The sequence below is a fragment of the Homo sapiens genome, chromosome 1 (assembly GCF_000001405.40).
Source record: "Homo sapiens chromosome 1, GRCh38.p14 Primary Assembly".
In the NCBI taxonomy this organism is placed as follows: domain Eukaryota; kingdom Metazoa; phylum Chordata; class Mammalia; order Primates; family Hominidae; genus Homo; species Homo sapiens.
In genome coordinates this window covers 40,107,084-40,593,278 of record NC_000001.11, presented here as the reverse complement: position 1 = coordinate 40,593,278, position 486,195 = coordinate 40,107,084, and the positions used below count along the sequence as shown (strand labels likewise).

Genomic DNA, 486,195 nt, shown 5'->3' with positions numbered 1-486,195 from the left:
AAGGGCCAGCCAGTGGTGTTACACAGCAATCGTTTATTGAACGGTTCTGCTCCTCAAGGAGTGTATTAGTCAGAGTTCTCTAGAGGGACAGAACTAATAGCGTAGATGTATATATGAAAGGGACTTTATTAAGGACAATTGCCTCACACGATCACAAAGTGAAGTCCCACAAAATGAAGTCCCACAATAGACCATCTGCAAGTTGAGGAGCAAGGAAGCCACTAGTGGCTCAGTCCAAGTCCCAAAACCTCAAAATTAGGGAAGCCGAGAGTGCAGCCTTCAGTCTGTGGCTGAAGGCCTAAATGTCCCTGGCAAACCACTGGTGTAAGTCCAAGAGTCCAAAAGCTGAAGAACTTGGAGTCTGATGTTCGAGGGCAGGAAGCATCCAGCATGGGAGAAAGATGAAGGCCAGAAGACTCAGCAAGTCAGCTTCTTCCATCTTCTTCTGCCTGCTCTTTTCTAGCCTCACTGGCAGCCAATTGGATGGTGCCAAGACTCACAATGTGGGTGGGTCTTCCTGAGGGTGGGTCTTCCTCTCCCAGTCCACTGATTCAAATGTTAATCTCTTCTGCAACACTAGAAACACCCAGAAACAATACTTTGCATCCTTCAATCCAATCAAGCTGACACTTATTAGTAACCATCACAAGGAGCAAGGCTAACTCACAAGCAGTGCACCCAGAACCAGCAACCTATGGACTTTTGGCAATTCTGTTTATACCTACTTATACCTACTTTCAATTACACACAAATTCAGGGGTGGGTTAATGCAAATTGAGGGGTGCGTTATTTAGAACTTTCTAGGAAACAGGTACTAACTTTTGGGTCATTGCCATAGCATTTGTAAACTGTCGTGGCACTGGTGGGAATGTCTTATGCTAATGAGTAACGAGGACAGCTAGGGATGGCTTTTGTCTCCATCTGCTGGTTTCAGTGGTTTCTTCACTTTATCCTGTCGGCCAGATCCTGTTTTGCTCATCAGGGTTGTGACCAGAAAACAAGTCCTGCCAGTCTCCTGCCTCACTTTTATATGCAGACATATTAATGAAAAAAAAAAAAAACTAAAAGAGCAAGCAAATTAAAACTTGCCAGCTGGCAGGCAGAGGAAGACAGCGTCTGGCTGATCAAGTGGGAACAGGCAATATTCGCAATCCTTTCCTTACTTCAAGTGAGTTCTGTGAATTGTCTCTTAAATTTGGAACCCTAATTGGTGCCTAAAATATCTTTGTAAGAGATTCCACTCTGTGGCAGCAAGCACTGAAATGAACACTTAAAATAATAATAGCAACAGCGACGAGAAGAATGGCTAATATTTATGTGCTTGCTATAAGGTAGGGGCTATGTTTGGGACTTGCCATCATTTATCAGATAATATTCCTTTTAGTAGCCAGCCCCATGAGGGAAACGTGGAGACCCTCTTCTGCTCTCCCATCCCATCTTTCTTTCTTTTTTTTTTTTTTTTTTTTGTGACAGTCTCACTCTGTCGCCCAGGCTGGAGTGCAGTGGTGCGATCTCGGCTTACTGCAAGCTCTGCCTCCCGGGTTCACACCATTCTCCTGCCTCAGCCTCCCGAGCAGCTGGGACTACAGGTGCCCACCACCACACCCGGCTAATTTTTTGTATTTTTAGTAGAGATGGGGTTTCACCGTGTTAGCCAGGATGGTCTCGATCTCCTGACCTCGTGATCCGCCCTCCTAGGCCTCCCAAAGTGCTGGGATTATAGACGTGAGCCACCATGCCCGGCCCCATCCCATCTTTCAAAGGCTGTCCAGGGGTACAGGGTTGAGGAAGGGTTCGGTTTTTCCCTCTTGTTTTAAAAGGTGTCTGCATGCTGTCAGAGGGGGATATCAACAATACTGGAAAGAAGGTGAAGTTGAGGAAATCCTTCAAGGTAAACAGGGTGGGATCCTGAGCACAGATTGAGTCAGCAAGGACTTATTATTTTTTTTTTTTTTCTGAGACGGAGTCTCGCTGTGTCGCCCAGGCTGGAGTGCAGTGGTGCAATCTTGGCTCACTGAAACCTCCGCCTCCCGGGTTCAAGCAATTCTCCTGCCTCAGCCTCCCAAGTAACTGGGAATACAGACACATGCCACCATACCCGGCTAATTTTTGTATTTTTAGTAGAGATGGGGTTTCCCCATGTTGGCCAGGCTGGTCTCGAACTCCTGACCTCAAGTGATCTGCCCACCTCGACCTCCCAAAGTGCTGGGATTACAGGTGTGAGCCACCGCACCTGGCCTGCAAGGACATTTTTAATGGGCAGAGGAAAGAAACAATATTAGTACAGATGCAGGCACAGAGGTAGATGTGGTGGGAGGAAGAAGGGAGCTTCCTGGCTTTCCTTTGTGGTTTTCTTATTCTCTCAATAAAATATGAGGCAAAGTTATGAAAAGAGTGGGGTAAGCTGCAGCTGGTTTACAGAAAGGGGGAGAAAATTGTCATAATTGCTAACAACGACTGATTGAGTGCTTTTTTTTCTTTTTTGAGGTGGAGTCTCCCTCTGTCACCCAGGCTAGAATGCCGTGGCACGATATCGGCTCACTGCAACCTCTGCCTCCCGGGTTCAAGCAATTCTCCTGCCGCAGCCTCCCGAGTAGCTGGGATTACAGACACCCACCACATCTGGCTAATTTTTGTATTTTTAGTATAGACAGGGTTTCACCATGTTGGTCAGGCTGGTCTCAAACTCCTGACCTTAGGTGATCTGCCCACCTCTGCCTCCCAAAGTGCTGGGATTACAGGCGTGAGCCACTGCGCCCAGCCTGATTGAGTGCTTCTTAGGCATGAGGTAACACTGTGTTGGTGTTAACTCATTTGATCCTCACAACGTGTAAATTAAACAACATTTTGAGCTCATTCTTCAGATAAAGAAGTGAGGGGGCTGGGCGCGGTGGCTCACGCCCATAATTCCAGCACTTTGGGGGGCCGAGGCAGGCGGATCACGAGGTCAGGAGTTTGAGACCAGCCTGACCAACATGGTGAAACCCCGTCTCTACTAAAATACAAAAAAATTAGCCGGTGTGGTGGTGCGCGCCTGTAATCCCAGCTACTCAGGAGGCTGAGGCAGGAGAATCGCTTGAACCTGGGAGGCAGAGGTTGCAGTGAGCCGAGATCACGCCACTGCACTCCAGCCTGGGCAACAGATCAAGACTCCATCTCAAAAAAAAAAAAAAAAGAAATAAATAAATAAAAGAAAGAAGTGAGGCAGAGAGAAGTTAAATAACTTGTCTGAGGTTATCCAGCTACTAAGCGGGCAGAGAGATGACTTGAATCTAGACTCTGAAATGTCAGATACCAAGGCCTGGTCTTTCAAATTGTCTTGGAAAGCAGGCAGCAGGCTAATTAATGAAATGTGGAATTCTTGGGTGGTTTCAGTACTCTCTAAGGTGAGAGGCCAGGCTCAGTGACTCATGCCTGTAACACCAGCACTTTGGGAGGCCAAGGTGAGATGATTGCTTGAGGCTGGGAGTTTGAGACCAGCCGAGGCAACATAGTGAGATCTTGTCTCTACAAAATAATTTTAAAAGTAGCTGGGCATGGTGGCACTTGCCTGTAGTCCCAGATACACAGGAGGCTGAGGCGGGAGGATTGCTTGAGCCCAGGAATCTGAGGCTGCAGTGAGCTATGATCATGCCACTGCATTTCAGGCTGGGTGACAGAGCAAGACCCTGTCTCAAAAAAAAAAAAAGAAAAAAGAAAAAAAAGAATTATTATGATTGAGGATATCGGTGAAATCACTTAGAGCATAATTCCCTCCATTCATCTTCTATGAGAAATTGGAGCTCAGAGTTAATGGAAGGGCATTCAGTAACAGGATCAAGTATGAATGGCCTAGAAAATTAGGCAGAGGCTTACGACTTAAAGTGGTGAATAAGGAGACACTTAAGGTTTCTACCAGGTATAGTATAAACAAAATAGGCCGGGTGCGGTGGCTCATGCCTGTAATCCCAGCACTTTGGGAGGCCGAGGTGGGCAGATCATGAGGTCAAGAGATCGAGACCATCCCAGCCAACATGGTGAAACCCCGTCTGTACTAAAAATACAAAAATTAGCTGGGTGTGGTGGTGCGTGCCTGTAGTCCCAGTACATGGGAGGCTGAGGCAGGAGAACTGCTTGAATCCAGGAGGCAGAGGTTGCAGGGAGCCGAGATTGTGCCACCGCACTCTGGCCTGGCGACAGAGCGAGACTCCGTCTCAAAAAAAAGAAGAAAACATAGTATTCATTTAAGTGGACACCAGAGTTTTTAGGAGAGAATGTTATCAAGATGAAAAGGCCAGCTTTATTCCAAAGGTTCTGAATAGCACAGAAACAATAAACATGAGTTTTATTTATTTATTTGTTTTTGAGACAGGTTCTCAAAAACTCTTATTAAAATTTCAAAATGGTCTGAGTGACAGATGTGGTATTTGCCAACCTTGGCTAAATCACACAGAGGACGGGCATTTCCAGTCTACACAGACGAGCACATGGTGAAGGAATGAACAGGCCAGCCTTTATGCTTTATGCAACAGATTGCCTGGCACAGGATGGGCACTCAGTGAGTGTTTCTTAAATGTGCAAATGGCTTTCAATGAAGGAATATTTACTAAATATATCCATCCAATTAGACTGTTAAGGACAATTCATGGTTGGTTTTAGGTCAATTTGAATTGGTAAGTGAAGCTCTGGAAATTTTTTTAGTTGACAGATAAAATTGTATGTAATTATTGAGTAGCTCTAGAAATGTTAAGAGCAAGTGAGTAATTGACTCTAAGGACTTTCAGGTTGGAAGGTTGCAATTCATTTAACTAGAACAAAATGAATAAATCAACCAAAGCTTGGTTCTGCATCACACATATATAGAGGTGCTAAAAAATTATATTCAGAACTGGTGGAAAGGGTGAACGAAAGACTGGGAGAGAGTACCAGCTACCTGGTACCACCACAACTATCTTCTATGTGCCATTTTCCTCTACTTATACTATAAAAATGTATTTAGTGCTTATTTATTTTTGCGTCCACTGAGAGTCTTTGAAATAAACCAGGGTACTTCTTCATGTTTGGATGAAGGAACTTGGAATCAAAATTCTGGATGGTGAAGAGACTAAAATACAAAAAGCTCAGTAAGGATCACCGGGAGCTACACCCTTAAAGTCTGTCTGGGAATAGGATGACCCTAGCCTGAGAGATGTTGCTCATTTCCAATGCTGAAGATCAGTGTGCAGGCAAAGGGCAGATGAGAAATAGATCAAAAGTAAAATCTTAGTCACTTAAGGATGACATTTCTAAGATTCAGGGAACAGGGACCGTGGGAGAGGAGAGAAACAAATCCTTAAGTGAAGCTTAGCCCTCCAGGACTTAGGCATTAATTTTACATAGTTTAACATGCCCAAGATTTTTTAAAAATAACAAAAGTGATGATTTCCTATTTAAGAGGACATTTTAAGTTGGGAGAAAGGCTTCATAAAGACATTGCTTGAGCTGCTTCTGGGTGAATTTGCCAAGTATATTTTGGTGTTCCAGATGGCCCTGGTCAGCTGGAGGAATCAGAGGAAGGAAAGGAGAACGGTTCATTCGAATCCTGCATAACCCACTGTGATATTGTGATGTAATGAAAAGTATATATTTGGTCTCTGCCTCCAGTTCTGAGATGAGCTCCTAATGCTATTGTAGATTGAGGGACTAGGAGAATCTTAGTGTCTGACCCAGAGGTCTTAAATCCCTTGGAATTTCCTGGGTGGTAGGAGCATCTTTTGTTCTAATGAGGTGCCTCTTAGTGGGCTCCTGGACAGCCTTGGGATGGGGGCTAGTTGTTAGGGAATTAATCATGAAGGTTGGAACTTTCAGTCCCACCCCTGGACCTCCAAAAAGGGGAGACAGGTTGAAGGCTGAGTTGATCACCAATGGCCAGTGATGGGCGAATGGTCATGCCTACATAATAAAGCCTCCATAAAAACCCCAAAGGACAAGGTTCATGGAGCTTCTGGATTGCTGAACACGTGGAGGTGATGGGAGGGCGGTACACCTGGAGAGGGCTTGGAAGCTCTGTGCCTCTTCCATATACTCAGGAAGTGTGGAGCTTCCATGCTCTCTCAGATGTGCCACCCTCCCATCACCTTCATGTGCATCTTGCCCTATGCCACTTTCCCATCTGGCTGTTCATCTGTATCCTTTGTGAAATCCTTCAGAATAAATGGATAAATATAGGTAAAGTGTTTCCCTGAGTTCTGTGAGCCACTCTAGCAAATTAATCAAACCAGAGGTGGGGATCGTGGGATCCCTGATGTATAGCCAGTTGGTCAGAAGTACAGGTACAACCTACTGCCTTCAACTGGTACCTGAAGTTGGGGGCAGTGTTGGACTGAGCCCTTAACTTGTGGGATCTGATGCTAACTCCAGGTAGATAGTATTAGAATTCAGTTAAATTGTAAGACACCCAGTGAGTGTTCAATGGGAAATTTTCCAGTGGAGAGTGTCCAATGGAGGAAAATCCCTCCACATCTGGTGTCAGGAGTGTTGTTGTCTTGGCTGTGTAAGAGAAGAAAAAGTGTTTATCTCTTCTACCTACCCATATGGACTGATCAATAGTTGCTCAATAGTACATTCTTTAAACGAAGGCTTATTTGTTGGGATGCAGCGGACCCTCCAAAAAAGCAACCCCTCTCTATCCCCACCTCTAAATTTCCCTCCCTTCTTCCTAGGCAAGTGTGCCAGCAAAACACTTAATGAGAAGACTGCTCCTGACCATGGCTTGTTCACTGAAGGGCTCCCACCTCTTAGTTGTTTGCTGGTTTAAGGGAAGCCAAGGCATAGAATGTCTTAAAGTGTTATCAAAACAGATAGACACAACGTAGCCCTGCTCCTGACAACTGCTCAATCTTTTTCATCTCTTTGTTGCTCCCTAGCCTGTTTTCAGAAGCAGACACCTGCTCCTTATTGAACTTTACTGAATGTCTTTGCAAAAGTATCAGAGTCCCACCTTAAGGTTTCCATACAGAAGCTGGGAGTGGGTGCTTGATGCTACTAGTTCATTCCTTCCTATGGTACCATGTCAAAAATTAGGGGCTATATATTTATTTATTTTTTGTGATGGAGTTTCCCTCTGTCACCCAGGCTGGAGTGCAGTGATGCCTTCTTAGCTCACTGCAACCTCCCCCTCCCGGGTTCAAGCGATTCTCCTGCCTCAGCCTCCCATGTAGCTGGAGTTACAGGCACCCACCACGCCCGGCTAATTTTTGTAATTTTAGTAGAGATGGGGTTTCGCCATGTTGGCCAGGCTGGTCTCGAACTCCTGACCTCAGGTGATCCAGCCGCCTCGGCCTCCCAAAGTGCTGGGATTACAGGCATGAGCCACCACGCCCGGCCAGGGGCTTACTTATTCCAGGACCAACAGCTTCTTACTTAATAGAGCAAAGTGTTCCAGTACCAGAAACATTTTTCAGTGAGGAATTGCTGACAGGTGCAAAATTATTTTTATATTCTTTAAACAGGACTTGTGGAACCTATTCATCATCCCGAGGCAGGGTGATGAGAGGCTGCTTTAACAACTCAGCTTGTCATTGCCTGGCCATTAGCACAAGTGGAAGCCCCTTTCTTATCTGGTTCCTTTACTTCTCTTAATGGCTACCCAGGAAACTGTTAAGCATCAGTAATTTCACGAGATGTTCAAGGCCCCATCTTAATCTCCCTGACCAAGATTCTGAACAAGCCAGCCTCTAGGAAGCAAGGTCCATTTAGTAAGGTGTATAAAGGAGCAGTTCCTATACCAGGAACTTACATGCTTACTCAGGCCTCCTCAGAAATGCTGAATCGCAGCCTCCTCGGGTGGAACCCAAGATAACTATATCGTTAACAAGCTGTAGAGTGGATTCTGAAGCCCAGCTGCATTTGGGAACCACTGACATAGATTCAGATTAAGGTATAAATTGCATGTTTATGCCATTCAATAGGACGATTTGCAGTAAAAAGGCTGATGCCAGAGTCAGCGTGAATTATTTCAGTAACAGGTTGAATGTATCCCGGTGTTTCTTTCTTTCCATTTTTTTTTTTTTTCAGATGGAGTCTCACTCTGTCGCGCAGCCTGGAGTGAGTGCAGTGGCATGATCTCGGCTCACTAAAACCTCTGCCTCCCAGGTTCAAGCAATTCTTCCCCCTCAGACTCCCGAGTAGCTGGATGTGTGCACCAACACACCCGGCTAATTTTTGTATTTTTAGCTATCTTGGCCAGGCTGGTCTCAAGCTCCTGGCCTCAGGTAATCCGCACACCTTGGCCTCCTAAAGTGCTGGGATTACAGGCGTGAACCACCACGCCCGGCCTATCCTGGTGTTTCTAATATAATCATCATTGCACTAAGGATAATTTAACTATTATCCCACTCTAATATTTGAACTTCTCAATCCATTTCTTATTTTTCAGATATAATAGACTCATACCAGATTCCCCTTATTAAGCTGATGCTGTTTGAAGCTGAATTGTGGCTGCTTGACTCCATTAGTTTTCATTTGTGGCCATCACCTGTCTTATCCTGGGTGCTGTCAGCCATTTGTTAATATTCCCTTGGGCTGGTTGTTGTGTGTTTCAAGTCTCCTGAATTTTACTTCCTGATTTCTATCAATTTGTTGGTAAAAATGTCAATATCCAGTAGATTCAGGACACTAGCAAAAGTGCCACTTAAGATTTTGTTTTTCTTGACCTCATCCAAACATCTCATAGAATAATTCTCCAGCTTTTGCATGCATAAAAATCACCTGCAATGGGAAAAAGAGCTTAAAAACTTTTTTTTTTTTTTTTGGACAGGGGTTGATATGGCTTGGCCCTGTGTCCCCACCCAAATCTCACCTTGAATTGTAATCCCCATAATCTCCATGTGTCAAGGGCAGGACCAGATGGAGGTAATTGGATCATGGGGGCGGTTTCCCTCATGCTATTCTCGTGATAGTGAGTGAGTCTCACGAGATATGGTGGTTTTATAAGTGTCTGGCATTTCCCCTGTTTGCATTCACTCCGTTCTGCCACCCTGTGAAGAAGGTGTTTGCTTCTCCTTTGCCTTTCACCATGGTTGTAAGTTTCCTGAGGACTACCCAGCAATGCGAAACTGTGAGTCAATTAAACCTCTTTCATTTATAAATTACCCAGTCTCAGGCAGTTCTTTATAGCAGCATGAGAACGGACTAATACAGGGGTCTCACTCTGTTGCTCAGGCTTGTCTCAAACTCCTGGTCTTAAGCAATCCTCCTGCCTCAGCCTCCCAAGTTGCTGAGATTATAAGTATGAGCCACTGCGCCCAGCTCTGGGGGAGGAGCTTTTATAAATGCAAACCCTTGGTCTCTGTACCCACTGAGTGATTAAGTAGATATGGGATGAGGCTCAGGAATCTGTATTTTCAAGTACCCCCAGATAATTACGTACACTAAAGTTTTTGTGTATAAAATACTAAAGTAGTACTATTTACACTTTAGTACACACTTTGAGTACTTCTGATACAGGTGGTCTGTAAACCACAATTTGAGAGATGAATATACCCTTGTAAAAGATGCTAAAGTGGAAAGTTTCACACATCTCAAATAAGACAAGATTTCACACAATTGCATAGAACATCATTACCCAGGAAAAATAGCACTGTGGCCTTATCTCCATGGTCACTTGCATTCTTGGCAAAATCTCCTACCACTGGGTGAGTCATGTTATGAAACCAACTCTCCCTGAGGTTTTGATTTTGTTTCTGTTTGGTCTCATTATGGCTCCAGAATGTTTTATAAGAGATCAGTCTTTTTTTTTTTTTTTTTTTTTTTTTTTTTGAGATGGAGTCTCACTCTGTCACCCAGGCTAGAGTGCAATGACACAATCTCGGCTCACTGCAGCCTCCCGGGTTCAAGCAATTCTCCTGCCTGGGCCTCCGAGTAGCTGGGATTATGGGCACCTGCCACCATGCCCGGGTAATTTTTTGTATTTTTAGTAGAGACAGGGTTTCACCATGTTGGCCAGGCTGGTCTTGAACTGACCTCAGGTGATCCGCCCACCTCGGCCTCCCAAAGTGCTGGAATTACAGCCCTGCCCGGCCAAGAGATCAGTCTCTTCAACTCTCTTCCTTGCTTCCTTACAAACAGAACCTTATGGTAACCCCTTAAAACATTTTGTAACATTGAAACACTTGGCAAGTAATATTTTCATTTAGATTTAATTTAGGCTATTGGTATTGTTTATTTCCTATGTATAATTTTGTTGAGTTTTAAGATACTGGGTAAACTTCCTCACCCCAACCCCAAGTTTAATTGTCACATTTATAGTAGGCATCTATTCTGCAGCTTTATAACTTGAATGTATTTGAATGTTTTGACAGTCCTTATTATCACATTGATTCTCTTCTGCCTAGATTCTACTAAAGGTGAACATTTCCCTTCTGACTGAAGTTTGTATTACACTCATTAATAGCAATTTTCTTTAGTGTGGATTCTCTGGTGAATGTGAACTTCTGAGGCTTGAGAGAAGCCCGTACTGAACTCATCACATTTATGGGGTCTCTCTCCCCTATGCACTTGCTCATCAGTGCCAAGTTTTGCACTCTGAGAAAAATTCTCACCGCTCTTAGAAATGATAATGATGTGCTTTCTCTCCTGAATGGAGGGAGGGTACTACAAAGGAGAAGAGAGGAGCACCTGGTGAAGCTCTCACTACGTTCATCACACAGGTAGGGTTGCTCTCCCATACGGTTCCTGAGTCCCATGTGGATCTCCAACTGTACAATAACCCTGACCACATTCCCTTCACTTCAAAGGTTTTCCTCCTGCACAGGTGCTTTCATAATTGGAAAAATTTTTGTACCAGCTGATACCCACAATTCATGCATCATATTTATAAGCCCCCTCTATTGTGTGCACTCCAAGAGGAATTGGGCCAAAGCTTTTAACACATTCTTCACATATACAAGGTTCTCTTCTGTCCGATTGTCTCATGATCTCAAAGGAAATACCTTAGCTGAAGGCCTACCACAAACATTGGCAGGGTTTCTCTCCTTGTGGAATGTCTGAATTTGGTGATAGTTGGTAAGGGGTTCAGCTATATCTGAGTCATTCATCTATATATAATTTCTCTGTGAGTTATGGTATATCCTTGCACATTTGAGTGATTACAAAAAAATTTTCTGGCTGGGTGCGGTGGCTTATGCCTGTAATCCCAGCACTTTGGGAGGCTGAGGTGGGCAGATCATGAGATCAAGAAGATCGAGACCATCCTGTCCAACCAACATAGTGAAACCCTGTCTATACTAAAAATACAAAAATTAGCTGGGCATAGTGGCACATGCCGGTAGTCCCAGCTACTCGGAAGGCTGAGGCAGGAGAATTGCTTGAACCCAGGAGGCGGAGGTTGCAGTGAGCCGAGATCACGCCACTGAACTCCAGCCTGGTGACAGAGCGAGACTCCATCTCAAAAAAAAATAAAAATAAAAATCCATAGTTATTACAAAATTAGGACTTCTGTTCTATGTTTCTTTGGTTCCCGTTTGTGACAAATTGTGATTTCTGGTTATAAATATTCGTAACCCTAAGTACAGAGTTGGATTAGGTTTCTGAGCTATTAGCTCAGCGTTCCCCAACCTTTTGAGTACCAGGGACCAGTTTCATAGAAGACAATTTTTCCATGGACAGGGGCGAGGAGGGGGAAGGATTTCGGAATGAAACTGTTCCACTTCAGATCATCAGGCATTAGTTAGATTCTCATAAGGAGCACACAGCCTAGATCCCTTGCGTGCACAGTTCACAATAGGGTTTGCGCTGCTATGAGAATCTAATGCTGCCGCTGATCTGACAGAAGGCGGACGGAGCTCAGGTGGTAATGCTTGCCACCCACCGCTCACCTTTTGCTGTGTGTCTAGGTTCCTAACAGGCCACAGACTGGTACCTGTGGCTGGGGGACTGGGAACCCCTGCATTAGGTAATGGAGAGTGTTGCTCTATAAAGCCAGGCAACAGTTGACTTTGGAGCTTCTCTAAGCAATATTTTCTGGGAGAAGGTCTCTCACTCCCACATTTTACTCTTCTTTCAATATTGTTCTGGATCCCAAAGTAACCTTTGCTGCCTGAAGAATGTATTTCGGCCTTCACTCACATAGGACTTTTTTAAAAACTCACCACCATACTAACAAGGAATCATAGAATTTTATATAAGGCCCTGGCTGGGCAGATTTCTCCGTTTCTCAAGCTGTATCCTCTTGATTTTCTGTATTTTTTTAGTATCATCCCCTCAAAGATTAACCTTACCATTCTTGCTCCTGCAGGTTCCCCTTCCCATGTATGATGAGAGAAAGATCTTATCTGTGTTCCTGGAATCCTCCCCTTCAGGAGTCATAATGTAGTTGTGAATCTGAGTTATCTGACTGTCACCTTTTCCTATATTTGGCAGCAAGAAAGTTTTCTGTAAAGAATAATTCTTTTTTTTTTTTTTTTTTTTGAGATGAAGTCTCACTCTTGTCCCCCAGGTGGAGTGCGATGGCCTCCCGGGTTCAAGCGATTCTCCTGCCTCAGCCCCCCGAGTAGCTGGGATTACAGGCGCCTGCCACCATGCCCGGCTAATTTGTGTATTTTTAGCAGAGAGGGGGTTTCACCATGTCGGCCAGGCTGGTCTAGAACTCCTGACCTCACGTGATCCACCCACCTCAGCCTCCCAAAATGCTGGGATTACGGGCATGAGCCACCGCACCCGGCCTAAATTCTTTTATTTGAAGATTTCCTACATAGTTTTCATTCCAGCCTTCTATAAGAATCAATGAGGGCAAGTAAAGGTTATTTTTGCTTTTCTCCCACAGAGTTCAGTATTTGAGAATAGGAAGACAAAGACAGGCTTGTGTTTAAAGTCTTTTTTTTGAGACAGGGTCTCACTCTGTTGCCCAGGCTGGAGCGTAGTGGCGCGATCTCGGCTCACTGCAACCTCCACCTCCCAGCTTCAAATGACCCTCTTGCCTCAGCCTCCCAAGTAGCTGGGATTACACGTATCTGCCACCACACCCAGCTAGTTTTCGTATTTTTGGTAGAGACGGGGTTTCACCATGTTGGCCAGGCTGATCTCAAACTCCTGATCTCACGTGATCCACCTGCCTTGGCCTCCCAAAGTGCTGGGATTACACATGTGAGCCACCGCACCTGGCCCCTATGTTTGAATTCTGACACCATCAATTTTTTACAGTATGCCACGGGACGTGCTGTGAAATCTCTCTATAATTGAGTCTTCTCTTTCAGTAAAACAGGAATAGCAACCTCTTTCCATGACATAGGGCTATAATGAAGATGATGTGTGACTGTGATGACAAAATGTACTTGTACAATGTCCAGTACATAGGAAACACTAGTAATACTAATTTCCCTTTTGTGTTCTTTTTGAGACAGAGTCTTGCTCTGTTGCCCAGGCTGGAGTGCAGTGGCATGGCCGCAGCTCACTGCAACCTCTGCCTCCCAGATTCAAGAGATTCTCCAGCCTCAGCCTCCTGAGTAGCTGGGATTACAGGCAGCTGCCACTAAGCCTGGCTAATTTTTGTATTTTTAGTAGAGACGGGGTTTCACCATGTTGGCCAGGCTGGTCTCAAACTTCTGACCTCAGCCTTCTCAAAGTGCTGGGATTATAGGCATGAGCTACCATGCCCAGCCTATATAAAACATTTGATTAAAAAATATATTAGCAATTTCATGGGCCAATGTGAGGCATAGTGACATATTGACAAAGATCTAGAATGGGTAGAGAAGAGGTATTTACAAATTTGTTTATTGCCCAGTCACTGCACATAAAGATTCTTTGTAGCATCCAGATACCATCTCTTTTTCTTCAGGTTCAGGAACCATCTGTTTGTGCTTTTTATTGTCAAATGCACTGTTCCTGGCTGATTTCTATGCAAATTCTCTCCCTTATCCCTTAACCCTGGCAACCACTGATCTGTTCTCTATTCCTATATTTTTGCCTTTTCCAGAATGTCATATTGAGGCAGGAAAATAGGGTCTGCAGGCAGGGAACATAAGGCCAATTCACACTTCAGCTATGACAGGAAATATCCTCTTTATAGAGCGTATGCAGAGTAAATGACTTTGTAACTTTATTTCATCCTCTTCATTTACATAGGGCATACACCAAGTAACCAATGGAATCCTCTAGAGGGTATCTAAACTCCCTAAAAGTCTTTTTTTTTTTTTAATTATTATACTTTAAGTTCTAGGGTACATGTACACAACATGCAGGTTTGTCACATATGTATACATGTGCCATGTTGGTTTGCTGCACCCATCAACTTGTCATTTACATTAAGTATTTCTCCTAATGCTATCCCTTCCCCAGCCCCCACCCCCAAACAGGCCCTGGTGTGTGATGTTTCCCGCCCTGTGTCCAAGTGATCTCATTGTTCAATTCCCACCTATGAGTGAGAACATGCAGTGTTTGGTTTTCTATCCTTGTGATAGTTTGCTGAGAATGATGGTTTCTAGCTTCATCCATGTCCCTGCAAAGGACATGAACTCATCCTTTTTTATGACTGCACAGTATTCCATGGTGTATATGTGCCACATTTTCTTAATCCAGTCTATCATCCATGGACATTTGAGTTGGTTCCAAGTCTTTGCTATTGTGAATAGTACCACAATAAACATACGTGTGCATGTGTCTTTATAGTAGCATTATTTATAATCCTTTGGGTATATACCCAGAAATGGGATCGTTGAGTCAAATGGTATTTCTGGTTCTAGATCTTTGAGGAATCACCACACTGTCTTCCACAATGGTTGAACTAGTTTACACTCCCACCAACGGTGTAAAAGCATTCCTATTTCTCCACATCCTCCCCAGCATCTGTTGTTTCCTGACTTTTTAATGGATCACCATTCTAACTGGCATGAGATGGTATCTCATTGTGATTTTGATTTGCATTTCTCTGATGACCAGTGATGATGAGCATTTTTTCATGTGTCTGTTGGCTGCATAAATGTCTTCTTTTGAGAAGTGTCTGTTCATATCCTTTGCCCACTTTTTGCTGGGGTTGTTTTTTTCTTGTAAATTTGTTTAAGTTCTTTGTAGATTCTGGATATTAACCCTTTGTCAGATGGGTAGATTGCAAAAATTTTCTCCCATTCTGTAGGTTGCCTGTTCACTCTGATGGTAGTTTCTTTTGCTGTGCAGAAGCTCTTTAGTTTAATTAGATCCCACTTGTCTATTTTGGCTTTTGTTGCCATTGCTTTTGGTGTTTTAGTCATGAAGTCTTTGCCCATGCCTATGTCCTGAATGGTATTGCCTAGGTTTTCTTCTAGGGTTTTTATGGTTTTAGGTGTTACATTTAAGTCTTTAATCCATCTTGAATTAATTTTTGTATGAAGTGTAAGGAAGGGATCCAGTTTCGTCTTTCTACATATGGCTAGCCAGGTTTCCAAGCACCATTTATTAAATAGGGAATCCTTTCCCTATTTCTTGTTTTTGTCAGGTTTGTCAAAGATCAGATGGTTGTAGATGTGTGGTGTTATTTTTGAGGCCTCTGTTCTGTTCTATTGGTCTATATATCTGTTTTGGTACCAGTACCATGCTGTTTTGGTTACTGTAGCCTTGTCGTATAGTTTGAAGTCAGGTAGCGTGATGCTTCCAGGTTTGTTCTTTTTGCTTAGGATTGTCTTGGCTATGCAGGCTCTTTTTTTAGTTCCATATGAACTTTAAAGTAGTTTTTTCCAATTCTGTGAGGAAAGTGATTGGTAGCTTGATGGGGATGGCATTGAATCTATAAATTACCTTGGACAGTATGGCCATTTTCACAATATTGATTCTTCCTATCCATGAGCATGGAATGTTCTTCCATTTGTTTGTGTCCTCTTTTATTTCACTGAGCAGTGGTTTGTAGTTCTCCTTGAAGAGGTCCTTCACATCCCTTGTAAGTTGGATTCCTAGGTATTTTATTCTCTTTGTAGCAATTGTAAATGGGTAAACTCCCCCAAATTCTTAACGGGGCCCTTGAGCCCCTATGCTCGGGCCATTCCCACACTATGGAGTGTACTTTCATTTTCAATAAATTTCTGCTTCTGTTGCTTCATTCTTACCTTGCTTTGTTTGTGTGTTTTGCGCAATTCTTTGCTCAAGACACCAAGAACTTGGACACCCTCTGCCAGTAACAATATAAATGGAATCACACATTATGTGTGTGAGATGAGTTTGGAGATTGGGTTCTTTCACTTAGTATTTTAGATTTATCCATGTTGTTGCATTTATTAATAATTAAGTCCTTTTCACTGCTGGGTAGTAACTTTAATGGATATACCACAATTTTTTTATTCATTCACTCACTGAAGGACATTTGAGTTGGTTCCAGCATTGGATGATTATGAATAATGCTGCTAGAAACATTTGTATACAGGTTTTTGTTGGATATAAGTTCTTATTTTTATTTTTATTTTATTTTACTGTAAGTTCTGGGATACATGTGCAGAATATGCAGGTTTGTTACATAGGTATACATGTGCCACGGTGGTTTGCTGCACCTATCAACCCATCACCTAGGTTTTAAGCCCCGTATGCTTTAGGTATTTGTCTTAATGCTCTCTCTCCCCTTGCCCCCACCCCTTGACAGTCCCCAGTGATGTGTGCCCCTGTGTCCATGTGTTCTCATTTTCCATTCCCTAGAATGAATACCTAGAAGTGAGATTGCTGGGTAACATGATATATGTTCAACTTTTTAAGAAAGTGCCAAACTGTTTTCCAGAGTGGCTGTGACATTTTGCATTCCCACCAGCAATGTATGAGAATTCCTGTTGCTTTGAACCCTTGCTAACACTTGGTATTGTCAGTATTTTCAAATTTTAGCTAATCTCAAAAGGGCACATGGTAGGAGGCTTCTGACATGGCTCCCATGGTATTCATGCCTCCAGGTAATTGTACCCTTGGATAATTTCCTCGTCTTGAGTTTGGGCCGAACCTAATACCTTGGTTCTAATGAATAGAAGAAGAAATACTAACAATATTAATTTCCCTTTCACTTTCTTAAATGGAAATTAATATGGCAACAGTGATGAGGTGTTGCTTCTGGGATCACATTACAAAAGACTGTGGCTTCTGTCTTGCTGGACTTCTCTTGCTGGCTCCTCTTGCGTGCTTGATCTGATGGGAAGGGTCAACCCTGGCAAGGGACTGAAGGCCATCTCCAACCAACAGTGGAGGAACTCCACTGTTCCTTAGCGAGGAACTGAGGCCCTCAGTCCAACAGCCCTCAAGTAACTGAATCCTGTGAATAATCATGCTTGGAAGAAGATCCTTTCCCTCCAGCCTCCCAGCCTTCATTGGCGTTCACAGCCCCAACCAATAACTTGATTGGAGCCTTGTGAGGGACTCTAAGGCAGAGAACCCAATTAAGCTGTTCCTGGATCCTTGACCCACAGAAACTGAGATAAACATCATGTTGTTTTAGCCACTAAGTTTTGGGGTAATTTGTTACACAGCAATAAATATCAAGCAGACGTGTAATAATGTTTCATTTTGTTTTAAATTTGCATTTCTCTAATAACTAATGATGTTGAGCATCTTTTGAGATGTTTATTTGCTATCTGTATATATTCTCTGGTGAACATCCATTCATATTGTTTCTTTCTTTTAAAAATTGGATCATGTGTTTCCTTATTGTCAAGTTTTGCAAGGTTATTTATTTATTTTTCAGAGAACAGGTTCTGGCACTGTCTTCCAAGCTGGAGTGCAGTGGCATGATCATAGCTCACTGCAGCCTGAAACTCCTGGTCTCAAGCAATCCTCTCCCTGCATTCTCCTAAGGCACTGGGATTATAGTCATGAGTCACTAAGCCCAGCCTGACAGGGTTTTTAAACAGATATATTCTAAATATATGGTATATTAATCTGTTCTTGTACTGCTATAAAGAAATACCATAAACTGGGTAATTTATAAAGAAAGGGAGGCTGAGGCAGGTGGATCACAAGGTTAGGAGTTCAAGACCAACCTGACCAACATGGTGAAACCCCGTCTCTACTAAAAATACAAAAATTAGCCAGGCGTGGTGGTATGCGCCTGTAATCCCAGCTACTCAGGAGGCTGAGGCAGGAGAATCGCTTGAACCTGGGATGTGGAGGTTTCAGTGAGCCGAGATCACGCCACTGCACTCCAGCCTGAGCAAGAGTGAGATTCCATCTCAAAAAAAAAAAAAAAAAAGGAAAAAAGAAAAGAGGTTTAATTGGCTCAGGTTCCACAGGCTGTACAGGAAGCATGACTCTGGAGGCCTCAGGAAATTTACAATCATAGCAGAAGGCAAAGGGGAAGCAGGCACCTCTTGTGAGCAGGAGGAAGAGAGTGAAAGGGGAGGTACTATACACTTTTCAACAACCAGATCTTGTGATAATTCACTCACTATCATGAGAACAGCAAGGGGAAATCTGCCCCTATGATCCAATCACCTCCCACCAGGCCCCTCCTCTAACACTGGGGATTACAATTTGACATGAGATTTGGGCGGAGACAGAAATCCAAACCATATCATATGGCTTTGTATGATGTGTCATACAACTGTTTTCCTCTCAATTGTCTTTTTATTCTCTTAACAATGTCCTTCACTGATAAAATGCTTTAAATTTTGATGAAATCCAATTTATCAATTTTTTGTTTCATGGATTGTGCTTTTGATATTATATGTTACAGCTCTTTGGCACACACTTGTAGTCCCAGCTTCTCAGGAGGCTGAGATGGGAGGATTGCTTGAACCCAGGAGTTTGAAGGGAGCTTGGGCAACATAGTGAGATGCTCTCAAAAAAAAAAAATATTTGCTTAATTAAAGCTTATAAAGATTTTCTCCTATTTTTTTTCTAAGAGTTTTATAATAATTTTATGTTTTACATTCAGGTCTCTGATTTTTTTTTTTTTTTTTTTTTTTTTTTTTTTTTTTTTTGAGCTGGAGTCTCGTTCTGTCACCCAGCCTGGAGTGCAGTGGCACGATCTTGGCTCACTGCAACCTCCGCCTCTGGGGTTCAAGTGATTCTCTTGCCTCAGCCTCCCTAGTAGCTGGGATTACAGGCATGTGTCACCACACCTGGCTAATTGTTGTATTTTTAGTAGAGACGGGGTTTCACCATGTTGGCCAGGCTGGTCTGGAACTCCTGACCTCAGGTGATCTGCCCACCTCCGCCTCCCAAAGTGCTGGGATTACAGGCATGAGCCCCCACACTGGGCCTCTGGTCTTTTTTTTTTTTTTTAATTGCTGTATTAGAATGTAATTCACATGCCATGCAAGTCACTCATTTAAAATGTAAAGTAAATTTTTTTGGTTTTTGGTTTTTTTTTGAGATGGAGTCTCGCTCTGTTGCCCAGGCTGGAGTGCAGTGGTGAGATCTTGGCTCATTGCAACCCCCGCCTCTCGGGTTCAAGCAATTCTCCTGTCTCAGCCTCCCAAGTAACTGGGATTATAGGCGCCCACCACCACACCAGGCTAATTTTTATATTTTTAGTAGAGACAGGGTTTCACCATGTTGGTCAGGCTAGTCTTGAATTCCTGACCTCAGGTGATCCACCCACCTTGACCTCCCAAAGTGCTGGGATTACAGGCGTGAGCCACCACACCCAGCCTCAATGTTTTTTAGTATATTCACAGGATCGTATAACCATCACTACAAACTAATTTTAGAACATTATCATTCACCCCAAAAGAAACTTCATACCCATTACCAATCAATCCTCTTCCCTACTTCCCACCCTTAGTCCTAAACCACTAACCACTAACCCACCCTGTCTCCGTAAATTTGCCTATTCTGGGCATTTTATGTAAATGGAAGTATACAATATGTGTTCTTCTGTGACTTCTTTCACTTTGCATGTTTTCAAGATTCATCCATGTTGTAGCAGATATCAGTACTTGATTTCTTTTTATAGCTTCATAATATTCCATTGTGTGTATATACCATGTTTTATTGATCCACTCATCAGTTGACGAACATTTCGGTTGTTTCAACTTTTTAGCTGATATGAACACTGCTGCTATGAACATTTGTGTACAGGTTTTTGTGTGGGTGTACGTTTGCATTTCTCTTGAGTATGCTTAGGAGTGGAGTTGCTGGGCCATTTGGAAACTTTCCGTGTAACTTTTTGAGGATGTGTTAAATCGCATAGTTTTGTTATGATCCATTTTGAGTTAATGTTTATATAAGTGTACATTACATTGATTTTCTTTCTTTTATTCTTTTTCTTTTTCTTTTTCTTTCTTTCTTTTTTTTTTTTTTTTTGAGACAAAGTCTTGCTCTGTCGCCCAGGCTGGTATCCAGTGGCTTGATCTCAACTCACTGCAACTTCCATCTCCCAGGTTCCAGCTGAAGGGGTGGGTTGCCCCTCCACACCTGTGGGTGTTTCTCGTTAGGTGGAACGAGAGACTTGGAAAAGAAAAAGACACAGAGACAAAGCATAGAGAAAGAAATAAGGGGGCCCAGGGGACCAGCGTTCAGCATATGGAGGATCCTGCCAGCCTCTGAGTTCCCTTAGTATTTATTGATCATTCTTGGGTGTTTCTCGGAGAGGGGGATGTGGCAGGGTCATAGGATAATAGTGGAGAGAAGGTCAGCAGATAAACATGTGAACAAAGGTCTCTGCATCATAGACAAGGTAAAGAATTAAGTGCTGTGCTTTAGATATGCATACACATAAACATCTCAATGCCTTAAAGAGCAGTATTGCTGCCCGCATGTCCCACCTCCAGCCCTAAGGCGGTTTTCCCCTATCTCAGTAGATGGAACATACAATCGGGTTTTATACCGTGACATTCCATTGCCCAGGGACGGGCAGGAGACAGATGCCTTCCTCTTGTCTCAATTGCAAAGAGGCGTTCCTTCCTCTTATACTAATCCTCCTCAACACAGACCCTTTACGGGGGTGCGGGCTAGGGGACGGTCAGGTCTTTCCCTTCCCACGAGGCCATATTTCAGACTATCACATGGGGAGAAACCTTGGACAATACCTGGCTTTCCTAGGCAGAGGTTCCTGCGGCCTTCCGCAGTGTTTGTGCCCCTGGGTACTTGAGATTAGGGAGTGGTGATGACTCTTAATGAGCATGTTGCCTTCAAGCTTCTGTTTAACAAAGCACATCTTGCACAGCCCTTAATCCATTTAACCCTGAGTGGACACAGCACATGTTTCAGAGAGCACGGGGTTGGGGGCAAGGTTACAGATTAACAGCATCTCAAGGCAGAAGAATTTTTCTTAGTACAGAACAAAATGGAGTCTCCCATGTCTACTTCTTTCTACACAGACACAGTAACAATCTGATTTCTCTTTCTTTTCCCCACACCGGCGATTCTCCTGCTTCAGCCTCCCAAGTAGCTGGGACTACAGGTGCGTACCACCACGCCTGGCTAATTTTTTGTATTTTTAGTAGAGACGGGGTTTCACCACGTTGGCCAGGCTGGTCTTGAACTCCTCATGTCAATTAATCCACCCGCCTTGGCCTCCCAAAGTGCTGCAATCACACCCAGTGATTTTCAAGTACTGACCCAGCCTTGTATTACTGGGATAAAATTCATTTGGTTGTGACGTGTCATGTTATATATTGCTAAATTTGATTTGCTAAGATTTTGCTGAAGAATTTTTGCACTTATGTTCATGAAGGTTATTGATCTGTAGCTTTCTTTTCTCATGATGTCTTTATCTAGTTTTGTTCTTTTTCTTTTCTTTCTTTTTCTTTTTTTTTTTTTTTTTTGAGATGGAGTTTTGCTCTTGTTGCCCAGGCTGGAGTGCAGTGGCAAGATCTCAGCTCACCGCAACTTCTGCCTCCTGTGTTCAAGCAATTCTCCTGCCTCAGCCTCTTGAGTAGCTAGGATTACAGGCACCCGCCACTGCACCTGGCTAATTTTTTGTATTTTCAGTAGAGGCGGGGTTTCACCATGTTAGCCAGGCTGGTCTCGAACTCCTGACCTCAGGTGATCCCCCCCCACCTCAGCCTCCCAAAGTGCTGGGATTACAGGTGTAAGCCACCATGCCTGGTGTCTTTGTCTAGTTTTGATACAAGTGTAATGCTGGTTTCATAAAATGAGCTACAAAGTGTTGCCTCTATCTTCTGGAAGAGATTGTGAAGAATTGCTGCTATTTCTTCTTCAAATGTTTGGAAGAATTCACCAGTGAAATCATTTGACCTCAAGTTTTCCTTTTTGGAAGCTATGAATTAGATCTTTTAATAGATTCAGGACTATTCACTTTATTTCTCCTTGAATGAGTTCTGATAATTTGTGTCTTTCAAGGAATTGGTCCATTTTATCTAAGTTGTTGTATATGTGTGCACAGAGTTGTCCCTAGGATTCTCTATTATCCTTTTACTGTCTGTAAAAAGGGAAAGTAGTGATGTCCCCTCTTTCATTGTTTATGTCATTGTTTATGTCAGCAATTTGTGTCTTCTCTGTCTTTCTTGTTAAAGAATCAGTGTTTAATTTATTTTCTCTATTTTTCTGATTTCAATTTCATTGATTTCTGCTCTAAACTTTTTAAAAAATTTTTATTTATTTATTTTTTGAGACGGAGTCTCACTCTTTAGCCCAAGTTGGAGTGCAGTGCCGTGATCTTGGCTCACTGCAACCTCTGCTCCCGGGACTCAAGCGATTCTTGTGCCTCAGCCTCCTGAGTAGCTGGGACTACAGGCGCGCACCACCACGCCCGGCCAAATTTTTGGACAGGGTTTCACCATGTTGCCCAGGGTGGTCTCGAACTCCTGAGCTCAGGTGATCCGCCCACCTCGGCCTCCCAAAGTGCTGGGATTAGAGGTGTGAGCCACTGTACCCGGCTAAACTTTATTCTTTCATTCTGCTTGCTTTATTTTTGCTTTTCTTTTTCTAGTTTATTTAGGTGGATTATACTCCATTTTGGAGACCAAATAACCATAATACCAAATCCTGACTAAAATAGCACACACAAATTTAAAAAAGAAAAAAAAAAAAACAAAAACAGACAAATCTATAGGTGTAAAACTTACAAATAAAGTATTTTATTTAAAAAATCACATAAATAGTTAATAAGGCATTTTGGGAGACCAAGGCAGGCAGATTATGAGGTCAGAAGATCGAGACCATCCTAGCTAACACAGTGAAACCCCATCTCTACTAAAAATACAAAAAATTAGCCGGGCATGGTAGCAGGTGCCTGTAGTCCCAGCTACACGGGAGGCTGAGGCAGGAGAATCTCTTGAACCCGGGAGGCAGAGGTTGCAGTGAGCTGAGATCAGTGCCACTGCACTCGGTGACAGAGCAAGACTCTGTCTCAAAAAAAAAAAAAGTTAATATGGAAAAACAATATTTTAATATCAATAAATACTGAAAACCCACTGGCTCTCATTTAGCACAATTTAAAAAACAGGGTCCAGCCATGGTGGCTCATATCTGTAATCCCAGCACTTTGGGAGGCCAAGGTGGGCAGACCACCTGAGGTCAGGAGTTCAAGACCAGCCTGGCCAACATGGTGAAAACTTGTCTCTACTAAGAATACAAAAATTAGCTGGGCATGGTGGCGCACGCCTGTAATCCCACCTACTCGGGAGGCTGAGGCCGGACAGTTGCTTGAGCCTGGGAGGTGGAGGTTGCAGTGAGCCAAGATTACGCCACTGCACTTCAGCCTGGGCGACAGAGTAAGACTCCGTCTCAAAAACAAACAAACAAACAAACAAACAAACAAAACAAACCAGGGTCCTTGTAGCCTTCTCTGCTATGGGAGGCTACAATCTGTAACCAGAAGAGGGCCCTCAGCAGAACCTGACTCTGGCGAGGTTCTGATCCCTACCTTCTAGCCTCTGGAACTGTGAGAAATACATTTCTGTTGTTTATATTTAAAAAATGGGTAATGTGTTCCAGTTATTCAACAATCAAAACTATATTTAAAAGTGAAAAAGAAGTACAGGAAAGCCTCACTCTTACCCTTGCTTCCCCAGACAACTTTTAAATATAGTTTTGATTATTAAATGACTTTATTAGTTCCTATTTAGGCTTCCAGTGTGACACTATGCAAATATAAGCAAATATGGATATAATTCTCATTCTCCCTTACACAAAATACTCTGTGTACATATTTAATATATTTATATATACATACATACATACATTGTTCTTTATCTTGCATTTTTTCATTTAATAACATATCTTGGAGATATTTCCATTTCAATGAGGAAATTTTGCTTACTCTTCATTGGAGCTGCATACTATTCCACTATGTGGATATCTAGTTTACTAAGCCAGTCCTCTATTGACATACATTTGTGTTGTTTTCCATTTTTTACTAATGGAGACAATGCCGAATGTTTTCAAAGCACATGTGCAAGTGTATCTGTGGGATAAACTCCCAGAAATGGGGTGTTTGTCTTGGAAGGCAAGTGTATCTACAGTTTTGGTAGATGCTGTCAAATTGCTCTCCAAAGGAATTATTCTATTTTGTGCCTGCCCACAGCAGTCTGAGAATGCCTGTTTTTCCACAGCCTCACTAACAATGGGTTTTAAAACTTTTCAATTTCTGTAATCCCAGCACTTTGGGGGGCCGAGGCAGGCAGATCATGATCAGGAGATCAACAGTATCCTGACTAACATGGTGAAACCCTGTCTTTATTAAAAATACAAAAAATTTGCCAGGTATGGTGGCATGCATCTGTAGTCCCAGCTACTCAGGAGGCTGAGGCAGGAGAATCACTTGAACCCAGGAGGTCGAGGTTGCAATGAGCCGAAATCGTGCCACTGCACTCAAGCCTGGGTAACAGCGAGACTCCATCTCAAAAAACAAACAAACAAACAAACAAACAAAACAAACAGACAAAAAAAAACCTTTTCAATTTTTTGCTAACCTGATAGGTAGGAAATGGTGTCTCAGTATGGTTTTGATTTTCATTTCTCATATAATGAGAAAGGTAGAACACCTTTCCAAAAATTTAAGGATCATTTGTATCTCTCTCTGACAAGTCTCTTCATATTTTCCATGCTTTTTCTTCTTGATTTCTAAGAGCTCTTGATAAATAAGGCAATGGATCCCTTTGTCTGTAATATGAATTGCAAATATTTTCAACAGTTTGTAATATTTTACTCCATTTGTATTCTTCCTCTGGGAGCTGGTAAAGGGGAAAACCTCTCTTTTTTAAAGCCCTCCCTCTAGGTTTTTCTTTCCCATTCAATATTTATTCATACATTAATTTATTTGAGGAATTCAATAGAATATGGTTGAAAGCAGTGATTGGAAAAAAAAACCATTTCATAATCTTATATGCGCCATTGAGCTGACACTCTACAATAAACCAGTTACACTTACTTTTGCTTACTTTTGCTATTTGCCAAGCAATAGTATTGGGAAACATTCAAGATGGCTTGCAAAATCCTGAAAAGCATAAAATAGAAAATAAAAACCACTCATTGATACTATTAATATATTAGTGTCTTTCCAGGTTTTTCTTATATGTATGTATCTTTAACATCCTGCTATAACTTATGTACATTTACCTGTCATTAAAAATAATCCAAAAATATAATTTTTCTTGCTAGAGAATAATGAATCATATATAAATATTATAATTTACAGAAAAACATTTCTGTTATTGTAATGTAAAATTTTTCCTTTTTTAAAAAATACTAAAAATAACATGGTAATATATACCTTTTATACATCATTCATCTGATTATTTCCTTAATGTAGTTCTTAGATGTAAAATTTCTAAGTCAAATGGCAGAAACATTTTAAAGGCTTTTGATATATGTTGCCAAACTGTGTTCTGGACAGGATGCTGCCAAAGTATTCAGGGAAAATTTAATTCAGTGAAATGCATTTATTAGAAAATAAGAATAAATAAGCTCTAACTCAAGAAACTAGAAAAATAATTATAAACTTAAAAGAAGTTTATAGAAGAAGGCCAGGTGCAGTGACTCACATCTGTAATCCCAGAGGTCCAGGAGGCCAAGATGTGAGGATCACTTGAGGCCAGGAGATCAAGACCAGCCTAGGCAACATAGCAAGACCCTATCTCCAACAAAAAAATTTAAAAATTAGCCAGGAGTGGTGGTGTGCGCCTGTAGTCCTAGCTACTTTGTAGGCTGAGATGGGAGGATCCCTTGAGCTCAGTAGTTCAAGGTTACAGTGAGCTATGATCATGCCACTGCACTCCTGCCTAGGTGACAGGGAAAGAGCCTGTCTCTCTAAAAACTAAACAAACAAAAACACCCCAAAACAAACAAAAACACCCTAAAATAAGTAGAAGGATTTAGTAAAGATTTTAAAAATTAATAAAATAGAAAATAGCACCAAGAAAGAAGCATAATGTGTCCTGATTAGGAAAAACATAAAAAACTCATGCTTAGATACATTTAGTGAAATGGCAGGACATTTTTCTGCCTCTGAGGATTTTGCTAAACCTCTTTAAAGATAAAGAGATAATCTTGGCTGGGCGCAGTGGCTCATGCCTATAATCCCAGCACTTTGGGAGGCTGAGGCGGGCAGATCACTTGAGGTCAGGAGTTCGAAACCAGCCTGGCCAACATGGTGAAACCCTGTCTCTACTAAAAATACAAAACAGTTAGCTGGGCGTGGTGGTGCGCGCCTGTAATCCCAGCTACTTGGGAGGCTGAGGCAGGAGAATCGCTTGAACCCGGGAGGTGGTGGTTGTAGTGAGCCGAGATCACGCCATTGCACTCCAGTCTGGGTGACAAGAGCGAAACTCCATCTCAAAAAAGAAAGTAGAGTTCCCATATACCCTGCCCCCATACATGCATACCTCCCTCACTGTCAACTTCCTGTACCAGAATGGTACATTTGTTACAACTGCTGAATCTACACCCACACATCACTCAACATCCATAGTTAACACTAGGCTTCATTCTTGGTGTTGCACATTCTGTGGGCTTTGACAAATGTATAATGACATGTCTCCACCATCTTAGTATCATAAAGAATATTTCCCTGCCCTAACAATCTGTGCTTTCCCTACTCATCCTCCCTCCCCGCTAAACACTGGAAACCACTGATATTTTTACTTTCTCCATAGTTTTGCCTTTTCCAGACTGTCATATACCTGAAATCATACAGCACATGTAGCCTTTTAGTTTGGCTTCTTTCACTTAGTAATATGCATTTAAAGTTCCTCCATGTCTTTTCATGGCTTGATAGCTCATTTCTTTTTAGCGCTGAATAATATTCCTTTTTTTTTTTTTTTTTTTTGAGATGGAGTCTCACTCTTGTTGCCCAGGCTGGAGTGCACTGGCATGATCTCCACTCACTGCAACCTCTGCCTCCTGGGTTCAAGCAATTCTTCTGCCTCAGCCTCCCGAGTAGCTGGGACTACAGGCATGCACCACCATGCCTGGATAATTTTTGTATTTGTAGCAGAGACAGGGTTTCACCATGTTGGCCAGGCTGGCCTCAAACTTCTGACCTCAGGTGATCTGCCCGCCTTGGCCTCCCAAAGTGCTGGGATTACCAGCATAAACCACCACGCCCAGCTAATATTTCATTTTTTAAGAGAATACACTTAGTGAAATTCCATCCTACATTTTATTTTTAAGCATCTGTATTTTCTAAAATTTCTGTAGAATAAATATATTTTCAAATCTAATTTTTATAATTTGGTTTACATGTAAGATGATGTTACCAATTCAGACCTCATTCAAATGTCGCCAGTTTTTTTTTTTTTATACTTTAAGTTTTAGGGTACATGTGCACAACGTGCAGGTTAGTTACATACGTATACATGTGCCATGTTGGTGTGCTGCACCCATTAACTCGTCGTGTAACATTAGGTATATCTCCTAATGCTATCTCTCCCCCTTCTCCCCACCCCACAACAGGCCCCGGTGTGTGATGTTCCCCTTCTGGTGTCCATGTGTTCTCATTGTTCAATTCCCACCTATGAGTGAGAACATGCGGTGTTTGGTTTTTTGTCCTTGCGATAGTCTGCTGAGAATGATGGTTTCCAGCTTCATCCATGTCCCTACAAAGGACAGGAACTCATCATTTTTTATGGCTGCATAATATTCCATGGTGTATATGTGCCACATTTTCTTAATCCAGTCTATCATTGTTGGACATTTGGGTTGGTTCCAAGTCTTTGCTATTGTGAATAGTGCCGCAATAAACATATGTGTGCATATGTCTTTGTAAATGTCGCCAGTTTTATATGCACTAATTTGTGTGTGTATTTAGTTCTGTGCAATTTTATTACCTGTGTAGAATTGTGTAACAAAATAAGGAACTATTCTATCGTAAGGATTCTTTGTGCTACCCTTTTTACAGCCAGACCCATCTCACTTCCCACTTCCTCTCTCCAGTCCCTGGCAACCAATAATCTGTTCTGCATCTTGATAATTTTGTCATTTCAGGAATGTTATAGAAATTAAATCACACAGTATGTAACTTTTTGAGATTACCTTTCTTTACTTAGCATAATTCCCTTCAAATCTATCCAAATTGTTGTGTGAATCAATAGTTCATTCTTTTTATGCTGTGTAGAATTCCAAAGCATGGATATACTCCAGTTTGTGTATTCGCTAACTGAAGAGCATTGATTTGAGAAGGTTTTGATTTGACTGAGTGTTTTACACAATCGCAGTGACTGCCACATGTAAAACAGGCTGGGATGTGGAGAGTAGGAGGCTCTTCAAAATGAGAGAAAGGGAGGGGGAGACAGAGAGGCACAGTGGGTTAATTAGGGTAACAACAGTGGAAGTGGTGAGGAGTGGTTGGATTCTGAATGTACTTTGATAGTAGAGCTGACAGATTTGCTGACGGATTGATCTGGTGGTGAGAGAGAAAGAAAAATGGGGTGGCTCCAAGGTTTTTGGCCTAGGCAACTTGAAGGATGCAGTTTCCACTTTATTGTGAGAAAGAGAAGATAGAGGGAGAACAAGTTGGGAGAGAAAGGGGGCAAATCAAAAGACAGTGAGATAGTATTTTCCCCACTCTTCAGGTAGGTGAAGAATAAAAAGATTAGGAGTTGTGAGAGTGTGGAGAACGGGGATTCCCATGACAAGAATAGAAATTAATTCAAACTTCTCAGGGGGCAAATTTATAGTAGATATATAAATCTCTGATCCATCAATTCCTCTTCCAGAGATTTATCCTATAGAAATACTGGAACAAATACTCAAAAATATAAGTACAAGGATATTTATTTCAGGAAAGAAGGAAGAAAGGACAGAAAGAAGAGAGAAAGAAAGGAAGGAAGGAAAGAAAAAGAAAGAAGAAAAGAAAACAAATAGGGATGTAGAAACTTGGAGGGTTTTTTTTCAGGGGGTGGTGGGGGTCTTGCTCTGTCACCCAGGTCCAGTGCAGTGGCATAATTATAGCTTACTGAAACCTCAAACTCCTGGGCTCAAGCAATCCTCCCACCACAGCCTCCCAAGTAGCTGAGACTACAGGTATGTGCCAACACACCCAGCTAATTTTTAATTTTTTTGTAGAGACAGGGTCTAGGCTCCTAGGCTCAAGAAATCCTCCTGCCCTGGCCTCCTAAAGTGCTGGGATTACAGGAGTGAGCCACCACATCTGGCCCTGAAACTTGAGTTTTTACTTAGATAGAAGCATTTTATTTCTTCAGTCACGATTTGGAAATTCTGATATTTGAATCTCAAGCCCTAGCTTTGTTAAACACTTAAGAGTCCACAGCTTTTTACAACCAAGGAAAACAGAATTCTCCAAAGAGTAGTTGTCCTCACCCACTATGACCAGGTTGCCATAGATCTCCAGCATCACTTCTCTGTAAAGGCCCTTTGTGCATAGTCTAGTTGCCCCCATTCCTCTTTGGTGAAGTCCATGGCCACATCCTTGAATGTAACAGGTTCCTAAAACACCAATGAACAGGAATTCCTCTTCGGTGAGCAAGCATCTACAGCAATGCATGTGGTACACAGGGTCCACCTGGCAACACTGGGGGCGGTAGATAACCTCAGAGTTCGCCTCAAGCCATAAGAATAATTAAAAGAACAATTTAAAAAATGTAGAAAGATACATGTGTCATATGCAGAGGCTCACTAACCTTAATAATCTGAAGAGCTCTTAAACATCAGTCAGAAAAAGATAAAATGCTCTGGTTAAAAAATGGACGAATGGACAATGACCTGATAATTCCTAGAAGAAAAACAAATGGCCAATAAACAGACAAAAACATATGCTGCCTCACAAATCATCAAGGAAATGGACACTCAGGCTGGGCGCCGTGGCTCATGCCTGTAATCCCAGCAGTTTGGGAGGTCGTGGCGGGTGGATCACCTGAGGTCAGGAGTTCGAGACCAGCCTGATCAACATGGAGAAACCCCGCCTCTACTAAAAATACAAAATTAGCCGGGCATGGTGGCACATGCTTGTAATCCCAGCTACTCGGGAGGCTGAGGCAGGAGAATTGCTTGAAGGCGGGAGGCAGAGGTTGCAGTGAGCCAAGATCGCGCCATTGCACTCCAGCCTGGGCGACAAGAGCAATACTCCATCTCAAAAAAAAAAAAGAAAAAGAAATGTACATTCAGATAACAATGAGACATTATTTCTCTCAACCCATTGGGCAAAGATTAAGACTTATAATATTCATTAGTGAGGGTATGAGGAAACAGATACCCTCATATGCCGTTGGAAGGAGTATCAATTGTTATAAACTTTTTTTGGGGAGCAATTTGGCAATATTTATTAAACATCTTTTGACCCAGCAATTCCAATTTCAGAAATTCATCTTCATTAAGATAACTAATGACTTCCTTGCCACTAAATCCAATGGAAAGTTTTCAATCCTTTTTATACTTGATTTCTTGACATTATTTGGCCCTGTTGACTACACAGTCTTCCTCAAAACTCTTTCCTCTCATAGTAACCTGGTTTCCTCTCATAGTAACCTGGTTTTTCTCTTACCTCTCTGATCACTCTCAATCTCCTTTACTCATCAATGTTGGGGTTCCCCAGGTTGGAACCTAAGCCCTCTTCTTACTCTACTTACTCCTCCTATGTGATGTCATCTATTCGTATAGCTTCAAATGCCATTTGAATGCTGACAACTCAAATGTACACTTGCAGCTGAGACCTCAAGCCAGACAGTTACAGACCCAAGTACGTGCCAGATGAATATCCAGTTTGAAACACAGTGCCTGACTTAGAATAGGTAATCAATAAATATCTACCCAATGAAACAAACACCTACTTGGATGTCTCAAAGGCATCTAAATTAACATGCTAAATTCCAACTTTATCTCCTGCTTTTCTTTCATGTTTAGGAAATGATCAGGAAATTGAGTTCAGGAAATCATACCTCCAACCACCAAAATGTTTAAGTCAGAAAAATATGAGTCATCCTTGATTTCTTTTTCTCCCTCCTCCCTCACATCTGCTCCATCACTAAATCTAAATATCTCTTTGCTGGGTGTGGTGGCTGACGCCTGTAATCCCAACACCATGAGAGGCCCAAGTGGGAAGATCATTTGAGCCCAGGAGTTCAAGACCAGCCTGGGCAATATAGGGAGACTCCATCTTTACCAAAAAGAAAAAAAATAAGGCCAGGCGTGGTGGCTCATGCCTGTAATCCCAGCACTTTGGGAGGCCGAGGCAAGCAGATCACCTGAGGACGGGAGTTCGAGACCAGCCTGACCAACATGGAGAAACCCCATCTCTACTAGAAATACAAAATTATCTGGCTGTGGTGGTGTATGCCAGCTACTTGGGAGGCTGAGGCAGGAGAATCACTTGAACCCAGGAGGCGGAGGTTGCAGTGAGCTGAGATTGCGCCATTGCACTCCAGCCTGTGCAACAAGAGTGAAAAATCCATCTCAAAAGAAAAAGAAAGAAAAAAAAATAGCTGGGTGTGGTGGCATGCACCTGTAGTCCCAACTACTCAAGAGGCCGAGATAGGAAGATCACTTGAGCCCAGGAGGACGAGGCTGCAGTGAGCCATGATTGCACCACTGTGTTCCAGCCTGGGTGACAGAGAGAGACCTTGTCGCTAAATAAATAAATAAATAAGTATCTCTGCTGCCACCACTTTTTTCTGAGCCACTGTGATCTCTCACCTCTCCTCCTAGTTGGTCTATATACCATGTTGCCTTTCTGCAATATAATCTCCTCTTTTTATGCCCATTTCTTAAATATTTGTGTTCCTCAAGGTTCTTCTCTGTTTCTTTTTCTTCTCTTCTTACGTATCAACCAAGTCCATGGCTTTAATGACCAATCTATGGTGACAACTCATAAATTTGTACCTTTACCCGGGATCTCTCTCAGACCTTGATATCTACTACCTACCATCTAGACTTCTTTAATTGGATGTCCCACAGGCACTTCAAATTTTTTTTTATTTACAATTGTTTTATTTGTGTTCCTCATGCTACAACACAACCTTAAAAGTCAGCCAAGTATATAACATTAATATGCCTCCTCAAAACATCAACTTAGATAACCCATAGCCAGAGCTTCTAAACTTCTACAATGCAACTTCAACATTCAAAAGAGCACAATATGCTTCAAATCCCATCTCAATGCAAATTTAAGAAAAGCAAAGCAAATTGTATTATCAGACTACGAAAACTCAGTACGATTCTGTAATTTAACATACTACTTCTCAACTCTCTAAATTTGTTTCTCAACACTGGGGAGAGTTTTTAAAGATATCAGTGCCTGAATTCTACTCCAAGCCAATCAAATCAGAATCTCTCTGGGGCATTTTTTTGTTAAAGCTTCCCCAGCAACTCTAATGTCAGCGAGAGTTGGGAATCACTGCTTAACAGAACCTCTTATGAAGCAAAAACATAAAGAAAAATAAGCCGGGCACAGTGGCTCACGCCTGTAATCCCAGCACTTTGGGAGGCCAAGGCGGGCAGATCACCTGAGGTCAGGAGTTTGAGACCAGCCTGGCCAACATGGTGAAACCCCATCTCTATTAAAAATATAAGTATTAGCTGGGTGTGGTGGCACGTGCCTGTAATCTCAGCTACTCGGGAGGCTGAGGCAGGAGAATCGCTTGAACCAAGGAGGCAGAGGTTGCGGTGAGCCCAGATCGTGCCACTTTACTCTAGCCTAGGTGACAGAGCGAGCCTCCATCTCAAAAAAAAAAAAAAAAAAAAAAAAAAAAAAAGATAAAGCACAGGAAGTAAGTATAGGGACATGGGGAATAAGTTAAAAATCAAAAGGACTCACTCATTGCTTTCCAACATCTTTTTCTTCTTGACCTTTTGAAACGTCCAAAAATTCGTAATATTACAATCTGTGTCATGATAATAAAACAGTTAAGAAAAAAACATAAAATGAAGGCCTACAAAGATCTTTGTTATTCATCTAGAATTATTTGGTATAACAGTATTTTCTAATGGAGGAAGACTATTGGATTTCAGGCATAAAACAATGCAGAAAAAATCTCAAGGCATCACAGGGAGAGGGAGATAACTTCTGACTCTGGTTTCCTGTGTTTCAGGCCAGGAAGAGCAAGGGGAGAAAAAGATTTGTCCATGGGAACAAGTACTCATGCTCTAAAGGACAATTTCATTTGAACCCACTAATTTCCTTTTCATGAAAAATTTCAAAGATAAAGCAACATAAAATATGAGGACAAAGAAAAGGGAGACGGTCTTCAAGGAGAATTTGTGCCTTTAAGTTTTTACTGGTACCTCAGTCCTTCAGCCTGGAGCTACTCAAAGATGAATCATGAAAAAGAAAAAAACTGTATTTCAAACAGGTTCAGTGGTGTATGTGTGTGCTACAGCAAAAGCTGGTTGTAGCAAAGTTTCATTTCAAACTGTATGATTTGGGCTGCGCAAGGTGGCTCATGCCTGTAATCCCAGCACTTTGGGAGGCCAAGGTGGGCTGATCACCCTGAGGTCAGGAGAGACCAGCCTGGCCAACATGTTGAAACCCCATCTCTACTAAAAATACAAAAATTAGCCAGGTGTGGTGGCACGGGCCTGTAATCTCAGCTACTCAGGAGGTTGAGGCAGGAGAATCGCTTGAACCCAGGAGGCAGAGGTTGCAGTGAGCCGAGATCGTACCACTGCACTCCAGCCTGGGTGACAGAGTGAGCCCACCGCTGCACTGTGGGAACCCCTCTCTGGGCTGGCCTAGGCTGGAGCCGGCTTCCTCGGCTTGTGGGGAGGTGTGGACAGAGAGGCGCGGGCGGGAACCGGGGCTGCGTGCCGCGCTGGCAGGCCAGCGCGAGTTCCGGGTGGGCGTGGGCTCTGCGGGCCCCACACTCCAAGCGGCCGGCTGGGCGCCGCTGGCCCCAGGCAGTGCGGGGCTTAGCACCCAGGCCAGCAGCTGCGGAGGTCCCCCAGCAGTGCTGACCCGCCAGCGCTGAGCTCGAATTCTCGCTGGGCCTCAGCTGCCTCCCCGCGGGGCAGGGCTGGGGACCTGCAGCCCGCCATGCCCGAGCCTCCCCCCCGCAGTGGGCTCCTGCACGGCCGGAGCATCCCCGATGAGCGCCACCGTCTGCTCTGCTGTGCCTGGTCCCATCCACCACCCAGGGGCTGAGGAGTGCGGGCACAGGGCACGGGACTGGCGGGCGGATCCACTAGGTGAAGCCAGTTGGGCTCCTGAGTCTAGTGGGGACTTGGAGAACTTTTATGTCTAGCTGGAGGGCTGTATACACACCAATCAGCACCCTGTGTCTAGCTTAAGGTTTGTAAATGCACCAAACAGTGCTTTGTGTCTAGCTAATCTAGTGGGGACTTGGAGAACCTTTATGTCTAGCTAAAGGATTGCAAATACACCAATCAGCACTCTGTGTGTAGCTTAAGGTTTGTAAATGCACCAATCAGCACTCTGTATCTAGCTAATCTGGTGGGGACTTGGAGAACCTTTATGTCCAGCTAAGGGATTGTAAATACACCACTCAGCACTCTGAGTCTAGCTCAAGGTTTGTAAACACACCAATCAGCACTCTGAGTCTAGCTCAAGGTATGTAAACACACCAATCAGCACCCTGTATCTAGCTCAAGGTTTGTAAACGCACCAATCAGTGCCCTGTGTCTAGCTAATCTGGTGGGGACTTGGAGAACCTTTATGTCTAGCTAAGGGATTGTAAATACACCAGTCAGCACTCTGTGTCTAGCTCAAGGTTTGTAAACACACCAATCAGCACCCTGTGTCTAGCTTAAGGTTTGTAAATGCACCAATCAGTGCTCTGTGTCTAGCTAATCTGGTGGGGACTTGGAGAACCTTTATGTCTAGCTAAGGAATTGTAAATACACCAATCAGCACTCTGTGTCTAGCTCAAGGTTTGTAAACACACCAGTCAGCACCCTGTGTCTAGCTCAAGGTTTGTAAACACACCAATCAGTGCTCTGTGTCTAGCTAATCTAGTGGGAACTTGGAGAACTTTTGTGTCTAGCTCAGGGATTGTAAATGCATCAATCAGCTCTCTGTAAAACAGACCAATCAAAACAGACCCTGTCAAAATGGACCAATCAGCTCTCTGTAAAACAGACCAATCAGCTCTCTATAAAATGGACCAATCAGCAGGATGTGGGTGGGGCCAGATAAGGGAATAAAAGCAGGCTGCCAGAGCCAGCAGTGGCAGCTCACTGGCATTCCATTCCACCTTGTGGATGCTTTGTTCTTTTGCTGTTTGCAATAAATCTTGCTGCTGCACACTCTTTGGCTCCACAGTGCCTTTATGAGCTGTAACACTCACCACGAAGGTCTGCTGCTTCTCTCCTGAGGTTAGCGAGACGCCGACTCCAACAGGAGGAATGAACAACTCCGGACGCGCTGCCTTAAGAGCTGTCACACTCACTGTGAAGGTCTGCAGCTTCACTCTTGAAGCCTGTGAGACCATGAACCCATCAGAAAAAAGAAACTCCGAACGTGTTTGAACATCAGAAGGAACAAACTCCGGACACACCATCTTTAACACTCATCGCGAGGGTCTGCGGCTTCATTCTTAAAGTCAGTGAGACCAAGAACCCATCAATTCCGGACACAGCTGGAGTGCAATAGCGCGGTCTCAGCTCACTGCAATCTCCATCTCCTAGGTTCAAGCAATTCTCCTGCCTCAGCCTCCTGAGTAGCTGGTTATAGGCATGCACCACCATGCCTGCTAAGTTTGTAGTTTTAGCAGACACAGGGTTTCTCCATGTTGGTCAGGCTGGTCTTGAACTTCTGATCTCAGGTGATCCACCTGCCTCTATCTCCCAAAGTGCTGGGATTACAGGCATGAGCCACCACACCCGGCCACATGCATTAATTTTTAAAGACAATAACCATATGTGTTGCTTAGGAGTTTGGGATCCGTTTTCGTTTTTTTTTTTTTTTTTTTTTTTTTTTGTTCTGGAGGCAGGGTCTCGCGCTTTGTGGCCCAGACTGGAGTGCAGTGGTGTGATCATGGCTCACTGTAGTCTCAACCTCCTGGGCTCAAGCAATCCTCCTACCTCAGCCTCCTGAGTAGCTGGGACCACAGGTGCATACCACCATGCCCAGCTGATTTTTTTTGTTTTTTGTAGAGACAGGGTCTCCCCGTGTTGCCCAGGCTGGTCTCGAACTCCTGGGCTCAGACAGTCCTCCAGCCTCAGCCTCCCAAAATGCTGAGATTACAGGCATGAACCACCGCGCCTGGCCCAAAACCTTTCTAATAAATTTTACTGACAGTCTTTTGATCCTCATTTTCACAAAATGTAAAGTTTTCATTTGATCCAGAAGATATCATTCGTATTTTCAAGGCAATTTGTAGATGCTTGGACCATCTTATAGACTAACAAGTGCAAACTTAGCTGCATTCACACCTCAATAGAGCAGCTGAGCATTAAAATACCCTTCATAAGAACTGGTAGTTTTGCCAATAAGTAGGCAGGTGTTTTATCAACTGAAATTGTTTTATAGGATTACTTAAAAGCCAGTACTTTCCTTCCCGGTTATTGCGCTATAAAACATATGAATAAGGATGTGCTAGATCTTTGAGTATGGTTATTTGTATTTATTATGGTTCTAAGAAGAAAAAGTAAGTTGCATTGTGAGATGTCACAGAGTAAAATTCACTGTCTTTTGTAAAGCTTTGAAATAATTTACTAGTGGTTTTTCAGTCTTGAAATTCACGCATCAGCATAATGAATGTTTAGTCTGTAATAATTGTAACCCTTGTTTTTTAAAACTATATTATATGTTACTTAAAGGCAGATTTAAAACATATATTCTAGGCTGGACACGGTGCCTCACACCTGTAATCCCAACACCTTGGGAGGCTGAAGTGGGCGGATCACAAGGTCAGGAGTTTGAGACTAGCCTGGCCAACATGGTGAAACCCTGTCTCTACTAAAAATACGAAAATTAGCGAGGCGTGGTGGCACGCACCTGTAATCCCAGCTACTCAGGAGGCTGAGGCAGGAGAATCTCTGGAATCTGGGAGGCGGAGGTGCAGTGAGCCAAGATTGCACCACTGCACTCCAACCTGAGCGACAGAGCGAGACTCTGTCTCAAAAAAACAAACAAACAAACAAAAAAACATAAATTCTGAATAGCTATCCACTCTCTCAATCTTGTACCTGAATCATCACAAACCCATTCATTGCAGTACAGTGAATTAATGCAAAATTACTAAATCTAGAGACATAGCAACTTAAGAACCAAAGCTGATCAGAGTAAATTCCCAGTAATTAGATATGTTCACATAGTAGCAATCATTTTCAATCCTTAATTAAGACAAGTTTTTGGGAACTGGTTGTGAAAATGAACGTATTTAAGTTGGTCTCCAAAATACAGAGACTTTTAGCATTTTGACTTAGTTTGAATATAGGGAGCTTGACAATATTTTGCTAAGGAGTTTGCTTTACAAATTTACTCAGGTACACACATAAAATTGGCTTTGTTCTTAGTTAATAATGAATAACCATACCAGTTACATTGTTATTTTGTAAAATTTATTTCTAAATAGAATAGAAACTTCTTACTGTTTAAATGCTTAAAACCATAGTTTTTAATGCCCAACCCTAGAGTTTATTTTAGCTATGAGAAAAGAAGCAAGATCAAGTGCATGTATGACTATACCACCTCAGACCATACTGAAAAATCATCTGCAGTGTTAAAATACCTCATATCTATAATGATCCTACATTGAATAATACAGACACACGTAAATTAGTTGCTGATATAAATGAAACCTCTAAGCCTACGATCTACTTGATTTTACATATAGAAAGTATGATCTCTGGTTCTTCTCCATATTCTTCTCTTCTAGAATGTGTGTGCAGTATAGTTGTATTATCTATTCACTTGGCTAAAGATTTTCTCTGACTGCTGCATATTCTTTTTATATAATAATTGCATCAGCAACTGTAAGCCTCTTATCTTGCCCAATAGTTTGACAGCTTGTATTTCTAGGCTAGAATACTTAAATTATGACTTTTTTCCTAGGCTGTGGATGGTTGTTATCATCACCATTCATCCATGGAAAGGAAATTTGGGCCGGACGCGGTGGCTCACGGCTGTAATCCCAGCACTTTGGGAGGCCAAGGAGGCGGATCACCTGAGGTCAGGAGTTCAAGACCAGCCTTGCCAACATGGTGAAACCTCGTCTCTACTAAAAATACAAAAACTAGTCGGGCATGGTAGCAGGCCCCTGTAATCCCAGCTAGTCGGGAGACTGAGGCAGGAGAATTGCTTGAACCCAGGAGACGGAGGTTGCAGTGAGCCAAGACCACGGCATTGCACTCCAGCCTGGGCAACAAGAGTAAAACTCCATCTCAAAAAAAAGAAAAATAAAATAAAATTTGATGTAAACAACAAACATTTCGGCCGGGTGCAGCGGCTCACACCTGCAATCCCAACACTTTGGAAGGCTGAGGTGGGTGGGTCACCTGAGGTCAGGAGTTCGAGACCAGCCTGGCCAACATGGGGAAACCCCGTCTCTACTAAAAATACAAAAATTAGCCAGGCATGGTAGCGCATGCCTGTAATCCCAGCTACTCGGGAGGCTGAGGCAGGAGAATCACTTGAACCTGGGAGGCAGAGGTTGCAGTGAGTTGAGATGGCGCCATTGCACTCCAGGCTGGGCGACAAGAGTGAAACTTTATCTCAAAAAAAAAAAAAAAAAAGGAAAAAGAAAACAACAAACATTTCAAGTACACCTCCCACCACTGCAAAGGGAATAACATTTCATTTGCTCTCTCTCTCTCTCTCTATATATATATAAAATTTTTATTTTCTGATAAGAAAAGTGCTAAGGCCAGGCACAGTGGTTCACACTTGTAATCCTGGCATTTTGGAAGGCTGAGGTGGGCAGATCCCTTGAGCCCAGGAGTTCGAGACTAGCCTGGGCAACATGGTGAAACCCCCTCTCTACCAAAAAATACAAAAATTAACTGGGCATGGTGGTGTGTGCCTGTAGTCCCAGCTACTCAGCAGACTGAAGTGGGAGGATCACCTGAGCCCAGGGAGGTCCAGCCTGCAGTGAGCCCTATTTGCACCTCTGCTCTCCAGCTGCAGTGAGCCCTATTTGCACCTCTGCTCTCCAGCTGCAGTGAGCCCTATTTGCACCTCTGCTCTCCAGCCTAGGCAATAGAGTGAGACCCTGTCTCAAAAAAAAAAAAAAAAAAAAAGTAAATATTATATATAATTAGAGAAGATGTAGAAAAAGTACAAAATACATAATCACATCACCCAAAAGTTACTACTATTTACATTTTGGAACACATATGTATATAAAACTTTTTTAAATTGGGATATTCTCTGTAACTTTTTAAATATTTTTCAATTAAAATATCATGAACATTTCCCTTATTAGGGAAGAAGAGTCACCAAGCCCTAACTAGTTTTTATTTGCCTTTCAATCATAGCACGTATGTTGATGCAAAGACCTATTCATTCCCCCATCCTAAATTCCTTTAGAATATAATGCTAATTAATTTTCTTCCAGAAGTCTCTGCGAAGTATCATGATTAATTTTTCTCAACTAAATATAGGAGTTCCCTAGTTACATGCTGCTTGACCTCCTGTAGGTTTACTCCTACATATGTAGCTACGGCAGTGAAACAGGATGAGTTATATTTATAAATCTATTTACCTGCAGAAATGCCTCTTTTCCTGTACTAAATGCTTAAAGTAATACAGAACACAGCTGCTTTCTTTCTTCAGTATCTTGTTAATCAGGATTAAATATATCTATATGCACAAGTACATACACACACACCCCGTTTGTGGTTTGCATGGGGAAGAAAACATATTACAATGCTCTCAGCTGAGCCAGAGGCAGTAGAAGACTACGTGACTGTCCCTGACTTCTTTTATCTAAAAGGAGGTTCGAGAATGCTCAGTAACAACTGCCACATCTATTGACTGGCACCAGGAAATGGTCAGAAATGAAGTTCATAGAAATGAACTTCATACTAGATAATAAATCATATTATTTCACTTACAATCAGCAATTATGCAAATGGTGGTTTTTAGGATTTGAAGAGACAAGGTGTTTACCAGAGACTCTTTTTTTTTTTTTTTTTTTTTTTGAGATGGAGTCTCACTCTGTCCCCCAGGCTGGAATGCAGTGGCATGATATCGGCCCACTGCAACTTCCATCTTCCAGGTTCCAGCAATTCTCCTGCCTCAGCCTCCTGAGTAGCTGGGACTACAGGCACCCACCATCACGCCCGGCTAATTTTTGTATTTTTAGTAGAGACGGGGTTTCACCATGTTGGCCAGGCTGGTCTCAAATTCTTGACCTCAGGTGAGCCACCACACCTGGCCAGAAACTTTTAATAGACACAATTTTGGGAGCATTTTAAAAAATTGTGGTAAAATGTAAATAAGATTTAAGATTTTAACCATTTTTAAGTGTATCATTCACTGGCACTAAGTACAGTCATGATGTTGTACAACCATTATCATAATAGATAAAATTTTGTATAAAGTACATGACATATTTCAAACCTATAGTTATATAAATTTTGAAGCAATGCAGATATTTCTATAATTTGTATAAAAAAATCGGGGCAGTGCATACATGTAATTATAGTCCATCTGAAGCCTCATATTCAATTCCTCACAATTTCCTAAGCTTTATACTCTACATTAAAATTGTCTACTTATAACTCAAAATTTTCTGTAATCTTTTCAATAAAATCAGTAATATCACTTACGAAAACAAGAAATAACGAGTGTTGGCAAGGATGTGGAGAAATTGGAACCCTTGAACGCTAAGGTGGGAATGTAAAATGGTCAAGCTGCTATGGAAAACAATATGAAGGCTTCTCAAATAATTAAAAATAGAGCTACCATAAGATGCAGCAATCCCACTTCTGGGTATTTATCCAAAAGAATTGAAAACAGGATCCCAAAGGGATAGTTGCTGTCCCGTGTTCATAGTAGCATTATTCACAATAGCCAAGAATTGCAAACAACCTAAATGTCCATCAATGGTTGAATAAAGACAATGTGGGATATAAATACAATGGAATAATTCAGCCTTAAAAAAGAAGGAAATTCTGTCATAAGCTACAATGTGAATGATCCTTAAGAATTAGGGTAAGTCAGCTGGACAGGGTGGCTCACACTTACAATCCCAGAACCTCAGGAGGCCGAGGCAGGAGGATCACTTGAAGCCAGGAGTTTGAGACCAGCCTGGGCAACAAAACAAGACCCAGTCTGTACCAAAAACAAAACAAAACAAAACAAAACTTTTTTAAGCCAGGCATAGTGACATGCAGCTATGATTCCAGCTACTCAAGAAGCTGAGGAGGGAGGATTACTTGAGCCCAGGAGTTCAAGCTGCAGTGAGCTGTGATCGCGCCACTGCACTCCAACCTGGGTGACACAGTGAGACCCCGTCTCAAAAAAAAAAAAAAAAAATAGGCCAAGTGAAATAAACCAGTCATGAAAGGACAAATACTGCATGATTCCACTTATATGTATTATCTAAAGTAGTCAAACTTACAGAATCAGTTAAGTAAAATGGTGGTTGCCAGGAGCTGGAGGGGTTAGAAATGGGGAATTGTTCAATGGGTACTCAGTTTCAGTCATACAAGATGAAAAAGTTCTAGAGATCTGCTCTACAATGAAGTGCATCTAGTAAACAATAGTGTACTGTACATTTAACATTTTGATAGGGTACACTTCATTTTTTTTTTTTTTTTTAACACTTACAGTTTCTGGTTTCAGGTCTGGACAACAAAACAAAAGGTCAAAATATCTCTTCCATCTCATTACCACCTACCCTATAGATGATAATTGTCATTCCCATTCTGGACAACAAAACAAAACAGAATCCTGCATTTGCCTTGCCCCTGAGCTTTAAGAAAATACTGCTAAAATAGGGGTCTGGAAAACTGACAATAATTGAAAACAAGTAGCTTTTTTTTTTTTCAGACAATCTTGCTCTGTCACCCAGGCTGGAGTGCAGTGGCGCAAATATGGCTCACTGCAGCCTCGACCTCCCAGGCTCAAGCAATCCTCTCACCTCAGTCGCCCCCTATCCTCCTGGGGGGACTAGAGGTGTGCACAAAGCTGGCTCATTTTTTTCCCCTTTATAGAGATGGGGGTCTCACTATGTTGCCCAGGGTTGTCTCAAACTCCAGGGCTCAAGTGATCCTCCCGCCTCGGCCTCCCTAAGTACCACTATCACAGGCATGAACTATTATGCCCCATCACATAGCTTTTTTAAAGTTAGAAACAATACTTTCCAACCTGTGAAAGATGGTGAAATAGATACAAAGTTATAATGATGACAAAAGAATTTTTAAAAGATTTTTAACAAGGATGCGGGGTGAACTCTGAGAATCGGGTAAGCCATCTCAGAAGAATGAATGAGGAGGGTAATCAGAACAAGGAGATAAAGGCATGATGGGGAAATGAGAGGAGGTGAATTGGTTTGGAGTTCGATCAGAGTCAAGGTTCACAATTTCCAAATATTAAATTGTCCTGTTAGGATTTTCCTTAGTCTCCTTCATACACTGGTCTTTCCCCTCTTACTTATCTTGCACACAACCACCAAGCAAATTGTCAGCCACTAACTCCCTCTTATTATAGGCACCTTCTCATAGCCTCAGCCTCTGACTCCATCCAAAGTACAGCTAAGGCATATTTGCAGAAAATTATCCCACTCGATTTCTAGGTAGAATTCATTTGTATGGGAGCAAACAAAATTATGAAACCAGATACATCCTGATATATTACAATTTAAATGTCCTGGCTATATTTTATTTCCGGTAAGCTGGAGCAGACTATTGCACACTTCTTGCCACCTTGACCTACATAGCTGCTCTTTCAGGGGCATCTCATACCATGCAGCAACAGTGGAGCCTCCTGCCCCCTATCTCTCTTCCTTTATCTGTGTAGTTTGGAGTTTCTCAGATGAGGGTTACAGGCCGGGGAAGGAGAGAGAATGGAAATGGTAAGCACTACATAGGCTGAAGTGAGGACTTCATGTAGGAAATGACAGAAAACTCCTGAGCTGAAAAAAGGCAAGTACTGCGACTATAAATACCAAGATTTTCCTGTGTGGATGGCATACTGATTTTGAAGACAACTCCATGAAAAGAAGGTTCCAGAAATTTTGGAATGACCTCATAAGTGAAATTAGCATATAGCCTCCTAAAATAACTTAGAAAGACAAGATTTAATTTAGGTCTTTAAAGTCCCAGTATGCTTATTCAAAAAAGCACTATCGTTTATGGTTATTACCCAACACTACTCTTTCAAAAAATGGCTAATGAAAGAAAACAATGCAACATAATTGTAACTGAGCTTAAACTTAAAAGGCTTGATTTCTGAATTTAGGTTCAAGTCTAAGTTTTGTCACCACTCAAGAAAGACATATAAGTTTTTTGGCATTACCAAGGAATACTGTGGACAGCAAGAAAACTTTAAATAATGGCTAATTAATCCTTGAAGGGAATATGTAGAACTTACAAAATGTCATATTCCAAAGTTGCTAAGCAGAAAAACTTGCTCTTTTCTAACAAGTTTTCATCTTCATTAATGATGCCTATGCTGTTCATACGGAAAATTCCAGGCATCTTCGGGGCTAAACATGTTTTGACTTCTCAAAAAAAAAAAAAAAAAAAAATCCCTGTAATCCCAGTGCTTTGGGAGGCTGAAGGGGGATGAGAGGCAGGGGGATCACTAGAGGCCAGGAGTTCAAGACCAGCCTAGGCAACATAGTGAGACACCTTCTCTACAAAAAATAAAAAATTAGCCAGGTGTGGTGGCTTGCACCTGTCGTCTTCGCTACTTAAGAGGCTGAGGTAGGAGGAATGCTTAAACCCAGGAGTTCAAGGTTACGGTGAGCTATGATTGTGCCATTGCACTCAAGACTCAGGAACAGGGTGAGACCTTGTCTCTATAAAACAACAAAAGGCCAGGCATGGTGGCTCACGCCTGTAATCCCAGCACTTTGGGAGGCCGAGGTGGGCAGATCACGAGGTCAGGAGATCGAGACCATCCTGGCTAACATGGTGAAACCCCATCTCTACTAAAAATACAAAAACAGGCCGGGCATGGTGGCTCACGCCTGTAATCCCAGCACTTTGGGAGACTGAGGCAGGAGGATCACGAGGTCAAGAGATCGAGACCATCCTGGCTAACGTGGTGAAACCCCGTCTCTACTAAAAATACAAAAAAAAAAAAAAAAAAATTAGCCAGGCCTGGTGGCAGGCGCCTGTAGTTCCAGATATTCGGGAGGCTGAGGCAGGAGAATGGCGTGCACCCAGGAGGCGGAGCTTGCAGTAAGCCAAGATTGCGCCACTGCACTCCAGCCTGGGTGACAGAGTGAGACTCCGCCTCAAACAAACAAACAAAACAACAAAATCCCCAAAACTCTCTCCCCAAAAGTTGCAAAGTATCATGAGACCCTACTTAATTAAAATAAAATACAGATGATGCCCCAGTTAAATGCCACTTAAGCTGGCCGGACGCAGTGGCTCACGCCTATAATCCCAGCACTTCGGGAGGCCGAGGTGGGCAGATCACGAAGTCAGGAGTTCGAGACCATCCTGGCCAACATAGCAAAACCCTGTCTCTACTAAAAATACAAAAATTAGCCAGGTGTGGTGGCATGCGCCTGTAGTCCCAGCCACTCAGGAGGCTGAAGCAGGAGAATCGCTTGAACCCAGGCAACAGAGGTTGCAGTGAGCCGAGATCACACCACTGCACTCCAGCCTGCGGGGAAGAGTGAGACTCTGTCTCAAAAAAAAAGAAAAACAAAAAACACAAAACCACTTAAGCTATCCTTACAGCTTACGTAGATATATCAATGAAAAAGCAAAACAGAAATATTTGAAGTGCAAATTATTTATTTACATATTTAAATAATTCTTTTCCTCAACTGAATACTTACTGTAATACAGAATACAAGTGCCTTTCTCTCCTCAATTAGTGTCTTGTTTTTTGTTCTGGTATTTACATACATAGGAAAATATCTTTATATTAATTTTAATAAGAAGTCTTCACTTGTATAATTAAAGGAGACTCAGATTCAGAAACACTGTCATGCCCATTAAAAGTGCCAGCAAATGGATGAAAATATCACTGAAATTCATATGACATATTAAAACACATTTTCTCACTTGATTAATTATGTATGTTGAGACTGGAAGAAAAAATGTTATTTACTGCAGAAACTGTTAATAGGCATACTTTAATATAATGTATAAGCATATATTTTAAACTCACACTTGCATAATTATTTTATTATAAAAATTAAAAGTCAGGAATGGCAAATGTAGTTTTCACTGGTTCTTTGATTTTTTAAGTTATGCTTACTTTCCAAGCTTTATGCTCTATTATTTATAGTTGTTTTCTGTCATATTTTCTGTAAAAAGTTTATTATCACTTCCAGAACATGATTGGCATTGGTTGTTTTTTATGGGAATCTACTCTTCCAAATTCATTTAAATTGTAGACTTCTCACCATGAATTCTTTAGTATTTAATAAGATTTAGCAAATATTTAATAAGGCCTTCTCATATTCATAAAGTGAATATTATGTATGAATTTTCTGATGTACAATAAGATTTGACTTCTGGGAAAATGCTTTCCCACATCTGTTACATTCATAGGGCTTCTCTCCTGTATGAGTTATCTGATGTCTGAGGAGATGGGACTTCTTGATGAAGGCTTTGCCACATTCAATACAACTGTAAGGTTTCTCTCCTGTATGAATTCTTTGGTGTGTAACAAGCACGGATGTGTTGCCAAAAGCTTTGCCACATATGATACACTGGTAGGGTTTCTCTCCTGTATGAAATCTGGAATGTTTATAAAGGGATGAACTATACCTGAAGGTTTTCCCACATTCCTTACATTCAAATGACTTCTCAAGTGTATGAGATTTCACGTGTTGATTAAATGAGGAGTTCCAAGTGAATGTTTTCCCACATTGACTGCACTCATAAGGCTTCTCTCCAGTGTGAAGTCTCTGGTGGACCACGAGTTGGGCTTTATGCATAAACGCCTTCCCACAATCATTGCACACAAAGGGTCTCTCTCCATTATGAATTTTCTGATGAGTTGCAAGGTGTGCCTTCCTGCTATAGGCTTTTCCACAGTCATTGCATTCAAAAGGTTTTTTCCTTGTATGATTTTTTTCATGTCTAATGAAATGAAACTTCTTTTTGAAGGCTTTCCCGCATTCACTGCATTCATAAGCGTTTTCTACAGTATAACTTCTATTATATTTAAGTAAGTCTAAATTAGGTGGCAAACACTTCTCAAACGATTTATATGATTTTTTTCTCATTGGATTAAGACTTGTGCTCATATTATAATGGTGGATTCTCTCCATAGTCAGAATTTTATTGAATGTGAGCAAAACTGACTTCAAAAAATTGTCTTTGCTTTCCCGATGCTTCCCTGGTTCATCAACAAGTGGGTAGTCAGATTCTAAAAAGGAGTACAACAAAACATTCCTAGTTACTTTTTCCCATCAACATGCTATAGAGAAAAACGTCTATAATTTCAAATACAGTATCTCATTCTGAAAGAAATCTTATATTTGCCTCACTCCTCCTGAGCTTTAAGAATAAAACTGCTGAAGAGGGAATGGGAGCAGATGCCTTAACTTGTGACCTGTGGAAAGACAGTAAATTAGGCACAAGGTAGAGTGAGGGTACGAAGGAAGTCAAAAGGCTGCTCAACGAGGGTGCAGGGTTAGCTCATAAAATGAAGAAGACCCATTGTGGAGATCTGATTAATGGATAGGACAACCAAACACACAGGAGATAGGCCAGGCATGGCGGCTCACGCCTGTAACCCCAGCACTTTGGCAGGCCGAGGCGGGCAGATCATGAGGTCAAGAGATCAAGACTATCCTGGCCAACATGGTGAAACCTGGTCTCTACTAAAAATGCAAAAATTAGCCGGGTGTGGTGGCACATGCCTGTAGTCCCAGCTACTCAGGAGGCTGTGGCAGGAGAATTGCTTGAACCTGGGAGGTGGAGGTTGTGGTGAGCCGAGATCACGCCATTGTACTCCAGCCTGGTGATGGAGCGAGACTCCATCTCCAAAAAAAAAAAAAAAAAAAAAAAAAGAAAAGGAGACAAAGGCAAAGGGATTAAGGGAAAATATCAGAGAACAGACTAGGTTTGGAGGAGGTGGTAACAGGCAGAGTTATATAAATCACTACATAATTAATTTCTAGACAACATTGGTAGGATAATTCCCTATTTCTCTCACTTGTGCCTTTTTCCTCTTAATCATTCTGCACAGTATCAGTTTCCTTTAGAAACATTCTCAAATCTCCAGTCCTCTAACCCCAAGCAAACCACAGCTGAAGCATGTCTGTAGTCATGGCTCCAGCTCTACTGAGAGCTAGAATTCATTTGTACCTGTACTTGTAAGCCCAGGAACACAAATGTCCAGCAAGTCATCCAAGCGTAAGTCATCCTTAGCTTGGGATAATAACAGCAAACAGATTCTGTCTATTTGCTATTATTTTTTTATTCTGGCTGAGTTTCTATATATGAAAAATACCTGTCATACTTCTATTTGGCAAATACTCTTTTTACATCCTCTTTCAATCTAACAAACCAGTCTTCAGCAAGCTGCTTTGCTCTTGAATTCACATTTTTTCACTATCCTCAAAACACTATAAATCCCAAATCTGTTCCCATCAAAAAAAAATTGGGGAGAGGGGGTCATAATTCCCCACGCTTAAGTTTTCCTCCATGTGGAGTGTTAGTACAATACTCCAAGCCTCTTTCTCTATGCCTTATTCTCTGCGGAGCTAGACTGAGTAGTGGGCTACAGCCATTGGTACACATTTCTTTATAGAGTGGTTCTGACTCTGGGGATTTGGTTCCTTTCTTCTTTCCGCTCTATTTCAACCGATGGGAAGCAGCATCTTGCATTACCTCTACCAACAATAATCCACTGAAAAATTCAACATAATCAGCCTGGCAAACAAAATTATGCAAGATATGAATTCACTCATGGGAAGCATGCATTTCACTAGTCCTCAACAAATACCTTCTACTCCATGGATTCTAGATTCCTAAATTCAATCTTTTGCTCATGTTCGTTGTCCACCTTCATTTGCACCCCCCCTTATCTCCTCTCGTCCTATCTAGAACTTAGATACTCTTTAGGGAGGAACCACTGTTCCATGACCTCAAAAAAAAGACTTCTCCAAATTTTGCATACTTTAAACTTTAAGCTCCATTTTCTATGAATTTCTAAGATAGTCACTGCTGCTGTCTGTCATTTTGACAGTTAATTAGAACAAAACTGCAATGTTAATGTGCATTGAAGAAATGTTTCATACTCGTTTGTTGAATTTTAAAATACTTTATTTTTGGGCCAGGCACGGTGGCTCACACCTGTAATCCCAGCACTTTGGGAGGCCAAGGCGGGTGGCTCACAAGGTCAAGAGATCAAGACCATCCTGGCCAACATGGTGAAACCGTGTCTCTACTAAAAATACAAAAATTAGCCAGGCATGGTGGCGGGCGCCTGTAGTTCCAGCTCTTCGGGAGGCTGAGGTAGGAGAATCACTTGAACCCGAGCTGAGATTGCGCCACTGCACTCCAGCCTGGCGACAGAGCGAGACTCTGTCTCAAAAAAAGACAAACAAACAACAACAAGAAAACAAAACTTTTACTTTTTATTTATATATTGTTTTCCTAACCACTAAACCACCAGGGAAAATATTTTAATATGAACATGTTTTGCTGTTCCAACTACCTTTCATAAGTTAGAAAATGGTAATGAGATTTTTGCTTCCTTTGAACCTTTTCAGGTAACATTTTTAAAAGCCTTGTTGAATGGAAGAATAAGAAACATCTCCCACATTGCTATGACAGGGATACTGAAAAAAAAGAAAAATAAAAAAAGAAACATCCCCCACAATGTCTGGCTCTATAACAATAAATTAATAAAATATTCATTGGATACCATGATGTGCTCTGCATAAAACAGGTCATTCTCTTCAGGCACTATCATAAAAAAAAAAAGAAAAAGAAAACAGGCCTTAAAAGCCACATGCATTAAAAAAATATATCCAAGACAGTATATGTAAATTTTTCATGACAGAGTCATAATAGAATTGGCTTGGGAGTTCAAAGAAAGTGAAGATTAATTTAGACTGGAGTTACAATGAAAGAGGAAAAGCTGAAATCAGACTTAAGAAAATGCTGGTTTTAGGAACAGACCAGAATCAGAAGGATTGATGCAGAGAAGAAAACGGTATATAAGCTGGGCGAGGTGGCTCACGCCTGTAATCCCAGCACTTTGGGAGGCCAAGGCGGGAGGATCATGAGGTCAGGAGACCGAGACCATCCTGGCTAACGTGGTGAAACCCCGTCTCTACTAAAAGTACCAAAAATTAGCTGGGTGTGGTGGTGGGCACCTGTAGTCCCAGCTACTCGGGAGGCTGAGGCAGGAGAATGGCGTGAACCCGGGAGGCGGAGCTTGCAGTGAGCCCAGATCTCGCAACTGCACTCCAGCCTGGGCAACAGAGCAAGACTCTGTCTCGAAAAAAAAAAAAAAAGAAAACTGTATATAGTGGACATTAAAAAGGCCAATTTCCATGGAATAAAAAAAAGATGGATAATTCTGGGTAAGTAAAATGGGACCATGTTATAGAGGACATTAAAAGCCATTTAAATATCACAACACAGGTTATAAAGGGGATAATTTACATTTTTCAGGAGAGCAACAACAGAAATAGAATAATTTGGATAAATCTTGTAGAAATATCTAATGTAAACTAGAAAATAGAATGTAATTTGTAAAACAGTAACATAAACAGTCTAGATACAATATCAGTAATTAAAATTCAGCTGAGGACTGTGGCATGTGCCTGTGGTCCCAGCTGCTTGGGAAGCTGAGGCAGGAGACTTGCTTGAGGCCAGGAGTTCAAGGCTGCAGTGAGCTATGATGGCATCACTGCACTCCAGCCTGGGTGATGGAGTAAGACCCTGTCTCTAAAAAAAAAGTCATTTGGTTTATGTCAACAGAAGTTGGGGTCCCAGGGAATCTGAAATATATTTAATTGGTGTCAATCATTTGAAAGATATGTCAATCATTTGAAAGAGTTCTTTTGTGAACTCTGCAGAAAGGGAAAATTTAATTTTGAATCAGTCTTGAATAAACTAATCGCTGAAATCATAGGCCATAAGTTAGTATCATATTTAAGGAGAAACTATTGACAGGAAAAAAATCAAATTGCTTAATGCAGTGGTTTTGAGACTGCAAAGCAGGGGGCCATTCATTATTATTTATTGTGATATAAAGCTAAGGGTGACAATTGAAGAAATAAAAAAATTAGTTACCATGAAGGCCAGGTAGAGTAAAATTATGGGAATGAAAAGTTGGTGAGGCAAAGATGCTAGAGTTGGCATAAAACAAGTAACTTTAGTTTTCAGAGTGATGAGGCTTCTGAGGGAGTTATTGTAGAGAGAAGTCAAGAAGATGGAAGAGAAGGCCTGAGCAAAAGGTGAATAAGCAGTAAGAAAGGGTGAGAACAGATTAGTAAGACAACAAAAAGCTGGAGGGGAATTTCAAAAAGTTATCAATATTACCAAGTGAAACAGAAAGTTGCGCTACAAGACATATCCCAAATTATCAGGGAGAAGAAAGATGCAAGATGGGATTTATGATGCAAGAAAAGGAATAAGTTAAAGAAAAAACAAAAGGAAAATAAAATAGAACATGATGTACCTAAAAGTTTTGAAAAAAATAATTAGCATATACTGAACATTTACTATCTGCCAACTATTTGAAGTGTTTTGCATGTATTACCTCATATAATCTTTACAGGAAACCTGAGGTAAGGATTAATGTTCCTATTTTATAAATAAAGAAAATTATGCTACAAAATAATCTGCTTAAGGTTAGACAGTGATTGGTAGAGTAACGCCTCAAATTCAGATAATTTAACTTCATTATAAGGACTACGTATATAGAAAAAGATCGATGTTGAGAAGGGAAGAATAATGAGGGTTTTAGGAATTAAGAGAACATAAACAAAGCAAGGACCTAGATGAAACAGGCAGTGTGAGAAGCCTGAGGAGACAGGAGAGGGACAACCCTCCATACAACAGCTGAGCAAAGAGAAAGGGCACGTGTGGGGAGAATGAGGGTGAAGGCAGCTTTTGGGGAGCTGGCTGATGATGTTATGTTAAAGGTGTGTGGCTTTTAAGAGGTGCTTCTAAGAGTATTTCAGAACTTCCTGTCCCTCACTGACCAATGGGGATCTCAACTCCACACAGCCCCATCTGAATTTCTCTCACTCACCTGGAGAGCTCTCGTGTGGATTCGCTCCCTCCACCATCCATGGCTCTTGTCCTTGCTCTACCTTGAGGATCACTTTTGTTTTGGTAATTGGACATCCTGTTGGTGGGAAAACAGCATAGAAGTGGGGCCAAAGTGCTAGGCAAACAACCAGCTCACAACTTGGGTTACCTCCTTGAGTCTCAGGATTTTTAAAGGATAACAAGCAGCCTTTAAAACAGAACAGACCCAGGCTGGGCGCGGTGGCTCACGCCTGTAATCCGAACACTTTGGAAGGCTGAGGCGGGCGGATCATGAGGTCAGGAGATCGAGACCATCCTGGCTAACACAGTGAGACCCTGTCTCTGCTAAAAATACAAAAAATTAGCCGGGCGTGGTAGCAGGCACCTGTAGTCTCAGCTACTCGGGAGGCTGAGGCAGGAGAATGACGTGAACCTGGGAGGTGAAGCCGAGATTGCACCACTGCACTTCAGCCTGGGTGACAGAGCGAGACTCCTTCCCCCCTCCAAAAAAAAAAAAAACAGAACAGACCCTTCTCCTCCATCTGGGAAGGAGAAGAATAAGCAGACTACGTGAAGCTCAGAGGGGACTCAGAATCTTTGACAACTAAAATGTAGGGCCCAGCTGATTAATGCTTCAGAATGCTCACAGTTTTCATACGATTTTTTTTTTTTTTTTTTTTTGAGATAGGGTCTCACTCTGTCACCCAGGCTGGAATGCAGTGGTACACCTAGGCTCAAGCGATCCTTCCACCTCAGCCTCCCAAGTAGCTGGGACAACAGGCATGTACCACCACACCTAGCTAAATTTTGTTGAGACAGTCTCACAACGTTGCTCAGGCTGGTCTTGAAATCCTGGGCTCAAGCAATTCTCCTGCCTCCCAAAGTGCTGGGATTATAAGCATGAGCGACCACAATTGGCAAACGTTCCCAAGTCTTAAAAAATGAGCACTATTAGTATACACTGAATTACACTGAAAAGTTACCACTCATTGTCCTTACCCACTGAGATGAGGTTTCTATAGTTCTCCAACATCACATCCCAATACAGGGTTCTCTCAGCACAATCAAGCAGCTGCCACTCCTCTGCAGTGAAATCCACAGCCACATCCTGGAATGTCACTGATTCCTGTAACAGCACATTTATCTTCAAACTAAAGTGTGTATCACTAGCGAACTTGCAAGAGAATCAAGGCAGCTCCTTAATATCATATCATGTTCACTGTTGAGTTTGTAGAAAATCAGTTATAATGATTACATGCTTGATTCGGAAATATGCTTTGTGATAGTAAGAAAAATCTTATTAAACATATCCAACTGGTGCCAGAACAGTTCAACAGGGGAAAAAAAAGTCTTTTCAACAAATGGTACTGAGACCACTAGACATCCACATGCAAAAGTATGACACTGAACTCCCCATCCATTTTACATCATATAAGAAAATGAACTAAAATGGACCAGAGAGCTAAAAGTAAGAAACAAAGCTATCAAACAGTTAGAAGAAAACAGAAAAAAAGTTTTTTGTGACCTTGGATTAGGCAGTGATTTGTGAAATATGACAGAAAAAGTGGAAGTGACAAAATAAAAAATAAATAGGAATTCATCAAAATTAAAACTTCTGTGCTCCATAGGACACTGCCAAGAATGTGAAAAGAAAATCCACAGAATGGGAGAAAATATTTGCAAATCATATATCTGATAAGAGGCTTGTATCTAGAATATATAAGTAACTCTTAAAATTCAACAATAGGGGGAGGGGAGAAAAAAATCAACAATAAACAGACAACACAATTTAAAAATGGGCAAAGGATTTAGAGACATTTCTCCAAAGATATATCTATATATCTATATATAGATATAGACATAGATATATGTATGTATCTATGTATCTGTGTTGGTATGTGTATAGTAAATAAGCCCATGAAAAGATGCTCAACATTAGGGTCTGAAACTGAAGCAAGAAAGAAAAAAAAATAAAAAGAAAAAAGATTCTCAAAATCATTAATTATTAGTCATTAGTGAAATGCAAATCGAAACCATAATGAGACAGCATTTCACTTCTATGAGGACAGTTAAAATCAAACGCAGACAATGACCTGTGTTGGCAAGGATGTGGAGAAACCGAAACTCTTGTACGTTACTCAACTCCTGTACACTGGGATTGCAAAATGGTGCAGCAACGACGTTTTTTCTTTTTTCTTTTCTTTTATTTGATATAGGGTCTTGCTGTGTCACCCAGGCTGGAATGGAGTGGAGTGGTGCAATCAGGGGTCATTGTAGCACCCAACTCCTGGACTCAAGCGATCTTCCTACCTCAGCCTCTCAAGTAGCTGGGCCTACAGGCACATGCCACCACACCCAGGCAATTAAAAAAATATTTTTTGGAGGCCAGGTGCAGTGGCTCATGCCTGTAATCCCAACACTTTGGGAGGCCGAGGCAGGTGGATCACGAAGTCAGGAGATCGAGACCATCCTGGCTAACATGGTGAAACTCCGTCTCTACTAAAAATACAAAAAATCAGCCGGGTGTGGTGGCATGCGCCTGTAGTCTCAGCTACTCAGGAGGCTGAGGCAGGAGAATTGCTTGAACCCGAGAGGCGGAGGTTGCAGTGAGCCGAGATTGCGCCACTGCACTCCAGCCTGGGTGACAGAGTAAGACTCTGTCTCAAAAAAATATATATACATATATTTTTAGAGATGGGGTCTCACTACATTGCCCAGACTGCTCTTGTACTCCTGGCTTCAAGTGATCTTCCTGCTTCAGCCTCCCAAAGGCTGGGATTACAGGCATGAGCTACCTGTAATCCATAGTTCCATACGCAGTTCCATGTAACTATGGAAAAGAGTTTAGCAGTTCCTCCGAGTGTTTGTTTGTTTGTTTGTTTGTTTTTTGAGATGGAGTCTCACTCTGTCACCCACGCTGGAGTGCAGTGGGGCCTCCCGGGTTCAAGCAATTCTCCTGCCTCAGCCTCCTGAGTAACTGGGATTATAGGTGCACATCACTGATTTTTGTATTTTTAGTAGAAACGGGGTTCTACCACATTGGCCAGGCTGCTCTCAAACTCCTGACCTCAAGTGATCCACCCGCCTCAGCCTCCCAAAGTGCTGGGATTACAGGCATGAGCCACTGCACCCAGCCTTCTCCAAGTGTTAAACATAGAGTAACCATATAACCCAGCAATCCCCTCCTAGGTATATACCCACGAGAATTCAAGACATTTGTCCACACAAAAACCCACAGACAAATGTTCATAGTAAGAGTTATTCATAGTCAAAAAAGTGGAATAATCTGGTGTCCATGAACTGATAAATGGATAAAGAAAATGTGGTATATCCATATGATGGAATATTATTTGGCAATAAAAGAGGAATCAAGCACTGGTACATCTACAACATGGATGAACCTTGAAAATACTGTATGGGGCCAGGTGTCATGCCTCTCACCTGTAATCCCAGCACTTTGGGAGGCTGAGGTAGGCAGATCACTTGAGCCCAGGAGTTTGAGACCAGCCTGGACAACATACCAAGACTCAGTCTCTACAAAAATAAAAAAAAATTAGCTGGGTATGGTGGCATGGACCTGTAGTCCCAGCTACTTGGGAGACTGAGGTGGGAGAACTGTTTGAGGCTGGGAGGTTGAAGCTACAACACAGTGAGACCCTGCCTCAAAAAAATAAATAAATAAAAAAGAAAAATAGGAAACTATTGTATTGGGTGAAAGAAGCCAGTCATGAAAGATTACATATTTCATGGTTCCATTTGTATGAAATGTTCAGAAGAGAAAAGCCATAGAAAGAGAAAGTAGATTAGTGCTAGGGAAAGGGAGGAATGAGTAGTGACTGCTAATTAGGGTATGGAATTGCTTTTAGGGTGATGAAAATGTTCTGAAATTAGATAGTGGTGATGGCTGTACAACTCTGTGAATACACTAAAAAACCACTGAATTGTATACAATTGTTATTTTTTTTTTTTGAGACGGAGTCTTGCTCTGTCGCCCAGGCTGGAGTGCAGTAGTGTGATCTTGGCTCACTGTGGCCTCTGTCTCTCAGGTTCAAGTGATTCTCATGCCTCAGCCTCCTGAGTAGCTGGGACTACAGGTATGCACCACCACACCTGGCTAATTTTTTTTGTACTTTTAGTAGAGACGGAGTTTCACCATGTTGGCCAGGATAGTCTCTAACTCCTGACCTCAAGTGATCCGCCCACCTTGGCCTCCCAAAGTGATGGGATTACAGGTATGAGCCACTGCACCTGGCTGACTGTATATACTTTAATTGGGTCACTTTTGTGGTATGATAATTATATTTCAATAAAGCTATTTAAAAATATCACTTACATATTCTTATTTGTTCACTTATAAAATATTTAATGAGGCTCTACCAACCCTATACTGGAGATATCAAAAGAAATAAAATTATTACTCCTCTCAGGGATCTTACACTCTATTAGACTCTACAAAGTAAACGTAAGTGCCATAAGATGTTACTGAGACTGTCTCACACCAGTTAGAATGGCAATCATTAAAAAGTCAGGAAACAACAGGTGCTGGAGAGGATGTGGAGAAATGGGAACACTTTTACACTGTTGGTGGGACTGTAAACTAGTTCAAACATTGTGGAAGTCAGTGTGGCGATTCCTCAAGGATCTAGAATTAGAAATACCATTTGACCCAGCCATCCCATTACTGGGTATATACCCAAAGGAATAAAAATCATGCTGCTATAAAGACACATGCACACGTATGTTTATTGCGGCATTATTCACAATAGCAAAGACTTGGAACCAACCCAAATGTCCAACAATGATAGACTGGATTAAGAAAATGTGGCACATATACACCATGGAATACTATGCAGCCATAAAAAATGATGAGTTCATGTCCTTTGTAGGGACATGGATGAAATTGGAAATCATCATTCTCAGTAAACTATCGCAAGAACAAAAAACCAAACACTGCATATTCTCACTCATAGGTGGGAAATGAACAATGAGAACACATGGACACAGGAAGGGGAACATCACACTCTGGGGCCTGTTGTGGGGTGGGGGGAGGGGGGAGGGATAGCATTGGGAGATATACCTAATGCTAGATGACGAGTTAGTGGGTGTAGCGCACCAGCATGGCACATGTATACATATGTAACTAACCTGCACATTGTGCACATGTACCCTAAAACTTAAAGTATAAAAAAAAAAAAAAAGATGTTACTGAGACTGTAAGGTTTACATGCCAGATGCATGTAAGCATAATAAAATAGGAACACATGGATACTTTTACATGATAAAATATGTCCTTTTTTTTTTCTTTTTTTTTTTTTTGTGAGACGGAGTCTCGCTCTGTCACCCAGCCTGGAGTGCAGTGGTGCGATCTCGGCTCACTGCAAGCTCCACCTCCCGGGTTCATGCCATTCTCCTGCCTCAGCCTACTGAGTAGCTGGGACTACAGGCGCCCGCCACCATGCCCGGCTAATTTTTTTGTATTTTTAGTAGAGACGGGGTTTCACCATGTTAGCCAGGATGGTCTCGATCTCCTGACCTCGTGATCTGCCCGCCTCAGCCTCCCAAAGTGCTGGGATTACAGGCGTGAGCCACTGCACCCGGCTAAAATATGTCCTTTTAACCATAATTCCAAAATCATGTTTAATGGATAAATGTTAAAAGCACCGAAATTAAAGACAAGTAGTTACATATCTACCACAAAAGAGATAGTTAAGACCATTGTCAGCAGGGATTAGGAAACTGTAACCCATGGACTGGCCTCCTGTTTTTGTAAACAGAATGTTATTGAAACATAGTCACACTCATTCATTTACTTCAGCTTCAAGGACAGAGTTGAGTAGTTGCCACAGAGGCTGTATGACCTTCAAATCTAAAATATTTACTATCTCACCCTTTATGAAAAAGTTAGGACTAGGAAGGGTTTATTCCAGGAATGTATAGATAGTTCAGTACTGGGAAATGCACTGAAAATTCTCTAAACTGGTATATTAAGGGTGGCAAGATATATTATATTACTGACAGCTATTTTAAAAAAGGGTATGAGGCCAAAAGTCCCTAGTTATTAAAATAATCTTTGCAAGTTAAAAATCCTTAACTTGATTAAAAACAAAATAAAAAAAAAACAACTATCTACTAGAATACAAGAGGAAACGGTGAAACACTGGGAGCACTCCCATTAAAATTAGGACAAAAAAGACTTCTGGCTAGCAATTACAGTTAATCCCTGAACAACACAGGTTTGAACTGCCTGGTTCCACTTATACTCAGATTTTTTTGCAATGAATATAGTTGGCCCTTGGTTGGCAGGTTCTGCATCTACAACCAAATGCAGATAAAAAAAAATACAGTATTCTTGCCATGCAAAACCCATGAATATGGATGGCCAACTTTTCCTATCCTTAAGTTCCACAGGGCCAACTGTACTGTGGGACTTCATTATGTTCAGATTTGGGGATCTGCAGGAGTTCTGCAACCAGTCTCCCATGGATACCACAGGATGGCTGTTTATTCAAAACTGCAGTGACTAGAAGTCCTGGCCATTGCAATGAGACAAGGAAAATATGGGGGAAGGTATAAATATTGGGCAGGAAGAGATAAAACTCCATTTGGAATGTATGATTGTCTACCTAAGAAATAGAAGAATCAACTAAAGAACTCTTAGATCTAACAAGAGTTCTGTACATTGGCTGGATATAAATTCAACATAGAGAAATCCATCTTTTCTTTTCTTCAGAGACAGGGTCACCCAGGCTAGAGTGCAGTGCTGTGACCATAGCTAGCTATAGCCTTGATCTTCTAGGCTCAACAGATCCTCCTGCCCTAGCCTACCTAGTAGCTGGAACTACAGGTGTGTGCCATCATGCCATGCTAATTAATTTTTTTTTTCTAGAGATGGGGTCTTGCTATATTGCCCAGGCTGGTCTTGAACTCCTGGCCTCAAGCAATCCTCCCACCTTAGCCTCCCAAAGTGCTGGGAATATAGGCATGAACCACCATGCCCAGCCAAGAGAAGTCCATATTTTTCTATTTACCAAAATAGCCAATTAGAAGAGATAATGAAAAAAAGGCCTACCTCATTCTCAATAGCAACTAAAACCATATGTAAGAATAAATATAAGAAATGTACAGGAATTACAATAAGAAACTTATAAAACCTATAAAATTATAATAAAAGGGCCGGGTGCGGTGGCTCATGCCTATAATCCCAGCACTTTGGGAGGCTGAGATGGGTGGATCACCTGAGGTCAGGAGTTCGAGACCAGCCTGACCAACATGGTGAAACCCTGTCTCTACTAAAAATACAAAAATTAGCCGGGCGTGGTGGCGGGCACCTGTAATCCCACCTACTCAGGAAGCTGAGGCAGGAGAATCACTTGAACTCAGGAGATGGAGGTTGCAGTAAGCCAAGATTGTGCCACTGCACTCCAGCCTGGGTAACAGAGTGAAACTCTGTCTCAAAAAAAAAAAAAAAAAAAAAATTATAATAAAAGACCTATAAGAAAACCTGAATAAATAGGACTCATTGAAAAGTCATGAATTCTCTCCAAATTAACCTATTAAGTTTAATGCAATCCTAATAAGAATATCTGGCCGGGCGCAGTGGTTCACAACTGTAATCCTACCAGCACTTTGGAAGGCTGAGGCAGGCAGATCACTTGAGGTCAGGAATTCGAGACCAGCCTGGTCAACAAGGTGAAACCCCGTCTCTACTAAAAACACAAAAATTAGCTGGGCGTGGTGGCACATGCCTGTAATCCAAGCTACTTGGGAGGTTGAGGCAGGAGAATCGCTTGAACCTGGGAGGTAGAGGTTGCAGTGAGCTGAGATCACGCCATTGTACTCCAGCCTAGGCAACAGAGCAAGACTGTCTCAAAAAAAAAAAAAAAAAAAAGAATACCTAACATACTGCTTTATGAACCTTGACAATATTTGTTATTTTGATGACCTTAAAATTCATGTAGAAGAGTAAATGCTCAGGATAGCTAGAGACTGGAAAAGGTACAAGATTTACTTATGGATCCAGGTGGGCATTAAAAAGGCCACATACCTGGACTTATAAATTGAGTTCATTTAGTGCTGCTTGGCACTATGTTCTTACTCTAGGGAATACTCTAAGAAAGTCATAGGAAACCTGATGCTGTATTTATCGCAGGCTGCTGCTGTGAATGTTATTTCTAATGTTATCTATGTGAAAACTCATTAGAAAAGATTTTCTTCAAAGAACTGTGTCAGGAAAAACTTTACTTACAAGGAGAATAATTTTGCTTTATCTTCACAGCAATGCCAATACTTTTTAACTGGCTGGTTATCCATTTACTATGATTTCCAGGAAGACTGAGTACACATTTGCAGCTCAAATTTGTTCCAACCATCTGCAAACCCTATGACTTGAATATCAACTTACCAATCTTCTAAATTTCCTTTTAGACTTGATCTTTTATTTGGTTTACATTTTTCCTGACCATACATTTCCTTTTTATCATATGGATTTTTGGGAGATTTAAACAACTGGATGAATAGATGGATACCTTACCTGGAAGCTGATCATTTTCTGCAGCTCTTACACAGAAATCTATGAAAGTAGAAATGGGGAAGAGAATAGAAAGACCTGAGATACCAGGACTGCATGCAAAGTAGAACCCTGCTCTATCAGACCATAAGTACCCACACTGCAGCCTCAGAAAATGCCACCTAGTGGGGGAGAATGACATTTCTAGCAAGACAGAAAAGTCCATGTTCCATAAGCACAGATCTCTACTTGTGATTGTTAGGAATATATGGAGCTTAGATAAGGATGTTATATGTTTCTGTCCTACTGATCTAGCACCAAGTGGTTCCTCTTGAAACAGTTATTTTTTTTCCTCCCAGAAATTTATCCTGAAGAAATAATGAATGAGTTGACTCACTTAAAAGCTTGGTCTCTGAAGCTCCGTAAGTCTAAAAATGATTCCTTCCTGTGATTCTCTGGTTTCTACTCTGACGCTGGGATAAGAGATTGCAAATTAGGTTGGGCTTTCTTGAGAAGGCTGGATTCAGGGACCCAGGAACACTTTTTTTTATTTTTTTTTTGTTAAGCTGGATCCTTCAGTTTAAACTCCAAATGTTTCTCTCTGTAGAAACTCGCCATCTCCTATGAGCTTAGAACTGCTGGGGCTCTAGAAAGGGTATAATGGGCAAACCGGGGACTCACATCTTCATTTACACAGTCTGCACTGGAAGATCTGCAGATACACCAAGAGACTCTACAAAATGACTACAAATCGAAATTTACTCAGCATTCATTGCTCAAACATTTCAGGAGAATAAACCCAACTCTGTTTTATGCAGGAATGCTATACTGTAAAAAAAAAAAAAAAGAAATTTGGAGAAAATGTATCTGAGTTTGAATCTCAGTTCTTCCACTTACTAAGCTGTGTGAGTCCAGGCAAGTAATTTCACCTTTCAGCTTCAGTTAACTCATATGCAAAATGGTAATAGCATTTACTTCAAATGATTGCTGAGAATACCCTTCTAATCCATAGCAGTTTCTCAAGAATGCTTTCTTCCTGGATCCCTTGAAATAGCTTACAGTTTCCACTGGATCCCTTGACACGGCTTAAAATTGTCGCAGGCTCCAGTCGGGCCAACTATGCTCTTGGAACCAGGAAAGGTACAGTTAGATGAACAGACTCCTACATAGTGACCTTGACCTACAAGAGCAGGAATGCAAATTGAGCCTCTCCCAGTCCCACCAGAGCCCTGGACATCTACCCAGTGCCAGTCGGAGCCCAACTCTTGCTTTCTCTCAGCTACTCGAGTTGAACAGGACCCACATATCCAAACCTGAAGTCACTGCGCTTGGAGACTAAAGTTTTATCTTCGGTAGGGTAAACCTAGAAGCCAGTCCCCGCCTTTCTCTTACGTCCTCCGAGTCCAGCAAAGCCATACCTGCCACCCTTTCACTGCCTCGCTCGCAGCTCCGGCTCCAAGCCTGGGATCAGTCACAGCGTCGTCCAGAGACAGGGGAGCAACACCCGCCCGCACTTCCCGCGGCGCTGATTTGAAGATTGAATACCGGCTACCGTCCTACTACGCGTGTGCGGAAGTAACTGTCCACCTAGAGTTCCTGGACTCCTCCCGGGTGTAGGCCATCCGTCGGAGACCACATTTCCCATAAGGCCAGTGGAGCTCGTTTCCGGAAGACGTCAGACGCTGCTTCCTCTTGGGGGGTGGTGCGGAGATTCCCGGGTTGGTATCTCTATTGCTAGCCTGAGAGCCACGCTTTTTAAGTCGTTTTCATTTAAAAGGATACACAGCATTTTTAAATACTGGAAAGTAAAATCGGCGGTATGCTAAAAACAATTTGCTCTTACTCAGCAGGGTTTCTTCTAGCAATGCACCAGGTTAAGTCGGAGAGGTGAAGAGGATCCAACAAAGAAGACTGAGAAGGAATAATCCATGAAGTAGATGGAAAAGTAGGAGAGTTTAGATCTGCAAAACCAAGGGAAGGAAGTGTTTCAAGAAGGGAGTGACCCATTGTCTCAAATGTTGCTCATAGGTCAAGTAAAATGAGAATTAAGAATGGGCCACTGTAGCAATGGTCACCAGTGATGTTGAAACGCCATTTTGGCAGTGGTGGAAGTTTGATAAAGTCTGATGAAAATTTGATAGGAGTTGGAGGGAAGGATGGGAGGAGAGGAAATGGAGAAAGCAAATATACGCAATACTTTTAAGAAGTTTTGTTTTTAAGGTGAGCAGAAAAATAAGGCTATCATGGGATAGGGATTTTGTTAATCTTTTGTTGTTGCGTTTTTCCACGTTCTAATTTTTTTTTTTTTTTTAATTCAAAGATGGGGCTGAGTGTGGTGGCTTATGCCTGTAATCCTAACATTTCAGGAGGCCAAAGTGGGAGGATTGGTTGAGCCCAGGAGTCTGAAACTGCCTAGGCAACATAGTGAGACCCTCATCTCTACAAAAAATAAAAAACTAGCCTGGCATGGCACCCGCCTGAAGTCCCAACTACTTGAGAGGCTGAGATGGGAGGATCGCTTGAGCCCAGACAGTAGAGACTGCAGTGAGCCGTGATCCCGCCACTGCACTGCAGCATGGGCGACAGAGCTAGTCTCTGTCTCAAAAAAATAAAATAAAAAAGATGGAAGAAATTATAGTAAGTTTATGTACTAATTAAAAGGATCTAGGCTGGGCGCAGTGGCTCACGCCTGTAATCCCAGCACTTTGGGAAGCTTAGGTGGGCAGATCACCTGAGGTCAGGAGTTGGAGACCAGCCTGGCCAACGTGGTGAAACCCCGTCTCTACTAAAAATACAAAAATTAGCCGGGCGTGGTGGCAGACGCCTGTAAACCCAGCTACCTGGGAGGCTGAGGCGGGAGAATCACTTGAACCCGGGAGGCAGAGGTTGCAGTGAGCCGAGATCACACCACTGCACTCCAGCCTGGGCGACAGAGCGAGGCTCTGTCTCAAATAAATGAATTAGTTAATAAAATAAAACAAAAGATCCAGTAGAGGCGGGAAATACACAATTCAGGATAGACAGGCTAGTTACTCGGAGGAATGTCCTTGAGAAGAGAAGGGATGGAATCCAGTACACAATCACAGGGATCATTCTAAGTAAGAGTATGGATAATTCATCTCCATTGAAATAAAAGGGGAGGCAGAGTTTATAAGTACAGATCCAAACAGGTGGACAAATATGGTGGTAGGAGAAAGAGGATGCCCTGTTCTGAGTGCTTCTATTTTCCCAGTGAAATAGGAAGCTGAAATGAAGATAGGGGGAAAGTATTTTAGACTTGACAGAAAAGATGAATACCGTATTATGATGATTTTGAAACATGATTTTTTCATATTTTAACATCTGTGAAATTGCTGTCTTACAAGTGATGGCATTCCATAGTTTAATCAGGAGCATTGTTTTTTATTAGTATATAAAATAATAATACAACTTATAATCAATGGCATCTGAGATTCGATAAAGTATGATTTATGAATGTGAGCAAGTGAATAGATTAAGGAAATGTAGTACTATTGCCTGGCACCATTAAGAACTGGCTTGATATTAGTAGCCATTATCGCTTCTCAGCCTTTTGGCTAAGATCAAGTGATATTAGTACCCACTGACTTTACTAGCATTTTCTATGCAATAAACACATCTCTCTCTCTCTGCCTCCCCTCCCGTCCCCTCCCCTCCCCTCTCCTCTCCTCTCTCTCAACAGAAAGGACATATATTAAAGACATGGGTAGTAGAATAAATTCATTACATCTTAATATCTAAAGTATTTTGGACCAAATTACTTATGTATTTTTATTAGAAACAGTATGTATTTTGTGCAACCCAAAAATTAGGCATTTAATTTTACAAAACATTTCATTATGGTAATTTTAAACTATGCAATAGTAGAAAGAATAGTGGTGAACTTCCATGTATCCATCCCCCAACTCCAATAATTATCAACTCAGGGCCAATTCTGTTTCATCTCTACCCCCAACCCCATTGCATAGTATTTTGAAGCAAATCCCAGAGCATATAATTTCACCAATAAAAATAAAGACTTAAAAAACCATATTATTATCACATCTAAAATATTAACAATATTTCCTTAACATCATCAAACATTGAGTCATTGTTCAAATTATCAATTTTCTCATAATTGCAATTTCTTTTAGAGTTTTTAAAAAATTAAGTACAAACGTTGGGCACAGTGGCTCATGCCTGTAACCACATCACTTTGGGAGGCTGAAGAAGAGGGAGGATTGCTTGAGGCCAAGAGTTTGAGGCTGCAGTCAGCTATGATCATACCACAACTTTAGAGGTTGTAAAAAAGGGACACTCTAATTCTATCATTCCTTTGTCATTTAGCAGCTGGATTATTCCTATAAAGAGGAACTTCATATCATGTACTATGTAGTTATTCAGGTATACAGTTCACATAGGAATGTCAGGAAAAAAATTTATTTACCAGTTTTCAACTTAACATCCCAATTATCTCTTAAACATGACCAATTTTTGAGCATCATTATGAACTCATAGATTTAAACATGTTTGATGTGCTTCAATCTATTGCTATTGTTATCCCTACTGATATTCAAACTGTCACATCTTTGGCCATTGGGAGCCTCTTTAAGTTGGCTCTTGAGAGTCCTCTTCTTTTGGAATGATCCTATTAGTCTTCAATAGCTTGTTATCTATATGACAAGGTGCTTCAGGTTTCTCTTGTTCATTTCCTGACCCAGACCTTAAATCAGCCATTTCTCCAAGGAACCTGGCTCTTTTTAATGGGAGATGGTATTTCAAGACCTTGATCAGGCATCTGGTGGTGTTCACTGCTCCTGGGTTGGTTAGACATTGACTTTGAAGTTTTGAATTTCTGACATACTAGTGGCTAACAGTGTGGGCTGCAGAGATAGACTGCCTGGATTTGAATCAGTGCACTACCTCTTATTAGGTATGCAACACTGGGCCAGTTTATAAATTTATCTGTGCCTCAGATTCCTCAAATGTAAAATGAGAACAATAACAGTACCTAAATTTGTAGGACCCTGGTGAGGTTTGTAAAAATTGATATATAATAACTGTACATATTTATGGGGTACATAGTGATATTTTGACATATAGTGTATATATATAGTGCATGTGTATACATAGGCATAGTGTATATGTATAATGTATAGTGTTCAGATCAGGGTAATTAACATATACTTCATCTCAAATATTTATCATCTCTTTGTGTTGGGAATATTCAATACCTTCCTTCTAGCTATCTGAAACTATATTATTGTTATAGTCATCCTATAGTGGTATAGAACATGAGAATTTATTCCTGCTATCTAGCTGTAATTTTCTATCCTTTAACAAATATCTTCCTATCCCCTCCTTCCCCAAACTCGTCCTACCCTTTAGTATCCTCTTCTCTCCTTTTTACTTCTATAAGATCAAGTTTTTAAAGCTTCTGCATGTGAGAACATGCGTTGTTTAACCTTCTTTTCTTGGCTTATTTCACATAACATAATGTTCCCCAGTTACATATGTGTTGCTGAGAATGACAGGATTTGATTTGACTTGATTTTTTTTATTATACTTTAAGTTCTAGGGTACATGTGCACAACTTGCAGGTTTGTTACATATGTATACATGTGCCATGTTGGTGTGCTGCACCCATTAACTTGTCATTTACATTAAGTATTTCTCCTAATGTTATCCTTCCCCCTTCCCCCCACTCCATAACAGGTCCCAGTGTGTGATGTTCCCCACCCTGTGTCTAGGTGATCTCATTGTTCAATTCCCACCTGTGAGTGAGAACATGCAGTGTTTGGTTTTCTGTCCTTGTGATAGTTTGCTCAGAATGATGGTTTCCAGCCTCATCCATGTCCCTACAAAGGACATGAACTCATCCTTTTTTATGGCTGCAAAGTATTCCATAGTGTATATGTGCCACATTTTCTTAATCCAGTCTATCATTGATGGACATTTGGGTTGGTTCCAAGTCTTTGCTATTGTGAATAGTGCCACAATAAACATACGTGTGCATGTGTCTTTAGAGCAGCATGATTTATAATCCTTTAGGTATATGCCCAGTAATGGGATGGCTGGGTCAAATGGTATTTCTAGTTCTAGATCCTTGAGGAATCACCACACTGTCTCCCACAATGGTTGAACTAGTTTACAGTCCCACCAACAGTGTAAAAACGTTCCTATTTCTCCACAGCCTCTCCAGCACCTGTTGTTTCCTGACTTTTTAATGATCGCCATTCTAACTGGTGCAAGATAGTATCTCATTGTGGTTTTGATTTGCATTTCTCTGATGGCCAGTGATGATGAGCATTTTTTCATGTGTCTGTTGGCTGCATAAATGTCTTCTTTTGAGAAGTGTGTGTTCATATCCTTTGCCCACTTTTTGATGGGGTTATTTGATTTTTTCTTGTAAATTTGTTTAAGTTCTTTGTAGATTCTGGATATTAGCCCTTTGTCAGATGGGTAGATTGTAAAAATTTTCTCCCATTCTGTAGGTTGCCTGCTCACTGCAACCTCTGCCTCATCGGTTCAAGCGATTCTCCTGGCTCAGCCTCCCGAGTAGCTGGGACTACAGGTGTGTGCCACCACGCCCAGCTAATTTTTGTATTTTTAGTAGAGACAGGGTTTCACCATGTTGGCCAGGATAGTCTCAATCTCTTGACCTTGTTATCCGCCCACCTCGGTCTCCCAAAGTGCTGGGATTACAGGCACGAGCTACTGCACCTGGCTGATTTTATTCTTTTTTTCTGGCTAAATAGTATTCCATTGTCCATATATGCCACATTTTCTTCATCCATTCATCTATTGTTAGACACCTAGGTTGATTCCATATCTTGGCTATTGTGAATAGTGATGCAATAAATATGGGGATGCAGATATCTCTTTGATATGCTTATTTCCTTTTATTTGGATAAATGCCCCAGTAGGATTGCTGGATCACATAATTCTATTTGTAGTTTTTAAAGGAAACGCCATAGTGTTCTCCGCAGTGTCTGTACTAATTTGCATTCCCACCAACAGTGTAAGAGTTCCGTTTTGTCCACATCCTAAAGGGCATTTCTTATTTTTTTCTCTTTTTGATAATAGCCATCCTGAGGTGAGATGATACTTCATTGTGGTTTTGATTTGCATTTCCCTGATGATTAAGTGATGTTGAACATTTTTCATATATTTTTTGGCCATTTGTATGTCTTCTTTTGAGAAATGTCCAGATCATTTTCCCACTTTTAATTGCATTGTTCATTTTTTTGCTGTTGAGACATTTGAGTTCCTTGTATATTCTGGATATGAATTCCTTGTTGAATGAATGGTTTGCAAATATTTTATCCCATTCTGCAGGTTGTCTTTTCGTTCTGTTGTTCCCTTTGCTGCACGGAAGCTTTTTAGTTTGGTATAATACCATTTGTTTATTTTTTGCTTTTGTTGTCTGTGCTTCTGAGGTCTTATTCATAAAATATTTCCCTAGACCAATAGTCTGAAACATTTCCTCTATGTTTTATTCTAGTAGTTTTATAGTTTCAGGTCTTATATTTAGGTCTTTAATCCATTTTGAGTTGATTTTTTTTTTTTTTTTTTTGAGACGGAGTCTGGCTCTGTTGCCCAGGCTGGAGTGCAGTGGTGTGATCTCGGCTCACTGCAAGCTCCGCCTCCTGGGTTCATGCCATTTTCCTGCCAAACAGCCTCCCGAGTAGCTGAGACTACAGGCGCCAGCCACCATGCCCAGCTAATTTTTTGTATTTTTAGTAGAGATGGGGTTTCACCGTGTTAGCCAGGATGGTCTCAGTCTCCTGACCTCGTGATCTGCCCACCTCTGCCTCCCAAAGTGCTGGGATTACAGGCGTGAGCCACCGCGCCTGGCCTTGAGTTGATTTTTTTATAGGGTGAAAGATGAGAGTCTAGTTTCATTCTTCGACATATTGATATCATTTTCTCAGCAGCATTTGTTGAAGAGACTGCTCTGTCCCCAAAAAGTGTTCTTGGCACATTTGCCAAAAATTAGTTGGCTGTAGATATGTGATTAATTCCTGGTTTCTCTATTCTGTTGCATTGATTTATGTGTCTGTTTTTATGCCAGTACAAGGCTGTTTTGGTTACTACAGCTTTGTACTATATTGTGAAGTTAGGTAGTGTGATTCTTCTGGCTTTGTTCTTTCTGCTCAGGATTGCTTTGGCTATTTGGGGTCTTGTGTGGCTCCCTACAAATTTTAAGACATTTTTCTATTTCTGTGAAGGATGTCATTGATATTCTGATAGGGATTGCACTGAATCTGTAGATTGCCTTAGGTAGTATGGTCATTTTACAATATTAATTCTGACCCACGAGCATGTAATGTCTTTCCATTCATTTGAATCCTCTTCAATTTATTTCATCAGTATTTTGTAGTTTTCCTCATGATGTCTTTCACCTCCTCAGTTAAATTTATTCCTCGATATTTAAAAATTTTGGGTAGCAATTTAAATGGGATTTCCTTCTTGACTTCCTTTTTGCCTAGTTTTTTGTTCAAATATAGAAATGCTACTAATTGTTGTATTTCTATTCCTAGTTTGTTGACCGTTTTATTTATTATGGAAGGGGGCTAAATTTTGTCAAAGACTTTTCCGGCATCAATTGACATGATTGCATGCTTTCCTCCCTTCATTTGTTAATATGGTGTATTATATTAATTGAGTTTCCAATATTAAACCACCCTTGCATCCCAGGAATAAATCCCACTTGATCATGGTGTATATTCCTTTAATGTGCTGCTGAATTTGATTCGCTAGTAGTTTGTTGAGGATTTTTGCATCAATATTCGTAAGAGATATTGGTCTGTTGTTTTTTCCTGTAGTGTTTTTGTCTGGCTTTGATGTCAGGTTAAGGCTGGCCTCATAGGATGAGTTAGAAAGTGTTACCTTATCTTGGCCGGGTGCTGTGGCTCACGCCTGTAATCCTAGCACTTTGGGAAGCCGAGGCAGGTGGATCACGAGGTCAGGAGATTGAGACCATCCTGGCTAACACGGTGAAACACCGTAGCTACTAAAAAAATAAAAAAATTAGCCGGGCATGGTGGTGGGCACCTGTAGTCCCAGCTACTCCGGAGGCTGAGGCAGGAGAATGGCATGAACCCAGAGCCTGCAGTGAGCCAAGATCACACCACTGCACTCCAGCCTGGGTGGCAGAGCGAAGACTCCGTTTCAAAAAAAAAAAAAAAAAAGTGTTACCTTATCTTCAATTTTTTGCAAAAGTTTGAGAACTGGAATTGCTTTTTCTTTAAATGCTTGGTAGAATTAACTAGTGAAGCCATCAGGTCTTGGGCTTTTGTCAGAGACTTTTGATTTCTGACTCAATCTCATTATTAGTTAATAGTACAGGACAATTCTCTCGGTGGCCTTCGAGCAACCTAGTTCTCTCCTGTTTCTCACTCATTCTTATTTCTTAAGAATAAGTGTATAGGCAAGGCAAGGTGGCTCACGCCTGTAATCCCAACACTTTAGGAGGCCAAGGCAGGTGGATCACCTGAGGTCAGGAGTTCAAGACCAGCCTGGCCAGCATGGAGAAACCCCATCTCTACAAAAATACAAAAATTAGCCGGGCATAATGGCGGGTGCCTATAATACCAGCTACTTGGGAGGCTGAGGTGAGAGAATCACCTGAACCCAGGAGGCAGAGGTTGCAGTGAGCCCAGATCGTGCCATTGCACTCCAGCCTAGGTGACAGAGTGAGACTCCATCTCGGGGGGAAAAAAAAAAGATTAACTGTAGAATATACTGGGAATGCAACATTCCAAGATAAAGGAGATGGGTAGAAAAGCCCAGGCTCTCTTCCTGTCCCCCATAGAAACAGGATGCCCTTTAACATTTTAGCCCACTCTGTCATGTTGTTCCCATGGTTCCCATGGTATAAAACCCAGAGGGGCCAGGCACGGTGGCTCATGCCTGTAATCCCAGCACTTTGGGAGGCCCAGGTGGGCAGATCACTTGAGGTTTGGAGTTCGAGACCAGCCTGACCAACATGGTGAAACCCCGTCTCTACTAAAAATACAAAAATTAGCCAGGTGTCATGGCGGGTACTTGTAATCCCAGGTGCTCGGGAGGCTGAGGCATGAGAATCACTTGAACCCGGGAGGCAGAGGTTGCAGTGACCCGAGATTGCGCCACCAGACTTCAGCCTGGGAGACAGAGCGAGACCATGTCTCAAAAATAAATAAATAAATAAATAATAAAACCCGGGGAGATGGGCAGCTTTCTGGGGTCTCTCAGGTGCAGTGCACATGGGCACATGACACACAGGCCTCCATCCACCCCGGGTAGCTTTCCTGAGTGTTTCAGATGGCTTGTCCTGAATCCTAGTCTTCTGTTGTCCCTTGAGGTCTAACTGTAAGTAACAAATTCACTGCATTTAACTTGCTTTGTGTGTATTCCATCTAACCAGACTTGTGAAAGTAAACAATGTGCAATGAAATGGCTTTGACCAGATTTCCATTTCTTCATGATTTAGTCCTAGTCTTAGTATGTTTATGTTGCTAGTATTTTGTCCATTTCATTTAGTTTATCCAATTTGTTGGCATACACTTATGTAAGTGTTTGGTTAAAGAACAACTTTTTGTTTCATTGATTTTCTCTATTGTTTTTCTATTCATTATTTTATCTCTGCTCTCATCTTCATGATTTCCTTCCTTCTGATAACTTTGGGTTGAGTATTTATTTATTTGAGAGATGGGGTCTCGCTCTGTTGCTTACGTGGAGTGCAGTGGCATGATCATAGCTCACTGCCTGCAACTCCTGGGCTCAAGGGATTCTCCTGCCTCAGCCACCTGAGTAGCTGGGACTGTAGGCCTAAGCCACCATGCCTGGTTAATTTTTCAATTTTTTGTAGAGACAAGGTCTTTCTTGGTTGCCCAGGTGAGTTTTGAAATACTGGCTTCAAGTGATGCTCCTACCTTCACAATCTCAAAGTGGTAGGATTACAGGCATGAGCCACTGCGCCTGGCCTTGTTCTTTTTCTAGTTCCGTAAGTTGTAAAGTTAAGTTGTTGATTTTTTTTTTTTTTAAGGCGGGTCTCACTCTGTCGCCCAGGTGCTAGAGTGCAGTGGCATAATCATAGCTCACTATAGCCTCAAACTTCTGGGCTCAAGCAATCCTCCCCCTCAACCTCCCTAGTAGCTAGGACTAGAGGTGCCCACCATCACACCTATCTAATTTTTAAATTTTTGTACAGACAGGGTCTCACTATGTTTCCCAGGCTAGTTGTGAACTACTGGCCTCAAGTGATCCTCCTACTTTGGCCTCCTAAAGTTCTGGGATTATAGCCATGAGCCACTATGCTCAGCCTTGCAATTTCTTAAAATAAGACAACAATGAAGATTGCCCCATTGATTGACTCTTCCTTTCACAAAGATTTCTCAGGCTGGGCACAGTGGCTCACACCTGTTATCTCAGCACTTTGGGAGGCCGAGGCGGGTGGATCACCTGAGGTCAGGAGTTCGAGACATGCCTGGCCAACATGGTGAAACCCCATCTTTACTAAAAATACAAAATTAGCTGGGCGTGGTGACACGTGCCTGTAATCCCAGCTGCTCAGGAGGCTGAGGCAGAAGAATCGCTTGAACTGGGGAGGCAGAGGTTGCAGTGAGCTGGGACTGCACTCCAGCCTGGGCAACAGGAGCAAAACTCTGTCCCAAAAAAAAAAAAATTTCTCTGTAGCATGCAATATGCAGTGCCATTTGATAGCACTTTACCCCCGTGGAACTTTTTACAAAATTTGAGTTGGTCTTCTCAAAACTTGCCAGTGCTTTATCAACTCAGTTTATGTAATATTGTAAATCCTTTGTTGCCATTTCAACAATATTCACAGCATCTTCACCAGGAGCAGATTGCATCTCAAGAAACCATTTTATTTGCTCGTCCATAAGAAGCAACTCCTTATCTGTTCAAGTTTTATCATGAGACTACAGCAATTCAGTCACATCTTCAGGCTCCACTTTTAATTCTAGTTGTCTTGGTTGGAGGTTAAAATATCAACATTCTTTTTTTAAGAATATTGTTTTTTAGTTAATTCTACCAAACATTTAAAGAAGAAGCAATACCAGTTCTCAAACTTTTGCAAAAAATTGAAGGTAAGGTAACACTTTTTTTTTTTTGAGACAGAGTCTTGCTCTGTTGCCCAGGCTGGAGTGCAGTGGTGCGATCTCGGCTCACTGTAAGCTCCGCTTGCCAGGTTCACGCCATTCTCCTGCCTCAGCCTCCCGATTAGCTGGGACTACAGGCACCTGCTACCACGCTCGGCTAACTTTTTGTATTTTTAGTAGAGATGGGGTTTCACCATGTTAGCCAGGATGGTCTTGATCTCCTGACCTCGTGATCCACCCACCTCGGCCTCCCAAAGTGCTGGGATTACAGGCGTGAGCCACCAAATATCAACATTCTTAATGGCATCTAAAATGGCGACTCCTTTTCAGCAGGTTTTCAATTTACTTTGCCCAAATCCATCAGAGGAATCTCTATCTATGGCAGCTACAGCCTTATGAAATATATTTCTTAAATAACAACACTTGAAATTCAAAATGACTCCTTGATCCATGGGCTGGAGTGGATGTTGTGTTAGAAGGCATGAAAACAATAATCTCCTTATATGTCTCCGTCAGAACTCTTGGATGAACAGGTATACTATCAATGAGCAGTAACAGTATGAAAGGAATCTTTTTTTCTGAGCAGTAGGTCTCAACAGTGGGCTTAAAATAGTCATCCATGCTGTAAACAGATGTGCTGTCATCCAGTGTATTAGTCAGGGTTCTCTACAGGGACAGAACAGGATAGATGTATATATGAAGGGGGGTTTATTAAGGAGTATTGACTCACACGATCAAAAGGTAAAGTCCCAAGATAGGCCATCTGCAAGCTGAGGAGTAAGGAAGCCAGTCTGAGTCCCAAAACCTCAGAACCACCACGCCCCCCTAATTTTTGCATTTTTAGTAGAGACATGGTTTAGCCATGTTGGCCAGGCTGGTCTTGAACTCCTGACCTCAAGCAACCCACCCACCTTGGCCTCCCAAAGCACTGGGATTACAGGAGTGAGCCACCATGCTCCGCCAAAAACTAGACATTTTAATCTAATGTGGTAACTCTGGATATCAGATTTTCCCCATTCCTCAGAGTTTCTATTTCTTTCATTGTTTAGGCTGTGTCTGTCCCAAGAATCAGCATGAAATATAAACTTTTCTACTCAATCCTTTTCTAATCCTGCACCTCCCCTCAGCGTACATGGTGATTTTATAGTTTCCCCATATATGCAGATGCTTTTGAATGTCCTAGTCTTCAATGTCTTGCTCCCAAAAGGGGTTAAAAGAGAAAAATGAAGGAGGAAAAAATCAAGCTGTGTGCAAACTGCTCCAGAAATATGTGCACAGCTGTCGCCATAGGACTGAGGGGTGAGGAACTGGTAGTTACTACCGTCCTAAGAGTTGAAATTGACCAAAATTAACTACAATTTATCATCTTCCCCTGGAAGTTGCAAAATTTCAACAGACTCCAGATTCCAAAATAGTTGCATCAGATAGATTCTGCCAATGCAGCTGCTGTCTAGGCTGGGAGACAGATTTCTGGTGCTTTCTATGCTGCCATTTTCTCCAAATCCTCTCTCCATTCTCTCTTTTTTTTTGCAGTCATAGAATTTAGTTTTGGTCAGGGCATATGCTTACTGAGAATAAAAACTACACATCCCAACCTTTCTTGCAGCTAGCTATGACGAGGTGGCCAAGTTTTGGCCAGTGGGCTGTAAGTGAAAGTAGTAGTACACATTTTAAAAGTGTCTGTAAAAGGGTGCCTTTCTACTATTCCAACTTTATGCTGAATGTGTAACGGGTGACTGGATTTTGCGCAGCCGTTTTGGACTATGAAGAAGATACATGTTTATGTCAGAGAAACAAGAGGGAAGGAATCTGGGCTCTTGACATCACCGGGTGCCACACCAGTCCTGAACTAACTATAGTTAGGCTTCTTTTTAAGTGAGAAATACATTTCTGTTTTGTTTAACCACTATTGTTTTGGTGATTTCTATTATAAACAATTGATCCTAATCCCAATTAAGGTATTCAACTCATTTGCTGGCCCAGAAAGCAATTTTTTAAAAATCAAGAAATAGCTTTGTTGTGACATCTTTTTTTTTATCCACTCACTAAACAAACGTCCAACAGGGCTGTAATCTGGAGTTTAGACATGTTAGGCAGAATTCATAAGGGAGAGATGACATTATTAGACATGCGAAGGCTGAATCAGGAAGGTATCTTGTTATAGAAAACAGCATCAGTGATTGTCTTAGTCATTCGAGATGCTATAACAAAATACCACAAACTGAGCGGCTTATAAACAACAAAAATTTATTTCTCATAGTTTTGGAGGCGCCTTCTCACTGTGTCCTCACATGATGGAAAGACTGAAGAGCTCCCTTGGAACTCTTTTATAAGGGCACCAATCCCATTCATGGGAGCTGTCCCTGCATTACCTAATCACCTCCCAAAGGCCCACCTCTTAATACTACCATACTGAGGGTTTGGATTTTAACATACTAATTTGAGGGGGCACAAACATTCATAAGCAGTGATCCTGGGGTGGTCCCAAGTAAAGATGTCTCAACTTATGAGAAACCCTAAGGTTATAACCAGAAGATGTTAACTTAAAATAAGGATTTGAAATCTCAAGGAATTACTGAATTCTCAATAATGTCAGTATCTGAAAACAAATTTTTTTTTTTTTTTTGATATGGAGTCTTGCTCTGTCGCCTAGGCTGGAGTGCAGTGGTGCCATCTCGGCTCACTGCAAGCTCCACCTCCCAGGTTCACGCCATTCTCCTGCCTCAGCCTCCCGAGCAGCTGGGTCTACAGACGCCTCAACCTCGCCCGGCTAATTTTTTGTATTTTTAGTAGAGTTGGGGTTTCACCGTGTTAGCCAGGATGGTCTCAATCTCCTGACCTGGTGATCCGCCCGCCTCGGCCTCCCAAAGTGCTGGGATTACAGGCGTGAGCCACCGCGCCCGGCAAATTTTTTTTTTTTTTTTTAGACAGAGTTTTACTCTGTCGCCCAGGCTGGAGTGCAGTGGTGTGATCTCGGCTCACTGCAACCTCTGCCTTCTGGGTTCAAGCGATTCTCCTGCCTCAGCCTCCCGAGTAGCTTGGATTACAAGTGTGTACCACCATACCCAGCTAATTTTTGTGTTTTTAGTAGAGATAGGGTTTCACCATGTTGGCCAGGCTGGTCTTCAACTCCTGACCTCAGGTGATTCGCCCACCTCAGCCTCCCAAAGTGCTGCGATTACAGGTGAGCCACCACGCCCAGCCCTTTTTCCTGTTCTTAAAACTTCTAGTATAACTAAGATGATGCTATAGAACTTGAGCAAGTTCTTTTCTTGAAGACTATTAGCTTAATACCATTTATCCCATAGGTCCAGTGAATTTAGGTTCATTTAACTCTAAACTTACTAGGGCCTATAATAACATACAGTCCAGGATGTTCAACAAGAAAACTTTAATAGCATAATGATTGAGAGCATAAGCACTGCCGTCAGACATATCTAGCCTGGAGTCTACCACTTTCAAACAGTGGAACCCTGGAAACTTTTTTTTTTTTTTGCAGTTGCATGATCATAGCTCACTGTAACCTTGAATTCTTGGGTTCAAGTGATCCTCCTGCCTCAGCCTGCCAAGTAGCTAGGACTACAGGGATGCACCACCATGCCTGGCTTTTTTTTTTTTTTGAGATGGGGTCTTGCTATGTTGCCCAGGCTGGTCTTGAACTCCTGTCCTCAAGTGATCTTCCTACCTTCCCCTCCCAAAGTACTAAGATTACAGGTGTGAGCTACCACACCCAGCTGAGAAAATTATATAACCCTTCTAGGCCTCAGTTCCCTCACTGGAGATAATGGATACAGATTTAATTATAATGTGCTTAGCACAGTGCCTGGCCATAAGAGTCACTCAGTGAAGAGTCATCATAAGATTCCAGGGTCCATAAGAAGAGTATGTGAAGAAGGGCCTCCAGAGACAACCTACCTTATCTCCTACAGATGTCCAGGATTTACCAGCTCATGTATAACATGGAATCATACTAACAACATTCACCATGTTCTGTTGGCTCTTAATGTTCCAGTTAATACAGAAACTCTACCCCTGCCAATTGCCCTCCCCATGCATTGACTTCTGCAAATTCTCCAGTAGTGTCACAAGCAAGTCCTTATCTTCCAGGTGACGTCCGTATCATCCTTCCTCTAGCTGCTTTGATGATGTTTGTAGTTAAGAGCTCCACTGCCTTCTAAGATGGCTTGGGATTCCTCTCCACTACCTTTACATTTTCCTTTAAATGTTATTTTTCACCTTATAAAAAGGGTATCATGCTGTATGTAATTTTCAGGACTTTTTTCACCAAATGTTGTGCTGCTAATATTCATGCATATTGTTTTATGTCACTGTAGCTCATTTGTTTTGGCTACTGTACATTTTCCACTCTTCTGCTGATGGGCACCTGGGTAGCTTCTAGGCTTCTGCTATTGTGAAAGTGCTACAAAGTATATTCATGTTCACATTTTCTATTGCACATGTAGGTTTCTTCCAGCATATACCCAGGAGTGCTACTGCTGGATTGCAATATGTGAATGTTACATGTTACTTCATGTATTATTTTTCTTTTTTTTTTTTTTTTAAGACAGAGTCTCACTCTGTTGCCCAGGCTGGAGTGCAGTGGCATGATCTCAGCTCACTGTAACCTCTGCCTCTCAGGTTCAAGCTATTCTCCTCTCTCAGCCTCCCAAGTAGCTGGGACTACAGGCGCACGCCACCACCCCAGGCTAATTTTTGTATTTTTAGTAGAGACGGGCTTTCACCGTATTGGTCAGGTTGCTCTTGAACTCCTGAGCTCAGGTGATCCACCCATCTCAGCTTCCCAAAGTGCTGGGATTACAGGCATGTGCCACCGCACCCAGCCATGTATTATGTTTTTCGTATCTAATATTTATGACTTCCTGTTTCTACTTCATCTTCCCTTGTCTCTTTGAGAATATTTATTGTTTATGTTTTGGTCTGCTCATTCTGATTCCAAAATATGTTTATGTATATATTTAAAGGCTTGGAATAACACGTACACAACTATATATGGTGGTCATCTTTGAAGGACTGCAGTTATGAAAAAACCATCAGTTCAACTGTCCTGGACAGCATTTCATTTTATTATGTAACTGTAGAAAGCCTTGATCAAGATAAAAATAGGGATGACTTATCAGAAACTGAAGAATTTTCTTAGGAAAGCAAAGTTTACTGAAGGATACCTTCATTCCAGCCATGATGAGCATCTGTCTTCTCAGGCAATCATGATGAAGCTCCAGGGACAGTATAACCCATCTCTCCCACTCATCCCTGAGCCTTGGTCCTGGACTGAATGTGGTTAGAGGTTGTGGAAATAAAAAAAAGAACCAAAATAAGAACACTCTCCATAAAAGCCAAGCTCAGAGACTGGTCCTCTTTTGCTTAGGTACAACAGGAGCAGGAAGGATCAACATTCTTGAAAGCATACCTTCTATTCATTTGGCTTTTTTGACTTGGGGCGCCAGTGTAGAGCTGAGCACTCCACTGCCCTTTCTCCACTCACAAATGTCTGCATAGGTACACGTCCGGCACTTCCAAGCCTCCTCCACGTCAACTCCCTGGGGCTCTCGGTGGCCCATCCAGTAGGCCATATAATGCTGCACCTTGGCTCTCACCTCCTTCTCTTTGAAGGCTACAATCTCAGTACCCAGCACAGTGGCAGTCTCTTGGTGGATATACTCAATCTTCAAGATATCAATAACTGGGAGGTCTGACAGTGTTAGAGACAAGAAGACAAGTTCCATGAGGTCACCCAAAGACTTCACAGAGAAGCCTCCCTGCTGGGCATGCCTCAGCACTGATGGCCCCAGTGGCTTTTCTAGACACAACTTTGTGTGGTGGATTAGGCTAGCAGGGGTCACTTTTCCTTGTACCATGGCATCAAAGATATATTTGTATAGGCTGACTTGAAAACAGTCTTTCTTCTTCTGAGCTTCCAGAGGGAGCATAGGGCGCCTGCGTGTCTTGAGTTCCGCCAGCTCCAGTTCCCCCTTGGCTGTATAGTGCAGCTCATCAATCACTCCAACAAGAAGTACACCCTCCCCTTCCCCAAACACTGGAAACTCTCTGATGTGCCCTTCTGACTGCAGGGTAGGAATCAGCAAAAGTATGTTCAGAAACTTAATTGCCCAAGCATCTTCTTTAGTGGTGACTGGGACAGTCACAAGATCATGAAGTTCTAGTTCTCTAGCTAGGTGTATGCTGGCACCAGTGTCCAACACAGCTGCCTTCTCAGGTGCCAAGAAACCAGGAAGCTCCTTCCCATATGCTGTTTGCAGTTCACACCAGTTCTGAGTAGCCAGGTCAGTGACATATAAATATTTAAGGTGGAATCTCTCCATGGGTGATAATATATCCAATCCTCTTTTCCAGTTTTGTAAGCTTATGGGTTTGTCATCCTTCCCAAGGGATTCAGAAGATGGGCCAGGCATGTTAACTAAAGCCTTTGACTCTTGGGCATCTTCTAGGTCCAGAAACTCCAGGAACTCTGAGTCACTCAAGTCTGAGAACCCTGAGGCTTCTGCTGACACTGTCTCCTCTTCTCTTGTCTCTGCCATGGTACAGCTCTGGATTGGGCTAGAAGGGCCCTGCATAACATGTTAAAGAAATGCATTGTTCAAATAAAAACGTTCTCAAAAGCACTTTCAAATTTCAGTGAGATAAAAACAAAATTATGACAAATTATTTATTTACATTCTTTTAAAAAGCCAGTTTATTTATGACCAATTAGTAATGCCTTGAGTTATAGTCCAGGTATGTATTGCTATAGGGCTCCTTATATATATCCATATATATCTCTTGGCAGAATTTTTTTTTTTTTTTGAGACGGAGTCTCGCTCTTTCACCCAGGCTGGAGTGCAGTTGCGCGATCTCGGCTCACTGCAAGCTCTGCCTCCCGGGTTCATGCCATTCTCCTGCCTCAGCCTCCCGAGTAGCTGGGACTACAGGCGCCCGCCACCACGCCTGGCTAATTTTTTGTATTTTTAGTAGAGACGGGCTTTCACTGTGTTAGCCAGGATGGTCTCGATCTCCTGACCTCATGATCCACCCACTTTAGCCTCCCAAAGTGCTGGGATTACAGGCATGAGCCACTGCAGAATTTTTTAAGTGGAAAAATAGTTTTATTCCTGGATCTTCCACTAACATACTGTGTGTGACTTTAAGCAAATCACCTTTCTTGGCCTCAGTTTCTTCAGATTTAAAAAGAGCTTTGAGGCGGGGCGGGTGGCTCACACCTGTAATCGCAGCACTTTGGGAGGCTGAGGTGGGCAGATCACTTGAGGTCAGGAGTTCAAGACCAGCCTGGCTAACATGGTGAAACCCCATCTCTACTAAAAATACAAAAATTAGCCAGGTATGGTGGCACACACCTGTATTCCCAGCTACTCAGGAGGCTGAGGCAGCAGAATTGCTTGAACAGGGAGATGGAAGTTGCAGTGAGCCGAGACTGCACCACTGCACTCCAGCCTGGGTGACAGAGCAAGACTCTGTCTCAAGAAAAAGAAAAAAAAAAAAAAAGGAGATTTGAGGTTTGCCTTTTCTGCTTCAAAATTCTATTGACTTGAAAGAGTATTTCATTATTTTAAGTGAATATACATCTTTGTAAATGTAGGAACAATGTTTGAGAAGTTTACCATGGGCCACTTTCTACAATTTCCTTTATACAAAGTCCTTGACGAGCAAAATGAATCTCAACTACAAACTGTTCCTTGAGAAAAAGGAGCTCTGCAATAACTGTTTTTAAATGCAGTTCAAGGAACCTAGTATGGCAAAATTCAAAGATCAACTATATATAGATACAAATAAATATAGTCTAACACAAATTAATGCATGAAATAATAAGAGGATGTTACAGCGACACATGGAAATTAGTAGCTTGACTTCATAAATTATCCTCTTAATATTATAGAAATTGGTGTCTGTCACTAAACTGGAGTTTCCCATTAAGTTTATTTTCTCCCTCCACAAGAAACTAGCTTATAATGGGAAAAAAATCTGCCTATTACAGCATTATTAAAAACTCAAAATTTACTGCTATAATAGAGAATATTTATTGTGCGGTTATTTTTTGTGTGCCAGACACTGAGCCACGTGTTTTACATCCAATATCTCACTACCCTACTGTGGGATGGGGATGGGTACTGTACTCCTTTTTTCTTTCAACTTTTTACTATAAAGATTTTCAAGGCCGGGTACAGTGGCTAAAGCCTGTAATCTCGGCACTTTGGGAGGCCGAGGCAGGTGGATCACCTGGGGTCGGGAGTTTGAGACCAGCCTGGCCAGCATGGTGAAACTAAAAATACACCTCATGGTGAAACTAAAAATACAAAAAATTAGCCGGGTGTGGTGGCGGGCACCTGTAATCCTAGCTACTCGGGAGGCTGAGGCAGGAAAATCGCTTGAACCTAGGAAGTGGAGGTTGCAGTGAGCTGAGATAACACCACTGCACTCCAGCCTGGGTGACAGAGTGAAGACTCCATCTCAAAAGAAAAAGAAAATTTTCAAACATACAGAGAAGTAGAAAGAATAAAACAACAAACACCCATGTCCACACCATGTAGATGAACAACTGTTGACATTTTGCTGTATTTACTTCTTGTGTGTGTACTTTTTTGTTTTGGCTGAACTATTTTAAAGTAAATTACAGATAGCATAAAACTTTAAAATCTAAATGTTTCAGCATAATTTCCAAATGGCATTCTTCTTCATAACCACAATACTGTCTTCCAAATGACATTCTCCTCATAACTACATTATCACATCTGACAAAATTAGTAATTCCTTAACATTCCAGTTCATATATAAATTTCCCCAACTGTCCTCAAAATGTCCTAGATAGCTTTTCTTTAATCCAGGAAACAAAGACCACACATTATGTTTGATTGTTTTGTCTTTCAAGTATTTTTTAATCTTAAGAAACTGGGCGGCCAAGCGCAGTGGTTCACGCCTGTAATCCCAGCACTTTGGGAGGCCAAGGCGGGCGGATCATGAGGTCAGGAGATCGAGACCATCCTGACTAACACGGTGAAACCTGTCTCTACTAAAAGTACAAAAAATTAGCCGGGCTTGGTGGTGGGTGCCTGTAGTCCGAGCTACTTGGGAGGCTGAGGCAGGAGAATGGCGTGAACCCAGGAGGCGGAGCGTGCAGTGAGCTGAGATCCCACCACTGTGCTCCAGCCTGGGCAACAGAGCGAGACTCCGTCTCAAAAAAAAAAAAGAAAAAAGAAAAAAGAAACTAGGCAAATTATCTTATGAAGATACTCTTTTTAAGCCTTCCTTCTAACCCCACATATCTAACCTGCATAGAGAGTAAGCAAAACAAGATACAACCAGTCCATTAGTGTTTGACTTTGAGTGCCAGGAAAATAAATAATTTGACATAGAATTTTAGCTGATAGAGATAGCTATGAACCAAATGTCCCCTTCTTGCTATTCTAATAAGCAGTGAAATAAGGTGAATGCACCAACTCCTATGTCAAAGCGTAAGAAGTGATGCCCTGAAAACGTCATTAATATCAGTTGTGGTTGTGTTTAACTGATTTTTAAATAGTCTAAATGTCACTAATGAAAGAAAACATAGATAGCTAGAAGAAAAGTTATCTGCAATGAATAAAAATAATACAATAGTAAGACTTTTGCTTATAGAGTATCCTACAACATTATTGCTTTACAGGATATTTCAATAGTAACAAAATACAGAAGCTGTGCATTTACACAAGTGTTATAAACTGTCAATGTGCTTTAAATAATTTCAAGAAACTTTATTTCAACTATGAAGTCTCTGAAAATTGGAAAGAATATTTACCCTTCACCAAGAAACTAAAGTTAAAGGGCATTTATTTTTTCTTTTCTTTTATTTTATTTTTTGAGACAGAGTCTCACTCTTTCACCCAGGCTGGAGTGCAGTGGCGGGATCTCAGCTCACTGCAAGCTCTGCCTCCCGGGTTCACGCCATTCTCCTGCCTCAGCCTCCCGAGTAGCTGGGACTACAGGCACCCGCCACCGCGCCCAGCTAATTTTTGTATTTTTTAGTAGAGACGGGGTTTCATCGTGTTAGCCAGGATGGTCTCGATCTCCTGACCTCGTGATGCACCCGCCTCGGCCTCCCAAAGTGCTGTGATTACAGGCGTGAGCCACCGCACCCAGCCCTAAAGGGCATTTATAACACATATGCTATGAGGTATTTGTGAGGGTGAGGGGGAACTCCAAGTCCAAATCAATAACCTTAAAATATTTTATTTCAAATATCTAGACCTGGCTGTCCAATATGGTAGCCATTAGTAGCCACTAGCCATATGTGGCTACTTAAATTTAATTAAAATAAAATAAAATTCACATCTCAGTTGCACTAGCCATATATTAAGTGCTCAGTAGCTACATCTGGCTGGTGGATACAGATAAGGCACAGATACAGAACATTCCCTGATCACAGAAAGCTCTACTGAACAGCATAGAGTTAGACTATTTCCTGTGTACACATTAACTCCCCAAAGAGAGAGGAAGCTCCTGAAATGTATGGAGTTCCTACTTGTTTTACATACAACATTGAGAACAGGTAGTTCTAAACAGGGAAGTGAAATGTCTTTTGGAGAAGATACAAAGCAGGGCATTCTCTGTGAAAGTATTCATCTATAAGAATAAAACAGTACACTAGGGATGGATGACTGATGCTCAGATGTGTCTGGGACTTTCCTACGCAGAAAAGAATCCAGAAGAGAGCATAATGCAGTGCATTGTGTCCCAAATTGTAGTTTGTATGTCTGACACGAGACGATTTTACATAGCACATGGACCAACATTTTTAGATACACCTTAGAATAACTATACTGTTATTGGAGCAGCCATCAAATGGCTAATTTCACAGATATTGTTTCTTAGGACAAGTTTGATTTTTATAAAAAAAAAAAGTAAGTAAAAACATAGAATAATACAGGTAGTACACAGGTATGGCAAAATTGTTAGGTAGTAAGTGAATGGGATGCTGGGAAACAGCATAATGCCAAGAGTCTGGGAGTCCTACAGATATGGATTCTAAACCTAATCCTGAGTAGTTCGGTAGCATTTAGTAGTATGCTACTTGCCTTTTGAGTAAGCTTGGACAAGGTTCTAGTTTTCCTGAAGTTACTGACACATTTTTAAAATACCTACTAACCCTACTGAGATATCCGACCATTGAGTGATAACATATAGTACGCATATTAGCACTCGATGAAGATAGATCTCCTTCTTTTTCCCCAAGGAAGAGATGAGAGAGTGTATCGATTCCCCCTGACAAAGGAGATGAAACTTTAGAAGAGAAACTCCTATTCACCTGTGACTTCGTTGATCTTCCTCCTCATAGGGAAGGCCAGAATGCTGAAATGACAAGGCTAGGGAAGAGAAAGAAGTTCTGAAAGACCAGGTCTGCATTAAAGAACCTAAATTAGCAACTTAGGTCCTTGCTATGGTAGAACCGGAACTTCTGGTCCTTTCTTACCTGACCATTCCCTCACGTTGGGTGTTTTCTCCTCTCACATTGACACTGCACAGACTGTTACCCACCCCAGATCCTAGGTTACATAACGCTCGCCTCTCTCCTGGGGCAAACTCTCTCCATGATTTCTTCGTTCCCCCGTACTCTAGATGCAATGACTTGATCCAATCCCTGCTCCCTGAAAGTAAAAGGGTCAGACATAACCAAGATCCCCAAGGAGCTCCGAGATCAGTTCCCTCTTCCAGCTCCATTCTCAACCCAGCAGCTCAAGCAAGAGACCTTATGACAGCGGCTCTTTCTCTCAGATGGGTTACTGCCTTCTGCAGAATTGCCGATGGCAACATCCTGACTTGTTCAGTGCGGCCCGGACTTGTGGGCTCCGCGGGCGTTTGCCTTCAGGGAAGATCTTTCCTCTGGCCCTAAAGCACTGTCTCCCAGGGAGTGCCATGCATGCCCTAAAGTGTACTGAGCACTTCCTACAGTTCTGGCAGAGCCAGGAATAAGAACAGGGAGCCGTCCACCTCGGGAAGGAGTCCCGGCCAACAGCACTGTGTTCCGAGGGCGAAGGTCCAGAACGGGAACCCGGCCTGTGAGGGGAGACGAGACGAGCCGCTTCCCGGGAGCCGCGCCCACCAAGGGAGGGAGACGCGGCGATCGCAGGGACAGAACCCTAAGCTCCGAAACGCAGCCTCCCAGCCCATTCTCCGGCCTTCCCCTAACCTCTGATACTCCTCCGAACCTCGGACTCCACCTGGTTTCGCCGCGGCCTCGGAGCTGCTCCCGGACGCTCCCGGCGAGGAGACTGAGGAAGCCGGGCAGAGCGCGCTGCCGGAGCGGACTACACAGTCGGCCCGCCACTCGCAAAAAAGCCGCCCAGAGCCCAGTCCCAGAGTGCCCCGCGGCTGCCCACGGACCGCCTTCCCAGAGGCCCTCGCGGCGCCGCCTACCTCGCGAGGCTGCGGCTGGGGCAGAAATCCGTCTCTGTGAGCGGAGGAGGGTGTGCTTATGCGAGAGCAGGTTTTGGGAGCTCACTAAAGCAGGTCAGTCCCTCTGTTTGCGCCGTTGTCTGTGGGTCGTTTAATTCCGGGCGCAGCTGATCTGTAACTTCCCTCACTGGCGAGGTCTCCCAGTTACCACCGGGACAATCCGAGCAAGGTCTGGGCCCCTCGCTGCCCCCGGTGAAGTGCCGCGTCTCCGCTTGGCCATCCGTGGATTCAGCATCCCCACCTTAGCACCTCCCGCCGGCTTTTCCATTGAGAGCAAAACCACGAACTCACTTTTGAGAGATGCTGGCGCTCCCCTCATCAATATTTCTTTTTTTTTTTCTGTTTGCTTACTTTTAACTAACCTTTTATTGATAAATATAACACAATTTTATTCTGAAATATAAACCAAAGATAAGTATAATTATGAACAGCCAAGTCATTAGAGCGAAAAAAGAATAGTGTCAGGTTCTTCACAGATACACTTCCTGAGAAAACCACTAGCCCGACTTTTATAACACTTTGCTTTTCTTATTTATATTTATTTATTTATTTATTTTACCAAAAGCAGATACTTGACTCTTTGCTTTTCTTTACGGTTTATCACGCATACTTGAAAACTGGATTTATGACAAAGGTGGCATCATACAGCCATGGAGAAAAGATGGTCTATTCAGTGAAGGTTCTATGACAATATGAAGGCCGGGCACGGTGGCTCACGCCTGTAATCCCAGCACTTTGGGAGGCTGAGGTGGGCGGATCACGAGGTTAAGAGATCGAGACCATCCTGGCCAACATGGTGAAACCCTGTCTCTACTAAAAAGTACAAAAATTAGCTGGGTGTGGTGGCACACACCTGTAGTCCCAGCTATTCAGGAGGCTGAAGCAGGAGAATCGCTTGAACCGGGAGGCGGAGGTTGCAGTGAGCGGAGATCACACCACTGCACTTCAGCCTGGGCAACAGAGGGAGACTCCGTCTCAAAAAAAAAAACAAAACAGAAAACAGGACCTCTATCTCTCATTTCATCACAAAAATCAATTGTAGCTGGATTAAGACCTAAATGTGAAATCCTAAACTATAAAGTCTTCAGAATATAATATAGGAAAATATCTTTGGACTTCAGAATAGGTAAATATTTTAAAACAAAAATAGAAAAACATTAAATTGGCCAGGCATGGTGGCTCATGCCTGTAATACCAACACTTTGGGAGGCCCAGGTAGGCGGATCACTTGAGGTCAGGAGTTGAGACCAGCCTGGCCAACATAGTGAAACCCCGTTTCTAGTAAAAATACAAAAAATTAGCCAAGTGTGGTGGCAGGTGCCTGTAATCTCAGCTACTTGGGAGGCTGAGGCAGGAGAATCACTTGAACCTGGGAGGCGGAGTTTGCAGTGAGCCGACAACAGGCCACTGCACTCCAGCCTGGGTGATAAAGTGAGACTCTGTCTCAAAAAAAAAAAGGAAAAAAAGAAAGAGAAAAAAGGAAAGAAAAAGAAAGAAAGAGAAAGAAAGAAAAGAAAAGAAAGAAAGAGAAACATTAAATTAAGACAACTACAGGCTGAGTGCAGTGGCTCACACACCTGTAATCCTAGAACTCTGGGAGGCCGAAGTGGGTGGATCCCTTGAGCTCAGTTCAGAAACCAGCTGGGGTAACATGGTGAAAACACGTCTCTACAAAAAATACAAAAATTAGCTGGGGGTGGTGATACGTGCCTGTAGTCCCAGCTACTCTGGTGCGTCAGTTGGGAAAATTTTGAAGTGACTTGTGTTTTAGATAATATTATCAATCAATTATAGGTCTCCTGAGTGTCATAATGATTTTGTGGTTATGTAGGAAAATGTTCTTTTTCTTAGAAATATGTAAGTTGAGGCCAGGTACGGTGGCTCTCGCCTGTAATCCTAGCACTTTGGGAGGCCGAGGCGGGCGGATCACCTGAAGTCAGGAGTTCAAGACCAGCCTGGCCAACATGGTGAAACCCTGTCTCTACTAAAATACAAAAATTAGCCGGGCATGATGGCAGGTGCCTGTAATCCTAGCTACTCGGGAGGCTGAGATGGGAGAATCGCTTGAAACCGGGAGATGGTGGTTGCAGTGAGCCGAGATCATGCCACTGCACTCCAGCCTGGGTGGCTGACTGAGACTCTTGTCTCAAAAAAAAAAAAAAAAAAAAATGGAATTTAAGTGTATTAAATAGTCTGTTCTCATGCTGCTAATAAAGACATACCTGAGATTGGGTAATTTATAAAGGAAAGAGATTTAATTGACTCACGGCTCCACATGGCGGGGGAGGCCTCACAATCATGGAGGAAGGTGAAGGAGGAGCAAAGTCACCTCTTACATGGTGGCAGGCAAGAGAGAACATGTGCAGGGGAACACACCTTTATAAAACCATCAGGTCAGCTGGGTGTGGTGCCTTATGCCCGTAATCCCAGCACTTTGGGAGGCCATGGCTGGTGGATCACCTAAGGTCAGGAGTTCAAGACCAGCCTGGCCAACATGGTGAAACCCTATCTCTACTAAAAATACAAAAAATTAGCCAAGCATGGTGGCAGACGCCTGTAATCCCAGCTATTCGGGAGGCTGAGGCAGGAGAATCACTTGAACCTGGGAGGCGGAGGTTGTGGTGAGCTGAGATCGCGCCACTGCACTCCAGCCTGGGCAACAAGAGTGAAATTCCATCTCAAAAACAAAAACGAAACAAAACAAAACCATCAGATCTTGTGAGACTTATTCACTATCACGAGAACAGCATGGGAAAGACCTGCCCCCACGATTCAATTACCTCCTACCAGGTACCTCTTCCATGATATGTGGGAATTATGGGAGCTACACTTCAAGATGAGATTTGGGTTGGGAGACAACCAAACCATATCATTGAGGAAATGCTTTTTAATCCATTGAGATATGAGAAGGCATTTCTGGATTGAGGCTACAAAAACTTTCTGCCTCTTCCCCAACATAACCTTTCTTACTTGAGATGTAAACTGAATGCCAGGAAAACCCCTCCCCAACCCCTTCACACATGGACCACTCCTCAAATGGGGTTTGAGGGGCAATGACACTGGGTAGAGTGAAGCAGAAGAGATTTAGAAACAGTCATGGAATTTGTGGGGAAAATAAATATCAAAAACATAGTACCATATATTCCCCAAAACTTTCAGCCTAAAGACTGTGGGTCTCAAAACTGAGAAAAGAATGCCCTTTTCCCCAAAAGGCTATCCTAGGAAGTCTGAGTCCTTAAGGCCCACCTGTATGCAAAAGTCACTGATTTGGTTCTTCCATCTCCAGGTCTGTAACCATCAAAATACTGTTAGACACAAATGGCCCATTTTCCTCTGTGTCCATTCTTCCCTCCTTGGTGTTTTGGAGCACAGGACTGTACCCCTAACATTGTACTGACTACAGTCTACCATATATCGGAGTAAGTCTTTATGTGATTACTCCCAGAGCTGCACTGTCCAATACAGTAGCCACTAGTCATATGTGGCTCTTGAACACTTGAAATGTGGCTAGTCCAAAATGAAATGTGCTATAATTATAACATTTACAAGCACTTTGAAGCTGAGTACAAAAAAAAGGTTAAATAACTCACTAATAATGTTTACATTGATTAAATGTTGAGATGATAATGTTTTGGATATATTGGTGATATGGTTTGGCTCTGTGTTTTCCACCCAAATCTCACCTTGAATTTTAATAATCCCCATGTGTCATGGGAGGGACCCAGTGGTAGGCAATTGAATCATGGGGACGAGTTTTTCCTGTGCTGTTCCCGTGATAGTGAATAAGTCTCACAATATCTGATGGTTTTATAAAGGGGAGTTCCCCTACACAAGCTTCTTGCCTGCTGCCATGTAAGACATGCCTGCTCTTCCTTCGCCTCCCGCCATGATTGTGAGGCCTCTCCAGCCATGTGCAATGGTGAGGCCATTAAACCTCTTTCCTTTATAAATTACCCAGTCTTGGGTATGTCTTTATTAGCAGCATGAGAACAGACTAATAAAACTGAGTTAAATAAAACATCTTAAAATTAAGCTGGGTGTGGTGGCTCATGCCTGTAATTCCAGCACTATGGGAGGCCAAGGTGGGTGAATCACCTGAGGTCAGGATTTCAAGACCAGCCTGGCCAACATGGCAAAACCCCATCTCTACTACAAATACAGAAATTAGCCAGGCATAGTGGCATGTGCCTGTAGTCCCAGCTACTCAGGAGGCTGAGGCATGAGAATCTCTTGAACCCAGGAGGCAGAGGTTGCAGTGAACCAAGACTGCACTACTGCACTCCAGCCTGGGCAACAGAGTGACTCTGTCTTTAAAAAAAAATTAATTTTACTTGCTGTTTTTTGTTGTATTAATGTAGCTGCTAGAAAATTTAAAATTACATATGTTTGCATTTGTGTTGTGGCTTACATTATATTTCTGTTGTACAGTGCTGCTCTGGAGTATCAGAGCCTTAAAGGAAGAGAATTTATCTTGCTCAAATTGTGTTCCTCACAGGTATAGGGGCAATAATCGGCATACTCTTTACATGCTCAAGAGAACTCCATTGACAATATTCAGTATTTGAGAATCTTCTATTCCTTATATGAGAATCAGCCTCTCTCTTGAGTCAAACTCCAATTTCTGGCAATTGAAAGGGGCATTTTTAGTCGGAGAAAGCAGGAGGAGGTAGCCCTAGGCCAGGAAGTTGTGGGGGGTGAGAATGAGCTAAGGATGAACGACTGGGGCATGCTTCTGCTAAAAGAAGGCAGCTTCGGATATGGTACATTATGAACCCTTGAGTCAAGGGGTTTTCTCTTTCCATTTCTTGGATCTGTTTCTCCTGTGTTTGCTCCATATCCGGCAGCCTCCCTCCTCTTCCACTGCTAGTAGCTTCCAGGACCATGAAAGCCTTTCAGATTTGTGTCCATTGTGGGAAAAAAGGAAGTCTGTTTCCCTAATAGCTGAAACATAAGTTCAGAAATTGTTCCTGATTGGTAAACTGGGGTTAAACTCTATGCCTGTCTTAGCCAGAGTCTTCTAGAAAACAGAGCCTGAGGCAAGGATTAGAGTCCTTTTTTTTTTTTTTTTTTTTTAATTTGGAAGGTGTTAAGCACGTGGTAGCAAGGATAAGAAAAGAAAAGAGGGACGTGGAGCAAGTAACAATGTAAAGCAAATTGAAGTGGTAAGTTATTGCACTGGGCTATTGCCTCATGTTGAGACGTGGTTCTCCCAAACTGATTTCACAGTAATTTTATAAAATTTAAACCCCACGTTGTCACTTTCTGGTCTCAAATCCTATAGGATAAGGCTTATCTCTTTATTTAGTCAATCCAGCCAAGAATTCAAGGGCTCATCCAAGAAAGGTATAAATTTTGTGAGGTGTATCACATGTCATTTCCTTGTATGATGCAAACTAAATCTGGGAGGATGAGTAGGAGCTAACTAAATAAAGAAGTTGGGCTGGGCACGGTGGCTCACACCTGTAATCCCAGCACTTTGGGAGGCCAAGGAAGGAGGATCACCTGAGGTTGAGTTTGAGACCAGCCTGGCCAACATGGCGAAACCCAGTCTCTACTAAAAATAAAAAAATTAGCCAGGCACGGTGGCAGCACCTGTAATCTCAGCTACTCGGGAGGTTGAGACAGTAGAATCGCTTGAACCCAGGAGGCAGAGGTTGCAGTGAGCCGAGATGGTGCTACTGCACTCCAGCCTGGGTGACAGAGTGAGACTCCGTCTCAAAAAAAAGAAAAAAAAAGAAAAAAGAAAAAAAAGAGAAGTTGGACAGAAGAGGAAATTGCACCATTGAGGACCAGAAACCATGAAATAGCATGGAATATTTAGGGAACCATAAGATCTTTATAGCTGAAGCAAAATATGCTTGGGTGGAAATTTGGGAGCCACTTCTAGACAAATAGGAGATGCTCTATACCAAGTGGTCTGTACTAAGAAATTTACCTTTTTTTTTTTTTCTTAGACAGGGTCTTGCTGTGTCACCCAGGCTGCAGTACAGTGGTGCAATCTTGGCTCACTGCAGCCTCTGCCTCCTGGGCTCAAGCAGTCCTCCCACCTCAGCCTCCCTCGTAGCTGGGACTAGAGGCATGCACCACCATGCCCAGCTAATTGAAAAAAAAAATTTTTTTTTTTTGAGACGAAATCTTGCTCTGTCCCCTAGGCTGGAGTGCAGTGGCACGATCTCAGCTCACTGCAACCTCCACCTCTCGGTTAAAGCGATTCTCCTGCCTCAGCCTCCTGAGTAGCTGGGATTACAGGCATGCGCCAGTACGCCTAGCTACTTTTTATATTTTTAGTAGAGATGGGGTTTCACCATGTTGGCCAGGCTGGTCTCAAACTCCTGACCTCAGGTGATCCACCTGCCTCAGCCTCCCACAGTGCTGGGATTATAGGCATGAGCCACCACACCTGGCCTAATTTTTAAATTTTCGTAGAGAGAAGTTCTCACTATATTGCTCAGGCTTACCTTTATCTTAAAGTAATGAGAAATCATTGAGGGATTTTAAGCAATGATGTGGTTTGATTAGACATATGTTTTAGAATGATTACTCTAGAAGCAGTGGGGAGGCTAGAGAGATTAATCCAAACTACAAATAGAAACACCAGTTTGGTATCTTTTAAGCAGTTAGAAAGTGCTAAGAACCTGATTAACACATTGGTAATGGGAATGGAGAGAAAAAGATAGACTGAGGAGAATATACAGGACTTGGTGACTGATCGGGGGAGGTAATGGATGAGAGGAAGAAGTTTAAGCTGGAGAATTGGGTAGAGGTAGTACCACTTCCTGGATTACGGAATACAGATTTTATTGAAAAGATGATGAGTTGAGTTTTGGACATATTGACTTTGAGGTGACTATGGGATATCCAAGTGGAGATATCCAGCTGGACGTTGAATACAATGATCTGGAGCTCAGGAGAGATTTCTAAGATAGAGATACAGAGTAAGAAGTGTTGGGGCTGGGCGTGATGGCTCATGCCTGTAATCCCAGCACTTTGGGAAGCTGAGGTGGGAGGATCACTTGAGGCCAGGAGTTTGACACTAGCCTGGGCAACAAAGTGAGCCCCTATATCTACAGAAAATGTTAAAAATTAGCTGGGCATGGTGATGTGAAGCTATAGTCTTAACTACTTGGGAGGCTGAGGTGGGAGGATCGTTTGAACCCAGTTCAAGGCTGCAGTGAGCTATGATTGGGCCACTGCACTCCAGTCTAGGTAACAGAGCAATGCCCAGTCTTTAAAATAAAAAATACAAATAAAATTAGCGTTTAAAAAAGAAGTGTTGGGATGTCAATAAAATAAATCAGACAGGCCAGGTGCAGTGGCTCACAGCTGTAATCCCAGCACTTTGGGAGGCCGAGGTGGGCAGATCACTTGAGGTCAGGAGTTTGAAACTGGCCTGGTCACCATGGTGAAACCCCATCTCTACTATAAAATACAAAAAAATTAGCCAGACATGGTGGTGCATGCCTGTAATCCCAGCTACTCGGGAGGCTGAGGCATGAGAATTGCTAGAACCTGGGAGGCAGAGGTTGCAGTGAGCCGAGATCACGCCACTTGCACTCCAGTTTAGGGGACAGAGCGACACTTAAAAAAAATCAGACAAAATGTCTAGCTAGACAAGAGACTATGCCTACTGACACCCCTAGAGAAAGACATTTCTGTGATCAGCAAAGGGAGGGATTAGTGCCTATGAGGTAAACAGAATAAACAAACAGGCACCGATAACAAGCCAAGTCAGTGGGTAGGCTCTGAAGCATAACATAAGGCTCCCTGGAGCAGTAGTAAACCTAAGAAGTAAACGTCTTAAAAATGGCAAAGTGTGGCTATATTCGGCCAATTAAAAGCAGGTATATGGAAAGCTACGATGAAAAATTTGGAATAAATGTGCTAAAAAATGTGTCTCAGTTATAGGATATGAGTAATTGAAGATGGTTATTCTCCATTTATGGGTTTAGATTAGGTGAGTTCCTAAACCTTTCTCAGTGCTAAAATCCTGATCCCATGAGCTGGCATTGAAGAATGGTTAAGATTTGGAACTCTATAAACACTAAACCCTTCCTCTGGGAACTGCTCTCCTGCCCTTCCAGCCACTACTCCATCCATATGGTTCCCATAAAAGCTGACATCTCTGCCTACAGTTGATTTAAGGGTTGGCACCTGACCTAGCTGGGCCAATAAGAATCCTTACCCTAAGAATTTTGCACTGGAAATGAGAAAGAGAAGACAGCTTTTGTCTGGGTGATGGAAACTGAATATATGTAAAATATGGAACTGACAGTAACCATGACTTGCAGTCAGGTGTTTAAAAAGGCAGGGCCAGAATGAAGACAGAAACAGAGGTGAAAAATGGAGAGGAAAAAACGATTTGGGTTTCCCAAAGTCCTTCAAGACCTGGTCCTAGTCCACTGTTAGCATGTATCACAGCCCCTGAATTCCATGAGATACCCCAATATCCTTCTAATAACATCATCCTTCTTTGAGGCTTCAAGTAGCCCCAGTTGATTTCTAGTTATTTGCAACCTAAAGAATCCTAACATACTGACTTTGGTCAGAGCGCATATGGGAAGGAGAAAAGTAAATGGAAGTTGAAGCTATAAGGTAGGACTACACCTAATGATGATCTTAAGTGCCAGGCTTTGGATTGTAACTGAAGTAGCGGCTGTGGGGAGGGACCTGACGGGAAATCCATTAACACAGAATCACTAAAACTTTCATAGAATGTTATCAGATTGAAAAATAAAATGTTCAAAATCACTGGCCAGGCGCGGCGGCTCACACCTGTAATCCCAGCACTTCGGGAGGCTGAGGCGGGCAGATCACCAGGTCAGGAGATCAAGACCATCTTGGCTAACACGGTGAAACCCCGTCTCTACTAAAAATACAAAAAACTAGCTGGGCGTGGTGGCGGGCACCTGTGGTCCCAGCTACTCGGGAGGCTGAGGCAGGAGAATGGCGTGAACCCAGGAGGCGGAGCTTGCAGTGAGCCGAGACCGCGCCACTGCACTCCAGCCTGGGCGACAGAGAGAGACTCCGTCTCAAAAACAAACAAACAAAAAAAACAAAATCACTGTGGTGCTGGCTTTGCTATTTAGCTTTCACCACATCATAAGCAATTTTAATTAATGCTCATTCATTTTTATTAGAAAGTTGTGTCTCCTGCTGTCTCCTTCCATGTGTTAACTATAACTCACTAACACAAGCATCCTGTAAAATGCTATGTATGTTCAGACTATCAGTCATGGTAGACCCTGCCATCCTAAATACCTTGCCTCAATCATCAGTCCTCTTCCATTCCAATCAGGAGGATTGCAGCCAAGATTATATTCACAGCAATGAGTCCTTTTAAAGAGACCGATCCTTTTATCTTTTATAATCTAAAAGAACCCGTTTCCTTAAAAAGACTCTCATCCATCAAATAGTTCCAGCCTCATAAGTCAGAGACTGAAGCAGTTGGTGGAAAGGTGTCTCCTCGAGCTGAGACTTTGGTGAACTTGGCTACCAATCAAGAAGATGCAGATTCCTCTCTGGCTCCAGGTTTGGGAAGTGGTCACTGTTTCTAGGGGGTGCAGCTCAGCTGGTCCTTCTAGGCCATGTTATTGAAACAAGCTGATGCCCCTCAGATGGCAGACAGGTCTGTTGATCCAGGTGTAGGAGATGCTTCAGCATCAGATATGGCTCCTACAGTTACATATCTTGCCGGTGGGAAAATAAATACGTCCAAACCTCTATGAAGGTCCATTTGCCAATATCCATAATAAAAACACATATACTCTCGGCCGGGTGCAGGGGCTCACACCTGTAATCCCAGTACTTTGGGAGGCTGGGGCAGGTGGATTGTTGGAGGCCAGGAGTTCAAGACCAGCCTGGCCAACATGACAAAACCTTGTCTCTACTAAAATACAAAAGTTAGCTGGGCATGGTGGCACATGCCTGTAATCTCAGCTACTCAGGAGGCTGAGGCAGGAGAACCACTTGAGCCCAAGAGGCAGAGGTTGCAGTGAGCCGAGATTGTGCCATTGCACTCCAGCCTGGGAGACTATGTTTCAAAAAAAAAAAAAAAAACAAAACCAAAAAACAAACAAAAAACCCCCCACACATACTCTCTAACATAGAAATTCCAGTTCTAGGAATTTACCCTACATACTTACATGTGTGTGAAACAAAAATGTGTAAGACTATTCACTGAACACTGTATAAACAAAAGACTGAAACAAAATCCATCCATAGTGAAGTGTTAGAGTACATTTATACCATGGAATACTATGCAGCTATAGAAAAGAATAAGTAGGCACTTTATATAGTGAAGAGGAATGACATCTATGATATATTGTTTGGTTTTTGTTTTTGAGACAGGGTCTCACTCTGTTGCTCAGGCTGGAGTGCAGTTGGTATGATCATGGTTCACTGCAGCCTCAATCTCCCAGGCTCAAGCAAACCTCCACCTCAGCCTCCCAAGTAGCTGGGACCACAGGTGAGTGCCACCATCACACCTAGCTAATCTTTAATTTTTTTTCTAGAGACAGAGTATCACTATATCGCGCAAGCTGGTCTCAAACTCCTGGGCTCAAGCAGTCCTTCTGTCTTGGACTCCCAAAGTGCTGGGATTACAGGCATGAGCCAAGGCAACCGGCCTATATTATCATGTAATAAAAGTAACATGCAGGCTGCGCGCAGTGGCTCACGCCTGTAATCCCAGCACTTTGGGAGGCCGAGGTGGGTGGATCACCTGAGGTCAGGAGTTTGAGACCAGCTTGGCCAACATGGTGAAACCCCATCTCTACTAAAAATACAAATATCAGCTGGGTGTGATGGTACGCACCTGTAATCCCAGCTACTCAGGAGGCTCAGGTAGGAGAATCGCTTGAACCTGGAAGGTGGAGGTTGCAGTGATCCGAGATTGCGCCACTGCACTCCAGCCTGGGTGACAGAGTGAGACTCTGTCTCAGAAAGAACATGCAGATGTGTTTGTATAGGAGGTGGCCATTTCTGCTTAAAAAGACAAAGGAGGCCAGGCGTGGTTAACTCAACACCTGTAATCCTAGCACTTTGGGAGGCCGAGGTGGGCGGATTGCCTGAGGTCAGGAGTTCAAGACCAGTCTGGCCAGCATGGTGACACCCCGTCTCTACTAAAAATACAAAAATTAGCTAGGCATGGTGGTGGGTGCCTATAATCCCAGCTACTCGGGAAGCTGAGGAAGGAGAATTACTTGAACTCTGGAGGCGGAGGCTGCAGTGAGCTGAGATCCCGCCACCACACTCCAGCCTGGACAATAGAGTGAGACTCCGTCTCAAAACAAACACAAACAACAACAAAAAGACAAAGGAAAACCGTATATTTGTATTCTCTTGGATATAAATTTTAAAAAGCTGAATGGATGCACAAAAAATTATTAAAAATGGTTGCCTCTATATAGAAATCTATGGTGGGAAATACAGGAAGGCGGCTTTTCACTGCATATAATTGTTTCCACTTTCTGGACTTTACACCATGTGAAAGCTTTCCCCATTAAAAAATACATTATTTTATTCTTTTTTGTAGAGACGCCTGGGATTACAGGCGTGAGCCACTGCGCGCAGCCTGCATGTTACTTTTATTACATGATAATATAGGCCGGTTGCCTTGGCTCATGCCTGTAATCCCAGCACTTTGGGAGTCCAAGACAGAAGGACTGCTTGAGCCCAGGAGTTTGAGACCAGCTTGCGCGATATAGTGATACTCTGTCTCTAGAAAAAAAATTAAAGATTAGCTAGGTGTGATGGTGGCACTCACCTGTGGTCCCAGCTACTTGGGAGGCTGAGGTGGAGGTTTGCTTGAGCCTGGGAGATTGAGGCTGCAGTGAACCATGATCATACCAACTGCACTCCAGCCTGAGCAACAGAGTGAGACCCTGTCTCAAAAACAAAAACCAAACAATATATCATAGATGTCATTCCTCTTCACTATATAAAGTGCCTACTTATTCTTTTCTATAGCTGCCCACCTGAAATGCAGTGGTGATCACAGCTCATTGCAACCTTGAACTCCTGGGCTCAGGTGATCCTTCTGCTTCAGCCTTCTGCACAGCTAGGACTACAGGCGCATGCTACCATGCCTGGCTAATTTTTTAAAAACTTTTTTGCAGAGATGGGTCTTGCTATGTTGTCCAGGCTGGTCTTGACTTCTGGCAAGTGATCCTCCTTCCTTGACCTCCCAATTACAGGCACAAGCCACTATGCCTGGCCAAAAAAATAAAATTTTAATTTAAAAAATACGGTTGGTGATATTTTAAGCTATAGTTCCCAAATGCTGGTCTGCAAATCATGAATACCCATGAAGAATAATTTATTAATCCACCATGAAATCAGAAAAAAACTGTTATGAATTTTTCATAATGCTGAATTCATTTAATTTTAAGGACCAGATTTTAATCTTAAGTACTTTTTAGAGGTGTTAGTAGTCAATACCTGTCAATGTAATGTTTATTTACAATGGGAAAAATTAAAAGTTGGCATCATTACATCAATTCCTCATATCTGAGTCCTGAAATTTTAAAGCACTCTAAATCACCAATTTACACTTGGCTTTTGTTCTCAAGTCAAATATCTGTTTTTACACCTTATTTCGGAAGGCGTTCCTCCTGTGTATTTCATGATGTCGACTAAGTGAAGAGTTATAGCTGAAGGCTTTTCCACATTCGTTACATTCGTAAGGTTTTTCTCCAGTGTGATGTCTCTGATGTTTTTTAAAGGATGAATCATGCCTATAGGCTTTTCCACAGCGGTTGCATTCATATGCTTTCACTCCTGTATGAACAGTTTTATGGTTGCTAAGGTGTATCCTCTGCCTAAAGGCTTTTCCACATTCTTTACATTTGTAGGGTCTCTCCCCAGTATGGATTCTCTGGTGATGTGTTAGATACGCTCTATGACTAAAGGTTTTACAACATGCAGTGCATGCATAGGGCTTCTCCCCGGTATGAATTCTTATATGTTCACTAAGGTGTCTAATCTGTCTAAAGGTTTTCCCACATTCATTGCAAGTAAAAGGTTTCTCTCCAGAATGAGTCCTCAAATGTTGAACCAAGCTAATGTTCTGGCTGAAAGCTTTCTGACATTTATCACATACATAGGGTTTCTCCCCAGTGTGAGTTCTATGATGCTGATTAAGTGATGAGCGATGTCTGAAGGCTTTCCCACATTCCTCACATTCAAAGGGTTTCTCACCAGTATGGATTCTCTGGTGTGTACTGAGGGATGCACTTTGACTAAAGGCCCTTCCACATTCCTTACATCTGAAAGGTTTCTCACCAGTATGAATTCTCATATGTTCAGTAAGGTGAATAGGTTGTTTGAAGATTTTTTCACATATATTACATTCATAGGTTTTTGTTCTTATGTAACTTGTTGGATGATTAATCAAATCTAATTTGTATGTGTTCCGCTTTGTAGGTGTATCATATTTATGGTGCCTCTGTTCAATAATAACATTTGAATGCACAATGATATTTTCCCCAAATTTGTTAGTTTCTTGGACTCTCTTCTTATGGGTCAAGATGGCTTGTCTCACATCTCTCATACAAGTTTCCTGGTGCCTTTCTAAGACATCATCATATGTGGAGACTTTTCTCAACGTGGAATAAATTATATCATCCCTCATGAAACTTTCCATCATAATGCCATGATATAAGCGCTCCTGTGAAATGGTACTCTTTGCAGTTGACTCAATGGTTTCTATTTTACTCTTCAAGTCTGAAAGAAATGAAAAAAAGCTTTAAAAACCAATTACTGTAGTGGTTATGGAACAGAGATTTAGACAACAATATGGATAAGTGCATGAGATTTTGACTATATTTAAATATGATTATGCTGCTTGGAGAGGTAATGGGAAAGGAAATTAAGAAACAGTGAACAGGTTAAAAGTGTCATTTTATATATATATATATATTTGATATATATTTATATATATATAATGTATATTTTATATACCAAATATTTATAAATATATAAATATAAATAAATATATATTTTATATATAATGTATATTTTATATATAAAATATTTATAAATATATCAAATATTTATAAATATCATATAAATATTTGGGCCGGGCGCGGTGGCTCACGCCTGTAATCCCAGCACTTTGGGAGGCCGAGGCGGGCGGATCACGAGGTCAGGAGATCGAGACCATCCCGGCTAAAACGGTGAAACCCCGTCTCTACTAAAAATACAAAAAATTAGCCGGGCGTAGTGGCGGGCGCCTGTAGTCCCAGCTACTCGGGAGGCTGAGGCAGGAGAATGGCGTGAACCCGGGAGGCGGAGCTTGCAGTGAGCCGAGATCCCGCCACTGCACTCCAGCCTGGGCGACAGAGCGAGACTCCGTCTCAAAAAAAAAAAAAAAAAAAAAAAAAAAAAATTTTGAATCTTTTAGTCCTGCTCTAATAATACTAAGTAATAAAATTTCAGAGCTATGACTTAAGAATATAAGTATTTTTAATTGACAACTACTTTTGGAAAACAATCTCAGAAAGATAAAAGGAAGATGTTTCCCTCCCCACTCTGGCAGCAGCAGGAGACATTCGTTCAGAAAATACAGTTTGAACTAAGAATACACACAAGAACATTATGCTGTCTTTTATTGAAACTTGTGTGTGTGTATATATATATATTTCTCTTTCTATAGTTATTAATATGTTCATGGAAGTATTACTTATACAAAGGAGACTTGTAAGAAACCCAGATTGCTATGCTGTTACTGCTGCTAGGTTCTAGGAAAATACCCTTTAACCTTTAAGATTTTTACTTGATAAATTTGTTGCACCATTACTAATATTTCAACTGACAGGTCTTTATGTATTCCTGAAAGGTTTAATTTCTTATAAGATTTTTTTTAGCCAACACAGATGGATCATTAGCAATTCAAAATGTCAAATTCTAAATGACAACAGGCAATAATAATGTCTAATAATATCTATGCTCTGCAGGTCCCTGATTCTGGTCTTGAATAGCGGAGGAGGAAAAGAAGATGATGGGGGAAAAGAAAAGAAGCCATTTATGCATCCCTCCCTAATTCAGTATCCGAGCATGAGGGAGTGTCAAGCTAGTGGGGAAGAAGAGAGGGTTTAGTTTTGAATGAAGTTGGGAGTTTTTATTATTGCACTGAACTAAATAGGCATTTTACTAAAGTCAAGACTGTTCTTGTTATTTAAAGGAACGGGATCATCAATGGAACTCTTTGAGATTTCATCCAGAGGCTGGGAAAGAACATTCATGGTAGCTTTTATTATTATTTTCATTATTGTAAGTTGAGGAAGAGAAAACCCAGGAAAATATACAAAGAGTGATTGGAATTAATAAGAGTAAAACAAGGTGGCTGTATAAAAGGTCAATATTCAAAATCAATTTTGTTATTACTTACTAGCAACATAATTTTTTTTTTTTTTTTTTGAGACAGAGTTTCACTCTTGTTGCCCAGGCTGGAGTGCAACGGCGTGATCTTGGCTCACTGCAACCTCCACCTCCCGGGTTCAAGCGATTCTCCTGCCTCAGCCTCCCGAGTAGCTGGGATTACAGGCATGCACCGCCACACCTGGCTAATTTTGTATTTTTAGTACAGATGGAGTTTCACCATGTTGGTCAGGCTGGTCTCGAACTCCTGACCTCAGGTGATCTGCCCGCCTCAGCATCCCAAAATGCTGGGATTATAGGCATGAGCCACCGCACCTGGCCAGCAACATAATCTTTCTTTAAAAATATACCTGTTCACGACTGAGGCTCAGGGAAAAGAAAAGGAAAAAAAATACCATCTACAGTAGCAACAAAATATAAGATTTTCAGAATCAATCTAACAAAAAATGTACAATATGTACAGGAGAAAATCCTGAAATGTTACTGAAAAAAATTAGGAAATATCAATAAATGGAGTGCTATATCATATTCCTGGAAGGATTCAATAGCATAACAATGTTAACTCCCCCAAAATTGATCTAGAAATTCAATTCTATTCCAATCAAAATGCCAGCAGAGTATTTGTGGGTGTGATTTGATGCTCTGATTATATAATTCAAATAGAACAACAAGGATCCAAGAATAACCAGAACAACTTTAAAGAACAAGGTGGGTGAACTACCTCTACCACATATTAAGTCTCATTATGAGATACAGTTTTTAAGACAGCCTGGCATTAGAGTAAGGACAGAAAAACAAAAGAATAAAACAACATAAAGAGAGAAACACGACAGAAAAAGAATATACAAAACAGAAACAGACCCAAACATATAAAGAAACTTGACAGGTGACAGAGCAGCATTAACTATTCCTGGACTGATTATCCATGTGGAAAAAGTTAATCAGATTTCCACCTCATACATACAAATTTATTTATATAAAATAAATTCCAGATGAATTAAACCTAAATGTGGAAAGCAAAACTTTGAAAATACAGGAATATGTAAAAACATATATGTATGATCCACATATATGATAAAATGGAGGATAGCAGGGCACAGCAGCATGCACCTGTAGTCCTGCCTCAGCCTCTTTAGTAGGTGAGGTAGCTGAGGCAGAAGAATCACTTGAGCCCAGGAATTCGAGGCCAGCTTGGGCAACATAGCAAGACCCAGTCTCTAAAAACAATTTAAAAAGTTTACAAAAAAGAATAATAAGGCATAAAAGGGTTTCTTAAAAAGCACAAACAATAAAGAAAATCCTGATAAATTCAGTAACATTAAATTTAGAAACTCACGTCTAACAAAAGACACTAATTTTGAAAAGTCAAAGATGGGCCACTGACCTAGAGTAAACATTTGCAAAACATAAAGCTATCAAGGATTATTATCTAGAATGAATATATGTATAATTATACTAGAATGAATATATATATATATACACACACACACACACACACACATACACACACACATTTTTTTCTACCAATCAATAAGAAAAAAAGATTATAGAAACATTGGCAAGGGATATAAACAGGTAATTAACAGAAGAGCCTGGCATTAGAGTAAGGACAGAAGAAGAGATGGATGGATGGTCAATGAACATGAGAAATATACTTCCTTTCACTGGTAATCAGGAAAATGAAAGAAACAAGATACCATAACCCAGTGAATTTACAAAAATCTTAAAGTTTGACAATAACAAATGTTGACAAAGATGCTGAGTTATGGAAACTCTCAAACCCTGTTAATGGGAGAATAACCTGGTGTAACTGCTTTGAAGAGCAAATTGGTAATACCTAGCAAAATGAAAGTGCATATATTCTACAACCCAACAATTTTGCTTCTACCAGCTATCTTAGAGAAACACTTGCATTATGTATACAAGAAGTTATGTACACAAAGGTTTGCTGTAGCATCTTTGTAACTCCCAAATTTGGAAACAATGTAAATGTCTATCAACAGGAAAATGAATAAGAACATTGTGGTTTATTAACTCAATGGATTGAATGAACTAGAATAACATACTGAGGAATATCACCAGTGTTGAATGAGAAAAGCAAAAGGAAGAAGTATATATACCATTTATTTAAAGAAAGAGAACATGCAAAACAATGCTATATATTGTTTAGTATGTATACACTGATATATAGACTGCTTTTACTACATTATACATGTAATAAAAGCACGAAGACATGGGAATAATATTTCAATGCAGAGTGCTTATTTCAAAAGGTGTAAGGGGGACAGTGGAGCTTCAACTGTGTTTCATTTCTTAGTCTAGGTGGAAGCTACACAGAAATGTGTTATAATGTTTTCTATGCCTTTCTGAGTGTCTAAAATATTTCAGAATAAAAAGCAAAGTTTGAGGAGATTGTTAGGGACCCCGACATTTGGTTGAGAAGGAATCCTTTGGTAATTTCTCTTACAGGAGTTTTCATAAGTAGCTGTTACAAAAAAGATACATAAGTTAAAAAGAGAATGAGAATCGAAGCTGGAATTGTAAAATGAACATTGGCAAGAAGTAAAAATGGAGTGCAGGAAAATTAAAGATTTGTAGAATGCAATGGGAGTCTTGGAAAGAGATTGGTTTTCTGTGAAAATACCACATACATTTGACTGCTTAGAGAAAGCTTTAGATTGGCAGCCCTTAGGATACTGGAGAAAGGGAAAATCCAGCTCAACCTTAATGAGGACAAGACTGCTCTTTCCTCCAACTCCAGGGGACTTTTGCAAGGGCTCAGTGAAGGAAAGGGGTAAGGAAGGGACGGGTGATATTAGTTTAGTGGAGGCTCTGTCCAGTGGTCTGAGCCCTCCCCACAGCCGAGGCTTTGAGCACTCTGACCTACATATTAAAATTCCATCTGCCTTGGTGATTTGGTTTGAATATTTATCCCCTCCAAATCTCATGTTGAAATGTGATCCCCAGTGTTGCAGGTGGGGCCTGGTGGGAAGTGTTGGGTCATGGGGGTGGATCACTCATGAATGAGTGTCCTCCCCATGGTAATGAGTTCTCACTCTGAGTTCACATGAGATCTGGTTGTTTAAAAAGCCTGGCACCAGCCTGGCGCAGTGGCTCACACCTGAAATCCCAGCACCTTGGAAGGCCGAGGTGGGCAGATCACAAGGTCGAGATCAAGACCATCCTGGCCAACATGGTGAAACCCTGTCTCTACTAAAAATACAAAAATTAGCTGAGCGTGGTGGCGCATAACTGTAGTCCCAGCTACTCGGGAGGCTGAGGCAGGAGAATCGCTTGAACTCCAGAGGCGGAGGTTGCAGTGAGCCAAGATTGCGCCACTGCACTCCAGCCTGGCGACAGTGCGAGACTCTGTCTCAAAAAAAAAAAAAAAAAAAAAAGAAAAAGAAAAAGAGCCTGGCACCTCCTCCTTCACTCTCATGCTCCAGCTCCCACCATGTGATATGCCTTTCACCATGATTGTAAGTTTCCTGAGGCCCTCACCAGGAGCAGATGCCAGTGCCATGCTTCCTGTACAGCCTGCAGAATCATTAGCCAATTAAACTTCTTTTCTTTATAAATTATGAAGTTTCAGGTATTCCTTTATAGCAACACAAAAACAGACTAACACACTTGGTCTCACCTGAACTGGGATCTCCTGGGCCTTCTTTCTCTGCCATCCATGGCTCTTCTCCTTTCTCTAACTGGGATATCACACTAGGTTTGGAAAGTTGATATCCTGCTTATGTAGTAAAAAAAACAGTGTGAATGTTTATGCTGATGTCTAAGAACCATCCTCAGAATTTTGAGTCTTCTGGTATTCAGGGTCTCCACAAGTGGAAAGGGGTGGGTCTTTCTATCCTAACTATGTGTAGTAAAGTTGTTCCCCAAGAAAGTCAAATTGGATATGCCCTCACTTGGTTTTCAAAGGGAATAAGACATCTTTAATACAGAACCCAAATCAAGCCTCAAGGAATCTACACATCAATAATTTAAAATAATGACTCTCCTGTAATGGGTGGGTTTCTGGATGCATGGATAGCCAAGTCTTACCCACTGACACCAAGTTGCTGTAGTTCTCCAGCATCACCTCTCGGTATAGATTCTGGTGAGCAGGAGCCAGCTGCCCCCACTCTTCCTGGGTGAAGTCAATAGATATGTCCTTGAAAGTCAACAATTCCTAGAACATCAAATACATTCATTTTTAGCCGGAGACCACCTCTGTTAAGTTCCAAGGAGTTCTGACAGTATTCTAAATTCTGAGAGATTCTAAACTTACTTTTATCAGGAGCCTTCTCTGGATCTGTTTGGAGATCCTCTGATCTCCAAATCTGATCAACAAAACTGTCTGGAACTGTAGTCTGTCTGGATCTCTAATCTGGAGATTACTATAAATAATGTAATATATAGAAAGACAGATGGTGATACATACCTTAGAAAAAAATTAAGCAGGATAAGAGACATTGGGAGAACCACAGTGAGGGTAGGATGATCTTTTATGTAAAGTGGTTGGGGAAGACTCTCTAAAAGGGTGATGTTTGACCGGAGACATAAATTCAGTAAAGGGAAGAACCACATGGAAATCTGAGAGAAGAGCATCCTGGGCAGGTGCAAAGGACCTAAGGTGACAGTGTCCTTGGCTTGAGGAACAGGAAAGTGAACAGCATGGCTGGAGGTAGGCTGGTTGATGAGAGAGTGGAAAGAAATGAAATCAAGAGAGGTGGAGATGAGGAACAGGGTGGGATAGGGGTTCCCCCACCACCTCACGCACTTATTGTCACAAAGACCTGTGCATTCTTACTGAACTTGAATTCTGAGGCCCTGCTGGAGTTTAATGCAAAAATGAACAAAACTGTCTGGAACTGTAGTCTAATCCCTTCCTAAGCTCAAATGCCAAAAAGATAAAAAGAAAAGCCCTCAGCAATTGTGGCATGGGCTAATCAGAAGTATACTCAATCAAATTAAAGCTGCATGATAGCCAGAGCTCAGCCACAGCTCTAGGAGGAGCCCCTCACCTTAACCACCAGAGAGACGAAAGGGTTTGGAAATAGAACAAATCAAAACACATGAATAAACTATGTGTGTGTGTGTGTGTGTATACATACAAAACACACACATGTATGTATGTATATACACATGCACTCCTGCCTTGGCCCCTCAAAGTGTTCGCATTACAGGCATGAGACACCGTGCCCGGCTTAGAGATCACTTTTTTTTTTTTTTTTTTGAGACAGAGTCTCACCCTGTTGTCCAGGCTGGAGTGCAGTGGTGCGAGCTCAGCTCACTGCCACCTCCCGGGTTCAAGTGATTCTCCTGCCTCAGCCTCCCAGGTAGCTGGTATTACAGGCGCACGCCACCACGCCCAGCTAATTTTTGTATTTTTAGTAGAGACCGGGTTTCACCATGTTGGTCAGACTGGTCTCGAACTCCTGGCCTCAGGTGATTCGCCCACCTCAGCCTCCTGAAGTGCTGGGATTACAGGCGTGAGCCACCGCGCCCGGCCTGAGAGATCACTTTTTACTGTGATATGCAATTTACCGGAGAGATGAAGTGCTAATGCAGAGATGCTTAGCATCACACTGAATTTTAAGTAAATACTTGAAACACCTGAGCGCACTACAATAGCCACAGGAGATAGCTATAAAATTATCATACTAATACACTAGGTGTACTATAGTTTATTTTATGCAGTAGTGATTTAATACTGCATCTTTACATTTGTTTACATTTCTCTCAACTGAGAATGGCACCATGAATAGTCTGTGCACATAAGCTTTGAAAATTTTTAACTTTTTATAATAGATACGTGTATCTCTTATGGTAGTAAATGATAAAATAGACTAGTACCTACATATATTTTATGTATTCATAACATACCTAACTTTTTCTTAATTTTTTTGATACTCCTAGGCTACATGGTCCATCTGCAAGTTTTTTCAAATTGTCACAAATCTCCAAAAAATGTTTCAATATATTTATTGAAAAAAGTCTATATAGAAGTGGACCTGCACAGTTCAAACCTGCGCTGCTCAAGAATCAACTGTAGGCCGGGCGCAGTGGCTCATGCCTGTAATCCCAGCACTTTGGGAGGCTGATGCGGGCGGATCATGAGGTCAAGATATCAAGACCATCCTGGCCAACATGGTGAAACCCTGTCTCTACTAAAAATACAAAAATTAGCTGGGCATGGTGGTGCATGCCTGTAGTCCCAGCTACTCGGAAGGCTGAGGCAGAAGAATCACTTGAACCCGGGAGGCGGAGGTTGCAGTGAGCCGAGATCTCGCCACTGCACTCCAGCCTGGTGACAGAGCAAGACTCCATCTTAAAAAAAAAAAAAAAAAATCAACTGTAAATGAAAATTCTACAAGTGAAAAAGACAATATCTAAAAATTCATTGGATGGGCTTAAAGTAGATTAGACCATGATGAGATAAGATCAGTGAAACTTAAGATGGGTCAATAAATATTATTCAAACTAGAGTACCAAGAGAAAAAAATCTGTGGGATAATATCAAGTGGTCTATTATACATGTAATTAGAATCTCAGGGCTAGGTGGGATGGCTCCTGCCTGTAATCCTAGCACTTTGGAAGGCCAAGGCAGGAGGACTGCTTGAGCTCAAGAGTTTGAGACCAGCCTAGGCAACATAGGAAGACCCTGTCTCTACAAAAAAAAATACAAAAATTAGCCAGGCATGGTGGCGCACACTTGTAGCCCCAGCTGCTCAGGAGGCTGAGGCAGGAGGATCACTTAAGCCTGAGAGGTAGTGGTGGGAGGGAGGGAGGGAGGGAGGAAGAAAGGAGGGAGGGAGGGATGGAGGGAGGGAGGAAGGGAAGGAAGGAAGGAAGGGAGGGAGGGAGGAAAGGAGGGAGGAAGGGAGGAAGGGAAGCAGGGAGGGAGAAAGAGCAATCTCAGAAGAGGGAATAGGTAGAAAAAATATTTGAAAAATAATGGCTGAAGATTTTCCAAACTAATAGGAAAAAAAATCAACCCACAGATCCAAGAAGCTCAGCAAACCCCAAAAAGGATAAACTCAAAAATCACAGCAAGGCACAGTGGCTCATGCCTGTAATCCCAGCACTTTGGGAGGCTATGGTGGCAGATCACTTGAGGTCAGGAGTTTGAGACCAGCCTGGCCAACATGGTGAAACCCCATCTCTACTAAAAATACACAAAATAAAAAATAAAATAAAATAAAATAAGGCGGGTGTGGTAGTTTACATCTGTTATCCTAGCTACTTGAGAGGCTGATGTGAGAGGATTGCTTGAACCCAGGAGGTGGAGGTTGCAGTGGGCCAAGATCATGCCACTGCACTCCTGCCTGGGTGACAGAGCAAGACTCCGTCTCAAAAAACAACAACAACAACAACAAATCACACCTATGCACATCAGATAAAAGTTGATATAAAACAGATACATCACATAAAAAGAATAACACCTGCCTTCTCATCACAGATAATACAATCTAAAAGATAATGGAACATTTTTAAACTACTTAAAGAAAAAGCAGTCAACCTAGAATTCTTTATCCAATAAGATCCTCAAATAGGAAGATAATATAAAGAAATGTTTAGATCAATAAAAGTGAGAATTTGTCACCAGAACACCCACATTATAAGAAATGCTAAACAAAGTTCTTTAAGCTGAAGGGAAATGATGCAAGATAGAAACCTGGAATGAAAGGGAAAAAGGAAGAGTGCCTAAATGGATAAATATGAGGGCAAATAAGAAAGACATGTTTTTTTCCATTTTCATAATTTGTTATAAGACAGTTTACTATTAAAAGCAAAATTAAGAACAATATACTGTGGTGTTTTTACATGTAAAACAAAATGTATATTGACAACACACTAAGAGTGGGAAGGAGTATATGAAAATATAACGTAAGTCTTTCATATGATATGTGAAGCCATAAAACATTAATTCAAAGTAACTGTGGAATGTTACTTTTGTAACATGTGTAATGTTAAATACATTTGTAACATTCCACAGTTACTTTGAATTAATATTATATGGCCTCACATATAATATGATTGTTTTTAGTGGTTGTTAGGGCAACCACTAAAAATAAAGAACTGGCCAGACTCAGTGGTTCACGCCTGTAATCCCAGCACTTTGGGAGGCCAAGGTGGGTGGATCACCTGAGGTCAGGATTTCGAGACCAGCCCGGCCACCATGGCAAAACCCAGTCTCTACTAAAAATACAAAAATTAGCCAGGCATGGTGGTGGGAGCCTGTAATCCCAGCTACTCGAGAGGCTGAGGCAGGAGAATCGCTTGAACCTGGAAGGCAGAGGTTGCAGTGAGCCGAGATCATGCCACTGCACTCCAGCCTGGGCAACAAGAGTGAAACTCCATATCAAAAAAAAAAAAAAAAAAAAAAAAAAGCAGGCCAGGCGCAGTGGCTCATGCCTGTAATCTCAGCCCTTTGGGAGGGAGAGGCGGGCGGATCACGAGGTCAGGAGATCAAGACCATCCTGGCTAACACAGTAAAACCTCGTCTCTGCTAAAAATACAAAAAAAAAATTAGCCGGGTGTGGTGGCACGCGCCTGTAGTCCCAGCTACTCAGGAGGCTAAGGCAGAATTGCTTGAACCCAGGACGTAGAGGTTGCAATGAGCCAAGATTGCACCACTGCACTCCAGCCTGGGCAACAGAGCAAGACTCTGTCTCAATTAAAAAAAAAAAATCAAAGAACTGTAGCTTAAAAGTCATTAGAGGACATCAAATGGAATACTGGAAAAATGATTCAATGCAAAAGAAGGCAGAAAAAGGCTGGGCACGGTGGCTCACACCTGTAATCCCAGCACTTTCGGAGGCTGAGGTGGGCAGGTAACTTGAGGTTAAGAGCTTGAGACCAGCCTAGCCAACATGGTGAAACCCCATCTCTACTAAAAATACAAAATTAGCCAGGTGTGGTGGCAGGCACCTGTAATCTCAGCTACTCGGGAGGCTGAGGCTGGAGAATCGCTTGAACCCAGGAGGTGGAGGTTGTAGTGAGCTGAGATCGCACCACTGCAGTCCAGCCTGGGTGACAGAGGGAGACTCTGTCTTTAAAAAACAAAACCAAACAAAAAGAAGGCAGGAAAAGAGAAACAAATAAACAAAGGCTAGATAGGACAAATAGCAAACAAAAGTATACACTTAGACCCAACCATACTGATTGTTTTATTTATTTTATTTATTTATTTTTTTTGAGACGGAGTTTTGCTCTTGTTGCCCAGGCTAGAGTGCAATGGCGCAATCTCGGCTCATGCAACCTCCGCCTCCCGGGTTCAAGTGATTCTCCTGCCTCAGCCGCCAGAGTAGCTGGGATTACAGGCACACACCACCACGTCCAGCTAATATTGTATTTGTAGTAGAGACGGGGTTTCTCGATGTTGGACAGGCTGGTCTTGAACTCCTGACCTCAGGTGATCTTTCTGCCTCTGGCTCCCAAAGTGCTGGGACCACAGGCATGAGCCACCATGCCCGGCCACTTAAGCTTTTTACAATCTCAGTGTCCTCAAATAAGAAGGTCAAATGCTAATATCTGCCATCTAGGATTGGAATATATTGCAGCTTTATTTCTAGTAATATGGAAGAAGTAACGATAATAGTCTGAAGAGTTATCGCTACATTCTACTTATCTGGAATTTTTCACTTCCTACATTTATCATAAACTGATGGGTTTAAAGGATTAAATTTTTTTAAACTGAAGTACAATTTACATACAGGAAAATACACTAAGAAAGTGTACAGTTTGGGCTGGGTGCAGTGGCTCGTCTGTAATCCCAGCACTTTGGGAGGCCGAGGCAGAAGGATTGTTTGAGCTGAAGAGTTTGAGACCAGTTGGACAACATAGTAAGACCCTATTTTTTCTGTCATTTTTTTAATTGGCAAAGTATGGTGGCATGTTCCTGTAGTCCTAGCTACTTGGGAGGCTTAGGCAGGAGAACTGCTTGAGCCCAAGAGTTTGAGGTTGCAATGAGTTATGATTGTACCACTGCACTGCAGCCTGAGCTACAAAGTGAGACTCAGTCTCTAAAAAAAAAAAAAAAAAAAATTAAAAAAGGTGTATGGTTTGATTTTGACATATGTAACATAATGTAATCAAGATAGAGAACATTTCCACCATCTCAGAACGTTCCTTCATGCCCCTTTTTAAACGGTATTCCACTCCACCCCCAGTTGATCCACCAGTTTATTCCACCCCACCCGCAGATCTCATTTAAAAATGAGATCTCTATTTTTAAAAAGAATATATGTTCTGTAGTTGTTAGACGTAGTGTTCCGTAAGTGTTAATTAGGTTAAATTGGTTGATAGTGTTGTTCAAATCTTCTGTATCCTTGATGAGTTTTTGTCTACTGGTTACATCAATTACTGAGAAAGAAGTGTTAAAGTTTCTAATTACTGTGATTTTGTCTATATCTCTCTTTAGTTCTGTCAATTTTGCTTTATTTTGAAGTTCTGTCATCACATGTATAAACACTTAGAATTGTTGACCCTCTTATTATTATGAAATGTCCCTTTTTGCCTAGGAATACTCCTTTTCCAGAAGTCCACTTTGCGTGATATAATATATGCCTCCAATGTTCTTTTAATTATTGTTTGTACGGTATAGCTTTTTTCATCTTTTTACTTTAAACTTGAAACTGTCTCAAAAAAAAACAAAAGCTAAAGTAATTGCCCCAGATCACTGAGCAACTAGACAAATGTTATACCATCTAATTTCAGCACTCCAGTTCATTTCACTTCAAACCCTTCTGTCCTCCAATAAGATCTCCTCTTTTAAGTCTTTCTTTCACATTTATTCTACAATTTTCCTTCCATTTCATCTCTGTTTCCGATAGGCAGTACTGACTATCCCATTTGTGACATGCTGTTGTAGCTGCTCTCAGTGGCTACTCTAGCTTTTCTGGCCAGCCCGTCTGATGTGTGCACTGTGTGGCCTATTTCTTTTCTACTCACTTCTCCTTTGGTTCTGGTTTGACCTCTGTTTTCAATATTACACTAAGGGTCACCTCTCAAAGTTCACAGTAATTCATGTACATCACTAAGAAAGAACCTTCTTACACATTTTGATTTTGAGTATTTCATTGAGATTTCTCTTAGATCTCATGTGGTATCGGTTGGTTTTTAGGGGCTAGAATTATATCTCTCATTTCACTTTCTTTATAGAAAGTAGCATCATACTAGATTCAGATGTTGGTGAGAAACAAGAGTGACATGGAGGGAGACCCCTATAAGTAGGGGAATTGCCACCACTGGAGCCCAATTTTCTGTAAAAGGACAACTTGCATTGAGCTCCTTAGGTTGAATTTGTTAGTCTTAATACCCTACCTCACCACCACTCCCACCTCTGCAAAAAAGACAGGTTATATACCCTAAAAACAGGAGAAGCAATGTCAAGAAAATGAGATGAATCCCTACTCACCTGGGATTCTGCTGTCGGGAGTCCAGGGGTCACTTCATCCTCTAAACTTTCTCTCTGGGTCTTTACGTCCTCAGCATCCTGAGACAGCAGAGCTGGGGAAGGAAAAGAGCCATGAGCTTTGCATCTCCCCAAATCTCCCAAATAAAGAAATTGCCTGCAGACCCACTCAATGTGGCTCCTCCCCCAAAAAGGTTCACAAAGAGGGACACTGAGAGTGACTCAAGAGCAGCCTGAAGCCTCCTTAGTGAGGAGGACCTGCTGCAAGTCGCTTTGGGCATTAATGTTTCCCAGTGATCAAAAACTATGTATGAGAGAACAAAGTATTTAAATGGAGAATCCTTTAAATCCCACTCCCCCCTCCAAAAAACTCTACCAATGGTCAATACTGGTCCAAAAGCACAGCTCTAACAGGCCACTCCTTTGTTCAAAAATCCTCAAAGGTTCCCCACTGACAAGAAGGAAAAATCCAAACACTTCACCATGGACTTCAAGGCACTCTACAATCTGCCCAAAGCATATTTTCTCAACAATGGGTACTGCTACTTTATACCTGGGACACACCCACCCACCCACCACATTATTAGTCTTTCAGACTAAAGATTCTCAGTCAGACTAAAGATGCCCCATTTTCTTCAAGGCACCCACTTTTGTATCCTTTCCCCAAATCTACACAAAAAACCTAAGACATTCTTCAAGGCCCAAATCAATGCTACCTGCTCTGTGAAAATTTCTTAAATACATACAACCAGGCCGGGCGCAGTGGCTCATGCCTGTAATCTCAGAACTTTGGGAGGCCGAGGCAGGTGGATCACGAGGTCAGGAGTTCGAGACCAGCCTGGCCATTATGGTGAAACCCCAGCTCTACTAAAAATATAAAAACTGTAACAACGTAAAAGCTAATTAAGGTCACAAACTTCGATGAAACCCTTGAAGTCCAAATCTTCTTGATATTGTGAATTGTACTCCTTCCAGTTTAGTTTCTTCTGGACTTTCCTTAACTGACTACCTTTTAATTTTAATTTAAATTTGCACACATTATGATTAAAATTGGGCCTCTACTGTGATGATTCCTATTTCCTCTCATGTTTGAAAGTACAAACTAACATTCAAATAAACATTAGCATCAAGTAGTGCAGACATTTGTATGCATTTCCTTGATTCAATTTGTTGTGACCTTACCAGTTTTGAAGTGGAATTGCACCATTTTGTAGATAAAGGAAACTAAGTATATTGCTGCACTTTTAAGTTTTCAAAACAGTGTTTGAAAATTGCATGGTTTTTTTTTTTTAACTCAGTTTAAAAAGACTAAAATGTTCTTTCAAAAGAGGCATCTAACTGTGTTCCTAATTCTGTATATGGGCTTAGGTTTTGTAACCAATAAAAAAAAAACTGCTATCAAATATGTAAAAAGCAATGCAAAAATTAGCCAGGCGTGGTGGCAGGCACCTGTAGTCCCAGCTGCTCAGGAGGCTGAGGCAGGAGAATCGCTTGAACCTGGGAGGCAGGAGTTGCAGTGAGCTGAGATTGCACCACTGCACTCCAGCCTGGGCGACACAGCGAGACTCCATCACCAAAAAAAAAAAAAAATCACAACCAGAACAAAGTTTTCCGTCGCTTGTGTTCCAAAATAACTTTTCTTAGGCTGCTTTCTATTATTTTGATTGAGGTGTATGCCTATCTCAATCCATTGGTAATCAGAATTAGAGATAATTATTCATTTTTCCATCTTTTAAGATGTTTAGCCAAAGTCCCTGCCTGACACAGCTAGAACAATAAATACTGGCTGAGTGTAAAGCATTAAAGGTATGAATTAAAACACCACATGAGACACATGACTTCCTCCATCCTTCTATTTACTCCTAACCAGACCACTAAATAAGGTGTGATTGTTGGGCATCTCTCCCACAGTTCAAGGTAACATGAGAGTAATCTGGCATGTCATTCCTGCCTCTCAGCAGATGAAAAGAAAAAACTGATACTTGTGATAAATATTGGGTTGGGGCTAAAATGACTGGAACCTGTGCAGGAAAACCCTTAGAGGACTTAAGGAGGGCAGAAATCTTAGACCTGTCTGTGAATCACATTCCCACACTCAGGCACCACTGGTGGGGAACACCTTGTATTCTGTCTTCCTGCTACATGTAGTATTTGAAGATGGGAGATGAGAGCAGCTGCAAGCACGTGTCACAAGGAGTCCATGCTGGACCCCAAGATTTTCCCTCACAGCTGTCCCCTTCCCAAAAACCACAAGAATGAACCCCCAGAGACCTTCTCTCCCTCCTTCTCTCCACTTCAATGAAGTGTGTACCTATCTTTTCACACACAAATGAGATCCCCTTCTTCCCCCTCCATCAGTCCATTCTCACCTTCTCCTTCAAACATTTTAGTCACATCCTCCCACAGGGGCGCCCCCTCCACGGCCTTCTTTGGATGTTGCAGCTTCACCCAGGTGCTGGCCTCGGTAGGCAGGGTGATCAGGAGCTGCTGTGGCATGATGCCTGCCTTACTGGACTTGTCCACTTCTGGTGAGGAAATTGCCAGAAGCTCTTGATGAGACGCTTCACAGTTGTGGGGTGTTGCTCAGATTCCAATCACCTGCCCTCAGGACTCTGGTGTGTCCCTGCAGCACCAGGACCTGGGGGTTCCTAGAGACTGATGTGACTTTAACAATTCTGGAAAACAAACTCCCCTTTAAATCAAGCACTTTCTTTGGGAGGCAGCCAGTTAGTTAGGTTTGAGTTCATGTCTCCATACTCTTTAGAGGAGCAAAAGGGAAGGGAAGAGGGATCCAGAAGCACTTGTCTCCAGAACTCCAGAATCTGCAGAAATATATTTAAAACTGCAAAATACCCAAAAGAAAAATATCCATGCAGGAATAAATATAATACATGTTCCTGGACGTGGCTCTATCTCCAGTTCTATACATACATACACAAACATGCAAAGATGTACAAACATGCACAGACCATGCCTCATCTTCCCTCCTTGTAAGCTGCATGCATCTTCTGCCTGGACACAGACGGGGTTTAAGAGGGCAGGCTTTGAAATCAGACAGCCTGGCTTAGAAACCTGACACTTGCACTTAAAAGCTCTATGACACTTCAACTCTCAGCTTCAGTTTCTTAATCTATAAAATGGAGATAATAATTGTATTCTATAGAGTTGTAATGTTGGTTGAGACAATGCTAGGCATACAGTAAACCCTTAATGAACATTGTTATAAACCTGTTATCATATTGCTGAATCATAGTATTAATTTTTAAAGTTATTTTTAGAAACCATTAAATCTGAATTTAAAGTTCAAAATATCTCAACTGACAGAATAATGACATAGCTGCATTTTGGCATGAACAAGCAGTGACAGCCACGTCACCACCCACGCAGATGCCCAGCAGCTGGCAAGTTCCTTGGAACCACACTGGGAAGATGCATCTTGGTTTCAGAAATGTTAAAATTGGGGAAGAGGGTATGTCTTCAAATGGTGTAAATTTAGTATAATGAGGACTACTGCAGAATAGTAATAGGCAAATTTGGAAACAACTCAAATCCATCATCTCAACCAAACCCTAGAATCTGAGCAGGTGCTTTGACCGTGACCAGGTCCAAAGTATACGGCACTCCAAGAACAGTCGGAGCTACGTGGGAAGGGAGCTGGCCCAACTTTTTGAAGTTTGTTGGAGAAGGATGGGTATGTGACTTATAGGCGTGTGTGTGTGTGTGTGTGTGTGTGTGACTATATGCAGAGACAGGAGCTGCGTGTGTTCTAGGAATTGGAGCTTGTGAGAAATATCCCACCCCTGAATACATAAAAAGTCTTGTTACCAAAGTGCACGAATTTTCGAATCTTACTCGGGAAACAGTTAATGGCTGAGAAGCTTCATATCGAAGATGCCCCACCCTCACAGTGCTCCCAGACATGCCACCCTCGGACTCAAAGACTGCACACAGACTCCTACTCACCACATCGGCCTTGGACCCAGGTAGGACCAGAGACGGGGGCGTGGGAGTGCTCACTCTTGAGGTTTTCAGCGGTAAAGAGTGTCTCTTTAGAGACGGACTGAGTGGTAACAGATATTGTTCCCTCCCGGCCTTTTATAGACAGACCACATCTCCACTCAACGCAATCATTCTCCAAGAAGCGTCCAGCGTTGAGGTCGGCTTCCTTCGGAAGCCCGGAGGACCCTCGGCCTCCGGAGTGGACGAGGGTCTGCTCCACATTCCCATCAAGGGCCCGCCCAGGCGGGTGGGCTTTCCCAGCAGCGCCCCCAGGAGCGAGGCTTTGAGGGCCGGAATGGGAGGGATGCCCTGAGCCGGCGTCTTGCAGACCCCGGGGAGGATACACCTCCCTGGCTGCCGCTTTAACACGGGGCTGGCGGCTGCAGCCAAGCCCACCCAGCCTGGCCTCTTAGGCCGCAGCCGGGTGTCTCGCCTGGCCTCTGCCTCCGGCCGCGCCCTCCCGGCCGCTTGCACCGCCGGCCGCTCTCGCTGCAGCCCTGGCGGTCCCGGGGCCCACCCCACGCGGTCCCGCTGCAGCTGCCACAACCCGCGCGTCTTCCGGCGGGTTGTGAGCCCCGGCCGCCGGCTCCGCCCACAGGGGGCTGCCACGGAGCCCGCCCTCTCCCGGGAAGCAGCGCGCGCCCTCGAACCCGGAAGCTGGAAGCCGCCCGAGCGCGCCCCCGAGGGCCGTCCGGAACCGTGGGTAGCGGCCACCCACCCACGCCGCCCCCCGTTTCCTCACAGCGGTCCTTGGGAGACCTCCTTCAGCCTTTCCGGTGAAGCGCCTTCCCTGTCATTCATTCATTCACTCATTCATTCATTCATTCATTCAGTTATCTATTCTGAGTGTGTAAGATCTACCCCCACATTCTTATTGGCCCTGCGTATACAGCAGTTAACAAAACGCAGTTCCTGCTTTCTTGGAACTTAATTACATTGAAATTAATTGACAATAACAAATAGAAAAATAAATAGATAATACCCCAGGCGATTGTGAGGACCATGAAGAAAAGGAAAGCAGGGTGGGGAGATGATGGGCTAGGATATTTGTATCAACCCACTGTAGAAAACAACAATAAAATTTAAAAATAAAATTCTGGAATACGTGTGTGTGTGTGTGTGTGTGTATGTGTATATATATATACATATATATATAATATATAAATTTGTTTTTGAGACGGAGTTTCGCTCTTGTTGCCCAAGCTGGAGTGCAGTGGCGCGATGTTGGCTCACCGCAACCTCTGCCTCCCGGGTTCAAGTGATTCTCCTGCCTCAGCCTCCAGAGTAGCTGGGATTACAGGCACGCATCACCATGCCTGTAATTTTGTATTTTTAGTAGAGATGGGGTTTCTCCATGCCTGAGCGACAAGAGCAAAACTCCATCTCAAAAAAAAAAAAAAAAGAAGAAGAAGAAGAAGACCCTCCTTACAATAACTGGGACCCCAAAGGGCAACAGCCTCAGGGTGAGGATGAATTGAAAATGGAACAGCTTAAAAGGAATTTACAGACTGCATCAAATTGCCTGTCTCAGACATTATCTTGGTTTAAGACTGTCTCTGACTATGGTGTCACCAGATGCTTGGCAAAAGCAAATAGGTGGAGGAAAGCCTTATAATTGTAGGGCCGACATTTTTCCTACACATAAGTTTTCATAGACAATGTCAAATACAGAATTAAAGATAACCAGGTACACAAAGAAACTAGATTCTTAGTGAGAACCAGCAGAAACACAAACATTGGAAATAGACCTGCAGAAACAACTGCTTTTAGAATTATTTGATGCAAACCGCAAAATAATATTTTCTTGGGCTGGACACAGTGGTTTATGTCTATAATCCCAGCACTTTGGGAGGCCAAGGCAGGTGGATTGCTTGAGCTCGGGAGTTCAAGACCAGCCTGGGCAACATGGCAAAACCCTGTCTCTACAAAATATCAAAAATTAGCCAGGTATGGTGGCACAGCCCTGAAGTCCCAGCTCTTCAAGAGGCTGAGATGGGAGGATCGCTTGAGCCCAGCAGGTTGATGCTGCAGTAAGTCACGATCATACCACTGCCCTTCAGCCTGGGTGACAGAGCAAGACCCTGGCTTAAAACATATGTATATTTTCTTGCTTACCTATTAGAGTTTTTAGGAAAAAAAGTAAAATAAAATCATATTTTCTTTGCCTGAAGAAATAAAAAAGATAACTTGGACAATTTTGGCAGGTACCTAAAAACTATACAAAGTGATAGAGCAGATTTAAAAAAAGAAGTAAATAGACTTCTCTTCTATGATTGAGAAATACAGTAACTAAATTAAGAACTCAGTTAATGGCAGATTAGACACTGCTGAATGTAGAATAAATTGAAAGGAAGGTAGGTCACAAGAAATTATCTAGAATAAAGCATTGAGAAACAAAAAATGTACCCTACAGAAGACAGAGTAAGAGAGATAGAGAATACAGTAAGAGGATCGAACTAAGTTTAACGAGAGATAAAGCTAGGGCAGAGACAGTATTTGAAGAAATAAGGGCTGAATATTTTTAGTACCTATGAAAGGAACCAGGTCACAGATATAAGATGCCATATAACTCTCTAGTGGGATAAATAAAAGAAACCCTTTTATTTATCTAGTCAAAGAAATCTACACCTAGTAGAAGAAATCCACGCATTATAGTAAAACTACAAATTGTTATAGAACCAAACTGGGGTCCACTTGCCTGGTGCAGTAAAAACAGAACAAAGTAAAAAACATGACTAAATCTAAATGAACATAAATAATAGACTAAAAATCTCAATAATCCACAATAATCCATGAGGTTTAAAAAATAGATATAGCATATTGAGTATATGTATGTGTGTGTGTGTGTGTGTGTGTGTGTGTGTGTGTATTTTTTTTTTTTTTTGAGACAGATTCTCTCTCTGTTGCCCAGGATGGAGTGCAGTGGTGCCATCTCAGCTCACTGCAACCTCCGCCTCCTGTGTTCAAGCGATTCTCATGCCTCAGCCTCCTGAGTAGCTGAAATTACAGGTGAGTGACACCATGCCCAGCTAATTTTTGTGTTTTTAGTAGAGAAGGGTTTTGTCATGTTGGCCAGGCTGGTCTCAGACTCCTGGTCTCAAGTGATCTGCCTGCCTTGGGCTCCCAAAGTGCTGGGATTACAGGTGTGAGCCACTAGGCCCAGCCATTTTTTGGCTGGAATTTTTATACGTATTTTTAGCTGGAAGGGCATATTACTGAATATGAAGACCAAATATAAAATTATAGTAACTAAGACAATGAGGTAGCTATTGGTGTAAGAATAGATCAACTGAGCAATGAAGGGAATAGAGTCCAGATGCAGACATACACATAGACCACCACCTTGCATATGACAGGGGTGGGGAAAGGAAGGTGTTTTTAATACATTGGTGCTGGATCAATTGGATATTCATATTAACTCCTGGTTTACAACATATACAAAAATATTCCAAATGGATTGCAGATCTAAATATAAAATAATAAAACTTTTTAGAAGAAAATCAGAGAATGTTTTTACAACCTTAATATAGGCACAGATTTATTACATGCTATAGAAAGTACTAAACATAAAGAAAAAATGATACATTAACATAGATTAAAATTAAGAACTAGATTTTTCAGATACTGCTAGTGAGACTATACATTGGTACATACAACTGTTTTGGAAAAGTATTTGGCAGTATCTACTGAAGCTGAATAATATGACCCAGCAATCCTGCCCCTGGGTATATACTCAACAGAAATGCATAAATATGTTCCCTAAAAGACATATACTAGAATGTTCATAGCAGCCTGTCAGCAGTAGAATGGGTAAATAAATATCGGTATATTCACATAATCAAGTATACACAGCAATGAAAATAAACAACTACACACAATATTAATGAAGCTCACAAACATAGTTTTGAGCAGAAGAAGCCTGACATAGAAGAATACACACAGTGTGATTCCATTATTTAAAAGTACAAAAGCAGGTGAAATTAATCTATGGTGTTAGAAGTAACCCTTTTTAGGGTAGTGACTGGAAGTTGGGGGGCTCCGGTGGCTTCTGGAATGCTATAATTTCTGTTCTTAATCCACGAGGTGGTTACACAGGTATGTTTAATTTTGAAGATTCATCAAGATAGTTCTCTCTATATATATATGTGTAATTTTCTGTATTAATATTGTAATTTAATAAAGTTTTTAAAGAACGTATGTTGTATCTTTCAGAACTAAAAGAACAGAAGCAGAGCATGCAACTTCAGATTAGCAAAGAGGGGGAAAAGCATAATAAAATATAATCCATCCAAAAGTGAATATCTATAAGAAGTGGGGAGCTATTTTATAGAGGGTAATCAAGGAACATCCCTCTGATAAGATGCAATTTGAACAGAGACCTAAAAGAAGTCAGGAAGTGGACCCTATTGATACCTGGAGAAAGCAAGCATCTTAGCAGAAGAAAAAGTCCCCGAGGTGAAAGCATGTGTGGGCATATGCATGGACTGGCAAGGAATCCAGGATGGCTTGAGGCAAACCATGGTATGAACTTGGATCTATTCTGAGAGAAATGGGAAGCCTTTGAAGACTTTAGAACTGAGAAACAGCATAATCTGATTTATGTTTTAATACAGTCATTTGGCTGCTATCTGGAGGATAATAAACTGTGGGGGATGCAAGTGTTCAGGAAGCCAAGTGAGAGAATGGTGAATTGGACTAAGTGGTAGCAGTGGAGATGATGAGAAAAGATATATTTTGAAGATTCAACTCACAGAATTTTCTGATGGGTTGAATGAAGAGCGTTAAAGAAAGAGGAGTCAAGGATGATTCTGGGAATTTCTGCTTGGGCAACTGAGTGTTCCCATTTACTGAGGCAGGAAATATAGGGCATAGAGCAGGTTCAGAAATGGACCTATTAAATTTGAGATGCCTAATACATATCCAAGAATGAAGTATGCACTAGGAGTCTCAAGTGCAGACAGAATTTGGGGCTGGAAATATAAATTTGAGTCTTAGCAACATACATACTTGGAGTTGAGGGTGTTTGCAAAATCATGACCAAAAGCTGGGTAGGGAAAGGAGCACGTGATTGGGAAAGGTCGGTGAAGAGATGATATGGCATTGAAGGGGTGGCCTGCCCCTCTACACCTGTGGGTATTTCTAGTCAGGTGGGATGAGAGAATGAGAAAAGAAATAAGACAGAGACAAAGTATAGAGAAACAACAGTGGGCCCAGGGGACCGGCGCTCAGTATACCAAGGAACTGCACCGGCACCGGTCTCTGAGTTCCCTCAGTTTTTATTGATTATTATCTTCATTATTTCAGCAAAAAGGAATGTAGTAGGAGGGCAGGGTGATAATAAGGAGAAGGTCAGCAACAAACATGTGAGCAATAGAATCTATGTCATAATTAAGTTCAAGGGAAGGTACTATGACTGGACGTGCACGTAAGCCAGATTTATGTTTCTCTCCACCCAAACATCTCAGTGGAGTAAAGAAAAACAAGGCAGCATTGCTGTAAACATGTCTTGCCTCCCACCACAGGACGGTTTTTCTCTCATCTCAGAATTGAACAAATGTACAATCGGGTTTTATACCGAGACATTCAGTTCCCAGGGGCAGGTAGGAGACAGTGGCCTTCCTCTATCTCAACTGCAAGAGGCTTTCCTCTTTTACTAATCCACCTCAGCACAGACTCTTTATGGGTGTTGGGCTGGGGGACAGTCAGGTCTTTCTCATCCCACGAGGCCATAGTTCAGACTATCACATGGGGAGAAACCTTGGACAATACCCCGCTTTCAAGGGCAGAGGTCCCTGCGGCTTTCCGCAGTGCATTGTGCCCCTGGTTTATTGAGACTAGAGAATGGCAATGACTTTTACCAAGTATACTGCTCGTAAACATCTTGTTAACAAGGCACGTCCTACACAGCCCTGGATCCCTTAAACCTTGATTTCATACAACACATGTTTTTGTGAACTCCAGGTTGGGTCAAAGTGGCTGGGGCAAAGCTACAAATTAACATCTCAGCAAAGCAATTGTGCAAAGTACAGGTCTTTTTCAAAATGGAGTCTCTTATGTCTTTCCTTTCTACATAGACACAGTAACAGTCTGATCTCTCTTTCTTTTCCCTACAGGCATTAGCACACGTGAGTTTGAAAAAATTTTCATAACTGGGTACTAATATGTGTCTGCTGGAAAGAAATACTCCAAATTTTTTATTGTGATGAAAACCACATACCATAAAATTTACCATCGTAATCATTTTTTTTTTCTTTTTGAGATGGAGTCTTGCTCTTGTTGCCCAGGTTGGAGTGCAGTGGAGCGATCTCGGTTCACTGAAACTTCTGCCTCCCAGATTCAAGCAATTGTCCTGCCTCAGCCTCCTGAGTAGCTGGGATTACAGGCACCCACCACCACGCCTGGCTAATTTTTTTTGTACTTTTAGTAGAGACAGGGTTTCGCCATGTTGGCCAGGCTGGTCTTGAACTCCTGACCTCAGTTGATGCACTCCCCTAGGCCTCCCAAAGTGTTGGGATTACAGGTGTGAGCCACTGTGCCTGGCCCATCTTAATCATTTTTAAGTGTACAGTTTAGTAGTGTTCAGTGTATTCACATTATTGTGAAACATCTCTAGAATTTCATCTTGCAAATATGAAGCTCTATACCCATTAAACAACAATTCTTCTTTTTCCTTTTCCCTCAGCCACCATTCTACTTTCTGTCTCTACTAGTGTGACTACCCTAGATACCTCATATAAGTAGAATCATACAGTATTTGTCTTTTTGCCTCAAAGTTTTAACATTGCTAACATCTAGGTTCTGTCATGTTTGTTTTCTTTACCTATCTCTGTGCTTTCATAAACGAGCATTTACTTTTTTATAACAAGTAAAAAACACAAAATACAACATTAGCTTTTATTTTTGAGTCGTTGAATATGGCTGGTATAATAAACCTGTTGTGTAGTGCCTATTACAAATGCCTCTTTACAAATGGAAAAATAAGACTAAGAAAAATTAAGTAATTTGACTAAGATCACAAAGGTAGGGTGTGATCAAGCTGGGATTTGAATGTAATTTTTAACGATTCTTGAGCTCAAGCTCTTTATCACTCTGCTATGAATGCTTAAGATCTGGGAACAATTTAATATTGAGTGAAAAACAATTCCATCCCACTTTGTAGGGATGATGTAGTTCTGAATAAGGTCATATATGTAGATGTATATAGAGTGTGTTGACATACACAATCAATTAAGAAGGGATGACATAAAATGCAGGGTCTTTGGATAATTGATTAGAAATTTGCAAAGCAGAAATGTTTAGGCTGGGTGAGGTGGCTCACGCCTGTAATCCCAGCACTTTGGGAGGCTGAGGTGGGCAGATCACCAGAGGTCAGGAGTTCGAGACCAGCCTGGCCAACATGGTGAAACCCCGTCCCTACTAAAAATACAAAAATTATCCAGGTGTAATAGTGGGTGCCTGTAATCCCAGCTACTTGGGAGGCTGAAGCATGAGAATTGTTTGAGCCCGAGAGGCAGACGTTGCGGTGAGCCGAGATCACGCCGTTGCACTCCAGCCTAGGTGACAAGAGCGAAACTCCGTCTCAAAATAAGGAAAGAAAAGAAATGTTTAGATCTTTAATTGCATTGGATGTAAAAACACTAACTCAAAATGTAGGAAATAACCTTATCAGTTATGCTAACATCCAGAAAAGTCAGAAAAATATTCTAAGAAAATAAAACACAAAGATACTCTAGAATTTGAAAACGAAAAAAAAAATTCTGTATGAAGTGATAAGTAAAATATTTTTAAATGTAAAAATGGAATGACACACACAAATAAAACTGGAAGGAAATTAAAATAAGTGTCTATCTTAGGAGTGTTTTTACATGAATCCCAGATACTAGGTATTAATTATCTCACTTCATGAGTCTAAAAATGGAGTCTATTTTCTGCCCTCCTGGTTGGAAGCACTTGCTCTCTAGATCCTTTGACTGCCTCTTTTTCATGTTTACTCCCTTGTCTTGATAGAGCACATCCTCCTCCAGCTTGCTAAGAAAGGGTGCAGAGAAGGCAAATTTTGACACCTGGCATATCAAATGTTTTTATTTTGCCCTCACATTTGATTGGTAGTTGGCTGGGCATAGAACCCTAGGCTGAAAGTCATTTTTCTCAAGAAATCTTTTTTTTTTTTTTTTTTTTAAGACACAGGGTTTCACTCTGTTGCCCAGGCTAGAGTGCAGTGGTGTGACCATGGTTCACTGCAGCCTCAAATGCCTGGGATCAAGCCATCCTCCTGCCTCAGCTTCCAGAGCAGCTAGGAGGACAGGCACATGCAACCACACCCAGCCAATTTTCCTATTTTTTGTAGAGATAGGGTCTCAATGTGTTTTCCCAGGCTGGTCTCAAACTCCTGGCCTCAAGTGATCTTCCTGCCTCAGCCTCCCAGTGTTGGGATTACAGGCGTGAGTTGCTGTGCCCTGCCCATTTTCTCAACATTTTGAAGACATTGCTCAATTATTGCTGTGAGAAGTCTAAAGTTTTTTCTGCTTCCCGTAAAGGCAAATGACCTATCATCTTGCCCCAGGAGGCTTTAGGGTGTTTTCTTTTGCTCTGTGTATTTAATTCTTCATCATTATGTTCCTTGATGTGGGTTCTTTTGAAAAGCAGATTGCCTGGATTCAAATCCCAGATCTGCCATTTACTACCTGGGTGTCCTTACCTGCTTAACTTCTATATGTCTCTATCTCCTCATCTGTGAAATGGGAATAATATTAGCATTCACTTCAGAAGATTTTGAGAATTAAATTAGTTGAAATGTATAAAGCACTTATAACAGTGTCTGGCACATTGTAAATCAATGATAAATGTTAGCTACTGGTAATGAGTGTGCTGGGCAGACAGATGACCCTTTTAATCTGAATATTTGTGTCCTTTGATTCTGAAAAACTGTCTTGTGTATATGTATGAATTTCCTACCATTCATTTTCTCTTCTCTTTATGGAGACTGGAAGCTTGGTCTTTACGTGCAGGCTGTTTAGGCCATCGATATGGTTTGGCTCTGTGTCCCCACCCAAATCTCATCTCAATTTGTAATCCCCATGAGTCAAGGGAGAAAGGTGATTGGATCACGGGGTAATTTCCCCCATGGTGTTCTTGTGATAGTAAGTTCTCACGAGATCTGATGGTTTTATGTGTTCGGAAGTTCCTCCTTCACTTTTCTCTCTCCTGCCACTTCGTGAAGGATTTGCTTCTCCTTCTCCTTCTGCCGTGATTGTAAGTTTCCTGAGACCTCTCCAGCCATGTGGGACTGTGAGTCAATTAAACCTCTTTCCTTTATAAATTACCCAGTCTTTGGTATTTCTTTATAGCAGTGTGAAAGTGGACTAATACAGTAAATTGACCTCTATGTTTCACTGAAGTATCCACAAATGTCAGTACCTTTTCTTTGGAGCCATCCAGTTTCTTTTTCTTCTTTCTTTCCTTTCTTTCTCTCTTTCTCTTTTTCTCTTTCCTTCTTTCTTTTTTTCTTTCTCTTTCTTCTCTCTTTTTCTTTCTTTCTTTTTTTTTTTGAGATGGAGTCTCACTCTGTCACCTAGGTTGGAGTGCAGTAGAGCAATCTTGGTTCACTGCAACCTCTGCCTTCCAGGCTCAAGCGATCCTCCCCCCTCGGCCTCCTGAGTAGCTGGGACCACAGGTGCATGCCACCATGCCTGGCTAAATTTTCGTATTTTTGGTAGAGATGGGATTTTACCATGTTGCTCACGCTGGTCTTGAACTTCTGAGCTCAGGAGATCTACCAGCTTTGGCCTCCCAAAGTGCTAGGATTACAGGCATGAGCCACCACGCCCAGCCTGCCAACTAGTTTCCCCAGAGGATTCCTCCAATCTCCTGCTGGGGTTGGACGGAAGATGGTTGAAGGGATGAAAACTTGGTTTTCATTAGAAAAGAGTGCTGAGGGCCCCACAGTTCAATATGCAGCCTTACATTAGTCCCCATTTCAGCCATATTTTTACCCCAGTCTCTACTGTCTGGTGTCCCTGATTCTAGAACAACTCTGGAATCAAGGACACCAAAGTCAATCCACAAATCACTAACATGACATGAAATTTTTACTGGCACATAGTGAAGTGAGAAAAGTAAGGACAAATTTGGGAATTTGTCATAAAGCTGATATAATATACAGGGCTGCTCCTGGCCGGACATGGTGGCTCATGTCTGTAATCCCAGCACATTGGGAGACCGGTCCTTCACCAGAGAATAAACCTCTAGTCTCCTTTGGGATGAGGAAAGGGTAATGGGATGAAGAAAGGCATGAGGGAGGAATGTGTGCGTAACAGCCAGCTGTATGGGTAGGTGAGGGGGTCTAAGGATCTGACATTAGAATTTCAATGAATCCCCATTTTCAGCCCTCTTTCTTCCATAATGCCCACTGTCTCCAAGGCCTCTGTCTTCCCAGGAACATCCTTGTGCCAGTATACTTTTCTGCAGGCTCTGCTAAGTCAGTCACCACTCTTCTATTTTCTCACCACCAAAAACTTGACATCTCATGTCTGCTTCTATATTCTCCTCTATTGTCTTTTATACCCTCCAGTTTGCTTATGCACTCAGGTTCATGAAATAAAGATAAACTCATGTTGTTAATCAGCCACATTTAAATGCATTTTAAACAAATTAGGCTGGGCACAGTGGCTCATGCTTGTAATTCCAGCACTTTTGGAGGCTGAGGCAGGTGATTGCCTGAGCTCAGGAGTTTGAGACCAGCCTGGGAAACATGGCAAAACCCCGTCCTACAAAAAATACAAAAATTAGCCAGGTGTGGTGGTATGTGCCTGTAGTCTCAGCTACTCAGGGGGTTGAGGTGGGAGGATCGCTTGAGCCCAGAAAGTTGAGGCCGCAGTGAGCCATGATCATGACGCTGCACTCCAGCCTGAGCAACATAGTGAGACTTTGTCTCAACAAACAAACAAAAACAACCAAACCAAATTAACACAGAAATACCCTTTTATCTTAAAGTATATCAGCTATGATTCTCAAAGGTATACGATTCTCAAATATTGGTCCACTTGCACAGAAAAGAAAAAGGAAACAAAAAATATTTCCTCACATATAAAATGTAGGTAGGAAAGTATATGGATTACATTTCTTTACTTGCATCATGGATACATAGTTCAATTCAGTTCAAATCAAAACCATTCAATACATATTTACTGAGTCCCTTCTGCGTGTCAGGCACTGTTTTAGGCACTTGTGATATATCAGTGAAAAAAACAAAGGCCCCTGCCCACATGGAGCTTACATTATAGCCAGGGGAAACAACAGTAAACAATAAACACAAATATGTGAAGTATCTAGGGTGATAGGTGATATGAAAAACATAGAGCAGGTGAAAGGGGTATGGGATTTCTCGATCTGGAAGGTAGACAGCTGCAGTATTAAATAGTATGGACAGGATAGGCTTCAGTAAGAAGGCAACAATTGAGCAAAGATGAGAAGGTAAGGGTATAGGGCATCTGCAACAGCTAGTGAAACGGCCCAAAGGTTAGAACAAGGCTGGAGTTCGGGAGAGGTCTGGGCTGGAGATGTGAATCTGGCAGCTGTTAAACAGAGACGGTATTTTAAGCCAAAGACTGTATGAGATCACTGAGGCAGGAACTACAGAGAAAAGTCATAGTCATGTCTTTCAGGGAAATAAGCAATTGGAGAAATTCAAATTCTTGGGAAATCTAAGACCATAGAAACATGGTAGAACAATTTTAAGAAACAGTGTATACCTCACTCTTTTTCTGCCCATCAGTCATACAGGACTTAAGAGTTAGAGGCCAGCTTTTTTTTTAAGTAAATGTAGTAATATGAAAAATTCTAGAGATACTGGTATATATTCTGGATTTATAGCTTTACTTTAGATAATTCACACTTATAATACTCACGTGATTGAAACTGTTCTATCTCCATATAAAACAAAGAAGTTGAACTTGACTTACTTCCAATTATGTCTGTAAGGATGGAGTATCTATTTCATTAAGTACAGTGAAGCATTAGGAGCCAATTCCTCTGCTTTCTCTCCGTATTTCCCTGCCTGAGTATGGCTCCTTCAGTCACCTTTCTCTGGTCCTCTTTGGTGGGCCTCTTGATGTGTTGTTCTAGGGGCTATCTTAAGAGACACTTCCACTTGATACAAAGCATATTTCAAATCTAATGTTGTATGCTTGGCAAAGGAAAAGGTAAATAAAGTTATCTGAAAGGTTTCTCCCCAGAATGAAGTCTCAATATATCTCTCTTCAAAAAGGCATCATTATGTTTTAAGGAATTGTGGTTAATTTTTGTAGGTATAATAATGGCATTGTGGTTATGTTTTCAAAGAGTGCTCGTTTTTTAGAGATACATCTCAAAATATTTATGGATTAACCATAATAAAAAACCGATCATTATAGAGGGAAGTCTGCATAAATATCTCCAAAAATAATTCCTAGGCTCCAAGACAGCATTACAAATGTAGCGTTTAAAGAATTATTGCAACAAAAATACTAAAGGAATTGCTAAGGAAATAATTTATGGCATATACACACACTAATCTGATACTAAATGATAGTCTGTTGTCATTTCTAATCATTTTACATACTCTATGGGGGGAGGAGTGAAAAATGACAGCCCTTGAGCCAAACGAAACCTAACAGCTGTTTTTTAAATGCAGTTTATGGGAACCACTATTGCACACATTCATCAGTGGGTCTCAACCAGGGACAATTTTGGCCTCTAGGTACACCTGGCCATGTCTGGAGACATTTTTGACTGTCACAACTGGGGGAGGGGCAGCTATCAGCATTGAATGCTGGCATCTTGTGGGTAGAAGCCAAGGATTCCCCTAAACATCCCAGGATGCACTGGGCAGCTTCCTATAGCAAAGTATTATCCGGTCCAAAATATTGGTAGTGCCAAGGTTCAGATACTGTAGTTTATATATTGTCTCTGGCTGTTTTGTACTAAAATGGGGAAGTTGAATAGGTGTGACAGGGACCACATGGCCCACAACACCTAACGTATTTACTATCTGGCCCTTTACAGAAAGTTTGCCAATTCTTGCTCTATATAAAACCATAAAATATAAATAAGCATCTCGTGTACAGTAAGTTATCTATCAATGCTAGAAAACTCCCTTTAACATTTTTTCTTCTAGAAATGAGAAGCAACATTTTAATTTCTACCTCTTCTAGCCATATAAAGGGCTAGAGTAAAAGGCTGTACTATATTTTATTCTGATTTATTAAAGGGATACTTAAAAGAGTGTTTCTCAAAAGTTAATCCACAGATCACTAACACGCCATGAAATTTCACTGGCACATAGTGAACTGGGAAAAGTAAAGATAAATGTGGGAGTCTGTCATAAAGCTGACGTAATATAACAGGCTGTTCCTGGCCAGACACGGTGGCTCATGTCTGTAATCGCAGCATACTGGGAGACTGAGGTGGGAGAACTGCTTGGAGCCAGGAGTTTGAGACCAGTCCAGCAACATAGTGAGACTGTCTCTACAATAATAATAATGATAATAATAATAATAATAATAATAATAATAATAAATTAGCCAGACATGGTGGTGCACATCTGTAGGCCCAGCTACTTGGGAAGCTGAGGCAGGAAGACTGCTTGAGCCCAGGAGTTTGAGGCTGCAGTGAACTATGACATCACTGCACTCCAGCCTGGGCAAGAGTGAAACTGTTTTTTAAAAAAGGGTCTGGGTCGGGGGTGGGGGAGGGGCAGGCACGGTGGCTCACACCTGTAATCCCAGCACTTTGGGAGGCCGAGATGGGCGGATCACCTGAATGGTTCGAGACCAGCCTGGCCACCATGGTGAAACCCTGTCTCTACTAAAAATACAAAAATTAGCTGGGTGTGGTGGCAGGCACCTGTAATCCCAGTTACTCAGGAGGCTAAGGCAGGAGAATTGCTTGAGCCTGGGAGGTGGAGGTTGCTGTGAGCTGAGATCACGCCACTGCACTCCAGCTCAGGTGACAGAGCGACTCCATCTCAAAAAACAAAAAAAAAAAAAAATGGAGGGGGGAACTGTTCCTACATTTAAAAATATTAAAATGTCCTTTCTTTTCTGAAACAATGCTGATAATAGGTGTTGTGTTTTTAATATGGCAAAATTAAGAGTTGGGAACATTGTGCCAAACCATTTTTTTTTAATGTTCGTTTTTGGAAATCCAAAAACAAATGGATTTTTGAGGGATCAGGGAACCACTGATTTAGAATCTTGTGCTCCAACATAGATTCTTTGATGTTTAGTATATTTCACACAACATTGCTGAAGGTATTTCTTAAATGTGTTTTGCAGTGTCTAATAAGGGATGAACTACAGCTGAAGGCTTTTCCACACTCATTACAATCATAAGGTTTTTCTCCAGTATGAATTCTCTGATGTTTAGCAAAGGATGAATCATGCCTAAAGGCTTTCCCACAATGACTGCATTCATAAGGTTTTACTCCAGTATGGACTCTCTGATGGATAGAAAGATGTATTCTCTGGCTAAAGGCTTTCCCACATTCCTTACATTTATATGGTCTTTCTCCAGTATGAGTTCTCTGGTGTTGAGTTAGGTATGTACTATGGCTGAAGGTTTTACTACATACATTACAAATATAGGGTTTCACACCAGTATGAATAATCTCATGTTGCCTAAGGTGTCTAATCTGGAAAAACGCTTTTCCACAGTCTTTGCATGTAAAAGGTTTCTCTCTAACATGAGTTCTCAAATGCTGGATCAGTCCAATGCTCTGGCTGAAGGCTTTCTCACATACCCTACATTCATAGGGCTTTTCCCCGGTATGAATTCTAACATGTTGAGTAAGCGATGAAGGATGTCTGAAGGTTTTCCCACACTCCTTACATTCATAGGGTTTCTCACCAGTATGAATTCTCTGATGCGGAATAAGAGATGAACTTTGGCTAAAGGCTTTTCCACATTCCTTACATCTGAAAGGTTTCTCCCCGGTATGAATTCTCATGTGTTCAGTAAGGTGAATAAGCTGTTTGAAGATTTTTTCACAAATATTACACTCAAAGGTTTTCATTTTTGTATAACTCCTTGAATGATTAACTAAATCTATGTTGTATCTGCTTCTCTTTCCAGGTGTGTCATATTTACGATCTCTTTTTCTTGGAAGACCTATTGGTCCTGGCATAACTTCTGACTTCACATTAATTCTTTTCTCAAATCTATTAGACTCTTGGCCTCTCTCCTGAGTGAATGTTTTCTTGCACATCAGGGGGATTTGCCCCTTACCCATTCTTTGGTTCTCTTGTTGGCTTTCTAGCTTATTACATTTGGAGATTCTTCCCAAGGTGGAATACATGCTGCTTCCTTTTGTAAATCTTTCCATCATTAGGCCACAATGTAGTTCTTCCCACGAAATATCATTCTGTAAGGCTGACTCTTTGGTTTTTGTTTTGCTCTTCAAGTCTGAAAGAAATAATAAAAAAAAAGATCCATATTCCTTGCACTTTAAAAAATTAATTGCCACGGTGAGAATGGAAGGACAAAATATATATACTAGGTACAGGAGTTCTGGATCATCCTCAAATGTGATTCTGCCGTCTAGAGAGCTGATATGGATGCAAGTGAAGAAGTAGAGAAAAGAAGCTGTCAGAAGTATGTAAGGTGGACCAGGTGCGGTGGCTCATGCCTATCATCCCAGCATTTTAGGAGGCTGAGGCAGGAGGATTGCTTGAGCCCAGGAGTTCGAGACCAGCCTGGGCAACATAAAGGGACCCTGTCTCTACAAAACCAAAACAAACAAACAAACAAACAAACAAACAAAAAAACCAGGCATGGTGGTGTGTGCCTGTAGTCCCAGCTACTTAGGAGGCTGAGTTGGGAGGATCACTTCACATCTCAGCCCGTAATCACGCCACTGCACTCCAGCCTAGGCAACAGAGCAAGCCTCTGCCTCAAAGAAAAAAGTAAGTAAAATGATTTTTAAGAAATTAGGAGGAGCTCATCCATGTGAACTGCAAGAGGATATAAACTAATAAGACAATAAGAGCAAATATCAGAAGATAATATCAAGGAAGATAGAATTTTTTTTTGACAGGGTCTCTCACTCTGTCACCCAGACTGGAGTGCAGTGGCATGATCACGGCTCACTGCAGCCTCAACCTACTGGGCTCAAGCAATCCTCCCAACTCAGTCCCCCAAGTAGCTAGAACTTCAGGCACATGCCACCATACCTGGCTAATTTTTGTATTTTTTGTAGAGATGGGGTTTCACCATGTTGCCCAGGCTGGTCTCAAACTTCTGAGCTCAAGCAATCCACCTGCCTCGGCCTCCCAAAGTGCTAGGATTACAGGTGTAAGCCACCATGCCTGGGTGTAAGATAGGATTCTAACATCATATCATCTCAAGCCCATATTTCTCTGACAAAATTTTCTTTATTTCCAAAAAAAAAGTATTTTAAAAGTTATCTCAAATACTTTTAAACACTAAAATAAAACACTGAATAATGTAGGAATGCACTGACTTTTAACAAAGGATAGCATCTCCCTAACTGGGATAAAATTCCCTCCAGTCGCTGAGGATTCTGAAATGTCTCCATTCATACATTTCCCACCAAAATGTATATGTGAATGTATGCATTTGTACATATATGGTCTTAAATATACATCTGTTAAAAAAAAAAGATCATGGTATACATATCTACATCTGTTTTAAGTCTATATCTTTTTTTTTTTTTTTTTTGTGATGGGGTCTTGCTGTGTCACCCAGGCTGGAGTGGAGTGGGGCGATCTTGACTCACTGCAACCTCCGCCTCCCAGATTCAAGCAATTCTCCTGCCTCAGCCTCCTGAGTAGCGAGGATTACAGGTATGCGCCACCACACCTGGCTTTTTTTTTTTTTTTTTTTTGAGACAAAGTCTCACTCTGTTGCTAAGCTGGCATGCAGTGGCACAATCTCTGCTCACTGCAACCTCCACCTCCTGGGTTCACATGATTCTCCTGCCTCAGCCTCCCAAGTAGCTGGGACTACAAGCATGCGCCACCATGCCCAGCTACTTTTTGTATTTTTAGTAAAGATGGGATTTCACCATGTTGGCCAGGATGGTCTCGATCTCTTTACCTTATGATCCGCCCGCCTCGGCCTCCCAAAGTGCTGGGATTACAGGCTTAAGCCACTGCGCCCAGCTGCTAATTTTTGTATTTTTAGTAGAAATGGGGTTTTGCTATGTTGGCCAGGCTGGTCTTGAACTCCTGACCTCAAGTGATCTGCCCGCCTCGGCCTCCAAAAGTGCTGAGATTATAGGCGTGAGCCACCACACTTGGCCTTAAGTCTATATCTTTAAGGGCCTCTTTTTATATCTGTACATTAAGTTTTATCTCATTCTTTATTTAACAAAAATTTAAATTATTATTATATTTTAGAGATGGGATCATGCTATGTTGCTCTGGCTGGTTTCCAACTCCTCGACTCAAATAATTCTCCTGCCTCAGCCTTCTGAGTTGCTGGGAAGACAGTGTAAGCCACCCAGCTAGGCTATCTTATTTTTTCTACAACTGCATTGCATTCTACTGCATGGACATAACATAATTTGACTTGTCCCTACTGAAAAATATTTCACTTGTCTCCAATTTTTCATTGTTATAAAATTACACCATAGTACATCATTATACACAAATGCTTGTATATTCCTGTCAGTATTTCATTGGCTTTACTAGGGAAATTGATGGGTTGTGGATGTGTGTACACTCAGCAAATATGGGTGCCTTTCCCTGCATACTCACTGGATTTGATCAATCTTCATAATTTTTGCCAATATAAGAGGTAGAAAATGGCTTCTCAATTTGTGATAAAATGTTGATTACTCTGTAAAATCTTTAAGGATACAGAATATATATTTTATGCATTGTATACCTGGCATAACATTTTTGGATGAAGGGGTTTCTCTGATATTTACCCTTACTATTCCTATCCATCCATTTTGGGCTCTGCCAACCTAAAGCACCAATACTTCCTGTTCACAAAAAAATCTTATTCCTTAGTATTTCTAACCTCACTTATAAAAAGTGCTCAGAAATAGCTTAATAAATTTTGGAGTCAGCTTAAAAAGCAAGCAGAGATGTTTAGATTACTGATTACAGGGACTAGGGAGATGTTTAGTTTTTCTTTTTAAGGTAAAAACAAGATAAATGTCGTATTTCAAGTGGTCAAATCTGGCAGTAACATTCAAGAAGATTCAGAAAAAGAAAATAAGACATCAGCAAATGCAACTAGAAAGTTGAGTAACTCAGGCATAAAATGATGGAAATGTGCCTTAGTGTTGCCTCAACACAGATGAACAGTAGAAATGGATCTAACAAGTAATATTAAGGAAGAAGCTGTGGGGAACCAGGGAAAAACAGAGTAGAAAACATGCTTAATGTTCTTGCTGATACCATGATTTCTAGAGACTGAAAGAACAGGGGAGGTTAGGATGAGAAACTTGTTTAGATGAGATGGCTTCTGTTTTTGGATGTACTGGGTTTGAAGTACAGAGCTTCTATGTGGAGATGTCATAAATGCCAGAGATACATAAGAATAGGGTTCATATGGATGTATAAAACAAAGATGAAAATATGGAGAATATGGGCAGGGAAGGAATATTTGAAACCATCACAAAACATCTGTGGGAGTTTGTACAGAAATGGAGCAACAGTGTAAAAAAGACAGAGGTTCCTCAGAAATTGTGGCAGAGTCTGCTGGTTATTCCCTAAACTCTGTTCACCCCGATTTTGGACATACGAATAGATGATATTTCCCAATCTCCCTTGAATTAGATTGAGTGAAGTCACAAAGGTCTCTCCTGTTAAGAGAATGAAAGTGAAAGTGATGTGAACCACCTTAGACTGGCCCATAAAAACCTCCCAAATGAACTCCTTTGCTTATTCTATCCTAACTCCTCACTTATTCTATGCTGTCTAAATGCAGATGATGAGGAAACCCTAGTGGATAGAGGAGCCACAAGGCAGAAGAATCTTTCTGAATCACCAGATGAAGAGGAACTGTCCAGCGACCTAAACAATTTCTCCAGGGCCCAGTGCAGTGGCTCATGCCTGTAATCCTAGCACTTTAGGAGGCCAAGGTAGGCAGATCACTTGAGGCCAAGAGTTCGAGACCAGCCTGGCCAACATAGCGAAACCCCGTCTCTACTAAAAATACAAAAATGATTAGCTGGGCACAGTGGCTCACACCTGTAACCCCAGCTACTTGGGAGGCTGAGGTAGGAGAATTGCTTGAATCCAGGAGGTGGAGGTTGCAGTAAGCCGAGACTGCACCACGGCACTCCAGCCTGGGTGACACAGCAAGACTCTGTCTCAAAAAAGAAAAAAAAAAAAAAACAATTTCTCCAGATCAGTGTATGATCAAGGCATAAGTTCATATTCTGTCTGAGATAACTTACAGCTCAAAATCTGTTGTGAAATTTTGGAGTCGATTTATTACAGTAGTTTAGCCTATCCTGACCTAGGCAGAAATCATGTATCTGCATTAAAAAAGACACTGATGAGAAACACTGAAAAAGCAATGAGAGAAATAGAGGAGACAAAAATTATTAAACTAGTTGATAGAGGAAAGGATATTAAGGTGGCGAGGTCTACATGTGTAATCTAATGCAGTCGTGTAAAATAGTGCCATAAGAACACACAAACTGTGGTGTCAGAATGACTAGAATTAAGATATTGAGTCCACCAAGTAGTAGCTAACTGCCCTGTATACATTTCTTAATCAGCCTCCTTTTCCTCATGTGTAAGACAGAGCTAATGTGGGACTTACAGAGAACCCAGCTATCATTCACAGAGAACCCAGGTAAATACCTGTCATTATTACTGTACTTAAATGTTAAAGAAGACTGTTAAAAGCCACTGGATCTGCTAAGAACGAATTCTGTGGTTGATTTCTCAAAGAGCCATAAATTTTCTGGCATGAAAAGTTAAATTACACAAGTTAAAATGAGAGAGTTGCAACTGAAACTGTGATCACAAAATAAGGATTAGAAAAATATTGAAAATGAAATCATTGAGAGACAGTGAAACCGATGGTAAAATGACATGACAGTCCAGTGAAGTGGACTGTGTTTAATGAGGAGAGACCTGTGTAAATCTAAATGTACATGGGAAAGAAACTATGATCAGAGCAAGGTTTAGAATATTGGAGAAAGAGGTAAAAATCATGAAGCTCAGATCAAAAGAAATGATGAAGAAGGTTAACTCTGATGAGAAAGGCATCTCTTTTCCTCTGACTCCAGAGAGACTAATGAGAAGATGGAAGTGTGGGAAAAGGGTGACAGAGATAACAGAATCAACTTTCTTGAATGTACCATCCACATGGCCTCAGTCTTCCCCACAACTTGGAGAAGGCCTTGAGGGGAATTCTCTGGCTAACATCACAAAGGCCCCACCTGCCTTGCACTTACCTGAACTTGGAACTCCTGAAATATCTCTCTCCATCAGCCATGGTTCTTCTCCTTTCTCCAACTGGGAAATCACGCCAGGTTTGGAAAGCTGACATCCTGCTTATGGGGAAGAAAAGACTGTATATGCTGAGGTCACAGAGCCATCCCAAGAATTTAAATATGGTTCTTTGGTATTCGGGCCTTCTAAAGAAAGCAGAGTAGAGTAGAAAGAACAGAGCAGAAAAGAGCATAGCAATCCTGACTGGGTGTTCAGAAGGAAACACAAAACCTCTAATACAGAACCGAAAGCCCAAACAAAGCACTTAATTTAGAAACAAAGGTTTTCATCCAATAGGTACGTTCTATTTTCAAGAGGAGCCCATCCTTACCCACTGAGACCAGGTTCCCATAGTTCTCCAGCATCACCTCCCGGTACAGATTCCGGTGAGCAGGGGCCAGCTGCCCCCACTCCTCCTGAGTGAAGTCCACAGATACGTCCTTGAAGGTTAACAGTTCCTAGAACATCAAATACGTTCCTTTTCAGCCAGACTTTGGGAAGTTGTTCTGACTTTTGTCTAGATGCTAAGAGATTCTAGTCAAGTTTTCCTGGATACTGTCTTGCTAATCATTTAATTTATTCTAATGATTATAGATTACATAAAATGGAGGTTATAAAACAATGCATAAAACATGTAAGTTACCTCTGCAACTTACAATCTGGCTGAAGTGAAAATGTTCATGAAATATTAAAGAAGGTCACAGTACAGTGTACAGTAATTTTGATTAAAGACAATAAAGTTCAGGAGTATTTGGGAAAGTGGGGAGTTCAGAAGGGGCTAAGGCCACAAGAGAAGACAGGGACTTTTGTTGGGCTGAAAGAATTGGTTAAAATAGGAATACTTTAGCATGGGTAAAATAACGTTTACCTAGGTTTTTCTGTTAATAATAAAAGTATGAGAGAACAGCACATTTTTGGAGGGAGCATGAATTCTGCCTAGTAATGAAGACGTCTGGACAGAGATAGACATTCTGGGGTAAGAAGTATAAGTGTCTATTATGTATGATCTACAAAAAATAACCGTTTGACAATTATTTTTTAAAAATACTCCATTAGAGAAATGCAAATCAAAACCACGATGAGATACGATCTCATGCCATTTAGAATGGTGATCATTAAAAAGTCAGGGAACAACAGATGCTGGGGAGACTGTGGAGAAACAGGAATGCTGTTACACTGTTGGTGGGAGTGTAAATTAGTTCAACCATTGTGGAAGAGAGTCTGGCGATTCCTCATGGATCTAGAACCAGCAATACCATTTGACCCAGCAATCCCACTACTGGGTATATACCCAAAGGATTATAAATCATTCTATTATAAAGACACAGGCACACGTATGTTTACTGCAGCACTGTTCACAATAGCAAAGACTTGGAACCAACCCAAATGCCCATCAATGATAGACTGGATAAAGAAAATGTGGCATATATACACCATGGAATACTATGCAGCCATAAAAAGGGATGAGTTCATGTCCTTTGCAGGGACATGGATGAAGCTGGAAACCATCATTCTCAGCAAACTAACACAGGAACAGAAAACAAAACACCGGATGTTCTCACTCATAAGTGGGAGTTGTACAGTGAGATCACACGGACACAGGGAGGGGAACATCACACACCAGGGCCTGTCAGGGGATGGGGGCTAGGGGAGGGATAGCATTAGGAGAAATATCTAATGTAGATGACGGGTTGATGGGTGCAGCAAACCACCATGGCACATGTATACCTATGTAACAAACCCGCACATTCTGCACATGTATCCCAGAACTTCAAGTATAATTAAAAACAAACAAACAAACAAAAAACAAACAAACAAAAACCTCCCAAAAGCTAAGAGAATTCAGAAGCTGGAAGGCTGAAATAACAACAAATCCCCTAAGTATAGAGAATATTTTAATGTTTCGTATTGTAAATAATTCTGAAATGCCCTTCAGGCCTATTAGGCTGATGTTAGCATCCACATTTAACCTATGAGAAAGCTGAATTTGAGAAAAGTTGAAGACATAGGATTAAACCCTATGATTTAAACACATGATTAAACCATGTGATTTTGGGAGCCAAGATCACTCTAAACTCTTCTGTTCTCTAATAATACCCTCTTATGTTTCTCTGACTACTCTCTAATTTTCTTGAGTTTCCCTATGCCTCTGGGGTTTGGTAGTGCAGAGCTTTGCCAATGCTATCAGTTTTCTGACTACTTCATTTAGGACACACGGCACACTGTTAAACTGCTATTAGAAGTTTTCCTTCCTTTTCTGCTTAGCCTATTTAGCTCATGTTCTTCATGACCTGCCAGTATCTTCTCTACTCATTTCTCTTTTCAGTTACAGTTCTGCTCTAGGACTTGACCAAAAATCCTCACTTAAAGGTCATCAATGAAGTGTATACATCTCCAAGAATATCAGAAACTGATTCTGTTGACTTTTAAATGTTGCTTAAAATGACTCATATTTGTCTTTCTCCCAGATGATATGTGAATTTCATGGGCTAGGACTACATTACATTACTTCTTCTCCTCTCTATTTCCTTTTCTCTCTCACACACACATGCGGCCTCAGCACAATGTATTTGTTGGATAAATGGCTAGAGGTTTGCAAAAACAAGAGGTTTCCTGTGGAGGGTTACTACTGGTGGGGAGATTACCTGTGAAATCAACTGATGTGGCCTGGTTTTCTGAGGAAGAACAGGCTAAGAAAAGCCAATCGGCTGGGCGTGGTGGCTCATGCCTGTAATCCCAGCATTTTGGGAGGCCGAGGTGGGTGGATCACCAGGTCAGGAGATTGAGACCATCTGCCTAACACGGTGAAACCCCGTCTCTACTAAAAATACAAAAAATTAGCCAGGTGTGGTGGTGGGCACCTGTAGTCCCAGCTACTCGGGAGGCTGAGGCAGGAGAATGGCGTGAACCCAGGAGACGGAGCTTGCAGTGAGCCGAGATTGCGCTACTGCACTCCAGCCTGGGTGACAGAGTGAGACTCCGTCTCAAAAAATAATGAAAAAAAGAAAAAAAAAGAAAAGCCAATCCAGGAAGTTGAGTCAAAGAAAATCAAACTCCTGCGCTCTTAAAATCTGAGAAACAATGTCAAGAAAGTGACCAGAAACTCCAACCCACCTGGGATTCTGCTGTCAGGGATCCAAGGGTCACTCTACTCTCTAAACTTTCGCCCTGGGTCTCATCAGCATCCTGAGACAGCAGAGCTGGGGAAGGAAAAGAGCCATGAGGTTTGCATCTCCCCAAATCACCCAAACAGAGAAACTGCCTACAGACCCACTCATTGTGGCTTCTCCCCAAAAACGTTCACAAACAGGGACATTTAGACGGACTCAAGAGCAGCTCAAAGCCTCCTTAATAAGGAGGACCTGCTGCAAGCTGCTTTCACCATTAATATTTCCCAATGGTCTTAGTAATCTCTCAGGCCAATCTTTTGTTCAAAAATCCTCAAAGGTTTCCCCACTGACATGAAAGAAAAATGCAAACACTTCAATATAGATTTCTTTTTTGTTATTTTTTAATTATTATTATGATTTTGAGACAGAGTATTGCTCTGTCACCCAGGTTGGAGGGCAGTGGCATAATCTTGGTTCACTGCAACTTCCACCTCCCAGGTTCAAGAGATTCTCGTGCCTCAGCCTCCCGAGTAGCTGGGATTACAGGCGTGTGACACCACGCCCAACTAATCAACATAGATTTCAAGATCCTCCACAACCAGTCCATGGCTTCTCCAAGTATTATCTCCTCTAAACATTATCCTTCATCCACTGGACACACCTACCCACACAATCCTGGTACCATTCTTTGAATACATGTGGATAGTACCCCACCCAAATCCTATTTGGTGAAAAACTGCGATACCCTTCAGGCCCAGTTCAAGTAAAGTTTTCCCAGACACCCTTAATGAGAAGAAAGTTTATTCTCTCCTATGCTTCCCAAAAGCTTGGTTTTTATATCTATTCTAGTATCTATCTCAGGTTGCTTTTTATAATTAATTATCTCTCTCAGTTGAGTATTAATGAGGGTATGGATAGAAACTGTACCTTGCTCATTTTTCTCCATCTGCTAAAGTGCTACACATAACACACTGCCAGCTTTCTAGAATTTAAGTAACACTGGCTGAATTGAGGTATTAAAAATATGCACTACAGGCCAGGCCCGGTGGCTCAAGCCTGTAATCCCAGCACTTTGGGAGGCTGAGGTGGGTGGATCACGAGGTCAGGAGTTGGAGACCAGCCTGGCCAAGATAGTAAAACACCGTCTCTACTAAAAATACAAAAATTAGCTGGGCGTGGTGGCAGGCGCCTGTAATCCCAGCTACTTGGGAGGCTGAGGCAGGAGAATCACTTGAACCCGGGAGGCAGAGGTTGCAATAAGCCAAGATCGAGCCATTGAACTCCGGCTTGGGTGACAGGAAAAAAAAAAAAAAAAAACCACTAGGAATTAAGGCACATGAATAACTGTCTTTGTATTTTATTCCAACTTTTTATCATGAATATTGAACATCTATACATCCACATCTAGATTCAACAATTGTTAATATTTACCATATTTGCTTTACCTATCTACATTTTTTCTGAAGCACTTCAAAGTCGTCTGCATCATAATACTTTATCCCTAAATATTTCAAATAAGGATCTTCTCTTGTACAACCACAGTACTATTTATTAAATCTATGAAAATTAACAATAATTCCATAGTATCATCTAAATATTCAGTCCATATTCAGATTTCCTCAACTGTTTCCTCAACTTTTATTCTGGATTTTTTCCAAACCAGGAGTTAATCAAGGCTCACACATTCAAAGTGGTTGTTACCTCTAGTCTCTTTTACTCTAGAATAAGTACTTCCCCTTTCTTCATGATGTTGTCTTTTTAAGATACAAGAACAGTCTGACTGTATCCTCAATGTGAGGTTTATCTCATTTCTCCATCCCCTGTATTTTCTGTAAACCAGCAGTTCAGTCTTTAAACTTAATTTAGGATCATGTTCAACATTTTTGGTAGGAATACCTTGTAGGTGGTACCAGGTGCTTTATATTACAGTATCTGCAAAGTATAAAATGCCCGGCTATCCCATTACTGAGACATTTGATTAAAACTGTGACCACCACACCTCACTATTGGAAAATTATGTTCATTCCTTGCCATTTAGTAAGTAATTTGAGGGGATAATACTTTGATATCATGTGAGTATCTGTTCCCCATTAACCTTTCAATTATTTTATTTACGGTAAAAGATTCTATCATTCTTTCTACATTTATTTATTTATTTATTTATTTTTGAGACAAGGTCTTGCTCTGTCACCCAGCCTGGAGTGCAGTGGCGCCATCTCAGCTCACTGAAACCTCCCCTTTCCTAGTTCAAGCGATTCTCGTGCCTCAACCTCCCGAGTAGCTGGGATTACAGGCATGTGCCACCACGCCCAGCTAATTTTTGTATTTTTAGCAGAGATGGGGTTTCATCATGTTGGCCAGGCTGGTCTCAAACTGCTGACCTCAAACTCCTGGTCTCAAGCAATCCGCCCACCTTGGCTTCCCAAATTGCTGGGATTACAGGCATGAGCCACCACACCTGGCCTCTTTCTACCTTCATTATTGGCACGCATTTTCTGTAAAAAGCTTTCCCTCACCAACTGAAGAGGATCTAAAAGGCAAGGTAAATGCACATTCATTCCCATAATAACCTATTTTTCAAAGTAAGGAATCAGTGTATTAATTACCTCCAATGTTTGCAAATGAATTCCCCCCCCCCCACGTCTTTCTCTATTTTAAGTGTCAAGGTGATCATGTGGAATTTTACTTATTCAAGGTGTTACCATCAGTTTGGATACTTAAGCTTTCCCAAATCTGTCGAGTGAGAGACCCTTAAACCTGGCCTCTTTTGACACATATCCATAGTCTTTAAGCTCTTCCTTGCTTTCTAGCACAAGTTACTCCAGGCTCACCTGGTACTTCCCCTGCTGCTTCTCTTTCTGACCTAGCCACCAAGTTCCTGTGTGACCCTGGGCAGGCCTCCCATTTGATTTACATTTCCCCACTGTTAGAATAAGAAAAATCAGGTTAAGTCCATCCTGCCCCACATGGCCATGGGAAAGATGAAAATAAATAATATACATAACCATGACACTGAAATACTGGTCCTAGGCTGAAAAGACCACCACTACTTAGGAAAACCCCAGACTAGGAGCCACAATCAACAACTCCGGAAACCCTCCACCCACTCGTCTCCCTAAGAGATGCTTCCACTCAAGTGACTCATTCCTTCTCACACTAGAGGGGACTGCTTTTCCTCCCTCCCACCCATCAGTTTATTCTTACCTTCTGCTTTAAACATCTTAGTCACATCCTCCCACAGGGCCACCCGCTCCGTGGCCGCCTTTGGATGACGCAACTTCACCCAGGTGCTGGCCTCGGTGGGCAGGGTGATCAGGAGCTGCTGCAGCATGACGGCGTCCGCACTCCTTTCTGAGGACCCTCTGTCTTAGCCCATAGGGCTTGTCCACCTCTGATGAGGAAATTGCTGGAAGCTCTGACAGGAGGCTTCCCAATTGTACCGATCTCCTTAATCGCCGACTCCTACTCCTCAATGTCCTCTCTCAGGAACCCAGGGAACATACAGTATCAAAATCCGAGATCTGGACTTGTGTCTATCATCGGCTCTCAGGGCGTATCTCCCAACTTGAGCTCCATCTGTCTCCTTGGCCAGCAGCTGGAGGCGCCAAGTATTTACTCTCAGCAGCCCCTGCAGATGCTGAGCAGAAGACATTAGAATCAGCAAAGGACTAAGGAGGCTCAGTCATAGGGCAGAACGCTAGAACATATATGGATCACTGTAAAATGTTTCCAAAAGATACACGGAGACGGTGGGCAGACACAGCCCACAAAATTCAAAGCACCGCGCACATGTCAGGAAGCACAAAGAGACGAATACAACCCAATTCTTTGTTTGGGGCAGTAATTATGTGTAAAGTAGCCGGGGATTTGGAATCCCAGCTCTTTCACTAGTCGGCTGTAGCAAACCGCGAAACCGCTAGACCCCGCCTCCTCCTCCCCAAATGAGAGGCTAAGTCCTCCCCACAAAGCAAAACGCCCCCGGCCCTAGCCTCCCAGCCTTTGTCTGAGCACGACTCCGGGGCTGCGGAGAGCACCGCGCGCGACAGGGTGGCCGCGGGCGGAACTCGCGCTTCCCGGCTCGCCCAGCTCCCCAAGCCCGGGACAGCCACCCGCTCACCCTCTCCCCGCTGGGCCGGCACGCCCCCGCCTTCCCACCGCTGCAGCCGGGTTCCGGCACTGCGCGGCCAAGCTCCCACGTAGCGCTGCGGCGGGCAGTCGGGGCCCAGTGCGCCTGCGCAGCGGCTGGCTAGAGCATGGTTCCCAGCGTCCTCCCGGGGAGCCGCTCCGCCAGCGCAGACGCCCCCACCGGTGCGCGCCGGGTTGGCTGCGTTCAGGGGCTCCCAGTATCCGATCCCTGCGAGCATCATCAGCCTGGCTCCTGCGGGAGGAGATGGAGCCTGCGTTCTTGGGCCCCAGACTCTGATGAAGAACAACCATCTTTCCTCCGCTGGGAAAATGCACGTGAACGTTAGGGTGAGCCTTTGAAACCCGTGACAAAAGGGAGCCATCGGCATCACGTTTTTTGGTGAAACGACACTGGTGTAAAATAATCCATAGCACTTTCCCTAAATATTATGTACATGCCAGTTATTTATTCTCAGCAGACAGTTGAATGGATTCCGGTATATTGTTAAAAGAATACCACAACAGTTTTCTCTTCTAGTATTCAATAAAAGTTCTCATGTTTATTGCTTACCTTGTATTTCTGAAATGCCAGAAAATACACAAAAACAAAAAAATTATTGCCTGTAATTTCAGCAAGCAGCGGTAACCTTGCTAACAGTTGGTGTACAACCTTTCCTGCACACACACAACGTATTTCATGCATTGTTATATATTTTCCACAAAAGCGATTATACTGTAATGCTGTTTTATTGCTGAGTTTTCTCCCTCCAACAAAATTTGAGTACATCACTCCAAATACATTTCTACATCAACAGTTTACAAAAACAACAAATGAGGAAATAGAATACAATTATAGTACTTGCTAGCTGTTATGAACCGAATGTTTGGATTCCCCAAAATTTATCTTGAAGCCCTAACCTCCATTGTATTTGGAGAGTATTTAGAGATAAGGCCTTTATGGAAGTAATTAAGGTTAGAATATAGTCCTAGTCAGAAACGAACCCAACTCGACCTTACTTGGGGCTTCTAGTCTCCACACTGAGAAAATAAATTTCCGGTTTTTTGTTTGTTTGTTTGTTTGTTTTTTTGAGATGGAGTCTCGCACTGTCCGCAGGGCTGGACTGCAGTGGCGTGACCTCGGTTCACTGCAACCTTCGCCTCCTGGCTTAAAGCGATTCTCCTGCCTCAGCCTCCCAAGTGGCTAGGATTACAGGCGCCCGCCACGACGCCCAGCTAATTTTTTGTATTTTTAGTACAGACGGGGTTCCACTATGTTGGCCAGGCTGGTCTCAAACTCCTGACCTCGGTGTCTGCCCGCCTCGGCCTCCCAAAGTGCTGGGATTACAGGCATGAGCCACTGCGCCCGGCCAGATATCCGTGGTTTAAGCCACCCAGTCAATGGTATTTTGTTACAGCAGCCCAAGCTGATGAATACACTAGCATATAATAGTTACAGAATATGAGGCTCTGTCCTAAGTGCCTTTCATATTTTAACTTATTTTGTCATCACAGAAACCACTGGAAGTAAGTACTATTATTATTCCCACTTTACAGATAAGAAAACTGAGATTTAGAGAAGTTGAATAACTTGCCAAGATCATGTGGCTTACAAGTGGTGAACACAGGCAGTCTATGTTCCTATCTGCTACTCAACAAAAATACAGCATGAAATACAATAAAATGTTAATGGTAGAATCTAAGTAGTGGTATAGGGATGCCGTAATGTAAAATTCTTTCAATTTTTCTGTATATGTATATGTTTTCATAATAAAATATCAGAAAAATACAGCTAAGAATAAACAAGAATTATGCAGGAAATTATAAATAAAACTCCAAATTTTTTGTTTAAATGGTGAGAATAGTGATACAACACATTCACGAGTTGAAATAGAACATTCTAAGTATGTCACTCTTCCTCCAGTTCACATAAACTGTGATGCATCCCAATCAAAATTTCAACTTTTTCGGCCGGACATGGTGGCTCACACCTGTAATCCCAGCACTTTAGGAGGCCAAGGCGGGTGGATCACCTGAGCTCAGGAGTTCGAGACCAGCGTGGTCAACATGGCGAAACCTCATCTCTACTAAAAATACAAAAATTAGTTGGGTGTGGTGGTGTGTGTCTGTAATCCCAGCTACTCAGGAGGCTGAGGCAAAAGAATCGCTTGAACCCAAGAGGTGGAGGTTGTAGGGAGCCAAGATCATGCCACTGCATTCCAGCCTGGGTGACAGAGCAAGACTCCATCTCAAAAAAAAAAAGAAAATCAACTTTTCTTTTTACTAAACTAAATGATTCTAAAGTTTAGCTAGTATGGCAAGTGTTCCAGAATGGCCAATAATGTTTTCCAACAATAATGAAGGCAGACTTGCCCTACCAGATATTACCTTGTATTATGGAGGCAAAATAATCAAAATAAAACTAGTGCCAAAATATACTCGGAAATCAGTGAGATGAAATTGGAAACTCAGAAACAGACTTGACACTTTATTTAAATTTAGTATATTGTAAAGCTGGCGTTTCAAAGCAGCTGGGTAATGATGGATTATTCAACAAATATCATTAGGACAACTAGTTAGCCATTTGGGGAACAGTATGAGTCTTCACTGGCTGACAACAAAATACCATAGACTGGGTGGCTTAACCAACAGAAATTAATTTTCTTATAGTTCTGGAGGCTGGGAAGTCCAAGATCAAGGGGTGAGCAAGGTAGGTTTCCTTCTGAGGCCTTTTCTCTTGGCTTGTAGGCAGCCACCATCTCCTTGTATGCTCACAAGACCTCTTCTTGTGTGCTTGAGGAGAGTGAGCTCTCTGATGTCTCTTCTTTTAAGAACACTAATCCTAACAGATCAGGGCCCCACCCCTGTGACCTCATTTAAACTTATTACTTCTATAAAGGCCTCATCTCCAAATACAGTCACTTTAGGGGTTAGGGCTTCGACATACTCGTTTGTGGCAGAATACAAACACTCAGCCCATAGCAAGAACAAATCAAGTTGGGTTCCTGCTGTACATGTTACACATCGTATAATTTCAAGAAAGTAAAGTTTTGTTTTCTTTTTCACTTTTTAATTTTTTTAATTACCCCGTATCCTAGTCAAAGTAAACTTTTGTTTTAAAGTAAAAGCACAACTGTTAACGTGTTCACATAAAGGTGATTCTAGCCATAGTTTTGGGATAAGAAACTATTCTATACATAGGTTTGTGATTAAGGCCCTATTATTTGCAAGTAACTAGCTCACCAGAATTGCTTTCTAAGTTAAAATGATTATTATTATTGTTGTTGTTGGAAGGATTCTGGAGTCTTCAGGAATTCGAGGAAGAACTGGTTAGCCTAGTCTGTGAAAGTTTACGAACCAGCGGATTTCTGAGCACCACAAAGCAAATGCCCAGAGAGATGCCCTCTAAACCACCACCCTTAACATGATTCAGCTCTGGCAACTTTCAGTTGTGTTACTCAGTTCAAAATTCCAAATTTTGGCAGGATCATTTGATCATTTGGCTTTGACCAGGGGCCACGGAGTGTCATGGTAGAAAGACTTGGCTTCTGGGCACCCACCCCATGAACAGTTAGCAGTTCCCAACGAAGGGGAAATGTTTCAGACTAAGGAAAAAGATGAATGCTCCTGAATTTATTCAATAACAGAAGTAGAACTTTAATACTAAACCATGATTTTTCAAGTACAAAAAAGAAAAGTATAGATTAATTTATGACTGTAAGTACAAATATTCTAAATAAAATATTGACAAATAGAACTAGTGATTAATTTTTAAAAATATATATGACCAACCAAGTTTTTCCCAGGAATATAAGGGTGTTCCAATACCAGGAAGCACATTAACATAACCTATAACATCAAATTCAAGAGGAAAAACTATATGATCATGTCAATAGTCAGTGAAAAAGACTTTAATAAACTTTAGCAGTCATTTCTGGTACATCATTATCTGCTTAACAAGTAAAGAGCATTTACTGTTAGCCAACTATTGTTCTAATTCATGTACTAAAAACTCTAAGTAAAATAGGAATAGAAGGAGATTACTTGGTATAGACTGAATGTTTCATCCCCACAAAATTCATATGTTAAATCCTAACTCCCAATGTGATGGTATTTGGAGGTGAGGTCTTTGGGAGGTGATTAGGTCATGAAGGTGGATCCTTCATGAGTGGGATTGCTACCCTTATGTTGGAAGTAAAGCTCGAAGTTGCGAAGAAAATGAGCACTTAAACAAAAGATTTCTTAGCAAGGCAAAATTTACTTCTGTAGAAGGGTGCTGTTCGCAGGTTTGGTCACCATGAGAGCACACTGAACAAAGGAGGGAAGGGGTTTTTATTCCTAATGCGGCTTGTCCCTGTCACTGTGTCCTGCCTCCATTGGCTGGAGTTGGACCGCACAATCTAAGCTGAACCCAACTGGCTAATTCGGAATGTGGTTACACTGGTGAGAAGGGCAGTTTTGGCAGGAAGAGCCATTGCAACGGGAGGGGTAATTTACAGAGTGGGTAGCAGATGTGGTCTCTGTAGACAAGGACTGGTGAGAAAGTTGTTTACTGAAACTAACATAGGGAGGCACAAAGGATAAGGAAGTTGGTTTGGCCTTGGAAGTAGGCAACAAAGAACGGGACGCTGAACAAGCCAAACCTTTGAAGAGGAACTTCTTTTGTATCTGACACCTTATAAAAGAGGCCCCAGAGAGCTCCCTGTCCCTTCCTTCTACCATATAAGGACACATCCAGAAGATGGCCTCTGGGAACCACCTGCTCAAACCTTGATCTTAGAATTCCCAGACTTCAGAACTGTGAGAAATAAATTTCTGTTGTTTATAAGCCACTCAGTCTATGGTCTTCTGTAATAGCAGTCCAAACAGACTAAGACATTACTTCTAAGAAAGACTATTTACAAAAATAAAAAATGTAAATGGTACCCTAAATAGTGTAACAATAAAACAATTTCAAATAAAATCAGAAACTTGCCATCATATTAGTTTGTAACATTGTCTTAGAGTATTTGTCAAATAAAATAAGAAAACTAGCACAAATATTGGAAAAGAAGAGGTAGAGCTATATCTTTTTGCTGATGACATGATACCATATCTAGAAAAAGTCTGTAACAAAAACTGCTAGAATTAATAGGAGAATTGATGTGAGATAGTTGCCTCATAAGAAATACACACAAAATAAATATTTTCCTTGCTTTAGAAATGAGCATGTAGAAATTAGTAGGGCTGGGCATGGTGTCTCACGCCTGTAATCCCAACACTCTGGGAGGCTGAGTTGTGTGGATCATGAGGTCAGGAGTTCGAGACCAGACTGGCCAATATAATGAAACCCCATCTCTACTAAAAATACAGAAAATTAGCCGGGCGTGGTGATGGACACCTGTAATCCTAGCTACTCAGGAGAATGAGGTAGGAGAATTGCTTGAACCCAGGAGGCAGTGGTTGCTGCAAGCCGAGATTGCACCATGGCACTCCAGCCCAGGCAACAGTGTGAGACTCTGTCTCAAAAAAAAAACAAAAAAAAGAAATGAGCACCTAGAATAGAATGGAAGTGGGATATATTCCATCCTCAGAAGGAGTAATTCTACCTATAAAATATTTAGAACAAATTTAATAATAAGAAAATAAAGGTGAAGAAAATACAAATAAAAATCATTAAAAGGCATAAAACAAGATTTGTGTAAATGAAAATGTATATCATTCATAGAGGAGATTTGCTATCATAACAATGTCAGATAATATAAAATGATTATAATTCTGATTAGAGTCCCAGCAGGGTTTTGTTTTGATTTTGGAACTAGATTTTAAAATCTTAAAATTTATGCAAGAATAAAGGTCCAATACGACACAAGAAAAGTCAAGAAAAGAACGGTGATGGGGGACTTGGCTTACCAGATAGCACAACACACTAAAAAGTCACTTTCTCTGTCCATTTTGTACTGCTATAATAGAATATCTGAGACTTGGTAATTTATAACAAACAGAGATTTATTTCTTACAGTTCTGGAGTCTAGGAAGTCTGAGATCGCGGGGCCCATATCAGGCAAGGGCCTTCTTGCTGTGTCATCCATGACAGATGGCAGACGTGCAAGAGAGCTGGAGAGAGCAGGAGACTCAACCCAAGACCTCAAGCTCTTTTATAAGGCATTAATCCATGCATGAGGGCAAAGCCCTCATGACATACATACCTCCCATTAGGACCTACTTCCCAACACGGTTGCCCTGGGGATGAAGTTTCCAACGCCTGCTTTCTGGGGGACATATTCAAACCATTGCAGTCGCCATAGCCATATGATTATGATTCTGGCATGAAGAATGACAAAGAAACCAATGAAACAGACTAGAGAATCCAAAACTGATTCTAGTACATATGAGAATTTATTAAATGACAAAGATGGAGGCTCAATTCAGTAGGAAATGGATGAATTGCTTAATAAGCGAAGCCTACGGAATTCTAGTATTTATCAATCTAGAAGAAAATAAAGTTTTGACATGGGTCCTCATCTTAAACCATATTCAGAAATAATTCCAGCTAGGTTAAACTCTAAAATATAAAATATAAAAATAGATCAAAATCCTGAAAATCTAGTGGGAGAGATGCTTTTAACCAAATCTACAGACCTAGTCAATGTACTTGACTATTTAAAAATTAAAAATCTTTATAGGCAAAAGATGTCTTAAAGTCAATATACAGATGACACACCTAAAAAAAAATCCGTAATGCAGATGACAGACAAAATCAGTATTTAATTGTCTTTAAAACATCATTTAATTTGAGAAACATCATTATTTTATGTACTACTAAAAAAGAAAAATGCTAGGCTGGGCACAGTGAGTGGCTCATGTCTGGGTGACAGAGTGAGACCTTGTCTCAAAAAAAAAAAAAAAAAATTAGGCCGGGTGCAGTAGATCACGCCTGTAATCCCAGCACTTTGGGAGGCTGAGGCAGGTGGATCATGAGGCCAGGAGTTCAAGACCAGCCTGGCCAATATGGTGAAACCCCATCTCTACTAAAACTACAAAAATTAGCGGTTGCAGTGGCAGGTGCTTGTAATCCCAGCTACTTGGGAGGCTAAGGCAGTAGAATTGCTTGAACCCAGGCAGCAGAGGTTGCAGTGAGCCGAGATTGCGCCACTGCACTCCAGCCTGGGCAACAGAGTGAGACTCCATCTCAAAATAAATAAATAAATAGTAAATTTTAAAAATGCTACTGTTTAATTAACGCACAATGTTTTCTTACAATTTAAGAGTTTTACACTTAACAAAAGAGCTATTTGGGATATTTTGGGTGTAAATTTTATCACATCTCATGCTGCTCTGCTTCTGTGCCATTTAATGTACATGATCTTTTTTTTAATTGTAATGTCAAAGCACCCTGTAACTTTTTTTTTTTGTTTTGAGACAGAATCTTGCTCTGTCACCCAGGCTGGAGTGCAGTGGTGCAATCACGGCTCTCTTAAGTCTCAAACTCCCAGGCTGTAGCAATCCTCCCAGCTCAGCCTCCCGAGTAACTAGGACTATAGGCACATGCCACCAAGCCTGGCTAATTTTTTTATTTTCTGTGGAGACAGAGTCTCACTGTGTTGGCCAGGCTGGTATCAAATTCCTGGGCTCAAGTGATCCTCCCTCCTCAGCCTCCCAAAGTGCTGGGATTATAGGTGTGCCCAGCCAAAAAATATGTACCTTTTTTTTTTTTTTAAGACAGGGCCTCACTGTCACCCAGGCTGGAGTGCAGTGGTGCAAACTAAGCTCACTGCAACCTCCACCTTCCGGGCTCAAGCGATCCTCCCACTTCAGCTTCCCAAGTAGCTAGGACCACAGGTGTGTGCTACGACACCCAGCTAAAAAAAAATCTCAATACAGTACTTTTATTCAGATAAAAAGTTATCTGAATATAGTACTTTTGACAAAGCAATCCCACTCCTAAAAATGCGTCCCTTGGAAACAAAAGCATTGTTTCAAAGGACAGTTGTACGAAGGTGATTATTACAGAACTGCTTCTTCTAGCAGAAAATAGGAAATTAAATGTCCACCCGTAAGGGATTTGCTGAATAAATGATACAGCCACACCAAGGACTTAAAAAGGCCTTTTGAAAGAATCCATTAGCACTATGCCATCACTTGGCAGGATTTCCATAAGATCTTTTCCAAGTGAGAAAATCAAATTGTCAAAAAATTTGTTAGATTAAATCATATGGACTTCCTAATATTCGATCAATTTTAACATACAAAAGGGGTTGGGCGAGGTGGCTCAGGCCTGTAATCCCAGCACTTTGGGAGGCCAAGGTTGGCATATCTCTTGAGGTCAGGAGTTTGAGACCAGCCTTGCCAACATGGTGAAACCCCATCTACTGAAAATACAAAAGTTAGCCGGGCGTGGTGGCAGGTGCCTGTAATCCCAGTTACTCGGGAGGCTGAGGCAGGAGAATCGTTCGAACCCAGGAGGCAGAGGTTGCAGTGAGCCCGGATCGTGCCACTGCACTCTAGCCTGGGTGACAGAGGGAGATTGTCTCAAAAAAAAAAAAACAAAAGGGACAACTTCATGTGATTCAGCCAATAATTACCCCCACAAATATGTCTGGTTGTTATTTGTGTGTGTGTAGTGTGGATTATCTGAATACAGAGGCAAATACAAACTAGAGTGTTAACATGCACAAATTTAAAAAAAAAAACATTATCTGAAATCAGATTATTTTCTCATAACACTGACTTTAACAAGGGATTTATGCCAAATGATGTTGGCTGCATCATAATGAAGCTCTGGATTCCCTTTTTAATTTTAGTAAATGTATTCAAAAGAGAACAATTTGTCTACTGGACATAGGAAACCATTACATGACATAAAAAAATAAATCCAATAAGTTCAACTTGTAAATAAAATAATGAAAAGAAGTATTAATAAATCCAATCAATTTACAAAAGCATGTATCTGAAAATAAGTTTCTCATTGGGAAGAATAAAACTTTATCAGTTTAAGGCCGGGTGTGGTGGCTCACGCCTGTAATCCCAGCACTTTGGGAGGCCGAGGAGGGCGGATCACTTGAGGTCAGGAGTTCAAGACCAGCCTGACCAACATGGTGAAACCCTGTCTCTACTAAAAATACAAAAAAATTAGCCAGGCATGTTGGCGCATGCCTGTAATCGTAGCTATTCCGGAGGCTGAGCTGGGAGGCAGAAGTTGCCGTGAGCCAAGATCACACTCCACACTCCAGCTTGTACGACAGAGCGAGACTCCATCTCAAAACAAAACAAAATCTTTATCAGTTTAAAAGGGGGAGAGATAGTTGGTTTATTATCAGTTATTAAAAAAAAAGGCCTTATTAAAAAAAAAAAAAGATGGGCTTAAGCTGAGGTGAGAGGATCACTTGAGCCCAAGAGTTTGAGACCAGCCTGGGCAACATTGGGAGACTCCATCTTAAAAAAGTAATAATAATAAACAAGGCTGGGTGAGGTGACTCACACCTGTAATCCCAGCACTTTGGGAGGCCAAGGCGGGCAGATCACCTGAGGTCGGGAGTTCAAGACCAGCCTGATCAATATGGAGAAACCCCATCTCTACTAAAAATACAAAATTAGCCAGGTGTGGTGGCGTATGCCTGTAATCGCAGCTACTCAGGAGGCTGAGGCAGGAGAATTGCTTGAACCAGGGAGGCAGAGGTTGCGGTGAGCCGAGATTGCGCCATTGCACTCCAGCCTGAGCAACAAGAGCAAAACTTCGTCTCAAAAAATTTAAATTCAATTAAGTTTAAAAAATAAACAAAATTATCCAGGAATGGTGGCGCATGCCTGTAGCCCCAGCTACTTAGAAGGCTGAGGTGGGAGGATCACCTGAGCCCAGGAGGCCTAGGCTGCAGTGAGTCAAGACTGACTGCGCCACTGCACTCTAGCCTGGGCTAGACCCTGTCTCAAAAAAAAAAAAAAAAAAAAAGATGAGCTTCTATGTTTCTATTTTTCACCACTGGAAACCTAATTTATAAGTATGCATAGTGTGTGTAGAGGCAACAAACTTAACTGTATTATCTGATGGAATTATAAACTAATCAAAATTATGAGAAATTTTTGTTTAATAAACTGTATTTCAATAGGACATCTAATACAATATCTAGAATCTGTTCTTCAAAATGTGTCAAGTTATTTGGTCATGTCTCCAAAGGTAGTGAGGAAAGAGCTCCTTATCTACTCGTCTCTGCCATTGGATTCTGAAAACCCCAATGAAGACTTTTTTTTTTGAGATGGAGTCTTGCCCTGTCGCCAGGCTGGAGTGCAGTGGCTCAATCTTGGCTCACTGCAACCTCCGCCTCCCAGGTTCAAGTGAGTCTCCTGCCTCAGCCTCCTGAGTAGCTGGGACTACAGGCGTGCGCCACCACACCCAGCTAATTTTTGTATTTTTAGTAGAGACAGGGTTTCACCATGTTGGCCAGGATGGTCTCGATCTGTTGACTTCATGATCCACCCACCTCGGCCTCCCAAAGTGTTGGAATTACAGGCGTGAGCCACCACGCCCAGCCCAATGAAGACATTTTATCAAGTCATTTAAGTGTCTCTTCATCATCTTCAAAAATACAGTTTCAGGGAGTTAATAACCATATCATTTCAGTTCAGATGAGTTAATAATCATATCATTCAAGCAAAAGGAACCTGACTCACCATTATAAAGAGGCATGCCCCACAACTCCAGTTACACAACACGGTAATTTAAGGCACTTGATCTCTCAAGTGGAAAACTGGTTTAAACCTTGCCTTGCAGGACTGAATTGAGATTGTTCACGTGATATAGCCAGTGCCAGTTAGGCATGCGCTGTTACAAAGGGTATGTAATCCGGAAAGATGAAGATGTTTTAGCATCTTGAAGAGATAAATAGGGATTCTTCTGAGGGAAAACCAATGAGCTTCTGAACAAAACGAGAAGCTGCTTGAAATCACTGCCCATCTCTTCATAGAACTGAGAAGCAGAGAATTCAGTGACCCACTCTTATATGATTGGCAATTTTAACAGCTTTGTTAGGTATTTGTCTTAAACCTTCATGCCCAGGTTCTTCCTGTGCATAATCAGTAAACTTTATTCAAATCACCACCACTGTTCACGTTTCCATTACAATCTCCAGCCTTATCCTTTAGAAATACCATTTTCATCACTGATTCATGATAGAATCAAAAGGAAATTAACATTATCAATACTGACAGTGAGGTCCAGTTCCAATTTGCAATTATATATCCTCCTACATATTTTCCATAACTAATGATTGTCAACTTCCAGCAGAAGAATGCTGAAAACAATGCAGGAGGGATTCACACTAGCACTCGGCATCATCTATACTTCCATACTTCTGAGCATGTATCATGGAAGGTTTAGTTAGAGTAGCCAATGCTGTTTCTGCCCTGTGCATATCCTTGAGACCTTCCAGTGCCTCCAGCAAATGCCGGAGGCCAGTATCTGCATCTCTCTGCCAGGAGCTGGGCTGCCCCAAATATCTGAGAATTATTACTGACCATGCCACCATAGTCCCACCAACAGCCCTCAACCAATGACATTTGGTAGTTGGTATGAGAATGCCTGGTCTGCTCACCACTAGGTGGCATAATTCTGAATATTGTATTTTGCAGATTCCCAGTTTCACTGAGATTAAGCTCCAGTCTCCTGCGATGGTAGCTAACTTCAAAGTGTATCCTTTATTGGTTATCTTCCTTTTCCTATCTCATTTCCCCCTCTCCCTATTGGTATTTCCTGTGTTTCCTAAATAAACTATTTGCACTGCAATCCTTGTCTTAGGGTCTGCTTCTGAGATAACATAAACCAGGCAGTCACTGAATGCATGAACAATAAGCCTGTAAGTTATGGAGTTCTTGTAAGGTGAGTTATCATGTCTTACCAGCCTACACTACCCTCATCCCAAGGAATGACATCCTTGAAATTTCATCTTTAATGTGCCAGTTACATTTCTCTCAGTACACATTAAAAATGAATAAACAGATAATTCATCAAGGTATACATTTATAATTTGTATACTTTCCTATATGTAGAATACACTTCGATTACACAGTTAAAGACATAAATACACAATAATTGAAATCATCTTTCAGAGTCACAGTCACCTCTGGTTCTGAGTTTCTGCTTCCAGTGAGTTCATTCAGTTATAGATCATCTTGCCACCCCTACTTTATCTAGAATTTTGCTGGAATCCTTTCTCTTCAAAGAACAACCTTCACTAACACATGAGGGTAAACAGAAAGTGATCGTTCTTCTCTTGTCCTCCTCTCTGGAACAATCCTCCAGGATCTTGGGTCACTTTTCAGCTACTGGTTTCACTCAGAATGGGTACTCAAAGCTAATACCCCTTCTCTCTCCTGGGAGACAAGGGGACAGATCAAAGCCACACTCATCTTTCTTGCCTTAAGCTCCCACAAAATTAATAAACCAGACTGCAGTTTTTATGCTAATTTTAGGAGAGAATCAGGGAAATTCAGAATTAAAGCTGTAGTTAACTTGGACTTTCCTAAAGAGAAAGTACCCAACGATGTAGGGCTTCACAAGGATGACAGTCCCCACCCTCATCCCACAGGTGCCCTTTTCTTTGAGAGACTTACAGTCTACAATTCCCTTCCCTGGAAAACTGAATTCCTTGTCAAAAGAAGGGCCTCCTCCCCTGGCCTTTATTCCTCCCTGTCTCTGTCTTAAATTCTATTTAAAGGGAGTAGTTGGAACATATGCATTTAGCTCCCTCATAAAAAATCATTACTGTAGAAAAAGGGATTTAAAGCCAGAGGCATGAACCCACAGGGACACATTGAGTGGAAGAGAAGAAAAATAACAAAAACTTTTGGAAACTGGAAAACAAATAGATGAATGGTGATGGACTTATGAGTCCTGAAAAGGCTGAATCCTAAGTGGGCAGAGGGGAAGGCCAAGAGGAACCCAACTTCCCTTGCAGAATCCTGAAAAGCAGAGAAATAGGTTGCCTGGAGTACCCTCTAAAAAGGCGGAGTGAAAGCAACGCTAAAAATAGAATACAGGCCAGGCGCGGTGGCTCATGCCTGTAATCCTAGCACTTTGGGAGGCTGAGGCGGGCAGATTGCCTGAGCTCAGGAGTTTGAGACCAGCCTGGGCAACATGGCAAAACCCCATCTCTACTAAAAACACAAAAAACGGCTGGGCGCAGTGGCTCACGCCTGTAATCCCAGCACTTTGGGAGGCCGAGGCGGGTGGATCACAAGGTCAGGAGATCGAGACCATCCTGGCTAACATGGTAAAACCCCATCTCTACTAAAAACACACAAAAAATTAGCCGGGCGTGGTGGCGGGCGCCTGTAGTCCCAGCTACTCGGGAGGCTGAGGCAGGAGAATCGCTTGAACCCAGGAGGTGGAGGCTGCAGTGAGCCGAGATCGCGCCACTGCACTCCAGCCTGGGCGACAGAGGGACACTCTGTCTCCAAATAAATGAATAAACAAAATAAAATAAAATAAAAATTGAATGCCGGTGGCAAATCTGCTGAAGAAGCAGTTATATTCCCAGCGTCCCTCCACTACTCTGTAGGTGACTGTTGTTCTTTTACGTCCGCAGAAGACTGAACCAGTAGTTTCAGGAGAGGATAACACAGAGGAATCTCTGAACAGCAGGACACCAGGCACAGCTGAAGACAGGTTACTATGCTGAAAATGGTGGATGGGATGGGGTGAGGATAAATGAAAATTTACACACTTAAGACTCCCAACCTCCTTTTCAGAACTCCCACCCAGATCTACACTCTCTGGGCAGCAAATTTGAAGAAACGTCTCCAGTGACTCCAGGTGGCCTAAGAGAAAAGACCTAAGCACACTGACACTGGGGTTTCCCCAGGAACGCACAGATCACCACCCAATTCATATGGGCAGCTCTGGTCGCAGGGTACCAAGAGTGTCATGATCTGCAGTTCAATCTCCCCAGGGCCAGATGGAAAACTAGTTACTCGCCAAAAAAGGCATCATTTCAAAAACCATAGTTGCCTCCTTTGTGATTCTTTCTTTGGGGCTTGTAAGAGTCTCTACAGCGTCCAGATCTGCAACTGACCTACTGAATCATAAGGGCTGGGGCAGAGCTGCCTGTTGCCTAAACAAGAAGAGACTTCCATCATTCTGTGCTCCACTTGAAGTAGGCAAGTTGTCCAAAAAATTGTTTGAGTCAACACACTCGAATATGACACATGTACTTCACACACAAAAAAGACTCACCACGTACTGTACTTCTTTTTTAATAGAAAGGGATAAAAAGTTCAGCAACTTGTCCCTCACTTTAAAGGGGTTATCTTAACATGCCTAAAATTAGTCATTGATGTGACAGGACTCCTTATAGATTATGATATGTTATAGTTTGCCCATTACTTCCTGCTTAAAATAATAATCATTTATTATCTCTCCCAGTTTCCATGAGTCAGGAATTAGACAGGGTACAGTGCAGACAGCTTGTCTTTGCTCCGTGATGTTGGAAGCCTAGCTGGAAGACTCGAAGGCAAAGAGCTGGAATAATCTGAAAGCTTACTCATTACCATCTTGGCCTTACTAGAGCTGTTGGCCAGAACACCCACACATGACCTCTCCATGTGGTCTGGGCTCTCTTAGAATCTGGTGGCTGGGTTCAAAGGCAAGAGTCAGGCTGGGCGCGATGGCTCACACTATAATTCCAGCACTTTGGGAGGCCGAGGTGAGTGGATCACCTGAGGTCAGGAGTTTGAGACCAGCCTGGTGAAACCTCATCTCTGCTAAAAAAAAAAAAAAAAAAAAAAAAAATCAGCTGGGTGTGGTGGCAGGCGCCTGTAATTCCAGCTACTTAGGAGGCTGAGGCAGGAGAATGGCTTGAACCCGGGAAGCAGAGGTTGCAGTGAGCTGAGATTGTGCCATTGCACTTCAGCCTGGGCGACAAGAGTGGAACTCTGTCTCAGAAAAAAAAAAAAAAAGGCAAGAGTCCTGGGCCAGAGAGGCAGGAAGAAGCCATACTGCCCTTTTATAGCCTAGCCTCAGAAGTCATGCAGTGTCATAGTTGCTGCATTCTATTGACCAAGGCAGTTACAAAGGTCCACTCATGCTCAAGGGGAGAGAAAATAGACTCCACGTTTCAGTGGAAGAATGCCAATGTCACATCATGAGTATGAAGGATGGGACATATATTGATGTGGCCATCTATGGAAAATACCATATACCACAGTGAGACAACCAAAGCCTCCATAGACTAAATTATGGCATAGATCCAAGAGCTGACATATTCCCCAGATGGGATGGAAATCACACTGCTTTTCTACCAAGTGGAAGCAAACTGCTTCTGATATTTTTATCAGGATAGACTGTTCCCCACCCAAACTGTCATGTTAATAGCTGTATATCAGGTGTCCCACACTATCCTGATTTGATTCAATAGGAAATGACTTCTGTAACAGCAATGGCAATGGGTATCTTCTCTTCATGAAGTTAAGGATAATTTACTGTTATTCTCCCAAACCCACCCATCTTCTGCACCAGCTAGACTGACAAGTTAAAAGGCCATGGGATAGCAATCACCACTATCTGTGAAGTCTTTTAATCCCTGCAATTCCCCTAGAGATACAGTACCAGATCCATTTATTGTTTTGATGTGGAAGAGCTCCAGGAGCTTCCTCATCTCCATTGCTTTCTTTTTTTTTTTTTTTTCTTTCTATCAACTATAGAAGACTCAATGAATCCGTTCCTTTCTTAACAGGCTTTACTTCACAGGTGAGCAAGCCAGTGTGGGGATTCTATCACGTGCTAAGAACATCTTTTCCAACTGATGCTCTGGAACTTGGGGAACTATGTTAGGAGAGGTTTAAGTTTCCACTGGACCAATGGTGCGGCTGACTTAGGTAAAAACTCCATCATGGCCAGGTGCAGAGGCTAATACCTGTAATCCCAGCACTTTGGGAGGCCAAGGCAGGTGGGTCACCTAAGGTCAGGGGTTCGAGACCAACCTGACCAACATGGCAAAACCTGGTCTCTACTAAAACTACAAAAATTAGCCAGGCGTGGTGGCGCACACTTGTAATCCTAGCTACTGGGGAGGTTGAGGCAGGAGAATCACTTGAACCTGGGAGGCAGAGACTGCAGTGAGCCAAGAATGCACCACTGCACTCTAGCTTGGGCGATGGTGCGAGACTCCGTCTCAAAACAAACAAACAGACGGATAAAACAAAACAAAACTCCATCATTACCTGGTCCCCATATGAACTCTGAGAAGTGGACAATGACATTGTGGGTATCTGGGAATTAGTAATAACTAACAGCTAGTATCCACTTGTTGCCCAAGTGTTTGTGTAGTTTCCCTAGTGTACAGTTATCCAGACAAAATGGTAATACACATTTATCCATAAAATGGTAATGATACACATTCTGTACTGGCAGCACTTTTACAAGCTCCTTCCTCAGGATACATGGCCTCTCCATTATTGAATAGGCTCTGAATCTGTAAACTAGCTTAAGTCTAGCAAGAGAATCCAGAGCTGCATTTCTGTCTTGATATCTGCCTCCAAACCTGGAGAAATTTTTGGCTATACAGATCAAGTAGGGCTTCAGTGATCTGCCATTTATCTAGGACCCTATCTCCAATTAACCACCTGCAAAGATCTTGGTATCCATTTTGAATACCATAAATTGCATGGGGGGTCATCGTTAAAGGCTACTGCTGGAATCATTACAATTACACTGAAAATAGGAAATACGTGGGCATGGGCATGTAGTCCCACACCTGTAGTCCCAGCTACTTGGGAGACTGAGGCAGGAGGATCCCTTAAGCCTCAGGAGTTTGAGGGTGCAGTGAGTTACTGCACTTCAGTCTGGGTGACAGACTGAGACAGAGTGAGACTCTGTCTCAAAAAAAAAGAGACAAGGAAATACACTTCACCAACATTTTATGAACTACTAAGTCATGTTGTAATGCTCCCAGTACTCTTGTGAATAAAGTATGCTTCAAGACTTTGGTAAAGGGAATGTCTTCAGGATCCTGCCAGGCAGGGATGGGTTGGGAAAAGGGATAACATATTTGGTAATTTGTTCCAGAATTCTTCTTAAATTCCTTTCTCCACATTACACAAAGGCATTTCTGTCATCTCAGCTTTTAGAATAGATAGGCCAATATTATGTTCAGCTTTCCCTATGAAAAACATGCCCAGCTGCTAAACATAGGACATGAAATCCAAAATCTGTGGTAGGTGCATTCGTATCAATAAATACAGCCAGACCTTAAATGACACCTTTCTCTTCTCGATTGAACACTCAGTATTTTCATAAGAATTCCTCATGTTTTTTCTGATGACTGCATAAGTCTCCTCCTCTGTGTGCTTCCTGTTTGCTTCCTAGTGTGATATGATGTACCCAAAATAAACTGATACATTCTTGAGAAAAATATTTAACTTCAACCTAATCAAGTTTCTAGACCTAACTTCCAGCTTCTAGGAAGATTAAAAACATAGAACTGTCTACCAACTAATTGGCTTGAGCCCTTCAAAAAGTCATTCTCACGAGAAAAAAAAAAAAAGTGAGAGGCACTGTTCCAAACTAAAGGAAACCAAATAGACATAATAACCAAATGCAATGCATAAAGCTAGACTGTATCTTGGTTTAAAAAGAAAAGCATCAAAAGACTTTCTTGGGATAAATGGCAAAATTGAAAATGGACAGATTTTAGGTGATATAAAATTTAAGGGTGCAGGCTGGGTGCGGTGGCTCATGCCTGTAATCCCAGCACTTTGGAAGGCTGAGGTGGGTGGATTGCTTGAGGTCAGGAGTTTGAGACCAGCCTGGCCAACATGGTGAAACCTGGTCTCTACTAAAAATACAAAAATTAGCCAGGCGTGGTGGCGGAAGCCTGTAGTACCAGCTACTCAGGAGGCTGAGGCAGGAGAATTGCTTGAACCCGGGAGGCAGAGGTTGTAAGAACTGAGATTGCCCCACTGCACTTCCAGCCTGGGCCACAGAGCAAGACTCTGTCTCAAAAAAAAAAAAAAAATGTTTTTTAATCTTCCTAGAAGCTGGAAGTTACATCTAGAAACTTGATTAGGTTGAGGTTAAATATTTTTGTTAAGAATGTCTCAGTTTATTTTGGGTATAACATATCACACTAGGAAGCAAAGAGGAAGCACACAGAGGAGGAGACTTACACAGTCATCGAAAAAAACATGAGGAATTCTTAGGAAAATATTGAGTGTTCAATCAAGAAGGGAAAGATGTCATTTAAGGTCTGGTGGTATTTACTGATATGAATGCACCTACCACAGATTTTGGATTTAATGTCCTATGTTTAGCCACCGCGCCTGGCAAACTGTAGTTTGATCATTCCCATTGCTGTGTAGTATTCTATTGTAGGAATATACTATAATCTATGCATTTTCCTGCTGATGGGCATTTGGATTGTTTCCAGTTTGGAGCTATTATGAATGCTTCCAGAACATTCTTGTGCATATCTTTTAATGCTCAAGTACATATATTTCCATTTGGTATATACCTATGAGTAGAATTGTTGGGTCATAGGTTTGTCTATCTAGCAAATGATACTATTAAACCATTCTCCAAGTAGTCATGTCAATTTACACTCCTACTAGTTTCTGTTGCTCCACATTCTTGTCAACACTTAGAATGATCTTTTATTTTAGCCATTCTGGTAGGTATTTCATGATGTCTCCTGTTTTGTTTTGTTTTGTTTTGTTTTGTTTTAATTTCCCCAACTACTAATGAGATTCAGCATTTCTTCAATGTTAGTCATTCTTCAAAGTTAGTCTTCATAGTTAGTCTGCTTGAAGTGCTTATTCTGGTCTCCGTTGCATATTTTTCTAATATGTCTTTTTCTTATTTTGCTGGCATTCTTCATATATTCTGGATACAATGCCTTTATCATATGCATTTCAAATATCTTATCTTACTCTGTGGCAAGCCTTTCTGCTCTCTTAATGGAATCATAAATAGTTCTTAATTTTAATCTAATCAACTTTATCAATCTTTCCTTTATGATTAGTGCTTTTTAACTCCTAAGGCTTCTCCACATGGACATGAAGATATTCTCTACTATTATCTTTTAGGAGCTTAATTTTTTTAAGTTTCACACTAGATCTTCAATCTATGTAGAATTTATTTATTTATGTATTTTATTGATTTATTGAGATGGAGTCTCGCTGTCTTGCCCAGGCTGGAGTGCAGTGGCATGATCTCAGCTCACTGCAACCTCTGCTTCCTGGGTACAAACGATCCTTTTGCCTCAGCTTCCTGAGTAGCCAGGATAACAGGCACGTGCTACCACGCCTGGCTAATTTTTGTATTTTTAGTAGAGACATGGTTTCACCATGTTGGCCAGGCTGGTCTCTAATTCCTGGCTTCAAGTGATCCACCTTCCTTGGACTCCCAGAGTGCTGCGATTACAGGCGTGAGCCACTGTGCCCGGCCTAGAATTCATTTACTGTTATGGTATGAGGTAGGGGTCAACTTTCACTTTTTCTCTAACGTCCCAGTGTCCGTTCTTTAAAAGACTACCCTTAATCCACTGCATTGCATTGCCACCTTCATAAATCAATATGTGCCTGGGGCTGTTTCCAGCTCCTGTGTTCTATTCCAGCGGTTTATATGTCTATCCTGCACTGATTCCACACTGTCTTAATTACTGTAGTTGCATAAGAAATCTTAAAATCTGGTAGTGTAATCCCTTCAAATTTATTTATTTATTTATTTATTTATTTATTTTGAGATGGAGTTTCACTCTTGTTGCCCAGGCTGGAGTGCAATGGCAACATCTTGGCTCACCACAACCTCCATCTCCCAGGTTCAAGCCATTCTCCTGCCTCAGCCTCCCGAGTAGCTGGGATTACAGGCATGTGCCACCACGCCCAGCTAATTTTGTATTTTTAGTAGAGATGGGGTTTCTCCATGTTGGTCAGCCTGGTCTTGAACTCCTGACCTCAGGTGAACCACCCGCCTCAGCCTCCCAAAGTGCTGGGATTACAGGTGTGAGCCACCATGCCTGGCCCAAATTTTTTCTTTCTTTTTCCAAGATTGTCATGGCTAGTCTGGGTCCTTTGTATTTCCATATACGTTTTGTAATCAGCTTTTTTTCTTTTTTTTTTTTTTTTTTGAGACAGAGTCTTGTTCTGTTGCCCAGGCTGGAGTGCAGTGGCACTATCTCAGCTCACTGCAACCTCCGCCTCCCGGGTTCACGCAATTCTCCTGCCTCAGGCGCCTGAGTAGCTGGGATTACATGCACACACCACCACACCCGGCTAATTTTTTGTATTTTTGGTAGAGACAGGGTTTCAGTATGTTGGCCAGACTGGTCTCGAACTCCTGACCTCGTGATCTGCCTGCCTTGGCCTCCCAAAGTGCTGGGATTACAGATGTGAGCCACTGCACCCAGCAAGGAATCAGCTTTTCAATTTCCACACACACATACGAACATACACACACACACACACACGAACATACACACACACACACACACACACACACAAATTGGTGGAGAATTTTCACACACTGATGATGGATTCTTTTTCCATGAAGTTCTATAAATTTGTACTTTGAGGCTTTAAGAATGTATACTGGTTTAGAATGGTAATATTTTCCTTGTGAAATGAACCTTTTATTATAACATATAGTTCTGTCCTCTTTCTATTACAGGGTGAGTACCCCTTATCCAAAATGCTTGGAACCAGAGTGTTTCAGATTTTGGATTTTTTCACATTTAGGAATATTTATATAAACATAATGAGATATCTTGGGAACAGGACCCAAGTCTAAATATAAAATTCATTTATTTCATATACACCCTATACTAATAGACTGAAGGTAATTTTATACAATGTTTTAAATAATTTTGTGCATGAAACAAAGTTTTGATTGTGACCCCATCACATGAGGTCAGTTGTGGTATTTTTCACTTGTGGTGTCGTGTCAGTGCTGATATTTTGAGCATTTCGGATTTTGCATTTTCAGGCTAAGATGCTCAACCTGTAATGCTTTTTGTCTGAAAGTCTATTTTGAAAATATAAATATAAATGATATAAAGGATCCCCATTTACTTTTGGTTAGCATTTGCCTGATCTTCCTTGTTCCATTCTTATATTTTAAACATTTCCTATTCTTGTATTTTTAGTACTTCAGGAATGACTCAAAGAGACCTTCACTAAAGAAACTTCCAAAGGATATACTTCAGGTGAAGGAAAGTGATCTTAAAGAAAAGTCTGAGATGCCAGAAGGAATGGATTTTATTCTATTCTATTTTATTTTATTTTATTTGAGATAGGGTCTCACTCTGTCACTCAGGTCGGAATGCAGTGGGGAGATCTTGGCTCACTGCAGCCTCGACCTCTGGGCTCAAGCAATCCTCCCACCTTAGCCTCCCAAGGAGCTGGGACCACAGGCACATGCTACCACACTCAGCTAATTTTCTGTAGAGAACAGTTTTCGCCACGATGCCCAGGCTGGTCTCAAACTCCTAAGACTCAAGTGATCGGCCTGCCTCAGCCCCCCCAAAGTGCTGGGATTACAGATGTGAACCACTGCACCCTGCTAGGAATGGATTTTGTTTCATTTTATTTTATTATTGTATTTTATTTGGAGACAGAGTCTCACTCTGTCACCCAGGCTGGAGTGCAGTGGCGAGATCTTGGCTCACTGCAACCTCTGCTTCCCAGGTTCAAGTGATTCTCCTGCCTCAGCCTCCCGAGTAACTGGGACTACAGGCACACGCCACCCCGTCCAGCTAATTTTTGTGTTTTTTTATGAGACAGAGTCTCAAAAAAATTTTTGTGTCTCAAAAAAAAAAAAAAAGTAAAAAGAAAAGCCGATTCCAAAATGTGTATGGAAATACAAAGGACCTAGACTAGCCATGACAATCTTGGAAACCCAACAGGGTTTCACCATGTTGGCCAGCATGGTCTGGATCTCTCGACCTCATGATCTGCCTGCCTCTGCCTCCCAAAGTGCTGGGATTACAGGTTTGAGCCACCGTGCCCAGCCTTCTTTTTTTCACCAGGCCGGAGTGCAGTGGGGTGATATCAGCTCACTGCAACCTCCGCCTCCCAGGTTCAAGCGATTCTCCTGCCTCAGCATCCTGAGTAGCTGGGACTACAGGAGCGCACCATCGCGCCCAGCTAATTTTCATAATTTTTGTAGAGATGGGGTTTCACCATGTTGGACATAGCCAGGATGTTCTCAATCTCTTGACCTTGTGATCTGCCTGCCTCGGCCTCCCAAAGTGCTGGGATTACAGACCCGACCTTTTTTATGTGTTTACATTTATTTATTTATTTATGAAGTAGTTTCGCTCTTGTTGCCCAGGCTGGAGTGCAATGGCGTGATCTTGGCTCACTGCAACCTCCGTCTCCCGGGTTCCAGCAATTCTCCTGTCTCAGCCTCCCGAGTAGCTGGGACTACAGGTACCTGCCACCACACCTGGCTAATTTTTGTATTTTTAGTAGAGACGGGGTTTCACCATCTTGGCCAGGATGATCTCAAACCTCTGACTTCATGATCCACCCGCCTCGGTCTCCCAAAATGCTGGGATTACAGGCGTGACCACCACACACGGCAATCTGACAATGTCAGTAATCCAACTCTATTTATTCCATCTACATTGTATTTTTTGTATTTAGACTTGTTTCAATCATATGACTTTTCAGTTAAGTTTGGTCCACTTTTCTGAGCTTTTTTTTTTTTAAAACAAATAAATTCTTAACCCTGCCTTTTTCTTGGGGGATAGGAGGATGGTTGATATTTTTGCTTATTTGCATTTTCTTATTCTAATTTTTTCCTCTTTATTGATTTGGAATTTACATACTCTATTTCTATTCTTTTTTTTTTTTAATTTTTATTTATTTATTTATTTTTTGAGACGGAGTCTCGCTGTCTCCCAGGCTGGAGTGCAGTGGTGTGATCTCGGCTCACTGCAAGCTCCGCCTCCTGGGTTCACGCCATTCTCCTGCCTCAGCCTCCCGAATAGCTAGAACTGCAGGTGCCCGGCTAATTTTTTGTATTCTTAGTAGAGACGTGTTTCACCGTGTTAGCCAGGATCTTCTCGATCTCCTGACCTCATGATCTGCCCGCCTCGGCCTCCCAAAGTGCTGGGATTACAGGAGTGAGCCACCGCGCCCGGCTCTATTTCTATTCTTAAGGGTAACCCTTAAATCTTACCAGGTATATTTAATTTTACAGAGCCTGTTTCTCTACTTTACAACTGCTTCAATTCACCCTTCAACTCGCTATAATCTGGTTTCTGGCGCTACCACTCCAACTGAAGTTTACAGTTTCCAAATGCTAAATTCAGTAGTCCTTTTACCAATCCTTATCTCACTAGATTTTCCTGCTGATTTGATGTTTGCGATCATCCCTTTTTCTAGATATTATAGTTCCTAGGGTTCCTTGACATTGTACTTTCCTAGAGTTTTGTTTTGTTTTGCATAACTTTCTGACTATTCCTCCTCATCCCCGTTCCATCTCCTCTCCTTCTTGGGCCTTTCCTCCTTAGCTTCTATTAAAAATAAATATTTCCCCACAAATTGTCCCAGCCCACTGCTGTTATTTTACAAACCCACCCTATGTGATTCCTATCCATCTCCTATGGTATCAATTACCACCCCATGGGCTAACTCACAAATTAATTTCTCCAGCCTGACCTCTTCCTTGAACTTCAGACTCTTAAATCCAATTTCCAGCTGGTCAACCAGACCTGGATATAACACAGGCAATCCAATTTCAACAAGCCTAAAACCAAACTCCTAATTATCTACTTCTTCCCTCCTAGAGAGAAAAGCCAGCTTCTCTTCCTTCTGTAAATTCTTTGACATAATCTAGAAACATGGGAGATTTGACTGCTTCCTCTCTCTCCATCCCACATCTTGTCCAATACTGACACCTCCCAACTCTACCTCCTAAAGCACCTTGTCTAGCCCTCGGCCCACAGTCCGCATTCGGCCCAGGATGGCTTTGAATGAGGACCAACACAAATTCGTAAAACATTATGAGGGCCAGGGGTGGTGGCTCACACCTGTAATCCTAGCACCTTGGGAGGCTGAAGTGGGCGGATTACCTGAGCTCAGGAGTTCAAGATCAGCCTGGGCAACACGGTGAAACCCCGTCTCTACTAAAATACAAAAGAAATTAGCTGGGTGTGGCGGCATGCACCTGTAGTCTCAGCTACTCGGGAGGCTGAGGCAGAATTGCTTGAACCCAGGAGGCAGAGGTTGCAGTGAGCCAAGAGCCAGCCTGGGTGACAGAGTGAGACTCCATCTCTACAAAACAGGCAAACAAAACAAACAACAAAAAAATTACGATTTTTTTTTTTTAGCTCATCAGATATCACATTTTATCAGTATTTTATGTGTGGCCCAAGACAGTTCTTCTTCCAATGTGGCCCAGGGAAGCCAAAAGATAGGACACTCCTGTCCTAAAGTATTCTTCTGGTTGCTTTTCCCACAAATAGTATTCTATGGTTATTAGATATACCAGAAAAATTGACTCCGTGGTAAAATAAGTGTTGGTAAGTGCTAGAAAACTATGAAAAAAGTCTACTACAGGACTTTTCAAAGAGATTACTATGTAGATATTATATTCTAGATATGAGGTGATATAACAGTCTTTTCCATGCTTAGTTTAGCATTTCTGTGGAACACCTTTTAGCATCTCACATGCCTCATGATCAATCACTAACTGCTATTCTAAGCCCCTCCATTCTCCCCTACCCCTGCCACCACGGCCCTAGGTCAGCTCTTCCCATCTCTGGTTCCCTAGCTCTGGTCTTGCTTCCTCAAACGTGCTGTTCACAGTGATGCAAGAGTGAGCTACCTAAAACGCAAACCTACCAAGTCTCTCCACCACTCATACTTCAGGCTAAACTCCTTCATAGGGTGTGGAAAGGCCCCTGACCTGGTCCAGCTCCACCTCTCCCACAGCACACCACACTCCCATCATACCCTAGACATACGTTTGTGCCTCCCAAAATGTTCCATGCTCTTGTAGGTTTCTGTATCTTTATTCACATAACACTATTTGTCTGGAATATTCTTCTCCACACCAATTCACTGGTTAACTGTTACTTCTCCCTTTAAGGCTCAGCTCAAGTGCCACTCTCTTCAGGAAGTTTTCCTGACTGGGCTAAGTCCCCCCTCACCTCAGCTCCCATAATCCACCTGCATAGGAAATTACAGGCCGGACACAGTGGCTCATGCCTGTAATCCCAGCACTATGGGGGGACGATGTGGGAGGATCACTTGAGCCCAGGAGCTTGAGACCAGCTTAGGCAACATAGGGAGACCCTGTCTCTCCAAAAAAAATTAGCCCAGTGTGGTGGTGCACGCCTTTGGCCCCAGCTACTTGGGGAGGCTGAAGTTGGAGGATAGCTTAAGCCCAGGAGGTCAAGGCTGCAGTGAGCCATGATCACACCACTGCACTCCAGCTTGGGCGACAGAGCGAGACCCTGTCTCAAAAACAAAACGAAAAAAAGAAATTATAAATTTGCTGCCCCATGAGACCATGAGCTTCTTAAAAGCAGAAACTATCTCAGATTCATCTATTTATCCTTCCCAAACTCTAAATGCTGATGGGTTCCAAGACTCAGTTCTCTTCTATTTTCTCAAGTGACTTCAACCGGTCTCATAGCTTTACATAACACCCGTACCCTCATGATTCCCAAACTGATGCCCCCAAACTATTTCCAACTCTTTCCAGATCTCTACGGACTGGCTGCTTATTTAGGTCTCAGTCCAAATGTAACCTTCTCCTGACCACTCCATCCAAATGGCCCCGTGCCCACTCTCTCCCCTTGTCTTATACTGTCTGAATTAAATCTATTTGTTTATTATGCATTTCTCCTACCACACTATCCTATGAGATTGGACAGTTTTTATTCACTGCTTTGTCTCTAGAGCCTAAAACATTCTTTGGCACATTACTGACACTTATTAAATGTTTGTCAAATGAGCTACTGCCTAACACAGATCTGGCACGTAATACCTGCTAATATCTGAGTGCTTAGTAAGTGCCCAGTAGTGTGCTAAATATACCACAGGAACTGCTTCTTACTATCCTAAGTATTACCATTGTCCCCATTTTACCTGGACACAGGAGTTCAGTAATTTGCTCAGGTCCCAGCGTAGGAAGGGATAGGAACACTGGCAGCCTGACCCAGAGCCAACTTTCCTAGTCACTGTGCTGTCCTCCCACTTACATCTTTAAGGACTCAAAGGGTGTACTCAAAGGAAAGAAGGGAGGAAGGGTCCAAGGATCACATTTGTTGAGAGCAGAAAAGGAGTCAAAGGGAGCAGGAAATGCACTAAAGATGGTCTTCGGCCTTTTGTATTTCGTACTGCCCCCAGGATTGAGTGTCCTAATTCCTGACACTGATACGGAAGGTCCAGTTCTGATAGCTCAGAGAGGGGTGAGTTACCTTTACCAGCCAAAGCTACTGCTCTCTTGGCAGAGAGGAATTTCAACTCACTACTTAATTGCCATGGTATAGGGAAAGAACAAGGGGCTGGAAATCCAGACACTTGGAGGCTACTGCCGGTTCTGCCCAGGGTTCTCTAGTGGACATTTGCCAACCATGTCCTTTCTCCGTGTCTCAGTTTCTCCACCTGTGGGGGGAAAGCATGCCGCTCTGATGCTCTGTGACTCTAGAAGGTGCTGATCTCTGGAGTTCTCTCAGCTCACAGCTCTAGATGCCAGTGGAGAGAGGCCCCCTTTCTGACTGCTGGAGCCTGGGCCTCACCCTTGGGTATGAGAAGTACAGAATTTTCTAAAATACAGGAAGTGAAACAATTGCCTTTGGAAAACAGAAAACCTAAGTGTAACGCACCCTCCTCCAAGAGTGACGCACAGTAATGGCCAAGCAAACAGTCCTTCCCTGCAATATTTATTAAGGAATTTACACATACACAGGAGAAAGGCAGCCAGGAACTGTGGTTCCCACACATGAAATCTTTTAAGCAAAGTTTTCTTGTCTGAATTTTCAAGTGGGGTGAACAATGACTGAGAGGAAAGCTGTCCCGGCCCTCTGCCTCGTACACCTGGGAACGGTGGGGAAACAGAGCACCCTGGATACACAGGCATGAAAGAGTGATCAGCAGACCGGGAGAAGGGAAGGGAGAAAGGGAGTTATCAATGACATGGCGTTTTTTAAACCATAAGAAAAACACAACAGTTTTAGGCTGCTGATAAATTAATTCCTCTCTGTTGTAAACCTAAAACTAAACAAAAACAAAAATACCCAGAGCAGATGGGGAGAGGGTGGGAGGCGGAACACACACTCATACACACACACACACTCACGCACACACACAAGCAGTACACGTTAAGCTCTGCATTCCCACTATAGGGGTTGGTCCTCCAGCCACGGAGCCAGATCCTACTGAAGGCAGGGGGGAGGCGGGAAGGGATGTGTGTCTGTGTGTGGGATCTTCATAAAGTCTTTGGTGCTAATAAAGGCTGACTGAAGCAGCAAGTCCTGAAGCCCCAGATCCAGAAAGCAACTCAGGGCGAAGAGAGTAGTATTTTTGCTCATCCTCATAGGAGGGGGCTTGCCTCACCCCAGGGCTAGGGTCAAACTGACCCAGGACCCAGGGAGTATTTAATTTGATTTCAGTACTTGCTTCATTCCCATAAATCATGAGAACATGATGCTTTTCAAATTTAAACACTTAGAAACAGCTTATTAACACATATAGAAGGACCTCTAAGCTTTCCCCTGTTTGCCTAATATACAACACCCACAGACCCTTCTGAGAGTCTGACAGGAGCTTTAACCTTGAGGGAAGGGACTCAAAGGTGTGCACACTTCTCCCACAGTTTAAGTGCCTTCTGCCAACAACTTCTAAGGTGCTGGTGCCAGGAGAGGACTGGGGAGGACGTTGGGATGGCTATGGGGCATGTACAACATAAAGCAACAGAGAGGTCTTCATGTTTGGGAAGTGGCTGGGCAGGATGCCAAACCCCAAATGACTTATTGAGCAATTTCTAAACCAAACAGAGAGGTAGGAAAAGAGGATGGGGGTCAGGGGTGGAGGCTGTGGAAAGGGGAGAGCGAGGGCTGAAGAGAATGGCAGCCATACAGGTGTTTTGTTTTTATTTCCACATCTGAGGACTGAGAGTCTGATTTGCTGCCTGTCCATTTCCGCCACTCATTGACTGTCCATAGTTCATCATGCCATTGGCTCCATAGAAGTTCATCCCAGCCATCTGCTGGGTCATCTGAAAGGGAGAGAGGAGACTTTCAGACCAGGCTGTGGGCATTCCGCCAATTAGTGCAAAAGGCAGGGTGAGAGTCCCTTTCTCTGCCAGGATGGGGAGAATGAGACAAAGGGAAACTCTGTTATGGACAGTAAACCCTGGACCTTAGCAGTCAGATCATTTCAAGGCCACGTACGTGAATGACCTTTTGGGAGTGCAATGCTGACGGAGACTAAAGCTCAGGGAGGGAAAGAAGGCATCCTGGCATCTGGATCTAGTCGACAGAAAATCAGCATGAGTTCCTCTCTTTTTCCTTTCCAGTCCCTCATCCTAAATAGAAGGGGCCTATTGTTAACTTGCCTGGCCAATCCTAAAAGCTGAAAGGAAAGCCCCCTCCCCAGTGCTCCCGCCTCATCTTCAGCACAGCTATTACTGTCAGTGTCAGGGAAAGCGCTTGAGCAGGCTTGCTCGTTTGCACAAGGGGGAAAAAAAGGAACTGGACTGTTCAGAATGAACAAAGGCGGTGGCGGGGCGGGGGCGGGGGAAGACTAATGTGTCTTCAGTGTATAAGAAGGGAAGGAGCTGGGAGAAAACAGTCAGTGGAATAAGGCCTGGGGCAGGATGGGGCGGGGGTCCTTCATGAATCTGATGGAAAGACTGGCCCCTAGCAGTGAACAGAAAAATACTTTATGGAGAAAAATGCCTTGAATTTCCTAAGCCTAGTAAATTTTCTATATAAGTTATTTTTCTTTAGGAGAAACTATTATTTTCTTGTACCAACTTTTAAAGTAAATTTCAAACTGACATAAAAGTTGAAACAATAGTACAATAAAACCCATGTATCTTCTTCCTTAAATTCACCAACTGTTAACATTTGCCATATTTTCTCTCCCTCCCTATAAAAAAACTTACATTTTTTTGATGAGTATCAAAAGTTGCAGATTAAAAAAAAAAAAAAGCTGCAGCTATCACGACATTTCATTCCTAAGTCAGGAGGCACCTCATAAGAATGAACACTTTAACAGAACCACAAAACAATGAACACGCTCAAGAATTTTAACATTAACACCATATTCTAATGTACATGGCATTTCATTTTCAGATCTCTGTAGTCTCCTTTAAGCTAGACCAGTTTCCCTAACACTTCCTTCCATTTCTTCCTGACACTGACATTTTTAAGAACCCAGGACAGTTATTTTGTAGCATACCCCTCAATTTGGATTCATCTCATGTTTTCTCATAATTGGATCGAGGTTCAATATTTTTGGCAAGATTCTATGGAGGTGACACATGTCTTTCTTAGTACAAAATATCAGGAAGCATATGACATTACTTTGTTCCTCTGTCAGTAATTTTATGTTTGATCACTTGGCTGAGGTAGTGACTATATTTCTTTCATTATAATTAATAAATAATCTGAAGGGCATTTCTTTGCAAATGTGTCAATCCTTTGCTCTTTTTACAACTACTGTCATTCTTCTGTAAAGAAGGCTTTTCCTCCCTCCATTCCACACCTGGTTTTTAAAAAATATCACCGTGGACTCATGGTTTTGTTTTGTTTTTTCCATTCAGTGTGTCATAATCCATTACTGTTGTTACTCTTTTTGATGTTCAAATTGTCTCACATTTGGCCAGTCAGAGCCACTGGAAGTTGGCTCATGCGTCCCTCTGACATATTCCCATCAGACTTATAGCATTCCATTACTTATATAAATAAAAACGAAACAATGAAAATAAGTGAATTAAAATCTCCACTATGAAAGCTAGAAAATAACAAAGTAAACCCATAGAAAGCCTACGGAAATTGAGGTAGAAAACGGAAAAATGTAGCACCAATAAATCGAAATCCTGGTTCTTTGAAAAAAATTAATGAGACTGCTAGGCATAACTTTTGATAAATTTGAAAACCTTGGCGAAATGGAAAATCTAGGTAAATACAGTTTTCCAAAATTGACTTCCATAGAAGAAACAGAGAAAAGTATCAAAGATTTGCTACAAAAAAAGCAATAGTGCCCACAAACTTCACATGGGAATTCCACAAAACCTTCAAAGACCAGAGCTACATAAATTATTCTGGACCACAGAGAAACAAAAACATAAAAGTACTTCTTATAAATAAGTATAACCCTGATAAAGATAGCTATACATGCACATGTGCAGTACACATGCACCATACCACCTCTCTGGGGTTCCTTTGCCTGTCTCTTGGTTTTCACATTAAATCACTTTGTATTTCTTTGTACCTAGTGCAAAACTAGTGTTGCTTTGTTAGCCAATTTGAACATCATTTTCTTTTGATAGAAGAGTTGCCTACTGGTATGACTGGTATGTTTGGTCTCAACTCCATCATATTAGATTTTTACTGTGTTTATTGTATTTGCTGCACTTTGTAGTCTGTTTTTAAAAATTCTCAGCTGGGCGCAGTGGCTCATGCCTGTAATCCCAGCACTTTGGGAGGCCAAGGTGGGTGGATCACCTGAGGTCAGGAGTTTGAGACTAGCCTGGCCAACATGGTGAAACCCCGTCTCTACTAAAAAATACAAAAAAAATTAACCGGGTGTGGTGGCGGGTGCCTGTAATCCCAGCTACTCGGGAGGCTGACGCAGAAGAATCACTTGAACCCAGGAGGCGGAGGTTGCAGTGAGCCGAGATTGTGCCACTGCATTCCAGCCTGGGTGACAGAGTGAGACTTTGTCTCAAAAAAAAAAAAAAAAAAGAAAGGAAGAAAATTATCTTGGTATTCAGAACATTTCACGTGTTTGTTCTAGTGATTACCTTCATAGTAATACTTTTTAGCAATGTCCTTGGTCTCCTTTTTCCTTATTCAAGCTTCCGTGATTTGGTTTGTCAGCTTATTGCATCCTTCGATTTCTACTTCTTTCCCATACAATATTTATTATTCAACTTTTCTCCCTCCTCCTTCATTTTCAGTTGTATTTGTTTGTCAGAATATAATGTATATTCTGCAACGCTTGTCACCACCTTTGTTTTAGTCTTAGATTCTCAATTAAACATTCAATTCTCACCATCAGTTCTTTTGCCAAAAATGAAAATGACCCCAGTCATCTCTTAGGTGGATGAAGCTTATCTTCTGTTAGATTCCCCAGGAAAGTCTTGTAAGTGTGATATTCTCTGAGTTCTTGCATATTTATTTTTTACAGCCTTGATACCTGAAGGATAGCTTGGCTGGCTTGGTTGTAAAATACTTGTTGTGTCTTGCATACACTTGAGTGTCTTTAAAATACTACTCTCCTTGTTATTCTTTTTGTATTTTGCTGCTAGGAAGTCTGATGTCAACCTGGGTATTTTTTGTTTGTTCTAAGTAACAGATTTTTGTGGGTAGGAGGTATGGAAAAGGTTGGACCCCTAAACATTTTGAATGTTCTTTAAAGTCTGTAGATTTGCTGGGATATGTTTTAAAGTTGACTGTTCTGGGTCAATTTTCCCAGACACACAGTGGGCTCTTTCCATATTATATCCAAGTCTTTTATTTCTAGAATGTTTTCTGGTGTTAAACACATTAATACTGTCCCATATTTTATTTATTTTGTCTTTATTTCTTTGGGCATCTCCAAATATATGTAAGTTTTCTTTGCCTAACTTCCATATTAATTTCCATCTAATTCTTTTTACTACTTTCTATATTTAGTTTTCATTCTCTTAGCTGTTTCATGCCTTTCCTCAATGCCGAATATATTTTCAGCTCAATCTATTGTTCTTTAGCTAACTTGTAATTGAGTCTTTATACGAAAATTTTGGCTTTTTCTTCAATTTCTTTTCTGAGTTTAGTAAACTTTCATTTCACAGCATGCAGTTTTTTATCCATTTTGGCTTTAAGTTTTTGAATTTCTGATTTAAGGTGTTTTGTCTTATCTGCAAATGTTTAAGGACATTTAATTCAGATTGGTAGATTGTGTAACAATTTTCTTCTGCTTCATGACTGTTTTTTGAGGGAGAATATTCATTACGTGAAATGTTTTGATTTTCATTTTCTATTTTCTTCCTGTAGTAGTTGTGTACAAATGTCAGCTTCCATGTTTGGTTCATTTTTGTAAGGTCTTATTTTTTCTCAATCAGCAATAATAGGTGTGAAGGTTTGGGGAGGCTTACTAAATTTCTTAGATTAAGAGCACCATCTTTTATTAGTGAAGTGGTTATTTTGGAAGAGGGAAGAAGGTGTATATTTGATTTTGTGATTCTCATTCCCATTTCTCGTGTCTTTCTTTCCTTCACCACCAGTCCTCTAAAGGGTACCTCCTCCTTTTAGGCCATGCCCATCTCCCCGAGAAGCAATGCTTTCCCAAGGTTACTACCTATACTCCTATATATCTGAAGTCTCTTATTTTTGATCCTCCAAGTAAACAGAGTTCTAATCTACCACATCTCAGACCTGTTCTCAGTATGTCTTTGATGAGGGTAGGTCCTTCTCCTTCTGGGGGGTTACTTTATCTGTGGTATTATTGCTAGGCCCCTGCTCCATCTTCTCTTTTTACAGTCTCCTCTGTGATGCTGGCTCCGCTGGATTTGGTGTTTATATGCCCATTGCCATGCCATTTGAACCTTGCAGTATTCTGTCTACCAAATGAGATTGTTGTGAGAATATCTGCATTCATTGTTTGTACAGGGTTTCTTTGTGTGTTTGTTTTTGCTTTTGAGAATGTGTGGAGAGATTCAGATTTAGGCAGTTGGGCTTATTCTACAGGAGCCCAGAACTCCTCAGAAAGTCTGACTTTAGACAGACCTTCTAGGAAAAAAAAAAAAAAAAAAAGCAAACCTAACAATGTCTCTTACATTATCTCATCTACATGGAAAGGATTCAAAGGATAGTGGAGAGGTACAAACCGAGAAAAACTTGAGGAAGGCTCAAAACTCTTGCTGCAAGTAAAATGGGGTAGCTTACCTGAGTAAGGTTCCATTGCAGCTGCTGAGCTGGCTGGACCCCATACACAGTCTGGGGCATAGCTGCCATGCCTGCCATGTAGCCAGCCTGCTGGGTGGTCATCATTCCATTCGGCACACCCATCATTGATGCCTGCATGCCACCCATATAGCCTGCAGGCATGGCCATGGGGGCAACCATCCCAGAAGCTCCTGGCTGAGCAACCATGCCTACTGGTGGAGGCATCATGCTCCCCATTATGCTGTTAGGAGGTGTAACCCCGGGGAAGCTGGGGTAGGCTGTGGGATATGCCATCTGAGCGGGAGCCATGAACATTGCTGCCAAGAAAACACACATACAGGTTGGTTAAAGAGGGAAAAACATAAAGTCAGCCCGAACTCTCCCTGGCTAACCCTTTCCAGCTGGAATTTCTCAGGATTACTCTACTCACAATGCTCTTTACACAGCAAAGTAGTTAGAGTCCCTACGAGGCCTGCTATAGCTTACCAATGGGCTGCTGACCGAGCCATTTTCCCTTTAGGGTCCAGATCCAGACCTTGAGCTAGACTTCACCGAATTGTGACCCCAGACTCCACAGAAGTATGACTCTGAGTTACATTAATTTCCATCTGCTGATACGTTGGTCATGTTCAGGTTTGTTTGGTGTATGACATCCTGGCCCCCAAAGCAACTGTCCTCTGTCACAATAAATAATTCCTGCATGGAAGCCCTCATGTCTCTACCTGGCACATGGCCATGACACCCATGAAATCTACCTTGAGTAGGCATTTGAGGCGTCTGGGATCCATACAGTGAAAGAATGGAGTCTTTAGAGAGCTGTTTCTTGCCTATTTCTTCTGATTTGCTCCCTGGCTCCGGAAACAGGTTCAGATTTTCAGGAACAGAGCCGGCACTCCCTGCAGTTGGCATGGAACCTACAACCTTAGGGCAAAGAGGGCGGGGGGAGAATTGAAATGGTTCTCATGGGGGTCTCTTTAAGGGTCTCCCTTCCCTCTCTGCTGCTCCTAACATCTGCAATAAGAATTCATGGCTCAAGTTAATAGCTTCCTAACATTTTTACCATTCAACTATCTGAACACACCTGATAATTAAGCTCTGTTACAATTCTTTCCTTTCACCAAAACATGTGATTTGGTAGGAACAAACAAACAAAACAACCCACAAATGATGCAGCAGAGGGAACTGAGTTTAGACCCCAGTGTAGCCATTTACTAGTATAACCACAGGCTAGTCACATAACTTTTACAAACTAATGTCTCCACATCTGTAAAATTTCCACTTTGCAGGTTTGTGGTGAAGGAGTGAAATTATTAATGAAATATACAAAATGATATACAAAAACCACCTCACACTGTGCCTGAGACATAGCAGGCGTTTCACGAATGGTAGCCATTAAAGGTTTCAAGTCTTTCCTACCTACAATTTTCTGGCAGTAACTCAGGCCGAGGAGCTAGCCTCAAGTATCAGCCTTCACAGTATCACACACTTTCCAGAGAAGCAACTCAAATGGCCCACCCTTTTTGAGCAGGAGAAAAAAAGGCATGAACAGCAATCTTAGACTGTGACAGAAATGACACAATGTTAAGGGAAGAATGAAGAATCAAGAAAACCAAAGTCCAACTCCACCAAGGAAGCATGACGTGGTTCCATGATTAAGATATCAAAATCACCCATTTCAGAATGTTCTTTAATCCTGAGGAGCCCACAAGACTCACCTTTCTGGAACCGGAAGAAGAAGGGGATGGAACAGAGGCCAACAGATCTAAATCCTTCTCTAGGGTATTGCTGGTCTTACTATTTGCAATGGAGCAGGCCACAGGAGCATCTAGAAAGAGAGATCGAAGTTAAGATGCAGCACTGCTTATTAAGCCCATGCCTTCCTTCTATTCTAGACAAAAAGCAAAGGTGGCCCATAAGCTCATGGACCTAGAAATCTAGACTTCTGGAACCATCTAGCATGGACGGGGCTTCTCAAAAGAGGCTTCACCCCACATTCCCAGAGTGCTCTGGGGAAGCCTGTAGCCCAGCTATCAGGCACAGGGCAGCAGACGCCCAGGCCTGAAGGGTATTTCAGCACCACAGTGGGGGGCTGGCTGGCTCCCTTCTGGCTATTTGAAGGGCAAGGTATGGAGGAGGGTTCATTTTCAGAGAGCAAGGAAAGGTACAGAAATTAGAAGCCTAAGTAGCCAATAACCTCAATCAGCAGAAGCGGATGGAAACAAAGTGCAACCATCAGTGCTGTGAAAGGCAGACAACAGGCTTTCTTTCTGAAAGGGCAGAATCACTAGTTCAGGATTTCAAAGGTTTGGAGAAAAATGACCACAGGCCATCTCAGAAACAGGTTGCATCTGAAAAATGAAAGGAATGGGGGCAGGGAGTGGAGTACAGGGAATTGACATGAGGCTCAAAGGTGCTGTTTAGCAAAACTGCTAACATTTATGGAGGGCTCAGTATGTGCCAGGCATGGGGCTAAGAGCTTTAGAGGCATTATCTCATTTAATCCTTCCAACAACACCTTTGAAGTAGAGACTCATTCTCACTGCACGGATTATGAAAGCAACATTCAGAGGTTAAGTAAACTACCCATGGTCACACAGACAGTAAGTAACACAGAGCGACACTGGCTCCAAAGGCCATGCTCTTAACCACTACACCACACTGTCGCTCTGAAAAGTGTCACAGTAAACACTTCCTTAGAGCAACTGCTCAGATGTAAAACAGATCAGGAAGAATGTGAGAGAACAGTCTTGGCAATGAAGACAAAACTGGAGAACCCCATCTCTACCTATCTTCCAGGGTCACTGAGAATTTATCAAAATTTGTAAGAACATGGAAGCTGAAAAGTCCAACTCTTACCAAGGCCCAACAAATCCATGACAGGCGCTGTGGATTTCGGGGAGCTTTTCCGAGGTAGCTGTGGGTCTTCTTTTTTCTGTGGCTAAGGTGAAAATATGTTATAGCAAGAAATAAGCAGGTGGTTTTGAACTCTTTTCCCATCTCCACTGTAAAGCCACGGTGTTCTTGTGGGTAGGGCTGCTGTTATTCAAAGAGAGTTACCAAAGAAACAAAACTCAGGAAGTATTAGGTGAAAGAATCAAGTCAGGAGGCAGAAGTGCATAAACCAAACCTAAAATGAAAAACAAAGATATCGCCTGTGATTGTCTGGTGTCCTAAAGAGACAGATCTTTCTGAAACCAAGACAACCACAGAACAGGGGATCCAACAGAAGCAGCAGTTTTTGGTCCCAGGAAAAGCCAAGAATAAAGGTAGGTATCTGATGGTACAAGAGCCAAGAGCCAACAAATCTCCCAGTGGTTAGAAAACCTTTTACTTTAACACCAAAAGGGAGGTTGGTTTAAAGATTACCTAATTCACTCTGCCAGTATCACTAGTGATTGTGTCCACAGACAATGTGATTCAGAACGATGATAAAAGACTCTTCCTTAAGCAATAGTAAGTAAAGTCCTCTCTCCCAAGATTCCAAGTTTTTATGTTAGAGATTCTACTACTACAGCCACAATATGTCCTGTGGAAAAAGAAGGGTGTCTGTTTCAACATGACAAAGCAAGAACATAAGAAGGGATCACTTAAAATGGACTAATATGGCCTCACTTCTGGACTGTTCTTCATTGAAATCAGAAAATGGGATACAGAAGGTCTAACAAGAGAAGGACTAATGTGGAAATAGCATCTGCTCAGATGGTGTCCCTCAGCCTTGGCATTCTGGCTTGGAATGTGCCTCTTGCTTAGATGGAACAGATGCATTTCCTGAGTTCTCATCTGGCCCCAAAGCGAAGCCCTTACAGAGCAGATTTAGGCAGCAACTGGTAACGAGAGAGCAGAAATGATAGCAGGCAGTCCAATCCAGATGCAGAACCCTTTAGCCCCAGCTGTGATGGTGCAATGGTACTCACCACGAGACCTCCTACTTTCCCTTTCACAAATATACACATACCTGAGGCTGTCCATACAGTGCAAATACTTCCCAACTTACCATTTTCACCTTCTCAAAAACAACAGGTTCCAATTTTTTTTCTGGAACTGGTTCGCTCCCTCTTTTCCACTTGTCATCTTTTTCTTTCTATAATGATTTAACAAGACAAAGAACACAGGGCCCAAGGTGACTAATAGTTGGATAAATCATAATTCCAAGTGTCCGAAAAGGACACCTCCAATCCCTATTGATTCTGACGTAAGTGTCTGACAAGCTTGGGGGGCGGTGTCTTGGTGTGGAGCATGAGAGTTGACCTCTTCCACATTGGCCTCAATGCTGTACGAGGCGTCTTCCAAACACCTTAGGCGCCCGCCCTCCTAACCCACTCATGACTGTTGACATTTGCAGTCGAGGCTATGTACAGACGCTAAAACATTTTACCAGTATGCTGCCCACCTGTGCCCCAAATTTAATTTGCCCATGCTTTGAGAGGTCTCCCCTCATATCAGTATACTAGTGAATAAGTTCATCTTACTCAGCTTATGTCCTTTGTGATATCATAAATTCAATCATAGGTCCTCTCAATATTCATTTTTTTAACAGTCAGAAAATAAACCTTAATTTCAAGTTTACAGATTAGAAGAACAAAAATTAAGTTTTAAAATCAAATAAACATCTAAATGTAAAACAAAACCACAAAGTAACCTTAAGAATACAGAGTATAGCATACATATGAAAAACATGTTTGGTCTTGCCAGTGATAAAAAATGCAATTTAAAATGCACTTTATGCAGGGAGAAAGATCTTTCTATAATGGTGGGAGGGATGAAGTGAAACCAGTACTCTTATACAATGCTGAGAAGAGAGAGTAAAATGGTACAAATTCTGGAAAGTATATTGGCAAAACTAGGAAGAGACAAATGTTGAAATCCTTTGACCTAGATGATACCATATCTTGTAATGTATCTTACGAAAATAGTCCAAAATATGAAAAAGGTTAAATGCACCAAGTTCACCCCAGAATTATTTATGCTAAAAAAAATTAAATAACATTTATGCCACAGAAGGGAAATGGTAAATAAATTATTACTTTCAGTGATTTAGCTACTCACTGAAAGATGATGCAACAATTAAAAATTATAAACACTATATAAGCAACACAGAAATATATGTTAAGTGGAATGAAGGCACGAGAAGTCTACATAACTGTATTATAATTATGCCTCCAAAAAGAAACTATTTAGAAAAAAAGGGGAACACACCAAGAAGATAATTATTAGCAAAGATAGTGAGAGTATGTATGGATATTTCACTTTAATTTTCATTTTCTCTAAAATAATTTTATAATCAATACATGCAGCTGTTTTTCTCATACAAAGTGTATGTCTTTAACACGACATTTCATTTAAGTTAAAAATGTTTTATCTGTCCATTATAAAAAGAATAGTTTTTAACAAAGCCAGTTTCTTTTCATTTGATATTAAACGTCTTCACTTAGCAAATACTAATTATTGGCATAAAAATCTTCACAAAATATGAAAAAAATCTAAGTACATTAAATAACAAATTCTGAAATAGCTTTTTGGTAAATGGGAGGTTATTTCCTTCCTAAGAGAAACATCCGGTAACCGGGCTTGCTTTCATGGGTACAGTATACCAGCAATGAAATCATGAATACCCTGAGGGCAGAGCTGCTGTTTCCACAATAGCTGTGTACAAATAGCAACTCTACTCCTTCGTCATCTGAATTATCTCAGATACCCTTTTCTGACCTCATCTGAGTTCATATCTTTAGGCACAATGAACAGAGCTGGGCAGACAGACCACAGTTTTCTACAAATAAAACGAAATGTGTATGCTTGGGTTCTAAACTGTTTTTGATGATGCCATGCAAGCTGTAGCTGCACACTGGGTTCTTTCTTGGCACAGATATGATATTGACAAGTCCCTTTTCTGGATAACTGCAAGGTAAGAGTCCTTCATACACAGTTGAGAAGGAATCATTTTTACCTAACTATATGTATTACACTTACTTGCCTGTGTTGAAATTCACCTACCAGTTAATGCCCCTTTCACACAGCTTCATAAGATCAGCCTGAAGTGGATTCCAATTAGCTTAACTTTTAATTACCCAGAAGGGCTTGGAGCTCAGTGCAAACAGTGATTTCACTGGCTATTATATCATTATTACATAACTAGAATAGATGATAGATAGGTAGGACCTGCGCTGGAAGTGGAGAATCCCTTACTCTCAATACTTCTGTGACTAGATAAATAGCCAATTATTCCTAAGAGAATTTTCTGTAGAATCTTGTCAAAGGTTATTTAAAGGTATAAATAGTCATATCTATTGGTTCTCCATTAGCTGTCATTAGTTAGGCATATTTTCCTCTTTCAGAAATCATGCTGTCTGTCCCCCTGTGTGTTATATTTGTCCTAGTTATCATATACTGTATTGCAGATTCTAAACATGCCTAGGATGGAATGTGTTCTTGGCAACTGGTAGCCAGTCTCCCTCTGAAACCCTTCTCAGAAACAAGGGTCCCATTGGCAATCAGTCCAACACACTGGTTATCAGCAGGTAATGCTGGAAATATACATTGGTCAAACTGAAGGAAACTCTGGTGATTTAATTACACCTACTTTTGTTGATTTCATTTACAGGAAAAAAGTATATATGTGTGTATATATCTATGTAGATAGATATAGCTGTAGTACATATACACATATACTGTTTTATTTGATCTAGTATATGCAACATGTCCATCCCAAGAAATAATTCAAAACTGGGAATCATCACTAACACCTTCTAACTACAGATTAAGGCAAGAATTCACCGATAGGCAGAAGTTTGTTTCTGCCTCATGGTCTTGACTCAGTAACTGGCACTTTTTACTTTTGCTTAAAAATTTATATTGAGACAGGGTCAAACTCCGTTGCCTAGACTGGAATGAAGTGGTGCAATCACAGCTCACTGCAGCCTCAACCTCCCTGGCTCACGTAATCCTCCGACCTCAGCCTCCCAAGTAGCTGGTTATTACAGGCATGTATACCACCATGCCTGGCTAATTTTTAAATTTTTTGTAGAGATGGGGGTCTTTCTTTGTTGCCCAGGCTGGTCTTAAACTTCTAGGTTCAAGTGATCCTCCCACCTCAGCCTCCCAAAGTGATGGGATTAGGGGATGAGCCACCACACCTGGTCTACTTTTGCATTTTTTAAAAGATGGTTTTGGAGTGTTTTGGTAGCAGTTCTTCAACGTGTTCTCTGGCCTGATTTAATAAGCACATTACTTATTGTGGACAAAACTTGAAAGATGTATAACCAACCCTAAAGGCATTGATGTCCAGACTTCGGTCCATGTATTTCTTCTTCTCATATTTGTCTCGAATAAATCCTTCAACAGCTCTGCAAAAAGCTTATTAAGGATGAATCCAACAAGCCTCTCAAACAGCAAGAAGATAAAAGATCAATTGTGTTCCACGGAGCATTGTTCTCCTCCTTCCCTCTTGCCTGGTTTCCCCACATGGCTCCTGCCTCTTCATATGCAATTTCTCTGACCAAAACCTTAAAATGCCTCTTTCACAGTTAAAGCAGGGAATCATTACTTCCTATGCTTTCCCTTCAGCGTGATGATAGCAGCAAGTGGAATTAACCTTCAAACTGACATTAGAGGCTGTATGTGGCTGTTCTAGAATATAGGTAAAGCAGTCAAATGTCTATTTTAAAGCACTTAGGTCAATAGGCCTCAAACAAAGGCACGTAAGTGCCCCTTAAAAACATAAACTCTTGTGCCCCACTGCCAAATTCTGACCAGTGGGTCTTCTGCAAGGCCCCAAATCTGCATTTAACAGGTTCCACCTGAACCCATTAAAAAAAAAAGAACCTTAACAAGATGATCTACAAACTACATTTTGAGAAGCACTGCCTTTAAGGGATTTGGTTTTGTGTCCTAGGTGCTATGCTCTGTTGAACAGATGGTGGAAGAAAGTTATTGGTTATTGACAAACTGGTAAACAACAGTTAATTCTTTCACCCAAGACATAAAAAGATGATAAAAATGAATGGCAATTTTGCTGACTGCCAGGGTTAACAGAGCACAATGAACTACTCTTTTTAATCAAACAATAGTTTCAGAGATCCAAAATAAACTAGTGGAGATGTAACTTTATAGAAGAATTCACAGTGAAATCACTGCAGTCTTAATTCCAGAGTGAGTCTTCTTCAAGTGACACCGTATGACAATTCCGACATTCACAAATACATGTGCTTTTTGTGCACCTTGATTGCAGGACAGAGGACAAGCAAGGACACTGACTAATCCACATAGAGATGACCCAGTCACATTACAGGACTGGAGTCTTGTCTGACTCTCCCCAAGCATCAAAATACCACTCAGCCTTCTAAGTTGCTCCAGAAAAGATACGGGTCTATCTGAGGTCGCCGAAAGGTCTCAGGAAGATAGGCTTCATAAAGTCGGTTTGCCTTTCCATTTCCCATCTCTTGCATGCACTGTGACCAAAGAGAATGTAGAAACATGGAACGTCAGATCAAGAAAGAACTGAAAAACTTCTCACCCAATTCCACTACTGTACAATTGAAGAACCAACCTAGAGAGTGTCAGAACCAACATTTAAACTTGTGTATTCTGATTTCCAATTCATGATTCCCTCTACCTTACTAGGATTTCCCAATCATTTGCCCCAAGCTGTCTTTCCCCCACTCCATAGGTTCCTTTTACTGAAATATTTGTGTACCAAGATACATTCAATTCAGTAATAAATCAAGATCTCATTTGAAACTCTTAGATACACAGCTACCAATTAAAATGTCTACTTGGCAGGCAATGATCAGTGTTATCATTCTGAGTTTATACTATTAATCAATTCCAATAAATGTGTTTCCCATTAGGCTTTTAAGTAGACTCCTTAACACTTGTGAGGGATAAATCCCAAGAGCTTTTTAAATCTCCAAATTCCCGACTATCTCCATGGCATATAATTTCCTTCATAAAACAGAGTGAAGTGTAACTGAAAAATGTAACTCACCTTTTTAGACCTTTAATACATCTATAAATACAATCTAAAGCAATTTCTAAAGCCATTTTCTGGTTAAGCGTAACCTCTGATTTCCATTACCAACTTTAGCAACTGGATTTGGGGGGCGGGGGGCTTCCCTTTTACTCCCAAGAAAGAAAAAATTGAAATTAAAGCGTTTCAATGTAGGAAGAGAATAAAAAATAATGAAGCTATATCAAGGTACAGCTCTTAGGCCAGCCAGACTCATTAACTTAGGAGTCTCACTCCAAGCCCACCAAGCTAACAGCATGCAAGATTCATGTATGCATTCCAGCTGTTACAGCTTTTTAAAGATGATAACAATAAATCTAATATACACATTGTCCTATTTAATATACTTTTAAGGTTAATTATGTTTAAATTTATTTAAAATTTTTGAAATTTTAAATGTTATCTAATTCCACATTTGTATGTGTCTAAAAATATCAGAAATGATGAGTTTACAAAAATGGATACATTTTAATATTATGTACCATTAAAATATTTTCTCTGTCTTAAAAAAAAGATTCATGTATGCATTTTAGTAATAAAATTTTCCCATAAGTCTATGATTTGGAGGTTTTTTTAAAAAGTGAATTTTTATTTATTTATTTTTTTGAGACAGGGTCTCACTCTATTGCTCAGGCTAGAGTGCAATGGCATGATCATGACTAACCGCAGCTTCAACTTCTGGGCTCAAGCAATCCTCCCACCTCAGCTTCCCAAACTGCTGGGATTACAGGTACGTACCACCAGGCCCAGCTAATTTTTTAATTCTTTATTTTGTAGAGACAGGTGTCTCACTCTGTTGCCCAGGCTGGTCTTGAACTCCTAGACTCAAGAGATCCACCCACCTCGGCCTTACAAAGTGCTGGGATTACAGGCATGAGCCACCGTGCCCGACCAAAAGTGAATATTTGAAACTATAAATTTTAGACCTGCAAATGCTAAGAGTCTTAGAAAATCACCCAAAGATCCCTCTTAATACTTTCGTGGGCCCATGGAATCCTAGACCGTAGACTATTTCTGTTTTTAAGGAGGTAAAATATAGGTAGAATAACTTGTATCTTAAATAGAAAGAATAAAAATTTCTGTTAGGGTACAAGAATCTGATGTTAAGTGTTTAACAACTAAATTTTCCTTTATCTTCACCTTTGTGCCAGGTTTGACTGAAATTCATCTGGAATTCCTTTTACATAGATATATGGAAGCAGCTGACTCACTCTTGGGCTAAGTACCTGAATCTGTTCTTGAGTCCACTGGTCGAGGTTAACTGACTTTACCCTGGATATGTGCACCCCCAGATTCCTGTGGATTCCAGCACATCGAATGCAGATGAACACACCAATGTTCCAAGAGGCCCATCGCGGCCCTGTGAAAGTCAGGAACAGGGCAATAAAGTACAAATTACAACATTCAAGGCCTAAACTACAATATTAGATTATCAGACATTTCTGCTAGAACATAAGTGAAATAATTTTTACCATAACCACCTGTTTATTGACTCTGCTCATTCCTCCATGTGTCAGCTTTTCTTTAGTTTAAATTTAAGTGTACAATACAGTGGTTTTTAATATATTCACACAGTTGTGCAATGATTACTACTATCTAATTCCAGAACATTTTCATTAGTCCAAAAGAAATCACAAACCCATTAGCAGGCACTACCCATTTTCTCCCAGCTCTTCCTCCCAGCCCCTGGCAACTATGAATCTACTTTTTATCTCTATGGATTGCCAATTCTGGGCATTTAATATAAAAAGAATTATATAATAAGTGGGCATTTGTGCATGGTACAATTTTTTTACAGTGTCTGCTAATATGAGTGTTGAAACGCAGATGTTATAAGACTGTTACTTATATTAAGAAAAATCCCAGGAGTGCAAAGCCATGTCATATTCTATTTGGCCGAGCACCTTACATAAACAGTCCTCTCCCAAGAGACGTTTTAGTGGTGATGGGCCTGTATTCACCACTTTTTAGTGGTGGCCTGTATTCGGTTTTCCTACCAGGAAAAAAGATAGATATGGCATGCTTGTCCATGGCTCAACCTGTAATTGAAACTGTGTTTATCTTCCCCCCAACCCCAGGCCTATAAAATATGCATTCGCATTAACTTAATAGGATCTTTTCCCCTTAGGCTGATGTTCCTACTTTACTCAACTACTGAAGTATCTTGTTTCAAGATTGCCAAATAATAAAGATGCTTATAGCAACAAAAAAGAAATCTCAAATATGAATTTTAATTCAAAACTGTTACAGAATCTCCCATCCCCTGCCAGTGTTACTCATCCTAATAATCACTCTGAAAAATTATCATACTCCTCTTCATAATTTTTACCCAGGAAAGAAAAATGACTTATATGAAACCTGCCAAAAACTTACTAAAAAATCAGAAATACTTCCTTCTCCATTATCCCACTTGGCAGAAATTTACCACATAAAATAAGTGTGATATAAAAATTAGAGGATGCAATAAAGAGGTGAAAAGACACTGATTTTCTACAGAGATAAACAGGGCCTACGCTTGGAACGACAACGAGCACAAGACTTCAGTTCTTTAGGACACAGACAATTATTTGGTTAGCTAGCAGGTTTTTAATTTTTTAATTTTTATTTTTAGAGGCAGTCTCGCTGTCACCCGGACAGGGAGTGCTGTGGCACGATCATAGCTCACTGCAGCCTCGTCTTCCTGGGCTCAAGCGATCCTCCTGCCTCAGCCTCTGGAGTAGCTGGGACTATAGGCGTGTGCCACCCTGCCTGGCTAATATTTTTATTTACTGTAGAGACTAGGTCTCACTATGTTGCCCAGGCTGGTCTTGAACTCCTGTCCTCAAACAATTCTCCCACTTTGGCCTCCCGAAGTGCTGGGATTACAGGTGTGAGCCATTGTGCCTGGCCAGCCTGAAGGTTTTGACAGCAGTTTTAATGAAGGAATGCTAGAATTGTGTGGCAGAAAATTAGTTTTAGAAATTTGAATTCATGATTATTACAAATAAGAATGTAATTTTTTGACAAAGATATCACTTATTTACTATCGCAAATACTGCAACAGAAGGCTCACATTCTCCTTATTACCACCAGGTGGTGCTCTCCGCCTGAAATTTTATCCCAATACCTTATTGCTATCACAAGCTCCGATTTACCTTCTAAAAAGATATTTAGTCCCTTCACATTCCTAGATGGATTTACATAGTTGGTCCGCCATGTATCTAATAAACACAAAAATGATTCGCACACTTGTTTCATGTGGGAGAGTGTCACGTCAAACACAAAATGAAAACCCTAAACTGATGTAAATGGGGTTTCTTAACATGTGGTATATCCATTTTAGGTTACAGTTTTCATAAAGGAACTCCAATAAGATCTAAGTTATATAAGATTTAAAATGGCACCAAGTTAATATTTCATGTTTCTTAAAGCACTTTTCCTTTGCTCTAGATTCCAGAGTCTAGAACTCATAAGACAAGTTAAGATGTATTTGTTTGCTAACAAAGTCAGAAGCCAAACACATTCATTAAAAATTAAAAGTCAGCTGTGAAATGTTACACTGTTTGCTTCCTGGCCTTAAGATGGGAAAAGGCAATTCCCAATCATCTAAGCCACTGTCACAGCTCCCACTCCAGCGTACTTAAAGTCTTTTTGCTTCTGAGGAATGCAAGGCTAAGACTTGGAGCCTTGGGGTGACTCTGAAGCCACTGACAAGGCCTCAGTACAGAAATACAGGCAACTGTATTTTCATGAAAAGCCAAAGAACAGCCTCTTCTCCCCACCAAATCCCTACCTGACATCCCTTGTGAAACCTTTTCCCAGTGAATATAGTGATAGTTATATCCCAGATACTCAATCTCTTTTAGTTTTGAGCCACTAGATTTATTAGTGAATAACTACATGTTCCATAAAATATTCTGAAATTAGAGAAAAGAAAAATAAAAGAGACAAATGTTACTTATATGGCTGAAAACATGGGGAAATGGTGTAGTTACTTTTATTTCATTTTATTCTTTACAGACAGGGTCTCTCACTCTGTTGCCCAGGCTGGAATGCAGAGGCAAGATCATGGTTCACTGTAACCTCAAACTCCTCGCCTCAAGCGATTCTCCCACCTCAGCCTCCCATGTAGCTGGGACTACAGGCATGCAACACCATGCCCAGCTAATTTTTTAATTTTTTTAAAGACAAGGTCTCCCTATGTTGCTTAGGCTGGTTGTGAACTCCTGGCCTCAAGGAATCCTCTCGCCTCAGCCTCCCAAAGCACTGGGATTACAGGTGGGAGCAACCACACTCTGCCAGTTGTAGGACTTAGGTTTGAGCACAGCTCCTTCAGTGATTACCTGTGTGACCTTCTGAGAGATACTTACATTTCCTGAGCCTTAGTTTCCTCATCTATAAAACGTGTACAATAGCATTCACCTCACAGTGCCCTAGAACACAGAGGGACAATAACTGAGGACTATATATAAGGATGTGGTATAGAATAAGGTTTCCAGAACCCACTTCCCATCCATCTTCCTGATAAGGGCCAGTTAACTCATTCATATATGTAATATATACCAACACTCTATGCAACACCACGGAGTGCTTCTTTTTATTTTATTTTTTTGAGACAGAGTCTCGCTCTGTCGTCCAGGCTGGAGTGCAGCGGCGTGATTTTGGCTCACTGCAACCTCCGTCTCCTAGGTGCAAGCAACTCTCGTGCCTCAGCTTCCCGAGTAGCTGGGACTATAGGCGCGTGCTACCACACCCCACTAATTTTTGTATTTTAGTAGAGACGGGGTTTCGCCTTGTTGGCCAGGCTGGTCTCAAACTCCAGACCTCTGGTGATGTACCCGCCTTGGCCTCTCAAAGGCCTGGGATTACAGGCGTGAGCCACCGCGCTCAGCCAGAGTGCTTCTTTTTTAAAAAGGAATATGAGTTCTGGTCCTAAAATATCAGAACCAAAATGAACTGAATACAGAGAGAAGAAATTTACCCTAGACCCAATTTCAAAGTCTTCTAGGCAACATGAAAATTTAAGCAGCTTCCTTTATTTCTCTTAAAATATTTCTTGAAAATGCACTTTTTAAACCCTCACCTGTTCCCTTTCTCTGCTACACACCCCCACCCTGCCCTTGTGCTTGCATATGCCCCCACTACACAGGCAAAGAAAGAAGGCCCAAGGCTGTCAACCTAAGTGGTGGGTACTTGGATTCCACAGTACCTGGTATTGCTGCTATAAGGCCAGCCTACTTTAATCTGGTAAACTTGCAAAAATGCAAGTGAAACCAATTGTTTCACTTAACATAATGACCTCCAATTCCATCCATGTTGCTGCAAATGTTAGTGAGTTAAAAAATAGTGGATCTCATGAAGAGAGAGTAAATCGGTGTTCTAGAAGCCAGGAAGGGTAGGCGGATGGAGGAAGAAATGAGGTTGATTAATGGGTACAAAAATACAGTTAGTCAGCCTGGCCAACACGGTGAAACCCCATCTCTACTAAAAATACAAAAAATTAGCCAGGCATGGTGGCACGTGCCTGTAATCCCAGCTACTGGGGAGGCTGAGGCAGGAGAATTGCTTGAATCCAGGAGTCAGAGGTTGCAATGAGCCGAGATCACACCACTGCACTCCAGCCTAGATGACAGCGAGACCTTGTCTCAAAAAAAAAACAAAAATACAAAAATACAGTTAGAAGAAATAAGATCTAGTGTTCAATAAATCAGTACAGTGACTATAGTAAATAATAATCTACCATATATCTCAAAATAGGTAGAAGAGAATAATTCAAATATTCCCAGCATAAAGAAAAGATAAATGTCTAAGGTGACGGATATAGCATTATCATGATTTGGTTATTACACATTATGTGAATGTATCAAAATATCACTTGTACCCTGAAAACATGTACATCTATTATGTATCAATAAAAAGAGATAAACCAATTGTTTAATACACATTGGTCATGGCAATCAAGGAAAAAAATATAAAAGATGCCATTTTGAAATTTAAAATGAAAAGAAATGCTGAGAGGCAATATGCCAAACAATTTTGAAAGCAAAGAGGATAGACAAGTGATGTAAACTGGTAGTGATCGGCACAACACAAGAACAAGGTCACACATAAGTGCACATATTCAACAGGAGCCTAAGAGCAGGCGTGGGCAGCATCAAGCAATACTAAAACTAACATAGAATCACTCTGCAATAAGGGATCAGGGAAAATGAAAAAAGTAGATGGAGATGGATTTGGTTGATCAGTCAAGAAATCAACTGTCCTAAGTACCAGTTCAGTATCGGAAAAATCTGGGTTTACACGGACCTGTTGCATGTATTTTGACAAGTTTCTCTAGGGCTTATGTCTCCATTTGTAAAATGAAAAGCATATACGTAATATCCAACTTATATTCAACATCTGGACAGCTTCTACATACGGAGTAACTACTGCTGCAAATTCCTCTTGCTGCTGAAACTTCCCCCACCACCAAAGCTGCCAGGATTAGAGGGGCTCTGGGATTGACAACTCAGCAGACAGAAAAGGGGAACTAGCGTGATGGAGGACTTCAAGCTACTACTAATATTATAATAATTATATCATTGAGTTCTAATCTATGGAGTTCCAAACAAATAAATATTGAGGAGGAAAAAACATTGATAAATTGATGGCTACCTATATTTAGACCTGCTGGCATAACGGACCTGTCAAAAAGTTCAACGGGCAGGCTACGCGAAGGGAGAGAACTTTCCCATCTTCCATCCAAATCCTGTGGAATCTATCTTGGAAACTTTTCCAGAATCTATCCATTTCTACCTAGACCTCATGTCTCACCTATAAGCATTCGTTCTTTTTTGTGTGTGTTTGTTTGTTTTGAGACGGAATCTCGCTCTGTCACCCAGGCTGGAGTGCAGTGGCGCGATCTCGGCTCACTGCAAGTTCCGCCTCCCGAGTTCACGCCATTCTCCTGCCTCAGCCTCCCGAGTAGCTGAGACTACAGGCGCCCGCGATCACGCCCGGCTAATTTTGTTTTTGTATTTTTAGTAGAGACGGGGTTTCACCTTGGTAGCCAGGATGGTCTCGATCTCCTGACCTAGTGATCCGCCCTTCTCGGCCTCCCAGAGTGCTGGGATTACAGGTGTGAGCCACCGCGCCCAACCAGCATTGGTTCTCTTAACATTATTTATTGTGTACCTATGTGCCAAGCAATTTGCCTGCTAAGTACTGGGGATACAAAGGCAGAGAAAATAAGGATGAGATTCCTCAATTCAAAAAGCTCACAGACTAACAAGCAATTAGTCTCCAGAATCCCACCACCAGAATAATCTTTCTAAAACACAAATCTGTACAGATCACACCTCTAAATATAAACCTTCCATGTAGTCTCATACACAAAGGTAAATATGTAAATTGGTGCACATTTTCTGAATAGCATATTCCAAACTAAGCTCTCAATCTCTTGCTACAAAATCTCTTCCTTTTTTCTTCATCTTAGTCAACTACACCTCCATCCATTCCATTGCGTCAGTCAGAAAATTATGCATCATGAAACCTCTCTCCTTCAGCCCCCACATCACCAAGACAAAAATATCTGTCAAATCAGTATCTCTTCTCTCCATCTGTATCACTATTTCTGTAATCTAAAGCCACCAGACTCTTTCGGACCACTGCAATAACCTCCTAATAGCTCTCTCTCCACTTTTACATTCTCTTCTCCCTTGAGCCCAAACCAAAACCATTCTCCACCAAACAGCCAACTTGAGCTCTTAAAGAAGCAAAGCCACATTGTGCTGCTTAAAATTCTTCTATTACTATTGGATTAAATAACAAAATCCTTAACATAGTTTCCAAGGTCTTAAAGGTCTAGCCCATGCCTCCTTCCGCAGCCTCTCAATTCCTATGGTAGCAGCCTTCTTTCATTTCCTCAAGGGACCAACATGTTCCTTCCTCAGGGCTTGCTGGACTTTGTACATGCTGCTCCTGCTGCCTAAAAAAACTCTTTCCCTAACTGCCAAATGCCACTTGCAGCCTGGCCAACTCCTATACATCACAAGGGTCTCAGCTGAAATGTTTCTTCCTCAAAGGAGTCTTTCCTTGGCTCCCCAGTCTAAACCCGACTGTAACATCTCTTCTACCCTTTCTTTTGGTTTTTACCTTACAGAAAATTTCAAACAAACGAAAGCAGAGCATAATTAACCATGAGCTTCAGCAATTATCAACTCCTAGCCAATTTTGTTTCAGCTATACTCCCACCCACTGCCCCTCAACTCCAACCTGGATTATTCTGAAGCAAATCCTAAATATCATACCATTTCATCTGTATATACTTCAGCATATATCTCTAAAAGATAAGGACTTTTTTTTTAAAGGTTATGAACTTTCATTTACCCTTTACTCTTTTTTTCACTCTTTCTTTTCTTTTCTTTTTTTTTTTTTGAGACAGGGTCTTACTCTCTCACCCAGGCTGGAGTGCAGTGGTGCGATCATAGCTCACAGCAGCCTTGGGCTGTCAGGCTCAGGCAATCCTCCCACCTCAGTCTCCCAAGTAGCTGGGACTAGATGCATGAGCCACCACGCTCAGCTGAATTTTTTATTTTTGTAAAGATGGGTCATTGAGTGGTGTTAAGAGTCAGGAAAAAAAAAAAAGAGAAAGAAAGAAAAGAAAAAAAAAAGAAATGGGCCAGGCACGGTGGCTCACGCCTGTAATCCCAACACTTTGGGAGGCAGAGGTGGACAGATGACCTGAGGTCAGGAGTTTGAGACAAGCCTGGCCAACATGGTGAAACCCCATCTCTACTAAAAATACAAAAAAAAAAAAAAAAAAAAATAGCCACACGTAGTGGCACATGCCTGTAGTCCCAGCTACTTGGGAGGCTAAGGCAGGAGAATCACGTGAGCCCAGGAGGCGGAGGTTGCAGTGGGCCGAGATCCCACCACTGCACTCCAGCCTGGGCAACAGAGCAAGGCTCTGTCTGAAAAAAATAAAAATAAAAATAAATCAATGAAATAAAAAAGAGACAGGGTCTCACTATGTTGCTCAGGCTGGTCTTGAACTCCTGGCCTCAAGTGATTTTCCTACTTTGGCCTCCCAAAGCACTGAGATTACAGGAGTGAGCCACTGTGCCTGGCCACCCTTTACTTTTTCTAAATCATACCATATTTTGTTACTATCTAATTATTTGATTGTTTAAGATGTCTTTCCCGCTTAACTATGTGTGCCACAAGAGCTGTCACCAGACCTGTAACATTCACTATCATATACTCACGGCATAGCATGGTTCCTTGAACATAGCAGGGAAGCAACATTTGCTTAAAGATTAATTAAAACTAAGTATTCTAGGTGCAGTGGCACATGTCTGTAGTCCCAGCTATTCAGGAGGCTGAGGTTGGAGGATCACTTGAGCCCAGGAGTTTGAGGCCAGCCTGGGCAACATATTGACACCCTATCTCAAAAAAACAAAAGAACTAAGTAAATCCTTTGACCCCACTTGTAAGAATTCATCAGGGAAAAAACAGGTCAAGTACACAAAGAAATACGTTAAGAATGTTCATTATTACATCTTTATGAAAATTAGAAACATTAATAGGTTACATTAAGGAATTATGGTATCACCATTTAACGGGGAAAAATTTTGGAGCCTCTATTTCATATAAAAGTATCTCCATGATATAGTAATTTTAAAAATCCAGTATTAAAAGAGTACACATGAAACAATTCCATTTTTTTTAAAATATGAATAAATGAGCTCGGTGTGGTGATATGCCTCTGTAGTCCTAGCTACTTGGGAGGCTGAGCGGGAGTACTGCTTGAGCCCAAGGATTCAAAGGCTGCAATGAGCTATGATTGCACCATGGCACTTCATCCTAGGGAACAGAGTGAGACCTTGTCAAAAAATAAATAAATAAATAAATGTACGCGTATGCACAGAAAAAAAATCTAGAAGACTATATGTAAATTATTACTATATCGGGATAATGGGATAATGAAACATCTATTTTCTTCTCTATATATCCTCTCTGAATTGTTTGCAATGAGCTTTCTATTAATTTTGCAATGGGAAAAACCAGTACAGATATCGTAAAAACAAAACAACGTAAGCATCCAGGGCTCCTTACTGGCTGCAGGGTAAGTTGAAACTCCTTAACATAATATATAAAGTCTGTTGAGAGCCTTGTACTTTACACATGCTGAGGAAGTCATAATTGTGAAATATGCAGCACACTCAAATCTCTTTGACTACACCATTCTTTCTACCTGGAATGGCTTTCTCCCTCATTCCCTGCTTGACAAACTTAAAAATCCAGTTCATCTGTGATGCCCTCCAATGGAATAAACCCTAACTTTCTCTATTGCTAATAGCCCAGGGTATGCTTTGTTCTTCTAATACTTAATATCTTGTTCGAGTTGCTTACAGGTCTCTCTTGTCCTAAATAGACTATGAGCTCTGGAAGGCAATGACCATGTTCCTTCATCATTTATCACAAACACTTGACACAATGCTAGCAAACAGAAGATGGTACACAATAAATGTGTGTTAAATGAATTCGTCAATAAGCAACATAAATGTATATATTTTTCCTGTTTTGCAAAATGAAGGGAGAAGTTTTCAAATGCCTTAAAGGATAGCTGTAACACAGAAAACGGATTAGGTTACTTTGGAAAGGCTTCAAAAGCAGAACTGGCACCAAGGAGTAGAAGTTGATTTTAGCACACTCTAGAGAAAAATTTTCTAACAATTAAGGTTGTGTAAAAACCAATGCAGCATATCCAGAAATTGTAAAATCTCAGTTAGTGCAGTGTTCAAACAGAGGTTTGGTAATCAGTTCTCAGGGATGGTAGAGAAATGATCCCCATGTGGTGAATTGGGTGAACAATGAGCCCTACAGTTCTTTCTACTACTACAGTCCTACTACTACAGTAGATGATTTGCAGTAATTTTTAGGTCCCTTCCTGCTTACCGTTCAATGGTTCTGAAAACGTAAAATGAAACAAACAATCTATGAAGATGTTAGGTCTTGAGGAACCTAAAACACGGAATCAAATTTGGTTCATGGAGCCTATACCAGGCACTGAAAACTGGTTAAATGCAACATACATATAAGGAAAAACCTAAATCAACAAACTCAGATTTTATAAGAGATTAATTCTACGTGACATAACTTGTCATTAACTCTGACCCAAAATTTGGAAGTCAAAGTAAAAAAAGCAGCAGTATTTGTTTTAAGAACAAATCTAGTGCCAGTTACCTCAGTTCCACTCATTATATCCCTCCATTCTCTGATTCACTGAAAAGGAAGAATACACAGAAACACCAGTGGGATCTTGGAAAAATTGTGTAGGGCTGCTGAGAGGTATGTTTACCTCTATGTTTTCATCCACACAAAAGAGAGTTCATCAAGTTCCTTATTCCAAAATAACAATAAACAGTAACTTTGAACTTCTGTAAGTACAAACATTTTAAGGAACCATGAGACCAAAATAAAGGCTTATGCAATCAACCTCTGCTTTCAGAACACTTGCAAGACAAGTCCCTTTCCATCTGGGCCATCTTGCAAGAATGTTGTTTCCGTTTGTCAAAAAGAAACACTGTCCACATTTGTACTGTTGAAAAAAGAGCATAAGTTAAGCTTAAAAATGTCTGAGACAAAGAAAATTAAAACATGTCTGAGACTGGTTAGAGAATAAAGGTAAATCCTACACCAAGAAATTTAAAATTAGAAAATCAGAGGTGGAAAGGACTTTAGAAATCCTCTTAGGTCCAGCCTCTCACTGAATGCACCCTCCTTCTAGGGGTGATCACCTGGCTTGTCCAATGCTGAGTCAGTTACGTACCATTTCAAAAGGTAGTTGGTTTGTCTATTAGACGGCACCCACTATTAGAGAGGCCTTCCTTATACGGAGTCCCATTAATCTCTCTTCCTACCATTTTGATATCCTGGTGCTGCTTTTTACTCCCCCCATACTTATATAATATATCAAAGTATGAAAGATAAAGATGGAGGTTTGGAGATTCTAGCAGAAGAAAGCAGCCACTTATATACTCAACCAAAATACAAGCCCGCTGAACCAATTTAATCCAGGAGCTCAATGATAGAACAGACATAGCAATTAGACAGACTGCTGTGATTACCAATGGAGATGAAGCAAAGCAACATTATCTTCCTACCAGGTAACCGGAAAAAGGAGGTTAAGGGAGGTAGAACACTGCTAAGTACTCACTAATGAAATGATTAGTCAATCTATGTCTAAAACTAATTCAGCAGTTAACTTAAAATGGCTTTTCTCAAAAAACATTAAAGCCTGTAACACAAAGAAATCAACAGGAAAGCAGACTGAGGTCTACTAGGAGAAAGGAAGGAGGCATTCTTCATCTTTCTCATGTTATTTAACTGGCCCTTCTTATCTACACAGCTAAAGATACGAATTATCTAAATTACAGCACTAATTTCCTGTGTGACTTTAGACAAGTCAATATACCTTAACCAGATTATCTCAAACATATCTCTTCTAAAAGATAGTAACTGTATCTCAAAAATTCATTAAACTACTCTGGAAAGGTAAATTTGGCTCCACATTAATCTTACTGCCCTGTTTTATTATTATTATTATTATTATTTTGTAGAGGTGAGGTCTTGCTATGTTGCCCAGGCTGGTTTTGAACTCTTGGGCTCAAGTGATCTTCCCACCTTGGCCTCCCAAAGTACTGGGATTACAGGCATGAGCCACTGGGCCTGGCCATTGGTTTATTATTAACAGGTAGGGACTTACTGTGACTCTTCCTTGTTGTCTCTCCCAGCAGTGGAAGGTAACTAGTGTATACTTAGGTGATGTTTCTGGGAATAAAGAACTATCAATCAGTCATCCTGTATCATTATTATCAATTCAATTCCCCAGGTGACTTCAGGAGGGAAAGAATGAGATCCTAGTTTGGACTTTGTTGGCTTTGAAAAGGACATTCTGCCAACATATGTCCTGATAATGTCATCACCCCATTCAAAGCTATGTCACTGGACCCCCCACCATCAACTGAACTCCAAACTTCTAAGTATGGCTTAAATTCTCCTGTGATCTGGGTCTTTAATTCTCATTACTCCTCTTCTCACTTCTATACACCAAGAGTGACATCACTTCCTCTTAAAACTGTGTATATAGATGCCACTTGTCATGTTCCTGACTCACAGAGGAATCTGAGAGAGTGAATACTACCCACAGAGACGCACAGGCCTTTTTCTGATTTGGGGATGGGATACAGACAGAGGGACTCTTGGGTGTGGTGAGTCTCTGTTCCAACTAGAGGACCTCCTGACTGCCACAAAAATCAATGTACACATATATCAAAACACCACATTGTATACTGTAAACATATACAATTTTCATTGTCAATTACATCGTCGTAAAAAAGAATTCTTTCCAGTTGGTCCTGGGAAAGCTATGCAGTGCTCTTGGTGGTAGTGTCTGAGAGCTGAGACAAGGCCCAAGTCTTTGGGGGTTTCCCTAGGAGATTCTGGTATGTGCTGCTATGATTGTTTTTATAGTAAAGAGCCAACATATTTTAAGGAGGGAGAAAGAGCTAGCCAAGAGATTTTCTGCCAGTATTGAAGAACCTTGTAAAGTCAGTGAGATGAGACTGATTGCATAAGCCAATGAAGCCCCCAGTTGCTTCCGTTAGAGGCCAGTCCCTTGATGCTACAAACACTGAATAAGATAAAACTTAAAAATCTGAACAGGTCCACCTCTTCCTTTGAGGACAATAGACTTCTTCAAAAAAGAGCAAAAGTGGATCCCCGTAAGTTTTCATTTCATGGAGTGAACTGATGATGGCTAACCTTCAAGACATGGTTACTTGAAGATTCATCAAAATCCTTCCAATCCCTAGTGATTGGCGCCCCAAACACCTAAACACACCGCATAAGAGGAGAACAACTTCTGAGGGAAATGGTAGATGGTGTGATTGAAACACTTATCTTAAGAAAGCTTAGAACTGTCCTCCCAAGAAACCATAGGATGGAAGCAAAGAGTTCTGGAACTAAAGGAAAAAATTCTTGAAAACAAGCATATGAATGAACTCAGTTGCAAATGATAAAGAGAGCCAGCTAAAAATCTATGACTGAAACTCCTGGAGAAGATAGATTTCCTTGCTCTCTTTAGAGCCAATTACATGGATAATGGCAACTTGGAATTGGAAAAAAGGGTGAATCAGAAAATGGAGACCATTTAGATTATTGTCAGAAGTTAATTTGAAGAAACTCATTGATTCTGTTCACGCAAATACTCCTTAAAAAGGTTAGAAGTGGCCGGGCGCGGTGCCTCACGCCTTAATCCCAGCACTTTGGGATGCTAAGGCCGGTGGATCACCTGAGGTCAGGGGTTCAAGACCAGCCTGGCCAACATGCTGAAACCCCATCTCTACTAAAAATACAAAAATTAGCCAGGCATTGTGGCTCACGCCTGTAATACTAACTATTCAGGAGGCTGAGGCAGGGGAATCGCTTGAACCTGGGAGGTGGAGGTTGCAGTGAGCCAAGATTGAGCCACTGTACTCCAGCCTGGGCGACAGAGCAAGACTCTGTCACAAAAAAAAAAAAAAAAAAAAAAGTTAGAAGAACTACTTACACTTTGTTGATCAACTTACAGTCTCTCACAAATAGCTTTACAGGGCCTATTTCCTCTATTTGCAAAACATCTTTTTGTGCAAATCTTGCTCTGCCCACTTTCCCCATGAAGCCTTTTCTCCTTCCTATTCCAACTCCCACGGCGCTCTGCTGCCTCTCCTGCTGCACTCACTCATTTGTGGTTGTTCTGTTGTTGGGTTTTTTGTTTGTTCTTCTAAGATAGGGTTTGTTGCTTTGTTGCCCAAGCTAGAGTGCAGTGCAGCCTCAATCTCCTATGCTCAAGCAATCCTCCCACCTCAGCTTCTTGAGTAGCTGGGACTACAGGCATGTGCTACCACGCCTGGCCAGCTTTTATTTTTGAGAGCTCCTTTAGGTAACAACAACAATAAAATTATACTAATTTAGTATACTTTTTTTTTTTTTGAGATGGATTCACGCTCTGTCACCCAGGCTGGAGTGCAGTGGTGTGATCTTGGCTCACTGCAACCTCCGCCTCCCGGGTTCAAGCTATTCCCCTGCCTCAGCTTCCCGAATACCTGGGACTACAGGTGCATGCCACCACGCCTGGCTAATTTTTTGTGTCTTTAGTAGAGACAGCGGGGTTTCACCATGTTAGTCAGGATGGTCTCGATCTCCTGACCTAGTGATGCACCTGCCTCGGCCTCCCAACGTGCTGCGATTACAGGCATGAGCCACTGAGCCCGGCCTAATTTAGTATACTTTTTAAAAACCTAGTATGACTATTTTGCTTATGTGGATTTAAGTTTTAGATTGCTTATTACAGAAAATCACAGAAAGGTAATTTAAATACCCTAAATAGAAAGTCAAGGAAAAGGGTGTCCTTAATGCTCCTTGTCTCCTGGTTAGCCTATGATATTTCAGCTCCAGCCAATTTCCTTTACACAAAGACCCTGCTTAAAGCATTTATGAATAAGCTGGAAGAGTGGTGGATGAGACATGGCTTCTCTGAATAGGGGAGGGAGGACACAAAAAATAGCTGCTTTCATTGAGGGCAGGAAAGAGATTATTTCATTAGGAGCCAAACAGTGAGACTATCTCAGTACAAACAATTGTTTGGCTTGAAGACTCCATGTGGGTAATTACTCCAGCAAAGGCTCAGCTGGAATGGAACACGGAGCCTGCCAGGACCTAAGGATAGGGACTGACACAGGCTTAAGTGTCTGAATCATGGCTTTGGAATCCCAGAGCATCCCAGCAAAGATGCTCACAGAACACACTCTACCCCAATCAGCGAGAAGCACCATTCTGCACCCGACCAAGTGCAGAATGTGAATTTAAAACAGATGAGAAAATCTGGGGGTACTGGGAGCAAATTCAAAGTTATTAAACCTAAACTGATATTTTATAGCAAATGTAGCAAGTCCAAAGATTAGATTTCTTGGGCAATCTAATGCATTTCAATCACCACTTCAATGGCTAACAATAGGCTGGGTGGAGTTGGTGTGCAGGGAGGGACTGCTGAGCTAATAGCTGGGCAAATCATTTCAAAGTCAGCCAGGTGGACCTGATATTTCAAAACTTGATACTATAATTAAACCAATTTCCTAGTGACCTCACTTCAGGTAATATAAGCAAACTTGGTTCTCAAGTTACTGTCTTCATCTCCTGGGGACATTCAGTTCTTTACATTTTTAGGTTACTTCAGTTTAACTTCCTCTTTGCAACAACCAGTATCTACTCATATATTTAAAAACAAAAACAAAACAAAACAAAACAAAAAACTAAAGCTGCAAAGTGAGCCTGCCCACTGCGGGAGGGAAAGGGCCTATGTTTAGAAGAAGCTACTAAAAAGGGTGATATGGTCATTGTCCAATGAGATTGCTCTTCATCCTCCATCCCTAGGATAGATTCCTCACCCCACCACTTTGACGAGGAATTTTTTTCCCCTAGGAAGCTGAAGGGATAACTATCATAATACTAGATTCTGGATGCACAAGACCCAGTCCCGATCCATAACTCACAATCCCAGGGCCTTCCTAGGTTGCTATCTGATAGCCTTTGTGAGTGAATGCTTTCATACATTTCAATCATTACCCTGACCAAGGCTAATAGCAGGCTGGTGGGTGTAGGCGTGTAGGGACTGCTGCGCTAACAGCTGGGCAATCATTTCAAAGTTGGCCAGGTGGACTCAACATTTGAAAACTTGACATGGTCATTAAAGTCCCTCATAATCAAGCGTCGGCATTCATCTGTGTATAGTATACACTTAATGCATGCTTACTGATTAAACAGGTAATAAGCAATAGTGGAATAACATGAAAACTGATATTAAAAACAGCCCATATTCAAATAGTCCCATCTTTGTTCCTCTAGACCAATGGCTCCCAACAGAAACGATTTCCCCTCAAGGGGCAATGCTGATGTCTAGAGACATTTTTGGTTGTCACAACGGGCAGAGGGGTAGGGAAGAGCTACTGGCATCTAGTGGGCAGAGGACAGGAATGCTGGCTCCTAAACATTCTAAAATGCCCTGGACAGTGCCCACAACAAGGAATCACCCAAAATGTCAATAGTCTGAGGTTGAGAAATCCTGCTCTAGAGGAACCATTTTTAAGCCATTTAGTTTGAAGTGAGACATAAGAATATGTCAATTTTGTGGAAAAGCCTCTCTTGTTCTGTAACAAACAGATACACGTTTAGAGTACAAAATTCTAAAATTGTAACAAACCTTAGGAATGATCTAGTCTAAGCACAGTTGGAGAAACTAAGGCCTAGAGAGGTCAAGTCATTTGCCCAAGTTCACAGAAGAAAGGATCAGCTGGACTGAAATTAGAATCACCTTTACACACCCAAATGTGTGTTATACATAGTAAATGCTCAATAATGGTCACTAAATTGATATCTTGTTCTTTAGGTATTCTTTTTTTTATTATTACAACATACAATTCACTCTCTGCTGCTGGGAATCTGAGACTGATTGTGAAGATTTCTTCCCATCCACACTCCCCTTCCTCAAAAAGAAGCCCAGAAGGGAAAAACAGTGTAACCTACTAGAGCTCAAGACTGAGTGGCCAGGCAGAAGATGTTTTTCAATTGTTTCCAGGGAAGCTCATGTCTTTCACCCAGGCAGAGGCTCTACATAAAACCTTCTAAGTGAGCAAATGAGCCCTTGTGCAAGACCATGGACATGTGAATTTCTCTTCGCAACTCAGCACAGCAGCTTTCCTAACACATTGGAGAAGTCCCAACCAATGGCAAACAGATGGAAAATCAGTGCCAGTTTCACTGAATCACAACCACATCCAAACAAGCTAGAAAGCTTTCAGTTCTAAACAAACAGCAGAATCAAAATGAATTCTGGGATCAAAGTACAGATGGTTGGTTAGTCCAGTGGTGTGCAGAATATCAGTCATCAAAACAGCCCTGGCTTAAGGGAGGAGAGCAAAAGATGGAGATTTGCCCTTTGAAAAAGAAAACATTCACCACGATGTTTCAAAACCCAGGCGTTTCAGAATAGAACACAATGAGGTCAAAATATATGGCATAAGGGGGTGGGGCAAAGATACCAGCCATGTGAGTACAAAGATCCTGCAAAGGGAACATTAGGCAGATGAACTCAGGGCAGGTCTGGGGGTGGGCGGGGGAGGGGAGTGGGTGGAGGTGGGGGCATCACAATTTCAAAAGAGCCCAAGTAAGATTCTTTAAACGAACCTGTTCCAGTGGGCACAAGGAGTTTCTAAAACTGCTGCAAGGTTATTAAATTCTACAGCACCTGAGAACCACGTCTAAATATTTACTCCCATCCCACAAAAGGGCTAAAGGACTGCTATTTCAGCCTCCTGTTTCACACTTCATGCTACATTTTTCCCCAGGATGATGTGTCACACCAAAACCTCCTACTGAGAGGGCAGAGGATTCGCTTCATGTCTAGCTCCAGCTTCCAAAGCAGCACAGGTGGCAGAAGCACAGAAATGAAATGGCACAAAGAAGCAATTACCACAAAGCAACCATGAGATTCACCTGCTCAGCTTCCTGGTGTCACAGATCTTCAGCTATCTGGGCTAACAGTATGAGGAAGACTATCAAAAAACAAAACAAAGCATATGACCTGAACACACATTAACAGAATAATGCTGCTCATAATAGGGACATAGACACTATGTGCCAGACACCGTGCATTAAGTATGCAGATAGACATGAAAACACAGTCCCTGTCCTCATCTCCAGTCTGAGGGCCCTTCTTCAAAAAAAAAATAATAATGCAGTAGCTGTTACCTCCTTTCTACTAATGTAGGACCTCTAATCCACCTCCTTAGAGGACTAAGTTTAAGTGAATGAGGACTGTATGAACAACATAAGATGCTAGTCAATGGCGCAAGGGTATTTCCGCACATCAGGTATATAATGTTGTGTCCGGAATTGGTGGGTTCTTGGTTTCACTGACTTCAAGAATGAAGCCGTGGACCCTCGCAGTGAGTGTTACAGTTCTTAAAGGCGGCGTGTCCGGAGTTTGTTCCTTCTGATGTTCGGATGTGTTCGGAGTTTCTTCCTTCTGGTGGGGTTCGTGGTCTCGCTGGCTCAGGAGTGAAGCTGTGGACCCTCGCGGTGAGTGTTAAAGCTCTTAAGGCAGCGCGTCTGGAATTGTTCGTTCCTCCCGGTGGGTTCGTGGTCTCGCTGGCTTCAGGAGTGAAGCTGCAGACCTTCGCGGTGAGTGTTGCAGCTCATAAAGGCAGTGTGGACCCAAAGAGTGAGTAGCAGTAAGATTTATTGCAAAGAGCAAAAGAACAAAGTTTCCACACTGTGGAAGAGGACCCGAACAGGCTGCCACTGCTGGCTCGGGCAGCCTGCTTTTATTCTCTTATCTGGCCCCATCCAATCACATCCTGCTGATTGGTAGAGCGGAGCGGTCTGTTTTGACAGGGTGCTGATTGGTGCGTTTACAATCCCTGAGCTAGACACAAAGGTTCTCCACATCCCCACCAGATTAGCTAGATACAGAGTGTGGACACAAAGGTTCTCCAAATCCCCACCAAGAGTAGCTAGATACAGAGTGTCCACACAAAGGTTCTCCAAGTCCCCACCAGAGTAGCTAGATACAGAGTGTCGATTGGTGCATTCACAAACCCTGAGCTAGACACAGGGTGCTGATTGGTGTGTTTACAAACCTTGAGCTAGATACAGAGTGCCGACTGGTGTATTTACAATCCCTGAGCTAGACATAAAGGTTCTCCAAGGCCCCACCAGACTCAGGAGCCCAGCTGGCTTCATCCAGTGGATCTCGCACTGGGGCTGCAGGTGGAGCTGCCCGCCAGTCCCGCGCTGTGCGCCCACACACCTCAGCCCTTGGGTGGTTGATGGGACCGGGTGCCGTGGAGCAGGGGGCGGTCTCGTTGGGGAGGCTCAGGCTGCACAGGAGCCCACAGAGGTGGGGGGAGGCTCAGGCATGGCGGGCTGCAGGTCCCGAGCCCTGCCCCGTGGGAAGGCAGCTAAGGCCCGGTGAGAAATCCAGCGCAGCGCCGGTGGGCCGGCACTGCTGGGGGACCCAGCACACCCTCTGCAGCCGCTGGCCCAGGTGCTAAGCCCCTCATTGCCCAGGGCCAGCAGGGCTGGCCGGCTGCTCCAAGTGCGGGGCCCGCCAAGCCCATGCCCACCCGGAACTCCAGCTGGCCCACAAGTGCGGCACACAGCCCCGGTTCCCGGAGCTGGCTCCCTCCACACCTCCCCGCAAGCCGAGGGAGCCAGCTCCGGCCTCGGCCAGCCCAGGAAGGGGCTCCCACAGTGCAGCAGTGGGCTGAAGGGCTCCTCAAGTGCGGCCAGAGTGGGTGCCAAGGCCGAGGAGGCACCGAGAGCGAGCGAGGGCTGTGAGGGCTGCCAGCACGCTGTCACCTCTCAATGTGAAAGTGCCGGCCCATCTTGCTGTGGTATGACCCATAAAGCTGTTCCTTATGTCCCTTATGTTCCTTAGGTCCCTTATGGGGAAACCAGGGTTCTCCCGAATTCCCCATTCCTTGCCTCAGCAGACATCTACTGCAATGAAGCAGTTCAGAATGATAATGCCCATAGCAAAGCCATCTCTACGTGGGCTCAACCCAGAGAATCCCCTTGGTAACTTTTTAAATTAGAGGGCCCACTTGACTACTCAAATCTGAACACATAAATAACCCATCACTCTAACAACAACACAAAAATTTATACTTCCTTATTTGTATTGTTAAAAAATTGAAAATTCAAATATTAACAATTGGGCAAGAGATAATAATGACATATTCCAATGCTGGGATACAATAAAGGTATTTACACGTTTTTAATGTCATGAAATAAGCTTATAATAAATGTTAAGCAAAAAAGAATGATATAAAATCATTATGGTATAAGCTCAAGTAAATGGGTGATAAGAATTATGAAAAATAAGGCCGGGCATGGTGGTTGATGCCTGTAATCCTGGCACTCCGGCAGGCCGAGGCAGGCAGATGATGTGAGCTCAGGAGTTCGAGACTAGCCTGGGCAACATGGCAAAACCCTGTCTGTACTAAAAATACAAAAATTAGCTGGACGTGGTGGTGTGCACCTGTAGTCCCAGCTACTATGAAGGCTGAGACAGAAGAACTGCTTAAGCCTGATAGAGGCTGCAGTGAGCTGAGATCGTGCCACTGTACTCCAGCTTGGGCGACGGAGCGAGAGACCTTGTCTCCAAAAAAAAAAAAAAAAAAGAATTATGAAAAATACCTTCAGCATCATTATATTTTTCATACTTTCCAATGATTTTTATCGTGGATAGGTTTCAGAATCATAAAAGATAAAGTTGTTGTTGTTTTAAAAAAAACCAGCATTTACTGATGTTTAGATTATAAGCACAGGGATCCTCCTATCTCCCCAGCTCCTAAAATCCCACAAGACAGAAAACAACTGGTCTGTTCCTATGGCAACAAATCTTTTTTTCCTTAAATGTATGAGAAGTCTAATGAAACTGGGACCTATTTTTACTCTGCCCGTAATATGGACCCTTGATCTGAGCCACTTGTGTCAGGCTACTTCTGTCGAGACTAGGCTCAGAACAAGTTAGAATGCTCAGGGAGCCAAGCCGGAGTCTTCCTGATTCCAATGTTTCATTTAATGAAGCTTCCTTTCTCTTTCATATAATCTGGGAATGTTAATACTGTAGTCACACTACAGGAAAGACCTTTCCTCAAGTTTCTCCTCCATCTGTAACGGTTCCTCTAACCGAACTCTTCATGCCTACTTTCAGAGAGACAAAGTCAATCCCTGTTCCAAACAGCTAATCTTTCAGTAAAAATGATTTCAACATAGCAGAAGAGCCTGAATCTCTTAATTCATTCTTTCTCAAATCAGCTGTCACACTCAAATTGGTTTCCGTCAGCTCTGCTGTTTTCAGCTATTTTGAACAAAAGCATCATGGTAAGAACAGGGAGTTTCCTTCCTGTTTCTCTTCTCAGGGTTTGTGTCAGTTATAAGGAGTGATAAAGTGTCAACAACAACAAAAAGACACCAATGCCCCCTTCTCTACAAGCTTTACACTACAGCATATGATGTCACCAGTTCACACAGAAAATTCTGTAAGAAATTATTTTTGAAGGCACAGAACAAAAACAACCACCTAAACAATATCAAGACAAAACTTCCTTAACTCAAAACTAGAAACACTAGAGAACTCATTTCTAAATCCACACATTTGGGGACTTCCAGTTAGACAAGAAAAGAGGAAGTTAAAGAACAAAATGTACTGTGTGCGCACTTCAGACCACTGAGGTGAAATAACATTGTAGGATTAACATGTAAACCCACATCTAAAGATGTAAGCTCTGTGGTAGAGGCCTGGGGATTTATGGTATTCCGTCACCAGCAACTGCTGCAAAAGACAGCATGGCTATTTGAAGAAAAGGAAAAGAAAAGGTGCTCTATTTGCTCAAATCACCATGCTAGGACACACTTATCAGCTACAGCTGAGAGTAGGTCTCTCTCCCTCTCGCATTTGCTTCACTGTTTCAATACATCATAAAATGAGAGCATTACACATTTGATTTGTGGGTGAGGGGAAATGACATGAGGCCTGAGGAACCCAGTTCTCATTGTTTCAGATTAAGAAATTTCTTTTTGGAAGCTTTGACCTGAAATGTTTTTTTTAAAAAAGTATTTTCCAAGTAAGCTTATGAAATCCAGAACTTAAATAAACTGTATTCTATATGTATTTAAAAGCAAACCAGAATTCCTATAGGAAATCTATGAACTGAGGGGAAAAGAGGGCTATGGTCAACAAAATTTGTCAGAGAATCACTTAACATTAATTGAAAATGAAAAAAAGCAACAATAATAAAATTCTACTACTACCGAGTGACATGCTACAAAGGTGGGATTCCAGGGCAAGCTTCAGCCACACATGAGGGAGGATGGGGGATAAGGGGAAGAGCTGGACAAACTGAAGACGACCACCAGAGCAACCTTACGCTGACGGATGGCCACAGCTGAGGCAGATCTGGCTCATCTCTGGGGCTTTCCACTGGGGAGAGACCTGCAGTTCAGCCATCAGTGGACCGGCATTCACAAAGCCTGTGGGGAAACACAGGATCCAGAAGAGTGGGGTAGGGAAGGAGAAAGTGTGGGAAACGGAATAGTCAAACACAGCAGTGAAATATTATATTTATTAAATATGAAGCTTCAAAAATGCATAGATGGACCTCTTAAGTTGAAATGGACCAGCTGAAAAGAACTGGTACTCTGGGAAGCAGTCTGATATGCTTTTTCAAATCCCAAATTACATTTTCATTACACCTGTGAATTATAGTAACACCTGCCAAGAGGAAATGAGTTTTTTGGAGAAAAGAAAGAAACAAGGAAACCTATGCAATTGTTACAGTTGGTAACTTCACTCAAACAACGAGAGTCCTTTATCTGTGGCCTCTGTGGGAAGTAACAGCCTAAAAGCAAACATACTCACACTGCACTGAAAACTCTGCTGGCCTAGTTCCACCAATTCCATTAATATAGCAAGGGCCCAAATGCAGGTGACCTGATTGACAAAAAAAGCACTTCTAGAAAGGGCTGAACTTGTCTCATATAACTCATTAGACACTTTTATAATCACGTAGAAAACAAGTAGCCACAACTTGGAAAGCTCTGCCCTTAAATGGAGCAGCAGCAACATTCCTTACAAGACAAAATATTTTTTTCAGGTCAGGGTAGAAGAAAACAGACCCAGTGATCTTGCCTCCCTCACCCAGTGCAAACTTATCTGAAGTTGTGGGGTAAAACAAACAAATCAATAAGACTAGTTAAACTAACATGCAGCACAAGATAAAACAGCCACACTGCAGTTACCTTAACTGTAAAGAAAACACTGAGCTGAGGCCCGGCCTTGGTGGCTCACATCTGCAATCCCAGCACTTTGGGAGGCCAAGGAGGGTAGGTAGCTCACTTGAGGCCAGGAGTTTGAGACCAGCCTGGCCAATGTGGTGAGACCCTGTGTCTACTAAAAATACAAATAATTAGCTGGGCATGGAGGTACACACCTATAATCCCAGCTACTTGGAAGGCTGAGGCATGAGAATCACTTGAACCCGGGAGCCAGAGGAGGCAGTGAGCTGAGATCGCATCAAAGCACTCCAGCCTGGGCAACAGAGCAAGACTCTGTCTCCAGAAAAACGAAAGAAAAAAAAAAGAGTGAGCTGTACCATGTTTTAACGCTGCAATCCTCAACATTTTCTGTGTATGGCTTCTGTGTGACTAACTCAAGCTGTCCAGTTGTAGATATACTCAATGTGGATACACCATACCTAAGACTTCCCAGAATTGACAGGGTGGGAACTTATTTTCTGAGTAACCAAACGATAAGTTGCTCCTGGCAGCAGCCAACAGTCAAATACATATTCAATACAGGAGCCAATTTGCCTAGTCATACCCCCTAAGTATATAAACTATGACTGAGTTGTTACATTACTTCCTGGGACTAATAATTGTTTCAGCAACAGTCAAGATCCTTTAGAAGCACGCAATGTTATATCTGCCGGAAAACCCTTCCGTTCTCTTGTCCAAAATAATTCAAATACTATAAGGGGAAAGAAATTACATCTTGGAGAATTCAGTGCCTTTGTGTCTTTGCCTGTTTGCGCTGGGATCCCTCCCTTGCTCCGCTTGATCACAGGGAACTACATCTCCCAGGCTCCCTTTGCCAACTGATTTCAGGATAAGTTCCATCAATGGGAGGCACTGAGGAGGATAAGAGGCAGGAGCAGGGAGCAGCCAGGGTAATACGCTCTCTCACTCGGCCTACTTCCAGCTGCCACCAGACTGCTCCTCTTTCCATGCTTCCGCTCACACCAGACCACTCGGACTTCCAGCCCTTGGTGACACCAGTGCACTATTTTCCTTGCAGGCATAGTAGTTCCCAGGCATTGCTAATCGAATGGGTGCCTCACCAGCCCCTGTTCAGCTTCTTGGCTCTTCTAGCAGCCTTGTAACCTACTCCCTATTTTAAATTCCCTCTGCTTATAAGACCAACAGTGGCTTCTGTTCCTCTGACTGGTCCTTGACTGACATAGGGCCTTCCAAACATATTTTAAAACTTATTTTTCAGAAAATTAATAGCTTTCCTAAGAATTAAAACAATTATTCAGATAACCTAGAAAAGGTCTCTTCTAATATGAAACAAAACATTTACAGATGATAAAATCAATTCATGCATTCAAACAAATATTTACTGAGAGCCTGGTCTGTGCCAAGCACTGTTCTAGGTGCTGGGAACACTACAGTGAACAAAACAGGCATAGGCCCCTGCCCCCTAGCTTACATTCTAGGGATGTGTAAAGTGTGGCACATTATGATTTTAAAAATTAGCCAATATAGGACTGTTGCTTTAACAATAGAGGAATTTGGTAAAAGTGGATTAACTTTAAGGTGTTCTACTCTACAAAGACTTGGTTCTTACCTTTTCAATGTGGTATGAACTGTCACATTCCAGGGGCCAATACAGAACTTCTTCAAAGCTAGTATCTAGTTAAACTGGCCACTTGATCAAACAGGAGTACAACTGTGGTAAGGATTTAAGCAGACACAATAACAAAAGGTAGGCACTGTATGCTTACAGTGTAAAGCATATGCATGTTTTATGCAGAATCTTGCTTGGCATCATTTTTACAGGAAATACCATTTGGAGGAACTGAGTCTGACTCAATTTAATAAGTCACTTTATCCCTTCACTGTAGCACAGGTAGAGTCCATCAACATAACATACAAAGCCAGTGGCAGTGTACATAACAAGTAGAATGTCGCAGTCACCGATTGCATGACACGATTTCCAAGATGGAATTTTCAGGCAGAAGAACAGAAACAGACAATGACTCATGTGATGAACAGTTATATAGACAACTGTGCCCAAGAAAGCTGCCACCTACATACCATAATGACATCAGATGAAAAATGCAGAAAAAAGGTAGTTTTCCAATTTATCTAGAAAAAAAAGATTTGCTGAAAAGTATATATACTGAGAGATGAGACTGCAGCTACCTGTTTATGCATCCTAAGCACTGAGCAACCAGGAGCACACATCAGGTATTCCAAATATGACCTGCTTGAGGCTAAGAGCATGTTCAGCCTCAAAAATCAACATCAAGAGCTCCAGAAATAACATAGTATCTACTGCTGGCACTTCACTAGACTTATGCTAAAATAATTTAATGTACCCACAAAGGTACATTTCAATGGAGAATTTAATCGGCACCATGCTCAGACCTTTCTTACTATTCAGCGATCAGGAAGCGTTTCATGCCTGCAATATTTATAACCCCATGTGAATAGCAGGTGGACCTACAATACTATGGGCTTCTTACACAACAGGAAGTCTAAAGCACAGTGCATATTCAAAATCTCAATGCCACGAAGCAAGTCAACCACAGAGCTCAGGTTTTAACCTTACAGTATCCTGACTACCTGTCAAACTCTACTCCTCATCACTCCTCAACATGCAGTCAAAATATACTAAAGAATCCCCACACGCACACACACACACACAAAACAGTGCACCTTCGAGGCTTTGCACATTCTGTTCCCTCTTCCTAGAATACAAAGTTCCCTAAATTAGCTTGGCAAAGTCATACTTATCCTTTAAGACACAGCCTACTTTTCTCTTTGAAGCCATGACTTCCCGAGGAAGACTTCTTTGCCTTCTTCAATGCTTTCATTTCTCCCTGTATACCATGCCACAATAATTTCTGTATTGCATCATTTATATTTGTACACATCTGCTTCCCCATTAGACTGTAAAATCCTTGAGACTAAAGACTCTTTCTTTTAATCTATATGTCCCGGTACAATGTCTGAGAAAAAGTAGGTAGTAAGTGCTTAAGAAACATTTTCTGAATGACTATATGTAGTGGGGGATCTCAGGCTTGCGAAGTTCCCCTAAAAGATATACATTTTCTATTCTTCATCTCACTGGCACCAAATGATATTTAAAGGGCAAGGAGAACAAATAGGAAAGTATCTCTCAGGGAACAGGTTTAATATGTTGACATTAAAAGACAATCTAATGGGGATTTTGATAAATTACTTTCAGTAAAACTATCAATCTAACCATGACTGTCAGAGTTATAGTGCACTAGCTATAAAAAACCAGAAATATATGTGATCTTGGCTAGAGAAAGGCGTTTAACAACTAGAAATGGAAGCAGAACTCCTTCTGTTGTTTCACGCCATTGAATTTTTTACTTTTTAAAAGGTACCACAGGCTGGGTGCGGCGGCTCACACCTATAATCCCAGCACTTTGGGAGGCTAAGGTGGGCGATCACCTGAGGTCAGGAGTTCGAGACCAGCCTGGCCAACATGATGAAACCCCTCTCTACTAAAAATACAAAATATTAGCCAGGTGTGGTGGCAGGCGTCTCTAATCCCAGCCACTCGGGAGGCTGAGGCAGGAGAATGGCTTGAACCCGGGAAGTGGAGGTTGCAGTGAGCCAAGACCACACCACTGCACTCCAGCCTGGGCAACAGAGCGAGACTCCATCTCAAAAGAGAAAAAAAAAAAGTGCCACAGATACAGCTAAAATAATTTTAAATTGATAGGAAAGTTCATTTCTAAGGAATATTTAACAAGCAATGACTTGGCTATCAACAGAAAACAAATGTAAAGCAAAGCTAAAGATTAATGTACATGAGTTAAAACTTAAGACAACTATGAGAAAATTTCTACACAAAGAAATTCCCTGGTCTAATCTTTCATACAAGTTTGAAATCGGGAAACATCCAGAGACCATCCTCAAGGGTACCATAAAGCACATTTGCAAAAATGCCAGAACTCCATATATAGGAAATGGTTTTGGCTTAAAGACTAGGGAATTACTGGGTGAGTCATTCTAACTGTGGCTCCCAGTAACCAGACTATCTTAAAAGGGAATAAAGTCAAAAGTAAAACTAATAAAATCAAGATTAAAAAATTTATGATTAGCAATGGTAAAAGTAAATAATGCAGACATTTGTGTAACACATTAGTTTACAAGGCACTTTCATTTTTCAAACTAGGAAAACTAAACTGAGAAAGTTAGGTGGTATGTGGAATCAGGTCACCAAGCTGCAATAAGCAAAGTAAAGGAATTTAACTGGCTGTTCCAATACCAAGTCTACAGACTCTTCCATTACTCTGCCTCTCTGCCATCTTAACAGTAGGCTTATATGTGTCTATGGGCCTAGGACACTTTCTAAGATGCCTTCAAAGAGAGCAGTGTCTGCTGGGCATGGTGGCTCATGCCTGTAATCCCAGCATTTTGGGAGGCCAAGGTGGGCAGATCACTTGAGGTCAGGAGTTCCAGACCAGCCTGGACAACATGGTGAAACCTTCTCTCTGCTAAAAATATAAAAATTAGTCAGGTGCCTGTAATCCCTGCTACTCAGGAGGCTGAGGCAGGAGAACTTGAACCCGGGAGGGGGAGTTTGCAGTGAGCCAAGACTGCACCACTGTACATAGCAAGACTCCGCCTCAAAAAAAAAAAAAAAAAAAAAAAAGAGAGACAACAGTGTCTTCCAAATCATTTAAGAATAGCTTTCTACTTAGTCAAGATAACTTGGTCACAGCCTTAGAAAATACCTTCAAAGAACAAAGCACTCCTCAATGTGCATGGAAAGTGTATGCTCTCCATGTTCTGTTGATTGAAAAATACAGATGTCAAGAGCTGTGGGTAATATGCTACCATTTGCATAAAAGCACTGCAAAGGAATATATTTAAATGTAATTGTTTGTCTATGCATACATTATCTCTTAAAAGTCACGTAAGAAATTGCCGACAATGGGCTAGGTGTGGTGGCTCACACCTGTAATCCAAGCACTTTGGGAGGCTGAGGTTGGTGGATCACCCGAGGCCAGGAGTTCGAGGCCAGCCTGACCAACATGGTGAAACCCCATCTCTACTAAAAATACAAATATTAGCTGGGCGTGGTGGTGGGCGCCCAGCTACTCGAGAGGCTGAGGCAGGAGAATCACTTGAACCCAGGAGGGAGAGGTTGCAGTGAACCAAGATCTTGCCATCGCACGCCAGCCTGGGCAACAAGAGCGAAACTCTGTCTCAAAAAAAAAAAAAAAGAAAAGAAAAGAAAAGAAATTGCCAACAATTGTTACTTCCACGGAGTGAAAATGGTGGCTCAGAGATGAGGGACAGCAGAATGATTTTATACCGTACATATTCCCCTTTGGACCTTTTGGATTTTGAACTACATGAAAGTGCTACCTTTTTCAAAAAGTACATTTAAATGTAGATTTAAAAATATAGGAGTTGGAACAGAGGCAGTGGTTGGGTGGGGTGAAACATTTCAGAGATAGGATGTAGCAGAAGAAGGGAAAAGCAAAAAATTATTACACTTTCTGTTGGACTCTAGAATTTCATGTGGTGTTTCAGTCTGAAGTAAATACTCCTCAAGATGATCAAATGTCTTGTACTCTTAACTCTTTGCTCTGCCGGGTATGGTGTGTCACACCTGTAATCCCAGCACTCTGGGAGGCTGAGATGGGAGGACTGCTTCAGCCCAGGAGTTAGAACTAGCCTGAGAAACATAGTGAGACCCTGTCTCAATTGTAGATAAGCCAGTAAATAAATAAATAAATCTTTGCCCATCAAACAGCCCTCAATTTCTCACAAACCTTGACACTAAGAAAGGAGTGTCCCAATAGTGGACACAAATATTTAGGTCATCAGAAAGGTATAGTCAGCCCTCCATTAGAAATGGGTTCTGCATCTGTGGATTCAAACAACTGCAGATTGAAAATATTCGAAAAAATGGCTGGGCCCCGTGGCACACGCCTGTAGTCCCAGCACTTTGGGAGGCTAAGTGGGAGGACAGCTTGAGCCCAGGAGTCTGAGGCTACAGTGAGCTATAATCGCACCACTGCACTCCAGCCTGGGTGGCAGAGCAAGACCCCGTCTCTAAAAAAAATAAAAAGGAAAGAAAATATTCAGTAAAAAATGAATGGTTGCATCTGTACAGAACATGTGCAGACTTTTTTCCTTCTCATTATTCCCTAAATTATACAGAGTAACAACTACTGGCATAGCATTAACATTGTATTAGATATTATAAGTAATCTAGAGATGATTTAAAGTATAAGGGAGGATGTGTATAAGTTATATGCAAGCACTACAACATTTATATCAGGGACTTGAGCATCTGTGGATTTTAGTACCCCAGAAGGTTCCTGGAACCAATCCCCCCTGGATACCAAAGGACAACTGTAGATCCTTTCATGGTAAATAAGATAGTGTCCAGTTTAAAACACAGTCTCTGACGGGGTGGCTTAGCAATTATTCCTGACACACTGATAAAATCTGGAACTGCTGAGCTAGAAGTTAAAACTTGGACCAGTATGACCCCAAGTACAAAGGAAGTATGACCCATACCCAAAAATGGAACCCAGCCTCAATCAGCCAGAGTTACCATTGACATATCTGGAATTTTCAGTAGTTTTGTCCTCTGTTCTATCACTACCTAAGTTAGTCCAAAAGTTCACCCTAAAAGTCACATTAACCCCAGGGCTTTGGGTAATGAAGAAATCACATCTTGAGCCTAGAGAGAATCATAGCATTTCTTAAATAGGCAGCCCCAAAGCAGTTTCCTTTCCCACACTGAAATTACTGGAATGGTTTAGTGGTCCCAGAAACTGGTAAGACTCGTGCCCAGGACAGTTAAAAACCCCAGGATCAACAAAACTTGTACGAAGTAAAAAGAACACAAGCTTGTTCTCTATTCTGATGTTTATTTGTTGTGTTTTGTTTTAGAGACAGGGTCTTGCTCTCTGACCCAGGCTGCAGCGCAGTGGCACTCAATCATGGCCCACTGCAGCTTCGACCTCCTGGGCTCAGTTGCCCAGGTGATCCTCCTGCCTCAGCCTCCTGAGTAGCTGGGACCACAGATGCACAACACCACACCCAGCTAATTTTTTAACTATTTGTAGAGACAAGGTCACACTATGTTGCCCAGGCTGGTCTTGAACTCCTGGACTCAAGTGATCCTCCCTCCTTGGCCTCTCAAAGTGCTGGGATTACAGGTTTGAGCCACCACACCCAGCCTCTATTCCGAAGTTTAAATCACATACCTTGAAAGTCAACTAATAAATGTTCCTAAATAAGTATAAGAATTTAAAAATAAAAGTCATTGCCAAAGAGTTATATTTTGGAACATTGCAAAAATACCTGCTCATAGGTCGATAGTCTATGCCACATCATCTAACTGGATATTAATAGATGAGCAATCACTCACCATATCCTGTACAGTTAACTTCCAATTTTTTAGGAAAGGACACAGGAATACAGGTAAATAAACTGAAACCCAATTCTCATTTTAGCCAACACTTTTTAAATTCCTCCTCCAATGAAATGTATTTTTTATCAGCGCTAACAGGTAACAATTTATTGATCCAAACGTCTTTTCCTTCAACAATCTGATAGTTGTCCAAATGATCATTATGACAACCAAAATTAGAAAACAGCAGGGGAAAAAGAGTGAGAGGGCTTGGAGGGGTGGAATGGGATAGGTAATTCATAAATTGGATAAACAGAGGCCTCAACAAATGCCTATTTGTCATAATCTAAAGATGACTGACCCATTGTCATCTCATTTTTAATACAATGACCAAGTCCCTGAAGCCACCTGGTAAAATGTAAAACGAACTTCTGAAAAGAAATTGAGGATCCAGGATTCTACCATCAACAGTAGTTAATAAAGTTTACAAGCCAGCAGTTACTAGTTCTCATTAAGAATTAACTGATATTTCATAACCTGATCCCCAGTAAGCTTATTAATAAAAAGCAACGGAAATTTCGGGCTGGGCATGGTGGCTCACACCTGTAATCCCAGCACTTTGGAAGGCTGAGGCGGGTGGATCACCTGAGGTCAGGAGTTCAAGACCAGCCTGGCCAACATGGTGAAACCCTGTCTCTACTAAAAATACAAAAATCAGCTGGGCATGGTGGCGGGCGCCTGTAATCCCAGGTACTCGGGAGGCTGAGGCAGGAGAATCACTTGAACCCGGGAGGCAGAGGTTGCAGTGAGCCGAGATTGCACCATTGCACTCCAGCCTGGGCGACAAAGCGAAACTGTCTCAAAAAATAAAAATAAAAAATAAAATAAATAAAAAGCAATGGAAATTTGGAGGAAGAAGTAGTGAATCAGCCTCTCTCTTCCATGTGCTGTATTTTATTGGAATATGAGTAAGTATAAGGGTAATATGAGAAATGGGGGGGGGGGTTCTAGTCACCAAAATGGCATCTGACTCTCCAAATGCAGCAATGCTCACTCCAGTGGGTTGCTTCACTGTGACTCAAGATCTGTCAAATGAGGACATAAGGGAATTTGAATAAAGCCAAGATACACTCCTAAAATAAACCAAATCTTCCAATAGACCTAACAGAAGATGTAACAAGAATCAAGAAGCTAACCTACTCAACATAAATTGATTCTAAAATACTTTTTAAAATGAATTATTGCTAATGCAAAAATTCAGGAAAGAAGTCTAGGAATTTGTTTTCCTAATGGCACATTCCATTTATCTGTTGGTAGAGGTCACTAAAATACATTACTAGGTGTCTATGTATCCCTCCCCTGTTCTCCTTTTATAACCTTATTCTTCAAAAATAAAAGGTAATTAAGTGAAAGCATCAATTAAATATGTCCTTCCTTTCTCAAAATAGATAAATACGAATATAACTGAATCTTTGTTTTATAGTATATGCCCACTACGCTGTACGGCAAACAACCATGGCAAATCCACTGCATTATGAACAAAAGTAAATTGTCGCCCCCAAAATATAACTATCCATTTCGACCCAACCAAAGGGAAAATAATTTTCCCAATCCTCCAATTATATGCCAAAAGAATTAGAAAATACAGGAAAAAAAGATTCATAGAAGCTTGTATAAATGTCAAGTGCCAACATTTCACTAATAACCAAGATTTCCTATTGTACTGACTTTTAATTGTATCAAATCATGAATCTTCTAGGGCACAGAAAACAAAGACTAAATGGTTCTGCCAATTTACAATGATCATATTTCACCTTTAGAAGTGTAATCGCCATGGAAGCAATGAATTCATCGAATTCATCTTTCTCTCTCCACTGATTAAACGGATCCTGCACTACAGGCATAATCGGCTAGTTTCTGCCACCACTCATACATAGGCCTCCAACGCACTCTACAAGCCAGGGCTACACTGCCTAGAAATCCGCACTGTGTCACTGCATAAGGCAGTTTCCCACTGCACACATCCAGAAGAATAAAGTCACCTAAGCACTCTTGTCAGATCTTAGCAAGGCTGCAAAATGACAGGAGTTGCTAACCAAATAGCAGGAAGCAAAAATCACCACCTTTAAAAATCATTTAAGCAGTTTTCCTTTCCGCCATCTCACTTCCCTCCTCCTCCTCCTCGTCATTCTCTCTCTCTCTCTCTCACACACACACACACACACACACACACACGCACGCACGCACGCACGCAATGCAGTTCATCCCCAGCTTTGCAAGTGACATGCTGGGAGCTCTCTCTGGACAGCCGGCCCAGAACTCATTCAGAGCCCTCAAATACAGACATTCTCACCTGAACACGCCAGGCAACTTCCACCCGCACCATCACCTCCACCCTCCCCGACACACACAGACTCGCCCTCGCAAGCTCTACCCATACCAATCCCCCAGCTGCAGAAAGCCCAGTAGGCTCACTGCAAGCGCAGCACGCGTTACCACTTATAAGCCGAGTTGGGCGGCCTAAGCTTCAGAAACCGCCTCTTCACGCAGCCCACCCCCACCACCCCGGCGCGGCTGGACCCCTGGCCCGCCAGGTGGGATGCGCTACCTTTAGACTGGCAATCTGCACAAAACTTGTTATCCTCCTCCAGCAGCAGGTTGGCCAGGACAGCCTGGTACCGATCCACGTCCTTCACCGACTTGCCTGTCATGGCCAGGGTGCCGGCGGGGGCAGAGGGCGACGCGCCCTCCTCGCCCCCAGAGACCCCTGCCTCAGTCCGGGGTTGAGGACTCCCGGTCCCCCGCCCAGGGGCACCTCCTGAGCGGGGAGAGCCCTCTCCTCCGGCCCCGCCGGACGCCCCTTCCCGGGTCGGGGGCGTCCGTCCCCCACTCCGCAGCCCCTCGGCGCGGCGCCCCTTGGCGGGCTTAGGGACAGGCCCGCCTCCAAGAGAGGCTGCGGGGCCAGAGACCCTCAGCCCAGGCAAAGGCGGACCACGAGCCTCCTGGGTGCCGGACGCAGATGACCCTCTGGCCGGCCTGTCTGCTGGCCTTGCGTCCCGCGCCTCGGTTTCCCTGGCAGCTGCCGTCAGCTCCGCTACCACCTCCACCGCCTACTTCCGGCAGCTCTTCCTCCCCACCTCCACCCTGCCCAGCTCGCGCATGCGCCCCGCCCCCACCGCGCCGCACTGGGCTCTTCCTTCAGCTCCGCCTCTCGGGAACCAATCCGTGGAGAAGCGGGGGGCGGGCCTTGGGTGGGGGCGGAGGGAAGGGGTGGGCACGCCCCCTGCGTGTCCTTGGAAGAGAATGAATGGAGCCTGGTAGAAAGGGAGTGGAGGGAATGGAAGAAAGTGAAGGAAGACAACAACTAACATTTACTGAGCTCTTACTATGCGCTAGGCACTGTGTTAAGCGCTTTGCATGAACTATCCCAACATAATCCTCACAACGACCCTATGATCATCCTTATGTAACCTGAGGGTTGTTGATACCCCAAAGTCCTCCAGCTTGTTTTTTCCAACAGCCAAATATAAGAGTCCAAGCCCCTAACCCAGGATATAGGAACGTCACCCCCTCCCCACATTTTCAGAGGACTCTGGTCACCTCTCACTTGGAATACCTGCTCCCACTAATACTCATTAGCTCTCCTCTGTGACTCCTGCCTTTTTGGATATTGTTTGGCCTGGTGCCCAGACAGTTTGTTTCTTCTTCCATTTCTTAAATTCTCACAAAACAGCGAGTTTTTTGTGGCAGACTTTTACTGAACGTTATTTGGGAAGGGTGGGGGACAGTGATTAAAGCATAGCACACAACAGGCAACTCCTTAAAAATGATTATTAAACATCATCATCCAAAGCCACCGTTGCTACAGATAATTTCTCATTGGCTGTCCTTTTCCTTAGGGATCCACCTGCCATCTGGCTTGTGTTTTCATTCACTCATTCATTCATTCATTCACTGAGCACGATGTTACTGAGAAATTTCTAAGTATCAGGCACTGTACTAGGGGAGAGGGAAACAGCATGATCCGATTTGTGGTTTTAAAAGGTCACTCTGGCTGCCATGGAAATAATTAATCAGGGAAGATAGTAAGCAGATGCTAAGAGTTATCTAAACTCTGGTGAAACCCTCTCCTCCATTTCTTTACTTTCTCCCAAGACCAGGATCCCCTCAAAGCTTTCATCTCATCAGAGGAAAACTAAACATTTCTATTACTTTATTAATCACAACAATTAAATTTTCTGGCTAAGCCTCTTCCCTTCTAGCCATGCCTAGGGGACTTGACTTTTAAAAACACACAAGTTCATTGGGGTGTTTTTCCTCAGAAAACCCATCCAAGTAGGTATTACCATAACCATTTTTCAGTTGAAATAGACAGTCAAGATTAACTAGTTACTGGGTGTGGTGGCACATACCTGTAGTCCTAGCTACTCAGGATGCCAGAGCCAGAGCATCACTTGAGCCCAGGAGTTGGAATCCAGCCTGGGCAACACAGTAAGAACCACCCCTCCAACCCCCAATGTACCCCGTTACCCTGTCTCAAACAACAACAACAACAACAAAACCCAGTTAATTGCGGTGAGTGGTGATTGTACCTTAGTTCAAGCCCTCCCCATCTTCATCTCCTCACTCTGCAAATAGCCTTCCTGCCTTAGTCTAAATCTGGTTAAATTAATCCTTCACCGTGCTCTCTAGAGGGAGCTTTTAAATGCCAATTCTGATGGACTCACACTTCCTGCTTAAAAAATCCTTTAGTGGCTCTCCATTGCCTATGGCAGTGTTTCTCAAATTGTTCCCACCTAGTGAGAGATCTCATGGCTTTGTGGTTAAGCACACAGACTCTGGGGCAAGAATGCTTAAGTTTAAATCTTCAGCTTTTACCACCTATTATCTGTGTGACTTTGAGCAGGTTACTTAGCCTCTTGGTGCCTCAGTTATTTCATCTATAGAATGGGAATGATGATAACATTAATAGTACCTATTTCACAAGATTATTATGAGGCTTAGCTGAGATAATGCCTGTAATATAATTAGAACAGCCCTTGGTAGATAGTGAATGATAGACAATTAGCGCTCTTCACTAAATATTTCTGGCGTTTTGCCTTCTGAGCACATGGTAGGATTTTATTTCCTGGCCTTCAAGTGATTGGGAAAGACCAATGAGTTTGAGCAGAAAGGATGGATTACTTTGTCTCTGAAGCATTTATTTGTTGCTTTGAGCCTCTTGTGCTTCTCTTTCCCTCTGGCATGGCAACTATTGATGCTGAAGATGTTGGTTGCTCTATTAGCCTGGATTTCTGTGTAGCTGATAAACAAGAGCTCTCTGCCAGCCCATAGAGGATAACTTAGCATAAGCAAGAAATAAGCATTGTGTTGCCATTGAGTTTTGTTTGTTTACCACTGTATAAGCTAGCCTATCCTAGCAGATACATCAAGTATTAGCTCTTTTTATTATCATTACTAATAGCAGAGTAAAGTGAGTGCATAGCCCAGGGTCTGAGGATATAAACAAAGCAAACTGCTCCTCCCAAGTACACATTTTTTTTTTTGAAGTCTTGAATTTTGCTTTGACTAGTCTTGCAAAAATGTTCACTCTGTTCCATCATGCACATGTTATCTTATCATAAAACTGTTTCCACATTAGTTATAAAATTTTTTTTTTTGAGACCGAGTCTCGCTCTGTCGCCAGGCTGGAGTGCAGTGGTGCGATCTCGGCTCACTGCAACCTCCGCCTCCCAGGTTCAAGCAATTCTCCTGCCTCAGCCTCCCAAGTAGCTAGGACTACAGGCACGTGCCACCACTCCTGGCTAATTTTTTGTATTTTAATAGAGGCAGGGTTTCACCCTGTTAGCCAGGATGGTCTCAATCTCCTGACCTCGTGACCCGCCCACCTCAGCCTCCCAAAGTACTAGGATTACTGGCATGAGCCACCGCGCCTGGCCAGTTATAGAATTTTCTTTTCTTTTTTTTTTTTTTTTATTATACTTTAAGTTTTAGGGTACATGTGCACATTGTGCAGGTTAGTTACATATGTATACATGTGCCATGCTGGTGCGCTGCACCCACTAACTCGTCATCTAGCATTAGGTATATCTCCCAATGCTATCCCTCCCCCCTCCCCCTACCCCACCACAGTCCCCAGAGTGTGATATTCCCCTTCCTGTGTCCATGTGATCTCATTGTTCAATTCCCACCTATGAGTGAGAATATGCGGTGTTTGGTTTTTTGTTCTTGTGATAGTTTACTAAGAATGATGATTTCCAATTTCATCCATGTCCCTACAAAGGACATGAACTCATCATTTTTTATGGCTGCATAGTATTCCATGGTGTATATGTGCCACATTTTCTTAATCCAGTCTATCATTGTTGGACATTTGGGTTGGTTCCAAGTCTTTGCTATTGTGAATAATGCCGCAATAAACATACGTGTGCATGTGTCTTTATAGCAGCATGATTTATAGTCATTTGGGTATATACCCAGTAATGGGATGGCTGGGTCAAATGGTATTTCTAGTTCTAGATCCCTGAGGAATCGCCACACTGACTTCCACAATGGTTGAACTAGTTTACAGTCCCACCAACAATGTAAAAGTGTTCCTATTTCTCCACATCCTCTCCAGCACCTGTTGTTTCCTGACTTTTTAATGATTGCCATTCTAACTGGTGTGAGATGGTATCTCATTGTGGTTTTGATTTGCATTTCTCTGATGGCCAGTGATGATGAGCATTTTTTCATGTGTTTTTTGGCTGCATAAATGTCTTCTTTTGAGAAGTGTCTGTTCATGTCCTTTGCCCACTTTTTGATGGGGTTGTTTGTTTTTTTCTTGTAAATTTGGTTGAGTTCATTGTAGATTCTGGATATTAGCCCTTTGTCAGATGAGTAGGTTGCGAAAATTTTCTCCCATTTTGTAGGTTGCCTGTTCACTCTGATGGTAGTTTCTTTTGCTGTGCAGAAGCTCTTTAGTTTAATTAGATCCCATTTGTCAATTTTGTCTTTTGTTGCCATTGCTTTTGGTGTTTTGGACATGAAGTCCTTGCCCATGCCTATGTTCTGAATGGTAATGCCTAGGTTTTCTTCTAGGGTTTTTATGGTTTTAGGTCTAACGTTTAAATCTTTAATCCATCTTGAATTGATTTTTGTATAAGGTGTAAGGAAGGGATCCAGTTTCAGCTTTCTACATATGGCTAGCCAGTTTTCCCAGCACCATTTATTAAATAGGGAATCCTTTCCCCATTTCTTGTTTTTCTCAGGTTTGTCAAAGATCAGACAGTTGTAGGTATGCGGCGTTATTTCTGAGGGCTCTGTTCTGTTCCATTGATCTATATCTCTGTTTTGGTACCAGTACCATGCTGTTTTGGTTATTGTAGCCTTGTAGTAAAGTTTGAAGTCAGGTAGTGTGATGCCTCCAGCTTTGTTCTTTTGGCTTAGGATTGACTTGGCGATGTGGGCTCTTTTTTGGTTCCATATGAACTTTAAAGTAGTTTTTTCCAATTCTGTGAAGAAAGTCATTGGTAGCTTGATGGGGATGGCATTGAATCTGTAAATTACCTTGGGCAGTATGGCCATTTTCACAATATTGATTCTTCCTACCCATGAGCATGGAATGTTCTTCCATTTGTTTGTATCCTCTTTTATTTCCTTGAGCAGTGGTTTGTAGTTCTCCTTGAAGAGGTCCTTCACATCCCTTGTAAGTTGGATTCCTAGGTATTTTATTCTCTTTGAAGCAATTGTGAATGGGAGTTCACTCATGATTTGGCTCTCTGTTTGTCTGTTGTTGGTGTATAAGAATGCTTGTGATTTTTGTACATTGATTTTGTATCCTGAGACTTTGCTGAAGTTGCTTATCAGCTTAAGGAGATTTTGGGCTGAGACAATGGGGTTTTCTAGATATACAATCATGTCATCTGCAAACAGGGACAATTTGACTTCCTCTTTTCCTAATTGAATACCCTTTATTTCCTTCTCCTGCCTAATTGCCCTGGCCAGAACTTCCAACACTATGTTGAATAGGAGTGGTGAGAGAGGGCATCCCTGTCTTGTGCCAGTTTTCAAAGGGAATGCTTCCAGTTTTTGCCCATTCAGTATGATATTGGCTATGGGTTTGTCATAGATAGCTCTTATTATTTTGAAATACGTCCCATCAATACCTAATTTATTGAGAGTTTTTAGCATGAAGGGTTGTTGAATTTTGTCAAAGGCTTTTTCTGCATCTATTGAGATAATCATGTGGTTTTTGTCTTTGGTTCTGTTTATATGCTGGATTACATTTATTGATTTGCGTATATTGAACCAGCCTTGCATCCCAGGGATGAAGCCCACTTGATCATGGTGGATAAGCTTTTTGATGTGCTGCTGGATTCGGTTTGCCAGTATTTTATTGAGGATTTTTGCATCAATGTTCATCAAGGATATTGGTCTAAAATTCTCTTTTTTTGTTGTGTCTCTGCCCGGCTTTGGTATCAGAATGATGCTGGCCTCATAAAATGAGTTAGGGAGGATTCCCTCTTTTTCTATTGATTGGAATAGTTTCAGAAGGAATGGTACCAGTTCCTCCTTGTACCTCTGGTAGAATTCGGCTGTGAATCCATCTAGTCCTGGACTCTTTTTGGTTGGTAAGCTATTGATTATTGCCACAATTTCAGCTCCTGTTATTGGTCTATTAAGAGATTCAACTTCTTCCTGGTTTAGTCTTGGGAGAGTGTATGTGTCGAGGAATTTATCCATTTCTTCTAGATTTTCTAGTTTATTTGCGTAGAGGTGTTTGTAGTATTCTCTGATGGTAGTTTGTATTTCTGTGGGATCGGTGGTGCTATCCCCTTTATCATTTTTTATTGTGTCTATTTGATTCTTCTCTCTTTTTTTCTTTATTAGTCTTGCTAGCGGTCTATCAATTTTGTTGATCCTTTCAAAAAACCAGCTCCTGGATTCACTGATTTTTTGAAGGGTTTTTTGTGTCTCTATTTTCTTCAGTTCTGCTCTGATTTTAGTTATTTCTTGCCTTCTGCTAGCTTTTGAATGTGTTTGCTCTTGCTTTCTAGTTCTTTTAATTGTGATGTTAGGGTGTCAATTTTGGATCTTTCCTGCTTTCTCTTGTGGGCATTTAGTGCTAAAAATTTCCCTCTACACACTGCTTTGAATGCATCCCAGAGATTCTGGTATGTTGTGTCTTTGTTCTCGTTGGTTTCAAAGAACATCTTTATTTCTGCCTTCATTTCGTTATGTACCCAGTAGTCATTCAGGAGCAGGTTGTTCAGTTTCCATGTAGTTGAGCGGCTTTGAGTGAGATTCTTAATCCTGAGTTCTAGTTTGATTGCACTGTGGTCTGAGAGATAGTTTGTTATAATTTCTGTTCTTTTACATTTGCTGAGGAGAGCTTTACTTCCAAGTATGTGGTCAATTTTGGAATAGGTGTGGTGTGGTGCTGAAAAAAATGTATATTCTGTTGATTTGGGGTGGAGAGTTCTGTAGATGTCTATTAGGTCCGCTTGGTGCAGAGCTGAGTTCAATTCCTGGGTATCCTTGTTGACTTTCTGTCTCGTTGATCTGTCTAATGTTGACAGTGGGGTGTTAAAGTCTCCCATTATTATTGTGTGGGAGTCTAAGTCTCTTTGTAGGTCACTCAGGACTTGCTTTATGAATCTGGGTGCTCCTGTATTGGGTGCATATATATTTAGGATAGTTAGCTCTTCTTGTTGAATTGATCCCTTTACCATTATGTAATGGCCTTCTTTGTCTCTTTTGATCTTTGTTGGTTTAAAGTCTGTTTTATCAGAGACTAGGATTGCAACCCCTGCCTTTTTTTGTTTTCCATTTGCTTGGTAGATCTTCCTCCATCCTTTTATTTTGAGCCTATGTGTGTCTCTGCACGTGAGATGGGTTTCCTGAATACAGCACACTGATGGGTCTTGACTCTTTATCCAATTTGCCAGTCTGTGTCTTTTAATTGGAGCATTTAGTCCATTTACATTTAAAGTTAATATTGTTATGTGTGAATTTGATCCTGTCATTATGATGTTAGCTGGTGATTTTGCTCGTTAGTTGATGCAGTTTCTTCCTAGTCTCGATGGTCTTTACATTTTGGCATGATTTTGCAGTGGCTGGTACGGGTTGTTCCTTTCCATGTTTAGCGCTTCCTTCAGGAGCTCTTTTAGGGCAGGTCTGGTGGTGACAAAATCTCTCAGCATTTGCTTGTCTGTAAAGTATTTTATTTCTCCTTCACTTATGAAGCTTAGCTTGGCTGGATATGAAATTCTGGGTTGAAAATTCTTTTCTTTAAGAATGTTGAATATTGGCCCCCACTCTCTTCTGGCTTGTAGGGTTTCTGCTGAGAGATCCGCTGTTAGTCTGATGGGCTTCCCTTTGAGGGTAACCCGACCTTTCTCTCTGGCTGCCCTTAACATTTTTTCCTTCATTTCAACTTTGGTGAATCTGACAATTATGTGTCTTGGAGTTGCTCTTCTCGAGGAGTATCTTTGTGGCGTTCTCTGTATTTCCTGAATCTGAACGTTGGCCTGCCTTGCTAAATTGGGGAAGTTCTCCTGGATAATATCCTGCAGAGTGTTTTCCAACTTGGTTCCATTCTCCCCATCACTTTCAGGTACACCAATCAGATGTAGATTTGGTCTTTTCACATAGTCCCATATTTCTTGGAGGCTTTGCTCATTTCTTTTTACTCTTCTTTCTCTAAACTTCCCTTCTCGCTTCATTTCATTCATTTCATCTTCCATTGCTGACACCCTTTCTTCCAGTTGATCGCATCGGCTCCTGAGGCTTCTGCATTCTTCACGTAGTTCTCGAGCCTTGGTTTTCAGCTCCATCAGCTCCTTTAAGCACTTCTCTGTATTGGTTATTCTAGTTATACATTCTTCTAAATTTTTTTCAAAGTTTTCAACTTCTTTGCCTTTGGTTTGAATGTCCTCCCGTAGCTCAGAGTAATTTGATCGTCTGAAGCCTTCTTCTCTCAGCTCGTCAAAGTCATTCTCCATCCAGCTTTGTTCTGTTGCTGGTGAGGAGCTGCGTTCCTTTGGAGGAGGAGAGGCGCTCTGATTTTTGGAGCTTCCAGTTTTTCTGTTCTGTTTTTTCCCCATCTTTGTGGTTTTATCTACTTTTGGTCTGTGATGATGGTGATGTACAGATGGGTTTTTGGTGTGGATGTCCTTTCTGTTTGTTAGTTTTCCTTCTAACAGACAGGACCCTCAGCTGCAGGTCTCAGATGGAAATGCAGAAATCACCGGTCTTCTGCGTCGGTCACGCTGGGAGCTGTAGACCGGAGCTGTTCCTATTCGGCCATCTTGGCTCCTCCCCGAATGTATCCAGTTATAGAATTTTCTATCTGTCCCAGTGGCCACTGAGCATAGTTTGGTTGCACTGTATCTAATGGATTTCAGAAAATTGGAATGAATTGAAGAATCCTGATACCACATTTCATACTCAGCTTCCAGATAATTTCTCTTTATTGTTTTTATTTTGTTTTGTTTTGCTTTGGTGGCAGTAGAATTTATTAGAATGTGCCTTTTAAAAATTATTTGAAATAGAGATGGAGTCTTGCTTTGTTGCTCAGGATGGTCTTGAATTCATAGCCTAAAATGATCCTCACACCTTGGCCTCCCAAAGTGCTGAGGTTACAGGCATGAGCCTAGAATGTGGCTTAATACAGGCACGTGGGCTTGCCCACGGTGCTCTCAGTATATAAAGCTTGAATGTCTTGGCAATTTTTCTTGAGTAATGACACTAGGAAGTTGACAGCCAGGTGAATGTTATGTACAAGCTCATCGTCTGTCATCTTCACATGGCCAACAGCCACAGCCAGACATAGCACCTTCTTCATCTGAAACTGGGTTGTGGACTTCACCTCATCCACTTTGGCCACCATGTTTTTGTTGTGTGTCAGCAGGGGAGGGAACTTACCCACCTTATTTAGGCCTGGGCCAAGGATTCATGGGATCTGCTTGATCAGAGACTCTGAGGCTAAAAAGACATTATACTTTTTGACAGCTGTTTGACCGATTATTATTCTTATTGAGCTTTTCAGCACCTTGATGTCCCTGTGGAGGATATCCACAGCCTTGAGCCATTTTTTTTTTTTTTGGAGACAGGGTCTCACTTTGTCATCCAGGCTGGAGTGCAGAGGCTCGAACATAGCTCACTGCAACCTCGACTTCCCAGGCTCAAGCAGTCCTCCCACCTCAGCCTCCTGAGTAGCTGGGACTACAGGCGTACATCACCATGTCCAGCTAATTTTGTGTATTTTTTGTAGAGACAGGGTTTCACCATGTTGCCCAGGTTGGTCCTGAGCTCCTGGAATCAAGCGATCCTCCTGCCTTGGCCTCCCAAAGTGCTGGGATTACAGGCATGAATCACTGTGCCTGGCCCATCTTATTTTTCTTTAATAAATTATTTTCTGTTTGTAGAAATAGGATCTGGCTATGTTGCCCAGGCTGTCTCAAACTCCTGGCCTCAAACAATCCTCTCCACTCAGCCTCTCAAAGTGCTGGGATTACAGGTGTGAGCCACCTTGCTTGCCCTCTTTTTTTTCTTTAAATCAGAGTATTTTGAAACCCCAACTCACATAAATAAGGACAAAATAAAAACCACTATACTAGAGAAGCCACAGTAATAAAATGCCCAGATTACTACCAAGAAAGAGGTATGGTGAACATTTTTGGACTATTGCCACAGGAAACTCTCATTAGTGTATCTTATAGCTAAGAGATCAAAATCTCTTAAGCCATATGTTAATCAGTTTCTGATTCACTGGCCAGTCACTTTACCTATACCAGATAACACTCATAGAATGACCTGTTCATTTAGAAAGCTGGATAATTATGCTCCCTGTTTTACTATGAGCTCAGTGTTATTTGTCACATGCAAATGAGCTTGGTGAGACTAAGCTTAGTGAGCTTCGTGATTCCCCTCTGGCTACAGCTGGTCTAAATGCTGCCTCTGGGGGCACCAGCTGAGTTCTGCCCAGGGTTGCTTTCCACTGTGACAAGGCAGCACTGAGTTCTAATGTAAAGTCCCACAATCACTGCACTCTCCTTCCCCCAAGCACACCAGTTCTCTCTCTGATCCACACGGCTGCTGGTGGGGAAGGGGTTAGTGGCATCAGCAATTCAAGACTGTCTTTTGTACTCTCTTCAGTGTCTCTTTCTGTAATATGAAGTTAAAACCAGGTACTGTGATTACTCACTGTATTTTTGGTTCATATGAAGGTGATTTTTTGTGTGGATAGTTGTTCAATTTGGTGTTCCTGTGGGGAGGACAATTGGTGAGGTCTTCTATTTTTGGCCATCTTGCTCTGCCTTCCTAGATATTAGATTTTTTTTTTTAAGTTTTAAATCAAAGTAAAAACATGCACATAGTTTTAAAAGTCAAGTAATTATACAAGGCTTATAATGACAAACAGTAATCCTCTGCCCCATCTCTGCCCACACTGGTCCCTACTCCTCTGAGACAACCATTTTCAACTCTTATAGTTGTTTCTTCTACAATTTATGTATTGCCCAAATAACATGTTTCTATCACCATGATTTACCTTCCCAGCTTTGCTTATTCACTTCCTGCTATGGAAGATGAAGATTTAGATTTCTTTATATATACTCCCCCAGACTTCCTTTCCCACATTTTCCTAGTATAGTTAAATGACAATATTTTGTTAAATTAATGCTCAATATTTATAATATTATGACTTAATATTATTGACAGTTGTGCTTTGTATTCATTGATTGCATTTTTTTCCTGGTTAAACTTTTTGTTTTTCCTGGAGTCAATAATTGCTCCACTTTGGAGTGCTTAATTTTCTATGAACCTATGATTAATTCATCTCCTAATACTCTGACAGAAGAGAATTTCCTCTTAGTGAGTTCTAACACATCAGCTAAGCTATAAATTTCATTATTCTTGGCGCTGTCCATCCTGAAGCTTCTGCCCTGCTGCTCCAAGCTGGAGGAGGCCTGCTGCTATGTAATCATCACCCTGGAATTCCCCTTCACTATCATCCTGGGAATAGCCTTCCTCTTTTTCCTGTGTTGAATGCTCTATTTTCTGGATTTGGTGCTTACGAGGGACAGAGCAAGTATAACTGACCAAGGCCTACTCCAAGAACTCTGTAGTGTAATGATAGGAAATTGCCCCACACCAGAGCATATCAATGTGAAATGGCAGAACACTGGGGGAAAAGGCAAGATCTGAAGTTTCCAGAGAGGAAAAACAAATCACATGAAAAAGAATCAGGAATGAGAATAGCATGGAGTTCTCAACAGTAGCACTGGAAGCCAGGAGACAATGAAACTTTGCCTCCAAAATTCTGAGAAAAAAAAGAGTTGCCAACCCAGAATTCTGTACCACCCAAACTACTATTCTAGAGGCAGTGTTGAATAAAGACAGTTTCACATACCATAGATTTCAAAATCTTGCCTCCTGCGCTGGCTGTGTTCCATTGGCTTCCACATCCTCTCTCAGCCCTTCAACTGGCTCTGAGGTCTAAGAGACAACTTTGATAGATGGCATCAACCTGGCTTCTCTGCACACCAGCTTTTGGTTGTGTTCAACCAATGGGAAGAACAGTGGGAAATCAGAGGGCAAGAGGAGAGAGAAGTCGAGTTATTTATTTTCTCTGCTTTCTCCCTACTGGCAGAGCTACTGCCCCCCTCCAGTGACAGTCAAAGTGTCTGCGACAGTGGCCCTCTTGACTGTGATGGTGGCCCTCTCCTACAGCGAGGGCTCACATCACATTCTGGTCATACTCTCTCCCCTGGCCTCTTCAGGCTTTGAGGGCAACAGCCATCTGCACTTGCTCGCCCCAAGATACATCATGCCCTTGGTTGATTTTCTTTCACCCTTCCCACACTTTACAAAATGGTCCCTTCTTTAAACGCTCCTCACTGGCCTCTTTTGCATTGGCCACAGGCTTCCTATTGGAATCCTAACCAGTTTATCTCCCATGCACACTTTGTCAAAAATGACAGCACAATCAAGCCGGGAGTCAGAAGCCTTAGGAATCAACCTGTTGCTCTATTCTATAGCAGCTGAGCTGGCACCCAAGCCACAAGACAAAGTCCTTCCCCCTCTTCCTTTCCCTTTGCTCAAGCAGAGGAGTCTCTCCCTGTGGCCACCAGTGCCCCAGGCCCACGGAAAGTACTCCCTGGCTTCTGCTGATGTTCATTCAAAGCCTAAGGGCTCTTTGGTCAGCTTGTGGTGAATGCTGCGAGGTGTGGGACTCTCCCTTCAGGGCAGTGGGCTCCCCTCTGGCCCAGGGAAGGTCCAGAAATGCCATCTAAGAGCTAAGGTCTGGAATTGGGGACCTCAAGGGCCCACTTGGTCAATCTGGTACCTAAGCTGCAGGACAAAGTTCCCTTTACTCTTCCTTCTCCTTTTTCAAGCAGAAGGAGTCCATTCCTGCAGCCACCACAGCTGGGAATGTGCTGGGTCACACATTAAGCCAGCACATCTCTGAGTCTCACCCAAGGCCCATGGTGAGTCCTGCCTGGGTACTGCTGCTGATCATTCGGGGCCCAAGTGCTCTTGAGTGAACAAGTGAAGAATCCTGCCAGGACTGGGTTCTTCCCTTCAAGGCAGTGGGTTCCCTTCTGACCCAGGGTGTGTCTAGAAATGTCATCCAAAACCTAGGACCTGGAATAGGGGCCTCAGGACTCTGCCTGGTGCCCTATCCTACTGTGGCTGAACTGGTATCCAAGTTGCAAGGCAAAGCCCTCTTTTCTCTCTCCTCTCTTGTGGAAGAAATGACTTTCTCCTGGAACTGCAAGCTATGCTGCCTGCAATTGGGGAAGGGATGGCAAAAGCACTACCTTGGCAGCCCCAGCTGGTGTCTTATTAAGTCATGTGCCCCCCATGTCCACTGGCTTCAAGCCCAGCATAGCATCAGGACTGTCCCCAGAATTGCAGTCCTCATGGCCTTGACTGTCTTTGAAGTTTACTTAGAACTCCAGAGCACTTTGGCCTGGGGTGGTGAGACTAATGTGAACTGTTTCCAACCACTGGTATGGACAATTCCCCTCTGGTGAGGATTGATCTAAATGCTCCCTGTGGAGCACTGGCTGAGTTCTGCCCAGGGTTGCTTTCCACTGTGACAAGGCAGCACTGAGTTCTAATGCAAAGTCCCACAATCACTGTGCTCTCCTTCTCCCAAGCACACTGATTCTCTCTGGGCCACACAGCTGTTGCTATGGAATGGGGGAGCAGTGCCATCAGCAATTCAAGACTGTCCTTTGGGCTGGGCACAGTGGCTCATGCCTGTAATCCCAGCACTTTGGGAGGCCGAGGCAGGTGGATGACCTGAGGTCAGAAGTTTGAGACCAGCCTGGCCAACATGGCAAAACCATGAGTCTACTAAAAATACAAAAATTAGCCAGGCGTGGTAGTGGGTACCTGTAATCCCACTACTCAGGAGGCTGAGGCAGGAGAATCACTTGAACCTGAGAGGCAGAGGTTGCAGTGAGCCAAGATCTTGCCACTGCACTCCAGCCTGGGCAACAGAGTAAGACTTTATCTCAAAAAAAAAAAAAAAAGCTCAGGCACGGTGGCTCACGCCTGTAATCCCAGCACTTTGGGAGGCCGAGGCAGGCGGATCATGAGGTCAGGAGATCGAGACCATCCTGGCTAACATGGTGAAACCCCGTCTCTACTAAAATTACAAAAAATTAGCCGGGTGTGGTGGTGGGCACCTGTAGTCCCAGCTACTCAGGAGGCTGAGGCAGGAGAATGGCATGAACCTGGGAGGCGGAGCTTGCAGTGAGCCGAGATCGCACCACTGCACTCCAGCCTAGGTGACACAGCGAGACTCCATCTCAAAAAAAAAAAAAAAAAAAAGAAAGAAGAAGAAGAAAAAAGTCTGTCTTTTGTACCCTCTTCAGTGCCTCTTTCTGTAATACGAAGTTAAAACCAGATACTGTGATTGCTTACTGATCAAAAATAATAATTACAACTTTTCAAGACATAGACAGTCCAATGAGATATAGACAGAAATGACAAAAAGTTAAAAAGGAGGGGGATAAAGTGTTGAGTTTTTATTAGTTTTTTTCTTTGCTTGTCTGTTTACGCAATCAGTGTTAAGTTGTCATCAGTTTAAAATAATGGGTTATAAGAGATGATTTGCAGTCCTTATGGTAACCTCAAATAAAAAACAAACAACAGATAAACAAAAAATAAAAAGCAAAAAAGTAAAGTGTACCACCAGAGAAAACCACCTTCACTAAAAGGAAGACAAGTAGAAAGGAAAGAAGGAAGAGAAAACCACAAAACAACCAGAAAACAAATAACAAAGTGGCAGGCATAAGTCCTTACTTACCAATAATAACACTGAATGTAAATGGACTAAACTCTCTGATGAAAAGACATAAAGTGGCTGAATGGATGAAAAAACAAGACCTGGTGATCTGTTGCATACAAGAAACTTACTTATAAAGACACAAATAGGGGTGCGGTGGCTCATGCCTGTAATCCCAGCACTTTGGGAGGCCAAGGTGGGTGGGTCACCTGAGGTCAGGAGTTCGAGACCAGCCTGGACAACATGGGGAAACCCCGTCTCTACTAAAAATACAAAAATTAGCTGGGCATGGTGGCACGCACTTGTAGTTCCAGCTACTTGGGAGGCTGAGGCAGGAGAATTGCTGGAACCTGGGAGACAGAGGTTGCAGTGAGCTGAGATTGTGCCACTGCACTCCAACCTGGGCAACAAAGCAAGGTTTTGTCTCAAACAAACAAACAAAAAAAGATACACATAGACTGAAAATAAAGGAATGGAAAAAGATATTCCATGTCAATGAAAACAAAAAAGAACAGAAGTAACTATATTTATAACAGACAAAATAGATTTCAAGATACAAACCATAAAAAGAGACAAAGAAGGTCATTATATAATGATAAAGGAATCAATTCAGCAAGAGGATGTATATATCTGCATCCAACACTGGAGCACCCAAATATATAAAGGAAATATTATTAGAGCTAAAGAGAGAAATAGACCCCAATACATTAATAGCTAGAAACTTCAACACCCTACTTTCAGCACTGGGCAGATCATCCAGACAGAAAACCAACAAAGAAACATCAGACTTAATCTGCACTAAAAATCGAATGAACCTAATAGATACAAAACATTTCATACAACAGCTGCGGAATACATATTCTTCTCCTCAGCACATGGATCATTCTCAAGGATAGAGTATATGTTAGGCCATAAAATAAGTCTTTAAAAATTCAAGACCAGGTGCAGTGGCTCATGCCTGTAATCCCAGCACTTTGTGTGTGTTTTTTGTTTTGTTTTGTTTTGAGATGGAATCTTGCTCTGTCGCCCAGTCTAGAGTGCAATGGTGTGATCTTGGCTTACTGTAACCTCCGCCCCCTGGGTTCAAGCAATTCTCCTGCCTTAGCCTCCCAAGTAGCTGGGATTACACATGTCCACCACCACGCCCAGCTAATTTTTTGTATTTTTAGCAGAGACAGTGTTTCACCACGTTGGCCAGGCTGGTCTCGATCTCCTGACCTCAAGTAATCCACCTACTTTGGCCTCCCAAAGTGCTGGGATTACAGGTGTGAGCCACTGCACCCGGCCAAAAATCAGTAGCATTTCTGTATGTCAACAGCAAACAATCTGAAAAAGAAATCAAGAAAGTAATCCCATTTACAATAGCTACAAATTAAGTAAAATACATAAGAATTAACCCAAGAAGTGAAAGATCTTAACAATAAAAACTATAAAACATTGATGAAATAAATCAAGATGACACAAAAAATGGAAACGTATTCCATGTTCATGGATTGGAAGAATAAATATTGTTAAAATATTCATATTGCCTAAAGCAATGTACAGATTTAATGCAATCCCTATTAAAAAAAAAACCAATAACATTCCTCAAAGAAATAGGAAAAACAATCCTAAAATTTATATGAAACCACAAAAGACCCAGAATAGCTAAAGCTATCCTGAGCAAAAAGAACAAAGCTGGAGTAATCACATTACCTGACTTTAAATTATACTACAAAGCTATAGTAACCAAAACAGCATGGCATTGGCACAAAAATGGACATATAGACAAATGGAGCAAAATGAAAAACCCTGAAACAAATCCATACACCTACAGTGAATTCTTTTTGAGCAAAGATGCAAAGAATATTGACTGGGGAAAAAACAGTCTCTTCAATAAATGGTGCTAGGGAAACTGCATACCTATATGTAGAAGAATGAAACTAGACCCTTCTCACCATATACGAAAATCAAACCAAAATTTGATCTAAGACTTAAATCTAAGACTTCAAACTGTGAAACTACTAAAAGAAAACACTGAGGAAACTCTCTGGGACATTGGACAGGGCAAAGATTTCCTTCTTTTTTTTTTTTTGTGGTTGTTGTTTGTTTTTGAGACAGAATCTCGCTCTGTGGCCCAGGCTGGAGTGCAGTGGTGTGATCTCAGCTTACTGCAACTTCTGCCTCCCAGGTTCAAGGAATTCTCCTGCCTCAGCCTCCTGAGTAGCTAGGACTACAGGCACACGTCACCATGCCTGGCTAATATTTGTATTTTAAGTAGAGATGGGGTTTCACCATGTTGTCCAGGCTGGTCTCGAACTCCTGACCTCAGGTGATCCAAAATTTCTCAAGAAATACCTCACAAGCACAGGAAACCAAAGCAAAAATGGACAATGGGGTCCATTGGAAATACTCAACAATCCAAAGGAAATAATCAACAAAATGAAGAGACAACCCACAGAATGGGGAAAAAAATGTGCAAACCATTCATCTGACAAGGGCTTAATAAACAGAATATATAAGGAGCTCAAATAACTCAATAGGAAAAAAATCTAATAATCTGATTTAAAAATGGGCAAAAAATCTGAACAGACATTTCTCCAAAGAAGACACACAAAGGTCAAATAGGTATATGAAAAGTTGCTCAACATCACTGATCATAAGAGAAATGCAAATCAAAACTAAAATGAGATATTATCTCACCCCAGTTAAAATGGCTTTTATCCAAAAGACAGGCAATAACGAACACTAGAGAGGATGTGAAGAAAAGGGAACCCTCGTACACTGTTGTTGGGAATGTAAATTAAGACAACCACTATGGAGAACAGTTTGGAGGTTCCTCAAAAAACTAAAAATAGGGGTCCAGCACGGTGGCTCACGCCTGTAATCCCAGCACTTTGGGAGGCCAAGGCGGGCGGCTCACAAAGTTAGGAGATCGAAACCATCCTGGTTGACACAGTGAAACCCCGTCTCTACCAAAAATACAAAAAATTAGCTGGGCATGGTGGCAGGTGCCTGTAGTCCCAGCTACTCAGGAGGCTGAGGCAGGAGAATGGTGTGGACCCGGGAGGCAGAGCTTGCAGTAAGCTGAGATCACGCCACTGCACTCCAGCCTAGGCGACAGAGCGAGACTTGGTCTCAAAAAAAAAAAAACAAAAAAAAACAAAAAACCCACAAAAAACTAAAAATAGAACAACCATATGATCCAGCAATCCCATTGCAAGGTGTATATCCAAAAGAAAGGAAATCAGTATATCGAGGGGATATCTGCACTGTCCTGTTTATTGCAGCACTGTTCACTATAGCCAGGACTTAGAAGCAACCTAAGTGTCTGTCAACAGACAAATGGATAAAGAAAATGTGGTACGTACATACAATGGAGTACTATTCAGCCATAAGAAAGAATGAGATCCTCTAGTTTGCAACAAGAATGGAACTGGAGGTCATTATGTTAGTGAAATGAGCCAGGCACAGAAAGACAAACTTCACATGTTCTCACTCATTTGTGGGAGCTAAAAATTAAAACAACTGAACTCATGGAGACAGAGAGAAGAATAATGGTTACCAGAGACAGGGAAGGTTAGTGGGGGTGGGGGAAAGTGGGAATGGTTAACGGGTACAAAAATATAGTTAGATAGAATGAATAAGATCTAGAATTTGCTGGGTGCAGTGGCTCACACCTATAATCCCAGCATTTTGGGGGGGCTGAGGCAGGTGGGTCGTTTGAGCCCAGGAGTTCCACAGCAACCTTGGCAACATAGTGAGACCTCGTCTCTACAAAAAATTTAAAAATTAGCACATGCTTGTAGTTCCAGCTACTTGAGGGGCTGAGAAGGGAGGATTGCTTGAGCCTGGGAGGTCAAGGCTGAAGTGAGCCCTGACCGGTGCCACTGCACTCCAGCCTGGGCAACAAAGTGAGACTCCGTCTCAAAAAAAAATCTAGTATTAGATAGCACAACAGGGTGACTACAGTCAAAAATAATTTATTGTATATTTTAAAATAGCTTAAAGAGTATAATTGAATTGTTTGTAACACGAAGAATAAATGCTTGAGACACCCTATTTACCCTGATGTGATTATTATGCATTGTATGTCTGTATCAAAATATCTCATGTACCCCATAAGTACATACACCTACTATGTACACACAAAAATTAAAAATTAAAAATAAGCAATTATAAATACATATTGAAAGTATAATAGTATAGTGATAACGAGGAATAAGCAAAAAAGAGACCAAAACAAAAATTCTTAGTAAACAGGCACTGATACTCATCATTATCCTTGAAAACTAGTCAGAGGCAAAAGCACCACTATCATAACCTGAGTAGAGGCCGGAAGAGTGCTGAAGGTGGCAAAGCAAGAATAGAACTCTGGTCAGTTTCTATTAATGGCCATTAATTTTAATGGCAAAAACCACAATTATTCTTTATCAGTATCAGCATAAGGGTGATCTGTAAAACCTTCAATGAGGCCAGGTGCACCTCAGGCCTCACTTTGGGAGGGTGAGGCTGGCAGAACATTGGGAGGGTGAGGCGGGCAGATGACTTGAGGCCAGGAGTTTGAGACCAGCCTGACAAACATGGTGAAACCCCCTCTCTACTAAAAATACAAAAGTTAGCTGGGTTTGGTCGTGGGTGCCTATAATCCCAGCTACTCAGGAGACTGAGGCAGGAGAATCACTTGAACCCGGGAGGTGGAGGTTGGAGTGAGCTAAGGGCCGAGATCACGCCACTGTACTCCAGCCTGGGTGACAGAGTGAGACTCTGTCTCAAAAAAAAAAAAAAAAAAAAAAAAAAATTCAATGTTTTGGTTCATTTCACTGCTCTGATATGCCAGACTAGTTGGTCACAAGTTATACTACTAAAGCTAATAAAATCCAAAACAATTCTCATTTAAAAAAAATTAACTAACCTTATATTAAAAAACTTGGCTGGGCACGGTGGCTCACGCCTGTAATCCCAGCACTTTGGGAGATCGAGGCAGGCAGATCCCAAGGTCAGGAATTTGAGACCAGCCTGGCCAATATGGTGAAACCCCATCTCTACTAAAAATACAAAAATTAGCTGGGTGTGGTGGTGGGCGCCTGTAGTCCCAGCTACTCGGGAGACTGAGGCAGGAGAATCACTTGAACCCGGGAGGCGGAGATCAGTGAGCCGGGATCACGCCACTGCACTCCAGCCTGGGCGACAGAGCGAGACTCCATCTCACAAGCAAAACAAAACAAACAAACAAACAAAAACTCACAATCTTACTATTATCAACACCCATGGACTCTAGGACATAATTTGAGACATTTCCTGTTGAGGCAGTCTTTATTCCATTTGAAGTCACCCTTGGATGAGCATCCCTCTGGATTTTTCTCTGCTTGTGCCCTTCCTACAGAGTCCAGCTCTCTGTAAGTTCAGAAGGCCTTTGAATGAGAATCAAGAGAAACCCAACTAACAGTAGCTTAAAGAGTGGTTTATTTTATCACTGAACAAGAAATCCAGAGGCAAGGGAGTGGTTTACATTGATTCAGCTTCTGGACAAGGCCATCAACACCCAGGCTTTATCATTCTGCTTTGCCATCCTCAACCTATTGTATTTTTATCCTGATGTTTAATGGTTCTCAAAGTGTGGTCCCCAGACAAGCAGCATCAGTGTCACCTGGCAACTTGTTAGAAATGCACATTCTGGCCAGGCACGATGGCTCACACCTGTAATCCCAGCACTCTGGGAGGCTGAGGCAGGAGGATTGCTTGAGGTCAGATGTTCAAGACCACCCTGGCCAACATAGCAAGATACTTGTCTGTTAAAAAAAAAAGAAAGAAAGAGAGAAATGCAAATTCTCAGCCCACTCTAGGTGTATAAATCAGAACTTCTGAGGATAGGGCTCAGCAGTCTCTTTTAAGAAGCCTTCTGGGCCATGTGCAGTGACCTGTAATCCCAGCACTTTGGGAGGCCAAGGAGGGTGGGTCACTTGAGATTAGGGACTCGAGACCAGCCTGGCCAACATGGTGAAAACCCATCTCTACTAAAAATACAAAAAATTAGCCGGGCATGGTGGCAAATGCCTGTAGTCCCAGCTACTCAGGAGGCTGAGGCAGGAGAATCACTTGAACCCGGGAGGCGGAGGTTGCTGTGAGCTGAGATCATGCCATTGCACTCCAGCCTGGGCAACAAGAGCAAAACTCTGTCTCAAAAAAATAAAGAAGCCCTCTGGGTGACTATTCTGGTGCACATTCAAGTATGAGAACTGCTGCTCATGTAAATCACCTCATGGTCACAAGATGGTCACCACAGCTCTAAACATTGCATCATCTTCCAATGAAGGAAGAAGAGAAAAGGAATGTCCCCAATCTTAGCTGTTTCTTTTATCAGGAAAACAAAAGTTTTCCGAGAAGCTCACAGCAGTCTTTCCCTTAAGACTCCTTGGCCAAAACTAGGTTGCATGGCTCAGCCTCTAACTGCAAAGGACACCAGGAAAGCCCTTATGGCAGGAGGCAGCAAGAGAGATGGGTGCTGGACATGGCTGTGGGCAACCCCGGACAATGTCTGCCATAGAGTCCATGGTGGTCAGGACCATGGAAAACGTCATGCCTGACTCCATCTGCAAACGTAGTCTTAGAACTTTCAGATTCTTCAGATGGGAGTACCCAGACATAAAAATTTCATTGTTGTTAATATCTATCAATTGTGGTCGAGATCATTACACATCATGCTAAAATAATCCTTTCCCATCAAAAATGAGGAGGAGGCGCCGCGTGTGGTGGCTCACACCTGTAATCTTAGAGCTTTAGGAGGCCAAGGAGGGAGGATCGCTTGAGGCCAGGAGTTTGAGACCAGCCTGGGCAACATAGCGAGGCATTGTCTCTACAAACTTTTTAAAAAATTAGCAGAGAATGGTGGCTTGCTGCTGTAGTCCTAGCTAAGGTGGGAGGATTGCTTGAGCCTGGGAGTTCAAGGTTGCAGTGAGCTATGATCATGCCACTGCACTCCAGCTTGGATGACAGAGCAAGATCCTGTCTTTAAAAGTAAAAAAAAATAGAAAAACTTTTTAAATTAAAATATTTTAAAATGAGCAAGGGAAACAACAAAGAAGGAAGAAGAGAAAGAAGTGACGAACTCTGCCTTGACAGAGTGGAGTTCTTTTCCGAGCAATCAAGGAGGAGAACATTATAGGCAGAGAGATTAAAATGCATGAAAATGCAGAACTGAAAAAGAACTCTGAGCTGCTAGAGAGGTTACATGTGGCAAGCATTAGGAGAAGCTGGACAGAGGGTGAGGGCCAGATCACGAAAGGCCTTGTATGCTGTGCTGAGAAGGTTGAACTCCACCCTGTTCCTAATATCATTAAAGCTTGGAGGGCATCTTATCCTGGGTCCACAGATGGACTTTGGCACCTTATCAACACTATTTATTTTAAACATTATTTATAATATCAACCCCCTGAAATTGTATGAAAAATTTCATGGAGCTGCTCTGCCTATGGAGTAACTATTCTTTTGTTTCTTTACTTTCTTAATAAACTTGCTTTCACTTTACAAAAAGAAAAAAAAATTCATGGATGTGCGGGTGTGTGCAGTCTTGGGGAGAGAGGGCCTCAGATTTGCAGGGATGTGCATAACCCAAAGAAGCTTAAGAATCTGGCTGGGTACGGTGGCTCACACCTGTAATTCCAGCACTTTGGGAGGCCGAGGTGGGTAGATCACTTGAGGCCAAGAGTTCGAGACCAGCCTGGCCAACATGGTAAAGCCATGTCTCTATTAAAAAAAATTAAAATAGGCTGAGCGCGGTGGCTCACCCCTGTACTCCCAGCAATTTGAGAGGCCAAGGTGGGTGGATCACCTGAGGTTAGGAGTTCGAGACGAGCCTGACCAAATGGTAAAACCCCATCTCTACTAAAAATACAAAATTAGCCGGGCTTGGTGGTGCACGCCTGTAATCCCAGCTACTCCGGAGGCTGAGGCGTGAGAATCGCTTGACCCAGGAGGCAGAGGTTGCAGTGAGCCAAGATCGTGCCATCGCACTCCAGCCTGGACAACAAGAGTGAAACTCTGTATCAAAAAATAAATAAATAAATAAAAATGAAAGAATCATTTCTTTAAGGAGTCAAGGAGTTAATCATTGTATTCTGTATTCATCACCAGAATAAATTTATACTCTGAACAGACTCTAGATCCAGGTTAACTAGAAAAGACAGAGTTCAGACCAGAGCTGAGATTCTATCTTCTTGTCCACAGCGTTTCTTGTGCAATCTGTGCAATGGACAATCTCCAACAAGTGCCAAGACAGATGAGTATCTCCTTTTCCCCTCCTTGTCAGGCCACAGAGTCCCTCCTCTCTCCAATAACCTCTCAGCCCTGCTCTCTGTCACCACTCCCAAATGACGAGAAAGGAGGGAGTAGGACATCTGTGAAGAGAGACCCACCAGCTCCCCATCAAAGCTGGGGTGCTCCAGAAGGCACCAGAAAATGGAACAAGAGAGGATTCTTTTCCAAGGAGAGTAGGACAAGCACAAGGGAACTTCTTGTCTACGACAGGTCCTTGTGATTCTGGGTAAGGAGGGAGATTGTTTGGATCTGCTCCTGACTTTGAGTCTTCAGAGTCTCCACTCTGGAGGCTTACAATTATTATTTGTAATGAGTTAATGAGCAGAATGGGGCAGAATAGTATCACAGGTTTCTTAATCCAAAGATAAATGATTTTGTAAAAATCCCAGTGAACAACATAATTTTAAAATGCTTATTTTAGAAAAAGATATAGAAATTTCTTCACATGACTAAACCTCTTCACTAATGGTGTCAGTTTGGTTCCTTCCAATTAATTCCTGAGTTTAAGAAGCCTTTAGGTGCCACATACCTGAAATCTTCATCCAAATAGACACAAGAGGCCCTTGCTAGGGCCATTGATTTAAGTGGCAACTTCCCTGGATTCACAGGTTGGGGCCCTACTAACTGAAATATATGATTTACATAACTGGATCCTGAACAGGAAGCAGCCCAGATTTGCAAATCACCAGACAAATTCAGTTTTGCACCAGTAATACAGTTTCCTCCTGGTTTTGTCTCTTACTGAGAAATAGATGGGTCACCCATCGTTGCCAGCCCACCCTCTTCTGTTCTGGAAGTTCTCACTGATTCCTGAACCTCTTCTGGTCATGCTTTTATGGTGTCACGCAATAGGGACCTCAGGTTTGCACTCTTCCTCGTGCACGCTTTGCTAATCCCCAACAAGATCTGGTGGGTCTGATCTGATTCCTATGTGTCTGGTACTTGTATACCCTGAGGCACACTTGGGGATGTCCTGTTTGTTCTGTTTGGGTACTCTACTGACCCCTCCTGAAGGCCATGACTCAGGAAACCAGTGACTGCCTCTCTGTTGGCTCACCTGGCCTAGTCTCTGGCACTGATGCTATCTAGCTGTTGGCTTCATCTTATGACCTATTCCATGACCTCAGAGTACTCTGCTGGGCAGCTACTCCATAGCTTCTTGATACTGGGAACACATGGTCACAAACCTGCTCTCCTCACTGGTGGGAGATTCAACCCCACAGCCTCCGGGAGGCCTGGGAGTACTGTCTCCCTAGCCAACCTTGACTCTGTGGAAAGGTGGGAGATGATTCTTGCCTTCTGTCTGACTCACCTGCTCTCTGCCATTTCCAACTGACTCAATGTTGGAGATAACATGTTGGACAAGGTGCTTCTGCAAGTCAACTTAGAAGGAATGGAACACTGATGCTGGGATTGCAGAGAAAATAATCTTGTGGCTGGGCATGGTGGCTCACGCCTATAATACAAGCACTTTGGGAGGCCGAGGCAGGCAGATCACAAGGTCAAGAGATCCAGACCATCCTGGCCAACATGGTGAAACCCCATCTCTACTAAAAATACAAAAAAATTAGCTGGATGTGGTGGCACGTGCCTGTAATCCCAGCTACTCGGGAGGCTGAGGCACGAGAATCACTTGAACCCAGGAGGTGGAGGTTGCAGTGAGCAGAGATGGCACCACTGCACTCCAGCCTGGTGACAGAGTGAGATTCCATCAAAAAAGAAAAAAGAAAGAAAAAAGAAGGAAAAAGAAAATAATTTCGTACCAGCTGTTATGAGGATTCAAAATAATAAAAAGCTCTGCCACTTACTAGCTGTGTGACTTGAGGCAAGATACTTAACCTCTATGTGCCGCAGTTTCCTCATCTGTAACATGAGGATAAAAAGGTGGTTGTGAAAATTAGAAGCTGTATAGATGAGAGGTGTCTGAGAAGTACCTGGGATACTGTACGTGCTCAACAGGGGGTACCTTCGTTATTATTGACTATGAACAGCAGGCCTATTTTTGACCCCAGCTTTATCATTAACGTTACAAAACTTCACAACATCAGCAACCAAAAGCAAAAAGAATAATCTAAGAAAAATTCACAGAAATGAAATTGTGAGAGAATTTAGTAAATTAAACATCCCAATAGGAAAATAGAGAAGATAATATGAGCAAGCACTTTAAAGAAAAACAAAAATGAGGCCAGGCATGGTGGCTTACGCCCGTAATCCCAGCACTTTGGGAGGCCGAGGCAGGTGGATCATCTGAGGTCAGGAGTTTGAGACCAGCCTGGCCAACATGGTGAAGCCCTGCCTCTACTAAAAATACAAAATTAGCTGGGTCTGGTGGCATGTGCCTGTAGTCCCAGCTACTCGGGAGAATGAGGCAGGAGAATCGCTTGAATCTGGGGAGCGGAGGTTGCAGTGAGCAGAGATTGCACCTCTATACTCCAGCCTAGGCGACAGAGGACTCCATCTCAAAAAAGAAAGAAAGAAAGAAAGAAATAGTATTTTATTCTTCTACTGATTTGTATTTCTTTGATTTCTAGTGAGAGCAAATTTTTTCATAAGTTTATTAATTTTTTTTTTGAGGGGGGACAGAGTCTCCCTCTGTCACCCAGGCTTGAGTGAAGCGGCGCCATCTCTGCTCACTGCAACCTCTGCCTCCTGGGTTCAAGCGATTCTCTTGACTCATTCTCTGGTGCACGCCACCATGCCCAGCTGATTTTTGTATTTTTAGTGAAGGCAGGGCTTCACCGTGTTGGCCAGGCTGGTCTCAAACTCCTGACCTCAGGTGATCCACCCACCTCGGCCTCCCAAAGTGCTAGGATTACAGGCGTGAGCCACTGTGCCTGGCCTAAAATTATATTTCAACCTCCATGTTGGCAAAGACTTTTAATACTCCCTGGGCTGGGAAGTAGAAAGCAGGTAACCTTGTATAATGCTGGCAGGGAGGGGGTTGTAATTTGTTAACTCAATTCTGGAGAACAATTCAGAAATACATATCAAACGCCTTAGAATATTGTGTACTCTGTCTGATATTTTGCTTTCAAGAATTCATCCTAAAGCAATAATTATAGTTGAATACAAGGATTTTTTAAAATGTTTTATTTATTTTAAAAAATTATTTTTCTTTTGTAGAGATGAGGTCACGCTATGTTGCCCAGGCTGGTCTTGAACTCCTGAGCTCAAGCAATCTGCCTGCCTCGACCTCCTGAAGTGCTGGGATTACAGGTGTGAGCCACTGCACCCAGCTAGGATTTTTAAAACATTATTTATAATAGTGAGAAATTGAAAACACACCAAAATAAATTTGAAAAAATAGATGAGTATGTAGAATAAATGACCAAAAATTTTTCTAAGCATAAAATCCATGGAATGGAATAAATCTCACACACAGACACACACACACACACATTTAATGTATGTTTTTAAAGATCATAAAATATATTTAAAGGAAAGCAACTAGCTGGAAGAATATGTACCACAAATATGCCGAATTGTTAATATCCTAAAACACTACACTAAAAATGTGTATGCTATACTATAAACCAATAAAAATACCCTCCAACAAAAAAATGAACAAAGAATTATCTGAAGACAGGCCAGGTACAGTGGCTCATGCCTGTAATCCCAGCTACTCAGGAGGCTGAGCCAGGGGAATCACTTGAACCTGGGAGGTGGAGGTTGCAGTGAGCTGAGATTGTGCCACTGCACTCCAGCCTGGGTGACAGAGCAAGACTCTGTCTCAAAATACAAACAAACAATAGCAAAAACCCAAGAATTGTCTGAAGACAATTCACAGAAAAAGTGTAAGTGGTTAATAAACATAAGAAAAATATTTAGCCTTATTACCAATGAAAGAAATACATATGAAAATGAGATTTGGCCAGGAGCCATGCCTGTAATCCCAGCACTTTGGGAGGTCAAGGCTGGCAGATCACCTAAGGTCAAGAGTTCGAGACCAGCCTGGCCAACGTGGTGAAACTCCATCTTTGCTTTAAAAAAAAAAAAAAAAACAAAAACAAAACACACACACACAAACACACACACACACACAAATTAGCCAGGCGTGGTGGTGCACCTGTGGTCCCAGCTACTCAGGAGGCTGAGGCTGAAGAATCGCTTGAACCTAGGAGGCAGAGGCTGCAGTGAGCCGAGATCATGCCACCGCACTCTGGCCTGGGCAACAGAGTGAGACCGTGTCTCAAAAATAAATAAATAAATAAATAAATAAATAAATAAATAGATTTTTAAGCCAGGCCAAGTGGCTCACGCCTGTAGTCTCAGCACTTCGGGAGGTTGAGACAGGAGGATCACTTGAGCCCAGGTGTCCCAGGCTGCAGTGAGCTATGATTGTGCACTCCAGCCTGGGCAACACAGCAAGAGTTTGTCTCTAAAAAAATTAAAAATAAATGAAACAAGATTTTAAAAAACTTATCAAACCAGCAAAAGAAGTTTAATTATAATACCTAATGTTGTTGAATATACAGGGAACTATGCATTTTCATTTACTTGGAAGTTTAAATTGGTTAAAAGTTTTTTTTTTTCTGAGAAACACCAGCAATATATTAAATGATTTTTTAAAAAATCACACTTTTGGTTATGTGCAGTGGCTCATGCCTGTAATCCCAGCACTCTGGGAGGCTGAGACTGGAGGATCTCTTGAGGCCAGGAGTTTGAGACTAGCCTGAGCAACATAGCAAGACCCCATGGCTACAAAAAATTAAAAAGTTAGCCAGGTGTGGTTGTGCACACTTGTAGTCCCAGGTACTCGGAAGACTGAGGCAGGAGGATCACTTGAGGCCGGGAGGTTGAGGCTGCAGTGAGCTGTCATCATGCCACTGCACTCCAGTCCGGGCAACAAAGCTAGACTTTGTTTCAAAAAAAAAAAATCCTATTCTTGTCTTTGAGAACCTATTCTAGCAGTATCCAAAGGACACAATTTATTAAATGCACAATGCATTATGTGTAGTAACTTTCTTCACAGTATTATTCATATTTTTGTAAACAAAGGGGCTGGTTAAATAATGTATTTATATAGGGGTGAAGGGTGAGAGCAGGGAAACCAATTGCATTTTCATCGTCATCTAGCTCCTTGATTCTGGTGGGCATATCAGCTACTAACAGATATAAAAGTGACTTTAAAAGTATATTGTGGCTGGGTGCAGTGACTCACATCTGCAATTTCAGCACTTTGGAAGGCCTAGGTGGGATTGCTTGAGTTCAGGAATTTGAGACCAGCCTGGGTCTCAACACAGCAAGACCTGTCTCTTAAAAAAAAAAAAAAAAAAAAAAAAAAAAGTGATAGAAATACCAGGTCTGAAGACTACTTTCTAATATAATATAATATAATATAATATAATATAATATAATATAATACAATACAATATAATACAATATAATATAATATAATATATAAGAGAAAAGAAAGAAACTCCAGAAACTCCAGCATAATACCTTCCCCTCCTTTCTCCTCCAGCCAAATGCAAATTTAACGTTATATTATAATACACAATAGATGTATTCTAAAATAAAATATTAAAAAACAATGAGAGAGATCTTTATATGCTGATCAGGAAATAAATTCACGACATGTTGAAGAAAAGAAAATTGTGAAAAAAGGTTTAAAAATGAAAATAAAAGGTTGGGTGCATGGCTCACACTTGTAATCCTAGCACTTTGGGAGGCTGAGGTAGGAGGATTGCTTGAGCCCAGGAGTTCAAAACCAGCCTGGGCATTGGGCAACATAGTGAGACCCTATCTCAAAAAAAAAGAAAAATGAAAATTGTGCTTGTGTGTGGTGGGGGTGTGTGTGGATGAATTGATAGAGCGTTTTTAAGAGATGGAAGCATAGATGCTGTTTACTTTTTTTTTTTTTCCTTAGAGACAGGGTCTTGCCTAGGCTGGAGTGCAGTGGCACGATCATGGCTCACTGCAGCCTCAAACTGTTCCACCCTCCTTAGCCTCCAGGGAGTAGCTAGGACTACAGGTGTGTGCCACCATGCCCAGATATATTTTTTAATTTTTTGTAGAGATGGAGCTTGCTATGTTGCCCAGGCTGGTGTCAAACTCCTGGTCTCAAGTGATCCTCCCGCCTTGGCCTCCCAAAGCACTGGGATTACAGGTGTGAGCCACTATGCCCAGCCCTTATTTTGCCTTTTACAAATGACAACAAAAAATAAAAGCAAATAAATGTCAGTCTTTAGAGCTGAGTTGTCTCTTTTGCATCAATAGAAAAGAAACTCCTCTCACAACTACACCTGATGAAAGAAAGAAAGAAAAAGAAAGAGAAAGAAAGAAAGAAAGAAAAGAAAAAAAAGAAAAGAAGGAAAGAAAGAAATCTTCTTAGGGACTAACCTGGAGTTGTGACAGTTGTGGCTCAAAACGTTGCTTTCTGAGCTAGGAATGAACTGGAATCACTGCCATTCACTAGTGAGGCAATGGTCTGGCTGCTCGACTCTCTCCCTCTGCCGCCCCCACCCTGAGCTCCAAGTCACTTCCTCTATCATGATGATTGCATTGGACGTCTCTGCCATAATCCTCCAGCAAATCATGCAATGAGGGTTCACAGAACGGACTGTGTGAGCTCAAAGGAATCTTGCCCATTTATTTTCTCAGCAAATACTCAGTTTCTATTTCATACTGGACGCTTGCTAAGCAACTGAGGATAAACAGTGAGGCAGATACAGCCCCTGCCCTCTTAAAGTTTATAATCTAGTAGATGAGACTGAAAAATAAATGAATCGTTCCGGTAGCATACAATACACCCTGACAGGAGAACAATGGAGGGGGCACATAGCCAGACTGGGACCAGAGGGCCCGGGGGAGAGTGACAGGGCAGGATTCCAGAAGAGTTTAGATGTCTAGCTTAGATGTCTAGTTTAGATGTCATCTAAGAACAAGTAAGAGAGAACTAGATGAAGAGCAAGTAGGAGCAATATTAGAAAGGATGGGTGATGGCAGCCTTGACACCGTGAGGCTGCAGGCAGTTTAGCATGCCTGCAATGCAGGATGCTGGAGGCAGGAGAGAGGAAAAAGGAGCAACATGATGCTCCACAGGAAAGAAGGGCCAACTCACAAACGTTGCTTTGTAATAGCCACGGTAAGAATTTGTTCTGCATCCTAGAGTCCATGGAAAGCCATTGGAGAGTTTTAAGCAGGAGGCTAACAAGACTGAGTTTGCTTGGACAGACCACATCGGCTACAAGATTTAGAGGGGTGTGGTGGGGGGGGGGGGCAGAAATATGACCCCCCAAAGATGACCACATACGAATCCCTGGAACCTATGGATATGCTACTTTACATGGCAAAGGAGATTTTGCAGGTGTTGTTAAGAATTTTGAGATGAGGTGTTTATCCTGGATTAACTAGATGGGCCCAATGTAATCACAAAGGTCCTTTAAAGTGGAAGGTAGGGACAGAAGAGAGAGGCAAAGGAGATTTTACTGTGGAAGAGTGGTCAAGGAGATGTCACATTGCTAACTTTGAAGATGGAGGAAGGGAGCCACAAGCCAAGGAATGCAGAAAGCCTCTAGAAAAGAGAAAAGGAAAGGAAATAGACTCTTCCCTAGAGCCTCAGGAAAGGGGTGCAGCCCTGCTCACGTCTTGATTTTAGCCCCGTGTCATTCGGACTTCTTACCTACTGAGCTAGAAGTAACAAATTTGTATTGTGTTTTTTTTGTTTGTTTGTTTGGTTGGGGTTTTTTTGTTTTGTTTTTTGTTTTTTTTTGAGACGGAGTCTCGCTCTATTACCAGGCTGGAGTGCAGTGGCGTGATCTCGGCTCACTGCAACCTCCGCCTCCCGGGTTCAAGCGATTCTCCTGCTTCAGCCTCCCAAGTAGCTGGGATTACAGGCACCCACCACCATGCCCAGCTAATTTTTGTATATTTAGTAGAGACGAGGTTTCAACATGTTGGCCAGGATGGTCTCGATCTCTTGACCTTGTGATCCACCTGCCTTGGCCTCCCAAAGTGCCGGGATTACAGGTGTGAGCCACCATTCCTGGCCAGAAATTTGTATTGTTTTAAGCCACTACATTTGTGGTAATTTCTTACAGGAGTAACAGAAAACGAATACAGATTATGTTACTGCTGTAACAAATACCTAAACATGTAGAAGTGGTTTTGGAACTGAACTTTGGGAGGAGGCAGGAAAAACACTGAGGAGCATGATGGGAAAAGCCTGTATGGCCTTGATCAGACTGCTGGGAGAAATGTGAATGCTAACAGCTTGGACAGTGAGGACTCTGGAATCAGTAATGAGCAGAGTCAAGAAAATATCAACCAATTTAGAGAACATGAACGGACTTGGAAGAAATATGGCTGTTAAAGGTGCTATGGGTGACGGCTGAGAAAGAAATGGGGAATATGTTAGGGGAAACTGGAGGAAAGAGGATCCTTGGTACATAGTGACAAAAAGCTTATCCAGTTCCTTGAAGTTATATGAAACACAGAATTTATAAACAATGAACTTGAGGCCGGGCAAGGTGGCTCATGCCTGTAATCCCAGCACTTTGGGAGGCTGAGGCGGGTGGATCACCTGAGGTCAGGAGCTCAAGACTAGCCTGGCCAACATGGAGAAACCCCATCTCTACTAAAAATACAAAATTAGCTAGGCGTGGTGGCAGGAACCTGTAGTTCCAGCTACTAGAGAGGCTAAGGCAGGAGAGTTGCTTGAACCCCAGAGGTGGAGGTTGCAGTGAGCCGAGATCGTGCCACTGCACTCCAACCTGGGTGACAGAGTGGGGCCCTGTCTCAAAAAGAAAACAACAACAACAAAAAAACAATGAAATTGGGTAGTTAGCTAAGGAGATTTCCAGGCAGTGTTGAAGGGTGTGGTCTGGTTTCTTCTTGCTGCTTACAGTAAAATGTGAGAGGAAACAGATAATTTGAGAGAAATGTTTAACAAAAAATGAAACAGAACTTGATGATTGGGGGAATTCTCAGCCTATTCAGATGCAAAAGACGTTAAAATGATGAAATTCACTGTCAGGAAAGTGTGCTTTAGAGAAAAAGCCAAGAACGTGGCTGGACAACCTTTTGCTAATACCTCAGAAAGATCAAAAGGTCAGAGTATCAGGCCTGTAATCCCAGCACTTTAGGAGGTTGAGAAGGGAGGATCGCTGGAGCCCAGGAGCTCAAGGTCAGCTTGAGGAAACATAGGGAGACCTCATTTCTACAGATAACAACAACAACAACAACAACAACAACAAAAATTAGCTGGGTAGGTGGTGCTTGCCTGTAGTCTCAGCTATTTGGGAGACTGAGGTGGGAGGATTGTTTGAGCCTGGAGAGTCAAGGCTGCAGTGAACTGTGGTTGCACCACTGAATTCCAGCCTGGGCAATAGAGCAAGACACTGTCAAAAAAAAAAAAAAGTTCAGAGTATTCTGTCACATAAGAGGTTTTTTGAAGAGATTAAGTGTGAGACTCATATATCCCCTCAGCTACCTCAACAGAAGACAGAAATAGAAACGGGCTTATCAAGCGAAGATCTGCAAAGGAGCATTTTGTCTAATGGAGTGACATACATGAGAGATCCACGGGGTTCTTGAGAATTTTATACCAGCAGAAACACTTGAGCTTGGACTGTACAGGATAGAGAGGGTATGAAATGAAAGAAGGCTATAAGATCCCCCAAATTCTACAGGCAGGAAACAAGTTGATAAAACCACCCAGCTGCAGCCATGTGCTGAACCTTTCATGAAAAAGGAAGAATGACTAAGAGGACAGAGCTGTGATCCCAGAGGGCAGAGCTTTGAGCTGCAAAGTATTATTTCCAGGCTTTGAAACCTAATGGAGTTTGTCTAACTTAATTTTGAAATTGCTTGGGACTAGTGACTCCTCTATTTCTTCCTTTCTCTCTTTTTACATGGGAATGTCTATTAGTGTTATCCTATGCTAGACCCAGTATCGTATTTTGGAAGCAGAAGCTTATTTTCTAGTTTCACACGTCCACAGGTGGAGAGAAACTTTGCCCCAGGATAGATTATGCTGAGTCTCATCCAAAACCTAATTTAGATAATATCCATGATAAATCTGAAACTCTTGAGCTAATGAGATTTAAATGAGACTTTGAACTTTGAGTTGATACTTTAATGGGCTGAGATTTTTAGGGACCTTGGAATAAGGTGAATGCATTTTGTTCGTGAGACAGGTATGAATACTGGGGCCAGAGAATGGTCTGTGGTAGGCAGAATAATGATCTACCAAAGATGCCTCCAGAACCTGTGAATCTGTTACATTACATGGCAAAAAGGGACTTTGAAGAATTGATTAAATTAAGGATTATGAGACAGGGAGATTATCCTACATTACCTAATAGGCCCAATATAATCACAAGGTCCTTAAAAGTGGAAAGGGGGCCGGGCGTGGTGGCTCATGCCTGTAGTCCCAGCACTTTGGGAGGCTGACGCAGGCAGATCACTTGAGGTCAGGAGTTCAAGACCAGCTTGGCCAACACGGTGAAACCCCGTCTCTACTAAAAATACAAAATTATCCAGACGTGGTGGCAAGCACCTGTAATCCCAGCTACTCAGGAGGCTGAGGCAGGGGAATCACTTGAACCTGGGAGGCGGAGGTTGCAGTGAGGCGAGATCACACCATTGTACTTCAGCCTGGGCAACAAGAGTGAAACTCCATCAAAAAAAAAAAAAAAAGTGGAAGGGGAAGACAGAAGAGAGAAGCACAGGGAGATTTTACTATAGTATGGTCAGTAAGATGTAACTTTGTTGGTTTTGAAGATGGAGGAAGGGGAAACCAAGAAATGTGGGAAGCCTCTAGAAGGTGGGAAAGGCTGGGCAATGAGTTATCTCCTTGAGCCTCCAGAAAGGAACACAGAGGAAAAACAATGGAGCAAAACTGGAAGCAAGGAGTTAAAATAAGAGGCAGTTGCAATACCCCCAAGCAAAAGAGGATGGTATGCTGAATAAGGTAGGTGCAGTGGGGATGGAGAGAGGTGGATGGATTAAACACCTATGAGGTATAGTCACTGGGACAAGGCGATAATATTTCTCGGGGAGGAGAGAGGGAAGTCTCTTCTCCAGGATGACATCCATAGTTTTGGCTTATGCAATAGGGCAGAGGGTGGGACCACTGGCTGTGTAGGCCACACAGGAAGAGGAACAGGTTTGTGGGCAAGAAGATAATTTCATTTGGGACATGTCAGTTTGGTGGTGCCTGTGGAACATCTGAGAAGCAGTTGGATAAGCAGGTCTGAGACTCAGGAAAACATATAGGCAGCAGTTAAAGTCAACCCGATGGATAAGATGGCCCAGGAAGAGTATAAAGAATAAGAAGATAGGACAGGACCTTGTAGAGTGCTAAGTAAGGGTGTGCAGAGAAAAGAAATCTGCAAGGGGCCTGAGAAAGAACAGCTGGAGAGGTAGGAGGAAAGCCAGGAGAGTGTAGTTCATGTAAGCGGACACTAAAGCTTATCAGTGTTGGACCAGCACTGGGAAGGAATCAGATGGAACAAGTGGGAGGTCAGATGAAACCAGGGTCAGGATTGGCAATTCTGAGGAGTTTGGAGTTGCTCTGTTCTAGCTGGAGAGAGAAGCACCTGTGGGAAGCTGATGGTTGGTATTTTCTGCCAGGCATAAGAGGGCAGCCAGAGGCCAGGTGAGCAAACCTGTTTAGCACTCTGGCTCAGCCCAGAATGGGCAGCTGTTTCCAGGAAGGGGTTCTAGGTCGTCTCACTGTGCTGTAATTAAGAGACTCAGCCCCTGCCCCAACTTGCTCCACGGGACTGACCAGCTGTGTTTGCTCTTCTCTAGCAGGGAAGGGGGATCATCTGTCACCTACTCTGTTTTCTGAACATTCATCCCACTCCCTGCCTTTCTTACAAAGTTCCTTCTGCCAATTAACCGGGTGTGGTGGCGGGCGCCTGTATTCCCAGCTACTTGGGAGGCTGAGGCAGAAGAATCGCTTGAAACCGGAAGGCAGAGGTTGCAGTGAGCAGACATTGCGACACTGCACTCCAGCCTGGGCGAAAGAGCGAAACTACATCTCAAACAAACAAAACGAAGTTCCCTTCTGCCGAAAACAAATATCCAAAGCGTTCTGGGCACTGTGCTAAGTACTTCATGGTCATCAAGAGACACTATTCTCCCCATCTCACAAATGAGGAAACTGAGGCTTAAAGAGATGAAATGACTTGCCCAAGGTCACAGTCAGTATGTGGTAGAACCAGGATCCAAGTCTAGCTGAATCCAAATTCTAAGTTCTAACTCCCCAGAAACCACGACTGCTCCCTCGCTGGGTTCCCACAGTGCTTTATCTGCCTCTATGCCCGTTTCATCTCGCTAGCAGCTCCTGGAGAAAGGGGCTTTTAATTCGTCTTGTCAAGCTGTCATCATGGTGTGCTGCCGCAGAGGACCACTAGGTGCCGCCAGAGCACCAGCCAGCCTGATTTACTGCTCACCTGGAGTCGGTCTAAAGGAGCAACTGGTGGGGAAGGGAGCTGGGCCTTTTCTTCCTGCCCTGCAGCCCACCTCTCCTTCCTATCGGAGGTGGGAAGAAACGACTGGAAGATTGGAAGGTTAGAAATTAGAGATTTGGCCGGGCGTCGTGGCTCACGCCGGTAATCCCAACACTTTGGGAGGCAGAGGCAGGTGGATCACATGAGGCCTGGAGTTCGAGATCAGCCTGGCCAACAGGGTGAAACCCCGTCTCTACTAAAAATACAAAAATTAGCCGGGCGTGGTGGTGCACATCTATAATCCCAGCTGCTCAGGAGGCTGAGGCAGGAGCTGAGGTTTGAACCCACGAGGCAGAGGTTGCACTGAGTCGAGATGGCGCCACTGCACCCCAGCCTGGGCAACAGTCAGAGCTGGTCTCAAAAAATAAATAAATAAATAAATAAATTTAGAGATCTGAGGAGTGTAAACTGGAGCAGCCCAGGGCTCAAGTCAAACAGAAGATCCTAAGAGTTCTCTAAGAAAGCTAGAACCAGCAAAATAAAATATTGCGGCAAACATCTCCAGGCTGGGTCTCAGCCCCACTCCTCTGTCCTCCCTTTTTGTGCAGATCCTAAAATGCACAACCCTATGCTGTGGCTGTAGTGGAAAGTGGGGAAAATGTATGTTACTGAGACCTATCCAGAGCTAGAAACTGTGGGAAAACAGGTGTGTGTCCTTGGGGAAATCACTTCACACCTCTAAGCTTCAGTCTTCTTGTAAATAAAATGAGGATAGGCCCAGCACAGTGGCTCACGCCTGTAATCCCAGCACTTTGGGAGGCCAAGGTGGGAGGATCGCTTGAGCCCAGGAGTTCAAGACCAGCCTGGACAACATAGTGAGACCTCTTCTCTATTAAAAATAAATAAATAAATAAAATGAGGATAATCAAGGGACCTACCTCGTTGAGCGGTTGTGAGGAGTTAAAGACAAAATGCATGTACCACACTGATACAATATCTGTCATATAGCAAGTGCTTAATAAATATTGTTATAAACACAATAATTATGATAATATAAATATTTAAATGATAAGCATTATTGTTGTATTTGTCAGGATTCTCCAGAGAAACAGAACCAATAGGATATATATAGATAACGTAAGAGGAAATTTATTACGGGCGTTGGCTCATGCGATTACAAAGGCCAAGAAGTCCAATGATAAACTGTCTGCAAGCTGAGAACCAGGAAAGCCGGTAGCGTAATTTAGTCCCCAGTGGAAGGCCTGAGAGTGGGGTTGGGGAGGGAAACCGGTTCAAGAACCAGGAGCTCCGATGTCCAAGGGGAGGAGAAAATAGATGTCCCAGCTCAAGGACAGAGAGAATTCACCCTTCCTCTGCCTTTTTATTCAAGCCCTCAATGGACTGGATGCTGCCCACTCACATAGATGAAGGTGGATCTTCTTTGCTCTCAGTCTACTGATTCAAACGTTAACTCTTCCAGAAACACCCTCAAAGGCACACCCAGAAATAATGTTCTACCAGCTAATATCCCTTAGTCCAGTCAAGATGACACGTAAAATCAGTACACAAAATTAACAGTCACTGCTGGGCGTGGTGGCTCACGCCTGTAATCCCAAAACTTTGGGAGGCTGAGGCGGGAGGATCACCTGAGTTCAGGAGTTCGAGACCAGCCTGGCCAACATGGTGAAACCCTGTCTCTATGAAAAATACAAAAAAATTAGCCAGGCATGGTGGCGGGTGCCTGTAATTCCAGCTACTCTGGAGGCTGTGGCAGGAGAATTGCTTGAACCCAGGAGGCAGAGGTTGCAGTGAGCCGAGATCACACCACTGCACTCCAGCCTGGGCAACAGAGTGAGACTCCATCTCAAAAAACATTATAAGCAAATCAAAGAAAATTGAGGACTACCAGATTATAATTTCTGACCCATTATCTTTCACCCAACTTGGTCTTGAACAACTAGTAGCTATTTCTCAAATCCAATCCACCTTCAAGGTTTAACAAACAAATAAAAATATGTTCACACACCTTCAAAATAATCTGATAGAAGTTCTGAAGATAGGCTGGGTGAGGTTCACACTTGTAATCCCAGCACTTTGGGAGGCCGAGGCAGGCAGATCACGAGGTCAGAGGATCCAGATCATCCTGGCTAACAGGATGAAACTCCATCACTACTAAAAATACAAAAAATTAGCTGGGCTTGGTGGCACACAGCTGTAGTCCCAGATACTCGGGAGGCTGAGGCAGGAGAATCGCTTGAACCCGGGAGGCAGAGGTTGCAGTGAGCCGAGATCGTGCCATTGCACTCCAGCCTGGGCAACAAAAGCAAGACACCGTCTCAAAAAAAAAAAATTAATGATCACCATTAATAATAAGTGGTAGTTCTCGGCCGGGCGCAGTGGCTCACGCTTCTAATCCCAACACTTTGGGAGGCCGAGGCGGGTGGATCACCTGAGATCAGGAGTTCAAGACCAGCCTGGCCAACATGGTGAAACCCCATCTCTACTAAAAATACAAAAATTATCCAGGCGTAGTGGTGCAGGCCTGTAGTCCCAGCTACTTGGGAAGCTAAGGCAGAGAATCGCTTGAACCCAGGAGACCGAGGTTGCAGTGAGCTGAGATCGTGCCATTGCCCTCCAGCCTGGGCAACAGAGTGAGATTTGGTTCCAAATAATGAAAATAATAATAATAATAATAATAATAATAATAATAATAATAAATGGTAGTTCTTAGCTGCTGCCTTCATGATGACATCATTTAATTATCTTCTCACACTACAGGCCTGACACATAACGTCCTCAACAAATATTTGTAGGATAAAAAAATAAAAATAGTTTTCACTCATGTTCTCTGTGTTAATCCAGCTTGTTGATCCTGGAGAGACTTTCTGGATGTGGTGTCTTTAAGGATCAACAGGAGTTTGCTGAGGATAATTGCACCTTCTATATTAAACAGAACAGTGCCTAGATAACAGAGAAAGTGTTCGGTAAATACTTTGGAAAGAAGAAAGGGAAAGAGGAAGAAAGGAAAGGGAAAAGAGAGAAAAGAAGGAAGAGGAAGAAGAGAGGAGTGAAAGAAAAGCTCAAGAAGGGCCTGATACACTGTCTCACGCCTGTAATCCTCACATTTTGGGAGGCCAAGGCAGGAGAATCACATGAACCCAGGAGTTCAAGACCAGCCTGAGAAACATAGTGGGGCCTTATCTCTTAAAAAAAAAAAAAAAAAAAAAAGACACAAAACAACAACAAAAACCTTAAGATTTTTTCCTTTAAAACTTAGCCTTCACTTGAAACTCATCAAGGAGGTTTTAAATTTGAGCTAAGGATCTCTGAGACAGGCTGCAAATAGGATCTCTAGCAAGACGTGGTTTTGTTTGTTTGTTTTTTGAGACGGAGTTTCGCTCTTGTTGCTCAGGCTGGAGTACAATGGCGCAATCTCATCTCACCGCAACCTCCCAGGTTCAAGCGATTCTCTGCCTCGGCCTCCTGAATAGCTAGGATTACAGGTGTGCACTATCACGCCCAGCTAATTTATGTAATTTTAGTAGAGACGGGGGTTTCACCATGTTGGCCAGGCTGGTCTTGAACTCCTGACCTCAGGTATCCACCCAACTCAGCCTTCCAAAGTGCTGGGATTACAGGCGTGAGCCACCGCGCCTGGCCCAAAATGTTTCTTAGAGAGCTGATATCACTACACTTTAGGTCCCGATAGTCCCACAAGTTTCCTCTAATGTAGCTGTCAGCACACTTCTGTCTTATCTGAACCCCTACCCTAAGTGTGAGCTCTGTGAAGCTAGGGGCTGTATCTATTTTGACCAATGTTGTACATATTTAGTACAAAGAAGGTGCTCACTAAATTTTGTTAGTTCTTAAACTGGGCTGAGTTCTAGTTCTGGTAATGGCAGAGTAGATTGTATCTGACTAACTCCCTCATAGATAACAACTATAAATTCTGCTAAAAATATTTGGCAATGATAAAAAATAAAAACTGAATTAAGGCACTGTAAAGTGACGAAAACCAGGCATAAGCTGGAAGGAGATTCCGTGTTTCAAATAAGGGAACCACACTGGGTATGATCCACATTTATATGGATTTTCCACCAGGGAAAATTCTTCAGTTTCCACAGCGCAGAAAGCTAGAATTCGAGCAGAAATTCAGAACTTAATTTGTCAATTAAATCAGAAGATAGAGTTCAGGCTGTTACAGTGACTGAAAATTGAGGGAGAAACCCCAGAAACAAAAGATCCAGAGAAAATAACCAAAAATCTGCACATAAACTTCCTCAAATCCTGAGCTAAGCCTTGAATCGCACATGCACAAATAAGACTCCAAGTCACTCAGCGGGGAAACCAATAGCTGGAAGGATGAAATTAATGAGCAAAGATTTTAGCTGCTGCTCACTGCAAGGAAGACAATTTGAAGTTGAAATTCTGCCACATTATCAGGGCTTGGTAAAAGACAGTCCATCAAAACCCCAAAAGGACTATACCTAAGGAGAAAACCCTGTATCCTGAGTTAAGAGATATAGCCTATGACCAGGAGCAAAATAAAAACTAGACTTAGACCGGGCGCAGTGGCTCACTCCTATAATCCTAGCACTTTCGGAGGCCAAGGCGGGTGGTTCACCTGAGGTCTGGAGTTCGAGACCAGCCTGGCCAACATGGTGAAACCCCATCTCTACTAAAAATACAAAATTAGCCAGGGAATGGTGTTGGGTGCCTGTAATCCCAGCTACTCAGGAGGCTGAGGCAGGAGAATCGCTTGAACCCAGGGGATGGGGGTTGCCCTGAGCCGAGATCGTGCCATTGCACTTCAGCCTGGGTAACAAGAGTGAAACTCTGTCTCAAAATAAATAAATAAATAAATAAATAAATAAATAAAGTAGACTTATTCTAACAAAGAGTAAAATCAAACACCCACAAGTTTGAGATGATCCACCAGTAATTTAACTGCTGGCAAAAAAAAAAAAAAAAATTGACACTATTCAGAGGAGTATAACAGAATTCAGAATCTCTGTAACGTATCACTCATGGTCAATGTGCAATAAAAACTATTAGACATGCAAAACAACAACAACCACACACACAAAAAAATGTGACCCATAGACAAGAGAAAAAAAGTCAATAGAAACAGAGCCACAGACAATTCAAATATCAGAATTCGGAATCAAAAACTTTAAAGTAACCATGACAAATTGTCCTTAAGAGTCTACAGGAAAGGATGGTTATATTGGGTTTAAAAATGAAGAATATCAGCCTTACGGCCAGAAACGCCACCTTCCAGTAATTCGCCAAAATGACAAACACAAAGGGAAAGAGGAGAGGCACCCGATACATGTTCTCTAGGCCTTTTAGAAAACATGGAGTTGTTCCTTTGGCCATGTATATGCGAATCTATAAGAAAGGTGATATTGTAGACATCAAGGGAATGGGTACTGTTCAAAAAGGAATGTCCCACAAGTGTTACCATGGCAAAACTGGAAGAGTCTACAATGTTCCCCAGCATGCTGTTGGCATTGTTGTAAACAAACAAGTTAAGGGCAAGATTCTTGCCAAGAGAATTAATGTGTGTATTGAGCACATTAAGCACTCTAAAAGCCGAGATAGCTTCCTGAAACGTGTGAAGGAAAATGATCAGAAAAAGAAAGAAGCCAAAGAGAAAGTTACCTGGGTTCAACGGAAGCACCAGCCTGCTCCACCCAGAGAAGCACAGTGTGTGAGAACCAATGGGAAGGAGCCTGAGCTGCTGGAAACTATTCCCTATGAATTCATGGCATAATAGGTGTTAAAAAAAAATAGAAGACTTCCGGACTGTAAAAATGTTTCTCTTCATTGAGTAGAAGTGTAGTATCCTCTCCCCCAAAGAAATATTTAAAGGAAATTTTAATTGTGTCCTAATTCATTATGCAATGTCTTTACTGTTCAAATTTAATGTATTTCTTGCTGAAAGACATGAGGTAGCTTATTGTGCAACAAATTACTCAATTGGTTAGAAAATGGCCAGGTATTATGTATGAAATATTTGTACTGGTTTGAAGACAGGGCCTCTAAATCATCAAGGAAGAAATAAAATAATTTACAAAAATAAAAAAATGAAAGCTATCAAGAGAGACTTGAAAGTAGTAGAAAAGAACCAAATGAAAATCCTAAAAAGGAAAAATATAACATCTAAAATTTATTTATTTATGTATGTATGTATTTATTTATTTATTTTTAGATGGAGTCTCACCCTGTCACCCAGGCTGGAGTGTAATAGCACAATCTCGGCTCACTGCAACCTCTGCCTCCCAGGTTCAAATGATTCTCCTGCCTCGGCCTCCCAGGTAGCTGGGATTACAGGCACACACCACCACACCCAGCTAATTTTTGTATTTTTAGTAGAGACAAGGTTTCACCATGTTTGCCAGGCTGTTCTCGATCTCCTGAACTTGTGATCTGCCTGCCTCAGCCTCCCAAAGTGCTGGGATTACAGGCATGAGCCACCGCACCCAGCCAATATCTGAAATTTAAAATGTGTTGGATGTATTAAGAATAGATTTGACATAATTGAAGAAATAACCCATAAGTGTAAATACTAGTTAATAGGATCAACCAAACTGAAGCACAGAGAGTGAAAAAATTGAAAAAAAAAGTGATCACAATCTTTATGGCCTATTGGACACTGTTGAAAGATCTAATACATATATAATTGGAGTTCCACAAAGATAAGAGAGAGAGATTGTGGAGAACAACAAATATTTGAGGAAATACTAGCAGAAATTTTCCAACTTTAATTTTTTCTAAGCAGCAATCTATAGACCAGAAGATCAGAAACCCACAATTTGATAAGTACAAATAACACCATATTGGGATACGTAATAGTCAAACTGTTATGGATAAAGAAAAACTTTAGGCTGGACGCAGTGGCTCACGCCTGTAATCCCAGCACTTTGGAAGGCTGAGGCGGGTGGATCACGAGGTCAGGAGTTTGAGACCAGCCTGACCAACAAGGTGAAACCCCGTCTCTACTAAAAATACAAAAATTAGCCAGGCGTGGTGGTGTGTGCCTGTAATCCCAGCTACTCAGGAGGCTGAGGCAGGAGAATTGCTTGAATCCAGGAGGTGGAGGTTGCAGTGGGCCAAGACTGCGCCACAGCACTCCAGCCTGAGTGACAGAGCAAGACTCTGTCTCAAAAAAAATAAAAAAGAAAAAGAAAAACTTTAAAGTGGCCAGAGATAAAAGACCTACAGGGAACCAAACATGAATAATAGCTGACTTGTCACTAGAAACAGTGGAGCCCAGCCAACACTGGAACAACTTCTTTAAAGTGCTCAAGTAGGCTGGGCACAGTGGCTCACACATGTAATCTCAGCACTTTGGGAGGCTGAGGCAGGAGGATCATTTGAGACCAGGAGTTTAAGACCAGCCTGGCCAATATGACAAAACCCTGTCTCTACTAAAAATACAAAAACGAGCTGGGCATGGTGGTGCACATCTATAATCCCAGCTACTCAGGAGGCAGCTGGGCATGAGAATTGCTTGAATCTGGGAGGTAGAGGCTGCAGTGAGCCAAGATTGCACCACAGCACTCCAGCCTGGGTGACACAGCGAGACTCTTTCTCAAAAAAATGAAATAAAATAAAGTGCTCAAGTAAAAACATACACACACACAAAAACACAAAAACCTGCAAACCTAGAACTTAATATCCAGTGAAAATGTATTTCAAAAATGAAGACAAAATGAAGAATTTCAAATAAATTAAAGTTGAATTTGTCACCAGCAGAACCAAATGTATGAAATGATGAAGAAAGGGCTTCAGTTTAAAGGAAAATTACACCAAATAGCACTTTGGATTTCCAGGAAAAAAGGAAGAACACTGAAAATAGTACATAGGTTGATGTGAAAGATATTATTCTTTACTTTCTTAAATTCTTTAAAAGTCAGTGGACTCTTGGGGCATAATGTCAGCAAGATGGTGGAATAGGAAGCCCCAGACTTCATTCTCCCATAGAGATACTGAGTTAACAACAGCATATAGTCCAAAAAGCCTTGATGAGGACTCCAGAAACAACTTAAGGAATCATGGTATTCCAGGCAAGCACAAAACCAATAGTAGCCATGCTGAAATGGGAATAGAAGACAGTATTAAATGTGTTATTGGGATTTAATTCTAAAAATACGAATGTTATAGGTTCCTGTAAAAATAAAGCATTTTTGTTTATTTCTCTTTAAAAATAGTCAATGGACTCTTTAAAGCAGAAATATTAATACTGTATTGTAGGCTCAAAAGCATATGGAGAAATAAAATATATGACCGAAACAGTGCAATGAACAAGAGGAGTGGCAATGGAATAGTACTGTTGGAAGGTTCTTACATTATGTATCAGGCGACATAATATTACTTCTAGGTAGACTGTCAGGGAAATGTAAATCAAAACTATGATGACATACCATCTCACACCCATTAGGATGGCTGCTATCAAAAAAACAGAAAATGGCCAGGTGTGGTGGCTCACACCTGTTAGCCCAGCATTTTGGGAGGCCAAGGTGGATGGATCGCTTGAGCCCAGGAGTTCGAGACTACCCTAGGCAACATAGTGAGACCCCATTTCTACTAAAAATACAAAAAAAAATAGCTGGACATGGTGGTGCTCACCTGTAGTCCCAGCTACCTGGGAGGCTGAGGTGGAAGGACCACCTGAGCCTGGAAGGTTGAGACTGCAGTGAGCTGTGATTGCACCACTGCACTCCAGTCTGCGTGACAGAATGAGACCCTGTCTCAAAAAAAAGCAAAGCAAAACAAAACAAAACAAAAACCTCACAAGATCAACATACAAAAATCAATTTTATTGCTGTATATTAGCAATGAACATGTGGAAAACAAAATTTAAAATGCCATCATAATCACTGAAAATGCTATACTTAGGGACAAAACTAACAAAAAAATGTCCAGGACTGATATGTTGAAAACTACAAAATGCTGGTGAGAGAAATCAAAGCAAATCTAAATAAATAGAGAGATCTACCATGTCCATGAATTGGAAGACTCAATATAGTAAAGAATGCCAGTTGAACTACAGGTTTAACACAATTCCTATCAAAAATCAAGACAAGATTTTTTTTGTAAACACAGACAAGGTTTTTCTAAAATTTATATAGGAAGGCAAAAAGGAACTAGAATATCTAAAACCAAAAGAATAAACAAAAAAGAATAATTAAAAAAAGAATATCTAAAGCCAGTTGGAAAATGATAAAGTGGGAGGAATCACCTACCTTGAGATCCATCTACCACTAGGATCCATTTAAACTGAAAAATAATTTAGTGATTGAAGGATAATTGGATATCCATAGGCAAAAAAATGAACCATGGCATAAACCTCATATTTTATACAAAATTTACCTCAAAAGGATCATAATTCAAATGTAAAGCGTAAAACTATAAATTATTATTATTATTATTATTATTTTTTTTTGAGACAAAGTTTCGCTCTTGTTGCCTAGGCTGGAGTGCAATGGTGCGATCTCAGCTCACCCCAACCTCCGCCTCCCTGGTTCAAGCGATTCTCCTGCCTCAGTCACCCAAGTAGCTGGGATTACAAGCATGTGCTGTCATGCCTGGCTAATTTTGTGTTTTTAGTAGAGATGGGGTTTCTCCATGTTGATCAGGCTGGTCTCGAACTCCTGACCTCAGGTGATCTGCCTGCCTCAGCCTCCCAAAGTGCTGGGATTACAGGCATGAGCCACCATGCCCGGCCTAAAACTATAAATTATTAAGACAGAGAACATCTGCTGGACGTAGGGCTCAGCAAGTTCTTAGACATGATACCAAAACCAAAATATGTAAAAGAAAAAAATCAATACATTGAACTTCATCAAGATTAAAATCTTTTGCTTTGCCAAAGGCCTGATTTTAAAAGTATAAAAAGCCAAGTTACAGAATAGGAGAAAATACTTGCAAACTATACGTCTAACAAAGGACTCATATCTAGAATATATAAAGAAGTCGCAAATGCATCCAATTAGAAAATAGGCAAAAGACATAAACAGACATTTCAAACAAAGAGGATATACAGATGGGAAATAAGCACTTGTAAAGATGTTTAGTATTAATAGCCATTAGGAGAATGCAAGTTCAAATCATGGCAAGATATTATCACACATTTAAAACAACAGAACGAGGCAAGGCACAGTGGCTCATGCCTGTAATCCCAGCACTTCGGGAGGCCAAGACGGGTGGATCACCTGAGGTCAGGAGTTCAAGACCAGCTGGGCCAACATCGTGAAACCCCATCTCTACTAAAAATACAAAAATCAGCTGGGCATGGTGGTGCGTGCCTGTAGTCCCAGCTACTCGAGAAGTTGAGGCAGGAGAATAGCTTGAACACGGGAGGTGGAGGTTGCAGTGAGCCAAGATCACGCCACTGCACTCCAGCCAGTGTGACAGAGCCAGGCCCTGTCTCAAAAATAAAATAAAATAATAGAACAGCTAAAATAAAAATAGCAAGAACAACAAATGCTGGCAAGTTTATGGAGAAACTGGATCTCTTATACATCATTGGTAGGAATATAAAATAGCACAACCACTCTGGAAAACATTTTGGCAGTTTCTTTACAAACTTAATATAGGCCAGGCACAGTGGCTCACACCTGTAATCCCAGCACTTTGGGAGGCCAAGGCGAGCAGATCACCTAAGGTTGGGAGTTCAAGACCAGCCTGGCCAACATGGTGAAACCCCGTCTCTACTAAAACTACAAAAATTAGGTGGACACAGTGGCACAGGCCTGTAATCCCAGCTACTTGGGAGGCTGAGGCAGGAGAACCACTTGAACCTGGGAGGCAGAAGTTGCAGTGAGTCAAGTTCGCACCACTGCACTCTAGCCTGGGTGACAGAGTGAGACTCCATCTCAAAAAAAAAAAAACTTAATATAGGCTGGGCATGGTGGCTTATGCCTATAATCCCAGCACTTTGGGAGGCCAAGGCTGGAGGATCACTTGAGCCCAGGAATTCAAGACTAGTCTGGAGGATCACCTGAGCCCAGGAGTTCAAGACCAGCCTGGGCAACATGGTGAGACCCTGTCTCTACAGAAGAAATTAAAAAAAAATTAGTCGGGCATGATGGTGCATGCCTGTGGTCTCAGCTATTCAGGAAGCTGAGGTGAGAGGATTGTTTGAGCCTGGGAGGTCAAGGTTGCAGTGAGCTGTGTTTGCACCACTGCACTCCATCCTGGGTGACAGAGCAAGACCCTGTCTAAAACAAAACAAAACAAACAAAACAAAACTTAATATACACTTACCATATGATCCAACAATCGCACTTCCAGGCATTTATTCCAGAGAAATGAAAATTTAGGTCCACACAAAAATATGTACATGAATGTTCATAACAACTTGATTCTTAATAGCCCCAAATTGGAAACAAACCAAATATCCTTCAGTGGGTGAATGGTTAAACAGACTGTGGTACATCCATACCATGGAATACTACTCAGCAGTAAAAATGTACAAACTACTGATACACTCAACAGGTAGGTGTTTCTCAAGGGAAGTATGGTGAATGAAAAAAGCCGATCTCGGCCAGGCACGGTGGCTCATGCCTGTAATCCCAGCACTTTGGGAGGCCGAGGTGGGCAGATCATGAGGTCAGGAGATCAAGACCAACCTGGCTAACACGGTGAAACCCTGTCTCTACTAAAAATGCAAAAAAAATTTAGCTGGGCATGGTGGCGGGTGTCTGTAGTCCCAGCTACTCAGGAGGCTGAGGCAGGAGAATGGTGTGAACCCAGGAGGCGGAGCTTGCAGTGAGCCGAGACCGCACCACTGCACTCTAGCCTGGGCAACAGAGTGAGACTCCGTCTCAAAAAAAAAGAAAAAAAGAAAAAAGCCGATCTCAAAAAGATGTGTACTGTACAGTTCCATCTCTGTAATATTTTCGTAGTGGACAAAATTATAGAGATAGAAACAAAGTACTGTCACCAAGGTTTAAGGGGCAAGTGGAGGAGAAAGAGATGCCACCAGAAAAAGGTAGCATGGGGGATCTTTGCAGAAATGGAATAGTTTTGTGCCTTGATTGTGGTGGTGGCTACGCTAATGTCACATGTGATAAAATTGCTTAGAACTGTACATGCATGCGATCACATATGAATGCATGTAACACTGGTGACATCTGAATGTAGTCTGTGGATTGTATTGTCAGTTTCCTGGTTTTATAATTGCTCTACAGTTATGAAAGATGCTATCACTGAGACAAATTGGATAAAAGGTCTTTAGCACCTTTCTGTACTATTTTTGAAACTTCCTATGAATCTATAATTAGTTCAAAATAAAAACTTAAAAATATTTTTTAATACCTCACTATTCTGTGGATCAGGAATTCAGGCAAGGTTTGGCTGGGCGATTCTTTCTCTCCATTTGGTGTCAATTCGGGCTTTTGGAGGTATTTAGCTGGTGATGCGGTTGGTCTGGAAGGTTTAAAATGGCTTTAGTCAAATGGCTAGTGCCTTGGTGGGGACAGCTGGAAAGCAGGGCTCAGCTTGGCCCCTCTCCCTCTCCATGTAGTCTCAGGGCCTCTCCACGTGGTTTCCCCGACACGGGTGTCAGACATCTTACACAGTGGCTCTTGTTTGATTTTAATATTTCAGAGGTGAGACACTTCTGGAGGATACCAAACCCCAGGCATAGCCTTCCTTAAAAATACTGCTGAAGAAGAGTTGAAGAGATGGTCACTAGAAAGGAAATAGTCAAGAAACTGAGAATGCAGGCTGTTGAATGGGTCGTTAAAGAAGTTTTTTTGTTTGTTTGTTTTTGTTTTTTTGAGACAGAGTTTCGCTCTGTCGCCTAGGCAGACAGAGTGCAGTGGCGCGATCTCAGCTCACTGCAAGCTCCGCTTCCTGGGTTCACGCCATTCTCCTGCCTCAGCCTCCCAAGTAGCTGGGACTACAGGCGCCTGCCACAGCGCCTGGCTAATTTTTTGTATTTTTAGTAGAGGCGGGGTTTCACCGTGTCAGCCAGGATGGTCTCGATCTCCTGCCCTCTTGATCCACCCACCTCGGCCTCCCAAAGTGCTGGGATTACAGGCATGAGCCACCGCGCCCGGCCTAAAGAAGTTGTTGATGGCCAGGCACTGTGTCTCACGCTTATAATCCCAGCTCTTTGGGAGTCCGAGGCGGGCGAATCACCTGAGGCCAGGAGTTCGAGACCAGTCTGACCAACATGGAGAAACCCCGTCTCTACTAAAAATACGAAAACTTAGCCAGGCAGGGTGGGGCATGCCTGTAATTACAGCTACTTGGGAGGCTGAACCGGAAGAATTGCTTGAACCCGGGAGGTGGAGGTTGCGGTGAGCCGAGATCGGGCCATTGCACTATGGCCTGGACAACAAGAGCAAAACTCTGTCTCAAAAAAAAAAAAAAAAGAAGAAGAAGAAGTGGTTGAGGCCGGGAGTGGGGGCTCACACTTTTAATCCCAGCACTTTGGGAGGCCAAGGTGAGTGGAGCACTTGAGTCCAAGAGTTTGAGGCCAGCCTGGGAAACATGGCAGAAACCCCCTCTCTACTCATAATACCAAAAATTAGCTGGGCATGGTGGCGCATGACTGTAGTCCCAGCTACTTGGGAGGCTGAGGTGGGAGGATTGCTTGAGCCCAGGAGTTGGAGGTTGCAGTGAGCTGAGATCATGCCACTACACTCTGTCTCAAAAAAAAAGAAGAAGAAGAAGAAGAAGTTATTGAAGTGCACCAGGTGATGGCAGGATTCTGAGAGGAGGGGAAGATATGATCCAGGTGCCCAAATCACTAGTGAGTGAGAGACAGTGACCCAGGGAAAACAGGATGATGGCAACAAGGAGGAGGGATGATAGAATCAGTTGATATAACGGCCGGGCGCGGTGGCTCATGCCTGTAATCCCAGCACTTTGGGAGGGTGGGGCGGGCAGATCATGAGGTCAGGAGTTCGAGACCAGCCTGACCAACATGGTGAAACCCCGTCTCTACTAAAAATACAAAAATTGGCTGGGCATGGTGGCACATGCCTGTAAGCCCAGCTACTCAGGAGGCTGAGGCAGGAGAATCTCTTGAACCCGGGAGGCAGAGGTTGCAGTGAGCTGAGATTGTGCCACCACACTCCAGCCTGGGCGACAGAGTGAGAATCCTTCTCAAAGAAAAAAAAAAAAAAAAGGAATCAGTTGGCGTATGCCTGAGAATAGGGATTTCTATAATCAGATGTCTGGAAAAATATCTAAAGACACAATGTGGAGGCCGGGTGCAGTCCGGCCCATGCCTATGATCCCAGCACTTTGGAAGGCCGAGGCAGGAGGATGGCTTGAGTCCAGGAATTTGAGGACAGCCTGAGCAACATAGGGAGACACCTCAGCCCCACTACAAAAAATAAAAAATAGCCAGGTGTGGTGGTGCACGCTTGTGGTCCCAGCTACTTGGGAGGTCTGAGCCCAGGAAGTTGAGGCTGCAGTGAGCCCTGATGGCACCACTGCACTGAAGCCTGGGTGACAGGGTGAAATCCTGTCTCAAAATAAATAAATATATGATTTTTTACAAGAAACAATGTGGACACTGATTCCACCCCCTGTCCCTGAGGGATGTGGTGTGAGAGGATAATCAGCTTCCGGGTAAGAGGGCTGCAGGGAAGGACTGTTGTCAGAGATCATGTTGAGTTCTGTGGCTTGGAGGCAGAGGACACGCTCCTGGAAATTGAGAACAGTAAGGAAGCTGGCTGATTGTTGAACCCATGTTCCGGAAGACACCGTGGGAAGGTTAGGATGGGAGACTGGCAGAGAACTTGGATGCTGGGTCAGGGGAGGGAAAACAGAACAGCAAGGAGAGAGATTTTGGGAGATGATCAAGGAAATGATGTGAGCCTGGTGCATTTGGCAAGGTGTAAGAAGATTTAGTCCGTGAGCTCCAAACTGAGCTCTGAGAACCTGCCCCTGAGAGAGAAGGGCACAGCTAGGGAAGGTCCTTAAGTAAGGCTCAGCCTAGTGTGGGTTGGGGGTTGATTCAGTGATCTGTTACTTGCTGATTCCGTGGCACACGCCTGTAGTCCCAGCTACTCAGGGGCCTGAAGTGGGAGGATTGCTTGAGCCCAGGAGTTCCAGTCTGGCCTGAGCAACATAATGAGATCGTGTCTCTTTAAAACAAAATCGAAGGACTTCTGCAATTGGGGAGCACAGGGGATGAATCAGATTCAATCTCTGTTCAAATATAAAATATCTCTATGACTACAACTTAAAATTGTATTGAAAGAAGAGAAATCCTGAGTTAATTCTAATAAAAAGGAAATAGAAGGGACATTTATCTTCCCTATTTTTTGCTCTAGTCCCTAGGAGGGTGTGGCCAGACTCTGTAAATTGTTCCTTGGGAGAAGGGATGAGGCTGGGGAGGGCATGGTGTCTATGCTCCCTCCTGGTCTGGGACCTGGCCTCTTAGGTCCTCATTTTCAGGCTTGATCCTGCAGAAAAAATTACCATGGTAGGTGGAGCAAAAACAGACATTTGAGTTGCTTTTTTGTGTGTATCTTGATATGATCTTAAACTCTTTGCATTAATAGATTTTCTCATTTGAAACCGTTCTGTCCTTGCTCTGTTGCTGAGGTTGGAGAGCAGTGGCGTGATCTTGGGTCGCTGCAACCTCTGCCTCCCAGGTTCAAGCAATTCTCTTGCCTCAGCCTCCTGAGTAGCTGGGACTACAGGTGTGTACCATTATGCCCAGCTAATTTTTGTATTTTTGGTAGAGACAGGGTTTTACCATGTTGGCCAGGCTGGTCTCAAACTCCTGACCTCAGGAGATCCACCTGCCTCAGCCTCTCAAAGTGCTAGGATTATAGGCGTGAGCCAACGTGCCCAGCCCAATCTGTTAATATTTTATATGGGATTTTTGCATCTATGTTCGTAAAATAGATTGGCCTTTAATATTCCATTCTCTTACTGCCTATCACTGGTTTGGGTATCAAGTTTATATCAGCCCCATTAATGAGTTTGAGAATGTTCTTTATTTTTCTATTCTCTAAAAAGTTTGTAGAATATTTGAATTAGATATTCTTTTTTTTTTTTTTTTTTTTTTTGAGAAGGAGTTTCGCTCTTATCGCCCAGGCTGGAGTGCAGTGGCGTAATCTCGGCTCACTGCAACTTCTGCTTCCCAGGTTCAAGCGATTCTCCTGCCTCAGCATTCCTAGGAGCTGGGATTACAGGTGCCCACCACACACCTGGCTAATTTTTTGTATTTTTACTAGAGATTGGGTTTCTCCATGTTGGGCAGGCTGGTCTCAAACTCCTGACCTCAGGTGATCCGCCCACCCTGGCCTCCCAAAGTGCTGGGATTGCAGGCGTGAGCCACCGCGCCCTGCCAGGTATTCTTTTAAGTGTTTCATAGAGCTTGTCTTATTGATTTATAAGAGTTCTTTGTATGTTTTCCATATTAATGCTTTGTCTCGTAATGTATACTGTAAATTATATAATTTATATAATATATATTATCTAAATATATATTTAGATATGTAATTGTATATGTAATATATATATGTAATTGTAAATATACATTATAATACAGGTGTGAGCCACCACACTCGGCCAACATGGAGTTTCCTTATACAGAAATGTAGATATATGACTCTCAACTTTTCTGACTTTTAATTTTATCTGTAATTTTTATTGTAAAAAAACTTAAAAAGTGTGATAAAGTGTAGAAAAGTGTGATAAAGTCAACTTTAAGCATTTTTCTTATCTTTTTTAGGTTTTGTGTACTGCCCAGAAATGTTTTCCATGACAAAAAAAATTATTTTTTAAATTTATTTTAGGCCTTTTATAATTTGCTATCTTTATATATGGGCCCTCAATTAATTTGTTCAAGAATATAGTTTTGGTATGCTGATATAGAAATCTAAGTTGAATTTTTTTCTGAATATATGGCCAATTACCTCAACATCTAGTCTACCCTTTCCTCACTGCTCTTGAATTTAACCTTTATCATAAACTAAATATATATACTTTCATCATAGATTTCAAATATTATATATATATACATCTATGTTGCCCAGTCTTGAAATCTTGGGCTCAAGGGATCTTCCCACCTTGGCCTCCCAAAGTGCTGGGATTACAAGCATGAGCCACCATACCTAGCCATTTGTTTTTAAGTTTCTATTTTTATTTTTTGTGTTTTTAGAGACGGTCTTGTTCTGTCACCCAGGCTAGGATGTCATGGCTCAATCATAGCTCACTGCAGCCTCAAACTCCAGGGTTCAAGTGATCCTTCCACCTCAGCCTCCCAAGTAGCTGGGAGACACCACTACACCCTGCTAATTTTTTTTTTTTTTTTTGTAGAGAAAGGGGTCTCACTGTGTTGCCCCAGCTGGTCTTGAACTCCTAGCCTCAAGTGATTCTCCTGCCTGAGCTTTCAAGAGTACTGAGATTACAGGTATGAGCCACCACACCTGGCCAACATGGAGTTTTCTTATACAGAAATGTAGATATATGACTCTCCACTTATTCAGGGTCTCCCTGTGCTTTAAGAGTCCTATGCAAGAAGTACCTACTGAGGAGGCTGAAGTGGGAGGATCACTTGAGCCTTGGAGGTCAAGGCTGCAGTGAGCTAAGATTGTGCCACTGCACTCCAGCCTGTTTCCAAAAACAAACAAACACCCATATGCAATTGGCTGGAACCTCCAGTCCATGTCTTGTGGTCCAAAGCCTTCCCTAAAATTTATATATATATATATATATATATATATATATATATATATATATAATTTTTTTTTTTTTTTTTTTTAGACAGAGTTTCACTCTTGTTGCCCAGGCTGGAGTGCAGTGGCGTGCTTTCAGCTCACCGCTACCTCCACCTCCCAGGTTCAAGCTATTCTCCTGCCTCAGCCTTCCTGAGTAGCTGGGATTACAGGCATGCACCACCATGCCCGGCTAATTTTGTATTTTTAGTAGAGATGGGGTTTCTCCATATTAGTCAGGCTGGTCTCAAACTCCCGACCTCAGATGATCTGCCTGCCTCGGCCTCCTAAAGTGCTGGGATTACAGGCGTGAGCCACCTTGCCTGGCCTAAAATTTATCTTGATTGGCTCCAGCTTTAAGCTTCAGCTACCACTGGATTGGTTCAGTTTATAACCCCAAGTGTGGCAGGATGTATTTTCCAAAGATGGTTGCATCAATAATAAAAATTGCATCCCCAGGCTGGGTGCAGTGGCCCACACCTGTAATCCCAGCACTTTGGGAGTCCAAGGCAGAAGGATTGTTTGAGCCCAGGAGTTCAAGACAACCTGGGAAACATGACAAGACCCTGTGTCTACAAAATATAAAAAATTAGCTGGGTGCATGGCTGGGTGCAGTCGCTCACGCCTGTAATCCTAGCACTTTGGGAGGCCGAGGTGGGCAGATCACTTGAGGTCAGGAGTTGGAGACCAGCCTGGCCAATGTGGTGAAACCCTGTCTCTACTAAAAATACAAAAATTAGCCAGGCATGGTGGCAGGCGCCTGTAATCCCAGCTACTCGGGAGGCTGAGGTAAGAGAATTGCTTGAACCCGGGAGATGGAGGTTGCAGTGAGCCGAGATCACACCACTGCACTCCAGCCTGGGCAACAGAGCAAGACTCTGTCTCAAAGTAAAATAAAATAAAATAAAAAATTAGCTGGGTGCAGCGGTGCATGCCTGTAGTCCCAGCTACTCAGGAGGCTGAAGTGGGAGGATCAGGAGCCCAGGAACTTGAGGCTACAGTGAGTGGTGATTCCTCCATTGCACTTCAGCCTAGGTGACAGAGGGAGACCTTGTCTCAAAAGTAAGAAAGAAAGAAAGACATAAATAAATAAATTTTATCCCTTATTCTCTTCTTAAAATGTGACACTGGCTGGGCGCGGTGGCTCATGCCTGTAATCCCAGCACTTTGGGAAGACAAAGCGGGCAGATCACGAGGCGGGCGGATCATGAGGTCAGGAGTTCGAGACCAGCCTGACCAACATGATGAAACCTCATCTCTACTAAAAAGACAAAAATTAGCCGGGAGTGGTGGCGTACGCCTGTAATCCCAGCTACTCCAGAGGTTGGGGCAGGAGAATCGTTTGAATCCAGGAGGCGGAGGTTGCAGTGAGCTGAGATTGCGCCACTGCACTCCAGCCTGGGTGACAGGGCAAGACTCCATCTCAAAAAAAAAATTAAAAAATGTGACATTAACATTCATCCTTGAGGTGGGGTCTCTGTTCCCTCCCCTTGATCATGGGCAGACCTTTGCAATTGCCTCAACAGTAAGAATGTGGTGAAGGTGCCACTGCATGACTTCCAAGGACGGGTCCTGAGTGGCAATTCTCTTCAGTCTGGTGCTCTCCTACTCCCTCTGAGCTGCTATAGAGGATGTTCAGCTACCTTGAAGCTGCCATGTTGGAGAAACTTCATGGAAAGCCCACAAAGAGATAAAGGAGAGAACTGTCCAAGCAACTCCAGCTGTTCCGGCCCCAGCGGTTGAAGGCTTCCCAGTACTGACATCAGACATGTGAGTGAAGAAGCCTTCTAGGTGACATCAGGCCCAGCCACCATCTGACTATGACCTTATAACAGACCCCAGGCCAGACCGAACCAGCAGAGTCACTCTCAAATTCCTAATCCAAAGAAATTGTCATTTTAAGCTGCTGAATGTTAGGGTGATTTGTTATGGTGCAACAGGTAATTAATACATCAATGTGTGCTGTCCAGACTGTGAAACTCATCCTCTTTCCATAATTTCCACACACAAAAAGAAAACTTACTCACACAAGGCCTTTCTTGTGGTTAGCCCACAAAAGATGGAGAGATAAGTGATGTGAAACAAACAACTTAAAATTGAATTTGGACATCCCAGTTCTAAAAATCCTTTATAGGTTTACCCCACCCACCCCAAGCAATGCCCACCATCCCTCTCTTACATCCTCCTCCTCTTGCTCTCATCTTCCAACAAACTTCAAATTCTTCTTCACTCTGTTAGGCAGAGCAATTACATTCTCTCAAGCTCTTTCTCCCAAACTCAGCTCCAGGACAACCTTTCAAAATCCAGAGCCCTTTGCTAACCTGCCCAATGGAGTTGGACTTTTCTAGCTTCAACTAGGTTCATCATTTTAGCTGATCTGCCTGTGGCCAGCTTCCCCACATTGGATGCCAACCTAGTAAAACAGTCATCCATAAATCATAAGGAAAGCTAAAATGTATCAAGCACCTACTATGTGCTGGTTCGAGGTTAAATGCCTCGCATGAGTCATCTCATTCAATTTCCACAAAAACCCTTTAAGATAAGGACAATTTGCTGGGCACGGTGGCTCATGCCTGTAATCCCAACACTTTGGGAGGCTGAGGCAGGCAGATCACCTGAAGTCAGGAGTTCAAGAGCAGTCTGGCCAACATGGCGAAACCCCATCTCTACTAAAAATATAAAAATTAGCCAGGCATTGTGGCTCATGCCTGTAATTCCAGCTACTCGAGAGGCTGAGGCAGGGGAATCATTTGAACCCGCGAGGCGAGGTTGCAGTTAGCTGACATCGTGCCACTGCACTCCAGAGCCTTTTAAGACTCTGTCTTAAAAAAAAAATATATATATATATATATATGGACTATTAGTATCCCCATTTTACAGATGAGGAAAATGAGACTTCATAGAGTTTGGGGTGCCTGTGGTCATATCTATAATTGTGAAAAAGTCAGATTCCAAAGCATTTTACCAATATTGCCTAAGTGAGTGGGAGGGAAGGGAAGGCTCTCTGGAGTCGGGCTATGCTGGACAGCGGGGTTCGGAAACTCTGGTGAATAAAGTGGTAGTTGTTTCTATGAACATGGAGTGAGAAGGCCCAATCCTAAACACACCAGTGCTTAAGGCAGCTGCAGAGAATTAAAGGCAATAGAAAAAGGGGAGCTGGATGGCAGGAGCTTGGATGGGGAAGACTTCAAGGGCAGGTGAAGATGCCAACAGCTTCCTGCCTGGAGGACCGAAGAAGGGTTGGGCTTCACTGCAGACCTCCAGGAGACAGATTTGCTTGTTGGGACAGAGTAGGGAGGTGAAAGCGAGGTGAGGAAGTTCGGGGGTGGGGGAGGTGCACACAGCTCCACTAAAGAGCTGGAAGAGGCCGATGGAGTATTCATGAGACGGCTGATCCAGGAAGGACTGTGGCATATTAATATGGAAAAGGCCTGTTTGTTTGTGCTTGGAGAGGAAGGAGCCAGAGGAGAGGGGAGCAAGGTGGGCGGGAGCTGGGGAGAGCCTGCAGCAAGATCTGCAGAGCCCGAGGTGCTCTCGGCCTGGGCCCTGGAGAGGACGTAGGGTAAGTGATGGGGCACAGGCTGTGCGTCAGGGGGAAGGTGCTGGGGCCTGAAGGTCCCGAGGGGAACCTCAGACGGCCTTATGCCTTCTCACAAAGAAACTGGACCATCATCTCCGACCCGCACCCCGGTCGCCCCTCGAGGACAGAGGGTGGGCGCAGGAGGCTGGACCGAGCGGGGCGGAGCTGGATGCCTGGCGCCGGCCTCCCTCCCGGCAACCCCGCCGGTCCTCTCAGGTGACAGCTCACGCCGGCCCCCGCCCCGCCCCCCGCATATTCAGGAGCCCCAGCCCACCCTGCCCGCGAACAGCCAGCGCTGGAGGAGCGCCGGGAGACTCTGCCGTCGGTGCGTGCGCGGACACGCACCCGTCCCCCTTGGTCTCGCCGCCAGCCATGGCCGCCGCTACGGCCTCCCCCCGCAGCCTCCTTGTTCTCCTCCAGGTGGTAGTGCTCGCTCTGGCGCAGATTGTAAGTTTCGCAGCCCCTCCGCTGCCAGGGTCCAGGGTGCGGGGTCTGGAGTCCGGGATGGAGGAGCTCTGCCTGTGTCCCGCGCCTACTGACACCCCTAGCCCGAGAGGCCACCTGAGGACAGCGCCGCGGGCAGGTCCCCTCGGTGGGTGCATACATGGTGCCCATCGCGGCACCGTGAATGGAGGTGGCTGAGCCGGAGAGTCAAACGGGACCCGTCCCCAGACGCGCGGCCCGGCCCGGGACAGGCAGCGTGGGGCAGGAGCTGGCGCCCGGTCCTGGCAGCCCGGGGAGCCCAGGTGGCGGGGCATACAATGGTGCTCATTCACCCGCTGCGCAGCCTCCGCCCCCGCCGCCTCCCAGGGGGCGCCGGCTCCAACCAGACGCCGCTGTCGCCCCGAGGCGGCCTCTCGGCCCTGCCCGCCTACCCACGTCTCCCTTCCGAGGGCCGCCGGGGGCTGCGGGCGCGCGGGTAGGGCAGAGACTGGGCCCGGTCGGGTGCTGGGTGTGGTTTCGAGCTCGCCTGCGGGGCGCCAGCCTGGCACTTCGCGGCCTGGGGAGGTCGTGGGCACCGGGACCCCTGCCTGGGTCCGAGCTGGCCTCTTAAAAGGGCCGCCTTTTAAGATCTCTGATCTGTTCAGAGATGGGCAGCAGGATGGAGACTCTCCAGCTGTGAGCTCGCCTCATCTTGATATGACTTGTGACCTCCCTGAAACCTCACACCCACCCAGGGGCATTGAATTGCAGGCAAACGGGATCCAGAGAGAGGGTCTGCTTTCTGGGAGGTGCCGGCTCCTCCTGCTCCCCTGCAGCAGTCAGGGCTTAGCAGAGGGAGGACCGGGCAGCTGTGCTGCCGAAGGGGCGCTCCGAGTGGGAAGATAGTACCCGCTTCACCTCCCTACACCTCCTTTCTCTGCGCCTCCCCCACTTTCCCGTCGGGTTTTCCCGCACCATGGGGAGAGGAGGAGGCGCTGTCTCTGCCTGTCGTTCACGTAAGAACAACAACCCGAGCCACCGCTCACTGAGGGCCGGCAGCCTGCTAGGCACAACCTTACATTCCATCTGTGATTTATTTGAGCTGTCCACGTCTCCATCTATTCCCCACCGCGACCGCGCAAGGGCAAACTGGCACAGTGGAAGGAGTCGGGCAGATCCAGGGCGGACTCCTGGCGCCGCCGCCCACTCTCAGTGACCATGGACCCTTCACGTTCTGAGCCAGTTTCTTCGACTGCAAACTGGGGCCCGTAATAGCGCCCGCCTCCCGGTTCTGAGTATTCTGTAAGATAATGAATGCATGTAATGGCACACAGTGCCTGCTATACAGAAGATTCTCAATACGTGGGAGTTCGCGGAAGAGCTGCGCCCCTAGGACCCCGCTCCCAGGGTCGCTTGCAGCCCCGGGGACGCCCAGCTTCCTGCACTGTCTGAGGACTGCCCCACCCCGTGTGTGTTTTTCAGAGAGGTCCACCGGGAGAGCGGGGCCCCCCGGGTCCCCCGGGACCGCCGGGAGTGCCTGGATCCGACGGCATCGACGTAAGTCTCTAACCTGAGACCAGGGCGGGAGGGAGGCGGCAGACAAAGGAGAACTTTGTGAGCGCTGTGGTGGGGGTGGGGACTTCGGGGTGCCCGGAGATGTAGTGCCCCTCGTCGCCAATAGGCGGCGCCGGCCCGCACCACAAGGACGCCGTTTGTTCTGCAAAAACCTCAAACCAGCCCTGACATGCGGAGCCCGTTATAGCCGCCGACAGACAAGGAGCTGCTGTTCAGTCCGCCGGCCGCAGCTCACAGCGAGGCCTCATCCCCCTCCTCTCCTTTCCCCTCCTTGTGGGGTAGGAGGCGACTCAACCCCTCACCCTGCCTCTGGCACATCTGGACGCTTCTTCAGGTTCGCTTGGGAGCCTTGGCCAGACCACCGACCAGCTTGGGCCAGACTCCTGTCTCTTCCCTTCGGTTTTCTCTCCCCGATTTAGAATCAGCTGGGCTTGTTCCCTGCAGGGTGAGGGTTAAATACCTCATTCTGAAAGCTCCCGCAGGAGGGCCGCTTGATGTTTACCAGTCTGGACAGACTTCTATTCAACCTGGTGCCCCCACCCCCCAAACACAGGATGCTGGGCCCCCGGCCAGGCCCTGGCTGCTGAGGGCTCTGAAATGCCTGGAGGCCTCTCTGGGGCTGAATCGCACTCTACCGGCCCTGCCTGCCCACCACCAAGGGTCCTTTGGCACTGGAAGGAGGTCCTTCCCTCCTTGGGAACACTGAATTTCCCCCTTGCAGTCCCCCTTGGTCCTTGCCACTGGCTCAGCTTCCCGTTCTCCTGCCCTGCAGTCTGGAATAGAGCTGCTGCCCAACTCGCTCATCCCCCTTCACGTTTCTCTAAAAGCCCCAACCTTCCTCCCACACGTGCCCAAATCCAAGAGGCATCAGCTTGGAGCCCCCAGCCCTGGTAGTGGGTCTCACAGCTGGCACCTCATGACATCAGCATGTCTGTACCTTCTTGCATGTTGCTGTCACCCTCTCCAGCCCGGCCAGGGTTATTCTCATGCTCCTGTGATTTGTTTTTGGTTTTTATTTTTGAGGAAAAGGGGGCTCTTTTCCCAAAGATTGCAAGGCTTAGGGGACCTGGACAGAAGAGAGGAGAGTGAGGAGAGCCTTTGGGAGCGGCCTGCCAGGGCCTGTGTGTGCCCACTTGGGGTAGTGTGAGCCGTAGTGTGCTGTCTCACCAACTTGTATCTTGCAGGGTGACAATGGGCCCCCTGGAAAAGCTGGCCCTCCGGTGAGTGCTTTATCCTCTTTGGCCTTTGACCCTTCCTGCTCTTGCCCTCCTCTGGCTCATGTTTGTTCCATCTCTGTTTTCAAGGGACCCAAGGGCGAGCCTGGCAAAGCTGGGCCAGATGGGCCAGACGGGAAGCCCGGGATTGATGTGAGTAGCTGAGTGTCGGGTGGGGCAGGGTAGGGCTCTGCCAATTGACCTCCAGGGCCTGGCTCTGGCATCTTCACTGATCTGTTCAGAGATGGGCAGCAGGATGGAGATTCTCCAGCTGTGAGCCCCCCTCACCTTGATATGACTTGTGACCTTCCTGGAACCTCACTCTCACCCAGGGTCATTGATTTGCAGGCAACCGGGGTCCAGAGAGAGGGTCTGCTTTCTGGGAGGTGCAGGTTCCTCCTGCTACCCCTCAGCAGTCAGGACTTAGTCTCACATTTCTGGCCTCCAAGGATCAGGCTGAATATGTTGGGTGGGGCTGTCCTTGTGTGCCCTGTCCTTTCCTCCGCTCTTCCCCTGACCCCTACCCACAGCCCCAGGCATGACTCAGGAGAGAAACATCATTTAGCTGATACCACAGAGCTCCCAGGGGGCCCCCAAGGTCACAGGCTCTTGAACACAGCCAGCCCCAGGGGCATGAGGACAACATCTGATGGGGGTTACACTGGGTCAGTCACTGAAAGATGGGAGAAAGGAGAAACCCCCATGACTTGCCTCTGCCCTGCTGGCTCATGAGGTGTGACCAGGGCTGGGACAGTCACCAGGACCCCTTCAAACTCATCCACACCCTGCAACGATTACAAGGCATATTGCCTTCTATGTTGCATCAGTTCTCACATCCACCCAGAGAGGCACCCAGATGAGAAACTAAGGCTCAGAAAAAGTTGCCAATGGCCTGGCGTGGTGGCTTATGCCTGTAATCCCAGCACTTTGGGAGGCCGAGGTGGGCAGATTACTTGAGGTCAGGAGCTCAAGACCAGCCTGGCCAACATGGCGAAACCCCATCTCTACTAAAAATACAAAAATTACCCAAGCGTGGTGGCGCATGCCCCTGGTCCTAGCTACTTGGGAGGCTGGGGCACAAGAATCATTTGAACCCAGGAAGCGGGGGTTGCAGTGAGCTGAGACTGTGCCACTGCACTCCAGCCTGAGCAACAGAGTGAGACTGTGTCTCAATTGAAAAAAAAAAGAAAGAAAAAGAAAAGAGAAAGGAAAGAAAAGAAAAGAAAATGAAAAAGTTGTCAAGGTAGGACATCAAGCAAATGACCAATCTTGACCCATGGCTAGGTCTTCTAGACTCCTGAACCCGGAGGCATGAAGCCTGGGTCTGGCATAAAGCCAAATCTTTGGGCTTTGGTTTCTCATCTTTCAAAAGAAGGGAATTGTTCTGCCTGCCTCCTAGGGTTACTATGGGAACTGGGGAAAAGGAAAGAAAGGTGTGGAGGTTCCTAGGCCTTCATGAGGTGTGGCAAAAAGGAGCCTCGGCCCACCCAGGAGGGACCCTTGAACCTGCCCTGCTCTGTGGGTCAGGGAGCAGGTTGGCCCTCATTGATCCTACATTTTCATTCTTCCCCAGGGTTTAACTGGAGCCAAGGGGGAGCCTGGCCCCATGGGGATCCCTGGAGTCAAGGTAAGGGGCCTGCTGGGGCCTCAGCGTGGGCAATCTAGGGCCAGCGTTTGGGAGTGGCTGTAGAGAGGAAGTAGGAGCCGGGGAAACCCCAGCCTCTGAGCCTTTCTCGTTGCTTCTGCAGGGCCAGCCCGGGCTTCCTGGTCCTCCTGGCCTTCCGGTGAGTACAACCTGCAAGGGCTTCGAGGGACTCTTGGGGGAGAGGGGACCTGCAGAGGGAGCCATGAAGCCAATTTTCTTTCTTTCTGTTCCAGGGCCCTGGTTTTGCTGGACCTCCTGTAAGTCCTCAGGGATGGGGCAGGATCCCCAGAACTCCCAGGGAAGGAGGGGACAACAGAAAGGCTTCGAGGGAATGGCCACCATGGGAAGGAGCCAGCTTGCTGTGATAGTGTCAGGAATAAGTGGACCTGCCAGAGACCCAGGGCCAGCCCACTCTGGGCCTGTCCACTGGCTCTGCAATTCTCTGGTCCTTAAAGCCTCAGTCTGTCAGTCTCTCTGGGGTTGGCAAAAAAAAAAAAAAAGTAAAAGTGGAGAAACGGGCTTTGGGTGCCTGTCTCTACCTTTGTGCCCAGGGTATCTGACCCTCTGAGGCATCCTGACCATCAACTCTCTGCTCCCCAGGGGCCTCCTGGACCTGTTGGCCTCCCTGGTGAGATTGGAATCCGAGGCCCCAAGGTGAGCCTCAGCCACCCTCTGTTCACTGCCTCCTGCCTTCTATCTCCAAGCTGGCAAGCTGGGTGGTCTTTCTGGAAGTTCCTGGGCCTGCTCCTGGCCACTGGGAAACTCCTCCAGGTCTGGGGCAGAAACCCCTCCTATGAGCCCACCCGGCACTAGGTCTTTTAGGGACGCCGCTGGCCCCATCCCCTGTCAATCAGGCCTTCATCTCCCAAGATGGTGGATCTCACAAAGTGACCGGGAAGACAGGGTGGAGAGGGCAGAGGCAGGACCTGGAGGAGGGCACTAGGGTAAGCTGGTAAGGGCTGGTCAGGGGTATGATTTGGGCTTCTTTTGCTTCCAGGGGGACCCTGGACCAGATGGACCATCGGGGCCCCCAGGACCCCCTGGGAAACCTGTAAGTGTCCCCAGACCCCCGACATGGCAAAGTGCAGGGGAAGGAGAAGGGTCTTTGAGCAAGCCTGCGGCGGGAAAGGGTCAGGCCAAGCTCCATCTTCATGTCTCCTCTCAGGGTCGCCCGGGAACCATCCAGGGTCTGGAAGGCAGTGCGGATTTCCTGGTGAGAGACGAGGTCTGGGGCGGGGCTAACACAGGGGGGCGGGGCCACAGAGATGGGGAGGCGGGGCCACGGAGATGGGGGTGTCTGGAGAGATGGGGAGGGGCTGCAGTGCAGGGGTTCCACCAGGTGAGGCGGAGGAGAGCACGGGGCTTGGAGAGATGGGGGCGCACTGCCCAGCTGATCACAGGACCCTGTGGGATTTTCTGTTTCCAGTGTCCAACCAACTGTCCACCCGGAATGAAAGGTCCCCCAGGGCTGCAGGGAGTGAAGGTGAGAGCTCCTGGCCTGAATCTTGGGAGGGTGGTGCAGGTGACAGGAGGGGACCTCGTATTGAGCTCTCTCCTTCCCTTCAGGGGCATGCGGGCAAACGCGGGATTCTGGGTGATCCTGGCCACCAGGGGAAGCCGGTGAGTGCAAGGGCTGAGGGCTGTGGGTCAGGGATACGTGGAGATGGTCCTACAGGGCTCTGTCCCCTTCTTCGTCCCTTCCCCTTCCCCTGTGGGTTCTGGGGACAGAGCCTTGAGCCGGGGGCTGGAGGCCTGTGCTCCAGGTCGGCATGTCTCTGGTCATGTCTCCTTGCTTGGCTTTTCTCTATCTGTAACACAGGACTGTAGGGTTCGTAGTAGTCCCTCCCGTCTGCTTGTGCTGGGGAAAAGAGGTGGTATCTTTGCTTGTCTGTATATGTGTCTTTCCATCTGCCTGCCTGTCTGACAGCTCATCCCTGCCCTTTAGGGTCCCAAGGGAGATGTGGGTGCCTCTGGAGAGCAAGGCATCCCTGGACCACCGGTAAGGAACACCTTGCCTCAGTGGCCCTCTTCTCCCTCACCCCAGGAGCCCTTCATGGAGTCATTCCCCTGCTCAGGCCTCTAGCTTGTAAAAGAGACACCTGTGTCTAGCTGGGAGCATCTCTGGATGGGGAGATGGAGGCTGAAATTGTCAGGAATGAGGGACAGGAACCAAAGCTGTCAGCAAGAAGCCCAGGCTGAGGTCCAGGTCTGCCACTGTCCCTTTGAGTAATGCAGTGAGTCCCTCCTCATCTCTGAACCTCCATGTCCCATCCATGAGACAGAGACTCTGCTGCCTACCTCAAAAGGGCACTGTAAGATTGAAGGTGGGCATCAGACAAGGTATCATGAAGTGGGCCTTGCAATTGCCATTGCTGTCATTTTTCTTTCTCAACAGGGTCCCCAGGGCATCAGGGGCTACCCAGGCATGGCAGGGCCCAAGGGAGAGACGGTAAGTGAATCTTGGGGTGTTCTACAAGAGCTTCCAGGAGCTGCCTTCTGGCCCCTGGAGTTCAGCCAGGACTGACCTGCAACCCTTTCCTCTCCCCAGGGCCCTCATGGATATAAAGGCATGGTGGGCGCTATCGGTGCCACTGGGCCACCGGTAAGCCTCTTTTTGCTCCCCTACCCCTGAGGCTGGAGCTCCTACAGCTACAGCCACAGAGTGGGCATGGCTCCCCCTGAGCCTGTGTGACCTGGATTCCTGCTTGTCTTTCTTGCCAGGGTGAGGAAGGTCCTAGGGGACCGCCAGGCCGAGCTGGGGAGAAGGGTGACGAGGTGAGTCCTCAGGCACCCATTGTTCAGTCAGGACCCCTGGGGAGTACTGGGCAGGACAAGGCACCCCCTAAGGCTGTGTGTGTGAGAGTGCATGAGTGTGTGCGTGAGTGTGAATGTGTAGTGTGTGTGAGTGTGTAGTGTGTGTGTGTGTAGACTGTGTGTATATGAGTGTATGTGTACAGTGTGTATGTGTGAGGCTGTCTGTGAGTGTGTGTAGTATGTGTATGTGAGTGTGTGAGGATATCTCTGAGTGTGTGTGTGTGACTGTGAGTGTATGTATGTGTGTGTGAGTGAGTGTGTGTGTGTCTGCCCAAGTGGGTGACCTGCTGGGGAGGACCATCTGTGCCAAGAGCCCAGTCAGCCCAAATTCAGACTTTAGGCGAAGCCCTGGGATCCAGTCCCATGGTCACTGGGGCCAGACAATGAGATTCCAGCAAATCAGCCATGGGGCTAATGGGATTTGGTCTCGATCCCAGTTCTCTTAACTCTTTTTTTTTTTTTTTCCCAATTAATAGACCTGTTGGGGGAAGCGGTTTTAAGTTTACAGAAAAATGGAGCAGAAAACACAGTTAACTGTTATTATTATTTAGTTTTTTAAATTATTTTCTTTTCTTTTTAAAAATTAAAAAATTCTTATACTTTTATTTTTCTATTAGACAGCAGAGATCATCTAGTTGTTTTGTTTTGTTTTGTTTTTGAGATGGAGTTTTATTCTTGTTGCCCAGGCTGGAGTGCATGGTGCGATCTCGGCTCACTGCAACCTCCGCCTCCCTGGTTCAAGAGATTCTCTTGCCTCAGCCACCCAAGTGGCTGGGATTACAGGCATGCGCCACCATGCTCAGCTAATTTTGTATTTTTAGTAGAGACAGGGTTTCACCATGTTAGGCTGGTCTCGAACTCCTGACCTCAGGTGATCCACCTGCCTCGGCCTCCCAAAGTGCTGGGATTACAGGTGTGAGCCAACACGCCCAGCAATATCTAGTTTTTTAATGCAATTTTTTAACTATACAGAAAACCAGTGAGAGTGATATAAAGAATCCCCATGTACCTATCACAGGTTCCAATTCAGTTATTAACATTTTGTCAGTCTTGTGTCCTCTATCCCCCAGACCCCTCCTTCCTTTGATTTTGTTATTGCTTTGCTCTGATGTTTTCAAGTAAATCCTTAACATCCTATCATCTCAGCCCTAGATACTTTTGTACATATCTCTAAACAATAAGCACTCATTCTCACATAATCACATTATCACAACTGACAAAATAAACAAGTACTCCCTAACATCATCTAATGGCCAGTCTCTGTTCAGTTTTTCCCAATTATCTCAAAAATGTCTTTTCCTGGTTCTTGTTCAAATCAAGACTCACACAGCATCCACACACTGCATTCGGTTGTTGTGTTCCTTTGGCTGAGTGGATTGTGGGGCCTTGGCCAAGGTCTCAGTGGATTCTGGCTCCCACCCCTGCTCTGGCTCAGCCCAGCCTGGCCTCCTGGCACTGACTTCTCCTCCCTCCTGCTGGTGCCAGGGCAGGAAGGGTACTCCCAAGGCTCTCTCCTCCGGCCCCTGCATGGTGTGGCCTGTGCCAGAGGAACTCTGGGACCTAGAGGCCACTGTTCTCAGTGGTTCCCCTCTCTGCACAGCCAGACAGGGGCCCAACATCCTGAGGGTGACCTGATCTCTCTCCGCTTTGCAGGGCAGCCCAGGTATTCGTGGACCCCAGGGGATCACAGGCCCGAAAGGAGCAACGGTAGGTGCCAGAGGCCTAGGCCCACCAGGACAGAGGCCAGGGCCCAGCTGCTTTGTCCAAACCCCCAGAAGAGAAGCCTGGGATGCTAGTCTGAACTCTGCAACTGGTGGGCTGGCTCCATAACCTCAGGAAATGCCTCCCTTTCTGTGCCTCAGTTTCTTCACCTGTAAACAGGGGTGATGACATACGGGAGGTCATGGGGAGCTTGCAGCAGTCGGGGACACCACCCTCCACACTAGGGAAGGACTGTGTTCCGTGACCCTCATCCCCTTCCCACTTCAACTCCCCTCCCCCAGTTGGCCAGTGGGGCTTCCTGGGATGACCAGAGCCACTCCCTCCCTGCACACTGCAGCTGTCTCAGAGGAACAGGGGTGGGTGGCCAGACCCCAGACATCTCCGCATTATCACTCTCCCTTGAACTTTCCTCCTGGGTAGGGCCCCCCAGGCATCAACGGCAAGGATGGGACCCCAGGCACGCCTGGCATGAAGGTAGGAGTGGGGCTGCTGATGGGACTGGGGCAGGGGCAGGACCTTGAGTCCTGGATTCTAGACACCAAGAGCCTGGGGTCCTCAGGTCATGGACATGCCCTTTCTTGCCTCTGGATCTCAGTTTCCCTACCTGCATCTGGGTAGAAGCCATGGCCCTCTGGCTGGAGCTTTAATTTGTATCTTTGGTTATCTGTCTATCCCAGGGCAGTGCAGGACAGGCGGGACAGCCCGGAAGTCCAGGCCACCAGGGCCTAGCGGTAAGTGTCAGGTGGAGCCACAGGGGCTGGCCAGGGGCTAGTGGCTGATGAGGTTAGAATCCACACACACCCGGGGCTCTTGCTCAATCACCACCTCTTGCCTTGTTACCAACTCTGTGGCCCCTGGCCTGGCGAAGGCTTCATTACTTGGACAATTACTCTAGCCTTCTCTTTGGCCATTCCAGTCCTCCATGTTGGCTAAATGGGATCTGACCATTTCTGCACTATAGCACCTTCCATGGCTCCCCACCGCCTCCAGGAAAAAGTCATTCAGTCCAGTCCTTCAATAAGTAGTTATTGAGGTCGGGTGCAGTGGCTCATGCCTATAATCCCAGCACTTCAGGAGGCTCAGCTGAGTGGATCACTTGAGGTCAGGAGTTCAAAACCAGCCTGGCCAATGTGGTGACACCCCGTCTCTACTAAAAATACAAAAATTAGCTGGGCGTGGCGGCTCATGCCTGTAATCTCAGCTACTCAGGAGGCTGAGGCAGGAGAATTGCTTGAGCCCAGGAGGCGGAGGTTGCACTGAGCCAAGATTACACCACTGCACTCCAGCCTGGGTAACAGAGCAAGACTCCATCTCAAAAAAAAAAAAAAAAAATAGTTATTGAGTATCTGAGGTATACTAAGTGGCAGGTAAACAATTATAAATAGGACAGATGCAATCTTTGTCTTCATGGCTCATCTTACCATTCAATGACCACCATAATCTGACCCCAACCTGCCCCTCCTGCCATATCAGCAATGGCCCCTCTCTGTCCTTTCCCTTCTCAACAGGCCTTGGCTTTTCTGCCTCCACACCTTTAGGCCTTTGCTGGTCCCTCTGTTTGAAATGCCCTTTCTGGTCTCTTTGTGCCTTCTTATCGTTCAGGGCCATCTCCATTCCATACCTCCTGGAGTCCAGTCCATGGGAGCCTGCCCTCCCTCCCTGTGGGGGTACTGAGTGGCCAAACCTGTTTCTGTGCACACATGCAGACTTGTGTTCCTGCGTGCACTCACATGGGCTCAGGCACCTGAGAGCACATATCCATCTCTTCCACGTAGACCCCAGGTCCTGGAAGACAGGCCATTCTCTGTGCCCCACTCCTCTGCCACCACTGTGGGAATGTACAGTTAAGTTCATCATGCCGTGGCTGGACCTTCTGTTGTTCAGCTCCCACAGGTGGGGGAAATCTGGATTGGGGATGGGAAGCAAAGCAGCAGGTGCATGGGGCTCCCTCATGCCAGGGCAGAAACTGACTTCAACTTCTTTCTGCAGGGTGTGCCAGGCCAGCCTGGGACAAAAGGAGGCCCTGGAGACCAGGTGAGGCGATCCCAAGCTGGGGACAGAATTGAGCAAGGAAGTCTGGGGCCAGGAAGACAGCAAGGCCCAGGCCTCAGCCAAGTCTCAGAGGCTCAGCCAGAACATAAGCCCCTTGGGCCTAACCACCTCCCTCCTGCCACCTCCCACCCATCATGCACTCCTCAGCCTGCCTCAGTGCAGATAGGATGGCATGGCTTAAAATCCAGAGGAGAAACAAACAGGAAAATCAGGAGCCAAGAGGATTGAACCAAGAATACCCTCTCCCCCGTCCCAGCTCATCTGGTTCCAGGCTCTGTTTAGGCTTCGTTGGGTTTCCCTGAGGCCAAGGGCCTGACTGGGCCACCCAGACTGACCTGAGAACTGTTTTCCTGCAGGGTGAGCCGGGCCCGCAGGGCCTTCCTGGATTCTCTGGTCCCCCTGGGAAAGAGGTAAATGCCCCCTGCACTGACACAAGGGTTCCTGCTTTAGGGTGAGGCCATGGGGTGGAGCCCTAACCTAGGGAGAGCTCCGAGTTAGTCTGGCTCTGCCCTGACCCAATGATTCAGGGAAGCTCTTTCTCCTCCCTGGGCCTGTTTCCCTATGTACATTGCAGGGAGGGTGGGGACTGGCTCTGTTCTGGAGTGTGACTTTCCTAGATGGCCAAGTTGATGGGCTGGGAATCCAACAGGCAGAGTTGTTCGTTCATTTATTCATTGCATAAACATTCACTAAACACTTGCAACTATGAGTCTCCTCTTCATATGGAGGGTATAGTTTAATGGAAGAAATAGACATGAAATAAATGATCACGCCGGGCGCGGTGGCTCACGCCTGTAATCCCAGCATTTTGGGAGGCTGAGGCGGGTGGATCACGAGGTCAGGAGATCCAGACCGCGGTGAAACCCCGTCTCTACTAAAAATACAAAAAATTAGCCTGGGGCGGTGGCAGGCACCTGTAGTCCCAGCTACTCTGGAGGCTGAGGCAGGAGAATGGCATGAACCCGGGAGGCGGAGCTTGCAGTGAGCGGAGATCGCGCCACTGCATTCCAGCCTGGGTGACAGAGCAAGACTCCCTCTCAAAAAAAAAAAAAAAAAAAAAAAAGAAAGAAAGAAATGATCACATGATAAGTAATTCAAATTGTGTTGGGTCCTTTGAAAGAAAACTACAGGGACCCAAAACCATGGAACAGGTGGTCTGGGAAACCTTCCCTGATGAAGCAAATTAGCTGAGACCCAGGGTAGGGAGGGGCTGGCCAGGTGTGGAAGGGTGGGTTCCACCAGGTCAAACGCTTAGCCCCAATTTCTCCTTCCTCCAGGGAGAGCCAGGGCCTCGAGGAGAAATTGGTCCCCAGGGCATCATGGGACAGAAGGTAAGTGCCTGGCACAATGGCCCCTCCCCGGGGGCCTCTGCGGCAGCTGGCACTGCTGGATACAGCATCTGCTCCGTGCAGCCCGTGAGATGCCTCCCCAGGCAGGGCCTAGGTTTGCTTTGCTGGTCTGCCAAGTGGAGAAAGGACCCCCTGCCAGTGACAGCAGGAATGGAGGGCACCCTGACCATGCGGTGCCAGGCCTCGGTGCGGGAGGCTACCCCTGCTGAGAGCTGCTGAGGTTGTGACCTTCTCTTTCCATTTCAGGGTGACCAAGGCGAGAGGGGTCCAGTGGGGCAACCAGGCCCTCAGGGAAGGCAGGTGAGTGCAGGCCAGCTAAGGTGGGCAGGGCGTCATATCCAGGCCCCTCATTCCATTTATTCCTTTGGTTTCTTTTCTCCTCAGGGCCCTAAGGGGGAGCAGGGCCCCCCCGGAATTCCAGGGCCCCAAGGCTTGCCAGGCGTCAAAGGAGACAAGGTGCCAGATGGGGCTGGGAAACACCTGGGAAAGGGGCCCTATAACAGGGGGAGTGGGGTCGGCAGGACTCAGATCCTTCCGGAGCCTCCAAACCTGCGGATCTCAGGGTTCTGGTCTGGTCGGCGAGGCGGAGTTGGAAAGAGGGGTGTGGCCGAAAGTTAGGTGGGGGACCCCGTGGAGGGGGGAGCTCGCCAAACCCCTCACTGCCCGCTTTCTCCAGGGCTCCCCAGGGAAGACCGGGCCCCGCGGCAAAGTGGTGAGTTCCAGCACCCCTGTTCCCAGCGACCCCCAACCCTGCTCTGCGTCCCCGCCGCCACCGCGCGTCTGACCCGTGGTTCTCTCTGCAGGGTGACCCAGGGGTGGCCGGCCTCCCCGGAGAGAAAGGCGAGAAGGTGAGCGCGCGGCCTAGGGAAGGGCGGGGAGCGGCGGCTGGCCCCGGGGTCCCCGCGGCTTCGTGACCGCTGCTCCTTGTGCCTGCAGGGCGAGTCCGGCGAGCCGGGGCCCAAGGGACAGGTGAGTCCTCCCCTCCCGGCGTTCTCCGACTTTCCTGGGCGGCCACTCCCTTCCTCGACCCCCACCCCCCACTCTCGCCCACCCGGGCGCCTTCTCACCCGGCTCTGCTCCCACCCCCATCCCCCCGCAGCAAGGAGTACGTGGAGAACCCGGCTACCCTGGCCCCAGCGGGGATGCGGGCGCCCCAGGGGTTCAGGGCTACCCTGGTCCCCCCGGCCCTCGAGGACTGGCCGGGAACCGAGGCGTGCCAGGACAGCCCGGGAGACAGGGCGTGGAGGTGAGTCGGGCCCCGGGGTAGGAGGTGCTTCTTCTAGGTAGATCTGTTCTGGGGTGCGGCTTACCCGCCAAAGGCTAGGGATTCCCAGAGACTCACCGACTTCCCCGAGACTGGTTCCAAGCCCCAGAGCAGACAGGAAGGCTGTGAGTGCAGCCTGAGGGATTACCCCGCGACCTTCCCAAGTAAGCCCTTGGCCCTGCCCAGGTACAATCTGTTCCTCAGCTTGGGAATTAATGACTCAACACCAGAGTCTCCTCCATGGCGGCCTCACGCTCAGCCAGGTGGGATAGGAGCGGTGGGCCCTTGTAGCCAGGGGCTTCTTCCTGAAAGGCCTCTGCTTTCAGGGCCGGGATGCCACTGACCAGCACATCGTGGATGTGGCGCTGAAGATGCTGCAAGGTGAGGGGCAGCAACCCCTCCTCACAGTCAGTTCGAGGGCATCGCCGCCCCCTCACCCCCTCCCGGAGCCTCCACGTGTTCACTTGTCTGAAAATCTGGAGTCCTGGGGGCTCCTTCCAGTCCAGTCTCTGAAGGGTTTTGGGACCTTGAATAAGTCACTCTGGGCCTTTGACTTCCGCAAAACAGAGCCCACGGAAGGTGGTGCTTTTCTGTCTGCAAACCTAGGGGCCAGGGCCCATCGGAATGCTCTGCCTCCCCTAGTGTTACTGCTGACACCCATCTCATAGACTTCCCTCTCCCTCCCTCCCTCCCTCCCTCCAGAGCAACTGGCAGAGGTCGCCGTGAGTGCCAAGCGGGAAGCCCTGGGTGCGGTGGGCATGATGGGTCCTCCAGGACCTCCTGGGCCCCCTGGGTACCCAGGCAAGCAGGGCCCCCATGGGCACCCTGGCCCTCGGGGCGTTCCTGGCATCGTGGGAGCCGTGGGTCAGATCGGCAACACGGGGCCCAAGGGTGAGTGCTCCTCTGCGGTGGGCATGGGGGCCAGGCAGTGAGGATTTGTCCAGGCCGGCCCTTTCCCCATTCCCTTCTCAGGATGACATACAGACCCTTCCCCGGTTCCTCAGCCACATGGTCCAGGAGACACTCCTGGGCTCTTTCCTAGTAGCAAACGGATGGCAATGAATGTACTATGTTATCACTCGGGGTTTCTGGGGTTTGTTTTTGAATGTGCTTAGTGGTACCCCATAAGCATCTTTCCATGTCAATAGAGATGGGGCGGCAGACCAGCAGAGCAGTAAAGCAGGCAGGCTGGAGCCACACACGGGTGTGAATCCAGACTCCCCTTTCTCATCGTGGCTCTCAGACGAGTTACCTGCTAATTTCCCTGGGCCTTAGGTTTACTATCTGTAAAATGGGGACACTGAAAGTACCAACCTCATCATGTGGCAGTGAGGACTATCCTTAGAGTAGTTTACATAGAGTTTGTCTTAGTTCACTGAGACACAGTAAATGCTAGATATTGTTATGCTTGCTTTCCTGTAATAAACTTTATTGGTTACATAATCTTCCATCCTTTGTCTGCACCTTCCTTTATTTAACAAGCCCTGCGTGACCATTTCCAACTTTCCTCTATTACAAACTAGCACAAAACAGGAATAATTTCTTTGCGTGAAACATAGCAAAAAATAGAGGAAAAGCATTTTCCAATTCTGAAAAATGAAGATTTCCTTTTTTGTCTACAGGAAAACGTGGAGAGAAGGGTGATCCAGGAGAAGTGGGACGGGGGCACCCCGGGATGCCTGGGCCCCCAGGGATCCCAGGTAAGCCATTGGCCCTGCCCAGCTGCAGTGTGTTCCTCAGCTTGGGAATTAATGACGTGTGGACACTGCGGTCTCCTCCATGGCGGCCTCACGCTCAGCCAGCTCAGTCCTTGATACCCAGCTTCTGCACCCCTTTGGAGCACCCCGGAGTCTCTGGGTGGTTCCAGCTCTGGAAGCTGGGCCTCTCAGGACTTCCCAGGATCCACCACCATCACTTCACAGAGGTGATGGAAGGGATGTTTGCTCCCAAAGCTCACTGATTGGGAGCTGGGGGTAGGGGACAATCACAGAATCTCTGCCTCTGGGGCAGAGTCCTTTCTCCTATGGTGTTTTGGCCTCATTTTCTCCATCTGAAAAGTTTCCCCACCTTCAAAATTCTGGGCCTGAGACAAGAGGTGCCCCTAATGTCTTGACTTTCTCCTGTTCACAGGACTCCCTGGCCGGCCTGGCCAGGCAATCAACGGCAAGGATGGAGATCGAGGGTCCCCAGGGGCTCCAGGAGAGGCAGGTCGACCTGGCCTGCCAGGCCCCGTGGGGCTGCCGGGCTTCTGTGAACCTGCCGCCTGCCTTGGAGCTTCGGCCTATGCCTCTGCCCGCCTTACAGAGCCTGGATCCATCAAGGGGCCTTGAGCATCAGGCCCAGACAGAGCCTGGCAGGCATCCTGGCGGGAAGGACCAGGTCCCCTCTGGGTGGACATGCACCCATCCCCAGTCCAGGAAACCATCTCCCCCAGGACCTTCTGTCTGGGACTCAGGAGTCCTAAGGAAAAGGAATTCTAAAACATGGGGGAAGGGGAGGTAGAGCACTGATGGGTGAAAAAGTGAGGCCAACACACAGGGCAAGTGGTGTCGATGGAGTCGAAGCGCTGAAGGAATAGGGCGGCTTTCCTTCCAGCGAGCATCATTCGGCTGTTACCAAAACAAACATCTTAATCTGCACCTTTCTCCACTGGCCATCTTGTCCTTGGGTCAGTGGGACATGGGCACCTCGGGAGGCCCGGGCCCTGCCCAGCTACAGTTCCACCCCTCAGCTTGAGGACCAATGACTGAGGTCTATGCCAGTTCCTGATCCCATCTCACTCTCTGGACCTACCAGGTGACTGCTGCTGGGTGACTCCCCTGAGGCGGCTATACCCTTAAGCCAGCCCCACTACTTCCTTCCCTGCCTCCCAGCTCAGTATTTAAACATCATCTCCCTTCTCTTTCTCGCATAACTCCCCACCCCTTTCTCCCCGATCCACCCAGGCCTTTCTGTAAATAAAAGCTCCCAAGTTGGGTACAAACCAGGATATTGGAGTTACTCTATCCTGGAGTTAACTAGGATAGAGGAGTTGTTGGGCTTCTCTTCTTGTGGATGGGGCAGTTGTTGCTGGGCCTCCATTGCCCAGGCAGGAAGGACAGAGGCTCTGGAGGGGGAGGGAAGGATGGGGCGTTTTCTCTGGGCACCTGAATTCTGAGCATTAGGATAGCATGGCAGTTTTGAGGAACATCTGTGGGAGGAACCTAGGAATGGAAGCAGGATGCTGACCTGCTGTGTAACTTTGGGTGAATCCCTTTTGAGCCTTTGTACAACTGTGGCAAGGACTCACCTGTATCTTGTTCATGCCAGTATAGCACACCCAGTGTCTCGCCGGGGTCTGCCACTTGGAAGGTCCTCTGTGAGTTTCAGCACCCACGGTGTGCTGGCCCTGGGGTAGGAGCTGGTAGTGAAAGATTGGAAGACCTTGTTCTTGCCTTCCAGGGGTTTCCAGGTTCATGAGAAAAACAGATATGGACTTGGATGAAAAAAGTCCGGGAGAGACTAGCTCAGATCTGATCTGTACCACCTGGGGGTTCCCAGCCCATAGCTCTGTAGGCCTTCAAGGAGGAAGAGGAGGGGAAGGGGGGGAAGGGGCTGAGGCTCGGGGACTCCAGCCTGAAGTCCAAGCATGTGCGGAAGCCTAGACCCTCCCACCTTACCACAAACTTGGCTCCAAGTCCCCTCTATGCTGACGCATCCTTGCCCTCCTCCTCCTCCCCACTGCCCTCCACTAGCCCATCCTCCCTCCTCCCTCCTCCCCTCAACACACATTTATCACTAGTGACATCTCAGCCCCCCCTACCCCAATCCAGGGACACAGGAGGGACACAGTGGGGTTAGACTGAGGGCCACTGATGTGGCTTCACCCTCAGTGCTTGGGCAATTCCCAAGTTACAGCATCTCAGTCCCCAGAGAAGGCCATGCTGCCACTGTAGCCGCCAAGGGCCCCCTGGAGTGCAGGGCACAGAGGAGGAAGGGAGAGGATGTGAGCTGCAGGAGGCAGCTGAAGCCAAGCCTTGGGCAGGCTCTCAGGTATTACATACCTGGTGGGGAGGAGGGTTCTCCCTTCCCTAGGCTGGATCCCTCACTTGCTCCTAGTGCCTGGAACCTTAGGTTTAGAGAGCCACTCTACTCCTTGAAGTCTCTTGATGCACCTTACCTGGGGCCCTTTCCTTATCCCTCTCTGCAGCATTCCCAGAGATGGTCCACTGGAGGGTTTCAGCACCACAGAGAGGCTGATGATTCACAAATCTCATGCAGTTACACCTCATTCCTTCTGACAGCAATTTGAAGGGGCTGAAAGGGGGCTAATCCCTAAGGACCAGTGGTTGGTAGCCTACGTAAGACTCCCTGGTGGGTAAATTTCACTCAGACCATTTGCTGTGATCTACGAATCTCCTATATGCCTTTCTAAACTCAACTCTGTGCTTAGACTCTGGTACATTCCACTGCAGCCATACCAGCCTATGCTGTCCCTCTAACACGTGTACAACACACAAGCCATGCCCTGTTTGGAATGTTCTTCCCCAAAATATCACTGCCAGTGACCTTGCTTCAGGTCTTTATTCAAAAACTGACCTCATCCTTACCCTGATATTCCAGAATACCATTCTGCTTTATTATTTGTCTTCCACACTTAGCACTATTCAACATAAAGCACTAGAATATAAGCTCCACGAGGGTGGAAACTTTTGCTCTTATTTGCTGTTCTATTCTGCAGCACATCAAACAGTGCCTGGCACACAGCAGGTGCTCAATAAATATTTATTAAATGAATATGTTCAGGATGCTCAGAGGAAGATCCCACCAATCATCAAACCAGGAAGGAAGGGATCTGGTCTCCACTTGTGTGTGGCTGAGATGTGTTCTGAGATGGCCCAGTGTCCGAGTTTTATTCCCTCACCTACTGAGAACAGGGACCTGCCCTTTGACAGCTGAATCTTGGGAGGCAACAGTCTGATGCAAAAAAAAAAAAAAAAAAAAAAAGTAGGAACTCAATTCCCCTGTTTACAATTAGGAAAAGGGGGATTTAGAAGCTTAACAGAAAGGGCATTGCACCAAGACAGCCCAGCCCCTTTGCAAAGGTTCAACACCACACTGCACCTCTAGAATGCAGCCTGTGGGGAGAGTCCCACACCTGCTGCTGCTGACTCTTCTTTCAAACTTCATCTCTCTGGCAATCCTCTCCTCACCCTGAAGGCCAGCTGGGTCAGAAACATTTTTTTTTTTTTTTTTTTTTTTTGAGACAGAGTCTCACTCTGTCACCCAGGTTGGAGTGCAGTGGCGTGATCTCAGCTCGCTGCAAGCTCCACCTCCCAGGTTCAAGTGATTCTCCTGCCTCAGCCTCCCGAGTAGCTGGGACTACAGGCACCCGCCACCATGCCCGGCTAATTTTTTTGTATTTTTAGTAGAGATGGGGTTTCACTGTGTTAGCCAGGATGGTCTCGATCTCCTGACCTCATGATCCACCCGCCTCAGCCTCCCAAAGTGCTGGGATTACAGGCTTAAGCCACTGCACCCGGCCCAGAAACATTTTAATTTTGTGCTTATTTACATCATAGCAATTAGGGTGAATTATTAATATCACCAACAAGTATCAATTGTTGAGCTCTTATATTATTAGATACTGTGCTAAGTGTCTGCAAACATTATCTCATACTATCCCTACCACAGCCCTGTAAAGTAGGTATTACCCCATCTGCCATGTTAAAAAATAAAATCTCTGTCTCAATCCCACCTGTAGATACTATCCCAAATTTTTGCTCCCTTTTATGGGGAGGGTTGGTCTCACTTTGGCTTTTAGCTCACCACACTGTTCTCAGATTCCTGCGCTGATTTCTCATGTCTCCAGTATCTGAAAGTCACTTGTTCCTTGGACCACATCTTTTTCTCTGGCTCCTCTCATATCTCATTCAGTTTCATGGCTTTAAACTTTATCTATATATCCCCAGTCCAGATCTCGCTGCTTAACTTGATCCGTCGATCCAACTGCCTACTCAACATCTCCCCTTCGATGTCTGATGGGCATCTCAAATTTAACATGTCCGAAACAATTCCTGATCTTCCCCTCCAGAATCCCCCCTCCTGCGATCTTTCCCATCTCACCCAAGGGCAACTCCATCCTTTCAGTTATTTAAGCCAAATACACTGGAGTCATCCTCCACTCCCACTTTATCTCTTAGACCCCACATCTGATCCATCAGCACATCCTGTTGGCTCAGTCTTAAAAATATATCCAGAATCCAGCCACTTACCACCTCCTGACTACCACTCCAGTCTAGCACCATTATTTCTTGCAAGAAGGATTGCAAGCCTCTCCCAACTAGTCCCCTGCTTCAACCTTTGCTCCTCAACATAGAAGCCAGAGTGGTCCTATTAAAACTTCAGATCATGTCACTCCTTAGCCTAAAACTCTACAATGGCTTCCTACCACACTCAAGGAAAAGCCTGAATTCTTACAGTGGCCTACAAGGCCCTGCAAAATCTAGCGTCTGGGATGCTCTTCCCTCAGACACCTCCCTAGAACACCTCACTCTTCATTTCCTTCAGGTCTTGGTTCAAATGTGACCTTCAGTGATGCCTTTTTGTGACCACCCTATTTAAAATTGCTGGCCAGGCACGGCTCATGCCTGTAATCCCAGAACTTTGGGAGGCCAAGGCGGGTGGATCACTTGAGGTCAGGAGTTCGAGACCAGTCTGGCCAACATGATGAAACCCCATCTCTACTAAAAACACAAAAACTAGCCAGGTGTGGTGGTGGATGCCTGTAATCCCAGCTACTTGGGAGGCTGAGGCAGGAGAATCGCTTGAACCCGGGAGGCAGAGGTTGCAGTAAGCCAAGATCGTGCCACTGCACTCCAGCCTGGGCGACAGAGTGCAACTCTATCTCAAAAAAATAAAAGATAATAAAATAAAATTGCAGCTCCTACCCCCACCCAAACACCTCAGCCCCCGCCTTTTTTTCCAAAACATGTATCACCATATAAATACATTTTAGTTGTCTTTCTCCCTGATACTAGAATGTAAACTCCAAGACGTGGCGGATTTTTGTACCTTTTGTTTACCATGTATTCCCCATCACCTAGAGCAGCGCTTGGTAGAGTGGGGACAGATGGAGAAATACAGTCTCGGTCAAGTTTCTTACCCAAAGTCTTACTAGTAAGTGGCATGTTGGATTATAGAGCCCCAGGCTTAATCCTAATACTTTACCTGTTATTGACCATCATCCAGAGAGCCAGAGGGGAGCTCGGACTCAGCCAAGGGCAGAGTAAGGCAAATCTGCTTCCTGAGTATTGGCGGTCCCGGCTTCACAGGTTTTTAGAACACACAGAGGTATCTTCCTAGCTGTTTCTGGTCAAACTGTTTAGGAAATCCTCCTCCCTGGAAATCATCCTGGATAACAGAGAAGAGCCCAAGATTTCCTTATCCATATTGTCTAAATGGGACTATCCCATTCCACAATGGATTATATTTGCCTTCCCACAAAACTGAACTCAGCCTGGCACACATCGTTCAAGTTACTTGCTCACATCACTGTGGTCTTAAAATGTTTCTGGATAAAAGTTTTGGATTACAAATTATCTGTAATTTTCTTTGTTTTGCCCTTAGGATAGAACGTAAGGCCCTTAAGTGGTAGTTAGCTTTCTGCTAATGATGGCAGAATACTCAAAACCATCAAAGATATAGAAAGTATATAAGAACATGGCCAGGAGTGGTGACTCACACCTGTAATCTCAGCATTTTGGGAGGCCAGGGCAGGCAGATCACAAGGTCAGGAGCTTGAGGCCAGCCTGGCTAACATGGAGTAACCCCATCTCTACTAAAAAATACAAAAATTTGCTGGGCACGGTGGCTCACCCCATAATCCCAGCACTTTGGGAGGGCAAGGTGGGCGGATCCCCTGAGGTCAGGAGTTTGAGACCAGCCTGGCCAACATGGAGAAACCCCGTCTCTATTAAAAATACAAAAATTAGCCAGGTGTATTGGCCCATGCCTGTAATCTCAGTTACTCGGGAGGCTGAAGCAGGAGAATCACTTGAACCTGGGAGGCAGAGGTGGCAGTGAGCCAAGATCATGCCACTACACTCAATCCTGGGTGACAGAGAGACAGAGAGTCTTAAAAAAAAAGAAAGAAAAGAAAAAAATACAAAAATTAGCCGGATGTGGTGGCTCACATGCCTGTAATCCCAGCTACTCAAGAGGCTGAAGCAGGAGAATCTCTTGAACCTGGGTGGTGGAGGTTGCAGTGAGCCGAGATCGCACCATTGCAGTCCAGCCTGGGCAACATGGTGAAACCCCATCTCTACTAAAAATACAAAAAATTAGCCAGGCGTGGTGGCGCAAGCCTGTAATCCTAGCTACTTGGGAGGCTGAGGCAGGAGAATCGCTTGAACCCAGGAGGCGGAGGTTGCGGTGAGCTGAGATCGGGGCATTGCACTCCAGCCTGGACAACAAGAGAGAAACTTCTTCTCAAAAAAAACAAAAACAAAAAAAGCAAGTAGAAGGTTTCCACAGGGAGGGGAATATCACATGTAGGATCAGGGGTAACAGTGAGCATATAAAATATAAGGGCAAGCGGGGACCATCATTTGGTACTAAAACCACTGAACTGATCCTGGGAATTCTCCTATCCTAAACAGAGGCAGAATTTACAAGCAGTTCTCAGACCTCAGCAAAGGGCCAACTCAGATAAAGCCAGTATATACACACAACAGAGATTCAACCTTAGATTCAGAGCTTAACTCTGCTGGAGTTGTGCCATTTTACCCAAGGCTTTGACCTACTCAATTTTGCCCCTGCTGCACATCCACCAGGTCTTTCTTAGGGTGCAGAGTGCCATCTATTCCTTCGTTGGTGGGCCTATCTACTCTTCCCTTGATTGGTCAATTTCTTAGGAACCTACCAGTATCCTTTTGGCCATCCCTATGCCTCTGCCATCCATAAAGTGTGGGTGACTAAGTCAGTCACATATTTAAAAGCTAATTACTGCCACCATATGTAAGGAAAACCAAAGAGGCAGCTGGAGCAGACCAGGCAGGCCCAACAATTTGAGGTTATAAAAATAGAGAAGGAATGATTCCAAATGAAGCTTCCAAGGAAATATCTGCAAGAACTGGTGATACTCTGGAGCAAAGCAGGAGCAAGACACTGAAGAGACTCTGTGTAAAGCACAGTGGTGGCACTGACACCACTCATCATTAGGGCTATTTCTTCATTCCACTCTTCATTGCTAGCACCCAGTTCCTCTCAGGTAATAAACATATGTTCAGGTAACAAATGATACACAAATTAAAAAAATGATACACAAATATCAAACTAAAGACAAAGTACATACATTTGCGTTGGCAATGTTTAATGTTTCACTTTTGCAGAACTGAAATTTGTATTCAAAGGCACAGAAGGAAGGAAAGGCAGTTATCAGAGCATGAAGTCACAGATAAAGGATGCTGAATAAAAGCATAGGACTGCTCCTCTTTAGCCTTAGGAAAATAAATAATGCAGTATTAAACTAGATTTTTATTTTTATTATATTTCCATGTGAAGACATCACCCAAATGTCAGCGGAGCAAAAGACTTTATGGTCAGATACCAAAGGCGTACAGTTGATCCCACTTTGGAATAAATGCCCAGAAGGTAATAAGCATTATCAGTGAGTGAGAGCTCTAGGCACAAAATAAGTTCTCATTCAGAAAGTGGACAGAGATATGAAGCAGTGAAACATATAGCTTTAAAAACTGGAAATCATTCATGACATTTGTTTTCAAAGTAAACATTATCTGCATTTCAAGAACTGTAATTTTCAAAAGTAGAATCAGGCCTGATTAAGTAATATTTATGACTTACAGATAAAATTACAAAAATAAAAATGAAAACTCTTCTGCCCTTGAAAGAGATAGAAAACTATATTTTTTTCCCTGTAATGTCACAGAGATTCATCAGTATTTCATCCTTATGTCGCTTAAAAAATGTTATTTTTAATTCGTCTTTCCTGTTCTGCCACTTTTAACATAGCAAAACGTGTTTAATATGGCCATCTCTGCTGAGTGAAAGGATGTATTATTTACTGCATGAATGAGAAGAAGCTACAATTTACCTCCAATGGGATCATATCTACCACGTGGGAAAAAAAGATAAAGACACGGATTTTCCAAAAAACAAAAGAAACAAACAAACAAAAAAACCCCACAAAACTCAATGATTTAAAATATCCTATACATAATTTCTAACTTCAAAGCACTATGAGAAACTCTTGATCACTGTGTAGCAAGAAAGGGAAGAAAGAAATTAAAAATTTGGTAGAATAGGAGAGCATTTTTCTAACTACTTTCATTTAAATAACATTGGCCTTACCAACTATTACCTTTCTTATTTAAAACACTGATTCACCAGGTGAAATCATAACAGCATGAAAGTAAGACCAGATTTCAAGTTAGGTGTGAGCACAATGATTCAGGACCACTGTTTCCACCTCACAGAAAGGATTCCTGTGGTGATGCTCCCTCTTTCAAACATATGCCCTCAAACACCTCACATGCAGATTCCATATAAGTATACAAATAAAACGAGTTCTGTATTTTTCCAAATAATTTTACAACTTGATGGTAAATTAGATGTCAAAGATAAAACTATGCCTTTAAAAACATTAAGCTTCAAAATTCATTCAGTGTTTTAAGAAATGAATTATTAAAATCATTTTTAAAATGACATATTAAATGTATTTAAATCTGGGCTTTTCTGTACTTAATTTTTCTTCTAAAAAAAAGTTTAAAAACATCAAGAGCTGGAACATGCTGCCAGGACAGAAATAATCAGAAATGTCTTCAGTCACAGATCCTGGACATCTCAGTGTTGCTTCATAGTTTTCAAAGCTTGAAGTCTCTCTAGCAGTGGAGGATGAGAATAATGCCACATTGAGAACAACCAGTCAGAAACAGGGAATCCCAAGTTATCTTTGTTAAGTTTGATTAAAGCAGAATATAAGTCTTTAGCCTTCCCAAGTTTCTTGGCAAATGCATCAGCTTGAAACTCAAATCTGCGGCTTAGGACTGTTAGGCAAAAAGAAAGAACCTGAAAAAGAAAATGAAAGGGTTTTAGCCACTGCCCACCTCTTTGTTGTTACTAAAGGTTCCATGAGCTGAGACTGTAGAGAAGTTTGGCTTGGGATAAGAGGAATGGCAGGACAAAAGAAAGATCACTAATATTTAGGGGACCTAGGGTGAGGAAATTATAAATTGAGCCTTATTCTCCCCCAAGCAAACAGGCCAGAAACACATATAAAAGTTAAACATCCCTAACCAAAAACTTGAAATCTGAAATGTTCCAAAATCTGAAACTTTTGAGTGCTGACATGAGACTCAAAAGTCATGCTCAGGCCGGGTGTGGTGCCTCACACCTGTAATCCCAGCACTTTTGGGAAGCTGAGGCAGGTGGATCACCTGAGGTCAGGAGTTCGAGACCAACCTGGCCAACATGGTGAAACCCTGTCTCTAGTAAAAATACAAAAATTAGCTGGGCGTGGTGATGGGTGCCTGTAGTCCCAGCTATTCAGGAGGCTGAGGCAGGAGAATTGCTTGAACCCGGGAGGCGGAGGTTGCAGTGAGCCAAGATGACACCCCTGCACTCCAGCCTGGGAGACAGAGCGAGACTCCATCTTAAAAAAAAAAAAAAAAAAAGAGTTTTAAGATAATACATCTCAGTTCTCTGCCAAATTTATTTTTGTTTATGTGGACAATGCTATATGAATATGATCTATGCCCCTCCATTTTTCTTTCCTGGTGTCCCCACCATACATAATAGAAAAATATAATTCATTTAGCTCATCTTAACTCTACAATCTATCCCAAGAAAGAATTCTTCTGAATGGAGATACCTCAAGATCTTCAATATTATTTCTTAGCTTAATTTGGAAGCCTTACCAAACATCATGAAATGATGCCATTGTCAGGTTTGTTATATAGTCTCACATTAACCTATGTATTATCACTCACACGGAATACCCCTAATGAGCTAACACAGAGCAATGTTCTTAAGTTTCATTTACCACAAAATACCCGATTTTGATTTTGTGGGTTTGGGTGGATCCCTCAGGCTATATGGAGGCAGGTGGTCATGGAGCAGAGGAACAGTCACTAAGCCTCCCTTACTGAGCTGTACCAATTAGTGTTTGCTTTGTCCCCTCATACACATAAGATTTTTACCCAAGCACTGGTGAATATGTGGCCTAGGACACAACATTCCAATAGTTAATCTCCATCTACCGAGTCCTTTTAGGTGTTCACCACTGAAGTCTAGTTTTCTACTTATACTTTCCTAAGAGTATGCAAACGTTTATTTATTTGGGCTTGAATTTTTCTGCTACTTTGTCATACTGACCAGTGAATCAGGGGACTAAAAGACTTTGTTTCATCTATTTGTTAAAACTGTACTGTTCTATTTCCTTTTTCACTATCCTGAAAGCTCTAGATTTGAAGCAGGCAAGAGCATATGTGTGATAATTTTAAAGATCATACATTACCTCATTGTAAGGTGAAAAAATAAACTGGAAGATGATCAATAGTCCAATAAGAGTGGGTTGGCTATCATAAAAACCAAATGCAGCAAAAAGCTCCTTTCGACCAATTAATACAGCAAATAAAAAAAAACACAGGAAAGAATTCATCTAGAAAGAAGGACATGAAATTTCTAAGTTATTACCAAGCTGATTTCACTATGGGATCAGTAGCATCCATAAAGTATAAGAAATCACAGTGTGGCCGGGCGCGGTGGCTCACGCCTGTAATCCCAGCACTTTGGGAGGCCAAGGCGGGTGGATCACGAGGTCAGGAGATTGAGACCATCCTGGCTAACATGGTGAAACCCCGTCTCTACTAAAAATGCAGAAAAAATTAGCCGGACGTGGTGGCGGATGCCTGTAGTCCCAGCTACTCGGGAGGCTGAGGCAGGAGAATGGCGTGAACCCGGGAGGCGGAGCTTGCAGTGAGCTGAAATGGCGCCACTGCACTCCAGCCTGGGCAACAGAGTGAGACTCCATCTCAAAAAAAAAAAAAAAAAAAAAAAAAAAATTCATAGTGTGATTTTAAGAAAGGTATTAGTGTGATCACAGAACAAATTATTTAAGTAGCTTTTTTTGAGACAGATCTCACTCTGTCGCCCAGGGTGGAGCTCAGTGGCACGATCTCGGCTCACTGCAAGCTCCGCCTCCCATGTTCACGCCATTCCCCTGCCTCAGCCTCCCGAGTAGCTGGGACTACAGGCGCCCCCCACCATGCCCGGCTAATTTTTTGTATTTTTAGAAGAGACGGGGTTTCACTGTGTTAGCCAGGATGGTCTCAATCTCCTGACCTCAGATGATCCACCCACCTGGGCCTCCCAAAGTGCTGGGATTACAGGCATGAACCATACTGCCCCGCCAGTAGTTTTTAGTTTCACTTTTATTTCAAAAGTAAAATAAAATGTTCCCAAATGTATAAACTGTATCATTTTCTATAAGGGCAAGCTTAAGTTGAGGCTCCTATCATTGAGGGTTTGAAGTGGTCAATAGCAATGGGATATTTTCTCTCTGTAAAAGGGTGAAGGGCTAGAATGGATTCTGGCCTTGTTTTATAACACTGTAATCAGATACAACGCCTCCCACCTGACTTTGAAGCGGAGGCTCCAAAGAAACAGGCTTCCCTTGAATCCTCTCTAGGCCCACTGGAGCTGTACCAGATAGTTAGAAAGGTCAGGGGGAAAAGTAGATCCATCTTGATCAATAAATGAGAGGAGAAAAAAATAAAAAATCTATACCAAAATACAACCTCTTGGAGTAAGGTTGGAGAACACACAACATTCTTTTTCTGTGCAAATTAGGATCTTGGAGGCCACATGTACCTTATTTAAGTGTGTTGCTTCAAACCATTTGACCCAAACGAGATGACCCAAGAAGCTGTCAGCTTAGAATGGGGCTTAGAGCATAAGAAGGCTCACCAGCTGCCCCAGGACAAGCAGCTTCGACACTCATCCTTATAACTCAGTGGATCCAATATGACAAGCTCCAACAGAAAACTCAGTGAAGTCTCCTACACTTATAATCTATGCATCCACTTTTGTCAAGTAACCATTGTCCTTTTGAAAAATAACTTTTGGTTTGCTACTGGGCCCTACTACAGACTGAATTCCTGGCCATGGGATACTGTGATCCTGCAAACTGAACTATCCCTTCTGAACTGGGTGCTATGTTAATCTGTTAATCTGCCTAGCCAGGAAACTGCTATGCGCAGAAGCACTTCATCATCAAGGACAAGTGGTAGATATAAGAGTGGAAATGAAGCAAGTTATGAAGGCACCAGTAAGTTAAATAAGCAGATGGCTCATACTCTAGTACACCAACTCCTACCACCAACAACCCTCAACCAACCCTTACTCATATGCTGTTCCCTATAATCAATTAGTTGAACAGGAACAAAATCAGAGCCTATTTTACAATAACTTAATACAATATGCTGGCACCAGATGAAAGTGGACTGCTGTGGTATTACAGAGCCACTCAGGGATGGTCTTGGAAGGCAGTGGTGAAGGGAATTACTCTCGGTGAGGTGAACTTTAAGGTGTATATCTCACTGTCTACTCAGCCTGGGAGGAGAGAGAGCCTGAGGCAAGGATATATATCCTAATTTATTGGCAGTGGGAAAAAAATGGTTCGGCTGAATTATTAGGGCCTTGGAAAAAAGTAGAGGATGGCTAACGAGATTTGGAAAAGAGGTATGTGAAAAACTTCCAAAATTACTGTTTGGACTATAGAGTTTGACTACAGTTGGCCTAATGTTAATGTTCACCCAAAGAGTCCCATGGTCAAGGAGGCTCTTGGTCAAGTGGGGAAGACACCTGCTCTGTGAAGGTCAGCTAGCCTTTCTCTGTAGCCGCTCCATGACTTGGTCAAGGGACTTATGAATAGAGTGGCCACAGCGACAAAGATGGAGTTAATGTATTAGTCAACACAGATACCCTCCTCACTGGCGCATGCCATATGCCCAATCTGTCCAGAGAAGCAATCAATCCCAGCCTTGATAAGGTACCACATCTCAGGGACCATTTAGCCACCTTGTGGTAGGCTGATTCCATTGGAACCCTTTCCCTCATGGAAGGGGCAGTGATTTTCCTTATTAGACTGAAAACTCAATTGAACTTGGACCTGGACTTATTTAATCTTACTCAGTGCCATGTATCCACACAACATAGCTTCAGGCCAAGGAATGCATTTCTATACCTAAAGATATAGGAAAGTGCCCACAGGAGTTCACAAGTCTTCCCATATAATCCATCACCCAGAACCAGCTGGCCTTTTTATTTTAATTTTTTTTAGAGACAGGGTCTGTCACCCAGGCTGGAAGTGCAGTGGTGTGATCATGGCTCACTGCAGCCTTGATCTCCTGGACTCAAGCCATCCTCCCATCCCAGCCTCCCAAGTAGCTGGGACTACAGGTGCATACCACCAAGCCCAGCTAATTTTTTAACCTTTTGGAGAGAAGGGGGTCTCGCTATGTTGCCCAGGCTGGTCTCAAACTCCTGGCCTCAGATGATCTTCCCTCGTCAACCTTCCAAAGTATTGGGATTACAGGCATGAGCCACCATGCCTTGCTCAGCCAGCCTTTTTAAAGGTCTGAAAATCCACTGAAGATTCAGTTAAGGCCACATATGCTCAGAACTAGTCAACATGATATAGTGCTTTTTCACCCAAAGCCTAAACATCTGTTGGTTTAGAGGTTCTAGAACCGAGAAGAGGAACATTATTGGGATTGCTTTCTTTTTGTATTTTCTACAATTTCCAATGAATATATGGCAACTTTTTTTTTTTTTTTTGAGACAGAGTCTCACTCTGTCGCCCAGGCTGGAGTGCACTGGGGCGATCTCAGCTCACTGCAACCTCTGCCTCCTGGGTTCAAGCAATTCTCCTGCCTCAGCCTCCCAAGTAGCTGGGATTACAGGCGTGCCACCACGCCTGGCTAATTTTTGTATTTTTAGTAGAGATAGGGCTTCACCATGTTGGCCAGGCTGGTCTCGATCTCCTGACCTCAAGTGATCCACCATCTCAACTTCCCAAAGTGCCGGGATTACAAGCATGAGCCACCACGCCGGCAATAACTTTTAAATGAAAAAAATGTTTTAGACCGGGCACGGTGGCTTATGCCTGTAATCCCAGCACTTTGGGAGGCCAAGGCGAGTGGATCGCTTGAGCTTAGGAGTTCAAGACCAGCCTGGACAACATAGTGAAAACCGGTCTCTACCAAAAATACAAAAAAATTAGCCGGGCGCGGTGGCATGCACCTGTGGTCTCAGCTACTAGGGAGGTAGAGGCTGGAGGATGGCTTGAGCCTGGGAGGTGCAGGTTGCAGTGAGTTGAGATCACGCCACTGCATTCTAGCCTGGACGACAGAGAGAGACCCCATTTCAAAAAAAAAAAGAAAAGAAAAAGAAAAAAATGTTTTTTAAAAAGCATTCTAGAGGCCGGGAGTGGTGGCTCATGCCTGTAATCCCAGCAATTTGGGAGGCTGAGGCAGGCGGATCAACTGAGGTCAGGAGTTCGAGACCAGCCTGGCCAACATTGAGAAACCCCGTCTCTACTAAAAATACAAAAAAAAATTAGTCAAGTGTGGTGGCGTGTGCCTGTAATCCCAGCTACTCAGGAGGCTGAGGCAGGGGAATTGCTTGAACCCGGGAGGCAGAGGCTGCAGTGAGCCGAGATCACGCCATTGCACTCCAGCTTGGGCAACAAGAGTGAAACTCCATCTCAAAAAAAAAAAAAAAAGCATTTTAGGGTGGGCACAGTGGTTCACGCCTATAATCCCAGCACTTTGGGAGGCCGAGGTGGGTGCATTACCTGAGGTCAGGAGTTCGAGACCAGCCTGGCCAACATGGTGATACCCTGTGTCTACTAAAAATACAAAAATTAGCCAGGGATGGTGGTGGGTGCCTGTAGTCCAAGCTACTCAGGAGGCTGAGATAGGAGAATCGCTTGAACCTGAGAGGCAGAGGTTGCAGTGAGCCGAGATCACATCACTGCACTCCAGTCTGGGTGACAGAGCGAGACTCTGTCTCAAAAAAAATTTTTTTAATTTAATTTTAAAAAGCATTTTAATGTCCAACTTATCTAGGCTTGTTCCTTTTGATTTTCCAAGTTCTTACTCTGGAGGTGATGATGGTGGTGATAACAATAATTTATATAGTACTCACCATGTTCCAGGTGCTAGTCTAAACTCTTTACATGTATTAACTCACTTAATTCTTAACCAGTCCTATGAGGTATTATCATTCAATGAGGGGACAGAGGCAGAGGTTAAGGAACTTGCCTGAGGTCACACAGGTAGTAAGTCAGGGAGCTGTGATAGGAAACCAGGTAGCCTGGCTGTGGTGTCTGCCTTGGCCTCTCTTATATGACCTCTCATGCCTGCCATAGTTCTAATTTGACTATCATGCCATAAAAAAAGAATTGTCACTCCACACTTACCTGGCTAATAATGATATTTTTGACTGTATGTCCCAACTTCCAGTGCCCCAGTTCATGGCCTAGTACAGCGAGTACCTCCTCATTTTTACATCCTTGTTTCTTATTCTGAATAAAAAAAAATCAAAAATAAATTATTGAGAACCTTTAAAAAGTTTTATCTTTTAACCCAGTAATAGCCCTTCATAGATTTTAACTTAAAGAAATAATCAGTTTTGTTCAAAACTGTTGATTGTCTTAACAAAACATTCCCTGAACCACTGCTCCACATGAGACAGTGGGTTAAGCACTGAAGATAGATAGAATGACGAACAAGATGGACATTCCCAGACTACATAAAGCTCACAGTCTAGACTAACTTAGATTAGGAAAAAAAAAACTGGAAGAAATAGAAATCTTTATAATGGGACAATAGTTAAATAAATCATGATAAAGTTATATGACAGTCACATTATATTACAAAATCATTAGAAATTTTGTTTTCAAAGATTAGGGCCAATTGCAGTGGCTCACGCCTGTAATCTCAACACTTTGGGAAACCGAGGCAGACAGATAACTTGAAGCCAGGAGTTCCAGACTAGCCTGGCCAACATAGCAAAATCCCATCTCTACTAAAAATACAAAATATTGCTGGGCATGGTGGCTCATGCCTGCAATCCCAGCACTTTGAGAGGTCAAGGTGGGTGGATCACGAGGTCAGGAGACCGAGACCAGACTGACCAACATGGTGAAACCCTGTCTCTACCAAAATACAAAAAATTAGCAGGGTATCGTGGTATGCGCCTGTAATTGCAGCTGCTCTGGAGGCTGAGGCAGGAGAATCAGAGGCTGCAGTGAGCTGAGATCACCAGTGAGCTGAGATCACGCCATTGCACTCCAGCCTAGGAGACAGAGCAAGACTCCATCTCAAAATAATAATAATAATAATAATAATAATAAATTAGCCAGGCATGGTGGTGCATGCCTGTAATCCCAGCTACTCAGGAGGCTGAGGCATGAGAACTGCTTGAAACTGGGAGGCGTAGTCTGTAGTGAGCCAAGATCACGCCACTGTACTCCAACCTAGGTGAAAAAGTGAGACTCCATCTCAAAAAAAAAAAAAAAAGGGATGATGTTTTGACATTGGAAAATGATTAGGTGAAGAAAGTAAGACACAAACTAAAAATATATAGTATGATTCTAATTATGAAACAATGTGAATGTGTATATAAAAATATACAAATATAAAAAGTAGACTGAAAGTATATACAAATGTTAACAGTAGTTATTATTATTTATTTTAGATGGAGTTTCACTCTTGTTGCCCAAGCTGGAGTGCAACGGCACGATCTCGGCTCACGGCAACCTCCACCTCCTGGGTTCAAGTGATTCTTGTGCTTCAGCCTCCTGAGTAGCTGGGATTACAGGCGCATGCCACCACACCCGGCTAATTTTTGTATTTTTAGTAGAGACAGGGTTTCACCATGTGAGTCAGGCTGGTCTCGAACTCCTGACTGCAGGTGATCCACCTGCCTTGGCCTCCCAAAGTGCTGGGATTACAGGCATGAGCCGCTGTGTGGGGCCTAGTCCCATTCTCTTACTAAGGAGCAAATAACCAAGGATTTACCAGATATATGAGGTAAGCTGTTAACACAGAAGATCTGATCCACAAAAAAAGCAACATGAAATAAATTATATAAAGAGAAAGTTTAGAAAATTAAGACATTGCACCTAAGAAAAAGTAACGAAATGCTGTAAATTGGAAAATTCAGATAAAAAAATTATTAGAAATCCAAGCTGAAGGCCAGGCATGGTGACTCAAGCCTGTAATGCCAGCACTCTGGGAGGCTGAGGCAGGTGGATCACGAGGTCAGGAGTTTGAGACCAGCCTGGCCAACATGGTGAAACCCCGTCTCTACTAAAGATACCAAAAAAAAAAAAAAAAAAAAAATTAGCTGGGCATGCTGGTGCACACCTGTAATCCCAGCTACTCAGGAGGCTGAGGCAGGAGAATTGCTTGAACCCGGGAGGAGGTTGCAATGAGCTGAGATCGCGCCACTGCACTCCAGCCTGGGCGAGAGGGCAAGACTACATCTCAAAAAAAAAAAAAAAAAGAAAGAAAGTTCAATACAATAAAGGATTGGAAGATGATGAGGGAATTCTAGAAAGCAGAAAGAGATATATTTAAAATGGAAAAGAGGGTTAAAAAGATAGGAGAGTTCAGTATAACAAATCCAGCACTCGAGTAAGAGGAGCCCTGAAAACACAGAATTTAAAAAATGGAGAGGAGAAAAATCAACAAAATAATTTCAGAAAATTTCTTACAACCATAGGACCTCGATTTCCAGAATAAAAGGGCCTAATGCATATATTACAGTGGATGAAAACAGTGTGATGCATATAACATGGTAGATGAAAACAGATCCCCATCAAGGTATGTGAAATTTTAGAACACTGAAACAGAGAAAGATCTAACAAACTTCCAGAAAAGCAAACAAAAACAAAAACAAAAAAAGTAACAAAAGGATCAGCAATTTTTTTTTTTTTTTAAGACAGGGTCTCACTTTGTCACCCAGGCTGGAGTGCAGAGGCAGGATCTCAGTTCACTGTAACCTCCACCTCCCAGGTTCAAGCAACTCTTGTGCCTCAGCCTCCTGAGTACTGGGATTACAGGCGTGCGCTATCATGCCCAACTAATTTTTGTATTTTTTTGTAGAGACAGGGGTTTCGTCATGTTGGCCAGGCTGGTCTCGAACTCCTGGCCTCAAGTTATCTGCCTGTCTTGGCCTTCCAAAGTGCTGGGATTACAGGTATGGGCCACAGTGCCTGACCATAAGCAGATTAACTTTCTAAACTTGCATGATTCTCTAGTGTTATCACTGGGTTATTCTTTCTGGACTTCAGTTTTCCTATTTATAAGATGACTTTAAGATGTCTTCTAATCCCTTCACAGAATTTTATTTCATCTACGTATTTATAACAGGCTAGGTACTTTACTAGAACCTGTTTTTAGTGTCAAAACAGATGCTCAGATGCTAATCATTTTCTGGTACTCTCTACATTTGGGTAGAGAGTACAAGGTATTTCACACATATTATTTCATTTAATCTTCAAAACCCTAAAATGTAGGTATCTTTAGCCTAGTATTTCTCAACCAGGGGAGACTCGGCCCCACCGCTACCTTTAGGGGACATCTGGCAATATTCTGAGACATTTTTGTTGTTACAATTTGTAGAGGTTGTAGGGGAAATGGCCCCTAGTGGGGAGAGACCAGGGATGCTGCTAAACATCCTGTGATGCACAAGATACCTCCCACAACAAAAAAATTATCTGGCTCAAAAAAATAGCGTGGGGCTTGAGAAACCCTACTGGCCTCATCTTTCAGTTAAGAAATCAAAGATTTAGAAAGCTTGGCGGGGTGCGGTGGCACACGCCTATAATCCCAGCACTTTGGGAGGCCAAGGCAGGCGGGTAACTTGAGGCCAGCAGTTCGACCAGCCTGGAAAACATAACAAGACCTCATCTCAAAATAAATAAATACATAAATAAATGAAAGCTTAACTTACTTGCACAGAGTTACACAGACAGTGAGTGAACAGGCATCTAAAATCATCTCTGTATGACACCAAAGGCAATGGCACATTCCATCACACATACAAATACTGATGATCATTTCTGACAGTTTGTATTGTTTCTTATCATTGTCCCCTCTCCCCCATTTAGTCTTGATACTTTAAATTCTGCTAATCAATATCAGTCAATCTTATCCACGAAAAGGATTCAGAAGCAGCTTTCTCAGACTCTCATGTCAGATTTGAGAAATGTCTTTTCTTGTGCTCCAGTTACTATATCTAGAATCTAAAGCTTGACAGTAGCAATTCACGTATTGTACTGTGATTGCATGACTATTTCCCCTTTAGACTGTAAGCTTAAGAGGAAGGTATTCCTTTTTATTTTTGTGTACCTAGTGCCAAGTAAAGTCTCTCAGCACAGAGTATACATTTCATAAATGGGTGTTAAACAAATAAAACAGACTAAATTACACAACGTATCCAAGGATACAAAGCTACTAAATGACAGAACCAGGATTCAAATCCAAGTCTCTCCATTGCCAAAGCCTACAATTACTGTCTTAATAAAGCTAAAAATTAGATGTTTATCTTCTCTTTATCTTGCTTGTGGGAATTCTTTGATCATAAACACATAAGAAATTATATATATATATACACACACATATATATATATACACACAAGTTCCTGTTTTAAAGATAGCTTATAATCATATGAATTTTCTTATAAGAGCTTCCAATTTTAATATCCACATTCTATAAAAGCTTGCAAGGTAGTTAGCATGTAATAATAGTGGTGATCTCTCCTAAATACCAGAACTATAAAGGAGCCATGGTTTTCATCTGATAGTCTCCCTGAATTCAACACTCACTGCCTAGAAATTGATGTTATTTTGAGTTGTCACAGGAACTGTGTATAAAAACTAAGGTAGAATCTCTTAGGAAAAAATAACTCACTTTAACTTTAGCTTTTATTTCTTCACTGTTCCCTTCTTCCTCATTGCGGGGTTCCATGCCAGAATCCTCCTGGATGTCTTTGTTTAGTACAGAGTACTCTTCTAGTAGAGTGTCAAACAAAACTATTCGCTTGTTCTTGAAGAAGCCATAAAAATAAGCATTGCTGTGGGAAGAGCGTTTAGATCCTAAGGAAAAGACAGTTCAAAGCATGGAATATAATTAAAAAGTTTGGGGTCCTTTGGAGAGACTCCTAGAAATTGAATTACTGGAAAGGACATTAACATTTTCAAATCATTTAATATGTGAAGAAAAATCATATCAACATAATTCACCACCAGCAGTGGAGAGTGTCTGTTTTTTGCCAATAAATGTGCTCATCACAGCTTTATAGCAGTAAGTAAATAAGTAAAGCCTAAACATCCAACAGTTACAAATGATTCAATTATAGTAAAACTATGAAATGGAATTTTAAGCTGCCAGAAAAAAATTATACTTCCAAAGAATTTTAACAAGAAAAAGCTCACCAATATATTGTGAAGGATACAAAACTTCACGTATATCAGGTTCCATTATCGTCAAGAAAAAATGTGCATGTATTAGGTTGGTGCAAAAGTAATTGCGGTTTTTGCATTGTTGAAATTTGCTGTTTGATATTGGAATACATTCTTAAATAAATATGGTTATGTTATACATCATTTTAATGCACATTTCTCACTTTATGTTTTTTGCTAATGACATTACTTGCTGTTTATTTTATATTTATTTTAGATAAGGGAAATTATATTAGACAAAAAGCAAATTCAACTGGGTGCAGTGGCTCATGCCTGTAATCCCAGCACTTTGGGAGGCTGAGGCAGGCGGATCACTTGAAGTCAGGAGTTCGTGACCAGCCTGGCCAACATGGTGAAACCCTGTCTCTACCAAAAATACAAAAAATTAGCCGGGCATGGTGGCGCACACCTGTCATCCCAGCTACACGTGGGGCTGAGGCATGAGAACTGCTTGAACCCAGGAGACGGAGGTTGCAGTGAGCAGAGATGTCGCCACTGCACTCCAGCCTAGGCAACAGACGGAGACTCTGTCTCACAAAGAAAGAAAAAAAAAAAAGCAAATTCAAGCAATTTTCTTCTTTGAGTTCAAAATGGGTCGTAAAGCAGCAGAGACAACTCGCAACATCAACAACGCATTTGGCCCAGGAACTGCTAACGAACGTACAGCGCAGTGGTGGTTCAAGAAGTTTGCAAAGGAGATGAGAGCCTTGAAGATGAGGAGCGTAGTGGCAGGCCATCGGAAGTTGACAATGACCAATGGAGAGCAATCATCGGAGCTGATCCCCTTACAACTACACAAGAAGTTGCCGAAGAACTCAATGTCGACCATTCTACGGTCGTTTGGCATTTGAAGCAAACTGGAAAGGTGAAAAAGCCTGATAAGTGGGTGCTTCATGAGCTAAGCGAAAATAAAAATTAAAAAAAATCATTGTTTTGAAGTGTCGTCTTCTCTTATTTTACACAACAAACCATTTCTCTATCAGACTGTGACGTGAGACGAAACATGGATTTTATAGAACAACGGGCGATGACCAGCTCAGTGGGTGGACACAGAAGAAGCTCCAAAGCACTTCCCAAAGCCAAACTTGCACCAAAAAAAGGTCATGGTCACTGTTTGGTGGTCTGCTGCCAGTCTGATCCACTATAGCTTTCTGAATCCTGGCAAAACCATTACATCTGAGAAGTATGCACAGCAAATCGATGAGATGCACAGAAAATTGCAACGCCTGCAACCAGCACTGGGCAACAGAAAGGGCCCAATTCTTCTCCAAGACAACACCCAACCGAACATCGCAAAATCAATCCTTCAAAAGTTGAACAAATTGGGCTATGAAGTTTTGCCTGATCTGCCACATTCACCTGACCTCTTGCCAACTGACTACCACTTATTCAAGCATCTCAACAACTTTTTAAAGAGAAAACGTTTTCACAACTAGCTGGATGCAGAAAATGCTTTCCAAGAGTTTGCCAAATCCCGAAGCACAGAGTTTTACCCTACAGAAATAAGCAAACGTATTTCTTGTTGGCAAAAATGTGTTGATTGTAATGGTTCTTCTTTTGATTAATAAAGATGTGTTTGAGCCTAGTTATAAGGATTCAAAATTCATGGTCTGAAACTGCAATTACTTTTGCACCAACCTAACAAATATTAACAGAAAAGCATAAGCCCATGCCTATTAGGAAACATACCAAAATACTGAAATGTTTATCACTAAATTCTAAAATTATAGATTTTTGTTTCCTTTCTTTTCCCAAAGACTTTTAAAATCAGCATACCTACTTCTATAATTAAAGCAATTTTTATAAAGACTGGAAGAAGACATACCTTTTTTTCTTTTGAGACAGGGTCTCTCTGTCGTCTAGGCTGCAATGCAATGGCATAATCATGGCTCACTGCAGCCTTGACCTCCTGAGCTCAATCAATCCTCCTGACTCATCCTCCTGAGTAGCTAGGACTACAGACACATACCACCATGCCCGGCTAATTTTTTGTAGAGACAGGGTCTTGCTATGTTGCCCAGGCTGGTCTCTAACTCCTGGGCTCAAGCAATTCTCCTGCCTTGGCATCCCAAAGTGCTGGGATTACAGGTGTGAATCACCACAGCTGGCCCATACCTAAATTTTTAATAGCAGCTAACAGTACCTGAACTATGGTTGATTTTTATTTTCTTCTTTATGCACTTCTTTGATTTCTAAATGTCCTACAATGTGCAGTGAGTTGAGTATAGTGATTAAGAGCACAGACTTTGGGTTCAAATCTTGGCTCTGCCATGTATTAGTTCTGTCAATTTAGAAAACTTTCTTAATTTCTTTAAGCTTTAGTTTCCTATTTATGAAGCGAGCCTAATATCTACCTCATTGGGTTAGATGATGGATTACACGAGATATTCTTTTTTTTTTTTTTTTTTTTTTTTTTTTTGAGACGGAGTCTCACTCTGTCGCCCAGGCTGGAGTGCAGTGGCGCGATCTCGGCTCACTGCAAGCTCCGCCTCCCGGGTTCACGCCATTCTCCTGCCTCAGCCTCCCGAGTAGCTGGGACTACAGGCGCCCGCTACCACGCCCGGCTAATTTTTTGTATTTTTAGTAGAGACGGGGTTTCACCGTGTTAGCCAGGATGGTCTCGATCTCCTGACCTCGTTACACGAGATATTCTAAGTGAAGCAATAATATGCTGTCTGATCTTTATACTACTACTGTTATTCATATACTTTTTTCAAAAAAGAAATGATAAACATTTATTTCTCTTGGGAATTTGAAGTCTCTCACAAAAAACATGAATTTTCTATCTACTCATATTTCTAATGAAAAGTACTAGGCAGTATGTTTAGTAGTAAAACTTTGACAAATAGAAGCTATTATTTATTTATTGCATTATTACATTTCTTTTTGGTTTGGTTGCCAGGAAGAGCCAAACATGTTTGCTTATTTTGTCTGTGTTACCCTTTGAACACAGGGTATCCTTCTATCTCTATCTTTCCTGATCCTAAATTTTTTTTTTTTTTTTTTTTTTTTGAGATGGAGTCTTGCTCTGTTGCCTAGGCTGGCAGTAGTGCGATCTCTGCTCACTGCAGCCTCCGCCTCCCGGGTTCCAGCGATTCTCCTGCCTCAACCTCCTGGGTAGCTGGGATTACATGCACACGCCACCACACCCAGCTAATTTTTGTATTTTTAGTAGAGACGGGGTTTCATCATGTTGGCCAGGCTGGTCTCGAACTCCTGACCTCAGGTGATCTGCCTACCTGGGCCTCCCAAAGTGCTAGGATTACAGGTGTGAGCTACCACGCCTGGCTGCTAATCCTAAATTTTTTAATTAATTTAAAAATATTTATTAAACACTATCTGAAGTTATTTATGAAAGTAAGCAGATTGTATGCACACAAATAAAAGTAAATTAATGTCTTACTATCTCCCACCGGTCCAGGTATCTCAAAGTGTGGTCCAAGGAATACGCCAAAATCACCTAGGGGTACTTGTTAGAAGTAGATACTGGAAACACCTACTAAGTCAGAATCTCTGGGAATGAAGCCCAGGAATCTGTCTTTTAACAAACTCTCGAGGGACTTTTATACTTACTAAAGTTTAAGAATCCCTGGCAGGGTGCGGTGGCTCATGCCTGTAATCCCAGCACTTTGGGAGGCCGAGGCAGGTGGATCATGAGGTCAGGAGATCGAGACCATCCTGGCTAACACGGTGAAACCTTGTCTCTACTAAAAATACAAAAAAATTAGCCGGGTGTGCTGGCGGGCGCCTGTAGTCCCAGCTACTCAGGAGGCTGAGGCAGGAGAATGGTGTGAACCCGGGAGGCGGAGCTTGAAGTGAGCCAAGATTGCACCACTGCACTCCAGCCTGGGTGACACAGCAAGATTCCGTCTCAAAAAAAAAAAAAAAAAAGAATCCCTGTACTGTACTGTAAGCTTTTTATATCGCTGTGCCTGGCATGTCGCATACAGTCATGTACCGCATAATGACATTTCGGTCAACAGACTACATATAGGACAGTGGTCCCACAAAATTATAATAAAGCTGAAAAATTCCTATCACCTAGTGACCTCATAGCCACCGTAATGTTGTAGCAGAGCACACTATCTTTTCTATGTTTAGATACACAAATGCTAATCATCATGCTACAATTGCCTACAGTATTCAGTATAGTAACACGCTAGATAGGTTTGTAGTCTAGAAGCAAGAGGCTATACCATACAACCTAGGTGTGCAGTAGGTAACACCATCTAGGTTTGTATGAGTATAATGGTGTTTGCATGACAACGAAAAGCCTAATGGCGCATTTCTCAGAACATATTGCCATTATTAAGCAATGCATGACTGTATATTCAATGATGTTTATTTACTGAATGGATTAATGATATCGCTTGAGGTATGAAGTAACATATTTGAGAACTCCAAAAACAAAAACATTCTACAAAAATGTAAGGCATTGCCATTTTTTGTTTAGAATGCTTCCTCTTAATCTCTTAGCAGCATTTAACATAGTTGACCACTTTCTCCTTAAAACACGATCTTCTCCTGGTTTTTGAGACACCAGTTTCTCCTGGTTTTCTTCCTACCTCAAGGGCCTCTCCTCCTTAGCCTCCTTCCTGGCTGTTTCTCTGCTGACTCTGACCCTGGTCCCCTTCTCTTAAGTGCCTTCATGGATAGCACTGAACACCATCTATGTGCCAGATACTTCCAAATCTGTATTTTTAGCGCTGACCTCGCCCTAAAACTCCAGACTCATACATACAGTTACCTGTCTGACATCTCCACAGGGATGTCTATAGACTTATTTGTTGTTTGTATTCTTGTGTGTAGTCTTTTTTCTTGTCCAATATTAGAATCTCCTTTCAGAGTTTAGGAAGTGTCACACTATGTAAGAGGCTGCTTCTCATTTGAGAAATCTAAAAGGCCAGATATTTGTTTCCCCAGCACTCCGAGCAGCTAGCCCCATGCCCTGGCTTAGTCAATCAGATGTGCCCCTTAGGGATTCTGAATAGTTAGCTAATTACATAAAAAAGCAAAGCAGTGAGGAATTAATTCTGCAGGTGCTAGTGGCTGAATCCGGTGTTCTGAAGTAGCCACAGCAGTGTCCTCACCAGACAGGTTCTGCAATATGATTATAAGTTCCTAGCCTTCCTATGTAACAGCCCATTTTCTGAGCTTCGTAAACTTAATTTTCCTGTGGATTTTGTGAGATATCAAACGTTGTTTTTTTTTTTTTTTTTTTTTTGAGACAGGGTCTCACTCTTGTTGCCCAGGCTGGAGTGTAGTGGCGCGATCTCGACTCACTGCAACCTCTACCTCCTAGATTCAAGCGATCCTCCTGCCTCAGCCTCCCCAGTAGCTGGAACTACAGGTGTGCACCACCATGCCCAGCTAATTTTTGTATTTTTAGTAGAGATGGGGTTTCACCATGTTGGCCAGGCTGGTCTCGAACTCTTGACCTCAGGTAATCCACCTGCCTCAGCCTCTCAAAGTGCTGGGATTACAGGCGTGAGCCACCACGCCTGGCCAAATACTGGTTTTGTTTGTTTGTTTGTTTGTTTTTTGAGACAGAGTCTTGCTTTGTCACCCAGGCTGGAGTGCAGTGGCACGATCTTGACTCACTGCAACCTCCGCCTCCTGGGTTCAAGCAATTCTCCTGCCTTAGTCTCCCAAGTAGCTGGGACTACAGGCGCCCGCCACCACGCCCGGCTTTTTTTTTTTTTTTTTTTTTTGTATTTTTAGTAGAGACAGGGTTTCACCATGTTGGCCAGGCTTGTCTCGAATTTCTGACCTCAAGTGATCCGCCCACCTCGGCCTCCCCAAGTGCTGAGATTACAAGCATAAGCCACTGCGCCTGGTCCAAATAGTGCTTCAATAAGCAGTTTTTCTGCTTAAATCAGCCACAGTTGGTTTCTATTGCTTGCAGAATTCTAATACAATGTTTAGTAGGTTCCTCAATATGTAATATAGCCATTAGAAGTCTTAATTCCCCACAAACCTACTCTTCTCCTATTTTTTTCCATCTCAGGAAACTACCATATATCTAACTGCTCAGGTCAAAAGTCTAGGCCATTATCTTTGATGTCACTCTTTCCCTTATTCTCCCAATGCAATCAATTAGAAAATTCAATCAACTCTACCCTAAAACTTGTCCCAAATGTATCCACTTCTCTCCATTAATTACTATTATCCTAGTCTAAGCTACCATTATGTCCTACCTAGACTTTTGCCTGTCTCTACAACATATTCTCCATACAGTAGCCCAGGATATTTTAAAAACACAAAGCAGATCATGTCACTTTCCTGTCTAAGCCTTCAATGGCTCTTCCCACTGAACTCAAAATCCAAACTCCTTACCCTGACTTACAAAGGCCTATGTGGACTGATTCTTGCCTATGTCTCAGATTTCATCTCCTAACACTCTCCTGCTATGGTGCAGCCACACTGGACTTCTTCATGGTCCTTGAACATCTTCCCATTGACGTCAAATGGGCGGCTCCTCCCTTTAGGTCTCAGCTCAATCTGATGACCAATCTACAGTATCAACTTATCAGACCAAACTAGTTTAATTTGCTGCATAGCACTTGCTATCTGATAATATTTTGAGAGCAAGATTCTTGGCTTTTCACTACAATCTCCCTACCAATTTACAAATATGTAATGTGTGTTGTTATTGTCAGCAACAACATTCATTCATTCAAAATATTTTTGAGAATTGTTACTGTTGTTAACAACAATTAAAACATACATTATAGGTGAGTAAACTGCTGTTTGGCAAAGCTAAGTTGCGCAAAGTCACACAAGTAGTTTGTCTCGAACTCCTGACCTTCCACCTCAGCCTCCCCAGTAGATGGGATTACAGGCTGGAGCCACCAAGCCCAGCACTGGTAATCTGTGGTAGAGCTATGATTCAAACCCAAGCCTTTTGACCCTGAAGCCTGACGTCTGAAATGCTGCCCCCAACCTACTCAAATCTTGACTTCCCATTAACACCCAGCTCAGGTCATAACCTTCCATAAAGCCTTCCCTGACTATTTTATCTAAAATGAAAATAGCTCTCATACTCTGGATGTTGTAGGGGGAAAAAAAAAGATAAAAAGAAAATAGCACCGATATATTTCACATATTCTATTGACTACCTCCACTGTCATAGCATTAACTATTATTTCACGTTATCTGATTGTAACTTAAGGGATCAGCAACTTAGGTTGCTCCTTCAGTAAAAGCAGCTTAGAGACTATTCTGTTGTACTGATTAATGATTAAATTTCTAGTTTAATATTACCTAAAAAAAAAAGAGTAGTTATTTCAGAGGCTAAAGAAGTAAGTATGAACTGGCTTATTCTACCATTTCTCCACAGACTTTTAAGCTACTCCAATCGTGCCTTTAGTTGGGCTGTATATCCTCAGGAGCCACTAAATGTCTGACATATATATATATATATATATATATATATATATTTTTTTTTTTTTTTTTTTTTTAGACAGAATTTGGCTCTTGTTGCCCAGGCTAGAGTGCAATGGCTTGATCTTGGCTCACCACAACCTCCACCTCCAGGTTCAAGCGATTCTCCTGCCTCAGCCTCCCAAGTAGCTGGGATTACAGGCACGCACCACCACGCCCAGCTAATTTTTTGTATTTTAGTAAAGACAGGGTTTCACCATGTTGGCCAGGCTGGTCTCGAACGCCTGACCTCAGGTGATCCGCCTGCCTTGGCCTCCCAAAGTGCTGGGATTACAGGCGTGAGCCACAGCGCCCAGCCAGATGTCTGAAATTTCTATGTTCTTCCAGTTGCTGTTGATTCATTCTTTTCAGTTGTGACCATCTCTGTTCTCCTCTAACCCTGTGATTGTTTCTGCTTCTATTCCTTCATCTAACACTGCTGCTTCTCACTGGTAATATTTTATTTTAGAGCAGGGATCAGCAAACTGTAGCTCACAGGCCAAATCCAATCTGCCATTTATTTTCATAAAGTTTTATTGGAACACAGCCACACTCATTTGTTTAGTATTGTCTATGGCTGCTTTTGCGCTATAATAGTAGCACTGAATAGTTGCAACAGAGAACAAGTGGCCCGCAAAGCTAAAATATTTACTATCTAGCCCTTTACAAAAAACATTTGTGAAACCATAGCTTAGAGGAAATACAACTGAAACCCAGAAGGGTGAAGTCACTTGTCCAAGATCCTATAACTGGTAAGTGGCAGGAACAGAACTATTACATTCATTTATATGGACTTTATAAATTCTGAAAGTCATAGAACCTTACAACAGTTTCTCTCTACATCTCCGTAGTCTTCTTTGAGACTTTAATAGTCAACTACCAAAGTCTCAAAGAAAGTAATAGACTGGGTGTTAATGGGAAGTCAAGATTTGAGTAACGGTCAAGAGACCACTTAAATCTCAAAAGTAATCATCAAAAAAGCAGAGTATAACAAATCTGCAGTACTCAGTGGTACTGCAGTCTTTGGTAATCAATCTTCAGGTGAGTCCTCCAGAACACTGGATATTTTCTTGGAGGAGACAAGGCCAATAACACTGGCTTTGTTTAAGAGCCTCCAAACTAATACTAAACAGAATTTGACTATTCAAGAGTCCAACTTAACTACCTAAAAGAACTAGGCAGATAACAGAAGTGAATAAATCAGTCTAATATATAAGATAACATAACAGAGAGTGAAAAAGCCTTGGCCAAAAATTTAAAACAATACTGTAAAACCAAACAAACATAGCTGCAGACAAGAGCAGGATTTGGTATCAAGCCACCAGTTTCTATCCCTGGCCTATGTTATCAATTTCTGTAAATCTTAAAAAGCCAAAAGGTAAACTCCTAGCCTTTAAATAACAAATTTTAAAAAGAAAAAAACAAAAACTGATTAATTCTTTTATTAAAATTTTAAGAATAAAGTATCAAATAAAACAAACCACTTGGATAAAACTTTCTTATCCCCAGGTAGCCTTACCTTCCACAACATACACCTTCGTCAAAGGAAAGTCAATACTCTTTGCCATTACTTCAATTTCTTCTTTAAGCTTTCCCTCAGGCAGAGGTGTGAATTTGTCAAATAAAGGGGCAATATAATCAGCATAGATTGTGACAAGAACCTGAAAAGTAAATGTCAGAATAACATATGAACATGTTCTTAAAGAAAAAACATTCTTTATTATACAGATTAAATTATATTAAAACAACTATGTTGACCTCAAACTTGAGAACAAGGAACTTACTTGCTCTGGTATTCCCAGGCCCAAATAGTACCAGATAGTAAGAGCATAATATCTGTCTGATGAATTAAATTGAAATGAGTAGTCTGATAACAGAGTAAACTTATGAATTTTATTTTAAAGGATAATGCTACTAACAGTGATTAAAATCTCTAGGTGGTAATAAGTATAGTCCTTTCAAAACTATCTTGGGGATTTCTGATGCTTCATGAGTCAATCATAACACGCAGTTCTACCTTTTAGCGTAATCACAATAGACCTGAAGTCTTTCCCAAAAAAGAATTAGTAGAACTTGATTGTGTGCTGTTACTTGGTTGGCTTATCAGCTAAAATTAATTACCTGTAGTTCATAATTGTACAATGTGGTTGAAATAGCACTTCCTTAAGCATTTTTAGAGCATTTTCTCTGCTCTTTTTCATCTTACTTTAATTTGCCATACAATAGATACCTGTAAATCCAACTAGCGCCCATTTTCTGATCTTGATCCCATCAATGGAAAATGAAACAATGAGCATTATGTAATTCAGACTAAAATAAACCTCAGCTTGGGCATGGTGTCACACACCTGTAGTCCCAGCTACTCAGGAGGCCAAGGCAGGAGGACTGCTTGAGCCCAGGAGCTCAAAGCTGTAGTGCACTATGATCATGCCTGTGAAATAGCCACTGTACTCCAGCCTGGGCAACACAGGGAGGCCCTATCTCTAAAATAAAATAAACCTCATCAGTGGAGCTGAAGAGCTGATAGATGATAATTTCTGGGTGCACTGAACAGACCACTTTGGGTTTTTTCATTTGGGTTTTTTAAAAATTATTATTTGTAGAGACAGAGTCTCACTGTGTTACCCAGGCTGGTCTTAAACTCTTGGGCTTAAGCAATCCTCCCACCTTGGCTTCCCAAAGTGCCAGGATTACAGGCATAAGCCACTGTGCCTGGCCCTGAACAGACCATTTTGACTGCGTTGTAGTGTTTGTGTTGTGAAGCACTTGAGAGTATGGAAAGAGAAGAGGAATAGGAGATGTGAGGGAGGGAAAAATCAGGGGGAAAAGAGTGAGAGGGAAAAGGAAAGGAGAAGAGAGGCAGGAATAGGTGGCAGTTGGGGAGAAAAGGGAAGACAGGAGAAGGAAAGGAAGAAGAATGGGTAAAAGATAGAAGGGGAAGGGGAAGCAGATGGGGCAAAGAAGGGAGAGAGTGTCTAACGTGGAAGGGAAAGGCAAGGGAAGGGAAGCAGAAGAAAGCCAGTTAAGTATATGCTTTCTTTCTCTTGTCCCTCTTAAATCTCATTTCTCTTCAAAATAACCATGATTTTAGGCAGTGGAGGTCAGTCAGGAGTCATTAAATTATCACACTTAGTCATTCTGGTGGCAACTCGCAAATGCACAACCCAAAACTGCCTGACAACTGAATCATTAAAAGTGACTAACAACTAGTTTCTATGACCTGAAGAGTTAGCATAAGGAGAAGGAAATTTATGGTCAGTCAATACTCCTGTGTCTACAATCAAAAGCAGAAACCAAGGGGGAAATGTATATAAGCACCTATTTATATTTCAGCTGCTTCTTAAGAACTGTTTACATGCCAATGAAGATTACAGTAATCTCACCAAGGAACTTTTGCAAAAGAAAACGAAATAAAGATTTTACTCACCAGAGACACAACTAATGTGAACAGCCAGGCATAAATAAAAAAATAGTCACCCCCAATTTTAATAATGTAAAGTAGAAGTGAAGACACAGGCAACAAAATACACTGAGTCACAACAAATTTCTTGATTGCATCTTTCATGAAGAACCCCAAAGTCTGCAAAAAGAAAACATTACCACAAGAAACTGAGAAACTGGTTCTGCTTTTTAAAATAACTGATAAATAAATACAAAGGATACATTATTAAAGCAATTTTTAAAATTAACATGCAGTGAAACTATATTATATGACATTAGGCAGCTTAAGACAATGGGTAAATGTCTTGCATTTTACAGCTGAAAATTCATTTAAACCTTATTAACTGAGGACGAGTGCAGTGGCTCACAACTGTAATTCCAGCACTTTGGAAGGCCTAGATGGGAGGATTGCTTGAGCCCAGTAGTTCCAGGCCAGCCTGGGCAACATAGTGAGACCCTGTCACTACTAAAAATAATAATAAAAAAATTAACCCAGTGTAGTATAATTCATCTATAGTCCCAGATACTAGGCAGGCTGAGGTGGGAGGATTGCTTGAATCTGGAAGGTCGTGGCTACAGTGAGCCATGATCCTGCCACTGCACTCCAGCCTAGGTGACAGAACGAGACCCTGTCGCAAACAAACAAATGATTAGTAGCTGAAAAACAATAGATATTAGTGCTAAAGGAGTTTATAACATAAATTTCTTTTTTTTTTTTAAGAGACAGGTCTGGCTCTGTTGCCCAGGTTGGAGTACAGTGGCACAATGATGGCTCACCGTAGCCTCAACCTCCTGGGCTCAAGCAATCCTCCTGCTTTAGCCTCCCAAGTAGCTGGGACTTCAGGTGCATGCCACCACAACTGGCTTTTAGAATTTTTTTGTAGAGATGAAGTCTCACTATACTATCCAAGCTGGTCTTGAACTCCTGAACTCAAGTGATCCTCCCGCCTTAGCCTCCCAAAGTGTTGGGATTACAGGCGTGAGCCACTGTACCCAGTCAAGACTTTTTTTCTTTCTTTTTTTTTTTTTTTTTTTTTTTTGAGACGGAGTCTTGCTGTCACCCAGGCTGGAGTGCAGTGGCGAGATCTCAGCTCACTGCAAGCTCTGCCTCCCGGGTTCACGCCATTCTCCTGCCTCAGCCTCTCGAGTAGCTGGGACTACAGGCGCCCACCACCAAGCCCGGCTAATTTTTTGTATTTTCAGTAGAGACGGGTTTCACGGTGTTAGCCAGGATGGCCTCGATCTCCTGACCTTGGGATCCACCCGCCTCAGCCTCCCAAAGTGCTGGGATTACAGGCATGAGCCACTGGGCCTGGCCTTAAGTATTTTTTTTTTAAAATCAGTGTTGACCAGGTTGGCCTCGAACATGTAGCCTTGCCTCCCCGAGTGCCAGGGCAACTGGCCAGAGCCACCGCGGCCCCCAAGACTTTCAGCTATGATCTTTACCATATCTGTAGTTCCCTTTTTTCTCAATTCATACTCTGAAATAGTAAATTATGTTTAAATTATAAACAGTACAGGACAAAAGCACAGAAGTTTTTCACATTTAAAAGAGAACATTTGTATTCTTTATTATACCTGTTGATTGAAGCCATGTTTTTCTTCTATCACAAAAGTATTATAAAGACTCCATGGCAAACCAGTCAATGCACTGAAAAGTGTAGCCAACAGCAGAAACACCAGGGACTGAGTGATCTAAACAAAAGAAAAAACAAAAATCCAGTTTTTATGAACTACTGGCAAACAAATCAACAAGTATTTGCTGAGCACTTACTTACTACATCCCAAGCAATATGCTTGATTCTATGGATAACATAAGGTCTGAAATATCATCCCTGCCTTCAAAAAAGTTTACTTTTGAGAGAAGTAAATGAGAAACAAAACAATTCCTTTTTTATTACACAGGCACTATATGAAAGGTACCTTAAATCATACAGACAAATCCCTAAGATAAAGAGCCTGGATTCTTGGCTTACCACATGGAAGAAAGTCACCTGATAACTAAAAATACTCACACTGGACTATTACGTGATTGAGAAATAAACCATTGCAAATAAGCCTGTGATATTCTGGGATTTGTTATTGTAACTAATGTTATGCCAATACAGCATGGGTAACCAAGGACTATGCAAACAGAGAGGCAAATCTTAACATTGGCAGAAGCCAAAAAATTAACTTTAGTGGAAAGCCTGCCAAGCTAAAAGAAATACCATGACAAATACATGCTAATGAATCACATACCTCATATTCTGGTCCAAAGCCAGCATAACCACAGAACCGTCCAGAAAGTCTCCAGAGATAAGGTATTCCTCCAAAGAGAAGAATAAGCTATAAAACAAAGCATACTTTGATCACAGTTGAACAGTACTAGAAACTATCATATGAGAAAGCATGGTATAAAGAAAGAAAGGACAAAATAATCATCTCTATTAAAAAAACAAAAGAGGCCAGTACGGTGGCTCATGCCTGTAATCCCAGCACTTTGGGAGACTGAGACAGAAGCATCGCTTGAGGCCAGGAATTCAAGACCAGCCTGGGCAACAAGGTGAGTTGAGACCCCATCTCTACAAAAAATTTAAAAATTAGCTGGGCCTGATAGTGCGTACCTGTAGACCCAGCTACTTGGGGGACTGAGGTGACAGGATTGCCTGAGCCTGGGAAGTCAAGGCTCCAGTGAGCCGTGATTGTGACACTGCACTCCAGCAAGGCAATAAACTGAGACCCTGTCTCAAATAAAATAAAATAAAATAAAATAAAATAAAATAAAATAAAATAAAATAACAAAATAAAATATTTTTTTAAAAAATAGACCTATTTCACATTTAGCATAAATTATGCATTTAGATGAGTACTAACCATTGAGATACTAAATTTAGGTGGTTAATATAACATTTTTGTCTGTACACTATATATGGATGAATTGTATGGTATATGAATTGTATGGTACATGAATTATCTCAATAAAGCTGTTCTAAAACAAAACAAAAAAAAACCTTTTGTCAAAAGACCACAACAAAATCACAAACTAAACTTAGAAAGGTTAAACAGCTGGGTATGGTAGCATATGCCTGTAATCCCAGCACTTTGGGAGGCCAAGGCAGGCAGATTGCTTGTGCTCAGGAATTCGAGACCAGCCTGGACAACATGGTGAAACCTGTCCCTACAAGAAATACAAAAATGAGCCAATTATGGTGGCATGATTCTGTGGTCCCAGCTACTCGGGGGAGCTGAGGTAGAAGGATTGCTTGAGCCTGGGATGTCGAGGCTGCAGTGGGCCATGATCGTGCCTGCACTCCAGCCTGGGTGACAGAATGAGACCCTGTCTCAAAAAAAAAAAAAAAAAAAAAAAAAACTTGTTCGAAATCCAACAGCTAATGAGTGATAGAAATGGAATTTGAACCACATTAATATGGCTCCATAATTGTCTTTTCTGTGAAAGAAAATAGTCCTTTTCCATCAGAACAAAGCACAGAAGTGGAGAGTCATGTCCACTTACTAAACTGGGGAACAGAATGGGATTATCTGTGTCTTTGCTGGGTCAGGAAGAGGTGAGGTAGGGGCCCGGCTTTCACAGGAGAAGGCTCTTCCTCAGCACCACCCTTTGTCTTGGTCTTGGGCAGATAAAGTGAACACAGACATTCACTAAATAACCAGGACATTAGGAGCTAGGAAGCAGCTCAAAATTTGAGAAGAATGCATGTTTAAGAATTCTACCGCCCAAAACACATACAACTTTGTGGAACTCATTTGTCAAGAGGAATCAATTTATTTTTTCTCTCTGTAGGACAGCAGCTTAGGAACACAATGATCAATCACATTCCTTGACTAGAAGCACAATATTCCCACTGGTTCAGACATAGTTCCTCATGGTTTGAGGGGTTTTGGTACTATCATATTTCATGGGTACCCTTCCAATCTAATTCCCATTTTCATACATGTATCTACAAATAATATAGTGATTTATGTATGCTTTTAAAGAATGTATATAAATGACATCATATTATACTTATCAGTCTATGATTTGCTTTTTATATTCTAAATTTTCTTAGATCCATCCATGGTGGACTTCAACTTTATTTGGTATTATCAGGATATTTCCTAAAGTGTTTATAACAAATTACACTCCCATCAGCAGTACTCCAGTGTTTCTGTTTTCCCACAATCTCACCCACACTTTAAACTATCCATCTTTTAGACTGTTACCAGTACATTGGATTGGTTTAATATCATGGGTCTCAAATATGGTCTCTGGACAGCAGCAACAGCATCTGGGAATTTCTTAGAAATGCAAAGTCTCAGGCCCTACCCCAGATGTACCAAATCAGAAGCTGGAAGTGGGGCCCAGCAGTTTCTAGGTAAACCTGATGTACACTAAAGTTTGAAAATCATTGCTTTAATAAATTGTTTTCTTTTTTTAAGAGACAGAGTCTCACTCTGTCACTCAGGCTAGGGAGCAGTGTTATGATCATAGCTTACTGAATTTTTGAACTCCTGGGTTCAAAGGATCTTTCCATGTCAGCCCCCCAAGTAGCCAGGACTGTATGCACCACCATACTTGGCTAATTTTAATTTTTTGTACAGATGGGGTCTCACTATGTTGCCCAGGCTGGCCTCAAGCAGTCCTCTCACTGTGGCCTCCCAAAGTGCTGGGATTACAGGCATGAGCTACTGCACTCAGCCCCAATAAATTGCTTTTCAAAAGGCTCCCCTAACACTACCTCCAGGTATTTCCACTTTACTACAACTAATTCAATCTTAGACATAAACCTTGTTTTCCCAAAAGACATGCTTTGGTACCACTGTCTGACATATGCTGTAGTTGTTGATCTAATTGACCTGGGATGGTATTTCTTTCAGCCAATTCCCAATACTAATAAATAATGTATAATTAAGGACTTATAATGCTTTTAGTAAAGGCCACAGCAACTATTATTAAAAGTCCAGTATTTAAATAAGCATCAAGGGTAGTTTTAATATGAATTCTGAATGATCTATAAATGCATTTGAAAACTGATACTGCAAACCTTTTGGGGACTGAAAAACAAAGCATGTTTAGTTTCTTTTGGGGACTGAAAAACAAAGCATGGTGAACTGTACAATGTCTCTATGTTGACAATTTCACTAAGCATGCTCCCAGGGTTGTTCTATGGCAAAATTAATGATCCCAGAAAAAATAATTCCAGCGCTTTGACATATATTATTTCACTACATTCTTTTTTTTTTTTTTTTTTTTTTTGAGACAGGATCTCACTCTGTCACCAGGCGGGGGTACAGCAGTGTGATCACAGCTCACTGCAGCCTCCATCTCCTGGGCTCCAGCAACCCTCCCACCTCAGCCTCCAAGTAGCTAGAACTGCAGGTGCACATCACCACACTCAGTTGATTTTTTAAAAATTTTTTTGCAAAGATGGGGTATCACTATGTTTCCCAGGCTGGTCTCAAACTCCTGGGCTCAAGTGATCCTCCCACCTGAGCCTCTCGAAGTGCTATGATTACAGGATTGAGTCATCATGCCTGGCTTCACTACTACAGTCTTGAAAAACAGGCAGGGAAAAGGGTATAATCATCTCTATTTAATAGATGAGGCAACTGAAACTCTTTAACTGAAAGGTTACTTTAACTGAGAGGTTGAAGTAACTTGTCCAAAGAAACCCAATGACTAAGTAATTCCTACGCATTGAGCTTCATTTACGCTATCTCACTCACTTAGTCCTTGCCACAAACCATACAAGGTATGGCTTAACATCCACACACTTCTTATTTTATTTTTATTTATTTTTGAGATGGAGTCTCACTCTGTCACCCAGGCTGGAGTGCAGTGTTGCAATCTCAGCTCACTGCAGCCTCCACCTCCCGGGTTCAAGCAATTCTTGTGTCTCAGCCTCCTGAGTAGCTGCGACTACAGGCATGTGCCAACACGCCAGGCTAATTTTTGTATTTTTAGTAGAGACAGGGTTTCGCCATGTTGGTCAGGCTGGTCTCAAACTTCTGACCTCAGGTAATCCGCCCCCACCTCGGCCTCTCAAAGTGCTGGGAATACAGGCGTGAGCCACCGTACCCAGCCCACTTCTCATTTTAAAGATGAGAAAACTTAGGCTCAAGAAGGTGAAACTGCTCACATAGAAACATGCAAAAATTAGAGAAGCAACAATTTAAACTTTTCGACCCTGACCTACTCTGCTCCCCAGCCATTCCATTTCTTCAGTGGGCCCTTTATTGATATCTGTGAGATATTAGAGAAAGTGTCTCAGAGAGGCTGGAATTTTCTGTCTGGGTGCAGTGTCATATTTATGTGAACAGTGGCAACCATAAATGGCCACACAATGACTCTATTTAGGTTCCCTCAGGTAGAAAGTACTACGGCAAAAAAAAAAAAAAAAAAAGTCGAAGCTAATCTTCTCACTTGATCTCTGTGACCAAAACATACAAACCTATTAATTCTAATCAACACAAAATAGAAATTAATGAACTTGTTTCCAAACAAAACAAGGTTTCAAAGTTACCCAAAATATTCTTCCTGCCAAGCATAAATGCAGCCAGAAAATCCCCAGAGATAAATTTAGCACATTCATGTTGCAGTCTTTAGAGTTTCAAGAATGGATTTTTCAATGTCATTTTAAAGACTCAGCAGAACAGAGTTTGAAACCCAGTTATCCTACTTATTAGCATGTCCCTTGGCAATTAAACATGCAAACCCTTTAATTTATCCAAGCCTTTGCTTCCTCATTCATAAGAAGGGAATAATAATGCCTATCCTTTCCACTTCACTGTTGTAAACATCAAACAATACATATAAAAACTATGTATGAAGTGAAAATCATGACGACTATTAACTATTACTGTTCCCAACCTTAGCCCATCAGTACTGCTTCTAGTTTGAGCCACAGTACATTACAAAGCTCTCACTTTATATATGTATTCTCCCTATTTCTGTCATCCCCTAGAACAAACAGCCATTCCTATGGTCACCAACCATAATTACCAAGCTACTGTCTATCTTTCCTGGCACTATTTACCAGGGACAACCAAGGAGATTGAAAATGCTTTTCCTATTATTTTACTATGGCCCTGTAGTGGGTAAAGTCAAAGGACTTCCAAGAAGCAAACATCAGAAAGAGAATAGTGTCTACCTCATCTAATTGCCTTGTCATTATTAAACAGAGAATTCAGACTTTTCAGAGATGAAGAAAATATGGGAGCTATTAATCAGTATAGAACAAGAACTCTTGAGTATTACTTCTTCAGGTAGTGTTGTTAAGTTGTTCAACAATTCTCTGGAACTGGTGAAACAGAAGGGGAAATGTCAGTTGACAAAACAGCAAAACTCAGCCGTCAGACATCAACTGCAGAAAGAAGAGGCAAATACACTTACCAAGCAATGGAGGGAAAACATGCAAAATATTAAGTCAAGTTTGGAAGCAACTAGCTTTTGGGGAGAATGATACATTTAAGATCTTGGATATGTTTAATGTATTTTTTAAAGTTACTATAATTCTTTTTTGAGCTCCCTTTAGTCTTTTTTGGACCAAGGCCATTATATAAATACATAAGTAAACTCTCTTTCATCTATTTAAAAAAAAAAAAAAAAGAATAGTGTCTAAATTAACCACTTCTACTTCCATCTGTCTCTGAAGGATGATTTCCTACTTGTGACATGTCCCTAACAGAAGCAATGCTCAGATAAATTAACTAAAGCCAAGTCTTTATTGAAAAGATTACTTAATAGCAATAGCTGTGTATCCCCAAAGCCAATGAGACTTTGTTTTCCAAATCATTTATTAATTTTTCTAAATACCAAAATTTAACTCTTCTAGAAGCATTGCCATTTTCCATCACCTTGAAGAAATAAGTGCAGTTTCTAATAATTTGGATCTAACCACACTAGTCTTATTATTCCATACTTGTTAAGAAAAATTTTGTGATGAGCTAGACAATTCTGTCATTTACCACAGCTACATAAAGCCAGTTTCTTTAACTCATGAAACAATGATGGTAGCTGATCATAATTCTTTTAAATTTAGGAATCTTTCTCTTAGTGGTACTAGTAGATCTAAAAGTTCTAGAGAAATGATGATGATGATGATCAGGATGATAAAAATAAAAGTGGCAGGGCACAGTGGCTCATGACTGTAATCCCAGTACTTTGGGAGGCCAAGGCAGGCAGATCACGAGGTCAAGAGATCGAGACCATCCTGGCTAACATGGTGAAACCCCGTCTCTACTAAAAATACAAAAAATTAGCCAGGTGTGGTGGCACGCGCCTGTAGTCCCAGCTACTCAGGAGCCTAAGGTAGGAGAATCGCTTGAACCCGGGAGGTGGAGATTGCAGTGAGCCAAGATCGTGCGACTGCACTCCAGCCTGGGCGACAGAGCAAGACACTGCTCAAAAACAAAAACAAAACAAAACAAAAAAAGCAACAAAAAAACCCCACATTATTTCATTCAATAAATAGGAACTATATGCTGATTACATGCCAGGCACTAGGTATAAAATGATGAACAAGACTTAACTATTTCTTTAAGGAACTACCAGTCTGCCAATTAAACAGTCAAATCAGGCCAGGTACAGTGTGGCTCATGCCTATAATCCCAGCACTCTGAGACGGTATGGTGGCATGCAACTGTAGTCCCAACTACTCGGGAGGCTGAGGTGGGAGGATCATTTGCGCCTAGGAAGCAGAGGTTGCAGTGAGCCAAGATCACGCCACTGTACTTCAGCCTGGGTGACAGAGCAAGACTGTGCCAGAAGAAAAAAAAAAAAATCCAGGCAAATTCAACATAATGAGATAAGTACTCTGACAGGAATAATGATAGAATGCTACCCTATCCACATTCGTCAGGCAGGGAGTTTCAAATGGTTGCTTAGAAGACATGACATCTCAGCTGGATCCTAATGGAAGAGGATCTTTTTCCTACCTGGCTTCAGGGTAATAGTTCCCATATTCTATAGTTTTCAACTGACTAAGCAGTTATGTTTCTGTCTTTTTTGCTCCACAGCCGTTACTATCAATAACAAAGGTTAAGAAAGCATTCTGGGACTTGTAAGTGTGGTACCCTCTTTTGTGTTACAAAAATATGAAAATGAAAACAACCAGACAGACTGTCTCTCCAAGAAGTAAATTACTCACAGTGCCTTCAGTCTCTGAATAGAGTCCTGACCAGAAGCTGAAAGTGCTTTTATCCAGTTGATAGAGTCGAGATTTCTCAAATGTTTCAGAATCCATGATCTGTCCTAACTCCGGTGGTACATGAGTTGTTGTTTTATATATCCTTCTCTGAAATATTTTAAAGAAAACACTTTAGTGAAATAGTTGTTTATTACAATAGTCATTTATGATCAAACATCGAATGGTTTATAGCTTGCCACTTATATCTGTTGAATTTGCTTTATACCTACACAAATATTGCACTTGATCAAGTACATGAAACGACTGATGCAGGAAAATAAAAGCAGAACAAGAGAACCTGAGGTGACCTGACTGGTAAAACTATAATCAGGGTTGTCATCACACTTCAGTTTGTATATGTAAACCAAAGCTGTTAACATCACAACTTTGTTACATGTACTACTCATTCTGGGTATTACATACCTCCTATAATACGGAAAACAAATTCATGCAAAGGAGAAGCACACATGCTAACTGTGAGTATGAACAGATACTGAGGCTGCTCATTAAATTTGGTCCTAAATGCCAGAAACTTGAGGATCACCAGATGGAAACATATCAGGTCTGTGAGAAAAGACCAATTTTCAGCCGGGCACGGTGGGTCACGCCTGTAATCCCAGCAGTTTGGAAGACAGGGGCAGAAGGATTCCTTGAGCCCAGGAGTTCAAGACTGGCCTGAGCAATGTGGTGAAATCCCGTCTCTACAAAAAATACAAAAATTAGCAGAGTGTGGTGGTATGCACCTGTGGTCCCAGCTATTTGGGGGGCTGAGGTGGGAGGATCACTTGAGCCTGGGAGGCAGAGGTTGCAGTAAGCCCATATTGTGCCACAGCACTACACCCTGGGTGACAGAGAATCTATCTCCTTAAAAAAAAAAAAAAAAAAAAAAAAGGAGAAAGATCAACTATCTCATTATACTAAATTATAAAAGGTAAGGGTAATTTCAGTCCAGGAAATGTAATACAGAGAATGGATACCAAACAAAATAATGGGCCACTACAACATGCTTTCCCTATATATTGTTGTGTGCCAATAAAAGCTGAGGGGAGATCGAGCACGGTGGCTCATGCCTGTAATCCCAGCCCTTTGGGAGGTGGAGGCGGCAAGATGACTTGAGTCCAGGAACTCCAGACCACCCCGGGCAACATCTCTACAAAAAAATCAAACAATTAGCCAGGCACAGTGATCCGCACCTGTGGTCCTAGCAACTCAGAAGGCTGAGGTGGAGGTGGAGGGGTCGTTTGAGCCCACGAGTTCGAGGCTGCCTTGAGCTATGATGATGCTACTGTGCTCCAGTCTGGGTGGCAGAGTGAGCCCCTGTCTCTAAATACAATAAATATTCTATCCTGGCCAAGATGGTGAAACCCCGTCTCTACTAAAAATACTAAAATTAGCTGGGCGTGGTGGCACGTGCCTGTAATCCTAGCTACTCGGGATGCTGAGGCAGGAGAATCATTTGAACATCCCTCCCTCTGCGCGCTGCTGGCAGTGTCACAGACACACTCTTCCCCTTGCAGACTCTCCCTCGTCCCTCCTAGTTTCTTGCAGTGAGCCGAGATAACGCCACTGTACTCCAGCCTGGTGACAGAGCTAGACTCTAAAATTAAATAAATAAATAAAGATTAAAAATAAATAAATAAAAGTTCAGATCTCTAAACCATGGTTATCTCAGGTAAATTGTTAACTTTCACTTTTTATTTTACCATTTTAATATTTAAACTAAAATAATGTTGATTTTATGAAAAACGAGAAATATATTTCATTTAATTTCATTTATTTATTTATTTTGAGATTGAGTTTCACTCTTGTCGCCCAGGCTGGAGTGCAGTGGCACAATCTCAGCTCACTGCAACCTCCGCCTACTGGGTTCAAATGATTCTCCTGCCTCAGCCTCCCAAGTAGCTGGGACTACAGGTGCGCGCCACCACACCCGGCTAATTTTTCTATTTTTAGTAGAGACGGGTTTTCGCCACGTTGGTCAGGCTGGTCTCGAACTCCTGACCCCAGGTGATCCGCCCGCCTCGGCCTCCCAAAGTGCTGGGATTACAGGCATGAGACACCACGCCGGGCCCGATAAGTTTTTTGTTTGTTTGTTTGTTTTTTCAAGCAGAAACAATATATGCACTTTAAGGAGAAACAAGAGTGCAAGTTCTTGGAAGGACTGCAAAATCCTATGGTTAGGCATGATTACATAAATGTCATGAGGAAGTTGGGTGTCTAAATCCTTTTAAAGGCTTATTCCAAAGATAAAGGAGGCCAAGTCTGGGCCCAAGGATCCCAAGGAAGCTGCAGGGAGGGCACAAGAGCCCAAGCCTTCCTCCAGGCCCTAAAGGGATTGGGTCCCATGATAACGTTACAGAAAACTTCCTTGACGCACCAAGACCCTCCTCAAAGCCACAGTCCGCCATCGGGCCAAGTTACGAGACTCAGCAGGGACCACAAAGACGAGACTGGCGCGGGGACCGAAGCAATCAAGAGTCTCAGGGTCGAAGCCAAGGCTACTCCAGGGCTGGCCGGGTATGGGGGTCAGGTTGGACCCTGTCTAGGCTCACCTGCCGCTGTGCTAGGAAGGTCTCCCAAAGATACACTGTCCAGGAAAAGAGCAGCACGGCCCCGAAGATACGCTTCTCGGCCGGCATCTCCCACAAAGCGTCCAGCGATGCCCACATCCCCATGGCCACCCGGTTCCGCCGGCTCCTTCAGCGTGCACCGGTGCCACACCGACACTCGTCCCTTCAGAGCGTCCCCGCGGTGTCACAGCAATATCCGTTCTTTCCGAGGGCCCCTACGCCGATACCCGCCCCCATCCCTCCCTCTGCGCGCTGCTGGCAGTGTCACAGACACACTCTTCCCCTTGCAGACTCTCCCTAGTCCCTCCTAGTTTCTACAGGAAAAGCCCCAGCCCCACCTTCCTCACTTCCGGCCCAAAGAGGGCGGGGACCCAAACGCCGAGTTCCGGGCCCGGCTGAGCTGTGTTGCATCAACATTCTTCCCCCACGTCTTGACGCTGGGTTCCGGCCTAGGGTTCTGGCTTTCCTCCTGGGCTAGTGAACGCGGCGAAGTCCTCCTCTTTCTAATCTCCAGAGCCGCAGTTCCATCCTCTGGGTCAGCGGCTTACCCTGACTGGGCTGCGGTATCTGCCTTCCTTCCCCCAACAAGGCGACAGGTAGTCGGGGCTGGGGCCGGAACTGACTGAGTGGGCCGCAACTGACTGAGTGGGCCGCGGCTCCCGCCTGAGGAGGCTAGGAAGGACTGAACAGCAGCCGACTTCCCAGGCTCTAAAAATCGTGCCTCTGAGTTAGAGCTACCTCAAAAGCAAGACCAAGCATGAGAAATGGAGTCTTTTGGCCAGTATTGGGGTGTTCGGAATTCAAGCGTATGAGAGAGTGGACGGTAGCGTTGAGAATTTTCATTTGAAGATCTCGTCTTAACCACCCCAAGTGTAGTCAGAGGCGGCGTTTTCCCTGCGAGAGTGCCCTGGAACAAAGCAAGGATAGCGTGGGTTAGACATACCTGAAATGAAAGCGTCTTACTTTATCTAGGTACATATTTGCGTCAGTAAGGCGCAACGCCATTTCTCTCTTGGAATTCAGAAGTGAAATATGGTGACTGGGACGCCTGTACATTGCTTTGACTTAAAAATTGAAGTCCATTATTCTGACCGAAAGTTAATCTGATGATTAATTGGTTAAACATACTATCGTTGCTAATTAGCATAATTATTATTTACAATAAAGTGAGCTAAATAGCTACAACTAAAATATATTTAAATTACTGTGATATTGTGATGCTAAAGATGTGTTGAAATTAATATCTTGAATTTCTCAACCCTGCCTAAATGCCTCTGAGAGTAATTAGTATAATTAAAAGTCACTAGAGAAAGTGAATGACTCTAATAACAGGATAACAAATTCTTTTCAAGTCAGATGGTTTCCAGTTCTTTGCTTTCAACAAAATTAATGGTGGCCCATGAATTGTCAGCTGATGAAGGAACACTATTTGGTTTTTGGCATGCAACTCGGAAAGAAACCAAACGATTGATTGACATGCTTACAACAAAACTACTAGCATTCTCACCTATTTATGTAAAACCATTTCTCAGCACTTGTATCTGTGAAAACAACAGAATTGAAAATGAACCCTGTTAATCTACCAGTAGGAACTATTCATCCAGATAAATGAATTAATTGGTGGGTCAGCCCCATCTATCTCACTAAGAGATGTGTTCCCAATAGAATTTCACCTTTTATAACTGTGTGTTATCAATATTTGCAATCGTGTCATTTTGATCCATTATATACTAAAGATGATTGTGATGATTACTCACTTCAGAAGAATTCCAGCGTAGAGCCATAAAGTTACACGAAATTTTTTAAGGTTTACTACATATGTCATATTTTTATTGCGAAGAAGTGATCAAGAAAAGGTTGTTCAAACATCAAAGTACTATATTTGAATAACATTTTTTGTTAGAGTACAATCTAAATATGTTAGAGATAATAAAAGAACAATGTTGAAGAGCTCATTAGTGTATGTTTTAATGCATAATGGTGGTTATTCAGTTGTTATGTAGATTCTCTTGGATACATTATAAAGAGTGATTTAACAGTTTTATCTTAAAATGTCAGTATTTACAATTTGCAAGAATTTACATCCATTGCAACTATTTGAATTTATGATGGAACCAGTTAGATACCAACTTAAATATATAAGGGGTAAACACTTTTTCAAAATTTTCTCTCCCTCAGGCCATCATTGCTATGCCCTCTTCACTCTTGACTTCAGCTGTCTGTGAGTCCAAAGCCTCACAGGAGCTTCTACCACCCAAGCTTTGTGGCTAAGGGCACAGGTTTAGAGTCAAGCTGCTTGATTGCCAGCCACGGCCGCACCATGTATTAGCACGTTCTTTAATCTGTGCATCAGATCCTCATCAGTAAAATGAGAATAACATAGTATGTACTTACTTTCTCATACTGTTAGGATCAAATGAGAAAATTCATGTAAAGCTCCTAGCAATGTAGATGGCCCTGAGTGCCCAATAAAGGTTAGCTACTGCTTGGGAGAGGGGCATCATAGCATTGATCTGTCACCATGTGTCTGAAGAGATAGGAGAGTAGGAGGCCGAGGTGTCAAAAAGCCAAGACTGACTGGAATTCATTCATTCAATAAATACTGAATGTCTGCGAAATGCCAGACGCATTTCCAGGTGCCAGGGATATAGCAGTGAACCAAAGCCCCTCTCCTGGAGCTTACATTCTTAGCTGGGGTGGATGCAGTGTTTGATAAATAATAAGCAAATATTTAATAGTAAAAGTGGAAGTGGTGATAAGTGCTATGAAGAAAAAGCAGCAAAAAGGCAATACAGCATGTTGGTGTGAGGGATGCTGCTTTACATAAGTTGGTCAAGGAAGCCTTCTCAGATTAACTGGCATTTGAGTCCCCCAAAAAAAGTAAGAGAACAAGCTGTGTGGATATCTGAGGAAATTGCCAGTCAGAGTGAAGAGCAAGTGCAAAGGCCCTGAGATTGGCCAATGCTTATCATATCTGAGGAATGGCAAGAGGCTGTGGAAAGAGTAAGGAAGAGGGGGAGTGCAGATCCATGCCATCATGCAGTCTTTTAGTTAAAAGACTTTTACTTAGAATGAAAGAATAAGCCATTGCAGGATTTTGAGCAGAGCATTGCAGAGTTTTGAGCAGACAATCCTTCTCATTACAACGTGGAGAATAAATTTAATGGGGAATGGAAGGAGGGAGTGCAGTTAGGAGGCCATTTCAAGAATCCAGGTGATTTAGCAGTTGCCAAGGATATCAGAAAAAAAGAAAAAAGAATCCAGGTGAGAGATGGTAGTGCAGACTAATGTGGTGGCAGTGGAGAACTAGTGAATTATGGAAAGTGAATAATCACTTGTTTCTCTTTTCAGAAAGACAGTACTAATAGAAGGGCTGGCCTGTGTGGAGTCTAAAAATGGGAACCTCAAAACAGGCTGTTGGCAGGATTTTGCTAAAGGAGAAAGACTGGCAGGGTGTGCTGGCTCACACCTGTAATCTCAGTTCTTTGGGAGGCCAAGGTGGGATAATTGCTTGAGTGCAGGAGTTCGAGACCAGCCTAGGCAACACAGTGAGACTTCATCTCTATAAAAATAAATAAAATGACTGAATTTGAAAGATAAAGATTATTATCCCTAGAGTGATAGACATTGCTGTAGGGTAGTCCATCTACCCTGTCTAACCTAAATCATAGAGTTGCTCTCAAGCTTTTTCCCTATCTTGCCTTGATTCTCTGCTTACCAAGCATTCAAGGTCCCTTAATTGAAACTCTGGCCATAAGTGCTCTGGCCTCAAGAAAAGAATGATCCCCCTTGGCTGGGCGCAGTGGCTTACGCCCGTAATCCTAGCATTTTGGGAGGCCGAGGTGGGTGGATCACTTGAGGCCAGGAGTTTGAAACCAGCCTGGCCAACATGGCGAAACCCCATCTCTACTAAAAATACAAAAAAAAAAACAAAAGACAAAAAACCAGGCATGGTGGTGGACGCGTATAATCTGGAGGCTGAGGCAGGAGAATCGCTTGAACCCGGAAGGCGGAGGTTGCAGTGAGCGGAGATCACACCACTGCACTCCAGCCTGGGTACCCTTACAAGAGCAGCTGTTATTTCTTTTGCATCTAGCTCATTCTACTTTCTAGCTCATACGTTCTGTCTCTCATATAGGCTACTAATTCTGTGTTACTCCCTGTTAAAAAAGAACAAAAACAAAAACCCTGTAATGGTCCATTTATGATAGTATAAAGCCCAACCTATATATGGTATATATGGTATGACCTTCGAGGTCCTTCATTACCTGACATCAGTCTACTCTTCAAAACTCTTCTTTTTTGGCCGGGCGCGGTGGCTCACGGCTGTAATTCCAGCACTTTGGGAGGCCGAGGCGGGTGGATCATGAGGTCAGGAGATCGAGACCATCCTGGCTAACACGGTGAAACCCTGTCTCTACTAAAAATACAAAAAATTAGCCAGGCGTGGTGGCGGGTGCCTGTAGTCCCAGCTACTTGGGAGGCTGAGGCAGGAGAATGGCATGAACCCGGGAGGCTGAAGTTGCAGCGAGACAAGATTGCGCCACTGCACTCCAGCCTGGGTAACAGAGCGAGACTCCGTCTCAAAAAATATACATATATATATATCCTTCTGGGCCGGGCGCAGTGGCTCATGCCTGTAATCCCAGCACTCCGGCAGCCCAAGGCGGGTGGATCACCTGAGGTCCGGAGTTCCAGACCAGCCGGGCCAACATGGTGAAACCCCATCTCTACTAAAAATACAAAAAGTTAGCCAGGCATGGTGGCGGGCGCCTATAATCCCACCTACTCGGGAGGCTGAGGCAGCACAATCGCTTGAACCTGGGAGGCAGAGGTTGCGGTGAGCTGAGATCGCGCCACTGCACTCCAGCCTGGGCAACAAGAGCGAAACTCTGTCTCAAAAAGTAATAAAAATAAAAATATACTTCCATGATGATCCCGCTCAGGAATATTATCTTCCATTTCTTTGTCTGCCTATGTAATCATTTATGGGACACCTCGATGTCACTTCCTTTGCAAAGCCTTTCCTGGCCCCACCCTGTATTCACCCACCTGTTTTTGCATTTAGTACACGATACAGTGAAGTCTCATCCAGGGGTGGCATTTTAACTCCAGTGGATCAGGCAGAAATTACAAATGGTCAAGATTACCCTTCCCTTAGGAAGATGCCCCTTTGGAGACTGCTATTTTTTTTTTTAAAGACAGGGTCTCACTCTGCCATCCAGGCTGCTTGCTGCAGCAATCTCCTAGGCTCAAGTGACCCTCCTGCTTCAGCCCCCTGAGTATCTGGGACTGCAGGTGTGCACCACCACACCCAGCTAATTTTTTTATTTTTTGTAGAGATAAGGTCTCACTATGTTGCCCAGGTGGGTCTCGAACTCCTGAACTCAAGCAATCCTCCTGCCTTGGCCCCCCAAAGTGCTGGGATTACAGGCGTGAGCCACTGCACCCAGCCTTACATTGTGTCTTGTTGAGCAGCATAGCCAGTTTTTCTCCAGGAAGGCAACAAATCACTTTATCTGCATACCAGATGAAATGTTTTTTTTCTGTAGACCTCCTCTGTGGGTATGAAATATTTCATTTAGGTGCCAGATAGTTACACAGTGTTTCAGATGACCATGATCTCATTTATTGGGGCAAAAATGCACACACTATAAGGTTGGTGGAATCTGAGGCCTGCTGAGAGAACCATTTTTTGCCACCTCCCAGGCGGGCCATCTCTCTCTCTCAGGGTACATACTCATTGAGTGGAATCTCTACATTCTTCCCTCCCTGCCAAGGAGAATTCTCTTCAGTTCAAGATGTTATGGCCAGGTGCAGTGGCTCATGCCTGTAATCCCCGCACTTGGTTATGCCAGGGTGGGTGGATTACTTGAGGCCAGGAGTTCAAGACCAGCCTGGCCAACATGGTGAAACCCTGTCTCTACTAACAATGCAAAAATTAGCAAGGCGTGGTGATGCACACCTGTAATCCCAGCTACTTGGGAGGCTGAGGCAGTAGAATCACTTGAACCCAGGAGGCGGAGGTTGCAGTGAGAAGAGATCCTGCCACTGTATTCCAGCCTGGGTTACAAAGCGAGACTCTGACTCAAAAAAAAAAAAAAAAAAAAAAAAAGTTATGACCCCACTGTATTATAATTCCCTGATCTGAAATTACTTGTCCATCCAGCCAAACTGAATGCTCCTGAAGCACTCAGGAAAGATGCCTAGGGATTATCACAATGCTTAGCATAGAGTAGGTATCAGTAAAAGTTGGATAAAATTAGTCTCCTTTATGTCAGTCTGTATCTACTCCCACCCTTGCCCACTTTTGAGTAATTAATGCAGGAGACCCCTGGACTGCATATATACCTTTAGGCCAAAGACCAGCACAGGGGTCAGCCTACCTCTAAAGGACAGTCCACTGCAGGGCCCTCAAACAGCACTTTCCTACTTTTTATTATATTTAGTCTAACCTCGTCAGCATGGACCTCAAGGCCATGTACCTGACCACCCTCCCTTCTCTTCCTACAGCCTTAGATTCCAGCCCAGCTATCCTCTCCCATCTATGGCAGCTTATGGTCTCCAGCCTGCTGAGTGTACACCACAATCCTAGAGACATTTTTAACTACCACTATACCCCACTATACCCCACCATCCATACAAGTAGAAGCTCAGCCCTACTAAATAGAGAGCTAGTCTTTGCACGGTAATTTCAATAGCGTTCTCTATCTTTATTGATACACCACTGCACACATGAGGGAAACAGTGCTTTCCTGGAAAAGATTGGAGTCCATCACATTTCAAATGGGGGAAGTAAACCCTGATGTGGACAAGGGACTCTGGCAGTCAGAGCAGCTGCAGTAGGGCTCAGAGGAGCAATCCCTCTTCGTGGCAGGTTTTTGAGCAACGATTATCCCTTCTAGGTTCTTCATTTTGTTTTCCACTGTCTTAAGTTTTTTCAAAATTTTCTCTTGCAGACCCAAGGACAGGAAAAGATTATTATTGTCTTGAATTCGGAGACCACTTCCTTCTGGGTTGGCTAGCAAAGCCTCAAAAATATGTGAGCCCTTCTTGTAAAGTTTGTAGAGTGTGATTACAAACAACAATGTTTTCTAAAATGGAACAACAGAAGTTGAGTGTTAGTTGCTACAGTTTACTATCTATAAGAGAAAAACAAAACAAAAACCTAATAGTAACAATAATTCCTCATTCCAATAACAAGTCTCCCATTTAGCAAATTTTTTTTTTTTTTTTTTTTGAGATGGAGTTTCACTCTGTCACCCAGGCTGGAGTGCTGTGGCGCAATCTCAGCTTACTACAAGCTCCGCCTCCCAGGTTCACGCCATTCTCCTGCCTCAGCCTCCTGAGTAGTTGGGACTACAGGCGCCCACCACCACGCCCGGCTAATTTTTTGTATTTTTAATAGAGACGAGGTTTCACCGTGTTAGCCAGGATGTTCTCAATCTCCTGACCTCGTGATCCGCCCATCGTGGCCTCCCAAAATGCTGGGATTACAGGCGTAAGCCACCATGCCCGGCCTTAGCAAAATATTTTCACACCTATTTCATCTTTTGATTTTCACTGCAAACTGGAGAGGTAGGCAGGTCAGGCAGGATTATTATTTGCATTTAATCAAGATTGTAATAATAGATAACCATTTTCTGAATGTCTGGAAGTAACTTTGCCTTTGCATGATCTATTTATGCAGAAAAAACACAACTGGATAACTATATACCTTCTAGTTTGAACTCTGTCATTGTCCAAGGTTATATATTGGAAGTGGCAGAGCCAGGACAGGAATCCAGAAATTCACACTTCCAAGTACACTTTAGGACATAGTAGTCTGAAAAACTGGATTTCTTGGTCATGGAAAAGGTTTTTAAAATATACTAGGAGAGATCTGGGTACAATGGCACACACATATAGTCCCAGCTACTAGGGAGGGTAAGGTGGGAGGATCACCTGAGCCCAGGAGTAGTGTGCTATGATGGCACCTGTGAATGGCTACTGCACTTCAGCCTGGGCAAGATAGCCAGACCCTGTCTCTTAAAAAAATTAATGTATATATATATATATTTTATTTATATAAAATAAATTATAGGTGTGGACCACTGCATCCAGCACTTTGAGAGGCTGAGATGGGAGGATTGCATGAGGCCAGGAGTTAAAGACCAGCCTGAGCAACATAGTGAACGTAGCGAGACCCTGTCTCTACAAAAAAATTTTTAAAATTAGCCAAGCCTGGTGGTGCATGCCTATGGTTCCAACTGCTCAGGAGGCTGAGGCAGGAGGATCACCTGAGATCAGGAATTTGAGGCTGCAGTGAGCTATGATGACACCACTGCACTCCAGCCTGGGCGACAGAGCAAGACACTGTCTCTAAAACATAAAAAAAAAATAAAAAATAAAAATAAAGCATATGCTGGGCACGGTGGCTCATGCCTGTAATCCCAGCACTTTGGGAGGCCAAGGTGGGCGGATCACCTGAGGTCAGGAGTTCGAGACCAGCCTGGCCAACATGGTGAAACCCTGTCTCTACTTAAAATACAAAACATTAGCTGGGTGTGGTGGTATGCGCCTGTAATCCCAGCTACTCGGGAGGGTGAGGCAGGAGAATTGCTTGAACCTGGGAGGCAGAGGTTGCAGTGAGCCGAAATTGCACCATTGCACTCCAGACTAGGGGACAAGAGCAAGACTTCATCTCAAAATAAATAAATAAATAACAAAAGAATATGTATAGTAGGACAGATTCTTGCTAGGATAAGAAAAAAAATCATCTTGTTCCTTATTATAACAACTAGCACCACTTTTTTTTTTTTTGAGACACAGTCTTTGTCGCCCAGGCTGGAGTGCAGTGGCACGATCTTGGCTCACTGCAACCTCCACCTCCCGGGTTCAAGCAATTCTTCTGCCTCAGCCTCCTGAGTAGCTGGGACTACAGGCGCGTGCCACCACCACACCCGGCTAATTTTTGTATTTTAAGTAGAGATGGGGTTTCACTGTAGCACCACTTATTGAATATATGTGCTAAGATTTACACATACAATATCTTCTTTAATCCTCACAATACACATATATATGCGCATGCGCGTACACACACACACACACACACACACACACACACACACACACACACACATTCCTGTTCAAGATTTAGGTCAGTTGGTTTGCATTAAATGAGATTTTGGAGAAGAACTGAATTTCAAATCCTAAAAATTCGATTCAAACTCCAATTTTGCCAGCTCTTACAAACTATGTGAACTTGGGTGGGTAGCAATCAAGTTCTCTCATCTACAAAATGGAGCAAATAATCTCTCCCTGACTGTTATGCAGGATTGTGATGGTTTAAAATAGAAAGGCCCCGTGACCATGATTACTAAACAATAGTGACATATGAAAATAAGTGAATGCTAAAAAATGATCCAATAACAACTTCTCTCTGCATTTATCAAGTAAACTTGTCACTCTAAGAAAGCCGTTTTAAAAGCCTGTCACCTTAAGTTTCCACTGAACCTCAGTGCACCTCAGTTTCTTCACTTGTCATGTGAAAATAATCTCCATCCATTTCATGGAATTTTTGAGATTCTCAAAGCATTCAACTATATTGTATGTCAACTATTATTATTGGTGACTACACAGAAGTATGTAAAATCCTGTCTCTCACAATCCCAGCCAGTTAAATTCCTACTCCCCAAAGAGCTCCTATATACTTATGGAGCCTTATCTTGTCAAAACACAATAATGAACACATTGTGATGACTTAATACATATGCCTCCTTATCAGTTACAGAACAATGGCATAGTAAGAAAGGCCATACTCATGATCCTAGCTACTTTGGTGCCTATTGTATAAACATAGTAGCACTCAAAGATGAATAAGTGATCAAAAATTTTTGAGGGTAAGGCTGTCTTTTCAGGTTACCAACATGTTTGGTCTATTTTATTACAGAAGACAAGCCAAAGACCATTGTGAGAAAAGCATTTTTATGCCCAAAGCCTAATTGGTGGAGATTTTCAAGGATAACCTAGTTTTTGCCAACTTAAGAGACAAAGGTTCGCCTTTGCACATCTGCATGATCTTAAAACTGGTGGCAGCAATATGGGAGAGAACTAATCAAATTTCAATTTATAACTATATAAATGTTTGTAACAAAAGAGTATAACCTGAATTGACTGAATACTTCGTTTCCATAAGGCATATATTCCTATTCCCAATAAAATCAAGAAAGAAATCCTCAAGATGATTTGCACAGCTGGAGCAAGATTATCTAATAGTCCCAAACTTGTTTGCTGAGGTGCACTAGTCTCTCCCAAAAAACTTGCTTGTATCCAATTCCATACTGTGCTGAGAGAGAGAGACTCTAAGAGGTTGTCCCAGCTAGAAGATGAAGATGTTGACATTTTAATAAGCAGCAGCTCTAGGAACTACATGTGCAGAAGCTTCAGGAATCTAAATATGAGTTAGGGGGAGTAGTCTGGAGGCCTAGGTATTCCAGAGCCATTGTGAGCTGTGCTTTGTGATGTCACTGTTCCAAAGGTCAGCTTGCTTCCCACTCACCCAACCAATGAATCTTACTCAAAACCAACCAGGCACCGGCCTGGGTTTTCAGTTCATTCATATTGCTTTGTCTGATCTTTGGCTAGTTCTGGCTCTAGCATAGTGCTGTCCAGTACAACTTTTTGCAATAATGAAAATGTTCTTTATCTGCCATGTCCAATATGGTAACCACTAGTTACCTGAAATGTGAATAGTGCAGCAGAGATTGCATTTTACATTTTAACTAAATTTGGCTGGGCATGGTGGCTCACGCCTGTAATCCCAGCACTTTGGGAGGCTGAGGCAGGTGGATCACTTGAGCCCAGGAGTTCGAGACCAGCCTGGCCAACATGGTGAAATCTTGTCTCTACTAAAAATACAAAAATTAGCCTGACGTGGTGGTGCACACCTGTAGTCCCAGCTACTTGGGAGGCTGAAGCAGGAGAATCACTTGAACCTGGGAGGCAGAGGTTGCAGTGAGCTGATGTTGTGCTCCAGCCTTGGTGACAGAACGAGACTCCATCTAAAAAAAAAAAAAAAAAAGTTAAATAGCCACCTGTGGCTAGTGGCTTCTCTCTTGGTTAGTGTAGATCTACATTTCCAACAATTCAAATGGACAGCAGCTGTTGCAGCTGTTTTCACATAATAAAAAAAACTGAGTTGTATTGAGGTTGAATGGAAATGTGAGGAGATGGGATTTTTTATTTTTATTTTTTTGAGCTGGCGTGTCACTCTGTCGCCCAGGCTGGAGTGCAGTGGTGCGATCTCAGCTCACTGCAACCTATGCCTCCTAGGTTCAAGCGATTCTCCTGCCTCAGCCTCCTGAGTAGCTGGGATTACAGGCGCCCGCCACCACGCCTGGCTAATTTTTTGTATTTTTAGTAGAGATGGGGTTTCACCATTTTGGCCAGGCTGGTCTAGAATGCCTGACCTCAAGTGATCCACCTGCCCTGGCCTCCCAAAGTGCAGAGATTACAGGCATGAGCCACTGCACCCAGCAAGGAGGTAGGATATAAACAGGGCTTTTTTTTTTTTTTTTTTTTTTTTTTTTTTTTTTTTTTGAGGCGGGGTTTTGGTCTCGCCCTGTCTCCCAGGCTGGAGTGCAGTGGCGCAATCTTGGCTCACTGCAACCTCTGCCTCTGGGGTTCAAGCGATTCTCCTGGCTCAGCCTCCTGAGTAGCTGGGATTACAGGCATGTGCCACCACGCCTGGCTAATTTTTTTATTTTTAGTAGAGACGGGGCTTTACCATGTTGGTTAGGCTGGTCTCGAACTCCTGACCTCGTGATCCACCCGCCTAGGCCTCCCAAAGTGCTGGGATTACAGGCGTGAACCACCACACTCGGCCTTCAGTTTACCTTTAATAGTGGCATCCACCCACTCATCTGTCAGTCACTTCCACTCAGTAGTCTTCCATATCATGCCCTATTAGGACTTACTGACTTAGGCAATGCCTACTTTCAAGCCTTTGGTAAATTCTTTTTTTTTTTTTTTTTGAGACAGGGTCTCGCTCTGTTGCCCAGGCTGGAGTGCAGTGGTGCGATCTCAGCTCATTGCAACCTCTGCCTCCTGGGTTCAAGCGATTCTCCTGCCTCAGCCTCCTGAGTGGCTGGGACTACAGGCACGTGCCACGCCTGGCTGATCTCTGCATTTTTAGTAGAAATGGGGTTTCACCATATTGGCCAGATTGGTCTCGAACTCCTGATCTCAGGTGATCCTCCTACCTTGCCCTCCTAAAGTGCTGGGATTACAGGCATGAGAAATAGCACCCAGTCCGCCTTTGAAAAATTCTTATAGGTTCTTCATTGTCTTTCAAACAAAATCCAAAATCTGTAACATGGCTAACAGGGCACTAAAATGCCTGGTCCCTGCTTACCTACCAAGTCTTCTCTTCCTCTGCCATTTGTTCTTTCAACTCCAGCTATAGTAGTCTTATCAATGTCACCAACACACCAAGCTGTTGAACCACAAAGCTTTGGCACATAATTGGATTACTCTTGTTCTTTGCCTAGCTTCCCCCTCCTCCCCCAGCTTGGAGGTCAATGCCTATTCACAGGTGCGATTATTGCACAGTACAGCCTCTAACTCCTGGGCTCAAGTGATCCTCCTACCTCAGCCTCCCGAGTAGCTGGGACTACAGATTATTGCCTGGCTAACTTCTATTGATTCTTTAGGTTTCAGTTTAAACATTATCCTCAATGAAGCTTTTGCTGTCCTTTTTTGGTCCCCTTCTCATAAGCCCCTCCACCCCCCCTGTTTAAAAGCACTTTTACTTTATTATTTGTACTGTTTTAATGTCTGTCTTCCCTACTGGATTATTTTTTTTGTTGGGGGTGGGGAGGTTGGGGGCACAGGGTCTCACTCTGTTGCCCAGGCTGGAGTGCAGTGGCCTGATCTTGGCTCACCGCAACCTGTGCCTCCTGGGTTCAAGCGGTTCTCCTGCCTCAGCCTCCCTAGTATCTGGGATTACAGGCGCATGCACCACTACAGCGCGGCTAATTTTTGTATTTTTAGTAGAGACAGGGTTTCACCATGTTAGCCAGGCTGGTCTCAAACTCCTGACCTCAAATATCCTCCTGCCTGTGCCTCCCAAAGTGCTGGGATTACAGGCATGAGTCACCGCACCCAGTCCCTTACTGGATTCTTAAATCTCTATGATGCAGGAAATGAGTCTTGTTCAACACCTACCACCCAGGGGCTAGCAGATGGTATATGCTTTGTAAATATTTGGCTTCTTAACCATTTAGATAGCTTTCCTACGCCTCTGGTCTTTTTTTTCAGGTTATACCTGTCAAATACATGCTGACAGATTTTTAAATCTCTTGCCTATCCTGGTTACCTTCCCCAGAGTGAATCAAACCTCCAAATGCAGTCTGTCACAGAAGCCACTCCTGCAGGAGTAGACCAAGAAGGTCACAGAGGGATAGGCCACTCTCTCTAGACACAGTTCTATATAATAGGGTATAAAATCAGTAGTATAAAGCCAGGAGGTATCACAGTTTACCTTGGGGTAGGAGGTGAGGAGGAGCAACTTTTCTGAGTTTTAGAAGTTTCTGGCCGGGTGCAGCGGTTCATGCCCGCAATTCCAGCACTTTGGGAGGCTGGGGTGGGAAGATTGCTTGGGCTCAGGAGTTCAAGATCAGCCTGGGCAACCTAATGAGACCTCGCCTCAAAAAATAACAAAAATGAGTAAGTTTCTTTCAGAAAAGAAAACTTGCCTTTTTCGTAGGTTACATGTTATTCACAGAAAAAAATATGCACGTTTCCCATCTCTATACTCAAATGAAGAAATGTCAGCACCATATGACTGTGGAGTTTGAGTTGAATAACCTGGCTTTCACCTACACTTCAAATTGTATTTCCCACTATTCACCTTCACAAACAACACTCACATTACAGAACTGTGGTATTTTTGGTACTTCAAATACCACCTGCAACTTTCCATCTGTTATTCCTTTACACTAAATGTCCCTCTCTGACATTCTTCTAGTCAGAAGAGATTGGAAACTGGGCTCCACCTCTATTTGTGCCAGCCAGGCAAGACACTTCATCTCGTTCTTTGTCAAATATAGTAACAGCACCTACTTCATAGGATTATGAAAATTCAACAACATAATTTTATGTAAAATGCTAAAAAGCACAATTACCCTGAATTCTCACAGTACTTTCCACTTCCAGGCCAGTGCTTCTAGAACTTTTCTGTGCCTAAGAATCACCTGGAGATCTTACTAACACGCACATTTTGGTCCAGTAGGTCTGGAGTAGGGCCTGAATTTATGCATTTTTATTAATAACAATCTCCTAGGTGACACCTATACTGCTGGCCCACTACCACACTTTAAGTAACAATGTTCTGAGATACTCCAGCCCTCCCTTCACCTTGTGAAAGCTTCTTGATGGCCCTGACAACTTTTTTTTTTTTTTGTCTCCCATTGCATCTGGAATTGTATCTCTTTAAATGTGTGTATTTAAATATTTGGTGAATGATTATGTCTTAGGCAGTTCAGCTCAGTAGGCCTTTTGGGACTGAGAAAGGATAGATTGAGAATGGAATACCCTGAGGAAGGCTAATAAAAAACTTTCTCCTCCACAGTTCCTTACCCTATTTCACACATGGGCTCATGAAAATGGGGAAAACACTGAAGCAAGAGAATTCTGGGTAAAGGCAAGAATAGAAGTGTCTGGAAGTCTTCATTCCTACTCACCATTTTGGAGGCACTCTTGAATTGAAAAAGCTTTGAAAACAAAGTCAGTGCTTTCAGGTCTGTGCCAGGGTTGGGACAAATTCCAGAGATATCAAGTTAAAATGATTACTACAAGCTAAAAAAATAACCCTTTGCCCTGTATTATCGTATAGTCACTCATGCTGGTTTAAACAGGAAAGTCTTTTTTTTTTTTTTTTTTTGAAATGGAGTCTTGCTTTGTTGACCAGGCTGGAGTGCAATGGTGCAATCTCAGCTCACTCCAACTTCCACCTTCAGGGTCCAACAGCGATTCTCCTGCCTCAGCCTCCTGAGTAGCTGGGATTACAGGCATCTGCCACCACACCCAGCTAATTTTTGTATTTTTAGTAGAGACGGGGTTTCTCCATGTTGGTCAGCCTGGTCTCAAACTCCTGACCTCAGGTTACCTACCCGCCTCAGCCTCCCAAAGTGCCAGGATTACAGGTGCGAGCCATCGCGCCCAGCCAAAAGTCTTTAATAAAGATCAAATGATGCAAGCTGCTCTAACTGGGATAGACAGTGATCTTGGGATCAACTACTTAGGCTTATACTTGAATTATTTTACTTTTTTTGAGACAAGTCTCGCTCTGTCACCTGGGCTGGAGTGCAATGCCGCGATCTCGGCTCACTGCAACATCCGCCTCACGGGTTCAAGCGATTCTCCTGCCTCAGCCTCCCAAGTAGCTGAGACTACAGGCGTGTGCCATCATGCCCAGCTAATTTTTTGTATTTTTAGTAGAGACGGGGTTTCCCCGTCTTAGCCAGGATGGTCTTGATCTCCTGACCTCATGATCCGCCCACCTCAGCCTCCCAAAGTGCTGGGATTACAGGCATGAGCCACCGCGCCCGGCCTAATTGGGTTCTTAAAATCTAGGTTTAGTTCCACTGTGAATGGCCTCACTTGGTCCTTCCAGGGGCTACAAGTTCTGTGTGGTTGAATGGATATAGTTCAGTCTTAGTAGCTTTCTCTTACTCTGGACTAACCATCTCTCTCGTATGAGGAATTTTTACTAGGCCTACAGGTGCTTCTCATGCTCATATCACAAAAAGGGACCTTTCACCTCTACCTCCTCCCTTCGTAAGTGAGGAAATTAAAGCCACTGAAGAAATTAGCTTGATTCCAAAGAAACAATACTGGTCTCAGTCTCTAAGATCCTTGTTTCTGCCACTTCTTTCAACAGAGTCTTACTCAGATCACTTGGATTTCTCAGAATCCTCTGTTACCTACTGGGATCTGAGACAATAAACGACTTGGTTATGGGAGTGCTTTAGACTCAGGGTGAGGTGACAGAATGAAATTCCTGAAGAGCTGACAAAACAAGAAAATAAGGTTTAAGAGTCAGAGAAAAGGTCTTGAAATTCTAACCACAATAGACTGGGTGTGGTGGCTCACGCCTGTAATCCCAGCACTTTGGGAGGCCGAGGAGGGTGGATCACGAGGTCAGGAGTTCAAGACCAGCCTGGCCAAGATGGTGAAACCCTGTCTCTACTAAAAATACAAAAAATTAGCCGGGCGTGGTGGCACAAGCCTGTAATCCCAGCTACTCTGGAGGCTGAGGCAGAGAACTGCTTAAACCTGGAGGGGCGGAGGTTGCAGTGAGTCGAGATCGCGCCACTGCACTCCAGCCTGAGCGACAAAGCAAGACTCCGTTGAAAAAAAAAAAAAATCTAACCACAAGGATGAGAAAGAGATGTTAGTTGTCTGAGTCACTTCATTACTAGCTAATGAAAGTAGTTGAAAACTTCACAAGCAACAGGAAATGAAGCTGCTGTATTAAAAGGATATACTGCTATCCTCATTAGACAGACATCCCACAGTCCAATGAAACTCAACACATCTAAAAGCCAAACTCACCTTGGTTTCCATTATCTTCCCAAATATTCATTCCTTCTTTGTATACCTACTTAAAATGGTTGCATCAGTACCAAATCTTTTCCTTCACTCTCCAAGCCCCCAAAATCCTGTCTCCTTAAATACTTCATCTACTCTGCCTTCTGCTGCAATTGTCAGTAAATACACTCACCAAGCTTGCCTCAATTACTTCAAGTATACTGTTTCCAATTTCAGCTTCTCAAATCAAGTGAGCACTCCACACTTCAACTGATATATGCCTATAGACTCAAATCCAAACTCCTTAGTCTTCATGATTTAGTTCCTGCTATCTCTACAATGATGTCACTCTCTTGTTCCCCTTTTATTGCCAGCATATCAAATTATTTGTAGTTTCCTAGAAACATGCCCTCTGAATTTGCTACGTCCTTCATGTTCTAGGTTGGCATATCCTCTCCTTTCTACTCGGCCAACATCTGGACATCCTCTGGGAGCTATCTTGACTCCCGCAGCTAATTAATCTCAGAATTATCTTTCCACAAAAACAAAAATTTTAAGATAAAAAGAACCTTGTTCTGGGATGGGCACGGTGGCTCATGCCTGTAATCCCAGCACTTTGGGAGGCCGGGGCAGGAGAATAACTTGAACCTGGGAGGAGGAGGTTGCAGTGAGTCGAGACTGCACCATTGCACTCCAGCTTGGGCAACAAGAACGAAACTCTGTCTTAAAAAAAAAAAAAAAAAAAAGAACCTTGTTCTGAATGATTTAGCTAATAATAAATAAAAAAATTACTGGGGTAAAATGTGAATGGCATATTTCAGAAAATACAAGTGCAATTTCAGTTTACATGTGGCATGAAAGCTCATTATGAGTAAACAACGAATGGGTGAAAAATTGTAATTTATTGAAACTCAACTCAAAAAATATAAGATGCTGTAGTGTACAATATATTACACAAAGCACCCTCAGGTGCACATTCAAGTCAAGTAAGAACTCCATATCCCTTTCCCTAGCCCTCCCACCCTGGGACCTTAGTATTTGTTCCATATACAATCATGCACACTTAATTTGAAAAAGGAAGCCCCAGTATATTTTGATGTATTAATTAGCACCAAACAAGTGTACAGTTCCATTTTTTTAATAAACAAACAAACAAAAATAAACCCAATCATTAAACCAACTGGAGAGCTAATGGACTCAGCCAATACTGCTGACATAGATATTATACATTCATGTAAATACACAGCCTATTCTACCCTAAACAACGGTGTGGCTGCTTCTCAGCCTTTGTTCGAGTTGGCAAATGTCCCCATGTTGCAGTGTTGGAGCCAGTCTGTTACTAAAACAAAATTGCTACTTATGAACTTCCTACACAAAGCTCATCTGTCTTTTTTGTTGGAAATAAGTCTAAAATTGGTGTGGAAAACTTAGATCTTTCAAGAACCACCACTGGCCGAAGATAATGAAGCTGTTTTAAGGCAAGCTCTCCACAGTCTGTTAATGCTTTGTCCAATACAACCCTCAGGTTTTCCAAGGAAGGAACTGTTGTTGTTTCAGCTACTATTAAAGGTGGGATTGCAGTCAGGTTCTCATGAATTGTAGAGTCACTGGAAGAATGAGGTATGTCAACTTCAGGTTCACTGTCATTCACCATATTATTTGCCACAACATTCCCTGTTAAATCATTACTGGACTGTGAAGAATTACTTAATGTTAAGTGCTCTGAAGGCTCCCAATCATCAAAATCATCTTCTTTCTCTTCACTTTCCTGAATAAATTTCAGAAATGAAGATTCAAATCCCATAGGTTTGTAAGTCTTCAAATCAAATGACCGGGGCTGTGAATGTTTCCTAAAATTCTCTTTTGGGACATGGGTTGGATTTTTTACAGTGTTTTCTTGCCCTGAACTATGCTGCCTAGTTTCTGATTCTTTGATCCTTGGTAAAGGCAGCTGGAAACTTGTGAAATAAGTCCCACTTTCAGTCCCATTGGGATTAGGTATGGAATTTTCTATTTTACAAGGAGGAGGAGGCTGAACTATATTACACTGTTCTAGGGAAGTGGTTTTGGAACTATGATTACATTTCAAAGTTCCCCTGTAGAGCAGAGTATCTGCATCAAATACTGAGCTGCTTTCTATGCACCCTTTCTGACCTCCATCCCTTTCACTTGAATGACAGCAATCAGTGTTCTGGATGGGTGCACTACTGTCACCCGGGGAATGGCTGTGTTCTGTGCGCTCTGATTCACAGCTTCTATTTTCTTCTTTCTTTATACAGGGATCTGCTTCAGAAGGGGGTTCCTCCTTAATTTTGGTACCGTACTTAACGCAAACAACAAGATTCTCCATCTGTTGCTCTAAATAGGCACTACTCATCTGATGAGTGCGTTTGTAATGCCTCACAATGCTGCTCTCCAACTTCACCACAGATAAGCATCCTTGAACCATGCAGGGGTACTGTGTGTGCTCAGAGTGCTCCACACACATATGGAGGGCCTCAGCTCTGGTTTTAAAACTTATTGGGGCTTTCTTTTCTTTGATTAAGCCACATTTTTTAGACTTAGCATTAAATGATCTCCTGGTGGTCTGATGTTCATGCCCCTGAGTATCAGCTGTTTGACATACCTTTTCACTCCTTAGTAGTCTCTCATTTGCTACTTTCTGGCTTCTAAACAAATCATCATAATAGTCTTTATGTCGGTAATATACATGTTGTGAGTAATTACTGCGATGGGTGAAAATCTGGCCACAGCCATTAAGATCACAATGAATTTCATAATCTGAATGTATTTCCCCTTCAATATTATGCTGTTCCATCAAGTGGTGCTTCAACTTGTTGAATGTATAAAAAACAGCAGGGCACTGAGGCTGGTTACAAGAAAACCTTGCTGCAGATCCAGCTTCGGAAAGTACTTTAGGCTCTTCAATATGGTCTAGGTTATGAGAATCACTACAGTGCTTAGCAAGAGCTTTGGAACACAGGAAGCGTTTATTACATTCCTTATATTTGCAAGCAAATATCTTTTTACATTTGACAAGTTCCCTTTTGGTTCTTGCTTTGTCTTTCTCCAAACATAACTGTTCTTTGTTGTACTGATGTACAGTTCTGTAATGGCGAATTAAGCCTTTTAGATTGGTGAATGAGGAGTTGCAAGTTTTATGAATACAATGGAATGGTTTGTGGTATTTATTCAAAATATAACACAGATTTCCTTTAGCAACAGTTCGCCTGCTACCTCTGCCCTCTCTTCCTTCTTGTTCTTCTCTATGGCTGCCTATTGGTGATGAAATGTCAGATGTTTTACTTTCTGTTTCTTCACAAGATGATTCCAAATCTGTTTCAGAACTACATTCATCCTTTTTAGGATGACAGTGTGGTTTCTCAGAGTTACTACTGGGATCACCTCCAAGTTCTGCAGAACAATCACCTTTCAACCTATCTACTGAACATGGGCCTTCATGATCACACTTTTCATTATCTAATAGTTTGTGAGTTGCTCTGTCACTGCCAATTTGATGTTTATTTTTATAATGAATCCTAAGGTGTGTTTTTCTTGTAAATGACCTTTGGCAAATATGACACTGAAATGGGGAATACCGATGTTGGAACATGGTTAACTGAAGGACTTTTTCTTTTGAATAATTATGCTTTTTAAGATAATGCATTAACAGAGCCTCTCTGGTCACAAATTCATATTTGCATCCTTGAAGCTCACAGAAAAACGGCTTAGCCGCCAACTGTGCAAGGTACTGACTTGGCATGTTTTCATCTTGATTCTGAAAATTAAGGTCTGAGATAGATGAAACTGACTGAAGAGACTTAGCACCACTGGATGGGTACCCCTGCAATGACCCTGAGAAAGATCCATGTGTTATTGAGTTTTTCAAGCTTAAATGTTTCAAGCGTAACAGAAGTTCCAACATGGTATCCTCTGTACAGGGCCTTTTAGAAGCACAAATGGAGGATTCTGAGGAATAACCTTGATGTTCTCGTTTACATTTAATGTGAATATTGTGATCTAGACCTTCATCTGGGGAGTCACTGTTTGTATCTGAGCAGGGTTTAGGTTCTGCATCCAACTTTTCAGTTGTCTGATTATGTTCATTACCCAAAGAGGGAAACAGATCTTTCGTCTTTATCTTTTTGGGCTTGAAATGGTATGGATGAACCTTCCGTAAATGTTTCTGCATTCCTCTTGCATTTTTGTATGTGGAACCACAGCCATCAAAACCACAGGTAAACTTAGTCCCGTCAAAACAAACTGCCATACTGGAACATTTTTCTTTTAAACTGGAGGGCCCAAAGACTTTCTCATTAGATAACAATACATCCTGCATAGTTTCAGAGTGATCTAGTGTGTCAATTAGCTCTTCATTCATTGAAGCTGAAGAGCTATGACTTAACTGATCACTAGAATTACTGTCACTGTTTTCTTTCAGGTTTTCTGCAGTTTCTGTATCTATTTGAGAATTAGCTGATTCTGCACAGAAAAGATCTTCAGGTAAATGTGATTTATCAGTTTGGTTAAGTAGATGGGGCTGATTAATACAATCTTGCTTTTCACCTGTTGCAGACTCCTCAAGTTTCACTGATTTCTTTATGTCTCCATTTGAATTTTCAACATTATGCATTGAGAGGTGATTCTGGTATTCAATTTTGGAGTAATAGAACTTTTTACAGCCAAGGAAGTTGCATGTGTAAGATGCATCCCTAAAGTGTTGTGCTTCATGGTGGTAAAGCTGTCCCAAGTCACTGAAAACAATATTACAGCCATTTAATTCACATTTGTAACGCAGATCGTCATGCTTTTGTTTATGGTTAAGTAGTTCATTTACTGATCCAAACCTAGCATAGCAATCTATAGATACACACATATAAGGCTGAGGCCCACAATGCACTTGTTCGTGCTCTCGAAGGTGAAAAGCAGACATAAAATGTCGTCGACAGTAAGTACACTTCTCTCTTCTATTTTTCATATCCAAGTAGTGCTTGGCATTTTCATCATTATTTTGGTGTTCAGCTTTAAGATGCACACTTAAGTATTTAAATTGCTTAAACACACGGGAACAGTCTGTACCGGGACATGGATACAAATCTCTGTCTTGCAGGTGGCAATCTTCTAATTTGCTGAATGTGACATATTCATGAGACTCTCCTTTGGCTTGGTCATTCAATGAATGGTTTTGCTCTGGGATTGCAGAGGGGCTCTTAGGACAAATACCCTTTTGAGAGCCTTTTAACAGTAATTTCTTTTTAGAGCGGTCCCTTCTGCTTGGTGGCATTTTAACATGCTCCATCACATGAGGAACAAACATTTCTTTTCTCTTAAATTTTTTAATACAAACTGGACAGGTGTAAATTCCATCTTCCATATGCATCTTAGAATGATGAAGAATTCTAGCCTCTATACATTCCCGCTTACATAACAAACAGAAAAACTTGTACTGAAGCCACCTCTGATATCTTTCAGAAGAGCCAATAGGTTTTTTGTCTCTTTTCTCCTTATGCTGATCTGTCAAATCTCTTCTTCTATATTGTTTATCTTCTTTACCCTCATCATAGTCACTGAGAAATGACTCTAAAACATCTGTGTCATTAATGGACATTTCATAGCCACTTAAATCATCATCAGAATCTGAGGCTTCTTGTCCTAAAAGTTGGTGGCAGTGTCGTTTTAAAGTTTTCCAGTCCCAAAACTCAGGATCAAAAGGCCAGTGGGCTTTTAAAGCTAGTAAGAGCTCACATCGAAGAGAATTTGGAACCGGTGCATTTTCTTCATCAAATTTTTGATCTGGTTGCAAATATAGTTCTTCTAACATATTAAATCCATCCAAACTGGGTTCAATTAAGAATTCTGTAAGCTGACAGGCTCGTCTAACTTCTAAATCTTCTGGTAAAAGACAGGCAATTGTTTTACAAACTGATGCCTTCATTTCCTCATCTTCACTTGATCTGAGTTGAAGAGCTCTGACACACAGTAAAATTGACACCCCAAGACCAGCATCTTGTGCCTGTAAGTAAAAGAGGATAAAAAAATTATTTTTTTGCATACAGAAAGATTATATAACTTTCACTGATAAGGAATTTTAGCTTGTAAAAACTTTTAGAGTTCCTAAATTTTATCTTAAATCTTTCTTCATGAAAGTTACATTTAGATATTTCTTGTCTCAACATGCAAAGAACTAAATTAGATGCTACAACTACGAACAATGTACATTTACTAGGCACTGTGTATTAAAGCAGTTCCTTACTTCCAAGGAATTTATCTGTACCCCGAATGCATAAACAATAAATGCATGTGAATCCAAAGAAATTCAGGATAAAAAAGGTCACTGGAGGATTCAAAATAGAATGATGTTGAGTAGAGGGGCAGGGTTTAAAATGGCAGCAACAGGAAACACAGGTATAGATGTGAGTCTAAGATTAAATTCAATTTAAGAAATTCTCTTTGGCTGGGCACGGTGGCTCACGCCTGTAATCCCAGCACTTTGGGAGGCCGAGGCAGGTGTATCACCTGAGTTTGAGACCAGCCTGACCAACACGGAGAAACCCCGTCTCTACTAAAAATACAAAATTAGCCAGGTGTGGTGGTGCATGCCTGTAATCCCAGCTACTCGGAGGCTGAGGCAGCAGAATCGCTTGAACCCAGGAGGTGGAGGTTGCAGTTTAGCCAAGATCACACCATTGCACTCCAGCCTGGGCAACAAGAGCAAAACTCCGTCTCAAAAAAAAAAAAAAAAAAAAAAATTCTCTCTATCATGAACACTTGGATTTTTCAAAACTTCAAAGATAAAATAAATGATCCTTTCCATTTCCTCCTGAAAGAATCTGGTAATTTATAGTCACCGTCACAGGTGTACTGAATCTCAGCTTTCCAGGGAAAAAACAGAAATCAGAAATCTTGCTATGGCAGCAGGTTCTCAGAAACTAGTTTAAAATTAGGAAGACCTGGTCATATGTGATAAAAGCTTGGTACATACAAGATAACTCTTTTTATCTGAGAGGCTGAAATAAAATACAAAAATGACATGAGCAAAGAAAAGCAAGATATGTCAGAGTGGCTTAAAACGCACTGCTATGAGCAGAGACTTTAGAATCAGACTTTGACTGCCTTTGAACCCCAGCTTCACAACAAGTGACAAGTTCTCAACCTCTAAACTTCAGTTTCCTTATTGGTAAAATGATAACAGTAATGTTAATAACAGATTTTCCTCCTAAGGTTATAAAGATGAAATAATAACGCTGGCACATTGTAACTATTTAACAGAATACAATGTAAAATAATGGAGTAAATTCCACTGTTTAAATCAGTAAACAATTTGCCAGGCATTTAATTCTGTGTTGGGCATCATTCATTCTAAATGCTGGGAACACAAAGAAATCACTGTCATTGATTTACAGAACCCCTACTACAGCCTAGGCACTTATTTGAAATAAACTTTTTTGCACGTATTATCCTCATTTTATAGACAAAAAACCCCCAACACTCAGAACGTTAAGTTGCCCAATGTCACTAACTAGTGAGCAGAGGAGCAAGGACTTAAAAGCATTTAGGCCGGGCACAGTGGCTCACACCTGTAATCCCAGCACTTTGGGAGGCCGAGGCAGGCACATCACTTGAGGCATGGAGTTTAAGACCAGCAGGGCCAACATGGCAAAACCCCATTTCTAATAAAAATACAAAAAATTAGCCAGGCATGGTGATGCAGGCCCAAAGCCCCAGCTACTTGGGAGGCTGAGGCATCAGAATCCCTTGAACCTGGGAAGCGGAGGTTGCAGTGAGCTGAGATCACGCCACTGCATGCCAGCCTGGGCAACAGAGTGAGACTCCGTCTCAAAAAAAAGAAGATATTTGGCCTGAAGAGTAGAAGAGATGTGGACTGGTAGGTGAAAAGGGAGTGAGTGAGTGTAGAATCCCTTGCAAACTGAGACTCCAACTTTTTTTTCTTTAAAACTAGTCAAGTGTAATAGTGAGAAGGGGGAAAGAGTAGAACAGAGTTCAGTCTGTAACTGACTGTGAACAATCAATTGAGATAACTCCCTACCTTTCAGACGAGCTGAGACTCTAGCTTTTTTGAAAGAGAGGCATTACCTAGCCTGTATCAGCTAGGATCTGGTTCTGTTGTGAGTGGCAGACTTCCCACAACAGTAGTGGCCTAAAGAATATAGAAGTTTCTCCCTCTCATTTGGAATGTAGTCCAAGTAAAACAGGCCATGTTGCTTTAGTGGCTCCACAGGACTAGACCATGGGTCTCTTGACTTATTAGGATGATGTGATAGAAGTTTATCATTTGTAAGTAAGAGCAGAGAGGACTTGGGGAAAGTCAGCTAAATTTTAAAATAATTCAGTTTCTCAACAAGTTACTAACTCCTTTTGGAAGACTGTGAGGTGGACAGCAAAGAATGGCCATTCTTTCTTAAACAGCCTAATCTGGCTGGGATGGTAACATTTGAAAAATCACTAACAACATTTTTCAAAGAAAAGTAACCAGAAATACTATTATATATTCTGAACAGATATGCCAAAAAGTTACTGAAAGGAGTAGTGAATAAATGTGAATCAGGATATGCAATGTGGAGCTGAATTTTGAAGAAATTGGTGGGTCTTAAACTAGGAAGGTGAGGGATCAAGAGTGACTTGGCATACTGTTGCAAGCGCACATAGGATATAGCCAAGTCATTCAATCTTTGCTTTTTTTTTTTTTTTTGAGACAGAGTCTCACTCTGTCGCCCAGGCTGGAGTGCAATGGTGTGATCTCGGCTCACTGCCACCTCTGCCTCCCAAGTTCAAGCAGGTGGGGCAGCTTACACCTATAATCCCAGCACTTTGGAAGGCTGAGGTGGGAGAATTGCTTGAGGCCAGGAGTTCAGAACCAGTCTGGGCAACAAAGCAAGACCCTGTATCTACCACTGCTCCCCGCCAAAAAAGAAAAAGCCAGGTATAGTGGCACACGCCTGCAATCTCAGCTACTCTGGAGGCTGAGACGGGAGGATTGCTTGAGCCAAGGAGTTTGAAGCTGTAATGAGCTATGATCGCACCACTGCACTACAGCCTGGGTGACAGAGCGAGACCTGTCTCAACCAAAAACTGAAAACTAAAGTCAGAGATGGAGGATGTCAGGTTTCAAGCACCAACTTGTTGCACCCTTGCTGCTTGAAAACAGAGGTAAAGACTGAGTGTAGCTTCTAGCACCTGAGAACAGACCCTGATTGGCAGCCAGCCAGAAAACAGAAACCTTAGTCCTACAACCACAGGAACTGAAACCTGTCGATAAGAATAAGCTTTGAAGTGGATTTTCCACAGAGCCTCTGATAGAACTTAGCCTGGCAAACTACATTTTAGCCAATATGATAATCTTAGAAGAGAATCCTGCCACATTGTGCTGGATTTCTGATTTACAAAACTGAACTGATAAAAACGGACATTGTTTTAAGTATTAATTTTTGTGATGTTATTCAACAATAGAAAATTAGTACCTTTATTAAAGATTTAAACAAAACAAAATGTTCTAATGGCCAATTATAAAGTAATTGTTTAAACAGGCAAGTTCTATAGTTACCTTGAAATGTTCTTTTTTTTTTTTTTAAAAAAAAAAAGACCAAGTCTCACTCTGTCACCTAGGCTGGAGTGCAGCAGTGCAATCTTGGCTCACCACAACCTCCGCCTTCCCTGTTCAAGCGATTCTCCTGCCTCAGCCTCCAAAGTAGCTGGGATTACAGGCGCCCGCCACCATGCCCGGCTAATTTTTGTATTTTTAGTAGAGACGGGGTTTCACCAGGTTGGCCAGGCTGGTCTCGAACTCCTGAGCTCAAGTAATCCACCCGCCTTGGCCTCCCAAAGTGCTGGGATTACAGGCTTGAGCCACCGTGCCTGGCCTCTTAAAATGTTCTTAACGTGACAGGAGACACAACTTCATTCACAGTAATTAGAAATAAATATCACCTAACTTGTTTGACCATCAATTTGTTTCTGATTAATTATAGGAAGTCAATCTGGAGAAACAGTCAGATGTGGTCAATTCCATTAATCTTATTAAAACTCATTATTTCTTATCTTCCTTTAAAGGGAATTTCCTGAGAAGTTATCTTCCCACTCATTTCTTTCCTCCAGCTACAGTTAGCAGAGAAGGCATAAAGTACTCACTTCAGTTTGTATAACTCTAATGAGGCAAAATAAATGCTGCTGCGTTTTAGCTATGACACCAAACTGACGACAGCGCTCCAAAAAAGTATCTAAAGAAGGGTCAATTCTTCTTTGCAGTTTACTCCAAAAAAGAGTCAGTTCCCTATAAAAAAAGAAGATCATGGTAAAACATTTAAAGTAACTGGTATTTGCTGCCCTGCCCCCGGCAACCCAATTTTTTGATCTGTAGAAAGCTGACAGTAGAGAAAACAAAAACTAGATTAAAAGCTGTCTATATTCACCACTGCTTTCTCCCAAACTGATAAAATTGTTAAGAATCCTCCGTAACAATTCCCTGACTTCTCTCTTGTGTTTAGGGGGAAAAATAAAAACAAAACACTACCTCCTTAACAGTGGCATTTAAAAAAAACTTATTTAGATCCCATGTTGTTCTAAAAGGTTTTATCCTTCACACTGGTGATTAATATACTGATTGAATTAAGCCCTGTCCTAATGGGCAGAAATAATCAGCCATCACTAAATTAACAACGAAATATATATACAACAAAGACACTCTAATGGTACACTTCTATACAGTGATCTTAAAGGGCCCTTTCCAGATCTAAAATGTCAGGATGCTACTTAGAGCCTGTAGTTTGGAATGGTTAAATACTTCCAGTGAAATAAGTAAAATGGCACTTTTTGGAAATGGCTAAAATACAGGAATCTCACAAAGATTCATTATGGAAACAAAAGGAAAGCTTGAAAATAATAAATTAAACAAAAACATTTAATGGGTAAAACACTCACGCAAAAAAGCATTAGAAACTCAACAATGCCAAGGATAGAAATGCTAATGAGAGAATGTAAAATGTGAATGCAAGGAAAGCTAATAGTGAAACTAAAAAGAATGTTATCACTTCTAATAGCAAAACTAAAAAGAGGCCGGGCATGGCGGGTGGCTCATGCCTGTAATCCTAGCATTTTGGGAGGTGAAGGGGGGCAGATCACTTGAGGTCAGGAGTTCGAAACCAGGCTGGCCAACATGGTGAAACCTCATCTCTACTACAAATATAAAACTTAGCTGAGTGTGGTGGTGGATGCCTGTAATCCCAGCTACTTGGGAGGCTGAGAACAGGAGAATCGCTTGAACCTGGGAGGTGGAGGTTGCAGTGAGCTGAGATAGCGCCACTGCACTCCAGCCTAGGCGACAGAGCAAGACTCCATCTCAAAAAAACAAAACAAACAAACAAAAAAAACACTAAACTAAAAAGAATGCTATCACTTAATACATGTGGCTCTTTTAAGTAAATCAATGGATACTGATTAAATAATTTTCATTTAAAAATCTGTACTTTTTCATAAGCCAATTTAAAAACACTGATATCCTATATTGCTATTAACACAGACTGTCTCCCAGAAAGTTGGCTACAAATCCAAAGCTTAAGAAATGAAAACATGTAATTTAAAGTAAATATATTTAACGGAATTTATTTTCTTATATTTCTAAAGAGGGAACTGGGGCTCTTGTAAGGTGATTTTCTTTTCTTCTTTTTTTTTTTTTTGAGACGGAGCTTTGCTCTTGTTGCCCAGGCTGGAGTGCAATGGCACCATCTTGGCTCACCGCAACCTCCACCTCCCAGGTTTAAGCAATGCTCCTGCCTCAGCCTCCCAAGTAGCTGGGATTACAGGCATGTGCCACCACGCCTGGATAATTTTGTATTTTTAGTAGAGATGGGGTTTCTCCATGTTGGTCAGGCTGGTCTCTAACTCCCAACCTCAGGTGATCTGCCTGCCTCGGCCTCCCAGAGTTCTGGGATTACAGGCATGAGCCACCGTGCCCGGCATAAGGTGAAATTTTTAAGTAGTTATAAAACTCGCTTCAAAGATTGAAATGAATATATGGTGTCTCAAAAGATAAATGACTGGCCGGGCGTGGTGTCTCATGGCTGTAATCACAGCACTTTGGGAGGCCAAGGCAGGTGGATCACAAGGTCAGGAGTTCGAGACCAGCCTGGCCAACATGGTGAAACCCCGTCTCTACTAAAAATACAAAAATTAGCTGGGTGTGGTGGTGCATGCCTGTAATCCTAGCTACTCAGGAGGCTGAGGCAGGAGAATTGCTTGAACCCGGGAGGTGGAGGTTGCGGTAAGCCGAGATTGCACCACTGCGCTCCAGCCTGGGTGACACAGCAAGACTCTGTCTCAAAAAAAAAAAAAAAAAAAAAAAAGATAAATGAATAAAGCTTAACAGGATGGCAAATTTGAGCTATAACCAATATAATTAATTTAAAATGCCTTTAAATATTTGCCTTTATTTGGCTAGTGCTACTTTCCTAACCACAAGAAGTGAAAATTGAGATAGGCCAGCTGTGAAAATAGCCACCAACCAGGCAAGCTGGGATAACTGTTCATTTTTAAACACACAATTGCTTTATTCAGATTTAAGCACGTTAAGTAATAAAAATTTTTGTAATCTGTCATATGTATGTGAAATCTGTCCTATTTGAACAGAACAAAAATTATCAAAGCCAGTAAATCCTGATTATAACGATAAATGAGTAAATGATGTCAACTATCTAAAATTTACTGCAGGGCTGGGCATGGTGGTTCATCCCTATAACCTCAGCAGAGGATTACTTGAGGCTAGGAGTTCAAGACCAGCCTGAGCAACGCAGTAAGACCCTAAAACCAACCAAACAAAAAAAGCTTAGCCACTCTTGGTGGCACACCTGTAGTCCCAATTACTGAGGAGGCAGAGGCAGCGGGGGGCGGGCAGGGTGGTCATTGAGCCCAGGATTTAAGGCTGCAGTAAGCTGTGATCTCACCAGTATACTCCAGCCTGGGTGACAGAGTAATATCTTCTCTCAAATAAAATAAAATTCACTAACTAAAGCTGGGCACAGAGGCTCATGCCTATAATCCCAGATACTTGGAAGGCTGAGGTGGGAGATCACTTGAGCCCAGGAGTTCAAGGCTGCAGCGAGCTTCGATTTTGCCACTATACTCCAGCCTGGCAACAAAGTTAGGTAAATCCATTAAAGTGGTAAAAGGCAGGTTGAGAACTAAGGTGTCTCAAATAATTTTTTTTTTTTTTTGAGATGGAGTCCACGCTGTCGCCCAGGCTGCAGTGCAATGGCATGATCTTGGCTCACTGCAACCTCCGCCTCCCGGGTTCAAGTGATTCTCCTGCCTCAGCCTCCCTCGAGTAGCTGGGATTACAGGCACCCACCACCACGCCCAGCTAATTTTCGTATTTTTAGAGACGGGGTTTCGCTATGTTGGCCAGGCTGGTCTTGAACTCCTGACCTTAGGTGATCCGCCCACCTTGCCCTCCCAAAGTGCTGGGATTACATTACATGCATGAGCCACCACGCCTGGCTTTTTTTTTTTTGAGATGGAGTCTTGTTCTGTTGCCCAGGCTCGAATGCAGTGGCATGATCTCGGCTCACTGCAACCTCTGCCTCCCAAGTTCAAGCAATTCTCCTGCCTCAGCCTCCTGAGTAGCTGGGGACTACAGGCGCACGCAACTATGCCTGGCTAACTTTTGTAATTTTAGTAGAGATGGGGTTTCACCATGTTGGCCAGGCTGGTCTCGAACTCCTGACTTCAAGAGATCCACCCACTTCAGCCTCCCAGAGTACTGGGATTACAGGCTCAAATAAATTTTTTCCCCCCAGATGGAGCCTTGCTCTGTCCCTCAGGCTGGAGTGCAGTGGTGCGATATCGGCTTACTGCAACCTCTGCCACCCAGGTTCAAGCGATTCTCCTGCCTCAGCCTCCCTAGTAGCTGTGATTACAGGTGCCCGCCACCATCCCCAGCTATTTTTTGTATTTTTAGTGGAGACGGGGTTTCAGCATCTTGGCCAGGTTGGTCTTGAACTCCGGAACTCATGATCCACCTGCCCTGGCCTCCCAAACTGCTGGGATTACAGGTGTAAACCACCATGCCTGGCCACTCAAATAATTTTTAAAACAGTAAGTCAGAATGTCCAGGGCTTGGTTTATTCCAAATTAAGTATTTCAGGCTCCAAGTATGTTAACTCCAAATAAGCATGATCAAAAATGGGCATTTTATGGTGTATTTTGTAAAAATATTTGCATAGTTATAAATTGATGTAAAATGATTACCCACCCAAATATATAAACATGCCTGAAACCACGACAGCCAGTATGTTACTCATGAGGATGCAAGATGTCACTTCAATCATCCATTCAAATCTGTACACTGGAACACTGAAATCAACATCCAATAGTAACCTACAGCCTGACAGATCAAACATGCGCTAGGATAAGTTCTTCTTCAATTACTACAATAATGTGACTTTTTTAAACAAAGCCAACCATTGAAAATCATGGAAAATGATTCCACTGTATGTATGCTGCCAATGTTCAGATGATGTACTGTACCCTTGATTTAGCCCATTACCTAGCTCATTTCAACAAATTATATATAAATTTATAAAAATCGGAAAGGAAATTTAGCTCTGTTAACAGCAAGAAGCACATTTTGGTAGGAATTTAGCTACTAAGCAAGAACTTTAAATTACTCTGTGTTTTGGCCAGTGTGGTGGCTCACCTGAGGTCAGGAGCTCGAGACCAGCCTGGCCCACATGGTGAAACCCTATCTCTACTAAAAATATAAAAAATTAGCCAGGCGTGGTGGCTGGCACCTATAATCCCAGCTACTCAGGAGGATGAGGCAGAGAATCACTTGAACCCGGGAGGCAGAGGTTGCAGTGAGCTGAGACTGCACCATTGCACTGCAGCCTGGGTGACAAGAGCAAAACTCTATCTCAAAAATAAATGAATAAATACATACACACATATATACATACAAACATCACTCTGTGTTTCTACATAGCAAGAAGCCCATGAAGTCCAGTTAACATGTTACACTGAGATTCAGAATTTAGGTATTTTAGGAATGAAGTAAATAAAACTGTGGAATTAAGGGATGATCATCCCCTAAAAAAGGCTATTACAGAAAAAAAAAATTTTTAAAGCTATTACAATAGTAATTGACCCCCATGACCTCTTTTCTCTCCCATACAATTCTGTTAAATAAAACACATATGCTAGTCTTCGCCAGTTACTTAGGACACAACCGTGAATTAGACAACATATTGGTTAGTATATCACAGTCTAGCTGGGGCAGAACAGACATGTAACTACATCTGAAGAAATACAAATGTGTAACACAAAATTTAAGCTTAGCACATTACAGAAATCAAAGGCCAGTCTATCAAATACTCACTGAAAGCTTACTGTGGAGGTTCAAAGTTCAACTTTATGACTTTAAAATGGCTGCCGTAATTACACCTCTCTATATACAAACACCATCTCACTCAAAATGGTCACCTTTTTCAAATGCATGACTATTCCAATTACGTTACCACTGAGAGGCATCTACAGGGAGCTTACTCCTCTAGTACTTCTTTAATTTTCTTCAACAGCCAAAAATCTTTTGGGGTCAAGATTAATAAATAAGTTAAACATAACTGCTATAAAGTTTAAAACATTTTTACTTTTTACTGTGGTTTGTAAATGTCTCTGAGCGAAATTTCTAAAATAATAAAAACCGTTCTGAGTGACAGTTACATAGTTTTTTGTTTTTGTTTGGTTTTTTGAGACAGGGTCTCATTGTGTCACCCATACTAGAGTGCTGCAGTGTGATCTTGGCTCATCACAACCTCCACTCCCAGGCTCAAGCGATTCTCCTGCCTCAGCCTCCTGAGTAGCTGGGATTATAGGTGCGTACCACTACCATCCGGCTTTTTTTTTTTTTTTTTTTTTTTTTTGCGACGGAGTCTCGCTCTGTCACCCAGGCTGGAGTGCAATGGCGCCCGATCTCGGCTCACTGCAAGCTCTGCCTCCCAGGTTCACACTATTCTCCTGCCTCAGCCTTACGAGTAGCTGGGACTACAGGCACGCCCGCCACCAGGTCGGCTAATTTTCCGTATTTTTAGTAGAGACAGGGTTTCACTGTGTTAGCCAGGATGGTCTTGATCTCCTGACCTTGTGATCTGCCCGTCTCGGCCTCCCAAAGTGCTGGGATTACAGGCATGAGCCACCGCGCCCGGCTTTTTTTTTTTTTTTTTGAGACAGAGTCTTGCTCTGTCACCCAGGCTGCAGTGCAGTGGCACGATCTCAGCTCGCTGCAACCTCTGCCTCCAGGGGTCTAGCAATTCTCCTGCCTCAGCCTCCAGGGTAGCTGGGATTACAGGCACACGCCACCACGCCCGGCTAATTTTTGTATTTTAAGTAGAGATGGGTTTTCACCATGTTGGCCAGGCTAGTCTCGAACTCCTGACCTCAAATGATCCACCCGCCTCAGTCTCCCAAATTGCTGGGATTACAGGCGTGAGCTACTGCGCCTGGCCAATAGCTACATAGTTTACATTTCAAATATTATCTTCATGGTAACTACACTCAAGAATGATACTCCCAAGACATAAATTCTAGCGTATGTGTTTAAAAATAAGCATGACTACTTTTATTATTGTATTTTAACTTTATTGTCACATTTAAAAAATACTGATATCTCTCTTATCCAAAATACCACTTAATTTAAAATTTTTTTCTAAACAAATACTCCTTATGTCCCACTACCTCAAGCATAACAAAAGATCTATCTCATATGAACAGAATTCCTGTGATTAATTTTCCTTAGTAAAATTCAATGTTTTTTGTTTTTTGTTTTTGAGACGGAGTCACTCTTGTCTCCTGGGCTGGCATGACCTCGGCTCACTGCAACCTCCGCCTCCCAGGTTCAAGTGATTCTGGTACCTCAGGCTCCCGAGTAGCTGGGATTACAGGTGTCTGCCAAAATGCCCGGCTAATTTTTGTATTTTTAGTAGAGACGGGGTTTCACCATGTTGGTCAGGCTGGTCTTGAACTCCTGACCTTAGCTGACCCACCCACCTTGGCCTCCCAAAGTGCTGAGATTACAGGCATGAGCCATGCCTGGCCAAAATTCAATGTTTTATGTTATTCTAATATTCTAACTCCAGCATCCCACTACCAAAAAAAAAAAAAAAAAAAAAAAAAAAAAAAGCTTTCAAAAACAATGGAAGGGGAAAAAAAAAAAAAAAAAAAAAAGATGTGGCCAGGCGCAGTGGCTCACGTCTGTAACCCTAGCACTTTGGGAGGCTGAGGCAGTGGATCACAAGGTCAGGAGTTTGAGACCAGCCTGACCAACATGGTGAAACCCAGTCTCTACCAAAAATACAAAAATTAGTCGGGCGTGGCAGTGTGCACCTGTAATCCCAGCTACTCGGGAGGCGGAGGTTGCAGTGAGCCAAGATCACACCACTGCACTCTAACCTGGGTGACAGAGCAAGACTTCGTCTCAAAAAAAAAAAAAAAAAAAAGATGCAATTGCTCCTTGAATTGCTTGAAAGAAGCTCCTTTTAACAAAGTGTGAAATGACTAAGATTTTCTTTCCTTTACTCATTATAGCTCCTGAGGAGGCCACAAAGGGAAATCTCCATTCATCTCTTCCTGCTACAGAAGAACAGCATTAATCCTAGAGCCACTAACAGCTCTGGAAGAGTGAATGGTGGCTGACTGAAGAAGGGGAGAAAAATTTTAAACACAATCTATAACACATTCTATATATGATTTAATTTATTATTCGTACTGAAAACCTAGCTATAATGGTGGATATTTTTTCATTATAAAGAAATTATATTTAAGTCGCTATCCCACTATCTCCTTTCTCACAGGAGGTATAACTCTGGCATAGTGGATTTGGTGGTAAAAAACTACAATTTGAATTTTGGCCTATGCCAAGAAAACAAGTATACAGAAGAAAAGCACTGGATTAGAAGTCTAAAACCTGGGCTTGAATCTCAGCTCTACCACTTTAGCCTTGAGACCATGGACAATTACAAGTTTTCTCTGGTCCCTATGATCCTCCCACTGCCTCACCTGTGCAATGATTATTATGAGGACTGGGTGAGATTACAGTACACAAAATTTCTACATAAAATAATAAACAAAAAGAAATATAGTAACATACAATGGTATTAACCATAAAACTATAAAAATAGACAGACGATCCAGAGGGAGATCAATGAGGGCTGAAGTACACAAAAGGCTTTACTAGGTTTTCCTATAAACAAAATGCTCATTTCCAATTTTAAGCCATCCTTAGGTTCTGAAATACTCAGAGCTCCTCTAATCAAGATAATGCAAATCCAACCCATTCTTAGAATTAAATCTCAAATATTACTTCCTCCCTGACACCTTTAATACTCTGGTATACAGTGAGCACCTCTCTCTGATCTCCTATAGCATTATCCATACCACTAATCTGATACTTACTGACAGAGAGTCTTACATTTTAGAGGTTTCCTGTGTATCAGGTTTGTCCCTTTGGCCTAAATAGATTCAATACAGTTAGAATGAAAGAACCACGGATACACTTACTGTTTCCTTTTTAGCAACTAAGTATTCTGTAGGCAAACAAGATATAAATTGAATTAAAACCAAAATAATGCAATTCAACTATATAGTTCCAAAGTTGCAAAAGAGATTACTATTCAAGTGAATTTCCTTTTTTAGTGCTAGTTTGACCTAGAAACCTAGATAATTTGATCCTTTTCATTTGTGGGTTCCCAAATAAGAATGGGGAGTGACTACCCAGAAGATACTAAAAAAATGAAAAGAAAAACAATCTAACTAACACAGGTTTGTTTCATATTGACAAAATTTTATCTTCAAGGTAGAAGACATATATTGGAGTTAACAGACAACCCATTATGGGATGATCAAGAGGAACATTTTACCTTTTCTTGACTAGATTAAACCAATGATATTTTTAATTAAATGATTGTGTGTGGAAGCAAGAAGCTATTCACAGGTCATGCTAGGTTTTAAATTAGAAACAAATTAACATTTTACATAAACCCTAAATGCTATACTATGTACTAACAAATAAAGAGTGTAAAACTAAATATACTTACCAAGAACAATATACACTTGCAGTTTGGAGCTGCTGGGTAAGGTAAGTCGTACAAAGAACAAATGCTGTGTTATCCTGCCCCTCAGATTCCAGATTACAAATGATGTCTAGTACTTCCTTGCAGTCGACCTTTGCAATCTATCAAAAATGAGATGACTAAGTCAAAAAGAAAATGGTGACTTTTCAGTAAACTTTGTTATATAAGGTGAAACTTCTTAATGAGGCAAAAATTAGAGACATAATTTTCTCCTGCTAATGAATGAGTCTTCTTGCATGAATATTTCACATAAGAAAATATTAAAGAAGGGAACAGACACTATAAGGAAGTTCTACTACAGTCTCAATACAGATAAAAACATTTTTGCAGTTTAAAAAAATTACGAACATTGCTACCATATAGATGAGTCAAATTATATATAATAATCTCAGGTTATTTTTACCTGAAGTATTACTATGTTTTTTTTTCTTTCCTGTTCCTGTCTTCCCCTAGTATCTATGACCACAGCTGGGTCACTCTGGTTACAGATAGTAAAACATATGGCTTATCCTCAATATCAGTGGGGCTAAAGGAGGCCAGTTCAGGAACTGCTTTAAATACAAATGCTACATTAACATCATTTTTTCATAGAAGGAAAATATCTAGTGTATTAATGAGTTTTTCAGACCATCAAAACCCTTTTTAGAAATATATCTTTTCATTTATATGACTTAAATCTTAAAAAAACAAACAAAAAACAAATAAAAATCCTCTGGACAAATCAATCAAATTTTTCTGGGGCTCCTTTCCTTTCTCTTTTTTTTTTTTTTTTTTTGAGACGGAGTCTCGCTGTGTCGCCCAGGCCGGAGTGCAGTGGCGCGATCTCAGCTCACTGCAACCTCCGACTTCCGGGTTCAAGCCATTCTCCTGCCTCAGCCTCCAGAGTAGCTGGGACTACAGGCGCCCACCACCGTGCCCAGCTAATTTTTTATATTTTTAGTAGAGACGGGGTTTCACTGTGTTAGCCAGGATGGTCTCAATCTCCAGACCTCGTGATTCACCCGCCTTGGCCTCCCAAAGTGCTGGGATTACAGTCGTGAGCCACCGTGCCCGGCCTTTTTTTTTTTTGCATCAGAGCAAATGAGGTAAACAGCTCAACTCCTCCAGTGCGCTACGCAGTTACAAGGGGGTGGTTCTAAGGCTCTAATTTTAGTCATATCTTCAGGTAGGTGCAGAAAGGCTTTTTTTAAAGCTCAGCTCAAATGTTATTTTCTTACAGAATCCTTTCCTAACTTCTGAGGTCATGTTATTTGGTTCGCTGTCAAACACTCTCAAATTTCTCCTTTGTAGCACTTATTTCTAGAACTTTTATTTTTTCAAATAAGTTTTACTGTATTATCTTGTTTTTTTTTTCATATCTCAACATGACAAATCTGTAAGACTGGCAAGGCAGGCAATATTATTTCTATTTCACAAATAAAAAATGAGTCCAAAGTTCATTTTTAAATTAAAAATGTTTAAATTGGGCTATTTATTCTGCCTTGGGCCAACATTTAACCTACTCATACTGGCCTTTACCTTTTATTATTTTTAGTTTTTTTAAGACAGTGTCTTACTCTGTTGCCAAGGCTGCAGTGCAGTTAGGGTAATCACGGCTCACTGAAGTTTCCATACTTCTGGGCTCAAGCGATCCTCCTGCCTCAGTTTCTCAAGGAGCTGGGACCACAGGTGTGTACCACCACACCTTTTTTTTTTTTTTTTTTTAATTTTTGTAGAGATGAGGTCTCACTATGCTGCCCAGGCTGGTCTCAAACTCCTGGCCTCCAGTGATCCCTCCTCCCTCAGCCTCTCAAAGTGTTGGGATTATAGTTGTGAGCCAATGCCCTGGCCCTATTATTTAACTTTTTTATGCACTTTCACTATGGCTCTCCAGCTAGACTATAAACTTGAGGACAAGAGCACAGCTCTATAAATAATATCCCAAATCCACTGTAAACAAAATCCTGTAAGAAAAATAGCCATATCAAAATGTATGTGCCTAGCAAAGCAGTGCCATTTGCTAAATACCTGCACCGTGCTAAGTACTGGAGATGCAAGCCAATCTAATTTTTGCCCTAATGGATATCACAGTCTAGTCAGGGTTGTTAGTAAGGAAGCAGTTACTAAGAATCAAATAGCTACAATGAGAGAGTATACTTTTTAAAAATACCTTTGGTAGGAAGAATCTAACTCAAATTTGGGGACCAAAAAAGACTTTCTGGGTAAAGTGGCACCTAAGATGAGTAGGAATGAATGAGTAGGAATAAGCCATGGCAAAGAGAGAGTGAACTGAGAAAGATACTCCAGGACAAGAAAAACACATGCAGTGGCCTAATAAGAGTGAGCATGGCATAGAAATAGAAATAAAATATTTCAGTATAGTTGTGGGTAACCCAGCAATACTGTGGGAGCATCAACTCTTGAGAGTTGCTAGGAGTAGAAGCACTTTTGTTTTTCTTTTCTTTTTTGAGACAGAGTCTCGCTCTGTTGCCCAGGCTGGACTGCAGTGGCGTGATCTTGGCTCACTGCAACCTCTGCCTCTCAGGTTCAAGTGATTCTCCTGTCTCAGCCCCCCGAGTAGCTGGGATTACTACACCACGCCCGGCTAATTTTTTTATATTTTTAGTTTCACCATGTTAGCCAGGATGGTCTCAATCTCCTGACCTCATGATCTGCCTGCCTCAGCCTCCCAAAGTGCTGGGATTACAGGCGTGAGCCACCGCACCTGGCCAGTACTTCTGTTTTTCTATTATCATTATCTCCATGCCTTCTAAGTTACCACAGGGATTGTTGGTAAACATGCTCCTGCACTGGCCTAAACAAGCAAAGTTTAACTTTCTCTACCAATGTCTCAAATTAAACTTAACTTTCTCCAATTATGCAGTTTCAGCAAATACTAACATTCTTTTAATTAGCTCTTAATATTGCTGTTTACCTGGCATTTTAAAATACACGAATATGCCTGATAATTAAATTTCTGATCAAGAGGTTCATAACTCCTAAGCATGGTATCTCACACACACATTTTCATTACCTATTAACTTGACTGTTTTACTTCCATCAAGGTTTCTATTGTGAAGGCGGAACTAGTTTATAGTGTGGGCTTTGTATAAGCTTCCAATTCAAGAGCTCATTTGCCTTGCACCCACTTATCTGAGCTAATAACAGGAATATCACTCTAGACTTATTTTCCACTGTCATTTAACTAAATGAGACATCTGATCATTTTTACAAATGAGAAAAACTGAAGCCAGAGTTTTTTCATATCTGTTATCTGTTCTTCCTTATAGACTCTAAATCCCTTGAAAACAGATACTAGATCTTATTTTATACTTTTATCCCCCTTAGCACCTGTTTTAGGATCTTCACATGACAAGCACTCAGTTAATATCCTTTGACTTGAAGAGAATCTCAGTATTATGCCCCAAATACCTGTACCTTCTTGAATATAGAGGAAAAGATATGATAAAGAAATAAAAGTAAATAAATAACTTAAAAAATTCATGTAAATTAAAATGAGATAACACCTCACTAATAAAATATGGTTATACTACTTGTCCTCAATCTTTTGCAATAAATACCTAAGACCACACTAAAAAACAAATATATGCCACAAAATACTTCTCAGCTAAAGTAAATTAAAATGAAGGTCACCAACAAACTTTTGAGAGTTTTAATGAGTATCTAGGAAACATCTTATACTTAAGATACTGAAACAATTTTTTGTTCTTAAATATAATTTCTAGTCCTGGGGCTTACAATTCTATAGCTATTAAGACAAACTGAACACGTGTTTTAAAGAATCAATTATGTTTACTATTTTACCACTAAAATGTAAGTTCCCTGAGGGCAAAAGTCTGTTTCTTTCACCACTGTATCTTCAGTGCCTACAACAGTGCCAGACCCATGAATGAACATCAATAACTATTTGTTAGAATGAAAAATAACTATAAGATAAATAACATGAAGAATAAATGGGACAGAAAACTGAAGACAGGAAGAATAATACTGACTGAAGGAAGCCACAAAGATTCCAAGGAAAAGAATTCTCGGGGAGATAGCAGTCTAGATGGATAGGGGAGAATGTAGCCCAAAAAATACAAAGCTGGAATGAGCAAACTAATTAACGTGAGAGTAATTGTGGCATGTGAGGAGGGAAAAGGTTATCTGATGTAACGGCAATGCGTGATGTCACGTAGCTGACACTCAGTGAATGAAAGGTTAAATTAAACAAGTTTAGAGACTTAGGATAGAGCTAAATCATACACTGGGGGAAAGACAGACTGAATAAGGCCATGTCACAGAGTTGTGCAGTTTTGCATGGCACAAAAGTAACCAGCCAAGGGAGTTAGTGGGGGCTGAAATTCAGTCCACTTGTCAAGCCCCAATGAGGCTTTTGCCCTCAGAAGACGGAAGACCTTTGAAAGGCAACCATATGAAGGTGGAGTTAGAGGGTGATGGTACTTTTTGCTGATTTCCACAAAGTTATCATACAGGCCAATGATAACAGAAGACTAAAGGATCTGAAACTTACTCATGGGGTTTTATGGGGAAAACAGATAATTTTGTTGTTTTCACTTGGATATACATCCAAAAGAAATCACTTGAAACCTGTAGTTTAATTACTATTTACTAGATTTCTGCTCATTACAAAAATATTTACGATAGAAAACCTAGAAAACAGAATAAAAACTATCCTTAAATCTTACAACTCAATGATAACCAGTATTAACAATGTGAATTTTTTTCCAGTATTATGTCTACATACACGTTACACAGCATGGGTTTAATATGTGACTACTGCAAATATATACATATTTTAAAGAAAGGTGATACTATGCTGGTTATATGTTACTTCTTTTACCTTATGCTATGTTGTGACTTAAGTAGGAGTTGGGTTTTTCTTTCTTTCTTTCTTTCTTTTTTTGAGACGGATTGCTCTGTTGCCCAGGCTGGAGTGCAGTGGCGCAATCTCGGGTCACTGCAACCTCCGCCTCCCGGGTTCATGCAATTCTCCTGCCTCAGCCTTCCGAGTAGCTGAGACTACAGGCGTACGCTCCCGCGCCCAGCTAATTTTTTGTATTTTAGTAGAGATGGGGTTTCACCGTGTTGCCCAGGCTGGTCTCGAACTCCTGACCTCAGGCAATCTGCTCGCCTCGGCTTCCCAAAGTGCTAGGATTACTGGAGTGAGCCACTGCACCCGGCCCATTTGTTTTTTACTATAAGAGACAGGGTCTTGCTCCGTGGCCCAGGCTAGAGTGTAGTGGTACGATGGCAGCTCACTGCAGCCTCGAACTCCTAGGTACCAGTGATCCTCTCTCCTGCCTCAGCCTCCAAGGTAGCTGGGACTACAGTCACCCACCATCATGCCCAGTTTATTTTATTATTTTTTTGTAGAGATGGAGTTTCATATTGTTGCCGAGGTTGGTCTTGAACTCCTGGCCTCAAATGTTCCCCCAACCTAAGCCTCCCAAAGAGCTAGGATTATAGGCATGAGTCACCATACCCAGCCTTAAGTAAGAGTTTTTACAGATGTATTCAACAGCCCAGAAAAAAAGGAGAAGGTGAGGAGAATATAGAGGCAAAGAGATCAATAAGAACAGAAGTTGCATGAGTGGACATTCTGGAATTCTTGTCTCTTTTTTTGGAGACAGAGTCTCACTCTCTCACCCAGGTTGGAGTGCAGTGGCACGATCTCAGCTCATTGCAACCTCCGCCTCCTGGGTTCATCCAATTCTGCCTCAGCCTCCTGAGTAGCTGGGATTACAGGTGCGTGTCACCACACCTCGCTAATTTTTGTATTTTTAGTAGAGACGGGGTTTCACCATGTTGTCCAGGCTGGACTCGAACTCCTGACCTCAAGTGATCTGCCCGCCTCTGCCTCCCAAAGTGCTGGTACAGGCGTGAGACACCGTACCTGGCCTGGTCTGTGGTTTTCTTTCTTAGGATGCCTTTGTTTGGTTTTAGTATCAAAGTAATACTGGCTTCATAGCATAAGTTGGGAAGTGTTCCCTCTTTTTCTATTTTTTGGAATACTTTGTGAAGGACTGGTATTAATTCTTCCGTAAATGTTTTGTACAGTGAGGCCCTGTGGATGTGGGAAATTTTTAAATTACCCTCTTTACTAGTCATAGGTATATTCAGGTTTTCTATTTATCTGTGAGTCAGTTTCTGTGGGTTTCTTTCTCTCTCTCTTTTTTTTTTTTTTAGACAGAGTTTCGCTCTTGTTGCCCAAGCTGGAGTGCAATGGCACAATCTCAGCTCACTGCAACCTCTGCCTCCCGGGTTCAAGCGATTCTCCTGCCTCAGCCTCCTGAGTAGCTGGGACTACAGGTGTGTGCCACCACGCCCAGCTGATTTGTTTTTTGTATTTTTAGTAGAGACGGGGTTTTACCATGTTAGCTAGGCTGGTCTCAAACTTCTGGCCTCATGTGATCTATCCGCCTTGGCCTCCCAAAGCGCTAGGATTACAGGCGTTGAGCCTCCGCACCTGGCCTCAGTGGGTTTTATCTTTCTAGAAATTTGTTCATTTCATCCAGTAATGTAATTTGTTGGCAAACAGTTGTTCAGAGTATTCCTTTATAATCCTTTTTATTTCTGTAAGGTTGATGGTATCTCCTTTTTTATTCCTGATTTGAGTATTCTCTTTGTTCTTGTTCAGTCTAACTGAAAGTATATCAATTTTGTCAATCTTTTCAAAGAACTTTATTACTTTTCTTTATTGATTTTCTATTCTCTATTTCATTTATTTATACTCTAATCTTTATTATTTCCTTCCTTCTGCTTGCTTTCAGTTTAATTTGCTCTTCTTTTTCTAGTTTCTTAAGGTGAATCGTTAGGTTATTGGCTTAAGATATTTCTTTTTTAAAATCAACATTTTACAAATAGAAATTTCCCTCCATAAATATTGGTATGTTGTGTTTCATCATTCATCTCAAAGTATTTTCTGGGCTGGGCATGGTGGCTCATGCCTGTAGTCTCAACACTTTGGGAGGCTGAAGTGGGAGGACCACGTGAGCCCAGGAGGTTCAAGGCTGCAGTGAACTATGATTCTGCCACTGCACTCCAGTCTGAGGGACAGAGTGAGACCCTGTCTCAAAAACAACAAAACAAAATACAACAAAAACTTACTCTCTAATTTCTTTTTTTTTCTTTAATCCATTGGTTATTTGGGAAGGTAGGTTAAATTTCACTTATTTGTGAATTTCCCAAATTTCCTTCTGCTATTGGTTTCTAATTTTATTTTACTGTAGTTAGAGAACATACTTTATGTATTTCAATCCTTTAAAATTTATTTAGGTTTGTTTTACTTGCTAACACATGGTCTATCCTGGAGAATAGACCATGTGCATTTGAGAAGAATGTATATTTAGCTGCTGTTGGGTGGAGTAGTCTATAGATGTCTGCTCAGTCCAGTTGGTTTACAGTATTGTTTAAGTCTTCCATTTCTTTGTTGCCTAGTTGTTCTACCCATTATTCAGAGTGGGTGTTAAAGTCTCCAACTCTCATGTTTGAATTGTCCATTTGCCTCTTTGATTCTGCTATTTCATGCATTTTGGGCTCTATCATTTCTCAGACTGGACAAGTTTGCTGATTCTTTCTTCTGGTAATTCAAATTTGATGCTGACCTTCTCTAGTGAATTAACTTGAGTTGCTGCACTTTTTGACTTCAGAATTTCATTTTGGTTTTTTATAATTTGTCTTTTTACTGATATTCTCTATTTACTGAGACATTGTTCTCATACTTTAGTTTTTTTTTTTTTTTTTTTTTTTTTTTGAGACAGGCTCACTCTTGTCCAGGTGGGAGTGCAGTGGCATGATCATAGTTCACTGCAGCCTTGACCTCCCAGGCTCAAGTGATCCTCCCACCTCAGTCTCATGAATAGCTGGGACTACAGGTGCACACTACCACACCCAGCTAATTTGAAAAATTTTTTTGTAGACACAGGGTCTCTACATGTTGCACATGTAGATGTTGCTCAGGCTGGTCTCAAGAGCTCCTCCCACCTCGGCCTCCCAAAGTGCTGGGATTACAGGTGTGAGGCACCTCACCTGGCCTCCTTTAATTCTTTAAGCATGTTTCCTTTAGTTCTCTGAATATATAGTTGGGCCTCACTATTTGCAGATTCTGTATTTGTGTATTAGCCTACTTGCTAAAATTTATTTGTAAAACCCCCAAATCAATAATCAGAGCACTTCTGTGATCACTTCACAAACATGCGCAGTGTGACAAAAAAATTTGAGCCACCTGACAGGCATATTACCAGCTGAGGTCAAAGGTGATATTCTTATGAGATTTATTTCTTTTTCTTGAGTAAAACCTCCTCAGATTGCTGTAAAGCCTTTATTTTTCAGAGTTCTAAAAAAGTTAATCTTATTCACTCTCTGGTTTCAAATGGTGATTAGAACTCTTAATTTCCAGCTCAGACCTCTAAATCTCACATTGTATGAACACTGTCTGTTGTTTCTCTCCCTTTTGTCTTGTTCATTCTTGTAACCCCATTGCCCAGCAGACACCTCCAATGAATGTATACTGAATAAATGGAAGGCATTTCTGCATTATTTCTTGTAATTACATGTGAATCTAAAATTACCTCAAAATAAAATATCTAATTTTACTTAAAAAAGAAAAAGGATCACCTTGGCCACTGCAGAAAACAAATTAGGAAAAGGCAAGATTAGATACAGTTAGAAAGGTTTCAAAATAATCAGGCAATTAAACAACAGTAATAACAGGCATAAGAGGCAGCCAACTGGCATAACAGAAGGTGGGTACAGGCAGCATACTTACGTTCCTAAGTTATTTTCCTGCTTAGGCTATCAATGTAAACTAGTATTCCGGCCAGTGCCATTAATATTTTATCATTACCTTTCTCTAGAATAGTGGTTTTCAATGCAGTATTTCCCTGATTAGTTCTGAGGTATACTGAAAACAATTTGTTCCTAGTAATAGATTTTAAAAATCAAAGTTGATAAATGTTTTATTTTTTCAAAAAGGAATCAAAGTAGATTTAAGCTTATTCATATAATAATACTTCATTCACTTGCATCCTTGAGTAGAAGAAAGGTGGGAGTTACAGTTAGCAAACTTACATTTCAAGTAACCCTAGATATCTTTGGGAAAATCATCTGTTAGCTTCAAAGACATTACCTGGGAAAAAAGAATACTGACCAGTTTTAAAAACATGAGACTCCTTTTAAACTGCAGTAATGCTACAGACCAGTACTATGATGCTGCACGGACCTTGTATATTTCTTAAAGAAATAAATGGTCACCAATGCTTCCATTTAAACCCTATCACAGTGTGTATCTGAAAGAAGGCTGAAACGTCCTGCTGAATTCTTGACAATATGTCTGATCGACTCTTCATAATGACCCCCTCCAGTGCAATCATACACCAACCAAAATACCCACACATAACCCATGAAAGTAAGATCAGAAGTGAGATCCAGATGCATACAAAGTTCTGGGAAGACGTCTCTTCAAAGCTATTTGAAAGAACTGTGCTTTAGGAGATAAAATACCTAAACAAGCAAATCCTCAATTTCTTTACACAGACTTTCTGTCATTAGTGTATTCTGAGTGTATTATCTCATTCCTTGTATGATCACAAGGATAAAGTAGAAGTATTAAGACTTTCAAAATAATCAGGCAATTAAACACCAATGGTCTAACAGGCAGCCAATTAGCATAAAAGAAGGTGGTGGAGGTGGCATATTTTAAACTTAATTAAACCTTTTGTAATTATTCCTTGTTCAGAGTTCATCTTAATCTTGATTCTTACTTAAACTACATCTGGAATTTCTATACTCCTGTTTACTTTTTCTTCTACTCCCAAACTGAATTCCCACTGGGTCCTGTTTAAAGGTATCTGCTCTATCATTTATACCTAGTGACTGTGTCAATTCCCAACAGTGTTAGGCTGGTAAGTAAATTGGATCCTGTTTGTCCTTTCCTTTCCCCATCAGGAAAAGAAACAACCATCTGCTATTGTGTCTATCAACCACGTCAGATACCGAAGATGTAGTTCATTCAGGGATTAAGAATGAAACGGACCCCTGCCTTAACTGCGCCAAGAACTCTGCTGACAGATTTCTTGAGCTCTTTAAAATAGAAGTGCTTGATGTTTAAAATGTTATCTTTTCTATGTTGAAAACCTGATCTTTGCAAAGACTTCCCCTTTCAGTAATGAAAAAATATAGGAAACATCCACTTGGGACACTGAGCCACTGCCAAGTCTATAACTTTTATTAAAATCCTTTAATATGTAAAGTTAATAGCAATGTCATCTCATTCAATTCTACATAAATAAAGTATCACAACCTAAAACTCCAGGATTCCATGAAATTCTTCTGCCTTCCAGACCTACCAGATATCTGAAAGGACTCACTCTTTACCCACTAGGTTCTGAATTTTGACTTTCAGATGACCCAGTCAATTAATCTTAATTGTATGTGTCTGGCTAAATCTTCCCCAGCAGCGGTTTCCCATTACATATGCCTATTATTGGGATACCCCCAGGTACCAACATACAATGTACTTTTATTCCCAGCTGTTGCTCAAGTTAACTCTTCTCCTGAACTCAGGTGAAGTAGATGGCAAATATGTGTGTAACTCTGCTACTTTAGAACGTATGCTGAATTTAAACTCTAATTAATCAACATCTGGTGACTCACTAGTAATTTTCCAAAGCAAACTACAGATTATTTTTAATTCTGTTGACACTTGCAAAAGAAAAGTATCACTAGGATAAGAGACTGACTAGTGGCTGGGCGTGATGGCTCATGCCTTGTAATCCCAGCACTTTGGGAGGCCGAGGCGGGCGGATAACAGGAGGTCAGGAGTTTGAGACCAGCTGGTCACCAGTAGAAACGGTGAAACCCCGTTTCTACTAAAAATACAAAAATTAGCCAGGCGTGGTGGCACGTGCCCGTAATCCCAGCTACTCGGGAGGCTGAAGCAGGAGAATCACTTGAACCCGAGAGGCAGAGGTTGCAGTGAGCCGATATCACGCCATTGCACTCCAGCTTGGGCAACAAGAGTGAAACACCATCTCAAAGAAAAAGAAAGGAAAAAAAAAGACTGACTAGTTATGATGATACGATGATACTAGGGTTCCTTTAAAATAATTTTAAGATAACTTTATGTGTACTAAATGTTTTGCATTGGTATATTTAACAAATTAATCCACATCATGATAAAAATGTTTTAAATCACACCTATATGTATAAATATGAACAGAATGATATATCACCAAGATGTTCCCAATCAGACCATGGCTTATCAATGTCTAACACATGGAAATAGGTGGTAGAGTGGAAAGAAGGCTGACCAAGGAGCCAGGTGACCTGCATTCCAGCTGGGCTTGGCCTTTCTAATTAGCTTAATGCAGGAAGGGCCTTGGAAACATTATCAGCTTGGCTTCAGTTTCATCACGTGTAGAACACGGAGGGTTAGACCAACCGATATTAAACCACTGAAATAGACTGGAAAATTTAATTCTTGTAGAGCAGAGGTTAGCAAATATTTTTCGTACAAGGACAGACAGAAAATATTTTTAGCTTTTCTGGCCAGAGAGTTTCTGTTACAACTACTCACCTCTGCCACTGTAGCACAAAAGCAGCCACAGACAAGAAATGAATGTAAGACTTTGTGCCAGTAAAGCTTTATTTATAAAAACAGGTAGCTGGGTGGGTGCCAACCCCCTGTTGTGAATAGTATCAAATCGTATTTCCTATAACACAGTTCCCTGCAAACTCAACACAATCAGGAAAAATCCTGTTTCCAAACATTGTTATTAATAAACCAGGAAAGATCATGTATAAAACAAAGCTTATCATCTTCCCAGACTCTCCCTTGTCCCTCCACCCATTCTTTCTTCTAATTAGCAGCAGAGCACCACTATTCTTCCAGTCTCCCAAGCTAGAAGCCTTATGAGCCTCTTGAAGGTATCTCTGTACATCCTCCTCTGTTTTTGCCCGGTCAGCAAGTCCTGTCCTTTGTCCTCTTGCTGGCTACAATCTCTTGTCCTAAACATAATACATATTCTTTCTGTCTAGTCTTCCTAAAACACCACTTCAGACATGTCACTTCCTAACTGCAAAGCCTTCTTAATTTCTACTGCATCAAATCTAACCATTAATGCAATGGAGTTTCCAAGCCCTTCTTTTCCAACCCCAACAGGTCTTATTTCTCACAAGACTTCAATAACCACTCTGCCCTAAGCAGGGTATTTATTCTCCAGTGGATCCCTGCAAAGTACTCATTAGTACCTGTGCTTTACTACCATTCAGTCATCTCCAAACCATTCTTTCCACCCATCCAAACCCCACCATTACTTAAAGCTCCAATTCAAGGATCAATTTTTCTATAAACACAGAATTCTCTATCTTTACACTTCTACTGAATTTAGGGCAGTAATCATTGAGCTTAGTACTTCTCTTTCTGTAACTATTTTTGGCAAACAAACTGGGCCATACAGTTTGCTGTATTTGCCAATGCCTAATACAACATTAGAAACAAAACGGGTTTTAATTAAGCAAAGGCTGAGAGAGTAAAGTTGTTATTATTACAGGATGAGGAATCAAACCCAAAATGTAGTGTTTTGCTGCTGCTTTTGAATTGTTTTGGCATGTGTCAGGTGCTGAGAATAACCATTACTACATCTCAGTCTGATTAACTTTCCCAAACATAAAATACTGCAGCTGCTATTAGAGGTAAGCAATCTATCTCCTTACACTACCTGATACTGCAAATAAATAAATTAGCATACAGGTTTATAGTTGGTCTCTTATGATCGCCTTTTTTTTTTTTTTTTAAGACGGAGTCTCGCCCTGTCGCCCCAGCTCGAGTGCAAATGGCACGATCCTGGCTTACTGCAACCTCTGCCTCCTGGGTTCAAGTGATTCTCTTGCCTCAGCCTCCTGAGTAGATGGGATTACAGGCGCACACCACCACACCTGACTAATTTTTTGTATCTTTAGTAGAGACAAGGTTTCACCATGTTAGCCAGGCTGGTCTTGAACTCCTGATCTCATGATCTGCCCGCCTCGGCCTCCCAAAGTGTTGGGATTACAGGCATGAGCCACTCTGTCCAGCCCATATGACTGCTTTTAAAAATGTAGATGAAGTCATAGGAGGCTATCTCTGTGTATACCACATTGTTTCTCTGTGCAAATTCAGGTTTCACCTCTGATCAATCTTGACTTCGACGGATCCTCCCTAGTTCTGCACCCCAGGCTTAAAGAATTCTTATACTAGGGTCTATGTTTGTAAGGTGTCTAAAATATGCCAAGAACTGTGTTAAGTGCTTTAGATATTATCACATTTAAACTATCCAGCCATTTTGTGAGACGGCTACTACTGTTGTGCCTACTTTATAGATAAGGAAAATAAAGCTACCTGGCCAAGGCTGTATGGCTAGTAAATGACAATGTCAAGATTCAAGCCTACATATTTTGATTGTTGCTTTCACTTCTCTAGATGTCTTGTGAAAAACATACTCTACCTAAGCTCCTCAGTAAATCCAGTCCAGTAATGAGCCACCCACAAGCCTCAGAACTTCAAAGTCCCCTCCCATCTTTTCTGAAGTTTCCCCTCTGGGTAAACAAAAGAAATAAAAACTTGCCTGCACAACAAGTCTACTTTAAGAACCAGAATCCAGAAAGAACCAGAAGGTTGGCAGTGACAGTGAGTTGGATCATGTACATGAGATGTGTGAGTGTCAGATTAATATGTATAAAAGCAAAGCAGAGGCAGATCACCTTGGATTTAAACCCTGGGCACACCACTTACTGGACATCTTACTACTATGCGCCAGTAATATCATCTCTCAGAGCCTCAGTTAATTTCTATAAAATTCAAAGTTTTTTTGTTTTTGAGACAGGGTCTTACTCTGTCATCTAGGCTGCAGTGCAGTGGTGTGATCTCAGCTCACTGCAACCTGCACCTCCAGAGCTCAAGCAATCCTCCCACCTCAGCCTCCCGAGTAGCTGGGACTACGGCACATGCCACCACGCCCAGCTAAGTTCTGCATTTTTTTTTGTAGAGATGGGGTTTCACCATGTTGCCCAGGCTGGTCTTGAACTCTTGGCCTCAAGCAATCTTCCCTCCTCAGCATCCCAAAGTGCTGGGATTACAGTCATGAGCCACCACACCTGGCCTAAATTAATAGATTTTTATAAGGATTAGATACCGACACATTTAAAGCACACAGCACAGTGCTTGGAATAGACAAGTGAGCAATAAATGTTTTCTGCAGTTATATTTAAGATTCAAGTAGAAAGTCTGAAAAGACAGGCAGTGCAAAGCATTTTATCCTTTGATTTCTTTATCACCAGAAAGTCTAACAAATAAGAACATTTATTAATGAGGCCCTAGGTCATAGCTTCAATCCCCATTTGAGGAAACTACATGTTGTCCACTTCATAGCCACCAACTGGCTGTTTCATCTCTGCATCCCGTATCTGTGCTCCTGTGTAAGGTCATTCCCCAAAACAAAGATGACTAGCATTCTGTCTCTATCTATACTTTCCCTGCCTAGACAATCCTCTCAGATTCAAGTTACTACTAAATCTCAAAGACCAGGCCACAGTGCTTCCAAGTGGAATGTTGCTAACCCAATATCCATCCCAGAATAAAGTCTGTGAGCACTTGAAAAAATACGTTAGTTGATAGAAATGCAAAGACTACTAGGAGCCAGGACAGAATCACAAATTCCTGGAGTCAGTATTTTGGCCACTGGGAAGTATCTTAGATATAAGTACATCTTAAATTTCAACAAGGGGCCAGGCGTGGTGGCTTACGCCTATAATCCCAGCACTTTGGGAGGCTGAGTCAGGCAGATTGCTTGAGGTCAGGAGTTGGAGACCAGCCTGGGCAACGTGGCAAAACCCTGTCTCTACTAAAAATACAAAAATGAGCTAGGTGTAGTGGCGCACGTCTGCAATCCCAGCTACTCAGGTGGTTGAGGCAGGAAAACTGCTTGAACTCAGGAGGTGGAGGCTGCAGTGAGCCGAGATCACGCCACTGCACTCCAGGCTGGGCGACAGAGACTCTGTCTCCAAAAAAAACAATTTTCAACAAAAAAATCTGATAAAAGATTCTCACAGTGGGAGATATGATCTGGGCCATAGCAGGGGGTCTTAGCCATTTGAAATAACTATTGACCCAAGCACTGATCCAGGATGCAATCAACCTATACAGAAATCTGAATCACAACACTGTACTTGGTTTCATCTTGGTTCTTATTTTTATAAATATACAGATAGCATAACTATATTTCAAAATAAAATAAAGCTGAGAGAGAGAAATATAAAATCACAATTTTAAAATTCAAAAAGACCTCCAAGCAAAGTTTAAAAACTTAGAAAGCATGAGTGGAATGTTCCAGCTTTGACATTCTGGTCATAACTCAGGTAATAAAGCTAGAAATCCTAGTAACAAAAGATCAAGGGATGAGGCTATACCTTTCATTAATTCATTCAATAAGTATTGAGTGCCTACATGGCTAAGCATTCTTCTAGAATACAGGGATATACCAGTAAACAACCTATGTTCCTGTCCTTCCGGAGTTTACAATCTAGTGGGAGGAAATACCGAATAATCAAATATGATGCCTAGTAGAAGCAGTAATGTGTACTATGAAGAAAATACAAATAGGCAGAAAGACAAAGTGATAGGGGTCATTTTAAATGGGTTAGTATATATTTATAATAATGACAGCAGATATTTAGGGCAGAGTAGGGGGCTAGGGTAATATTTTAGATGAGACAGCGAGGAAGGCCTCTCTGATATGGTAATATTGAACAGACATGAGAACATTTAGAGCAGACATGAGGTAAGGGAGTAAGCCATTCAAATTATCTTGTGGAAGGCAATTCTCGTCAGAGGGAATAGCAAGCACAAAGCTCTAAGACAGGAACATCCTTGGCTTGTTCAAAGAACAGCAAAGACAAGGCGGCTGGAGAGTAGTGGGCACTAAGATTACAAGATAAGGTGAGAGAACGTTAGAAAAGTAGCCAGGGCCCATGGCACATAGAATAAAGAATTCTGAATGTATTCTGAGTAAGATGGAAAGCTATTAGATAATTGTGTGCAGAGAAGTGGCATGGCACGACAAGTTTTAGAGAGATTATTCTGGCTATTTTCAAGATAAAATGTAGAGGCCAACAGTAAAACCAAGTATGCCAGTCCAGAGACTTCTGCATTCATCTTTGAACCCCAATGCCTAACACAGCATTTGGCATATAAACTCTAAGGTAAATACCAACAAGGATAATATTCCTTATCCTATGTCTTTAATATAATATTACTGGTAGTACACCAAACTCAGGTTTGAATCCCAGCTTAACCACTTTAGCTTTGTAACCTTGAAGCACACAACCTAATCTGAGCCTGACTTTCCTCATCAATAAAATGGAGCTACCTCAGAGCTATTGTGCTGATTAAATGTAGCAAAGTATATAAAGCATTTAGCATGGTGCCAAACACATAGTGAGGACTAAAAAAAACCCTCATAAAAGCAAAGTCCAAATATCAGGAATATCAAGAGCTTAGTTACGGACATGTTAAATCTGTAAGTAGAGATGGTAATTAGGCAATTGGATATGGGTCTGGAGTTTGGAGGAGGGAACAGGGCTGGAGAGAAAACTTTTGGGAGTCAGACCATAGTTGGTATTTAAAGCCAAAGATGAAGGAAATAAGCCTAGTTAAGTGTAAAAAGAGAAGACCCAATGACAGAGTCATTGGGTACTGCAACATGTACTCATCAGACAGCAAAGTAGAACTGAGAAAGGAGTAATCAATGAGGTAGACAGAAAACTGAAAGTCATCATTAGATTTAGTGATATGGTATACTGCCAGGGGCAAAGGTCATATTAGAATGTCTTGAAAGAAGAAAAATGGGCCAGGCACCGTGGCTCACGCCTGTAATCCCAGCACTTTGGGAAACAGAGGCGAGCGGATCACGAGGTCAGGAGATGGAGACCATCTTGGCTGACACGGTGAAACCCCGTCTCTACTAAAAATACAAAAAAAATTAGCCGGGCATGGTGGCGGGCGCCTGTAGTCCCAGCTACTCGGGAGGCTGAGGCAGGAGAATGGCGTGAACCTGGGAGGCGGAGCTTGCAGCGAGCCAAGATCGTGCCACTGCACTCCAGCCTGGGTGACAGTGCGAGACTCTGTCCCAAAAAAAAAAAAAAAAAAAAAAGAAGGAAGGAAAATGTTCGATAGTAAATTAAGACAATTTGTTAAAGAAATTATGCTTAAAAAGCCAGAAGGAAATGGGGCAGTAGCTAAAAGTAGAAACAGGATCTAAAGCAGCGTTATTTTTATTTTATTTTATTTTTTTGAAGACAGAGTCTCGTTCTGTTGTTCTGTTGCCCAGGCTGGAGTGCAGTGGCGTGATCTCAGCTTACTGCAGCCTCTGCCTCCTGGGCTCAAGCAATTCCCGGGCTCAAGCAATTCTTGTGCCTCGGCCTCCCTAAGTGCTGGGATTACAGGCATGAGCCACCACCTCTGGACCTAAGAAGAGCTCTTTTTTAAGGACAGAATAAATAATAGCATAAATGCCAATGGGGTGGTTATAACAGAGACAGGGAAATCGATGATGTAATAGAGAAAAGGAGAACTGCTGTAGCATTATCCTTAAGGGAGACAACATCAATTGAAATACAGAAGTGAGGGAGGCTGGCCTTAGCTAGGAGAACAGATATAATTTATCTCTAGTAACAGAAGAGAAGATGTACATTCATAGATGCTGGTAGATGAATAGATGTTTCAGAGACAGAGCTTATGAAAATTCTCTTATTTATCTTCTCAGCGCTTCAATTTTTTTCAGAGAAATAGGGAGTTAAGTTCAGCAACAGAGAGTGAAACAGGGCAGAAAGTATTACAGTATAGTTTTGAAGAATAAGAAAAAACTATGCAACTATCTAAGAGTGGGAGAATGAATGGGCTAAAGAAATATAGGCTGGGTGCAGTGAGTGGCTCACACCTGTAATCCCAGCACTTTGGGAGGCTGAGGTGGACGGATCATTTGACCCTGGGAGTTCGAGACCAGCCTGGGCAACATGGCAAGACCCTGTCTCTCCAAAAAAATAAAAAATAAATAAAAAATAAATTAATCGGGAATGGTGGCATGTTTCTGTGGTCCTAGCTACTCCAGGGGCTGAGGTGGGAAGATCACCTGAGCCCAGGATTTTGAGGCTGCAGTGAGCAGTGTGCGCCACCACACTCTAGCCTGGAGTAAAATTAGCTGGCAGATTTTTCTCCATGTAAATTTGGCCCCATGAGTGCAGGTAAACACATAGAGTAGGTGAAGATTTAGGGATAATCAGGATACTGGTAGTCAAACAAGTACAATTAAGAGAGAGACCAGTGGCCGGGAGCAGTGGCTCACGCCTGTAATCCCAGCACTTTGGGAGGCCGAGGCGTGTGGATCATGAGGTCAGGAGTTCAAGACCAGCCTGGCCAAGATGGTGAAACCCCATCTCTACAAAAATACAAAAAAATTAGCCAGGCGTGGTGGTGGGCGACTGTAATCCCAGCTACTCGGGAGGCTGAGGCAGGAGAATTGCTTGAACCCAGGAGCAAAGATCGCGCCACTACACTCTAGCCTGGGCAACAGAGCGAGACTCTGTCAAAAAAAAAAAAAAAAAAGAGAGAGGACCTCTCGCTCTTTGAGAGTGATAATGATGATCTGACAATGACAAAGCAGAGTTAAATAGGGAAGTGAATACATAAGGGGGATAAGGGAAAATGAAAAGGTGACAAGATCAATAGATCTTGATTGATCCTGGTGGAGACTGTATATTAAAGGGAGTAAGGTAGAAAGATAGACAATTGTATTTGGAGAGTAAGATATTACAAGTAAAAGTTTCAGAATTACTACAGCATAAAACCAGATCCTTGGGACTACTACATCTAATAAAAAATTTCAGTTCAGAGTAAGAATCCATATGTCAGAATTGAATGGCAGATAAGAGGATTAAAGGTAGATGATGAAATAAAGCTTAAGAATCTCTAGTTTTTTTCTGTATAATGTCAAAAACCATTAGAGAAGTCTAACTCCAAATTTAAGAAACATAATAATTGAGGTTTTTTTTTTTTAAAGGATGCAATCTGATACATAAAATAGTTGTTGTTTTTTTGAGATGGAGTCTCACTCTTGTCACCCAGGCTGGAGTGCAGTGGCACGATCTCGATGCACTGCAACCTCCACCTCCCGGGTTCAAGCGATTTTCCTGCCTCAGCCTCCTGAGTACCTGGGATTACAGGCGCCCACCACCATGCCTGGCTAATGTTTGTACTTTTAGTAGTACAAGCTGAAGCAGGTGGATCAGTTGAAGTCAGGAGTTCAAGACCAGCTTGGCCAACATGGTGAAACCCCGTCTCTACTAAAAAGTACAAAAAGTAGCCAGGCATGGTGGCGCATGCCTTTAGTCCCAGCTACTTGGGAGGCTGAGGCACAAGAATCACTTGAACCCGGGAGGCAGAGGCTGCAGTGAGCCGAAATTGCACCACTGCACTCCTGCCTGGGTGACAGAGCAAGACCTTGTCTCAAAAAAAAAAAAAAAAAAAAAAAGACTCAACCCTTATTTTCCATGATATCCAGTTTGGCCACTTAATTGTTCAGGATGTAGTCATGGAATCTAGAGTCCTATACTTTTCTGCTTACAAAATTAAATATATAAAGTAACTTAAGCTAAAATTAAGTGCCATTTTCTTTAGTTTATCCCTTGATGCCATGATTAACAACTTCTGCATTCCCCAAACATGGAGACGTCATTACTTTAAAAAGAAAAAACAACTTTCACATTTAAAGATTTCACAGCAAATCATCACCCAAATAAGTAAACATGCCTCTGTATATTCTTTAGTTATCTACTTTTCAAATTCACTCTAAAATATTACATTCTATCTGTCGAGCAGTTAAATATACAATTAAAATCATACATTTTGGTAGCCTGAAAAAAATGAATCTTGGTTTTCATTCTAAAGGGAAAAAATAAACCATGCAATATATATATAAATCTATTAAATTAATACCAAGTTTGAATGACAACAATTATTTACTCACCTCCTTAATAGCATCTTCATTAGGGAGCATAGAACATAAACATGTGATATAGGCTTGCTGAAAAGATGACACATTTGAAATTTCTTTAGATTCTGCACATAGTTTTGATAAAGCAGTAGCCTGGGGGATGCAGTTAGATTTCAACAAATGTTTTATTCGCATTTGCAGAAAGGAAGGTCCTTCTTGTGCAATCAATTTATTGACTAGAAAAAATGAAAAATAAAACAGTTTGACAACATACCACATAACATGTCAGACTTGCTAAGATGAAAGTTTGAGATCTTTTTATTTGATTTTTAGTTAATAAAAATTTAGTTTATATAAATGAGAAGTTTACTCTGGTCTCAATATTCATCTAATAGAGATGAGAGGAAAATTAAGAAATAGTGAAATGAACTATAAGCATAAATGCAAGAAATGAAGCAAGTAACCTATGTAATATTAACAACTATCAACTGAATGCTTACGAGACATCAAGTTTTAAGCTGCATATTTTTATATACCTCTCATTTATTCTTCACACCACCACCAAGGCAAGTATTATTATCCCCAGTCTAAGGTTAGGAAAATTAATATTCACAGAAGTTAGGTAACTTGCCAAGGATTCCAAAGCCAGTGGTGCTCTTTCCTCTAAACCAGGCATTTCTCAAAGTGTGTTCCACCGACCAAAAGACCTGAGAGATAGTCCTAGAAAAAAAAAGGATTCCTTGGTCAAATCTCTGAACAGTCCTGCAATAAAGAAAACTGTTCACTTTTATTTAAAAACCCAATGTTTCCTAAACTGATTTGACCAGAGAACCCTTTTATACATATTAGTAACCTGTAAAACATGTGTTCCTGGTTCAGTACACACTTTGGAAAATGCTACTCTGAAAGCTTCAGAAGTACTGAAGCTCAGTACTTCTGAGCTGTACTGAATATTAGGCACTTGGCATTGACTGTACAGTGCTCTGGATGAGCCCTCAAATTTTTTTTTTTTTTTTTTTTTTGAGATGAAGTCTTGCTCTGTCACCCAGGCTGGAGTGCCGTGGCGCGATCTTGGCTCACTGCAAGCTCCGCCTCCCGGGTTCACGCCATTCTCCTGCCTCAGCCTCCCGAGTAGCTGGGACTACAGGTGCCCGCCACCATGCCCGGCTAATTTATTGTATTTTTAGTAGAGACGGGGTTTCACCGTTGTTAGCCAGGATGGTCTCGATCTCCTGACCTCATGATCCACCCGCCTTGGCCTCCCAAAGTGCTGGGATTACAGGCATGAGCCACCGCACCCGGCCGAGCCCTCAATTTTTGAATAGTAAATATCCAACAAGTATGTGACATCACTACATAGTATTACTTAAAGAATAGAGGTGAGAATATTGCATGTCAAGCCAAGTGGTGAGTAAACAAACTGCTTTAGGTGGTTAATCTAAAACAGTATCTCTCAGACTTGAAAGTGCCTAGATCACCTAGGGAGCTTATTAAAATGCAGATTCTGATTTATTAGGTCTGGGACCTGAAATTTTGCTTTTCTCACAAGCTCCCAGGTTGCGGGGGGGGGGGGGGGGGTGTGTGTGTGTGTGAGGTGTGGGGGGGGTGTGTGTGTTTGTGTGTGTAGAGTAGCAATGGTTTATACTAAGGATAAACCACTGGGGTGTGTGTGTGTAGAGTAGCAATGGTTTATACTAAGGATAAACCAGTGTGTGTGTGTGTGTGTGTGTGTGTGTGTGTGTGTGTGTGTGTGTGTGTGTGTGTGTGTGTGTGTGTGTGTAGAGTAGCAATGGTTTATACTAAGGATAAACCACTGGCCCAATTTTAACTACATATGAGAATCAATCGTAACATTATCCTTTAAAATAATATAAAGAAAAACATATATATATATATAATCACAGATTTCAAAAGGACAGAAAAAGCTATACAGTTAAAGTTTTTCTCCCTCCTACCCTGACCCCAGTGCTCTGGTTTCCCACCCTGAGAAACAACAAGTTTCCAATTTCTTGTTTATCCTTCCAGAAATATTCTATGAGTATGGAAGACATTTTCTTTTGCCACTTAATATATGATACAGGTTATTCTATCATCTGTGCAGTTAGAGCTATCTTCTTATTTTTAACAACTGAATAGCATTATGTGGTATGGATGTGCTATAATTTATTTAACCAATCCCCTACTGATACACTTGCAGGCTGTTTCCAATCTCTGTCAATCATCAATAATGCTGCAACTTACAACCCTATATACAGGTAATCTGAAACATGTGAATAAATCTACACAACAAATTCCTAGATGCGGAATTGCTAAATTAAAGGCTCTGTTCATTTGTAATACTGACTCATACTGCCAAACTGCTCTCCAAAAATTGTACCAATTTATATTCCCATCAGCAATATGTAAGTGCCCATTTCCTAAGGCACTTCAAAAAGTTCTGGATTCCAGAGCTCCAACTCTGGAGATTATGATTTAGCAAGTGGAGTCTGGACCTTGGGATGTATGTTTTTTGGTTTTAAATTCCATAGATACTCTAATATGTAGTCAAGGTCAAAAAGCATGGAGGGAAAACAGGTCACAATCACTTGGACTTTTCCATTTTAGTCCCACAGTTACTAAATTCCACAAGATGAACTCACGGTCATACCCTTCACTCACATAGCTCCTTATTCCCTACTTCTATTTTCAGCAATGATATTCTCTCAATTATACAACAATAAAATTTTGGAATTATCTTTCCTTGATACTTCCTTTCCTCAAGGAAATCAACTTAGTTATTATGTCCTAGTAATTCTTTTCTAATTATCTCCAATCTAAATCATGCCTATTATTTCCTGTCACGTCTCCCCTATATCCTATTCTGCCTGCCTAACATCAGATTCTGCTCTATTTACCTGCCATATGAGGTTGTAAGCAATTCTGCAAATCCAACAGGAAGCAACATACCTGATAACAGGCATATTACCTACACAACCTATCGCCTTGCAAATTCCCACAGCATTTTACTTCTTTCCCCACATTTAGTTTTCTCGAAGAACAGTGATAAGGGATTATAGTGTACAAACGTTAACATTTCAGGTTTTAGAATCACTGATCTGATGTTGAAACCTGATTCTGACACACAGCTGTGAGACCCTTGGACAAATTAACTGACCTCTCTGAGACTCAAGTTTCTTCATCTGTAAAAAGGTTATACCCATCTCACATGGATGAACAAATTAAAGAAATACTAGAAATGCAGATAAGACTCACCACAAGGCCAAACACGGAGTAAATGTTTAATAGTACTTACTATTGTCTCTGATATCTCCTTTATTACACTGTCAGCAATTTGTGAACAAATATCATGTCTTGTTAGCCTTTGTATTCCCTACAGCACTAAGCACAAGGGCTTGTATATTACGGATGTTTAATTAAACCATGCACTTAGCAACTGAAGGGTCATCACTCTCCAATCAAAAACATTTTAACGTCACCTCACCTGGGCTCAAATTCTGCCTCCACAATTGTAACTACATGGTCTTGGGTATGTGTAATCTCTCACCTGTTTCATGGATTACATGAGATATGAAAGCACAAATACAGTGCCCAACACATAGCAGGCACTCTAAAAATCATAGCTATTATTTCTATGCGGTAAGCTATTTTATTCAATAATTATAACTACAGTTAAACTGCTGCTAAATCAATTTTAACATATGGCTCAATCTTGTATTTTACAAATCATTTGAAGATATCAATCTTTGAATTTCTTTATTGAAAGGAAATCTACCATATGCTTCAATATTTAAAACAATATGTCTCACTCCCAATCACAATCCTTTCTGTATCTCATTTCTTCAAACATTTCAATACAAAATTTTTTTTTAGTTTTATACCCTTCCTTCCAACTAGATTTAACAATTGAACTGGTTTGCCGCATTTCTTTGCCTTCTCTTTTTCAGAACCATTTAAAAGAAAGGTGCAGACATCATGACACTTTATCTTATACTATATACTTCATTATGTAAAAACAGTAACACTTAAGATCCAGTTGAAAAACAGCTCTGCCGGGCACAGTGGTGCACGCCTGTAATCCCAGCACTTCGGGAGGCTGAGGCAGGTGGATCATCTGCGGTCAGGAGTTCGAGACCAGCCTGACCAATATAGTGAAAACTCATTTCTAAATATAAAAAATTAGCCGGGTGTGGTGGCACATGCCTGTAATCCCAGCTACTTGGGAGGCTGAGGCAGGAGAATGACTTGAACCCAGGAGGCGGAGGTTGCAGTGAGCCGAGATCACGCCATTGCACTCCAGCCTGGGCAACAAGAGTGAAACGCTGTCTTTAAAAAAAAAAAAAAAAAAAGAGGCCGGGCGCGGTGGCTCACACCTGCAATTCCAGCACTTTGGGAAGCTGAGGGCAGATCACCTGAGGTCAGGAGTTCGAGACCAGCCTGACCAACATGGAGAAACCCCATCTCTACTAAAAATACAAAATTAGCCGGGCATGGTGGCGCATGCCTGTAATCCCAGCTATTCGAGAGGCTAAGGCAGGAGAATCGCTTAAACCCCGGAGGCAGAGGTTGCAGTGAGCTGAGATCACACCATTGCACTCCAGCCTGAGTAATAAGAGCGAAACTCCATTTCAAAAAAAAACAGAAAAGAAAAACAGCTCTTCCATGGCATCTTTACTGATCATGTCAGGTGAATATCAGGTAAAATTATCAACAATTGGCACTTATTACAGAAGACAATCAGTGAGATGAACATCACTGCTTTTTGGTATCAAATATGTTAAATATCTGGCCTGCAGGGGCAGCAGAGATATAAAGAAAGCTTTTTAATCTTTTGACCTGAAATTAGATTAAGGGCCAACTGTGAAAGGAGGCAGGCTACATGTTACCCACCACTTATACTGTGGTCCTCAACATAATTCCTTGGATATGTAGGTATCATGTACCTATTCAGAGTCTTAAAGATAGTGAGTGCTTAATTAATATTTACTGAATAAACAGGATACCAAGAATGTTAGGTAAGCAATGCTTCTCCCCATTTCTTGATGTTTTTCTATGTTAAAAATGATTAATTACTGTTAACTCCAGAGGTGGGGTGACATAGTTGATTAGTATATCAGGGGAAAATACACTAAGGATGTTTAACTCAACCCCACCCTTTTTTCCTCTTGGGCTTGGGCCTGCCTGCACAAAACATGCAATCTCCTCTGCCCCAGTCAAGACTTATCTGGATAGGATCTGCCCAATTCTGGGATGTTTCTGAAATTACCTGGTTCTAACAGCTTTTGTCAATAACAAAGGTGATACTTTAGCCTCCATCTACCTACATTTACAAGGGGATGCCGTTTATTGAGGACCTCAATGGAAAACTATAAACACCAATCTTTTTCTATTTAACAGCACTTTTCCTTATTCTTTTTTTTTCTTGTCAGTGCAACTGGTAAGCACTAGAATGATCAGAGGAAACGGATCAAGAGAAAATCTAAGTGCCTTTATGCCCATCTTCTCACTATACAGAGAGGTCCAAACACCATGTATATGGTAGGTGCTTAAGCTTGGTGAATGGATAAACTAACTGGGATATTTTAAAGGATCGACAATCAAATGGCTAGTTCTAAGACCTAAAGATATCTCAAAATGTGTAATAATTGTTCTAAAGTCTGTTTTTATAGCAAAAAATGTACTTAACAGAGTGTAATCCTTTGAACTTTCCACTAACTTGACGTAAATGAAGTTACAGTTGTTGGCTCTATCAAAGAAGATACTTTTGTGATCTAAAATGCAAATGTCAATTCAAATACATAATTTTTCTGGTCTTCGACTGACAATTTTGCAAATAAGATATTTCATTCTGGCCAGATATGGTGGTTCATGCCTGTAATCCCAGCACTTTGGGAGGCTAAGGCAGGAGGATCTCTTGAGTCTAGGAGTTCAAGACCAGCCTAGGCAACATAGTGAGACCCCCATATCTACAAAAAATAGAAAAATTAACTGTACACAGTGGCGCATGCCTGTAGTCCCAGTTACTTGTGAGGCAGAGGCAGGCAGATCACTTGAGCCTGAAAGGTAGAGGCTGCAGTGAGCCATAATTGTGCCACTCCAGCCTGGGTAGCAGAGTAAAACCTTGTCTCAAATTAAAACAAAACAAAACAAAAACAACAAAAACTTCATTCTTTGCATCTCTCTATAAAACAATGAATTCCAATTATTTCATATATATAAAATAAAAAAAACTTTTTTCATGGCCCTCAGTTGTTGCAGCCAATAAAAAAGGTATAAGCAGACCGGGCGCAGTGGCTCTTGCCTATAATCCCAGCACTTTAGGAGGCCAAGGCAGGTGGATCACAATGTCAGGAGTCCGAAACCAACCTGACCAACATGGTAACGCCTCGTCTCTACTAAAAAATACAAAACTTAGCCAGGCGTGGTGGCGCGCGCCTGTAATCCCAGCTATTCAGGAGGCTGAGGCAGAATCGCTTCAACACTGGAGGCAGAGGTTGCAGTGAGCCGAGATCCTGCCACTGCACTCCAGCCTGGGTGACAGAGCGAGACAACGTCTCGGGAAAAAAAAAAAAGAAAAGAAAAGTATAAGCAAAGCTCTACCACACACCAAAGATTACAGCAGATTATTCATTTCTGTCTCAGGAACTTTGTATGAACATTGCTACTCAATGCAAAATTTAAAAATGAGTGTAAAGGGACTTAAAACTAACAGTGCAAGAATCCTTACTTAAGCAAAACATTAAATGCTAATAGTTAATTTTTACTACTCAAAGTAAAAACAGAAAGACTAGATATATACACAAGTTAAATTCCCAAAATTTTAACCCATAATCAATTCCAACGTTCTCAGAACTAAATCCTCATCCAATATAGTCTTAAGACTTACCTTCCTCCGTTTCTACTGGCTGTTGAGACAGAATTTTAAGAAGAACTGGGTTTTTCCACACCCCTTCCTTGGTAACATGAACCAATATTTGTAGGTTATTATTCCCAAATTCCAATAATGCATCATGTGACTCCTAGAACAAGAACAGCACACCCAGAAAATAAGTTAACAATATAAAAATTAGTTTTGCCTTTTCAACATATCTGATACACCTAGGAATTGAAAGAACCTATTTGGATTTCCTGAAAATAAGTAACCAAAAAAGACTATACTCAAAGCCTTGTGAAATTCTGTTGCTGTCTTTTTTTTTTTTTTAAAGACAGAATCTTACTCTGTCACCCAGACTGGAGTGCAGTGGCGCGATCTCAGCTCACTGCAACCTCCAACCCCTGGGTTCAAGCAATTATCCTGCCTCAGCCTCCTGAGTAGCTGGAATTACAGGCGTCTGTCACCGCGCCCAGCTAATTTTTGTATTTTTAGTAGAGACAGGGTTTCACCATCTTGGCCAGGCTGGTCTTGAACTCCTGACCTCGTGATCCACCCGCCTCGGCCTCCCAAAGTGCTGGGATTATAGGTGTTGAGCCATCGCGTCCAGCCTCTGTTGCTGTTTTTAGAAAAAAACTAGGATGGGGCCAGGCACAGTGGCTCATGCCTGTGATCTCAGCACTTTGGGAGGCTGAGACGGGTGGACCATCTGAGGTCAGGAGTTCAAGACCAGCGTGGCCAAAATGACAAAACTCTGTCTCTACCAAAAATACAAAAAATTAGCCGGGCGTGGTGGCACCCACCTATAGTTCCAGCTACTCGGGAGGCTGAGGCAGGAGAATCACTTGAGCCTGGGAGGCAGAGGTTGCAGTGAGCCATGATTGTGCCACTGCGCTCCAGCCTGGGTGACAGAACAAGACTCCGTCTCATAAATAAATAAATAAATAAATAAATAAATAAATAAATAAATAACTAGGATGTTTTCACTAAGTAAAAGAGTGCCTTTAAAACGTTTTCCTGAATTCCTCCCTGGTAAAATTATCACAATTCAAGTTAGGTCCTTGCATTACTGTTGGATATTTGGAGTGCCCTACTATTAGGATCACTCATGTTACTAGCAGACTCTGAAGACTTGAATGATAGCCCTGGTGGAGGCTGATTTATTTTTTTTGTTTTGTTGGTTTTTTTTTTTTGGAGATGGAGTTTTGCTCTTGTTGGTTCAAGCGATTCTCCTGCCTCAATCTCCCAAGTAGCTGGGATTACAGGCGCCTGCCACCACGCCTGGCTAATTTTTGTATTTTTAGTAGAGACGGGGTTTTGCCACGTTGGTCCTGGCTGGTCTCGAACTCCTGACCTCAGGTGATCCACCTGCCTCAGCCTCCCAAAGTGTTGAGATTAAAGGCATGAGCCACTGTGCCCATTTAATTATTTGAAAGCCATTGGTGCCGCTTTCTTTTAAAGAATTCTGCAGTATTCACACAGGCTGCCTGTTCCTCTAACAGGAATTACAGGAGTATTACTTAGTGACACAAATCATTATATAATTGTTTAAATTCGTCTAAAAAATTGCTATTTAAATGACAGGTGGCTCTATATAAAATGTCCTGAAAAGTCTATTAACTCAGCAAACAAAATGTATTTACCAATAGTTTGTTCATTAAAGTTCTTATATTCAAGGGTGAGGGAAAAGGAGTCAGAAATGTAATTCAGTATAAATGATTACGTATATGTTTCACTGTCCTCTATTACTACTGAGTATTATTGATTATGGTGAGCTTGTTCCCATGTTCTAAAATTCTAATTTGTTTCCCTTATTTTAAACTCCTGAAATTCTCTAGGAACATAAGCTTCCATTTACGTCAACATTTCTTTGGAAAATATAAGCCAAAAATGTTCACAGGCATAAGAATATAGTTTAGTATTCACTCAAGTGAAAACTACAAGATATAAAGTCTCCCCCATCCCTTAACCTTCATGTTAAAATAGGCTTTTACTACACATATACACCCACCCACACACCCACCCAATATGTTGCATTATTTTCCACTGAGAAAGGACTTAAAATATGGAATTGATACAGAAAGTAATATTTCTAATTATTAGTTCACCAATAGCAATATTTAACAAATGCTGCAATTTTGCTTTAACAGCTTGACTTGTCCTCAGGCTTCTTTCTTCTTAACTTAGAATGACTCGCGTTTACTTTGGAGTGAGGAGAAAAAGTCCATGTGAAAAGTTAAAAATTTGAGGTGTCAGGTTTATCATATTTATAATGTCTAACTGACCTGTACCATTACACTTTAGCAGAAAATACTACCACCCACCATGATATGCAGCAACTGAAATAAAAACCACAGTTTGAGTTTCTTTTTAAAAGTTCTCTACTTTCTCATTTGTTAAAGTTCAAAATACAGTTTACTCAGAATAAGAATGGTATGTAATCCTTTGTTACCAATAGACATCTAATATAGCAAAGTTATTTTTTAAAAATAATGTTAAATCTATAAAACTACAAAAACTATGGTAGCATTTCAAGAATAATTTTAAAACTTCAATTTGTTTCTTTTTAAGGTGGAAATATCCTAGCCCAGTTCTTGAAATCTACAATACAGAAATAATAGCACAAGATGCTCTTTTTTTTTTTTTTTTTTTGCTAAGACCACTCTGCCGCCCTTTTCAAGATGTTCACTCTTGCACCATTTACAGTAAATAGCAAGACATTGGTCAATTAAAGGCACAACCACAAAACAGAATTCTAGGTGATCATCAAAACAGGAGATCTACATATGCAATCTTAGATGTATGTCCATGATTATTATGTAAAAAACCAAGTTGCAGAAAATAGGCTGTCATTTTTCATTAAAAAATCATTTGCAGAGTGTATATTTTTATGTCCATAGGAAAAAAGTTACTCAGCTGTAAATAGTAATTGAGAAATATTCTACCTGCAGCCTGCTCTGATAAAAACTATTCTCTTACCAAAAGTATCCTTAATACCATTTGCTGCCTTGTCCATTTATAATATAAAATAAGAAAACTTAAGGGCTTTTTATCTTTTGGATTTCAACAGGGATCATGTCTTAACATTTATTTGTACCCCTACTACATTTATTTACTGAACACATGTTAAAAAATATATCCTACACATCTGATAAACCTGAAAAAGCTTATGCAAGTGGAAAAAGAGGCAACTATTTTATTCAAGCAAGCTAAGAAAATAATAAAGAAATATGAGAGATTTCCCTCTAAAAAGGATAGAGGTTGAGTGTCCCTAATCCAAAAATCTGAAATCCAAAATGTTCCTCAAATCCAAAACTTTGTAAGCATCAACACGATACTCAAAAGAAATGCTCACTGGAGCATTTCGGATTTTCAGATTAGGGATGCTGAACTACTAAGTGTAATGCAAATATTCCAAAATCCAAACTACTCCTAAGCATTTGAGATATGGGATACTCAAACAGTATTAATATAGTAGTAATAGTCCTAATTAGGATTTGCCCTTCTAGGATGCCATATGCCAGAACAAAACGACTGGCAGGCTTCAGAACACAGAGTGACAAAAATCAAAGTGCTACGCATGAAAGATGATTTTAGCAGCTGTACGGATATGTGAGATATTAGGACTGCATTACAGGGCTTTAAATAGGCCAAGAACATGACAAAGAATCCTCTTCTCACTAAAGAGAACATTATATCATTTCATTTTGGGTTATGTATTCCAGAGGAAAGAAATGTTCAGATAATGAAGTGTGTCTGTTAATATGCATGTCTTTATTTGTGCCTCCATGAAACAGGTCTAAGCTGTGTCCTCAAGGAAGTAGTTAGCAAAGTAAGCTCAGGGTTTGAAATCTGTGTGTAACTTTGTCCAAGCTAATTAACCTCTCTTCACCTGTCTCCCCATTTGTAAATGGAGATTCAAATAATTCTCACACTATAAGGTTTGTAATTTGATTAGAAGATATAAAACAAGTAAAATGTAGTGTAAAGCAGTGATTGGTACATAATTAGTGATCAATAAATGAATGACTGCATGCATTTATTTTTAGAGACGAGTCCTATTATTTTAGGGATGAGCCCTGTCACCCAGGCTGGAGTGCAGTGGTGTGATCATATCTCACTGCAGCCTCGGACTCTTGGGCTTAAGAGATTCTCTTGCCTCAGCCTCCTGAGTAGCTGGGACTATAGGTATGTACCACCATGCCCGGTCTATTATTTATTATGTCTTTTTTTTTTTTTTCCGAGACAGAGTCTCACTCTGTTGCTCAGGCTGGAGTGCAGTGGTGCGATCTTGGCTCACTGCAACCTCTGCCTTCTGGGTTCAAGCGATTATCCTGCCTGAGCCTCCCAAGTAACTGGGATTACAGGTGTCCGCCACCATGCCCGGCTAATATTTGTATTTTTAGTAGAGACAGGGTTTCGGCATGTTGGCCAAGCTGGTCTCGAACTCCTGACCTCAGGTGATCCACTTGCCTTGGCCTCACAAAGTGTTGGGATTACAGCCGTGAGCTACTACACCCAGCCAGGTACAATTCTTAAAGTGTTAGGAAGAAAAAGGTGAACCTTAGATGTAATGAAATAGTGTTTTGTATATTGAAGGTTACCAATAAGTATGCTATGAAGGATCCAAATACTGTTACTTTATAATCATGTATGATTTTGATAGCTTTATGCTGTCTAAACTTTATGTTTGAATAATGAAACTTTTTTGTTGATTTCTAACTATGTAGAGGCAAACAAAACCAAATTTAAAAAACCCATTTTTAATACATCCCCTTCATGTGAAGGGCCTTTTTATCATTTCATGACCTAATATCAATATATAATAAACTTGTTTTTGTTCTAAGGTTCCAATTTTAGTTTGCTGGGAGTAATTAATTAGGTGTCTTGGATACAGAAAACTTTTCTGAGTTAAAATCAACTCACCTGTAGAGACTGAAGGAATGGTAGCCAGACTTCACATGGCAGTTCACTTTCAGACACTGAAAGCAGTAATTCGAAACAACTCCTACAATAAAAATGAGTAAGTATATAAAGGTGGTTATAGTAATAATTAAGTAGAGTATGACAGCAATACTAAAAATCTATTTTACATTTGTTTAGGCTATTTTAAATGTTTTTACTCTTCAAAATTTGCTTCAGAGTTGTTATATTGACTGTTCAATTTAAAAAGGAGGAAAAAAAGAAAGACCACAAGGCTTTATATTTACATTGTTGCTTTAGTACATTTGGTAAGAATATAATAAGCTCTTTAGAAATCACATTCCAAGCAGTTTTATTTTGTTTATTTGGGTGTGAAGAGGCACCCATATAGGACAATTCTAATTCCAGTAGACAAAAATGGGAGCTCATACTACTGTCAATTCAGCTGATAAAATGATAAATGATAAATATATGTAACTGTTATCTATAGGTTTCTGTCACTTGCAGAGGAAGCAGGAAGACTGGCAAAGTCGTTTCTTTACCTGTAAAAAAAACCAAGCAAAAGAGTTTCCTTTTTCTGACTATTATCCAGAAGACACAGAAAAGAAATAACAGGAAGATTTTTTTGAAAAAAGAAATGCACTACAACTTGAATAATGAGCAACTCAAAATACCAATGAATCAACATCTCTCTAAAACCCTACAGAATAATCCTTTACCCCTTAGGGATTACAATAGGTAAAACAGAAACTAGGACTTGGTAGAAGGAAAAATATGATCATAAAACCAGGAATGCTGGTCTTCCATAAAGGGCCACTGGAAAATAGGAAGGAAAACAGGTGAGGCTAGAAAAAAAATAAAATAAACCATCTAGACTAGAAGTCATCTCACTAAACAATCTGTAAGTTGAACAAGGTGATGCCCAGCTAAAACTGATTGGCTGTTGTATCTTTTCAATTTGCAGATGAAAATTACAATAAAGGTGTAATTTTGTCTGCTACTATGCAGCTAAATATTAAAATAACAGCTAAATCACGTTCTTTTTTTTTTGTTGTTGAGACAGTCTCCACTCCACCACCCAGGCTGGAGTGCAGTGGCGCCATCTTGGCTCACTGCAACCTCCACCTCCCAGGTTCAAGCGATTCTCGTGCCTCAGCCTCTTCCCAAAGTGCTGGGATTACAGGCGTGCGCCACCATGCCCGCGCTAAATCATGATCTCTTTCTTAGGATGGTAATCTTATACTGTACCCTGATATTTTTTGCTAATAAAATTATTCTTAGTTCAAATATAATCAAATTGCAGAATTTCATGTTGTTTTTGCCAAGATGTTCTTCAAGGACTACCAGTTTCCAGGTATTCTGTCATTTAAATCAATCTATACCTAAGGGATAGAAATATATCATTCTCAGATTCCAAGCCTGAATAGGAAAAGAGACTCTAGAGGCAAGTTAAAGATGATGTTGCTTGGCTGGAGCTTCACTTGGACTATATCTCCTGGGAACGTGAGTAGGAAGGAAATTTCATTCAATGGTATGACTCTAATGGTGCTCTGAAGAATAAATGTGATGCCACTGTAAAGAGAAACCAGGCAAACAACACGACCAATGGTACTCAATTTTAAGAGTGATTTAAGTTCTCAAACTTACAGTACTAATCTGCCAAGCACTAAGAGGACATCTTCACATTCAGTAGTTAAGTATGGACGTGCACTGGCAAAGCTTTGGATGGCAAGTCGATATACCTCCAGAAGATACACAATATGTTCTGATGCATTCTTGTTGCTTGCATATTGCAATAAGGTCTACAAAATAAAATTAAAAATTATTTACAAATAAAAATAATGAAACAGATTGTCTTTGTCCTCAAACACACCACATAGCTCTCCCATTTTTTTTCTAACAGATGCATATACCTTTTATTTGCCTTTTAAGGCTCTGGTTTGTTTAGAAGCTTCTATTTTCATCACTTAATGAATGATTTCTGCTGAGTTAAAGAAATGGCAGAACTACTCTTTTGATGTCAGAATAATTCTAAGAGTAGAGCCATAAAATGTCTAGTTGTTCTCACTATAGGTCTGGAGTTGCCATCTCTATAATTCAATAATGAGTTTTCAACCATGTGCCAAGCACTGGGTACATAAGAATAAGACTATGATCCCTGCCTTCTACAACAAGAGATGAATTATTCCTGAATATGACTCTCAGTTCTACAGCACCATAAAATCCTTTTTTTTTTTTCTGGACACATGGAATTGATTAGGCTTCCAAGGGTTAATTTATGCTAACTAATTTCTAAAAGGTTAATGTTATATTGATATTTTTATTTTTCACTAGCCCTGTATCCTCAACAAAATATATATTTATTTTTTATAAAGTTTATGAAGAAAATTACCATATAGGCCAAATGCCAGTTTATTTGGTTACAATGGGGGGAATAGTCCTCTTACCACACAGGGTACCCTATTCCTCATACTGTGGCATCTGAGAAGTTATCTGGTGAGTATTGAATCTAAACCAAAAGAAAATGAAACCACAATAAAGCCTGATAAATTATATGTGTCCTATCACTAAAAATTTGTCCAAATGATGGTGGAAAGCTGGCTTATGTTCTCCCTGGACAGTGTTGAAAAATCACTGCCAAATTCATGTTTGGGGACTCTCCTTCTGAGTTCCATGGAGTTGTTTTCTCTCTTGTTCATATATATCTTCCTTCTGACAACTGATTAGGTTTTGCCTATTCTTAATTGGTATATCTAGTTAAGACGTGAAGTATGTAGTACAGTCTAACATAAGCAGGATACAGCCTTCTCCCTGGAATACACATTCTGTCTGACTGGGCTAGGGAGTTCCTAATAGGCTTTTGGTTGGGGATACTTCTATAGGCAAGTCTTATTTTCAGAGGATAGCTTTAACATGAGTGAAATACATCTTATCTGAATTCATTACCCTAGAATAATGTCTTCAAACATTCCTAACTTCCTGTCTTTGATTTTTCTGCCTAAACAACTACAAATAACTACAATAGTAGCGCAGGATTCTGCTGGATTTTCTGCAGCTTTAGTTTCCACACAAATGGTCCCTGTATGAGTTCTGGTAACTGACTGTTAGCATCATCTTGATTACTTTAACATTTAAAAAAAGAGAGAGAGAGAAACAACTTACAAGGAAATATACCATAGACCATTATACCATATACAGTAAAAGTTCCCTTAACTAATATATTGCATTATCTGATCTTTGCATACCTGAATCATTACAGTCAGTTGAGCTATTTTTAGTATACCGACCTACTCAATTAAGTATCTTGCTACTTGGTCACAGTCACTTTAGATAAATGCCCTTCTGTAATTTCAGAAAAGCAACATGTCACCACTTAATCAAATCCCTAATTTTAATAAAATAAAAAAACTGAGTAACATTATAAAACTGACCCCTAAGCAATCCTGCTTCCCAGCTGAATTAGTAGAGAAAGAATGCAGAATGGGTGTCTGTTACATAACTAAGATTTCACCTAATTTATTAAAATCAGCCAGGTGCTGTGGCTCACGCCTGTAATCCCAGCACTTTGGGAGGCCGAGGCGGACGGATCACAAAGTCAAGAGATCGAGACCATCCTGGCCAACATGGGTGAAACCCCGTCTCTAAAAATACAAATATTAGAGATGGGCGTGGTGGCGCGCGCTTGTAGTCCCAGCTGCTCAGGAGGCTGAGGCAGGAAAATCGCTTGAACCTGGGAGGCGGAGGTTGCAGTGAGCCAAGATTGCGCCACTGCACTCCAGCCTGGCGACACAGCAAGACTGTCTCAAAAAAAAAAACCAAAAAACAAAAAACAAAGAAATTTATTAAAATCTATGTTACAAAAAAATTCTGGTTTAGGTCAGTAAGTTACTTACTGTCTGCATTGGCTAATCTAAGAATTAAGGAGTTTCAAAAATTTATATTTAGTGCCAGATTTATGTTCCTTAAAGTCAGACATTATGTCTCATCAATCCTTATAGGCCTACCACTCCTCTACCCACTTCCACCCCCACAGGACATTCTCAAGTCTCACTAAATGTCTGCTGAATACATTCACCATTTTATTCATTTGACAAATATTTTTCAATAGATTATCACACATAAAGTGCTAGATGCAGTGGGGGCGGGCAGACATGTGGCCTATCCTCACAGAGCTTTCAGAATGAGTCAATACAACATGATGGCTGAAACCACACATGCAAATTAACCAACTGCTAACTAAAGTATGCAAAGAGAAGGACAGAGTGCATACAGATGGGGTTAGTCTTTCCACAATCCACCTGTCCACTTAGAACGCTCTTGCCACCAATCTAATAGCTTCTGACAGACATTCCACCAGGACTTCTGTAAGCTACACAATTTCAAAGATTCAATACTCTTGAGGAACTTCCAGTTTGCTCTATACTAATTTATACTTTTTATATTCCTAAATCTTTACCCCCTCATGTGTTGGTTCAAATTAAGTAGTGAGATCTCTTATACCCACTATAAGCATACTCTGGGTATGTGAAGAATGGCTGGAATAATCAATCTTCTTCATTATCACTTTTTTTTTAAATTGAGATAGAGTCTCATTCTATCACTGCTGGTGATCCTCCCACTTCAGCCTCCCAAGTAGCTGGGACTACAGGCATGAACCACTGTGGCTAGCCAGGCATTTTCTTTCTTTCTTTTTGTTTTTTTAATCAAGTCTCACTCTGTCACCCAGGTTGGGGTGCGGTGGTGAAATCTCGGCTCACTGCAACCTTCACCTCCCAGATTCAAGTGGATCCTTTCACCTCAGGCTCCTGAGTAGCTGGGATTACAACTGTGCGCCACCAGGCTCGGTTAATTTTCCTGTTTTTAGTAGAGATGGGGTTTCACCATTTTGGCCAGGCTGGTCTCGAACTCTTGACCTCAAGTGATCCGCCTGCCTTGGCCTCCCCAAGTGCTGGGATTACAGGCAAAAGCCACCTCGCATCCAGCCTTTGTGGTTTTTTTTTTTTTTTTTTTTTTGCTTTTTTTTTTTTTTTGAGACAGTCTCACTCTGTCAGCCCAGGCTAGAGTGCAGTGGCACGATCTTGGCTCACTGCAAGCTCCACCTCCCAGGTTCACGCCATTCTCCTGCCTCAGCCTCCCAAGTAGCTGGGACTACAGGCACCCGCCACCATGCCCGGCTAATTTTTTTTTTTTTTTTTTTTTTGTATTTTTAGTAGAGACGGGGTTTCACCGTGTTAGCCAGGATGGTCTCGAGCTCCTGACCTCGTGACCTGCCCGCCTCGGCCTCCCAAAGTGCTGGGAGCCACTGCGCCCGGCTTTTTTTTTTTTTTTTTTTTTTTTTTAATGCAAGATTAGGTTGAAAGGATTACAGCCATCCAAATAACAGGATGGCTGTAATCCTTTCAACCTAATCTTGCATTTAAAAAACTGGACTAGGCAAGGTGGCTCACGCCTGTAATCCCAGCACTTTGGGAGGCCGAGGCAGGTGTATCACTTGAGGTCAGGAGTTCAGACCAGCCTGGCCAACATGGTGAAACCCTGTCTCTACTAAAAATACAGAAAGTAGCCGGGCGTGGTGGCGCATGCCTCTAGTCCCAGCTACTTGGGAGGCTGAGGCTGGAGAATTGCTTGAACCCGGCTAGAGTTCAGTGGTTCAATCACAGCTCACTATAACCTCAAACTCCTAGGCTCAAGTGATCCTCTCTCCCACCCACCTCAGCCTCCTGAGTAGCTAGGACTGGAGAAGTGCATCACCATGCCCAGCCAATTAAAAAAAACTTTTTTTTTGTAGGGACAGGGTCTCTTTGCTGCCCAGTCTGGTCTCAAATTCCTGGGCCTCAAGTGGTCCTCCCACCTTGGCCTCTCAAAGTGCTGGGATTACAGGTGTGAGCCACTGTACCCAGCCACGGTCTCTTATTTTTCTTTAGGAACTGAAATCACAACTGAAGAGAAAAGGGGCAATAAATGATAAAGATGACCTCCTAAAGTTCATTCTACAGTGACCAAATTAATGACCTCTCTCTTTTGTTTCAGTAAACTCATTCCACAAATACCTACTATTTTGTACTGTGCTGGGAAGTAAGGATGGAGACTCTATTCCTGCCCTTGAAAGGCTATGATATATACTAAGGGGTCAGATATATAAGTAAAAAATTAGCTCACTTACGCACCATATTTGACTATTCGGTGCTCTCATTCACATCCCAAGCAGATTACCCTCAAATTACTCTCTCAAGTCCTTGCTATATACCTCAACTGCCTATTACATATTTCCATCTGGATGTCCTATTCAAATCTCAAACTCAGCATGTCCAAAACCAAACATCTTCCCCAGCAAATATGCTCTTCCTCCTATGTTCCATCTGCCTCCTTTCAGGAGCCAGAGCTAAAAAACTATCTTTGAAACCACCACACCAAAGTTTGTTGATTCTATCTCAGAAATATCTTTGTCTCCTGTCCCTATGCTTTATCTCTGTAGCCATTCACCTAAACCAGGCCCCCAATATCCCTCATCTAGACTGCTACATTGGTTCACTTCTCTAGGCTAAATAACCTCTAGTTCTGTATATGTGTTATAATCACGTATGTCTGTACATTGAAAAAATTAATGTCCAAGGGGAAAATGACTAGAAGAAATTAACTAAAATGCTTACATGGTTAGCACTGAGGTAGCAGGAATATGAGCAATTTTTGTCATCTTTATACTTTTCTAAACTTCTCAAATTTTCTTTAATAAGCATGACTACATTTTCAAAGCAAAAAAAATCTCCCCTCACCCTTAATTCTCTCTACATTTCTCACTACATGGTTTCAAGGAGCTTGGCAGCATTCTGACTATTCCTTGAAACTATCAAGAAAGGAGAATTTCTTTCAGGATGGTCACATTTAATGTTTAAAGAATACATTCCAATTTAAATTTCACATAGTTCAGGATTAACTTTCCTAATGAAATAATTATATTTACTGAGCACATAGTATGGGTTAGGCACTTCCTAAGAGCTTTACGGCCACTAAACTTATTTAATATGCACAACTCCATGAGCTAGGAGTTATTATCAGCCCATTTCAAAAATGAGGAGCCACTGTCAAGTTGTCTTTTGGGAATTTTTTTTTTTTTTAAATGAGGAAACATGAGAGATTGAATTATTTGGGCAAAGTCATCCAATAGGTGTTAGATTCAGGATTTGAACTAGAGCCATCTGGCTCCTCAGCCCACACTTAATCACCACGCTTTCTTTATGCCTTTTCACAATTCAACTATTTTAAGTGTGCTTTTAAATTCTGCCCCCTCACCCCCAGCATCAGCTTTAATATTTTGTAGCAAGTTGTGTCATGGTCATCATTTGGCCTTCTTCCCGAGTTTACAACATCTAACTTCCATTCTAAAGTGAATGCTTCTGGGGAATGTTTTCAAGCAATGGCACTGACAGATATCCTGTACTTCAGAATGCTGGTGGGTCACAAAAAACTGACAAAAGATAGCTAGTGTTTCTTTTTAAAGCTGTATGTTCTATGGCAATAGGAAGTTATGTGTTTTCTAATAGAGAGGGGTTTGGATTATTTCAAATTTTGCACATAAAGCAAGAAACTTTTATTTAAATTTCTCAGCATGTGAAATTCCCAGAATTATACATTTCAGTAAAATGTGACTGCACTACAAGAGGTAGACTTCCAGGAGAGGGCAGCACTTGAGATGGATCTCTGAAGTACGAGCAAAAGTGAGGGGAACAGGAGGACTCCAAAGAAAGAACTTGAAAAAAGTCAGAAAAGATGAATAGACAACTAGATGGCTAGAACAGATCAGAGTAAATGCTGAAGAGACTTAAATGTCAGCATGAGGAAGCACCACCTCTTGATGGAGGTTTGCCATCAAGAGACTAAGCTGAGAGTGAGATGAAATGAAATGGGGAGAGAACAGCTGGCTGCTTACAACCAGAAAGTTAAGTGGCTAGAGTAAATTAAACCCCCTAAGTCTTTAACATATGCTGCCACTATGCCCCCTGCCTCATTTTCTATATTGGTTATAGGTGGTTTTCTTAAAGCCAGTGATATGACTAACTTATTACTCTATCTATCTATCTATCTATCTATCTATCTATCTATCTACCTATCTATCTGTCTATACTTTTTTCATCCATCCTGATTAAACTTCACTGGATTCAGTCCATCAATCTCAGCCTACTAAGATTATTTTTAGATACCGATTCTGCCACAGGATTTAACTATGCTTTCTAGTTTTATTTCATTTTCAATTTTCAAAAATGCCTTTTACTGTCTTGTCATAAAAGTAACATAACATTGTTACATACATATGCAAAAATAAAAATTTAATAACCCATAATACCACCACCCAGAAACAGACCACTATTAACAGGCAATACATTAAGCTTGAGGGGTTTTCCTTTACTTTTCTTTTCTTTTTTTTTAGAGACGGAGTCTCCCTCTGTCACCAGGCTGGAGTGCAGTGGCGCAATCTGCGCTCACTGCAACCTCCCCCTCCCAGGTTCAAGAGACTCTCCTGCCTCAGCCTCCTAAGTAGCTGGGATTACAGGCGCCCGCCACCATGCCTGGCTAATTTTTTGTATTTTTAGTAGAGACGGGGGTTTCACCATGTTGGCCAGGATGGTCTCGATCTCTTGACCTCGTGATCTGCTCACCTCGGGCTCCCAAAGTGCTGGAATTACAGGCATGAGCCACCATGCCGGCCGCTTGAGGGTTTTTTTAAATGCCTAAACCGAACATTTTAATAGAATCATGCTATAACGTCTTTCCATTTATTGTAAAGTTTTCTTCAATGTCAGTGTTTTTATGGCTGCACAACTTTGTGTGGATACAATTTATTACCCAATTATTTATTTATGGACATAATGTCTTCTAACTTTGCAGTATTATATATAAAATATTAAGATGAACACCCCTCTAACACTAAAATGAGCACCCCTTATCTAACTTTTCCCATGTATCCATGACAATTTTCTTATAATAATGTCCTATAAATGGAATTGCTGGGTGGATAATTTTTAAGGCTTTACACAGTGTCAAATTCTGCTCCGGAAAATTTGTTCCAATGTACATTCCTATTATTGGTGTTACAGGGTGACAGACTGAGGAGCTGTAACAATTATTAGATATTATAATTTTAATATAACTTGTGAGGATCAGCTTAATAGAAGAAATACTTTGTTTATTCAATTTACATTCTTTTAATCACTGTTGCAGTTCAAGAAAATTTTTCATATATTCCTTTAATAATCTAAACACCTAATTACTACAGAGTTATCCATAAAAGACACACAGAACAATGGAATCTAACAGAAAGCCAAGAAATAAATCCTTGTATATGTGGTCAAATGAAAATGATTTTCACCTAGGATGCCAAGACCATTCAAAGGGAAAAAGACAGCATTTTCTTTTCTTTTCTTTTCTTTTTGAGATGGAGTCTCGCTCTGCTGCCCAGGCTGGAGTGCGGTGGTGCCATCTCGGCTCAATGCAACCTCCACCTCCCAGGTTCAAGCGATTCTCCTGTCTCGTTCTCCCAAGTACCTGGGACTACAGGCATGAGCCACCACACCTGGCTAATTTTTGTATTTTTAGTAGAGATGGGGTTTCGCCATATTGGCCAGGCTGGTCTCAAACTCCTGACCTCAAGTAATCCATCCACCTTGGCCTCCCAAAGTGCTGGGATTACAGGCATGAGCCACTGCAGCTGGCCAAAGACAGCCTTTTCATTCAACAATGTTAGGAAAACCAAATATTCACATACAATAGACTGAAGCTGGACCTTACCTTACACCATATACATAAACCAACTTGAAATGGATCAAAGATCTAAACATATGAACTAAAATGATAAAACTTCAGGAGAAAACATAGATAAATAGCTTCATTACATTGGATTTGGCAACTATTTTTTGACTATGATACCAAAAGCACAAGCAACACAAAAATATATAAACTGGACTTCATCAAAATTAAAAACTTCTGTGCATCAAAGGACACTATCAAGAGAGTAAAAAGGAAACCCATAAAATGGGAGAAAATACAGCAAATCTTATATCTGTTGATGGATTAATATCTAAACACATAAAGACCTCCTAAAACTCAACAACACAAAACAAACAAGCCAATTAAAAATTGGGCAGAAGACTTGAAAAGACATTTCTCCAAGGAAGACATACAAATGGCCAATAAGCACATGAAAAGATATGAAACACCACTAATTAGGGAAATCCAAATGAAAACCACAATGAGATACGACTTCGCACCCATTAGGATTGACTATCATGTAAAATAAAAGAGGTCAGACCAAGTGGCTCACACCTGTAATCTCAGCACGTTGGGAAGCCAAGGCAGGTTGATCACTTGTGGTCAGGAGTTCGAGACCAGCCTGGCCAACATGGTGAAACCCTGTCTCTACTGAAAAAAATACAAAAATTAGCTAGGCGTGGTGGCGGGCGCCTATAATCCCAGCCACTCAGGAGGCTGAGGCAGGAGAATCACTTGATTCCAGGAGGCAGAGGTTACAATGAGTCAAGATCATGTGACTGCACTCCAGCCTGGGTGACAAAGCAAGACCCTGTCTCAAAAAAAAGAAAAGAAAAGTAAAGAACAGAAAAAGTGTTAGCAAGGGTGTGGAGAAATAGGAACCCCTGTGCATTGCTGGTAGAAATGTAAAATGCTGCAGTGGTTTGGAAAATGGTATGGTGGTTCCTCCAAAAATTAAACAGAAATACCATATGATCCAACAATTTCATTTCAGTGTACACATCCCAAAGAAGTGACAGCAGATCTTGAAGAGGTATTTGTACACGCGTGTTCACAGCAGCATTATTTACAATAGCCAAAAGGAGGAAGAAATCCAAGTGTTCATGAACAGATGAACAAAAGTGATATATCCATAAAATGGAGTATTATTCAGTCTTAAAGGGGAAGAAAATTCTGACATGATACAACATGATATATCTTGAGGACACTATATTAAGTGAAATATGGCAGTCACAACAAGACAAATACTGTACAATTTCACTTATATGAGGTACCTAAGAGTAGTCAAATTCATAGAGACAGATAGTAGAATGATGGTTGCCAGAAGGTGAAGAAAAAAGGGAATGGGGAGTTAGTATTTAATGGGTACATACTTTCACTTTGGGAAGATGACAAAGTTCTGGAGATGGATGGATGGATGGAGGTAATGGTTGCACAACAATGTGAATGTACTTAATGCCACTAAGTTGTACTCTCAAAAATGGTTAAGATGGCAAATTCTATGTTACGTATACTTTACCACAATAAAAGTACCAAAAAAAAAAAAAAGAGTTAACTTTAAGTCTAGAGACTTTGGATTAGAAATTTTCAAGAAACTGAAGTGGATGATCATGCAAAAGGAAGACGACGGGGGCTGGGGGCAGGGAGGATAAATTCAAACCATCCTCCATTTCTGCATTAGCGAGCCATTATTACTAAAAGGACTGACTTACAATACTTCTTAAATCTGGAGATTGTAAAGTTCAAACTTTATCATGCTGGGTAAAAGTATTACAATTCTGAGGTAGTTGTGTAACAACAGAGGGAAATAACAGGCATTCTGGCTACAGTTTCAAATCTCTGCCCCATCAATTACCAGATAACCTCTCTGGGTCTCATTTTCTGAAATCAGTCAACTGAAATTGACTACCCATTTTGTACCAGCATCCTACAAAATAGCTTTTTTAAATATGGTGGTAAAGGCTGGGTGTGGTGGCGCATGCCTGTAATCCCAGCATTTTGGGAGGCCTGGGCAGGTGGATCACCTGAGACTGGAAGTTCCAGACCAGCCTGGCCAACACGGCGAAATGCTGTCTCTATTAAAAATACAAAAATTAGCCGGGCGTGGTGGCACAGGCCTGTAGTCCCAACTACTGAGGAAGCTGAGGCAGGAGAATCACTTGAACCCGGGATGTGGAGGCTGCAGTGAGCTGAGATCGCACCAATGCTCTCCAGCCTGGGTGACACAGCGAGGCTCCATCTCAAAAAATAAAAATAAAAAATGGTGATAAGGCGGGATACCAGTGGCTCATGCCTGTAATCCCAGCACTTTGGGAGGCCAAGGCGGGAGGACTGCTTGAGCTCAGGAGTTTGAGACCAGCCTGGGCTAACTATATCAAGCCCTCATCTCTGGGGAAAAAAAAAAAAACACAAAACAAAAAAGACCATAGCAAGATCCCATCTCTCCAAAAAAAAAAAAAAAACAAAAAAAAAAAACACCAAAGACAGCTTTGGGTTCAAACTATTTTTTCAAAATGGTGGTAAAATACATATAAAATTTACCATCTGAACAATTTTTAAGTATATATTTCTGTGGTATTAAGTATTCACATTGTTACATTGTTGTGCTGCCACTCGAACGTCTACCCACTGAACTCCTGTCATCTTACAAAGCTGAAACTCTGAACTCATTAAAAAACAACTCTCCATTCTCCCCTCCTTCTAGCCCTTGGCAACCACTATTCTATTTCCTGTCTCTATGTGCTATATAGCTTTTATAGTATATTATATTTTGTTTGAAAATGCAACATAAGAGTGTGGTATTGGCATCAGAGTAGACAAACAGATCAATGAAACAGAATAGAATCCAGAATGAGACACACATGTATGGCTAATTTTCAATAAGGTGCAAAGGCAATTCAGTGGAGAAAGGATAGGTTTTCAACAAATGGTGCTGCAACTTTAAAAAAAATCACTCATATACATAGCTATAGATATATTTATATAACACTCATATATATCTATAGATATATCTATATACCTATCTATATATATATATGTTTTTTATTTTTTTGTGAGCCAAAGATTTTTGTGAGCCAAAGATTTATCTGTTCATTTACTGCATTTGAAGTACTCTTCGACGACATCCTTGGCCTGAGACTCCCTGAAAAATATAGAACACTTCAAAAATTTGCAGGTCATCTTTGCACAGGGGCCAGGCTAATCTTCTCCATATTGTTCCAATTTTAATGTATGTGCTGCTGAAGCAAGCACGAGTGATTTTTTTTAAAGTTTAGATATACCTATATCTATATCTAAAGAACTTTCCATCCATCCCTCACACCGTATATAAAAATTAACTCCAAATGAATCATAGACTTAAATGTAAAACCTAAAACTATACAATCTCCAGAAGAAAATAGCAGAACATCTCTGTGGTCTCGGATTAGACAGATTTCTTAGATATAATGGGAAAAACACAATTTATCAATATTAAGAATTTACGTTCTTAGAAATACACTGTTGGCCGGTGCAGTGGCTCACGCCTGTAATCCCAGCACTTTGGGAGGTGGGGGCGGGCAGATCACGAGGTCAGGAGATAGACCCCATCCTGGCTAACACCATGAAACCCCGTCTCTACTAAAAATACAAAAAAAAAATTAGCCAGGCGTGGTGGCGGGCGCCTGTAGTCCCAGCTACTTGGGAAGCTGAGGCAGGAGAATGGTGTGACCCCGGGAGGCGGAGCTTGCAGTGAGCTGAGATCACACCACTGCACTCCAGCCTGGGTGACAGAGCAAGACTCCGCCTCCCAAAAAAAAAAAAAGAAAGAAAGAAATACACTGTTAAGGCCGGTTGTGGTGGCTCATGCTGATAATCCCAGCACGGGCAGATCACTTGAGGTCGGAAGTTCAAGACCAGCCTGGCCAACATGGCGAAACCCTGTCTCATCTAAAAATACAGAAATTAGCCGGGTGTGGTGGTGGGCGCCTGTTCCCAGCTACTCAGGAGTCTGAGGCAGGAGAATCGCTTGAACCTGTGAGGCGGAGGTTGCAGTGAGTCAAGGTCGCGCCATTGCACTCCTGCCTGGACGACAAAGTGAGACTCGGTCTCAAAAAAAAAAATTAATTAATTAAAAAAAGAAATAAATAAAAAAGAAAGAAATATACTGTTAAGAGAATAATAAAAAGAGAGAAGGCACAACCTAGGGAGAAAATCTTTGCAAAGCATATATCAGAAACATAAACACAACACCTCTCAAAATTCAACAATAAGAAAACAATTATTTTTCAATGGCAAAGATTTGGACACTTCGTCAAAGAAGATATAAGGATGGCAAACAAACATATGAAAAGACACTTGACATAAGTCATTAGGGCCAGGCACACTGGCTCACGCCTGTAACCCCAGCATTTTGGAAGGCCAAGGCGGGAGGATCGTTTGAGACCAAAAGTTTGAGACCAATCTGGGCAATGTGGCAAAATCCCGCCATTATAAAAAAATACAAAAAAATTAGCCAGGTGTGGTGACACAAGCCTGTGGTCCCAGCTATTTGGGAGGCTGTCGTGGGAGAATCACCTGAGCCTGGGAGGCAGAGGCTGCAGTGAGCCAAGATCACACCACTGCAGCCTGGGTGACAGAGTAAGACCCTATCTCAAAATTTTAAAAAGCCATTAGGGAAATGCAAATTAGAATCACAATGAACTAACAGCAATTTTAGAGTGGCTAAAATGAAAAACACTGGCCACACCAAGTGTTAGTGAGGAGATAGAAAACTAGAACTCTCATACAGCGCTGATGTGAATGTAAAATACAACTACTCTGGAAAACCTGTCATCTGACCCAGCCATTCCACCTAGGTGTTTACCCAAAAGAAAAGAAAAAGCATCTGTCCATACAAAGACTTCCACACAAAATGTTCCTAACAGCTTGATTTGTAGTAGTCAAAAACTGGAAACAATTCAAATGTCTATCAATAGGTAAATAAACAAATCATGATATATCCATATAATGAATACTCATCAATAAAATAAACTACTGATATATACAAGATGAATGAATTTCAATAATTATACAGAGACACCAAAAAAGAGAGACTATATGATTATAGTATTTATATAAAATTCTTAAAAATGCAATCTAATTTATAGAGACAGCAAATCAGTAGTTAAGTGGGGATGGGAGGGTATGTATACAAGAGGAGGGTAAGAAAGGGAATACAAAGCAGTAGGAAGAAACTTCTAGGGATGATGGATATAATCATAATCTTGATGGTTTCATGGATATTAAGATATGCCAAAGTGCACCAAATTGTACTTTTTTTTTTTTTTTTTTGAGATGGAGTCTTGTTCTGTCACCCAGGCTGGAGTGCAGTGGCACAATTCTGCTCACTGCAACCTCCACTTCCCGGGTTCAAGAGATTCTCCTGCCTCAGCCTCCCGAATAGAATGAGAATTATTATTATTTTTTTGAGTCGGAGTCTCACTCTGTCGCCCAGGCTGGAGTGCAATGGCTCGATCTCAGCTCACTGCAACCTCCGCCTCCCGGGTTCAAGCAATTCTCCTGCCTCAGTCTCCCAAGTAGCCGGGATTACAGGCACCTGCCACCACGCCCAGCTAATTTTTGTATTTTTGGTAGAGACAGGGTTTCACCATACTGGCCAGGCTGGTCTCGAACTCCTGACCTCATGATCCGCCTGCCTAGGCCTCCCAAAGTGCTGGGATTACAGATGTGAGCCACCGTGCCTGGCCAGAATGAGAATTTTAAGTGAAATCTTGTTAGGTTCAAATATACATATATGTTCTCCATTTCACGTGACAATAAAACACAAGATTGATCCAAATGTGATGTTTTATGCACATTTACTGTTAGAACTTTATGGGAACGTCTGGTCTAGATTTAACTCCCCCCCCCACCCCCACCATAACAGAACAGAGTCTTGGTTCTCCTGCTCAGGCTGGAATGCAGTGGCACAAACACAGCTCACTGTAACCTCAAACTCTTCAGCTTCAGGGATTTCCTGCCTCAGCCTCCCAAATAGCTAAGACACCAAAATGCCCAACTAACTTTTAAAAAGTTTTTGTAGAGACAGGGTCTCACTACGTTGCCCAGTCTTGGTCTTGAACTCCTGGCTTCAAGAGATCCTCCCGCCTTGGTCTCCCAAAGCACTGGGATTACAGGTGTGAGCCACTGTGCTTGGCCCTTTGATTTAACATTTTCATTGACAATGTCCTTTAAAGACTGAAATCAAGATTTCACTATGAAGAAAAAACCAAATAAAGAGAGTGAGCATAACTAACGCAAATACTTTCAGTTCTAATCAGTAGTTTCCACTGGCATGGGCACTTATTCTACAGGGGCAAATAATAATCCATCAGGGAGAAGGAATATAATATTAATACTTATATTCAAATGAGTTTTTAAAAATCTCACCCCTTTTATGTATTTCTGTGTCTGTTTTATACAATATATAGGTATGGTACAAATAAAACATACTTTTAAAAGATTAATTTATTTTGATAAGAATAGACAAGACAAATATTTGGAGATGACTTAGAAAATGAATCTTATATAGCAAACATTTTTCAATAGAGTTATATAATTTTGGAGCAGAATCAAACCTTAAAGAGCATCTCATTTAGGGAGCAATATGAGGCACCCAAATAACAAGCTGACTTGCCCCAAGGTCATATACCCATTTGGTGGCACTCTATTTGAAAACATATAAAGGTCACTTTTTTTTTTTTTTGAGACAGAGTCTCACTCTGTTACCCATGTTGGAGTGCAGTGGTGCAATCTTGGCTCACTGCCACCTCTGTCACCAGGGTTCAAGCGATTCTCCTGCCTCAGCCTCCCGAGTAGCTGGGATTACAGGCGCCTGCCACTGCGCCTAGCTGATTTTTGTAGTTTTAGTAGAGACAGGGTTTTACCATCTTGGCCAGGCTGGTCTTAAACTCCTGACCTCATGATCCACCCGCCTCAGCCTCCCAAAGTGCTGGGATTACAGGCGTGAGCCATCGTGCCCGGCCAGGTCACAACATTTTTTAAAGTTAGCTAATGGAAAGCACTACAGTCTTTCCAGTTACTCAGCTATGACTTAGTCTTCCAGAGTTTAGAAGAATTGATTATAAGAGATCAATAAATGACTACACTGACAAACCTCTCACAGAGCCACCATCAATCACAAAAGTGTATCACACATCCCAATGGCTTCAGGTTAGGCTATAGCTCTAATTATAATTCTTTGGACATGTTCCGCTTCATGAGAACTTCAAAGAGACCTAAAATCTCAAGATTACATGATCAGCCTGGCACGGTGGCTCACGGCTATAATCCCAGCACTTCGGAAGGCCAAGGTGGGCGGATCACTTGAGGCCAGAAGTTTGAGACCAGCCTGGCCAACATGGCAAAACCTCGTCTCTACTAAAAATACAAAAAATTAGCTGGGTGTGATGACACACACCTGTAATCCCAGCTACTCAGGAAGCTGAGGCATGAAAATCACCTGAATCCAGGAAGCAGAGGTTGCAGTGAGCTGAGATTGTAACACTGCACTACAGCCTAAGCAACAGAGCAAGGCTCTGTCTTAAAAAAAAAAAAAAAAATTACATGATCATAATGATTGGACAAAATCTAGTTTTAATGACTTTTAACAACATTTTTAAATAGTCATAATATATGAAAAAGGTAAACCTCACAAAAAAAAATGTAAATGTCTGATACATATAAAAATACCTGAATGTAGGCCAGGCGTGGTGGCTCATACCTGTAATCCCAGAGCTTTGGGAGGCCAAGGCGGGAGGATCACCTGAGGTCAGGAGTTCAAGATCAGCCTGACCAACATGAAGAAACCCTATCTCTACTAAAAATACAAAATTATCTGGGCGTGGTGGCGCATGCCTGTAATCCCAGCTACTCAAGAGGCTGAGGCAGGAGAATCGCTTGAACCCGGGAGGCAGATATTGCGGGGAGCCGAGATCGCACCATTGCACTCCAGCCTGGGCAATAAGAGCAAAACTCTGCCTCACAAAAAAAAAAAAAAAAAACCTGAATGTTACTAAAATGCAAATTAGTGTAACAATCTGATAATTCTTTCCTATCAGATTGTCAAATATTAATAAGTTTAATAATACAAGCATTGGCAAGGATTTAGTAAAACGGGGACTCCCAAACACTATTGGCGGAAGTACATATTCAACTTTTTGTAGGCAAGTATCCATCAAAACTTAAACATTCTCTCAATCCAGTAATTTCTTTTTTTGAGTCAGTGTCTCGCTCTGTTGCCCAGGATAGAGTACAGGCAAGTATCCATCAAAACTTAAACATCCTCTTTAATCCAGTCATTTTTGTTTTTGAGTTGGCATCTCACTCTGTTGCCCAGGATAGAGTGCAGTGACGCAATCTCAGCTCACTGTAACCTCTGCCTCCTGGGTTCAACCAATTCTCTTGCCTCAGCCTCCAGAGTAGCTGGGACTACCTGCTGATTTTTGTATTTTTAGTAGAGACAGAGTTTCACCATGTTGGCCAGGCTGGTCTCGAACTCCTGACCTCAGGTGATCCACCCGCCTCAGCCTCCCAAAGTGCTGGGATTACAGGTGTGAGCCGCCGCACCCGGCCTAATCCTATAATTTCAATTCCAGGAATTTATATTATAGATAGAAATAACCAGCACTTAATATTTAAGGAAGTTCATGGGACACTGTTTATAATAACAAAATAACACAAATGTTTAAATTATGGTGCATGCTCCAAATGTACTCATAAAGGGTCAACATATCAAATTAAAAAGTAAATTGCAAAAGGATGAGTACTTGTGTTTTTAAGGACACACAAGACTGTTAACAGTAATTTCCTCTGGGAAGTGACTGGAAAGATTGAGGGCAGAAGGAAAGAGGCTTTTACTTTTCCTTAAACCCTCTGTACTGTATTTTTTGCCACAAGAAGTGCTTTTATAGTTTAAAAAAAATTTTTTTTTAGTTAAGAGTGTTGAAGGTGTTGCTACCTGTAGAATTTAAAATCAATGCAATTTCTGATGGAATACCATGCATTTATTTCTTAAATACAGTAAGTCTACACATATTCTACGTGAAAAGATGTCTACAATAATAAGCAGGTTTTAGTATATAAGCTTGAAACCTTTTCTAAAAATAGTACATATATATGTACACATCATACAGAAAAATTCTATAGATATGCATTCCTAAACTGTTAACAATGGTCTACCTAGGAAAAGGTAGTACTGGAATACATAAGAGTGTATATGACAGGAGCTTTTACTTCTTATTCTCCCCTTTTATACTGTTCTAATTTTTAACAATTAGAATGTATGCATGAGTTGTTTGCACAATTAGAAATTGTAATATTTATATAAACACACATTCTATATGTATTTTTCCAAAAATCTGATAAATACACCAAGCTATTAAAAGTGAGTTTATATGGTACTTTCACTATCTAATTCATCTATTTGTAAATCTTGTTTTAAGTTTCTAGAATGAGCATCCACTAGTTTTGAGTCACAAAAACTAAAATGTTTACATCTGCTTTATTACTTTAGGATACTTTATATATTTTAAACATATACCTGAAAAAAGCAAAGACAACAGAATCACAAAAATATGCCTATTTTATAAAATTATATATCATAAAAATGCAATTCCCAAGCAAGGATATACATTTTATCATATACAATAACAATTCTTATAACAAATGTCCACATTAATAAGAAATTGTGCTGGCTAACGTGACACATTCAGGTTATTTCCTTGGGAGTAAGAATACTGAGAAATCAGGCTGGGAGTGGTGGCTCACGCCTCTAATCCCAGTGCCTTGGGAGGCTGAGGTGGGAGGATCACTTAAGGCCTCAAGTTGAAGACCAGCCTGGGCAATACAGTGAGACCCTGTCTCTACAAAAATTATTTTTCAATTAGCTGGGCACTGTGGCATGCACCTGTAGTCCTAGATATTTGAGAGGCTGGGGTGGGAGGATCACTTGAGCCTAAGAGTTTGAGGTTACTGTAAGCTAAGATTGTACCACTGCATTCTAGCCTGAGCAAGGGAGTACGATCCTGTCTCTAAATTAAAACAAACAAACAAACAAACAAACAAAAACACTATCAAATCAAATGTCAGCACCATAAGCTGCTAGATCCAAATACTACTACTACTAATAATAATAACAATAGCACTCAAAAAGACAGTAATCAGACTTAGCACAAGTGGCGAGAAATAAACAAATACATTAGTAATCCCGGCCTACCTATGTTGCAGCAATATAGGTAAACCTATAAGAATAAATCTTGACTCAAGATACGTCTGAAATATAACTCATTCTCTACTTTCCCCAAATTATAATACACTAAAATATTTTTCATATGTAACAAATACACATAATTTAATCCCTGCAAAACCTTTGGAGGTGAAATTTTTTCATAAAAAGCTCAGTCAGAGTCAGCTGGTTTTACAAATAAATTTTAGCAAGTAGGCTAATGCACAAATACAGTATCTGCAAATAGCGAGAACCAACTGTATATTCAAAGAACTGAAGGAAACATGCCTAAAGAATGAAAGGAGGCCGGGCAAGTTGGCACTCACCTGTAATCCCAGCACTTTGGGAGGCTCACTTGAGCTCAGCAGTTTGAAACCAGCTTGGACAACGTGGCGAAACCCTATCTCTACAAAATACAAAAATTAGCAGGGCGTGGTGGCACGCGCCTGTGGTCCCAGCTACTAGAGAGGCTGGGTTGGGACAACTGCCTAAGCCTGGGAGGTTGAGGCTAACAAGGCTACAGTGAGCTGTGATTGCACCACCGCACTCCAGCCTGAGCGACACAGCAAGACCCTGTCTCAAAAAAAAACCAAAAAACAAAAAAAAGCTCAGAATTATGTTTTAGGCTAAAACTAAATAATTAAAACTAGTGGCAGGCAGAAAGACAAGGCAATCACCTCTTCACCTCTGCACTTTGCTTTATTGTAGTGGAAAAAAAAAGCAATGTGACTCTTGAGCTGATAAAGGCTTTAGAATATGGCAAAATGTTCTAGACCTGGTAAGTTTGGCAAATGCTGCACAATACGTAATGTCTCTCTTGGAAATTCACAACGTATTTTAACATTTAAAATGTTTATCCCATGGCCACGTGTGGTGGCTCACGCCTGTAATCCCAGCACTTTGGGAGGGTGAGGTGGGTGGATCACCTGAGGTCAGGAGTTCAAGACCAGCCTAGCCAACATGATGAAGCCCCATCTCTACTAAAAATACAAATAGCCGGGTGTGGTGATGAGCACCTGTAATCCCAGCTACTTGGGAGGCTGAGGCAGGAGAATCACTTGAACCCGGGAGGCGGAGGTTGCAGTGAGCCGAGATCACGTCACTGCACTCCAGCCTGGGCAACAAAAGCGAAACTTCATCTCAAAAAAAAAAAAAAGCTTATCCCAACTTATATGAACATAGAACCCTTATTTCAAGAAGCACTTATTTTTTTTTTTTTTTTTTTTTTTGAGACGGAGTCTCGCTCTGTCGCCCAGGCTGGACTGCGGACTGCAGTGGCGCAATCTCGGCTCACTGCAAGCTCCGCCTCCCGGGTTCACGCCATTCTCCTGCCTCAGCCTCCCGAGTAGCTGGGACCACAGGCGCCCGCCACCGCGCCCGGCTAATTTTTTGTATTTTTAGTAGAGACGGGGTTTCACCCTGTTAGCCAGGATGGTCTCGATCTCCTGACCTCATGATCCACCCGCCTCGGCCTCCCAAAGTGCTGGGACTACAGGCGTGAGCCACCGCGCCCGGCCGAGAAGCACTTATTAATAAATATATCATACGGAGTGAAACACAGTTTAGGAAATTCTGATATAAGAAAAAAGAACATAGGCTCTACAGTCTAAAGAACTCACCACCACTTGCCAGCTGTGTGATCCTGGGAAAGTTACTTAACGTCTCTGGACCTCAGTTTTCTGTCTGTAAAATGAAAAATCACACTACCCACCTGAGGGCTTGGCACACAAAAAGATCCTCAATAAATTATTCAGTCCCTCAAATTTTTCATATAATGGATTGTATGTTGGCCTTGTGACAGCAATGAGTTTTATTATATAAATGTTTATTTATGTTAAAACATATTATTATTTTTTTTGAGACGGAGTTTTGCTCTTGTTGCCCAGGATGGAGTGCAACGGCATGATTTCTGCCCACTGCAACCTCTGCCTCCCAGGTTCAAGTGATTCTCCTGCCTCAGCCTCCTGAGTAGCTAGGGTTACAGGTGCCTGCCATAACACCTGGCTAATTTTTTGTATTTTTAGTAGAGATGGGGTTTCACCATGTTGGCCAGGCTGGTCTCGAACTCCTGACCTCAGGTGATCCACCCGCCTTGGCCTCCAAAGTGCTGGTATTACAGGGGAGAGCCACCGTGCACGGCCAAAACATATTATTTATATAAAATTTAATGCATTTTATATGAAACATTTTACTATGTAATAAAAATGAGGTTCTACTCTTAGGTGATCAAGATACAAAGAACAATAAGGTGTGATCCCTGCTGGGAAGCAGGATAAACTGGTTGACAAAAAAATGTCTCTTTCTTTCTTGGCCGGGTGCAATGGCTCACGCCTGTAATCCCAGCACTTTGGGAAGCTGTGGGCAGATCACTTGAGGCCAGAAGTTCGAGACCAGCCTGGCCAACATGGCGAAACCCCATCTCTACTAAAAATATAAAAATTAGCTGGGCGTGGTGGCACACACCTGTAGTCCCAGCCACTCTAGAGGCTGAGGCACGAGAATCGCTTGAACCCAGGAGGCGGAAGTTGCAGTGGGCTATCTTACCATTGCACTCCAGCCTGGGCAACAGAGAAAGACTCTGTCTCAAAAACAAACAAACAAACAAACAAAAAGTATCTTTCTATTTATTTATTTATTGAGACAAGGTCTCACTCTGTTGCCCAAGCTGGAGTACAGTGGCACGAATATGGCTTACTGCAGCCTCAACCTCCTGAGCGCAAGTGATCCTCCTGCCTCAGCCTCCTGAGTAGCTGGGATCACAGGTGTGCTAATATTACCACACCTGGCTAATTTTTAATTTTTTTTTTTTTGTAGAGTTGCCCAGGCTGGTCTTGAACTCCTGGGCTCAGGGGATCCTCTCGTCTTGGTCTCCCAAAGTGCTGGCTGGGATTACAGGCATGAGCCATCACAGCTGGCCAAATGTCCCTATTTCTTGATAAAGACAGTTAAGACTTGCTTATTACTCTCAAAAATTCAAGTGGGAGATACAGGAAAGGGAGGAGATCAAGATCAACAAGCATTTAGTGAGTACCCATTAAGTTTTAGAGACTAGGCACTAGGTAAATAAAAGCCAACACCTTCATGGCACTTACATCCCAGTTGGGGAGACGGACATACAAGATTAGTAGTGATTTGAAGAAAAATAAAGCAGTACTTAAAGAGGTGAAAGGCAATAGGGAAGTGCTATTTTAGATAAGACAGTCAAGGAAGGTCACTGGGAAAGGTGACAAGTATCTAGATCTGAATGAAAATAAAACACGTTTTAGTCTTTGCAGTCTTGCAGTAAGTTTTTGTCAACACTATTCAGAAGAGTATGATCCATGGAAGAAACAGAAACCACTAGAGGTCACAGTACACAGTAAGAGACAAGATGGTACCACAGTAAATGACAGCACCCAAAGTTTTCACTGCTTCACGGGTCACATTTATACTATGTTTTTGTCATGTGCATTACAAAGCTAGCTTTTGCTATGATAACTACTTGTCATGTAGTTTCTATTTAGATATCGCTAAAAAGAAGGCAGCGCAAGAAGAGAAGCTAATGCATTAAAAACTTCTTGAAATATATGAAAGAGGTAAGGCTCAAGAGCCTTCATGGCCATCAACCTCAAGGTAAGGGGACTGATTATACCCATCTTGGCATCTCCAAACTATTGTCCTATTAGGTGACTACTCTTCCTCAATACTAGGCCTCTCATTTTCTCTCTCCATCAATGCTATTCCTCACTGCACACGTGTAAATGTATACATTATTATATGAATGTAGGCTTAGATTGATAAATAATGTCTCCAAGAAATGGCCAAAAGCTCCTATCCTGTTCCTTTATAGTAATTTCTTTTTTTTTAAAATTATACTTTAAGTTCTAGGGTACATGTGCACAACATGCAGGTTTGTTACACATGCACACATGTGCCATGTTGGTGTGCTGTACCCATTAACTCGTCATTTACATTAGGTATATCTCCTAATGCTATCCCGCCCCCCTCCCCCCACCCCACAACAGGCCCCGGTGTGTGATGTTCCCCACCCTGCGTCCAAGTGTTCTCACTGTTCAATTCCCACCTATGAGTGAGAACGTGCGGTGTTTGGTTTTCTGTCCTTGCAATAGTTTGCTCAGAATGATGGTTTCCAGCTTCATCCATGTCCCTACAAAGGACATGAACTCATCCTTTTTTATGGCTGCACGGTATTCCATGGTGTACATGTGCCACATTTTCTTAATCCAGTCTATCATTGATGGACATCTGGGTTGGTTCCAAGTCTTTGCTATTGTGAATAGTGCTGCAATAAACATACGTGTGCCTGTGTCCTTAAAGCAGCATGATTTATAATCCTTTGGGTATATACCCAGTAATGGGATGGCTGGGTCAAATGGTATTTCTATATTTCTAGTTCTAGATCCTTGAGGAATCGCCACACTGTCTTCCACAATGGTTGAACTAGTTTACGGTCCCACCAACAGTGTAAAAGTGTTCCTATTTCTCCACAACCTCTCCCTTTATAGTAATTTCTTATGGTTAATTTGCTTTTTACATACTAGATTTTACATTAGAGGTTCCCCCTAAAGTACTGTTTTAAGTGTCTATCTCATGTGTGTATCATGAAGTCCCTACAATTGATTTAACAAATTAGTTTTGTGTGCCAGGCATCATACTAATTGCTAGGTACTAAGTATACAAAAAAGAATAAACAAGACCCCTGCTCTTGTTGATTTACAAGTCAATACAAAAGACAAACATGGAAACAAATTATGTAGGCACCACGTTTATGTACTGGAAGCTAATAGAATGCATTGGAGAAAGAACCACCTAATTCTGCCTGCTGAAATCAGAAAAAGCTGAAAGACCATAATATTAGAGCCAGGTCTTAAAGGATAAATAGGTAGATGGGGAAAGGAAGACCCCGGGTTATTTAGGCAGAGTGAGAAATGGACACAGTGGTGAAGGTGGGATCAAACCAACTTTTTTAATGAGGCTGGGAAAATGGGAGTTGGTGGTCTGGATTCTAAAAGGCTTTGTATACCAAGCTAATAAGTTTGAACTTTATCTTTCCTTTGGCGGAGGGGGGGGAGGAATTGAGGTATTTTAGGGAATAAAGTGACGAACAAGATTATATTTATAATTTAGAAAGAACACAAAGATGAACTGCAGATGTCAGTCAGAAAACAAGAGATTAGTGAAGAGGTTGCTGCAACAGGAGAAAGCCTGAATGAAGACAGTGACAGCAATAAAATTAAGAGTTAAAACTACAGGTATGTACAGTGTCCCCCCAAAAAAATCCCAAACAAATAAGAGGAAACCTATCTGGTAAATCAGGAAAAGCTTCACAGAAGGGATGACATTTATACTGGGCCCTAAAGAAGAAAAATCTCCCATGCAGAAAATGAGAGAACCACACAATGAAAGGGAAAGACACGGCCTGAGATCTCGTTAACGTAGTTAATACGTTTATTGGATCTTGAGAAGTCAAATGAAAATTAAAATCATCTTTCCCAAAATTATGTGCTTGGAAACTTACAGACAAAATTTTAATCACAGGAATAACTGCAATCACATGTTGGTCCATGGACTGACTCCAAGTAAAGAACTCCTGAATAGGAGTAAACAAGTTGGATTCAGGTGATGGGACTGACAAGGGGAGGGCTGAAAAGCATGCTGAGACCAAGGTTGTGAAAACTTTTTATTACAAAGCTAAGAAATCTGGATAACACAGACAATTCTGAAGGCATTTTTAAAAATAGATATTTTCTTATTAAGTCCTTACAACAATGAATTTGCTTACAAAACTTAAGTACTATTATCCATTTGCAAAAGAATTAACGTTTAAGGAAAATAACATGCCCAAGGTCACACAACTATTTCAATAGTGAAGCCAGTACATAGGCTATCTGACTCAGAGCCCTTGTACTCCCCATCACTAATCTAGGAAAAATGGAAATTTTAATGGAGTACTTACTTATTTTAGCCATCAAAAATCTACGAAGTCACTGTTAGTCTTGAACCTAAAAGTGTCTCATATAAACGTGGTTTACTCATAAAATTACTTTGCCCAGTATTCTCAAAGTGTAATCACATAATCACTCAATAATTTCAATTTTGATAATGAAGTTTACTAAAAAAAAAGTCTTCAAAATTTGTGTTACAAATAGAGACACCAATTGTAAAACTTAAGGAATCCTGGTCCCCAAAATACAGGAAAAACTTGAGAAGACATCATCAATTTTTCAAGAAAACAAAGAAAGACTGTTTTCTAAAGTTAATCTTATCCACACTGTCTGGCAGTGGTTTCAGAAAAGGAACTGAAGGAAAGAGGAAAACAAACCACATCCCATAGTCACTTAATACCAATTTTCACTGAATACAGTTTGACCTAAGTATCATTTTCTTAGTAAGTATTACTTTCAGTGTTTCATTTTATCATCTTCACAAACTTATGAAAATTGAAAATATGCCCAGAATGAGACAAGCTTCTCTATTCACTCATATGTTAGTTTATTTCTTGATTTGGTGCAATCCCAAAGATAGAGCCATTTCTTTTAAGTGCTGCAAGAGTTGGAGAGAATATGGTCCCAGGATGTTGCAAAAGGGATTACTTGGTACAATCTAAGTCTCTAGGACATTTCTAACTAAATAACTGATGAAAATACATTTGTAGTATTAAGCATCCCATAAGCAGGGGTCAGACCTTTATAATGTAAAAATGCCTACAATCTATCTTTATATATTATGTGCTCCTCTCCTAGAGTCCGAGAAAACTGTCTTAACTAGGCTCCCACCTTCAGAACTGTCACACAATCAGTGTTCCTTAAGTAAATGAATATATCTTATTCTTCTTTTCAAATGTGAAACCAAGAGCTATTCAACAAAATTTACTGATGGTGAAAATTTTCCTGCTTCTTCATACAATTTTTACTTTTTCTCTATCTGGTCATCAAGGACACAGTTGATCTTATCTGGACTACAGGGGAAAATGTGTCAAAAATATGATAAATTTTGTGAAGACTTGTACACAAATTTTCTATTCTGATTGTATAAAGCATTATAAGGAGATAAAGGTCAGAAAATAAGATAGTTTTGCAGACATGGTTACCCAAGGTTATTAGCTAAGCAGTGGTAAAGTCACAGTCAAGACCCAACTTAACTCCCAATCCCATGTGCTTTCTATTACAATACAGTGTTACAGGAATACTTGTTCTTGTTTCATTTATTAGTCTAAAAAACATTTTTTGGGAAAATTTTAGGTTAAAAAAAACTTCATAGAAAAGACAAATTACACATGCTTTCTTTTAAAAATTCTTCTGGGCCATCACATCTCTGGTGTCACCAAGACTCAAGACATTAAAACATTACCTTAAACAAAACTGCAGTTGCAAGCACTAGACATAAAGCAGAATACATATATATGTGATCCTTTGACAAGCTTCAATGTGACTGGTTACATTCATTCTTGTCATCTTTCCAGGGAGACAACTCAAGCTTAGAAGCCTTACCCAAAACCCACAGTTGTTTTCCTGCACCACCCCTCTCCTTCCATTAGTTTCCCCTCCTCCCATAGCATTCTGGGTCCTTACCAATCTCTACCTTTGGCACTGGGATGCTTTCCCCACCCCAGACCTTCACGTGACTCATTTTCATCCTTGCAGCCCATAGGGTCTTACTAACTAAAGTGGCCTCTCCCAGTTACTTCTTTCTAAGCACATACTACAATTTATAATTAACCTTTTTACTTATTTTTCTAGTTAATTGTCTTTCCCATCAGGATATCCCATGAAGGCTCTCTCCTCACCATTGTCTCTACAACACCTCCTTTTCCATCATTACCAAAACCGCACTGGAAATACTGTCATTCCTACCACCTCCCACCAACTGTAAGTTCATCAAGGCTAAGTGCTGTCTTACTCATGTTTCCCCAGCACTTGGTAAAGTCCCTGGCACTATCCTATGAAGTCAGTAAAAATCTGTAAAATAAATGAGCTTACTAAACAGGGATGACTACTACTAAGGAAGCAGAGAACAACAACACGTTAACATTTAATAGTACAGGGCAATGTTGCAGGTTGTACACACAAAAATTGGAGTGGTACAATCCACGGAAAAGATTAGTAAGGACAAAATTCCATTCAGAGAGATGAGGTGCTTCTGCCTCGGCAGAGAGAGGGAAGAAAAGCAATCAAGCAAGCTAACTTTTATTCTACTCCGGACCAACAGAGCAAATTGCCCCCCAAAATTATTATTTTAGAACGCCGCAATTTATTCAGCATACTGGACTACTTATTAGACTCCAAGTACCAACATGCCACGATTATTTTGCATTTTCTAAGGTACAACAGATAAGGAGCTGATGGGTGCCTCTGAAACCTGACAGAACAAACATTGGAAGCAGAAATAATAATGGCCAATATTTGTATTTGTAAAAGACTTGAAAACATACAGAAAAATCTCGGAGTGGTCATGGAGACTAAACTAAACACACCCATAAATATGTAATCATAGGTTAGGACCCACCAAGGCACAGAAATGATCATACGACTGCCAAAAGAGGCCACACTCTACATCCCTCTTCCCATCCTCTTCTACTCAAAGAGTCAGCCTTATTCTCGGTAGCACAATCCTCTCAAAGAAATACAGAAAAGACGAAAGAACGGCTTAAACGTAAAAAAAAAAAAAGCAAAAACCAAACAACCAACCGGCTCCGCAATCCCTAATCAGAAAGCTCTAGACGCCTTTCGAAGCCAACTGTCATACCTTTTAGGAGCCCAGAAGATGTTAACTCCAAAAATAAGTCTCTGGCCCCAACACACCTCTCTGGATTATTCAGAAAAACCCGGGTTTACCAGTTCGGAGATCTGCACTCCACTCAAAAAAGGATCTCCCGGCAGGGACAAGCAATCAATCCCTCAGGGGGCAGTGGCGCTCCAACCACCCGGCCAGGACACAGGCAACGGCGACAGGGCACAGCCCTTCCAGGGACCCGCCAGGGCCCTCCGGGATCTCAGTAAGGCTCAGAGCAAAACGACCCAGCGGTGGCCAAAGTCGGGCAGTGGCGCAGGGGGGCCAGCGGTCGAGCTTCCGAGCTGGGCCTTCCCGGCCCGGGGGCGCGGCGAGTCACGGAGGTGGCGCCTTTCAGTTTGGACCCGGCTGCTTACAGAGGATCCAGGGCCTCCTTCCCTGACTTCCCCGCCCCGCCGCCCTCAGCCAGCCAGTCAGCCCCTCACCTGGCAGAAGCTCCGGCAGTAGTTCAAAGATGAGACCTCCGACACCTCTTGCTCCCTCAGCTCTGTCTCCAGCTGCCACAGACACGGCCGCAGTCCCGAGGCTCCCGGCGCTGGAGATACGGGGCGATGACCCCGAACCATGGACTCAGTCTCGACTCCATCTCCGGCTCCCGCTACCGCCGGAGCCTCAGCCCCAGCCCCGGCGACAGCGGCGGCGTCTCCCTTTCCGTCCGCCATCTTCCCACGGCCCACCAGCGCGTAGGCAACCAAGCCACGTGACTCAGCCCTGGCCCTGCCCCCGGCCGCCCGCGCACTGTGACGCACTCCTTAGCGACGCGGGCGCCCGCCTGATTCCGTCACTCGGACTCCGGGTGCTCTCAGTGGCCTACGCATCGCCAGTCCTGACAACAGCCTAGCAACAACTGGCTAGAGGCTATGCCCACCTAGACCCCTTTGAGGTCATGGGATCACGGAGCCAGAAATGCCTGTAGAGCAATCTAGATTTGAGGGGGATGACATTTGAACTGCGATCTGAAGGGACAAGAGGAAGGTAGCCCTGAAAGGAACATAGCGAAAAGCATCCCTGGTAGAAGGAAAATAAGCAAAGATTGTGAGGCCGAAATGAAGAGTAACATCAAGGGAACTTGGTTTATGATACAGACGGCATTACAAGTCAGTGGGCGAAAGGACAGACTCTTCAATAAATGGCGATGAGACATTTTTTCCAAAAGGGAAATAAATGATTAGATTTCTACCTCAAACCATTTCCAAAAATAAGGCCGAGATGGATTAAAGACCTGCAAACATTTTTCAGAAAATAAAAATAGCTTTATAATGTCAAAAATAGGGAAGAATTTTTTTTTTTTTTTTTAGACGGAGTCTCACCCTTGTTGCCCAGGCTGGAGTGCAACAGTGCTATCTCAGCTCACCGCAACCTCCGCCTCCTTGGTTCAAACATTCTCCTGCCTCAGCTTCCGGAGCAGCTGGGATTACATGCATGCGCCACCATACCTGGCTAATTTTGTATTTTTAGTAGAGATGGGGTTTCTCCATGTTGGTCAGGCTGGTCTCGAACTCCTGACCTCAGGTGATCCGCCCGCCTCAGCCTCCCAAAGTGCTGGGATTAGAGGCGTGAGCCACCGCGCCCGGCTAAGAATTTCTTAATAAGACCGGAAAAGCACAAACCATAAGGGAAAATATTTAGATTTGACTGTATTAAAATGTGTTACTTCCGTATAACAAGTTGAAAAAGCACACAAAGACAAGCCACAGACTAAATGATATTCCCCATATATATAACCATTGTTTATTGTTGTTGTTTTTTGAGACAGGGTCTCACTCTGTCACCCAGCCTGGAGTGCAGTGGCACGATCTAGGCTCACTGCAACCTCTGCCTCTCAGGTTTAAGTGATTCTCGTGCTTCAGCCTCCCAAAGTAGCTGGCACTATAAGCGTCCGCCACCATGCCTGGCTAATGTTTGTATTTTTAGTAGAGGCGGGGTTTCACTGTGTTGGCCAGGCTGATCTCGAACTCCTGGCCTCAAGTGATCCGCCCGCCTTGGCCTTCCAAAGTGCTGGGATTACAGGCGTGAGCCACCGCGCCCAGCCATAACCATTGTTTTGATTAGTATCCAAAACAGTTCCCGGGCTGGGCGAGGTGGCTCACGCCTGTAATCCCAGCACTTTGGGAGGCCGAGGCGGGCAGATCACGAGGTCAGGAGATCAGGACTATCCTGGCTAACACGGTGAAACCCTGTCTCTACTAAAAATACAAAAAATTAGCCGGGCGTGGTGGCGGGCGCCTGTAGTCCCAGCTACTCGGGAGGCTGAGGCAGGAGAATGGCGTGAACCTGAGAGGCAGGGGTTGCAGTGAGCCGAGATCGCGCCACTGCATTCCAGCCTGGGTGACAGAGCAAGACTCCGTCTCAAAAAACAAACAAACAAACAAACAAATAGTTCCCAAAATCGAAAAAGGCAAACAACCCAATAGAAAAGTAAATTAAAAAGCTGGACGTTTTGGCTCATGCCTGTAATCTCAGTACTTGGGAGCCCAAGGCCGGAGGATTGCTTGAGTTCAGGAGTTCGAGACCAGCCTGGGCAACATAATGAGATCTTGTGTCTACAAAAAATGAAAACAAAATTAGCCAGGCGTGGTGGCATGCGCCTCTAGTCCCAGCTACTTAGGAGGCTGAGGTGGGAGGATCGCTTGAGCTCTGGAAATCAAAGCTGTGGTGCAGTGACCCAAGGTGGCATCACTGCATTCTAGCCTGAGGGACACTAAAAAAAAAAAAAAAAAGAGAGAGAGAAAGAAAAGTAGGTAAAAAGGCAGTTCACCAAAAAAGAAAACTGAATGGCCAATAAACCCAAGAAAAAATATATAATTTTGCTGTAACTATCAAAGTACAAGTAAAACAACAATTTCATATCCATTAGATTGACAGGAATTTTTAATTAGTATAGGAAATAGGAAAATGGAACTTATATACCCCTGCTGGAAGCATAAATTGACATATCACTTAGGAGAATAATGTGTAATATTTAATGAAATAGAAGATGTACATGTCCTGTAATTAAGCAATTCCTAATAATAAGGGTAATAATAATAACGGTCAATATTCATTGAGATTTAATATGTTCCAGGCACTTTTCGAAGTTCTTTATATGTATTAACTCATTTAATTCTACTAACAATATCATGAAAATTTATTGCCATCATTTTACAATTAAATAAACTAGAGCACAAAGAAGTAACGTGCCCAAAGTGACACAACTAGTGATGGTGCCTGAAATTCAATCCTGGGTAGTCTGGCTCTAGAATCCACCCTCTTAACTGTCATGTTGCTCATATTCATTGCAGCACTATTGGGAATAACAAAATATTTGAAACAACCTAAATGTTCAACAGTAAGAAATAGATAAACAAATTATGGTATGTTCACACACTGAAATATACAGCCAAAAAACATATGAAAACTGCATATATCAACATAATAGGCATAAAGCATGATAAAAAAACAAATCGCAAGGGATATTTAACGTATTATTCTATACTGTAAATTTTGAAAACATAGAAAACAAATGCTCAAGTAACAAAATATTAAAACTAGGGATATTATAGGCATGGCATATATCACCTTTAGAATGGTAGGTAGTTCTTCTGGGGAAAGAGGAAGGGAAGGAGGTATAAGGAGCATTCACTGTATCTGTAATGTTTTACTTATTTTTTAATGTGAAGCAAATATTCAATTATACCAGATGCATTGAGCATATATTATGTGTTAGGCACTTTTTCAGGTAATAGAGATTCAGAAAAGACATGTAGTTTACATTTTAATGGTACATGTAGCTAAGTATTAATTAAAGTATTAGATCTGGCTCTATAATCTATAATATTATTATATATTATTATATAATATCTATAATATTATTCCCTATTGGCTGGGCTCGGTAGCTCACTCCTGTAATCCCAGCACTTTGGGAGGCCGAGGCAGGCAGATCACGAGGTCAGGAGATCGAGACCATCCTGACTAACACGGTGAAACCCCGTCTCTACTAAAAAAATACAAAAAATTAGTCGGGCGTGGTGGCGGGCGCCTGTAGTCCCAGCTACTCAGGAGGCTGAGGAAGGAGAATGGCGTGAAGGGAGGCAGAGGTTGCAGTGAGCCGAGATTGCGCCACTGCACTCCAGCCTGGGCGACAGAGCAAGACTCTGTCTCAAAAAAAGTATATATATGTATATATATATAAATATTATTCTCTATTTTTTTATATCTTTGTAATACAAATAATTAGGTTTAGGCCAGCATGTCTGGAGTATGGTGCAAGAGAGAGAAAGAAGTGAAGATGAGATTGGAGAAGGAGCAAAGAGCCAGGTCATGTAGGACAGTATAGCTCAAGGTAAGCAGTGGGGATTTGAAGTGTACTGAGTAATCATTGTTTTACTGAGTAATCAAAGCTTTAAGTGGAGGTGTAACTTTGTCTGGTTTACACTCTTGCTGCCATGTGAGAATAGGTGGTGAGAGGCGAGAATGAAAGCAGGGAACCTATTGTAGTACTCCAGATGATCAAGTTAGAGATGTATTTTGGAAGTAGAACTAACAGGCTGATGCACTGTTTTTGAGGAAATTGAAATAATCTGGAATGGCTACATGGCTTTTGGTTTGAATGGTGGGCAATGATGTTTATTGAGAAAAGGAAGGCTTAGGAAAGAACAGACTGGGGATAGAGTGAGGGAGAATCAAGAGTTCTATTTGGAACAGGTTAAGTTTGATTTTCCTGTGAGTTCCTATGAGACATTTAAATGGAGATGCCAGATAGGCACTTGTATGTGTGACTGTGGAGCTTCAGCTGAAGATGTGGGGCCATCAGCTGTTCCACCTCTGTTAGGCAAAAAGAAAAATAAATCTCTAGTGACTCCACCACATCTTCATCTAGCTTCCATCCCACTTCTTTGCTTCCTTTTATAGAAAAACTTCTCTAAAGAGCTGGCCAGACCTTCTGTTTCTACTTACCCTCTTCTCATTCTTACTTGAACTCTTCTCAGTCAGGTTTTATCCCCACCAGTCAATGAAACAGCTCATTTTAACACCACCAGTGAGTTCTACTTTTGTGTGTGTCCAAAGGTGAATTATCAGTCCTTGTTTAGTCAATCTCTTAGCAGTATTTGGCATTGTCGATAATTCCCCAACATTTAATTTCACTTGGATTCCAAGTCTGCACATTCTCCTGGTGTTTTTTTTCTTGATTTCTTTTCTTTTATTCTCTCTTTTCTTTGTGATTTCTAAGTGTCCCAGGCATAGTCTGTCAACTTCTTTTCTATCTACACTCACTGCTACACTCACCCAGTTCTAATACATGTATGTGCTTATGACAATACCACCCTAAGTCCAGGCAACAAGGGCCCTGCCCTGGGTCCCACACTTTAGAGGACTACACAAACCTCTCTCTCTCTTTCTTACACACACACACATGCACACACACACACACACACACAGTAACTATATTAAAGAACACATGGGCACCCCTATCATTTGAAATCCAGCACTCAGCACAAGTACAATCTTAAATATTTGCTTTCTTGAGGCAGGGTCTCACTCTGTCACCCATGCTGAAATGCAGTGGTATGATCACAGCTCACTGCAGCCTTGGCCTTCCTGGACTCAAGCAAGCCTCTCACGTCAGTCTCTTGAGTAGCTGAGACTACAGAAATGCAACAACAAGCCTAGCTTTTTTCCATTTCTATTCTTTTCTTTCTTCCTTTGTTTCTTTGTTTCTTTCTTTCTTTCCTTCTTTCTTCTTCTTCTTCTTTTTTTTTTTTTTTGACGGAGTTTCCCCTTTGTCACTAGACTGGAGTGCAGTGGGGTGATCTCAACTCACTAGAATTTCTGCCTCCTGGGTTCAAGAGATTCTTCTGCCTCAGTCTCCTGAGTATCTGGGATTGCAGGTGTGCATCACCACACCCGGATAAATATTTGCTTTCTTTACCACTACTATTCAGGCTTTAGGGAACCTCTTTATCACGTCTCTTGCTCCATATACTCAAAGCTGAAAGGCACCAAAAGAATTGAAACCAGAGACATGAACAAATATTTGTACATTTGTGTTCACAACACTGTTATTCATAATAACCAAACGATAAAAATGACCCAAATGTCCATGAATGAATGAATAAATAAATGAATGTGGTATAGACATGCAATGGAATGTTATTCAACCTTAAAAAGGAAAGAAATTCATTCCTGAAAAAACAGGGGGAGGGAGGAAATTCTGACACGTGCTACAACATGGATAAATGTTGATTATGCTAAGTGAAACAAGCATCATAAAAAGACAAATGTTGTATGAGTCCACTTATATGAGGTATATAGAGTAGTCAAATTCATAGAGTAAGAAAGAATAATGGTGGTTGCCAGGGGCTGGGGGAGAGAGAGGCCAGCAGAGTTATTGTTTAATGGATGTAGAATTTCAGTTTGGGAAGATGAAAAAGTTACGGTGATGGAGGGTGGTGATGCTTGCACAACAATGTGAATGTACTTAATGCCACTGAACTATACACTTAAAAATGGATAAAATGATAAGCTTTACCTTATGCATATTTTACCACCATTAAAAAAATGAAAGACAACTGCATCCTAATGTCTTGAAGGTTTTGGGTTGTGCTACTTAAGAGAAATAGGCACACTGTTTTTGAAATGCTACGTAGAGTGTGTTCGAGCTACAGAAGCACTTGGGTAAGAGAAAACACAAATTAGCTTGTCATACTCTTCCTCTTAGATAGCATAAATGCATTTTCTTGCATAACCATGTATTGTTTCTTGGTAGTGGCAGATGTTCCTTTTTTTAATTGTCTCCATACACACATATGCGTATACACTGATATATACATGTATCTGTCTAGATGTAACATGAGTAGAGAGTAAGACTGAACATTTACATAATCATAAATAGACAATGAATATTAGCATTGGGAATAACTATTTGTACAAAAATATTTAATAAGACTGAATTGTTTTTTAAATGAAATTTACAATTCTAGCATTATTTACTTAATTTTAATTTAAAATTGTGAAAGAAAATAGTCTATTTTGAGCTTCTAAAAGTTGTTAGGCCCTAAGCAAGGTTGACTTTGGAGACTGAGTCACAAAGCATGACCTCTTGTTTACTGGCATTTTTGTTTTTTTGTTTTTGTTTTTTTTGACACAAGGTCTTACTTTGTCACCCAGTCTGGAGTGCAGTGATCTCAGCTCACTGCAACCTCAACTTCTTGGTTCAAGAGATCCTTCTGCCTCAGCCCCTCAAGTAGCTGGAACTACAGGCACATGCCACCACACCAAGCTAATTTTTGCATTTTTTATAGAGATGGGGTTGCTGGTCTCAAACTCCTGGACTCAAATGATCTGTCCATCTCAGCCTTTCAAAGCCCTGGGATTACAAGCGTGAGCCACTGTGCGTGGCGGCCTTTTGTTATAGATTAACTTCCTTCCTATTTTCTTTTACTTGGCTCAAACAAGAAAAAAAGACCCCTTGACTATTACATCCTTAATGTGAAATGTGAAATATACCCTTCCCCCAAAAGAAACACTGCATATAATCAATCAAATTGCTGTATCTATGCATTAATCTTGTATGCAAAATGTTGAAATCCTGGTAAGCTTCCCCAGACTTTACCTATTTAAGCACCCTCAAACCTCTCCATTTCAGAGCACTGACCCCATCTTTTTGGAGTCTATATCCTCTCAGATGGCCACCCTCAAATTTACACTCGAATAAACTCAATATTTAATACTGTTGCCTGAATTTCATTATTAAGGTTGACATTTTGGCGACCATGAAGGGACCTAAGGCAAACCTTCATTCCAGTGATTCCTGTCATTTCACTAACAGCCAAAATCTTGGTACCAGCATGAACAACTTTTGTTCATCCACCCTCAAAAGAACTAATGGGGATCCCTGGTAAGGCTCCTCTCAGGTTGTAGTCCTCTTGGCTTTGATGAGGATTCAGACTTTATTCCAGCTATACACTTCTAACTGGAGGAAGTAAGAATTAAAGCTCTGCTGCAAGATAGGAGTTTCATTTGTTATTCTGTAGAGATTCTGCTGATCATAGATTTGTGACTTTCAGTCGGGTGCAGTGGCTCACACCTGTAATCTCAGCACTTTGGGAGGCCGAGGTGGGTGGATCACTTGAGGTTGGGAGTTCGAGACCAGCCTGGCCAACATGGTGAAACCCCGTTTCTACTAAAAACACAAAAATTAACTGGGCGTGGTGGCACATGCCTGTAGTGCCAGCTACTCAGGAGGCTGAAGCAGGAGAATCACTTAAACCCAAGAGGCAGAGGTTGCAGTGAGCCGAGATCACACTACTGTATTCCAGCCTGGGTGACAGAGCAAGACTATGTCTCAAAAAAAAAAAAAATTGTGACTTTCACTTTTCTGTGAGGTTAAGGTTTTTGTTTTGAATTACTCCTTAGAGTTTTTACAACTTTTTCTCTCATTCAAAATGTTGATAAGGTGAAAAACAGTTTATTTTTAAAAAGAGGAAGTAAATCTTTGTGGTTTAAGCAAAAATGTTATAATATTTAAAGCTAGCCAGGTTCTGAGGCTTGGTTCAATTGACAAATTCAAGCTTGCTTCTTGAGTGACCAAAATTATGAAATACTCTGTATAAGGATGAAATAAGTCCTGAAGATAATAGACACTGTTTCTCCCAGCTAAAAGTCACCTTAAGCAACTAAGGTCTAGTGTGAGTATCTGAGTTAATCACTCCTGATAAGTAACAGTCTCACAGGAAATCCCTTAAGTAGAATTTAAAGGAAACCTTGCTTAATCTGGTGAGCACACATAAAGGATTGATTACCCTGTATCTTAAGCATCCAAGTTTGTTGGTATCATTGAGATTTGTATGTGAGAAGAACTGACTCAAGAGTGACACCTTGAGGAGCTATTTTCGCAAGCAGCACACTCGATCTCAAAACAACTTTCACTAAGTCTTTTGGTCTTAGGGATCTCAAAACAACTTTCTTGATCTCAAAACAACTTTCCCTAAGTCTTTTGATGCACTATGGGCAACTGTGCATCTAAAACTGAACCTTCCTCCTTAAGAGAGACCCACTATTAGAAACTCCAGCTGGATTTATAGTTAACACATATGACATGATGCCTTTTCAGGTAAGTATTTAGAAAACTGCTCGTGAATAACTCACAATGACTCCAAATTATAATGGCCAAAATGGTGTGCCTTTGAAATGCCTAATCTAGTTTACTTATATGCTCAATTAGAATAAGCTGGCTCTAAAATAAAACAGAGCAATTGGAAAAGTTATTTTCAATGGCATTTAGAGGCTTCCAAAAGAGGTTTTGATAAAGTTCTTTCTTTACAGAAAGAAAACAAAAGATTCTCTGAAACAATTTCTGAAATAAAAAAGCTGCTGAAATTTCTCCTCCTCAACTCCTCCTTCTCTTTATCCTTCATTATCTCAACTACTTTTTCTTCCTCCTCCCACTTCTACTCCCATTGTTCTGGCTCCATTTTGTGAGTAGCTGGTGTCTGGTAGGGGAGAACCTACCTTGGTTTATGAACCAAGGTGAAATCTAAAGGCATAGTTAAAGAATTCCCTGACTCTCACCTGGACCCTACTCATTTTACCAGACAATTTGAATGGAATATTCAAGCTTATGATCCTGTTGTTTTTTTTCTAATTTATACTAACTAGTTCACATGTTAACATCAAAAAGTAAAGCTAAAGGCGGAGCTTGGTGGCTCATGCCTATAATCCCAGACCTTTGCAAGGCCAAGGTGGGTGGATCACTTGAGGTCAGGAGCTCGAGACCAGCCTGACCAACATTACAGGCATGAGCCACGCGCCCGGCCTAAGGAGTCTTATATCTCAGTCAAGAATCAGTCAAGGAGACTTATATAGACTCAGTCAAGGAGTCTTGTATCTCAGGTACCATCTGAGTCAGGTACAAGAAAATAAGAAAGGAAATTAATCTATAATAAAAAGTCAAGATTAAGAGGTCATGCTCTGTGACTTGGTCTCCAAAGTCAATCTTCCACAAAACCTAAGCTTTTAGAAGCCCCAAATAGACAGACTATTCCTTTTCTTTCACATTTTCCCCTTTTCTTCAAGATCTTTGAAGAAAGCATTACGGAAGAAGCATTTGTTAGAGAGTAGTTATATCTCACATCACTAGGAAGTCTCATTCCTAGAGAGTCATGCCCCACAGAGAGGGGAAATGTTTAATTCATAAGCCGAAAGAAGCCAAAGCCTAATTATGAACAACAGAAGGAAAGTATAACTTAGTGGTCTGATTCTGGTTGTGTGACTTATTTTCAATTAAGGCAACTTTTTAAGCAATTATTATTCTAGTTTTAGTCATTGATCACAAGCAAGCTGAAACACGAATCATGAGTAATTTGATAACTAGGAAAATGGAAACTGTACTTATGATTATAATAACAATTACTTGAAGACCAGAACGAAAAAATGAACTTAGCCCTGAGGGTAACCAACTAAACAAGTCATTTAGAGAATCCATTTTCTTTTCTTTCTTTCTTTCTTTTCTTTTCTTTCTTTTTTTTTTTTTTTTTTTGAGACAGAGTCTTACTCTGTCACCCAGGCGGGAGTGCAGTGGCATGATCTTGGCTCACTGCAACCTTCGCCTCCTGGGTTCAAGTGATTCTCCTGCCTCAGCCTCCTGAGTAGCTGGGACTACAGGGGTGTGCCATCACGACCAGCTAATTTCTGCGTTTTTAGTAGAGATGGGGTCTTGCCACTTTGGCCAGACTGGTCTTGAACTCCTGGCCTCAGGTGATCCACCTACCTTGGCCTCCCAAAGTGCTGGGATTACCGGCGTGAACCACTGTGCCAGCCTAGAGAATCCATTTTCTAACATCTTATAACCATTAGTCTTTTGAGTTTTATTTATTTATTTATTTTTGAGATGGAGTCTCACTCTGTCCCCCAGGCTGGAGTGCAGTAGCGCAATCTTGGCTCACTGCAACATCTGCCCCATGGTTTCAACCACCGTGCCTGGCTTTTTTTTTTTTTTTCGATGGAGTCTTGCTCTGTTGCCCAAGCTGGAGTGCAGTGGTACAATCTCGGCTCACTACAACCTCCGCCTCCCAGGCTCAAGTGATTCTCCTGCCTCAGCCTGTTGAGCAGCTGGGATTACCGGCGCCCACCACCATGCCCAGCTAATTTGTGTAGTTTTAGTAGAGATAGGGTTTCACCATGTTGGCCAGGCTGGTCTCAAACTCCTGACCTCAAGTGATGTGCTCACCTTGGCCTCCCAAAGTGCTAGGATTACAGGTGTGAGCCACCACGCCCAACCAAGTTATTCTTTTAAATTGAGTCTGCACTTCTCTAGAGGTATTAACATAGATACAACAAGTGATGTGTGCTACTGCACAGACTCCTCCTTTTTCAGCCAATACATAGTCAAAGGCAATTCTGTTATCTAGTATTACCTGGGCTAAGGAGGTCAAACATTTTTGGTGAGCTGCAATGCTTCTTGCATTGTCTCCAGCTATCTGACCAATACGAGCTGATAGGTTTTTATTCATCTCTATTAATATGAACTCCCAGCACTCAGGATTAGTGTTCCCAAAATGCTGTGACCTAAATTATTTCAATACTCTGCTAACGGCTGGGCGCAGTGGCTCATGCCTGTAATCCCAGCACTTTGGGAGGCCGAGGCGGGCGGATCACCTGAGGTCCGGAGTTCAAGACCAGCCTGACCAACATGGAGAAACCCCATCTCTACTAAAAGTACAAAAAATTAGCCTGGTGTGGTGGTGCATTCCTGTAATCCCAGCTACTCCGGAGGCTGAGGCAGGAGAATGGCTTGAACCCGGGAGGCGGAGGTTGCTGTGAGCCGAGATCGCGCCATTGCACTCCAGCCTGGGCAACAAGAGTGAAACTCCATGTCAAAAAAAAAAAAAACAAAAATACTCTGCTAACATAGTCTTCTTATCTCTGTAATAGAGAAAGGGGGGGTCCATATATATATATATATTCTCCTTCCTCTGCCTCAGCCTCCCAAGTAGCTGGAATTACAGGCATGTGCCACCACACCCGGCTAATTTTTGTATTTTTAGTAGAGACAGGGTTTCACCATATCCAATTCAGGCCCTTGACTGAAAATATATTCCCAAGCTGACCTTTTTTTTTTTTCACTTCCTCCAGCTATATCACCCTAGTTTTATTCATTAATATCTCCCATCTAAACTTAAGGAGTAACCTTTTTAGGGGACTAGCTATTTCTATTCTGGCCCTCCTGGAGTCAATTGTCCACACAATAGCTACATTAATCATTTTATGGGAAGAAGAAAAGATTCTTCTTTTTTATTTTTTGTGGGAAGAAGAAAAGATTTTTTTTTTTTTTTTTTTGAGACAGAGTCTTGCTCTGTCGCCCAGGCTGGAGGGCAGTGGCACCATCTCAGCTCACTGCAACCTCTGCCTCTCGGGTTCAAGCGATTCTTCTGCCTCAGCCTCCCGAGTAGCTGGGATTACAGGTCTGTGCCACCACGCCCAGGTAATTTTTGTATTTTTAGGAGATACAGGGTTTCACCATGTTGGGCAGGCTGGTTTCAAACTCTTGTCCTCAACTGATCCATCTGCCTCAGCCTCCCAAAGTGCTCGGATTAGAGGTGTGAGCCACCATGCCTGGCCTACATTAATCCTTTTAAAACATAATTCAGATTGTTTTGCTTCCCTTGCTCAAAACATTATAGTGACTTCCCATCACTCCTTGAAAAACATGAAAAAATCTTTACCAGAGTCTGCAAAGCCCTACCTATATTGGCCCCTGCTCCCTCTCTAAACTCAGGCACTACTTTATCTCACTCATTGGGCTCCAGCCACATTGGTCTTGCCATTCTTAAACAAGATGAACAAACTCCATGAATTTTGCACTTACCGTTCCCTCTGCCTGTGGAACTCTTCTTTTTTTCATTTCATTGAGGTTCAAGTATCACCTCATAGAGGCATTCACTGACAACTCTATCTAAAAGAGCCTTTTCTATCCCCTTGCTCTCCTTCCACTTTTAAAATATTATTTGGCTTTTTTTTGAATATTTTTCTTTTTTTTTTTTTTGAGATGGAGTCTCGCTCTGTCACCAGGCTGGAGTGCAGTGGCACAATCTCGGCTCAATGCAACCTTCGCCTCCCAGGTTCAAGCAATTCTCCTGCCTCAGCCTCCCAAGTAGCTGGGATTACAGGCACCTGCCACCACACCCAGCTAATTTTTGTATTTTTAGTAGAGACAGGATTTCACCATGTTGGCCAGGTTGGTCTCAATCTCTTGACCTCGTGATCCGCTCGCCTCAGCCTCTCGAAGTGCTGGGATTACAGGCATGAGCCACTGCGCCCAGCCCAAATATTATTTGGCTTTATGTTATCACTGTTGTGTGTGTCTCCCCTCTATAGAAGGTAAGTTCTTTGGAAGTAGAGTGACTTGCGTCATTCACCGCTGTATCCCCAGTGTCTGGTACAGTAGTTCCGGGCATATTGTGTGCACTCAATGTTATGAAAGAAGACTTTTTAAAGCATATGGTATTTAAATGGGTATTTAAATAAGATCCACTGGGGAGAGTATAAACTAAGGGTCATAAATTTATATTCCTACTAGCCTTTGTCAGCTCACCTAAATGAATGACACAGGCTGGGTATAAGATGTTTGGAAAGAATGAGTTGATTAAGAAATGACCCAAGAAGCAGGTACTCAGCTCCAGAAAATTATTGCCATATGAGAATACAGAACTCATTTTACTAGGTCTGCTAATTCTCCAAGATAAATTGGAAGTTCAGTTTTGGTTTTGTTGTTGTCGTTTTTCTTTTATTTGATTTTGTTTTTTAACACGATTTCCTATTTTGAAAACTGCAGGCCAAATAATACCCACCTGTGAGTCCAGTGTGACTGATGAGCCAACGGTCTGCAACCTCAAAACAGAAAGAAGGAGGAGGGTCCAAGATCTTGCCAACACTAAGATGTCAGAGGAGTAGGATCCAGCCATCAAAGAATGTTCAGAACCCACTGAACAGACAGAGGGAAAACCAAGAGTGTGATATTCCTCAAGACAAAAGAAGAAAGCGGCAGGAAGAAGCTGAATGGTCAGCTTTGTAGGCTGCTGACAAGAGTTTGGGTAAGGTGAGGACACACAAATGTCCATTTGATGTGACATCATGAGTATTGGTTGGTAACCTCAACTAGAGAAGTTTCTGTAGATCTCTGGTATGGAATCCTGTCTGAAGAAGATTGAAGAATTAATGTGAGATATGAAAGTAAAAAGAGCAGGGCAATTACCCTCTTCAGAAGTTTTTCTGAGAAAGAGGAGAATAAAACCGGGGCTGTGCTATTAAGGGGATATGAGGTTTTGGAAGGAATTCTTAAAGATAAGTTTATTAGTATGTTCTCATGCCTGTAATAAAGACATAACCGAGACTGGGTAATTCATAAAGGAAAGAGGTTTAATTGACTCATACTTCCACACGGCTGGAGAAGCCTCACAATCACAGCAGAAGGCCAAAAAGAAACAAAGTCGTGTCTTACATGGTGGCAGGCAGAGAGTTTGTGTAGGGGAGCACCCCTTTATAAAACCATCAGATCCTGTGAGACTTACTCACTATCATGAGAGCAGCACAGGAAAGATCTGCCCCCATGATTCAGTTACCTCCCACAGGTACCTCCCACAACGCGTGGGAATTACAATTCAAGATGAGATTTGGGTGGGGACACAGCCAAACCATGTCAACAGGAGATTCTAGAGCATGGTTGCATGTGTATGGAAATGATACAGGAAAATAGGAGAAAATTTAATGTAGAAAACAGGGTGGGGGGATTGCAGGAGAAAAGTCCTTGAGAAGGCAAGAGGGCATGGCATCCAGAATACAAGAAGTTTGATCTGCAATAGAAATTAGATATGTATTTTTATTTCAAAAGGAGGGAATCTGGAGAGTATGGGTACAGATGCAAGTAGGTGTATAGATTTGGCAGTGGGAGATTTGGGAGTCATTGCCTGAGTGCTTCTTTTTGCTCCATGACTTGTGAGAGAAAGCTGAGGTGGTAGAGAAAGGCAATGTTGAGCCTTTGAGGAGACAGTAAAAACTTTGTTAGAGTTGTTTTAGAGTGAGAAAAAAAGAATGCATTCTAGATATGTGCAGGAAGATTGCAGGACAGTGTTGAGTGGCATCATTCATTTACTCAACAAATATTCACTGAAAGTCTACCATGTTTCAGGTACTGTCCTAGAGGCTAAAAATACATCATGAAAAAAAACAAGTCCTGGGTTTTATATTCTTTTCTCCCTCAGAAGTTATAATACAGTTAATTTAATTGCAACTTTCTTTATCATATTCCAGTTCTATGGATACTCCCAGGTCCCCCCCATACCCCCCAACCCAACCACCGGCTTGAGTGAACCTAGATATCTCTCAATACATCATGAGTAAGACACAAACGATGAGTTAGAGTGGTTACATTTTTAAGATCCATCTGTTTAGATTCATGGAACATTGTGGACAACTACTATGGTCAAGGTAAATTTTTCTCATTATGGGTAAAACCCAGAGGGCTCTAGGGTCAGGTTTGTCAGGTTTGGATCCCAGCTCCGACTGCTTATTCGTTGTGTGCCTTTAGATCATTTAATTTCATTGAGCCTTGGGTTCCTCATCTTAAGGTGGACATTGTAACAGCATGTGTCTCATAATTCTCATAGTTGTGGGTCCTAATGAGATTTATCCAAAGAGCGGAGAATGAGGCCAGATGCACAGTAAGCACTCAGTGTCACTAGTATTACTCCTATAAGGTTCAGCTTCAGAGGATAACTTTAGTTTCCTTTACTGTAGTCCCTCCACACCTACTGACCATGGATGCCATCTATTTTCACGACTTTGTCCTGTGAGTGACAAAATGATCAAGAGGACAGACCCATACTGTGGATCATCAAAGGAGCTGATTGATTAGGCTAGGATTTCTGATTTGCAAATTCAATAACTTGATTCTATCATTTCACCTAGGTTGTGATTAAGGCACAAGAGCCCAAATTACTAATTTACCTTAAGAAATATAATGGTATCTCTACAGAAAAGTCAGCTTGGGAAGCAAAATTAACACCGGAAGTTTGCTTAGGGAGGGTACAATTGGTGTAAAGGGAATGAGAAGATCTTAAACCACCATTGTTCCAACACCCTAGCTTCTCCCACGGTTATTTTTTATCCTTTCTTTCTCTACCCCCCAAATCTAATCAGGTTAGATTCTAAGTCCTATTAATTTGTGCTCAGGAAACTTTCTCCCATATTTTCTCTTACCCATTTCTACTTCTCCATGCCTGGGGAATGAGAGTATATAGATAACACAAAATAATGTCCTCTAAAGGTCTTCAAATGAGAAGCATTTGAAGAGTGAGAGTGGCTTCCAGGTGAGGGAGAGGATGTGCTTCAGAAGCTGATTTTGATTATCATTTCCCATGGCTGGACTTGCTGCCATCACCTCCCTGGGACCCTGGGAACATTTTGTTCCTTTCCCAGGGGCTCAGCATTCCCTTCTGGGAGGCTTTGTTGCTCCCATTTTGATGAAGGGTTAGGGGCCCAAAGGTAGAGAACCCCCAAAGGAGATGGGAATCCAAAAATCTCACAGATGCTATTTCAGACTTTCCCCTCCTGCCAAAGTCTCCCTGGAGAATCCTTCTTTCCTCTGCCCTTTGGGAGATTTTATATTTGTTGGATTTAAGGGAGGGGCAGTTCCTTCATCGTACCACTACCGTTAGACATGCCCTACTTTGCTCTTGCTTGAATGATTGCAAGGGCTTCCCAACAGGCATTCCTGCTTCTAGTTCATCCCCTTGCTCCCCGAGATTCATCTTCCTAAATTTGACTCCATTGTTTAAGATTGTTCAGTCCCTTCTTGCTTCAAATAGAATCGAAATCTTCAGCCTGCCTATTAGGTTCTACCACCTGGCCTTATCACCTGCTATTCCTAAAAGCACCAGAATTTCTTGTTAGCACCCCATACATGTTGCTACCCCACCCCCCAACATATAATTTTCCTGCCTTTGTGTCTGCTCAATTTGTCACCTTTTCTTGGAAACTCCCTTCTATGTGTACTAAATACAATTAACGGGGCATATCATCCAGTCATGGCAGAGGCCCCCAGTTACATTAACCTTCAGCAAACCCTAAACTTTTTCTCACTTCAGGGCCTCTGTACTTGTTCTTCCCTCTATCTGGAACATTCTTCACTTGTCCAGCTTCTTCTCAATCTTCAGGGTTGATCTCTTAAAGTAAGGCCCTTAATTTTCTCTCTTCTAGCATCCTGTTCTTTTTTTCCTTCATAGCACTTACCAAAATATGTAATTATACATTTAAATATTAATTTATTTGTTTAATCCTCCACTAGACTGTAAACTTGCAGTATTCATGTCTATTTGCTCCCCACTCTATTTTTCAGTGCCTAGCACAGTGCAAGGATGTAAAAAACATGAATATTTGCTGAATGCATAAGTGATTGAATGGGTTATAGTGCATAGAACTCATGGTCTGTCATCAACAAAATCCTATATTCTCGATCTCTTCTCTGCTTTAACTTAGACCTGGCTTTCCCCAAAGAACACCATTTCTCCCAAGTGACATCTTTTCTCTTTTGTTCACTTCATAGATTAGTGCCTGGCACAGAATAGTTGCTCTGCAATTATTTAATTGCTGTTTACTGGCTGTGTCCTTTTCCCTCTAAGCTAATGAATGGTTAGGAAGATAGCTCAACAGAATGAAAAGAAGTCATTCTGGAGGCAGACAGGCTGAGATTGAATCCTAGTCCTGCTGCTGACTAGCTGGTGATTTGACCAAGTTCGTTAACCTCTCTGAGCCACAGGGTTCATCTTTAAGTGTAATAGAATTTTAACTCGCGCGGAGGTACTTTATTAGGTTGGCCCAATGAGTTGATTCACACTGCCCCCTAGAGGACTTCTGTTTCTGGGACAACAGACTCCAAACCCTAGGAATGTTTGAGGATCTTTGTGAGCTACTCAGACGCACCTGAGGGAGAGGAGGGCTCCAGATCAGCCCTGTGGGAGTTGGCTCCAGATCAGCCCTGTGGGAGTTGGCCCCAAATCAGCCCTGCAGGGGTTGGCCCCAGATCAGCCCTGCAGGAGTTGACTCCAGATCAGCCCTGCAGGAGTTGGGACACAGACAAAAAGTTAAGAGGTCTTGGAGAAGGCAGCTCAGACATTGACAAGGTCAGCAGTCCTCGAGCAGCAGTGGCAGTGGGAGTTTTAATGATTTCTGAGAATCAAGGAGGGGACTTGGTTTGCAAAGCCTGCCTTTGTTGCTACTTAAGCATGTGGTGGGTTATCCAGAGCTCGGAGATTTAGAATATTGCTAAAGGTGAAGTCCATTTGTGTTAACCATAGCTGAGGTCAGGGGTATTTCAGAGTCACATGTAAAATGGAGCATCCTTAATAATAAGTACCTGCCTTTCAGGGTTGTTGTGAGGATCAAATGAGAAAAGAGTCATGTAACATGCTAATATGGTACCTGATACATAACAATTGCTCAATAAATGACAACTGCTATTATTGTTGAAGGTAAGGCAGCCTCTCCACTTTCCTTTCTTACACTACATGCTAAATTTATTCTCTAATAATAAAGAGTCAGGAAAAAAATGGAGCAAAAATGTGATCAAATATGCACTTTCTTGTAGGCAGTCTTTTGCTTTTTTCGTTTTGTAATAAAATTATCCTATTAATAAATTAAATGTGTATAGTTAAATCTATTTAAAATCCATTCATAAATGGTAAAGTAATTATTATGTGGTTGCCAGTGGCCAGAGGTAGAAGTGAGGTAGAAATTGATGGATAAGGGGCAAATGGAATCTTTTGGGGGTGAAAGAAATGTTCTATATCTTTTTTTTTTTTTTTTGAGGCAGAGTCTCGCTCTGTCGCCCAGGCTGGAGTGCAGTGGCATGATCTCGGCTCACTGCAACCTCCACCTCCCAGGTTCAAGTGATTCTCCTGCGTTAGTCACTTGAGTAGCTGGCACACCACCATGCCCGGCTAATTTTTGTATTTTTAGTAGAGACGGGGTTTCACCATGTTGGCCAAGATGGTCTCAATCACCTGACCTCGTGATCCACCCACCTCGGCCTCCCAAAGTGCTGGGATTACAGGTGTGAGCCACCGCGCCCGGCCCATTTAATACATTTTAATTTAACTTGACTACTATCTGCAATAGCAATGGAAATGAATCAGTGGGGAAAGATAAGAGAGACAGAGAAAGAGCGTAAGAACCCATATTATAACTCTGACCTGGACACAGAGCTGGGCTCTTGGAATACAAACTGAAATAGAACTGGTTCCTGACCTCAAACAGCAGCTAACTGTCTTATGAGGAAGACACACACATAAACATATAATTTCTCCTTAAAAAATTAAATATTCTTGAATAATTAAAATATGTATTTGGTTTTGAAAAAATCTGTACAAATAATAGTAAAAATCAGTCTCCCTCCCACCCCTGTCTCTTGGTTGAAAGCAACCACTGAAAACAGTTTATTCTACAGCCATTCAGAGGCATTCTACTTACATACAAGCAGAATTTTTATATGGTATGTGTATTGTTAGCTTTGTGTATGGTAGCTTTACTGTCTCTGAGTTTTCCTCCTTTAAACAAACAAACAAACAAACAAACACTTAACATTCTACCCTGTAGATGAGTCCATAACAAAACCTATTAAACAGATGGTTTGCAATATAAGATGGTAAGAACAATGGGAAAGAAATGAAAAGAATGCTGTGGTGTGGAGACTACTGGCATCTAGCAAGGGAAAGCTTCCTGGAGGATTGATGAGGCTGCCTTATCTCTTTTATGAGTATTCCAAGATAAAAATACAAGAGCTAATTAGTAAACCAAATGCTCTAGTTGTATACTAAACTGTGTTGTCTACAACTCTGATTGTTGTTTGGAGGGGAGCAAAAACAGTTTGAGCAGGCCAGGGGTGGGGAAAAGTTATTGCACAGAAAGTGGGACTGTCGAGGTATGAGGTAATAGGTCTTGGTACAGGAAGCACTGGGAGCCCATTGTGTGCAGGGAGGTCTTTGGTTACAGACTTGAGTATAGTATTTCAGATGACCCAGGGACTGATTAGAAGGATTAAAGGATGCTTACTTGTAGTTCTTTTTTTTTTTTTTTTTTTTTTGAGACAGAATCTCGCTCTGTTGCCCAGGCTGGAATGCAGTGGCACAATCTCAGCTCACTGCAACCTCTACCTCCCGGGTTCAAGCAGTTCTTCCTGCCTCAGCCTCCCGAGTAGCTGGGGTTACAGGCACCTGCCACCACGCCCAGCTAATTTTTGTATTTTTAGTGGAGACAGGATTTCACCTTGTTGGCCAGGCTGGCCTCGAACTCCTGACCTCAGGTGATCTGCCCACCTCAGCCTCCTAAAGTGTTGGGATTACAGGCGTGAGCCACTGCGCCTGGCCACTTATTTGTAGTTCTAACTAGCATTGCCAGATTTAGCAAATAAAACCACAAGGCATCCAGTTAAGTTTGGAGTTACATAAACAATAAATAATTTTTAAATATAAGTATGTATGTCCCATATTCAACTTAACTGGTCATCCTGTATTTTATCTGGCAACCCTGTCTTTAACCCAACCATGTGAAAAAATCAAATTGACCACTCAACATCAGGCAGTTAAAAACAATGACGAAGTGGGCGTTTTTAATTGGAAGAATAGACAAACAAGAAAATGTGTAGGGCTGGGGCCAAGAGTTGTTTAAGTGAGTTTAGGGCTGGTGGAGCCTGGGCCAAGGAGACTCTGGTGATCTGGGCTGGCAGGTCTGGGGCTGAGGTAGTAGCTTACAAGGTCAGGACAACTAGGTTCAGAGCCAAATAAATGGTTCTCATGGTCAGGAATGGCAGGGTCATGGCAAAGCCTGCAGCTCAAGGTCAGGGTCAGTAAGAATGGGGCCAAGGAGATGGCCCATGTGGTCAGGAGATTGAGCAAATAAGAAAATATATTGAGAATAGTGAGAGCCAGGTTTCTTACTCTTGGAGACAATAAGTATGAAAAGGGGAAAGACTAGAACAAACCCTGTAATTAGAGTCAGAGGTGTGAGCCTATAGGGTGTGTGTGTGTGTGAATATTATATATGATATACAAAGAGAGACAGAAGAGTAGATGTGTGTGTTTATGATATGTATAGTGGCTTTTTGGTTTTTCAAAACACACTAATTTGTAGCATTTGCTGATTTCCACGGTGTAAATACTCCCAGCATGAAATAATACTAGTTTCACAGCCACCCGCAAAGTTCCTGAATATTTAACAAGCAGCTTTTGCAAGTCCATATGAGCCAACTCCACTACAGTACTTCGGAATGTACATCATACGTATGATTGTGTGTGTGTGTGTCCAGACATATTTTTCCTAGTTGATATCTTGTTTCCTTGTCCTACTGAAAGGACTTGCAAGACCGACACACCCATAGCAATGAGTGCACCTAGCATCTACATCTTGACTTCCAAGTATCATTCTTCACTAAAAAGAAACCAAAAGTTCTTAGAGAAATGGCTGATTTCATGACTAGGGCAGTGAAAAATCTTACTGGTTCAGGAAGAAAGGAAGTATTCAAAGAATGAGGATGTAGTAAGCTAAGTAATGGCCCCTGAAGCTCTAATCTCTGGAATCTGTAAATATTATCATATACAGAAAAAGGATCTTTAGAGATATGATCAAGGAACTTGAGATGGGGAGATTGTCTTGGATTATTCAAGTGGACTTTAAATGCAAACACAAGTATCCTTGTAAGAGAGAGGCAGAGAGAGATTACGCAAAAGGAGAAGGCAGGAGGCAGAGACTGGAGTGGTGCAGCCACAAGCCAAGTGCCAGCTGGAAGCTGGGAGAGGCAAGGAACGAATTCTCCCCTAGAGCCCAGAGGAAGCATGGCCGTGTTAATATTCCTGATTTGGGCCCAGTGAAGTTGATTTTGAATGTCTGGACTTCAGAACCATGAGAACTGCAGCTGTTTTAAGCCACCGAGTTTGTGGTACACTGTTACAGCAGGCATAGCAAACTAATACAGATGAGAAATGTCAAAAGAACACAGGAGCCAGTGTAAAGAGGCTCCCACTGGCCAAATCAGGGACAATCTAGTCATCAAAGTAAATTATGATTGTAAGGAATTATAACTTATTGAATAAATTGGGAATCCTTAAGCCCACACTAATATAAATAAAAAATTAATTAAAAAGGATACAGGAGACCAGGTCCAGTGGCTCATGCCTGTAATCACAGCACTTTGGGAGGCTGAGGCAGGCAGATCACTTAAGGTCAGGAGTTTGAGACCAGCCTGGCCAGCATGGTGAAATCCCATTTCTACTAAAATTACAAAAATTAGCTGGGTGTGGCAGCGTGCACCTGTAGTCGCAGCTACTCAGGAGACTGAGGCATGAGAATCTTTTGAATCTGGATGGCGGAGGTTGTAGTGAGCCAAGATCTCGCCACTACACTGCAGCCTGGGCAACAGAGCAAGACTTGGTCTCAAAAAAAAAAAAAAAAAAAAAAGAGGATACGGGAAAGGAAATGATACTTTACTATAGAATTCAAGTAATAAATGTAGAAGAAACAATGGACATAGGAAAATCTCTATTTGGTGGCCATTATAGTAATAATCCAGGCAAGAATCATTAATGGATGCTAAAACTACTAGGTGTAAATTCGTGTATATTTATGTGTGTGTGTGTGTGTGTGTGTGTGTGTGTGTGTGTGTGTATATATATATGGAAAGAGAGAGAGAGAAATAAAGAGATAAGGAGGCAAATATGATAAAATGCCTCTGGTGGAGATTCTTCAGGATTCTCTGTACTAATCTTGCAAATCTTTTCTAAGTGTGAAATTATTCAAAACCATTTTTTAATTGTGGCAAAATATACATAAAATAAAATTTACCAACCTGTCCGTTTTTAAGCATATAGTTCAATAGTGTTAAGTACATCTGCATTGTTGTGCAACCAATCTCCAAAACTCTTATCTTGCAATCTAAAACTCTATACCCATTAAACAACTCCCCATTTCCCTTCTCCCCAGCCCCTAACAACCACTATTCAACTTTCTGTCTATAAATTTGACTACTAAGTACCTGATATAGGTGGAATCATACAGTATTTGTCTTTTTGTGACTGGCTTAGCGTAATGTTGTCAAGGTGCTACATCCATGGTATAGCATATGTCAGGATTTCCTTCCTTTTTAAGGTGGAATAATATTCCATTGTATGGATATATCCTATTTTGCTTATCCATTCATCTGTTGATGGACATTTGGGTTGCTTCCATGTTTCAGCTATTGTGAATAATGCTGCTCTGAACATGGGTGTACAAATAACTCTTCAAGACCTTGCCTTCAATTCTTTTGGATATATACCCAGAAGTATCAGTGCTGGATCATATGAAAATTTTATGTTTAATTTTTTGAGGAACTGCCATACTGTTTTCCATAGCAGCTGCACCATTTTTCTCTCTTTTCTTTTCTTTTCTTTCTTTTTTTTTTTTTTTTTTTTTGAGACAGAGTTTTGCTCTTGTTGCCCAGGCTGGAGTACAATGGCGTGATGCTGGCTCACTGCAACCTCCGCCTCCCGGGTTCAAGTGATTCTCCTGCCTCAGCCTCCCGAGTAGCTGGGATTACAGGCACCCGCCACCACGACCAGCTAATTTTTGTATTTTTAGTAGAGATGGGGTTTCACCATGTTGACCAGGCTGGTTTCAAACTCCTGACCTCAGGTGATCCACCCGCCTTGGCCTCCCAAAGTGCCGGAATTACAGGTGTGAGCCACCGCGCCCAGCCAACAGCTGCACCATTTTTCATTCCCATCAACAGTACACAAGGATTCTGATTTCTCCACATCCTCACCAAAACTTGTTATTTTCTTCATATTTTTGATAGTGGCCATCCTAATGCGTATGAGATTGTAGCTCGTTGTTTTGATTTGCGTTTCCCTAATGATTAGTGATGTCAAACATCTTTGCATGTGCTTTTTGGCCATGTGCATATCTTCTTTGGAGAAATAACTATTCAAGCTCTTTGCCCTTTTTGTTTTTTTTGTTTTTTTTTTTTGCGACGGAGTCTTGCTCTGTTGCCCAGGCTGGAGTGCAGTGGTGTGATCTCAGCTCACTGCAACCTCCACCTCCCAGTTCAAGCAATTCTCCTGCCTCAGCCTCCCATGTAGCTGGGATTACAGGTGCACGTCACCATGCCTGGTTAATTTTTTTGCATTTTTAGTAGAGACAAAGTTTCACTGTGCTAGCCAGGATGGTCTCGATCTCCTGACCTCATGATCCTCCTGCCTCAACCTCCCAAAGTGCTGGAATTACAGGCGTGAGCCACTGTGCCCAGCTTATTTGCCCAATTTTTAATTGGGTTGTTTGTTTTGCTGTGAGAACTCTCTGTATATTCTGGATATTAACCCCTTATCAGATATAGGAGTGCAATTATTTTCTCTCATTCTGTGGGTTGCCTTTTTACCCTGATTGTGTCCTTTAGAGCATTGTTTGTTTGTTTTTTGAGACAGTTTCACTCTTGTTGCCCGGGCTGGAGTGCAATGGCACGATCTCAGCTCACTGCAACCTCCGCCTCCCAGGCTCAAGCGATTCTCCCATCTCAGCCTCCTGAGTAACTGGGATTACAGGCGCCCACCACCACACCTGGCTAAATTTTGTATTTTTAGCAGAGACAGGGTTTCTCTATGTTGGTCAGGCTGGTCTTGAACTCCCAACCTCAGGTGATCCGCCCGCCTCGGCCTCCCAAATTGCTGGGATTACAGGCGTGAGCCACAGCGCCCAGCCTAGAGCATAGTTTTATCTATTTTCACTTTTGTTGCCTGTGCTTTTGGTGTCATATTCAAGAAATCACTGCTAAATCCAACGTTATGAACAATCGTTATAAACAACGTTATGTTTTCTTTTAAAAGTTTTATAGTTTTAGCTCTTATTTGAGGTCTTTGATCTAATTATTTTAGGTCTTCGAATTAATTACTGTATATGGTATAAGGTAGGGTTTTAACTTTATTCATTTATATGTGGATATCCAGTTTTCCCAAAACTATTTCTTGAAAAGACTGTCCTTTCCCAGTTGAATATACCTGGCACCCTTGCCAAAAGTCATTTGATCATATATAGGAGGGTTTATTTCTGGGCTCTATTTCTACTCCATTGGTCTATATGTCTGTCTTTATGCCAAGAGCACACTGTTTTAGTGACTCTGGCTTCATTAAAAGTTTCAAAATCAGAAAATGTAAAACCTACAACTTTGTTTTTCTTTTTAAAGATTGTTTTGACCATTCAGGGTCTCTTGAAATTTCACATAAATTTTAGGATGGATATTTCTATAAAACAAAAACTTTTAAAAATGCTTTTCTATAGAAGGAGATGGCACCATTACCTATTCTTATAATTCAGGGTGTTCTTAAAATAGTCATGACTGGCCACAGACATGAAATTAGGGGCACTTTTGAGATATGCCTTAATAGTACTGGAATCCTGTCCAGAGAAAGTTGAAAAGCCCAAGACAACGTTTTATGAGATTTTTTCCTTCCCTGTTTGTGCCAATTAGAGCAGGCTCAGCAGCTTTCTGGTCCACCTCCCCCAAGGCTATTACGTCGGAAAAGAGGGCTCATCTCTCATGGGTTTATTTGTTCCACAGGCCTTTTGGGGGTCATAAAGAGTTTAGTGAGTTTTGATAGGATTGCTTTATCTTATTCAAAGATAAAGATAAAATTTAACAAGTACTGCATAGTCACAACATCTTTTATGGCCATGTATCATTCAACAGAATAAAATGATCTTTGATTCATTTGCTCAATGTACTTGAAATCAAATCATTCAATATGACTCTTCTCTTTCTAAGATTAGAAAAATAATAATGTATATTTTTAAAATACATGTACACAGATGCTGGCTCTGTACTTACTAGGTAAGGCTGTTAAACTCTTTGTGTCTCAGATCTTTAAAATTGAAAACTAGTAGAAACTACATCATGGGGTTCCCTGAGGATCAAATGTGTTAATATATGCAAAATGTCTAGAACAATGTTATGTAAATATCAGCCATTATTATTCTCTTATTAGGTGTTGTGAGGATTAACGTAAATGAGATTACCCTTGTGAAGCTTGTGGTACAGTGCCTGGTACATAGAAAGTGCTAAATAAATATTGGCTATCATTATAAACAGATATTTCTGTGATTTATTATGAAGCCCACACCTTCATTAGGTACATCTTACCTTTCTTTACAACTTGGATACATGGGGAATTTGTTATCACAATAAGCATGGATTGAGTCTTCCTCTGTCATCCAGGCTGGAGTGCAGTGGTGTCATCATAGTTCATTGCAGCATCGAACTCTTGGGCTCAAATGATTCTCCCACCTCAGCCTCCTGGGTGGCTGGGACTACAGGTGCACACCACCGTGCCTGGCAAGCAACTCATTTTTCAGGCCCTGTGGTTGCGTTGTCCAATATGGTAACCTGTGGCCACATATAGCAATATGTCTGTCTTTATGCCAGTATCACGGTTTTAGTGAAATATGAGTAATACAAATTGAAATATGGCTAATACAAACTGAGAAGAGCTGGCCGGGCATGGTGGCTCACGCCTGTAATCCCCGCACTTTGGGAGGCCGAGGCGGGTGGATCACCTGAGGGGAGTTCGAGACCAGCCTGGCCAACATGGTGAAACCCCGTCTCCACTAAAAATACAAAAATTAGCTGGGCATGGTGGTGCACGCCTGTAATCCCAGCTACTCAGGAGGCTGAGGCAGGAGAATCACTTGAACCCAGAAGGTGGAGGCTGCAGTGAGCCGAGACCACACCACTGCACTGCAGCCTGGGTGGCAGAGTGAAACTCTGTCTCAAAAAATAAAAAAAGTAAAATACACACCAGATTTCAAAGACTTAGTACAAAGCCGGGCATGGTGGCCTATACCTATAATCCCAGTGCTTTGGAAGTCCAAGGCAGGAGGATTGCTTGAGGCCAGGAGTTCACGACTAGCCTAGGCAACATAGGGAGACTTTGTCTCTACAAAAAATGTAAAAATTAGCCGGGCATGTTGTTGTGCTCCTGCAGTCTCAGGTACTCAGGAGGCTGAGGTGGGAGGATTGTTTGAGCCCAGGAGTTCAAGACTGCAGTAAGCTATGATTATGCCAGTATACTTCAGCCTGGGTGACAGAACAAGACCCTGTTGAAGAAGAAAAGAAGGAGGAGAAGGAGACAGAGAAGGAGAAGGGGAAAGAGGAGGAGGAGGAAGAGGAGGATGAGGAGACCTACTATGAGATTCAAGTGATTCTTAGTATGAGGAAGAAGAAGAGGAGGAGGAGGAGGAGGAGGAGACCTAGTATGAGATTCAAACGATTCTTCTCCCTCAGCCTCCCAACTAGCTGGGATTACAGGCGCCTGCCACCACACCCAGCTAATTTTTGTATTTTTAGTAGAGATGGGGTTTCACCGTGTTAGCCAGGATGGTCTCAATCTCCTGACCTCGTGATCCGCCTGCCTCAGCCTCCCAAAGTGCTGGGATTACAGGCGTGAACCACTGCCTCACATTTTTATTTCTATTGGACAGTGCTTCCTTATATGGTAATAATTGTGATTGTTTACTCAAGTCATGACCATAGCTCTAAGGTGGAACTTTCATAATTTGACTTAATAAATAATATTCTCAAATGTTTATAAACATATATTGATAATTTACTTCTACATTGTAACTATATTTTAACCATATCTCATGTTAACATCTCTTTATTTTATATTATCCTGGATTCAGGGCGTATATATAGATTTAACTTGTTCCAGTTGATTATAGGCATTGATTTCCATATTCAACCTGTCATGGTTTGACTGTCCCTGGGCGTGAAAACTTTCTTCTCAAACCTTCCTGTTTGACTCCTGCAACATTATACTTGAAACCCCCCAAAAATTCCTCCTTCCCATCAGTAACAAAATATATCAGGCATTTCTCTGCCTGGAGATTTGGCACTGGCCACTATTTTTATGAAGGTTAACATGGAGGATTTAGGCACCAGGGCTGCAATGTATCATCTTCAGTGACCGCAGGGTGTCAGCAGGGCCAAAAACAAAGCAAACATTTAACCATTTCATTGGCTGAATGAGACTTTTCAGAGTCATGGATTCAATTTAACTCTAATCTCATTATTTTTATCTTACTCTAATACAAATAATAATTCTAAATAAAATTAAAATTCTACATCAAAATCCTAATTATTTAACATTACAATCCTCCCTCTCCAACGTTCCTGATCCCTCTTATTCCGCTCTATTTCGTTAATGGCACTTATATCTTCCAGCATATCATGTCTCAATTTTCATTTCTTTTTTTTTTTTTTTTGAGACGGAGTTTCACTCTTGTTGCCCATTCTGGAGTGCAACGGCACGATCTTGGTTCACCACAACCTCCGCCTCCTGGGTTCAAGCAATTCTCCTGCCTCAGCCTCCCAAGTAGCTGAAATTACAGGCAGGCGCCACCACGCCCAGCTAATTTTTTTTTTTTTTTTTTTTTTTTAGCGTTCATTTGCAGTTACAACATGTGGATAAACCCAGGCGAGATGAGCGAGCCTACCGTTCGCACCCACCCGGCAGACGCCGGGGCGGCCCCAGGAGCTTGATGCCCAGTCCCGCTGCGGCCGCTACTACTCCTCGCCCAAAGACTCTCTCCCCGACGTGTAGGCCATGAAGCAAGTGTCGGGTCTCTTGGGGACAAGGGGTCTCACAATCTCAAAGCCCCAAAAGCTGAAGGTCCGGAGCAAGGCGGCTCTGTCCTCGTGGTTCTTGTGGAAGCAAATGAAGACATGGTCGGCGCTCAGCTGCTCCTCGGCGAACTGCTGGAGAACTGCAAAGCTATCCTCGCTCCCCTGGGGCAGCGCACCACCAGGAATCTCCGATGCAGAGGCTGCCGCCGCTCAGCACGGCTCGCCAGTTAATGCCAGTTTGGCATCTGTGAGCCTGGAGTGGACGTTGAGAATCCTCTTGTCGTTGAACGTTAGAATCTCTGTTACATGCAGTCGATCATAGGAGTAGAGTAGCTGAAAGATCGTGATCCCTCTGACGATTCCCTCGCCCACCCGGAATCTTCAGGGGTGGGCGACCGGCATCAGGGGTGCGCGAGGGGCATCAGGAGCACCACCGAGATCCCGGACCGGGTTACTACAGCAGCGGAGGGAGACCCTGGAACTCTTGCTGCTGCGGCCGCTGCGGCTGTGCAGGCTGAGGAGCGGCCTGGTGCGGCTGGCGTGGACGGTGGCGCTGGCTTTGATCCCCTTTCTTCTCTCTGGCAAAGCAGTGGCTTTTGAGGATTCGCTGCAGGGAGGAGTTCACCATCCGGCCCCTGGCATCCGGAACCTGGAAAACCTCTGCTGCGCCTCTCTGCGCCGTGCGCCCTTAAAGCACAAATTGAGACGTCCCATAAGTTATCGAATACCTTAAATTTATATTTATTTTTATAATAAATATAAAATTTATATTTATTTTTATAATAAATATAAAATTTATATTTATTGTTATTTATTTTTATAAATAAATACAAAAATAAGATTTGAATTTATTCATCCCTCTTTGAATTTTTACATCCATTGACACTGGTTAAGTGATCTTGTAAAAAAAAGTCTAGTTTATTTCCTGTCAGTAGGGGAAAAATGGCTTCCTTTGCTCATATTTTGTCATAAACAGCTTTGACAATAATTAAAAAAATAAAACCCTAAGCAAGAAAGGAAATAAATTAATTTATATAAATTATAATTAATGGTTTGGCTTTGCTCTGCATAATTACATAGTCAATGGAAGTAGTCCCTGCTGATTTCAACTTGGCATCAGCTTATAGACAAAGCACGAAAGACTGAATGTAAATGTTTTCCATCTTGATCTTGTAAAAGTGAAACTACACATGATAGAAATTGGAGGATGAACGTGGGGAAGAATGCTGAAAGGAAAGGGAAAGTCTCTGATATCTGCATTTTAAAAAAACTAGGTGTCCGGCTGGGCGCGGTGGCTCACGCCTGTAATCCCAGCACTTTGGGAGGCCAAGCGGGCGGATCATCTGAGGTCAGAAGTTAGAGATCAGCCTGACCAACGTGGTGAAACCCCATCTCCACTAAAAATACAAAATTAGCCTGGCGTGGTGGCACATGCCTGTAATCCCAGCTACTCAGGAGGCCGAGGCAAGAGAATCGCTTGATCCTGGGAGGCGAGGTTGAGGTGAGCGGAGATCGGGCCACCGCACTCCAGCCAGGGAGGGGGTCAGAGCGAGACTCCATGTAAAAAAAAAAAAAAAGGTCGGCGCGCGGTAGCTCACGCCTGGGATCTCAGCACTTTGGGAGGCCGAGGCAGGCGGATCACGAGGTCAGGAGATCGAGACCATCCTGGCTAACACGGTGAAACCCCGTCTCTACTAAAAATGCAAAAAATTAGCCGGGCGTGGTGGCGGGCGCCTGTAATCCCAGCTACAGGCTGGGAGGCTGAGGCAGGGAAATCGCTTGAACTCCCGGGAGGCGGAGCTTGTAGTGAGCAGAGATCGCGCCACTGCACTCCAGCCTGGGCGACAAGGCGAGACGCCTTCTCAAAAAAAAAAAAAGAGAGAGAGAGAGGATCTAAAACAGTCAGTCCTGTAACTGTATTGAGAGAAGAGGAGGATTGTATTAGCTTAATCCAAAAATAGACAAATCAAGGAATGGTGGCATAGTATATTACTTAGAAATATGAAGGTAAGCACAAGAGAGGAAAAACGTCTTTCAATAGAGTTATTTTTAAAAAGCTTCCCATTGGGGAATGGGTCAGGGGAAGAAGGTGAGGACGGGTAGAACAGAGCCTTGTCTTGGGCAGCTACAAGACAGTGGACACCTGCACCTGCCCTCCAGAAAATATCCTTTATATAGCAAGTTTTTTTTTGGTAAAACACGTGCAGTTAGTCATGTCTCAGACGCTCTTGCAAAACTCATGACCACTGGGGAAGTTAGATAAGCATCTTTATGAGGGGTTATCTATGCTACAGGCATTGTTTCTGTGGGACTGCTTTGGTATGCAGGAGTCAAATATGGGTCATTATGTAGGCTTTGCTTGAAAATGGCATTACTCTGGCCATGCAACAGGCTGTTCTCCAAATGAAGAAAACAATTCCATGTACAATAACATCAAGAAATAATGTATTCAGGAATAAATTTAACAAAAGAAGTGCAAGACTTGTACAATGGAAACTATAGAATACCATTGAAAGAAATTAAAGCAGATCTAAATAAATGGAAAGGCCTCCTATGTTCATGGATCAGAAGACTTATTATTAAAATGGACATATTCCCCAAATTGATCTGCAGATTCAATGCAATCCCTACAAAAATCCTAGCTGGATTTTTTTTGCAGAAATTGATGAGCTGATTCTAAAATTCATATGCAAATGTAAGGGAACTAGAATAGCCAAAACAATTCTGAAAAAGAAGAGCAAATTTTGAGACTCTCACTTCCTGATTTCAAAACCTACTACAAAGCTACTATAATCAAAACAGTGTGGTGGTAGTGTAGGAATGACATATAGATCAGTGGAATAGGAATGAGAGTTCAAAAATAAATTCTCCTATTATGACCAATTCATTTTTGACAAGGGTGCCAAAACAATTCAATCAGAAAGATAGTCTTTTCAACAAAAGGTGCTGGTACGACTGGATATCTACATTCAAAAGAATGGAAATGGGGAGTGACTGACTGATAATGGGTACAAGATTCTTTTGGGAGTGATTACAGCATTCTAAAATAGATTCTGGTGGTGGCGGCCCAACTATGTATACTAAAACCCACAGATTTTACCCTGTAGGTGAATTTTATGGTATATAATTATATATCAATAAAGTTGTTTTAAAGCATGTCAGATGTCACTCCTTTACTTACAATTCTCCAAAGGCTTTTGATATTATGTAGGCTAGTTGTTCTTGACAAGGATCAGAGGAGAGGAGGATTTTTCTCTAGGGGAATTTAACAATGTCTGGAGACATTTTTGGCTGTCACACTGGCAGGGGACTACTAGCGTCAAGTAGGAAAAGGCCAAGGATGCTTCATTTTTTTTTTTTTTTTCTTGAGTCAGAGTCTTGCTCTTGTCACCCAGGCTGGAGTGCAGTGGTGTGATCTCGGCTCACTGCAACCTCCACCTCCCAGGCTTCAGCAATTCTCGTGCCTCAGCTACCTGAGTAGCTGGGATTACAGGTGTGTGCCACCATGTCTGGCTAATTTTTGTATTTTTAGTAGAGACGGGGTTTCACCATGTTGGCCAGGCTGGTCTCAAACTCCTCACTTCAGATGATTCACCTGCCTCAGCCTCCCAAAGTGCTGGGATTACAGGCATGAGCCACCAGGCCCAGCCCCAAGAATCCTTCTTAATATTTTACAATGTTTTGAGCTAGGCAATCCTCTACAAAAAAAGATTATCTATCAAAACGTCAATAGTGCTGAGACTGAGACATCTTGATCTAGAGAAAACGCAAGGTCCTTACAATGGCCTATAAAGCTCTACCTACTCTGGCTCTGGCTGCCTCTATTGTCATCCCCCTCCACTCCCCTTATTGCTCACTCTCCTTCAGGCACACTGGCCTAGTCGCTGTTTCTCAAACACACCAGGCTCACTTTTTCCTTGGAGCCTTTGCATGTGTTATTCCTCTTGCTTAAGAGCCTCTTCCCCCAATGACCACATGGCTAAATCCCCTATCTTTTTTCAAGTCTTCGAACAAGTGTCCCTTCTCAATGAGACCTACCTTGACCATCCTATTTAAAATTACGACACTCCTGGCCGGGCGCGATGGCTCACGCCTGTAATCCCAGCACTTTGGGAGGCCGAGGTGGGCAGATCACCTGAGGTCAGGAGTTCAAGACCAGCCTGGCCAACGTGGTGAAACCCCGTCTCTACTAAAACATACAAAAATTAGCTGGGCGTGGTGGCAGGCACCTGTAATCCCAGCTACTCGGGAGGCTGAGGCAGGAGAATTGCTTGAACCCAGGAGGCAGAGGTTGCGGTGAGCTGAGATCGCGCAGCCGAGATCACGCCATTGCACTCCAGCCTGGGGAACAAGAGAGAGACTTTGTCTCAAAAAAAAAAAAAAATTACAACATTCCTGTAGTCACTAGCACTCCTTCCTGTCCTGTTCTATTTCTTTTTTTAAATTCCCTGTTACTTATTGCCTTAGAATCTATTGCTTACTTTGGTTATTTAGCATGTCTATTGCTGTTGTCTGTCTTCCCCAAGCATCACAAGGGTCCTCATCTGTTTTGCTCACTGACTTGTCCCAGTGCTTGGGATACTGTAGCTGTCAATAAATATTTATTGAATAAGTTGAATGAATACACTTGATTATTTCCAAAGCCTTTAAAAACATATAGGCATTCACTATTCAATATCTATCCCAAATTTCCAAAAGACATTTTAAAACCAAGTATTTATTAAAAATCTAAATTATATATTGTAAATTATACCTAATAGCACTTTCTTTCTTTCTTTCTTTTTTTTTTTTTTTTGAGATGGAGTCTCGCTCTGTCACCCAGGCTGGAATGCAATGGTGAGATCTCGGCTCACTGCAACTCCTGCTCCCCATGTTCAAGCGATTCTCCTGCCTCAGCCTCCTGAGTAGCTGGGATTACAGGCATGAAGCCACCACACCTGGCTAATTTTTGTATTTTTAGTAAAGGCAAGATTTCACCACGTTGGCCAGACTGGTCTCAAACTTCTGACCACAGATGATCTGCCCACCTCAGCCTCCCAAAGTGCTGGGATTACAGGTGTGAGGCACTGCCCTCGGCCAATAATACACTCTTAACTCTAGACAAGACTTTTTGAAAATTCATGGATTAGTCTCTTACACTCCTGACATCCTCCATCTCTGACTTTAGTTTTCAGTTTTTGGTTGAGACAGGTCTTGCTCTGTCACCCAACCTGTAGTGCAGTGGTGTGATCGTAGCTCATTACAGCCTCAAACTCTTTGGCTCAAGCAATCCTCCCATCTCAGCCTCCAGAGTAGCTGAGACTACAGGCATGCGCCACTATACCCAGCTTTTTCTTTCTTGGCGGGGAGCAGGGGTAGATACAGGGTCTTGCTTTGTTGCCCAGACTGGTTCTCAACTCCTGGCCTCAAGCAATTCTCCCACCTCAGCCTTCCAAAGTGCTGGGATTATAGGTGTAAGCTGCCACACCTGTCCGCTTGAGTCTGAGAGGCAGAGGTTGCAGTGAGCAGAGATCACACCAATGCACTCCTGCCTGGGCAACAGAGTGAGACTCTGCTCAAAAAAAAAGTAAGATAACTTAAGATTATTGTTATTATTTTAGAGCAGGGTCTCACTATGTTGCCCAGGCTGGAGTTCAGTGGCTATTTACAGGCATAATCACAATACGCGACAGCCTCAAACTCCTGGGCATAAGTGATCCTCCCGCTTCAGCCTCTGGAGTAGCTGGGACTACAGGTGCACGCCACCACGCCCAACTATTCTACTGTTTTGCTCAATACATGGCTCCTAGTTAATACAACTAGTTTGGCACATTTATATTGTCTTGAACTGAAATTTGAGTATTTTCTTTTCAGTATCTAAATATGGAGATGTTGCCTACAACTTTTAATTTAAATTCCCAGATATGGTACAATTTTCTTTCCTGTCCTTTTTAGCGGTATTCCTCAAAAAAAAAAAAAAAAAAAGAAGAAGTAGAGAACTATTAAGTTATATTGATAAATCTGACACCATAGAAGCACAAAATCTTGGAGCTGAAAGAATTGCCAAAAAGAAGCAGGGAGTGGTGGCTCACACCTGTAATCCCAGCCCTTTGGGAGGCCAAGGCGAGCAGATCACTTGAGGCCAAGAGTTCGAGATCAGCCTGGCCAACATGGTAAAACCCCATCTCTGCTAAAAATACAAAAATTAGCTGGGCATGGTGGCAAGCTTATAAGTTTATAATCTCAGCTGCTCCGGAGGCTGAGGCAGGAGAATTGCCTGAACCCGGGAGGGGAGGTTGCAGAGAGCCGAGAGCATGCCACTGCACTCCAGCCTAGGTGACAGAGCCAGACTCTGTCTCAAAAAAAAAGAATTGATAAAAATAATTTATTCCATCACTCCCTACCCCCATTTGTTGTTGTCATTGTTGTTTATTTTTGAGACTGAGTCTTACTCTGTTGCCCAGACTAGAGTGCAGTGGTGCAATCTTGGCTCACTGCAACCTCTGCCTCCCAGGTTCAAGTGATTCTCCTGTCTCAGCCTCCCGAGTAGCTGGGATTACAGGTGCCTGCCATCACGCCCAGCTAATTTTTGTATTTTTAATAGGTGAGCCACCTCACCTGACCTAGACTTTTTTATTTACAAAACTGGGGGTATGGCTGTAATCCCAGCACTTTAGGAGGCCTAGCCAGACAGATTATGTGAGTCTAGGAGTTCGAGGCCAACCTGGGCAACATGGCAAAGCCCTGTCTCAAAAAAAAAAAAAAAAAAAGCTGGGCTCGGTGGCTCATGTCTGTAATCTCAGCACTTTGGGAGGCCGAGGAGGGTGGATCACTTGAGGTCAGGGGTTTGAGACCAGCCTGGCCAACATGGTGAAACCCTCGTCTCTAGTGAAAATACAAAAATTACCCAGGTGTGGTGGCATGTTCCTGTAATCCCAGCTACCGGGAAGGCTGAGGCAGGAGAATCGCTTGCACCTGGGAGATGGAGGTTGCAGTGAGTCAAGATCACACCACTGCACTCCAGCCTGGGCGACAGAGTGAGACTGTCTCAATTAAAAAAAAAACTTATAAGATGATCTGGCTCCTACTGTTGGTCTGCACTTTATGCTGCACTTATTTCTCATAAGTAAAGATTTTTATGTCAATAATTTATGACTTATTAAATAGATTTATCTGTGTTCTAATTCATAAAAAACAAAGGTATTTGAATCCACTTACGTCAAGAACACAAAAAATAAAGTAGAAATGAAGATGGGACATTATGGTCATTAAGAAAACCAGGCACCCAGCTTTGGGTACAGAAGTCTGCAGTCCTTGGACATCTTGACCTGATTTATCTTCTTTCTGTTTCTATGTTTCTTTGTTTTTCTTTCAGTAATATTGTACAATCTCCTCTTTGCAGTATGGAGAATTGTTGGAAAACGTTCTCAGAATTTATTTTCTCTTGGTATATTGCTAAATATTGGGGAAGGAACAGCCTTGTTGTATGTGGTATCGGTGTTCTTTTTTATGTCTTTTTTATTTTATTTTATTTTTTAAGAAATATTTTTTTAAAAATAAAAATAAAATTAGAGACGGAGTCTTGCTATGTTGCCCAAGCTGGTCTCGAACTCCTGGGCTCAAGTAATCCACCCACCTCAGCCTCCTAAAGTGCTAGGATTACAGACATGAGCCACTGTACCCAGCTGGTATCAGGTATTTTTGAGTGTCCATCTGAGAGCATTACCAAGGCTTATGGGAAGATGCTACGTGTTGCATTCCAAGCAACATGTATTTGCTTGGAATGTTTGTTCCAAAACATTCCAAGCATCAAGATCTCACAAGAAGGTAAGGCAGCAAACACCTCTTAATTTGGACAAAATGTCTTCCTCTTCCCAGCTCTCTCAGTCAAAAATATCCTCCACCCACTACTGCCTATAAACTACTGATTATGGCACTTGATTGTGATGGAGAAGGGGCACTGGACTGGGATGGAATGGTTTAGTATGTGCAGGCTGAGGCCATTAAAATCCTTTGCAAAAGTTGATTCCTCAGAACTGTGTCTGACCCCGAGATGCCATTGTGCCTCATGAGCTCCTAAAGTCTCCTAAGACCTTGCAAGCTATATGTAGCAGTCAGGTTAGGTTCTTTGGCTCTGTAGTCAGAATTACTAGCTTCAAATTCTGTTTCTTATTAGTTGTCTCACTTTGCCCTTAACTTCATGTCTTGGTTTCTACATTGAAAATTGAGGATGATTGAGCTCACTTCGTAAGGTGGTTGAATTTAATTAACTAACTAAATTAGTTAATTTTCATAACCTCTAAGAAAGTTCATGGTTCATAGTAAGTGCTCAATAAATGTTGGTAATAATTACTGGTCTTTTCTCCCTGGTAGGTATGGCTACTAACAAATACATAGCTTTCTGGTGGTTTTGATCTGATCCACAGTGTTAAGAGCACCAACATGACAGGTAGATTCTACACTTACTCCTCCCACAGGGCCTCCTCCTTCTGACTATAATACTCTCCTGTTCGTCTCCAATCCCAGTTGTGTAACCGCCCAAGGAGTTCACCTTGCCCACTGTCTAGACAGAGCCGATTCATCAAGACAGGGGAATTGCAATACAGAAAGAGTAATTCAAGCAGAGCCTGCTGTGCGGGAGAACAGAGTTTTATTATTACTCAAATCTGTCTCCCCGAGCAGTTCTTAAGGATAATTAGCTGGGCGTGGTGGTGGGTGCCTGTAATCCCAGCTACTCGGGAGGCTGAGGCAAGGAATTGCTTGAACCCAGGAGGCGGAGGTTGCAATGAGCCAAGATCGTACCATTGCACTCTAGCCTGGGCGACAAGAGCAAAACTCTGTCTCGAAAAAAAAAAAAAGGAAACTTATGACTCCCAAATAGAAGGCATATTTGAGACCAGCTACATTCTCTAGAAGTGTTCTGTTGTGTTATTTTTGCATAGCCTGATTAAACATTTAATGCAGTTATCCAATTCTTTCTTACCTGTGGATTTTTTTTTCTCTGATGGCTATAATCATATAATTTTACTAAGGGCCATTGATCATTATAATTTAGCTTGTCTGTTTATTACAAAATGCCATTTAACTATTACTAAGTCATCACATTCTGGTAGCTGGCATAAAAATAACTCTGGGGCAGCCAGCAAACAATCAGGAATTGCTGAGGCCTGTATAGTTCAATTACTTTGAGTAAAGTCTACACATTTTGATAATTGTTATGGTGAAATAATCTTGTGTGCATTTTTTATTTTACTTAGAATAAGAGTTTGTATTTTTTCTAAGTAAATAATGAACTGTGTCTGCTTGAATAGATTCTCTTTTTTTCTAACGGCCTAGTGTTGTTAGCCAAAATGCAATAAAGCTGAGCTTCAGGATCTTAGTGCTTTTCAGGCCTGAACTGCTAGCATTTTATTTTGCTTCTGAGAAGAGAAGAGCATTCTCATCAAAGAGCATGTTTATTAATACACTGGCATATTTCGTTCCTGAGTGAGACAAGAGAATTAAGGATAGAAGAAATTTCAGTTCTTTCAAATCCACCCACAAGAAACAATTGAATGGAGCCCTCCTAACATGAGGCTATTTTAAGAAGGGGAAGTATGCTTATTTATTGGGTACCAATAGACAAAGGAGTAAGCAATGACCCAACAGCCTCATTCTCCCTAATTGCCCATCCTTCTCCTAGCAGTGTTCTCCCTCAGGATGGAGGTGCCTGGAAGTGCTGCTAGTGGCCACTCCTGAACCACAGACTATCCTGGGTTAACATCTTCAGTTGTATATTCAGAAGGAAAAAGCCAAGGACCCATCTGTGGTCTCAGGGTATCATCTGAACAAGCAATATACACCCAGCGAAGAACACTCTGTCCCCTTAGAGAGTTTCCAGTCCTTTCCCACATAAACAGACTAACACCTGCACTCCTTGCCTCATCTTCAGGGCACGTCTGTCACAAACAGAACTTTCAGAAATCCTTTATGAAGGTATAGACTTCAAACTCCTGTGAGTTTGGTTATTATGAGTCTACTCTTTGAGCCTAATCCTCTTTGGGCACACTGACAGAGCTCAGACCCTGGGCTAGGAAGTCCCTGTTTGGCCAGCTTGTCAGCCTCTTTTGCTGTCATCCCTAGTTCACTTAAATGGAACTGCAAGAGTTACAACATTCTGTATATTTCAATTAACATTACTGTACTAGGGAAAGTAGTGATGCTTTCTTTCCAGTTGGAGATTTATTGTCTCTAAATTGGGGGTCTTCTCAATCCAAGTTTGCCCTGTGAACATGTTGTGAAATTGTCATCTGAAGCAGGCCCCTCAAAGATGGTTGAGAAGCCTTGCATTTTCCTGAAGAGCAGAGGACACTGTTTATCTTGGCAGAATTCCAAGCCCAATCAGTAGATATGAAAAGCAAGAAGAAAGGAGCATGTGTTCAAAGTTTTTCTTATCAAGTCTTTAGAGTGCAGGCCCTGGGAAAAATGCTGCAGGTACATTAGGATGGAAAGACTATGTTGGGAGAAGGCCCTTGGCTAATGAGAACATAGGTCTGGTAGAATATTGAGGAGCCCTTTAAGGAGAAAACAATTAGCTTTTTCAAAGCTTTCCTTTTAGAGACCAACTCACTATTATTAGTAAATTAAGACATACTAAGAAATAGATTATTCAAGAAAAAGGACTTCAGCCACAGAAGTAAAATGGGCAGAGTTAGAGCAAGAGGGAGCAAATATTCAATAGGAAGCAAAGAGTAAACAATACATGCATTCGTTGCTAGTAATAAGGTAAAAAATGCAAGAGAAAGCACATTAAGGGTTCTATTTGACCTTTCTCAAATAAAGAAAACTGTATTTAAAATAGTAGCCCCCATTTCTGATGAGATTGTGATAAAATTGAGGTGAGGATAGGAATGAAAATAGGAATACCATTTGGGAAAACAAAATAGCCATAATTAGCAAAAGGCTTTTATTGAGTGTATAGTTCAATGACTTTTAATATATTTGCAGAGTTGTACAACCATTACCACAATCTAGAAACAGTCTTGAAAATATTAATATCCTTGAAATTACTCCTGGATCAAGAATTAATAATAACAGCAGTTGTTATTCTGTATAGAGTACTAACTCAGAACCAAGCACTTTACATGTAATTTATTCATTTCAATTCTCACAACAATCCTATGAGGAAGGTGTTATTAGTGACCCTTCTTGATAAATGAAATACTGAGATATAGAGAAGTTAAGAAATTTGCCCAAACTACCATGGATAGTGTTAAAAACCAGATCATCTCTTTCCAGAACCTATACACATAAGCAACTACTACACTATAAGGAAATAATACAACAAAAGTAAAAAGCTCCATGCAGGAAGAGTTAATTACAGAATTCTGTAAGATCCAATAATGGGCATAAGTTAAATGGTCTACAATCCACAAAGAATAGGTTTAGTAGATTTTGGTGTGTCTGCTACTCAGCCATAAAAAGGAAAATAGTAGACCCTGTACAAATAAGGAAAATATTTATGATATTCAATAGCACAGTATAGTAGTTGTTGGATGAATGAATAAGCCAGCATAGCCCCTGCCTTCTTCAATATCAGTCCTTCACAAATGATCTTCAATTGCTATATACCCAGGGCCAAACCCAGTGTCTTCAATGCACGGGGCTCTCCAAGTGGCTGTGGGGTGGTAAGATCTCTTCACTGGGTGAGCCACAGGAAATGACTCCAATAGTCAGGTTCCTTCTGAGCTAAGACCTGGCTGGGCATTGGAGATGTTCTCCAAGGACAAAGGTATTTGTTTTTGTTTTTGTTTTTGTTTTTTGAGATGGAGTCTGTGTCGCACAGGCTAGAATGCAATGGCGCAATCTTGGCTCACTGCAACCTCAACCTCCTGAGTTCAAGCAATTCTCCTGCCTCAGAGTAGCTGAGATTACAGGCACGCGCCACCACGCCTGGCTAATTTTTGTATTTTTAGTAGAGACAGAGTTTCACCATGTTGGCCAGGCTGGTCTCAAACTCCTGACCTCAAATGATCCGCCTGCCTTGGCCTCCCAAAGTGCTGGGATTACAGGCATGAGCCACCGTGCCCAGCCCCCAAGGACAAAGTTTTGATGGTGTCCTCTGTGTCTGCAAAATATTGAAAAGACACCTGCATGTGAACAAAATCTGGAAGACAGTATGCAAAAAATTAAAACAGTTGCAATGTTTGCTGGAAGAATTGTAGGAGGTTACTTACTTTTAAAATTTTTTCTGCAATGTTGTTACACTATCTTTTTCAGCAATGTTTTGAAGAAAAGGGATCTCCTTGATCTTCATCTTGATGTTCCTAAGACAAAAGCCAAATCAATGAATGACTCATTGCTGGCCACATCTGACCCAAATGTTAGACACTGACAAGACTCCATCCTCCAAAGAATATCTTGGTTAGAAGTATTTAATTGTTCTAGGTTCTGGAGATATGGCAAAGCATAAGATTGAATCCCTGCTCTCTCAAAGCTTACATACTAGAACTGTGTTGTCCAGTACAGTAGCCACTGGCCACATGTGGCTATCTAAATTTAAATCAGTTAAAATTAAATTAAATTAAATTAAAAATTCTTTTACTCATTCACACTAGCCACATGTCAAGTGCATAGGAGTCATATGGTAACTAGTGGCTACTATATTGGACAGCTCAAATATAACAATACTTCCATCATTGCAGAAAATTCTACTGGTTAGTCCTCCTTTAGACAGAAGAGTTTGATAATAATCAAGTAAACAAAAATGGACAAGAGTAAACATTGCTCTGAAGAAAATAAAAAACAGTGCTGCCTTGTATTGTAGACTGATGGTCTTGGGAAGGCATCTCCGAGGGACTCCCATTTGAGCTGAAAAACTAATGACAAGAATGAGCCAGTCATGCAAAGATTTGGGTACAGAATGTCTCAGGAAGAAGGTGAGGCAACTGTAAATGCCATTGAGGTAGGATGTGAAACTCATCTCCAGAGGCAGGGCTTGAACCTCGGACCAGATAGAGAAATAGCTAAAACAGGGAAAAGTCCAAAGCACCTCTCTGTAAGACACTCCCACTAGTGTGCCATGTCAGTTTACCATTTCCATGGCAACGCCCGAAGTTACTGCTCTTTCTTTTCTTTCTTTTTTCTTTCCTTTTTTTTTTTTGAGATGGAGTCTCGCTCTGTCACCCCGGCTGGAGTGCAGTGGCACAATCTTGGCTCACTGTAACCTCCTCTTCCCGGGTTCAAATGATTCTCCTGCCTCACCGTCCTGAGTAGCTGAGACTACAGGCATGTGCCACCATGCCTGGCTAATTTTTGTATTTTTAGTAGAGACGGGGTTTCACCATATTGGGCAGGCTGGTCTTGAACTCCTGACCTTGTGATCTGCCTGCCTCAGCCTCCCAAAGTGCTGGGATTACAGGTGTGAGCCACCATGCCTGGCCAGTTACCACCCTTTCCATGGCAATGACCTGACGACATTTTTTCTAGAAAATTCTGCATAATATTCCCCTTAATTTACATATAATTAAAAGTCAGTATAACGACTACTCCAGAACTGCCACTGAGCTGCTACTGTGGGCACACTGCCTATGGCGTAGCCCTGCTCCTCAAGGAGCAATACTACTGCTGCTGCTGCAGCTGTACACGGCCACTTCAATAAAAGTTGCTAACACCACTAGCTCGCCCTTGAATTATTTCCTGGCAAAGACAAAACCCTCCTGGGCTAAGCCCCAATTTTGGGGCTTGTCTGCCTTGCATCACCATGAAATGGGAATAAGCCTGGGGTATTTCAGAAACAGAAAGAAGATCATTTTGGCTAGAATTTTGTAAGCAAAGAGGAGAGGGGCCTGAGATGAGTTTGGAGAGATAGGTAGGAACAGACTCTGTAGGGCTTCCAAGGCCACAGTGTGGGGTTTGGAATCATCCTCTTTCTGTTTTCAGAGGGTGGTTAACCAGATGCTGCCTTGAGGTCTGCAGATAAGTTTATACTTTTCGTTAGGTTTTTTGAGGCCATGAATTAGATATTCAGGCACCTGAGACCCTGGGGCACAGCAGAGTTGAAGAGCCTGACAATGGTTTTGGAATTGAGCAGAAGATGGTGTCAGAAAAGTTGGGCTTGCCAAAGACAAATAGGAAGAATTGGGGTATCAGCCAGCAGCACCCACAATCCCACTATCAGATGAGGCAATAGACTCACTCAGGCAAGTCAGTGCTTTCACAGGGCGACAGAGAGCTCCTCTGTGCTAGCTCCTAAAGGAGTAGTCAATACATGGTTATACCCATTTTGTTGGTCCCACCCTAAGCACGAACCTTTTGAATATTAAAGGGACACAGCATGGTTTAGGCCAGCACTAAGCGTAGGAGAAACTATAGGTGGGCAATGAGAGAGTAACATCCCCTCATCCTGGAGTGTTCAAAAGCAGAGCCATCTTCTACCTTTATCTAAGACCCATCCATTCGATCATTTATTCTCTCAACAACTCTTGGTTGTGTGCTTCTGCTCTGAATTGTTTTAGTTGTCAGGAATATAGTATTAAATAAGACAAGTTCTTTATGTCACTTACAAAGCAGGTCATAAACAAATGGATATATAATATAATGTTAGGTGGAAAACGAAATGGTAAAGAGGATCAAGAGTGATAGGAGCATATACAACTGGCCCTCCATATCTGCAGGTTCTCTATCAGCAGATTCAACCAACCGGGTATGGAAAATATTTGGGGAAAAAAAGAGCGTGGTTTTGTCTGTACTGAATATGTATGGACTTTTTTTTCTTGTCATTACTCCCCAAGCAATATAGTATAACAACTATTTACACAGCATTTCCATTATATTAGGTATTATAAGAAATCTAGAAATGATTTAAAGCATATGGGAGGATGTGTATAGGTTACATGCAAATACTATGCCATTTTATGTGAGTGACTTCAGCTCCTTGGACTTTGGTATCAGAGGAGATCCTAGAACCAATTCCCCACGGATACTGAGGGATGACTATATATTGCTTGGGGAAAGCTCTAAGGAGGTGACCTTCGAACAGATATCAGAATGAAGTGAGGGTGAAAAACACGCAAATACTTGGAGGAAGAGCAGTTCAGGCAGAAGGAACAGCAGATGTCTTGAGGTGGGAGTCGACCTGGTGGCCTCATAGAAGCAGGAGGCCAGTGTGCTAGAGCTCAGTGAATGAGGGGTGGCCAGGTGAGGGATGCAACCAGAGACATAAGGCTGGGGGTGTGGATGTAGTTAAGGACTTAAGGGCCTTGGAGATCATCATAAAGATATTTGGTTTTCTTCTTCTTTTTTTTTAGAAGGAGTCTCACTCTGTCACCCAGGCTGGAGTGCAGTGGCATGATCTTGGCTCACTGCAACCTCCACCTCCTGGGTTCATGCGATTCTCCTGCCTCAGCCTCTCGAGTAGCTGGGATTACAGGCGCCTGCCTCCACGCCTGGCTAATTTTTGTATTTTTAGTATAGATGGAGTTTCACCATGTTGGCCAGGCTGGTCTCGAACTCCTGACCTCAGGTGATCTGCCTGCCTCAGCCTCCCAAAGTGCTGAAATTACAGGTGTGAGCCACCGCTATTGTTTTTAAAGTCATGGCGCCAGAGGACATTATCTAGGGAGTAAGTATAAACAGAGAAGAGACCGCAGGACTAAGGGGTGACACTCTACCTTTAGAGGTTAGGAACAGGAGAAACAAGTAGAGCAAGAAGACAGAATAATATTTCATTGTATGCATAGACCACATTTGTTAACCTATTCATTCTTCGATGAACACTTAGGTTGTTTCCACATTTTGGCTATTGTGAATAATACTGCTGTGAACATGGGTGTTCAAACATTTCTTCAAGACCCTGCTTTCAATTGTTTGAGTATATATCCAGAAATGGAAATGCGGATCATATAGTAATTCTATTTTTAATTTTCTGAGGAACCACCATACTGTTTTATCCAGCAGCTATACCATTTTACATCCTCACCAACAATGTACGAGGGTTACCGTTTATCCACATCCTCACCAACACTTATTTTCTGTGTTGTTTTAATAGTAGCCATCTGTGAAATAATAATAAATAAAAACCATTAAGAAATAAGAAATATGTCTCTGCCCCAGTTCATGAGACAGAGTTCCTAATACCCTTGCTGATAGGGGTGCTAGGAGAATCTTTTCTTCTAGTATTCGATCTTTGACCCAGTTCCTAACACAAATCTCCTTAGACTTTTGTAATTTTCAGAGTGATAGGAGTGTCTGACACAGAGTTCCTAAATTACTTGGAATTCCCTAGGGATAGGAGCATTTTTTGTTCTAATGAGGTGACTCTTGATAGACTTCTGGGTGAGTACTGGTCACCAGAAAGATCAAGATAAGATTAGAAGCTTTGAACTTTCAGTCCCATCAGCATACTTCTAGAAGAGGAGAGGTGTGGAGATTAAGTCAATAGTTGATCATGCCTACGTGATGAAGCCTCCATGAAAAATCCCTGAACTACGAGGTTCCAAGAGCTTCTGGATTGCTAACATGTATAAGTGCCTGGAAGGTGGCACATTAAGAGAGGACATGGAAGCTCCAAGCCCCTTCCCACAGCCTTGCCCTTTGCATCTCTTCCATCTGGCTGTTCATCTGTATACCTCATAACATTCCTCATAATAAACTAGTACATGTAAGTACAGCACTTTCTTGAGTTCTGTGAGCTGCTCTTGCAAATAATCAAACCCAAGGAGGGGATCAGGGGAATCCCCTTTTTATAGCCAGTACATCAGAAGTTCCGGAGGCCTAGACTTTTGACTGGCATCTGAAGCTGGGGGCAGTCTTGTGGGGCTGAGCCCTTAGCCTGTGGGATCTGACTCTAACTCCAGGGAGACAGTATCAGAATTTTTTTTTTTTTTGAGATGGAGTCTCTCTCTGTCACCCAGGTTGGAGTGCAATGGCGTGATCTCAGCTCACTGCAACCTCCGCCTCCTGGGTTCAAGCGATTCTCCTGCCTCAGCCTCCCGAGTAGCTGGGATTGCAGGCAGCTGCCACCACATCTGGCTAATTTTTGTATTTTTAGTAGAGACAGGGTTTCATCATGTTGGCCAGGCTGGTCTCAAACTTCTGACCTCAGGTGATCCACCCACCTCGGCCTCCCAAAGTGCTGGGATTACAGGCATGAGCCACCGCACCTGGCCAGTGTCAGAATTGAATTGAATTATAGGACAATCAGTTGGTGTCTACTGGAGAATTGATTTATGGGGGGTAGGAAAAAAGCAACCCAATCTGGTGTCAGAAGCATTTTGTGCTGCATTGAGTGTGAGATTAGGAAGAAAAGTTTGGTTTTTTCTATCTCAAACACCATCCTAATGGGTGTCAGGTGGTACCTCATTGTGGTTTTGATTTGCATTTCCCTAAGGATTAGTGATGTTGAGCATCTTTTAATCTACTTATCTGCCATTTGTATATCTTCTTTACAGAAATGTCTATTCAAGTCCTTTGCCCATTTTTGAATTGCTTTGTTTGCTTCTTTTGCTGAGTTTTAGAGATTCTCTATATATTCTGAATATTAATCCCTTACTAGATATATAATTTGCAAAAAAGGTCTCCCATTCTGTAAGTTGCCTTTTTTACTCTGTTAATAGTGTCATTTGCTGTGCAAAATATTTTAATTTTCATGAAATCCAATTTGTCTATATTTTATTTGGTTGCTTTTGTTTTTGGTGTCATATCCAAGAAATTATTGCCAAATCCAATGTTGTGAAGTTTTGTCCTATGTTTTCTTCTAAGAATTTTATAATTTAAGTATTACATTTAGGTCATAAATCCATTTTGAGTTAATTTTTGTATATAGTGTTAAATAAGGATCCAACTTCATTCTTTTGTGTGTGAATATTTAGTTTTCCTAAAACTATTTGTTGAAAAGACTGTCTTTTCCCCATTGAATGGTCTTGGCACCTTTGTAAAACAATTATTTGAACATATATGCAAGGATTTATTTCTAGATTTGCTATGCTATCCCATTGGTCTATATCAATCTTTTAAAAAACTAAATTATTATAAAATTTATGGAAATATCATAGTTGTACATATTTTATGTACATATACATATATAGTTGTACATATATCTATCTTTATGCCAGTACCACTACACTGTTTTAATTACTGTAGCTTTGTAGTCAGTTTTGAAATCAGGAACTGTGAGTCTTCCAGCTTTGTTCTTCCATTTCAGGATTGTCTTGGTTATCCAGGATCCTTTGAGATTCCATATGAGTTTTTTTATTTATGCAAAAAAGTCCTTGGGATTGTGATAGGAATTGCATTCAATCTGTTGATCTCTTTGGATAGTATTGACATCTTATAATATTAAATCTTTGGATTCATGAACATGGGATGTCTTTTCATTTATGTCTTCTTCAATTTTTTTCAGAAATGTTTTGTAGTTTTCATTGTCCAAGACTTTAATCTTCTTGGATAAATTAATTTCTACGTATTTTATTCTTTTTGATGCTATTGTAAATGGAATAGTTTTCTTAATTTTTTTCCAGATGGCTTATTGTTAGTGTATCAAAATGCAACTGATTTTTGTGTGCTAACTTTGTATCTCGCTACTTTGCTGAATTCATGTATTAGTTCTAACAGGTTTTTTTCTCGTTTAATCTTTTTTTGATGTTTAACATCAGAGGGTACATATACAGATTTGTTACAAAGACATTTTGCATGATTCTGAGGTTCGGAGTATGAATGAATCTGTCACCCAGATAGTGAGCATAGTACCCAATAGGTAGCTTTTCAACCCTTGCTCCACTCCCTCACTTCCTGCTCTTGTATTTCCCAATGTTTTGTGTTTCCCAGTGAACAGTATTTCCCATTGTTCCCATCTTTATGTCCAAGTTTACCCAATGTTTAGTTCCCACTTATAAGTGAAAACATGAGATATTTGGTTTTCTGTTTCTGCATTAGTTTGCTTAGGATAATGGCCTCCAACCACATCCGCGTTGCTGCAAAAGACATGATTTTATTCTTTTTAATGGCTGTACAGTATTCCATAGCATATATGTACCACATTTTTTAAATCCAATCCACATTGATAGGCACTTGGGTTGATTCAATGTCTTTGCTATTGTGAACAGCACTGTAATGAACATAGAGGTGCATGTGTCTTTTTGGTAGAATTATTTATTTTCCTTTGGGCACCTACCCAGTAATGGAATTGCTGGGTTGAATGGTAGTTCAAATATTAGTTCATTAAGAAATCTCCAGGCTGGGCATGCTGGCTTATGCCAGGATAATCCCAGCACTTTGGGAGGCCAAGGTGGTTGGATCACTTGAGGTCAGGAGTTTGAGACCAGCCTGGCCAACATGGCAAAACCCTGTCTCTACTAAAAATACAAAAATTAGCCAGGCATGGTGGTGTGCACTTGTAGTCCCAGTTACTCTGGAGGCTGAGGCATGAGAATCGCTTGAACCCAGGAGATGGAGGTTGCACTGAGCCAAGATTGCACCCCTGTACTCCAGCCTGGGCAGCAGAGCAAGACTGTCTCAAAAAAAAAAAAAAAAAAAAAAAAAAGAAATCTCCAAACAGCTCTCCACGGTGGCTGAGCTAATTTACATTCCCACCAACAGTGTATAAGTGTTCCCTTTTCTTTGCAGCCTCACCAACATCTATTATTTTTCGACTTTTTAACAAAAGCCATTCTGACTAGTTGAGATGGTATTTCATTGTGGTTTTGATTGACATTTCTCTGATGGTTAGTGATGATGAGCATTTTTTCATATGTTCATTGGCCATTTGTAAGTCTTTTTTTGAGAAGTCTGTTCATGTCCTTTGCCTACTTTTTAATGGAGTTATTTGTTTTTGCTTATTGATTTAAGTTCCTTATACATTTTAGATAGTAGACCTTTGTTGAATTCATGGTTTGTGAATATTTTCTCCCATTCTGTAGGTTGTCTGTTTACTCCTTTGATAGTTTCTCTTGCTATGCAGAAGCTCTTTCGTTGAATTAGGTCCCACTTGTCAATTTTTGCTCTTGTTGCAATTGCTTTTGAGAACTTAGCCATAAATTATTTGCCAAGGCCAATATCAAGAAGGGTATTTCCTAGGTTTTCTTCCAGGATTTTTATAGTTTTAGGTTTTACATTTAAGTCCTTAATCCATCTTGAGTTAATTTTTATATATGGTGATAGGTAGGGGTTCGATTTCCTTCTTCTGCATACAGATAGCCAGTTATCCCAACACCATTTATTAAATAGGGAGTCTTTTCCCCATTGCTTTTTTTGTTAGATAGGGTCTCACTCTGTCACCCACACTGCAGTGCAGTGGCATGATCACAGCTCACTGCAGCCTCTACCTCCTGAGCTCAAGCAATTCTTCACCTCAGCCTCCTGGGTGGCTGGGACTACAGGTGTGTGCCACCATGCCTGGGTAATGTTTGTATTTTTTCTAGAGTTGGGGTTTCACCATGTTGCCCAGGCTGGTCGTGAACTCCTGGGCTCAAGAAATTCTCCTTGCCTCAGTCTCTTCAAGTGCTGGGATTATGGGCTTGAGACACTGCGCTGGGCCTCATTGCTTATTTTTGTCGATTTTGTCCAAGATCAGATAGTTGTACATGTGTGGTTTAATTTTTGAGTTCTCTATTCTGTTTCCTTGGTTTATGTGACTGTATTTGTACCCATACCATGCTATCTTGGTTACTCTAGCCTTGTAGCATAAGTTCGAAGTTGTCTAATGAGATGTCTCTGACGTTTTTATTTTTGCTAAGGATTGCTCTGGTGATTCTGGCTCTTTTTCGATTCCTCATGCATTTTAGAAGTTTTTTTCCAATTCTGTGAGAAATGATGTTGGTGGTTTGATAGGAATAGTATTGAACTTGTAGATTGCTTTGGGCAGTATTGCCATTTTAATGATGTCGATTCTTCCAGTTCATGAGCAGGAATATTTTCCCATTTATATGTATCATATCTAATCTCTTTCAGCAGTGTTTTGTAGTTCTCCTTGTAGAGATCTTTCACCTCCTTGGTTAGGTATATTCCTAGGTATTTTATTCTTTTTGTGGCTATTATAAATGGGACTGTGTTCTTGATTTGGCTCTCAGCTTGAATGTTATTGGTGTATATATATGCTACTGATTTTTGTGCCCTGAAACTTTACTGAAGTCGTTTATCAGTTCTAGGGGTCATTTGGCAGAGTCTTTAAGGTTTTCAAGGCATAGAATCATATCGTCAGTGAAGAGATAGTTTGACTTCTTCTTTCCCTATTTTGGTGCCTTTTATTTCTTTCTCTTACCTGATTGCTTTTCCTAGGACTTCCAGTACTACGTTCTGGAAGATATCCTTGTCTTCCAGGACATAGTGGACATCCTTTGGACATCCTTGCCTTGTTCCAGTTCTCAAGGGGAATACTTCAGCTTTTGCTGGCTCAGTATGATGTTAGCTGTGGGTTTGTCATGGATGGCTCTTACTATTTTGACATATGTTCCTTTGATGCCTAGTTTGGTGAGAATTTTATCATGAATAGATGTTAGATTTCATCAGAAATTTTCCTGCATCTATTGAGATGATTGCATGCTTTTTGTTTTTAATTCTGTTTATGTGGTGAACCACATTCATTGATTTGCATATGTTGAACCAACCTTGCATCCCAGAAATGAAGTCTACTTGATCACAGTGGATTAACTTTTTGATGTGCTGCTGGATTTGGTTTGTCAATATTTTGTTGAGGATTTTTGCCTCTATGTTCATCAGGGATATTGGCCTGAAATTTATTTTTTTCTTTCTTCCTTTCTTTTTTTCTTTTTTTTTGAGACAGAGTTTCATCCTTGTTGCCCAGGTTGGAGTGCAATGGCACAATCTTGGCTCACTGCAACCTCTGCTTCCTGGGTTCAAGCGATTCTCCTGCCTCAGCCTCCTGAGTAACTGGGATTATAAGCATACATCATCACATCCTGAAAATTTTTGTATTTCTAGTAGAGACAGGGCTTCATCATGTTGGCCAGGCTGCTCTTGAATTCCTGTCCTCAGGTGATCCACTCGCCTTGGCCTCCCCAACTGCTGGGATTACAGGCATGAGCCACCGTGCCCAGCCATTTTGTTTTTTTTGTTCTTTTTCACTATGTCTCTGTCAGAGTTTGGTATCAGGATGATACTGACTTCATAGAATGAGTTAGGGAGGAGTCTCTCCTCCTCAACTTTTTGGAATCGTTTCAGTAGGATTAGTACCAGCTCTTCTTCGTGCATCTGGTAGAATTTGGCTGTCAATCCATCTGGTCCAGGGCTTTTCTTGTTGTTGTTGAAGTTTTGCTCTTGTCTCCCAGGCTAGAGTGCAGTGGCACAATCTTGGCTTACTGCAACCTCCGCCTCCCAGGTTCAAGTGATTCTCCTGCCTCAGCCTCCCAAGTAGCTGGGATTACAGGTGCCTGCCACCATGGCTGGCTAATTTTTGTATTTTTAGTAGAGACGGGGTTTTGTCATGTTGGCCAGGCTGGTCTCGAACTCCTGACCTCAGCCTCAGCCTCCCAAAGTGCTGGGATTACAGGCATAAGCCACCATGCCTGGCCCCGGGGCTTTTTTTGATTGGTAGGTTTTATGTTACTGATTTAATTTCAGAACTCCTTATTGGTCTGTTCAGGTTCTCAGTTTCTTCCTGGTTCAGTCTTGGGAGGTGTATGTTTCTAGGAATTTATCCATTTCCTCTAGAGTTCTTTAGTTATGTGCATAGAGGTGTTCATAATAGTTTCTAAAGATCTTTTGTATTTCTGTGGGATTAGTTTTATTGTCATCTTTGTTATTTCTGATTGTGCTTATTTGGATCTTCTTTCTTTTTTCTTTGTTAATCTAGCAAGTGGTGCATTACATTGATCTAGTTTCATATGTTGAACCATCCTTGCATTCTAGGAATAAATCCTACTTGGTCATGATGTATAATGTTTTTAATATGCTGCTGAATTTGGTTTGCTAGTATTTTGTTGAGGAGTTTTGCATCAATGTTCTTTAAAAAACATTGTTCTGTAGCTTTCTTTTTTTAATCTAGCTTCTAAAATTAGGGTAATTCTGGCCTCATAGAGTGAGTTAGGAAGTGTTCCCTCCTCTTCCAGGTTTTGGAAAAGTTTGAGAAGGATTGGTGTTTGTTCTTTAAATATTAGGTAGAGTTCACTGGTAAAGCCATCATGTCCAGGGATTTTCTTTGTTAGGAGACAATGTCAGGAGTTTTTTTTTTTTTAGACAGAGTCTTGCTCTGTCACCCAAGCTCTGGAGTGCAGTGGTGTGATCTTGGCTCACTGCAACCTCCACCTCCTAGGTTCAAATGATTCTCCTACCTCAGCCACCTAAGTAGCTGGGATGACTGGCATGCACCAACACACCTGGCTAATTTTTTTATATTTTTAGTAGAGATGGGGTTTCACCATGTTGGCCAGGCTGGTCCCGAACTCCTGACCTTGTGATCCACCTACCTTGGCCTCCCAAAGTGCTAGGATTACAGGCTTGAGCCACTGCGCCCAGCCAAGATTTTTTATTACTGATTCCACCTCTTTATTAGTTACGGCTCTGTTCAGATTTTTTTTTTTTTGAGACAAAGTCCCATTCTGTCCCCCAGGCCAGAGTGCAGTGGCATGATTATAGCTCACTCACTGCAGCCTCAAAGTCCGGGGCTCAAACGATCCTCCTGCCTTAGCCTTCTGAGTAGCTGGGACTACAGGCATGTACCACCATGTCCAGCTAATTTTTATTTTTTCATAGAGACAGGACCTCACTATGTTGCCCAAGATGGTGATTTGCATTTTTTAAACTTTAGCCTGTCTAGTGCCTATGCCCAACTTTCTTCCTGTGCTAGAGGCTACAGAGCTTCAGCCTGGGCTTCTTCAGTAGCTGCAGATGGGTAGACTGCAGGCTCCCTAGATCCTCCTTCCATGTTTTCCTCAGACTAGATTCTGGAACTGCTGTCCTTTGAAGGATTTGTGTATTTGCAATGTCTACCTTTGGTGATCATTCAATTATTAAATAGGAACTTGTCGGGCACTAACCTTGTGCGAGATCCTCTGAACACCAAGTGAATTAGACCTAGCCTCTGCTTTTGAGAACTTGCTAGTCTAAAGGTGAGACAACGAGGTAAATAGATGGGTGCAGATACTCTGAATAAGTTGAGGACAGAGTGGGTAAGAGAGAACACAGGAGTAGGTATCTAGGAAAGAAATCACGCTTGAGATGAGGATTAGAGGACATGGGCAGTTCTTTTCAGAATCAACAAATTTTAAACAATCAAAAGTGAGATTTAAGTTAACTATCAGGTAATTTATTCAAGCGTTACATTAAAAACAATTTAAGAAACCAATTGGTACAAATGGGTTTTTATTCTTCCACCTTTATAAAGGTATCTGGTACTGGTAACTTTTGCTCTAACGCTGAAGTGTGAGAACGTCTCTCTAAAGAAGTAGTGGTTTGCCTGGGGGAGGACTCCTTGAGAGAACATTTAGCTTGAGAGAAAGTAGATCAGACTTGCATAAAAAGAAGGATGGGACAAAAAAAAAAGTGGCAGCTTCACTCAGGAGTAATTCATGTAATGCACTTCACCGTCATGATGGAGTCAGTTTTGGGGTCATCAGACTGCCTGACTACTCCCCACCCATGCATTCTACAAAGAAGCCTCCCTGATCATGTGGTTCTCCTGCTCGCATAGAGCCCATGATTAAGGAATAGGCCTAGAGGAAAAATACACATGTAGAAGAAATTCATGCCATCTCTCTGTATAGGAATCTGAGTGGGCAGCCAAACATTCAAAGAGAAACAAACAAACAAACAAACAAAAACAAAATAGGTTCCCTAAAAAGCAATAAGACTTATCATCATTAAAAATAGATGTTTGGCTGGTCATGGCAGCTCACGCCTGTAATCCCAGCACTTTGGGAGGCCAAGGTGGGCGGATAACCTGAGGTGAGGAATTCGAGACCAGCCTGATCAATATGATGAAACCCTGTCTCTACTAAAAATACAAAAATTAGCCGGCGTGATGGCATGCACCAGTAATCCCAGCTACTCGGGAGGCTGAGGCAGGAGAATCGGTTGAACTCGGGAGGCGGAGGTTGCAGTGAGCCGAGATCACACTATAACACTCCAGCCTGGGAAACAAGAGCAAAACTCCATCTAAAAAAAAAAATACAACAAATGTCTTCAAAATTGGCTGGGCGAGGTGGCTCATGCCTGTAATCCCAGCACTTTGGGAGGCCAAGGTGGGTGGATCACCTGAGGTCAGGAGTTCAAGACCAGCCTGGCCAACATGGTGAAACTCTGTTTCTACTAAAAATACAAAAAATTAGCCGGGCATGGTGGTGGACTCCTGTAATCCCAGCTACTCAGGAGGCTGAGGCAGGAGAATCGCTTGAACCCGGGAGGCAGAGGTTGCAGTGAGCTGAGATTGCGCCACTGCACTCTAGTCTGGGCAACAAGAGCAAAATTCCGTCTCGAAAAAAAAAAAGTCTTCAAAATTGTAAGGGAAAAAGAATAGCACCCTAGAATTCTTGCAGAGAAACAGAGCCAGACACTTGTTAAAGGTAGTAAAGACAAATATTCAGTGCTATTGTAATAGGGAAGAGAGGTTCAGTAAAACTGAGCTCAATCTTAATGCAGCAAATACAGCTAAGGATTCATAGCCAACAGGTAGATTGGATGAGTCAGGGGATAGAAATTTATTAAGAGGAGACATCAAGGGTAGGGAGGTTCTTGGTAAACCGGCCTAACGGGATTCTTGCTAGAGGCAGGCAAAGAACTTAGATATCAATGGAGGGGAATGAGGATCATGATCAAATATCGTTGGCGATCAGATTTCAAGGATGAGGGGATTCTCTCTAAACTGACTTAGCAAGGTTGCTCTAAAACTGGGTAATGCAGGCTGAGGACAGACCCAAAGATTAGGGCCTGCCTTCAGTTGAAAAGAAGGCTCAGAGGAGCCTGTCTAAAGTTTGGTCAAAGAGAGAGTCTTTGTCAGAATTTGATACGTATCCACACATACTGCCAAACAATATAAAGGCAGAGTAAGGAATATGTCAGAACTCAGAATGTTTAGTGCTACACACTCTATGTGGAAAATCACCTAAAGATAGACTTTAGCAAAATGGAAATGGAATCTAACAAAGAGGACCCTATGGGATATAAGTAATAGAGGTATATGACCCGGCAAAGTGAAGAAAAGTTGGGGGGAAGACATAAAAGACCTATTAGTTTTTTTTTTTTTTTTTTGAGACAGAGTCTCACTCTGTCGCTCAGGCTGGAGTGCAGTGGCTCAATCTCAGCTCACTGCAACCTGGGCCTCCTGGGTTCAAGAGATTCTCCTGCCTCAGCCTCCTGTGTAGCTGGGATTATAGGTGTGCATCACCATGACTGGCTAA

At 42.3% G+C, this 486,195-nt stretch overlaps 9 protein-coding genes, 5 long non-coding RNA genes and 4 pseudogenes across 57 annotated transcripts, besides 38 other annotated features; 6 read left to right on the top strand and 12 right to left on the bottom strand.

The window, feature by feature from the left end:
- Positions 1-24,712: 24,712 nt before the first annotated feature.
- Positions 24,713-30,090, bottom strand: LOC105378673 (uncharacterized). The gene is made up of 3 exons (XR_947235.2): positions 29,620-30,090; positions 25,232-25,297; positions 24,713-24,963 (listed from the first exon to the last, which is right to left on the bottom strand). It is a non-coding gene; the product is annotated as an uncharacterized LOC105378673 (long non-coding RNA).
- LOC100328982 (eukaryotic translation initiation factor 2 subunit gamma pseudogene) lies at positions 32,224-33,939 on the bottom strand (annotated as a pseudogene).
- Positions 45,112-61,642, bottom strand: ZNF684 (zinc finger protein 684). Its single transcript, NM_152373.4, has 5 exons — positions 61,492-61,642; positions 60,098-60,136; positions 52,567-52,693; positions 51,569-51,664; positions 45,112-46,717 (listed from the first exon to the last, which is right to left on the bottom strand). The coding sequence occupies exons 2-5, from the start codon at positions 60,110-60,112 to the stop codon at positions 45,819-45,821; spliced, it is 1,137 nt and encodes a 378-aa protein (NP_689586.3). The 5' UTR covers positions 60,113-60,136; positions 61,492-61,642; the 3' UTR covers positions 45,112-45,818.
- Positions 61,548-61,842: an enhancer, noted in NCBI's record as "tiled region #98; HepG2 Activating DNase unmatched - State 1:Tss, and K562 Activating DNase unmatched - State 1:Tss". NCBI's record gives its function as "activates a minimal TATA promoter and a strong SV40 promoter by Sharpr-MPRA in HepG2 and K562 cells {active_cell/tissue: HepG2 | K562}" and the evidence as "EXISTENCE:reporter gene assay evidence [ECO:0000049][PMID:27701403]".
- On the top strand, positions 61,733-62,701 carry LOC124904149 (uncharacterized). The gene is made up of 2 exons (XR_007066022.1): positions 61,733-61,791; positions 61,924-62,701. It is a non-coding gene; the product is annotated as an uncharacterized LOC124904149 (long non-coding RNA).
- Positions 62,702-77,240: 14,539 nt separating this feature from the next.
- EXO5 (exonuclease 5) lies at positions 77,241-84,512 on the bottom strand. 14 transcript variants are annotated; one of them, XM_017002099.3, is made up of 4 exons: positions 83,930-84,512; positions 83,654-83,828; positions 83,489-83,546; positions 77,241-78,764 (listed from the first exon to the last, which is right to left on the bottom strand). In XM_017002099.3, the coding sequence occupies exon 4, from the start codon at positions 78,732-78,734 to the stop codon at positions 77,613-77,615; it is 1,122 nt and encodes a 373-aa protein (XP_016857588.1). In that variant the 5' UTR covers positions 78,735-78,764; positions 83,489-83,546; positions 83,654-83,828; positions 83,930-84,512; the 3' UTR covers positions 77,241-77,612. The 14 variants fall into 14 exon arrangements, with proteins under 14 accessions (XP_016857588.1, NP_001333882.1, NP_001333876.1 ...); NM_001346953.2 differs by having other exon boundaries at positions 84,371-84,512; NM_001346947.2 differs by having other exon boundaries at positions 83,654-83,821; positions 84,371-84,512.
- Positions 84,106-84,195: an enhancer, noted in NCBI's record as "active region_847". NCBI's record gives its function as "activates an Ori minimal core promoter by ATAC-STARR-seq in GM12878 lymphoblastoid cells {active_cell/tissue: GM12878}" and the evidence as "EXISTENCE:reporter gene assay evidence [ECO:0000049][PMID:35858748]".
- Positions 84,226-84,475: an enhancer, noted in NCBI's record as "active region_846". NCBI's record gives its function as "activates an Ori minimal core promoter by ATAC-STARR-seq in GM12878 lymphoblastoid cells {active_cell/tissue: GM12878}" and the evidence as "EXISTENCE:reporter gene assay evidence [ECO:0000049][PMID:35858748]".
- On the top strand, positions 84,584-102,254 carry EXO5-DT (EXO5 divergent transcript). The gene is made up of 2 exons (NR_187365.1): positions 84,584-84,690; positions 99,591-102,254. It is a non-coding gene; the product is annotated as an EXO5 divergent transcript (long non-coding RNA).
- On the bottom strand, positions 96,936-115,989 carry ZFP69 (ZFP69 zinc finger protein). 6 transcript variants are annotated; one of them, XM_005270809.5, is made up of 6 exons: positions 115,385-115,989; positions 113,791-114,263; positions 111,425-111,516; positions 104,065-104,191; positions 103,655-103,753; positions 96,936-98,358 (listed from the first exon to the last, which is right to left on the bottom strand). In XM_005270809.5, exons 2-6 carry the CDS (start codon positions 113,915-113,917, stop codon positions 97,220-97,222), a joined length of 1,584 nt encoding a protein of 527 aa, XP_005270866.1. In that variant the 5' UTR covers positions 113,918-114,263; positions 115,385-115,989; the 3' UTR covers positions 96,936-97,219. The 6 variants fall into 6 exon arrangements, with proteins under 6 accessions (XP_005270866.1, XP_006710669.1, XP_006710668.1 ...); XM_006710606.4 differs by having other exon boundaries at positions 103,655-103,750; XM_006710605.4 differs by having other exon boundaries at positions 113,791-114,243.
- Positions 115,781-116,250: a silencer, noted in NCBI's record as "silent region_729". NCBI's record gives its function as "represses an Ori minimal core promoter by ATAC-STARR-seq in GM12878 lymphoblastoid cells {active_cell/tissue: GM12878}" and the evidence as "EXISTENCE:reporter gene assay evidence [ECO:0000049][PMID:35858748]".
- Positions 129,564-143,215, bottom strand: ZFP69B (ZFP69 zinc finger protein B). 4 transcript variants are annotated; one of them, XM_005271136.2, is made up of 6 exons: positions 143,104-143,215; positions 142,191-142,623; positions 138,991-139,076; positions 136,208-136,334; positions 135,840-135,938; positions 129,564-130,858 (listed from the first exon to the last, which is right to left on the bottom strand). In XM_005271136.2, the coding sequence occupies exons 2-6, from the start codon at positions 142,315-142,317 to the stop codon at positions 129,690-129,692; spliced, it is 1,608 nt and encodes a 535-aa protein (XP_005271193.1). In that variant the 5' UTR covers positions 142,318-142,623; positions 143,104-143,215; the 3' UTR covers positions 129,564-129,689. The 4 variants fall into 4 exon arrangements, with proteins under 4 accessions (XP_005271193.1, NP_001356494.1, XP_016857636.1 ...); NM_001369565.1 differs by having other exon boundaries at positions 135,840-135,935; XM_017002147.2 differs by having other exon boundaries at positions 143,142-143,215.
- Positions 141,510-142,709: an enhancer, noted in NCBI's record as "P300/CBP strongly-dependent group 1 enhancer chr1:40916242-40917441 (GRCh37/hg19 assembly coordinates)". NCBI's record gives its function as "activates an origin of replication core promoter dependent on BRD2, BRD4, P300/CBP, MED14 and CDK7 cofactors, with strong dependence on P300/CBP, by STARR-seq in HCT116 cells {active_cell/tissue: HCT116}" and the evidence as "EXISTENCE:reporter gene assay evidence [ECO:0000049][PMID:35650434]".
- Positions 142,925-143,184: a silencer, noted in NCBI's record as "silent region_728". NCBI's record gives its function as "represses an Ori minimal core promoter by ATAC-STARR-seq in GM12878 lymphoblastoid cells {active_cell/tissue: GM12878}" and the evidence as "EXISTENCE:reporter gene assay evidence [ECO:0000049][PMID:35858748]".
- ZFP69B-DT (ZFP69B divergent transcript) lies at positions 143,240-157,078 on the top strand. The gene is made up of 5 exons (NR_198977.1): positions 143,240-143,459; positions 154,713-154,754; positions 154,879-154,959; positions 156,668-156,747; positions 156,831-157,078. It is a non-coding gene; the product is annotated as a ZFP69B divergent transcript (long non-coding RNA).
- Positions 158,028-158,322: a silencer, noted in NCBI's record as "tiled region #11139; HepG2 Repressive DNase matched - State 9:DNaseU". NCBI's record gives its function as "represses a minimal TATA promoter and a strong SV40 promoter by Sharpr-MPRA in HepG2 cells {active_cell/tissue: HepG2}" and the evidence as "EXISTENCE:reporter gene assay evidence [ECO:0000049][PMID:27701403]".
- On the bottom strand, positions 169,953-248,445 carry SMAP2 (small ArfGAP2). Of its 14 annotated transcripts, none has more exons than XM_047428014.1 (12): positions 219,056-219,552; positions 217,463-217,532; positions 189,533-189,595; positions 186,410-186,543; positions 184,541-184,626; positions 183,444-183,522; positions 180,177-180,263; positions 179,039-179,120; positions 177,898-178,007; positions 176,938-177,103; positions 176,183-176,499; positions 169,953-171,303 (listed from the first exon to the last, which is right to left on the bottom strand). In XM_047428014.1, the coding sequence occupies exons 3-12, from the start codon at positions 189,555-189,557 to the stop codon at positions 171,178-171,180; spliced, it is 1,212 nt and encodes a 403-aa protein (XP_047283970.1). In that variant the 5' UTR covers positions 189,558-189,595; positions 217,463-217,532; positions 219,056-219,552; the 3' UTR covers positions 169,953-171,177. The 14 variants fall into 14 exon arrangements, with proteins under 14 accessions (XP_047283970.1, XP_047283969.1, XP_047283965.1 ...); XM_047428013.1 differs by lacking the exons at positions 217,463-217,532; positions 219,056-219,552 and adding exons at positions 208,178-208,280; positions 210,655-213,698; XM_047428009.1 differs by lacking the exons at positions 189,533-189,595; positions 217,463-217,532; positions 219,056-219,552 and adding exons at positions 230,843-230,979; positions 248,369-248,445.
- Positions 207,265-207,534: an enhancer, noted in NCBI's record as "active region_845". NCBI's record gives its function as "activates an Ori minimal core promoter by ATAC-STARR-seq in GM12878 lymphoblastoid cells {active_cell/tissue: GM12878}" and the evidence as "EXISTENCE:reporter gene assay evidence [ECO:0000049][PMID:35858748]".
- Positions 218,795-219,294: an enhancer, noted in NCBI's record as "H3K27ac hESC enhancer chr1:40839657-40840156 (GRCh37/hg19 assembly coordinates)". NCBI's record gives its function as "activates a minimal SCP1, AML or CMV promoter by ChIP-STARR-seq in primed H9 embryonic stem cells {active_cell/tissue: H9 hESC(primed)}" and the evidence as "EXISTENCE:reporter gene assay evidence [ECO:0000049][PMID:30033119]".
- Positions 219,280-219,419: a silencer, noted in NCBI's record as "silent region_727". NCBI's record gives its function as "represses an Ori minimal core promoter by ATAC-STARR-seq in GM12878 lymphoblastoid cells {active_cell/tissue: GM12878}" and the evidence as "EXISTENCE:reporter gene assay evidence [ECO:0000049][PMID:35858748]".
- Positions 219,490-219,809: a silencer, noted in NCBI's record as "silent region_726". NCBI's record gives its function as "represses an Ori minimal core promoter by ATAC-STARR-seq in GM12878 lymphoblastoid cells {active_cell/tissue: GM12878}" and the evidence as "EXISTENCE:reporter gene assay evidence [ECO:0000049][PMID:35858748]".
- Positions 242,630-242,699: an enhancer, noted in NCBI's record as "active region_844". NCBI's record gives its function as "activates an Ori minimal core promoter by ATAC-STARR-seq in GM12878 lymphoblastoid cells {active_cell/tissue: GM12878}" and the evidence as "EXISTENCE:reporter gene assay evidence [ECO:0000049][PMID:35858748]".
- Positions 242,720-242,789: an enhancer, noted in NCBI's record as "active region_843". NCBI's record gives its function as "activates an Ori minimal core promoter by ATAC-STARR-seq in GM12878 lymphoblastoid cells {active_cell/tissue: GM12878}" and the evidence as "EXISTENCE:reporter gene assay evidence [ECO:0000049][PMID:35858748]".
- On the top strand, positions 259,681-260,237 carry RPL21P20 (ribosomal protein L21 pseudogene 20; annotated as a pseudogene).
- Positions 275,862-276,498: an enhancer, noted in NCBI's record as "H3K4me1 hESC enhancer chr1:40782453-40783089 (GRCh37/hg19 assembly coordinates)". NCBI's record gives its function as "activates a minimal SCP1, AML or CMV promoter by ChIP-STARR-seq in primed H9 embryonic stem cells {active_cell/tissue: H9 hESC(primed)}" and the evidence as "EXISTENCE:reporter gene assay evidence [ECO:0000049][PMID:30033119]".
- Positions 275,862-277,135: a biological region, named in NCBI's record as "H3K4me1 hESC enhancers GRCh37_chr1:40781816-40782452 and GRCh37_chr1:40782453-40783089".
- COL9A2 (collagen type IX alpha 2 chain) lies at positions 275,993-292,790 on the top strand. Of its 6 annotated transcripts, none has more exons than NM_001852.4 (32): positions 275,993-276,156; positions 277,615-277,689; positions 278,892-278,927; positions 279,012-279,074; positions 280,495-280,548; positions 280,670-280,705; positions 280,800-280,823; positions 281,167-281,220; positions 281,564-281,617; positions 281,732-281,779; positions 281,993-282,049; positions 282,133-282,186; positions 282,512-282,565; positions 282,962-283,015; positions 283,115-283,168; positions 283,288-283,341; positions 285,034-285,087; positions 285,523-285,576; positions 285,780-285,833; positions 287,092-287,136; positions 287,511-287,564; positions 288,432-288,485; positions 288,750-288,803; positions 288,888-288,959; positions 289,180-289,215; positions 289,307-289,351; positions 289,440-289,472; positions 289,603-289,749; positions 290,094-290,148; positions 290,470-290,658; positions 291,390-291,467; positions 291,898-292,790. In NM_001852.4, exons 1-32 carry the CDS (start codon positions 276,082-276,084, stop codon positions 292,095-292,097), a joined length of 2,070 nt encoding a protein of 689 aa, NP_001843.1. In that variant the 5' UTR covers positions 275,993-276,081; the 3' UTR covers positions 292,098-292,790. The 6 variants fall into 6 exon arrangements, with proteins under 6 accessions (NP_001843.1, XP_016855821.1, XP_047302348.1 ...); XM_017000332.2 differs by having other exon boundaries at positions 281,732-281,791; XM_011540715.3 differs by lacking the exon at positions 275,993-276,156 and adding an exon at positions 277,177-277,434 and having other exon boundaries at positions 281,732-281,791.
- Positions 276,309-276,818: a silencer, noted in NCBI's record as "silent region_725". NCBI's record gives its function as "represses an Ori minimal core promoter by ATAC-STARR-seq in GM12878 lymphoblastoid cells {active_cell/tissue: GM12878}" and the evidence as "EXISTENCE:reporter gene assay evidence [ECO:0000049][PMID:35858748]".
- Positions 276,499-277,135: an enhancer, noted in NCBI's record as "H3K4me1 hESC enhancer chr1:40781816-40782452 (GRCh37/hg19 assembly coordinates)". NCBI's record gives its function as "activates a minimal SCP1, AML or CMV promoter by ChIP-STARR-seq in naive H9 embryonic stem cells {active_cell/tissue: H9 hESC(naive)}" and the evidence as "EXISTENCE:reporter gene assay evidence [ECO:0000049][PMID:30033119]".
- Positions 277,579-277,678: a silencer, noted in NCBI's record as "silent region_724". NCBI's record gives its function as "represses an Ori minimal core promoter by ATAC-STARR-seq in GM12878 lymphoblastoid cells {active_cell/tissue: GM12878}" and the evidence as "EXISTENCE:reporter gene assay evidence [ECO:0000049][PMID:35858748]".
- Positions 277,689-277,748: a silencer, noted in NCBI's record as "silent region_723". NCBI's record gives its function as "represses an Ori minimal core promoter by ATAC-STARR-seq in GM12878 lymphoblastoid cells {active_cell/tissue: GM12878}" and the evidence as "EXISTENCE:reporter gene assay evidence [ECO:0000049][PMID:35858748]".
- Positions 277,919-278,178: an enhancer, noted in NCBI's record as "active region_842". NCBI's record gives its function as "activates an Ori minimal core promoter by ATAC-STARR-seq in GM12878 lymphoblastoid cells {active_cell/tissue: GM12878}" and the evidence as "EXISTENCE:reporter gene assay evidence [ECO:0000049][PMID:35858748]".
- Positions 280,082-280,131: an enhancer, noted in NCBI's record as "active region_841". NCBI's record gives its function as "activates an Ori minimal core promoter by ATAC-STARR-seq in GM12878 lymphoblastoid cells {active_cell/tissue: GM12878}" and the evidence as "EXISTENCE:reporter gene assay evidence [ECO:0000049][PMID:35858748]".
- Positions 280,692-280,741: an enhancer, noted in NCBI's record as "active region_840". NCBI's record gives its function as "activates an Ori minimal core promoter by ATAC-STARR-seq in GM12878 lymphoblastoid cells {active_cell/tissue: GM12878}" and the evidence as "EXISTENCE:reporter gene assay evidence [ECO:0000049][PMID:35858748]".
- Positions 294,848-294,927: an enhancer, noted in NCBI's record as "active region_839". NCBI's record gives its function as "activates an Ori minimal core promoter by ATAC-STARR-seq in GM12878 lymphoblastoid cells {active_cell/tissue: GM12878}" and the evidence as "EXISTENCE:reporter gene assay evidence [ECO:0000049][PMID:35858748]".
- Positions 299,099-335,043, bottom strand: ZMPSTE24 (zinc metallopeptidase STE24). 3 transcript variants are annotated; one of them, NM_005857.5, is made up of 10 exons: positions 334,885-335,043; positions 332,294-332,440; positions 325,407-325,493; positions 324,744-324,860; positions 323,152-323,304; positions 321,244-321,385; positions 311,752-311,936; positions 307,250-307,354; positions 302,282-302,425; positions 299,099-300,834 (listed from the first exon to the last, which is right to left on the bottom strand). In NM_005857.5, exons 1-10 carry the CDS (start codon positions 335,005-335,007, stop codon positions 300,610-300,612), a joined length of 1,428 nt encoding a protein of 475 aa, NP_005848.2. In that variant the 5' UTR covers positions 335,008-335,043; the 3' UTR covers positions 299,099-300,609. The 3 variants fall into 3 exon arrangements, with proteins under 3 accessions (NP_005848.2, XP_047283538.1, XP_047283546.1); XM_047427582.1 differs by lacking the exons at positions 332,294-332,440; positions 334,885-335,043 and adding an exon at positions 330,296-330,440; XM_047427590.1 differs by lacking the exons at positions 299,099-300,834; positions 302,282-302,425; positions 307,250-307,354; positions 311,752-311,936 and adding an exon at positions 312,029-313,159.
- Positions 320,590-320,689: an enhancer, noted in NCBI's record as "active region_838". NCBI's record gives its function as "activates an Ori minimal core promoter by ATAC-STARR-seq in GM12878 lymphoblastoid cells {active_cell/tissue: GM12878}" and the evidence as "EXISTENCE:reporter gene assay evidence [ECO:0000049][PMID:35858748]".
- Positions 334,633-334,732: an enhancer, noted in NCBI's record as "active region_837". NCBI's record gives its function as "activates an Ori minimal core promoter by ATAC-STARR-seq in GM12878 lymphoblastoid cells {active_cell/tissue: GM12878}" and the evidence as "EXISTENCE:reporter gene assay evidence [ECO:0000049][PMID:35858748]".
- Positions 334,823-335,102: an enhancer, noted in NCBI's record as "active region_836". NCBI's record gives its function as "activates an Ori minimal core promoter by ATAC-STARR-seq in GM12878 lymphoblastoid cells {active_cell/tissue: GM12878}" and the evidence as "EXISTENCE:reporter gene assay evidence [ECO:0000049][PMID:35858748]".
- Positions 335,183-335,452: an enhancer, noted in NCBI's record as "active region_835". NCBI's record gives its function as "activates an Ori minimal core promoter by ATAC-STARR-seq in GM12878 lymphoblastoid cells {active_cell/tissue: GM12878}" and the evidence as "EXISTENCE:reporter gene assay evidence [ECO:0000049][PMID:35858748]".
- Positions 335,683-335,812: an enhancer, noted in NCBI's record as "active region_834". NCBI's record gives its function as "activates an Ori minimal core promoter by ATAC-STARR-seq in GM12878 lymphoblastoid cells {active_cell/tissue: GM12878}" and the evidence as "EXISTENCE:reporter gene assay evidence [ECO:0000049][PMID:35858748]".
- TMCO2 (transmembrane and coiled-coil domains 2) lies at positions 341,595-345,342 on the bottom strand. Its single transcript, NM_001008740.4, has 2 exons — positions 345,049-345,342; positions 341,595-341,996 (listed from the first exon to the last, which is right to left on the bottom strand). Exons 1-2 carry the CDS (start codon positions 345,283-345,285, stop codon positions 341,685-341,687), a joined length of 549 nt encoding a protein of 182 aa, NP_001008740.1. The 5' UTR covers positions 345,286-345,342; the 3' UTR covers positions 341,595-341,684.
- Positions 351,423-351,472: an enhancer, noted in NCBI's record as "active region_833". NCBI's record gives its function as "activates an Ori minimal core promoter by ATAC-STARR-seq in GM12878 lymphoblastoid cells {active_cell/tissue: GM12878}" and the evidence as "EXISTENCE:reporter gene assay evidence [ECO:0000049][PMID:35858748]".
- RLF (RLF zinc finger) lies at positions 352,358-431,892 on the bottom strand. 3 transcript variants are annotated; one of them, NM_012421.4, is made up of 8 exons: positions 431,643-431,892; positions 404,070-404,224; positions 402,426-402,507; positions 397,515-397,647; positions 390,665-390,867; positions 370,569-370,705; positions 361,621-361,762; positions 352,358-357,487 (listed from the first exon to the last, which is right to left on the bottom strand). In NM_012421.4, the coding sequence occupies exons 1-8, from the start codon at positions 431,877-431,879 to the stop codon at positions 352,832-352,834; spliced, it is 5,745 nt and encodes a 1,914-aa protein (NP_036553.2). In that variant the 5' UTR covers positions 431,880-431,892; the 3' UTR covers positions 352,358-352,831. The 3 variants fall into 3 exon arrangements, with proteins under 3 accessions (NP_036553.2, XP_047283011.1, XP_047283013.1); XM_047427055.1 differs by lacking the exons at positions 402,426-402,507; positions 404,070-404,224; positions 431,643-431,892 and adding an exon at positions 391,263-391,351 and having other exon boundaries at positions 397,515-397,603; XM_047427057.1 differs by lacking the exons at positions 361,621-361,762; positions 390,665-390,867; positions 397,515-397,647; ... (1 more) ...; positions 404,070-404,224; positions 431,643-431,892 and having other exon boundaries at positions 370,569-370,656.
- Positions 406,544-406,733: a silencer, noted in NCBI's record as "silent region_722". NCBI's record gives its function as "represses an Ori minimal core promoter by ATAC-STARR-seq in GM12878 lymphoblastoid cells {active_cell/tissue: GM12878}" and the evidence as "EXISTENCE:reporter gene assay evidence [ECO:0000049][PMID:35858748]".
- RNU6-1237P (RNA, U6 small nuclear 1237, pseudogene) lies at positions 415,330-415,436 on the bottom strand (annotated as a pseudogene).
- Positions 430,988-431,603: an enhancer, noted in NCBI's record as "NANOG-H3K27ac-H3K4me1 hESC enhancer chr1:40627348-40627963 (GRCh37/hg19 assembly coordinates)". NCBI's record gives its function as "activates a minimal SCP1, AML or CMV promoter by ChIP-STARR-seq in primed H9 embryonic stem cells {active_cell/tissue: H9 hESC(primed)}" and the evidence as "EXISTENCE:reporter gene assay evidence [ECO:0000049][PMID:30033119]".
- Positions 431,604-432,220: an enhancer, noted in NCBI's record as "OCT4-NANOG-H3K27ac-H3K4me1 hESC enhancer chr1:40626731-40627347 (GRCh37/hg19 assembly coordinates)". NCBI's record gives its function as "activates a minimal SCP1, AML or CMV promoter by ChIP-STARR-seq in primed H9 embryonic stem cells {active_cell/tissue: H9 hESC(primed)}" and the evidence as "EXISTENCE:reporter gene assay evidence [ECO:0000049][PMID:30033119]".
- Positions 431,607-432,116: an enhancer, noted in NCBI's record as "active region_832". NCBI's record gives its function as "activates an Ori minimal core promoter by ATAC-STARR-seq in GM12878 lymphoblastoid cells {active_cell/tissue: GM12878}" and the evidence as "EXISTENCE:reporter gene assay evidence [ECO:0000049][PMID:35858748]".
- LOC105378671 (uncharacterized) lies at positions 432,001-445,578 on the top strand. The gene is made up of 3 exons (XR_947232.3): positions 432,001-432,314; positions 435,434-435,538; positions 445,028-445,578. It is a non-coding gene; the product is annotated as an uncharacterized LOC105378671 (long non-coding RNA).
- Positions 433,229-433,430: a silencer, noted in NCBI's record as "fragment chr1:40625521-40625722 (GRCh37/hg19 assembly coordinates)". NCBI's record gives its function as "represses an EF-1alpha promoter that drives an FKBP-Casp9 reporter gene in an ReSE screen in K562 erythroleukemia cells {active_cell/tissue: K562}" and the evidence as "EXISTENCE:reporter gene assay evidence [ECO:0000049][PMID:32094911]".
- Positions 439,425-439,564: a silencer, noted in NCBI's record as "silent region_721". NCBI's record gives its function as "represses an Ori minimal core promoter by ATAC-STARR-seq in GM12878 lymphoblastoid cells {active_cell/tissue: GM12878}" and the evidence as "EXISTENCE:reporter gene assay evidence [ECO:0000049][PMID:35858748]".
- Positions 439,765-439,824: an enhancer, noted in NCBI's record as "active region_831". NCBI's record gives its function as "activates an Ori minimal core promoter by ATAC-STARR-seq in GM12878 lymphoblastoid cells {active_cell/tissue: GM12878}" and the evidence as "EXISTENCE:reporter gene assay evidence [ECO:0000049][PMID:35858748]".
- Positions 449,202-449,301: an enhancer, noted in NCBI's record as "active region_830". NCBI's record gives its function as "activates an Ori minimal core promoter by ATAC-STARR-seq in GM12878 lymphoblastoid cells {active_cell/tissue: GM12878}" and the evidence as "EXISTENCE:reporter gene assay evidence [ECO:0000049][PMID:35858748]".
- OAZ1P1 (OAZ1 pseudogene 1) lies at positions 459,703-460,570 on the bottom strand (annotated as a pseudogene).
- Positions 459,895-460,394: an enhancer, noted in NCBI's record as "H3K4me1 hESC enhancer chr1:40598557-40599056 (GRCh37/hg19 assembly coordinates)". NCBI's record gives its function as "activates a minimal SCP1, AML or CMV promoter by ChIP-STARR-seq in primed H9 embryonic stem cells {active_cell/tissue: H9 hESC(primed)}" and the evidence as "EXISTENCE:reporter gene assay evidence [ECO:0000049][PMID:30033119]".

Bases quoted from the DNA above. Each gene is read 5' to 3' on its own strand.
- ZNF684 (NM_152373.4), bottom strand. The intron at 51,665-52,566 runs GTAAGGACAATG...TCCCACCAACAG, and splicing joins TAGAAACCTCATCTCAGTGG to GATGTCCAATTACCAAAACA. The intron at 46,718-51,568 runs GTGAGTGAGAGA...ACTCCTTTTTAG, and splicing joins TCCACACGAGAGCTCTCCAG to AATCTGACTACCCACTTGTT.
- EXO5 (XM_017002102.3), bottom strand. From the start codon at position 78,734: ATGGCAGAGACAAGAGAAGAGGAGACAGTGTCAGCAGAAGCCTCAGGG.
- ZFP69 (XM_005270809.5), bottom strand. From the start codon at position 113,917: ATGCCACAGCAGCTCCTGATCACCCTGCCTACCGAGGCCAGCACCTGG. The intron at 104,192-111,424 runs GTGAGTAGGGAT...TTGATGTTCTAG, and splicing joins TCCCGACAGCAGAATCCCAG to GAATTGTTGACTTTCAAGGA. The intron at 103,754-104,064 runs GTAAGACTTGGC...TTACTACATAAG, and splicing joins CAGCAACTTGGTGTCAGTGG to CAGGATATCAACTTTCCAAA.
- ZFP69B (XM_005271136.2), bottom strand. From the start codon at position 142,317: ATGCTGCAGCAGCTCCTGATCACCCTGCCCACCGAGGCCAGCACCTGG. The intron at 139,077-142,190 runs GTAAGAATAAAC...TTCCTTCCCCAG, and splicing joins TAAGATGTTTAAAGCAGAAG to CTCTGCTGTCTCAGGATGCT. The intron at 135,939-136,207 runs GTAAGGATGGGC...CTTCCCCATAAG, and splicing joins TGGGAACCTGGTCTCAGTGG to CAGGATGTCAGCTTTCCAAA.
- SMAP2 (NM_022733.3), bottom strand. From the start codon at position 219,158: ATGACAGGCAAGTCGGTGAAGGACGTGGATCGGTACCAGGCTGTCCTG. The intron at 184,627-186,409 runs GTACTTAGCCCA...CTTTGGTCACAG, and splicing joins GGACTCAAGAACAGATTCAG to TGCATGCAAGAGATGGGAAA. The intron at 180,264-183,443 runs GTTGGTTATACA...AAATCATTATAG, and splicing joins TGGACATCAATGCCTTTAGG to AAAGAAAAAGATGACAAGTG.
- COL9A2 (XM_017000332.2), top strand. From the start codon at position 276,082: ATGGCCGCCGCTACGGCCTCCCCCCGCAGCCTCCTTGTTCTCCTCCAG. The intron at 282,566-282,961 runs GTAAGGAACACC...CTTTCTCAACAG, and splicing joins AAGGCATCCCTGGACCACCG to GGTCCCCAGGGCATCAGGGG. The intron at 290,149-290,469 runs GTGAGGGGCAGC...CCCTCCCTCCAG, and splicing joins GGCGCTGAAGATGCTGCAAG to AGCAACTGGCAGAGGTCGCC.
- ZMPSTE24 (NM_005857.5), bottom strand. From the start codon at position 335,007: ATGGGGATGTGGGCATCGCTGGACGCTTTGTGGGAGATGCCGGCCGAG. The intron at 332,441-334,884 runs GTGAGCCTAGAC...AAAATATTTCAG, and splicing joins CCTTCCTAGCACAGCGGCAG to AGAAGGATATATAAAACAAC. The intron at 321,386-323,151 runs GTGAGTAAAATC...TTTACTTTTCAG, and splicing joins TCACATTAGTTGTGTCTCTG to GTTCTTGTCACAATCTATGC.
- TMCO2 (NM_001008740.4), bottom strand. From the start codon at position 345,285: ATGTCAACATCTTCATCTTCTAGCTGGGACAACCTCTTAGAGTCTCTC. The intron at 341,997-345,048 runs GTTATACTCTTT...GTTCCATTTTAG, and splicing joins GAAGTATTCAGTCAATTCAG to AAAACATTGTTGTTTGTAAT.
- RLF (NM_012421.4), bottom strand. From the start codon at position 431,879: ATGGCGGACGGAAAGGGAGACGCCGCCGCTGTCGCCGGGGCTGGGGCT. The intron at 404,225-431,642 runs GTGAGGGGCTGA...TTTATTTTGTAG, and splicing joins ACTGCCGGAGCTTCTGCCAG to ACCTTATTGCAATATGCAAG. The intron at 357,488-361,620 runs GTGAGTACTTTA...TTTTACTTACAG, and splicing joins TTAGAGTTATACAAACTGAA to GCACAAGATGCTGGTCTTGG.